At 46.3% G+C, this 433,642-nt stretch overlaps 5 protein-coding genes, 1 long non-coding RNA gene and 1 other non-coding gene across 19 annotated transcripts; 3 read left to right on the forward strand and 4 right to left on the reverse strand.

Moving 5' to 3' along the window:
* Positions 1-9,457: 9,457 nt before the first annotated feature.
* CACNA1D (calcium voltage-gated channel subunit alpha1 D) lies at positions 9,458-330,228 on the forward strand. 11 transcript variants are annotated; one of them, XM_067754765.1, is made up of 49 exons: positions 9,458-9,915; positions 11,880-12,189; positions 15,956-16,061; positions 174,103-174,242; positions 182,999-183,141; positions 187,385-187,537; positions 188,094-188,290; positions 194,968-195,071; positions 223,464-223,633; positions 239,570-239,657; positions 239,946-240,005; positions 240,968-240,994; positions 244,953-245,113; positions 246,069-246,294; positions 246,425-246,632; positions 249,165-249,285; positions 251,976-252,090; positions 252,600-252,669; positions 253,534-253,600; positions 254,347-254,494; positions 256,595-256,724; positions 259,972-260,031; positions 262,643-262,749; positions 264,479-264,566; positions 265,371-265,478; positions 265,566-265,618; positions 267,033-267,179; positions 268,934-269,135; positions 271,175-271,333; positions 272,651-272,761; positions 281,210-281,293; positions 288,730-288,774; positions 289,188-289,316; positions 291,913-291,978; positions 293,655-293,746; positions 294,617-294,776; positions 295,349-295,476; positions 295,615-295,711; positions 299,130-299,232; positions 299,573-299,674; positions 304,457-304,587; positions 317,726-317,842; positions 318,553-318,920; positions 319,624-319,650; positions 320,822-320,971; positions 322,335-322,504; positions 325,249-325,370; positions 327,341-327,661; positions 328,135-330,228. In XM_067754765.1, the coding sequence occupies exons 1-49, from the start codon at positions 9,849-9,851 to the stop codon at positions 328,426-328,428; spliced, it is 6,552 nt and encodes a 2,183-aa protein (XP_067610866.1). In that variant the 5' UTR covers positions 9,458-9,848; the 3' UTR covers positions 328,429-330,228. The 11 variants fall into 11 exon arrangements, with proteins under 11 accessions (XP_067610866.1, XP_067610867.1, XP_067610868.1 ...); XM_067754766.1 differs by lacking the exon at positions 281,210-281,293 and adding an exon at positions 281,753-281,836; XM_067754767.1 differs by lacking the exon at positions 281,210-281,293 and adding an exon at positions 281,753-281,836 and having other exon boundaries at positions 254,350-254,494.
* Positions 326,291-326,363, reverse strand: TRNAW-CCA (transfer RNA tryptophan (anticodon CCA)). Its single transcript has one exon. It is a non-coding gene; the product is annotated as a tRNA-Trp (tRNA).
* Positions 330,229-330,878: 650 nt separating the features above from the next.
* LOC137232552 (uncharacterized) lies at positions 330,879-351,707 on the forward strand. Its single transcript, XR_010947073.1, has 7 exons — positions 330,879-332,759; positions 333,283-335,090; positions 336,034-336,123; positions 336,244-336,312; positions 337,011-337,306; positions 340,155-340,446; positions 351,253-351,707. It is a non-coding gene; the product is annotated as an uncharacterized lncRNA (long non-coding RNA).
* Positions 334,226-408,748, reverse strand: CHDH (choline dehydrogenase). 2 transcript variants are annotated; one of them, XM_067754780.1, is made up of 9 exons: positions 408,614-408,748; positions 407,749-407,817; positions 355,303-356,060; positions 354,515-354,666; positions 353,630-353,759; positions 352,535-352,669; positions 336,121-336,263; positions 335,537-335,639; positions 334,226-334,777 (listed from the first exon to the last, which is right to left on the reverse strand). In XM_067754780.1, exons 3-9 carry the CDS (start codon positions 356,003-356,005, stop codon positions 334,359-334,361), a joined length of 1,785 nt encoding a protein of 594 aa, XP_067610881.1. In that variant the 5' UTR covers positions 356,006-356,060; positions 407,749-407,817; positions 408,614-408,748; the 3' UTR covers positions 334,226-334,358. The 2 variants fall into 2 exon arrangements, with proteins under 2 accessions (XP_067610881.1, XP_067610880.1); XM_067754779.1 differs by lacking the exons at positions 407,749-407,817; positions 408,614-408,748 and adding an exon at positions 396,437-396,757.
* IL17RB (interleukin 17 receptor B) lies at positions 396,751-408,844 on the forward strand. Its single transcript, XM_067755773.1, is given in 9 exon segments — positions 396,751-396,954; positions 399,512-399,638; positions 401,474-401,499; positions 401,501-401,522; positions 402,998-403,136; positions 403,853-403,992; positions 406,244-406,342; positions 407,547-408,021; positions 408,023-408,844. Coding segments are annotated over 9 exon segments (1,167 nt in total). The 5' UTR covers positions 396,751-396,894; the 3' UTR covers positions 408,102-408,844.
* Positions 408,845-411,581: 2,737 nt separating this feature from the next.
* On the reverse strand, positions 411,582-427,607 carry ACTR8 (actin related protein 8). Of its 2 annotated transcripts, XM_067754777.1 has the most exons (15): positions 427,556-427,607; positions 426,865-426,951; positions 424,659-426,605; positions 421,571-421,741; positions 420,046-420,156; positions 419,318-419,422; positions 418,862-419,035; positions 418,251-418,344; positions 417,901-418,033; positions 416,449-416,602; positions 415,561-415,656; positions 414,910-415,050; positions 413,612-413,876; positions 412,673-412,836; positions 411,582-411,855 (listed from the first exon to the last, which is right to left on the reverse strand). In XM_067754777.1, the coding sequence occupies exons 3-15, from the start codon at positions 424,779-424,781 to the stop codon at positions 411,712-411,714; spliced, it is 1,875 nt and encodes a 624-aa protein (XP_067610878.1). In that variant the 5' UTR covers positions 424,782-426,605; positions 426,865-426,951; positions 427,556-427,607; the 3' UTR covers positions 411,582-411,711. The 2 variants fall into 2 exon arrangements, with proteins under 2 accessions (XP_067610878.1, XP_067610879.1); XM_067754778.1 differs by lacking the exons at positions 424,659-426,605; positions 426,865-426,951; positions 427,556-427,607 and adding an exon at positions 424,545-424,595.
* On the reverse strand, positions 426,861-432,625 carry SELENOK (selenoprotein K). The gene is made up of 4 exons (XM_067754781.1): positions 432,487-432,625; positions 429,088-429,178; positions 427,556-427,639; positions 426,861-426,951 (listed from the first exon to the last, which is right to left on the reverse strand). Exons 1-4 carry the CDS (start codon positions 432,503-432,505, stop codon positions 426,861-426,863), a joined length of 285 nt encoding a protein of 94 aa, XP_067610882.1. The 5' UTR covers positions 432,506-432,625.
* Between the last annotated feature and the right edge of the window lie 1,017 nt (positions 432,626-433,642).

Consider the following 433,642-nt stretch of genomic DNA (forward strand, 5'->3'; position numbering starts at 1 on the left):
AAGTGTTTCAAATTGGAACCCTTTGAAAAAAAATTGTTTTTTCTTTTTGGTTCAAATTGGAACCCTTTCAAAAGAAGCTTTTTTTTTTTTTTTCCTGTGTGTATGTCCTAATAACCTAGGACATATAAAGATCTGGCTACTTTATCAAAATTTCAAACTCACGGTCCAATTTCAATTTTTAGCATCCACCTGTGACCATAATCATGAAGCTAAGAAAGGCTACTGCATTTTCATGTTGCATTTTTGTCAAACAGAAAATGTTCTTAAATTGGCCCAGTACTCTCTACTTTGCTAATCAAAGGGGATTAAAGGGATTCAAATCACTCAAAATTTGTTACTGCTTATTTCTGTGTGTTATGAAAACAATTTAAAATTAATGAAATAAAGATTCTTAATATTTTTATCATTTCCTACTTAATGTTCCCCCAAAACATTGATTTAAAAGTTGAAAAGACATATAAGTATCAAGGATTTGTGACTTAGATTTTTCTTTAGAGCAGTAAGAAAAGTGAACAGGTCCGCATATATTGTCGGTGCCAGGTCGGAGAGATACTGGTGCCATTTAAACTTGTTTTTGTTTTGCGAATTGAATAAACAACTGCTCTGAAGAAACGAAAGGAAACTATAATGTTTGAACTATAAAATTTCTGACGTTTACTGACTCTCTGGATCTCCCAAACAACTTCCTGTCCTCGTAAATTTGCTCCTGTGCTTGGTCAGATGCAGGCTTGTGTTATTTTTCCATTGCAGCATGTGAATATACCAGTTTTATTTCCAGCGGTTAGCTGCTTTTAACCTGGAGGTGGCTGTGCAGTAGTGCTGACTAAACCCAATGTTGGATGTGCTGTGTGTGTGTCCACTGTCACATTCAGTATGGGCCATGGGGCTGCACTTATGTGCATGGATGTAAATACCTATTTTACTATTATCTCTGTCCTCTACTTTACCTCCTTTGGGGTTGTCAGTATTGACTGTTGAATCTAAATAATAAAGCATGTACAGGAAATTAAAATATGTAAAGCAAAATACAAAAACTATTTAAAAAATCCAACCGCATTCTATTGCTTTGGGACTATATTGAATGACAGAATACTCATGAACGAAAAGGAGAGTCATCACAATGGATTGATCTTAATGGGGGCAAAGAGTTAAGTTTTGAGGTCAGGTCATAAAGGTAAGAACTAAGACCAACCAAAGGAAGGGCAGACTCCTGCCAGCACTATTTAAATGGTGCCCTCCCTTCCTTCCTTTCTCTCCTTGCAACTGCATATACTTAAATTCACATAAGGTATGTGATTCAAGTTGATGGTACGTACCAGCGCTTCTACAACATTATTTTACTTTATTAAAAAATATATTTATTTATTTTTGGCTGCGTTGGGCCTTTGTTGCTGTGTTCAGGCTTTTTCTAGTTGTGGCGAGCGGGGGCTACTCTTCTTTGTGGTGCGCGTGTTTCTTATTGTGGTGGCTTCTCGTTGCGCAGCATAGGCTCTAGGTGCGCGGGCTTCAGTAATTGTGGTATGCAGCCTCAGTAGTTGTGGCTCGCGGGCTCTAGAGCCCAGGCTCAGCAGTTGTGGTGCACAGGCTTATTTGCTCCGTGGCATGTGGGATCTTCCTGGACCAGGGCTCAAACCTGTGTCCCCTGCATTGGCAGGCGGATTCTTTACCACTGCACCACCAGGGAAGTCCCTACAACATTATTTTAAATCTTTGCAATAAATCAATAAGATGGGTGATATTATCCCTGTTTTACCCGAAGAGAGAAAGTGACTTCCCCAGAGCAACATAGCTAGTAGCTGGCAAGGCCAGGATTTGAACACAGATCTACCTGGCTCTGAAGTCTAATCTCTCAAATACACCATATTAGAATGGTAAGAACCCTTAGAGACCATGTTTTATAACCACTTTATTTCACAGATGGGAAACAAGACTTTCCCCCTTTGCTGCTTCCCTCAGTCAGCGTGGATAATGGGGTGTCAACTGTATATACTAGACTTTGCCAGGATTTCCCAACTGGGGAAATGGAGAGGATTTGGTCCATCAGAGAGTGATGGATAAGATTTAAGAATTGGGTCAAGGGGGATGGGAATGAACCAGTTAAAGGAACTGGAATTACATAGCCTGATGTGAAACATAAATCCGGCTCTTCAAGTGAATAGTTAGTTGATGAAGGATAAAGACCAGCTGGGCTCTACTTTCCATGTGCCAACTCAAGAAGAAAGGCCTGTGTATTTTGCTGGGTGGGGGTATAAGTCAGTTGTAATCAAGAAGTCCTGATGGCGGGGGATGTTGGGAGGAGGGTGGCTCGTTAGAATAGTGGGATAGGGGACCCTCCCCCCCACCTGCCAGGCTGGAAGCTGCCTTCTGCAGGTCTTTATGCTTTCCTCCCCAAGTTAAGAATAGCATTGCCCCTCTCAATAGCTATAGTTAAAAAGTAACATATTCTTAATTAACCCATCAGAACCTCCTGCACCTTACAAATGTTTCTACTCTCTGATCGATCCTGCCCACTGGGGTTAGAGCTATTTTCATGAAGCACAACATTGATACCAATTCTCTGCCCAAAGATGGCCCCAGAATAGCTATTTTCAAAGTGTGGTCAATGAAACCCCAGAGGTAAGGTTGCCATTTTAACTAATCAGCAGAAAATTTTTTAGTATATCTATGTCCCAGGCAATATTTGAGCATCCTGTATTTTATCTAGTAACCCCTACCTGGGGGACCTTAAGATCCTTTTCAAGGGGTCTTTGAGGTCAAAACTATTTTCACAGGACCACTAAAACTTCTTTGCTGTTTCCACTGCGTTGACATTTGCACTGATGGTGCGAAATCAACAGTAGTTAAAAGTGCTGGTGTCGGGCTTCCCTGGTGGCGCAGTGGTTGAGAATCTGCCTGCCAGTGCAGGGGACACGGGTTCAAGCCCTGGCCTGGGAGGATCCCATATGCCGTGGAGCAACTAAGCCCCTGCACCACAGCTACTGAGCATACGCATCTGGAGCCTGTGCTCCGCAACAAGAGAGGCCGCGACAGTGAGAGGCCCGCGCACCGCGATGAAGAGTGGCCCCCGCTCGCCGCAACTAGAGAAAGCCCTCGCACAGAAACGAAGACCCAACACAGCCAAAACATAAAAAAAAAAAAAAAAAAAAAAAAAAAAAAAAAGTGCTGGTGTCTTAGCATGAATCAGGGCAGTGACACCAAAGTGTACTGGTGGACATCGTGTGATGCACAATCTCTGTCATGTGCTCACAGTAAAAAAAAAAAAAAAGCCAGTTTTACTTAAGAATCTCCTTGATGAAGCAGTAAAATGATTAGTTTTATTAAATCTCAATCCTTGTGTAGATGTCTTCTTAATATTCTGGGTGATATATTGGGATGTATGTATACAACATTACTGCCGCATACAATGGTTGTCTCACTTGTGTGATGGTTTGAGATGCAAAGCTGAATGGTTGCTTTTTCATGGAACACCACTTTTACTGACAAACTTTGGTTATTGAGACCTAAGTATTTGGCAGATGTTTTGAAAATGAATGAAGTGAGCCAGTCACCTCCAAGAAAAAACTTGACAGTGTTTGTGCCAATTATAAAATCTGAGCTTTCAAGTGAAAATTAGAATTTTGAAAAACTTCTGTCTACCACTGAGAGCTTGACAACTTCTCAATGCTCAAAGACTTTCTGATGAGCTTGGTGGTGATAACAATGAATGTGGGTTTTTTTTTTTTGACACTTTAATGAAACATGTCAATATTTAGAAAATCTGTGTAACTCAGTGAGTCAAAATATTCTAAATGACCAATGCATGATATTACCAAATTCTGCATCAGTAGAAAGATCCATTCACAGTGCAATATAAACTGAGTGATTTTAATGTAACAGTGTATAAAAAGTTTGCACTGTTATGGTTTTAAATTCCACATTTCAACTAACCTTTAAAAGTCCAGTTTTGGTGTCATACCAAAGAAGAGTATCAATAATTATCCGAAAAAGTTCCTCCCTTTTTCAAATTCATATTTGTGTCAGGCTGGATATTCGTCCTTTATCTCAACACAATCTATCACTACAGATTGAATGCTGAGGAGATAAGAGAATCTAGCTGTCTTCTTTTTCATCCAGACAGTAAGGAGATTTGCAGAAATATAAAAGAATGCCATTCTTCTCATTATTTTGTTTTGGAAACTAGAGTTACTTTCCTTTAAAAAATTATGTTAACACGTAATGGGCTTATTACTATTTTTTTTTTTTTTTTGCGGTACGCGGGCCTCTCACTGTTGTGGCCTCTCCCGTTGCAGAGCACAGGCTCCAGACGCGCAGGCTCAGCGGCCATGGCTCATGCGGGATCTTCCCGGACCGGGGTATGAACCCGTGTCCCCTGCATCGGCAGGCGGACTCTCAACCACTGCGCCACCAGGGAAGCCCCATGGGCTTATTACTATTTTAAAGTGAACTATAAATGATTTTTAAAATGTTCTGTTTGAATTTTGCATATGGTGAATATCAAGTGAGACCATCTACATGGTAAAAGCTCTTTGGGGTCTACCATAATTTAAAAAATATATATTTATTTTCTTATTTATTTAGTTGTGCCAGGTCTTAGTTGTGGCATACAGGATCTTTGTTGTGGCATGCACGCGTGATCTAGTTCCCCGACCAGGGATTGAACCTGGGCTCCTTGCATTGGAGGTGCGGAGTCTTACCCACTGTGCCACCAGGCAAGTCCCTACCATAATTTTTAAGAGTGTGAAGGGATTCTGAGACCAAAAAGCTTGAGAATCACTGGCCTACAGGACAACACCTAAACTGGTGAACCAGATATTAGGGATTCCTGCCATTCTACTCCAACCTGCCTTTGCCACCTCACTTATCACGACTGTCTCTGTAGTAACCCCAGGTTCCAGCCTAACCACCTACTTACTGATTTCTGCACATGTTCTGCACTTGTCTGCCTGACTCTGTGCATGCCATTCCTCTACCTGGAACACATGTCCACACCCCCTTTATCCACCTGTCTGGTGGTTAGTGGGTCAGAGCTACCTCCTTAGGGCCTGAGGATGGAGAGACTCATTTAGACCCAACGTCACAGTCTGTTTATGGCTATACTGTGCATATAGCCTTCAGGATCTGTTTATTTGTCTTCCTTGATTAGAATTCCTGGAGTGCAAAGGACCCAATTTTCCCTCTGTTTATATTTTCCCATCTAAAGGCCAAGTGTCGTGCCATAAACTTTATGGGATTTTTGTAAATATTAGCTGACAATTTCTACCGATATCTGTGGGCTTTTATGATCCTGTGCAGATTAATCAGAGTATTTAGTGCCTGCTGTGAGAAGAACACTTGGCAGTGGGGGAAAGGGGGCTAAGGAGGTGACCCTTGCTTAAGGACCTGAACTGTGCTTGGAGAGACAGGATTTATAGCCAAAAAGCAATCAAACAAGACACAAGAAGGTATGTAATCAAAGGAATAACCAGGTGCTGTAGGCCTTTAGGGAAGGGGAGATGGGAGCCAGGGCACGTGCCTGTTTGCCGTCGCTGGAGAAATCTGAGCAGGCTCCTGGGAGGAGGCAAGGACTTGCTGGGGACTCGTTAAATAGGGAGGGTTTAGTTAGAGGTCAGCAAGGCAGGATTTCGGGTCAGCAAATAAACACAAGCCAGGGCAGAGTCAGGAATGAGCACAGCATGTTCACGGCCTAATGAGGCTGCTGGCCATGGTGAAGGTGAATGGTGTGAAATGATAAGGTTGAAAGCTGGTTAGAGGAGTTTACATTGGACTTGGAAGGAAGGAAGAACCAGCTTTCTTTTTTTTTTTTTTTTTTGGTTAGGTAAGTGACATGGTGTTTTTTGAGCCAAAGATGGGCTATTTGTGGGAGGAGGAATGGAGATGGGGCATCTAGTTAATGGCCTAGGGGTGTGAGGAGGTGAGGCTCTGGACTGGGGAATCAGCAAGTTTTTGGAATGAAGTCCACGCAGGTCACCACGTCTAGAATGCCAGCGTGGAGCCTTTAAATGGCAATGTTTTATATATAAAGGCCTAGGGATTAAAACTCCACAGTAGTGTGTTAGTGACATAATTGGGTCTTATCATGTGTGGCTGATTTAGAGGTGAAATCTTTTATTCTAGCCTTTCCTCATGTTTTATTGTTTCAGCTACTAAATAATTGTGTGTGGTTTTGGGCTGTTTACTTAACTCCTCGGTGTCTTGGTTTTGCCATCTGTAAAATGAGGGTATTAATAGTTTAATAGTACCTGTCTCATAGCCTCGTTATGAGAATTACATGTGGTAATACATGTAAAGTGCCTATTTTTACGCCTGACACATAGAAGGCCTTTAAAAAATATTAGCTATTATTATTTATTTATTCAGTAATTCACATTATCATGGGAATATAAGTATTTAAATTACCCAATGGGCCAAAGCATTCAGTGCTAAGCTGAATGAAGGCCCTCAAAAAAAAAAAAAAAAAAGCTTCCTGGAGACACGGCAAAGATGGGATTCAGAAGCCGGGATGGAAAAATGTTAAAAATTCTAATTCCATAAACTCATTAAGATCTAAAGTGTAAAACTGGGAGACCCAAGTCACAATTTAATCTTGTCACTTCTCAGCTTAAACACCTTCACTGGCTCCCACTGCAGAAAAGATAAATCTGGTCTTTTTAGCAAGCCAGCAAGCCTTCCTTCACTGACGTTTCGTTGGCCATCACAGCCTTCCTTCCCCAGCCCAGTGGCCTGCGCCTCAGCTGCTCTGCACTCCTGCTAATTTTCAAACACATCCTGTCCTGCACAGCAGTCTCCCTTGCCTTCACTCTATCCCCCAAAGCTCATTCCTCTTACCCCATTTATGCACTATAAAATTAATCACCTGTTTTTAATAGACTTTATTTTTAAGGGCATTTTTAGGTTTACAGAAAGATTGCATAGAAAGTAAAGTTCCCATAAACTCTCTCCCCCAACAGTTTCTCCTTTCATTAACATCTTGCATTAGTGTGGTCCATTTGTTACAACCGATAAATCAGTATTGATACATTATTCTTTTTTTTTTTTTGCGGTACGCGGGCCTCTCACTGTTATGGTCTCTCCCGTTGCGGAGCACAGGCTCCGGACGCGCAGGCTCAGCGGCCATGGCTCACGGGCCCAGCCGCTCCGCGGCATGTGGGATCTTCCCGGACCGGGGCAAGAACCCATGTCCCCTGCATCGGCAGGCAGACTCCCAACCACTGTGCCACCAGGGAAGCCCGATACATTATTCTTAACTAAAGTCCATAGTTTACACCAGGGTTCACTCTGTGTTGTACGCTACTATGGGTTTTGACAAATGCATAAGAATAATGTCCTATAGCCACCATTACAGTATTACAGAATAGCTTCATTGCCCTAAAATCGCCCTGTCCTCCACCTACCTATCCCTTCCTCTTCCCCTTCCTGTCAGTTTTTAAGAATCAGTTAAAATGCCATCTCTTTTGTGAAAATATCTCAGGATCCCTCTATTGTGAATCTCTTTGATGCTTGCATAACACTTTCTTCATACCTGTTATAGCTCCTATGTTCCAAATATTATTAGAGATACACACACTCTTTTCTTCCTTTACTAGAGTGTATGTCCTTGACGGAGGGTCTGTGCCATAGATTTATCCTCATAACACCTAGCCTAGACCCTGTTCTTAACGGGTGCCTTGTGAATGCTGGCTGAATTGTGAGCAAATATTAGGGTGGGATTTTCCAGAACAGGTCTCAAGAGGCAAAGCTTTAGACCTAGAGTTCTGAAAGTGACAAGTGTACTTGTGAATTTTAAACATGCTTCAGGACTCAGGGGTCCATGGATGGGAAACTCTCTGAAGGGAACTGGCTTCTGTCCCTTCAGATTTGGGCTCAGAATCAGCCTCGGTTGAGGTGGCCCAGGCCAGCTTTATAAATATTACTAACTAGGCCTCAGGGCTCTTTCCTTGCCTCTCGTCCCCTCCAAAAACAAAGCAAAAAAGAAAAGGACAGGGAAGTTGGTTGTTTCCATCCATCTAGTCCCGGTGCCCCTCTCTGGAAGGCCCCTGGAACGTCTGTTTGGTACCCCTCTCTCTCTCCCCAGATGGCTCTCAACAATTGAGGGTGCCCAGCGTGCCTTCTTTGGCCAAGGAGCACCTTCTCTTAATTGCCTAGTTCACGCTGAGCGTTTTGCTTTATTTTCGCTTTAAAGACGTTGTTCTCAAACATTCTAAAACGCTGTAGGAACATGCAGATCAGAAAAGCAAATAAATCGAATCTTGTGAAGTAACAAAGCAGACGTCCTTATTCAACAACCAGCACAACGCTAAATGGGAAATATCAGTCATGCACTAGAGACAGTAGCTTCCCCTCCAGACGGGAACTGCCTGTTTGCAAAAACCCCCACCCCCAAAAATGAGGCAGTGAAGGTTCCGTAAAACAAACTCCTCTCCTCAGCTCCCAAACGGGAGTCTGCAGTTTCTAGCAGCACTGCCTGTTCTTCTTACGCGACACAAGCAGTTTGCAAGACCTCGGCTTTTACTTCCCAGTACCTGCCTCCTAACACAAGTGGGGGTGGAGAGGGAGGGAGGGAGTGGGAAAAAGAGATGTCCTCCCCCTCCCCCAACCATCTTAGAGCCCACAGCGGCGCCAGACCCAGCGCTGGGCGGGGTGGGATAAGGGACACTCTGGAAGCTAGGTTAGATCTAAAGGTGCTGTTACCTGGGGCGGCGAGTGCTCTCCAGACAGCCGGGCTCCCCCATCTCCCCCGCAATCGGAAAGAGCCGAGGAAAAGTGTGTGGGGGGCTCCTGCCCGGCTCCGGAGCGGTTTGGGAGCCGGGCAGAGCCCCTCGCCAACCGAGCGACAACCGCCCGCCGGCACCTGTGCTCCCAGGGGGCGGGGCCTCCTCCAGGTGTGCTCCGGGGGAGGACGACGCCGACAGCCGAGGCCAGCCGCGGGAGCCTAAGCGTCCCCCGGCCCCCGCCCCGAAGAAATGCCGGGGGAGGAGCGGTTAATCCGCACCCGGCCTCGGCGGGATCCGCGGGCCCCGCCGGGGGGAAGGGGAGAGCACGCCGCGGTACCGAGGGGGTTAAGCGGGAGGCCCGCGGCTGGAGCGCGCTTAACCCTTCGGTGCCCGCGGGTCAACCGAGCCTGGCCGGGGTGGCGGGCCCCCGAGTCCCACGCGGCGGCTACCCCGACCGCGCGGGCCGTGCGGGGGGAGCCGCGGGTCGGCCTCCGGTCGCCGGGGCGCGGCGCGGCCCGTGGGAGGCCCGGGGCGGGCGGGGGGAGGGAGGGGGACGCGGCGGCGGGCGCGCAGCGTCGCCAGGGCGAAGCCGGCGTGCGGCGCGGCGCGGCGGGCGCGGAGCTAGCGAGCGAGCGCCTCCGTCCCCGGATGTGAGCTCCGGCTGCCCGCGGTCGCGAGCCAGCGGCGGCGCGGGCGGCGGCGGCGGCGGGCACCGGGCACCGGGCACCGCGGCGGGCGAGCGGGCGGGCATGGGGGGCGCGCCGAGCGGCCCCGGCGGCCGGGCCGGCATCCTCGCGGCGTCCCTCCGCTAGAGGGGGGGACCAAGCCAATTCTCCTTTGCAGCAAAAAATTACATGTATATATTATCAAGATAATATATACATCCGATCTTATTTTTTAAAAAAAGTTTATTTTGCTCCGATTTTGAAAAAGAGGGAGCGTGGGTGGCCAGCGGTTTTTATAAATTATTCTTATTTTCTGTTATCTGTCCCCGTCCCTCCCCACCCCCTGCTGAAGCTTGAATAAGGGCAGGGATCGCGGCTCCTACCTATCGGTCACCCCCTTGCCCGTTCCTCCCCCGCCCCATCGCCTAGCACAGTGCCCTGCACACAGTAGGCGCTCAATAAATGTTCGTGGATGATGATGATGATGATGATGAAAAAAATGCAGCATCAACGGCAGCAGCAAGCGGACCACGCGAACGGTGAGCAGCCAGAGCCTGGGCACCCGCTGCCAAATCTAATCCTTGTCATGGTCCTCCTCTTCCCACCCCCCTCTTCCTTCTCACCCCCCTCCCATCTCTGATGCGCTGGTGGGTTGAGGGGGTTGGAGAGGATGCTTCTAGCTCGGTGTCATCTACACAGAAAGGGGAGATGCGTGACAGCCACTCCGTTCTCCCCTTCAGGCCTTGAATGTCAGAGCTAATTCTGCATTTGTGGGGTGGGGGCGGCCGTGGAGTCTGTGGAGTACTGTGCCGCCGGAGGGGCGGCAAGCCGAGGTGATTCGGCTTCAGTGTCCTCGGGCTCAACTTTCCTCCAACGCTCCCGAGCGATGGAAAGGGGGTGGCTATGAGTCTTCACCCGGAGCCCCCTTTCCAGCCTCTTCACCTCCTTCCCCGGCCCCTGGTTAATTAGGAAGAAGGTCTCTGGTGGCATCCGGAAAATTCTAGGATTGCCAGGTTTCAACCTCCTCGCCGGTGGGTGAAGCATCCCCCTACCCTTGAGAGGGAGGCTGGGTCTCGGAGTCGCCGGCCAGGGGGTCGGGTGGAACGCGTATTCCCGCTCGCAGCGCCGCTGTGCACACGTCGGTAACCTAGCAATGCCCGGAGAGTCGCTGCCGCTGTGAGGCTCTGCGCCCCAGCCCGGCCACGTGCAGTTACCATGCCGGCCCGGCTGGGTCGAGAGAAGGGGGCGCAGCTCCTGGCCAGCCCTCTTCACTCCTGCTTGGAGGTCACTGGCGTCCCCCACAACCCTCCATGGGCTCGCAGCCTTCCCGATGACCGCTCCCCAAGGGAAGACTTGGGGCGACTCCTCCCCTGGCTCAGACCGTCTGCTGCCCAAACCCAAGGCCCCCTCTCAGGCTGCTGGCCAGGCAGATGTGTGCTCGCTTTGACTCTTCCTTGCTTTTTACTGAGCAAGAATTGGTTTTGCAAATGCCCATCCCTCTACCTCTGCCACCACGCTCACTTTGACTTCTGTCTCAGTAAGGAGGTTGTGACCAGAGGCAGGCAGGTGCCAGGGAGACCTGCCTGGGTCTTGGCCTGACCCCAGGCTGGAGAGGGCTTTGCACATGGAACCCTCTTGGGGTTCTACCCTGTGTGCACTTGGATACCAGCCTACACTGAGGTGATTCCTGTGTAGGCCTTGAGGGCCCCTGGCATAACCCGGCCTGTCTATCCTGGGTGTAAGGGTGCAGGCTGCCTGCCTTGTCTGTTTCTTTGGATGCTGGCTTGGCTGCTGCAGCTGCAATTTAAAATGCAAAAAAGCCCTAAAGATGTTTTCTGTTTTCCAAAGACTGTGGAGGAAATGAGTCCCAAGCATCATGAATTTTCATTTGGAGGAAGTGTCAGTGCATAATCTAGGTATTGGTTATGGGGCTTTTGGTATTGCCCTGGTGCCAGTGGAGGATTTTTTTTTCCATGCTGAAAAAAGTGCATTGGTGGCTATGGAAAGATGTTGGAGTAACACCCTGAAAATGATTAAGACTGTTGAATTATTGCCACTGCTTTTTTTGTGTGTGTATGTGTGTGTGTGTGTGTGATGGTAGTTATTTTGAAGAAAAGCTGTTGTATGTATCTGTTAACTCATTAGAGATACATGGGTTTTAAAAGTCAGAAAAGATTTGAAATAAATGTGGGAATGACCTCAGTTTGTCTGAAGGAATGCACTGAAAGACTCCTTGTGAAGACACGGGTGTAGGGAGTTACTGACCCATTGGGCGTGATGCAGCACTGGTCCTGTGTTACTGACACTTTGGGCAGGGCTTGCGGACTTTCCTTGCTACTCTTGCTGGCCAAACCCTGCTTCTAAAAAATAGGACATGAGGTTTCAAATGGAAACATGGGGATGATTTCCCTACTGTTCTTGATGGGAAACCACTTTAGCTTTCTTCTGACACTGGATTCTCATTGTTTTGTTTTTTAATTTTCCTTTTTCTCCTTCTTCCCAGAGGCAAACTATGCAAGAGGCACCAGGCTCCCTCTTTCTGGTGAAGGACCAACTTCTCAGCCGAATAGCTCCAAGCAAACCGTCCTGTCTTGGCAAGCCGCGATCGACGCTGCTAGACAGGCCAAGGCTGCCCAAACTATGAGCACCTCTGCACCCGCACCTGTAGGATCTCTCTCCCAAAGAAAACGTCAGCAATACGCCAAGAGCAAAAAACAGGGTAACTCGTCCAGCAGCCGACCTGCCCGCGCCCTTTTCTGTTTGTCACTCAATAACCCCATCCGAAGAGCCTGCATTAGTATAGTGGAATGGAAGTATCCTTTTTTGGGGGAAGGCTTTCTCGTTTTCCCTTTTACCATCTGTTCTTTAAAAGGATTTGCTTTCTGAAATGGCACTTACAGAGTGATAGCATTTTGGAATGTGAGCAACAGAAGAAGTTGTGTATAGAGGGTTTCATGGTATATAATTTCCTATCTCCTCTGGGTGCAGAGGGGTATCTCTCTGGGTAAGTATAGGCTACTGTGTGTGTGTGTGTGTGTGTGTGTGTGTGTGTGTGTGTGTGTGTGTAGTGGTGGGGGAGGGAGTGACAACCTGAAACTTCAAAGTGGTAGATAATTAAAATATGAAATTAACCTTTGGCCATTTGACACTAGATGGTTAGTTTCAACGCACCATTGTTTTTTGGCAGTGGTATGCGTTGAACCTATTGCAAATAAGGTATGCTGATTAAAAAAAAAAAACTGTACTAGAAATAAATACATTTTTGACCTTTAGTGGAATCTTCTCATTTTGACCTTTGGAATTTGCTTCGGAAACTCCAATTAATGCTAAGATGGCTTGTAGATCTGACATTTGGTGAGTCTGATTGTTCAGGTACCTACAAATATGAACACTTGCTTCATAGGGAGGGAGCAATTTGCTCATCAATGCTATGACTTCCTGGAATTTCCTTTTGACAAGTTCCAAAACAGCATCTGAAACGTGAGCGTGAGGGAGCATGTGAAGGGAGAGGTTTGTGTGTGCCTCTTCTTTCAGCGCCCGTGTGGGTTAGAGCACAGCCCTCTCAGTGGAGGAATTTGCAGTTGCTGCCTTTATAAAAAAATTCTGTCTGTGTCCTTGGACTGGAGTTACATTTCTGGGTGTCTCCTTTGTATTTTTAAAACTGAACTCCAACTGCCCCAGGAGGGTTGTTAGGGCCCAGATCTTGGAAAACTAGGGTGTGCTGCCTGCTCACTCCCTCCCCTAAACCTGGAGGCCAGGTTCCAGTGCCTGTCACCCTTCAGAAAATGTTGACTGAGGCCTTCTTTCTGAGCAAATGGCTTTCTAATTAGGTGATTCATTAGTTTGGGTAAAACACAGCATTTCCTTCTCCCAGAAGTATATTCGGAGTTGACCTGGGCCTTAGAGCAGTTCCTAAGCATAGGAAGGAGTATGAATAAAGGGCTTCTCCACGGAGGCTGGGGGGAGGGGAGGGGCGGTCATGCTGCAAAGGGAGGGGGTTGGTGACCCGGGCTGAAAAGTGGAGCTGAAACCCCCGTATCATCTGAGTGCCTAGCTAGGCAGCTCTTTGCACGCCCTCTGTCTTAGCTGGCTACTTTCTGTGCTCTCAGAGAGTTAAAATGAGGTAACTGTCTAGAAAGGTTTTGGAGAGAGTAGCCAAGTGTAGGATTTGAGGGGTTTTCATGTGCTTTTTCCTTTTTAGAACAGATGTCTCCTCTCCAGAGGGAGTTGCGGTGTCTCTCACATGGCTGGGGTTGTGTGGATGTGTTTTCTCTTTAGGTTCTTTTTGAGTCTGAGGACGAACACTGGTGTCGGCCCAGGAGGGAGCCGGCTCCACAGGGTGTCCCTCAAGTGGCATGGCAGCAGTCAGAGGCACAGACTGCACTTAGCCGGAATGATCTCGTCCTCCTCAGGTTGGCTTGACGTGACTCTGAGTAAGCAGAGGCCTCTCGGTGGGGTCATTAATTTCGTGTGGAGTGAGGCGGGAGGCCTGGTGCTGTCTGTGCACAGTAGTTTCTCTTTGTGCACAGTAATTTGTATATAGTAATTTATGTGAACGGAGTGAATTCCTGGATGGTGCTGCCGACTCCCGTTCCCGCACTGCCAGACATGTGTGCAGAAATCAGGGGCTGTGGCTGCCAGTGCAGGGAGAAGCCGCCCCTACAAATGGGGAAGTTTGCAGAATAGATCCTGAAACGATACATGATTTGTTTTTTTCAAATGACCGTTTTCTTCAGGTTCAGGGAGCAGGGTATGGGCAGCTTCCTAAAGCCAGCAGTGCCAGGCCCTGTCCGCACTGGGAGAGTGAGTTTTTACCTGCTGTTTGCCTTTACATGCAGGCAAAGCAGAGTGTCCTGCACTTGGGGAACGAGGAAGGAGTATTGAGGATCAGACCCATCCGTTTCTCTAACGCTCTGTTCTGCTTGGCTTGTCAGAATCTTGTGGCGGTGGGTTAGGATCCACCAGTACCTGGCGTCTGAAACTGGACCACCATAAAGAAAAAGGACTCTTATGTTTGCTTTCCTGAACAGCATCAGTGCTTCTCAGATTTGCTGGTTTATCATTTAGGTAGCAGGCAATTAAAAAGGCAGAGTGGTGGTGTGGGGGAGGGGAGAGACAGTAAGTGTGTTTCCATATAGGATAGCCCTGGGGCAATTGACTTTTAAAATTTTGGAAGGAACTGCCAAAAGGAAAAATGAAAAGGAGATTCTGAAGTCTTTTTAAGGTGGACTGCCTTAAAGTGGGGTCCCTACATAAGAGATGTTGTAATACTAGATGAGTTAAAAGAATAACTACTGAGGGAAGGATAACTGGCTTTAAAAATAAGCCCATCAAATTAGTAAGGGAATAATGTCTTTCACGTCCATATTTCAGTGAGTGTTAAAGTTCTTCAAGAGGCTGAGGCTCCATGAAACTTAACGTATCCCCAGAGACGTGAGGGGTCTCTGTTTCCTTCAGCATCTTTGGATTTCCCAGAAGGAAATCAGGATGAACGGAGAAGGTCTGTGCATATGCTCAAAGCTTTAGGACTTGGAGATGTTGAGTGAAACCGTGGCCTTGCCTTTTGTGGGTGAGTGTATGGGAGAAACAGTGTCGTACAACCAAGCCCGGGGTTGGAGATTAGATTGGTGCTCGTGAAACCTTGCATTTGGAAAGGCTGAAAACCAAGAGAGGAAAAACAGTCATTTTGGCAGATGTCAAATTTTGTATTGCCAGTTTTGACAGTGTCTCACGATAACAGCAGAAGGTTTAAGCAAGTATCTGTTGAAGGCTGCTCTCAGAGTGATTCTTCCAGACAGACCCCTGAGATTTAGAAATGTTAAGTTGAACTCTGAAAGTATCTGGTGGTGATTTCTTCTGGACTTTTATTTAATTTGTTTATAAATTGAACAAAATAACAACACGTTATAAACGGAGCTCTGGTCTGGCTCTAATCTAAAATAGTGATAACTGCTGATTAGTAAGGAAGGAAAGCGGAGGAGGGAGGTGAAGCCTGGCTTGCTTGTTACAGCGAGGGATTGGAACAGCCACAAGACGGTCACAGGTGGAATGGAGAAGGTCCTTTGTGACTTGTCCTATCCCAGTTCGGACAGGAGATTCAGACTGACCCAGCCAAGAACAGCCTCCAAGAAAACGGCTGTAACACATGGTGACAAGGATTTGTGGAAGAGGTTTGTCTCGTGATGGCTTTTCTTTGTGTCTACAACAGCCAGAAATTTAGCTCTCTAAGGCCCTTGTTGCTGTGAGAATGACACGAAGTAGAAACCTGTTTCACACAGTGCCCTAATTGGATGTACTTTTAGGTTTTCATATAAAATGTCCAACAGAAGAATGAGTGTAATGTGATCCTTGCAATAGAAGAAGAGGGCGTGGAGACGTCATTTGATAGGAAGATCTGCTGTGAGTTGACCACTAACTATTACCTGCTGGAAACCTTGTAGTCACAGCAGTCAGTTGAATAAGGATTTGTGGGTAAAATTTTCATTTAAAAAGCAGTTCAAAAGTGGTGTGATTGGGAGTGTGACGAGAGAGATGGTTTATGTTGGTGTAACACGTATATACCTTAACAAAAATTTTCAGACCATTTGACATATTTATATTATTGGCTATTTTTGCCAATTGTGTGGCCTTAGCTATTTACATCCCATTCCCTGAAGATGATTCTAATTCAACAAATCATAACTTGGTAAGTGTCCTTAGAGTTGCTGCTTGTCCTGATGTGTGCTTATCATTTACCTCTATACTGAAGCTGGAAGCTGGCGGCTGGCTTTCTGGGTGGTTGAAGTTAACAGCTATGCATGTGATGTTTCACGGAGCTTTGCAACAGTGGTGTTTTTTTTTTTTTTTTTTTTTTCTTGACCTGTATTCTCAAATTCATACTGAATGAAAGTGTTTAAAGTCATGAATCTTGTATAAATAGATGTGGAACTTTTCATAGAAGAGGTTTGTAGCAGATTTAAAAATAACTTTTCTTTCCATATAGGCTTTTTTTGTCGACCATTCTTTTCCTGGTAATGTTAGCCTTTTTTTTAAAAAATCCAGTGTTATTTGGGAGTTGTGGGTACTATGGTTAATTTTTCTGGTAAGCAGAGAGTCATCATAGCTTCTGTACCTGAACTATTAATTTTTACAGAAGTAGAACACAACAGAACTAATCCACGTAGCGCATAATTTGGTGAATGTACAGTAGAGTATTGAAGTTCCTTCACTTAGTTCTTTGAAATGCTCCAAGATAAAATGATTCTATGGTGAAATAAATTGGGATACTTCCATATACCTTATTGCTCTCTTAAAGATTTATAGTGCACATTAACTCAGTGAAAGCTCCAGGAAAGTCTGTAGTTAAAAAACCAGTTTCATTTTGTTTAACTCAGCTAGTCCCTAAAAGTAATTGGTCATGGACTCTTTAAACATTTTTTTGGCAGAGTGCATCACAGTGTTTCATGGAACTTCCTTTGGGAAAGGTTGATATAGTTTAAAAAAAAGCACTGAAGAGCCCTGGAGTGGGACTAGGAGTTGTCCCAGTGGACTGTCAACTGGCTGTATTTTGGGGCATTTCCCAGACCCTTTGTGCATTGCCGTTTACCCACCTGTCCATTCGGGGGATCGGATGAGAAGGTCACCAGGGTTGTTTTTACCTCTGACGTCCCGTGCTCTTTCCTTGATGATTCAGAAGCCATTGCAGGATGTTTCTGGTGCTGCAGCATCCTCTTTGCAAGGATCAGTCCTTCATGAGTTGAGGCCGTGCAGAAAGGAGGTGAATGAGGGGCTGGTCCCGGATAACAGGAAATTCTCCCTATTGTTTTGCTTTCCCCTCTTTTAGCTGGTTCCATTCGGTTTTGGTTTCTCATGCTGAAGCTGTATTTTAGTAGGGCTGGATGTTCTTAGCTGAGTGTTGTAAAGTCAAAACTGGTGAGGGGAGAGCTCTGCCGGGGTCTGTAGATGTTGACATTATTTATGCTTTTATGATTTTAGACTTCATGGTTTATGTACAGGATTTCATGTTACATTTAAAATGTGCGGCACATTTCAGATGTAGTGTGATGTCTCTTCACATTTGGGCTTTTGTAGTCTGATGTGTAGGGAATTTTAAAAAATTTTGGACACTGCTACTGAAAGTACAACTGTAAATGGGAGTTGGATACACATGGAAAGACTTACTGTTAGTATATATTTATACTGTGCTAGAGATGATCCGTGTGACTGGATATTTTAAATAGCTTCTGATTTAGTTGTAGGCATGTGACTTTAGACAATCATTTCAAAGGAAAAGCAGAAGTAGTGAAAAGCCCCCATCAATGGGGCTAGATCATCACAGTCTAGGCCACAGATGGTGTCAGCCTTGTTACCAAATTTAACAACGTGGATGGTGACCCAGTTTGTTGCTTTTTGTAGCTCAAGAGAACATGATTAAACAAACTTAGAAAATAGATACCTTTCTGAAAGGCAGATTAATTCAGATCCATGGAATAATTAATGTAGCTGCATGTGTAAGTCAATTAATATTCTGATTTTTTTTTCCCAGGGACGTTCAGGGCACTAATATAAGTACTGTCGGACCATTTGGATTTCTCAGCTAATAAGTGAGGGAATAAAACATAGGAAATGGATAAATCTCTCTTCCTCCCCCTGGCAGTCCCTCCCCAGTGGATCTTTTATTGACAGTTCTTAAAACACTGGCCTTTTGTGGGTGGGGGAGGGCAGTGTGTTAGTTTGGCAATCCTTTCTAAAAAACCCAACATATATTTCTTTGACCTCTTAACATTCTGAAACTTATAGCATTCAAGTTTGTGTCTTGTGTTCACTTGGCTGGTCACATGGCCAGACGAATTTAATCTCTGCCTAACTCTTTAAATATTTCCTTTCTCACTGTGGGAAGGGAAGATCTTTGTGGATTTCCCCCTGACTCTTAGCAAGGTCCCATGCCATGTCAGTCGTCCTGCCAGGGAGCCGTTTTTTTTTTTAAAAAAAACATTTGACCCAGTTTGTACCAAAGTGATTGCTCTATTTTTGGGATCGGTTTAGAGGCAGCTGAACGAAGCTTATTTTTCATCTGTAGTAAATACCTTTCAATTAACGTGAATGGCAAAACAAAGGGCAGAGGCTGATACGGATTGCAAAGCTGCACGTGTCAGGGAGCTGGTGGTTTCCTTTGCCTCCAAGCTCTGTCGGGAATGTAGATGTTGAGCGCTTAGAGTACGATTCGGGGCCAGCTTTGTGGAAGATGTTTCCGCCTGTTACAGGTAGTTTGCAGTGAAATTATTACTTTTGTTGGGTAAGAAATGTGGCCATCTCCCTTCGTCCAGTGTGTGGTTGGTCTGGGTGGCACCTAACTGAGCCAGCTTTGGGGATTTGGAGACTACCTTGGGGGCAGCAAGTTTTCGCAGGGTTAGATTAAAAAGAAAAAGAAAATATATATATATATAAACAATCTCAAGTTTCTATGTAGCTTTCATTTGTGGACTTGCAGGGACTGGTGGAGGCTGCAGCCATGGAAACGGTGCAACTCAGTTCCCACAGCAATCTCCCTCCTAGATCAGTCGGTAGCAGGATTTCCTCAGTTCCACTTATTGAAAGTGTGTATCATTTATTTAATTTTTTTCTTAGCATGGGGCAGGGGGTGGGGAGCGCTTCTTTATGGAGTGTCAGCGTGGTGATGATCACAGTCCTGTCCCTCACTGTGTTGGAAAATGCTTTATTTCGCTTCCCAAACTTCAGTTTCTCATAAGTCACAAACTGACTGAACGCTTCAGTCTGGGCATCCTGCTACTGGAAGTCCCACCCCACCCCCGGGCCCAGTTCTCCATAGTGCTGACGGGCCTCAAATTAGAACTGTCCAAAGAGGGGCGCCCAGCTGGCCAGCCCTGACCTTCCTTGATGTCTGCAGCCACCGAGGGCAGGGCGCGTGGCCTAGGCCACTCTGTCCCTTTTCCAGGTGCTCAATTAATGCTTTTGATACTCAACGAGAAGGTTTACTAAGTCTTTGACCCCCTTTTTGTTCCCTTTCTCATCTTGCCTTTGTGTTTTTAGACTGCTGACACTTGGCCTCTATAAAGCCCCTTATGTCTTCCCCTTCCTCTCCATTCACATTGCGGTCAGATGGCTTTTGCTAGAGGAGTGATCCTGAGGTTTCAGGGGCGACCTGCTGCCCAAGGGAAGGCTGGGTGCTCCTTGGTCTACCCAGCCTTTTCTGGTTCACCTTCTGTGCCTCTCCTTCATACCCACCCCCCACCCCCATCCATTAGTCCACCAGCTGATCGTAAACACCCCTCCCTGGTCTTGTCCACCTCCTGGCCTCTTCTCCATCTGAAATACCTCTTCCTCCCTACCACCCCTTCATCACTGTCACTGTCCTTAGAGCTGCTCAGGAGTAATCGTAAAGGATGTCTCTTCTGTGAAGCCTTTTCTGACCCTGATTAGAAGTAACGCTCTTATCTGAACTGCTCCGCCGGCACTTTGCATATAAAACACCTTATATTTTGGTTATTTATGTGCATATCTTATCTTGTCTTATCAAGCCTCTTCAGAATACAACTCACAGTGAATCATTTTGGAACCCCAGTAGCGCCGAGCCTGACAGTGTGTAGAAGATGTTCATAAATGCGGGTTGTTGAGGACCACTGAATGAACGCTCTCAGAAGTTCCTCACCCAGTCTTTCCTCTGAGCCGTACTCAGGATTTCCTTGTGTGGCAGGTTCCTCTGCGGACTCTTTCGAGGTCCTTGGCGGGGGGTAGGTGGGAAGTTCCACGTGTTTACTCCTGAAAAGCTGAGGGTCTCGTGACCCCGCTCCTCACGTACCCCTGGCTGAAGGCGCCGTGGGAGCTGCGTTTCCGAGCTGAGCAGCCTTGTACGTTTTGTGCTCCAGCTCCAGGGCTCGGAGTGGCAGAGTGGTGAGAGCATCTCTGGGAAGCAGTGCTGGCTGGGGACTCCTGTCAGGGGGACCAGATGCCTTATGAGGGCCAGGAACGCTGTGGGACAGCCTACTTTGATTGCATTCTCTCCTCCATGGCCGAGATTCCCACGCAGTGTTTCCTGGGCTTAAAAAGCGAGTTCATGGGCTCTGCACGGTCCATAGTTTAGCATCTCACATAGTGAGTGGTGTGAATTGAAATACCTGAAACACAGTTTCATAACCTGTCTCCTTGGGCTTTGCCTAGAAGGTGGCTTTTATTTCCGTACCTCATCTCCGTGGCTTTGCTCTGTTGTCTTTCTGTTTGAATTGCGAGTTTATTTCTGCATGCCTAGATGCCGTTTTTCTAGGACAGCTTGTGTGCTGCCCTCAGTTCAGCCTTCTCTGAGCCTTGTCCCTGTCTTCCACCCCACCTGCCTATGTGCAAGCAGTACTTGCTTTCCTTTTTGCAGATATCCACCCCTTTCCGCCTTATTCTATAACTGCTGTGGGAAGTGGCTTGGTGTGTGGGGTGCAGTTCTGCACATGGGCTTTGGGCTCTGACAGCCTGGCCCTTTGGCTGATGAGCTGAGTGACTTTGTTTTAGTTTTTTTAAGTTAATTAATTAATTAATTTTTGGCTGCACTGTGTCTTAGTTGCTGGGCTTTCTCTAGTTGCGGCGAGCGGGGGCTACTCTTCATTGCAGTGTGCCGGCTTCTCATTGCGGTGGCTTCTCTTGTTGTGGAGCACGGGCTCTAGGTGCGCGAGCTTCAGTAGTTGTGGCTCGCAGGCTCAGTAGTTGTGGTGCACGGGCTTAGTTGCTCCACGGCACGTGGGATCTTCCCAGACCAGGGCTCGAACCCGTGTCCCCTGCACTGGCAGGCGGATTCTTAATCACTGCACCACCAGGGAAGTCCCGAGCTGGGTGACTCTGGATGAAAGTAGCATATGCTGAGTCTGACTTGTCTCGATGGTGTTGCGAACTTAACCCTTTGCAGGCGCACAGTAGGCACATCAGGAAATGCACGTGGAATGGGTGGGTCCATAAATGAATGACCGTGTGGGGTTCCATGGCATGTCCTTATAGATCAGGAGTTAATTTTCAGCAATTGGCTAATGATTAATGTTTGCTTGAGAGGCTGACTTTCATTGTCCAATATTAATGAGAATCCCAGGAAGCACCTGTCAGAGGTTGCCTTGAATTTCAGGATTGTATGTTTCTCGGCAAATTTAACTCTTTATATCTGAAGCAGGAGAGAAGAAAGACAAATGCTTGATACTTTTTGAATCCCTGCCTCGTAAGCTGGCTTCTGTGTTCAGCACTGTGTGTGAGCCAGGTGTGAGAGGTTGTACTTGGGAGGGTGTGTGTCACATTTCGTGTAAAGGTTGGTGGGGCAGCAGAATGCCCACGATAGATGGACTTGGGGAGTAACATTTAACCCAGAGCTGGTGAACCCGTTTATGCCTCGTACAAGTAATTGCATCTCTTTTGTCGTCTTGCCTCATATTGACAAAGAACAAGTTACCCAGATTGATGTTTTATTGAACAGACTTGGATTGAGAATCGGCAGTTTTTCAGAAATCAAACCCAAGTCTTAAGGAATTCAGATTTACTTCTATTAAAGTTCCTTAAGAGGAATTCCCAAACGGTCCTCACCCTTTTGGTTTGTTAAAAAGCGAATCTCATTTCTTTATAGACACACCTCGAACACTGGAACTTCCCTGCTTAGACCCTTGAAAAATGAACCTGTCTTGGAGTGAGGATATGTTGGTGTATTGGCCAGAACTTGTTGGATTACAAGTTGCAGAAACACAAATTGGCTTAGTTGGGGAAAAAAAAGTATGTGTGTGTGTTTGTAATTTATTAACTTAGGTAACTGAAAAGTCCAAAGGGTAGAAATTGTTATCAGACACAGCTGGAAAGGGGGCTTAAAAGAGGGTCTCAGGATCCCACCCTGCACCCCAGGCTTCCCGTCTCCCAGGAACAGTCTGACTGGCCTCCAGTGGGTCCCTCTCACACACTGCCTGAAGTGTGCGTCCCGTCAGCCCACTTTGGGGAGGGTCTTTGGGGAGATGCATTCCTTCCTTAACCTCAGCTCAAGTTCAGTATTTTAAAATGATTGTGTGAGAACCAGGAGACGCTTGTAGCAGATTTGTGGGTAGTTTCCTTTTTTAACCTTCCCCATCAGCATTTAACTTTTAACTGTCTGCAAAACGTGAGAAGTGCCTGATACAGAGGGGTCAACTTGCCCAGCTGCAGAGACATTTATGTCTTGTTAACTACAGGTGCTGGTGGTGGGGTGGGACTCCAGAACAGACCCTCAACTGCTCCTCCCCCCAGGAAAGTCTCTAAAGAAATTGCAGAGGCCCTGGGATGCTGGTGGTTGAGCAGAGTGTTACTGTTGCTTGGACGACGTGCCCCGGGAAGCGACATCGGTGGGTTTCCTTGCCCTGTGGGGTGGCAGTGGAGGTTGGCAGGTCATTTCAGAATAGACGTGAGCCTCCTGTCATGCTCACACTCCTGGGGCCCTTTGCCATCAGCACTGTAGGATGTGTCCCCAAGTCCTGTTCTGCCCATGTGATTGAAATGAGGAAAGGTGAGATTGGTATTCTCACAGCTGGGGTTCTTGTGGGCAGTGTAGTGTTTGGCTGGGCAGGCAGAGCTGGCACTGGGAGGTGGGCACAGTGAGAAAAGCTGAAGATGGGGTTGGAGGAGGAACTGTCTGAGCGAGGAACTGTCCTCTGTCTCTGTGTGTGTGTGAGAAAGCTGGGGGAGAGTGTGGTGGGTGGATGGACCGCTGGGTGTTTTTGACAACACACACCTTGTAGCATGAAGCCCTCTTCTGGAGATTTTAACTATGCAGGGTTCCAGACACTGCCCAGGCTGGGGAAAATGACTTTCTCCTCCAGAACCTCAAAGCAGTTATTTCTGCTAATTTCTTTTTCCCCTCCCTACTGGCTGAGTGGTAAATTTAGAAATCACCTGTTGAAATTATTGAATGAGTGAACATGAGAGTCAGGCTGGAGGGAATTGGCAGGGGGTGACCTGAGGGAGGGAAGGCCGGCTCCAGACTGCTCAGGGAAGATGTAGCTGGCAGATGGACCCAGCCTGGGAAGGAAGGAGGAGGTGTCCTTGGTCAGCTTGACCTGTGGATTCACAGCAGGCTGGGTGTGAGGCTCATGCTTTCCCTGCCGTGGTCATCTTCTGAGGGGCCCACCGTGCCTCCCTTCCCTGCACCCATGGGGAGGTCTAGCACGGCATACTCACAGATATTTCTGTAGTGCCGTAAGGACCTTGTTTATAAGACAGGAAGTCAAGGCACCATTATTCAACAAATATTTATTGAGACCTGCTCTGCAGAGCATACCAGACTTATGTGTCCGGACTTCTAGCCGGCGCTGCTATGGGCTCCCTGTGCCCGGTCGCCCTTTCATAAGGAAAGCCCACAGCATGGGGTCCGAGAAAGGCCTTCTTTGTTTTTCGTATTTTGCATTCTTACAGTAAATCATCATTCAAATTTATACAAATAATACACGAATACATTCTTCTAAACTATTAAAACGCTGCAAGTAAACTGAGTCTCCTTTTCCTTACTCAGCTCCTAATCACAGTAATCAGTTTCAGAATTGTTTTTCACTGTGTCTGTACGTGTATATCATCTGTGTTTTTTGAAACCTATATCTATACAGTTTGGGTATTTTAAGTTTTACACAAGTGGAAACAGTGCATGCATTATAAAGCTTCCTTTTTTCCCACTTGATGTGTCTTACAGATCTTTCCGTATCTGCACGTAGAGATCTAACAACTCCTTAGTTGCCGTAAAATATTCCGTGTATGTGCCATGGTTTGTTTAATTGTCCTCTTTCTGATGAGCAGTTAGGTTAGTTCCTAAAGTTTTGCTGTTTCAAACAATGCTGCATTGAATATCCTTGTGTGTGTTCTTTGTGTGTACAAGTAAACTGTTCTCTGGGATAAGTACTTAGAAGGGAACTCTCTGGGTGGGAGGATAGTGCATTTTAATTCCATACTTACTGCTGCATTGGCTTCCACGAAGCCCATACGATTTACGCTCCCCACCCGACAGCTCCTTGAGGTCAGCCGTCCTTTAAGTCTGACGAGTGACGTCATTAATTCCTTGTCTTAGGCCATGGGAAAGGAAATCTTGGGGGGAGGGTACAGCCTCTCTCGGATGTCTGGTAGGCACCCAGAGCATCTGGTTCGAGCAGAAAGTCCTGGAACTCTGAGCACCAGACTTGTCATCTCTTTTGAACCACAGACCTGGGTGAAAGGCAACAAGGCTCATTATTCTTTCCCTTGCTTTGGGTGCACGCACTTGGGGACCGTGCTTCTTTCAAGAGAAACATTCATTCCACGTGGCTAACAGATAAATACGTCCCTAAGGCAAAAAACTGAGTCTCACTTATGCAGTGTTTGCTGGCTACAGCTGAGTTCTAAGACGAATTCTTCCTTTATGTTCCTTTTAGTGGCGGAAGAAAAATATCTCACCTGGTATGTTTCTGCTGTCCCGTGGTCTTTGATGATTAATTATTCTATTTTCACAGGCAGTTGAACCTCGCTATTATTGTGGTATTTATTATAGGGTTTGTACCCCCTCCTGCTTCCAGAAGCTCTGAGGTGGCTTAGAAAATGGAAGCTGATGAAGGATGGGGCAACCTGGAATCAAAACAAAAAAGCAGACTTGCCCAGGTGCTCCAGATGAACGGATCGCTGACACCTGGGCACTGAACTGGCCGTTAGGCTTTCCAGCAGTGGCGGGGAAAGGGAGCACTCCTAACTTACAGGGTTTTTATCCTCTCAACAATGGGAAGCAGCCACATTCATTGAGAGAGGCATTTTCTAGGAAGTAGTTCCAAGCAGGAATCTACAGCATGGGTCCTTGTACAAGGTACTGTTGGGGCACGGAGAGCCATAGTCTTCGCTGTGCTTTTGTTAACGAGAAATAAATGCCCTGCAAGCAGACGGTCTCTGGATTCAGAGTTCCTAAAGGGTTAGGACACAGCATTAAAACGTGGCATACTGGAGGCACTTCTGTGTTCTATAGCAGTTTTGCTTTTTGATTATATAAATTACTATAGAACTAAAGCTGGGAAGATTAAAAAAAGGTGTAGTTTAAAACACCTATCACTTGATCACACATAAAGTACTTTCCGGAGCATTTATCATGTGTAAAATATAGTCCATTAAACATTCACTTACTGGCTTAACTTGGTTTAAGTCAGAGTACAAAAGGATAGCATGTATTAATGCAAAGAACCCCTCCCAAGCCCTCGTTTTGGAAGAGATGTGGTTTTATTATTTTACTCTAATGTGAACTAAAGAAGTGACCAATGTATTTTTTTTTAAATAAATTTCTTTCTTTCTTTCTTTTTGGCTGCAGTGGGTCTTCGTTGGCTGCGCTCAGGATTTCTCTAGCTGTGGCGACCGGGGGGGCTACTCTTCGTTGCGGTGTGCGGGCTTCTCATTGTTGTGGCTTCTCTTGTTGCAGAGCGCAGGCTCTAGGTGCGCGGGCTTCAGCAGTTGTGGCATGTGGCCTCAGTACTTGTGGCTCACGGGCTCTAGAGCTCAGGCTCAGGAGCTGTGGCGCACGGACTTAGTTGCCCCGCAGCATGTGAGATCTTCCCGGACCAGGGCTCAGAACCTGTGTCCCCTGCATTGGCAGGCGGATTCTTAACCGCTGCGCCACTGGGGAAGCCCGTGACCAATATTTTTAAAAGAAAACATCCTCGAATGCTCTTCAGTAAATAGATAACAATGGGGTATCATGGCACACTGTTTATACTTAAATGACTCCTTTCAAATTGTACAAAAACAGCTTGACTGAGTAAATGGTTAAAATGCTGCCCTTTTATAACAGTAATTAGTCCCTTAGTCTTTTTTTTTTTGAGATAATGCAAAAGTGTTCTTCTCTTTGGGCATTCACAATTTCTGAATTATTGAACTATAAATTAATGATGAATCTATCTAAAGCTCTTTTCATAATTTTTATCCGGTGGGAGTGAAATTAAAACATCTAAAGTTCTAAATTAGAATGTGGGGAAGTGGTGACACCCAGCAAGAATTTGGTAAAAGAGAGGTGTTTAAGAAATCTTTTTCTAGAAAGCCCCGTGGGGTCGCAACTAGTTTGATCCGGGCAGAGAAAGCTTTGGAACTATTTTAGGTTGGCCAGCTGAATAAGCTAATTGATAATCATTAAAGACAGGGTGGGGGATGAGGGGGTGGGGAACAGGAGGTTAGATGCTGGTTCTGATTTACCCTGGATGGTACTGAATGTGAATCACAGACTGGTGAGGTTGGGATTGGGAAGGACCCGGGAGACCTTCAGGTGGACACGTTCATTCTTCAGACCCAGCAGTCGACTTGCTTAGGGTCGCACAGTGACAGAGGAGTCAAGTGGGGACTTAGGCCAGGGCTTCTGTCTCTGGGTCTGTTTCCTTCCTACCCTCACTGTGACAGCCCTGAATCCCGGTTGAAGTCAGGCCTTTGCCATCTGACCGGTAGGTCTGAGGATGCCAGGGGCTCTTGTGACATCTGGAAAATCAGATGGCAAAAGAGTGTCTCTTCAAAGCAAGCTGGGCATTCAGCCAGTTTCTTTGTCTTCCAGAAGACAGTTTTGATCATTCCTCCCTCCCTGTTTTACTTCATAAATTATTCTCTTACTTTCTTCATGCCTGTTAACAGGCAGGAATCATTTGGCCATGGACGGCCTCATTATCTTATGGAAAGAGCCAGGCCGCTGGCCAGTGGGTGTGGGAGGGCAGGAGGGAGTCAGCAGGCCTGGTGACAAATGCTGTGGGTCTTTCCTCAGTCACCTGGTTCTGGTGTGGCTGCCGTACCCTGTCTTTCTGACCATAACTGGAAGCACAGAGATAATTGCCTTTGTTACCAGCTCATGGCTGACACCTGCTGAGCTAGGTGGGCTTTGTATGTATAATCTCCTTAGTTCTCCTTTAATCCTCACTGTAGAGTCTTGAAGAAGAGACGACTGAAATCCTCATTTTGCAGGTGAGGATAAAAGGCTGGGAGGGGTCGAATTGCTTACGTGAGGCCTCGTAATTGGCGGGGCCTGGATCCACATCCGGGCTTCCTGACCTCAGAGCCCACACTCCACCACCAGGCGGTGCAGACAAGTCAGGGATCACAGGCTCTTGCCGTCTAAACGCCCGGCAGTGCAGAGCAGCGCAGGGAAGGCCGCGGACTAGAGCGACGGCAGGAACTCCAGGTGGGTCTCTGCGCAGGCTTCACGGCCTGGTTTCGCTTAGGGCTTGGAACCCAGGTTCGGGGACTGGCACCGAAACTCCTTGCATATGATGCACTCCCGTCGCCCAGAGGCGTTGCCAGGTGGGGTGGGGTGGTGGCTGAAGTCAGGGTGGCCCTCTGCCTGTCTTCTGAAGCGCCTTGTGAGCCATCCAGTTGAAATGGGAGTTAGAGGAGTTTAAATCAGGGCATTAAGTAGATTTTATTGCATTTTAATTCCTTGAAAAGTGTTACTCGTGAAAGGAAAGCGCGGGGGCTCTTGGTTAGGAAGGAACGAGCAGTTAGGCCGTGGCCTCCGAGTCACGCCCGCCCGCAGTTCGGCGCCTTGGAGGGGCCAGATGCGCCTCCTTGCCCGGTCTGTCCCTCTTCTGTAAAAGAGGAGATTAAGCGGCTGGCGGGGTTATCACTGACCCTGGCTCCTAGGGTACGTGGAGTTGCAGGGTTCACTATTCCTGGGGCTGGGGCGACAGTCTGGTGCGTCCTGAAGCCTCCGCGCGGCCTGCCCTGGGAGGTAGGGGTTGCCGTCCTCAGCCTCACAGGTGAGGAACCTGGGCTGGGAAGCCGGACCGCTTGCTTCCGTCCGTCCATGAGGAAGCGACCCCTCCAGCCACACCAGACGGGTTTCCTGGGCGGACGGCTTGCTGGGTTAGGGGTTGGCTTTCCAAAGCCATTTTACGGAAGACGTTTTCACCAGACCCGTTCCGTCTGTCCCCTGAAGAGCCTGAGACGTAGCCGTCAGAGAGGGTGTTGGGGGGACCTGGTGAAGCAGTGACGGAAAGTTACCCACTGGTCGTAGGAGGCCCTAGACCTGGACTGCAACCCGTCTTTGCTTAGACAACAGTCAAGGGCTGCTGATTTCCCTTGGGACGCCGAGGAAAGAAGGGGGCTGGGTTAGCCATCAGGATCTGATTCCCACAGCCAGGAAGCCTGAAGCCCCCCCTCTACAGAGAACAGTCCAGAGCCCAGTCCTCCCGTGAGGCTTGGTGGCGTCTCTGCCGACTGCTTCCTCAGCGGCTTGGGAATCGACTTGACCAGCTGTGTCTTGTTCCTGCTCGGCCCAGGTGGGAGGCTCTGGCCAACTCTTGATTTAAATGTTACTCAAAAGAGAACAGAAAACAAGTGCTAAGGAGCAGAACAGATGTCGGGAGTTCTGGCCTGATTGCTGCGTTCTCAGAAGGGAAGGTGGGGCAATTCCTAGAATCGGGGTAGTGGAGTCACCGCTAGCACCGTGAGCTGCCATCAGAGCGTCTGATGTGCTCTCACTGCGACCTCATGCGTCCTGCTCACAGATTACAAAGCAGGTCTCTGGGCCTCGGCCGTTAAATGATCCCCCCTCCCACCCCACACCAAATAGCCAGGATGTGGCAGAGGTAGGACGTCTTGGGCCCTACCCACCACACGCAGTTCCAGGGCGTATCGGGGTCCTCCCTGCAGGGGGTTCTGCTGGGCGACTGAGGCTCACAGAGGGGATGTGACTTGCCAGAGCTAGGGCTCCCCAAGACCTGGGAAATTGTTTGTCCTTCTTGGCCAAGTGACCTCAGTTTCTTTTTCTTTAATTTATTTATTTTTGGCTGCATTGGATCTTCGTTGCTGCGCGCGTGCTTTCTCTAGTTGCGGTGAGCGGGGGCTACTCTTCGTTGCGGTGTGCGGGCTTCTCATTGTGATGGCTTCTCTTGTCGCGGAGCACGGGCTCTAGGCGCGTGGGCTTCAGTAGTTGCGGCACACGGGCTCAGTAGTTGTGTTGCATGGGCTTATTTGCTCTGTGGCATGTGGGATCTTCCCGGACCAGGGCTCAAACCCGTGTCCACTGCATTGGCTGGCAGATTCTTAACTACTGCACCACCAGGGAAGTGCCTGATCTCAGTTTCTTCACCTGTAAGATGGGAGTAATGGTGATAGTACTGCCCCATGTGTTGAGACGATCAAAAGGGATTTGCAAGAGAACGTTCTGCACCATTAATTTCCCTACACGTCAAGCCTGGCTTCTAGGGCTTTCCCTCATCTGACTCCCTCCCTCCTTCCCTTTCAGTCTGTGTTATCCTGTCCTTTGGAGAGCAGAGACTCTGGAGGAAATAGATCTGGACCTGGGTCCCAAGGTTTGCTACCCACTAGCTTTGTGACTGAATAAATTGTTACCTCCCTTGGCCTTAGTTTTCTCATCTGTAAAATGGGGTATAGTCATACTTGTCTCACTTTTAGCAGGGGGCCTTTGAGGAGTGAATCAAATGACGTGTGAGTGAGCCCCAGTTCACCAAAGACGTTATTCAATCAGTCAGGAATGGTCTCAAGGGGAATCTCTGACCTGCCGGTGATGTTCGAGGTCCGCAGTGTCTGAGTACTGGGGGAACCTCCTTTCCCTCAGCCCTTGTGGTGCTGTGGGGTTTTAAAATCAGCCCCAGGCCACGCCTGTTAAGTCCCCCAGTTCTCTCACGAGTGCGGCATTTCTTGGCCCTAGGATTTTTGTTTCCCTTTTCCTTAGTGTGGCCTAGTCCGTGGAGGTGGGAGGGGAGCGTGCCCCTTTCCTTCTCTTCGAGGGGGGGCCTCGTCGCTGCTTCTGGCCCGAGGCTGGGCGGCCACTGAGGCTGGAGATCCTGACATGTGGTCTTGACTCCTTCCCATCCTGGTGGTTTGTGAGCTTGAAGTCCAGCGCCTTCCCTGGGGAGCTTCATGGACTAGCCCCGGGTGGGAGCTGCCCTGTCCCGTGAATCACACGCTTGATTGGTTTTGGTCTTATGCTCTTTTCTTATTTCCAACAAGAGTGTGACCTTTTGTGGGCAGGGACCCAGTTTGCCCTCATCTGCATCCTCCTCAGCTCCCGGCATGGGGTGTTTGTAAACGATGGACCATTTCGTGAAGGATTGCTGTGTCTACATCAGGTGCTCTGAGGTTGCCTTATCGCTTTGACTGCTTTCTTAATATGGCCTGATGGTCTCTCTTTGCAAGCTGGGAGCAGAGCACTGGGGAGATGGATGGAGGGATGGAGGGGCACTGGCAGCAGGACAGAGAGACAGAGATAGGGGAGAGGGAGAGATAGAGACGGGGGAGGGGGGAGAGACATGGGTTGGGGGAGAGCGAGAGAGGGATATTCCCTTAGGGAGAGACTGTGGTTGCTTAATGAAAACATTGGAACTTACAAAACCAAAACACAGTGAGCTCTTCAAAGCAGTTTTTTCTGAGGCTGCACCTTAGTCCCAGTGATGCAGGAATGCTTGTTTTGAGAATTGCTTTCAGAGCCAATTTCTACTTTTCATTTTTCTCTGCTTCTGGAGAAAAATGGGGTGATCCACGTTGATCGCTGACCTTATTCACCAGCATTTTCCTAAAGAAATTCTTGGGTATTTGTAAGAAAGTCAAATCTGTCTTCAAAGAGAGCCATGTTCTCTTATCTTTGAGGCTCTTGAGAGGCGTGTGTCCTGGGCTCTGGAGAAGGTCTTCACTGGCATCTTGGAGTTGCTCTGAGGGGTGGCAGTATTCCCAGCACCACGCGGCCTGCTTCCCAAGCTTCCTCCTTTGAAAAGAACAACACTTGTTTATGTAATTCTAGTGTGTTGATTAAACAGAACAGCCTTCCTACTTTGTAGTCACACTTCCCTAAGTCTGTAGTCTCATCTGGCCTGACTTCTCCTGGTGCCAAGAATCCGTCCGCCTAGGCTTTCCTCTCTAGCCACTGGCCCCAGGAACCACGGTCAGGTGAGGTGTTTCACTCCCAGCTGTAGCCTGGCTTTTGAAGGCCTCTCTCATCCCTGGCAAGGCAGACTTTCACGTTACCCCAGAGTCAGGGGACGTGGATGTGGGCTTCTTGGGAGCGGGGATACCTGCCTGACCCCTGCCGGGATTCGGGGGTCCTGGGTACAGGTGTAACTGCCCCATTCATAGCTGTCGTATGGGTGATTTACACAAGTAGACAGAATTCCTTCAGTTCCCAGGAGGGCTCCTTGGGCTTAGAAGAATATGTGAGTTTCCGCATTTCTTCTTTTCTTGCCTTTAAAAAAAAAATGAACTTTTGATCCCAGTTAGGTTAGACTTTTTTTTTTTTTTTTTTTTGCGGTACCCTGGCCTCTCACTGTTGTGGCCTCTCCCGTTGCGGAGCACAGGCTCTGGACGCGCAGGCTCAGCGGCCATGGCTCACAGGCCCAGCCACTCCGCAGCATGTGGGATCTTCCCGGACCGGGGCACGAACTCTTGTCCCCTGCATCGGCAGGCGGACCCTCAACCCCTGCACCACCAGGGAAGCCCAGGTTAGACTTCTTAATCTTAGCTACAGCAAAGAGAGCTCCGCTCTTGCTCTGTGTGAAGTGTGCGAGACGACGAGGCTTCTTTAAAAATAGCCCCTCATTTATAAGTGGGGCGTCTTCGACCTAAGTCATGTTCTGTGCAGGTTCAGGTGGTTGGCATTGGCACCTGGCGTTGGGACCTGGGGGCAATAAATAACAGAATTAATTGGTCTTCACTAAGTAGGTGGGATGAAGGCATGCACATTGTTTTTTTTTTTTTTTACATAGCCTTATTGAGATATAATTCACATACCATACAATTCACCATTTTAAATTATGCAGTTCAGTGGTTTTTATTATATTGTCATGCAACCATCATCAAAATCAATCTTAGAACGTTTTCGTCACCCTGAACAGAAACCCCATATGCATTAGCCATCACGCCGTATGTCCCACCAACACTCCCTCCCTTCCCCAGCCCCAGCCAACCACTAAGCTACTTTCTGTCTATGGGTTTTCCTATTTTGGACATTTTATATAAATTAAATTATATAATATGTGATCTGTCAAGTCTGGTTTCTTTTACTTAGCATAATGTTTTCAAGATTCATTCATGTTGTAGCCTGTATCTGTACTTCATTTCCTTTTGTGGCTGAATAATATTCCATTGCATGGATATGTCACATTTTCTGTATCCCTTCGTGAGTTGATGGACATTTGGGTTGCTTCAATTTTTTGGCTGTTATGAATACTGCTTTGAGCATTCATGTACGAGTTTTTACGTGAACTTATGTTCTCAATTCTCTTAGTATATATACCTAGGAGTAGAATTTGCTGGGTCGTATGGTAGCTTTCACATTTTGAGGTACTGCCAAACTGTTTCCCAAAGCAGCTGCGCCATTTTACATTCCAACCAATAGCGTATGACAGTTCCAGTTTCTGCACATCTAGCCTGACACCCGTTAATGTGTATCTTTTGGGTTCTAGCCATCTTAGGATATGAAGTCGTATCTCATTATATCTCATGACTAATGATGTTGAACTTCTTTCCTTGTTCTTATTAGCCATTTGTATATATTCTTTAGAGAAATGCATATTCAGATCCTTTGCCCATTAAAAAATTTGTTTTATTATTGAGCTATAGCAATTCTTTATATATTCTGGATACCAGTCCCTTTTCAGATATATGCTTTGCAAACATTTTCTCCTCTTCTGTGGGTTGTCTCTTCATTTTCTTGATGGTGCCCTTTGAGCACAAAAGTTTTACATTTTGACAAAGTGGCATGTACATTCTTAGAATCTTAGAGCTGGATAGGGCCTTCGTGGTTGCCTGTTCTAAATCTCTTGTCCTAGTGATGACATGCCCTGTGGTCCAGAGAGGAGGTGCCTTCTTCAGGGTCACAGGCTGAAAAAGTCAGGACTGGAGGTTAACCTCTGGGAAGCCTCAGTTTCATCCCCACTGTTTCTGAAGGTGGTAAGTTTAGGTGAGTAGGGAAAGAGTTGGCAGCGCTGAACATTCTCATCTTCCTGGAAGCCCACAGACTCCAAACTCAGCTCTCCTTATAGGTGGAGACCCCTCCGCATGGTTCATTTGTTTTAAAATAGAGGAGGGTCCTGTCACATTTGGTCCTTTCTCTGGGAGGGTGCACTCTATGAGAGACTAGCGTAGATCAGTGCTGTCGGGAGTGGTCATCACTAGTCACCTGTAGCTATGAGAACTGAAGTTAAAATTGACTCAAAGTTAAAATTTTATTTTCTCAGTCACACGAGCCTCATTTGCATTGTTCAGTATCCATATAGGGCTCTCATATGGGACAGCACACGTAGGGAATGTTACCATCATTGCAGCAAGTGCTGTTGGATGGCACTGGCCTGTGCACTGGCATTCTATCCTCACTTCTGACCCAGGCTGGTGCCCTGGACTCACAGCCTTGATCCATCTTCTGTATGTTCCTCCTGCACCTGCCACTCAGACTTCCTATGTATGTAGCTGCCTCTGGGCTTCTTGGCAAGGCCCCTCCTCAGGTTGGATGGTCTGTGGTCCTGCTGGCGGAGATGCTGCTTTTCTGTAGCTTCTGGACTTGGTTGCTAGTAAAGAGACCAGTGTGTTCCCTCACTTCAGCCAGTGGATGTGACTTGCAGAAATCAAGCTGGAAGATGCTTGGAGAGGAGTGTGTTCTTTCTTGGAAAGGCTAACTCCCAAAAGTGAATGAATGAACGTATCGATATGCTCTGTGGACGAGAGGAAGCGGTTGAAGAACTTTGGAGTTTAGTTCTTTTGGTTGCATTCGTGGGTAGTCTTTGAGTGGGTCCTTCCCTTTAGAGACAGTCGGTCCCAAGGATTTGCAAGATTGCGAAGGGATGCAGGGAGGGAGGCAGGAGGAGCTGGAAGCCCAGTGTCCCGAGTCAGTGACATGGCAGATGCTGGCCTTGTCCTGTTTAGCGCCCTGTGGCATCACCTTCATTTCAGGTGCCTGTAATCCTGAGGGCCGTCCAAAGCACTGACCCCAGGGTCACTAGGGCTGCACAAAGACTCTCAAAGGAAGTGCTTTATGTAAAAGGATGGAAGACATCATGGTTGTACCAAGTTGGAGCATTAGAGCAGAAATGAGCCTAGAGGATATCAGAGAGGAGAAGGGACTGACCCAGGTCACAGCAACTTAGTGGTGGCAAAACTGATGAGAACCCGGGTCCTGTGGCATCTGGCCTTATGCTCATTCCACACGCCAGCGTGTATTTCTTTTCTTTTCTTTTTTTTTTAACATCTTTATTGGGGTATAATTGCTTTACAATGGCGTGTTAGTTTCTGCTTTATAACAAAGTGAATCAGTCATACATAAACATATGTTCCCATATGTCTTCCCTCTTGCGTCTCCCTCCCTCCCCAGGGTGTATTTCTTCATTTACACAAGGAACAAACACAGCGACTTCTTGGAGGTGTTGCCCAGGCAGAGACATGAATTAATTTAACCCACATGAGGCTCTAGGTCTTGCCTTCAAGCCTTCGTCTGCTGCTCACGTCATTTCAAAATATTAAGAAAACTTTCAGTTAAGGTGGGATCACCCAGGGTTCTCATTCCTTCTCTACATTCTATCTCCAGGATCTATTTTCTGCAGGGAGGTCTGTCCTTGACTTTAAAGAAAGCGTTGGGAAACAGAGACTTGTTGTTTTTGAGGTCAGCCTTGTTCACTGGGCTTCGAGAGCCTTGAGGGCAAGGCCAGCATCATCTGTCACCACTTGGGGACTGGCACAGTGTGTTCAGTTAGGGAATATCTGTGGACTTTCCCTTTTTCAGGAAAACTTCCCTTTGGATGGGTTTCTGAGGTATGAGGTCCCTTCTCCAGGTGGTCCTGAAACTTTGTCAGTTCTAATTTGGAAATAGTGACCAGAAGAATTGGGATCATTTTTTTCTGTCTGCAGGGAGAGTTGCGCATTTTGACTTTGAACTTTATAAGAGCTGGATAACTTTCATGTTTGTATTGAGAAAGTGAGAGCTACTTTTTGCTGAATTGGTCAGTAAGTATACAGAACCCAACAGGACATGCTGGGAAGAATTCCCAGAGCAGTGAGGGGTAAGCAGGGAATTGTGGAAGGAATTCCAGGCCATAAACACAGAATATCTCGCTTAGTGGTGGAACTTTTCTGCTCTCTCCTCCAGAGGTGGCAAACAGTTCTTTTCAAACACAAGCTTAATGACTACTGTGCCAACACACCAAACTGCAAGGTAAATTTATGTACCAGTTTAGCACTAGAAATGCAGTTTACAAAAGATCTGCACGACAATCTTAAAAACAGGTGGAAACATCGTAGGCTCAGCTGGTTTACTTTTAGGTTAGTTATTAGGGACAAGGCTGCAGGGACAAGATCATCGAGCAGGGATGTGACCCAGGTCAGAGCACCTGTTCGTCTGGCATTTGAAGCCTCTTTTTGGGTTCATTTTAATTAATTTCTTGTTCAGCTTTTACCAGGACCTGAGTTTGTCTGGTTGGAGCAGAGAAAGTTTTCAGGCTGAATTACTTGGATCATTGCCTTTGTTTTCTTTTTCACATAGCCTGTGGATAGCTGGCCTTTTCAGCCAAGGAAAATGGAAATGCTTTTAAACACTCACTTGCGCCATGAATTTCAACCATATATTAATTTGCTGCTTATTTGATTTTCATATCTTCTGAGAAACAGTGAAATGACACTGGGGCAGGCCTTTGAGGTCCTTTGGAGGTAACTCAGGGGCCTGGAGCTGGGGGGAGTGCGGCCAGGGAGAATGGAATTGTGCCCTCCCACCCGTGTCACCCACAGAGCAGTTCTTCTCCCTCTCTCCCTCTCTCCCTCTCTCCCTCTCTCCCTCTCTCCCTCTCTCCCTCTCTCCCTCTCTCCCTCTCTCCCTCTCTCCCTCTCACTTTCTCCCTCCCTCCCTTGTGTGTGTATTTGAGGTCTGCTCTTAAGATTTCATTTGGGGACTTCCCTGGTGGCACAGTGGTTGAGAGTCTGCCTGCCGACGCAGGGGACACGGGTTCGTGCCCCGGTCCGGGAAGATCCCGCATGCCGCGGAGTGGCTGGGCCCGTGAGCCATGGCCGCTGAGCCTGCGCGTCTGGAGCCTGGTGCTCTGCAACGGGAGAGGCCACAACAGTGAGAGGCCCGCGTACCGCAAAAAAAAAACAAAAAACAAAAAACATTTCATGTGGGGAGAAAAGTTTCTGAAATGCCTCTTGTTGGCAGTTAGAGGAGAGGTTGGTCTGTGTCCTTTCCTCACTTGCGTCCGCGAGGACTACCAGCTGCACGTTTAGGGCTTGGCTCTTCTTGTTCCTTCCTCCTGAGAGTCAGCCACAGGATAGACGCCGTACTAAGGTCTCAATTTTGCCTCTAACTCATAGGTGTTACTTAGCTCTTCGGGGCAGCAGAAGTAAGAAACCTGGTGTCAAGAGTGAGCACAGGCCCTTTAACAAGTGATTTCTGTGTATTGTGGACATCTTGATTCAATGTTATCCCCATTTTTTTTTAACATGAAAAAAAAACCCAGCTAGATCAGAGTATGAACTCATTCCTGCTTCTCCCAAACTTCTTCTCCTAGGAAGGAAAAGATTCAGGATGACGAGTAGGTAACGGGCGATATGTAACGTGGTGGCTTTGCAGTGGGGGAGGTGAGGAGTACAATGCGAATAAGCTGATTAAGTGATCAATAGAGGGTTTTGCAGGTTTTTGTTATTTTCTGCTTTGGGTATAGGTTTTGCTCTGTGAAGCCTGGAGGTGACCGATTTAATCCCTGTATATTTGGAGCTCTCAGAATGTGCCAAGGATCAGCTCCAGTCACAGAACGCTAACGGAAGAGGAAAGAAGTCAGTCCCTGACCTCAGGGAGCTCACAGTTCAGTGCCGGACAGATGGCCTTTAGTGAGCCCGTGCATTAGGACTCCTCTGGTCCAAGTAATGGGCCCAATCCCAGCACAGACTGGATTAAGTCAAAAAGGAATTTATTGGCTCCCATAACTGGCCAGTCCAGAGATAAATCTGGAGTCAGCTCAGGGACTCAAATGATGTCATCAGGATCTGGTTTCTCTCTCCCCATCCTGCCTCCACTTCCTGTGTGTTGACCCCATTCTCAGACACGCCCTTCCCTTGTAATTGCAGGATGGCTGCCAGAAGTTCCTAGGCCTGCCTCCTTCCACCTTCCTTCCAGCAAAAGAGAGTGTGAGAGTCTTTTGTCCAGCCCTGCCGGGCAGTCTTGTTTGATCTCATTGGCTCAGGCTGGGTCACGTGCACATCCTGAACCTGTCACATGGCTGGGGCACGTGTGGCACTGACTGACTTAAGCCCTGGTCCTGTGATTCACCCCTGAATCCAGGGTGGCGCCAACTCTACCCTAAGCCCCTGGGCTAAAAATGGAGAGAAACTGGAATGTTGATTGCTGGGGAAAGGTAATAGAATCAGGCTTGAACTCTGGCCTGACCCAGCGTCGGGGCAGGCTGAACTTGGGGCTGTACTCCCACTGGACATACCCATGGGTCAGAACTTATTCCACAGTGAGCGGAGCATCTTGCTACCATGCGGTTTAGCTGCACTGTGGATTTAGACACCAAACCTTGTCTGCCCTGAGAACCTTATTCCTGCCAGTGTTGGGAGGGAAACATTTCAGGGGGGCGTTAGGACCTTGACTCTGATAGCGGACATCTTCATGGTGGTTACTGTTTGAGACTCTCAAATGCATACAGGTGAATAAGGACAGTGGTGCACTGGCACCCCTCGCATCAGCCACGTCATTCAGATGAGCATGTTTTAATCTTTCTGGGGTTCGAATAGCAGAGTGGGGAATGGTACCGACTTTAGATAGAGTTTGGAAAGAGACCTGGGTGTACATCCTGACTTCAGGTTCCTCATCTGTAAAACGGTAACCACCTCAGAGTTGTTGTGAGAAATAAACGAAGTGGTGTGAGAGAAGCCCAGTGCCTGGAACATAGTGCACAGTCCATAGTGGTGGCTATTGTCATTTCCTAACTTTTCAGATGAGCAGGGGATGCTGCCAGATAATCTCCTTAGAGTTTGTTTTAGTGTGACCATTCTGTAAACCTATGAAAATCTTTCTTCCACTGCCCACACCTCTCATAGTTGGAGAGATGCTTCTTCACTGGGGATGAGATGGTGGAAAGCTCTCACACATCATGGCCCTTACCACTGAGCACCTTTGCGTTCATGCTCTCATTTGCTCCTTAGAACAGCCCGTGATGAAACAAAGCAGGAGTCATAATTCCCATTTTATAGATGAGGAAGCTCATCTATGACTCAAGGACCTCGTAGTGGGAGAGCTGTAGGGCAAGTCCTACTGTCAGGAATCTTCTCAGATATCCTATGTCCATTGTAGCTTTCTTCTACTCCAGTGTGGATTTGCCTTTCTGATATAATTCATTGAATTTGTTAGAGATCTACCATGGTTTCAGATGGATTTGACTGGAGAGCCATACTGTACAGCTTATCAAAATAAGAACCCTTGAATTTATCTAGTGAAAAATAAAATTGTCCTTTTACATCTGTCTTTGTTCACTGGCTTAATTCATCAGGATTGTACTGCAAGCCTCTCTTGCCATTAAAGCAAATTAGCTCAATTTGTGTTGTTACGAAATAACATAAGTCAAGTTTATAACATTTCAGAGTTACAGTCAGTAGCTTCCCAATTAGAACCGGAAAAGCTTGCCTTGCTGAGGTCCAAGTCATTTATCTTGGTTAAGGTAGAGATTTCTCAGGGAGGTTGGACTCCTGGGAAAGAGAGTTAAATGCTAAATTCTTAATCTGTTAACACCTAGCTCATTTCTTCCTAACCACACCCATCAAAGCATTGTGCACTAGCCTAGCTGCAGTACTGGATAGTAATTACGACGGCATTATTTGAGAAAAATTGAGGGTGCCTGGCAGCCAATAGACTATTGTTAGAATATTATTAATATTATCATATACACATCTTCCTCGACTTAATGATGGGGTTACGTTCTGATGAAGCCATCCATTGTAAGTTGAAGATACCGTAAGTCGAAAATGCATTAAATACACTCAACCTGCCAAACATCATAGCTTAGCCTTGCCTACCTTACACATGCTCAGAACACTTAGATTAGCAAAACCATCTGCCACAAAGCCTGTTTTATAATAAAGTGTTGAATAGATCATGGAATTTATTGCATACTGTACTGAAAGGGAAAAACAGAATGTCTCTCTGGGTACGCATGGTTGTATGTGTATTGGTTGGTTACCTCCTGATCGCGTGGCTGACTGGGAGCTGTGCTTGCTGCCCTGTCCCACGTCAGGAGAGGGTATCTCTCTAGTCTGGGAAAAGATCAAAATCCAAAATTCGAAGTATGGTTTCTACTGAATGCCTCTCGCTTTCGCACCATTGTAAAGTTGAACCATCGTAACTCGGGGAGGTCTGTGTGTCTTTTGGGTTCTCTGTTGGAAGACATTTGAAAATGTAGACCAGATTAATCGAACGCGTCGTGCATGATACGTGGCTGTGTGTTACCCTCTTGTTCATGTGTGAGTGAAATGGTCACAAGAACCAGCAAAAGCAAGATCATCTGGAGTGAGTTTATCTGTTAGGTGGTTTTAGGGTGAGTAACATCTAGTTGACTGAGGGTTGAGGCTGAAGCCAGATTACTGGACTCGTGATACACTAGGAACGGGCTTTCTGTGAGGACACACAAGGCCTTAACCCAGACTTCTAGTCTGAAGGTATGCAGGGTCTCTGTGAAGACATCTCTTGTAGTGGAATAAACCAAGCACCTGAGACCAGAGCTCAGATGAACAGCAGATATGTTTGGGGTGCGCCATGCATTTGGTGAAGGGCGTGAAGTGCGCAAGCATGAATTTTAACGTGTACAGACCCATGTAACCACCATGCAGACCAAGCTATAGAGCATTTCCATCACTCCAAGAGGGTTCCTTTGTGCCCTTGCCCACCTCTACTCCTTCAAACCCCCACCAGGAAATCGCTATTTTGACTTTTACTAGCATCAGTTAAGGTTTGCCTATTCATGAGCTTCATTATAAGTTGAATCATGCAGTAGGTAGTGTTGTATGTTTGGTTTCTTTCACTCAGTATGATGCCCAAAGCACAGGTTTTCTGCAGTCAGGGTTGGCTTGAGAACTCACCTGGAGTAAAAAAAGGATTGGAGAAACCTTGGCTTATACAGGTGGGCAACATACATTCTGAGATAAGAGATGTCCTGGAACCATCATGAAATAAAATGATATAAAGGCCAAGGAAAACAGACATCACCTAAAGAAAAGGACTTCCATGAAATGGGAAGCTTCTGATGGTACACCTGTTCTTTACCTGGTGGTGGGAATTCTACCCTCCCCACCTTGCCTCTGCATCTTCCACGTGGTGGTGGGAATTCTACCCTCCCCACCTTGCCTCTGCATCTTCCACATAGGCACTGGAGAGTCCTGGCTGCTTGGGTCTGACGTGTATAACATCATGTGATTGATAACATTTGAATGCGTGTGTGATGTGGTCAGGGAATGTGTTAGCTGGTATTCTGTTTCAGCTGTTTCTTCCTGGTCTTGGAATAGTTCCCTCATGTAATGTGAATGGTTGTAAAAGACCTCGTAGAAAGAGACCTTATTTGTTTTTTGTTACTTACATTCCTTGTCTTAAGAGTCCCTTCTCTTCTCTTGATGTCATTTCCTGTTTTTCTTCCCTTTTTTGGACTCTGAATAAATCCTGAAGAACCTCTATTTTGTCCAACTATAGTCCTTTAAAGTGGAGAAGCTAGAGTTCCAGCTATATTTGTAAGTACTTTTCAATAATGTTAAATATAATATATACAACAACTTTTTCTTTCTTTCCATAGGTCTTAGAACATTCTGGAAATGTTCTCAAATATACACAGCCAGATCAAACTAAACAATATTTATAACTAAAAGGGAAGAATTGAGTTTGAAGTACAGAATATTTGAAGGGAAATCTAGTTTTATTACTTTTAGTTTAGTAATTAAAATTTTTTTGTTTTATGGTTAATGTTTTCTAGGTCCTAAGAAAGGTCACAAAGATGCTCTGTTTTCTTATAGAAGCTTTACAGTTTTAGCTTTTACATTCAGGACTTTGGTCCCATTTCAAATTTTTTTTCCTACGGCCTGAGGTAGGGGTCAAGGTTCATCCCCCCACCCCCCACCCCCCATGGATATCTATGTTCTTTAAACAACATACGTAGAAAACCTTTCCTATCTCCATTGAATTGCTTTGGTACCTTTGTTGAAAATCAATGACCCACATAAATTTAGTTCTATTTCTAGACATTTTCTCTTCCATTGATCTGTTTGTTTTTTATGCCATTTGTACACTGTTTGGATTACTGAAGCTTTATTGTTGTAAGTATAAAATCAGATAGTATAAGTTCTCCAATTTTGGTTCTTTTGTTTTTACCCCCAAGAATGTATTGGCTATTCTAGGTCCTTTGCATTTTCATGTACATTTTAGAATCAACCCGTCAATTTCCTTTTTTTTTTTGCGGTACAGGGGCCTCTCACTGTTGTGGCCTTTCCCGTTGTGGAGCACAGGCTCCGGATGCTCAGGCTCAGCGGCCATGGCTCACGGGCCCAGCTGCTCCGCGGCATGTGGGATCCTTCCGGACCGGGGCACGAACCCGTGTCCCCTGCATCGGCAGGTGGCCTCTCAACCACCGCGCCACCAGGGAAACCCAACCCGTCAATTTCTACAAAACAACTTTCTGGGATTTTGATTGAGATGACATTGAATCTATATATCAATTTTGGGAGAAGGACAGCTTAGCAATATTGAGTCTTTCAATCATTGAATACAGTGTATCTCTCCATTTATTTAGATCTCCAGTTTCTCTCAGCAATGTTATTAGTGTAGAGGCCTTACATGTATCTTATTAAATTTATCCCTAATATTTTAGTTTTTGGTGCTATTGTAAATGGAATTTAAAAAAGAATCTTCCAGTTTCCCTCCCTCCCTCCCTTCCTGCCTTCCTATTTTTGGCTGCATTGGGTCTTCATTGCTGCGTGCAGGGTTTCTCTAGTTGTGGTGAGTGGGGGCTACTCTTCGTTGTGGTGTGCAGGCTTCTCATCGCGGTGGCTTCTCCTGTTGTAGAGCATGGGCTCTAGGTGCACGGGCTTCAGTAGTTGTGGCAAGAGGGCTCGGTAGTTGTGGCACACGGGCTTAGTTGCTCTGTGGCATGTGGGATCTTCCCAGACCAGGGCTCTAACCCATGTCTCCTGCATTGGCAGGTGGATTCTTAACCACTACACCATCAGGGAAGCCCTTCCAGTTTCTTTTATTGCTACTATGTGGAACCATGCTTGATTTTTATATATTGGCCTTGTACCTGTCATCTTGTCAAATTTATTTGTCAGTTCCAGTAGTTGTTTTGAAGATTCTTTAGGATTTTTTATGAATGCAATCATTTTGTGAAAAAAGATAGTCTTATTTATTGCTTTCCAATATGTATGAATGTATGTATTTTTCTTGCTTATTGCATTGGCTGGGACTCCAGTACAGTGTTGAAATGGAAGTGGTGAGAATGGACATCCTTGTTTTATTCTTGAACTCAAAGGAAAGGCAGTTAGTCTTTCATTATTGAGTACAATGTTAATTGTAGGTTTTGCAGAAGTGTCCTTTATTGGTTGAGAAAGTTTCCTTCTGTTTCTAGTTTGCTGAGAGTTTTTGTTGTGAAAGGGTGTTGAATTTTATCAAGTGCTTTTTCTGCGTGTATTGAGGTAATCATAGGCTTTTTCTCCTTTATTCTATTAATGTGGTAAATTCCATTGAATTTTGAATGTTAAACCAAATGTTATTACCAAGTTAGACCCCACTTGGTCCTGATATATTATCCTTTTTATGTATTGCTGGATTTAGTTTTCTAACATTTTGTTAAGGATTTTTGTGTGTGTGTGTTCTTCAGGGATATTGGGGTCTTAGTTTTCTTTTTTTTTTTACAATGTCTCTGTCTGGTTTTGGTATCAGTGTTTCTGCTGGCCTCATGAAATGAGGAGTAGTCTGGTACCAGTTGCTCTGCCGTGATTGGCTGCAGAGTTCTAGTTTTCTTACTTTAAAGTGCATAGAGGGGTAGCTGTTGGCTGAAAGAGGTGGAATTGTTTTAATAATCAGCTGAGAATTTCTGCTCTAATAACCTATGAAACATCTGTGGAGTAGTGTATTAGTTGTATGTGAAGCAATTTATCATGGATGTTGAAAAATATTTTATCTTAAGTGGGATGAACAATTCGCACCTACCTCCCCTTATGCTAAAATTGCATTTATATTTTAGTAGCAAAATGTCTTTTATCACCGAGGGAATGAATTAGCTATCTGATTGTCATTCCTTTGTAATTTATGGAATATTCAATTAATAAGGTTTTATTGTATGTTAATATTTGAATCTCATTTTTTTCTCTCTCTACCCTCTTTTGGTTGTATTTCTCCCAAATAAAAGCTTAAATTCATAAGTCAGCTAGTGTTTTTTCACCTGTTGAGTTATTTCGCATGAAGGTGGTCATATGGCCACAGATAAAATAAAAATATTTTTTCGTTAGTGGCATTGTAGGTTGCCACTGCTGCTGTGGTTTCTGTTTTGGGGAGACTTTCCTTCAGAAAGAAGGATTATAAATTCAGTCTAACTCAGCAGTGGTTCAGTATAGAATGGAGTTGGAAAAAACCACGCCATCAATTTTGGTGAAGTAGAAATCTTGTGTTAAGTAAGCAGTGGGTGAGAGGGAATTGGGAGCAGCCATCCTGGTTCCCATAGTGATAGTGCACATCCAGGAAAAATACAGGGAAAAAGGGAATCATCATGGAAGAGTTTTGGGGGTGTGTTGTGATGCTTCAGGAAGCATGCCAACTTCTACACCTCTGTCTTCAGAATGATGTGTTTAGACACACATCCTACACAGTGTGTTCAGCAGTACTTGCTGTGCTTCTCTTTAGTCCCTCCAATCCTAGAGAATGGTACCTCTGGGGGAGTTGTGGCCCCATTGATTTAGAAGGATCTTCTCCCCTGTTTCTTTTCAAGAATGCTGGGAAGGTCAGTGATTTATGGCACCTATAAACAGGGACCCACAACATGGCTTGGAGCACCTGGTGACTTCTGATTGACAGGTGTTCCCTCCCACTGCTGTCGTCCCCAGTTCCTGGGTGGTGGACTGAGTTATACGATGCTTGTGGGGTGGTGCGCATGTTCTCAGATGCCGCAGGCCTGACCTTGATGCTGCCCCTTGTATCAGTCTCCCTTGCTCCTCTGGGGGATGCATATCAAAAAGTTCTCGGCATTGGGGACCACTTCCACATTTGTATAAAGTGGTCCCCCAGCATGAAACGTCCCTCCTTGCTCTCCGCCCATACATATCCCGTCATTCTTGAAGGCTTACTTCAAGTCCAGCCTCCTTCAGCCTCCCCTAACTACTCAAGCCCCCCACCTTTTCTTCTCTTTAGGGTCTACGTTTTGCATGTTTATTTTTTGGTATAGTCTTAACACATTTTGAACACATTTTGAAGGTTTCTTTCAGAGATATAGTCTAGGTCTGATTTTTTAAAAAAAGTGACACAGAATGGAGGCTTTTTGTTTATTTACTTGACAGGAGTAAAAAATGTTCTTATACTACACAATGGGAAATGAAGCAGAGAATTTAGGCTAAAAGAAACAGAGTTATTCGCGGTCTTGATTTCTCGGCTTGATCCCCTGGATTATTGCCTTATTCCCTGTACTTTTAGACTCCGTGGTAAGATTTTTCTTGCAGACGTACTTTCTTGTCATTAATGAATTCTTTCCGCCACACCCACTCTGTTTGGATTTTTGCGTTATTTTTCCCTTTTGGTTTCTGTACTCCAGCTCTCTTTTTATTAAGGCTCCTCTGCCAGTTGTTTTTTGGGTATTGGTATCAGAGTCAGACATCCCCAGGACCAGATCCCAGGCTGTGTAATCCTGAGTAAGTCAATCTCCTTTTAAAAAGACCGAGGAAGCTTGCCTTGCAGGATGGTGGCGGTGGGGTGGCAGAGTTTGAGAGAATGCGTGTCAGGGCAGGAGCTCTTTTTTTTTTTTTGCGGTACGCGGGCCTCTCACTGTTGTGGCCTCTCCCGTTGCGGAGCACAGGCTCCGGATGCGCAGGCTCAGCGGCCATGGCTCACGGGCCCAGCCGCTCCGCGGCATGTGGGATCTTCCCGGACTGGGGCACGAACCCATGTCCCCTGCATCGGCAGGCGGACTCTCAACCACTGTACCACCAGGGAAGCCCAGGGCAGGAGCTCTTGATGGTAGCTCAGTAGGCTTCTCCTTGCTCTACCCCAGGGGTCCCCTCTGTCCTTGTGTATCAGAGGCGCACAGTAAGTGCTCTCCCAGTGGGTTAGTTACATTACGGGTAGGGTGACCTTGATAGTTGATAGCCAAGGGGAGGTGAGTGTCGTCAGGCTCAGGCCTGTACCCTTGAGCTTGCTGAATTGTTGCAAAGGCATTTTTCATGGTGTTTACCCAGTGGCAGGTGTGACATGTACAAAATATTAGCCCCGTGATAACAAAACCCATTAGTATAACACCTAGGAAGTCATTAAGGTCACAGGAAGTCAGTGGATATCTTACTCTGTGTCCTGCGTGGAGATCTGGGAATAAATAATTAAAGGAGAGAGAGAGAGGGAGACATGGCGTGGATAGTCTTGAGGAGGTGGGACCTTAACCACAGTAACCGCCACTTGTGGAGCAGCTGCTGTGTTCCAAGAACTGTCCCCGATAGTCACAACCACCCCATAGGGCAGAGAAGTAACGTGAGGCTCCAAGAGGCTGTATTGAGGTGGGTGTGCAGAATTCAGAGAGAAGTGTCAAGTGGGCACTTCAGGGCAGGAGAAGAGAACGAAGAGATGGGTAAGGGTAAGGGATTTCAAGCACTTCAGGAATACTAAAATTTTAGCACCTCTTGATTTTTAAGATAAGCATCATTGGCTAGAGTTTGAGATTAATACGTTGTGGAACTGATTTTTGCCTGTGTGTTGGTTTTATGTTTATTGCTTTTGTATTTGTTTTGTGAAAACCCTTTACATTGGTTGGATTTTATATTCTTCGTAGGCGGGCTGAGGCAGTTACTTTCATAGCCAGGAGGAGCAGGGAGGAGGTGGGAGTGCTGAGGCAGAGGCAGCCGACTTGGATTCTGGTCACTTTCTTGTTACCCGGCTGCGTGACTCGTGCCCGATGCCACGTCACATGGTGGAGGGGCTGACCCTTGGCGTCAGGCTTAGGTGCCCAGCCCGAGGTCTTTTCTCTGGGACCCTTGACTGGCCTTGTAGGGTTCCGAGCAGGTTTTGTTCTGGTGGCACTGGCTACAACTGTGGGGTCGGTTAGCGAGGGTGGTTGAGATGTCGACTGAGAACCAGGCTGTTTACGAGATCAGACTTCTTTTGATGTCTTAGCCGAGCCCCTTTGGAGCACTCTCTCTGTGAGTTTTTCAAGTATCTGCATTTCCCATCACGTTTTCCTTTTTGTCTTGCCTTCAAAGAAGCTCAGAGCTAAATTTATTGCTTGATTGCAGTTGCTGGGTTGGCCAAGGTTTTAAATATATATTTTTTTTACATGATTTTTTTCATTTTCTTTTGATAATCTTCTTGTTTGTGTCCTTGACTGCATCTACCTTAAATCATTTTGAGACGTAGGTCAGGTATACATTTAAGAATCATTTCTGTGGGAGGTGAGCCATCAGACAAACAAAAACAGATTTGGGTGACTTGGGTTAAACAAAAAAAAAGTTTGGGATCCATTTTGTATTTAAATTCCTTTTTATGTTATTTGCTTTCAGGTGGTCTGTACGGCTCACTTTACTGTCCTTTTATGTGGGGTAAGCATCAGGGGAAAGTTTTTCTTTATAACAATTATTTTCTTGATTATGAAAGAACTGGTGGGGTAACCCTCAGTTCTGACCTTGTTGGCAGACCTGTGATTCCGAGTTTGTGGGGGCCACATACCCTCACTCTCATGCCTTGTTTGGGGCCTGAGGCAGCTCCCCTGGAACCCCAAGGCTGCTCTGGGGGTGAGGGCACTGAGCATGTGCAGCTGCTGGCTGATCCTTCTTAAATACGGAGAGGGAAGATCTGGGGCCTAGTTGCTGGGTGCCACTGCCCCTTTGTTCCAGCCTGGCTTCTAGAAGTAACTTTTATGCGCTCGACAAACAATTGTTTGGTATCAACTATACGCTGGGCACTGAGATAGGTGCTGAATTTTTAAAGCTCTTAATGATGACAGCAGAGTTGTTAATCATTACAGATAGGATAGACTCATCACACCGGCAATAAATTTTGGAGGAATACTATCGATAAGACTCCTAGTGGCAGATGTGGGCAGCTCTGGTAGAGGAACGGAGGGTCCTGCAGAAAGGGAGCACACTGGTTACAGTGGGGCAAGGTAGGGGAGCAGAGTTCCATGGCTAGGTTGTGTCTCTTGTGTGTGAGGGCCTATTGGGACACCTCTTCTCAGTCATTCCAGATGTCTGGGCTTATGAAGAAAGTACCTTAGACCCCTAAACCCTTTGGTGTGGCCCCCAAAGAGATGCTGGAGTTACTTCCAGAAGTTCTATGGGTGTGGAGTGTGCGGGCTGGCTGTGCTTCCCCTCCCCTTGCCTCCCCTCTTTGTGGCTATTCCTTTCTGAAATTCATCTGATTGCTTTTCTTTACAAATTGCTGTCTTAAGCTTTATTTTATCTAATTTTGTCTCTTCCAGCCTCGCACATCCAGAGCGTTGCTGGGGCCTGTGCTCATTCTGTCCCTTCCACTTCTCCTGTGGCCCTCCACATCCCGAGGGGGTAGGAGTGGGATTTGCATAATCTCTGCTTTTTCTGGCAGCAACAGGGAGGTGGCTGGCCAGGTGCTTTTCAACCTCTGGAACCTCTCCTTTCTGTGTTCCCCTCCTCGTCATCTGTCATTGACATATTTTGCTTCTTCTAAGACCCGGTCCTGCGTCCTCTCTCCCCGTCTCTCTCTGCCTCCTTGTTTCTTTTGACCCAGATCCTTCCCATCCCCATCCTGCCCTTCTTTGCTTGCTGTCTGGCTTTTCTTACCTTCTGTCACATTTACATGCTCACTATTTCTTTTTACTCCAAGCATCTGTTCATCTAAATCATGAACTGCAGTTGGTATAATTAAATATGTAATATGTTTATTTTAATATCAGTATGTTACTCGGTGCACATATTCGTAAAAGACCTGGCTGTCAGTGCTGGGTCAGATCACTGTTTGCAAATGGACACTGCTGCCAGCTCCCCTGCGATGTTCATCAGGCACCTCATCGGTTCTCTCTCTGTCTTTATGTCTCTCTGCTCCGTGTGCATTTCTCTCTGTGTGTTGCTGTCTTTCTCTCCAGTGCACATCGCTCCCATAGGCTGGCCCCTCTCCTTCCCCATAAATCCGTCTGTGGTTGCTCACCGACCCCTGGGTGAGTGAGGAGGAACAGAAGTGCTCAGGCAAGAGGCCGTTCGCAGGAACCAGTAAATAACTACAATTTCATGTCCTGCTCTTTATTTTCCTTTTGCTAGCTGCTCTAAAATTGCAGCACATTAGTAGTTGGGAACGTGGAGCCTGGGCACCCTCCTCTGAGTGTATCACTGATGCAAAGGCAGGCAGGCGGGAGCAATCCGAGCCCGGCCCGCCCGCCTATGGTGCCTTGTGATCCCCTTCCCCAAATGGGTGATAGGGAAACCAGCCCATCTGTGAGGCTTATGGGTGGAGTGACAGGGAATAGAGAATCCAGTATTAAGATAGATGATGCGGTGTTTGCTTGTCACTTCTGTTTAAAGGTAAATAAAAATCTATCTCAGGCTTAGAATTCTAGCCGCCTGGCCTGTGGGTGAATATTGACTGGCAAGCATCACCTCCCAAGCAGGAAGGCTTGCGTGCAAGGCTGTAAATTAGAGCTCTGCTTTAGACGTATCTTCTTGATGTTTTCTGCTGAGCGGAATTAGAACATGTTGTTTCTTTTGAGGTTGGGAAATGCAAACAAGGATCCCCTTCCACCTAGACTGGTGGAAAGTAAATGAATAACTTGAAATCCCATTTTATCAGCCATAACATTTAGATGAAAGCTGGGGCAGTTAGATTAGAAGATTGTAGTATGTCTTGGACCACAAAGTTTTATTCCTTTTCTGGAAGAGAAGAAGCACATTTTAGATTTAGATAGTTGGGTTATGTTTTGTAGGCTATCAGATACACAGAACGCTGGATTAAGTTTCTAGAGTCTTAGCCTAGTGATGGCAAGTCACTTGACCTCCATGGGCTCTGGTTTCATCGGCTCTCTAAGGGAATACAAATTCCCACCTCGTAGGAGGTAGTGAAGATGAATGGGAAATTTGTGCCAAGCACAGAGTATGTGTTCAATAAATATTAGTACCTGGTAACCCTTTGATAAGCCTGCTGAAGGCCTGGGTGGTTCGTTTTTATTTGTCCGTTTTATTTTGTTAGATAATATATGGCTGGACTTAAAATAACACATGCTGTTGTGCTTCTGTGGACGTTGGCTCTTTTAGGGACTTAACTGTATTGTTGTCACAGAAATTTTGAAAGGACTTAATGGCTCCAAAAAGGGCTGAAAAGTTTTGAATTTCCTTTTTTATTTTTTGCAAAAGAGTTTGAAGCTTAAGTCATGTAATTAATAACAGGGGAGGTTAAGAGTCAAAAGATTTCTCTTTTACTCTGGTCATTTTTTAAGCTGAACTTGGCATGGGTTGAAGCAAATCCGTGTCTTCTTGACCATTCACTTTAAAAAAAAAACCTGAGAAGATAGATTCTATCTCTAATGAAATAATTGCAAACAGTCTTGTTAACATATGGTAGTGATTTTTCACAGAAGCATTGTTGAAAGGCATGGGAACTACCAGGTTAAAAGACGTAAAAATAGCCAGTGCTTCATACAGTCCAGATGGTATCTGCAGACTAGAGAGGATCCGAGAGGCACGAGAAGCGTCTAGAGCAGGGGTTGGAAACCACGGCCCTTGGCCAGGCCCAGCCCGCTGCCTGCTTTTTGCGTGGCCTGTGACAGAGGATGGTGTTTTACATTTTTAAATGGTTAAAAAAAAAAATCCAAAGAAGAATACTATTTCGTGACATGTAAAAATTATATACAATTTACATTTCGGTGACCATAAGTAAGGTTTTTCTCTGGATCACAGCCACTCCCATTTGTTTATATACTGTCTGTGGCTGCTTTAGTGCTAGAAGGTCAAATCGAATACTTGCCTAAAATATTCACTGGCTGGCATTCTACAGAAAAAGATTGCCAATCCCTAATCTAGATGGTGAGGAATTTTAGTTCTAAGATATAGTAGTTGATACATGGCTTCTTTTTGAAGTTCAGCTTTTAAACTTTAAGCCTTTTTGCTTTTGCAAAACTTTTATTAATAAAGTATAAAGAACAACAACCCACATGGCCTATTAATCCCACTACTCAGATCACCCTCTTTCACGTGTTCTGTGATAAAAATAAAAATGCTCCTGGTAGAAAATTTTCAAACAGTGTAAGCAAGGTATAAAATAAAAACCTGTCGCCTACTTTTTCCACTACCCCAATTCTTCTTACCCAAAGGTAACACAATAATTTAATATTTAACATGCCAAAACCTTTTTGTGGTTACACCAGAATATATATGGATATCCTTTTTTAAACAGCTTCTCATGGAATGCTTAATTCACTAGTAAAATACCTTAGTTATTTATTTAACCTTTTATTTGAAAAATTTCATATGTGTACAGCCTGTGACAGAAGAGTACAACAAACCTCAGGAACCCCTTATTCAGCTTCGATATTTTTCACCTCATGGCTAAATCCTGTGTTCTCTGTGGAACCCACTTCCCATGTTAATTTTGAAGCAAATTCCAGGTACATCATTTCATCTGTAGATATTTCTGTATGTATCTCTAAAAGATGACTCTTTCAAAAACATGACCGCAAACTAAAAAACGTAAAAAACCCAAATTAATATAAATGTGAACACTGGGTATTACTTACAGTTGTCTCTTCCCCCCACCCCCAGTTCTCTTTTAAATGTCATAGTTTCTTTTACTCTTTGGTTGAATCAGGATCTGGATAAGGTTCACATGATGTGATTGATTGTCATCCTTTAAGTAAATTTTAATCTGTATGTTCCCTCAACACCTCTTCTTTTTTCCTCCTTACTACTTATTTTTCAAAGAAGCCAGGTTATTTGCTATGTAGATGTGTCACATCCCTGTGGTATTGTTGAATCAGCCATTTCTCCAAGAAGTCAGTCCTGTTTTGTTTTTTTTAAAGTGGGAAATAGTATTTCAAGACACAGTCTGGGCTCAGAGGTGCATGTCCATAAACAAACAAACACAGTTTTTTATAATAAAAAATACACATATAGATAAAGCATACAGTACAACACTTATGTAACCGTCACCTAGGTCAAGAAGAAGAATACGATAGCAGCTCAGAAGTACCCTAGTGCGTCCCTTTCTGACCACATCCTCTCCCTTTTCCCCTCAGCATAACTGCTCTCTTGATTTTGATGATAATGACTTCCTCGCTTTTTTTTTTATATCACTTATATATCTACATCCGTAAGCAATATAGCTTGGTTTTGTCTGTTTGTGCATTTTATATAAATGGATCAGGTTGCGTGAATTCTTTTATATCTTCTTTCATTCAACGTTGTAAGATTCATCTGTTTTCGTTTTCTTTGCAATATGATATTCCATTGAATGAATAGACCGTAATTCATTTATTGATTCTCCTAGTGATGTACGTTTGAGTTGTTTCTAGTTTTGAGCTGTTAAAAGATGCTACTAAGACTGTCCTTGTGCTTCTCTCCTGACGCACATGTACCTATATTTCTGAAGGGTATAAACTTAGAAGTAGAATTGCTGGGTCAAAAGGTATGTGTGTTTTTCCAAAGAGTTGTACCATCTGGTACCCTCACCAAGAGTGTGTGGGTGTCCTATTGCTTCACGTCCTTGCCTACGCCTGGAACTGTAAGACTTTTAATTTTCTTTCCAGTTTGTTGATCGGAAGTGGTAACTCTCTGTGACTTTAGTCCAGTGTTTTCCTGATGACCAGTGAGGTCAAACACCTTTTTGTATGTTAAACTGGCTGTTTGGATTTCTTCCTTTTGTGACGTTTCTGTTCAAGTCTTTGGCTCATTTTTCCATTGAACTGTCTTTTTCTTATTTGTAGGCCTTTTTATGTGTATTGGATACAGGTTCTCATTGGTTTTGTGGGTCGTATCTTCTCCCATTCTGTGCCTTTTCATTTTCTTTATGGTGCCTTTTGATTAACAAGTTCTTGTGCTTTTTATGTCTTATTTTAGGAAATCTTCCTCAACTCTGCGATAGGTTAGAACATATAATAAAGATATGAAATATTCTTTAGTAAAAGTATATAAATAAGATCTGATCTTTCAAAAGCCCTGCAGCTTTTTCTTTCTGTGTACATTCTGTTTTAAAAAATCTACACAAGAGGAGTAATACTGTACCTTACTTTTTCACATAAAGTTTTATTTTACAGGTCTTTCCACATCATCCATATACTAATCTACCTTTGTTTCCAGTTTTATTTCCTATTAAGATGTGGTGCTGCAAAAAAAAAAACTCTTGTGCATAATCTTGGCATAACTTTGTGAGTATACTGATAAAGCAAATTCTAAACAGTAGAATTTCTGGGTCCAACAATTTGCTTGTGTTAAATATTAATAGATATTAATATTTGCTCTCAGTTAATAAATGTGAAAGAGCCAGCAGTCCAGCTGACCACATCCAGAGAAATTAGCTATATGTGAAGTGTTTTATAGACCTCACCTGCATGGATTGCAATATGACTATTTATTTATTTTTTTAGGTTCTTTCTTTTTTTTTTAAACATCTTTATTGGAGTATAATTGCTTTACAATGTTGTGTTAGTTTCTGCTGTATAACAACGTGCATCAGCTATATGTATACATATATCCCCATATCCCCTCCCTCTTGCGTCTCTTTCCCTCCCTCCCTATCCCACCCCTCTAGGTGGTCACAAAGCACCGAGCTGATCTCCCTGTGCTATGCAGCTGCTTCCCACTACCTGTTTTACATTTGGTAGTGTATATCTGTCAATGCCACTCTCTCACTTCATCCCAGCTTACCCTTCCCCCTCCCCATGTGCTCAAGTCCATTCTCTACGTCTGCATCTTTATTCCTGTCCTGTCCCTAGGTTCTTCAGAACCTTTTTTTTTTTTTTTAGATTCTGTATATATGTGTTCGCATATGGTATTTGCGTTTCTCTTTCTGACTTACTTCACTCTGTATGACAGACTCTAGGTCCATCCACTTCACTACAAATAACTCAGTTTCGTTTCTTTTTATGGCTGAGTAATATTCCATTGTATATATGTGCCACATCTTCTTTATCTATTCATCTATTGATGGACACTTTGGTTGCTTCCATGTCCTGGATATTGTAAATAGTGCTACAATAAACATTGTGGTACAGGTCTCTTTTTGAATTATGGTTTTCTCAGGGTATATGCCCAGTAGTGGGATTGCTGGGTTGTATGGTAGTTCTATCTTTAGTTTTTAAGGAACCTCCATACTGTTCTCCATTATGGCTGTATCAATTTACATTCCCACCAACAGTGCAAGAGGGTTCCCTTTTCTCCACATCAACTCCAGCATTTATTGTTTGTGGATTTTTTGCTGATGGCCATTCTGACTGGTGTGAGGTGATAGCTCATTGTAGTTTTGATTTGCATTTCTCTAATGATTAGTGATGTTGAGCATCCTTTCATGTGTTTGTTGGCAATCTGTATATCTTATTTGGAGAAATGTCTATTTAGGTCTTCTGCCCATCTTTGGATTGGGTTGTTTGTTTTTTTCATATTGAGCTGCATGAGCTGCTTGTAAATTTTGGAGATTAATCCTTTGTCGGTTGCTTCATCCGCAAATATTTTCTCCCATTCTGAGGGTTGTCTTTTCATCTTGTTTATGGTTTCGTTTGCTGTGCAAAAGCTTTTAAGTTTCATTAAGTCCCATTTGTGTATTTTTGTTTTTATTTCCATTTCTCTAGGAGGTGGATCAAAAAGGATCTTGCTGTGATTTATGTCATAGAGTGTTCTGTCTGTTTTCCTCTAAGAGTTTGATAGTGTCTGGCCTTACATTTAGGTCTTTAATCCATTTTGAGTTTATTTTTGTGTATGGCATTAGGGAGTGTTCTAATTTCATTCTTTTACATGTAGCTGTCCAGGTTTCCCAGCACCACTTATTGAACACGCTGTCTTTTCTCCATTGTATATCCTTGCCTCCTTTGTCATAGATTAGTTGACCATATGTGCATGGTTTGTCTCTGGGCTTTCTATCCTGTTCCGTTAATCTATATTTCTGTTTTTGTGCCAGTACCATACTGTCTTGATTATTGTAGCCTTGTAGTATAGTCTGAAGTCTGGGAGCCTGATTCCTCCAGCTCTGTTTTTCTTTCTCAAGATTGCTTTGGCTCTACGGGGTCTTTTGTGTTTCCATACAGAGTGTGAAATTTTTTGTTCTAGTTCTGTGAAAAATGCCATTGCTAGTTTGATAGGGATTGCATTGAATCTGTAGATTGCTTTGGGAAGTATAGTCATTTTCACACTGTTGATTCTTCCAATCCAAAAACATGGTATATCTCTCCATCTGTTTGTATCATCTTCAATTTCTTTCATCAGTGTCTTATAGTTTTCTGCATACAGGTCTTTTGTCTCCTTAGGAAGATTTATTCCTAGGTTTTCTATTCTTTTTGTTGCAGTGGTAAATGGGAGTGTTTCCTTAATTTCTCTTTCAGATTTTTCATCCTTAGTGTATGGGAATGCAAGAGATTTCTGTGCATTAATTTTGTATCCTGCTACATTACCAAATTCATTGGTTAGCTCTAGTAGTTTTCTGGTAGCATCTTTAGGCAAAGATGTATAGTATCATTTCATCTGCAAACAGTGACAGTTTTACTTCTTTTCCGATTTGGATTCCTTTTATTTCTTTTTCTTCTCTGATTGCTGTGGCTAAAACTTCCAAAACTATGTTGAATAATAGTGGTGAGCGTGGGCAACCTTGTCTTATTCCTGATCTTAGTGGAAATGGTTTCAGTTTTTCCCCATTGAGAACGATGTTTTCTGTGGGTTTGTCGTATATGGCCTTTATTATGTTGAGGTAAGTTCCCTCTATGCCTACTTTCTGGAGGGTTTTTATCATAAATGGGTGTTGCATTCTGTCGAAAGCTTTTTCTGCATCTACTGAGATTATCCTTCAGCTTTTTATCCTTCAGTTTGTTAACGTGGTGTATCACATTGACTGGTTTACGTATGTTGAAGAATCCTTGCATTCCTGGGGTAAACCCTGCTTGATCATGGTGTATGATCTTTTTAATGTGCTGTTGGATTCTGTTTGCTAGTATTTTGTTGAGGATTTTTGCATCTATGTTCATCAGTGATATTGGCCTGTAGTTTTCTTTTTTTGTGACATCTTTGTCTGATTTTGGTATAGGATTATTTTTGAAAGCTGGACACTTATCATTCTCCATATTTCAAAGGAAGAAATTGCTAATTTAGCCAAATTATAGTTTGGAGCAAATTTCTTGGGAGAGTCTATGCTGTGTGGAGTGTGCATCATGAAGAACAGGGAGGTAAGGAGGTGCTTAACTGTGCTATAAAATCAGCACAGAGAAGCCATTCTGAAGGACTGTGATGTTCTTTGTGACAACTCACTTGAGAGTTCTTGGGCTTCTGAGTAATCATCCTCACCAAAGTAGGGACTTTGACCAGCCTTTTGGATCTTAGGTTTTATTCAAATGGAAATACTTTTTCCCCCTCTTGCTTTAGAAATTCTCTGAGTATAGCTGTTTTTCCTCAAACATTTCCTGAGTATCTGTGTTCTAGGGAGTAGTGAATACTCTGGGGAAGGTAGAGGGTCGGTTGTGAGATTTATTGTTTGTCTTCAAGCAGATACCATCACATGGAGGGGTTTAGGTGGTAGTTTATTTGTATCATGGGCTTTTACCATTAATTGGGTATTACTCTCCTCAGGGCATCATTTAAATCAAAGCAGCTGAGCCAGTCACCAAAGATCCCATGTTATATGATTCCATTAACATTAAAGTCCAGAATAGGGAAATGGACGGAGACAGAAAGTGGATGAGTAGTTACCAAGGGCTGGGTGATACAGGGAGTTGGTTGGGGATAGCTTAAACGATACGGGTTTCTTTTTGAAGTTATGAAAATGTTCTAAACTTGGTGGTGATGGTTGCACGTATCACTGAGTACACTAAAACCCATTGAATTGTACACTTTAAATGGGTGAATTGTATGGCATGTGAATTATGTCTCAACAAAGCTGTTAAAAAACATTGAAAAAATCAATGCAGCCGTTTTTCCTCTGCTGGCTCAATGAGATTTCCCTGTAAATTCTCTGGTTGCTTAAAAGAATGGATGATACAGCATTCCCAGGTCTGGAGGAAGGGTCCTAAAACAGATGCCAGTTTGATGTAAGTGAAATAGCCAGTTTCTTACCGATAGAGAGGAAACTGATTTCCTCCTTCACTGAATATGAGTCAGTGCTGTTCAGAGGCCCTTTAAAGAGGGGAGCAGCGTTATTCTTTTTGCAGGGCAAAAAGCCAAACCAAAACATTGCCCACAAACCCATTTAACTCAAATTTTTGTAACTTCTCTGAATTTATAATTAATATAGATTTTAAATGGTGTTTTTCCTCACTCCCCTTTTCTGCGTAAACCTCTTCTGATGCCAGGAGGGAGGAGGTGGGGTAAAGAACTTGAGTGTACAGCTGAGTTAGTATTCGTTATTCCCCACGTGTGCAGGATTCAGAGCCCTCTCTTTAGGTAGGCCTGTGGTCTATACTCAGGAACTGAGGTGTATTTATTGAGGTCTCAGTGCTTGCCTGTCCTTATGTAAAGGTGCTCTGGCCTTACCTAGGGATATAGCACCTGACTGAGATGAATATGTGAATAGTCAATGTTGTCCTATTAATAACACGTAAGGATTGTTTACTGTGTGCTTGGCCTGTACATTTTGTAGTTGTTACAAAAGCAGGAAAAAACTCTCTGGCACTCGGAGGTGTCATTTTCTTGTTTAGTGCTTACAACTGAGGTGGTGAAGGCCCTCTTACTATTATGTTACAGGCAAGGAGACGTTCAGAGAAGTCAGGTGTCTTGCCCAGGGTCACATGGCCAGTAATGGGTAGATTCACTCCCAGATCTGTCCAGCACCAGAGTCTGAACTTTTTCTTGTCAGGGGAGAGGGGACATGCAATTGATAACATTTTTATTCTACGATTAATGCAGATTAAAAGACAAGGGAAAGCACAAAGAAGAAAAATAAAAGCTGCCCATACCTCTACCCCATGGGCTTGCCCATCTTGAGTGTTTCTGTGTATTTCCTTCCAGTCTGTTTATGTGCCTTCTGATCTATTTTTATGTCCACCCAACCTCTGTCAGCCCATCAGTGAAGGCCGTTGCTAATTCATTAAAGGACCTTGGGACTGAGGATGCACAAGTCATAAATCAGGATGTTTCGTGGGCTGGGGACTGGGGTGGGGGTGGGGGCAGGACACAGACCTGAAAAGTTCACACCACAGTCCATCTCAGGGAAGGTCGTGCTTGCCCAAAGTGTCCCCTTAATCTTTCTGTACTCCCGCAAGTGTTAGACTGTCCCTCCTGTGCAACATTTAAAGAAAAATCCCTCTACAGGGGCACGTGCTGCAGCCCATACGCTTATGGGGCGTGTATGGTGAATATGGAAGAGTGCAGGGCTAACAATAACAGCTTTGGGATCTCATAGGTGAGTGAGGTGGGTGGTGGGGATAGAGGCGGCTGGAGGCTTCCGGAGACTGATGGCACTGGGTCTGGCTTGCAGCCAGTTGAAAACCTGCAAATCTGGGAGAGAAAGTTCCAGGTACTATGAAAGGGTCGTGAGAACCTCCAGTGCTGGGAGGACTAGGCGAGGGAAAAAATCAGATGGAACTTTACCCGGTGAGTCATCAGTCATTTGCCTGGTGGGGGTCACCTGCTGTTGTATCTCTTCCCAGTGTCGGGGGTGGGGGTGATGGTGGTGGTTAGAGCTTCCTCTTTGAAGTAATATCAAAAGAAGAGCTATATTTATAAAGGAGGCTGCATCTCACATGTGCATGCGTGTTTAGCTGTAAAGGCCGGGGTAGCTGACACAATGGCTTGAGGGTAGTGATGCCTAATGGTTAGGGCTCGGGTCCTGGTTCTCTACAGTAGTTCCGACCGCGGCAGTGCTGCTTTCTAGCCGTGTGACCTTGCAGATTGTTCAGCCTCTCATTTGCAGAATGCGGGGCCACCCACGACACCTGCATTTAGCACAGTGCCTGGCCCAGAGTGAGTTCTCAATAAAGACGAGCCAATGTTTTATAATTCCAGAGAGGGGGAGAGATGGATGTTTAGGTTGGAAAACTGGATTCTTCTCTTTTTGCTCACAAAGAAAACCATGCGATGAAGCCTACGTACGTCACTTTAATGTGGTTTGGGGCCTCGGTTTCCTCAGCAGTGAGAGGACGTTTCTAAATGATCTCTTAGATTCTACCCATGACTCTAATTCTGTGATTCTGTAGTTTTTCGTTTTGTTTTACACCATATATCGTTACAGGTTTTTTTTTTTCTTGGGATAACTTTTAAGATCTACTCTCTCGGCAACCTTCAAATATGCGATACAGTATTGTTAATTGTAGTCACCATGCTGTACATCACATCCCCAGGACTTAGTGTGTAACTGGAAATTTGTACCTTTTGACCCCCTTCACCCATTTTACCCATTCCCCACCCCACGTACAATTCTGTCCTTTGGAAGACTGTCTCATTGAACACAAGCTACTGGTCAGAAGATTTCCTTGTTTGAGTCTCGCCACGACACTGACGGTCAGTGACCAATCCTGCCACTTTCCCAGATGAGGAAGCAGGCTTGCAGACCTCGGAGTTTGTGAGAAGAGCATATTCTAGAAAATGAAGGCCAGGGTCCGTTTAAAATGAATGTGTGAAATGTGGATGTGCCTCGATTGGGCTTCGGCCCTTGTGGCGAAACTGAGCTGGAAAGGGGTTCTTGGAGGATCTGGGCGAGGATTTCAGGAGACGTGATTCCCAGGAGAGCTTCAGGCTAGGACGGTCATGGTAGAGCAGTAATTTACAGGCTCCTGACAGCTTGAAAAGGTCATGGTGTTCTTTATAAATGAAAACAAAGTAACTTGGGGTTCAGGGGAAAATGGAAGGGCTTGCAAAGACTGACCTCAAAATCCCCATTTGTTATACTATGTCAGAATTTGATTTGTTTGATGCAATTAGCTCAATCTGGACACTTCCTTATTCTAAAAGCAGCTGGGATTCAGGGCACAGGTTAAAGCAGTGTTGGGGCAGGGGGCGGGGAGAAGGCCCTCTGGCAACAGTGGAAAGGCCGGATTGTTTCTATTGTGTGCCCTGATGTAATTCTGTGCCTGCCCTCTGTGGTTCATCACTTTCCGTTTCACGCATCCTTTTTGTAAACCAATTACAGAAGCAGGGACAAATAGGCAGTCGCAGAGTGGATCAGAGCCCTTTAGAATGGGTAACTGATGCAAACTTGGATTCCGCTTGTTGAGGGTGGGGAGTGTGTAAGGATGGGGCAAGGAGAGATTCTTTCTTGGAGGAATGATGGTCACAGGGTCACGAGTATTGCACGTTGGGCCTCTTCGGCCAGGCCCTCCAGCACCTGAGGTCCTTCGAAGCGGCTTACTGGCTGCACAAGGCCTGTGGCTGTGGTGGAGGCTGCGGTGGCTGAGCTGTAATTTAGATGTTGCCACTGTTCAGCCATGAAAGGGCAGTCTCAGGCTGCTGTGTCGAAGTGCTGGGAGGGAGGCTCGGGCCCTGGGGGGAACCGGTGGCTGCATTTTGAGTCAGCGTGATTCCCAGAACCCCAGGAGCGATGCTTGGACCCTCACCTTAGTGGGCCAGAGTTTGGGTGGGGGTCCCCAGACCAACTGTTTGTGCTTCTAGGGGTAGGCACTGAGTTTATAGCTGTTTGGTGATCAGGGTTGACATTAATCTGCCCTTGGTTTTGTTATCGTAGAATGGCTTCTGGCTTAGGCTTCTGGTGACCGGCTGCTCACAGCCATAATTCAGTCCTTGAAAGGCCGTGAGAGCCGTGATTTGGCTAGCAGGGATGAGAAGCCATTTCTGAAGAGACCCTGCTTCCTTTATGATCGGGCATCTCTTCTGCATTTGTTTTTGCCCCTTGTCTCCTACACCAAGCCCCCCCCCCCCCAGCCAATGGAAAGTTTTGCATTACAGGGCCCAACTCACCAGCCTGGCCTTGCCAGCACGATTATTACTAAGTCCGTTGTATCGTACAAAGATATTGCAAAGTAAATGGATAGAAAACGGCCCTGTCCCCTGATATTGGGCAAGTGGCTTGACTCTTCTGAGTCTCTGGTTTTTTTTTATTTTTAAAATTTTCATGGTGGGGATAACAGTAGCAATATACACCATGGTTATGAAGAAGAATATATGAAAGTTATTTGAATGATGGAATGTATATAGAATAAGATGGCATTCTTATGTAAAGTGAGACCTTCTGTAGAAAAGTTGTTTGTAGTAAATTGCATCATTACATACTCTACTTATATAGTACTTAATATTTGCCCAAAGAGCTTTTGTTTTGTTATTCCTTTTTGATCCCATCAACAGTTGTGTGCAAGAAAGAGGCAGGAATCGTTACTCTCCGCCACCTTTGACAAAGGAGGGGAACTGAGGCTCCCGGATGTGGTGACTTGTCCAGGGTTATTTACTGAATAAATGCCCACATGAGTAATCTGAGGCCAGCGCTCTTGCCATCACTGTGTGCTGAGTGCAGAGCATTAGGGCTCATTGGTCATGGCCTTGAGGGCTCACCTGCCTGTCTGCCGCCCCTGTTCGTTTGCTTAGCAGCTCTTGACTGAGGGCAGCTGGTGCCCAGGCCTTCTGCTGGGTGTTAGGAATGTTGTTAACAAGGGGGCCCTGGCGCTCGCCCTCTGGGAGCCTACGGTCTGGCCGGGGAGGCGGACTGTAATCATTACAGTGTCAGTCGGTCCTCTTTCTCTTCTGCCTCCTGTGAACGTGCCAGGGGCGGGGGTGGAGAGAGACTTGGCTCCCTGACCTTGGGCTTCGTCTTTCTGTCTCTCTCCTTGTGGGAAGTCCTGAGACAGCTCCTTGAATGGTGCCTGTTAGGGTTCCACCTGCCTCTGCCTGAGGCTGTGCGTGCTCAGCAGTCCGCGGCAGTGGAGGATGCGCTAGTGTGGCCTGGAGGGCTGTGAAGACAGAAGAGACAGAGAGCTTTCTCCGAGGAGACACATTTGGAACCGGCTCTTAAAGATGATGACAGCGGTCCCTCGGGGGCATTGCCTCTCCTGCTGGCTCTCATGACCCATGGTGGGATGTTGGCAGCTTTCACTGGGACCTCTCGTCCTATTTGTGAAGTTTTAGTACTGGTTTACTTGCTCTGAGTAGAGCTGGATATGACAAGGCAATAAAGTTCTGCCTTTTTCCCTCTAACATCCTCTCCCTACCAGAGCTTTCCCCTAAGGGGGCAGTAAAACGGGACCACTTTTTGGTGCTGCTGGGCAGCCTTTCCAGTATGAGTGAGAGGGGTTGGTCTGGAAGAGAGGAGCTGAGGAGGATTAGCCTAGATTTCACAGGTGGGTGGGTGGAGGGAGGTCTGGACTCATCATATAAGGAAAGTTTTTTCCCTTGCATCCTGGAATAGAGGTGACGTGCAGACTTCTCTGTGGTTGTTTTTCCTCTTCCTCTCTTGGTCCTTTGATTCATTCTGCATCACGTCGTGTCTTTATTTTTCCCTCTTTGCCCCTTTCTCTCCTGAAAGAGGATTTGGTGGAATGGTTAGAATCATCTTAAATACACTAGCTTCGTGGCTTAGTTGTTTGTGCATAAAGAAACTGAAGAAGAATATACAACCTTGGCTGTGTTCCTTCACAGATTGTATCCTTCCAGAGAGCCGAATTTTCCAGAGTGCTGAAGCTGAATTTTATTCATTGTAAGCAGCAAAGCTTTTCTTTATTTTTAAAGATCCATATTGGAAGGGAATTCTCTGAAATGTATTACCCATACACATACACTGCCTTTGTAAGCAGACTGTTCGAAACCTAACCTGACGTTTTCTCCATCACACAGGGTCAGTGTTCGGGACATGGAAGGTTATTCTGTGCTGGAGGAATGATGCCTTTGGGTTGTTCGCCCCTATAGTAAAAGGCATCGGAGTCTCATACTTTGCTGATTCTTATATCTGGGCTTTTTTTTTTTTTTTCCTTCCACTATGTTGGGTGTTCCTTTTGCTCACAATTTCTCTCCCCTTCTAATCTGTGTGTTTAGGAACAAGAGAGCAATTTATTTAGAAATGTAACAACAACATCTACCATATAGTGGGTTCTTATTGTAGTCACTGCAATAGTGCTTTTCACGAATGTTCCCATTTAATGCCCACACAGCGCCAGGAGATACATAGCGTCATCATCCTTATGTTACAGAAGAGGGAACTGAGCAGCAGAGAAGGCGACCACATATCCTTCTTGCCTGAAGTACAGGAAATTAATTCAACAGGCATTCATTGGGGGCTTGTATTGTACTTGTTAAGCATCATTAATTAAAAATAATTGGTACGGGGTGTTGATCAGTAACAGTGAAAGAGTTTGAATCATAGAATATTCTTAAATAGTCTGGTTATTTACAGGGCTTCATGAGTCTTTGTGCTGTTTTACAACACTTAAAGGGATTTAAGCATGAGAGAAACAGTCTTTGTAAATTGAATTAAAATGCAACGGTAGTCTTCTCACTGCTGCTTGGGGTTCAGCTGTTCAGACTAGAACAAAATTAAGCGCAGTAGTCACCTAAACAAACAGTATAGGTGTAGATACCTATACTGATATCATAATTTGTGTTCATTTATACAGTCTAATTATCCTCATCTTGAAAGGGACTTGATTTTAAAAATAATTTTATGAATTTATTTATTTTTATTTATTTTCGTCTTCATTGGGTCTTCATTACTGCATGTGGGCTTTCTCTAGTTGCGGCGAGCAGGGGCTACTCTCCATGACGGTGCGCAGGCTTCTCATTGCGGTGGCTTCTCTTGTTGCGGAGCATGGGCTCTAGACACGTGGCTTCAGTAGTTGTGGCATGCGGGCTCAGTAGTTGTGGCTTGTGGGCTCTAGAGCGCAGGCTCAGTAGTTGTGGCACACGGGCTTAGTTGCTCCATGGTATGTGGGATCTTCCCGGACCAGGGCTCAAACCTGTGTCCCCTGCATTGGCAGGAAGATTCTTAACCACTGCACCACCAGGGAAGCCCTAGGGGCTTGATTTAAATTCATTTACATTGCTTCTGCCAGATGGAAATGACATGCACCTATGCGTTTGAATTTACCTATGCCTGAGCCTTTGAAACCCTGTAGATAGAGTGAACCCAGCTCTAGATGATTAGACAGTTTACTTAGGCTCCTGGTTACTCTCTGCTACCAACTTGTTGGGGGCCCTGAGCAGAAATGTTGACTTTTCTGGGCCTCAAGCTCCTCTACTTTAAAATGAGGCAGGAAGGAAATCTGGTAGAGTTTCTAGTCTGGGACATTCTATGAAGAGTCTGTTGTGTCTCAAATGATTGCAACCAGAGCAGGTCTATAGGTACTTGCTCTGAAGAGGACGAAATAAGCAGTGGTATTTAAATGTAAACCACTGGTTTATAAAATTCTCTGAAAGTTGATTCTTTGAAGGATATTATATAGGCCCTTGGAGTCTTGCTTATTTAAAAAATTTTCTTTTCTTCATTGGCTTTTCAAGCATTTCCTTTGTAGATAGCTCAGAAGTGGTTATCAGCCCTGTTTCATATTAATTTATTGTAAATTCTAAACTGGTAGATTTTCTGTTAATGATCTTGTACTGTCTGTTCACCTTAGCCCTTTAATGCTGAGTAAATTAGAGGGCATGGGGGAGAAGTCTTCCTGACTTCAAATACTCAAAGGGTTATTTTTTTCTCCTGAGCAGCTCTGCATATCTATATAGGGCAGAAGTACAATAAAAGGAGTTAAGATGGAGGAGATTTCAGCTGGATACACGGAAGGGTAAAAGCAGCCTGATCACTGTGCTCAAACCTCTGCAGAGCTGCTGTGAGGAAGGCGTGGTGTGTGGTGTTGGCCTGTTCCGCATGGCCCCTTGTAAAAAAGAGTGTTTTCACAAGAGTGTTTTCACTCTCCTCCAGGGCCTGCTGGAGGAGAGTTGGGGGAGCCAGGGATGCCCTTCCAGGGCTGCTGCTGAGGGCAGGTGGCAGTAGGGGGGGTTGGCTGGCCTTCAAGGCTCGTTTTTGTGCTTGAGTCTTGAGCTGGTGAGATATGGCACCTGGATCAGGCAGTGCAGAGAAGCGGTTAAGTTCTCCTCTGTGTTTTTAATGTTCCCTGATTACCAAGATGTTCAAGGGCAGTGAGTAATGGTGCTCAGTTCCCCCTGGAACCATGGCGCAGGGCTGACAGCATAGATTTCTCCCTTCACCCCAGGTCCAGATCTCTCTCCCTTCGCCAGCGTCCATGGCACCCGGAGGCGCGTGCGTCTCTGACTCTGCATTCCTTGACTCTTAATGAGCTATCAGGCTTTCCCTATAATTGGGTCAGGCAGCCATGTGACCTGCTCACTGCCAATTTCTTTTTTGAAAAGATGTTCATTTCATGGATCATTTTGAAGATTCTCCATGGATATGCAATCTGGTTTGAGAAGGTTGGGTAATTTTTCATTTGTTCTTGGAGATAGGTTGTTTTGTAGTCTTCTTTGCAGTCAGCCACTGTTAGACTTTTTAAAGAGGTTCTCTCTTGCCATCTTCATTTTATTGCCTCTTGTCTGTGTAGAACTACATGAGAAGTCCCCAGACCCACATGACCCTAATCTGCTCCGGAGGTGGCTAGAGAGAGAGAACTGGGAGGAAAATAGAGATTTTTGAATTATGGAGATTTTAATAAGGGGGAGAGAGAGACAGAGACTGACACCCAGAAGTGTTTTTTACTTACTTGAGCAACTATATCCTTAGCTTGGGGATGGAAATATGTGCTGAAATTTGTTTTGTCAGCCTCCTCTGAAATAAATAAAATTACAGTGATGATATCATTCCTGTTTAAAATGTTTGAGTAGGTATCAAGGCAAAGTGATTAGGGCCTAATTGTTTGCCAGAATTTCTTTAAAGCTGCATTTTTTTTGTTTGTTTGTTTGGGGGTCGGGTGGGGATTTCTATGCCAAAAAACATCTTAAACTGATGAACATAAAGTTCTCTTCACTTACTTTGGCCAGTTTTTAATTAGATGACTGTTTTCATAGTTGAGGAAATACATTTGCGTTGGGCTGAAGCCCCAGGGTGCCAGATTTCAATCCCAGAAAAAAATGTTCTCCTCAGTTTAGTGCTGATGTGCACTTAAATAGCACATGAGCGAGCGCTTTTCCTTGGCCAAGGTCACATGGCGACTTTCCAGAGGGTTGATTGGTTTTGGAGTTGGGCAGGTTTCAGGTCGAGTGCCCCAACTTTCCCTCCGTCTAGGGAGCTACGGCTCTCCAGCTCCCTGTGAGTGCAGCCGCAGGAAGTCACCAGGTTCCCGAGTATCTGTCCCGGGCCAGCCTGCTGTGAGCAGAGCGGGTGGGGACCGGTTGCTGCCTGGTACAACCTGACCTCCTTCTCGTCCCCACTCGGTCATGGCGACTGCTGCGTGAATCGCCAGCTCCCACTTTGTTTGCTTGCTCGTCCTCGGTGCTGGTGATGAGCTGGGAGGTAGTTAATATTTGCCACCTGCTGTGGGAGATCCTGGGATCAACCAGTTTTAGTTTTCCTGAAACCACACTTTGAGACTTACACTGATAACATTCTGCAGTTCTTTGCAAACCCCTGGTCAGGCACCTTTACTAGTTCTCTTTTTACCCAAGGACGTATGAAGGCTTGACTCCCAGCTAATGCTCCATCCATTCCAGACAGGCTGGTCCTGCTCCTCCCCCAAACCCCCTCTGCATGTTTGCTGGGCTGTTTCTTTTCACCGCTGGGTATCTGACAGTAGCCTTGTGCGTGGCTTCAGTGGTGGCTGGGTAAATTCTCCCAGGTGTCCTGCCCACCTTTTCGGAACAGTGTGTCTCCTGCTGGGGCTGCAGGTGGAGTGCTGGGCATGTGGGGTCTTGGATGGCAAGGGCTGAGTCAGGACAAGGGCAAGGGCTCTTACTGGGCGCCTGGTTCCTGCGCCTCTCCTGGTGTCCTGTTACTGGCCTATACCCCGGCCCACTCTTCCATCTGGGAGTGATCTCACTCCCCAGGGCAGCTTAGTGTCAATATGTGTCCTGGAAGAAGACAAACCCTGGGCCCTTCTTGTCTCTGCCCATGCCCTCAGTGTTGTGTGGGGTTCCGCCCCTGAGGCCTTTATTCTGCTTCCTAAAGACTGCGGACTTTTACCTCCCCAGCCTGCTTCCCTGCAGCTTGGAGCCCATGATTTTCTTGACTCCCTTCTTTTCTCAGGATGCCCGCAGGAGTGGGGCGGGGTCAGGAGCTCTGCCACACTGCCCTTTCCACCAGGTTCTTCTGTTTCTGTTCTTGACACATGCAGTGTAAGGTTGATTTCCTTTTCTTGTTTCGTTGCTCTTGGTATTTTTTTTTTTTTAACCTTTTTTCTAAACTACCTTATATTCAGTTTGCTTGACTTTGGAGTGGAAAGATAACATGTTCCCACTTTACCCTCGTCTGAACTTGGAACTGCCATGTTACACTTTATTATTTTTTTATTGCATTGTAATTGACCTACAATATTAGTTTCAGGTGTACAGCATAGTGATTCCATATTTTTATACATTATGAAATCATCCTGATGATTCTGGTTACCATCTGTCACCAGAGAGTTATTACAATATTATTGACTATAGTCCCTGTGTTGTACAATATATCCCTGTGAGGTATTTATTTTATAGCTGGAAGTTTGTACCTCTTAATCTCCTTCACCTATTCTTCCCGTTCCCCCAACACCCTCCCCTCTGGCAACCACCAGAATTGTTCTCTGAATCTCTGATTCTGTTTCTGTTTCATTTCCTGGATTATACAAATAAGTGAAATAATACTGTACTTGTTTTTCTCTGACTCATGTCACGTAGCATAATACTCTCTGGGTCCAACCATGTTGTCACAGATGGCAAGATTTCATTTTTTTTATGGCTGAGTAAGATTCCATTGTGTGTGTGTGTGTGTGTATATATATATATATATATATGTATGTGAGTATATATATATATATATATATATATATATATACACCACATCTTCTTAACCATTCATCTATCAGTGGACACTTATGTTGCTTCCATATTGTAGCTATTGCAAACAATGCTGCAGTGAGCATGGGGTGCATATATCTTTTCGAATTAGTGTTTTCATTTTCTTTGGATAAATATCCAGAAGTGGAGTTGCTGGATTCTAATGTAGTTTTATTAATTTTGGGGGGAACCTCCATACTGTTTTCCATAGTGGCTGTACCAACTTACATTTCCAAGTAGCAGTGCATAAGGGTTCCCTTTTCTCCACATCCTTGCCAAAACTTATTTGTTGTCATTTTTTTGAGGTGTAGTTGATTTATGATATTATAATAGTTTCAGGTATACAACATACTGATTCACAATTTTTATAAATTCTCCATTTATTACAAAATATTGGCTGTGTTCCCTGTGCTGTACAGTATATCCTTGAAGCTTATCTATTTTATACATAGTGGTTTGTACCTTTTAATTGCCTACCTGTATTCTTGCCCCTTTCTTCTTCCATCCCCCCACTGGTAACCATTAGTTTGTTCTCTATATCCGTGAGTTTGTTTCTGTTTTGTTGCATTCGTTCATTTGTTTTATTTTTTAGATTACACATATAAGTGATAACATACAGTATTTGTCTTTTTCTGACTTATTTCACCAAGCGTGATTGATATCCTTCACGTCCATTCATGTGTTGCAAATGACAAAATTTCATTCTTTTTTATGACCGAGTAGTACTTCATTGTGTGTGTGTGGGGGGGCGGGTGGGTGTGCATTCACGCTACATCTTCTTTATCCATTCATCTGTTGTATGTTGCTTCCATATATTGGCTATTGTAAATAATGCTGCTATGAACATTGGGGTATATGTATCTTTTCAAATTAGTGTTTTTATTTTCTTTGGATATGTACTCAGGAGTGGAATTGCCGATTGTATGGTAGTTCTAGTTTTAGGTTTTTGAGGAACCTCCATACTGTTTTCTGTAGTGGCTACACCAATTTACATTCTCACCAATGGTGCAACAAGGGTTCCCTTTTCTCCGCATCCTCACTAACATTTGTTATTTGTGGTCTTTTTGATGATAGTCGTTCTGACAGGTGTGAGGTGATATCTCATTGTGGTTTTGATTTGCATCTCTCTGATAATTAGTGATTTTGAGCATCTTTTCATGTGCCTGTTGGGCATCTGTATGTCTTCTATGGAAAAATGTCTGTTCAGTACTTCTGCCCATTTTTAATCAGGTTGTTTGTTTTTTTTGATAGAGTTGTATGAGCTGTTTATATATTTTGGATATTAACTCCCTTGTGGGTCATATCATTTGCAAATATTTTCTCCCATTCAGTAGGTTGTCCTTTCTTTTTGTCAGTGGTTTCCTTTGCTGTGCAAAAGCTTTTAAGTTTAATTAGGTTCCATTTGTTTATTTTTGCTTTTGTTTCCTTTGCCTTAGAAGACATATCCAGAAAAATATTGCAATGATTTATGTCAAAGAGTGTTCTGCCTAGGTTTTCTTCTGTGAATTTCATGGTTTCCAGTCTTACATTTAGCTCTGTAATCCATTTTGAGTTTATTTTTTTATATGGTTTGAGAAAATGTTCTAATTTCATTATTTGACATGTAGCTGTCCAGTTTCCTCAGTACTACATATTGAAGAGACTGTCTCTTCTCCATTGTATATTCTTGCCTCCTTTGTCATAGATTAATTGACCATAAGTGTGTGGGTTTATTTCTGGGGTCTCTGTTCTGTTCCATTGATCTATGTGTCTGTTTTAGTGCCAGTAGCATACTATTTTGATTACTGTAGCTTTGTAGTATACTCTGAAGTCAGGGAGCATGAGATCTCCAGCTCTGTTCTTTCTCAAGATTGTTTTGGCTATTCAAGATCTTTTGTGTTTCCATACAAATTTGAAAATTATTTCTTCTAGTTCTATGAAAAATGCCATGGGTATTTTGGTAGGGATTGCATTGAATCTGTAAATCGTCTTAGGTAGTATGGTCATTTTAACAGCATTAATTTTTCCAGTCCATGAACATGGTATACCTTTCCATCTATTTGTGTCATCTTCAGTTTCTTTCATCAGTGTCTTTTACTTTTCCAGGAACAGGTCTTTTACCTCCTTATTTTTATTCCTAGGTATTTGACTCTTTTTGATATGATTGTAAATGAGATTATGTTCTTAATTTCTCTGATACTGTATAGAAACGCAACAGATTTCTGTATGTTAATTTTGTGTCCTGCAATTTTACCAAGTTCATTGCACTCTGTTTTTGGTGGTGTCTTCAGGGTTTTTTAACGTATTGTATCATGTCATCTGCAAATAGTGCCAGTTTTACTTCTTCTTTTCCAATTTGGATTCCTTTTATTTATTTTTTCTTGTCTTACTGTGTGGCTAGGACTTCCAGTACTATGTTGAATAAAAGTGGTGAGACTGGGGATCCTTGTCTTATTCCTGATGTTAGAGGAAATGCTTTCAGCTTTTCACCATTGAGTTTGATGTTAGCTTCGGACATATCATTTATGGCCTTTATTATGTTGAGGTATGTTCCCTCTCTACCCACTTCGTGGAGAGTTTTTATCATAGATGGATGTTGAATTTTGTCAAAAGCTTCTTCTGCAACTATTGAGATGATCATATGGGTTTTATTCTTCAATTTGTTAATGTGGTGTATTGCACTGATTTTGTAGATATTGAACTACACTTGCATCTCTGGGATAAACCCCAATTGCTTGTGGTGTATGATCATTTTAATGTACTGTTGGGTTTGCTTTGCTAATATTTGAGGATTTTTGTATCTAAGTTCATCAGTGATATTGGCCTGTAATTTCTTTATTTTTTGTGATATATTTGTCTGGTTTTGGTATAAGGGTGATGCTGGTCTCATAGAATGAGTTTGGAAGTATTCCTTCCTCTGCAGTTTTTTTTTTTTTTAACATCTTTATTGGAGTATACTTGCTTTACAAAGGTGTGTTAGTTTCTGCTTTATAACAAAGTGAATCAACTATACATATACATATATCCCTATATCTCCTCCCTCTTGCGTCTCCCTCCCACCCTCCCTATCCCACTGCTCTAGGTGGTCACAAAGCACCAGCTGATCTCCCTGTGCTATGTAGCTGCTTTCCACTAGCTGTTTTACATTTGGTAGTGTATATATGTCCATGCCTCTCTCTCACTTCATCCCAGCTTACCTTTCCCTCTCCCTGTGTCCTCAAGTCCATTCTCTACGTCTGCATCTTTACTCTTGTCCTGTGCCTAGGTTCTTCATGACATTATTTTTTTCTTAAATTCCATATATATGTGTTAGCGTACAGCATTTTTTTTCTCTTTCTGACTTACCTCACTCTGTATGACAGATCTAGGTCCACCCACCTCATTACAAATAGCTCAATTTCGTTTCTTTTTATGGCTGAGTAATATTCTATTGTATATATGTGCCACATCTTCTTTATCCATTCATCCGATAATGGACACTTAGGTTGTTTCCATCTCCTGGCTATTGTAAATAGAGCTGCAATGAACATTTTGGTACATGACTCTTTTTGAATTATGGTTTTCTCAGGGTATATGCCCAGTAGTGGGTTGCTGGGTCATATGGTAGTTCTATTTGTAGTTTTTTAAGGAACCTCCATACTCTTCTCCATAGTGGCTGTATCAATTTACATTCTCACCAACAGTGCAAGAGGGTTCTCTTTTCTCCACATCAGCTCCAGCATTTATTGTTTCTAGATTTATTGATAATGGGCATTCTGACTGGTGTGAGATGATATCTCATTGTAGTTTTGATCTGCATTTCTCTAATGATTAATGATGTTGAGCATTCCTTCATGTGTTTGTTGGCAGTCTGTATATCTTCTTTGGAGAAATGACTATTTAGGTCTTCTGCCCATTTTTGGATTGGGTTGTTTGTTTTTTTTTTATTGAGCTGCATGAGCTGCTTGTAAATTTTGGAGATAGTCCTTTGTCAGTTGCTTCAACTGCAAATATTTTCTCCCATTCTGAGGGTTGTCTTTTGGTCTTGCTTACGGTTTCCTTTGCTGTGCAAAAGTTTTGAAGTTTCATTAGGTCCCATTTGTTTATTTTTGTTTTTATTTCCATTTCTCTAGGAGGTGGGTCAAAAAGGACCTTGCTGTGAGTTATGTCATAGAGTGTTCTGCCTATGTTTTCCTCTAACAGTTTGGTAGTGTCTGGCCTTAAATTTAGGTCTTTAATCCATTTTGAGCGTATTTTTGTGTATGGTGTTAGCGAGTGATTTAATCTCATACTTTTATATGTACCTGTCCAGTTTTCCCAGCACCACTTATTGAAGAGGGTGTCCTTTCTCCACTGTACATTCCTGCCTCCGTTATCAAAGATAAGGTGACCATATGTGCGTGGGTTTATCTCTGGGCTTTCTATCCTGTTCCATTGATCTGTATTTCTGTTTTTGTGCCAGTACCATACTGCCTTGATTACTGTAGCTTTGTAGTATAGTCTGAAGTCAGGACACCTGATTCCTCCAGCTCTGTTTTTCGTTCTCAAGATTGCTTTGGCTATTTGGGGTCTTTTGTGTTTCCATACAAATTGTGAACTTTTTTGTTCTAGTTCTGTGAAAAATGCCAGTGGTAGTTTGATAGGGATTGCATTGAATCTGTAGATTGCTTTGGGTAGTAGAGTCATTTTCACAATGTTGATTCTTCCAATCCAAGAACATGGTATATCTCTCCATCTATTTGTATCATCTTTAATTTCTTTCATCAGTGTCTTATAATTTTCTGCATACAGGTCTTTTGTCTCCTTAGGTAGGTTTATTCCTAGGTACTTTATTCTTTTTGTTGCAGTGGTAAATGGGAGTGTTTTCTTGATTTCACTTTCAGATTTTTCGTCATTAGTGTATAGGAGTACCAGAGATTTCTGTGCATTAATTTTGTATCCTGCTACATTACCAAATTCATTGATTAGCTCTAGTCGTTTTCTGGTGGCATCTTTAGGATTCTCTATGTATAGTATCATGTCATCTGCAAACACTGACAGCTTTACTTCTTCTTTTCCGATTTGGATTCCTTTTATTTCCTTTTCTTCTCCGATTGCTGTGGCTAAAACTTCCAAAGCTATGTTGAATAAGAGTGGTGAGAGTGGGCAACCTTGTCTTGTTCCTGATCTTAGTGGAAATGCTTTCAGTTTTTCACCATTGAGGTTGATGTTGGCTGTGGGTTTGTCATATGTGGCCTTTATTATGTTGAGGAAAATACCCTCTATGCCTACTTTCTGCAGGGTTTTTATCATAAATGGGTGTTGAATTTTGTCAAAAGCTTTCTCTGCATCTATTGAGATGATCATATGGTTTTTCTCCTTCAATTTGTTAATATGGTGTATCACGTTGATTGATTTGCGTATATTGAAGAATCCTTGCATTCCTGGAATAAACCCCACTTGATCATGGTGTATGATCCTTTAAATGTGCTGTTGCTTTCTGTTTGCTAGTATTTTGTTGAGGATTTTTGCATCTATGTTCATCAGTGATATTGGCCTGTAGTTTTCTTTCTTTGTGACATCCTTGTCTGGTTTTGGTATCAGGGTGATGGTGGCCTCGTAGAATGAGTTTGGGAGTGTTCCTCCCTCTGCTATATTTTGGAAGAGTTTGAGAAGGATAGGTGTTAGCTCTTCTCTAAATGTTTGATAGAATTCGCCTGTGAAGCCATCTGGTCCTGGGCTTTTGTTTGTTGGAAGAATTTTAATCACAGTTTCCATTTCAGTGCTTGTGATTGGTCTGTTCATATTTTCTATTTCTTCCTGATTCAGTCTTGGCAGGTTGTGCATTTCTAAGAATTTGTCCATTTCTTCCAGGTTGTCCATTTTATTGGCATAGAGTTGCTTGTAGTAATGTCTCATGATCTTTTGTATTTGTGCAGTGTCAGTTGTTACTTCTCGTTTTTCATTTCTAATTCTATTGATTTGAGTCTTCTCCCTTTTTTTCTTGATGAGTCTGGCTAATGGTTTATCAATTTTGTTTATCTTCTCAAAGAACCAGCTTTTAGTTTTATTGATCTTTGCTATCATTTCCTTCATTTCTTTTTCATATATTTCTGATCTGATTTTTATGATTTCTTTCCTTCTGGTAACTTTGGGGTTTTTTTGTTCTTCTTTCTCTAATTGCTTTAGGTGCAAGGTTAGGTTGTTTATTTGAGATGTTTCCTGTTTCTTAAGGTATTACTGTATTGCTATAAACTTCCCTCTTAGAACTGTTTTGGCTGCATCCCATAGGTTTAGGGTTGTCGTGTTTTCATTTTCATTTGTTTCTAGGTAGTTTTTGATTTCCTCTTTGATTTCTTCAGTGATCACTTCGTTATTAAGTAGTGTATTGTTTAGCCTCCATGTGTTTGTATTTTTTACAGGTCTTTTCCTGTAATTGATATCTTGTCTCATAACGTTGTGGTCGGAAAAGATACTTGATACAATTTCAATTTTCTCAAATTTACCAAGGCTTTATTTGTGACCCAAGATATCATCTATCCTGGAGAATGTTCCATGAGCCCTTGAGAAGAAAGTGTATTCTGTTGTTTTTGGATGGAATGTCCTATAAATTTCAATTAAGTCCATCTTGTTTAATGTATCATTTAAAACTTGTGTTTCCTTATTTTTTATTTTAATTTTGGATGATCTGTCCATTGGTGAAAGTGAGGTGTTAAAGTCCCCTACTATGATTGTGTTACTATCGATTTCCTCTTTTATGGCTGTTAGCATTTGCCTTATGTATTGAGGTGCTCCTATGTTGGGTGCATAAATATTTACAATTGTTATATCTTCTTCTTGGACCGATCCCTTTATCATCTTGTAGTGTCCATCTTTGTCTCTTGTAATAGTCTTTATTTTAAAGTCTATGTTGTCTGATATGAGAATTGCTACTCCAGCTTTCTTTTGATTTCCATTTGCATGGAATATCTTTTTCCATCCCCTCACTCTCAGTCTGTATTTGTCCCTTGGTCTGAAGTGGGTCTTTTGTAGACAGCATATATACGGGTCTTGTTTTTGTATCCATTGAGCTAGTCTGTGTCATTTGGTTGGAGCATTTAATCCATGTATATTTAAGGTAGTTATCGATACGTATGTTCCTCTTACCATTTTCTTAATTGTTTTGGGTTTGTTATTGTAGGTCTTTTCCTTCTCTTGTGTTTCCTGCCTAGAGAAATTCCTTTAGCATTTGTGGTTAAGCTGGTTTGGTGGTGATGAATTCTGTTAGCTTTTGCTTGTCTGTAAAGGTTTTAATTTCCCCGTCAAATCTGAATGACTTCCTTGCTGGGTAGAGTCATCTTGGTTGTAGGTTTTTCCCTTTCATCACTTTAAATATGTCCTGCCACTCCCTTCTGGCTTGTAGAGTTTCTGCTGAAAGATCAGCTGTTAACCTTATGGGGATTCTCTTGTGTGGTATTTGTTGTTTTTCCTTGCTGCTTTTAATATTTTTTCTTTGTATTTAATTTTTGATAGTTTGATCAATATGTGTCTTGGTGTGTTTCTCCTTGGATTTATCCTGTATGGGACTCTCAATGCTTCCTGGACTTGATTGACTATTTACTTCCCCATATTGGGAAGTTTTCAACTATAATCTCTTCAAATATTTTCTCAGGCCCTTTCTTTTTCTCTTTTTCTTCTGGGATTCCTATAATTTAAATGTTGCTGTGTTTAATGTTGTCCCAGAGGTCTCTGAGACTGTCCTCATTTCTTTTCATTCTTTTTTCTTTATTCTGCTCTGTGGTAGTTATTTCCACTATTTTATCTTCCAGGTGACTTATGTGTTCTTCTGCCTCAGATATTATGCTATTGATTCCTTCTAGAGAATTATAATTTCATTTATTGTGTTGTTCATCATTGTTTGTTTGCTCTTTAGTTCTTCTAGGTCCTTGTTAAACGTTTCTTGTATTTTCTCCATTCTTTTTCCACGATTTTGCATCATCTTTACTATCATTACTCTGGATTCTTTTTCAGGTTGACTGTCTATTTCTTCTTCATTTGTTCAGTCTGGTGGGTTTGTACCTTGCTCCTTCATCTGCTGTGTGCTTCTCTGTCTTTTCATTTTGCTTCACTTACTGTGTTTGGGGTCTCCTTTTTGCAGGCTGCAGGTTCGTAGTTCCCACTGTTTTTGGTGTCTTCCCCCAGTGGCTAAGGTTGGTTCAGTGGGTTCCTGGTGGAGAGGACTGGTGCCTGTGTTCTGGTTGATGAGGCTGGATCTTGTCTTTCTGGTGGGCAGGACCGTGTTTGGTGGTGTGTTTTGGGGTGTCTGTGACATTATTATTTTAGGCAGCCTCTCTGCTATTGGGTAGGGTTGTGTTCCTGTCTTGCTAGTTGTTTGGCATAGGGTGTCCAGCACTGTAACTTGCTGGTCATTGAGTGGAGCTGGGTCTTAGCATTGAGATGGAGATCTCTGGGAGAGCCTTTGCTGTTTGATATTACATTGGTCTGGGAGGTCTCTGGTGGACCAGTGTCCTGAACTCAGCTCTCCCACCTCAGAGGCACAGGCCTGACACCCAGCTGAAGCACCAAGACCCTGTCAGCCACGTGGCTCAGAAGAAACGGGAGAAAGAAAGGAAGAAAGGAAGAAAGAAAGGAAGAAAGGAAGAAAGGAAGAAAAAATAATATAGTTATTAAAATTAAAAAAATATTAAAAATAGAAAAAAATTAAAAGTAATTAAAAAAGGGAAAGAAAAAAGAAGAGTGCAACTAAACCACAAACAAGTCCACCAATGATAACAAGTGCTAAAAACTATACCAAAAAAATAAATGGATAGACAGACGTAGGACAAATGGTAAAAGCAAAGCTATATAGACAAAATCACACAAAGAAATATATACATACACACTCACAAAAAGAGAAAAGGAAAAAAAATATATATCTTTTGGGAAGTCTGAGGTCTTCTGCCAGCGTTCAGTAGGTGTTCTGTAGGAGTTGTTCTACATGTAGATGTATTTCTGATATATTTGTGGGGAGGAAGGTGATCTCCATGTGTTACTCCTCTGCCATCTTGAAGGTCTCTCCTCTCTGCAGTTTTTTAAAATAGTTTGAGAAAGATAGGTGTCAACTCTTCTCTAAATGTTTGGTAGAATTCAACTGTGAAGCAGTCTGCTCCTGGTCTTTTGTTTTTTGGGGAGTTTGTAAAATTACTGATTCAGTTTCATTACTGGTAATTGGTCTGTTCATATTTTCTGTTTCTTCCTGTTTGTCTTGGGAGATTATACATTTCTAGGAATTTGTCGATTTCTTTTAGGTTGTCTATTTTATTTGTGTACAGTTATCCATACTAGTATTTTATGATTCTTTGTATTTCTGTGGTGTCAGTTGTAACTTCTCCTTTTTCATTCCTGATTTTATTGGTTTGGCCCCCCCCACCTTCTCTTTTTCTTGATGAACTGGCTAAAGCTTTATCAGTTTTGTGTATCTTTTCTTTCTTTAAAAAAATTAATTATTCTTTTTTGTGTGCATTGAGTCTTTGTTGCTGCACGCAGGCTTTCTCTCTTTGTGGCGTGTGAGGGCTGCTCTTCATTGTGGTGCATGGGCTTCTTATTGTGGTGGCTTCTCTTGTTGCAGAGCATGGGCTCTAGGTGTGCGCGCTTCTGTAGTTGTGGCACGCAGGCTCATTAGTTGTGGCACACGGGCTTAGTTGCTCCGCGGCATGTGGGATCTTCCCGGACCAGGGCTGGAACCTGTGTCCCCTGCATTGCAGGCAGATTCCTAACCACTGCACCACGAGAGAAGTCCCTTTGTATCTTTTCAGAGAACCACCTTTTAGTTTCATTGATCTTTTCTATTTTTTTTTTCTGCTCTGATCTTTATGACTTCTTTCCTTTCACTAACTTTGTGTTTTGTTATTTTTCTGGTTCCTTTAGGTGTAAGGTTAGATTATTTATTTTAGATTTTTCTTGTTTCCTGAGGTAGGCTTGCATCACTATAAACTTCCCTGTTAGAACTGCTTTTGCCGTGTCCCGTAGATTTTTGGATCATTTTGTTTTTGTTTTCATTTGTCTCCAGGTATTTTTTTAAACTTCTTCCTGATTTCTTCAATGATCCATTGGTTGTTTAGTAACATATTGTTTAGTCTCCATGTGTTTGTGTTTTTGCAGTTTTTTTTCTTGTTGTTGACTTCTAGTCTTAAAATGTTGTGGTCAGAAAAGATATTGGGTTGCCCAAAAAGGTCATTGGTTTTTCTGTAAGATCATACCAAAAACCTGAGTGAGCTTTTTGGCCAGCCCAGTACTTGCTCAATTTCAAATTTCTTAAATTTACCAAAACTTGTTTTGGGGCCTAGCATGTGATCAATCCTGGAGAATGTTCCATGTACACTTGAAAAGAATGTGTATTCTGCTGCTTTTGGATGTAATGTTCTCTGTATAGCTATTAAGTCAGTCTGGTCTGGTGTGTCATTTAGGCCAGTGTTTCCTTATTTATTTATTTTTGGTCTGAGTCATCTCTCCATTAATGTAAGTGGGATTTAAAGTCTCCTACTATTACTGTGTTACTGTCAGTTTTTTCCTTGATGTCTGTTAATATTTGCTTTATGTATTTAGGTGGTCCTATATTGGGTGTGTATATATTTACACTTCTTCTTGGTTTGAGCCTTTGATCATTATGTAATGTCCTTCTTTGTCTCTTGTAACTGTCTTTGTTTTAAAATCTATTTTATCTGACATAAGTATTGCTACCCTGGCTTTATTTTTATTTCCATTTTCATGGAGTATTTTTTTCATCCTCTCACTTTCAGTCTGTGTCTGTATTTAGATCTGAAGTGAATCTTGTAGGCAGCATAGATATGGGTTTTGTCTGTTCAGTCACCCTATGTCTTTTTTTTTTTTTTTTTAACATCTTTATTGGGGTATAATTGCTTTACAATGGTATGTTAGTTTCTGCTTTATAACAAAGTGAATCAGTTATACATATACATATGTTCCCATATCTCTTCCCTCTTGCGTCTCCCTCCCTCCCACCCTCCCTATCCCACCCCTCCAGGCTGTCACAAAGCACCAAGCCAATATCCCTGTGCCATGCAGCTGCTTCCAACTAGCTATCTACCTTACTACGTTTGTTAGTGTGTATATGTCCATGACTTTCTCTCGCCCTGTCACAGCTCACCCTTCCCCCTCCCCATAACCTCAAGTCCGTTCTCTAGGAGGTCTGCGTCTTTATTCCTATGTCTTTTAAAAAAATCTTTATTGGGGTATAATTGCTTTACAATGTTGCATTAGTTTCTGTTGTACAACGAAGTGAATCAGCTATAAGTATACATATATTCCCATATCCCCTCCCTCTTGAGTCTGCCTCCCATCCTCCCTATCCCACCCCTCTAGGTTGTCACAAAGCATCGAGCTTATCTCTGTATGCTATGCAGTAGCTTCCCACTAGCCATCCATTTTACATTTGGTAGTGTATATGTGACAGTGCTACTTTCTCACTTCATTCCAGCTTCCTCTTCCCTGCTCCCATGTCCTCAAGTCCATTTTCTACATCTGCATATTTATTCCTGCCCTGCCACTGGGTTCATCAGTACTGTTTTTTTAGATTCCATATATGTGCGTTAGCATACAGTAGTTGTTTCTCTCTTTCTGACTTACTGCACTCTGTATGACAGACTCTGGGTCCATCCACCTCATTACAAATAACTCAGTTTCCTTCCTTTTTCATCCTATGTCTTTTGACTGGAGCATTTAGTCCATATTCATTTAAAGTAATTATTGATAGGTATGTACTTAGTACCATTTTGTTAATTGTTTTGGGCTTGTTTTGTGATTCTTTTTTGTTCTTTTAATTTCTTCTCTTCTCTTGTGATTTGATGACTGTCTTTAGTATTATGTTTGGATTCCTTTTTCTCTGTGTGTATCTATTAAAGATTTTTGATTTGTGGTTACCATTTTGTTTATATGTAGCAATCTGTATACATACATGATTATTTTAAGTTGCTGATCTCTTAATTCCAAATACATTTGAACAACCCTGCTTTTTTACTCCCCTTCCCTCATGATTGCTGTTTTCAACGTCATATTTTACATCTGTGTGTTTGGTGTTGCCCTTAACTGCTTATTGTGGATATAGATGATTTTTACTACTCTTGTCCTTTAACTTTCCTACTAGCTTTGTATGTAGTTGGTTTATTACCTTTAATGTATGTTTGCCTTTACTGATGGGCTTTTTCCTTTCATAATTTTCCTGTTTCTAGTTGTGGCCTTTTCTTTTTTGCTTAGAGAGGTCCCTTTGACATTGCTTGTAAAGCTGGTTTGGTGGTGCTGAGCTCCTTTAGCTTTTGCTTGTCTGTAAAACTTTAGATTTCTCCAGCAAATCTGAATGAAAGCCATGCTGGGTAGAGTGTACTTGGTTGTAGGTTCTTCCCCTTCATCATTCTAAATATATTGTGTCACCTCTTTCTGGCCTGCAGAGTTTCTGCTGAAAAGTCAACTGATGGCCTTATGGGAGTTCCCTTGTACACAACTTGTTGATTTTCCCTTGCTGCTTTTGATATTCTCTCTTTATCTTTGCCGTTTTAATTACAGTGTGTCTTGGTGTGGGCCTCTTTGGGCTGATCCTGTTTGGGTCTCTGTGTGCTTCCTGGACTTGGATGTCTGTTTCCTTTCCCAGGTTAGGGACATTTTCAGCTATTAGGTTTTCAAATATGTTTTCTGCCCCTTTGTCTCTCTCTCTTCTCCTTCTGGGACCCCTATCATGTCAATATTGGTACACTTAATGTTGTCACAGAGATCTCATAAACTGTTCTCATTTTTTTTTTCTTTTTTTTTGTTCAGCTTCAGTGATTTCCACTACCCTGTCTTACAGCTCACTGATCTGTTCCTCTGTATCATTTAATTAACTCGATTCCTTCTAGTGTATTTTTCATTTCATTTATTGTATTTTTCACCTCTGTTTTTGGTTTTTTATATTTTCTAACTCTTTGTTAGAAACGTCTGACTTCTCACTCTTTTCATCCAGTCTTCTCCCGAGTTCTTTGATCATCTTTATGATCATTACCTTGAACTCTTTCTCAAGTAGTTTGCCTATCTCCACTTCAGTTAGTTCTTCTAGGGTTTTGTCTTGTTCCTTCATTTGGAACATGTTTCTCTGTCACCTCATTTTGCTTAATTTGCTGTTTTTATTTCCATGTTTCGTCGAGGTTGATTCTGTTTCCCGACCTTGGTGAAGTGGCCTTTTGTAGGAGACATCCTATGAATCCCAGCAGCGCACTCCCTTCTGGTCACCAGAGCTGTATGCTCTAGGGGTGTCCCCTCTGTGGGCTGCGTGGGTCCTTCTGTTGTGGTGGGCTGGCTACTATGGGCAGCCTGGTAGTCATGGCTGGCCCCTGATCTGGTTGTTTGCCAGGCCCTGCCTTGTGTGGAGGCTGCTGGACACTGGGTGGTAGGGCCAGGTCATGATGCAGCTGGTTGTGGAACCCTGGCAGGCCCCAGGGCTAATGCCAGCTCACTGGTGGGCAGAGCTGGGTTCTGAGGTGGGTGGTTGTGGGGCTAGGTCTTCCCAGATCTAGTGTTGGCCTGCTAGCGGGGGGGGGGGGGGGGGCGGGCAGGTGGCTGGTTCCTGACATGGCTGGCTGTGGGTTCCAGGGTGTCCCAGAGCTGGTGCTGGCCCACTGGTGAGTGGGGCTGGATCCTGGGGTGGCTGGCTGAGGAGTCTAGGATATCTTAGAGCTGGTATTGGCCTGATGGTGGGTGGGGCTGGGACCCAGGAGGTGCCACTGCTTGTGCTGGTTCACTGGTGGGTGCAGCTGGATCCTAGGGGCTCTGGCTGCAGGGCTCTGGGGGTCCTGAAGCTGGTGTCAGCCTGCTGTGAGTGTGGTTGTCTCTCAGGGCCATTGGCCAAAGGGCACAAGGTGTCCCAGAATGGAGTTGGCCTGCTGGTGGGCAGAGCTGGAGCCTGGTGGGTCTTGAGGCTGGTGCTGGCCTGCTAGTGTGTTGCCTGGGTTCTGACAAGGCAGGCTGCTGGGCTTTAGTGGTCTTGGGGCTGGTGCCACCTGCTGGTGTGTGTGGCTGGGGCCCTGGAGATCCTGGGGCTAGTGCCTGCCCACTAATGGGTGAAGCCGGGTTGTGAGGCTAGTGCTGGCCCACTGGTCAGCAAAGCTGGGTTGTGGGGTCTCTGGATGCAGGGCCCATTGGTCCCAGAGCTGGTGTCAGACCGCTGGTAGGAGGAGCTGTTTCCTGACGCAGCTGCATGTGGGGTCAGCCCACTGGTGAGTGGGGCCTGATTCCGTGGTGGCTGGCTGAAGGGCCCAAGGTGTCTCAGACCTAGTATTGGACTGTCTGTGGGTGGGGTTGGGGCCCAGTGGGTCCTGGGGCTGGTGCTGGACTACTGGTCAGTGGGCTGGGTCCTGCCACGGCAGGCTGTGCAGCTGTGGTTGTGCTGGGCTGGTGTCTGTTGGTGGGCAGGGCTGGGACCCTTTTCGTTGGAGTCCTTAGGGTTTTTTAATATACAGTGTCATGTCATCTGCAAACAGTGACAGTTTTACTTCTTCCTTTCCAATTTGGATGCCTTATATTTCTTTTTCTTGCCTAGTCGCTGTGGCTGGGACTCCTAATATTCTCTTGATAGAAGTGATGAAAGTGGTCATCCTTGTCTTGTTCCTGATCTTAGAGGAAAAGCTTTCAGCTTTTCACCATTGAGTATGATGTTAGCTGTGGGTTTGTCATATATAGCTTTTATTATGTTGAGGTATGTTGCCTGTATACTCACTTTGGTGAGAGTTTTAAAAATTATATATGGATGTTGAATTTTGTCAAAAGCTTTTTATGCATCTTTTGAGATGATCATATGCTTTTTATCCTGATTTCTTATGTGGTGTATCACATTGATTTGCAGATGTTTGAGCCATCCTTGCATCCCTTAAATCGCACTTAATTATGGTGTATGATGCTTTTAATGTATCATTGGATTCAGTTTCCTAGTTTTCTTGAGAATTTTTGCTGCTGAATTCATCAGTGATATTGGCTTGTAATTTTCTTTTTTTTGTACTTTTTTTCTTTTGGTATTATGGTTATGCTGGTCTTGTTAAAATGAGTTTGGAATCGTACCTTCCTCAGTTATTTGGAATAGTTTTAGAAAAGTATGTATTAACTCTGTTTTAAATGTTTGGAAGAATTCACCTGTGAAGCCATCTAGTCCTGGATTTAGTTTGGGAGTTTTTTGATTACTGATTAATTTCATTGTTAGTAATTGATTTCTTCATGATTTAGTTTTGGAAGATTGTATATTTCTAGGAATTTATCCATTTCTTCTAGGTTGTCCAATTTGTTGGTGTATTATTTTTCCTAGTATTCTCTCATGATCCTTTGTATTTTGTGGTATTAGTTGTAACTTTTCTTCTGTCATTTCTGATGTTATTTATTTGGGCCCTTGCTCTTTTTTTTTTTTTTCTTGATTAATCTGGCTGAAGGTTTATCAGTTTTGTTTGTCTTCTCAAAGAACCAACCAGCTCTTCATTTTATTGATATTCCCTATTTTTTTAGTCTCTATTTTATTCTCTCTGATTTTTATTATTTCCTTCCTTCTCCTAACTTTGGACTTTGTGTGTTTTTCTTTTTCTAGTTTCTTAAGTTGTAAAGTTAGTTTGAGATTTTCCTTGTTTCTTGAGATAGGCTTGTATAGCTACAAACTTTCTTCTTAGAACTGCTTTTCCTGTGTCCTGTGGATTTTGGAACATTGTGGTTTTATTTTCATTTGTTTCAAGACTTCCTCTTTGATTTCTTTGTTTACCCATTGGTTGTTTAGTCTCCACATGTTTTTGCGTCTTCCTCTTGTAATTGATATCTAGTTTCATACTGTTGTTGTAAAAGACACTTGATATGATTTTAGTCTTAAATTTATTGAGACTTGCTTTGTGGCCTAACATGTGATCTGTCCTGGAGAATGTTCCATGTGCACTTGAAAACAAAGTGTATTCTGCTGTTTTTGGTTGAAATGTCCTGTGTCTATCTACTAAGGTCAATCTAGTCAAATGAGTTATTTAAGGCTCATGTTTCCTTATTGATTTTCTCTCTGGATGGTCTATCCATTAATGTAAGTAGGGTATTAAAGTTTCCTACTATTATTGTATTGCTGTCAATTTCTTTCTTTAAGTCTGTTAATATCTGTTTTATGTATTTAGGTGCTCCTGGGTAGGTGCATATGTATTTACAAATGTTATGTCCTGTTGTTGGAGTTGAACATTATGTAATGCCCTACTTTGTCTTTTGTTACAGTCTTTGTTTTAAAGTGTATTTTGTCTGATTATAAGTATTGCTAACCCAGCTTTCTTTTCATGTCCAGTTGAGTGGAATATCTTTTTCCCTTTCTTCACTTTCAGTCTGTGTGTGTGTGTTTAGATCTGAAGTGGGTATATAGGCAGTATATAGTGAGTCTCATTTTTTTTAAAATCCATTCAGCTACTCTGTCTTTTGATTGGAGAATTTAGCCTTTTCATTTACATTTATAGTAATTATTGATAGGCATGACTTTTTGCCATTTTATTAATTTTTTTCTGGTTGTTTTTGTAGTGCTTCTTTGTTTCTTTTTTCTTGTTCTTTTCCTTTGTGGTTTGATGACTTTTATTAGTCTTATGTTTGGATTCCTTTCTCTTTTTCGTGTATGTATCTATTATAAGTTTTTAGTTTTGGTTATATGTTTGTTATATGTAACAACATATATATACGGCGGTTTATCTTAAGTTGATGGTTGCCTAACTTCGCAAGTATTCTACAAACTCTATCCCCCCTCCATGTTTCATAATTAACATTAAAAAAATTTTTTTTATCCCTCAACTAAATATTATAGTTATGGTTGATTTTGACTTTTGTTTAACTTTCATACAAGCTTTTTAAGTAGTTGGTCCACTACATTTACTACATATTTGCCGTTACCAGTGAGATTTTTTTCTTTCATATATTTTCTTAGTTTTAGTTATGGCTTTTTGTCTTCAGCTTAAAGAAGTTCCTTTAACATTTTTTTGTAAGGCTGGTTTAGTGGTAATGAATTCCTTTATCTCTTGCTTGTCTGGGAAACTCTTTATTGCTCCTTAAATTCTGTAGGATAACCTTGCTAGGTAGAGTATTCTTGGTTGTAAATCTTTTCCTTTCAGCCCTTTGAATATATCATGCCACTCCCTTCTTGCCTAGTAAGTTTATACTGAATAATCTAATAGTTTTTTTGGGTTTCCCTTGTATACAATAAATTGTTTTTCTCTTGCTGCTTTTAAGAGTCTCTCTTTATCCTTAACTTTTACCATTTTAATTATAATGTGTCTTGGTGTGGTTCTTTTTAGGTTCATCTTATTTGGAACTTTTTGGGCTTCCTGGAGCTGAATATTTGTTTCCTTTCCCAGGTTAGGATAGTTTCCTGCCATAATATCTTCAAATAATTTATCTGGCCCTTTCTCTCTCTCTCTTCTCCTTCTGGAAGCCCTATAATGTGAATGCTATCCTGCTTGATGTTGTCCCAGAGGTCTCTTAAGGTATCCTCCCTTTTAAAAATTCTTTTTCCATTTTGCTGCTCTGTCTGGGTGATTTCCATTGCTTTGTCTTTTAGCTCACTGATTTGTGCTTTTACTTCATCCAGTCTGCTGTTAAGCCCATCAAGTGTCTTTTTCAGTTCAGTTATAATCTCTGTTTGGTACTTTCTTACATTCTGTATGTCTTTGAAGTTATCACTGTGTTCATCCATTCTTCTCCAGAGATCAGTGAGCACCTTTATGACCATTGCTTTGAATCCTTTATAAGGTAGGTTGCTCATCTGCATTTTGTTAGGGTCTTTTTCTGAGGGTTTGTCTTCTTTGGTTTGGAACATCTTCCTCTGTCTCTTCTTTTTGCCTGACTCTTTGTGTTTGTCTGTATGTATTAGGTGAAAGGGATACCTCTCCCAGTCTTGAAGGTGTGATCTTGTGTAAGAGATGATCTGTGAGGCCCAGAAGTGCAATCTCCCCTGGCCTTCAGAGCCCAGAGCTCAGGGGGCATCCCTCATGCCGCCTGTGTGCCCTCGCGGCTATGGTGGGGCCGCGCTGCTGCACTGAGAGCGTGGGGTGTGGAGCACCCCCTCCGGTGCTGGCTGGCTAGAGGGAGAGCACCAGAAGTGGTGCCCGCCAGTTCTGTCACCAGCAAGTTAGAATGAGATTACAAAAATGGCACCCAACAACGCTTCCATCCCCAGAGAAAGTCCCTGCAGGTTCCTGCCTTTGCAGCAGCCACTTTGGGCTTCGTTAGTGGTTCTCCCTCCCTTATGGTCCTGGCACTTTCCACACTGTCGCTTTTGTGCTGGATCTCAGGGTGAGTGGTCTGCATGCCTTTAGGAGCAGGTTCTCAGTTCCCTACAGTTCTGTGGTTCCCCTGGACTTAATCCCTGTTGCTTTTCAAAACCAGACATTTTGGGGCTTCTTTTTATGGTGCCGGACCCAGGGGCCTGATGTGTGGCAAGTCCCATCCCTCCGCAAGGGGAAATTGCATGTTTTTGGGGTCCCTTCCCAACTGTGGGACACCATGCCCGGGGTGGAGTCCCGGGCGAGTCTGAGTCTCTGCCTCTTCCTAGTCTCAGTGCATCTCTTTATCTTTTGTTACGGAGCCGCTGTTCATGTAGCCCTTGGGTCCTTTTCCGAGGATAGTTATTCCATATGTAGCTGTCGATTTGTTGTGTCCATGGAAGGAAGGAAGTTTGGGGTCTTCCTGTGCTGCCATCTTGAACTCCCGATTTCCATGATACACTTTAAAAAAGATTTAGTATGCCCGTGAACTTTCTTCCTTTCTAAACTATAAGCTTTGGATCAGGAACTACATTTCATTCTTCTGTGTGTCCCCCTTGTATCTCTACCTGCTGGGTGCTTAGTAAACACAGGACAGAATGATGCAGTGCTGATCTGGTATAAGAGAGCAGTTACTTCCAAGTTATGTTAAAAGCTCTCAGGCTCACTAAAAAATTACTCGCGGACACAAATCAAGCTGCCTGCACGTACATTAAAGCAGGGACACTAAGAACCACCACGAGGCAACACCATCTTAGCTAAGGAAACAAAGTTTAAAGTAGTGCTGTTTTATTTATTGGGTTGGCCCAGAAGTTCATTCAGGTTTTTCTATAAGATGTTACGGAAAAACCCGAATGAACTTTTTGGCCAACCCAATATGTGAATGTATTCTAGTTGACACAGTCATTCAGAATGGACTTGCTGCTAATTAGTGGAGCATTTCAGTGAAGTTTTTAATAAATTCCTGATTTCTGTGACTTGTCTAATTAGGCTAGGCTGTGTTGAACACAATCCCTGTTTCTTAGTTATCAAGTTATAAAAAAATGTGTTTATACTGTCTGTCTGCATCACCACCTGGCTGCAGAGTCTCCAGGAGCACCTCTGCTCTCTTCCTGTTCACTCTCATTTTAAGAACAAATCCCTACCATTCATCAAAGGTACATCATGCTGGTGGGGGTAGGGGAAATATTACTAGCACTGCTGCTGTAACCACTCCTCATCCCACCCCATGCTAATGGGAGCTAGAGTTTGACGGGCACTCTTACGTTGCACTGTATTCTGAGCAATGTATGCGTGCTGTTCCACTTAATCCGATGAGACAGGTGCCATTATCACCCCTAGTTTTTTGGGGGGAGTTCAGAGAGGTTAACTGTCATGCTAAGATCACACAGCTTGGAAGAGTTGGGAGTGGGGAATAGGCTTTTTTCCCTTAAGGCTACATTCAATGGACTGAAAAGTAATCAGAGCCTACTGATATGAGAAAGCCATTCCCCTAGAATGAGAGCACAGGCTAAACATTACCATCTTGTTTGTGAATAAGAGCTAGAGGGTGGTGGTTGGAGGTGGGGGGAAGGAGTCCGGAATGATCATCAGCTGAGAGTTACCTGTGGTTCAGGTAGAAAGTAGTGCAGGTGCCAGAATTATGATCAAAAGTGATTACTGTGTGGTCGCATTACTGAAATGTGACCACACAGTAATGACAAGGCACGTATGTATACTGGAGAGGAGGAAATAATGGCAAAGTTACAAATTCTCCTAGGTAGATAGAGCTTCCCTGTTTATATGTCTTGTATGAGCATCTTTAGACCATTCACAATATAGGGACTCCACGCAGTTGCCCATGTGTCTCTTTAGAACATAGTAAGGGTGTGTGTGTGTGTGTGTGTGTGTGTGTGATTTCGAAAATTTCTACAAATACCTTCTGATTAGAAAAAAGACAGTTGTTACGTTAAAAATTTGTAACGAGAACCATTTTATTCTCAAAGCAGTTGAAGCAGTGTAGCTCTAAATAGGGTCTTTTCTCAGCTATTTAGCAAGTCACGGGTACACACACCACACATAGGCTAGGCTTCCAGACTGTGTAGTATTTAGCCCTATTCAGTCAACATATTTGATTCCCTGGCAGCCAGTATCTGATTGGAAGAGAAGGTACACATTAGGACTGTTAAGATTAAGGTCAAAGATTCTTCTAGGGACTACGATAAGTGATAGGAGCTTTCCATGCTCATACAAGTTTCTGTTACTTAGAAACTTGTGTTAACCTAGAAAATTATGCTACAAAACACAGCTGTGTAAATATCAATACTTTTTGAAAGTGTCTTAAGTTGTGTGTGTGCATGTGGGTTTTAAAACTGGAATTTTCAGTATCACACCCCAGGAAAAAGATATGTAAGCTAGATAATAAAAATTATTTACAAAAGTAGAAGAAATTGTGAGCCAGTGAACTGGTTTTACAAAAACTAGATTCACTGCAGTTCCTATAAACCATGCTGCATCTAGCCTCGCATCATCTAACAGATGGGGGGACTGTTTCTTCTCTCCAGGCACAATATTGCGAATGGGTCTTTCTCCCCAGACTTCACTTCTCTGTGAACTTTCCCTGATGAACTCAAGAGACTCCTTTCCTTGTGCCCACTTCTTTCAGCCCAACAGAATGGCTGTGAGATTGAATGTGCACTTCGAGCTCCTTACTGCTTCCTAGGTCTTTTGCAGATGCATTCATCATCCCTCCTTGCTTGCAGTTTAGTCTCCTCAAGGGTAGGGATTAGGTGGTTCTTTGTTCCTTCTCCCACAGCACAGTGTATGTGGTTTTCACTGCATGAGGTTAATACACCTTGGCAGCTGGCATTTTATCCTTTCGTCACCACTCAGGAACCAGCACATGGTCTTGCACTCAGTAGGAAATCAATAAATACTTCGTTGATTAATAATTGCTAAAGCGAATCCCTGCATCTGTTGAGTTCAGTGACCGTTTCTGATTATGAATGGGAAAGGGTTCTGTTGGGGGTGGAGTGATAGCAAAGTCCCCCTTGACGCTCTCGCATCCATTTAATCACAAATAACACCCCTCTCCTTTTAAACTTGCGTTCTGTTAACATTATTGGCAAGTATGTAGGATTATATGAAAATTTGAAGAACATATACTGAAATAAAGGTGAAAAATTATAATGACTTTGGAGCAAAATCATGTTTCCTGTAGCCTCTATCCCACTATTTCTGGGGTCTGGGTAGTGTGTCTAGCAGTGTCTCATGAGGGGGCTGTACCCAGCTGATTGAATTAGAAACTGAAAAAAAGATTTATCAAGCATTTCGTGTCACACATTTTTGAGATGTATCAATACTGGAACTTCCAGCTATGTTTTTTTATGGCCCCATATTTTATAAAACTGTGGAAGATATTGAACCTTTGCACAAGGATCTCAGTCACAGTGATAGAACACGATGTAGGATAGGGCTGTGCTGACAGTTCAATTTGGAGGGTGGATCTCCTGCCCTTTCCCCTGTTTCCTTCTGGCTGCTTTTTCTATTTTCCTGTGAGGTTCTTCCCGGGGAATAGAGAAGTAAGTCAACAAAAAGCAAGTATAAAAGGGGGATTTATGACTTTCTATACCTAAAGCTCATAGCTTTTTCCTTTAATGCTGTATTGACTCATCTTTTTTTTCCTCTTTAAGTCATTCTTATCAGTTGCAGATGACCTGTGGGGAAGGAAGACTCTTTAGACCTTGTTTGCCTCTCAGCAGAGAACCTACCTGCATCTCACGGAGGGCTCCTTTCTCTCCCCTTAGTTTTTCTGTCTTATGTGGATAGACCCTGCCCAGACGACTCTTTCATTTATTTTTAAAAAATTAACATACAGTAAACCTTTTTTTTGTTTTTTGTTTTTGTTGTACGTTACGTGAGCTTTAACACATACATAAATTTTTATATCCACTACCACAATCAGGACACAGAACAGTTCCATCACCCCCAAAACTTATTCATTTGGCCTTTTTGTAGTCACACTCTCCCTTCACCCCAACCCTGGGCAGCCTCTGATCTGTTCTCCATCACTGTAGCTTTGTCTTTTCTAGAAATGTCATGTAAATACAGTCACTCAGTATAATGCCTTTGAGGTTTATCCATGTTCAATAGTGTGTATCAGTAGTTCCTTTTCATTGGTGAGTAGTATTACATTTATGGATATACCACAGCTTACTTATCCATTCACCTGTTGAAGGAAATTTCATTTATTTCCAGTTTTTGGTGATTTTTCAATAGAGCTGCTATAAACATACAGGTTTTTGTGTGAGTATGTGTTGAATTCTCTAGTGTAAATCCCTAGGAGTAGAATTGTTGGATCATATAGTAATTGTATGTTTAATGTTATAAGAGACTGCCAAACTGTTCTCCAGAGTGGCATGGTGGTGCTATTTTGCATTCCCATCAGAAACATACGAAAGTTCCAATTACTCCGCATCCTTGTCAACGCTTAATAGTGTCAGTACCTTTTATTTTAGTCTTTCTAGTAGGTGTTTAGTGGTATCTCATTTTGGTTTTAATTTCATTTCCCTAGCGGATAATGATGCTAAACATCATTTCATCTGCTTATTTGCCATCTGTGTGTCCTTTTTGGTGAAGTGTCTATTTCCATCTTTTGCCCATTTAAAAAGTTGGATCGTTTGTTTGGTTTATTACTGTTGAGTTTTGAGAGTTCTCATATATTCTGATTCCAGGTCTTTTATCAGATATGTAATTTCCAGATATTTTCTCCTACTCTGTGGCTGGTCTCTTTTTTCTCTGAAGTGTTTTACAGAGCAAAAGTGTTCATTTTGGTGACGTCAACTTTTCAAGTTTTTTCTTTGATGGATTATACTTTCTCCCAGGTCATGTACATTTTCTCTAGTGTTATTTCTAAAAGTTTTATAGTTTTACATTTAAATCTGTGATCTGTTTTGAGTTACTTTTTGAATAAAGTATGAGGCTTAGGTTGAGGGGTTTTTTTTTTGCACATGGGTGTCCAGTTGTTCCAACACCGTTTGTTGAAAAGCCTATCCTTTCTCAATTGAATTTTCTTTATACATTTGTCAAAAATCAACTGGCCATACTTGAGACTTTTTCTGGACTTGCTATTCTGTTCCATGAATTTGTTCCTTCACCAGTACCACACTGTTTTGATTACTGTAACTTTAATGTCAGTCTTAAATTGAATGGTTTGAGTTTTCCAGCTTTATTCTTATTTTTCAGAATTGTTTTTGTCTATTCTAGTTCCTTTGCCTTTTCACATAAATTTTTAGATTCAGCTTACTGGTTTCAACAAAAAAGCTTATAGTGATTTTGATTGCATTGAATCTATAGATTTAGGTAGAATTGACACTTCAACTACAGTTGACCCTTGAACAATGTAGGGGCTGGGGTGCTGACCCTCGGTGCAGTCAAAAATCTGCTTATAACTTTATAGTTGGCTCTCTATATCTGTAGTTCCACATCTGCGGATTCAACCATCCATGGATCATATAGAACTGCATATGTATTTATTGAGAGAAATCCTCATATAAGTGGACCTGCACAGTTCAAACCCATGTTGTTCAAGGGTCAGCTATATACTGAATTTTCCAATTCATAAACATGGTGTATTTCTCTGTTTAGGTCATCTTTGATTTATTTTATTAAGGACAGTCTCTGTATTTTCATTAGTGTTTTTAGATCATCTACACTCAAAATTATTATCAATGTGTTTATATTTAGGCCCACCATTTTATTATTCTGTTGTCTCTTTTTCACTCTTCTTTTGCCCCTTTCCTGCCTCCTTTTGGATTATTTGAATATTTGTTAGCATTTCATTTAAATGTATCCATTGTTCCTGATCTTAGGGGGAAAGCCCTCAGTCTTTCACCATTAATTATGATGTTAGCTATGGTTTTTTCATAATGACCTTTTGTTGGATTGAAGAAGTTTCCTTTTATTCCTAGTTTGTTGAGTGTTTTTTCATTAGAGGTTGTTGGATCTTATGTATAGTGTTTTTTGTCTTGTGATGTCTTTATCTGGTTTTGATATCAAGGTAAGGCTTCTGATTTTTGTGGAAGTGTTATGAAAGAATGGTGTTAATTCTTTAAACATATGGTAGAATTCACTAGTTAAGCCATATGGGCCTGGGCAGTTCTTTGTGGGAAGTTTTTGGTTACTATTTCAATCTCCTTACTTATCGTAGACCTGTTCAGATTTTCTATTTTATCTTGAATCAGTATTAGTAGTTTCTTCCTAAGAACTTGTCCATTTCATGTAGGTTATCTAATTTGCTGGCAGCATTAAAAAAATTTTTTTACTTTTTTTTAAAAGAAACTTATTGGAGTATAGTTGATATACAATGTCATGTTAGTTTCTGCTGTACAGCAAAGTGAATCAGTTATGTATATATCTACTCTTTTTTAGATTCTTTTCCCATATAGGTCATCACAGAGTATTGGGTAGAGTTCCCTGTGCTAGACAGTAGGTCCTTATTAGTTATCTATTTTATATATAGTAGTGTATATGTCAATCCCAATCTCCAACTTATCTCCTCCCTCTCCCCCTGAGAGCATTTCTTTTATAGTAGGCCTCCTGGAAATGAATTCTCTTAGTTTTCAACCTCTGAAAATGTCATTCACCTTCATTTCCAAAGGATGTTTATAGAATTCTGGGTTGACAGTTCTTTTCTTTCAGCACTTTATAAATACTCGTTCTCCACTTTCTGACCTCCATGGTTTTTTCTGAGAAGTCATTTAAATCATTGTTTCCTATATATTTTCTAAAAATATTTATTTATTTATTTGGCTGTGTCGGGTCTTAGTTGCGGCATGTGGGATCTTCCTTGCGGCATGAGGGATCCTTTGTTGCAGCACACAGGCTCCTTGTTGCAGTGCACAGGCTTCTCTCTAGCTGTGGTACACGGGCTGCAGAGTGCACAGGCTCAGCAGGTGTGGCTCATGGGCTCTCTAGTTGTGGCATGCGGGCTTCAGAGTGCATGAGCTCAGTAGTTGCGGCACGTGGGCTTAGTGCCCCGTGACATGTGGGATCATAGCTCCCCAACCAGGGATTGAACCCACATCCCCTGCATTGGAAGGCGGATTCTTAAGCACTGGACCACCAGGGAAGTCCTCTGTTGCCTATATGTTACATGCTGTTTTCCTCTGGCTATTTTCAAGATCTTTTTCTTTGTCTTTAGTTTTTAGCAGTTATGATATGTCTGGGTATGGATTTCTTTGAGATTATCCTGTTTGGGGGTTTGCAGGGTTTTTTTAAACCGTCAGTTTAGGCCTTTTGACAAATACGGGAAGTTTTCAGCCAGTGTTTCTTCAAATATTTTTCCCACATAACACTCTTTCTTCTCTTCTTCTGGGGCTCTGACGACATGAATGTTAGACCTTTTGGTATTATTCTACGTGTCCCTGGGCTTCTGTCTATCTTTGTAATTCTTTGTTCATCCAGTGACATTTAAAATGTAGTATTATATTTTTCAGTTCTAAAATTTCCATTTGGTTCTTCTTCATGTCTTTTTTGAGGCAGGGCTAAAATTTTCTATCATTCCATTAGTTTCAGCAGTGTTCAGCCTTACTTCCTGGAACATGGTTATAATAGCTACTTTAAATGATTTGTTAGATAATTCCAATACCTATGTTATCCTGAGGTTGATGTCTTTTAATTGTCCTTTTCCTTGCAAGTTGAGAGTTATCTGGTTTTTCATACGCTGAGTAATTTCAAATTATCTTCTAGACATTTGGATATTATGTTGTGCTTTTCTGGGTCTTGTTTATATCTTACGGAGACTGTTTATTTTTTCTTTTGTAAGCGGACGATTGATCTGGTTGGAAGTTTTGATTTGCATTCCATGCGCTGTGTTTCTAACATCAGTTCAGTTTTCAAAACCTTTTCAGTGTCATTTGAATCTGTCCCGTGTGTGTATTCCATTGCCCAGTCTGGGACCTGAGCACTCATCTTTTCCAAAGTGCAAATCTCAAAGCTGTTGGCATGCTGTTTAGGATCAGATACATGGTTAACGGCTCAGAGGTGAGACCATATATTAATATACCACTTTGTGATAAATTCCCTTAGCTCCCTTCTCTCTGCAATCTCTCTGACAGTTTCTGATTCCCTGAGGCCCTCTTTTGCTGTCCTCCAGCCAGAAATACAGGACTGTGTTTCTCTTGCTCTGCTGTGTACTTTCTGTGACTGTGCAGATCCAAGCAGCAGAAGGCCAGTGAGGAAAAGAAGCAGTGGGGATTTATCCTCTTGTTTGTGGAACTATAGTTCTTCATAGAGAAAACCATTCCCCTTTCTCTGAGTTAGGTGCCTGCTCACCTCTGCTGTTGTTCTTTGGCTCTGTGGGGTTGTCTGGTGCTGAGGTAGGAGAGATCAGAAAAAAGCAAAACCAATACAGGGGATTTCTCTGAACAGTAGGAGATTAGGAGTTACTTTTTTTTTTGCTCCTTGGGCTGGAATGTGAGGGTTTCTCTTCCAAGTTCATTCTTTCCTTACCTAGTGAGCACTTCTGGGTGCTGGGCCTTTGAATTCAGCCCGGGTGATACCAGAGAGAACAAAAACAACAACGGAAAATTCACCACTGGTTTGGTGGTCCTCTGTGTTCTAGTTTTCTGCCTCAGTCTGCCAGCGACCATTGACTTTTCAGAGTTCTCAGGTACTCCATGTTTTCCACCCAGCTTTTATATTTACATGTAGTTAAAGAGGTAAGGTGGGTGTTCTTAATCCATCTTGCCTGGAACTGGAGTGTCCATATTAATCTTAACATCATCTTTTATAAAACAAACCCTGGCTACGATGGGCTTTACCAAGTCTGATTTTCTGAGATCGTAGGATGTGTTCATAACATGTATCATGGTATTCTCACATAATACTTATCATTTAATAAGCTTACTTTAATTTAAAGGAGAGATTAGCATACTGTTTCTGTAATGGGCCAAATGGTAAATCTTTTTAGTTCTGTGACCATACGATCCCTGACACAACTTCTTAACTTGGCTGTTGTTGTGTAAGAGCAGTCATAAACAATACAGAAACTAATGAAGATGGCTGTGTTCCAGTACAACTTTATTGACACTGACATTTGAATTTCTTATTCTTGTCATGTGTCACGAAGTATTATTCTTTTTATTTTTACTACCATTTCATAGGTGGTTGGCCAGATTTAACCCATGGACCAAAGTTTGCTGACACCTGGCTCTTGTCATGGATGGCTGTCTGACCCTAACCAACAACCGTTCTTGATCATAAGGGGTTATTTTTAACTCGTTATGGAGAAACATAGGTAGGAAAGCAACAGAAGTTCCAGAAATCTTACGGAGTGTTCATAGATGAAATATGTAAACCAAAGTAGCATTTCAGTCCTTTTCTGTGTTTCTTAGGTTGTGTAGAGAGTGAGGGCCTTTTACATTTTGTGTCAGCGTACCCCCATATTACTTAAAGCAAATGCTTTCATCCTCATTTTATGGATGAAAGAACTGAGGTGTGGAGAGGATTACACAGTCCAAGTCATGACTAGACTGGGGTTTGTATCCAAGCCAGTCCAGTACCGGCGCTGTTGCTTTTAACTCTAGGGCAGTGAAGATCTCCTTTCTCCAGTCTGACTTGTGTCCTTACAAAGAGGCCTTGTTGATAGCTGTGTAGGTCATTAAAAGACCTGGTACTTAAGACCTCTGTGTTCTGGTCTGGACTAGTTCATGTATCATTTGTTTCTCTGGGTCCTAATTTCTCTGCCTATAAAATAGGGGACTGGGCCAGCCAGTGTCTGTCTGTCATTGTGGGTTTCATGGGTTTTGTTTTGTGGATTTTTGGCAGCGAGCATCATAACCATGGACAGGGACCCTGGGAAGAGGTGGTGCCTGTAGGGCTGGGGAGAGCCATAAGGAGCAAGCCTGGCCCTGGACCACACTGTGATGGCTGTTGACTTAGAGCTCTGTAGCTATAAAGGAAAAGAGAATAAGCATAGCACTTCTTTTTTTTTTTTTTTTTAACATCTTTATTGGGGTATAATTGCTTTACAATGGTGTGTTAGTTTCTGCTTTATAACAAAGTGAATCAGCTATACATATACATATGTTCCCATATCTCTTCCCTCTTGCGTCTCCCTCCCTCCCACCCTCCCTATCCCACCCCTCCAGGCTGTCACAAAGCACCGAGCCAATATCCCTGTGCCATGCGGCTGCTTCCCACTAGCTATCTACCTTACTACGTTTGTTAGTGTGTATATGTCCATGACTCTCTCTCGCCCTGTCTCAGCTCACCCTTCCCCCTCCCCGTAACCTCAAGTCCGTTCTCTAGGAGGTCTGCGTCATAGCACTTCTTTTTTATCTTCAGTTTTTCACAGTATACTCCTAGACTGAACTTTGCTTGATTTAGTGTTCGCCACATAAGTTCGTGCCATTTTCTTTGAACTCTTATCAGTGGAAGTCAGCAATAAATGCTTAAGAATCTGTGGGTCTTGATGAGGTACTGGTATACCTTGTTTGAAGCCTGTTCTGCAAATAGTAAAGCATTTCTTAAAGACTTGATGGGGTAATATGAAAATGTTCGTTGCTTTCTTCGTTCACTCTAGCATTTTAAAAAGTTATTCACATCACATGACTTAATTATGTCATTGATTTAATGTTCTTTCAAATGTGATGAAAATGGAAAATGTTAAACAGTCATAAAAAATCAAAAAGAGGAGAAACGAAGTCACATTTGAGTGCTGCTTTGTGCTAGTGATTTTCGTACATGCTCTGGTAGAAAGTAGTCTCCTTTTACCATGATGGGCAAGACATGGTTTCTGCCATTAAGAAATGTAGAGTTTAATAGGCTTAATGGTTCTCAACTGGCATCACTCTTCTTCAGTGCTTAGAAATGTGCGGTTGTAATTGTCACAAGTACTGAGAGCACTGTTGGGCTGCAGTGTGTGGGATTACATTACAGTGAAGAATTGCCCCACCCCAAATTCTCGTAGAGCTCCTCTTGAGAAACACTGGGCTGAATGAAATAATAGTATTGATAATAATACACACTTGCACGTTGAGCACATCCTATCTGTTCTGAGAGCTCTACAAATACAGGTCCATATTTTCTGATCTGCAGCTCTAAATTTAAAGATCTGTAAAACTGAATTGGATTTTTTTTAATGAACCCATTTAGTGATAAAACATGACCTGAATTGATTTCTGCTTTAAGAGTACAATTTAGTGATTTTTCAGTAAACTTAACAGAGTTGTATTACTATTACCACAATTCAGGCTTACGGCATTTTCTTTATCCTCTCAAATTCTCTTGAGCCCGTGTGAGACTATAATATAGTTTTTGTCCCTTTTGGTGTCAATTTTCAGATGTTCCACTGAAGAAACATGAGAAGTATTTGGTTATAGGGTGTTTTTCCAGATCCTTCTGGGATGGTTAGGTATTCATTTTCTGCAATCTGAAAAATTCTGAATTCTAAAACCCATCCAGACCCAGAAGTTCCTGGTAGGGGACTGTGGACCATAGGAATGCATCCCATCCTCAGAATAACCATGTGACATAGATACCATTATTGTTCCTTATTAATAGTTGTGGAAGCTGAGGCACAAAGAGGGTAAGCAGTCTGCCTAAGATAATGCAGTTGTGTGAGTGGTAAAGCCACAGTTAGAACCTAGGTATGATCTTACCACTTTGCTTTACCATTGCTTTGCTTATCCAAGGCTGAACGGAATGCCAGTGGGAGTCCAGAAGAGAAAACCAAGAAAAGAGCATGACAGCTGGGCCTGTAATAGAATTTGCCTGTGTTTAGAGATGAAGGAAATCATGTTCTTCTTTTTTTATTTGCGTTGATACTAAAGAATATTTATAAAATACTTTAAAATTCAACTCAAGATACTGTGAAAATCAGCAGACTTACAGTCCCCATTAAATAAATCACCATTACCTTCTCCTCTGTATACCCCTACTCTTCCCTTTCTCTCCCCACACAGAGGGGACCACTATCCAGAATTTTATGCTTATCCTTCTTTACTTTTCTTGATCGTTAAACCGCGTTTGTTTTAATCCCTCAGCAACCTGTTTTTAGTTGTGCACGTTTTTGAAGTTTATATAAATGGAATTAGATTGAGTACATTCTTTCTAGCTTGTTGTTTTCTCTCAATTACATTTCTGAAATTCGTCTGCAGTTCCTTTGTTTTCATTGCTATGTATTAGAATATACCTTGACATATTTATACATTACTGGTGGTGGACATTTGTGATGTTTCCTTTTTTTCCTAGTTCAAATGGTGCTATAGTGCACAGTCTTCTGAATTTCTCTTGGTGCACATGTGCAAAGGATCATCTGGGCGTGGAGTGGCAAGGTGTGTGCTTTTCTTCAGCTTTACTGGATGACAGCAACTTGTTTTCCAGAGGGTCATGTAAATTTATGTTCTCCTCTACTAATGTATAAGTGTCGGATTTGCTTTCATATTCTTGTTAACACCTGATGTCACGCTTTCTAAGTTTTCTAATCTAATGGTTCCAAAATGGTTTCTCATTGAGGCTTTAATATTTATTTCTCTGACTACGGAGGTTGAGCATCTTTTTATATAGCCATTTAGTTTTCCCCTTTTGTGAAGTGTCTGTCTAGTCTTATGCCCATTTTCCTGCTATATTGCCTTTGTTTTATTCATTCACTGACATTCTTTATACGTTCTGGCTACTAATCCTTTGTCAATTATATTCTATACAAATATTTTTCCCAGTTTGTGGCTTGTCCTTTTGTTCTTTGTGGTGTCCTTTGATGAACAGAGTTCTTAATTTTAATGTAGCTAATTTATTCATCTTTTCCTTCATGGATTTTTTTTCTCTTTAGTTTATTTAACAAGTGCTTATGGAGCACTTTCTATGTGCTAGACACTTTCCATAAGTTGAAAAACAAGATATTGCATCTTATGAATTAAGTTGCCTCATTCACCACGTAAGAGGTAATAGCACCCAGTTGGTCTTAAATGGCTGATATACAGTTTGGTACTTATGTTATTTTGATTCTATCAAAGAAATTGAACTAGAAGACCTCCACTGGGAATACTTTGACTCTCCGGATGTTCTATCAGAGGAGTATCAAATGCGATGTGTATGATACGTGTTCAGGCACACGCTGCTTTCCTGTGACCCTTTTGTCTGTAGAAAGTATCATTTGTGCTGCAAATCGCAGTCAACTTTCAAATAATACCAGTGCTTCTAAGTCATAGCCTTTCCCAACTTAGTTGGCCAAAGTGAAGCATGATAAGGCTTTGTGAAAATTATAATTTCTATTTCTTTTTGACTGAGGGGCAGAGAATTCCTGGACAATGGGAAGCCATTTCCCTAAGTAAAACTTGACAGTCTGAAGTCTTTCCAGCCTGCAGACCATAGCAGGGTCTAACCGTGGACCAAAGAAATATGTCATCTGCCAGGGCTGGTCCCCCTTCATCTCTTACTGAGGTCCCCTTTTCGGTCTGCTCCAGCCATGATGGCTTCCTCATTAGTCTTCAGAATGCCCCTCCTTCACCTGGAATGTGCTTCCCCAAATATTTAGATTCACTCCTAATCACCCAGGTCTCTGCTCTTAGGTCATCTTCCCAGAGAGGTCTTCCCTGATCAACCTCTAAAATAATAGCTTTCACACTGCGTCTTGCTTGCCTCTCTGATGGAAACTTGCACTGTCTAGGTAGCTCTTTCCATGGATATTTCTTTCATTACATACTAAGCTCTTTGAGGCAAGGATCTGGGTTAACTTTCTTCCTCTGTCATCCCTGCCGTCTTCCTTCAAGGCCTAGGACTGAGCCTTGCATGCTGCTTTGCTCACGGTAGACTCTTCAGCGATCTGTTCACAGAAGATGCAGGTAGCAGTTGTCTTCCCCAAGGAGGAGAGCAGTAAATTAGGCACGCAAACTTCTGGCTGAAGTAGCATTTCCACTCTGAATTCCACTATGTACTTTTCTTGAGTTTTGTGTAAGAGACATGTTCACTGCAGAATCTCCAGGGCCTAGCGCAGTGCCCGACTCATGGTACCCACTCAGTAAATGTTTACCAATCACACATGGCTGAAGTGAACTTTGGCTTATGTGAAATCTATTACTATTATTAGTGTCAAAAAATTACACTTTAAACTTACAAGAATTACTTACACTATGCATACAGGATGTGTAGGGAACAAGTTTCTCATTGTGAAAGAGCCTTTGTCGTTCACCTGACCTCCTGTGATGCTGGACACAAAGGGATTAGAGAGACGTGTACCCCGTTCTGTAGTTGGTATATTCACAGATGTTCAGACCTCAAAGTCTCTTCTGAGTAAATACTTAACTGCTTTTACTTCATTCAGTGGTGCCCTTGTGACCTTAAAGAGTTCATACACATTCCAAAATACTTATGTTCCTACTCTCTCCTCATCAGAGAGTTTAAGCCTCAAGTGTTTGTCAACTTTAATAATAGTGTAGCCAGTTATTTTACCAGCAAAAGCAGGTGTATTCAGGAACAGCCAGTGGACTAGAGATACAGGATATGCAAACTATGGTGGACCACAGGCTAATCCAGTGAACAAAGAAGGGGAACTTGTTTTTGTAGGGATAAAGTGGAGAAGGGGGACTTGGGAGAGGCTGTAATAACCCAGGAGTTCATTGGAGGAAGCTGGGAGTCCAAAGTATGGAAGCTTCTCATTGGTTGGGCTGCTACACTGTCTGGCTGGGCTGTTGTTGGGCGGAGAGTTTTCCTTGTGCTGGGTAGTAAGGAAGGCAACACCTTCCTGTTGGAGTAACTGGTGATGCATGGCAGGGCGTGAGAGCTCACCCGGTAGCCTGTCCTGACTTTAATTTAGGCTGAGGTTTCTTTAGTTAATTCCACAGATTACTGAAGAATGAGAACCTACAGTCTAGGATCATTGTAAGAGATCAAGGGAAGATAACACAGCCACTGATAGAAAAGTCTGTATTCATAAAAAATAAGTGAAGCCAATGGTCTGTAGTTTAGAACATCCTCACTAATAAGCAGTTGATTGCGCTGAAATGTAAACCATGTCTGGCATGGTTGCCTGGGGTGTGGCTGGATGGTACTTAGGCAGAAGCAAGGGCCAAAGCTTTTGCCAGTTTTTCCAGGCAAGCTTGTGTCAGGAATTCCTAGAGAATGAGGAGTTCTAGTTGATGGGTTTCTTTCTGACTTGAAGGAGTATGGTCTGGGCAGAGCGTTGGCCTGGGAGTCAGAAGACCTAGTCTTGTGACCCTAAGTAAGTCTTTAAGCTAATTGAGGCTCAGTGTCCTTACTTAACACAGGGAGAGACGTCATGGGGGGTGATATTTGGATCAAGTGAGAGAATGTGATTCTTTGTGGACAGTGAATTTCCGTGAAAATAAGATGGTGAGGTAGTGTTGCATATGAGCTTGGCAAGACCCCAAACTTGAATAACTGCAACTGTTTATCCTCTTATATGCCTGCACTGAGGCAGCTAAGCATGGTTGCACGCATCATTTAGCTACGTGGCTTGGTAATCTTTCAAATGATCACCAACCTCAAGTGAGAACTTCATGCCCCTGGCATTTATACTATCTTTAATCAAGCCCATTCTTTTCCTCATTCCTTGACACTGATTTCATATCTTCTCCTCTATCCTTAAAGCTCCAGTACCTCCTTCCCATCCTCGTTCTCTGCTGATGGCCTTACTTCCCTCTTGCCTGAGGAAGCTGAAGCCACCGGAGGAGAACTTCTGTGACTTCGCACAGCCATACCCACCCATCTGTCTGCCTTTCTGTCTGCAGGTGCCACTGCTGCTTCCCTGTTACCCATGCCCCTGGCCAAGGCCAGCCGCTTCACTTGATCTCCAGATCGCATCCCATCTTGCCCGTTCAAGTACATGGCATTGCAGTTCTCCTGTTCTGTTGGTTTTATTTTCTATACTGGATCTTTCCCATCAGTGCATAAACATGCTGCATTATTTCCCCCATTTAGGTACAAACTCTCTCTTGAGCCCTTTTCAGCCATCAGCTGTGAACCCATATTTCTCTTTTCCTCTCTAGGTAAACTTTTCGAGTTATTTTCTATATTCCCTGTAGTATTGTTCTCGTCTCACATTCCTCTTTGAACTCATCTAATCATGCTTTTGCTATACCATTACTCTCAAAACTGCTCTCGTCAAGATGACTACTGATCTTCCTGTTGCTAAGTCCAGTGGTTCACGTTCAGCTCTCTCTCTATATGATGCACCTGAAGTACTTTCCACATCCAACCCCCTTCTTCCTTGATACACTGTCTTCTCACTTGCCACACTCTCTGGGTTTTCCTCCGCCTCCCCTGCTGCTCCCTGTCAGCCTCCTTTCCTGGTCCTCCTGGACCTCTTCCTGCTGGCGTGCTCTGGGACGCAGGCAGCGGACCTCCTCTTCTTTCCATCACCATTCCCGTCGTCAGTGATCTTACCCAATCTGCCGTTTAAAATGTATGCAGAGGCTGATCTCCCCCGGCCCTGCAGCTCAGCTTCACTCCTACACTCCAGGCTTGTATATCCACATGTCTCTGAAGAGGCATGTCCTGTCCTGCTTGCCCTGCATGTTCTCCAAAGCACTTGTTGCCACTGACAGGCTGTTGCTGTGCTTGCTCGTGGGGGGTTGTCATCTCTGTGCCCTCCGCTAGAATGGAAGCTCCACAAGGGAGGTCTTTTGTTCCCTGCTGTAGCTGCTGCACCTGGGAGGGTGGATGTGTTAGGTTGCGTTATTCAGTGAAGACTAATAATTCACTGTTACCACACCCTGATGGTGCTCCAGCCCTTCATCAATGGTCCCGGTCTTGGAAATCTCTAAATAAATCCATTTGGCAAAATGATATCACTATTTCTGTATAACACTGTTTAGTATCAGACATTTTTAGTATGTAGTGTTAAGTATATTCTTCATGATTGATGTAGGGAGGCTATTTGGAGTAATAGAAAGATCTTAACTTTGGAGCCAGATTCTTCTGAGTTTAAATTCTTGCGCTGCCACTAAATAGCTACAGAGCTTTAGTCAAAACATAGCAACCCTAGGCTTTAGTTTTCTCTCATTGGTGAAATGAAAAGATGTTTGTTTCATAGGGCTGTTGGGAGAAATTAAATGCTGAGGATATGGACTGCGTCTAGCATAATTCTTGGCACATAATAGGTGTTCAATAATGATGACTGTCAAGACTCCTGTCCTTGGTTGGATAGATGATCTATCTGTAGGATTGCTTGCAATTCTAAAATTTTTGGAATAAAAAGTTTTGTAATTTTTCCTTTTAGACGTTGGCAGTTCGTCTTTGGTTGAAAGCATGATTGTTTAATACAACATTGTTTCTGTGGTAAAAATTAGATTTGATTTACATTGTTTCAACTTACAGAGTCTTTTTGAGGAATTTATTCTGCTACAAAGTTCAAGGACCTCCTTTCAGTAAAATTTACTTAGAGTGCTTAGGAATGGAATGTTCTGGAGGAATTGAATCTACTAATTAATGAGAGAGGAACTCATTTTGTGGGGGAGGCCTTTCTCAAATGCCTTTATATGTACACCCGAGTGTAACTCCCAAGTGTACAGCGAGGGCTCAGTCACTACTTGGTTACTTGTCTTTGACCTAGAGATACTTACCTGAACTTTTTTTTTTTTTTTTTTTGCGGTACGCGGGCCTCTCACTGTTGTGGCCTCTCCCGTTGCGGAGCACAGGCTCCGGACGCACAGGCTCAGTGGCCGTGGCTCACGGGCCCAGCCGCTCCGCGGCATGTGGGATCTTCCCGGACCGGGGCACGAACCCGTGTCCCCTGCATCGGCAGGCGGACTCTCAACCACTGCGCCACCAGGGAAGCCCCCTGAACTTCTTTATTGATTGCCCTGAGCTGTAAGCTGTAGGAAGTGTAGGCGATGCTACTAAATACAAATGCAGTATAAGCTTAAAGATATCTTATAGGAGTTTTTTTTGGCTTCGAACCCTAAATGTCAACAGCAGCCATGTTCATGATAATTATTTATTGATTGTACCTACTTAGAGGAGAAGAGTTGGTTGCAAATGACCGCAGTTCGAAGGAGTCTGAGCAAGGAAGTTGAGACCGTGCGTGCAAACACACATATCCGTGTGCGGCCAAGCAGCCACGTGGATTCACACACATACACTGTTAGTGATAATGCAAGAGCACAATCTTGAGTGGGAAATACAGCCCAATATATATCACTGGACAATATGAGGTAAGTGCCAAATGAAAAGGATAAATTTAAGTTCCGTGATTTCAAAGAAGGTGTAATTAGCAGAGGCTAAAAATGGGCAGAGAAAGCTTCCTGGAAAAAGTGAGACTGGAGCTGGATTAGGGTGAGTCAGAGTGTGTTTCCGTGTGATGCAGTGGACGAGGCTGGTCCAGCCAGGAACGAGAGGATGGTTCTCTGGCCAGGCCATACCCTCCTCTGGGAGGATCGGGCTGGCGATCGCCTCACAGCTTCCCTGTAAACACAGCTCACCATTCCTAAGTCATGTCCTTGTTTGCCACTTGTGATTTTGGGTGTTTTGTGACTTTGAAAGGTGGGGTTCTTAAGCTGGAAGGGCAGGAGAGAGAGTTTAGGATCAAGTTTGTTGTGGGGAAATGTCTGAACAGTCAGTTTCCTGTGCGTGTTTGACTCACTCTTTGGAGATGCGTCCGCGAGGACAACATTTGGCTGTGTGTTTTTCTCTGGTGATGTGGTGGGTGATTCTGGGGGAGAAGAAAAAGGAGATTCAGGCTTTAGACAGAAAGAAACATGGAACCATTCATAACTACTTTTCCCCCAGCCACTGAAAGGCAGACGTAGATTATGCCATGTAGTAGGGATGGGATGGGAGCAGTGGGGTAACCAGAGAGTGGTTTTATATTGATTCACTTGCTCAACTCTCTGGACTGTTTACTGGGAAACCATGGCTATCAGTAGTTGGTTGTACTAGCTGGAGGGTGTGGCCAAGAGCCCGCAGTCTCACACAGGCCTTTATGTGAGTCGCGAGGGGCTCTCTCTGTCGGTGGAGAGCCTGAGATGGAGTCGGGGGCTAGACAAGGAGGGGCCGTGAATGTCACAGGGTGACAGCCACATCTCTCCAGAGGAACCACAGCTGCAGATGCATGCTTAGGTTAAACATGAACCCTAAGTGGGAAAATAACCTTGTCTTTTTAGGACCTCCCCAATTTAAGTGCCTCTCTGTGTAAGACAGTGAGCTTTACTGCAAAGGCTTATTTAAGAAAAAGCATGGCCCGTGTGACAGTGATCATGAATCCCAAGCTGTTCGGTTCTCACGGGTACTCCAGACCATTCCTGGACCCTGGCCTGCTCAGCACATACTCTCCAAATAATAGGTGGTGGGGAACTTCTGACCTTGGGTGACTGGGACTCATCAGATTCCCTGGAAGTGCCTTAGATATTACCCTGGTTTTACAGTTGAGAAAACTGCTCCTCAGCCTGTGGACTGATTTGTTTGAGGTCATCAAGATCTTTTTGTCTGTCTGTCGGTTTTTCCCTCTTCATATGCCATCTATTTGCTGTTGAGTCCTTAATTTATATACCGATCTGTGACCTGTCAGTCATCTCGACTTGTATGTTTCAGAGGCAACTCAAATGCCACATATCCAATAAGGAGCCCAGATCCCCCCAAGCCTGGCCACCCCCAGCCTTTCCTGTCCTAACAGATGGCATCTCACCCACCTAGGTGCTGACACTCCAAGTCCGAGGACTTCCTGGACCCCTTCTTATCCCTGAGCCTACCATCGAGATCACCAGCCAGTCCTATTCTTTGGGTTTATTTTGACTCTCTCCACATCTCGTCATCTCTACAGCCTCCCCATCTAAACCTCCATCTTTTTCTGCGCCTCCCGTCTCTTCTCCACATGGTGGCCAGATGGCCTTGTAAATACAGATCCGAGCATGATACTCCTCCATCTACATACCCTTTCCTAGATCGTCCTTATAGGAATTGAACTTGGCTTTCCCTTTGGGGTCTCTGAGGCTCTGTGTGCTCCCTGCCTTCTCCCCTACACCCCTGTCTGCATTCTCCTTCGCCTGTGATGCTTCGGTCACATCCACGTCATTTTAGTTTCTTTAAAATAATAAGCTCTCATGGCCACAGGGCTTTCAAACACCTTCCTTGCACCTGGAAACTCCTTTGGATCCATTAGTTCCTAGCTTAAGTGTCACCTCCTTTAGGACTTAGATAATTCTTCTACCTAAAAAGTTCTCCCATATTTTTCTCTCTCATTGTACCCAGTTTATTTTCCTGATAGCATTATCTATAATTGTTTATTTGTTAATTTGGTTATTTCCTATACTGATTGCTGTCAGGGAAAGGCCTGTGTTGGTTTTGCTCACCCATGGGAATCCTCCTTTGTCTCCAAATCATCTCCTGTGACTCTGCCTTTCCTTCATTCCACTCCAGCCATACTTACTTTCTGGCTGTTCTTCAGAAGTGCCACTCTTGCTTCTGCCCCAGGCCCTTTGCACCTGCTGAGCTGTTTGTCCTGAATGTGGTTTTGTGTTCCCCTTGCCCCGCCCCCCACCCCAGAGAGCTGCATGGCTGACTCATTTTCTTTAGATTTTTACTCAAAGTCACCCTTTTTGGTGAAGACTTTTCTGGTCCCTGTGTCTAAAATTGCACCTGCCCTGACACTTCCATGCTGCCCTTCTCTGCTTTCATTTTCTTCCTTGTACTCATCACTATCTACCATATGGCACATTTTACTTCTCTTACTTATTTTCTGTTTTCCCCATGACAGTGAAAACTCTGAGTTTCTGTTCTTTTCCTGCTATGTACCCAGTATCTTGAACAGTTCTGGGCACATGGACACTCTATAAATGTTTGTTGAATGAATGAATAATTGCATGAATAATATATGCTCAGCGAATGGCACATAGTGGGCACTCTATACACTTTTTTAAAAATCATGAAATATACATAAAATGTAACTTGTTAACCATTTTTAAGTGTACAGTTCAGGGGCATTAAATACATTCTCACTGTTGTGCAACCATCACCACCATCTGCTCTGTATTCTTTTCTGAAATGAAAGAATCCAAGAATAAGCGAGGAACTGAGTGAATGGAAAGCAGGTTCACAATAACAGTCCCTTGACTTGGGGCCCCGTGTTCTTTGCCCTGCCTTATGCAGTGCAGGAAGGCAGGAGGGTGAGAGGAGGAGTCTGAGTATCATCACAGGATGCCTGCTGGCTACTGCAAAGATGCTAACAAATGTGGCACGTGTACCACGTTGTCTGTGTTGTAAATGGCGAGGGCCCTGCTCTGTTTCCCCTTTTCCATGCAATGCACACCCATGCTCACACGTGCACCATGCACACACGCGTGCCTTCTGCGGATGTGACTTTGTAATGTTTTGAGCTCATGGGATGATGAGAAAGGGAAGTGCTCATTCTCCTTTGAACCTTTCTTACTGGGTCCACATCAGGAGAGGAACCTTTATGCCTCTGTTGGAGCTCTTGGCCCCTTAGATGATTCCATTGCTGGCAGGGCAGTGTTATTTTTAATTCTAAAGTAAACCAGATTGCATGGAACACAAAATGGTAAGTGTGGGTCAGAATCGTTGACTATGAAATTCTCCCAGGTGAATGGAAAGGAAGGGTTGCTTTAAGCCCTTAGAAGTTTTTTCTCACAAGCTTGTTGAATTCTGTAGAAATCCACATTTTCATCCGTATCACCATTTCAGACCCTGCTCTGCTGAAACCCACATGGCAGGTTCTCCACTGCATGTCCTCCTCTGGATTCCTCAGTGCCATTGCAGTGGTGTCTTTTCTTCATGACCCCACTGAAGTCTTAAGGCGGAAGCACAGGGCAGACACATCTAAGTGTTTGGGGTCTTCTCTATTGAATTCCCGTCTTATGTATGCCGCCGCGATGGGCCCGATGCTGTTTTGGTCTGGGGTGTTCAGAGAGGATTCGAGCATAGCTGGGCCCTGGGAGAGCCTATAGTAGAGCGCTGCAGGTAGAGCCGTCTCTACCTGACTGCTTCTCGATGCTATGAATGCGGCCTGTTGTGTGCACAGAAGGCTGTGGGAGTGTCGAGGAGAGAGAGGAACCTGCTGCGTGGGATGGGGGTGTGGGAAAGGTTAGGGGAGAGTTCACAAAGGTACCTGTCAAAGCTAGAGGTCCGTTGGTGTGGCCAGAGGCCGTGCGGGAGGCAGCAGCGAGGCAGAAAGTCGGGGTGCAGGGCAGGATTGTGGTTGGGGCCAGCTTCCTGTCTGGTCTTATCAGTGATAGATAGGAAGTGCATTTAATTGGGATTATGTTCATTTCTGTTGTCAGCGCTAATCATTTGTTGTTTGAGTTGACATCACTAGAGATACGAGTATCTGTCAGGGAATTACTGAATTCCCACAAACGCGGCCGTGGTGCACAGTCGTCTTGTGGGGTCCAAGGTCAGTGGGCATTTTGCTGGTACAGCCAGCGTTCAGTGTTACCTAAACTCATAGGATTACCCAGCCAAGTAGAAAATAGCAGTGTCTCTTTAGGTTATTAAGTGTTACTTCATGAGAGTAAAGACACACACTAATTGGTTTAATCTATTTTGATAGTTTGGTTTTTTTTCCTAATTACATCTACTTAAAAAAATCACCAGTCCATTCTCATTGTTTATCTTAAAAGGTGCTAGGCGGGCTTCCCTGGTGGCGCAGTGGTTGAGTCCGCCTGCCAATGCAGGGGACACGGGCTCGTGCCCCGGTCCGGGAAGATCCCACATGCCGCGGAGCGGCTGGGCCCGTGAGCCATGGCCGCTGAGCCGGCGTGTGCGGAGCCTGTGCTCCGCAACGGGAGAGGCCACAACAGTGAGGGGCCCGTGTACCGCAAAAAAAAAAAAAAAAAAAAAAAAAAAAAAAAAAAAAAAGGTGCTAGGCACTTAGAGTCATTGATGTGATAAGACTTGGTTCTAGATTGTTAATTGCAGTATTGAGAATACTTATACCCACAGCAGAGTGCACACCTTTACCTTTGGGTCAGCAGAGCTCGTTAATAGAAAGCTTCCATTGTCTTGTTGGAAAGGGGAAAAATACCCATTAATTGGCATAGTTTTTTTTTTCTTCTGTTCTTAAGCTTAAAAATTAAATTAAGCTTACAAATGGCCAAACAGATGAAAAGATTATTACAGTTATTTTCCTGCTGCCTTATTTATTAGTTCGGAGGAAATGTTTGTGTTTCATGGGCACCTTCCCTCTCACCACTGAGACCGGACAAAGCTGATGGTCCTTGTTGCATCTTTGCTTTATTTGTTCCCCTGGATGGGTTGGTTTCAGGCCATGTGTATGACCTATAGTGGGATATGCAACTGTCTTTCACCTGGGACATGTTACTATTTGTTTCCGTCACAGTGGCCCATGAAGAAGTTGGAAGGTGCCACTGATATTGGTTACATTTGTTACATATTACACAAAAATAACAAGATAGCTTTCAAGTTTGACTTATAGGACAGTTTGCTTTCTTAAAACAAAATGGTGACCAATACACTTTTCTGGTGAGTAACTCCTCTTAAATTTTAAATGGATTTAAATAAAATTTGGTCTGTGGATATGATAATTCTCAGTGAACTCTTCAGTGTGCAGAAGTACTAAAAGCCATTGTACTGAGAGAATCATTGCTTTCTGTAATGATTTCCTGGAAGAACATAAGCATCTACATCCTCCATCAGACTAATGGTTTTTCCAGTCCAGCCTTCTGATGCTGAGAGTGGAATTAAGAGAGTCACCGTGGGAGGACCTGTTGACCCTTCTTGCCTCACCTTTAAAAATTTAGAGGAGTGGTTCAAACATGGGTAACTTCCCTTAATAAGCTATTATGGAGCCAGTAGTCATACTATTCTCAAATTTGTCTAAATTGCTTTTGCAGAAGTTTTTATTTTTGGCCTTTACCATCTGGTGGAACGGGGTGGCCAGTCGGAGTAGCAGCCAATCAGAATTTACCCATGTCACCACTGAAGGGTTGAAGTCCTTATTCCCATTGAATTTTCACACTTATTCATTTGATTCACTACATGGACTTGACAAATGCTTACATCGTTCACCTGTGTCTCTCTTACATCTTTGTGTTATTTTGCATCATGTCACCAGTACAGTTTCTAAGGACATTTTCTTCACTTCTTTTTTTTTTTAAAGATTTAATTTTGTTTATTTTTGGCTGCGTTGGGTCTTCGTTGCTGCGCGTGGGCTTTCTCTAGTTGCAACGAGCGGGGGCTACTCTTTGTTGCGGTGCGCGGGCTTCTCATTGCGGTGGCTTCTCTTGTTGCGGAGCAGGGGCTCTAGGCACGTGGGCTTCAGTAGTTGCGGCACACGGGCTCAGTAATTGTGGCGCACGGACTGAGTTGCTCTGCGGCATGTGGGATCTTCCCAGACCAGGGCTCGAACCCGTGTCCCCTGCGTTGGCAGGAGGATTCTTAACTGCTGCGCCACCAGGGAAGCCCCTCTCCACTTCTTCTTGCTATAGGGGCTCTCAGAGCTGTTGAGCCTCTGGCCGATAAGCCCCATCCTAAAGTAGTGAGACATGGGCATCGGAGAGTCCCGAGTTCAACTCCTGTCCCCGCTGTGTCCTGGCTGTGTGGCCTGTGTGCTTCACCGAGTCCCTAAGGCTCAGCATCCTCTTCTGTAAGGTCGGGGTGCTGTGTACCTTCTCGTAGAATTGTACTCACTCAGATCCTAAGTTACAAGTGGCAGAAGCCCAATTCAAACTGACTTGTGCAGAATGGAGGGCGGGTGGTGGTTATTAGCTCATGCACACAGGCAGGAAGCCAGGGGTGCCGCTTACTTGGGTGTTGCCCGGTCCCAGCCCTCGTGGTGCGGTGAGGGGCTGTCTCTCTGTGCCTCAGCAGTGCCTCAGCAGTGCTTTTCTCTGCTAGACTGTCTCCTTGGATGTGGTGGCTCAATGGCCATTGGCAGCTTCAAATTCATACCTACCTTATCAGCTTGGCAACCCAGCCCAAAGAGACTGCCTTTTTCCAATAGCAAAATGAGAGAAATCCCATGCAGTTTAGCCCTGGCTTGGAGCACAGCCTGTTCTTGTCCTTTTCACCGCGGCCAGGGGAAGAGGGTTTTTGGCCCTGCAGTGGCCAGAGGATGGAGTCACCTCTGCCCCAACCACATGAGGAAAAGGTTCCCACAGGGGAGGAGGCTCTCGCTGGGAGTGTGGGATTGGGGCGTCCACGACTGTGTCAGGTGGCAACAGTGGCTCCCCTGGCAGCAGTGGGAGGACTGAGGTGATGCGGGCAGAACCTCATGCTGTGCCTGGCAGCAGAGGCCCCTGGATGGAGCCCTTCCTCTATTCCTCTTCATTTTACTACCCAGGGAACGCAGCTTCTTTACACTGGTTCTAAAGCCACTTCTTGAAGGTGATTCTACTCTTCATACTTCCAAAACCTTTACCTGCAACGTTGAAGTGTTTTGAAAAGATCTACATTAAGGGGGGATGCCCGCAGGGGGAAACGTCACTGAATCTCTTTTTGTTATTTAGTCAAAAATTACTGCTGCATTCTGACTTACTTCGCTCTGTATGACAGACTCTAGGTCCATCCACCTCACTACAAATAACTCAATTTCGTTTCTTTTTATGGCTGAGTAATAGTCCATTGTATGTATGTGCCACGTCTTCTTTATCCATTCATCTGTTGATGGACACTTAGGTTGCTTCCATGTTCTGGCTATTGTAAATAGAGCTGCAATGAACATTTTGGTACATGAGTCTTTTTGAATTATGGTTTTCTCAGGGTATATGCCCAGAAGTGGGATTGCTGGGTCGTATGGTAGTTCTATTTGTAGTTTTTTAAGGAACCTCCATACTGTTCTCCATAGTGGTTGTATCAATTAACAAATACCATATGCTAACACGTATATATGGAATCTAAGGGGAAAAAAAAGGTCATGAAGAAGCTAGGGGTAAGACGGGAATAAAGACACAGACCTACTAGAGCATGGACTTGAGGATATGGGGGGGAGGGTAAGCTGTGACAAGGTGAGAGAGTGCTTTTGCCACACCATAGCAAAGCAATTATACTCCAAAAAAGATGTTAAAAAAAAAATTACTGCCACAGACAACACCCTCAGGCGTCTGAGAGGATGGAAAAGAACAGAGAAAAGCCCCTTTCTTGGGGTGTCTGCAGGCCAGTTGGTGTGGGTAGTGGGTCAAGTGTGTAGATACTGTGGTGTGAAGTAGAGTATGGGAAAGTGCTGCTGGGGAGGAGAGGGAGGCTGTGCGGGGCATGGGATAGAGCAGGACCCTATCCCGGTGGGAGGGTGTGGGAGAGTCTGATGGGGGAGCTAGCTCAGGCTTCGGTTGTGGGAGCAAGATGGGGTGGCAGGAAGGAGGGGTGAGGGGAAGGGAGCTGGTTCATCCTTGGGCTCTGTGTGTGGCGCTGGGCGTTCTGAGAGAAGTAAGAGTTCCGCAGTGTGGTAGAGGAAGAACGTCACAGTCACAGGCACCTGGACAGAGGTCCGTATGGGTCTGGTGAGAGCTGGAGAAAGGGGGTCGTCACCTCTCGCTCCCAATGGTGAAGGGTGCGAGCAAAGGCAGAGATGGGAGGGTGCAAGATGACCGGGGGCGGGGGGGGGCGGGTGACGAGCAGTTTTGTTTCTGGAGTGCGAGGCTCACGAGGAGGAGGTGAGAGGGAGCAGGCAGTAGAGGACCTTGGATGTCAGGTTCACACGTTCGCTGTGATTCCCTGGGCGGTAGTTCTCCAGGGAAGGCTTCACGGGCTGTGACCTCTGCAGCTGCCCAGGGCCCCACACTCAGCTTAATGCTCTGCGTTTGTCATCTGGAAGTTCTTAGTACCTTTTTTTTTTCTTTAACATCTTTATTGGCGTATAATTGCTTTACAATGGTGTGTCAGTTTCTGCTTTGTAACAAAGTGAATCAGCTATACATATACATATATCCCCATATCTCCTCCCTCTTGCGTCTCCCTCCCACCCTCCCTATCCCACCCCTCTAGGTGGTCACAAAGCACCGAGCTTTTTTTTTTTTTTACATCTTTATTAGAGTATAATTGCTTTACAATGGTGTGTTAGTTTCTGCTTTATAACAAAGTGAATCAGTTATACATATACATATGTTCCCATATCTCCTCCCTCTTGTGTCTCCCTCCCTCCCACCCTCCCTATCCCACCCCTCCAGACGGTCACAGAGCACCGAGCTGATCTCCCTGTGCTATGCAGCTGCTTCCCACTAGCTATCCACCTTACGTTTGGTAGTGTATATATGTCCATGCCACTCTCTCGCTTTGTCACAGCTTACCCTTCCCCCTCCCCATATCCTCAAGTCGAGCTTAGTACCATTTAAACAAAGGGCCCTGTGTTTTCATTCTGTGCTGGGCTGTGAGAATGACGTAGCCTGCAGTGGGGTAATGTGGTGGTCTGAGCTGGGCTTCAGAACATGTCCCACTGGAGTGAAGAAGAGAGGCAGGGTAGAGGTGGGACAGTAATTGGGAAGGTTCACATAGTTTTGCAGAAGAGAGATTAGGGGGCTCAATGAGGATGGAGAGGGAGGGGACGCATCTGACACCTGAGCCTGAGCTGCAGACTGAACACGATGGGCCGGGGGGAGGCAGCGGCCAGAGCTGGCTTCAGCTCTTGACTTGGGGGCTTCCCTAGCTCACTGCTACCCTCTGAGCCGGGGGACTTCCGGTGGATAAGGCTGGTTTTCCAAACCGAAATTTAGAAGACTGTCTTAATATTTTTACTCTCAACAGTAAGCTGAAGCTGACACTGGCAGGCTCATGGAACGAATGTAAAATAACCAGAAAAGACATTCTGGAATCAAACAGATGGACCAAGCAATCATGTTAAAAACAGTAAATCACAACTTGAACTTCAGTTAATCATAATCACATTTCTCTTTATTGAATTTTGAAACATCTCCTAAGTACTTTCCTGTTTCCGTTTCTTTTATTGAAAAGACCTTGTTGTTGTTATGGGGCACCCCAGTTAAAGATGCCTGATACATGATATCCGACCCCCCCTACGAAAACCTTACCATTTAGGAAATGATATCTTTCTGAGGTTTCAAAAGGTTATTTCATCTCCTACAAAAAAGATTCATGAGGGAGTTTATTTCTCTTTGTTCAGTTAACATAGAAATTAACACGACTGCCTATTAACCCAGTGATTTTGTCAAAAACACCCTTCATGTAGGTCAGGGTTGCCCTGAATTTAGGGTCCCAACCAGCTGTAAGCAGTGTTTTGAGAAGTGGGGCTGAGAAGGGCATCTGGTTTTGACCTTCAGGTCTGACCTTTAAATACTGTCCTATTTCCTGTCTGGTGCAGACACGGACAAAGCACTTCTGGTGCAAGGACACGAGGTCAAGACAGTGCTGTCCAGGTCCCAGATGCTGTGCTGGGGTATCTTGAAATTGGGGAAGCAGCTCAGGGCCAGAGGGGACCAGGGTGTGAGTCTTGGGAAAAGATTAAAGGGCTTCAACTAAGTCCCATGGGCAGATTGGTATACCTTTTCAAAGTTTTATAGAAAACAGGCTCCAGGGAGGTACGAAGACCCCTGTAGCTCTTTCTGCCCTCGCGGTGTTGCCCACACCTGGTCATCAAAAATAGCTTTCTCTGACTTGTGCGTCCTTTCTATGAAAGGAGTAATTTGGTAGCATCCAGGTGTGCCACACGCTAAACACGGAGACTCTGCCTGCTTTTTGAAGGGAGTGTGGAGGAATACATGATATCATAAATGGGGGGCCCACAAAGTTAGTGAGAAAGGAAGAGTTCCCTTCCTGTGCTCTTCGGCCCTCGATGATTGCCATGTGTTGGATTTTCTCTCGATGCTCCCGCTGCACCGACGGTGAGCAGTGCGCTGTGGACGCTGGTCAGGGAAGGGCCTCTCTCACGATGCCTGGCACTGCGGATAGGGAACGTAGTGTAGACACCTGGCCAGCTCCTCGGCGTCTCCCACGCCACCAGGTATCTTGCTGTTTGCACAGTAAGCACTTGTTGGGTGAATGAATAAATGTGCAGTTGAAGGAATCCTGTTTGTCCTGTCGGAGAAAGACACCTTCGCCGTCTGTAGAGCGTGAATTGTGACTTCTGGGTGCAGGGACAGCTTTGTGCTCAAGCATCTGTGTAACCCCACGTGGCCCTTTTTGGCACCAAGAGCTGTGAAGGCAGAGACCATTTCTATTTTGCTCAGCGTTTATTCCCCAGGGCCTAGCGCAGGACTTGGTATGTTAGCAGGTAATAAATATTTGTTGAGTGAACGAACAAATGAGTGAGATACACCTGTCTTTCTTACATTCTAAAAGAAGTTCATTTCTAAGAGTTGTGTGTGTGTGTCTCCAAGTTCCTTTAGTCCTCAAGATCTTCTCCTTCACATCCTCCTCTTCTTCCCCCTTCACCACCTCCTCTTTCTGCCTGTCCGATGCTCAGCACAGTGATTGACACAGAGCGGTCATTTGGTATTTGTTCAGGAAATGAAGTAAATGGCAGTAGGTGAAGGAAAGCGCCATGAGCAGGAGTTAGAAGGTCTGGAGTTTGGCCAGTAACCAATCTGGAGACCTTGGTTAAGTAAGCCAGGTGTCCTGTCTGCACCCAGCAGTCTCCTGCTTTGTAGAATGGGGTTACCAGTCGCTGCCCTGGTAACCCTGGGCGTTGTTTATGCAGCTCAGAGGTAAAAAGGGATAGGAAATGCTTGGGAAGAGCCAAGTCTTGTACCCATTGGAGGACTGGTTCTTGTTACCAAAACAGGATGGAATCCAGTTGTATTGGATGTGTGGCTGCCATGTATGTCCCTCCTTCCCAATCTGCCCTGAGGACTGGTGGCTTTATTCTTCCTAGATAACTAGATAAATCAGATACACTTCAGTGTAGAAAATTGGGATATCACAGAAAAGTATAAATATGAAAACAATAATCACCCGTACGCACTAGTCCAGAGATAACCGCCATTAACCTTGTGGAGTAATTTAAAACGTTTCCTGGCAGGTGTATACACACATCGCGCACACACGCGCGCGCGCACGCAATATGATCTCAGTCATCTGACAGTTATTTTATTTTTTTTGACAGTTATTTTTGTGTGTGTAATTTTCTGAAGTAAATTGCTGTCTTAGCTTGGGCTGCTGTAATAAATACTACAGACTGGGTGGTTTAAATAACATTTATTTCTCACAGTTCTGGAGGCTGGGAAGTCCAAGATCAAGGTGGCAGCAGATGTGGTGTCTGGTGAGAACCCACTTCCTGGCTTGCAGACGGCTGCCTTCTTGCTGTGTCCTCACATGGTGGAAGGGGCGAGGGAGCTCTCTGGGTTCTCTTTTTTAAGGGCACCAATCCCATTCATGGGGGCTCCACTCTTATGACCTAACCACCTCCCAAAGGCCCCACTTCCAATCACCATCACAATGGGGATTGGGGCTTCATCATATGAATTTGGGGAGGACACAAACATTCAGTCCATAGCAATGGCCCATTCCAGGAGAAGAAAGAGTGTTGTCTTAACATTTCTTCTGTGACTTCCATAGTCTGGTGTGAGACAGAGCAGATATTTGCTAAATACTTAATAGATTTCTGGAACCTCAGGGCTGGAAAGATTCTGAGTTATAATGTTCTCATTTTAAATACAGGAAAATTAAGGCCTAGGGTGAAAAGCAGGCCCCGGGCCCCAGGGCTGGGAGATAGCAGAGCTGAAACCCAAAACCTCACCTGTTGTCTTCTTGCCCACTTGTGCTCCCTGCTGATGAGTGCAGGTGCCGGGAGGTCCATGGGGTTAGCACTTTGAGCACATAAACTAGTGCTTGGTTCAGTCTGCCTTTATCTCTAGGTTTGGAGGTACTGCTCTGTCTCAGGATAGCGCCTGGATATCTCGAAGCAGCTGTTTGCAGTGGCGTTTTTGGACTGTTCTCTCAACATTATGCTGTTTTCTGTATTGGTCTACATCTGGGGCCTCCCTCCTGGCTACCGTCATTTGTATGTAGGCACAGACTCTGTGCTTGATTTAACGTTCTCGTCTTGGTGGGAATATATCCTCCTGTGTTTATTATTTAGATGTCCTAACATTTCTCTTTCCTTGCCTTTAAAGCACAGTGGAAAGCGCTCCTCCTTTCTATGGGTGGTCCTTGCCTCCCTCTCTCACAAGTGTGTAATCCACCCCCTCCCTCTCCGTGGCTGTCTCACTGAGCACTCTCTCATTTACCAGTAAGCATTTCACGTGTAAGGTCCTCAGTATGGCTCTCCTGTGGGGGATTCTGCATCTGTGAACACCCTGCCTTGAATTGAAGGATCTGCGTCTGAAGAGTGGTGACTTGTATATAGGAAAGTTATGGCTCAGTTTATACTGTGGCTGGGGACCCAAGAGAGGGGCAGAGAAAGTACTCTGGATACTCAGAGCAAGAGGGTAGGGAGATGGGCCGGCAAGGCTTTGAAAGGAGGGACATTTGAGCTCAACTTGGAAAGGATGATTAGGGTTTGAATACTTGGAGGTTGCAGGGGTCAGCATTCCAGGTGGAGAAAGAGTATGAGATGAGAAGGATCGGGGGTGAATCCCTAGCTGGGAGCAGCCAGGAAGGGCCTTCAGGAATCCTGGGGTCTGGGACTCAGCAGAAGCAGGCTGAGTCTTCCCCTTCACAGGCCGGGACTCGGGGACCACCTCCCTCATCTTCTGTGTTGCTCCTCCTTTAGTGCTAGTGGTGCCAATAGCCTGGCCAGTGGATGCAACTAGCTTTCCTTTAGGACGGCGCTCTTGACCAGGGGCCCATGGACCTCTAGGCGCCTTCCAGTGGATTTCAAGTCATCTGGGAACTACCTGAAATTGTGTGCACGATTTTGTGTCTGTGTGCATTTATCCCCCTCCAATTTTCAGAGGTCTCTGTTACCCTTGAAAATTTATGCACCTTACAGTCTAGAAGGAAGAAGGTTGGCATGTGGATTAATTTTAACAAATCATTTAAAAAATTCTCGGATGAGATAAAGTTTATTGGGGCAAGTTTCATTCAGTTGGAAAGCCATCACTCTTCTCAGGCACGTTCACTGATCTTAAACCCTACCCCTGAGGAGTAGGACTGTGTCTCGTTCTTCTCTCTGTCATCCCCGAGCCCCACTACTTGGCGTCAAATGCGTGCCGTTTGTGATGTTTGTTCGGGGAATAAAACAGCTTTGCTCTGGATCTCAGTCCACACGTATGCGACCTGCGGTAGAATGGACTTCGTAGACCATCTGGCCGCCTCTAGGATCTTGGGGCTGGCTCTGTGGGGGGCAGACATTTCCAATGCCAGCCTCCCTGCCTGATCCCTCCCTGCTCAGCATGGGGACCAGCTGAGGGATGCCTGCCCCTCACCTGCCGAATGCAGTCTGAGCTCTCTCCTCTCAAAAGAACACTTAGGCCCCGTGATCCCAGGTAGAGGGCTGGAACCAAATGTGTCTGTCTGCCTGTTACGGGGCAGGGTGCAGGGGACATGCTCGTCAACCTCAGCTCGCCCCTCCTTGACTTGAGAATGGCTTGTGCCGGCAGCAGCCCGTGCTGGGGTTAGACAGTGTAAGGCTTCCCGTGGCTGCAGAGTCACCAGTTGGGCCGCTCCTCTGGGGCTTTCTGCTTGGCGAGTCTGCACTTTCACGATCGGGAGCTCTGCCAGGCGGACGTGAGGTGCCCAGCAGAGGGCAGGGCCCTGGCAGCCGCCTCGGGGTTCTTTTAAGTAGGCATGCGAGTTGTGGCCCATCGGGGAGCAGTTTGGAGCTGTGGTGGCAGCGGCGTGTTCCCACTCGGCGTAGACTGCTTTATAGCACCGTGGGGGACATCACGGGAGAGGAGTGGGCCCCTTCGTGGCTGTTCAAAGTCATTTTTTTCCATTTTGGGAAAACACAAAGAAAGCATTTGGTTTTCACTGTTAAGGGCTTTGGCCTCTGTGAGAGAGACAACAACTGTGGCGTGTAGTGCCCTAGGGTGACAAGCCAAGGCGGGCAAGTCCTAATCCAGGTGGGCCTGGGACCCCACGTTATCACTCCCATGAACCCTCTCCTCTGTCTCTTTCTCATTCATTCAATAGCTCATTGACTGGTAGCTCACTGATCGTCTAACGTGTGCCGAGAAGGAGACAGTGAACAGATACGCACAGATCCTACGCTGAGGGAGCCTTCTGGAAGGCTATAGCACCTAAGTGTTGTAACGTATTTTGAGACCTGTGCTGGTGGGGGGGGCGGTGAGAGGTGTTTGGAGTCGATGTTCCTCCTTCGGAGATGCCCCCCTTTTTTTTTCTGTCCTCCTAAACCTGCAGAATCTTTACCGCTTGTTTCCATCTTTAACCCCATCGCATTTATAACCCCTTCCATCATCTGCTTGTTTGTCCATCCATCCATCCCTTCACCATCCAACATTTAAAAGCCTTAAGACAGGAATGCAGAAAAAAGACTTAGTCCCAGCTCTCGGGGAGCTCATCTTTGATTTGCTTTTTCATTGTCCAAATTGCTCTGGGAGTTTTGTTCCCTGGTTTAACTGTAAGCTCCTTGAAGGTCAAAGATGAGCTCTTTGATATTCATGGAAGACCGAAAGATTTGTTGTTCAGTGGATTGCTGGAACTGTAGTCCTGGTGTCTTTGCTTAATGATACACTTAAAAAAAATGTGTGTCGGCAAAGCACATCTGCCTTCCTGCTTGCCACATTGCGTAGACGTCTCTATGAGAGGCTCTCAGTTCTGGTTTATAAATCCAGAGTGCTGGGAGGGACTTGGGGAAAAAACATATGTCTCAATAGCAGAGATCCCCAAAGTATACCTGTGCTTGAGGCTTTCCTGAAGAATGAGAAAGCTTACGTCTTTATGCTTCTACCACTTTTTCTGTTTTTTAAAGAAAGGGATGTGTCAGTTGAAGCTGCCTAATTCGTGTTTTTGTTTTTTTTTTTTTTCTTTGTTTGTTTTTTTGCTGTACGCGGGCCTCTCACTGTTGTGGCCTCTCCCGTTGCGGAGCACAGGCTCCAGACGCGCAGGTTCAGTGGCTGTGGCTCACGGGCCCAGCCGCTCCGCAGCATGTGGGATCTTCCCGGACCGGGGCACGAACCCGCGTCCCCCGCATCGGCAGGCGGACTCTCAACCGCTGCGCCACCACGGAAGCCCTAATTCGTTTTTAATGTGGGTCAGAGCTGCTGCCTTCACGTGCCTTTGTCTAATCACACCTAGACTTCTGCTGAAATGCTTGCTTCATAAATTAAGTTTAATGAGTAGAAATAGGAAGGTGAAACACAGGGCTGATGACTCTGGTGAGCATGGCTTCCTGCCTGCCCCGGGAGGCCTTGCTCTTGGGGAGCCGGGATTCTGGGAGTCAGGCTGGGACATTCATCAACAGTGTGCAGCGTAGATCTGCTTCTTAGCAGATGCAGCTGGCCCACTTACAGTCCCGATGCCAAAAGAATTGTCATTGTCTTTAAAAATTTTTTTGACTTAAAAAAAAAAAATCACACTCAGGGTTGAGGCCAGGTTTGAATCTTAACACAGGTTGACCTGTTTTCATCGCAGAGCGATCAAAGCCTGCTTTGTGGTTCTACCTCCCTAACATGCTTTCATGGGTGTCACGTGAAGTGAACACCTGATTTGAGCAGGGCAGAGAGTAAAGACCTTGTCTGGGGGAGTGCGATTTCCCGCTGGGCCTGGGGGCTGAGCCTTGGGGCAATGCCTCCCAGAGCCACCCCACAAATGCTTGCTCCCTGCCTGGGGGAGCACCTCCTGGGAGAGGGCAGCAGCTGTGTCGCCCAAGCACGGGGCTTTACCTTTTACAGAGTGCTCTCACATCTCCCCATTTGACCTCGACAGCGGCCTGGGGAGGGAGGCCCGGTGGGCCGTGTCATCCTTGCTCCACAGAGGAGGAAAGGGAAGCTGGCACAGGCGGGTGGTGGGGGCCTAGATTAGAGCCTGTGGTGCTGGCTCTCCCCAGGGACCTGTTGGAGCCCCTGACCCAGAGCCCCTGCCTTGGGAAGCTTCTTCTCCCTTCCAGATCCTTTGTTCTCTTCCCCGCTTGGTTTAAGCAGTTCCAGCCACGGTTGAGGTTCAGGAGCAAAGTAGCCCCCACCCTGTGTAGGATCCTCATGTGACAGGCTGGCCATTGAAGTCTCTTGAGCATCCTCATCCCGTGGCTCCCGGTCAAGACAAGGGGAAGGGCTCTGGTTCCCCGTGGGCAGCGACAACCGCACGGCAAGTGCCTCAGGCAGAGCAATTCACGCAGAGAGGGATTTGCCCACTGAGTTTTCCTTGCCTCTGTTCTGGTTTTGCCCTTTGGAGGACCCATAGCTCCTACTTCCAAGGGGCCTCTCCTGCTTATTCATCAGTAGCCTTCTGGTTGGCTTCTTTAATTGTCTTGATTCTCTCTGAGAATCAGAGAGTCTCTTGATTCTTTACCCTACAGCGTCTCCAGTGATAAGAATGGGCATCATAAAAGGGAGCAAAGCAAAGCTAACCCTCTTCACTTTTGAAAATTCACCATAGTCCACGAAAAATATTTACAAGAACTGGAGACTGATTTAGTATTATATCAATAAAAACAACAGTAATAATATATATTATATATAACAGTATGTAATATACATTATTATAATCCTTTACCTTCCTGTAGAGATCTTCAAAAACCTTAGACTGCCTTCACTTCTGTTGTCTTACTTGTCATTTCCGGAAACCCTCTGGATTAGGTAAGATGGCAATGTTTAATATCCATTTACAGATGGGGCCCTTAAGACCTAGAGAAGACAAGGTCCTCGCCCAAGGTTACTTGCCAACTAGTGAGCAGCTGAACTAAACCCGGATCCTTTCATTCAAAACCAGACAGGCACTGTCTTTAACTTCACGAAGGTTATAATCTAATTGGGAAGAAAGATATTGAAAAAATACCAGGACAAATGGAAGACCCTGAGGGATATAAGAAGAAGGACCTGAACTGGTCCGGGAGTCGGGGTGGGCTGCCCAGCGGCAGCGGTGGGTAAAGGAGACCTGGATGCTTGTTGGCTTGCTAAGTAAGAAGAGGGATGACGGTGATTCAGGGCATGGCACGTTCAAGGATCTAGATGGAGCTTCACGTGGCTGGAGAAGCATGAGCCAGGGTTGAGGACCACGGGGTCACCTTAAAGGGGGGCCTTGCTAGCTTTGATTTGGTCTAAGGGCTGTGAGAAGCCTCTGAAGGGTTTTAGGTAGGGGGTTGACGAGTGTTTTAGAAAGGCAGCTTTGACGGCAGAGTGGATATCTGTTGGGGGAAGGGCAAGAATGAAACTAGGGAGCCTGGTCATGCAGCTACTGGGATTGTTCAGGGGGAAAATAACGGTGACATAGATGATGCTGGTGACAGTGGGGAGGGACAGAAGTGGAAGAGTGAAGAACCGTTGAGCAGTAGAGTGAGGAGGAGTTTGGGATTGCCTGGTCGTGGTAGATGGAGGAGGAGAAGTAAGCCTCGTAGGATTTTGGCTTGGATGGATAGGGCCGTTTGCTGAGTTAGGAAACCTTGGGCAAAGGCCGGTGTTGGGAAGGAGGGCAGAATCATGGACTCAGTTTGGGATGTGCTGAGTCTGAGATGCCTGTAAAACACCAAGTCGAGCGATTGGGTAGGAACTTAGACAAGTGGGCTGGGGGCTGGAGGCGTGAATTTTGGATTCGCTGACACAAAGTGAATCACTGAAATAGTGGGTATGGATTAGGTCACCACATTCTGTTGTTTCTTTACCACCCTTCTTGGGGGGTTGTTTTCTCAAGCCTTTATTAGGAACCAGAGCTTTGAGGGAGTTCTTACCACATCTGGAGACAGTTTAATAAAGGCTATTCATCAGGCCTCAGCAAAGCCCCTATAGTGTGAAAGGAAAATCCAGTAGGTCAGTGGAACCCACAAAAGCACTTAGTGTTGTATCTGAGTGTTGCTAATTTAAGAACTAATGGTTGGTTGAAGGAACGCTGGCACATGGTTTCTGAGGTGACACTTTTTTATGGCTTATTTTACCCAAGTTCACTTCATTAGATCCTTGTGGCATGTGGCACACTTAGAGATAATTCTGAAATACTTTCATCCTGTTTTTAAATTTTGGATGAACTCTTTGGACAGATGCGCAGAGGTCCCCTCTGTGGCTCTAGAGTGCATGCATCTGTTGTTACTATGTATGTACTCTGTTACGGAGGTGACCAATTGTTCGTATCAGTGAGAGCCCTGGACTGGCTGGGCTACGTGTCTCTCCCGCTGAAACCCTCCAAGGGTTGCCCACCTGGGTTTGAAAGGATCCCCTCCATGAGGCACTTGGAGGGCTCGGGGAGCAAGCACCCCCTCATTGCTGCTGGCTGAGCACCTCTGTTGCCACGAGGAACAGAAATGTGACTCAGGCCCAGCCCTCCCGGGAGCCTGGGGCTGGAGCCTCATAGCTGGGTAGATGTGACATAGATAATTGTCACCAAGGGTGAGTTCTGCTTTATGTGAGTTCTACGTGAGGTGGGGGGAGTTTGGAGAAGGAGATGCTCCTTCTGGCTGGGGAGCAGAGAAGTGCTTCACAGAGTTCACGACCATAAAGTGAACGGGTGGAGGTGACTGATGGCTCTGTGCCCCTCGTTCGGTGTCCGCCTGTCTCTGGCAGAGTCAGAGAGCCCTGGCCGAGGGGGGACACAGGGTCAGCGGGTGGAACCTCAGTTCACCCAGAGCAGGCAGAGGCCGCGTGAGGCCCGGCAGCGCGTGCCCAGCCAGTCCTTTCTTACCTTCTAGTTTTTGAGGTATGACTTTTTAAGTAGGCATTTTTCTGACCTTAAAGTTATTTAATGCCCCTGAGAAATCATTCTAAAAATTGGAAATTTTAAGTTACTTATGATTTATTGAGTTGTTCCCTCTAACTACTCATAGTTAGAGGCACGTGATGTATATGTGAAATTATAACAGATTCTGACCTCCTTTGTGGGGGAAAAGGAAGTAAAGATCTCTTCTGGAAGAAAATGAGAGAAAAGGTGTCGATTAATATTTTGTCGTGGTCACATGTTTTGGAGAGCACCTTTCATTTCTTAGGGAAGGTTCCCCCGTGTACTTTTCCATTTTGCACAGTGCCACTGTTCTAATTAGTAAAGCTTCAGAATGGTGACAGCTGTGAGATTCTTTAATTCTTCAAATCTGTAGGGTTTTCCCTAGTGCAAAAATCAGTGTCTTTTTTTCAATTTAATTAAATCTTTAATGAATATTTTATCAAATGAGCTCCATGTCTTATATTTCATTATTCATGTTGTTTATGAGGCCCTCTCGTTAGCATAATTTATAAACTAAGAGATTAGTGAAGGAGGGAGGCTATTTCAGAGACAGTGAATGGGGGGGTGGGGAGAGCACAGCCGCACGTCTTTCTACGTGTGTGCAGAAGTGACCATTTAGAGATGCTGTGGGAGAAAGTGGGCTGCTGGAGCGCACATTTCACGGGGTGGGGGTGGGGGGGTGAAAGCACTTGTCCTAAGTGCGCGGCTGTCCCTGCAGCATTTTGCATGGCATGCAGCTGGGAGGGAGCGTAGAGCAGGAACCTGGAGGCAGGGGGGCTGAGTGTGGAGCAAGGTTGGTCTCGTCCTCGCTGGGTCGCTTTAGCCGAGCCCCTGCCCCCATTCGGGCTCATTTGGATCTGCCCACTGGCCAGAGCGTGCCCCTGGTTCCCTGACGACCCTGGCAACCAGCGTGTAATCCTCCTCTGCGCCTGTTTTGGCTCAACCATATGGCTGATGTCTCATGCGATACTCTGGCCTCTCGTTTCAGGGGACTTGATCCTTCCCCCTCCCGTGCCTGGGACCTGGTCATCCTGGGTAGCGTTCTAGCTCCTGAGCCTCTGCCTCAGCGCCCCCTCCCTGCTTGGCACTGCCTGGGACCTGTTCTCCTTCCTCTGTAGTCCCTGCAGACCTTTGCTTTCCTCTTCGTCCACCCTACATTCCAGACCTTTCAAGTCACTTCCAGAAAGCGTCTTCCCATTTGTCCTTTCCACTGCATCTTCCAGGAAATCCCCAGCGCTGGCTGAATGGAGCCAGCTCTTCTGCCCCTGCCCACCTGTCCCCTGGTTCGTGGCCACAGTCGCCTTTTCTGTTCTGTGCGTCAAGCTCCTTCCCATCTCGGAGACTCTTTACAGACTGTTCTGCCTCCCTGGGGTGCTCCTCCCTTACTCCGTCTGCTGCTGCTGCTTCCTATCTGAAACCCTCATTTGCTTCATAGGGGGCCCTTCTCTGACTGCTTGTTGAGGTCGGGGTCTCTCCCTGTCCTGGTCTGTTGTCTCCCTGTGATGTCCCTCATCGTGCGGTGCTTCTCTGTTCCAGACCTGGTCCAGGCTCCCCAGGGCAGCCCTAACTTCAGACCTGCTGTTCCTTCATGGCCAGGAAGTGCCCCAGAGATCCTATTACTATGGCAGCCAAATGTCACCTTCCGGACCGTCTCTCCTACTTAGAAGCGGCTCAAAAATCTTTTGTCAGCATGTGTCCTGGTTCTTGGTTCCCAAAGCACTGTGGTCCTGGTTGTTATAATCCCTGACAAAAGGGATTATAACAGGAGGTGCGGTAGCGTATTAGTCAAGGGCGTGGGCTTTGGACCAAGATGCTGATTGAAATCATGACCTCACTTCTTACAGCTGGATGGCCTTGGGTCTGGTAACCTCTCAGAACCTCAGCATCCTCATCTAGAGACTGACAGTAACTCCCACCTCCTGGTGTTGTCGAGGGGATTAAATGAGCAGATGCAGGCGTGGAGCACACAGAGGGTTCAGGGTGCAGGGGAGCATCACGGAAGTGTTGGCTGCTGCCGTTGTGAGGTGTTCTGCACCACCGTGGGGATGGACGTAAAGCCCTGCCACCTGTGCTGCATGCTGTTCCCTTACATGTGGGCTTTCAGGAAGCATTTGGAGATGGAAAAGAAAATTTTAGAAGGCATTGAACCCTCTCGAGCCTGCGATGCTAAAACCCAGTCCACCTTTACAATAGCATCTTGTTGCCCCCGTGCCCCATGTCTGGCCCTCCTGGCATCACTGCCTTCTCTCCACCTTTACATCACAAGTGGCTCTTTATGTCTTCTTCCTCTTGTTCTGTCTGGGATACCCTCTGTCTTTCCCTGGATGCCGCATTGTGTCCACCGCCCTCCAATACCAGCTTCACAAAGTCTCAGTGTGTGTCCACTGACTCTGTTGACCCTGTACATGTGGCCCTCTGTCCACTCAGTGCCGTGTTGATTCGCCCTCATTTGTTGCTTTCTAATTCTGAAATGATAAACTACTGGAGGCGGGAGTGATGATTCCTCTTTCCTGGGAACTGCACAAAGGATAAAAGAACTCAGTCCCTCCTAGGCATTCAGGAAAAGCTCATTGACTGAAGGAAATAACCAGTCGACCTAATTCTGGTGTTAATTAATTAATACCTGGGTGTCAGGTGTACCCTGGGATGCTTGTTAAATACATGTCACTCAGCGTATTTTGTCACCAACTTTTGGCAAAACCAGGTGACAGGACCTTGTCCCTCCTGCCCCTTTCTGTTCTTTCCCTGCCTTTCCAGGAACAGCTGAGCCTTCTCTGCACTAAGGCAGCATTGCTTGCATCCATTCAGCAGTTGAACAGGAGTTACCGGACACCTCCCTACTGTGTCACAGGCAGGCCCTTGTCTGGGCGCCAAGGAGCAGCGGCGAAGCAGACAGGGTTCCCACAGAGCTGTACGCTGGTCCTGGTCCGGGAGAGAGACACATAGCAGGGATGGAGCTTCCCTTTTACATTCTGGCTGGGGAGAGGGACAGAGCGAGGGAGTGAGAAGAGGAGAAGAGGGGTAGGGAGATGCTGTTGCACATTTTGGGGAGCGAGGAAGGGCTTCTTTGCTGAGGCAATACGTCAGCAGGGATCTGAATGAAGTGAGGGAGCAAGTCTTGTGCACATCCGGGGAAACAGTATTTGAGGCAGAGGGACAGCGAGTGCCGAGGCCCCAAGGAGCTGGGAGAGTGTGTGTTGTCTTGGGAAGATGGCCAGGAGGTGTGTTTGATGGGAGTGGAGTGTGGGCCGGGGCGGGAGGAGGTGGGACAGGGAATTTTAGGAGACCAGGTTGCACAGGGCCTTCTCCGCTCCTGTAAGGGCCTAGGATTGTATTCCGAATTAGATGGGGAGCCATTTGAGCGCTTTGAGGAGCAGAGGGGCACAATCTCATTTATGTAATGTCACCCCACATCTGTCACGAGCTTAAGGAAATTGAACACACTCAGTTGTAGGAGGAGGGAAGTTACTTGTATTTTAGCAGAAGGGCACCTGTCCAGCTACTTTGTGGGTGAGGCCCGCAAGCAAAAGGAGTGGAGCCTGCGTGGAATGAAGTGGTTCCACACACCTCCTGCTCCTCCCTCTCCCGGCACATGTGTAAGCGGTAAACACTTTGGAAGAAATACACGCTGAACCCAGCGGTTTTGTTTTTTATTTTTTTGTCACCGCGAAACTGTCTCTTATTAACTAAAGCAAAGACTCCAAACACTTTTGTGGACATCGCGTTTTTCTTTTAGATTTTAAAATGGTATTGTGCATATACCTATTTAAAAAATTTAGGCACCTTTTGGAGGACACAAACAAGTCCAAGAAACCAGTGTGAGGTGTTCTGAGGTCTGAATTCAAAGCCTTGGAGCCCACAGGCGCTTGGTGCGTTTGATGAGAATGTTGTTGATCGCAGCTCTGTACAAGAGGGTCTGTTCCCCTCTGCCTGAGGATGTAAAACTATCAGGAACATCCTGTTGGTGTTGAGGTCATGAGCAAGCCGGAGGAAAGAGGGAGGAAAGGCGTGGCCAACTCTTCACCCTTGAAGTATGAGAAGGGCTGTACTCCAAGGCCACCCAAGCAGCTGGACTGTTTTCCTTCTCGGCCTGATCTCCGCCGCCTCCACCCCCAGCCAGCAGGTGAGCAGAACGCGCTGCCTCGCCCGCCCGGCCGAGAGGTGGCCTTGTGTCCTGCCTGCATACCCGGGTCACTGACAGAGGCGACTGCAACCCCAGCCAGCTCTGTAAGAGCTTTGGTCAGAAATGACGATGTTAGACTCCATACTTTGGGGAGCTGCTGCTTTTCTTAGAAGGTGCAAAAAAAGAAAGATGTGAGTAAGGCAGAATCTTAGAAGAAGGAAGAACAGAAGCTAAGTTCAGCGACAGAACCCACCGGGCCTGGCAAAGTCTGTCTGACTAGGAGTGGGGAGGGAGGGAGTGTGTGTGTGCGTGCCGGTGTGTGTGTGTGAAAAAGGTAAAAAGAAGTGGGAGACTCCCTGGCCAGAAAGACCCTCACCCATAGGTGTGAAGTCTCGTTAATAGGAGTAACTTAGACAAAGCTTTAAGGTGTGTTATTGTTTTCCTTTAAGGCATTTGAAATAACTCGTCTAAAAGGTGGTTGTCAAAGCCTTACTTGAGGGTGGAGACAGAGTCCTTCAAGGGCTCTGGGCTTACTGAGACTCAGGTCACATGAGAAGTTAGACCCAGTTTCTCTGGCCATGTTTTTTTCCATTAGTTGCTTCAGTCACTTCAACAAACAGTTATTGCTTACTAGGTGTCAGGCACCGTGCTTGGTACTGGGGCCATTTGGTGAACAGGCTCCACGTGGAGTTTATGTTCTCCTGTGGGGAACAGGCAGTAAACAGGTAAACCAGAGAATGTGAGTTCGGGGAGCACCTGCCTTACAGAGGAAATGAAGTGAGCTGATGTGGTACCTGGTAGGTGGCCAGGAAGGCCGCGTGGGGCTCTGGGACAGAGTTTTCAAAGCAGAAGGAAGATACAAAGGCTTTGATGCAGAAAGAAGTGGGGATTTTTTGGCACACAAAGAAGGGCAGTGGATACAGTGTTCTGCGCGCAGAGAGAACAGCAGTGTCCTCGAGTCCCCTCCCCTTGCTCCCATTGTACTAGAGTCCCACAGACTTGTGTGTGCGCAGCAGGGCCGCTCTTGGGCGCCGGGGAGCCTCTTTTTCTAGGCTCTTTATCTGCCCCTGGGCCAAGATGTAGAGAGTTCTGATCAGAGCACGGAGCCTCTTGAGGCTTGGAGATTGTTCTCCTGTCATTTTCGCCCCAGTCACCCAAATGCGAAACCCCGACTTCCCTTATTGATCTGGAGTCGTGCGCTGGCAGGGCTTTTGTCCCTCGCAGCTCTCATGTCCTGTTGCTGCTTTCCTATCGATTCTTTCCTCAGGTTTCAATTTGTATTTTCTCCGTGTCGTCCGTCCACTGGTTGTCCCTTTTCGTGGAGCTGATTGTTTAGCCATTAGAATGGTTCATTAGTTCAGCTCTGCGAGCATACACAGCTGTTTGACAGGGAGTTTCACCTTTGTGGTTTCAGCCTGTCTTCGGGTTAGTAGTCAGGTTGTGATGACCGTTTCCTCCCCAGACAGTGTTTTTCCCTCTGGAGGTGGCAAAGGGCACATCCACGAGAGGACGCTCGTAGGGACATTTGCAGGGAGGGGCAGATGCTAACATTACTTCCATGTGGAAGGAAAGATGAGCCCCAGAGGTAAGCCAAGGAGTGGAGGAAATGCCACTCCCTACCCCCGGAACCGTCACCCGCATATGACCATCTCCAAAGCCCCAGGTCACCGTGGAGGCCCCGAGACCCAGGAAGGACCGTGTGTTGGTTCTCAGTCTCCAGCTGGCCCCAGGAGCTGCTCGGCATCTGCAGTTGCTTCCCTGGTGCCCCCTGACCAGCTCACCAGAGTCCACTGACTCAGGCCAGACCCATGGCCGTCCTGGGCCCTTCCCTGCCCATTCCCCACACCAGTGACCCCAGCTCCTGGTGACACCTGACCAGCCTGTTTGTCTAGAATGCAGTGGAACTTGTTGCAAGGGAGATGCCAGGTAAGAATTCATGAAAAAAAGTTTTAAAAGTGTTTTCGTGGTTCTTGCCTTCAAGGACTTTACAGTCTAGTGCTCATGAGGACATGAGTGATAAAGGCATTTTATGACATGCACCCAGCGGGTGGTTGAGACAGACTGGCTGAGCAGGAGGGGGATGTAGGGTGTGTATGGTAAAATGTATTACTAGATGGTGGCATCTGTTGTAGACAGACAGCCCGGGCTGGTATAGGATAGACTTTCTTGATGTCCTGGGGTTTTTTCAGTTGTAGAATTGTGTCATCACTAAAGAAACAAGGCTTAGCCACTTACTGCTTTAATATCAGAAGGAAACAGAGAATGAGGTCAAGATCCATGGGGCATTGAGAGCCTCATAGCACATGTACTACGGGAATGCTCCTTCGGGCTGATGTTGGAGCCAACCACATGGCCCTGGGGAGGGAGGGCTGGGAGAGAGAACCTGGGTAACCTCGGGCTTACTGTATGAGCCTCAGCCTGGTCCTCTGCCCTCTGGGGACCCCTGTTTTCTCACAGTTGTATCCTCTACTGTGTGTGTGCGTATGGGTGTGTGCGCGCACACATACACGTGAGCCCATGAGTTTGTAGAGAGGTGACTCCGTTGTTGGGAGAGATTCTGTTAGGAGTCAGGAACCCTGGATGGCGGGCCTCCCTTTTTCATTTACTGTGCCATTTTGGGGGAAATCGAGCAGAGTAACAGCTCTCCAAAAGTGTCCACATCCTTATCCCTGGAACCTTGTGAATATGTTACCTTATGTGGCAAAAGGAACTTTGCAGATGTCATTAGGTCAAGGATCTTGAGCTCGAGAGATTATTGTGGATTTTTCAGGTGGGCTCACCCAGTCCTTATAAGAGCATCAGAGACAGAAGATGTGATGATGGAAGCAGAGGTCAGAGTGGTACGGCCACAAGCTAAGGAAGGTGGGCAGCCTCTAGAGGCTGGAAAAGGCAAGGAAACCAATTCTCCCCTAGAGCCTCGAGAAGGAATGCAGTCATGCCAACACCTTAATTTCAGTCCTATGAGACCCATTCTGACATCTGACCTCCAGAACCTATAAGATAATAATTTTGTGTTCGAAGCTACTACATTTTTGGCAGTTTTCCCCAGCAGCATTAGGAGACTAATATATCACTTATTCCTCTAGAATTTAGTTGCCTTAATTCTAAAATGGGGGCCCAAAATGTTATCTGCCTGAAGGCTGAGAACGAGACCATATGGTTTTTTCCCCAAGTTTCTTCTGTTCCTAGATCTGTGAGATAACAAGATAAGCCTAACAGTGCTTTGAAAAGTTTAAAAGGAGAGGATTTAAATGGACAATTAATCTCTGTGTGCCAGGTGTTTTCCACTGTTTTGTCATTTAATTCATCTCACCATCTAGGAAACATTTTAGAATTCTCATTTTTTAAAAACTGACTCAACAGGTATTTGAGATGCTGTTGAAGGCTCTGTTCTTTAGGGAGACGGATGATAAACTGTGAGCACAATAGCTAAGTAAATTATAAATGATGTTGGAGGCCGATAATTGGTCTGGAAAATAAATAGAGCAGGTTGGGGGACTAGTCATACCCACGTTAGAGGTGCGAGAAGGAAGCTTAGAGAGCTGAGGATTTGCTCAGAATTGCAGCACCAGGAGGTGAGGAGGCTGGGCTTAAACCCAGGTCTTCGGGGATCCAGGGGCTTGATCTGATCGTTCTCTCAGACGGGTAGAAAGCTCTGCTCTACTCTGTTTATTTGGGTTTTTTTCTAAGGGAGAGGAGTCCCCATTGCCAGCTGTTGCTTAAAAAAAAAAAAAAATCGCTGCCATTCTGGATTTCATATTTTAAACTCCTTCCCGTCTCTGCAATAAAAATGCCAGAAAGCTTGGCCAGTTCTGGTGCTGGTGACGAGCCAAGGAATGCAGGCAGCTCAGCGGGCTAGGACAGCACGCACACGCGCCCCTGTTCCGTTCCCTGCGAACGCCAGCATCCCATCTCAGCGGAGGCCTGAGAGCAAAGCCACAGCCCGCGGAAAACGGGGTCAATAATCATTTCATCTTTAGCATGGCCTTTCTCTGGCAGTTCAGTGTTTATCATTTCCTGTCATTTAGAAATGTGTTTTTCTAGGGAACTGTCATGTCTTTAGAGGGAAACTCTAAAATCGTTCCTTAGAGCCCCTCTCTCCATTCACTTCACTTCTCAATCAAAGTCTGATTTGACGATGAAGGGTGCTTGGCAGTAAGACCAATGGAAGTAAAGTGTTTCAGTATTAAATATTAACAAGTCATAATTAATAAGTAATTAGTAAGTTTTGTTACTAATCTTCACAGGCTCAAACGGTAGATTTTAGAGATTGGTTTTTCAGTGCCTTCTGTTGCAGGAAGGGAGTGTGCAGAAAAGCTTTGTTGCCCTGCTTTTATTTCTTCTTACTGCTACTTCTACACAAAGCTGAAAGAAAGGCTTACTTCAGAAGAATTAACCCCTGGGGCTAGCTGCAGTGAAAGGAATTGAACTTCTGGTTAATCAGTAAAGGCTGGGGCACAGCTGGTGGAAAGGGATGTGCCAGGCCTGGGCACTGCGAGATCGGGTCTTGGTGTAGCTCTGCAGTTGATATCCCTGTCATCTTGGAAGACATTTCTGGGCCCTGGGACAGCTGAGAAACTTGATTCCATTTGAAAATGTTCTTCAGAGCACTAGCAGATTAGCCAATCCTGGAAGTAAATAAGTTTTAAGTGGCCAAATTTGGATATGTTATCAGTGTGCCTCCTTTTTAAAACAAAATACCACAGGTATGTTCCTGGTAAAAAGCTGCACGTAAATTGAATTTTAAGTAGTTTTCCAGTGGAAGGAATCCTTTTCTTTTTCTTTCTTTTTTTTTTTGTTTTGGCGATACGCGGGCCTCTCACTGTTGTGACCTCTCCCGTTACGGAGCACATGCCCCGGACGTGCAGGCTCAGCGGCCGTGGCTCACGGGCCCAGCCGCTCCACGGCATGTGGGATCTTCCCAGGCCGGGGCACGAACCCGTGTCCCCTGCATCGGCAGGTGGACTCCCAACCACTGCGCCACCAGGGAAGCCCTAGAAAAGTTTTAAGGTAAAACGTGTTCATTTCAGAACATGTAGGAAACATAAAAGAAAAAATATATGCATTTTAAGAATGGAATCATTTGAAATATACTCTTTTGAAACTGAAAAATGTGTTGTGAAAGTCTTTGATATCTTTTGTGATCTTCTATAGCTGTCCTTGCTGACTGCATAATATTCCATTAAAATGGTTGTTCTATTTAACTCATGGTCTGTTGGAAATATAGGGTTTTTTTTCACCACCATAAATCACGTTGCATTAGATATCTTGGTGGCAAAATTTCCATGTATGTCCATGATTATTTCCCTAGAATAAATTTTTAGACCTGTAATTGCACAACAAAGAGTATCCAGAATACAGAATTGTGTGATTTTTTTTAAAAGAAAGTCTCGTGTATTTTATTTAGAGAAGTACTCTTTTTTTTTTAACATCTTTATTGGAGTATAATTGCTTTACAATGGTGTGTTAGTTTCTGCTTTATAACAAAGTGAATCAGTTATACATATACATATGTTCCCATATCTCTTCCTTCTTGCGTCTCCCTCCCTCCCTGCGTCTCCCTCCCTCCCACCCTCCCTATCCCACCCCTCTAGGTGGTCACAAAGCACTGAGCTGATCTCCCTGTGCCATGCGGCTGCTTCCCACTAGCTATCTATTTTACGTTTGCTAGTGTATATATGTCCATGCCTCTCTCTCGCTTTGTCACAGCTTACCCTTCCCCCTCCCCATATCCTCAAGTCCATTCTCTAAGAAGTACTCTTTTTTACATTAATTAATTTATTTTTGGCTGTGCTGGGTCTTCGTTGCTGTGCACGGGCTTTCTGCAGCTGCAGTGAGCGGGCTTCCCACTGTGGTGGCCTTTCCGTTGCAGAGCACGGGCTCCAGGCGTGTGGGCTTCAGCAGTTGTGGCTCGCGGGCTCTAGAGCGCAGGCTCAGCAGCTGTGGTGCACAGGCTCAGCCGCTCCGTGGCATGGGGGATCCTCCTGGACCAGAGCTCGAACCTGTGTACCGTGCATTGGCAGGCGGACTCCCAACCACTCTGCCACCAGGGAAGTCCCAGAATTCTGTGCTTTTGATGTGAGTTGCAAAGTATTTCTTTGTTGTTGACTTTTTTTTTTTTTTTTTCGGTACGTGGTCCTCTCACTGTTATGGCCTCTCCCGTTGTGGAGCACAGGCTCCGGACCCGCAGGCTTAGCGGCCATGGCTCACGGGCCCAGCCGCTCCGCGGCATGTGGGATCTTCCAGGACCAGGGCACGAACCCGTGTCCCCTGCATCGGCAGGCGGACTTTCAACCACTGTGCACCAGGGAAGCCCTGTTGTTGACTTTTAAAAGGGTGTAAAATTGATAATTTTTGATGTTAACATAATTGAATATTCAAGAATCCAGGCTTTCAACTTATTTCACATCTCTGAGGCTCAGTTTCCTCCTTTATAAAATGGGTATAATACTATCCTTAAATGAAATGTGAGCATTAATGGAATCATGTAGTATAACTCAAATCCTAGGCTGCATGTGAACCCTTGCTATGGAAGCCTGTTAATTTGCACGGGAACCTCTCCTCATTCGCCAGAAACGCATGGGGCCTGGCACGGTCCCCTCTCCACTGCTCCCTCTTCCTGGGCCGCTGCCGTGGGCTCGAGCAAGCCTTCCTCCATCTTGGTGCGCTGTGCCCGGGGTTGAAATGTCGGTCCTAGTTCCGAAAGCCTGCCTTCAGACATTTATACTTTCAGACAAACTAATCAGGCTGAAATGTCTCATGCTTATTTACAGCTAGATGAAGCAATCCATTTAGTTTCTTTGGAATTACCCAGGCGTGGAAGAAATTGGTTTCTCAGCCTTGAGAAATTCTGCGGATAGCGAGGAATTGACAGGCACCAGGGCCGGCCTGGTGAACTTGGAAACAAGGGCGCCTGGGTGTGGCCCTCTGTCAGGACCTCTGTCCATGGCTGAACTGGCGATTCCCTAGGACCCCACCTCCGCTTCAGCTCTCCCTTTGGCCAGTGTATACCATGATGTGATTCCTCATCTCCTCCTTTGAGGAGCTCTGAGCTTCTCACTGGGAAAGCAGGGCTTTGGTTTCCTTTTCCTTCTAGTTTCCTCGTTAGTTGATAGAGATAGACATTTGCTGATTCTCTTCCTCCTTTTCCTGAGGGAGAGACCCGGGGGCCCTTAAACACAGAGTTGCTTTCTGTTGAAACCCCAGCGATCTGGCCTTTGGGCTGTCACTAAAGGCCGTGGGGCAGGAGAACTTGGGCTGAGTTTGGGGTTCCAGATTCCACAGTGTGTACTACCTCCCGTACTCAGTCTTCACTACCCGGGAGACAGGAACAGACCGGGAGACTGAGGGATGAAGAGGAACGAGCCCAGAAACATGCAGCTAGTAAATGGCAGAACTGGGATTCAGATCCTCACAGAGTACGCTTCCGTTGTTGGTGCTTGTAACCACCACATGATACTGTCTTTCAACAAATACCTGCTTATCAGCATGTGTTTTGTACCTGTCTGCACTCTGGGGCTTATCATTCACCTGCCAGTTATGCCATTGTCGCATAGGAGCTTGCAGAGACAAAATGATACGGTCCCTGTTCTCGGAGGAAATTTTCACATAATCGTATAAGCAACAAAATAACTGTTATTATATGAAAATAACTCACCTGCTTGATATATAGATCTAAACCCCAAAAATCTCTGAAGAATTTTGTTCTGAATGATCAAAATAGACTATCCTTACGTAATATGCACATACAACCTTTATGCCGCATCTCCACCCCAGCTCTTACTTAGTCTTTGGGTTCTTTGCGTTAGTGGCAATCCTGGCATGTTGGGTTATGGGCTCTGTAACTCTGCAGTTCACTCTGTTTGACGTGAGGAGGGAAACCATGTCAGACACACACCACTTGGTGTTTTTTTTGTCCCCCTTTTCGAGGTCATGCCCTTTTGTCATGAATATAAAAACTCCAGCCCCACTTCAGAGATTCTGATATGCTTTCCAGGGTGGTGTATTTGCTCACCATTCCCCACCCAGCCTCCGTGAGGATCGTTAAATGTGCAAAGAGGGTTGTGTTTCTTCTCTCTACATCCCATCAGCAAAGGTTAGGTCAAGCTTTGCTTCCTGTCATAGGTGTTGAGAGTTTTAATTTTAAACTATGAAATTACATTCTAATACTAAATATTCTCCTTTCATCTACACCCACCGCTGTGAGCCTATCCACTTTACCGAGATGTGTCCTCTCTGGGGTGCACCCCTTAGTTAAGAAACCACTGTTTCAGTAACAAGGGAGAAGGCAGGAGACTGATTAAAACAAACCCCAGGATCCTAAAAATCCTAGGATTTTAAAAATCCCAGGATTCTAAAAATAGGATGATTTTGGCTAGGGAAAGAGAGCCCTGCAAACCTCGGTCAGCCCTGACAGTACTGTTCTCTTATAGCTTAACCATTGATTTTCCTGACTCCATATAGAAGCTGTTAAATGATGCTGTTAGTAATAATGATGCTGATGGTAGTAGCTACCACCGAGTATGTGCTAAGCATTATGGGAGGCACTTTTCATATTTTTAATTCTTACAGTGACCCCCCTGTTACAGGTATTTCACCCCCATTTTAGATATGAGGGGGACTGGTTTATGGAGGTAAGCTTTTCCCATGTCTCACAACTAGCTAGTGAGGTGCTGGGGTTTTAGCCCATGTCATCTGAGACTGAAGGCCTGTGCTTCTAACCCTGCCATCCTGCGGCAGCTTCACAGCCCTTACATCAAGGCGTGCATGCTATAGTCCCTTACTGCTGCTCCATCACAGAGGTTTTACTCACTTGAATTGTCCTGTATTGTCTTTGCTGTCACAGACCCTTTCTGGAATGAGAGCTGGGTGTATGTTAATGCATGTAGTCTCGTGCCCTAGATGGTAAGGTGTTCTGGGGTCAGAGCTGATGACTTTTATCTTTGTAGTAGCACTTAATAAAAGTTAATACCGGCTTAGAGTTCCTGTTTAGGTGGACGATGGCCGGACCTTGGCCAAGACTGAGTTCTGGGTCTTACCTGTCGTTAAGTGGTTTTAGGACTTTGGGAAGCTCCCTTCCTGTCCACCACTAACTGGTTATGGTTCCCTTCCCTTTCCTCCTTTCTTTCCCTTTTTTTTCTTTTTCTTTTTCTTTTTCGCTAAGCCTCACGTCCTCTGCCAGTTGATCAGAGCTGGCATGTAAGGCTGAACCTGCTTTCTGCTTCTTGACTTGGCGTCTACAAGTCCATTTCTAGAACTCTCATCTGATTATGTAGCCGGCGAAGCTTTGATAAGCTCTTTCTCGCTAGCCGACCAGGTTGTCCCTCTTGGACAGTGAGTTACAGCATGTTGGGTCATGTGCTATGCATGTGGCAGGGGTAGGATCCTGGAGCTGTGAAGTCCGGGAGGGCTGGAGGGGAAGTGGAGCCTTTCACGTAACGAAACCCTGCTCTCGATTGTGCTTTTGCATCTGGGGTTTTCCGAGAGGCTTCAGTTGACACGTGGAATAGATACACTCCCCTTGAGCAGTTGTTCCAGATATTTCGTTGAACTAGCACCTAAACGCTTTAAAGTGGAAATCATGCTCATGCTTTCTCTGAAAGGCAGTAGAGCAGAGTGGTGCAGACACTGCTGGGGCTTGAACCCCAGCTCTGACATGAACTGTAAGACCTTGTGCAGGTTCCTCAACCTCTCTTGTGCCTCCAGTTCCTGATCTGTAGAACCAGAGATGATAATAAACCTACCCGATGGGGTTGCTGTGAGGATTCAGTGATTTTCTACATTATAAGCACTCACAGTAGTTCCTGGGACATAGTATATGATGGATGATACCATATTGTTAGATCACTTGATTCTCTAAATCGAATGAGAATGCTTCATAAGTTGGAAAATACCATTCAAATACTCTTTGTGGCAAAAAAATGAAGCAATGGAACATTCTAGCTTAAGCTATAGCTGATAATCCCAGTTCATTCAGCAGCAGTCAGATTGGCCAGTTGGAGATGATGGGGAGCTCACAGACGTGACGGAGCTCCCTGGAGCAGTGATGCCTGGGCTTAGCTGTGTGTTAAGATCTCTGGGGAACTTCAAAATCCACAGCGCTTGGTTCCTTTCCAGACCAGTAGAATCAGAATTTTGGAGGGCAAGGGGAAGGGTGGACCCAGGAAGTTGTAGTCATTGTTTTTGTTGTTGTTATAATTTTACAAAAAGCTGTCCAGGTAATTCTGGTGCAGCTGGTCTGTAGACTGATGTGTGGCAACCTCCGACTGGCAGGGTCTAACAGAATTATATTGGTTATATCTGGTTGTATTTAATGGGGTGCAAGACAGTTTGGTAGAGGGTCTGATAGCAGGCATCTACATTTAAATAAATGTTCGGTAGGTAATAAGGGAGAGGCTACACAGGCAGGCTTGTCTGAAAGAAATTCTAGACATCTAAAGACACCTGAAGTCTGGCTCTGTTTCTTATCGAGGTCAGTGTCCACTGGTTCTCTTGCCATGGGGGTAAAGTGGTGATGGAGACTGTTACCTGGGTGAGGAGTGGGAAGTGAGTGTAACTGCGAAGATGTGGGAGTGTGCAGCTTTTGCATCTTGGTTTGCGGAAGGCACACTGGTTCTCCACGTCTGAACGTGTAGACGAAACGGCTCTGTGGGGGTGGGATTTTGCAGAAGGGGAAGCTGCAGGCAGAGGGCACGGTGCAGAAGATGCAGTGAGCAGGCATTTGGGTGACTGGCCAGAAGATGGGGAGTTTGCCTAGTCATTCCAGACTCATTAGTCTGGGAGCAAAGAACACGCTGGAGGCTGTGTGTTCAATTGAAAGAGGGGGCTGGCATATCCTAGAGAAGGAGGGTTAGAAATGGGGGGGCTTTTTGAAGGGTCTTCCTCATCTCCCCACTTTCCTCTTCTTCCTGTAGCTAAAAAGTCTTTAAAAGCTTCTTAATGAGGAGATCATAAAAGTCAAGTGAGATTCCAGGTTGGGTCCGTGATAGCCCTTGGGCCAGCATCTAGCAGCTGGTTTGCTTTTGCTGGCCTTGGCTATGAGAGGGGATAAGCATCCTTACTTTGCTGAGCTGCCGTAGAGTTGGAGGAAATAGTGGTTATCAATGGTGGCTTTGTTGGCTGTAAGGTGCCATTCACACTGTGACGTGGACATGGCATCCCCCTTGGTGTTAGAGGAGAGAACAGTCTCTGCCCCTGGATGGAGGTGGGAGCACTTGCTAGGGAGGGTTGAGCCCCAGATCTAAGGATCTAGAAACATGTACCATCGCCCTCATTTCATGGTCTAAGACGCAGGAGTGTCTCCCTCCTAAGGTGCATGGCAGGGCAGGGCACTGTGCTGACTCCTGTGATGCAGCTGTAATGGCCTGGCTGTGATGGTTTCTCCCTGTGGCTGTTGCAGTTGGGTGGCTGGTTATGCCCAGTTCCCAGAGCTCTGCTGTGCCTCCATTTCTTTCTCTTTTACTCTCTTACTACATGTGAGCAAGGGTGAGACCATTACAGGTAACCTCGAATCCACCCAACTGACTAAAAAAACCCCAGAACAATAGATCAGGCACAGATTTTGCTACTGTCCTGTTAGAAATACACGTGATACCCCACACAGCAGTTGTCAAGATAAGAACCACCACCCCAGGTAGGGAGATCCTTCCAGACGTCAACTGTTTCCACGCACTTGAGACCACCATGGTGGGCTTCCCCATGTGTCTGGTGCTTTGGAAGTTCTTGGGGAGACAGATGGTCTCTCGTTTTTCTGGCCCCTTAAAGTACTTTAGTCCGAATGAATGGTAGGCTTTTAGGTCCTATAGGAGTTATTCAGAGAGAGAAGAGATCTCAGCATAATTGAAGTGGTGTAATTGATCAGCATGCCGGAGGACAGGCAGCCACGGATCACACGAATCAAGAGTAATAACTTCTGTGCAGAGCGTTTTACATTCTATATAGTTTTCTACGAGGACTGTGAATTCCGATGCCTTCAGGAGCCAGACAGGTAGCAAAAATCAGAGAAGCAGTTAGGATGGCAGGGATTATGCTTTAAAAGACAGCAATCCAAAATTTAGAGCAGAAGCATAATACACTGTTTCTGATTTTCAGAGAACATTTATAAATATGATCTCATTTAATGTTCATAGCATCCTTATGAAGCAGGACTGTTCTCCTCTTCCAAGGATAAGAAAGTGTCAAATACAGTCAAACCAAGGCAAAGATAGCTTGTGGCCTGGAGCCTGCAGAGCCTTGTGGTGCTTCCCGTAGACGCCTGGGCCCTGCGGACCGAGCCACTTGGGAAGAAGGTGTTGTGTCCCGTAGTGTCTGCCCTGTCCCCAGAGCTGCTTCCGTCGTTCTCTGAGCACGGCTCTGGGGAGATGGGCCCCTGGGCCTCTTTGTGTCTACTCTCAGCCAGTTTTCTAAATGGACCCAGGAGTAAAAAGCCAGGAGACGCCAGCAAGGCTACACAGGAATCAGAGAAAGCCATCAACCGAGTCAGTACACGGGTCCTTTTGGACATAATGACAGGCCCAAAGTGCTGAAGTCAGCTTTGCTACCACATCGAACTGGCTGACCTGAGCTTTCCCAACTGTCTCTTCCTTTTTATCTTTCGACCATCTTAGTCATTTTTCACTGAAAGAAAAAGAGACATTGAGAGATCCAGTTGGGGTTAGTTGAACCCAAAGCGAAGAAACCCCAATACCGGGGCTAGATTCCCCTGAAGGAGGGAAGAGGTGTCCGTTACAATTAACGTGAGCAGAATCTGTGGCTCCCAAGACCTCTGGTTACAGCAATTGTGACAACATAGATTACCTTCAGTTACGGTGAGCTACATTTAACTACATTATTACCGGTACACCTTGATGGGAGCTGGCTGCTTTAACATCCCTGACCATGGAAGAAAAAGACGGGAGGGGAGACGTGGAAATGGCAGATGCCTAGGATCTGGGCATGGGGCACAGTGACAGGCCAGGGAATGTAGACCTTCTGTACCATCCCAGAGGTTACGGATGGTGTATCTGGTTCCCACAAGTGCTTGAGGAAGGAAATTACTCGCTTTATTGAGGTATAATTTATATACTGTAAAATGTATACTTTACACTGTACCGACTGATGAGTTTAGATAAATGTATACACCTCTGTAATCACCACCCCAATGAAGATGCAGAACAGTCCCATCACACCATCAGGTTCCCTTGTGCCCTGTCTGGTCAGTCTCCACCCCAATTCTTTTTTTTTTTTTTGGCTTTTCATACATTTACTCCTTTAATCCTCAAAACAGCCCTTAGTAGGTGTGTTCTCATTTACTGCTGTCAGTTAGAAAGGCTGTAGGTGTGGTGGTTAGGGCCTGGACTCCAATCTGTGTTAGTATCTTGGCTCTGCAGTTTACCAGCTGTGTGACCTTGGGGAAATCACTCAACCTCTCTGTGCCTCAGTTGCTTCATCTATAGTTTCTTCCTCTAGGGGTTGTTGTAAGTATTAAGTGAAAGATGATGCAGGTAAGCACTACAGATGTGTTGGCTATGATTAGATGTTATTTTACAGAAGAGGAAACCAAGACAGAGAGATTGACTTGCTCTAGGCACACAGCTGCTAGAGGCCATCAGGATTCAAATCTAGGTCGGTTTTATGCCAACATCCACTACCAGCTACACTAACACGTCCATGGCGATTGCAGAGTGTCTCTCAAGTAGAGACATTTTCAGTGGTTCTGTGAGCTAAGGGGACAACAGAGGCAAAGAAGGGTTAGGAGTGACTTGGCCAGAGTCTAAGAAGGATTTTGAGAAGTTAAAAAAAATTCCAAATTTCTCCCTGTTTTCTCTTCTTAAAGAGCCATATCAGTAATAATAGTGAAAAGGCAGTGTAGCAGTCCATTAGTAGAAGACACCCCAGGTACACAGTTGCTTTTAGGCTTGTATAGTTATTTTCTACATTTACTAACGCACATGATGATAAAGGATCCTTTTCTAAAAGGCATTGCAGGGTTTAGATCAAGAGGACTTGTTCTACCTATTTATGAAACAGACAGACAGACAGAGAATATACTTGTGGTTGCCAAGGGGTATGGGGAGTCGGGGAGGGGTGGTTTGGGAGACTGGGATTGGCAGATGCAAACTATCATCTATAGAATGGATAAACAATAAGGTCCTACTGTATAGCACAGGGAATTATATTCAATATCCTGTGATAAACCACAATGGAAAAGAATATGAAAAAGAATGTATATATGTGTATAACTGAATCACCCTGCCGCACAGCAGAAACCAATACAACATTGCAAATCAACCACACTTCAGTTCCACCCCAATTCTTGACCCAAGGCAAACACTGATCTGCTTTTTTTTTTAACTATTATAGGTTAGATTTGTCTTTCCTTTTTTTTTTTTTTTAACTATTATAGGTTAGATTTGTCTTTCCTTGAGTTTCATAGAGATGAAATGATTCAGAATGTACTCTTGTGTGGGTTATACAAAGTTTGTCCTTTTTGTTGCTGGATGACTTTCTCTTGTATGGATACAGCACAATTTATCCACTTAACTCCTGTTGGACATTTGGGTCCAAACACTGGAAACGTCATTTTGGCTATTACAAATAAAGCTGCTTCGTAGCTGCGTTTCTATTCAGGTCTTTGTGTGGACAGATGCTTTTGTTACTCTTGGGAGAAAGAGCAGATTGGAATCGATGGATCACATGGTGTGGGTGGGCAGAATTTTGGCCCCCATGACCTCTGCCCCCACTCTGGGTGATACACCTGTGAATATGTTGTATTACACAAGAGACCTTGTCAATGGAATTAAGGTTGCTAATCAACAGACTTTCCGATAGGGAGATTACCCGGGGTTAATGGGCCAGTGTAATCCCATGGACCCTTCAAATCAGAAAAGGAGGGCAGGGGAACCAGTTAGTGGTGTGGTAGAAGAGGTTAGATTAAAAGAGTGACAAGGACTCAGTCCAGTGCTGTCGCTGACTTTGAATGTGGACGCACTTGAACTCCCATATAACAAGATGAGGACTGAGGACTTTCTATCTAAGGAGATACAGCTGACTTTGTTACACGTGACGTTCTCACCCTTAACCCCAATGAGGAGACACACAGTCCCAGGAGCCGTTGTATTCTTGTCTGGCTTTGTTAATTACTACTCACGTTCAGTCACAATCCCATTGAATACTCTGTTACCTAAAGACTAAATTGTTAACTAAGTTAACTTCCAACAACTTGTACATAAAATCAAAATGGGAAGGAGAGAGAAGAAAATAATTGACATGTAGAAATAAAAAATAAACCTATAACAGGCAAGTAGAATATATGCCAATCTGCTACAGTCCTAATTTCTGTAACTGATCACAGGACCACAGTTGCCATCAACGGCTTCCTTTTTCTGCTACCCATTCTGTATTTGCCCTGCGCTCAGCCGCGGTATCAGCCGGTCGGGATTCTTCACCTGGTGGAATGACCCACACCTTGCTTCCTGAAGGGTCCGAGTCTTCCGTTTCCTGCCTGGTTTGGTTTGCTGGAGTTTCCTATTAACCTTTATGGTAGGGCATGGAAGTACTAAGAGGTGCCCCAGAGAATCACCTGGTTTCTGGACTGCCTCCTGGCCTCCGTTGTGTAAAAGCAACCCAGTTCCCCCTTGCCAGTCAGAATCAGTCACTATAGTCAGTAGATTAACCCCCTTCTCCCTGCCCATTGGTTCAGTGGCATAAAGGGACCCAAATGTCCAGGTGGTATTCTGGTGTTCAAATTCATGCACCCTGGTGGAATTGTTCCTTCTTTGGGGATGGAGGTCTCCAAACCAGCAGATCAAAGTTGCTGAGATGGGAATCAGATATCCTGTGAGTTGATTGTTAGGTGTAATAGTGAGAGGAGGCTCGCTCTTTCCTACACCTTAAATTCTGGATCGTGTGTTCTGGCTACGAAAGAGACCACACCGTGTGTTGGTTTCCCATTCAAAGCATAGGCTGCCTCCTGGAAAACAGAATCTATCCTTTCAGGGTGTTCTGTTCCGCCTGGTGCGATAATGGAGCCTTTAGGAGCCTTTCCACCTTCAGCTGGCCAGCCACTTCCAGGGACAGGGCACCGACAGTTCTTGACATTATACTGATACCAGGTTTCCTGCAGTTTCTATATTCTTGTTATAGCTGGCTTGTTGATTCTCACGTTTCCTATCTCATCTGCCTTCTGTCATGACTTGATGTGCAACCTTAGGGAAATCCTTTCCTCTCTCTGGATCTTCAACTTTCGATCCAAAGAGTGGGAGTTTTGGATTTGATCATCCTTTGAAAACCTTCCACTTCTAGTGTGTTCTTACTTGAGTGACCTTGCAGGGTTGTCGTGAGATCACTTGGGACTGTGTGGGTAAAAGTGAGCTGTTGATGCCAGGGGTTGTCACGTAGTGGGCGGGTTGGGCTGTGATACATCCCCATCATCATCATCAGTGTCCAGGGCTTGACTTCCATTCTCTCTGGAGCTGAAGGAAGGGTACTGGCTCTCCAGCATCATATTACTGTGTCTCTGCCCCAGGGCTCTAAGATCGGTGCCCTTTTTTGTGGGTGTGGATTGGGACCTGTTGGCAGGGATGGGAAAGGGCCTCATTGTGGAGAGATGGCCGGAACAGGAAGGTGGAGGAATTTGACATTTCCAGGCTGTGCCTCCTGCTTGCCTCTCCTCATCCCCCGACACAGAGGTGCACACGCGCACATTCTCTCTTTTCCAAACAGATACAGATGCTTTGGAGTTAACCAGCCTTAATGAGGAGATAGCCATTCCAGTTCCTTCCGCCTGCCTGCCCCTGGCCTGTGCTGTGCTTGACAGTTGCAGCAGGCCTGTGAGGAAATACACTATTCTCTCCCTGGTGGTTGGGTTTTTTTTTTTTTTTTTTTGAGATGAAGACCTAAAAATATTCTACTCTATAATTGGTTATCCAATCAGCCATGCAAATAAGCACTATGCCAGAGCCTATAGGAAATGAGGCAGGAGGCCTGAAACTTGGAATCATGCCAGATTTGCCTTTCTTTTTTTTTTTAAATGTGCTTGGGATCTGAATTTGGGGGTCGAAGGAGGAGGATGTACTGGGCAGGTTTCCCTGGAGGCAGGCACTGGACACTGATCTTGTGTCTACCTGGTGGGTTGAGGGCAAAGGGGGTAGGACTCGGTGTCATGGGGAGTTTTGGAGCTGGTGTTACTGAATATAGTTGGACAGTTTGACCTGCTGTGCCTTGAACATCTCTTCCAGCCTCTGGGCCTTTCTTTTATACGACGCCTACCTCCCCCAACGCAGCTGCCTAGAACGCTCCCGTCCTCTTTTCTGCTTCTCCAAATCCTGCACATCCCTCAAGGCCCCGCACGCACTTGGCGCTGTCAGGACCAGCCATGCATAGCGAGTGCGACCTTCAGTACTCTCCGTCTGCGGGAGAAACAGCTGCCTCCCCACAGCTCTGTGTGGCGCTCGTGTGTGCACCGTTTCCTGTGTGCCTCGTGTCTCCCCGGATCCTCCCAGAGGCCCTCTGACACCACTGGGGGTGGGGCTGCAGGGAGGACTAGTTCAGTGTTTGGGCTCAAAGCACACGTTGGAGTCGCATCCTTGCTACTCTGTGGCCCTGGTTAAGTTACTTTGCTTTCTAAGCCTCACTTTCCTCCTTTGTAAATCACTGAGAGCGACACTTGCAGTTTCATAGGGTGGAGGGTTATGACAGTTGAATGACACAGTGGCTGTGAAGGACTCGGCAGAATGGCTGGTTCGGAGGCGGAGCTTCTGAAGGCTAGGGGGTGGGGGTATACTTTTGTAGCTGAGGGAAAGGAAGTGAGGGGAGTGGGTGACTTCGTCGGGTTGCAGAGTCAGCCATGGCCACCTAGCACGGACTGCGGATGGTTACCTCACTGGATCCTTCAGTGCTGCCTCCCAGCCCAGCCCAGCCCCTGGACGCTGTGCCGGACCGGTGGCTGGTAGTCGGGGGCGCAGTGGGGTGGAAGGCTATTGGCCGTGAGTACCCAGTATGTTGGGAGAGGTGAGTGGAGGTACCTGCGTGCAGAGGGGAGAGCGCCTGACCTGAGCACAGAACGGAAGCTCTGTGAGGAGAGCGCCCCCAGCACCGGGACAGGGCCAGCCTCATCATAGGTACTCAGTCGTCCTCTGGGAAGGAATGCCTAGGATCCCTGAGCTGCAGCGCTGGCTGTCCCCCGACCTGGGTTACCCTGACAGCTCCCGTGGCCCCAGAGTCACGGGGGCCCCCAGTGCAGGAGGGGCTGGGCCTTTAGGGATGCAGTTCTCTGAGGTCTCCTGGCAGCCGCCCTCCACCCAGCATGCGCCTTACCTCAGTTGTGCTTTTGGAGAACTGGGTGGGGAGGCCAGAGCACCAAGGTCCGACGGGGCTGACTGGCAGGGAGGGCGCCAGGTGCCGGCAGAGCTGCGGGCGGCGTGTGGCTGTCCTCAGATGGCCGGGCCGGCTGGGCTTCGCAGGAGCGCTCAGCTCGTGGACAGCTTGGTTTGTGCTGACACTGAGGGACTTTCCTGACAGCCAGATCTGCTGCTGTTGCTACTGCCTCGTCAGAGTCAAGAGCGTTCTGACAGTGGGCCCTACTTCACTGTCCCTCTGGGGGTCGGAAGCCTCCAGGGTCTGGTCGGCCACAGGATGAAACCTCTGAGCATGGCGTTCAAGGCCCTTGAGGGGTTCTGGCCCACCGGCTTTTCCTACGTCGCTTCCTGCTCGCTCCCAGTTGGCAGGCCCCAAAACCCGTGCTTTGGCCACCTCAACTGTTTGCTCGTCCCCAAGTGTACCCAGAGCCCTGTTTGTCCACATAGGCATTCATTGTGCCTGCCTCTGCCCTGTGCACACCACGCTTTTCCAGTTTCCCCTTCCCTGCTCCAATGTCGTCCGTCTCAAGGAGTCTCCTCCCCTTGGTTGGGGTGAATTCTTTCCTTCCAGTTTATAAGCCCGTAGCCCCCGGACTGTCCTTGCCTCCGTCTGGCACTTTTCGTCTGCACGGCAGTACACTCTAGAGGTGCAAACGTTGGCGTTGCTCTCGAACAGACTGGGATTCCAGTTCTGGTTCTGCCATTCTCTAGCCATGTGACCTGGGAAAATCACGCAACTTCTTGGGCCTTCACAGTATCGCTGGTGAAGTGGGGTTAACAGCCCTGACGTGACAGGGTTTGTGAGCTACTGTATTCGTAGCCCTTTGCAAGTGACTGCTGGTGGGCCCCAAGGGAGCTCCTACCAGCACCATGTCTCCTGTGTTGGTTCGAGCCTGTTTCTCTGGCCAACTCCACCTCCTTCCACGTGGAAACCATGCCTATGAAGTGTCAGCGTGACAGCAGGTCCGGTCGGGATGCAGAAACCACACCAACATCGGGCACCGGGCCGTGTGGCTCTAATTTCCACCCCCTTCCTGACCCCATGGCCACTGCACCTCGCACGGGGCTGCTCGTGGACCCGGTCTTCGCAGAAAGAGGTGGGATTTGATTTTGAACTTGCTCATACCTTATCTCTTCGGGGCCTCAGAAAATTAATATTCAGAATTGGCATTCGTCACGGAAATTTCTCCATTCTCTCCCCTTTCCTTTCTCTGTGAAGATCATAGTTTCAGGTTATTTCCTTGAATTAATTAATTCTGGCAAACCTTTGTGAAGCGTTGGTAAGGTGCCTGGGTCCGTGAGGTGCTGGAGAGGGTGACCAGCATTCTTAGATGGGTGTGCGTCTTCCAGGGACCTTCACCGCTGCTGCCTTGGTCTGCGGTGCCAGAGGTGTCTGAGGGGCCCTTACTACTATTCCATCCTCATTGTGCAGGGAGCTGGGGATCAAGCCGTCATCTTCAGGCACTGAGTCAGGTGTCCTCTCCCTGCCCTGCCGTAGGAGCCTAGGCCCCAGAGCATGGCGTAAGGAGCGGGAAGGACACCTCTTAAATGAGGACGGGAATATACAGTTGCGCACAGAGCCTCTGACGCCAGGCTGAAAGGCCACTTCCTCTTCTGCACGGCACCCTTCCCCACACCAATAGTTAAAAGCTTAGCGGATACCGTTTTATTACAAATGAAAACAAACGCACCTTCAACCCTGGGATAGAGACCTGTGAATGCAAGTAAAGGAGAAAAACAGAATGAACCACTGTTGGGAGTTCATGGAAAGCGACATGCGTGGGACTGGGGGTACTGCTCCCTCAGCTTCTCCCCCCATTGGAGGCTGAATCTAGGCGGCCCTGGGTCTTGACTAAGTGTCTTTCTGTTTTTTCAAACTTTCTGCCCTGGAACTAAGCTGGAGGGAGCTCCGGAGAGAGTGTGTCCAGAGCCCGCTTTTCCGGCTCCTCCACAAGCTGACTGTTGCGGGCTGGGGTGAGGACGGTGGGGGGTGGGGGTGGGGAGGAGAGCCAGGTGTGTGCTGCTCAGCAGTTGCCTTGGGAGAGGAGGGAGAGGAACAAATCAGTTAAATCCACTTATGCCAAGTCCTTGATTTTCTTCACATAAGCAAAGGTTTCTAAGACAGGGCACAGAAAGCAATAACTAGAAGAAAGCACTGATATGGTGACTTCATTGAAATGGCAAACGTGTGCTCATCAGAACATGCTGTAAGGAAAATGAATAAGCAGGCCCCCACATCGGGAGAAAACATTTGCAAAACATGACGGATGAAGCACTTGTATTCAGGACGTGTAAAGCACCCATACAACCCAGTAATAAAAAGACAAACATTTGCATTTTAAAAATTGGCAAACGATTTAACAGATATTTTTAATAGAGGATACAAATGGCCAAAAGGCCCATGAAGAGATGTTCAGCATTAGTGTCATCAGACAAATGCAGACGTACCACAATGATTTGCCATTCCATACCCCACAGAGTGTGCAAATGAAAAAGGTGATCACGCCACATGTCGATGAGGCTATCGAACAACTAGGAAGCCTCACACGTTGTTAGTGAGATTGGATGGTGGTACAAGTGCTTTGGAAGAACCTCAGGCAGTTTTTTTAAAGGCCTGTGACACAGCAGTTTTATTCCTGGTTGTTTACCCAAGAGAAATGAAAACATGTCCACAAAACGATTTATATACGAATGATTATAGCATCTTTATTCATAATGGAAAAAAATTCTAGATACTATGTAGGTGTCCATCAATAGGAGAATGGATAAACTGTGGTATATTCATACAGTGGAATACTACTCAGCAGGAAAAAGGCATGAATTACTGGTCCCTGTAGCATCATTATGCTGAATGAAAGAAACCTTTCATAAAAGCGTCACCACACTATGAATCCATTTACATGAGGTTTGCCTGTCCGAGAACTAATCTATGGTGGTAAGAGTCAACAGTGGTCACCTCTAGGGAATGTGGGGTGGGAAGTGGGAAAAGGCTCAGCGCAACTTTTCTGCAGAGGTCTGTACCTTATTTTAAAGTGTATCTAAAAATAAGATGCATTATGGGTGTGCAGAGTGGTGGCTTAGATGTGTGCGAAAGCATGTACAGCAAAATCCTACTTGCAGAATTTAGGTAGTGGATGTAGGGGGATTCACTGTAAAATGCTTCCAGCTTTTCTGTGTATTTGACAATGTTTATAATAAATGTTAGAATAAATTTGCTCAAGTAGAGGATGCAATTTGCAGTAATATGAATGGAAAGTAATTGTGATTTATTGCCCTTTGTTACATGGGGCTATTTTCTTATCTTCTTCAAAATTCCATTAAAATCTGCCACAGGAGCCTCCGCAATGGAGCTGATTTATCAAATTCAGAAGAATTCTTCCATCCTTTCTGATTCATTTCTGTCACCTGGATACCTTTGGGTTAGTTTTCTCATCACCTGATTCTCTCTCCCGCCTTGAATGTGAACTCCCGAAGGTGTGTTTCCCTCAGTACTAAGGGCTTGGAGTAGTTTCACACTTGTTTTCACTGTCTGTTTGGAGAACAAAAAAACCAACGAGTAGAAGGAGATTGGGAAATAGTGATGGGGGGAGACTCAGAGTTCACTAAGTAATTTGAAAGATACTCAGGGACCAAAACAAAGTTCTAGGTTTTCAACAAAGATTTACATAAAAAGATGAACTGGGTCATTCTTTCCCCTCTGTCACCAGTGACCCACCTCCAGTGTCCTGGTGAATGTCGTGTGCAAGAGCTGAAATGGCCGTCTATTGGAACTCTCAGGGCCTGAGACAAAAATGCCTGAGACGCTGTTCAAGTTAGCGATACCAGGCCAGCCATTGAGTGGGGACCGGAAGTTACAAGCCACCGCAGATAATCACGGAGTGAGCTGAGGACAGATTAGATCAACACTCATTCCTTTTTCTGTTTTTCTGGAACGAAGTCAGAGCAATGTTGTTCTCATTTTCATCTGCAATGAACCCAGTTTTTGAACTGATCTGTGTTATAATAAGTACAGGAAAGGCAAACTAGAAGAAAGGACTCAGCACGCTGGCTAGTTAGGTCTTGCACGGTAATGAAAGCAACAAAGGAAAGTGAACCCAAGCCCTCTGGCCAGTCAGGTTCACTCTCCTTCTTTCCTGGCCCCTTCCCCTTCTGCCATGCTGAGCTTTTCCCACCCAGGTACGTTTTCGGCAGGGCTTTGCTCTCCCTCTTCCTGCCAGCTGGAGCCCCGCTGTAATCACCCATCTGCAAGGTGTGTTCCCCCGATGTTTGCCTCCCATTATATGGTGCTTCACCCGGGAAGGGCTCTGGTGAGGCGCTCTGCTGTCTCCCAACAGGCTTTTAGTTGGTATTAGTTATTAATCCTTGAGCTGTGGCTTTCATGGGATCAGTCATCAGAAATGGAACCTCTGTGAGGTCCTCAGCTGATAGACCCAAGACTGGACTTGTCCAGGTAGTGCCAGTGGGATTGTGTAGGGGCATCTCAGAAATGTACAGTCCATTGGTACACTGAGAAACTCTAAGAAACTCGAAGCATTCTGGTGACAGTGACAATTGCATTGATAGAATAGGGGTGTAAGAAGGCTGATCAACTGATTTTTTATAAAGCACTATTTTTATAAAGGGATAGAGAGGGAAGGGGAGAAAAGGGTGTGTGTCAGTGTGCAAAGGAGTGTCACAGTGGCCCGTGGGTTTCTTCCATTGTTCTCAGCCCTGAGGAAAGAGGGCTTAATTTGTCTCCAAATCGTAGGCAGTGGACAGAACTCAGTACAGTGGACTCTGGGTACAGAGCGTGAAGAGGCAAAGACCACATTTCATTCATGTCTGGGTCTCCATGTCCCAGCATTGAAAGAGTGGCTGGAGGGAGCCCCAAGGGCAGTGAGGGTGGCCGGAACTGAGCACTGGTGCAGATGCTGGCGAGAGGGACCCTACGGTCTACCCCTCCTACGTTTGGCAGTGCCACATGGTTCCAAATGTGTCCATGGCCATGTCTCCGCTGTGTCTCCTGCACTTTCCTCTTGGTGGTTTAAAAGTGCTGCTTTGCTGTTTTCTTGCACCCAACATCCGTCTCTTGTCTCCAGCACTTTTTCAAAAATTTATTTTTATCTTTTTACTAGTATATAATTTATTTCCAATATGTTCTTTCTCCATTAGTAATATTTATTTTATTTTTAAAATTTTATTGAAGTATAGTTGATTTGCAGTGTTGTGTTAATTTCTGCTGTACAGCAGAGTGACTCAGTTATAGATATATATATATCTATTCTTTTCCATAATGTTTTCCATTATGGTTTATCACAGGATATTGAATATAGTTCCCTGTGTTATGCAGTAGGACCTTGTTGTTTACCCATCCTGTATATAATAGTTTGCATCTGCTAATCCCAAACTCCCAATCCTTCCCTCCCCCTTGGCAACCACAAGTCTGTTCTCTGTCTGTGAGTCTGTTTCTGTCTTGTAGGTAGGTTCATTTGTGTCGTATTTTAGATTCCATAACTAAGTGATATCAAATGTATTTGTCTTTCTCTTTCTGACTTACTTCGCTTAGTATGATAATCTCTGCGTCCACCCATGTTGTTGCAAATGGCATGATTTTATTCTTTTTTAGGGCTGAATAACATTCCATTGTGTATATGTACCACATCTTCTTTACCCATGCATCTGTTGATGGACATTTAGGTTGCTTCCAAGTCTTGGCTGTTGTGAATAGTGCTTCTGTGAACATAGGGGTGCATGTACCTTTTCAAATTCTAGTTTTGTCTGGGTATATGCCTAGGAGTGGGATTGCTGGATCACATGGTATATCTGTTTTTAATTTTTTGAGGAACCTCCATACTGTTCTTCATAATGGCCGCACCAATTTACGTTCCTACCAAGAAGTGTAAGAGGGTTCCCTTTACTCCACACCCTCTCCAACTTTTATTATTTGTAGGCTTTTTAATGATGGCCATTCCGACTGGTGTGAGGTGGTACCTCATTGTAGTTTTGATTTGCATTTCTCTGATAATTAGTGATGCGGAGCATCTTTTCACGTGCCTATTGGCCATCTGTATGTCTTCTTTGGAGAGATGTCTATTTAGGTCTTCTGCCCATTTTTGGATTGGGTTGTTTGTTTTTTTGTTATTGAGTTGTATGAACTGTTTGTATATTTTGGAAATTAAGCCCTTCTTGGTCGCATCATTTGCAAATATTTCCTCCCATTCTGTGGGCTGTCTTTTCGTTTATAATTTCCTTTTCTGTACAGAAGCTTGTAAGTTTGATTAGGCCCCATTTCCAGCACTCCTCTTGAAGACAGTTGTTTCATTCCTTAGCTGCGTGAGGGCCGTGGTGGCACCATTCACGCTTCCACGAAGGTTCACTGCTCTGGGATTCGGGGGTGTTCTCTGCATCACGCCTGTACCTCCCCGGACCCGAGCACTGCCATCTCTGCCAGGTTGGTGCCCTGATTTCTAATAATAAACAACTTTAATAAGAGGGTGGGCACATTTGTTCATTTAGTTTTTCATTAATTATTAAGTGCCCATTTTGTCTCAGGTATAGACAAAAGGAATTTGCTAAAACTACAGACAATTTGCGACCGCTGGATTTCTGTTTGACCTTCACATCTGTTTATGAGTTTGCAACAAATTAAGAAAATGAGTCCTACAGTAGGGTGGCTGGTCCCCTGCTGACTTGTTGTGGGGGAGTGGCTGACTGGGTGTGCAGAGGTTCAGGATGCCCAGTGCAGAGAGAACTTGGGGACACGTGGGGTCACCTGGGCCAGCTCCCTGCCTTTGGGGCAGGAAGGGGAGCCAAGTGAGAAAATTCACAAACTGTGGAGGGAAGGGAAGAGTTTTGTTTCTAGTGCTGCTGCTTTGGGTTTTTCTAGATGTGCTTAAATGGCTGAGCATTGACCAATAAGATACACAGCATTAGTAGAATTCTAGAGCAGAAGGGTCTGAAGCTCACTGTATTCCCCCTAATTAAAAGCAGCGCTCATCAGAGATGTTTCCAAGTCTGGACTCTGGCTGGCTTAGTGCAGTGGGCTTGATTGGTCTCTGCTGCCCTGGGCCTATACCCTCATGGTCAGAGGGGTGAAGAGGGCATGGTGGCTGATGGCCAGGTTCCAGAAGGGCCTGCTGCAGAGTCATGTCCTGGTGGCCCTGATCTAGAAATAGCCTGGAATAGTAATCGAGACCTGAGTATTTGGGGACAACCTGGCCGAAAGTAAGATTGTCAAAACCAGTCAGATGGAGGGGAAAGTGGGGCACGTATGGCAGGTGATAAAGGCCATCTGTATGGAAGATGGGAGAGAGACCAGAGAGGGAGAGGCTGAGTCGTGACATGGAGAGAGAGAAGGAAGCTCTTAGGAAAGCCCTCGAGGAGGGAAGAGCTGTAACCTGGCCCAGGCCCAGAGCCAGTTCCTCTAATTTTTTTTTTTTTTAAGTCAAACATGGATAAAATCACACTCCAGTGTCATATTGCAGGGGAAAGTTTCAGCGTAGCTACTGTTGTGGTTTATTTTTATTTATTTATTTTAAGAATTTTGTTATTATTATTTTTTATACAGCAGGTTCTTATTAGTCATCAATTTTATACACATCAGTGTAGACATGTCAATCCCAATCTCCCAATTCATCATACCCCCACCCCCACCCCCCCGCCGCTTTCCCCCCTTGGGGTCCATATGTTTGTTCTCTACATCTGTGTCTCAATTCCTGCCCTGCAAACCGGTTCATCTGTACCATTTTTCTAGGTTCCACATACATGCGTTAATATACGATATTTGTTTTTCTCTTTCTGACTTACTTCACTCTGTACGACAGTCTCTAGATCCATCCACGTCTCTGCAAATGACCCAATTTCGTTCCTGTTTATGGCTGAGTAATATTCCATTGTATATATGTACCACAACTTCTTTATCCATTTGTCTGTCGATGGGCATCTAGGTTTCTTCCATGACCTGGCTGTTGTAACTAGTGCTGCAGTGAACACTGGGGTACATGTGTCTTTTTGAATTATGGTTTTCTCTGGGTATATGCCCAGCAGTGGGATTGCTGGATCATATGGTAATTCTATTTTTAGTTTTTTTGGGAGTCCTAGCCATGGCAATCAGAGAAGAAAAAGAAATAAAAGGAATACAAATTGGAAAAGAAGAAGTGAAACTGTCACTGTTTGCAGATGACATGATACTATACATAGAGAATCCTAAAGATGCCACCAGAAAACTACTAGAGCTCGTCAATGAATTTGGTAAAGTTGCAGGATGCAAAATTAATGCACAGAAATCTCTTGCATTCCTATACACTAATGTTGAAAAATCTGAAAGAAATTAAGGAAACACTCCCATTTACTGTTGTGCTTTATGACGTCAGATAAATTCTTTCTTCTCTCTGAGCCTCAGTTTACCCCTCTGTATTTCACAAGCTGAGGCATCTCACATTTGGACGTGACGTGGTTTGATGTCTCTGTTCGCTCCTTTCACCTGGGCTCTGGTGGCTCCTTCGCCCCCCTTCTTCACAACACCCTGGGCTGACCCCATACCTTCCCAGTCACGTTCAGTTATTGAAACTTCAGTGTCAGAGCCTGAGTTAGGTTTCCCCCGGCCCCAGCCATTGTAGGAAGGGAGCAGGACCTAGTCTTCCCCTTCCTGTCCTCCATGCCCCCAGCCTGCGCCCCCCGATATCGGCTCCAACTGCTCCACTTTTGAGGAAGCAGTTAGAGGGCAAATACCTTTTCACCTAACGGGGCTCGACTGAGGGTTTCTTCCTGGTTGGTTTGCAGCTTCCGTAGCTGAAACTGGCCGGGTGGCAGGCCCTCTGTCTGGCCAGGCATCCACGCGCAGGGGTCTCCGGGGTTCTGCGGAGGGTTTGCTGAGCCCTCCCCACCACAGAGGCCCTGACCTGGTACTCACGGCTCTGGCTCAGCCCCCCTGATCCCTACTGCACTGCCTGTGTCGCTAGGCTGACCCACCTCCCTTGGTGACCAGCCCCCTTGGGTGAGGCCCCAGAGATAACTGAAGCCTGAGACCCCATGGAGAAGCTCGTGGGAAGCTCACGGGAAGCTCGCAGGTCCCTGCCGGGCCGGAGGGCAGCATGGTGACTGCCCTGCCTCTTTGCTTCTCCCTGTTCTGGGAAGGGGAGTGGCTGACGCAGAGTCGCCAGGGGATAAGGAGCCAGTGTTTCCTTCGTTTGAGCATGACCATCTTCATGCCTCTCTTGAATTTAGGAAGGGGCCCCCCTCTAGCTTCTCCTCCCAGATACTGCGATCGGCTCTCTGTCTTCCCCTCAAACCTTATTAGACTATAGCCCTTGGGGTGGCAGAGGGCTGGCTTAGTAAGCCCTGGGTGGGGAGGCGTTGAGTCCTATTTCTTGGTTACTTAGAAAATAAGATGCTTAGTATTTCTTGTTTTCAGTGGGGAGCCCTGTCCTCAGATACCTGGGTAACAGCACACATCTCAGCCAACTCCTTTTTAAGTACAAAGTTACGACTTCGATCCTCACGCACACGGCCTGCCTCTCTGCACCCATGCGTGAGTGTCAAATGCAGAACCTGCACCCTTTAGGTGAGGCTGTCTTTTCATGGTTCTGGTTTTCTCTCTGTGACGGTGGTGTTTCTCAAAGTCTGAAGACCATTTCTTGTAGAGGATGGATGTTAAGTCTTATTTAAGGCTGTTACAATGTCACCCTGGCCCCGCTCCCTAAACCTCAGAGAGTCAACACGCGCTGTTCTGGGTCTGCTGTACGCTGACATCAGTGCTGACAGACCAAATTATAGTACTCCCTAACCCAGTTCTAAAGGATGAATGCCGTGGCACTTAAAGTATTTGGCAGAAACTATTATTTTAACTCATTTTCACAGTGGCTGTGGGTTTTTTATAGTCTCGTAGGAACTTTGGTTAAATACAGAGTAAAAACTGAAAGCTTCTTGGGGAATAATGGGGAGTCAGGTCCTTCAACGTCTTTTAAAAAATATTCCCTAAGCAGCAGTTTCTTTTGTGCCTGCAATTCTGAATTGTAGTGTGTGCCTCCAGGTGACGAGAAGCGCCATATGTCATGGTGCATGTGTGTGTTTCCAAAGCCTCAGTGGTCACTGTAATTTTAGTGCCTGTGTGTTTTCACAGGAAACAGTAAGGAAGGACTGTCAGAACCTGTTTTTAAAAATGTTTGTGTTTGCAAAGATTTTTGCTAGTATTTCACACGTATCTTAGCCATTAAGCAAAAATGTTACACCCTTCATCTTAGCAGAAGGATCAGGGCTAGAGAATCACTAGCATTCTCCTTTTCTTTATCTTGCAGGGAAGCGAAACCTAAAGGCATTCTATCTCATGGGCACTAAGGGTCCAGAGCATAGGTCAGCAAACTTTTTCTGTAAAGAACCAAATAGTAAATAATTTAGGCTTTGCAGGCCATGCAGTTCTGGTCACAGCTGCTCAACTTTGCTGTTGTAGTGCAAAAGCAGCAATAGACAGTACAGAAGCGAATGAGCCCTGCTGTGTTGCAGTGAAACTTTGGTGAGAAAAGTGTGGCTGGTGGACCAGGCTTGGCCTGTGGGCCGTGACTCACCAACCCCTGGTGTAGTGAGAAGTATGAGTTTTGAGTTGTCACTGAGAGTCTAATCCAGCCCCAGAAGGTAGTACTCCTCGCTTGACGGCCTTTCTATGAACACAACTCTCCTGCTGATGGTTAATGAGGACGTAAGACCAGGCTGGTCTTCAGTCTTCTCCTGAGGATGTGATCACACCTGCAGAGATTTATGTAGACTCCCGAGAGAATGCCTCATTTCCCCTCTTCACTCTATCTCAGGAACTGTGCATCAAACACAAGGAAATAGGGCTTCCCTGGTGGCGCAGTGGTTGGGAGTCCGCCTGCCGATGCAGGGGACGCGGGTTCGTGCCCCGGTCCAGGAGGATCCCACATGCCGCGGAGCGGCTGGGCCCGTGAGCCATGGTCGCTGGGCCTGCGTGTCCGGAGCCTGTGCTCCGGAACGGGAGAGGCCACAACAGTGAGAGGCCCGCGTACCGAAAAAAAAAAAAACACAAGGAAATAGAGAGTGAAAGAATTCTTGACAACTTAAATGAAGTCATGGTTAAGGTGAGGGGTTAGCAGTCAGCACCTGGATGATTTCTACCAGGGGCTGCCAACCTCCTTTCCCATGTGTGATACTGTGCAGGTCTTTCTTGCTCAAATGCTTTCTCAGTCATGCTCACTGACATTGCCTCCCTCCTTTCCTTTTTCTTGCCCCAGCACATAATGCCACTACCAACACACACACACATACACACGCACGCACACACACACACACACACACACACAATTCCCCTACTCTGGCACACAAGAGGACAGAGATGATGACATGGATTCAGCTCTGGAAAGTTTACCGCCATCAAGCCCGAGTCCCTAGTGGGTGGTACTTGGTGCTGTCTCAGTGCATCACACAAGTGGTCAGGTCACCAGAGCAGTACGATATCCTTTTAAGTATAGCCTCACCAGTGACCGACGATGCACTTGCACCCTGTGATGCGCTTTCTAGAGACAAACTCATGGTGAGCATAGTCAAATGCTAGACCTCAGATGGGAACTGAGGACAGGGTGAGCCCTGGTTAGTCTCTCCAGCCTCTTCCTGCTCCTGCCCTTTAATCTGACCTGTAACTTGGTTATTCTAAAAAGTCAGTTATAGGGAGACTCATTTAAAAAGTTAGAAACACTTCTTAGAGATAATTTTAACCTAGACTATATAAATGAACATTTATTTGCCAATATTTTGGAGTCGGGCCAAAGGCTTTTTTTTTTTTTTAATATTTCTTTATTTATTTTTGGCTGCGCTGGGTCTTAGTCGTGGCACATAGGATCTTTGTTGCGGCATGCATGAGGGATTTAGTTCCCTGACCAGGGGTTGAACCTGGGCCCCTTGCTTTGTGAGTGTGGAGTCTTAGCCACTGGACCACCAGGGAAGTCCCCAAAGGCTTTTTTGAGTATCATGCATCTACTGGTCAGGGTGCCCATTTTCTTTCTTGCATAAGCGACACCTGTAATATACCTACGGCATCTGATTGTGTTTTATTTGAATCAGAGTGAGAACTTAAAGATACATGAGAAGAGAGCAGAGAGCGATTCTGAAAGTGTATGGTTTTCCCTTTTCCCTTGCTGTCATCTGACCTGTATCCGACTCCACAACAAACCCTTCAGCAACATTTCTCATCAAGTACTTTCAGGGGATTCAGCTGAGTTTTTGTGTAAGCAACGACTCTTTTTGCACTCATGTTTCATCATTTCAAGCACCATGCAGTTAAGTTAGGTAGTTACAGTCACAAGCGTACAACTCAAGTGTTGAGGACAAAAATGTATAATCTTTCTAGAAATTAACTTGGGAGCCACATGGGTTCGGTATGGCGTGGGCTTTAGTCATTATCTTTTACCCAGAAGAACGTCAGTTCATCTGACCAGATAGTTAAAAGCAAATCAATTTAGAGAGCTTCTGTCGTATTAGAAAAGAGGTCAAGACCTGAACTTCTACCCTCAATTCCCAGTAAAATAATAACCGTTTCTTGTTAACAAGCGCTGGGCATTGCACGTTAGTTCATTTATTCCTTTGACAGGACTGGCACTGATTAGGGAACCAAGGCTCAGAAGGGTGAAGTTCTTGTCCCAGGTTATACAGCTGGATCGAGTAGGAACTTGGAACTCAGCCTGTCTGACTCTCAAATTCCCTGTGCTACCCAGCTTACAACGGGTCGTCAGAAGTCATCCAGCTAGATTTCAGTTTTCCTTATCCTGCCTTGAGGGATGTCTGGTTGTTTAAAAGTCAGTAGCAAACTGGTGGACTGTAGGCCCTACAGAGGTGATACAGGACCTATTTGCCTTTCACTGGCTGTAAGGAGGGAGTAGACTTATCTCACATCTTTGCCTCTCTCTGTGCTCTCATATGTCGGGGCTGTGAAAAAAATGCACGACTGGATGTTACAGTTGAACATTTGTTCTGGATTTGGATTTTTTTTTAAGTTTGGCATTTGAGCAGAATCACAAGTTGTAGAAAGTGGTAATCTCTAGACATTTGATGTCTGATTCACCAACGCTATTGTAATGAAAGAAAAACCTGTATTTGTTTGCTCCATTTTATTGTAACCCACTAGGATGTTTTTATAAATAATGAACCTAGATATTCAGCAAATAGCATGTGTTTGGCTGTCGAAGCTTTCATGGGATCTTCTGTTCATATGTCTCAAAGTTATCCTAAAGATAGGAGTTCGCCTGAACACTGAATTCACTGGGAAGTGACTATGGAAAGTGAACTATGCTGCCATATAGAGGCAGCTTTAAAATACAGAGTATAGAACTTAAGCAGCTTGACAGTTCTTTTAGGAGGTGTGCTCATGAAGTATTGAGAGCCTCAAGTGTGCTGATTTCAGTTGGTCACAGAGTGTTAATGAATTTTGAATTGAGGCAGTTATGATTAAGCCTGTTGCCTTTTCAACACTAATCATTATTAAAATGATGATTGATCTTAGTGATTATGAAACCATTAAAAAGGCATCTGCCTCCGCCTGAATTAACAGGATGGATGTAGGTTTTGTGGCTGTAGCCAAACAGGACTTTAGTGATTGTGATTTCAAGGTGCTTGTCTGTTTAGGCTCCTTCCTGTGTTTTCAGAGCCTGGAGTACTGTTTTTTGTCACAGGGTACAAACAGTGGGGTTGAGGGGTAGCGCTTGGTGTGACCCCTTGGGCCTCACTGTGGCGTGTAAAGTGAAAGGAGTAGGGTGGTTTCTCAACTTTCCAGAACCCCACGCTCGACTGGGGAGACGCTTGTGGAGACCCTTCCGTGGACCTTCAACAACACAGCCGCGTGATGACAGGAGCCACTTCATTGAGGGCAAGCCATGTGCCAGGCATTCGCGCCATCGGTATTAAGCCTTAATTCCCCCAGGGTGGGGGTGGCCCCGTTGAGAGGATGAGGGAACTGCTGCCTGAGAATTTCAGCGCTTGCCCTCGGGCCACGCAGCTGGTCCAGCAGAACCGGGTTTGAAACTATTCTTCATTATCTGCAGTCCTGTGCTTCCTTAAAAGAGTGTTCTTTGGGGAGATTGCTGCAGTCTTAAGAAAGCTGGGGAAAGACTTTATCGCCGCCAATGAATGAAGACACAAAAACATGATTCAGAAGAACAGCCTGAGGCTCTGTAGAGCCCGCCCAGCTCACAGGGCCTTTTACCCTAGCCAACCACCTTTCCCATAAAGCAGCTAGGGAAGAGGGACCCCATTTCTCCCTTGTGTCCCCCGCTCCTGTGTGAATTATAGACGCCCCTGCCCCGATCGCCCTGCTCCCATCTAGGAGGTGTGTGTGCCTGACGGCAAGCAGCCCCGGGCCTGCCAGGGGATACATGTGACTCTCGTTGGCCTACGAGCTCCGGTCTTGGGTGGGGACCATGGCCCAGGTCTTCACATGCCCCCATGCTCCCTACCCTGCTTCTGTGACCTGATGCCCCACTTAGGGCCCAGTGTGGGTGTCATTTCACTCCCTGTCCCGGTCTGGTTTTTATGAGCCATCCCTCATGTGGACTCGAGGTGGATCAGGGAAGGTGGGCAAGCTGTGGGGTAGATCAAATCTGCTAGAACCTTCCCTCCTTTCTACGTCCAGCACCCAGGCGTCCTCTGCTGCTTTTCCTGCCCCCGGTGCTCGGCGTGCCGGTGCTGCCCTTTCCCTCTCTGGGTTTCAGTTTCTCCATCTATTGGAGGACGGTGCTACTGGGGCTCTGGAGTGCCTTCTGATCTGTGGTTCAAAGCCTTCCCCACCCTGTCCTCCCTTCAGTGCCCCAATGAGATGCCTGTATCTTCTTCCTTCTCATAAAAGCTCCCATCTTGGTCTCAGCTACTCTCCTTTCCTTCCTCTCTAGGTGACCCTAGAGACAGCTGACTTCCAAGATGGCCCCACTTCTTCTCCTAGGACAGGCAGGGAACTCACTGCCCAAGCTTGTCCTGCGTCTCTGGTTCCTTATGTGGAGATTCGGTTCTTCCTCCAGAAGCACGCCTAGGATGTGTGCCTCATTCCCACCACTTCCTGGGTTGACTCTTTTTGACTGTTTGGTTTGCTTCTTGGGTGTTTGGCCCTGTACACAGTTAGGGATTCTCTAAATACCTTTTAACTTCAGGGGTTTTGTGGATAGGTGTGTGTGTGGAAGGGGAGAGTGTGTGTAACCAAGAATGAGGGTAAGAGAGGGGTTATTAGTCCCCACTGGTGTCCAGTGGTCGGTCCAGATTATTGGCTTCCAGAGCTCTGCTTGTCAACATTTTTTTTTGAGAGGCTGGCCAAGGTAGTGTATACATTTTACGTTGTAGCTCCCAAACATCTGTGCATAAATCATCTGAAAACATGACTTTGATGAAAATATACTTACTCTCACTAAATTCTCATATTTGCCATGCATTCCGATAGTTTCCGTTCTATTTTATTTCATTTTTCAAAAATTTCTGGATGTACACCACCAAACGAACTTCATATTCATTCCACGTTAAACGTCTTCTCCATTACGGTGTACATTCCATGAAGATAGGCAAAAATTAATCGAATTCCTATAATTAGTGCTCCATTCATATTGTCAGCGGATTCCTTTAAGCAAATCCTCTGGAGAAATATTTTTGTTCTGAGAAACAATTTCATTCAAAAGATAAGGTAACTTGTGTCGCTGGTCTGCTTTCCTTCCACGTTAGCTGTTAGAAATCTCAGAGACACATTAATAAAAATGTGTTCATAGTGCACATCTTTGTCATGATCTTATTCCTGTTTCATTTTATCTTCTTTTCCTTGTTAATTTTAATTTCTCATCTTATGATTTGTCCTAAATATTTAGACTTCCAGCTGATTTTAAAGATGCTCAGTGAGAAAACCACAAATCAGACATACCTAAAAGTAGAGACAGAAAGTCCCCCGTGATCTTGCTTTCAGAGGCAAGCCTTTTCATTTTCAGGTGTCTGTGCTGCAGACTGGCTTATTAAGAGACTTCCTCAGACATCAAAGGGATCGTGTTATTCGCATTATTCCTGTAGTAATGTATCACAGACATCCTTCCCTGCCCTTACATGTAGATCTCCCACTTTCTTTTAAACAGCCATCTAGGATTCTCATACTCATTTACTTCAAATTTTTATATTCTTGCTGCCTAGAGTTCGTTTTCGGAGCGAGGCAGATACTAAATAAAAAGTTAACCTTAAAAAGAACAGTAGAGGTTAGGAACTAACCCTAGCCACTTGACCAAACAGAATCCCCTCTAGTGACTGCTTCCAGAGTCACCGGTTTTTCTGAGAATGGAATTGCTCGTAGAAAGCCTGTGCGGGTCTGAGCTTGGGGGATGGTGGCAGACACCCCTGCTGCACCCCCTCGCTGGCCACCCCAGCCCCGGCTTCTGGGAGCTGGTAAGTGACAGAAGAGGGAGAGGTTTGACTGGCAAGGCCAGAGCAATGCGAGGGATGCTCCCCAGGTTGGAGTGGGTCTGCAGACACTCAGTTCTGCTTAGTCATGGCCTTGGGTATTGATTTCTACTTCAGGACCACAATTAGGTGGTGCCTGGTTTTTAACCCACCCAATGTCTTTTAAATTAACTTCATTTTACTTTCTAATACTAAAACAATGATGAATTATAGGCATGGAGTAATTAATCTTCTGAATAAATGTATCACGTATTTTATCTCAGTTATAGACTCCACACTTTATGTATTTTTAAACACTGATTCATGACTTTATGAATTTATTCAGAAAGAAATGATCTGTGTTCCTATGGTCTCGTTACATTTACTGGAGAAAAGCTGACTGTGAATGAGGGTTGTTCATCCCAAAGACTGGTTTTTATGGTGGAGAGACACACCTGGTGAACTGAATGGTGCCTGCTCCCCCAACCCACCTTTGCGGTCACGGTTGACACGTGGCCTGGGATCTGGGCCCTGTTTCACCTCCTGAGTGTCCTGTTCTATGATGGGCCCTAGGCAGACTTTGCTGGACAGTCCAGGCGGTGTAGGAGCTGGGCTAGATGGGCGTCTGACTCCCTCAGAGAGGAGCAGGTGCTGACCCCGGTCCGGCCCCCTCTGGGGTCGGGGGGGGAGATGCCTGCCCTGGGGGTGTGCAGACCTGCAGGGTGGGCAGCGAGCTGGGCCCTGGACCCAGTGCCCATGTAGCGAGTAGTTAGCAGGTGCTCTGTGCCAGGCCCTGTGCTGTTCCTGGGGCGTGGCCAGGCCAGGGAAGCGTGTAACACAGACGCACCAGTAAAGTGAACCAGCGTCCATGGGTGTGTGCGCCACATGGACCCTGGCTCACGTGTTTTACGTGTGTTGCCTCATTCACATTCAACAGCAAACCTGGCCCACTTCTGCCCTTCGTATTCTCACTTTATGAAGAAACAGCAGCAAGGAGGGGTCAGGTCACTTGCTTGAGTCCACAGAGCCAGTAAGGGGCAGATCTGGAAGCTGACCCCAGGTTCCTTGTCATCTGGACAAGGTCAGAGTGCATCTGAACAGGTGACTGCAAATGTTCTTAAATGGGGCAGCACTGCCCACCAGGCACCAACACTATGACAGTCGGCAGCTCCGCCCCCAAGGTGTGTCCTCAGGCGGCTCCGTCCAAGTTGCCTGGATGACCCGAGGCTGAGGTCCTGGTGGAGCTCCATAAAAGCCCAGGTGAGACCTGGCAGCCATGGGACTGGCAAGGAAGTATGCTTCCCCACCAGGTGAGTGCAGTAAGGTCTCTTCAAACCAGAGGGCACGGTTACTGCTCTCTCTTGTTCCTGTTGACTGTGACCCTCATACATGAATGGAAATAGTAATCCCGTCTTTGCCTGTCTTACTCCGTAGTTTGGAGAATCAGTTGAGATGAGAGACAGGAACATGTTTCTTTTCTTAGATACTGTGTGCAGGTGTGCACATGGTGTGTTTATAGGAGTACAAGTGAGCGTCGGGGGCGTGAAATGAGATTACACTTAGAATTCAGCTGTCAGGAAATTTAACCATAGACAGATGTGAAAGCCTCTGTTAATGGAGAAAAGGAGTGACTGCTTTCTTGTCAAAATGAAGATGTTTGGTTTTAAACGTACTCAGTTCCTGCCATTTTGAAATGTTTGCCCGTTTCTTTTCAGCCGAGGAAGTGGACAGGTGGGAGCATTTGGTTCGTGTCAGGCAAATGAAGCAATACTAAGAAAAGACTTCTTTTATAGAATGATGGGGCTTGGCAGTTTTCACATGACCTGGGCCCATTAGATCCCAGGGAGGCAGCAAGCTACTTGGATCAGCCCCACGCAGGGCACATAATCTCGCTGCCGTTTACCTTGACCTGAGCTGTCAGAAGGGGGTGTAAAGGCCTGGCACAGTTAAGAAAGAAAGACTAGCTCTGCACTTGCACCTAGGAGAGGCGAATGGATCTGGGCCTGGGTGTCACAACTGCTGGTGGGGCTCCCTGACAGTGAGACAAGGTCTCCGCCCAGGTGCTCAGACATGCAGCATCGGGCTCTGCTTTTTTTCTCCTTTTTTCTTGTGGATGATGCCATCTTGGCATTTATTGAGGCTAAGTGCTCATTTCTCTGCTCTGTATGGTGAGAGGGTCTGCAGAGGTAGATGCAATGGATCTTGCCCTCAAGGTAGTGACAATCTACAAATAATACAAGACGACACCTCATAGGTTCACCTGCCCAGCTTAGACCAAGAGCTCGGGAAGGCAGGGCAGTGCCTTGCCTCTCTCTGCTTTCTTTCATGGCCTCATACGTAGTTGGTGCTCAAGCATTTTTTTTTAAACGTCCTTATTGGAATATAATTGCTTTACAATGTTCTGTTAGTTTCTGTTGTATAACAAAGTGAATCAGCTATATGTATACATATATCCCCATATCCCCTCCCTCTCTCATCTCCCTCCCACCCTCCCTATGCCACCCCTCTAGGTGGTCACAAAGCACCAAGCTGATCTCCCTGTGCTATGAGGCTGCTTCCCACTAGCTAGCTATTTTACATTTGGTAGTATATAGAAGTCTATGCGACTCTCTTACTTCGTCCGAGCTTACCCTTCCCCCTCCCTGTGTCCTCAAGTCCATGCTCTAGGTCTGTGTCTTTATTCCTGTCCTGCCCCTAGGTTCATCAGAACTTTTTTTTTTTAAGATTCCATATATATGTGTTAGCATACGGTATTTGTTTTGCTCTTTCTGACTTACTTCACCCTGTATGACAGTCTCTAGGTCCATCCACCTCACTACAAATAACGCAGTTTTGTTTCTTTTTATGGCTGAGTAATGTTCCATTGTATATATGTGCCACATCTTTATCCATTCATCTGTCGATGGACACTTAGGTTACTTCCATGTCCTGGCTGTTGTAAATAGAGCTGCAATGAACATTGTGGTACGTATCTCTCTTTTTTGTTTTTTACATCTTTATTGGAGTACAATTGCTTTACAATGGTGCTCAAGCATTTGTTATGATTTACTTTCATGATTAACTGCAGGTGGTGCAACTTTTAACTCTGGTGTGGCAAATAGTTTTGACTCACATGCCCACTCCAGTCTGGGGGTGATGCCTGATTGGGCACCGTGTGAAGCTGCTTTAGGATGCAGTCGGAGGAGTGCTGGCTGGAGGCCGGCAAGGGGTGTCTGCTGCAGGGGTGCCTGGGGAGCAGAGGCAGTAGGCACACAGCGGTCATTTGCCTTCCCCGATAAGTGCATCGTGCTTTTGAAAGGGGGGAGGGCAGAAGAACACTCGGGAAATGAAACGCCCCAGTCTTCTCTGGAAGGGTGGAGCAGGATTTAGATCAATAGGAAAAAAATGCTTTCAGTGACGGAGAAGAGCAGTGACAGAGACCAGAGGGTCCGGTGAGTGTGACGTATATGCAGGGTGTTATGGGAGCTGACAGATGGGAGCAGAGGGGGTCGTGGAGGAGGAAAGGGAGCTGGGTGGAACAGAGGCCCTGCGCCCGGCGGGGTAACATATCAGCTGTTTGTTGGTACGTAGAGCATAGACAGATTCTGTAGAGGTCCTTGGGGATGCCAGATGGAGGAATTGAGATGTGATACTGTCCTCTGCTTTTCAAGAAGCTTTCCCAAACGCTCCACACACAATTAGTTGCGCCATCCCACATCTCCCCACAGGAGATTCCCCGTCCTCGGCTTTAGCTTTGATTGTCGTCTGCTCTGTCTAGAAATGTTTATGTATACATCGGCTGTCCTCCACCAGGACGTAGACACTGTCTTAGCCATCTTTGATCTCAGTGCTCAGGACCGCACCTGGTGTGGAACAGATACCCAGGGAATATGGTTGAATTAAATTGAAATAGGGTGCCTGAAGTCCAAGCAAGGTGGGGTGGAGGTGGGCAGTGCCTTCGTGGTGAAGCTGGGTGAGGAGGTGTATGGCTGCCAACCATAGAATGTACCCACTACCAAGGGGTCCCAGGATGAGTGGGATGGGAAGCAGGCCAAGTCTGAGGCATCAGGTTTTCAGGAGTGTGTAGAGTCCCAGAAACCAGTTGGAATTGAAGACAGCAACAGAGAATGGATGAGATGGAAGGAGGAAATCTGGAAAGCTGAGCCTAGATGAATTCCCAGAGGCAGTGACTTGCAGGGCTTATGGGTCCTGTGCACAGAGAACCATCGCTGAGCCTGTGGGTCAAAAGGAATCATCCAAGGAGTTGAATCTCTTGAGAAGTGAGGAGCTGCTGAAGATCCTCTTAGGTGCTTTAACTTTCAGAGAAGCAGAGTGATCCTGTAGGCCCCCAGTATCTAGTTAGGACTTTTGTTTGCAGTTGACCAAAAACCGAACCTCAACTGGCTCCGTTTATTGGCTTTTGTGACTGAAAAGCCCAAAAGTGGGGGGAGAATTTTGCCTTCAGGTTCGGCTTGATCCAGGGGCTCATACAGGAGCATCAGAGCTAGGTGGTTTCCTCTGTCTTTCTGTTCGGCTCTCTCCTCATCTTTTGGCTTGGCTTCCCTAGGTGTTGGCTTTTCATCTTTATGTCCCCCTGGTAACTCTAGACTTATAGCCTCTGAGAGCTCAGTCAAGCCAATGACAGAACTTCTGGCCTAGTGGCTGAGTGAAACCCAGGGCTAGCTTTAACTGGACCTGGTTGGTGGGCATTGGGACGCATGCCTATCCCTGAACCAGTAACCTGGGTCACATGCCGACCCCTGTGACCCCTGGACTGAAAGTAGGAAAGGAGCAATTCTCAGAGGAAAGTCAGGGTGCTGTTACCCTGCGAGTTTTGCCGGCTGGCAAGAACCATAGGGAGCCACCCCCTGCCAGCTGCTTGCTTTACCCCTGCAGCCAAGAAGCAGCTGCCTCTGTGCTGCCGAAAAGCGAGGCCACATCCAGCGAGAGTGCCCTGTCAGCTTCCTCTGCCCTCTTCCCATGGATCAGATGGCTTTGAAGTTGGTCTCCATGGAGCGGTCAGCCAGGCCACCTGCTGGCCACCTTCATTTGTCATCTCGGGTACATTCTGGACGGCATCCCGGGGCAGTGGCCCTGCTTGGCCTGGGTGGTCATGGGATTACTGGGCTGGCGACGGTCCTATGAGGTTTCTGTCCCATCTCCTGGTCCTCCTACTGGGACTCCACTTCCAAAGCCCAGGAGTGCGGCCTTGCCCCTTCCTGTCCCGGTGGCCTTTGATGGTGAGTTTCTGATGGTTCACAGGGCTCTTTCCCACTTCACTGAATCTGATTTTCACCGTCACCTGAGTGGGCAAGGGTGAGTATCCTGGTTTTATGGATGAGGAAACTGAGAAGCAGAAGGGGCAGATAGCTTAGCCGAGTGCCACAAGAAATGGGCTCACTCGCATGTGCTCTACAATTTGTACTTAGAAACCAAAGGTGAAGAAGGAGGAAGGCATGCTGCCTATTCCAGCCAGTCTCTTCATGTGAATGTGGCATCAGCTACCCATTGGCGGCCCTCTAAGTACATTCTTCATTAATACCTGCAGAGGAAAGCATTACCTCTGTTTACATCCCAGCACTCTGAGCTGAGGCCGCCTGCTGCTCCCCGTCCCGTGATCCCCGGTAGAGTTTACTGGAGGTTGAATCACACATCCGAACCCTGTCAGAGTGGCCACAGCTCCCGAGGGCACCTCCTGGAATGTGTGAGGCAGCAGGTGGGAGGGTCTCTCGGGCAACCTCGGGTGACCTGGTCACCTGACAAGGCAATGGCTGCTCTTGGGTCTTGCTGCTCCTGGTTGGCTGTCCTCCCTGGGGTCCCTGGTCCCTCACACGGCTTCCCTCTGGAGCCTGAGTCTGGACATTGCTCATCAGGTCATAGAGAATTGTAATTTCACACTGGAAGACATCATGCATTCAGGCTTCTTGTTTTACAGGTGAGAAACAGAGACCCAGCCTTAGAACCTTACCTCCTCTCACTCCCACCCCCAAGTCCATGGTGTCCCTCAGTCCCTTCATCCTCCCCCTCCCCTCACACCTGTGCTCCTGCAGCCCTGGACCTCTCATCACCCTTGACTGATTTGCCCTTGTGGGTACTCCTCCCTCTGACTAGAGGTGGGGAGGCCGTGGGTGCAGAGCAGGAGCTGTGAGGCTCTTCCCAGGTGTTTAGCCGTGGGCGTTTTCCTGGGACAGGGCCTGCAGTATTGTTATGGGTGGGATGTCTGTGTCCCACCCCCCTCCCCCGCCCGTGTTCATGTGTTCAAAGCTCAACCCCAGTGGGATGTTGTATGGAGGTGGGGCCTTTGGGAAGTGATTTGGGTTAGATTAGGTCTTGAGGGTGGGGCCCTCATGTTGGGATTAGTGCCCTGAGAAGAAGAGGAAGAGATCTCTCTCTCCGTGTATATATTTCCACCAAGGAAAGGCCAGATGAGGACATCATGAGAAGTCAGCCATCTGCAAGCCAGGGAAAAGGCTCTCACCAGACATCAGATCAACTGGCACCTTGATCTTCCCAGCCTCCAGACTGTGAGAAATAAGCCTCTGTTTGTTTCAGCCACCCAGTCTATGGTATTTTGTTATGGCAGCCTGAGCTGACTAAAACAATTATGGAATGTCTTAGCAGGAAGGGCTATTGAATAATGTTTGGTCAAAACTTCTCATTTTGCTCATTTATTTCTTCATTTATAAATACTCAGTATCTATTTTTGTGACAGACTTGGGAATACAGTGACATATGAAATAGAAATGGTCTCTGATTTTATAAGAAATTATCATTTATTGGGAGAGACAAGTATCAAAGAGGTAGTTTTTTTTTTAATTAAAATTTTCCATTGTGAATAGGGCTATGCAGAAATATGGTGAGCTTTGACAGTGGGCCCAAATTTTGTCTGGGAGGTCAGCAAAGCTTTTGCTGAGAAAGTGTCATTTAAGCTGAGCCTCAAAGGACAAGTAGAACTTAGCCTGATGAAAAGGCGGGAATTGGTGGGGGTTGGGGTGGGGGGAGGCATTCTACAGCGAGGGAACCGGATGTGGACCTGAGTCAGTCAGGGGCTGAGCTGGGGCCAGCAGAACACAGATATAGCTCCAAGCCCTGCGTTCTCGCCACAGCCCTGTGCTGGGCTTGTGCTACTGCCGTGTCAGGGTTGTGCGCTCGCCGAAGAGGGGAGTGGACACACACGGGGGTAGGCACACCAGGTGGGTGAAGCAGCGTGGGCAGAGGCATGGAGAAGGGAAAGCATGGACTTGGGAACACAGTGGGAGGGAGCAGCTCGACCCGTGATTTGGAGTGGACACTCCTGCAGGAGAGAAGCAAGCAAGCCAGAAGGTACAGAAGGGTGGAAGGTGAGGGCGTTCACCAGGGGCTCAGGCTGGGATTGAAGGAGAGGGCCTGTGAGATGTTGGGATCAGCTATTTATTGTCTCTACACTCTGACTGTTGATTCCAGGTGTGTCATAGGAAGGGTTTTTGGTAACTTAGAAAGAATCCTACCTTGCTTGTTTTGCTTTTTGGTACATATTGCTAGAATCCCAAGTTCTCATGTTTTTATAGTCCCCTTTCAGTCTGGCTTTGTTGCTTAATTCCTTCTCTTTTTTTCTTCTCTACCTCCTATTAGCACCTGTGTGTACTTTATGTGTGCCGTGTATGGTGCTGGATGCTGGGGTTACAAAGACAGTAAGAGATGATCTCTGCCAATGGGGACCCCGGGACTGCAGGACACAGAAGGGATATGTGTGTGGAGGGGAGACCCTGTACCTTCTGCCAGGGTGTACGCCAGGAGACCACTGCAAAGACTCGGGCCCTGTGGGTAGATGAGCAAAGCAGAGAGGTGAACCTTACATGGCTCATCAAGCCTTTGTTGATCTTTTGACAGCAGGCCGGGAGCTCTGTGAGGGTAGGCGTCAGGCTTTCTGAGGAGGACCCAGGTGCTCAGGGATAGATGGGTAGATGATGGATGGGTGGATGAATGGATGAATGGATGGGTAGATTGATGGTGGATGGATGGATGTTAGTACCTCAGCACTAGTAAAGCAATGCTTAAAAATAGGACAGCTGCCAACCAAGTACAGTCAAAGATCCTGGCATCTCCCATTCCCGGCCGGTTGACGGTTTCTGTTTCTCAAGGCTCTGTGAGGGGTTAACTGGTTTAGAGACTGTTGGTTTAGAGCCTCTGCTGTTTGGTGAAACTTCACTGTTTAAAGAAGATAAATCAGTTTGCAGAATTTGATTTTAAGCCTTTATTTCTCTAGTGACTTGAGTCTCGTGGGGGACTTTGCATCCACATAACAGGGTGGTCTCTGGTGAAGAATTGGTGCTTTCTTAAAAGATGGTTTGCTGGCCCTGCCCACCCAGGATCCCTTGCTAGTGAGGCGGATCCCTGCTGGTGGCTGGTTGAGTGTGCCTGGCAAATGCAGGGAGACTGGGGTGCAGGAATCATGTACTCTTTTTGTTTAGCCTGGGCTAGGGCTTTTAAGGTGCAGTCCCTGCCCAGGGACCACCTCATTTCATGTTCAGTTCTTGAGGGCCCTTGCTCGCCTCTTTTCAGCCATCCCATTCCTTCATCCTTTCTGTGGTTTCTTCCATCCCAGCTGCTGACTCCGTATCTTTTCTGTGCGACGTCTCACGGTCCTTCAGCCAGTTGCACGTTCCCACCCCACCCTGCAAGGACCCTGACTTTTTGGCGGCTTCCTTTCAGATCACTAACCCAACATTCTTTTCTCAAATGAACAATCCTCTTGTGAAGTAATTACCTCCCCTTCCCATGATTGTTGTTTTGCAAGATTTTTTTTTTAACACTACATTTGCTTAAATGTGGAGGTGTATTTGTTTTACTGGAGTCCTTTTTTTTTTTTTTTTTTTGTGGTACGCGGGCCTCTCACTGTTGTGGCCTCTCCCGTTGCGGAGCACAGGCTCCGGACGCGCAGGCTCAGTGGCCATGGCTCACGGGCCCAGCCGCTCCGCGGCACGTGGGATCTTCCCGGACCGGGGCACGAGCCCGTGTCCCCTGCATCGGCAGGCAGACTCTCAGCCACTGTGTCACGAGGGAAGCCCTGGAGTCCTTTTAAATGGCAGGACTGGGGACCAGGATGACACTGGCTTCTGGGCAGACTGGTCTGTCGTGCTCTCCAGGCTGTGGTTGTTCACCTGGCACCATGGTAGAGTCTCTGTAAGAAAGAATCATGTTACAGCAAGGTTATATTTCTTATAGTCAATTCCATCAAGTAATGCACTGAGGATTTTGGAAAGAGAAACCGAAGTCTTCAAAAAGGAGAGAGAGGAGGATGAGAGAGGGGGATAAAAGAACCCTAAACAATTCAGTTGCACGAATGGCCCTTGTATTATTGTGGCAAAATTACTTGTAAGTAAACGCTAAAGAGGAAAAACAAGCTGTGTTTGGTAGGTGTACTCTCTGTTCCCTGTCTTGTTTGTCTGCTCTGCACTATAGCGCTGTGTTGACATAGGGATATAACTGCTATGAATATTGATGGCAGCAAAAGCCTTTTTTTCCCCGTCTGGCCCAGTAAATAAAGCAGAAAGGATAAAACGGGAAGAGGAATTGTAAAATCCACGTGCTGTTTCCAGCTTACCTTGTTCCCTTACAACTCTAACTCGCAAAAACATGTTGACGATCTACCTTTGGTGGTCAGGATCTAATTTGAGTACAGCAGATTGGTTTATTCAGGGATTTTTTGCTTCTTGTTAAAGCAACAGAGCGGCCTTTCCTTTTAGCTCTCCAAGTTAGCGTCACTGCCTCATTGAAGCTTTCCTGGATCTCTCCTCTGTAGCTAGTAGCAAAGTCAGTCTCTATTCCTCAGAATATCCACGGTGGCCTGAGTGCACCTCTCGTGGGAACCCACCACCCAGGGATGTGGCAGTGAACGGGAAGACGAGCCCTTGCTCTCACGAGGCTCACAAGGAGTGTAGAGAGTAAACAGAGGAGTCCTTGGAGGTCTGCGTGTGGCACGAGGGGGCACGCACGCTGCTCCTCTGGGAGGTTTCAGCGGCTCACCCCAGCCTGGAGGATGTGGCTGGCTGTGCGGAGGGAGTAGGTCGTGGTCCGAGAAGGCCTCGCAGCCTGCTGAGGGGTGCGGGGTGCATGGGATGAGATGAGCCAGGCTGAGAGCAGGACCTGATGGCAGATCTGGACGAAGCGTGAGTGTGGAGGTCGGGGATGAGCTAGGCTTTTAAAATTGAAAACACATTGACTCTGGCTAAGTGACACCACAGAGGAATTTATTAGACCGCTAGGATGGTGTTCTGAGGATCAAGGGGTGCTCTGGGGGCACGTTAGGAATACAGGGAAGTTGGGGGGGGGAGAACCGATGAACTGGCTTTTCAGTGTGACCAGTGGGGAGTCGATAATGGGGGTAAAGCCTGGGGTACCGCCGGGGTTAGATGGTTTCCCTGCTGGTAAAGAGGAAGGATGCAGTGGTAAGACTCGGTGAAGTCCCACTCGGGACTGGGACTCGTCTGCGATGGAGGGGTGGCACTCTGGCGGCGGACGGCTAGACCCCAGGGTGGCTTAGGCAAAAAAGTGCTCACATGGAACAAAGCAAGTCCTTGCAGGGGAGAAGTTGTCTCACCCTTTGGCCTTATCAGAGGGCAGAACTGCTTATGAAGGTGCAGAGCTGCTCTTTGTCAGTTCCCTCTCCTGGGATGTCCTCTGTGTACCACAATTGAACCCCCACCTCTTGCACCAGACTAAACCTTTCGAAGATAGGACCACAGTGGAGCCATTTTTCTTACCTTGGCTCCTGTGTGGGGCCCATCGCGCAGAAGAGGTGCTCACTAGGCATTTCCTGAGCCAAATTTATTCACCCCCTTGCGCCAAGTATCTTAATAAATGAATTCTGTGACTTCCATTTTCCTGAGGCATTGGTAACTTTCCTCAGGTCTCACAGAGGGGAATTAATATCAGCAGGGGACTTTATGGGCTGTATGGGACAGTTTTAATTACTTACGAGTTTTCATTTAGTTATTATTTCAATAGCTTTTTTGCCAGCAAATGCCTCTTGTAAAATTAATCGCACACATCTCAGTGGTCTATATTTCTATTGAAACCAAAGCTGTATAAAGAAAACCTTTGTAAAAGAGGAAAGAGCCAACATTTTTAGACCTGCTGATGGATGCATTTTCTCCAGCTCATGGAATCGCATGAGTTGGAACTGGAAAGGTCCTAAGAGCCCTCTAGCCTGAGGGTGGCATCTCGGAGGTCTGTGGCAGTCAAATGGGAGTGGCTGCTGAGTCTGGAAGAAGAGGAGGATTCAGGGGCTGAGTCCAGGCTCCCTGGGAACGTGCGTGGTGACCCATCAGTAGTGTCAGCCGGGAGAGGCAGCACGCCAGCAAGGAGGCTGTGGGCTTGCTGTCCTGAATCCCTTCCCCTTACTGTGCAGGTGAGGAAACTTAGGTCCAAGGGATTGGAGGGACTTGCCGAGGTCACCTTGCTGCTCAGTGACAAAGATGATCCTGACTTAGAAGTCAGATGGAAACCCGAGAGGAAGAGAGGGTCAAAGCAGATGCAATTTGCTTTCTTCCAAAGGATATTCTGTTCAAAGCCCTGTGGGAATCTTTGTTGCATCCTTGTGCTTTTCTGGGCCTGATTTGGCAATCTTGGGAGGAAAACACGCTGTATTTTGCAAATGTGTGCAAATAACAAACGTGCTGTTATGTCCTAGGCAGAGTCACTGCACACACAAGGCAGGTTGCAAAGTGCAGTAATATAGCCACTGATGAAAAGTGTTTTACACTTAGTTGCTTATGAGAAATTCAGTGTTAGAATTAAAATGCCTTCTTGCTCCAGGTGCAGTGTTAATTGTTCCATTTCTCATAATAAAACTTTGCTTGGAGAAGAATGTTTATATCTCTGAGATACTGATCTAATCCCTGTTTCTTTTCTTCTTCCCCATCCCCCCGCTTTTTTAAATTTCTTCGTTTCTCTTCACAGGAAAAAGTAGAATATGCCTTCCTGATTATTTTTACAGTCGAAACATTTTTGAAGATTATAGCGTATGGATTATTGCTACATCCTAATGCTTATGTTAGAAATGGATGGAATTTACTGGATTTTGTTATAGTAATAGTAGGGTAAGTCCCTTTTATTTGAGGAATTTTTTTTTTTTTGGGGGGGAAAATGGGAGGTGGGGAGTAACAGAAAACAGTATTTTAAAGGAACAGGGTTGGTCCTTCGTGCCAATGATTGCTGCCAGAACGTGTCAGGAGTTCTTTGAAGCCTGATGATGCTGCTGTCGGTCTCTGGGCAGAAACCAATTTGAAATTCTCTTGTTGTTACTCCCTCTTTCAGTAACGTGTTAAGGAAGGAAGTTTAAGCTCAGCTTGTGATGTGACAGGGTTCATCTTACAGGGCCTTGGGCCTCCACAAATAGGCCAGCCCTGCTGGTGCTTTGAGTCCAACGTGTACAGCTCTTATGCTTAACACCCCATTAAGTTAAAAAACCAAAATAAAACAGTAAAAAAGTAATAAATCCTTCATAGCAGTGAGGTACTCTGCTATTTAACATCCCTTGAGGAAAGCTATTAATTTTTTCTGCTGAGTTGGGAGAAAAGACGTGGCACGCTACTATCCCATTTCACATAACAAAACAAGTGTTTGAAGAATATCAGATATCCGACATGAAATGAAATAAACCAGAAAATGCAAAGAATCAAGCCTTCTCCCCGAATCCTGTCACAGGAAGAAGACACCAACAGTTTCAGTTAAAGGAGAATGTTAAAATAAAAAACAGTGGAAAAAAAGAAAAACAGTGGCCTGTGTTATTCTGGTCCTTCAACACCTGGAAATGTTTCCAGCAAGAGAAAATGAATCAGTGTCGGAGGAATGCTGGGTCTTTGGACCAAATACCCACATAGGAAAATAAGATCTATTCCTTTGCTGAGTCTTAGTTGCCTAGCTGTAAAATGGGTTGCTCCTAAAATTATATTTTCTCCTATATAGAGAGAATGTTAAATGGCCTTTCTGTTTTTATCTCCATGACTTCATTCAAATGACTTGTGCAGTTGAGCAAGGTGATTTTTCTTTTGGATTATTCTTTATCATGAATCCTTTAGCTTTTTGTGGGAGACTAATACTGCTGGATATTGGGAGAGTGAGATAAATTTTGAGCCTGTTCTTTCAAACCTAGGAAATTAAAGTGGGATCCAGAGTTAGCCCAACAGGATGATTAGACTTATGGAGAAAAATGTTAACTTTTGCAAAAACCACCCTAGTACATTGGACTCTAAGGTATTGTGGCAGAGGTAGTGCAGCATGAACTAAAATGAAGATACGTATCATACCTTCCTGTATTTGATGAACTTTAACAAGGAGTGGCAAGCAGGAGCCTTGCAGGTCTCTTGGTTCTGGAATAATCTTGCTGTGACTCTCCTGACCCTGGACTTCCTGTTCAGCTAGCCTATGGAGCTGCTTAGCCCCATTTCTTTTGTCTCTACCCTACAAATCATCTTTCTGTTTGGAGGCATTTTTCGGATTCTCATACAGCACAAAGACAGGGAACCAAGAAGAGTGCGATAGTCTCATTGAGTTGAAGAGACAGAGACGAGTTCAGGGAGGCTGAGGTGGCTGAAATTTGAGAGGCATGATGTGGGAGCGGCGAGGGAGGTATTGAGAGAAAGAGGTCTGTAAGCATGCCTTGGGGTCGTCTTGAGTTTTGGCTAAAGACTAAGCTACCCTACATGGGATGATAGTCCATAAGGCCAGGCAAAGATTATGAGTAGGGAAAAAAGAAAATCTGGGGGGCTATAGCTGACTAATAACTAGGACTCACATAGGTCTTTGAGTTGTTCAAGTTATGACCAACCAGAGTGGAAAGACCTCGTTGAACACCCTGGACTGTCAGTGGAGACCCCGGAAGGGCCATTAGTAGTACGGGCTAACTAACTCTAGAGCAGGGATTGGCAAACTGTGGTCAGTGGGCCAAATTCAGCCTGCTACCAATTTTTGTAAAGTTTTACTGTAACACAGTCACAAGTATTTGTTTACATAGTTGAGTTGTGTGGTTTAGGTCCACAAAGCCTAAAATATTTACTGTCTGGACCCTTACAAAACAATTTTGCCAACTCTTGTTCTAGAGTAAAAACCATCTGGAACCCTTAGTAATAATATTTGAAAAGAAGCCTGAAAAGGAGCAAACTGACATGCAAGTAACTTAAGTGCCTGCCAAAGCAAAACTCAACACTCTTTAAAGGAAGACCACAAAATCCAGATAATTAAAGTGTTCAGCATCCTGTCAGATATTACTAGACATGTGAAGAATTGTGACCCATAATCAGCAGGAAATAGAAACAGGCCTAGAAATGACAGACATGGTGGGATTAGTGGAGAATTCCTTTACAGGACTTTTAAAACTGCTATTATAAATATGTTTATGGACCTAAAAGGAATATATGACTAGAGTGAGAAAAGATGGGACAATGTAAAAAAAAGAACCAAATGGAACTTTGAGAGCTGGAAAACATATCTGAAATGAAAAATTCCCTGGATTGGCCTAACAGCAGATTAGACTCAATGGAAGAAAATAATCAAGGAATTTGAAGATATAGGAGTAATACAAAGAATAATGATGGAAAATAAATGAATACCACCTTGGTGACCTGTGGGGCAATATCAAGTCATCTAACATACATATATTTGGAGTCCCAGAAGATAGGAGATAGAAGGGAGACAGAAAAAAATATTTGAAGAAATAGTCCAAAATTTCTTAATGTGATGAAAAATATAAACTCACAAATCCAAGAAGCCCAACAAAGCCCGAGCAAAGTAAACGTGAAGAAAGCTACATCAAGGCACATCATGATCATAAATGGCTCAAAAGCAAAGATAAAGAGAAAATCTTAAAAGTAGAGAAAAAGCCAAGCAACTGTGCAAGCAACTGTGCAAGCCAGAAGACAATTGACATTTTTAAAGTGCTAGGGGACGATGTCCACGTAGAAATCTTATTCAATGAAGATATCTTTAAAAATTGAAGCAAGAAAGAAAATTTCCAGACAAACCACAGCTGAGAATTCATCAGGAGACCTGCACCTTAACAAATGTTAAAGGAATTTCTTCACGCTGAAGGAAAATGACAATAGATAGAAGCATGGATCTATACAAAAGGAATGAAGAATGCCAGAAAGGATGAGTGCATGTGTAAATATAAAAACATTTTTCTCATTTTAAAATCTTTTTAAAAGTAATTGATTATTTAAAGCAAAAATAACAGCAGTGTATTGGGGGGTTTATAACATCTATAAAAGTAAAATATATGACAACAGTAGCACAAAGGACAGAAACAAGGAAATAGCCATATACTATAGGAAGGTGCTTTGCAGTTGGTGGAGTCATTTGAAGGTAGACCATGAGAAGTTAAAGATGTATGTTGTAAACCCTAGAGCACAGGCCAGCAAACTTCAGCCCATAGAACAAGAAGAGTTTATTGCCTCCCCTGCCCCCCAACGCTGACAAAGTATTTTATTGTCTGCTTTAGCAGATTAAGTTTTATTGGAAGACAGGCACACTCACTAATGTTTATGGCTATTTGGTGTTAGGATGGAAAAGTTGACTACTTGTGACAGAGACCCTATGGCCTGCGATTCCTAAAATAGTTACTATCTGGTGCTCTACAGAAAACTTTTGCTGACACTTGATCTAGAGGAGACACTAGAGAAATAAAGTGGTATAGCTAATAAGTCTGTATTGGAGATTAAATGGAATTTTTTAAAATCTCAATTTTTTAAAACAGGGAAGACAGGAACAATGGACAGGGCAAATAGAAAACAAATAGCAAGATGGTAGATTTAAACCTACCCTTATTTAAAATCCACCCTTACTTAAAATCCAGAGGTTATCAGATTTTATATGTGTATAAAAACAACACTCAACTCTATAGTGTCTGTAAGAAACGTAATTTATAAAGACATAAATAATTTGAAAGTAAAAGGACAGAAAAATATATATCATGCAAAACTAATCAAAAGAAAGCTATATTAATAACCAACAAAGTAGACTTCAGAAAAGGGAATATTATCAAGGATAAAGAAAGACACTTTATGATGATAAAGGTGTCATTTCATGAAGATGATGTAATAATCCTAAGTGTGTATATATACACAGACACACCTGTGTGTGTGTGTGCCTGTATCTATGCATACATACACACAATAGCAGATCTTCAAAATATACGAAGCAGAACCTGATAGAACTGAAAGGGGGAATAGACAAATCTTCAGTTGTACATTTTAATACCCCTCCTTGAGGAGTGTTGATAGAACATCTAGTCAGAAAATCACTAAGGATATAGGGAGATTTGAACAGTACCATCAACCAATTTGAATTAATTGACTTTTTTAGAACACTGTACCCAACAAGAGCAGAATACACATTCTTTTCTCATGCATGTGGAACATTCGGCAAGAAAGACATATTCTGGGCCATAAAACAAGTCTCAGTGAATTTAAGAAGATTAAAATCATATTAAATTATATGTTTTGAATGAATTTAGCAATGTTTCTGGATAAAATGTCAGTATAAAAAAGTATGTGAATTTCTATATATTAGTCATGAACAATTTGAAAATAAAATGTTAATGACATTATTATTTACTATGGCATCAAAAACCATGAACTATTTAGGGATAAATAGTACACTGAAAATGACTAAACCTGCTGAGAGAAATTAAAGAAGACTTAAATACATGGAATGATGTACCATGTTCATGGACTGGAAGACTCAGTATTGTTGGAATATCAGTTCTTCCCAAATTGAGGTATAGATTGAATCCTAATCTAAATCCCAGTAAGATTGTTGTAGAGATGGACAGATTTATTCAAAAATTTATATGGAAATCAGAGAGGCTCTAGACTAGACAAAGAAATCTGTAAGAACAAATCTGGAACCTGATTTTAAGACTTCCTATAAAGCTCCAGTAGTCAGGACAGTGTGATATTAGAGTAAGGAATAGACATAAAGATCAATGGGACAGAATAGGGAGTCTAGAAATAAACCCATATGGATGTGATCAATTGTTTTTAGACAGAGGTGCCTTGATGACTCAATGGGTTGAGGAAACATTTTTCAACAAATAGCACTGGAACAACTATTTATCCATATGAAAAAGAAGACTCCATTCTTACCTCATACTGTATACAAATATTACCTTAAAATGAATCATAGCCCTATATTTAAAACTATAACATTTCTAGGAGAAAATCTTTATGACTTTGGGGTAGGCAGAGATTTCTTAGGACCCAAAACGCACTTGGCATAAAAGAAATAATTGAAATTTTGAACCTTATCAAAATTTAAAACTTTTCTTCAAAGGGGACACTGTGAAGAAAATGAAAAGATAAGACACAGATTGGGAAATAATATTCCCAATACATATATTTGTATTCCCAATACATACCAAGGACTTGTATTCAGTATTTATAAAGAACTCTTATAACTCAAGGAGATGACCCAGAAGGTAAATGGGAAAAAAATTTGAATAGGTCTTCACAAAAGAAGATATGTAAATGGTCAACAAGCACCTGAAAAGATGTTCAATGTCATTGGTAATTAGAGAAGTGCCAATTAAAACAACAGTGACATAGCACTACATACCCACTAGTATTAGTAAAAAGACCAACGATACCAGATTTTAACCAAAATATGGAGCAACTGGAACTCTTACACACTGCTTATAGAAATGGAAAACGGTACTATCACTTTGGAAAAGTTTGCCAGTTTCTTACAGTGTTAACCATACACTAACCATATGACCCTATTACCAGGACTATCCTGGGTACTTACCCAAAATAAATGAGAATACCTGTTCACAAAGAGACTTCATTCATAATAGAGAAAAACTGGTAACGACCCAAGTATTCCTCAACAGGTGAATGGATAAACTCATTGTGGTATGTTCATACAGTGGGATATCAGTCAACAATAAAAAGAAATGAACTGCTGATAAATGTAACAGCTTGGATGAATCTCAAAACCATAGAGAACAAAAAAAGATAAACAAAAAGGAGAACATGTTGTGTGACTCCATTTAGGTAAGATTCTAGAAAAGGAAAAAACAACCTAAAGTGATAAACCAGATAAAGTCAGTGGATACCTGAGGCTGAGCTGAGGATGACTGTAGGAGGCATGAGAGGACTGTTTGAGATATTGGGAAGGCTCTCTGTCTTGGTTGTGGTGTTTGTTACTGGGGCTTATGCATTCATCAAAACTCATCTCATTGTACACCTTAAATGGGTGTATTTTATTATGTATAAATTAAGCTGCAATAAAGTTGGTTTAAAAAGTAAAAAATCATCTAGGAAACTAAAGTCGAACTGGACTTGGTCTTTTTTTCTCATTAAATATGAAAAACTTTAGAACATCAGATTACCTTTTATCTAAAATACGTACTAAATTGTAGTCAAAGAGCAGAAGAAAAGTTCAAAAAGAAAAAGAAAAATTAAATTATTAATGTCTTCCCTTGAATCAGACTCCTGCTCACTGAAGTTGCCAACTGCCAACTCTGTCTTCATCCAATGGATTTTCCGTTCGAAGTCAACCATGACCTATCGCTTTTGTCAAGATTCCCAATAACAGGGACATCAAGAAAGTAATTGATATTTCTAAGATGTTAACTGTGAATAATGTGACCACAGGAAGGTTCAGCATGTCTACCGGAGCTGATATAATTCTCTTATAGCAGAGTTTGATCTGAGTCAACTTTTATCCCACTCCTCTAAATTTCTCAATAAACACGTATTTCAAGCATTCAAGCTCATCACTTAAGCTTTTGTGAACATGGGGGGCTCATTCTGGTGCTTCTCATTTGTGTCAGTTTGGGTAGCTCCTTGCCTTTTCTTCCTGTCTTGGGGTAAACTTTTAATAACAGTCTAGGATCAAATACTTTCTCCTCTTGTCCACATCTCTTCAGGCACATGGTACTTATTTTGTTCGGGTGGAGCAGTGAAAGGAGTAGAATCACAGAATATTAGAATGGGAAGGGCGGGGCTCTGGATCATTCAATCAGTTTACAGAGTAGGAAACTTAGGCCCAGAGGAGGAGAGGGACTTTCCTAATGCCTCCTAACTCTTAGGAATGGAAGCATGCCCTGACCCCTTGAGCCCTCCAGCTGTCTGGAAACAGCAGCCGGCTTCCCTCTCTGAGTCAGGCTCCTCTGTGATGGGAGAGACATTGTTCACCTGTTTTCAAGGCATCGCCGAAGAACAGGGGATAAAAGGGCCATAAAGTGTACATTGCAAAGGTACACTGATACTTGAAAGCAGTCTTAAGTTACCACCTGCATAAATTATTTTCCTAACCCTTTGGGATGAAAATTCCTGTGGCTGCTGCATTTCAGAAGAGTTTGAGGTTTTCTTTCTTCCTTTTGCTTTGTTTTTATGACACTGTGAACTTGTTTTGGAGGGGAGACTTTTAACTTTATTTAGCCTTGCTGCAGGGGTTTATAGTAATTACAAAACTATGCTAATGAGAGAGACCTATCATAAATCTGATATATTTCCCCAGTCATAACCAGAAAGAGCCCACCTTCTGTAGCTTTGACTTATTCCCTCCCTGTTCCCCACCCCCCGCCAGGTTCATTGCTCATTGCGGTACTGTTATTAAAACAGATGACCTGTCTCTAAACACCCCAGAATGACATGACTGTGCCCCATCAGGACTGTAATCAGACCACCCTGTGTTTTATGGACTTAGTGTCTTGGCCATCCAGAGGCACGCCAGTGGGTGCAGAGTTTCTGTTTTGCTGCTAATTAAACTTTGGAAACCTTTTCTTTGTTGCTGGGCCAATCATTTCCACAATCTGATTGGCCAGAGTTGATTCTATTTGAAATGGGCAAATTTCTATTTATTCTGAAAAACAAGCAACAATTCCAAAGAACAAATGTTTATTTGAAAGAGCAAAAAAGTAACTGTCAAATGAGCGGATTGCCTGAAAATAGCTTTATCCGAAAAGCCTTCTGAGAGTAGGGAAAAATTTGTCGTGGCTGCCAGATACAATATTATTCACATTTCAAAAGAGAAAATGACGATCTTAATACCTTCTCTTAGGTTTCTGCTCTTGGCCTTTGCACAGCTCCTTAGCATCTTGTGATTTACATCATTCCCTGAACAGCCCTTTGGAGGTGGAGGTGGGGGTGTGTATGTGTCAGTGACTGTATTGGAAGTGGCATAACATATCGTTTAAGATTTGGAACTTTGGAGTCATTCATGCATTCATTGTTTATTCATCACATATTTTTTGAGTGCCTCCTGTGTGTCAGGAACTGTTCTAGGCACTAGGCTGGAACAGACTAAATGAACAAATGAACACACAGACTACAGTTCCCTGCCCTTACGGAATCTCAGGGCGTCGAACATACCTGGATTCAGGTTTTAGTTCTGCCACTAGTTTGTGGCCTTGGGCGAGTTACTTGTTCTCGCCAAGTTTGTTTTTTCACGTGTAAAATGATGTTCATGATAACTCCCACTGCCTAACATTTTTGAGGATTAAGGAGATAATTTTAAGTGTTTAGCACACGGTGAGTCCTCATAAATGGCAGCTGCTGGGGCAATTCCACCATCATCACTGGAAGAGGGGATTCAGCAGGGAGCCAGGGCGCTGACATGCTAGGATGCTCCACTGGCAAGAAAACAGGTGAGATCAGTCCCCATCCCTAGTCCTTCTAGATGTAGGGGTCACGGCCAGGAGTCACAGCTTGGTTCTTACCTCTGCTTTTCCTTCCCTCTACTTAAGCAGCAGCCTGACAGAATTGGCCCTTGTTCAGAAATAACTACTCTCACCATCCTGTTTTGCTTCCCTGGGTGACAGACTCTAACATTTCTTCCCCTCTTCTTCTTTCAGATTGTTTAGTGTAATTTTGGAACAATTAACCAAAGAAACAGAAGGCGGCAACCACTCCAGTGGCAAATCGGGAGGCTTTGATGTCAAAGCCCTCCGCGCCTTTCGAGTGTTACGACCACTTCGACTAGTATCAGGAGTGCCCAGTAAGCACGTTTCGTTTCCTAAAGCCAGAAGTTTGTTGATTTTTATCCTTCTGGGTGGGTCTCGGGATTATGAAACAGGGTGCGATGAGGTGAGTTGCTGTGCACCAGCCGAGGGCTCAGCAGGTGACCGTGGAGGCCTTCGCCATTTACAGAGCACTTTCGCTTGTATTGTCACTTCGGGTCCCCGTGACAGCCCCGACCGGGGGTGGAGGGGGGTGGAGGGGGGCAGTAGTGATTGTTGTCTTCCTGATTTTATATTAGAGGGAATCTTCTCTCGTGCAGAGACCAAGTGGGTGGTGGCAGGAGACCTTGAGTTCAGGCCTCCTGATTGCAGTCTGGTCTTCGTCCTCTGACATCTGCTGCCATCAGCTCCTCCCACTCTCAGGCCTGTCCCTTTGAACGTGGTGGGTTATGGGGATGAGGGTGTTGGAGGCCTCAACTGACTGCCTTTTTTCAAAGTGAGAGCAGCAGGGGGCTGGGATCCTGAAAGTCTATTTAACTCTCCCACGGAGGGACTGTGCCCGTCTCACTCGGGGGTGAAGAGGTGAATGCTTCTGTGTCCTCCCTGTATGTAGGGCACAGTAGCACCTGCCTGAAGGTGGTTGTGAAGTCTGAATGCAGTAATGCAGGGAGAGCCTTCAGCGCAAGGTCTGGAGCACAGAGAGGGCCCTCAGTGTGAGAGATGCTGTATCACCCACTAGCCTACTCTACCTGTCTGTGCCAGGCCCTAGTTTGCTTCTTGCTCCAGATCTCCAGGCCAGGTTCAGTGCCACCTGAGTTGGAACAGATGCCCCATCTGTGCCCTGGCCAGGAACTTCCATAAGGAGCGTGGCATATGCTTCCCTGGGCTCTACTCATGATAGGACATCCCTACTGGGAACTTCAGACGGTGGAAGTTTTAGTGCCTCTCCAAGGACTGTGGCTGTGAGTTGGCTGCCTGCTTCCAGCTGCAGGACAGATACGGGATTGCAGGCTGTGCCTTTTTTTCACAGCTCATAAAGCCATCAAAAGAGCACAGGTCATGTTTTTGCCTCTCCAGAAGTTCTTCATGAAATTTTTATTAAACCTGTTGGCACTCAGAACGCACCAAAAATTGTCTGGAAAAAAAATTTCAAATTTAACATTTTAAAATGTAGGAAGTGGTGTTTTATGTGTACTTGTTTTTCCAGATTGTTCCTTTATTTTCATTGAAAAAGATCAGCACAAGTCAAAACCACAGAACCTTCTGGAAGCAATTGAGAAAAATCGAAATACCTTGGAAATGACTGGCCCTGTTACTTGTAACATGATTAAATGAGAAGCTCAGTGAGCAAACATGAGGTTTCAGATTCAGTTGTTACAGCTTAATCTAATTTCGGAGTAACCACGGCAACTTTTTTCCCCCAAAGAGCAAATGACAGGCCAGCCTGCCTGCGGTATGTGCTGTGAGCAGACATGCGGGTGCAGTGGCTTTGTGGGTCTGAGTCACGTGTGAGGACTTTCTCAGCTCATGTTCATTAACTGCCTTGGAGCAGCCACGTCTCTCATCAGAGCCAGCTGGGCTTTGGGGACATGGGTCAGGGGCTCTGCGTCACGCTCTTTCCCATGCAGTTGGCAGCAGTGGACTAGGGATTTCTTATATACTTGAAGTTGTTAAAAATGCCTGGGAAGGTGTGACTGTTTATACTGATCTGGGAGTTGTCTAATCCCTTCTCAAGAGAACTCAGACTGTCCTACAAGACATGATTTTGTGTGTGTATGTGAATATATGTTCATTCATTGGAAGGTAAACATGTGTTTCAGATAGAGTCCTTCAGATGTTTGTGAAGCTCTTAACTAGCTCCACACAGGTAACTGATAAATATGTATCAGAATCCTAGACCATCAAATGGGAAAGAACCCTCAAGATCATCTGGTCCACAATCACCACCTTCTAGATGAGGAAGGTCATCGAAACCTTGGGCAGCTTCTCATGGCTAGGGCGTGGCCAAACAGGACCAGACCGGCGGCCTCCCAGTTCCTGGCCCACTGTTCCTTCTGCTCCGTTTCACTGCCTCCTTGGTTAGAGTCCTGTGAGATCTGTTGTGCACATTGGTTATACACAAAGGAGCCCAATGTCATGAAAGTGTACACATTCACAATAAGATACAATGTCATTATTTCATAAATTTGGCCAATCTGAAATATAATAGTCACAATAAACATAGACACACGTATGAAACATAGGGCTCACTGCCATACCACTGAGAAGAGCTAACTGCTGGGTGATGATTTTGGATGGCCCATCCATGTCTTAAAAAAAGAAACACAAACAAACCCAAATGAAAAAGCAAACAAAAAGCCCCTTGCCCAAGTAGATTAGAGCGTACGTTTCTTTTCCCCTCCATCTTTTCCTTATAGAAGGCAGAAACATTCAAAGTCATCCGATTGATCATTTTTTCTCCAAAAGAAACCATTTGAACATTTAAGTATCCGAAGACAGTATGTAGGAGTTCTGTCTTAATGCAAGTCTGGAAAGAGGTTCTTTGCGAGTCTGAAACCCTCTTATCGCCCTTCCCTCCCCATCCCATCCCCCAGATCTTCCCATGTGCTTCTTATCAAGGCGAACTTTTGCTGTTATCGCTGATAAGTATTTTTGCTTGGTGTGTTCTGACTTCTAACGTATTTAATTCTAGCATCTCAGCCTCTTTTGTTCTTTCATTGTTTGAATATGTATTGAGAAAGTGAGAAGATACTAGAAAAGGGCAGTTTGGAGGAGAGAGAGACAGCAGGGAGAGGAAGGGAAAGAGAAAGAAAAAAGGGGGAAAAGAGTGAGCTAGTCGAGTGGAAGCTGAGGTAGGTCCCGGTGTTGGGAGGAGCGCAGGGCACGTGCAGGGGCGTCAGGTGGCCTGGATCTAGTCCGGCTCTGGTTTCCTGCCGACCGCTCTCCCTGTGGCTCCTGCTTCCCTCCCCCCAGTCCAGAGTGTTGCCCCGCTGTCCCTGTCCCCATGGTCTTCTCTCTTCCTGTACCATGGCTCTCGGTGTTGCTCCGTGGGTAGCTCCCAGGTTTCCACGTCCCTCCCTCATCTCTCAGGTCCACGTTTCAGCCTCAGGGCACTACCCCCTTCATGTTAAGTGATCAGACTCACCAGATGGACAGTTGCTCTTACCCTCTCCTTCCCGGCCCCTCGTCTCCCTCTGCCACTCCAGGGGACCCTCCTTTGACAAACTTGTCTTTGTTCAGGCACTAGGATTAGCCTCTTGACCTTGCCCTGCCTCCCTGGGCACCTTCCTCTAACTCAGACTCACTTGCTGAGTTCTGATTTCATCCAGCTCCTTACCCTGTCCTCCCTGGAGGGCCCAGCACCCTCCAGCTGCCTCTCTGCCCGTCTTGCCTATTGCTGCCCCACTTGTCTTTCTAAAAAGGCTGCCTTTTGAGTTTTCCTGGGTCTCTCCCATGTATACATGTTATTAAACTTTTGTTTGATTTTCTCCTGTTTAAAATAAAGAGGCTGCCTTTTGCCAATGGACTAAACTCTGGCCCTGTGATCTGAATTCAAAACTCAGAGCTACCCAGCTGCGATCTGCTTGTCTTTCTTGTTACCCTTTTCCACTTCATGACCGCCACCCCCAGCCCTCGTGGCGCTAGCTCACTTCCATGCTTTTGGTACTTTCTTCCGCTGCCTGGAGTAACCTGTCTCCTCTGGCCTGTGGAAATCCATCCTCCTCATGCTTCAGGCCCTCCTGAGAGGGAGGCTACTGCCCAGTCCTCTTTCTTCTCCCCCACTCAGAAGCGATGCCTTTCATCCCTCTTTAACTTTAACTGTGTGATATTACTTATTCAGCATCTGTGTGCTACCTTAGAGTAATTTGTGTTTAATTCTTATGTCTCCTTCTGCAGCATAACCTCTTTGAGAGGAGCCACATTATTTAATACATCTTCATATCCCCCAAAGCACTAAACCTTATGTTGGCTGCACGGTAGATGTTCAAGGAATTTTGTTGAATGGATGAACAAATGCATAAAGGAATGACTTTCATGTCTGGCAGTGCCCTCTCTAGGCCTTAGTTTTTCCATCTTTCAAGTTGAGGGAGTTGTATTAGATGGTCTTTAAGGTTCCTCTTTGACTTACCTCACATCCAGGCTTAACGTTAATTAAAAGCTATGAAATACCTCTGAGTTTTATTACTGTGTGTCCTATACAGAGCAAGCATCATTAGGAATCATATCTGTGCATCACTGAAATAGCTTCCTGGCTCACAAACTTATTTTTCTCTTTCCTAGGTTTACAAGTTGTCCTGAACTCCATCATAAAAGCCATGGTTCCCCTCCTTCACATAGCCCTTTTGGTGTTATTTGTAATCATAATCTATGCTATTATAGGATTGGAACTTTTTATTGGAAAAATGCACAAAACATGTTTTTTTGCTGACTCAGGTGAGTAATAAAAAATGACAGCTAACCTAACTATTTAAACATTTGGCTTTCCCAAAAACAACTTTTGTGGTTTGGGGAAGATCTAAAACAAAATGAGAGAGAGAGAGAGAGACAGGGGGAAAAAAAAAAAAAAAGACAGCCGAATACACTGGTGAATCTAAGACAGTTCTTAGTGTGAATTATATTCAGAATAAATGAGAATTTAGTTCCCTTTTCTATCTTGATTTCCTATGTAATGTGCTCTGGTAAACGAGATGGGGGGACCCCCTGAAACTGGACCGTGAGGTGAATCAATAGTGTTGCTCTGTACAGGCTGAGGAAAGGTGCTGTTAGAGTGGGACAGAGGAGAGAGGGGTGGATTCTGAGGAGAGGAAATGGCAAATTGCATGGAGGAGGGAAAGTTTGAAGTGAACCTTGAAGGACAGTAGGAATCCGAGATAGCACAGCTGGGAAGTAGAGTGCTGCAGGCTCTGGGCAGGGTACTTGGCTTCTGCAGCTTGGTTTCCTGATGTTCATTCCTCCCTTGAGTGGTCAAGCCTTCTTCTGCTGTTTGCAGATATCGTAGCTGAGGAGGACCCAGCACCGTGTGCGTTCTCAGGGAATGGACGCCAGTGTACCGCCAATGGCACAGAGTGCAGGAGTGGCTGGGTTGGCCCCAATGGCGGCATCACCAACTTTGATAACTTTGCCTTTGCCATGCTCACCGTGTTTCAGTGCATCACCATGGAGGGCTGGACAGACGTGCTCTACTGGGTAAGCCGCTTGAGGAGAGAGTTGATGGAGTATGCTTTCCTCAGATAAAAGTGTTTCATTAGCTAGAGCCATTGGGGAGCTGGCTGAAAAAGACCCCCTGGAAGTGAGTTCTTTGGGAAGGGAAGCAGGCCCTCTCGTCACTCAGTAAGACCTATCATCTCTCCATGTTGGGGCCTTGGTTTCAGCTCTAGAAAGCTGCTGCAGGAGGTGGACTGCCTCGTATCCCCAGTGCCGCCTGGGGACTTACTGCTGAGCGTGCCCAGTAGTCCCCTGTGTTGGAGGAACTCCAGAGGGGCGGGGCTGTCCTCATTAAACTCTTAAAGAGCCAGAGGTCATTCCCCAGGTTAAGAGGCTCCTGGACTTCCATGGACTAAAACTGACCTTTTATACCTGAAGGCAGGTTGCTCTACCAGATCCTAAGTGGAAGATAGGGAACATTAATTGAATTCTTGTCATGCTTTCCATAGCTTAGTACAGCCTTAAAGCCCAAATGGGTTTTTTCCCCCATTCAGTATTACTACTGATCAGCCCAGCATAAGCCCTTCGCTCTCTTTCCCTTTTACTTCGGAGCTATAGAACTCTGGCAGAGAGGGTAGAAATGGCATATAAGCCTTCCAGGGCTGGTGGACCTGTCCATGAAGACAGTTGGACACTCTTTGTATGGCTCAGGGCTGGCTCTCCTTGTTCCTGACAGAGCCAGAAAGGTTTGCTGTAAATGAAGAGCAGTCATATTTTAACAGCCATTTCTCAGAGCTGGGTTTGTTGGTTTACTTCTGTGTCTGATAGAATTTGAAAAAGCTCACAGAAGTTTAGAAATTATTTTCCATGACACAGAGTTGCTGGGAAAAACAACTGACTTGCAGATTTTGAGCCTAAATCCAAGTCCAAATGGGATTAACCAGGATTCCAATAATGACTTGTTAAAAGACAGTGGGTCATAACATACTTCTTGAATGGTCAGTCTCTAGGTAGAAGGCCTGCAAGTTGAGTAGCTTCCGACAGGATCTAAATTTCAGACACTTTATGGGATTTCCCATTCCTCTGTAACTTCGGGGAACATAGCGTGTAACGGTTGTAAATAGGGTTTTGCTTCCCTTCACAAGTGAACTCCATGCATGCAAGGTTGTAGAAGTCCCTATATATGTTCAGAGTTAGGCAAAGAAGACATGTTTTTATTTTCATCCCCAAAGTGTGAGTCTAGTTTGGTAATAAGGTTTTTAAAACATCACCAACGTGTTATATCTTGTTTTTCTCTCTCCTTTTTGTGTTGTCATAGGGGAGTGTGTGTGTGTGTCTGTGTGGGTATGCACATCTGTTATTTATATCCATAACACAATGCCTTTTGTGAAGAGGAAGAAGGAGGGAGATTATATTGGATGAGCCAAGGCCATGGCCATGCAAGGGGACCCTCTAATTAGGTAAAGGGTTTGTTTTCAGTATTATCTTCTAAGCTGTAACTCCTAGTTAGGTTAGCAGAGGGCTCAATCCAAGTCTCCCCTTGAATTTCTGATAAATAGGAAAAGCGTCATCCAGATAGCCCAAACTCTGATCCTTCCCCCCAAAACAGTACAGAAGACAACATTTTGATTTAAAACAAATAAATGAAAAACCTGTGACTCCTCTCAGCTCTGTTCTCCCTGTTTTCACGGTGAATTGCCATTGCCAATCCAACATGCCCTGACTAATGGACAATTTTATACTTTATGTTATGTTTCTGCACACTGATTGTCTCATGACAGTCTTCCTGTCGCTGAGCTAGTGAAAACTCTGGGAGCGTGTGATTAAACGAGAGAAAACGCGTACCCAGAAACAAAAGTTTCTACTTGCTTTCCTAAGAACCTCTAAGTATCACCTAGGATGATATAATTATTACCTCTGTTTTCCATATGACAATCACAGAGCTAATAATTTGACAACATAATAATTACATTCTCTATGAATTACATGGCATCTTTATTCTGATGGAGGAACTCCAGTAGTTTATCAACATTATTCCAGTCTACATCCCAATATAGAAGGTCTGGGAAACAGTGGAATATAGACTCCTGAACATCCCCGAGGTCCTACCGCTAGAGCAAGTGGTACTTGATTTAGAACAGGGGTCTACAGACTTTTTTTATAAGGGGCCAGATAGTAAATATATTTGGCCTTGCAGACTGTAATGTCTCTGTCACAACCACTCAGTTCTGCCCATGTCGCTTGGAAGCAGCCGTAGGCAACATGTAAACATGTGGCTTCATTCCAATATTTATTTATGGACGCTGAAGTGTGAATTTTGTATAACATTCCTGTGTCATGAGATACTCCAGATTTTTTTCCTACCATTTAAAAATGTAAAAGCCGTGTTTAGCTCACGAGCTGTACAGAAGCAGGTGGTGGGCTGGTTTGGCCTGCAGGTCACAGTTTGGTGACCCCTGGTCTAGACTAGAACCTGGCGCTCTTTCCTTGGCATTTTTCCACTGTCAGAGGTTTTTCGAGCCCTTCGGAACACTAGGGGGCAGCTCAGTGATGTCTTCCAGAGTGTTCACTAAGACCGTGGCCTCTGAAACACATCAGGTTGCTTTTAATTACTTGTTTATTACACTTACTATCTCAGCACAGAGACAGGCAGGAGCCAGGGCCCCAGCCTTCTTCATGCTTTATGGGCCACAGTCAACGGGAAGCCACACAGCTGTGCACAGAACAGAAGATCCCTGCCCAGCACAGTGCCCGGCCCAGAGCAAGTGATCAGCAAACACCAGTTACTGTTACTCTTTAAGTGCATGATCCCATTGCCTCACTATAGATGGGCCATGTTTAAGTGCCTGTTTTTATCCGTAGCTAGAGTGTAAAGGGAACATCTTGAGAGAGAACTGAGATTTTATTTTAAATGTTGATGGCAAGCAAAATTTCCAACCCTTTAGGCGTTTGTATATGGTGGACAAAGTCTTTGCCAGGGATGAGTTTGCATCTGGTCAGGTTCATATTCAGTCAGTGTTCTCAAGTTCAGGGATGCCTCAGTTCCCAAGAGTGCCTGGCAAGTGGCGGCAGGGTCTTGAAAAGGGACGTGCGGGTGGGCCCGATATGCAGAAAGATACGCATAGAATAGGACCATTTGGATGTGTGGGGAATGGGATTATTAGTTTCTGGTGAAAAATGACTTTTTTTAGTACTCTTTTATGAAGTGAATTCCATAAACATAATTAAGGTGCCATCTGACCTACATGCACCTGTTGTCCGCAGAGGCAGAGAGGTGTAGTGCAAGGAAAAAGCCTTAAGGCTGGGAAGGGCTGGGCGTGTGGCCTTGGCGAGGCCACCCAAACTCTCTGGGCTTTCATTTCGTCCACAAGATGCAGAGTAACCCTACATGATCCTATTGTGTTTTTCTTCAGCTCAGAGGAAATGTTTTTAGATGTAGGAAATTAATGAAAAGAGTATTGATTTCAGAAGAGAGCTATCCATATAAATCATTTGTGGCCTTTTGCCTTAGTGCCAAGCTCTTTTCTCAGTGAGCATACTTATGGCAGTGCTGGCTGTATGACTCAAATGGGAAGTTCCCTTGGCCAAGCTGTCCGTCTTATTCATTCAAGGTACCAGGGAAGTCCCTCTCTAGTTAGCCAGCAGCTTGCGTTTCTGCCCCTTTCTCTGATTCCACGCTCAGGGGAGCGACAACCAATATATCAAGTTTCTAGTAGTAGTTGCAACAGTTAGAAAAACAAAAAGCCTAGGTTAGCCTTTACTCGGAGATACGGATGTGCGTCTCAGCCTTTGAGGTGAGGGGAAACTGAAACTAGGTTATTTCCTGAGTACCAGATGACACCACACGATGACTTTGATATAAATGTTTTAAAAATCTGAATTGAAATGCTCGAACTCCTCCCGATTTTTCCATTGCTGACAAAGACCACTCAGACAAAATCCCAAGCAGAGTCTCTATTTTCCTATGGGTATTATTTCGGAGACCAGCTTGCCAGTTCTCACTTGTTCCATGTGTATGGTAAGCCTCTGAAAAAGAGACCTGGGTTGAGGAGATTTCTTTGGGAGAAAGACTGGCCCTTAAGGCTTAATTTTGGTTGCTCTTTCCCACCCTCTGGAGATCTATAGAGTCTCCTGTGGCCTCTGTTTTCCCCTTGGCCCCTAGCTGTTATTCCAGGTGATATTTCTGATTTGAGCAAATGGGAGTCTGTTGCACACTTACTTCTAAGAAATTAAAAGTTTCTTTACTTAAAAAAAATGTTCCCTCCTAAGTTGGAGCAGACAGCTGCTCCTGGAGCCATTCTCTGGAACATGGGACTGAGGCCTCAGAGAGGATGGGTGGGGCAGGTGCTCGGCTGACGGCTGGCCCACTTTTCCAGAGTTGTGGGAGAGCGGGGTCCCCGGTGGGAGTCCTGGACGTGCACATCCTTATTCCCCGTGAGCAGGCCCACTCACCCCTGTCATGTGCACTCCTCTTGTTACAACAGAGGGGAAGCCGGCCCAGAGAGGTCTCTGTGGAAGGCCCTGGCTCCAGGCTGGGCTCTGGTCCCTCCACCAGGCAGCCTGTTTCTTCTCCTCCACGTCTGGATTATTAAATATGTTTAGCGGTGTAGCTGCTTTGGAAGAATTACCCTTGGCCTTCCTGCTGAAATTAGTTTATCCAGCTTAATGAGATCAACAATTGCAGCCACGGCCCTGCCTCATTCATTACTCTAATTGCCGATGTAAGATGTGCAGACTGATAGCAGTTCTATTAAGCACATCCATTTTCATGTGGCCAAACAGGTGTTTCATAAGGGATTTAATGCCCTCTCCCTAGACTTCAGCAGCAGATGTTAGGTAATTCTTTTTTTTTTTAATGTTCTCTTTTTCCGTTTGGTTTCTGCATGAGGCAGACAGTGAAATGCTTGAGCTTTGGTCTGTAAAGCTAAAAATCTAGCGCCAGATAATGTAAAGGAAAGCACGTGCATAAACGCCTAAGGGCCTGGCCCTGCAAGGCAAGAGCGATGAATCAGCCCAGACTATATACTGTTCTATTAGCCGAAGATTCTGGCTGTTCCAACAAAGTCAGGCCCGGGGTCATTCATTCTGTCCCCTCACCAGTCCTTAACACTTCCTCCCTGGGAGAAGTGTTTGCCCAATTTAACGTGATCTGTGCTGCCGGAAAGTTCCATCCAGCCGTGAACCTGAAAGCACTCGTTTGCTCCATCATGATCAGACCTCTCCTGGGAAGGTGTGTCCGGGAGGCCATGTCTGACTGTGCTGCCTCAGCTTGTCCCAGAAGCAGGGACGCCAGGTTCCTCTGGAACAGCTCACCGCTGGAGCCAGCTCCCCCAGGGCGGGTCATGTAGGTTCAAGCTAGGTGTGGAGGATAAGGGCTTCTTTCCTTCTCCTGGGTCCTTCCTATGGGTCCAGTTACGGAAAAAGATGTCATTCCCCAAAGCACCCCTGCATGTGTCAGCTAGGTGACTTCTGAATACTTTCCTTCTTTGCATTAATTTAGCTGTGCTTGCACTCGCTGATAGCAGATAATCCAGATTTAAAGTGGGTTAGGTTTCCTTGGATTGGTTGGCTTCCAGTGGAAAGTTATTATTTTAGGGTTTTTTTTTTTTAAAGAAAAGAATTTATAGAGTCAAATGTTGCAAATTTGTCTCTATAACTAAGACTTTTCCACCATCACAAATTTTGAAAGCAAAAATAGTACTGACAACTTGGGCAGAGTAGAAAATAGTTCCCAGCTAAGCACTAGTTTTGTCTTCTGTCAAGATCTTTTCTGAAAATCCCTTACCAAGGCAGTTTCCTGTGAGAAGGAACCAAATCCCAGCTGATTGCCCCAGCAGTGGCCAAAGTTTGCTTTATTTACCCTGAAAGCTTTGATGGCTCTGTGTGCGTGTGCGTGTGTGTTTCGGGAATATATAATGAATGTGCATTGGCTACTGTTGTCTGATTTGAAGCTAAGTAAATGTTTAATTAAATGTATAGAATGCTGTCTCTAATGTAACCCTCTCTCCTTATTAGATTCTCTTATTAACCCACTCGTACGAGACCATCTTATTTCTTACAGATGAATGATGCTATGGGATTTGAATTGCCCTGGGTGTATTTTGTCAGTCTCGTCATCTTTGGGTCATTTTTCGTACTAAATCTTGTACTTGGTGTATTGAGCGGGTAAGCTACACCTCTTTCATCTTGAAAGCGGAGTCCCGAGGACAGTTGCCAAGACCACACAGGCTTTGCTAGATGGGGGCCGCCGGGTGGGTGCCAAGCATTTTATGTGTCCTCCAAGATACTTTCTTTTCTGCTGAGGCTTCCCAAATCAAGATGTTTCCTGGAACCTTACCAGCCTTCATGAAAGAAAGCTATAGGATAATTATTGACCAGAAATTAATCAGCGTTGTCACTTGGGATTTAAATTGTTGGCATTGCTTGCCCATTTGTCCTAAAAGAAGATACATCTATAATTGTGTTATTGGCCTGGATCCAGATATAATGCCGATTAATTGGTACAAAACAGTAGCTAAATGATTTTTGGTAGGTCGCGTTTGTAGGCTTCAGCAGCAGAACCTGTCCTTATTGAAAGAACAAAAATGGAAGGCCCATGGCGGCGTCCCCTTCTAGGAGCACCAGTCTTTAATCAAAGCCCTAGTGGTCCAGCAGCTGTTCTTGGGGCTCTGCTCTTTGGCAAATGGATAACTGATAACTAATCTCCTTACATTTTACAGGTAAATGATGCGATAGGATGGGAATGGCCATGGGTGTATTTTGTTAGTCTGATCATCCTTGGCTCATTTTTCGTCCTTAACCTGGTTCTTGGTGTCCTTAGTGGGTAAGCAGTTGGCTCCGTGTTCCACATTCTGCTGCTGCCGTGTGTCAGGCGGCTCTGCGTGTCCCCCAGCTGCTCCCTGCGGCTTTCTCTGCATGCATGTGGACTCTGATGTCCCCTCTGTGTGTTGCTTTTGGACTAAACTGTGATTCTTTCTGCTTGTGTCTGTCTGTGAGATTCTGTGTTTCTGATGCTTGCCAAATACTATTAATTTAATGGAACCATTTCTCCGAAGCCAGTCACGTTAATATGCCAGTGTGTAGAAGTAGATTAAAAGTGAGTAAAAGGATTCCCAGCCTTGGTCTCCCCCCAGGAAAGGGCCTTTGTCTTTTGTGGTTTTCTTCCCATTGGTACATAACCTGGCCCTTTTTACCTGCAGTTTATCATGATGATTTCCAGTGGTGTTTCAGATTTCATGGTAAAAGAGAAATAAGCCTAGATTAGCACATAAATACTGAATAGTTTCAAACTCTCACATCCTTCAGATCGGGATCGTTTCTTAGCTTGGTTTTCTGCTGCTGTCACTGTGAGAATGCTCCCTTCAATTCATTTTTAATCTTAACTTGTAGAATCTGTCTTTAATGCAGGGTAATAATCAGCTTTTGCCCCTAAATTGCCTATGGCCTTATCATCGTCCATGTCACTCGGTCACCAGTTTTGAAATTTCATCTTGTTGACCCCCTTGGCTCGGTGGATTGACAGGGGGTTCGCTGGAGACTGGGTCAGGAGGGGGGCTTTGCCCTGCCTGTAGTTGCCATCCCAGAGCCCTTCTGGGCAGCTCTGCGTCCTCCCCATCCCACAGACAGGGGAGTACCCCAGAGAAGGTAATCAGGGCTCTCCAGACTCTCAGAAGCAGAGCCACTATATAGCCATTGCCGGGGCGGGGTCGGGGCTGGGAGTGCGACCGAGGCCCGGGAGGTGCCCATCTCCCCAGAGGAGCGTCTGTCGCGCCCTGAGCTCAGACATCCTCAGGAGACACTGTTGATAGGCTTCATTCCCAGTGAGTTTATCTACTCCTCACTCACTCTATCTGTGCCTTTCCAAGCTTGTATCTTGGGGGAGGTGATGTCTTCCTGTAATGCTGAGTCACTGGAGAGACCTTTCTCGCATTTTTCTCAACACTGCCTTTTCCAGAGCAGAAAGCAGAGCCAGTGATCCATCTCTGCTTCCTTTCCTCTTCTTCCCTCTAACCCACCCTGCCTGTTTTCAGGGATAACACGTTTAGAATTCTCCTTGACCGAGCGTGGTCACTTTTACACCGTGGATGTACACTGTCCTGTGAAGCCCTGTCTAGAAGTGGCCCTGAAGCCCGTGCCCCACAGTGAGGGGAGTAGGGACTGAGTTGGGGGTGTGACAGCTTACCCCCTGCCCCCCACCTCAACCAAATCTTCCTTCTATAGATAAATGGCTCTTTGAGCCTCATGTTCTTTCACTTAAAACCTTAAAAGTGCCTTCCTCCTAGTGACCCGCCACGGCCTTAGGTTAGTGTCGGGATGGTAAGGGTGGAATGTATCCCTGGAGAAACAGCATCGTGTTGACCTTACCACAGAAACGGCCCGTACAAGGGTAACAGCAATCCTGTTGTGAATTCCTGGCACCCCGTGCCTCCTAAACCCAACTAAACTGAGGCCGTGGAGGCGATTGATCTTAACAGTGCCAGTGACATGCCTTATCTCTGCGCTCCCAGAGCAGGAACATCACCCCTGCGTGATGAGGCAGCTTAAAAAGGAAAACGGGGAAATGGGAGGGAGGGCCTCCTTGTTAGGTGGTGGGTGTTAAATGTGCACTCCGAGGGGGGTGGTGCCCAAAGCTGGAGGATAAAAACAGGCACACACCGCGGTGGAACAACCAGCGGACTAAAATATATTTTGGGGAAAATAGTAAGTAATTTAAAAACAGTTTTGAATCAGAACAAAACTAGATCCCTTATGAAGGAGAGCGCAAATGACACGTGAATTTTTACAATAAAATCCGAGATTTCGCAGCAGTTTTCAGTCCGTTGCATGATGTGGGGCTGCAACTGACCCTGCACCACCTGTAAGACCACTTGGGTAGGAAATGCTAAGCCGTGCTCTGTGGAAAGGAAGAGCCACGTCTGCAGAGCAGAGTCGGGCATCCGCGTTCGCTAATTCGGTCAGCTTTTCCTGAGTTCCTGTTGAGTGGCCGGCTCTGGGCCAGAAGCCGGGGTGCCAAGATGTCGAAGACACAGATGGGGGCCTTGTGCTCAGACAGTCATTGTCTCGGGCGTGGGGAGGAAACTGTTGTTAGGCAGTGCAGGATGGCCAAGCTAGAGTAGAGGTGGAGATGGAGCGGCTGTGAAAGCTGCCTGTCTGTGAGCTGGCTCTTGAAAGATGATAAGGGGTCTCTGGGGGTGGGGGTGGAGAAACCGGAGAAGGGGCTGCTCCTACCTCCCCTAACAATTAGTTACCCAGGCTCCTCTGCCTGGGTTCTCCTCCTTGACTTTCCCCCAAAGCAACACAAAATCCAAATGGGTCATTTGTATTCATTTTCTTGTTGAAGAAATGTAATTTTTTTTTAAATTTTAGTTTTAGTCTTAGGGTTCTTCGCAATTTTTTTTAGGGGACACTGGAGGGAATACAAAAAATGTTTTAAATGTTTTAAATAAATGTTAAAAGGAAGACAACTTATGTCGCATAGCCCCTTAGGGACCATCAGACCAACACAAATGTAATTCCGAAAGGCCCAAATTAAAAAGTTCTCCTGTTTTAGACACTTAAGACCGTGCTGCTGCTTTCTAATGAAGAATCATTATAAGATGCTGTGTGTCTTTAAGTCTGTTAACCATTTGGAAATATTTGTTGCTCCTCCTTTTTTTTTTTTTTTTTTTTGCACACTTGTTTTTGGTGTTGGTACGTTTTTAAAGCATTAAGACTGATGCTTTGGGAAAATCTTTGCTTTTACGCAGACCGTTCATCCCAAGGTGAGTGCGAGGTTCACGAACTGCACGCCCGGCGTAGCCAAACGTGATCCTGGATGAAGACGTTTTTCTCTGGTGCTCATGCTCTGTGGGAGGAGCCGAGAATATCTGTAACTAGAGTTGTGATTTCACATTAAGTCGTCATTAAGGAGATGGTCCCATTTTGACAAGGCATTGGAAAGACTGTCTCGATTAAGTCTACAATTCAGACTATGTCTGTTCTCATGGTGGCTTTGATGATTTTTCACTTTTAAAATTGTTCACTTAACCCTTGTCCCCGTTGAGGTTTTCGTCCATAGATAGGTAAAATAAGAGAACACAGCGGTGTTTCCGCGCTTTGTTTCTTTAGAATCACTGCCAGATTCCCGGGGGGAAGTGGTGGTCATGGACAGTGGGCTTGTGTCTTCACCTGCAGGACCCACCTGATGCCAGGCACACCTGCGGTAAGGTAGAGGGCCCTCTGAGCCGCTGTGGTGTGGGTCAAACCCCCAAGAAGGGACTGATAGATGAGAAGGGAACTGGAAGACCTTGCTTCTGATCCTGCCAGTGTCACCCGCTAACTCTGGGACTTCACTTAGGAGCCCTGAGCCTCTGTCTCTTGACCCCTCAAATGGGGAAGATGCTCCCGTGCTGCCCCTCCTGCCGTAGGGTAGGTGGCTTTAGGTCAGCTCATGAATGTAGAAGTGCTTTGAAAAATATGTACTATAAAGAATTTTACTCATTGAATCTATCTTTCTCTTAAATCCACGGACCTCCTCCCAGTCCCCTCCCTGGGTGAGGTGGGAACAGCTGAGGGGCTGTTTGGAAACTATCTGAAGTGTCCCATTTTCTGGATTTCCCAGGAAGTGACCAAGAGAAACGAGCTATGTATGCACAGTAATACTGTACTCGGTGCCCCCCCAAGAGGAGGCCGTGGAGGTTCTTTGTCAGCTATAAAGTATGATGCGGCTGTAAATCATGATTGAGGTTATGTCTGACAGTGATTTCTTGGCACAAATAGAGGGGCATGGCATTTCTGTAACATATGGTGAAACACTGGCTTTAGAGTCGGATAATCAATACTTGACTCTTTGCTCTACTTTTTACCAACTGTGAGATCTGGTGAAATGACCTACCTCTTAGAGCCTCACTTTCCTTGTCTGTGAAATGATGTTAATAATATTCACCGTGTGGAGTTGCGTGAGGATTCAGTGAGCTGAAGAGTGTAGAGAGCTTGGTTATCGTTATGGCGATAGCTTGAATAAGAGTATATAAAACGGGATTTGATGCAAGAAAAATCTAATCAAGTCAGTCCTTTTAAGCTAATTTTTTTCCCCTGTGACCAGGCCTATAGATTGGGTTTAATTTGCATGACTCTTTTACTCAGGAGTTAATAAACGAAGTATTCTCTACTGCTCTTTGCTTTTAGAGGATCTAATGTTCAAAAATGCTATCAGAGGTGCGGGAAGGTACAATGAAGATGAAAATATTTAGAAGCTGGTAAATCATAGGTCCTTGTTGAGGAAGGATTTGATTTGCCTTTGTCTTTGTTTCTGCCAAAGAAAGACTAAGGACCCACGATGCCTAGACAGGTTTTGATGTCTGTTAGATGGATTTCTCCTAAGAAGTTTAGATAATCTCTGATATTTACTATAGTGGCAGTCATATCCCCGGCACTTAGCAATGGCCAGAAAGAGATTAGATAGAAGACCCTTAAGAGATTAGTGTAATATAACCCAGACTTCAATGCATCTGTTCTCTGTCGGCCTTTGAAGTCAGGCCCCACATGCCATTGTTCATAGTAAATCCAAAGGGCAATTTTAGGATCCTATGCTATGAATGTTTTTTCTGTTCAGTTGTTTTTAATACTGTTGTCTTGGTGCCTGGATGTTCCTTGCCAAAAAAATGTTTAAAAACTCTATTTTCTTTTATAAATTTAGTATCATACTATGAAGGTTCTTGAATTATTTACCAAACTATGACCAATGTTGAGATGGACCTCTATCCTAATCACTTTTTTAAAGGAAAAAAGTGATTAATTTCATCTCCTAATCCTTAGACTCGATTCACATTTGTCCAGAACATTCCATTTCTCTTCAACCCATTTGGTTTCTCTTTAATCCACAATAATTGGGGGGAAAGGATGCTTGGTGATTGGTTGAAAGTGTTGGGATAAAAAACCTAGACAAAGATTCAGGCATGGCTACTCTACCTACCTGTGTTACTGTTGGTATAAGGAAGTGGAGACGGGTGGTGTTGGGGGGCGGGCACTGTACTGAATAGGTTCAGGTCTGGGAGGGCATCATAATTTACACCCTGGCCCATTAAATTCACACCATTATGAGCCATGGTCAATCGGAGATTGCCTCTAATTTCCTCCCCTTGAATGTTGGCTCAGCGGGCAAAACGTACCAGGTAGATGGTGGTGTTTGCTTGAGGAGACATACCTTCTCGGAATAGGCATTCATATAAATTATTCATGACTGGGATTAGAATTAGCTCTCATTAAATATTTGACCAGCATCTGCTGACAAAAAATAAACAACAGAATTTCTTCCTGTACATAAACATATCTACATCTTAGAAGAGTAGTTGAATTGCTTGCAACGTTGAAAGGGGTATAGTTAGGTAATGGGATAACCAGGCTCTCAGCATGGTTGGTTACCACTGTTTTACAGAATAAAATTATATTGAGTTAATGAGTTAATTCCATATCTTGACCAACACACTAAGAAAGCACCCCGAAATCTAGTCCAAAAACAAAGGGACAGTGGAGGGTATTTGTAGATAGTTCTTACAATTAAAAAAAAAAAAAAGATTTTCCTGTGCATAATTAGTGATGATCAGGCTACCAGAATTCCAGACACGTTTAGCTGGATTTGTCTTTGGTTTGACTAGACTCATAGGTGAAAGAGTTGTCCATACAGTTGGAGGTCTCTCTTCTTGAACTTGGAAGTAATGTTGGGAGTGGGGTTGAAAGCTGAGGGAGAGATCTGTGGTCCTTTAGTAACTTCACATGCTTTGGTTTTGGTAGAACAAGAAATTAAGCCCCACTTCAGCTTTACGTGGAAGAATGCTAAATTTCCTTTTTCTAATAAAGAACCATGTTAAACATTTATATATACTTTTAAGCACTGAACTTTCCTGTTACAGAGTTAAGATGCTGTCGGGGGTGGCTGACAGGTGGATGCGGGTGCTGTAGGTACGGTGGTACCTGAATGAAGCGCATAGGCTGGTAGCCACACCTGACATTAACAAGTGAGTGGTAACCTCTCCGCCGCTGGCTCGAAGCGACTGTTTCCATAGAAATGGCTGTTGGGATCAGTGGAAATGAGGTAAGTGAAAGTTTTCCCTGATCCTTGTTTCCATCAAGCTGACGCCTGTTCCCCTGGCAACAGCAGTGGACAGCAACCAGGCACTAGCAACAGATTCAGGAGAGCTCTCTCACTTGTCAGCTGTGGCTATCATCTATTCCGAACCGAATCCTTTTTTATAACACTTGGCAAAAACCTCTGAGCACCCGGGAGGCGTCTCTGGCCACGTGTGCCCTCCTGAGCACCCACTTTGCCGATGGAGAGCTCTGTATTGAGCGAATTCATCATAGTGCTCTCGTGCAGAGCTCAGCTCTTCATTAAGCCTCTGGTACCTTAATGGTTGAAATTAAAGCCATAATTTTCCTGTGTTCCCTATTCCGCTGGCGGCATTAACAATCACTGTTACTTCTGCAGTGAAGGGTTGTTTATGAATTTAATAATTTGACTTCTGTGATTGCCCTGAGGCGCTACTGTCAACCTTATGCCAGTCTTTTTTTTCCTTCTGTGTAATACCTCTTACAGGCTGGTAAAATTGCTTACAGAAATCAAATATTGGTATAGCAGGACAGCTCAGTATAGCAAGACCTTTATGTCTGGGATATAGGGAGCTCTTCTTTATTAAAGTTCAGCAGTTGTTCCTTTCCTGGAACATTTTAATATTTAAGCAGATTATGCACCCAAGGCGGAAGTATCCTTCTCCCGTATGAGACAGTGTTTGCAGGTCCCACAAAGCAAAGGAGAGCTGTCATTATTGCCCTCGTGTGTAAGGTAAGAGTGTGTGCGGAGAGGCACAGAATGAGGTGTTGGGTGCTGTCTGGTGTTAAACCCTTAAAGATACTATTTTAAAAATATTTTCTCTGAAACAAAATGAAACTCTGAGACTCAGAGCTGTATCTCTGAGAATTGAATGAAAATATGGCTCCACAGCGTTACGAGAATTTAAATTGGCTGTGTAAGAGAGGACTGGATAAATGGTGAATTTCCTGTCTCGGAGGGCTTTCTGAATGACTTTGTTCCCAAGAATCTGGATGAGGGCAACTATAATAATTGGAGGGCTCTCTGAATGACTTTGTTCCCAAGAATCTGGATGAGGGCAACTATAATAATTGGAGGGCTTTCTGAATGACTTTGTTCCCAAGAATCTGGATGAGGGCAACTATAATAATTGGCTTGGAGGTGATATTTAGGACTAACCCTGTACCACTGGATCGGGTTCAGTGCAACAGACTAATAAACAGAAAATCTTGCTCAATATTTTTCTCTCTCTCTTGGACTTCTTAAGAAAAAAGGACTTATTCATTCAATGAATATTTTTTGTGTGCCTACACAGTGGTTTCAGTGGTGAGACAAAGCAGAGTCTTGTCTTCATGAAGCTTGTATCTCATGAGGGAGACAAAAATTATAAACTTTTATAAGTTCTTTGAAGGAAAGGTGCATGGTGCTGTGAGAGTGTTTAACAGGGAGAACAAATGTCTAGGGGAAGCGTCCTGGAGGAAGAGAAGGACGAACGAATAGCCATCATATCCAGGCAAGATGGGAGAAGACGCTCAGGGAGGGTATTACAGTGAAGGAGAAACCCATGCGAAGGCCCGACAGTGGGAAGGAACAGAGGGCATTGGAGAAACTGAAGAAAGCAGGGTGGCAGGCACTCAGGGGGCTGGGAAAGGAGGGTGAAGAAAAGAAGACAGACTGGTCAGCAGAGCCCAGATCACAAAGGTCCTTCAAGATCACATCACAGATTCTGGTCATTAGCTGAAGGGTAAAGGAACCCACTGATAAATTTCAAGCCCAAAGTGATGTGACTTATATTTGTGTTTTATAAAAATTACTCTGCTTTCTGGGCTTCCCTGGTGGCGCAGTGGTTGAGAGTCCGCCTGCCGATGCAGGGGACACGGGTTCGTGCCCTGGTCTGGGAAGATCCCACATGCCGCGGAGCGGCTGGGCCCGTGAGCCATGGCCGCTGGGCCTGCGCGTCCGGAGCCTGTGCTCCGCAACGGGAGAGGCCACAGCAGTGAGAGGCCCGCGTACCGCAAAAAAAAAAAAAAAAAAAAAATTACTCTGCTTTCTGATGTCTTCAACTTACCTTAAAACACTTCAAAAAATATAAGGTAACTGGATGGATAGAGGGATGGTTAGATAGGAGCTAAAGAAAAGGTAGCAAATGTTAATTATGGGAACTAGGTGGTAGGCATATGGCTGTTCACTGTGTAAGTCTTCCTACTTTTATGAACATTTGAACTTTTTTCTTAACGTTGGAAAAATTCAGCATATAAAAATCACTCTGGCTGCAGTAGTATGAATGGATTGGATGGATGCAAACTGGATGTGGGGAGACCAATTTAAGGCTATTGTAATCCTCTTCCAGCCACAATATAGTATCAGTGCCAGAATGGACCTTTTACTATAAACAACTATAAAACTGGCGAAAATATATGAAGCAGTGTTTTTTGTTTTTGTTTTTCAGAAGATGGAAATAGGCAACACAGGACTGGGTTCCTTAGGAGGAGGGAAACACATCCAGTAAGTGCCACAATTGTCCTGGCTGTCTGCCTGGAGGTGCTTTTAGAATTGTGGCACAGGAGGCAGAGCCCAGAGGAGGACAGTGGTCTATTTGCTCGAGAGGCAAAGAGCAGAGTTTGAGAGGCCGAGACAGCTGGGATTTTCAGGGCAGGGTACTGGAGAGAGAGAGGTATGCAGAGAAGGGGCTCCGGAAAGCTGAATAGGGAGTCTCTGAAATCTTTGACTATATACTAAGCTGCTATGTGCCAGTTGAATTTATTGGTAGAGAACAGCTACTACAAAGCTGTGAGCTGCTGGAAATCTCAGTGTTGGGAGACAGAGGGATTCTGACCAGCTGGAATAGATTGACGTTGATGATACATTGGACATTCAAGTGAGACCTCGGAAAGGCCAGGCATTACCGGTAGGGTTACCTTACCCCTGGAGTAAGAGCCACTCTAGACCTATCCCAGTCTAGACCTGCAAATCTTATAAACAAGCTTCAAAAGGATCAGGACAAGTGGCTAACTTAACACCTGCCAAAACAAGTCAACACCCATTAAAGGAAGACACCAAAACCCCAGATGTTCCCCAAATGTTTCCCCACATCATTAAAAGTTACAGGACATGAAAAGAAGCAGGAAAACGTGACCCATAATCAAGATGGAGTGGGGGCGTCAATAGAAACAAATTGAGAGAAGACAGATAAGGCAGGAAAGGAACAAAGAACATATGGGATGAACAAAAAACCAACAGCAGGATGGTGGACATAAACCCAACTGTATCAGTACTTGGATTGAATGAAATGGGCACAGTGTTTTAATGAAAAGACAAATTGTCAGAGTGAATAAAAATGCAAGATACTGTAAAGACACAGATTAAAAATAAAGGGATAAATATATTAATACAAAATATATAAAATAGACTTCTATACAAGGAATATTTGCAGAGAGAGAGATTTCAGAGATAGAGACATTTCATATTCCTGGAAGGGTCAATTCATCAAGAGACAATGATTCTACCTGAGTTTGTACCTAATAAACTTTGAAATACATGAAGGGAAAGCTGTCAGAATTAAATGGAGAAATCAATAAATCCACAAACAGATGAAAATTTTATAGTTCTTTCAGTAACTGAAGAGCAAGGGGATGAAAAAAACTAAATATAGATAACATCTGAACACTACCAACCAGAATGTCCTAACTGGTACTTACAGAACACTGTAGCCGATAACTGCAGAACACTCATTCTGTTCAGGCGCACCAAGATAGACCACGTGTGGACTGTATTAAAAAAAAAGTCTCACTAAGTATCAAAAGATTTAAATCTTGCAGAGTACATTTTTTCTAATAGCAATTGATTTGAAATAGAAACCGGTAACAATACGCTGTCTAGAAAGTCCTTCAGATACTGAAAATTAAATGATACATCTCTAAATAACTTACAATTCAAAAAAACATTACAATAAAAGTGAGAAGTTTTTTAAACAGAAAGATATTAAAAATACATCTCAATTTGCATTATCCATCTAAAGCAGTGCTTAGAAATTTATAGCTTTAAATGCCTATATTAGTAAAGAAGAAAGGTTTACATTCAGTGGTCTGTATTCCCATCTAAGAATCTAGAAAAGCAAAGCAAATTAAATCCAAGGAGAGTAGAAAAAAGAAATAAGAACATAAGTCAGTAGAAGAGAAAATGCAAGAAATAGGTAAAGTTAACAAAGGCAAGAGTGGACTCTTTGAAAAGCTTAATAAAGTTAATAAATCTTTAGCAAGACTAATCAAAAAAGAAAAATCGATCAGTATTAGAAACGATGGAGGGTATGTCAACACAAATATTACAGACATTAAAATGATAACGAGACTAGGGCAATAAATTCAGTGACTTAGGAGAAATGGACAAATGCCTTGAAGAGCACAGCTTATTAGAACTGACTCAGAAAGAAAGAAAAGACTGAAGAGGCCTATATTCGCTTTTCAAATGGAATTCAGAATCATAAACCTTCTCTCGCAGAAAACTGAGGGCCTCAATGATGTCAAAAGTGAATTCTGTCAAACAATTTAGAAAGAAAGAATATCATTTCTAGAAAAAAATCTCTTTTAGATAATAGAGGAGGAAGGGGACATTCCCTAACATATTTTTATGAGACCAGAATTACCTCAGTACCAAATGCAACAGACAAAAGAACAGTAGTTTTCATTAATCTAGATGTAAAAATTCTCAAATACTAACAAATTAAATCTAGCAATTATTAAAAGAATAATACCTCCTGACCAAGTGGGGTTTATCTAGGAAACACAAGGTTAGTTCACCTTTGGAAAATCAAACAATGTAATTTACCATATTAACAGAAGGAAGGAGAAAAATCATATGATCATCTCAGAAAATGCCACCAACAGTATTCTGTAATATTCATGATAAAAAGCTCTTAGCAAACTAGGAATATGTGGAAACTTCCTCAACCTGAAAAAGGTTATCTACAAAAAAACCACAAAAACTGTAACTGACAACATACTTAATGGTGAAAGCCTGGATGCTTTTTTTTTTTTTTTTTTTCTCTTTGCGTTACGTGGGCCTCTCACTGTTGTGGCCTCTCCCGTTGCAGAGCACAGGCTCCAGACGTGCAGGCTCAGTGGCCATGGCTCACAGGCCCAGCCGCTCCTTGGCATGTGGGATCTTCCCGGACCGGGACACGAACCCGTGTCCCCTACATTAGCAGGCGGACTCTCAACCACTGCGCCACCAGGGAAGCCCACTGGATGCTTTTTTTCCCTGAGATTAAGAACAAAGTAATCATTCCTCTCTCACCCCTTTTGTTCAACATTATACTGGAAGTACTGGCCAGTACATTAAGGCAAGTAAAGCATATAAAAGGCAGAAAGATTAGAAAGAAAGCAAAAGCTATTTCTGTTGACAGAAAACATGATTGTCTACTTAGAAGGTCCTAACAAATTGCCGGAAAACCTACTAGAATTAATAAGTGAATATAGCAAGGTCTCAGGATACAAAAATCAATTTTATTCCTATACACAAGCTGCAAGCATGTGGAAAATGAAATTTGAGAAAATATGATTTACAATAGCATTAACAAGTTAAAACCCTTAGGAATAAAGATAAGAAAAGATACGGAAGACCTCTGCACTGAAAACTACTGGTTAGTAAAATTAAAGACGATCTAGGTAAGTGATGATGGCCCATGATCATTTGGTCTGGACTGGAAGATTCAGTATTTTTAAGATGTTGAATTTATCTGCATTCCTCAAATTTATCTATTAAGTGCTGTCCCATTCATAAATGCTAATGGCTTTTTTAAAAACAACTGACAAGATGATTTCAATATTTATATAAATTGCAAAGGACCTATAATAACGAAAACAATCTTTACAGAGAACAAAGTTGGACGACTTACACTACCTGATTTCAAGACTTCCATAAGGCTACAATAAATACAGTGTCATTTTGTCATAAAGATAGATACACAGAACAATTGAATGGAATAGAAAATCCAGAAATACGTGTATATGGTCAATTGCTTTTTGACAAAGCTGCTAAATAATTCAATGGAGAAAGGATAATTTTTTTTCAGTGAAATACTGGAAAAACTAGATATGTCTTTAAAAAAGAATAAAAATGAACCCTGACCATTAGGTCACACTAGACACAAACTAACTTGAAATGGATCCTAGATCTAAGTAAAAAGCTAAAATATAAATGTTTTCTAAAAACACTTCTGCCCTTCATAAATAAGAAGTTGAAATGGGAGAAAATATTCACAATACGTGTATCTGACAAAGGGTTTGTATGGAGGATATACAAGAACTCTTAAATAATAAGATAAACAGTAAACAATACAATAAACAAAAAATAATTAAAATTGGCAAAAGCCTTGAACAGATACTTTGCAAAAGAATATATACAAATAGCCAATGTGCATGTAAAGATGTTTAATATTATTAATCATCTGGGACATGCAAGCTAAAATTGCAGTGAAATTCTACTACATATGTAGAATAGTAGAATAGCTAAAATCAAAACGACAGTATCAAGTGTTGCCAAGAGTATAGAGCAACTGATAATGCTCACATGTTGCTCATAGAAACATAAAATGGTATAACCACTTTGGAAAAGCTTGTCAAGTTCTCATAAATGACTTGTATGTCGGCATTCATAGAGCATTGTTCATAGTAGCTTCAAATTGGAAAAACCCAAAGGTCTATCAGCAGGTAAAATAGATAATCAAATTGTGGTATCCAAGTCAAACTTTGGAATACCATTCAGCAGGAAAAACAGAATGAAGTACTAGTGCATTATCAATGATGCTGAGGGAAAGAAGCCAGGTACAAAACAGAACGTATGGTGAAGTTCTGGAAGAGGCAAAATTAGTCTATAACATAGAAATCAGGTCATTGATTTTCTGGGGTGGGAAGAGGAAGAGTTTACTGGGAAAGGCAATGAGAGACCTTTCTGGGAGGTGTTATAAATGTTCTTTATCTTGATTGGGGTGTTTTTTACATGGTGTCAACCTTAGCCAAACCATCAACTTAAATCGTGTGCATTTTATTGTTCGTGACTTGTGTCATGATAAAGTTGATTTTAAAATACCATTAAAATAGATTTAAGGGGCTTCCCTGGTGGCGCAGTGGTTGAGAGTCTGCTTGCCGATGCAGGGGACACGGGTTCGTGCCCCGGTCCGGGAGGATCCCACATGCCGCGGAGCGGCTAGGCTCGTGAGCCGTGGCCGCTGAGACTGCGCGTCCAGAGCCTGCACTCTGCAACGGGAGAGGCCACAACAGTGAGAGGCCTGCGTACCGCAAAAAAAAAAAAAAAAAGATTTAAAAGAGTTTTCTGCTTCTGGTTGAGATGGAGTAACAAATACCAGATTTACCCTACCCTCCCACCTGAAACAACAACAAAACCCAAAACAGACAATATATGTAAAACAACGGTTTTCAAGACACTGGACGTCAGGCAGTAAAGGACAGTGATCCCTGAGAACCAGGAAATAAACTAAATAAGCTCCATAATTGTTCCAGTTTACTGGCTTAAGAGAATTCCTGGGCCACGGCACAAGGAGGGGAAACGCAGGCAGAGCCCTGTGATCCCCCTGGGTTTAGAAGATGAAGCTAAGAGTCTGCAAAAACTAAGGTGGCTAAAGTATGCGGGACAGAGTACTGGAGAGGAGAGAATTTCATAGAAAGAGAAGACCTCAAAAAATGGAAGGATTGGAACACTCAATTTATTAGGATGTCAGAAGACAGGTAGTATTAAGAAAAGGAGGTTGTCATGAGAAGAAAGGAAGAGAATATGGGGCAGGTACGAGTTTGGTTTGATCGTAGGAAGCTGGGAGTGTTCCTGCCTGATTCCTAGCTTCTCTGAGGCAGGGGGCAGGATTAACTGCTGGCGGCCAGGGGGTAGGTGGCAGAGTCCTGTCTGGAGAGTCAGGGAGGTTCAAGATGATGGTTGCAGGGAATTGGGGAGTGAGTGGACCAGAGAACTGACGTAGATGATAGGTAGCATGGAGGTCCTTTTTGAAGCTGGCGATGACGAATCCATATTGATGTCAGTCTATCGCATCGTATGACTTTTCTGTAGCCATGTTTGACTGCTCTTACCCAGGTGTGGAGAAAGGGAGTATCTGAAGTCATCTGGGCTGAGGGGTTTGCTCTCTGTATAGTAAAAGGATGCAAGAGAGTTTAGGGTAGCAGCAAGAACATCACTAAATGGTTTACTGATGGATCATGAAATCTAAGGTAGGTTAGGAGGGAAGGGGAAGCCTAACAGACTGAGAGAAAATGGGGGCGGCCAGTGGACTGGATGTTCCGAAGAGGTTAGTATTGTTTATAGTGGGAGGAGTGAGACAAGTCAACTGATCTGAGAGGAGGTTGTGGTCAGAGAGTAGAAAGCTTGAATTCATGATTAGGGGTGGTAGAATTTGGGGATCAATAGTCGTGGAGATCAATATGTCAAGGGATTGAAAAGCCAGGTGTTGGCAGGGTCAACCAAGGGCTACGGGAGTCCCCCAGGAAGATGGTAGGACTTGGGGTGAGGAGGAAGGCTGGGAGCTGGGAACCTAAGACTTCAGTCTAGGGGGCAAGTAGGAGACAACAGGGAGGAAGGGGAGAAGGTCACATAGCCTACCGGCACTGTCCTGAAAGGAGTAGGGTTTTTTGTTTATTTGATTTTTACAGCAGGATGAGGGAGTGTTGGTCTAGATGTGAAGAGGAACAGAAAAGCAAGGAGGCTGTCAACGCCACCTTGAGACCCCGAGGTAGGTGGGGTCTGGAAGGGCTACAAGGGAAGCAAAGCAGTAAGCTTGAGGATGACCCAGGTTTCCATCAAAGCAAGGAGAAGGGCGAGGGGGGGGGGGCGTCCCTTTGAAAAGGTTGAGGATACAGGAGAATGTACCCTCTGGAGCAGCAGTTCCAGAGTGAAGAGTGAGAGGGGGCTGAGTCAGTGATGGGGAAGTTCAGAGGACCTCAGGATGACGACGCACTGGGCAATGGGGACTGGGCCTTGGACATGTGCCTTGCGCTTTGCTTGGTGACTGCCGGCATCAGTGGAGAGAGCCGAGGCTTAGTGGTGGTGAGGTCTAACGATGGGGCAGGGTCCTCAGCTAACGGAGACCCTGGCTCACTTGGTCTGGGGCGATGTTGTCCAGCCCCTGTGGTCTGGGCTCACCTGGCCTGAGATGTGTGCCAGAAGCTTCAGTCTCTGCAGAGACAGCCTGGGGCTGCTGGTAACTCCAGCGGGTGTATCCACAGGGTTGTGGCAGTGCTGTGGCTGGGATCCCTGAGTGCTGCCCCGCCTGCGGTGGCTCCTTTGGCCCAGGGGATTCCTAGTTGCTGTGGTTATTGGTCTCCACATGTCGTAGTGGGAAGAGCTCAAGTTCAGAGGTCAGAGTCTTCCTGGCGACCTGACTTTCATCAGTATACTTCAGTTCTCCAAGTCAGGGTCTTCTCGCCGCTAAAGTTGATGGCCCCATTGCCATGTAGTTTTTCTTTTCTTTTTTTTAAAAATAAGTTTATTTATTTATTTATTTTTGGCTGTGCTGGGTCTGTGGGCTCTAGAGCGCAGGCTCAGTAGCTGTGGTGCACGGGCTTAGTTGCTCTGAGGCATGTTGGATCTTCCCGGACCAGGGCTCGAACCCGTGTCCCCTGCATTGGCAGGCAGATTCTTAACCACTGAGCCACCAGGGAAGTCCCCAGGTGGTTTCTCTTACAATGCTGTCCTGAGAACCAAGGAGAGAAATGGATGGGAAGGGACCTTGTAGACTGTGAAGACCTTTGCAAATGTGAGGTGTGGTCAGCATTGGCTGTTCCTGTGAACAAGGAATAAGGTTGTTCCTGTGAATTTGAAAAGCCTTCTTGTTTGCAGTCTGAATATTCACGTGCCAGCTGTTGTCTCCAGGGCCCCGCCCTGGAGGACCTGGAGTGACACTTGACGACCTAACCTAATTTCTCTGAGTCTGATTGTCATAAGAGTTTGTTTTGGATTCAGGGATAAAATATTAATCCACTCAGAACTAGATCATTCCCTTGAAATTCTGCTTAAAATAAATCTTGGTTTAAGTTTTCTGCCAGCACCTTCAGAGCCTCCAAGCGTTTGGGGCTTTTCGGCTCCTGAGTCTGGGAGACTTTCACTGAATCTGAAGGATTCTAATCCAGTGGGTGATGACACACCGCCTGCCCAGAGGTGTGCTGTTCCCAGAGGCCTACCTGTCCTTGAATCATATGCCGGTACTTACAGATAGGCTTACGGAGACATACGGAGGAACTCCAGGGCACTCCCTGTGTGCACGCCAGCACCTGCACCCTCTCCCCTCCGGCTCTCAGTCAAGTGTACTTGAGCATAATCTGTACCGAGCCGTGTGCCCTGGGAGAGCAGCGGAGGACTGGCAGGTCAGAGAGGGCTCTCCCGAGGAAGCCGGACTCGGGTGGGGCGTTGAAGGAAGGGCGTTTGTAAGGATGTCAAGAAAGGAGGATGCATCCCAGACCCCAGAAGCGGCGAGGGGAGCAGGGCCTGGTGTGGCACGCACGTCAGGAGCCAGTGCGTTGGCCGGTGGGGCCGTCGTGGTGCTGTGTGCTGTCTGGGGGTCGTGAGGCAGAAGGAAGTGCCTGGTGACGGAGGCGGGGTTTTGTCTTTAGTTCATGGGAGCTGTGGAGGCATTTGAGCGACAGGGTGATGGAGGCGGGCCGGGCCTGGAAGGTAAAGCTGTGCCTCTCTGGGCCGAGCAGAGTGAGGAGAGCTCTGGGGCTGGGGCTGTGGCAGAGGGAGCGGGGTGTGAGGGGGTGGGACTTCCGGCTGGGGTGGGAATGAAGGAGACCTCGTGGAAGATGGTCGAGGGTCAGCGTCTCTCAGATGAGGAGAGAGCTGCGGATTTGTCAGCTCTGGGGTATGGATCACGTGAGGGAATTTTTCTTTATTACTTGTTGTTGTTAATGTGTCAGTTATATATAGATCTACGCCCGGCACTGAGCTAGGTGCCTGTATAAAGTTTATTTCATTCAATCTTCTCAGCGACTTTAGTTGCTGTGTCTTTCGCCTCCGTTTTACAGATGAGGGAAGCAATGTTCAGAGAGGGTTTGTTTTTCTCAAAGTCACACAGCTAGTAAGGAAGGAATTCCGGGTAAGCGAGGGATGAAATCTGGATCTGCTCGACTCCAGAGCCCAGGCTGCTTTCTCATCAGTTGGAAGCTCTTTCTGTGTGTGATGAGGGGGTGCCCCTGGGGGATCCCATCTATCCGACTGGCTCTGTGCTGATACATCCTGAGCTGTCCCATTTTCATGCTCTGCCAGTTTCTTTCTCTTCCCCCAAATTAATTACTCAAAGTAAAGGGGAATCGTGGAATATGGAGACTTCAGAGAAATTGGGGTTTTTTACCTCTTAAAACTCCTGTGAACAAGTCCCCGTCTATCTCCAGAGGTCCTCTGGGATTCTGTTACTGGGGGGGGATCTCTCTAAGTCCCTGAGTCTCCCCTATAATAGGATGCTCTTCCCTTGTTCTCAAGTAAGTCTGATGGTTCAGAAAGGGCACTTCACCCATCCTGTCCTTCAAGGAGAAGCTCCTCAGAGGGAGGACCCCATCTCCCTTAGTGCCTCTCTCCAGGTGGTCTGCCTTTGACGTGACCATTGAGAGGGATTTGGGCTGGAATTCCTACAGGGATTGCTTTGAGGACTTCCCAGCTGGTGGGCTCTGTTGCAGCTTTTTCCTTGGGCCAGTGTGGCTCATCTGTGGTCAGATCCCCCAGCTGCGCTTTGAATAGGTGGTGCAGCCCTTTGTCCATCTCAGGCTCTTTAACCAGGCCCTTAGCGGCGAACTGTTTTGGTGCAGAAGCAGGACAGGACCTGGGCTCGCTGGTCTCTTCCCACATGTTAACTTTGAATGGTTCTGCCACCCTCCCAAGTCAGACTTCAGATACACATTTTTCTCATTTTTCTTTAAAAACCAGAATCTGACAAGTCAGATGACTTCTTAAGGAGCAGTATTTGAAGCTGTCACGAGAAGATGTGATAGAGTTGTCAGGCCTCACTTGATTGATACATTTCACTTGGAGAAAGTGATGTCAGGCAAGAGGCCCATGTTTTTGAAGAACACCTCTTAAAACATGTTTTTTAGAAAACAGATTGAAACAAGAAGTCTGTAACTTTTAGCATACAACCGGATTCTTATCATTTGGGGAAATGCCTTTGGTAGCCATGGAAACTAACTCTTCAAAGAAAGAACAGCTCTTCTGTCCTCAGACAAGGGGATGTGGTGAAAGGAAAGTGTATTTCATTCTAAGAGGCTTTTTCTCCATGGATGACTTCTTAGACTTGTCCAGGACTCTGACTGGCTTAGTTTTTGTTTTTTGCTTGTGACAACGATGGGTGTGGTTTTAGGTGATAGGAAGTTACAGGTACGTCCCATGCAGAGCCCACAATCATGTCTTTGACATGATCATCATTAACGTAAGGCCTGAGCCTATGAAACTATGTATTTAATTCAGCCTAATCTTATCGAGCAAATACTAATGACCAGGATTTGTGATAAGGAACCAACATACAAAGATAAGACAGACACAACCCCTCTGTCACAGAGCTTACAGTCTGGCGTGTAAGAGGGAATATTAAATAACAAATTGCATGGCAAACTGGAGAACTGTCTTTGTAGGCTGACCCAGCTGAGTGGGGTGGTATTTGGAAGAGTAGTGAGTTGAGCCTCACTTTGGGAACAGCCTGGAGCTGAAAGAGTTCTCCGTGCCTTGGAGAAAATGAGGGAACTTTAGGATGGCCGGAGCACAGGGTTCAAGCCAGGGGAATGGTCAGAAAGGACTGGGAGAGAGAAAAGAAGACTGGACAGATCAGGCATTTGTTCTCTCGGTCCATACCCCCCTTCCTCTTGGGCAGCATAAGTGCCACCCTGTCCCTGAGCTTTGGTGTGTTCAGGCTGCCCTGCTGTCGTTCACAGAAGATAACTCACCCTAGTTATTAAAAGCTAGGAAACACCTACTTGGAAAATGGTTCATCTTCCCAAAAGACGGCAACTCTTTTCTATATAAAGCATCTTCACAGACGTTCATGTCAATAAAAGAAGCGAAGGACATGAAAAGGGGAGGATTGCTTTGAGAAAATCTCTTAATATTCCCCAACCGTCACAAACAGAAAAATTAGAAGGCACAGGATCCCTTCACACAAGGATTCCCCATGGAGTTTGTTTCAGGAATGAGCTCCCAAAGAATAGTCATAATGTAGTCGGGTGATGGGAAGTGTGACTGTTAAACATTTTTCTCGACCTGCTTGCTGTGTAAACAAGGGTCCTCCATTTGCTCTTGTCTCTGGCTCGCCGGTGGCCCCCCTTCACTTCTTGGTGGCCAGTGCCTAACTTCCGTTAAAAGAGCACTGTCATCCATTAGCCCTCTTCCCCTCCGTGGGAGTTACCTGCAAGGGAGCAGATCTTATCGATCGGGTGCTGCAGTCCAAAGCCCTCCCCCCGATTCTGGCCTATTTATTTCATGCAGAGGGAACCCATCTTGGCTGCCCCTGGCTTTTTGTGGTTGAGGGAAAACTGGAACAAAGCCAATGATTTTGATGAACTTTGAACTAAACCAGTACCAACCATTTAAAATTTGTGTGTGTGTGAAGCGTCACACACTATTGTTGATTTTTTTTAATAAAACACCCAGTTTCCTCAGACTCAGACTGAACTTACGTGCTTTCCAAAACATTAAATTTAAGCAAAAATGTTTTTGAACCAAACTGCTCTTTCATCCTGTTTTATTTCCTTTATGTCTGTGTAGGGGAAATAATTTAGGTCTAAAGAAGACTGGCCTCTGCTGATAAAAATCAGTGGCTTATTTCTTCCACTTCCCCCTCCTCTTAGCCTTTTTGTGGGGGGTTTGTTTTCTTTTTGGATGAATTTCTGAGTCTTTTCTGTAGAAGTCTGAGTCCTAATGATTCCGTTGGCCTTGTTCACTGGAGGTTTCGGGGCTTGTTTGTGTTTGTTTTCTCTGTGCGTGTGTGTATAAATTTCAAAGCATTTAGCGTGTCTAAATTTTATTTGTGTGGGTTTGGTTAAAATAAACAGTACTACAACCCAAGAAGAAGCTCTGTCTCTGAATCAACACGATTTCCAGTGGCCCATTTATTTTATGGGGCATTTGAGAAATAACAGATTCCAGAGCAGACCGTGCGTCGTCCTTCTGCATTGGTGGCAGTCACGTTTGACCTGCGCTGCCGTTTCAGGGCGATGGTTTGCTTCAGGCTAAGTGCTTTCACTCCAGGAGTGTTGACTGAGCCAGGGCTCCCAGAGCTGGGGATGGCAGGGCCTGTAAACCCTGGTCAGTGTCAGGGTTCAGGGAGCTGACTGCAGAGCGTGAGGCACATGCCTGGCTCCTGGGGCAGGGGAAGTTATGTAGGGGCTCCCGGGAGGGAGCCTGGCTGGTTTTGGGGAGTGAAGGTCAGCCTGTGGGGAGATGAGCAGAAAGGGTGCTGTCACCTTTCTCTAAGCCTGAGTTGGGGCTCTGGAAGAAAATCAGGATGCAAGGGTAAACGGTGCTTTCTGCCCTGCCCCTCCCTTCCTGGTCCTGACTAGTAAGTGTCCAGCCTACGCATCTGCTGAGCCAGGAGGCAGAGGGATCGGGAATCCTTTGAAAAGAGCCCTGGGTTTGGAGCCTGGTTCAGAGCCCCTTGTCCTGTTTACCCAGCATGTGACGTGGGAGCAGTAATGTCACCTTGCTGAACCTCGGTTTGGGCCTTTGTGAGACGGGAGTGAAAATCCTGGTCCTGCCTGTGCCTTAGGAGGCAGTGAGGCCTGTGGGCAGCGAATGTAAAGACACTCTGAGGGCTCCAAACACACATCCCGATACCAAAGGGGTTCGCTCCGTTCCTGCCGGGGGAAGAGGGCCATGGCCTGACGCGCTCCCCCGGAGGAAACCAAGTCAGCCCGCAGCCGTGCAGACGCAGACCCTCTGGAGCTGCTGGAGGTTGGCTGGGGCCCACGGCCAACGTGCTCGTGGGTGAGAGGCTGCTCAGGGCGGTGAGGGCTCAGGCTGCGCCTGTCTCGGAGCTTCCGCTTGTCCTCTTCTTTGTGTCGCTCCATCTGTGTGAGCCCCGTGGAGGCAGGGAGGGAGCCGGGGGCAGCACCGTTGCTCTGCAGGCAGCACCCCTTGTGACCCTTTCTTCTGAATGCTCTCAGCCCTTCTGCTTCTCGGCTGCCAGCACTAAGAGAGGGCTCCAGGCTGCTGCCCAGGGACAGGAACAGAAAATGAATAAGGGACCACTTCACAGCAGCTGGGTGTCCTCATCCCTCTGGGCCATTGAGGAGCCTGGGGAGACTCGAGTTACTGCTACGGTCAAACGCAGCGCAGGGCAAGTGCTGTCCTGAGGGGGGACAGGGTGATGAGGTGGGGCCTGGGGAAGACAGACGGCAAGGTCTTCACCACGTCCTGTGCGCCAGTTTCTCCACCGAGGGCTTAGTCCTTCTACCAAAGGTCCCTGTGGTACCCCTCGAGGGACTTGCTGCTTCCAAGGCTCCCAGTTCCCATTTTTGGTGGACTTGGACTATTAGAAATTTTTTCCTTCTGTTGTGCTGAAAGCAATCTTCTGAAACGTCCATCTACTTCCTGGGGCACACAGCGGGTCAGCTTCCTCTTTTCCATGGCAGCCCTTTCAGAGGTTGAGGACCAGGGACATGGCTCTTCTGTGACATCTCTTTTCCATCTGACCTCCTGTTTGCCCTTCCTCTGCCCCCTGCCCACCCTGCCTTCTTTCCTGAACATTTAGGCAGGTAATGTTCACCTGGTAGGTGGTGTATCACCTGGCCCTGCAGGAAGGTCCATATTAGCTGAGAAGACAATGGTGGATGTGCCAGAGCTAGGGGACCACGTGGAAAGGGTGGAGGTGAAAATGACTAGACTGTATAGTGGAGGGTGGTTGGAGGGGCAACAGTGTCAGGCTTCATAATTGCTTTTCCAAATGGTGTAAGAAAGTTGGGAATTGTATCAGGACTCTTATTTTTTTACTCACATTTTTATTGATGTTAAATCTAGTCCATCCCCCAGGGTTTACTGAATACCTTCTGACCTGCTCACCAGATTTTCTCCTTACATGATCTCATCTTCACACATCACTCCTAGAAAACAAAGCTGATGGTGACTCTCTCTTATCAAACTACTGTTGGCTCCCCATTGCCTACAGGGAAGCACGTCCCTTAGTTTGGGATTTAAGGCCCTTCCTGGACTGACTATAAGCTGATTTTTTTTTTTAATCCTTATCCATTTCTATGTTCACTCTCTTCCTCCTCGGCCTCCTGTGTGCCCACATGGAGGTCCTTAGGAGGGTGGATTTAGGAGCTGGATGGGCTTGTGTGACCAACTTCCCTGACCTCAGTTTCTGTGTAATGAGGGTGATGCCATCCTTGCCTCACCGTTCACACTCTCCAGTGAGGATGACGTGTAAGGAATTGTGCTGGGCTCTGTTGAGGACACCGCTGAGGAGGCTGCAGGGAGAAGGCACGCATGCAGATCCATGACTGGTGTCCATGAGGAGAGCGCTCTGGTGACTCCAAGGAGGGCAGAGCTCTTTGGCTGGGGTAGCCAGGGAAAGCTGGGTCTCGACAGGTGAGCTGGGATTGAAAGACGGGAGAAGGCTGCTCAGGTGGACAGAGTTCTGTGGACGAAGGCTCACAGGGTTGGCGAAGCAGAGAGGAGTGTAGCCAAAGCGCAAGGTGTGCATTTATGAGAAGGGGAGGCAAAGCTGGGGTAGCAGGTCGGGGAAGGCTGGAAGGCCTTGAGTGCCGGGCCAGGGTGTTTGACCTTGATTCCCGAGGGCAGCGGTGAGGAGCCCTGAGGCATTCTGAGCAGGATGACACCATGGGGGAGTCCAGGTGCGCAGTGCTGGTGACCAGCCGAGAGGGAGGCAGGCCCTGAGGAAATGCTCCAGCTACAGCCCCTCCAGCTGCCTCGATGGGTGAGGTGTGTGCAGCCTGGCCAGCGTGAGACCCTGGGGGGTTCTCAGGTCCAGCTGGCAGGGAGATTCCTCCCTGAGAAATCGTTCCTTACAGGACATAGACCTGGAGGGAATCTAACAACCTGAGACAGAAACTCTACCCCGTAAGCCTGGCAGTCACTAGGGGGAATGGCAGGCTGGTGGTAGAGGCTGTTCCTGATGCTATCCACAGGCTCAGACGCATTCGTTTCAGGCTTCAGGCCAATCCCAGGAACCGTGGGCTTTCTGTCCTGGTGCTTTCTGGCCTCTTTAAGGAGTAGGGCTCGTTTTGTTGTGTGTTATGTCTTTTTGTACCTCGTCTCCTGTGTGCCTGCTTGAAGAGGGGCTCTCTCGGAGGAGAGAGATGTGGAAAGAAAGAAATGGACAGCATTGTCCATTCCCACAAGGAGCCTGCAGTCTACCTGGCGAGCGGAAATGAATGTAAAACAACATAAGTTTGCATTTGATTAGAGCGGTTACGTTTTCCAAACACTTTAATAAATTTTTTATTTGGAAGTAATTTCAAATATACAGAAAAGTTGCAAGAATAAGAATATCTTAGTAAGCAATCCAGGTACCCTTTACTCCAATTCACTTAATATTCTATTAATATTTTATCTTGCTTGCTCTTTAATCTGTCTATAGGGGGTGTGGACTGGTTTGTTAAAATATTTTAAAATTCCTTACTGTTTTTAGTTATTCGGGGGCTCACATTATCCCAGATTTGGCCCGTGAGGTGCTTCTCATGCCCCCATCATGTTTGTTTTGTTTTGTTTTGTTTTTTAAGCACTTTCTTACTCTCTTAGTCCTGTGTCTACCCTGCCCCAGCCCTGGAATCAGCCATTTCTCCAAAGACTACTGGTCCTTTTAATGGGAAATGGTAATAGAGACTGAGATCTGGGTGCCAGGTGTGCTCCTGACTACTGGGTGTGGGGGCATCTTTGTTTCTAGATCTTTCCAACAGAGCTAGGAGGTATATGCATTTACATGCACATACCTGCCTTTATGCATGTAGTTATATGCATACATCTTTAGAAATCATGAGTTCACATCAGTATCCCAGTTGCAGTCCATCCCCAGAGGGCTCTTTCTAATGGTCCCCTTCCCGTCTTTCTACATCCGTCCTTCCACAGGGAGAACACTGGCTCCCACCTGCATTTACGCATTAACTCATTTGTGAAATCCTGTAATACGTCTAAAATAGTTTCAGCACGGTTTCATCCCTATCACTACAAAAAACCAAACTGACTAAAAAGAGTTGAGCGTTTGTCTGTGGTTCTGCCCTTACCCCAGTCCTGTCCAGGATGGAGAGGATGCAGTCAAATGTTGATAAACTACTTGCACTGGTTTTGTCTTTCTCCTTCAGGGTGGTTATGGTATTCATTTGAAGTACAGTCGGATTCATTTGTATCAGTTCACTTCCACTTCAGGGGTATTTTCCCTCCTTTCTGTCCCTGTTGATTTAATTAAAATTTTAATGTGTAAAACGTTAACGTGATTCTAAAAGTCAAAATTACAGAAAAAGTGTCACTCCTACTTCATCCCCTCTGCTCCCTTTGTCCTCATCCTTTATTTTGTGCTTTATCTTTCAGATACATCCTACAGTAGTGTTTGTTTCCTTATTTCCTCTTCTTTTGCATCCAAAGGGTAGCACAATATATGTGCTTTTTTGTCCAAGCACTTCTTAAAATCTTTTTTCTTGTTTTTTCCCCTTCTGATCTGGAACAGGTAGGCTTCTATCACATGTGGGTTGTCAGATTCCTAAGTCACTTGTGAAAGTCTGACGGTTTCTACCAATAGCTTTGTTACATTAACTTTTATAATAGTGACTTATTTAATCCCTTAGTGATAGGCTTCTAGAATGATAAATTCTTAAGTGAAATGGAGAACGGTTTTTTTCATCGTCCACTGAGGTTGATAAAGATTCAGTGGACTCAGGTGAGATTTCCGGGGATGCAAGGTTTGTTGTGATGGGAATGACTTATTTTCCACTGAGCAGATAGTGGTACAGGGTTGACGGCGCACTTGCTGGCTTATCAGGGTCGCGCTGAGCCCACTTTGATGCCATGTGTCCTTTTGTGCTTCCCCTATTCCACTGGCATCATGCAGCTTAGAGACCATTCATAGCGGTTTGCAATTTTTCTCCCTTTGGTACTTGAGAAACCTCCTCCAATTGCCTTTTATTCTTCCCAGATTCAACAACTAAATGTTATACATTTGCACTTCACAACTGTACAGTGCTTTGTGATGTTCACAATAGCATCTTATTGAATGTCTGACTTAATCTCTGTGAGACAGGAGAACAGGTAGCATGTCTGTTTCGCAGGTGAAGAAACTGAAGCTCAGAAAAGGAAAGTGACAGAGTGGGGACTAGAGTCCAGGTCTTCTGACTTAGAGCCCAGAGTGGTCTGGGAGGACCGATGGGACAGCTGAGTTTATCACAAAGAGCCCACCTCCCTTCACTTCCGCCGTGTCTCAGAGCCAGCAGAAGGAGATTTATGCCTTGTCAATCTCAGTTCTGTCCAAATCAGTAAATGTTACGCACCTGCTAAGTATTAGGCCATTCAGAACTGTCTAAAATCAGTTCAGAGCATTTATATTAACAGTTTTGTTACATGAACAGTTATAATAGTGATTACTATTTAAAATAAATGGGCTACAAGCCAGGACTTTGCAGCGTTTTTTTGTTTTAAACATTTAAAAAAATTATTTCTTTGGCTGCATCGGGTCTTAGTTGTGACACGTGGGATCTTCCGTTGTGGTGTGTGGGATCTTTCGCTGCGGCATGTGGGCTCTTCGGTGCAGCGTGTGGGCTCCAGAGCATGCGGGCTCAGTAGTTGCGGTGTGCAGGCTCTCTAGTTGTTCACTTGGGCTCTAGAGTGCATGGGTTTAGTTGCCCTGTGGCATGTGGGATCTTAGTTCCCTGACCAGGGATCGAACCCACATCCGCTGCACTGGAAGGCAGATTCCTAACCACTGAACCACCAGGGAAGTCCCATCGGCAGTGTTTTGTATTCTCAGAAATTTTAGTCACAGTAGGATTTTACCTATGCACGCTTTGCTGTGTCCCAACAACCAAGAATGTGCAACAGTGATGCAGCTTTTTAGAGAGAGGGGTTTTGGATTTCTAATGTAAAAAAACTTAATGAAATATGATGTTAAAGCAAAATCCCCTGTGAAACTTAAGGGTGACTCTTTTGCTCTCGTAGTAATTTTCTTTTTCAAGAACTCAGATGATATATGTAACCAAGATAAGAATACCCTGCTTGTATATAATCATGTGAATTGAATACTCTCAGTTCAGAGTCAAAATATGCAGAAAGATTTGTGCTGGGCTACTTTTGGTAAACAATAGAATTGAAGGCCCACAGACTTGGTCTTTATAGTGTATTTAAGAGAATAGATTACATGATGCATTTTCATATTGACACGTGACACTCCAAGGCCTCCACTTGTTCAAGAATGAGATTGTGGTTCAGGTGTGATATTTTCAAAGCTCAGATTCATTTGGTGGACCTACCCCGGACTGAGTTACGCGTGGCCGGTATCTCAGGAAGCCAAGGCTGAGAAGCCCTACGTCATTCTCGGTGTGGTTTGCGTGAGCAGCAAGATGCTGCCTGCAAAGGCCTTTCTGTTTCGAGAGGGAAGGTGTTCTCCCCAGGAGGAAGGGTCCTGGGCTGAGAGTGCAGGAAGCTTCTCTGGTCCTTGATGGGCTCCGGCTCCCCACGCGAACTCCCTGGAGTCAGCTCCCCCGCGAGCCGGGCTCAGGATGCCCCACAGCCTCGCCGCCTCCTCACTTGCCAGTGGGTGAAGGTGGGACAGACCAGCCCTAACAGAGCCAAGGACAGATCCCAGGGCATCTGAAAACTGGATGATGTGGTCGAAGGGCGATGAGGTTGTCCTTTCTCACGGGGCCGGGGGAGAGGGTGGCAGCTTGGTGAGGATTCTGGTTTCTTACCTGAAGCATTAGTGTCACTGGGTGTTCAAGTGTCGGTTCAGCCCATCGACAGTCCGGAGTTGGGGGGTGGGGAGAGATAGTAGAGGTTGGCTTTTTAGGTAAGCAGGTCACCTCCCCTTCGTCGCTTGGCTTGGGCTGGGTTGGGTTAATGAGGTCCCTGCAAGGGAGATGTGCTGGCTTTGGGCTGGAAGGAAGGCAGACGTAGAGTCCGTCCGCGTTCAGGGGTCTGTGTGCAGAAGCTGCACTGCCTGTCATCTCATCCGCTTTCTTAGCTGCTTTTTAATCATACTTCCCAAATCCATAACACACACAACTTGGCTCCTTTAACGGTTCACGGTTGGAAACGCAGATGGTTCCTTGTATATGAGAATTGGGTAATCATCCACCTGACCTCCTGACTTGCCTGAGCAAGTGTGGGATTCTGTATATACGCAGACATCCAGGCTTGCAGACGGGAAAGGTAGAGTAAACAACGAACAGTTGGGAACATTTCCATGTCTGCCAGAGCCTTTCCAGGGCAGGTGTTCCCATAAATGGGCAACAAATCATACTGCCTTTTCCCCTTCTATAGGGAGCACTTCTGGGGAAAAGATCGTGGCGAGAAGCGAGGGTTAAGAAAGATAGCAGTGCTTCGTGGGTGCTCCATTTCCTGTCTGGGAAGGGGGAACGGGGCTGTGAGGTGGGTCTGCTATGACCCTGTCCACCACTCTGGCCAGAACTGCAGCGGGTGGGGAGCTGGGGTCTCAGGACTCCTGGTTTGGACAAAGGGGCCAATACACGTTAGGAACAGTGAGCGTTCCCTCCAAGTATGGAAGAAGCCCTCTGTGACCACAGCTTGGCCCTCGTGAATCCTTTCTCTCTCGAGCGTGATGCCGGCTATCTGAGGAGACTCTGGGGAGGTGGGGCATCTCTGAGTCCAGGCCCCTGGTGGGGGGTCACGGGCAGCTCGTGGTGTTTGGGGACTCGGCTTCTTGGGAGCACGGAGCTCCTGAAGGGAGTTCGTTTTCTGAGGGACGGTGCATGTGCGTTGGTGTGGTCTCTGCAACTCTGACCCCCACAGTCTTGCTTGGGAAGGCACTGTCGTGTGTCCTGTCCACGTGCGTGGCCCCCGTTGCTGTGCTCGTGTGGCTGTACTCGGTGCCGTGTGTCCTGCTGCAACACTGCTGTGCAGCAGGGCAGACGGCTCTCGGCAAGGGTACCCGGCGACGTCCTGACCTGTGCCTGTTCTCTTTGCCTCCCCCAGAGAATTCTCAAAGGAAAGGGAGAAGGCGAAAGCACGGGGAGACTTCCAGAAGCTGCGGGAGAAGCAGCAGCTGGAAGAGGATCTCAAGGGCTACTTGGATTGGATCACCCAAGCAGAAGATATTGATCCCGAGAACGAAGAAGAAGGAGGAGAGGAAAGCAAACGAAATAGTAGGTGGCGCCCCTCCTGCTCGGGACCAGACAGAGCCTGTGTGCCCTTCAGATGCCTGCCCACGCAGGTGTCTCTCCCTCTGACCTGGTCTGAGGCTGAGGCCTCCTCCCGGCCCTCCGGTTCCCTGACCTGCACATCAGCGAGAGCTGTGCGTTTACACCGACTCTGGATTTCTGCCTGGGGTGTGGGCTTTAGATAGTATCTCGTCTTGTGGCTTTGTGGTCGGGGCGGGTCAGCCGGATGTGCCGTGTGCCCCTCTGGAATGGAGTAAGCCCCTTCTCTGCGGCAGGGGTGCAGTAAGACACCCTTGCGCCAGAGGAGACGAAGTTGTTCTTCCTCCAATTTAGAGCGAGTTATTGGAAGGGGCCTTGAAGAGCAGGGCGCCTTCGTCCCTTCTGCTCCTTGCGGTGGCCCCCACCTGCACCAGCTGGGGGACATCACACGCTTAGCCCATCACCGGCCAGGAAGACAACAGTTCACTGTCTAGGGCGGTGTTAGGAGGCGTGTAAGTCAGCGGGGCCGCTCCAGAGCCCGTCCGGCTGGTACCCCACACGGGGACGCTGGGCATTGCTCGGTCCAGCACTGGAGTTCACTGTCATTGTCAACCACAGCCTCTCTTTCATCGTGTGCTTTTCTTGCTCTTACTCTTCCTGAGGCCACCTGTGCCTCAGGTAAAAGTGGAAATCGAAGTTCGGCGGTGGAGTCGACTAAGGTGTTGGTGATGTGTTGCAGATCTAGACTAGCTGATAGTAAAGACCGAGGGCGCTGGTCCATTGAGAGGCCTGGGGACGCCGGTTAGGCCCCGCCCCGTGGAAGATGGCTGGGTAGGCCCCCCCGGAGCGGAGCCCCTCCAACTTCATGCAGTCAGCCCTTCGTTCAGCAAGGCTGGGTGCGGGATGCCGGGCGGACTCGTGACGGGGGAGGACGTGGTTTGCTCCTTCTGGGGAGGGCGGGCCCGCACACAGGTGAATGCGGCCCGAGGAGACGGAGATGCGGGTCCGGCGAGGAGGCAGGCAGTGTGCCCAGAGGAGGAAGGGGTGGCCTAGGGGTCTAGGGCATAGCTGTGGGCTCGCGGGGCCTGGGCCTTGAAGGACAAATGGACCTGAGATGTGTCAGGAAGAGCAATCTGAGTCGAGGCAGTGGTGTGAGAAGGTGGAGGTGGGCAGACAAAGGCTCGGGGAGGCCGTGATGGGCTCTTCCTTCAGCTGGAGCCCCGAGGGTGTGCAGGTGAGGGTGGGACGAAGCAGGGAGGGTGGCCGAGTGGAAGCTGAGGCTGAGACCCAGGGTGGAGGGGATTCTTGACCGAGACGGCCTTCGCGATTCTCCAAGCCTGGGACTCTGAGTCTGTGCTTCCGTGGAGATATTTCCTGTCATCAGGGATGCGCACTTGACTCAGTCCTGTATGCTAACGGTGGGGGGAGGCCGGTGCACGCAGGCCCCCTGCTTCCCAGGCTGCACGACTGCCTCCTCAAGGAAAGCCTGGGGGTTGCCCCCTGAGACCGAGGGAACTGGGGAGATCTCTAGACTAGGTTTGTCGACTATGGGATGAGAGTTTCTAAGTGGGCGTTCATGGGAGTTCCACACCCGTGGCGTGACCGCTTTGTGATGAGGTGTAAGGAGTGTCTGCATGTCTTCGGCGCAGCTCTGTCTGGGGCGTTCACACCAGAATCCCATGACCTTCGCAGAGCTTCTGCCCCTACAGCATGGCCAGCACAAGCCTGCAGCTCAGGGCTGCCTGCCCCCCTCTTTCCCTCTTTGTTCCCAAGCTGCGGTGTTGACGCTGCCCTGCAGAGGACCGCCAGCCCCCTGCCCTGCTCTCCTAAGCCCCGCCCATCACCTGTTATGTGTAAACGGGCAAAGGTCTTGTCCTTTCTCTGGAGCAGAGCACCTTGCCCAGCCAGCGCAGGTGTGTCCTGTAGGGGCCGGGCAGGGCCCTCTTTTGTAGGTGGATGTCCTTTTGTCTCCTCATTGCTCCACCTCTAGAAACAGACAGGGATCTACCTTAGCAGAGCCAACATCTGTTGTGCTAGATGTTTCTATGGCCGTGATTTGAGGAGTAGGGGTTTTTGCTGGGCTTGAGCCATTGTCTCCCAGTCATCCTGAGGGTCCACTCTTGTGTCCTAGCCCGTTCCCTGTGTCCTGCCACTGCCTGTAAGGGCACGTCTAATGGCAAAATCAGTGCCTCTACCTTTGGAGACCTTGCTGTGGTACCTTAGTGTGAGACAGAGGGGAGAAACTGGCATCTTAACCCAGGGCCTGCTGTCCACTGTGGGAGCCCAGAAGGACATGGGGGTGCGGGCTGTGGGGGAAGCAGGGAAGGCCCCGCGGAGAGGCCGTGTCCCTGCTGCGCTCTGAGGGATGAGCAGCCTTTGGCTATGGAAGGTTGGCGGGGGAGTGCTTTTTAGGCTGAGGAAATGGCATAAGCAAGGTGCAGAGGTCCACATGTTCAAAACCCTTAAGTGCATTGCTTAGTAGAGTAATCAAGGAAAGAAATAAAGCCCCTTAAAAGTTGCAGAGCCTCAGAATTCACTGTGCAACTGGTGCTCCAACGCCCAGAAAGCTACGCCGTGTCTCGGGGACGTCAGCATCGTGGCTTCTGCTCTGCGCAGTGATGTCCAAGTGAACGTGCAGGACCAGCTCGGTGCTTGGTCCAGAAAGGCACCTCCTTCCAGTGCCCCCTGGCTTTTCATCGGCTCCTTTGCCAGGTGCCGGGGTGTCCTGTGGAGCGAGGCTTACAGTATTTCCCCAGTAGTCAGAGTCCCAGAGCCTTGACGGATGACGGTTGGAAATGAAGACGTAAATCCCAGGCTGTGGGAACCATGTTGAGGTTTAACTGATTTGAGAAGAGACCCCAAGCCTCCTCCCAAGGAGCACCTTCCCTGCAGCCCAAACCTTCTGGAGGAGCAGTGCTGTCAGGGTTTCCCTGGGGCCTCCCGTGGCCGCCAACCGTTTCCTCCTTGCCACAGCCAGAAACACAGGGGAGAATGGCTCACCTCGGCCCACGTGGTCCTCCTCGCCAGCGAACAGTGGCTGACTTACCACCTGCACACACCAGGTCTGGTCTCTGTTACCTGTTGGCAGGCAGTGAAGTGTGGGCATTGCCACTGTCCTCCCCGAGTGTGTGAGACTCACCCCCGACCCCAGCCCTGCCCTGCATTCTCTCTGGAAAATGGGTGGGGCACTCGCTCGGGCTCCTGACTGTGTCCACACTGTCTCAGGATGCTAACTCCATCGAGTGTCCTTTTCAGTTGGGTCATGGATGCGTTGGGACAGTTTCTTCCCAGACATTCAGGAATTAACTGACAGTGTGAGAAGAAGCCTCCCTGATGGCTGAGGCTCAGCCTAGACAAAGGGCACTCTTGGAAGCCATTAATAACAGCAGGTGTCTTAAGCCCAACGAAGGCAGGGGCGGGGCCAGGAGGCACGCTGATGTCCCTTCTCTGGAGTTGGCTGCAACTGAGTTTGGTGACTTGGAATTTGGACTGGAGTATTAGGCACATCACCGAACATCTCTAAGCCCCAGTTTCCTTGCCTGCAGGAAGGGGCAAAAGCTATTTGCCCACAGAGTGGTCATGAGGGTTAAATGTTCGATACCTGGTGAGAGTCGTCATAGCCGTCACAGTACTTGCTGCTGCTGTTGTCGTTAAACTCCAAGAAAACTTGACCTAAACAGAATTCTTTTTGGAGAAGTACTAGATCTCTACTCAACCTGAGGATGAGGACCCCTTTTCGGATCATCCCTGTACTTTCATATTGAAGAACTATAAGGTTCTCAAGTGTTGATGGAAAACAGATCTGTTGACTCGGTCACTTTCGAGATATGGTAGCACAGCCTTCTGGCCTTTGAAGTCCATTTCTAGTTTGGTGATGCTTGGTGTCAGAGAACAGATGTCAAATCAGGTGCTTGGAGAGGCACTCACATCATCTTTTCTCTCTGATCTACTATCTGCATCTGTGGTACCCAACTCTGGCTGTATTGGGTTGGCCAAAAGGTTCGTTCGGCTTTTTCTGTAAGATGGCTCTGGTAGCACTTAGTTGTCTTCAACTTCATTCAAAACCATTTTGTTAGACTGTATGTGACCGCTGTCATATCAGTGTGCATTTAAAACAAGACATCAAATTTGGTGAATTTTTGTGTAGCCATTTTAATATTGAAGATGGAAGAGAAAAGCAACATTTTTGGCATATTATGCTTTATTATTTCAAGAAAGGTAAAAATGCAACCGAAATGCAAAAAAAAGATTTGTGCAGTGTATGGAGAAGGCGCTGTGACCAATCGAACGTGTCAAAAGTGGTCTGTGAAGTTTCACGCTGGAGATTTCCTGCTAGACGATGCTCCACGGTCAGGTAGACCATGAAGTTGAAGTTGGTAGTGATCAAATAGAGACGTTAATTGAGAACGATCAATGATATACCACACGGGAGATAGCCAACATACTCGAAATATCCGAATCAAACGTTGAAAATCATTTGCACAGCTTGGTATGTTAATTGCTCTGATGTTTGGGTTCCACATAAGTTAAATGAAAAAAGGCTTCTTGACCGTATTTCCACATGCAATTCTCTACTTAAACGTAAGGAAAACGTTCTGTTTTTAAAACAAATTGTGACGAGCGACGAAAAGTGGATACTGTACAATAATGTGGAACAGAAGAGATCATGGGGCAGGGGAAATGAACCACCACCAACCACACCAAAGGCCGGTCTTCATCCAAAGAAGGCGATGTTGTGTATATGGTAGGATTGGAAGGGAGTCCTCTGTTATGAGCCCTTTCTGGAAAACCAAACGGTTAATTCCAACAAGTACTGCTCCGAATTAGACCAACTGAAAGCAGCACTTGATGAAAAGCGTCCAGAATTAATCAACAGAAAACGCATAATCTTCCATCAGGATAATGCAAGACCGCGTGTTTCTTTGATGACCAGGCAAAAACTGTTACAGCTTGGCTGGGACGTTCTGATTCATCCGCTGTATTCACCAGACATTGCACCTTCGGATTTCCGTTCATTTAGGTCTTTACAAAATTCTCTTAATGGATAAATTTCCAGTTCCCTGGAAGACTGTTAAAAGGCACCTGGAACAGTTTTTTGCTCAAAAAGATAAAAAGTTTGGGAAGATGGAATTATGAAGTTGCCTGAAAAATGGCAGAAGGTAGTGGAACAAAAGGCTGAATACATTGTTCAATCAAGTTCTTGGTGAAAATGAAAAATGTGTCTTTTATTTTTACTTAAAAACCAAAGGCACTTTTTGGCCAACCCGATACGTGACAGTCACCTGGGGAGTGAGGACGCATCCTGGTGCCGTGCCCCACCCCACACTGATTCACTGGTCTGTGGTGGCACCCAAGCATGGCTCCCTGGAGGTTCCAGTGTGACACCAGCGTTGGAGACTCCTGAATGCCAGCACGCTGAATATCACACTTGGAAGAAGACAGAAGGAGAGATATTCCTTCCTTTATGCCTGTCTGGTAGCTACGGTGACAGGTAGCTCTGGCTTTGTGCGTCCACAGATTACGTACAACGCCATTTCCCTAAATTTCCTGATAGAAAGCTGGTGTTACACAATTAACTGAATGGACAAGATTCCCTTGGAAGTTAGTTCCTCAGCTTTTGGGAAATTTTCAAGGATAATTTATTTAACTTTTTGCTGAGCTTCAGGTTTCTTAAGAGGCGCTGCCGAATCTCGAAGTGATGTTTTTAGACGTATGCAGCTGTTTCTGAGTTAACAATGGAGTTTTGCTGGGACCATTAAAATCTGAAAGCCTGAAATTCTATTTTAAACTCTTCTCATTGTCAGCGATTAGTTTTTTTAAAAAGTAGCATTAAAAATGTAATCCTTTTCAAGGAAGCTCATTCTAAAATTCTGGCCAGAAAAGCAAGGCATTTTACTGTGGGAACTATGAATGATCAATAATCCCTGTAAGTGGGAGTATTTGCTGCCCAAAGAAAGAGAGGGGAGGATACCTGAAACTCCAGCTCTGACCACTGGGGAGAGCCTCTGTCTTCTGTTCATCAGATCAGCTGTCCTGGAGGCTGTGAGCATTGTTGCTGCCCGCCTCGCACTGGGAAGCTGCCCCCTCAGTGTACAAGGTTGTCATAGCTGGCACCCCCCTGCTGCACATGCCACCTTGATGCCTTTGACTGCAATGTTTGATTTGCGGGGTGGGCAGAAAACCAGAGATGCCGTAGCTGTTTGCAAGCACAAGGCGTGGGAATTTATTGGTCCTGTTTGAAAGGTTGTGTCTTCAAATTTTGATTTCTAAAACTGCTTTCAGCACAGTCAGACCACCTCAGGGTGCAAGTTCAAAATGGGAAACATTCAAGTAAAAGGTGTAAGGCAAACAGCAGCAGTTAGAGCTGCATATGGTAAACATGCATCCAGGACAGCCGCCCTCTCTGGAGAGGGCCCGGTGCTGGAGTTACGGCAGACACCCGCTCCCCTGGGCAGTACTGGGAGCCGTCGTCTGCCCGGGGCTGGCCTCACAGGAGCTGGTGGGAGACGGACTTGGGGATGGTTGCCCCACCATGATAAGGAAGGCCGGCACTCCAGCCAGGTTTGTGGAGTCCCGACTCAGGGTGGTGTTTGTTTTTAATATACTTTGATTACATAAGCAATGTTTGCCCACTGTAAGGAATTCATATAATATCAAAGTTTAGAAAATAAGACCATTCTCTCATCCCTCTTCTTAGAGGGAAGCAGGTGTGGCAACGGGGGCCTGTTCTTTCCGGCCTCATCTGTGCACACGAGAACCTGCATTTGCACAGACAGCACGCTCACTGGTCCCCACCGTTAGATCGACCAGCACAGATGGTCCTGTAACTTGCCCCTTTCACTGAACCGTGTGCCGTAGACATCTTTCTGTGTTTTTTTAAACAACATTTTGGCTATTTTCACTAAGTGGCAGTTTAAATCTGCCGCAATGGACTGGGCAGTCTATAGGGCACGTGGAGGCTACAGCAGTTGTCAGAGTTGGAGTTTTATGCTTGTTTGTGTGATTGTCTGGTTGCTCCCTTCCTCTGCCACGAGACTGGGAGCTCCGTGGGGGCAGGAATGGGGTCTGCTTCTATTCTGCACGGGGTGGCTGGCCCCTGGCACAGTCTTTGTCACACGTACAAGCTCGCAGTGGTTACTTGTTGAATGAAATAGCACCAGATAATCTCTGTCACAGGCTTCCTCTGTGCCAGACACTGCTCTAAAGGCAGTGGGTACGTGAGTCTGTTACTCCTCACACAGCTCTGAGACCAGAACTTGACAGAGGAGGAAGACGAGTAAGCAGCCTCCCAGGGCCGCATGCCTGCTAAGTGGCAGAGCTGGGATTCCAGCCAAGGTTTTGCCACAGTCTGCCTGTTCGCCGCCACTCATCCCCCCAAATGCAGCAGTTGTGCGACCACCCGTGCCCTTCGTCCCATGGGAGCGATTACCAGGAAGGGTTTTGCTGGGGCCCAGAGGAGGCCCGTTTCAGAAATGGACGTGTTATGCCGAGCGGTACCACTTCCCATTCCCACCAGCCGTGCGTGCAAGTTTCCCCCACGCCCTTGCCCACCCGCCATTCCTTTCGCTGCCCTTGCACTGCCCAGGGGCGTGTGGCCTCTACACCAGAGTGGCCATTGTATCACAGAGCTGCGTGGGGCTGGAGACCCTAGAATCATTTTCTTGTGACCCACTGGCCACAGGGGAGTTGTCATGGTTGACTACGCCCCGCCAATGCTTGTATCGCTGTATTTCACCATATTTACAATTCACCTCTTAGAACAACTCTGTGAAGTGCAGGTCCAACTGTTATTAGCCTGTTACAAGTGAAGAAACTAAGGTTTCACCTTCGTACCACCATCAGGTACCACGTCCCCAGTCATTCAGCCAGTAAGTGGCAGGGCTGGGATTAGACCTGGTCTGTCCAGGTCCAGAGACCACCACTTGAACCCCTAGTGTCCTGCCTCATATAGTGATGCTGGCTGGACTCACAGAGCCAGTCGGCACCCCAGACTCCTGCTGAAGTGCCCTGTCCCTAACGCCCTTCTTACAGGGGAAGCCAGACCTTGGGAACCTTTGTCCAGAGTGGGTTAGTTGGTTGTTTATTTAGGACAGGTTTTCGAAGACCGGCGTTATGTATACTAGCTACAGAAGGTGCACGTCCGCTCTCCCCGTCAGACCCTGAACTATAGGTTTCTCCGTGCAAGGGGGGTAGTTTTGGGGTTTGTGTATCAGAGCCCGTGGATGGGGCCACCTCTGGCATCTTCGGGCCTGCTGGCATCGCTGTTGCTGCTCTCTACTGAAGCATAATGGAATTGCCTGTGTTCCACCCAAGGGGTCACGTTGGCCGACCTACTAAAGGAGGATAAGAAGAAAAGGAGGTTTTGCGGCTTTCGCCAACACAGGGCTAAAGATCACGGTAAAATGCTGAGATTGAACTTTCTCTTTGGGAGACTCTTCTCCCCAGACTTCTGATGCCTTTTCCTTACACACGGGCATGGTGTGAGGTGCATGTGCTGTGTGCTGTGTTTGTAAGATGCCTATGTTTTCATTTGATTTCTTTGAAACTTGGCCGTGTTGTTTTCCTCTTGTCTTTCCCCCAGATGTGTGACTTAGCCAACATAGCACTGCAGTTTCCTCTGTTTGAACTGTACCTTTTAAAGAAGCAGCTGAACCAACTCAGAAAATTTATTTAATTCCGCACGAATATTCTTAGACTGGAAGACAGACTTTTTAAACACTTTCCCCCAAATGATGCTTTTTAATCTAAACTGTTTGGAAATTCCAATGGTGTTATTTGATTGATTTTTTTCTTTTCCAGGTTACATGTTTCACATGGCCTCTGGGTCTTCCAATCTCTGGCTGGTTTGCCCAGGACCAGGCTAAAGCTAGTAGTGTCAGTTTCGAGAATGAAGTTAAAAGCAGACTTCTAGGATGCTACGATTTGGGGGCCCTTGCCTTTACAAGTGGGAATGGGGAAAGGGCTTATGTAGGAAACAGCTGAGTATCTATCTGTGCTCTAGACTAATGCTTAACATAGCCCCTCATCAGAAGCCCTGGGGTTGGCGTCAGGACCATCCCCATGCAGGGCAGTTATGCAAACAACTGGTGTCCTGCCCTGCCTGCCCGAGCCACCCCTGTGGTCCCACAGCAGCACAAGGCTTTGCCTGTGCACTCCTGGTTAGTGTCACCGAGGTCAGCCCTGGCCAGACGACTTTGGAGGAGTCTGTGTGAGAAGATTCAGACTTAGGGACACAAAGCCAGCCGCCAGGAGAGCAGAGGGTTCACGTTGCCCTGTTTGCTGAAGCGTGGTCTCAGCCACTCGTGGGAATGCTGAGCGCAGCGGTGATGGGAACTGGACTTGAACAAGTCCTGGATGGGCCGAATGAAGGTTGTATTAGATTCCTACTCTCTTCAGAAGGCCCGGAAGTGGGAAGGGACACTGAGTGTGAGATGTGAGCCCTTCGTCACTCTGAGAGCACGTGGTGGCCCTGAGAGGAGGAACTTGCCTGGGATTGGGAGCAGGTCTGGGGGCAGAGACAGAGCTGACTCTCGCAGCTTTAGTGCCCGCAGAGGTTCGTGAAGAAGCTTGGTGCGGCTCTGAAGGCCTCCGCAGGAAAAGTGGGCTTCAGCTAAGCAGGAAATACTGTGGTGGCCACGAGAAATAAGTTTTCAAAGACTGACGCCTACCAGCTCCGGTGGGTCATCACGAGCAGATGAGTGGTTCCCGTCCTAGGGGAGCAGAGACCCCTCCTTGGGCACATAGATGCCCACCGTCCTTAGCGGGGGCTTGGGCCTCGTGGCTTTTCAAGGATTCTTGAGGCTTCTGGGTGAGCCTTGAGGTCTGCAGGAAGAGGAAGCAGCCTAATGTTTTCAGGAAACTTTCTGTATTTTGTTGGGGTCGGGGGGTCTTTTATTGACTGAGCTACCTAGGAACCCTAAAGAAGGCCCCTGACATTACTGGTGGTGCTAGTGCGGTTGGAGCCCTTGTCGGGATGCTGTGTTCCCCATGTCACTGGTCATACAGAAATAGTTACTATCAGGGCATGATTCTTGCTTTAGACACAGAAACCTTGGTCTGGCCTTGACCCACATTCTCCAACACGAGTCTGGCTTCTTTACAGCAACGAGAGTCCGTTACCCTGTGACGGCTGAGCGTGTTACCACTAGCAAGCACAGGCAGATTCCTCCAGGGGATGTCGTGGCACTGCCCGTGCTTGTCATGAAAATAAGATAAAAACACGAGATCTTGCCTTTGGAGCCCCTGTCCCCAAGGAAGGCAGCCATGATCCTGCCACTGCTCAGCTGTCTAACCTCACCACCACCCCCTGCCTTTGAAAGGAAAGAGTGAGAAGCTTTAGGCTGCTGGGGTGTGGAGGGAAGTGCTAGAAGAGACCCGTGAGAGTGCAAGAAAGCCTGTCCCGTGGAGAACAGGGGAGCGAGGGTCCTAGAGGCCCAGGACATGTGTGAGCGAGGCTGTCCCAAGAGGAGGCTGGCGAGCTCCAGGCTCACTTGGCAAGGGTCCCCGTGGTTCCTGGCCCCGTGGCTGGCAGAGGTCTCTCGGGGGCTGCTCCCTCCTGTGCTGTTCCACTCTCCAGGGCGCTCTGCCCGGAGGTGACTTGGACCCAGTTCTCATGGGCCAACTGCTGGCCTCCTGGCCACCCTCCTGAGGGGTGGGCAGCAGCTTCCCAGTACTGCTCGTGTCTTGCTCTCCTTGCTGAGCTGTGGGGGAATGCAAGGGAAACCCCCTTGCTGCTGGGAGTGAAATCAGACAGCCTGTGGGTGTTTCCTCTTTACAGCAGTTCTGTCAGGTCAGAGGTAAATTGGTCTTAGAGGTGCAGTTGCCCAACAGCTCATTTATAGATTCGGTAACTAAGCCCCGGGAGGAAAGGGGACTTGTCCCCGTACCACCGATGGCAGAGACCGAGCTTCTCTGACATCTGTCCTAGAGGCTTTGGGCTTGGTAGCCTCCGTCGCTCAAGGAAGTTAGTCTGAGATTTTGCTGTGCCTGTTAGTAGTGAACATAATTTGGGGGCTGCCTATTTGGACCCACACAGAGGCTCATTCAGACCCCTGAGCGTGCGTACCCATGCACGTGTGCATGCGTGTACTTGTGTGTTGACTTCCCTCTGAATTCACAAACCAGGCAGATATAGTTGAGAATTACGTCGTCCTTCAGAGAGAAGGTAGATAGAGGAATGTTGACACGTTGGTGAGGATGGTGTTGTGCTAGCCTGAGAAACAGCGTGTTTCCCTGGTTTATTTTGTGTGGCATTACCCATGATGGCGTCCAGGCCCTACAATTAGACCCTAAAGAGAAATAGTGTGACCCGCTATCCACAGAGAGTGCTCCTAGCGGGGGCCGAGCCCAGGCTGCCTGGGTGGCCCTGGCAACTCTCACTTGCAGTCCAGGGTGTGCTGGGCTCCTGGCTGGCTGGCACCATCCCCTCGCCGACAGCAGCACCTCTGGGCCCCTTCTCAGCGCGCACACACTCAAAGCCTGAGGGTCTGCCCTGGAGCTCTCCCCAGAGATCCCAGTACCTGGAATCAACTGCAAAGCATAGGCCCTGAGCTACCCCAGATTTTCCGCAGGCAGATTGCAGGGCAAGTCAGCATCCTGGCACAGGCGACAGGCTTGTTCTAGTGCCTGGTTTCAGCTGGAGTCATTGAAAAGTGTTTTCAAATTCATGTTTTAAAAATGAAAACTTCCTCAACAAAGCTCTAAAGTTTCCTGAAACGTGTAAAGGAAAAGGACTAATAGCCTCTCTGCATGCAGATGGCCCCGGCTTCTTCTGCAGGAGGATCTGGTGCCTGTAGGTCTGAGGGGGTCTCTCTGTTGCAGCCCTAATTAGGCCTAGCCGCTGGTCAGCAGTGAATGCTGACTCCCTGCTCAAGGCGACAGAGAGGTCACCCTGAATGGGGCAGATCTGATGCTGCGGCAGCCGGTTAGGGAGAGGGGCACATGTTCTGGTAATTCGTCCTTGGGTTTACTTACTTGGGCTTTTATAATTCTTTCTGTTTGCATTTTTATGAAGTCCCAGTAGTCCCCGTGCCACCTGCATTTTTGTACTCCCCACATTTGCTGGGCTGATCTCCTGGAAGTGGTCTGGCTAATTAGGACCAGACAGCAAGGCTGGTGGGTAACACGCTTGCTTGGTTTTTGGAACTTTTTGATTTATGGAGTTTTAAGTATATGCCCATACACATACCAACATGTACCAATACTGAAACATACACCAGTGTATTTAAGGATGCACCAGAGCCACACGGGTGGTGTGGCACGGTGGCAGGGACTCAGGAGAGCTTTCTCCTCACACATCTGAGCTGCATGTCCCAAGGCAAGTGGGTCAGTTCTCTCATCTGTGAAATCACAGCGTTTGTTCATGTCATCTCAGAAGCCCCTTCCAGTTCTAACAGTCTGTGATTCTCCTGTCTTGATTTTTTAAAACGTAGATGGGATCCTATTGGGGCTAAGTGAAGTGAAATCCATAGCAATTTATGAGCATTAAAAAAATGAATGCCTGGTGCAAGTGAAGGGTGAAATGTTTTAATGTACAAACAGGCTCCTTGGTTATGCCCACTGGGCCCTGTGTCTTCTATATGTCTGGAAAAGGAAACACTCCTTTGGCTGCAGGGAGAGGCTGGAGTGGACGGGAAGGGTGCCAGGGCCCCGGCCAGAGCCTGGCTCCTCGGCCTGGGGGGAGGGACTGGATCCAGATCCATTTCCAGGACCAAATGAGGTCACCACGTTCTGGAGTGGTCACTGCTCTCTTCCCCCAGCTGCCCCTTCTTCTCCTCCTCGTGAGCCCTAGGGACGTGATTCTGGAACAGATTTATTTATTAGGGACCTATGGCTTTGTAGGTGTCAGTGATGCCAGAAAAGTTGCTGTCCATACAACAGGCTAAATGAGAAATAACTCAGTTTAAGACAGAAAAGATACAAACCACGGGTGTTGGCCGAGGCTGGTTCAGAAGTGCAGAAGGCTGTTCAAAAGAGAATCCTCTGTGCAGTAGTAGAAGTGGGCAGGGCGAAGTGACACTGGATTTGGACCAACTAGGGAGTGTCGCCTTGCTTCCAGGGAGCTCCAGGAAAGCTTTTCTGAGATGATGGATTCATCATTTATGGGCCTCACTGATGGCCCAACACTGCAGACCCACTCTGTATCTCACCTCTTACAGTTCTGCCAACAGCCCTGTGAGGTTAAGTACTCCCCAGTTTACAGATGAGAAAATGAAGCCTTGGAGATGTTCGGTCACAAGTGTGGGGTTAAACTTAGACCTGGCCAACCTGAGAGCCCGCCTTAACCACTGTCCCATCCCACCTGAAGGATGGAGCCCGCCTGGCAAGCAGGAGGATTCTCTCCACCAGTGCAGCCTCAGTTTCTGCTTGGGGAGTTCGGTTTTATTTCATATCTCCCCACCCCCACCCCTAGTCCAGGGAGCAGCTTGTACATTTCATTCACTAGTAGTTGGCCTAGAGCCAGAAATGCAAAATGATGTCCCTCCCCGCCCCCTGCCCCCCTTCCCATAGGCAGGGTGGTGTAATTTATCTGTTTGGATCGGATCATTTGAGAAACAAGCTTTAGCAGTGAAATGCAGCAACTCTATTGATGTCATCATGGGAGTAAAAAGCCACAAAGCTTTCGCCCGTTCAGGAGAAGTTTGCTGTTTCGGAAATAGTGACTGAAGTTACGGTATGATTAACAGTGGTTAGTATTAGAACCATGAAGTGGCAAACTGTTAGAGATGGAAGTGACCCTCAGGAGTCTAGAGGTAGCGTCCCCACTTCACAGGCAGGACACTGAAGCCTGAAGAGAGGCGGGACTGCCCAGGGCAGAGCCAGGACCTAACTGAGGCCGAGGGCCCTCACCCACCCGCCCCACCCCCGCCCCATGCTGCTCTCAACTTCTGTCCTCTCAGTGGTGGCACTAAGCACCAAGAAAAGCATTCCACAAAGACGACTCATGCTCACGTTTGTAAGGGTCTCCCACCATGCTTTTCTTTGTGCGGTTCCTGAAGATAAGGGTGACCTGTAGGAGGAACCTCTGACAGTGAACTTGGCTGACTCAGGATTTTTTGCTCTTTCTGCTGAAGTCAGAGCATGGAACAGTAATGGAGGAGTGAATTGCATGAGCAGCCTCCTGTGTGTGTGTGTTTCTATCTCTCCATGGAGCTTTTTGTTAAAGGTTTTCCTGTGACTGGATTGTGGGCTTTTTTTTTCTTGCGGGCGGGCGGTGTTTTTGTCTGTTTTTTGCATGGAATGGTGAAGGAGTGAATCAAAGTTTGTAGCTGGTTTCTTTCGACCTAACTAAGGAAGAAAAAGGTTATTCTGTGAGAATACCAGCTGTGTTATATGGGTCTGTAATGATCATTTTGTCTTCACTTTTGAAACCTTTGCCTAAATGTGCCTGGAGGTAGCTATTGAGCCCCACCCCTCGCAAGCAGGCTCAATTCCCTGGGTGCTCACAGAAGGGAAGGGGTCTTCTTCGGTGCGTCAGAAAAGATGTTTCTCAGCTCTCTGGGCCCTTCGAGTCAGGTCTGCGTCCATCCTTGCCATTCACACCCTGTCTTCCCGCTGAGCAGGGTCCGCAGGCGTGCACTGCACAGACAGAGCTCGCTGGTCCCGCACCTTCACCCTGCGTGCCTGAGCTGGTCTCAGACTCCGCCCCACAGCACTCCAGGCACCACTGCCGGGTTTTACAGCTGAAACCAAGGCGTCCTTCCTAAGAGGAACCATATGGGCAGAGCTTGCAGGGGGAAAGGGTTTCCTGTTGGCACCGTTAGGTCTATAAAAACCATAAGGTCACTGCAGTTCAAAGTTATGCATCAAGGAATAGAAGAAGTGCATGGGTTCGGGTGATTCTCCTGTGTTTCAACCTTTGACCACCTCTCCTAACCCCAGAGCAGAATTAGTCGTTACCGCACTTGCTCAGACCCCTGCGGTAGCTCTTGTCACAGTAGATTGAAGTCCACCGGGGGGCTGCCTCTCCCACGGGCCCTCCAGGGCAGGTGCAGAGCCCAGTCCCTCTCTGCGTCCCGCATCTCCTTTGCTGCCTGGTCTCCAGCACACGTCCGTGATGTTTCTAGGGTTGAATCAAGTGGAGGAGAAAAAACACCCGTGTGCCAGATGGTGGCTCTGGGTGGGTCCCAGGGCCACCTGACACTAGCAGGTGCATTTCAACATTTCTTCCACTTCTGCTCAGGATCGTGCTATGGGGGAGGGAGATGTGCCCAGAGACCCTGGTAGCACTGGGACCACAGGCAGCTTTGCCTTCTGGTCGCTGGTTGAGAGAAAACCTTCTTCTCCCCATAAGGCTACTTCTTGGTGCTCTAGTGCCGGTGTCTTTGGTCGGCACCTTCTGCATCTTGGCTTCACAAGCTGGGCAGAAGAACATCAGATAGATTAACGGAAAATGAGTCAAATTCTTAATTTTTTAGAGAGATTTTATGCTTGGTACCTTCATGCACTCCTCCCTCTATAATACCTCCTCTCCTTCAGTATATTTAAAATAAGAATTTGTGAAATATTAGGTTTGTTTACAGATTTTCTAGACTACTTCTTGTTGGGACAAGAAAAGATGTAGCTGTAACTGAGATGTTTTGATGGCCTCTCAGCACAAACCTGGAAATCAGAAGAATAAGCTGGCGCCAGGCACAGCGGCAGGATTCAGTTTGGTCCCCAGGCTTCTTCTCTTGGGAAGTTGGATGGACAGGATCTCTTCCTGTCGGGGGACTTTGTGGGAAGTCCTCGGCAGATCACGGAAATGAGGGCTCCCCGCTGTGGAGGCGCCTGGCTTCTTGGCATTTCCTTTTGCCAGTCAAACCCCTGAGGACCCTTCATCACCCTCCTCGCCCTCTTGCCAGATTCCCCAAGGGTCGGCCTGGAGGCAGAGATCACATCTGTCCCGTCCCCGGGCGCACAGTGCATCCGTGGGACCACTTAAAGCGTTTCTTCTCCCCACAGCCAGCATGCCCACCAGTGAGACGGAGTCTGTGAACACGGAGAACGTGAGTGGGGAAGGCGAGAACCAAGGCTGCTGTGGGAGCCTCTGGTGAGTGGGGTGGGAGGGGGGGTGCCCTGAACTCTCAGCTCCTCCTGGCTTCTTAGAGAAGCAGATATGAGGAAGACACCCAGATTTCAGGGGAGCCCTGGAGCCATGGCCTCAGGTGCAAGAGGGGTGGGGCGGGCTCACCCTGGACCCCTTGGTCCTTCCCCTAGCCCAGATGCCCCAGACCCCCAGCATTTCCCCTGCCTCTTCCCGCAGAGCGGTCTGTCCCACTGGGGTGGAGCCTGCCGCGGGCTGAGCCCGGTAACCCAGCAATTCCCCTGTGTCTACTAGGTGCTGGTGGAGAAGAAGAGGCACCACCAAGGCCGGGCCCTCTGGGTGTCGGCGGTGGGGGTAAAAGGCCTGATTCTCTGAGCCTGGTGCTGGCGTCAGTGCTTTGAAGGGCTTGTATGGCAGAATAGAATGTGCTACGTGTTTAAGTTTCCTTCACTCACGGGGTCTCCCCACCTCACGTATAGTGGCTGGATAACAAGACCCTGCCCTCCTCGGCTCACGCACTTTGTCTGGAGCCCTGCACCACCCTCTCCTAGCCGTGGAGGATGCCGTCACTTTAACACCCACTGGCTTTTTTTGAGCTGGGCTGCAGCAGCGGGTGCACCAGCAGCGTGCAGTGTGCAGAGCATCGCCTGCTTTGGGGGAGGCCCGCGCGGTTTTGTCTGCTTTCTGCTGGTGTCCTTTGGGTCTTATGTCTGTTGAGTACAGGCGTCATTTTTAAGAGAATCTGATCTCCTTGGCAGAGGTTCATAAAAATGATGTGTTCGGAGCAGGAAACTCAACCGTTTATGGAGTAGATTTGCCTCCTCTCTCTTGCTCTGCCCTCCTACGATAGCATGAAGTAGGCGGGGAACGGGTCTGCCTTGCCACTTTACAGATGCGCACACTGAAGCTCCAGCAGGTGCGCTGCTTGCCCAAGCTCCCGCAGTGAGTGACGAGCAGAGCTAGGACTCCGAGCCCAGGGCTCCTTTTGCTGTAGTAGCAGCAGCATGTGCTGCTGTTGAGATGCGAGGCTGAGCTGTGGGCAGGAGAGGGCCTGCTGGCTGCAGTGTGAGGAGTTTGGGTGAGGGGAGAAGAACCCCTGGCATCACCACCTGTGCCAGGGCTGCTCAGGCAGCTAAGAGTCTTCTCTTGCTTGGCCCCCTCCTCGGCGCTCACCCCAGCTGGCCCGCTGCGGGAGCCGGGGGTGCTGGATCCAGGCTTCCGTGCATGGCTTTTATGATATCTCTGCTGAAATGTGGGGGGAGCGTAGCCTCAAGACTTCCTAACAGGAATCATATTCTTTTTTGTCTTTCTTTCAGTCAAGCCATCTCAAAGTCCAAGCTCAGGTCAGTATCTTCTTTCTGTACTTAAGCCTGTGTGGGTTTTTTATGTGCAGACTTCCGAATTTTACATAGAGTTGCTCTAGACTTGGTGTATCACTCTGTGGGCACTAACATTCATGTAGAAGATCAATCTGCCCAGTAAACAGTAAGTACCTGCCTCGGAGAACAGTGTAGTAGGTGCCAAAGATCTCTCCCTCCAAAACGGACAGACCAATAAGATGCAGCAATGAGCAACGTTGTGCCTACTCATCAACCCTTTACATCCCCTCCCAGCGTCCTTTGTCTAAGAGAGATACTTCCTGTCCCTTCTCTGCTTAAAGCTTTTCCATGGAAGGAAGTTCAGGAGGTCTTCTGAGTTGCTCGTAATGTTCTCTTTCTTGCTCTGGGTGCAGGTTACACAGTCTGTTGGTAAAAACTCATTGAACTGTATACCAATGGTTTGATACTTTTCCATATAAGTATTATTTTTCAGTTAGAAATAGTGTTTTACCACTATATACAAAACTTAACTTGAAATGGAATAGAACTACATGTAAAACTTAAAACTGTAAATATTCTAGGGCTTCCCTGGTGGTGCAGTGGTTGAGAGTCTGCCTGCCGATGCAGGGGACACGGGTTCGTGCCCCGGTCCAGGAAGATCCCACATGCCGCAGAGCGGCTGGGCTTGTGAGCCATGGCCGCTGAGCCTGCGCGTCCGGAGCCTGTGCTCCGCAACAGGAGAGGCCACAACAGTGAGAGGCCCGCGTACCGCAAAAAACAAACAAACAAACAAAAAACTGTAAATATTCTAGAAGAAAACATAGGAGAAAATCTTAGTGACCCTGGCTTAGGCAAAAGTTTCTCGGGTACAACACCCAAAGCACTGGCCGTAACAGGAAAAACTGATAAATTGGACTTCATCAAAATTAAAACTACTGCTCTTTGAAAGAAAAAGATCAGCTGTAGACTGGAAGAGAAAATATTTGCAAAACATAATTGATAAAGGACTAGTACCCAATATATATAAAGAATAATGTCAGTAATAGGAAAACAACCCAATAAAAAGCAGACAATAGATTTTTAATAGGCATGTAGCCAAAGAAGAGATAGAGATGGCAAATAAGCACATGAAATGACCATTGGTCATTAGGAAAATGAGAATTAAAATCACAGTGAGATACCATGACACATCTATAGAATGGATCAAATTGAAAAATCTGGCAATCCCACGTTTGACAGGGATGCAGATCAATGAAAATTCTTATCATTGCTCCATGTCACATGACACAGCCATTTTAAAAGCAAGTTGGCGGTTTCTGATAAAGTCAAACGTATATTTACCATATGACCCAGCAACCCCACTTCTAAGGTGTTTATATAAGAGAAGTGAAGATAGGTATCTACACAGGAAAAATTTTTTCATGAATGTTTATATTCATAAGCATTATATGTGTATAATTTATAAATATAACATTTACATGTTTATTTAAAATTGCCAAACTCTGTAAATAACTCACATGTCCATCAAATGGTAAAGGGCAGACACATTATAATTCATCCCTATGATGGACTAAAACTCAGCAACAAGAAAGGAAAGAACTACTGAGAGGGCTTCCCTGGTGGCGCAGTGGTTGAGAGTCCGCCTGCCGATGCAGGGGACACGGGTTCGTGCCCCGGTCCGGGAAGATCCCACATGCCGCGGAGTGGCTGGGCCCGTGAGCCACGGCCGCTGAGCCTGCGCGTCCGGAGCCTGTGCTCCGCAACGGGAGAGGCCACAACGGTGAGAGGCCCGCGTACCGCAAAAAATAAATAAATAAATAACTACTGAGAGATCAACAACACAAATGAATCACAAATGAATTTTTACTAAGTGAAGGAAGCCAGTCTTAAAAAGCTGTATTTTGTATGATTCTGTTCATAGGATTCCGGATGATGCAAAATAATAGAGAAAGAGAACGAATCAGTGGTTTCTGGGGCTGGGGTGAGCAGAGTGGATTAACTGCAAAGTGTCATGAAGGAATTTTACTGAGTGATGGCAATATTCTACATCTGGATTGTGGTTACAAACTGTAGAACTAAATAGAGTAAATTTTACCATACGTGAATTAGATCTCAGTAAACCTGACTTAAAAAAAAGGGACTTCCCTGGCGGTCCAGCAGTTAAGACTCCGCACTCCCAATGCAGGGGACACAGGTTCAATCCCTGGTCAGGGAACTAAGATCCCACATGCTGTGGGGCGCGGCCAAAAAAAAAAAAAGAAAGAAAAAAAATTAAAAGCCCTTTCATGGACTTCGTGTTGCCAGAGGGCATTTAAATTCCTTCATAATTTGGCCCCCAGCTCACCAAAACATGGTCTCATGTTTTGACACCCTTCCCAGACTCTGCACTTTGTTATTCTGGACTGCTTTCAAGCCATCAAGTGTACCACACACTCCCGTTCTTCCCATCCAAGTCTCTTTGGGGGAGCTGAGTGGAGTGCCCTGCCCTCTCCCCCCGGCTAACTCTTGCTCAGCTATCGAGAGCCAGCCCAGACCTCAGCTTTTTGAAGAAGCCTTCCCCGACTCTTCCAAAGATCCCTTGCAGCTCCCTTCTCTTTGCTCCTGTACCCAGTACCCTGGGTGTAACACTTGGTGTGGATTTATAATTACCTGCCACAGCCCGGTATACTGTTCAAGGACAGGGGCCATGGACCATGCCTTCACCTCCACGTGCCTAGTGCCGGGTTTGTGGGGATGAGACAGTCCCCGAGATTTGGGAGACATCTGTGACTTGTCACTGCAGCGTGAATAGACCCACCAAGGCTGGATCTTGTTCAGGCCGCCTTGCTTATGTGTACTGAATTATGCATCACAGGAGAAACCCAGTCTTGTGGGGACAGTTTTTAGTGTCCTCAGTGGACTTCTTCTATGCTGGTTATCATATTTCCAGCTGCCATTACCATCAGAAACCACATAGCAAGAGCAGTAACCAGATGCACTTTGCTTGTTCCAGGTCTTGCCAAAGAGCTGGCACAACTCTTTCTTTGGCCCCTGGGTTACAGTGTTCTTAGCAGATCGGTGCAGCTGAGTCGGCCAGGGCTACAGCCCTGGACACAGCCTGGAGATTCTTCTGACTCAAGCACCTAAAGGAAGCGCCCACCACCCCCCATCGTTGAGCACAGGCTAGACAGAGCTGACACTGCCACTCGGCCTGCCCTTCCCTGGGACCCCCTTCACCAAGCCATCCTGTGGCAGGGAACGTTTCCTATAGGGAGACGGGCTAAGGGAAAGAATACTTTCTCTAATTACGTACTGCAGCTGCGAATTGGTAGAGGACACGCTACTTGTCTTTTTGGCTCAGCTCATTCTATTTGTATGGAAACATGATTCAATATTAGCTCTTCTCCTGAAGGTGTATTTTGAGCATCCCTAGTTAGAAAGGGCACCTGATGACTCAGGAGTACTCAACGTCGACAGCTCTCTCCGGCTCCAGAGGAACCTCCAGATTTAAGAAAGGACTGAAAGTTTCCCTAAAAGGAAAACTCGGGTTTGGGAGCACTTCGCTGCCTGGTAAATTCCACATGATGACTGAGGTGCTGCGAGAGATGTGTATGATAAGCTGGTCTCTCTGCCCTGAGAGCTCGGACAGATCCACGTGCCTCGAGGTGGGCATGTGAACTGCATATGTGTACGAACTCATGATTCTGTGAGTATCTAGATTTCCTAATGGTTTGAGGACTGCATATGACAGATTATGGGGTTATCTAAAGCCATAGGAAGGAAACTGATAGCATGATCAAGTCAAGACTGTGCTTTTAAAAGTTGCATTTTAAAACCAAAGTAATTTGTCTTACGAGGTCTGGTCATTTCTATGCCATTTGTTCTCATCTTTCCTCCCTGCACCCTGACCCCAGCTGGGACCTCCAGAGTGCAGTTACTCCTCAGTGATGTTGATCAGGTGCTGCATCTGTCATCCAGGGAGTGACGTTTGCTTCTCTTTCAGCCGACGCTGGCGCCGCTGGAACCGCTTCAGTCGCAGAAGGTGTAGGGCTGCCGTGAAGTCTGTCACGTTTTACTGGCTGGTTATTGTCCTGGTGTTTCTCAACACCTTAACCATTTCCTCTGAGCACTACAACCAGCCTGACTGGTTGACACAGATTCAAGGTATAAGCAGAAGCCGTTCTCTTTCTGTTCCGAATAGGGGATCCCTGAGGCTGTCTGACTGCAGTCTAGTCTTTTCTGATGGACATAGGGTAGCATCCAGGACCATTTCCAGTGAGCAGTAGCTTGGAAGGCGGCAGAACCAAGCACAGGGCGCACCTGGAGAGGGGGTGCGGTCTGTGCCATGTGGTGCGTGAAGCACCTCGAAGCTGATGACTCCAGAGCAGCTCGTTGTCTTAACCCTGTGACAACCTGGGCTCAAGGAATCAGGCAGCTGGAAGGGACCTCATCATCCCTTCTCCCCGTCTCCACTGGAAGCTTTATTTTCCTCTGTAGTTTTCTTGGCAAGCGGTGGCTGTTCACCTACCTCGAATGCCCCAGCAGGGTGGTACGGGAGCTCATCCCATTCTGAGTTCGACAGTTATGAGCCATTGTGAAGCCCTGCCTGACATCAACTCAAATCTGTTTCTGTCTGACTCTCCAGCCTGCTGGGTGGCATTTCCTGAAGTGACCCTGATAGGCAACTGCTTCTTAGATCATGGCGCTGTAAGGAAGATCCGACAGATTTTTTTTTGTTACTGATTGAAACAAACAAACAAAAACCACGTGATGACCTCAATGCAGAATTGTAGGCTTTTAGGCCTCGAAAGTAGCAGAGATTATGTGGTAAACTGCCCCTCCCCACTTTACAGTCAGTGAAACTGAGGCCCAGAGAAACCGAGGAACTTCTCCAAGGGGCACACGTCTGGGTAGTAGCCAGAAGTAGGACCAGAGCCTGACAGACGAGCAGACCATAAGCGTTCTTGCTGCATTTCTGTAACTGGGGCAAGAGCAAAGACAAGGGCAGAGGTTCTTGGGGCACTTCTGGCAGTGGCTGGTGAGAGGGAGGCGGGGAGGGAGAGGTCAGAGCCACTCCCATGATGAGATCCCGAGGACATGTGCCCCTTTGTCTTTCTAGATATCGCTAACAAAGTCCTCCTGGCTCTGTTCACCTGCGAGATGCTTGTAAAGATGTACAGCTTGGGTCTGCAGGCATATTTCGTCTCTCTTTTCAATCGGTTTGATTGCTTCGTGGTGTGTGGAGGAATCACGGAAACGATCTTGGTGGAACTGGAAATCATGTCTCCTCTGGGCATCTCTGTGTTTCGCTGTGTGCGGCTCCTGAGAATTTTCAAAGTGACCAGGTGAGGACGTGCACATCTCACTGCAGGTGTTTTCTGAACGTGGGTGGTGGTCAGCCCTGTCGCCGCCTGGGGGACCTTCTGCTCCATCCCAGGTGGCGCTCTGGGCTCACCCGCTTGTCTTGACTTGCAGGCACTGGACCTCCCTGAGCAACTTGGTGGCATCCTTGTTAAACTCCATGAAGTCCATCGCTTCGCTGCTGCTGCTGCTTTTTCTCTTCATCATCATCTTTTCCTTGCTGGGGATGCAGCTGTTCGGCGGCAAGTTTAATTTTGACGAAACTCAAACCAAGCGGAGCACCTTCGATAATTTCCCTCAAGCGCTTCTAACGGTGTTCCAGGTGGGTCCCCCGCCATCCTTTCCCTGGGCTGCACCTTAGGGCGTGCCTTCTCATCTGTCCACGAATCAATAAGACAAAACACTCCATTGTTATTGCATTAGTAACCTCTGCCCTAATAACACTCTGATTAATTTTGTGCCATTTAAGTCATTTGTTTTGCATCTCACTCCCGACCTGTGTGCTGTGATTTCACGTTTTTGTGAGACCACTAGTTGTATTCCGAAATAATCAGCCAAAAATTTGTGTTTGATTGTATGAGGTTTCTGAGGTTCCTGTGACATAGGCTCTAAAATCCTCTTCTTGTCCTTTGCTAATTTTTGGCGGCAGGCAAGTTTTGTAATCCTGGTTATAATGGATTTATGCAGAGAAGTGACTTCTAAAGCCCTCGTGCCTTGGTGTATAGTCAGAGGAATCAGGGTGATTAAAGAGTTGTGACAGCTTTCTGGCCCTTTGTTGTCCTCCCTCGTGTGATGTAATGAGGACACACAGACTCAGGATGTCTCTGCTGTTGGGGCCTTTGCAGGCATCGGGCTGAGAAGGGAGCAGCAGTGTCAGAGGTTCACAGGTGGCCCTGCACGCAGAGGCCCAGCCTCTCCACCCCAGCTGGCTGTAAGCTGAGGTGTCCCAAACCCCCACCTTGTGTATTGTGAGCTGAAGCCCTTCCTTAGAGCCTGGCAGGTAGATTTAAAAGACCCATCTGGGGCTTCCCTGGTGGCGCAGTGGTTGAGAGTCCGCCTGCCGATGTGGGGGACGTGGGTTTGTGCCCCGGTCCGGGAGGATCCCACATGCCACGGAGCGGCTGGGCCCGTGAGCCATGGCCGCTGAGCCTGCGTGTCCGGAGCCTGTGCTCCGCAACGGGAGAGGCCACAGCAGTGACAGGCCCGCGTACCGCAAAAAAAAAAAAAAAAAAAAAAAAAAAGACCCATCTGCCTGGGAATTCCCTGGCTGTCCAGTGGTTAGGACTCCGTGCTTCCACTGCAGGGAACGTGGGTTCCATCCCTGGCCGGGAAACTAAGATCCCACAAGCCACGCAGCGCCCTTGTTGCCCTCATCTGTCCTTGTTGCTTTTCACATGCGATGCCAGCAGCGAGTCCTGCGGGAGACGGGGGAAGGCCTGGCGGGAGGGGCAGTGGACACGGACGTCCCACGGTGGTTCCTCCAGTGCTCAGCTCTGTGACCTTGGAAAGTCACTATTTTCTGAAAAATGAGAGCCTAGGGAATGATCTCTAAGGTTCTTTCCTACTTGGATGTTTCGAAGTGAATGGAATTACTGTCACTGTTCTAGGCCTGGCCTATAGCAATAAAGTATAATATAACTCAGTTTTAATTTTTGGCCACTGATGAGTCTTTTTTTTTTTTTTTTGGTACTTTCAGAGAAACCTGCATGGTGGCAGTGGTTTTTGTAGTACGTGTGCACGGCACAAAATTCAAATGTTAAAAAAGCATATAAAGTGACACGTCTCCCTCCCAGCCAGCCACCGACTTCCCGTTGTCGGAGGCAACCACCGTTAAGCAGATTCTTCGGTGCTCTCCCAGTGTACTTTCTCAGATGTAAATAAACATAGCTACCTGCCTATCCACCTACAGATGGTAGCTCATCCTACATGCTTTTTTTCATCTTTCCTTTTAACAACTAACGTGTCCTTAAGAACCTTCTTTACTGGTCCATAAAAAGCTGCCGCCTCCTTCTCGATGCTGCTCTGTTCTGTGGTGTGGGTGTGCCGGAGTTCACGGGTCCAGTCCCCTGCTGATGCATATTCCACTGCGTCTCGTGTTGGCTGAGTGGATGACCTTGAAGATACACCATGGGGCACGTGTGTGACAGTAGGTCTGTAGGATAAATTCCCCCAAGTGGAATTGCTGGTTTAAAGGGTGTGTGTCCATTTTTAACTTTGACGCCCTTGCCCAAGTATTGTCTTCAAGGCTGTGGTAGTTCATCCTCCGGCGATGGGGTGTGGGGACCGCCCATTGCCTAACTCCCTTTCACCATAGTGAGTGTTCAGACGTTTTGATTACTGCCCGTCTGGTAGATGGAAATGGTATCTCATTGTAGTTTTAATTGATATTACTGTTGTCAGGAGTGACGTTGAATGTCTTCTCAGGTGGGCAGGAGCCAGTTATAGTTCCTTTTCTGTGAATTGCTTCGCCTTGTCAAACCATTTGCCAAATTTCTATTTGGTTGTACGGCCCGTTTTCTCTGGGTAGGTATATACGTGTTTAAATGCACAAAGGTCCTGGAGAGACACACCGACAGCATGCTCCTGGGGAGCGGGCCGAATGGGCTGGGGTGTCGTCAAAGGGTACACAAGCCTTACATGGAATGCTATTTTATTTTCAGCAGAAGAGTTAACTCATGTATTTATGTGATTAAGCATGACACTTAAAAAACTATAGGATAACAGATGCGTTTGTTCAGTGCAAACTGAACTGTGCAAGGCAGGTACACCAGACACGGGCAGCCCCCAGGAGCTCTGGGAGAACCGTGGGAACTGTGAGTCCACCTGCCCGCTGATCCCAGTTTTGGCTTCTTAGATTCTGACAGGTGAAGACTGGAACGCTGTGATGTATGATGGCATTATGGCATACGGGGGCCCGTCGTCTTCGGGAATGATCGTCTGCATCTACTTCATCATCCTCTTCATTTGTGGTAACTGTATCCTTCAGCCTTCAGGCTGACCCGGGCCGCCTTGTTGTCCCTGTCGTGTTTGCTGTCTTCCTCTCTGAGTTTCCCCGTGGCGATGGTGGTAGCCGTGGTGGTGGGGAGGTGAGTGCCCTCACCTCACTCTTGTGCCCTCCTTCGCTGTTGCTAGGGCAGCACAGGAGAAGCAGAGTCTCAGTTAGGCTTTGAGGAATGAGAGCAGCCATGGGAGGGAGCCTGAGACGGCACGTGGGCTGCACCAGTGGCCACCCACTCGGCGTGACGTCCCATCTCCTGTACAGGTCCCAAGGCGTGACTTAGGACAAAGCCCTGTTGCTCCCCGTGCCATCACCCTTGAGGGTGTAGGGAGGAAAAATGTCCCTCTAGCTTCCAGGTTCTTTTGGCTGGCTTGTAATCAAATTGAGGTAAGACAGATTAAGAGGAGGAAAACAAATTTAATTTCATACAACATCCCTTGAGCTGTATCTTCTCTGGCTTGTTAGTGAATTTTCTTCAGGGTGGAAACCCCAGTGCAAACCTATGGGGACAATGCTTTGTTCTTCAGTGTATTATGTGGAAGTCCCTCTTTCAACACAGAGAAATGCTAGGAGTCTCTCATGCAGCTCCAACAGCCCTGCTGCAGGGAACCACCCTGCTCCCCCTGCCCGGCTGTCTGCATATGCCTCTTACTGCCTGTGGGTCCTGCTGGAGTCTGGGGTGGCATTTCTCCATCTTCCCAACTAGATGAGAAGCTTCTTGAGTCAGCGATCTCTTTTTGTATTCGCATGTCTCGTGGCTTACACCACAGGGTCATGCACACACAGCCCTTGGTCAGTGTTTGTTAAGTGAATGATCAGTATTTTCTTTTTCTGCTCTTCTCGTGATTAATTCTTTAGGCCACAGCCGTATACTGGCCCTAATCTGCAGAGAAGTATTCCCTGGCCACTTTCCAGTTAGATATTGTGTTTTCTTTGTAGTACATGTGTCACTCTCTGAAATCCTTAAGTAGTTTATGTTCTGCCCCCCCCCCCCCGCCCCCAGCTAGAATAGACGCTACTTGGGAGCTTGGACTCCAATCTGTCCTGTTTCCTCCCATGTCCCCAGCACCTGGAACGGTGCCTGGCACATCAGAGGTGCTTGACAGATATTTTCAAATAGATTCCACAGCACACCATTGTTTAGGAGGGTCTGGTGGGTAATGCTTCTAAAAACAGATAATGGGTATTTGCTCTTTGAAACCACCTGTTACAAACTTGTAAGATTTTCCTGTGGTTTATTACTCTGCATTTTCTTTCTACTACCTAAAAGAATCTAGTGTCATTGTAAGACTAGAGATGCAGTATTTCTTCGTTGCAGTCATTAGTAGGGATTCTCAGTGCAGTTATTCCCAGCACTAATTGTTTTCTGAGCCGTGATTACCCCACGTCTGTCAGAGGAGAGCTCGTGTTGCCAAGCCATCGCCAAGCCCAGGACAAACTGCTTCCCCAGGCTCATTGCTGCTCTGTTAAAAAATAATCCTACTGTATAAAAGGTGTTTTGAGAGCCTTCATAGAATCCACTCACATTTCTATCCTCTTTAAAGACTTGAATAGGTCGAGCATGACATCCCCTGGAAGGCTGCTCATTACCAGCGCCTTGTTAGGTTACGTTTGTGGACATGTTCAGCAACCTGCCTGAGAGTTCAGATTGCAGAGGGTGTGTGGGGCCGTGCTGTGCCTCTCCTGTCTTGGGGTCCCTGGGCTCCCGTTGTCCTGCACGCAGGTGGCGGTACGTCAGCTAGAGGGAAGCATCAGTCAGAGAAGGGAGTCGTTTTGACCTATTTATTGCCCTCTGATCCCTGTGCTTCTCCAAAATGTACTTAACTGCTAACAAGTAAGAAACAGGCATCGTCTGATTTGGGAACGTTATTCAGGATATTTTTTTCAGTCATTCAAGGAAACCACACACAGAACATTATAGTAAGAGCCAAAAACCTGATAACTTGTTCAGTCACCTAACTTTCTACTATTTGCAAAAATGAAATTCAACCACAATAGTCTAAGATACAGCCACCGGGGGACAATGCAGAGGAGCGGTCCAGAGCCATCGGGCAATAAGGCAGGCGTGCTGGAGTCAGTCAGTGTTTGTGGAATGAACGAATGAACGAGGTATTCACAGACTCGGAAGGTCATTTCAAATAAGAAAGGCTCCGGCTGCCTTGTGCAACGGGATCATCATTTGAATAATGTGTAGCCTTTGCAGGGTCTTATTTGGAAAGGACACCCCAGATAGATATGTTGTGGGTGTGAGTGTTTTAAAAGAAAGAAAACAAAATGCATAAAGCGAAATGCAAAATGCATAAAAACAACACGCTTATGTTATAGATTGTTTTATGCAATGTGTGTCATAGCCATAGACCCCTAGATGTATAGACACATGTGCACAAGCACATACATGCACACGCATGAAGGGGAATGTTGGCGTTTGTAGGTTTTCATGGGTTTTGGTGAATCTTAATTTTGTTTTTGACCAGCTTATCTTCTACAGGTTCTAGTTCTTTTTGAAAAACAATGGGACTCTGGTCTCCTAGCTTTACCAAGTGAACATAGCACTAGGGGACAGTTACCTGTCACCAGCCTCCTGAACACGGGGGCGTTTCATTGCCATTACTGACCGTGTGTAGCTGCATTTAGAACCGTGTTTCCTCCTTAACATTTTCGAATTAGATATTCTACTGAATGTCTTCTTGGCCATCGCTGTAGACAACTTGGCAGATGCTGAAAGTTTGAATACTGCTCAGAAAGAGGAAGCTGAGGAAAAGGAAAGGAAGAAGATTGCCAGGTAACCCCATTTTCACCTGGGCGGTTTGCCGAGGGGTTTGCCCCAAGGAGCCGTTCGCAGGTGGGGCCTGCCGGGGCGCCCGGCTCCACAGCAGCTGCAGCTCCTGTGCTGCTGCTTTGTGGCGATCCTGGCTGGTCCTGTGAGGCCGACCAAAGAGGATGGACTCTTGGGCAGAACCCAGGCCCTCGGAGCTGAGAGTAGGAGTCACGCGTCCCCACGCTTAACGAATCACTGCAGTTAGTTTTGGCGTCATAAAATAAATGATGCGTTCAATGCTGATTAGCTCTTGGATGAGAATTGTAATAAGATGATCTGTGTAATGAATCCAGTGCAGTGAGGTGAACAGGAAGCTCTGGGTGTGGGTTGTGCTGTGTTCTTGCTATTAGGGTTGTTTCCAATTACCTTCCGTCCTTCACTGGGCCACTGTTGATTCAGAATCCTGATTAGCTTTTTTATACAAAGCAGTATGGTTACGTGGGTTTTTTTTTGTTCTCTCCTCTTCTCTGTAGAAAAGAAAGCCTGGAAAATAAAAAGAACAACAAACCAGAAATCAACCAGATAGCCAACAGCGACAACAAGGTAGATGTTACATCCTCCACTTTGTTTCAAAATGATTCTGTTGATGTCACCGTAAATGTACCCTTTACACCATGACAGTGCTGTGTGTGGTATTATGGAGTAGTGGAAGTGTGGCACCCCGTCATAGACACTGGCTTTCCAGGGGTGTCTGAGTGAATTAAGGCGCTTAGCTGGTTGTTAACGGTATTTCACCAGAGAGCTGGTATGATGCATACTGAACTGGTCTGACCGCTTATTTTTTCTTGATTGGAATGATGTGGTCAGGCCTGACCTGTGTCAGTATCTTCTCAGTGGGGATTAAAATCAAGGATTGCTGAAAGATGTCTGTCCCCAGAGTGCGGGTGTCTCAGGATCAGAGGGTCTGGGCGCTTAAGGCCCTACTGTGAAACTTTGTGCACCGTGTCAGCTCTGGATTTTTCATTAATTTGTTCATTTATTCAGTGAGTCAGTAAATACTTTTTGAGTGGTGACTGTGTGTCAGATACTGAGGACCGGGAACGGCCAAGACCAGCGAGGTCCCTGCGTGCGTGGGGCTCTCAGTCTGGCGGGGTGGCAGGAATCCGTAAGGCAGTTCTCATGTAGCGTGGGTGCCAGTGTTGGGAGAGGAAGAGGCATGGGTGGGGCTGGCTGTCCCTGGCTGGGCAGGGGTTACACCAGTTTACTCCTCTTCTGCCCTCAGACCTTCTGTTTTCAGCAGGGTCACCATCTGGGGGCACCTGCTGTCCCGACACACTTACATACAGCGCACACTCTGGAGACAATTCCTCTGCCCCTTGCTGGACGGCAGGGTTGAGCCTTTACTCGCCCCTCTCGAGTACATTTAAGTCGGTCTCCGTTCCTCCCAAGACCTCTCTGTCTTCCCAGGTCACCATCGATGACTACCGAGAAGAGGATGAGGACAAAGACCCCTACCCGCCTTGTGATGTGCCAGGTATGTGGCGGAGGCCCGAGACAGGCTCTCAGCGCGTGAGCCACGTGTCTTTGCTCTCACTCTGATCAGCGGCTGAGTCTGCGGCTGGTGGCCCAGCTGGGCGCACGCGGGGCTGCCGAGGCCGCCGAGGCCACGGGTGCAGTCCCCTCGTGGGCCGGTTAGCTCTGCTTTTCCTCGTGGCTGCAGGCGGCTCATGTAACTTAGGCTCCGGGGGGGTGGGGAGAGAACGTGCAGGTGGAGCAGGGCAAGCCCACACTGGGCTGGGACATCTCTCTAGGAGACGGCCAGTTATCAACATTCACCTGATACTTTCACCTCGACTGGGGGCCTTTACTGGCTGACACAGGAGGGACCGTGGAATCAGGGAGCCTGGGGGCCTGTGTGTGCCTTGAAACCCCACACAGCTTTTCAGGCTGAAGCTGAGCACGGAGGTTGCTGGGGAAGCAGCAAGGTGCTGGGGGGATGGGCAGTGAGAATCCCACAGCTGCCACCTTCACCTTCGCTCAGACCTTAAACTGCTGGGGCCTCATTCCCACAGCTACGCATGCTCACCAGACGGCCGCTTCTCAGCCCCTCCCCGCCCCCATATACTCTCCGTTCGGATTTGGAAGGGTTTTGATTAATGGAAGCTGATAGACGATGTTAACGTTTAAGCCAAATATTCATGTGAAATTGAGGACGACCATGGAAACCCAAATGCAGTCTTTGTTTATTTCACGCCTAAAAAAAAAGTGTCTCCTTTAAAGTAGGTGAAGAGGAAGAGGAGGAGGAAGAGGATGAACCCGAGGTTCCTGCTGGCCCCCGTCCTCGAAGAATGTCTGAGTTGAACATGAAAGAGAAAATCACCCCCATCCCCGAAGGGAGCGCTTTCTTCATTCTTAGCAAGACCAACCCGTAAATATCCCCTTTCTAGTTGCACGGCTGCCCCGTCTCCCCCAGGACCCTACAGGTTGCTAGAGGGTGGCTGGGGATGGGGTGAGGGAAGATGGTTCTCAGCCCCTTTCTGCGCCTGAGCGTCAGGGCCCCCAAGCCCCCTCGGACCCCTGTCCTGCTCCAGCCTTGCCTTTGCCCCCTGTGCATCTCTTCCTAGCCTTCCTGTGCCTGGACCAGGGGCTTAGGGGTGTGACCAGGTCCTGGGAGAAGTGCTGTTCCAGATTCTCCTCCCCACCAACCCCTGCACTGGGGCAGCAGTGGTGCAATACTGTGGCTTGGTCAGAGCCCACAGCTCTGGTGTGCCGTGAGTCGTCACTTGTGAAGTGTTTTCCATCCAAAGGACCATTTCTTCACGAGGGGGGCCTCTGTTAAGATGCTGTGGGGGATGAGGATTTTGACCAACTTCTGCAGAGTATCTTCACCCAGAGATCCAGTTTAGTTGATTACTTTTCCCTATTGAGTTTGATGGTGATAAAGTAATAATTGTATAGATGGTAGCTGTTCAGTTCAGCTCCCTGATATCCTGCTTAAAATGCATTTCTCTTGTTGAAATGATCAGGTGCTCACCAGGAACATGGTAATTACTCACAAGTACTGTAAGAGGAAGATGTGTATTTACTAGCTGGTTTCTAGGTTTCAAATGATCCGGGAAGGAGTGAAGCGCCAGGGGGGATCGATGGCTCCCGGAAAGGTTTCTAGAATTGCAGAAGCAGTTCTGGGCTGTCGGCAAAAGAACTCCATAAATTCACAGGCTCCAGGGAGACATAGGTGGGAAGCAAGGGGGGCCGCAGTCTTACAGACTCGAAGACTGGGTGGTAGTCTTCATCACCGTTGACAGTTTGGGTATCTCTTTTAAAAAGTTATTCAGCTGACTCACTGACATCTACAGCTCATTACGTCTGCCTATATTGGAGGAATGGATTGATTTCCCCCCAAAGCTTTGAGCACTCCTGCCCTCACAGCACTGGAAGGCCTTCCCTAGCTGCTGATGGCTTGCAGGCCCTCCAGGGACCACATCCCAGCATTAAGCAGCCCCAAAAGGGAAGATTTGAAGCAAGGGGTCACCTTCATATAAAGTGGACTCCAGTTTTTAAAGTGAAAATAACATTTCAAAGGAAAACCTACATGTATTCTATAGACAAAAATAATCTTTAAATTCTAAAGTCAAACATTGAGGCTAAGGGAAGTCAGGCACTAACTAACTAGCCCATGGGACATCAGGGGCATCAGGAAAGGCTCTGATGGCCTGTGGAGCCATTGTGAGAGCCAGGGCTGGGGGTGCTGGGCACACGCGGTAGCATCCTTCTAAGATTCTTGCATGATGGTGTAACTTTCACTTGACTTTCTCAGAAGTTCTTGTTGTGGGTCGACTCCCCCTCCTCCCTGCAAAAATAGCACTTATGACAGAATCTCCACATAACGGGAGATTGCACCAAGCCTCACTTACCGTGGCCATGTTCTGATACAGCCCAACTGCTGGGATTGCTTCCATTCTTTTTGAGCTGTTGGCGTGAGCTCTGACCTTGGTCTCTGTTCCAAGGCAGGGAAAGGGAGCAGCTGGGCTTCATGTTATGGTGGGGATATGTCACCCTCAGACCTGGATTGGAAATCTGCCCCTGGTCCCTACTATCTGGGTCACCTTTTTTTTTGGCCACACTGCTCGGCTTGTGGGATTTTAGTTCCCTGACCAGGGATCACACCTGGGCCCTCGGCAGTGAGAGCATAGCGTCCTAACCACTGGACCGCCGGGGAATTCCCATAGCTGGGTCGCCTTAAGAACGTTCTTTCACAGGCTGAAGGCTCAGTCTCTTCACCTTTAGAAGGACAGTGTCCACACTTTTAAGGACTCAGTGAGTGGTCTCTGCGGTGTGTCCGTACAGAACACTTGGGGTCTGCCATCCTGGGGTTTCCAGGGGCTGATGGTCCGGTGGGTCCGTTTGCTGGGTCGGGGCTTGGGCGGCACAGGGACAGCCGTCCTCCACCTGGTTCGTCAACGCGGAGTGGCCCTAGTGTGCTGAGGGCCCTTCTGGGGCTGCGTCCATGCGGCGGCTTTCCCCGCAGGATCCGCGTGGGCTGCCACAAGCTCATCAACCACCACATCTTCACCAACCTTATCCTCGTCTTCATCATGCTGAGCAGCGCTGCCCTCGCCGCCGAGGACCCCATCCGCAGCCACTCCTTCCGGAACACTGTAAGCCCCCAGCGAGGACGGCAGGGCGGGGCTCCCCGGGTTGGTGCTGAGCTCTTGGGCAGAGGCCGCATCCGTGCAGGGCCTGCAGGGGCCATGAGGGCAAAAGCTCAAGTGGGCCTCTTGTTCACCTGCAGGCATTTTGTTTCAGGTTTGTCAGTGCCAGAGAGGTTTTGTTTTACGGGCACAAACCTTTCTTGAATCAAATATTTTATACCTCGTTTCAAACATTCTGCGATAACTGAGTATTTTCAGGGCCTCCGCTCCTCTACCTCTCCGTTCCTCGCCGCCAGCATTTTGGTCCCTCTTTCCCTCTCCCTGGTCCAACTCACATGCACACCTATTTTGAGATTCCCGCCTGGTGGCAGCATCCAGCAGGAGAGAAAGTAAAATTGAAACCAGCTGTGTCACATGCCCGGGAGCTCTTATGTAGGGTTGGCAGGAAGACTTAAACGCGCAAAGCTACTTGGTTCTGTTACTGACAAGAAATACAAGTTAGGGAGATGACAGATGTGGACCTGAAGGGTTCAGTGGAGAAGAACTAAGTTTTGGTTAGTTTGGGGCAGGAGGTGGCTTTACAAAGAAAACAAGCAGAGGGTTTAGTCTTGTACTTGTAATCAGTTTCGTAATTTAGGGCTGGCTCCCTTCCCCAGCATCGATGTTGGTCAGAGACTGGTACCTAAATCACTTCCTGCCTGAGAAATTCAGTCTCAGCAGGTCAGCTGTCAGCACTGAGAACAGTCCAGAGGCAAGACAGCTTCAGAGGACGGTAGCCTGTTGGCTGCCCGGCCTCAGTACTGTAGCGTAGTTTCAGATGATCGCCCAGAAAGCTGCCCGGGGAAGGAGGCCCGCAAGTGTGCGAGGCCGTCAGGGGTTGCTGCCTTGCCTGGTTGGTACCTCTTTCTGTACAAGAGATTTTTAGAGATTTGTGGATTTAGACGAATCACCAGATCAGTGTCCCACGATTTCAGTTGTGACAACCAAGCCCTGTGCTGTCTTTTCATTTCCAGTGCTCTTGGTTTGAAGCCTGGCAAACCCAATCTATCAGATTGCTGAAACTCGAGCACCCTGATACAAAGATTAAAGGACCTTCCCCTCAAAGCATGCGTGGGTGATGTAAAGATGAAGGCCCTGAGCCTGTCCCAATCTGTACTCAGAGGTTAGGGCTTTTGTTAAGATTCTCGAGGCTGTCTAAACACTCAGATGCAACAAGGCCCTCAGTGTCACTGGTTCCATCCTAAAGATGAGACACAAGGGGGAAAAGCTGTTTGGGAAAAAAATACCATTATGTGATGGACTAGGTCAGAAGCTAGTCCTAGAACACAGATTGACAAAGAGTTAATTTACATGCGGGCCTCACGTTCTAAGTTTTTATTGTAATTACTTCCCCATGGGTTCATTTCCCTGCCACTTTTCGCAAGAATGTTATTATTCGTTTTTAATAGATGTACATATGTATGTGTGTCTTGCTTTTAAAATACCACACTGTTTTTATTTGACTGTAGTCAGAACACTTAACATGAGATTTTCCTTGACAAAATTTTAAGGACAAAAGACCGTATCCTTAACCCTGGGCACCATGTTGGATGGCAGATCTCTGGAACTCACTCACCTTGTAGGACAGGAGCTTTACCCATGTCCACCTCCCGCAGCCCCTGACAACCGCCATTCTGCTTTCTCTCTGCGAGCTTCACTACTTGAGATACGTCGTATAACTAATATCACGCAGTGCTTTTTTTAAAAAACCTTAGCCGATTCATTAGTGAAAAAGAGAAAGGAGGCAGAGTGAGGAAAGAACACCCTGCATCCCAGAGCTCTGACCCCGGGTACCAGGCTGAGTTGTTGGCTCGTCGGCAGCTGTGTCATTCTTGGCTACCCACGTGCTTTCAGCAGGCACAGCCCTGCTGCGACCTCGGAGGGGCTGAGGAGGGGGGGCAGGGCTCCCTGTGGGCAGCCTTGGTAGTGTACTGGGAAAGACCTTTCATTGCCTGGCCGGAAACACAGATACACAGAAGGGTTCCAGTAAAATTTATAAATCCCCAAATGGAAACAGTTTGGGAAATGAATAATGCTGTCTGAAGAGAGAGAACTTCAGCGAGGAGGGCTGCCTCTGAAACAGAGGTCCTCGCCTTAGTGGAACGGTAGTAAGGACTCCCCTGGGGTGGGTCCCACACGGACACAGCAGGGCCCGCGGCTCTGGACTGACACATCGGAGACCTGGCTTCCCGCTCAGCGATGCAGAGACTGGCCACGTGGCCTGAGCAGCTGCCCGTTTTCAGCATCCACCTCTGTGAAATGAACGGAGTTGGCCTGGGTAGGCTTCACGGGTTATCTTCCAGGGCCACTCTCTTCAGTTCCCCCGAACCACAGAGCCCAGTTGTCATTGCAGGTAAGCAGCCCGGACGGCCTCTCCCAGTGGCAGAGTCTCGGCTGCTGTGTTCGTGGCTGCGGAGTCTCTGTGGGCAGCCTTAGACAGCCCCACTGCTGGCCACCTGCCTGCCCTTCGGCCCCCATGGCTCTGAGGAGAAGCAGGGACCCCTGAAGGGGTGGGGTTAGCAGGACTCCACTGCTTGGAAGGAGACGGTATTCTCAGGAATGCTGATAAAGTGGCCTGAACCATCATTCAGAGGCCAAGTCAGTCCGTTCTTTGAATGGGCCCAGCAAGGAAAACACCTGCCTTGAGAGAGAGAGCAGTGTGAGATGCAGAGCAGCCGGCAGGAGGAAGATGATAAGTGAAACTCTTCCTTGCAGGTTTCTCCAGCCCGGCACATCGGTGGGGGAAGGACGTTTGCTCCCTGATTGAATGGCCTGGAATTGGAGGGGACACGTGGCCCCGTTTGGTGCCACTAATACCTTTGTTTACATTTTCCCTCCAATCCAAAGTTCAGCTGAATGACAGCATATTTCATTCTACCAAAAAGGCAGTTAAAAATCTAAAATGTGTGTGAGACTAATTTATCTGGTGCCACAAGTTACTTATCAGCATAGTGCTTTCATAAGTGAGCCTCTGTCTGCCCAGAACACGAGGCTGGGCCGGGGGGCGGGGGACGGTCACCCGGAGTGCTTACAGGAGGTAAGTATCCCCAAAGTTCTTGGTTGGACCAAGGTGGGGCCCTTTGAGCATGTCTGCACTTTCCTCCAGGGTGGCAGGCGTATCCCGGGAGAGCGGGTCTCTGACCGCTTGTGGGCGTGTAGCTGCTGGGGTTTGTCCAGATGCCTTTTTCTCATCTCCACGTGTTGTGCCTTGCAGATACTGGGTTACTTTGACTATGCTTTCACAGCCATCTTTACTGTTGAAATCCTGTTGAAGGTAATGGCTTTTTCATTGATCCTCGCGTACTCTAAAGCAGCGGTAGCAATAACGGTGGCAATTCTCTGTTTACCTTCCAGATGCTAGGTTATGCAGATTATGTCTTCACTGGTACTTTTGCATTTGAGATCGTTTTGAAGGTAACAGGTGCCACAGGAGTGTGTTTCAGGGGCCTGCTCCTGTGTGTGACACACGGCCAAGACGCGTGACGTGCTTTTGGCTATTTTCAGTTTTTGTCCTCTGTGGTCAAGCTCCGCTTTTCTTTTTTTTTTTTTAACCAAAGGATTTTTTTCCTGTAACCATTCAACTTGTTTTTTGCTGTTTCTTTTTAACCTTTGAATGCATGTAGGAGCTCCTTTGGCTTCCTAATAGTGTTTGGGAATTATATTTTGCTCCTTTTTTAATGTCCTCTGAAATGTGTCAACTGATAACAGATACAATACTATGTGTGAACTTTCTTCCACCCTTCTTGACATCAAAGTCGGAGGAAAAGCATTTCTCCTGCGAAGGGAATGTCTCTCTTCTCATTTCTTTGACTGCATTATGTTTTCAGTGCCCTAAAAGAGTAACACACTATTTTCTTGCAACAGGATTTGCAAGATAATGTGGGTCTCTTTGTGTTAAGATATATCTGTTTTAATGGATGGGCTTACATTTACACAAACGGAAAGAGCACCCTCTGGACAGGGGGCCTGGAATGTACTGCCCATGCATGAGTTGCCAGTCGCCATTGCTGCATGTGGTTTGTGCACTGGTTGTGAAGCCACCCTGGGGAGAGCTCGTTCCTATGTACTCAGAGGTCTGGAGACCCACAGCGGAGAGCCCAGAACGCCAGACTTGCCGAGGGGCATGCGTCCTCGCAGTGCTGGGACAACGTGGCCTGGGACAACTGTCAGGGCAGTCATCTCCTAGTGGAGAGAAAAGCTGGGAAATGAGGGCTTGGAACCACAGTTTCTTTAAACCATGTTGGGGATTTTGTGTGTGCATCTCAGGACAAAAAAAAAAAGAAAAAAATATGTATTTTAAATGTACCGTGGAACTTGGGCTCTTTACAAAATCTTCTGTACAATGAAACCTCAGTTAACATTCCAGGCAATAGGGTATTTAGTTATGTTCTCTCTCTCCTTTTATTTTTTTTTTGAAAATACTAGCACAAAACCAACCAACCAACCTCTGTTTAAACCCTTGTTAAAAATCTTCTAGACATTTGAGTTCATTTTCCTGCCTTTAGGCCAGTAAATTTGGTTGACAGTTGTCCCAAGTGAGATGCTGCCTCGGTCAGTGAGCAGAGTCTGCCTCCGTCTCCACGGTGATGGGCATTGGAGCAGAAGGCCCAGGGCGTGAGGTGCACGTACGCTCACCTGGCCTCTGCTTCTCCTCAAACTGAACAGGAAAATGTTATCTTTAGCCTGTTAGCCTGGTTAATTGAGGTTTTACTTTCCACATTTTTAAGTTGTTCAGTGCATTTAGTTTCTCTTGGGCTTCAGGGCAAAGAGATACAGGTTTATTTAAAAGAAAAAAACCCACAATTATTGCTTTTCAATTTTAATAGATTTGCCTCAGTGACTTAAATCTTCCAAATCAATTCTCATTTTGAAAGTATCTCATAGAGTGGAAAATGAGCTAAAACAAGGATTCAGAAAATGCAGAGTCTCTGAGAAACAGCTGACCTCGAAAGAGTGGTTCCTGGTGGCCTGGGGAGGATTTGGAAGGCTGTTTGGATACGGGGTTAAACCATCTGAAGTGGCCTTTTTTTTGTAGGTTAAAGAGGGTTAATTATTGGCAGTTCAACATGGGCCAGTATAATTAGCTCCCAGCTCTGCCTCTCCTCTCCTGTACTCATCTGAAGCTTCTCCCATCTGTTTTTCTAAAGAAGCAGTAACTCCATGTACTCTGCAGTTTTTATTCTGGAGCACTTCCTCAGTAAGCTCCTTGTTCAGGAAGCTCAGTGGGGAACCTGCGGTGTGGGCTCCGGGTACTCAGGGCCGTGACTTAGCAGGTGATGGCGTCTGAGCCACACCTGGCACACGCTAGAGTAGCTGGGCTTGGAGGAGCCTTTAAAATGGGTGTATCAGTAAGGGCCGTTAGGAGCAATACGGGGCCTGGGAAAACCATGCACGTTTCTGTATCAACGGAGTGTGTGAGCCCGGGGCTCGGGCACTTCTAGCCCCACTTGGGAAGTCTGGGTTGGAGCAATGTGGGCTCTGCTGGGGTCTCAGAAGGGCCGGAACTGGCGTTTTGTGGGGAAGCCAGGTTGTCTGGGCAGTGATTACATCCTGACAAACCTGGTCAAGTGGACTCTCTGCTGAGACAGAGCCTTTGGACGTGCCAACGATGTATTCATAATTGAAATGTGTTCTCACTGTGATAGTGTCCAGTGAAATAGTTGCTCTCCTCTTTTAAAATGTATAGGAAATCAGCTGCCCCTTTTCCATTTCTGAACAAAGCATTCAGTTGCTCTGCCCTGTTGGTTTACATTTCTGGCTTCCTAATGCACACTTGTTCGTAAAGTCACACGTTGCTCAAGCTTTTGTAAAGAGCCCAGGTTTCTTTTCCTTTGCAGAGAGAAAAGAAAAACAAAACTCTAAATCCCTCATGATTCTGCTTATAGATGACGACTTTCGGAGCTTTCCTCCACAAAGGGGCTTTCTGCAGGAACTACTTCAACTTACTGGATATGCTGGTCGTTGGGGTATCTCTGGTGTCATTTGGGATCCAGTAAGTATTCTGGGGCGTGTGTGAACGTGTGTGTACAGGACTGTTGGGCAGGAAGGTCTCTGTGAGGAATCTTAACATAATCCATAAAGCCTAGGCATCGTTTTAATTATGGCGTTGGGTTATCTGGGAAAGCTTAATTTGTGCCCATGCCAGAAAGCACTGGGACAGCTCATCCTTTCTTGTGTTTCTGTTTCTCTTTTTATGCCCCCTGCTGGGTTGTGCTCATTATTCTCTGTGATACTTTTTTCAAAAGAGGGTGAAAGAAGTCTCGACTAGGAGGGAGGGCAGCTGGACTCTAGTCTGGGTTCTCCAGGGGCTGGTCCAGGGCCCGGGGCCGGTGGGGGCTCCTCTCCCAGGATCTCAGTTCCCCATCTATACAGGAGGGGTTGGACGAGGTGACCTCTCAGGCCTTTCCAGCTTGGATATTGAAGGCTTCCCTTACTCTCCAGGATAAATCAGCTGCTATGACTCTTTTCTTTTGGCATCTAAAATTTTGTTTGGTTTTGGTTTTGTTTTTGTTTTTGCGGTACGCGTGCTTCTCACTGTTGTGGCCTCTGCCGTTGCGGAGCACAGGCTCCGGACGCACAGGCTCAGCGGCCATGGCTCACGGGCCCAGCCGCTCCGCGGCATGTGGGATCCTCCCGGACCGGGGCACGAACCCGTGTCCCCTGCATCGGCAGGCGGACTCTCAACCACTGCGCCACCAGGGAAGCCCGGCATCTAAAATTTTTAGCTAGAAGGGGCCAAAGCTGCAAGTCAGAGCCCCAGAACCTTTCCATGGCATTGAGGGATTTCTGGTGGGGAACAGCCCCAGCTGTACGCTGCCTACCTGCCGTACCTGGGGGTTTGGGACAGAGGCTCCAGTGGGAGCGTCCAGGGGTGGCCTTGCTTTCCTGCTGACTTTGAAGCACCTCTGCTCAGGTGCTGACCATCGGTGCCCCTCGTATGAGAGCACATGTGTGCACATGGCCTCTGAACTAAAGAGAAATGAGAGGCTCTATCCCCTTCAGAAGGGGGAGGACCCCTGCCTGAAACTGCCCTGTGTTAAAATCCTCTTCCTCACCTCCCATCAGTACCCAGTGAGAGGGAGCCATGTAGCCACAACTCGGAAAGGCGTTCTCACGAGTATCTTTGCAACGCCTGTAAGCTCACAGCCGTGCCTGCGCCCTCCAGCTGCCGCTCCCCCCCCCCCATATGCTAACCCCATACCCACTCGGGACTCACCTGATATCACCTCTATGGGGCCTTCCCAGACTCCCCAAGGTGTGTTCCCCTGGCTGCCTTCTCTCTGTTGTCACACCTGCATGCTGGCTTGCGGTTGCCCGTCTCTCCCACCCAACAGCGGACTCCTTGAAGGCCAGAGAAGCCCAGCACCAGCGCACTGCAGCAGGCCTCCTAACTTAGAAAACCCACCAAACCAATGCAACTCAGACAAGTACTGCCTAGCATTTACCTCAGGGGGAAAGAATAAAGCAAACTCCTAAATTGTGTCTCCGCTGCATCAGTTGTGTGCCCGTCAGGGTCTCTGAGAGTGCGGGGGGCCTGGCTTAGGAGGGGCCGTGGAGCGTGGGCCGGAAGGAAGAGACCCACCCTCGTGTGTGGTTCATGGGGAGAGATTGGCTCTGCTCCACGTGGCCCCACCATAGTTGTACTAAAGTGAAATCATCTCACAGCATTTTACCACCATGATACACTCTGCTTGCTTGCTTTCCTCTGCTCTTTCCCGTAGATCCAGTGCCATCTCAGTCGTGAAGATCCTGAGAGTCTTAAGGGTTCTGAGACCGCTCAGGGCAATCAACAGAGCAAAAGGACTTAAGGTTTGGATTCCTGTCCAGGCTGGGCTGGCTTCAGTTGGGGTTAGCTGTCATCACTGATTTTTCTGGGCCGGGACTGGGTTGAGGCCTGATGGATTTTCCAGTGAGCTTTGCCTTTGAAAAGAACATTTCTAACCAATGAAGCTGCCTCTGCTAAGTGCTGGTAGTGTTTTTCAAGTTATTATTTTCCTCACAGACTTAGAGAATGATCTTATGGTTACCAGGGGGGGAAGGGTAGGGGGAGGGATAGATTGGGAGTTTGGGATTGACATGTACACACTGCTATATTTAAAATAAAAGGGCTTTCCATGAAAAAAAGTTATTATTTTTTAAATTTTTTGTTCATTTAAGATGTTTTTCTTTATTTGATTACTGTTCACACTTCATTGCTTTTTTCATTATTAATAGTGTTCCTCTGGGTTTCTTTTAGTCTTTAAATCTATTCTTGTGCAGTTTGTACAAAAGGCCAGAGGGTTTACATTTTCCTAAGTCGTCTTATGGGGTACAGGACCCTGTGTGCCAGGCAGTGCTGTACCCCATGGCATTTCTTCTGACTGAGCTCGCTGCTTTGGAGGAAGCCAAGGAGGAACCTGCTTACAGGGCGTTCCTCCCAGGGGGCCATAATGCACTGGGGGTAACTCCATAGATAACCACCTGAAAAACGAAGCATAAGGGACTGTCAGGTAGGAAGATAATATAAAATTGCATATAATCATAGAAAATCTCGGCTGGTATTAGTTCACCCCGTGGCTGAAATAACACAGGGAACTAACACGCCCCTGTCCCCTCCCCACCCCCTCTCCCTAGCACGTGGTCCAGTGCGTCTTTGTGGCCATCCGGACAATTGGCAACATCATGATCGTCACCACCCTCCTCCAGTTCATGTTTGCTTGCATTGGGGTGCAGCTCTTCAAGGTACAGGGAAGGGCCTTCAAGCATGGAGCCCAGCCCGTCTTCTTCAGGCGGAGCCCACATTTGACTGTCTGTCTGTTTTGTATCCAGGGAAAGTTTTATCGATGCACAGATGAAGCCAAAAGTAACCCCGAAGAATGCAGGTGAGTGTCCTGAACGTGGGAGTGGGGAGTTTGGAAGAACAGATAAAAAGCGTCAAGAATCCGCTCGTGCTAGCATTTCAGAAGTTTTCGTTGTGGAGGACAAGAGGCCTGAGAGCTCAGCCCATGGCTGGAGACGTGGAAGGGTTTTGTTTTGAGCTGAAATTCACATAACGTAAAATCAACCATTTCAAACTGTACAGTTCAGTGACATTTCATACAATCACATTGTGGAGGGAGCACCACTTCTGTCTAGTTCCAAAGCTTTTCATCACCCTTAAGGCATGGACAGATGACTTCTGATGTTTGGTATAGAATCAGTAAACTGGGGGAGAGAGTGGGCACTAAAACCTAAAATAACAATTACGAAATGCTCCCCAAAAGCTCCCCCTACAGCCACGTATCCAATTATTTCCTCACACCAGAACTTGAAGCTTAACTTCCTGGAGTTCAGGATCTGGCCACCCTCTTCTGACAGGTCCCAGGATGCTTCTTTCTCCTTGCTCCCATCATCCACATCTTGGCCATGTGTTCGTTCACAGTGGGCAGAGGAGAGAGCAGGTGGCATATACTCATTCCTCTTATCCCAGTGCATCCAAAAGACTATGAAGGTAGACACGGAGGCCATTGCCTGAAGTTCTGAGACCTTAGAAGCATAGATGTCCCTGTCCTTTTGAGATGTCACCAGGCAAGGCTGGCCTGCTTGCACTGTGTTCACTGAGGGTTTCTTTTCAGCAGAAGGTGCAGTCAGAGAGCACCAAAGGCCATGTGACTGTGGCAGTGCACCTCAGGGGCCCCGTTCATGCTCTGGGGTGGGGGGCGCCCATGGAGTTGACAGCACAGCAGCCGCGTGAAGACGCTTTCCCTTCCCTCGCTAAGTTGGCCTTCTCATCTGTGAAATAGAGGCATTCTAGGAGAAATACTGTGTACCAGCGATTATAGAATTGTTTTGGAAAGAAAACTGGGAATATTGTTAGTATGAGAGAAGGAGGTTGATTAAAACTAAAATGTAGAGAAGGAATTTGATTAAGACTAAAATGTAGAGAAGGAATTTGATTAAGACTAAAATGTAGATTAGAGGATGCCTGGGCTTGTTTCCCAGAGCCTGTGGAGTTCTGCACGCCCAAAACTTTCGGTTCTTCATTGCACACTTTGAGGCCATCGTATGAGGGATGGTTCTTGTTCGGTGGTTTCCGTCTGTGATCAGGCTGGGTGTCTGCCTGGCCACTCTGGAGGACGCTCATTTGGCCGTCGCTGCACGGTTGTTTGAACCGCTGAGTAGGCTAAATGCTGGGCATGACGCGGAGAAGCGCAGGCTGTGCCACGCTCAGGACGGCGGCCTGGCCGGGGAGGGATCGGGCAGCGTGACACACTCCACCTCCTGCCGGGGCGACCGCCCACTTCCTCTCCTCTCTAGGGGGCTCTTCATCCTCTACAAGGACGGGGATGTCGATAACCCTGTGGTCCGTGAGAGGATCTGGCAAAACAGCGACTTCAACTTTGACAACGTCCTCTCAGCTATGATGGCTCTGTTCACGGTCTCCACGTTCGAGGGCTGGCCCGCGTGAGTACCAAGATCGCGTGTCTCCCAGGGACGCTCCTGCTGCTTCGCGGGCACTCTGGGCTGAGCCGTGTCTCCTGGAGAGCGGGTCCTGCTGCTCTTCTCCAGTTTTGTAGGCCTTTTCTATGACTTTTAACTTTGGACCACTTATCACTCGCTTCCTGGCCCACAGGGCTCCTCTGTCTGATTAGGCGAAGGATTAACCCCTGTGGGCAGCCAGGACTCTCGGATTTGGGAAGCTGGGGTCTCGGAAGCGGGGTATCTCTCAGCGGGCTCCTGGGGGGCATTGCTGGATGTGGATGGGGAGTCCCCAGAGCCATTTTTCAGGCCAGCTCCTGTGTCACCTCATCAGTAAAGCTGCCACTACACTGTTCCTAAAGAGGCCCTTGAGAGTGTCCCAGACCGTTCATTCATGTGTTCATTCACTCCTAGTAACGTACTAGTACGTGCCATCACGCCGCGTCTCTCACTGCCGCGCTCGCTGGCTCGTTCATAAAGTGTGCTCCTGATACCAGCTCCGTGCAACATGCTGTACTACGCCCTGTGGAAGAAACAGAGCTGTCTAGATGCAGTTTCCCCTCTCAAAGCCCACGTTTAGTCAGTGTCGTCAGCCAGGCCAAGCAGGAGGGTCCTGGTGTGTCAGAGACATGCAGCACAGGGTCCTGAGGGATGGCTAGGATTTTGATGGGTGAGGTGAGAAAAGTGGAAAGAAGGAAGAAGGTAGAATACAAAAGGAGAGCTCTTGTCCCTTTGTTGTGCTCTGCTCTCTGATGGCCCCCCAGCTCCTGCCACCGGAACATATATATGTTGATAGAGTTCTCAATGTCAAGTTCTCATGCCCAGAGGAGGGTGGACAGGCTGGCAGGACTCTCTGGATGTGTGGGGTGTCTGCGAAGTAGAAGGACAGTGGGGTGGGGCTTGTTCATTGGTGGATCGGTCCTGTTAGAAGAGGAGCATAGAGTGAGAGCCTGCACTCCACAGAGGCACTAGCTGTGGTCTCAGGGTTTAAACACTGCACTTTAGTAAACCTGGGTGGCAGCTGCCACCAGGGATGGCAGGGAAATGAACAGACTTGGGGCTCGGGGCTCAGGCCAGGTGGGCTCAACTCCTGCTCTGTCCCCAGGACTGTGACCTTGGCACTTAGATCCCTCTCTGAGCTTCCGTAAGACAGGGACGACCGTATGTCCACCTTTCCAGATGGATGTGAAAGCACCTAGCACAGTGCACGCCTCGGGTGGGTGCCTGGAAGGGCTGAATCTGCATCAGAACGAGCATACATTGAATTGGAGGCTGTTGCAGTAATTGCCCCTCTTTCTGCTCAGAGTTCTGCCTGGCACATTTCATTTTAGTGCTTGTTTCAGTTTGGGGAACCTCTCGTAGTTCTTTGGAAATGCCCTGGCCGCTGGCTCGTTGTCTTGCGTTTACAGCTTTCAGTTCCGCCAGTGTCTTCCATGTGACGTCCTTCCTGTGTTCTGTCTGTGACTAGAAAGGAGCATTATTGGATATTTGTAAAACCTTTTCCAGTCTTCAGAGCAATCAGTCAACAAATATATCCCAGGTGTTCCCTCCGCCAGGTGCCGGGCTGATCGGCCTAATGCCCCAGAGGCTTCCTGAGGGACCTCCACGTGTCCCGGGGCCTTGGGGTGGGCTCCCAGCGAGGGGTCCGACCGTCCGTGCCCGCAGAGGTGGTCAGAAGCTAGCGGGGCTGGGCTGCTGGCTGAGCGGCACTGGTGCTCACTGGATCCTCTGCTCTCCAGGTTGCTGTACAAGGCCATCGACTCGAACGGGGAGAACGTCGGCCCCATCTACAACTACCGTGTGGAGATCTCCATCTTCTTCATCATCTACATCATCATCGTAGCGTTCTTCATGATGAACATCTTTGTGGGCTTCGTCATCGTCACATTTCAGGAGCAGGGGGAGAAAGAGTATAAGAACTGTGAGCTGGACAAAAATCAGGTTAGAGTCACGCACTGTTCGGGCTTCTGTCCCTTGAGCCAAAGAGGACCGATTTCTCTTTTGACAGCTTCCCGCGTGTAGAGAAGGGTGCCTGCCTGCTCTCTCTCCCTGGGGCTTGGGCCCTGCTCAGCACACTCTCAGCCACTGTGAGTCATCAGTGGGGAGCGTTAGTTTCCCAGATGCAGATTAGGCTGTAATTTTGAAATTTACCCGCAGACATTTGAGTGAGAAGTCAGGATACCTAGGCCACCTTCTGTGGTCATGACCCACCAGTGACAGCTCAGAGTCACGTAGGATGGTGTGGCCTGGGGCCAGGAAGCACCCAGTGACACTCGCACAGTCCCTCCCGAGGGATAGCCTTTTACCTCCTCAACCTCGGGACTATTGACATTTGAGGCTGGATAATTCCTTGTTACGCTTGCGGTGCATGGTTGAGAAGCCTCCCTGGCCTCTCCCCACTAGCCTCCAGTAGCGCCTTCTGCCCCACCCTCATTCCCGCTCCAGAAATACCTCCAGACATTGTCAAAAGTGCCCCGGTTGAGAACCATTGACTTAGGAGGAAGTGCCCTATCACGCCACTGGGAAAGTCGCTAACTTTAAACTCGGGACTAAGATTGCACTGGCATCGCTCTCTCGATCTAGCACCTGGTTTTAACCAGCCTGTTAGGCGCAGGGGCCTTTGGCTCTGATCGTGTGATGATGCGAGGGGGCCAGGAGACCTGTCTGGTCCTGTTCTGCCTGCACCTGCTCTGTGACTGTGGGTGCGCCTCCACCTCCTGGCTGGGCTGTCTCCCTAAATTGAGGGCATTAAGGAGTCACTTTTAAAGGTCTTTTTCAGCTGTAAAAATAGTCTGTGAGATCGAGATTCTGTTCTGGGAGTTTCCCCCAGGCCCTCTATCAGTAGCCATCTCCGTTGGATGATTACATAGAGAGCAAGAATCACTGCCAGCCTGGGCTTCCTGGCGGGAAGTCGCCGTGCATGGTGAGGCCGTCTGTCTCGGGCTGCAGCATCTCCACTGGGGGAAACACGAGGACAGCTTGGTTTATAGGAAGACATTGCTGTGAGTTGTCAGGGCGTCCCTGCAGATTTTATCAGTGACGGTCTGAGGGAGGCCTGGCCCAGCTCTTCACCCCTCCCGACCCCCGCCAAGGAAGAAGAGTGTCAGGGCAAGACCCAGGCGGAACCAGAGCTGAAACTAGGTCACCACGAGGTCCAGAATAGGCTCCAGTCAGGGGTCCCAAGAGTCAGCATGTGAGGTCACAGCGGGGCCAGGTCCTGGACAGAGAGAGCCTGTGGTTGGTCTGGGCCTAGGAGCAAGTAGGGTATGATGCTGAAAAGGCTTTCGGGGCTGGAGGCTCTCTGGGCTTGCTGCGAAGGGTGGACCGGTCTCGGTCCCAGCATCAGTGGGCGGGGCAGTGCTCCGGCCGTCATCACGGACCATGTCCTGGGGGTTCTAAGATGAACACGACAAGCTCCTGAGCCTCTACAGCTCTCAGACAGACACACAGCTCACTCACCATTAGACACTTAGGGTTACCATGCTCGTTCTGGCTTCTGGTAGGCGTCTTGTATGGGTCCGTCCTGGAGCAGCCATGGGACCTCCAATCTCAGGGAGTCAGCCCAGCCTCTCTGGTTCTTGAGGATTTCCTTGCCTCTCGTTACTTGTCTTCCTTCCCTGGGCAGGAGAACTACAGTTGTACTCCACCAGCATCAAGAAAGGGCAGGGATAAGACATGGGTCAAGGCTTTGCATCTCTGCTTAATGCATCGCCGGACCTCAGTCTTTTAATAAGCGAAATGGAAGCAAACTGGGTGCTCTGCTTACCCTCAAAGGCTGCTGTGAGGACCACATGAGGTGATGGAGCTGGGGGCCCTTTGTCAGTGATGCTGAGTGGTACCTGTGCGGGTTGCGCTGGCGGTTCCCCCTCGTTCTCGCTCCCTCCCGGTAGGTGTGCGCCAGCTTTTCAGGGCAGACGGGAACTGTGTCCTTCTTCCATAGACGTGCTCAGGATCCCCGTTGCTCTTTTCTGCCATTGCAGCGTCAATGTGTTGAATACGCCTTGAAAGCACGTCCCTTGCGAAGATACATCCCCAAAAACCCCTACCAGTACAAGTTCTGGTACGTGGTGAACTCCTCGCCTTTCGAGTACATGATGTTTGTCCTCATCATGCTCAACACACTCTGCTTGGCCATGCAGGTAAAAATGGAGACAGCCGCGTGGATCCCGTCCGGGCCTTCGGTGCAGCCCCGTGCCCCAAATCCTGAGGGTGGAATGCCGCCCCCTCACAGGAGGAAGGGTTTGATTATCTGACGAGTCTGGGCTGTAGTTTGGCCAGACTCGCATTCTGGCTAACAGTTGCCACGGCAGGAGTTTACAGTCACTCTTCTGCGTAAGAGACTGTACAGCGTGACCATGAGTGCCATTTCTCGGGAGCCCTAGCGTGGCTTGCAGGCCTGTGAACCTTTACTGTGGGCTTCTGTGGCCAGGGAGTGGTTGTGGACTAAAGCTCTGTCTGTGTGGAAATGAACAGGCGGGGTCTTCAATCCTGACTTGACTCCTTAGCAGCCGGGTGACCCGGGGCAAGTTATTTAAATCCCCCGAGCCTGGCTTTGTCGATTGGTAAAGTGGGAAACGAAGTTTATGCTGGGTAATTTGTGTCCGGCACTTTGCTCTGGGCCTGCCCCAGAGTGTCATTCCTGTCCTCAAGTCACTCTCAGCGTGGCAGTGGGGAGTCTTCTGGTCCGTGGAGTACTGAGTTTGACCTGCCTGACAGCGACTCTTGGCTCACTGGGGGCGAGGAAGGCAGCTCACTTCAACTGGCCACATTGGATTACAGAGCGGTATTGACAGTGAGCGTTTCCAGCCCTTGCGCTGTCTAGTGGATATTGCGCTAGGACAAGAGTGGCCAAGGTCTAGATTCAGTTTCCCACTGGCTCTAAGAACTTGAGCAAATCAAACCAACTCCCAGTGCTGTCTGGGAGATGAGTGTAAAGACAGCCAAGGGTACGTTTTCTGGCCCTTTCCTTAAATTTACGAATTCCTTATGAATGAGGACCCTCTGCTGATGTAGGGAAAAGCACGAAGGCAAGATGATAACAGTGCCTTTGATTGGATATAGGCCTAAATGGCGTATAATGTATCCTAACCGAGTCCTACTTTTGTCCATAGACCTGTGGGTGTGTTCTGCATTCTGCCTGGGTCAAGGCCCTGAGTAGAAACCCTGCTGGGAGAAAGGGTGGATTCCCTTTATTCCGAGCAGAGGAAGTGGATGTCTTTCCCCTTCATCGTTTGGTCACCCTCATCTTGTCAGGGCCCCCTGCGCTTTGTGGGGGGCCAACCATGTGCCCTCGCAGGGTCAGTGGAATCACTGGGAGAGGGGGCTGGACCGGGGAGGTTGCCTCGCTGCCCGTGTGGCAGGCGGACGGACGCCTGCAGGGGGTGGTGGGCTGGGGAGCCTCCTTTTGCGAGTCCAGAGTGGACCCCCGAGAACCGTGCCTCTGCTTCCATCCACAGCACTACGAGCAGTCCAAGATGTTTAATGACGCCATGGACATCCTGAACATGGTGTTCACCGGGGTGTTCACTGTCGAGATGGTTTTGAAAGTCATTGCATTTAAACCTAAGGTGAGTTGCTGAACCCACTGTCAAAGGCTGTAGCTGAATTCCTCCAAAGAGTCACCCACTTCCCGTTAGTCTCGTGTTATTGGATTATGCTGAATTGTTCTGGCCGTTAACTAGGTTATCACCTGAGAACGTTAAAATCTGATGAGGGCATCTGTGTACACATGAGAAAATAAATCTGCGAAAACAAAACCTCGCAAAAACAATTCTGAGAAAAAGAAGAAGAGAGAATTAGGAATTTGCAGAATGGAGATTGTTTTGAAACCTGATTTTCTGTTTCTAGAAGAGCGTGTGTCAGACTGTCTCAAGGAAACTCGCCTCATTACTTGAGCATTGGAGACATTGTTTTCGCATAACCCATCAGGAGTAATTCGGCCCTGATTTCACTGCTACATTGCCAGCATAAAGACTTTGGTTTTCTTTGTTCTTGGTCTACAGCATCTTTTTCACCTTTTATGGAAAATTCTACCAGCTGCAGACCTCTCACAGCCATACCATCTTTCGTTTGTTTAATTTAGAAAAATTTCACTTGACTTTAAGACAAAACAAGACACGAGCATTTTAAACTGTGTTGGACTGCTCTGCGTGTTATGTCTCCTTTAGGACAGACTGAGTCCGGTCCACAGTTGTCAACGTCTGTAGCGTAAGAGACAGATAGTATAGTGTCGAAGAGCACGCACCGTTCTGGGACCAGACTGGACTCAAATCCCCAAGCAAGCTGTCGATACTTCACTGCTCTGTGCCTCCATTTCCTCACCCATGGAATGAGGGCTCTAGTAGTCCTACTTCCTAGGGCAGTTTGGAGCAGTAAGAATCACTCTGTGTGTCACGCTTACAAGAGCGCTCGGCATGTAGCCCCACGCTGTAGACGTGTCAGGACTGTTACGAGGACGACCACCATCCCCATCATCAAGTGGTGATGTTTCCTCGTCCTAAAACCCTAGACAGAGGAGCAGATCCTGGCCGAGCTGTGACACATTTGACCCTCAGTTTCTTTTCTAGCAAAGGCTCCACCCATCAGAGTTAGAGAATGAGTTCAGTGACCCCAGTGTCTGTTCATCAGGGTGTAAGGAATCTGACAACACTAATTTAAGTAAGACTCGGATTATGAAATGATGGGTTCACATACTCCATCCGTAAGTGGAATTCTAATTTAGAACTGTTCCTATCTTTAATTTGAATTAATTCCTATGCAATCTTTATCAGCTCTTTGTGGACAAAAAAGAAAGGACGCTTGTAAGTGATCGATTGGGGTGATTGCAGTGGGGTCAAACCTGGCATTTTTGCATGGCCAGATGCTAATTACTGTGACTTGTCCATATCTCCACACATGCACCTTCTTCCCTGCCCCCACCAAACTCTTCTGAATATCCCTTGAGATTTTTGGTTTGCTTCCCTTTCCCCTTTCCGTCCTTGATCAACATTTGTCTGGACTGATGGAAAGGTTGCAGAGTAAGAACTCCAAAAGCACTTGATCAAGGCGACATGGCACGTATCTATGCAACATTTCCTAGATCCCCTCGCCATGTCTTGCCCTGCCTGGTGATTAAGCTCTGAGAAGGCACATTTCCCCTGGCATGTGTGTGAGTCCGTGTGTGTCTGCGTGTGCACTGTCAGCGGCTGTGTCCGGTGAACCACTGTTACCAAACCTGAGAGGAGAGTTCAGTGGTGTGTGAACAGGCTGGTGAGGCTGAGGGGAAATGAGTAGCTAACTTACAGTCAGTACTGATCCATCAGAGTTTTTAAATGAGCGATTTCCGCTAGAAATTGTGCCGCTTCGTAGTTTTCCTCCACAAGGTATTTTCACAGCAGAAGACAACCTCAGATGACAAGCGAGAGAAATTTTAAAACAGCAATAGCAGCGCCTCTACGCTTGAGGGGCACCGTCACTGCATTTGCGAAGCAGATGGATTTGGTGTTGTGACGGTGTGTCTGGAGGAGCCGGAGAGAGTCATTTCACCAAGAAGCAAAGCTCTTCTTAAAACGCTTCCTGACTCTCCTATCTCCTCTCTGGTGTTAGCAAAGCAAGGCCAGGCGAGTAGTCATCCACAAAGAAGTCAGTGAGGCCCTCCTACCCGTCAGAGGGGCAGGGGGGCTGAGGAGGCGTGTTGCAAAGGTGGCAGAAGGAAGCCTCTCTGTGAGGAGATGGCCAGAGGGACAGAGGGCTGGGAACCTGGCCCATAGACTTCATCTAAGAAGGTCTGTGTCTCTCCTGGGGAGCTCTGTCGCAGGGTCCTTTGGGGCTGTGTTCTCCACAGTGAGGGGTGCGTGTTCTGGGAGAACGTGTCAGCATCCGTCAGGAGAGACGGGGTTGCAGCTGTTTTGTAATAGAAATACAGAGGGTGAAGTTACAATCCTTCCTGGGAGGTGAGAAGGCCTCATAGGAGGCAGGGTTCAAACGCGTGGAGGAACCTGACTCCTTTTATACTCTAAGGGCCTGACTGGTAAAGGGGGCCTCCTGAGTGAGAACACATTGAGAGGGATGTGGTCCGAGCTGGGAGCTTCCCTGGTGGGGAGGTGGGATCACTCCAGGAGAAAAGTTGTTTTGAGTGTGGGTTAGGCAAGCATGGAAGGTGGTGAGACGCCAAAGAGACAAGGAATGAGGGCCGAGCGAACAGGCTGCTCAGTGGGTTGTGTCGGCTCCCCAGGGAAGACCCACCCATCGGGCATCGAGCTCGTGCACTTGGAGCGACGGAGCCGCCCTGGGGTTTTGAAAGGTGGGCCATGGTGTAGATAAGAACCAAGTCCTGTTCCCCTGGCCTTCCCCTCCAGTGCTCCCAAGGGGCAGCCGCTGGGCTTCTCAAGTGAATTCTCTTGCTGCAAGGAGGGAGGTTGAGGAAGAAGGGCTTTGTCCAAAGTCCTGGCTCCTGTAGGTGTAAGGAGCACTTCTGATTTGCCTGAGGTTCCTTCTTTGTGCTTCCGGAAGCCGCCCATCTGGTGTTTTGTCCAGCACCTGCTCAAGTCCGTGACCCGCCTCCGTGTGGGCTTTTCCTCAGGGAGCCGCGCTTTGTTCCCAGGGCTCAGACCTCGAAGCGCTTTGGTCTTGGTTCTACCCTTGACCTTGAACAACACGCGGGTTAATCTGAGTATTGCTTAGAGCCGCCGCTCCCTCTCCGAGGTTCCTCTGCACCCACTGATTCATCCAACCACAGACCACGTAGGGCCGTGGTATTTACTCTTGAAAAGCATCCTTGTGTATGTGGACACGCACAGTTCAAAGCCACATGGTTCAGGCGTCAACGGTGCCTTGAAAATGTCGAATTTACCTGCCTAGCCACTTGAGCTTGGAAAACGTTGAGAGTTACTGGGTTTGGGGAAAGAAGAAAGTGCTTTCGTGCTGTCCTCGTGCTTCTGTGCAGAGCGGATGTGTCGTGGACACTGGGTCACCCATATGCCTCCCAGGACAGCACTCCCTCCCCAGGGTCCCTGGCAGGAATAAGGCTGCTCTATCAGCCCCGGCAATTTTCCTGGAGCACATTCTGTACCTCCTGGGAAGGAACCGTGACACTATCTTTTCAATTCTTCAGTGATCACATATATATATATATACACACATATATCATAAATGTATCTCAGTGATTTATTTTAATGCCAAATAACGCTTGAGGGGAAATATTAACTCTCCTTAACTAGAACTTGATGTCAGACTGCTTCATGGGCTCAGCCTGTCCTTTCAAGGCCGGGGTATCCCGGAGCTCCCTCCTGGTCCCCTTCTCCCCTGGTGAGACGCGTGCACGCCCTGGGCCTCGGTGGCCAGCTCGTCTCACCCCAGCCTCCGCGGCCCTCCTTCCTCTTGCATTCCTTGACCGCTGAACCATCTCCTGCCTCTGGCCTCTGCGCCCCCCTTCATCTTCCACACACTCCCTTTGTAAACTGAAAGCTGGCCGTGCCACCTGTTGTATGAAAAAAAAAGGTAATTTCGTAGTCGAATGTTCAAAGTTCTGCACCAAACACTAGCGCACTTACATCTCTGCCTCATTTCCAGCCGCGCGCTCCCAGCCGTTCCTCCTCTACACCCCATCCCCACTGTGACCATGTGGGACCTTTCCGTGGCCCGTGCTTCTGTGTCTGGAAGTTCTTTTTCCACCTTGTTACCTTTTAAGGCCTGTCTGGAATGTGGGCTCCTCCGTCACAGTGTCCCCCAGCCCAGCCAGGGCCGGCGCTCCCCTTCCCACGTGCTCCTGTTAGATGCTCACTGTGCACTGTCAACATCAGTACCCTCCGTATCTCCCTCTCCGTTAGCTGATGAGCAGCTGCTCAAGGTTGGGTGGTGTTTGTCTCACGTGATACCTGCTACAAGCTGGTTACTCCATGGGAAGTGGTGGAAGGAAGAAAGGAATGGATGGATGAACCTGTGGGTGCAGCCTCTTGTCATCAGGCCCTACTGGCTTTTCTATCACAGGAGACGTGGGCAGAGCAGAGTGGCCAAAAGTGAACGTATTTTTCTTTAAGCCTCCACTTGACCTTTGGAAGGGCTTATGCTGGTTAGAAAGCTGTCAGTTACAGTTTCCACCCAGAGTTGGCACTGTGGGTCATCCCTTGGGTCAGATGCTTCCCAGACAGTCCCTGGCAGAAACTGGTAAGTGATCCGGCTGCCTCAGTAAACCCCAAAAGGCCGGGCAGCGAAAAGATCCCGGACTTGGGCTGCTTCTCTTGTTTGCATTGCATAGACCTCGCTGCCCACCATGTGCCAAGCCCGTGCTCTATCCTGGCTGGGGGGTCCAGCTCTCCTTCCAGGAGCCTATAGTCTAGCTGGAGATTATGTTAATGGACAATCAAGATAGAGTTCTTAGAAACCAGGGAGCTTCCTGGCCCTAAGCCCATGTTAGTCTGGGTTATGATTTTAAATTCCCAGAGTCAGAAGTGTTTCCGAGTAATAAATGCTATTGCGTGTGGCTGACTTGCTTGATCCTTTCAAATGGGTGAGGCTGTTCCAAAAGTAATACGGGCCAACTGTGGCCAGACTGGTGGGGACTGCTGGCTCCACCTGAGGGGCCCTGGCCTCCACATTCGGTTGTAGGAGACCCTCTTGTGACTGGCCAAGAGGAGAGAGCATGCAGGTGGGCGCCGTGCTAGAAGCCGTAGCCTTCTGGTTACCCAGACGCTGCGGTGGCTTTGATGGGAAAGGGGTGGGGCTGAGTCATACTCACTTGACAGTGACTTTATTACCTAGGAGGCTACTAAACAGGGAAACAGGATGTGGGAAGAAGGCGGGGGGGCTGGCATTTTCTGCCTCCCTGGGACCCCTAGGAAGCCATCTGGCCAGAGCCTGTGATTCCAGCCACCTGCAGCAACTCAAGCCTCCTGTCGCCTAGATGAGGGTGTCAGTCCAGGAACCCTCTAGAATTTGGGCACAACTCTGTGAGTGCAGTGGACCCTCCAGAGAGGGTGTTGATGAGATTACCAAAGAGTTCCAGGACCCCAAACATCAAGCCCCTATCGTGTTGATTTAAAGTGACTTTATACACCGCAGGGGGCCAGGATGGGCCGGTTGGAGAATAGTTTGCAGGCCGATAGGACTGATCCACAGGTGAATACTGATCGTTCTGGAGAGACAGAGACACAGAGACACACAGAGACAGAGGCGCTATTCAGGAATAAAGTCTCAAGTAGGCAAGAGGGGCATGCAGTGCCCTGAATGGTGGTGGGCGTGGCCTCTGGTGAAGGATGGACTGTAGCAAGAGGGGGGCAGGGCCCGTGGTGTGGGACAGGACAGGAGGGACAGCGGGTCTTCACTGCTCTCTGTGCCCTAGAGCCCCAGTTGTTACTGATGACCACGCGTTTCTAAGGCATCAGTTCCTCTCTAGAGGAGAGGGAAAGGCTCACCATTGTCTCTGCAGTTCTGAGTTGCTGTTAAATCCATGAGGAAGAGGACAGGCTCTGCACCTCAGAGCATGCTCTGTGGCCAGGCCGCCAGTCAGCCCACTGTGTGTTACCACTCGCAGTGATGCAGATAATTTAAGAGCCAATGCTGTGTTCTCACAACCCGGGTACGACGGCGGCACTCAGCGCACCACGTGGTCCAGCTGACTTTGGTTTGGCGTTGTCCTCGGGGAGGGAAGCAGAATGTGCCTTTACGTCCTGGTGCAGGCTCTGGGTCTCCTCTCTGACCAGCACAGCCGGCTTCCTGAGGGGCGCCAGTCGTGTCCTCACCGTGGCCTGCCTCTCCTGTCTTGCCAGCCAAGAGTCCCACATCTTGAGAAGAGAAGCTGTAAGGAGTGAGACGTTGTCTTTGTTAAGCAGACGCTCCCATTAGACATTTATCACAGACCATCAGAGCTGGTGCAGGCGAGCTTTTGTTTACTTGTTAGAGGGCTAACAGAGGGGTCTGGGAGGGTGGCAGTCAGTCCGTGAGGGTAAGTAACTATGAGAGAGGTGCTGGGATTGTGGGAGAGGAGGAGAGAGGAGATGGTGGGGGGTGGGGGGGGCGGGGGCAGGCTCAGAAGTCGTGGCAGTTGGTTGGGAAAATCTTACATTATTTAAGGTGAAATTTTTTAAAAATCTCAAACCCTAAGTCAGCGTTACAGGTCCCCCATAAATGCACCTGGGGTGATTAACAGTGATTAGAACAAACATCCCTCCTCCGGCTGTTGGAACAGCCAGCGTGTCCACGTTCTCCATAGTGTCGTAAAAGGCTGGGGCTCTGCAGTGGCTTCCTCTGGGCCTGCACTTGATCAATTCATGGGATCTGACACTTCAAAGCACCTTCTGTTCTGGTGTTCTTGATCCAGCACTAAGTGTACCCCGTTGTAAGCACACTGGGCCCCTTTTTATATGATTCAGACCTGAATTTTTATTTCCACAACACATCCTGGCTTGTTGAAAAGGTGCAGTTGATTTGCAGACAGTCGTTGACCTTGCAAGCAGAAGCCTCCGTGCACCGTTCTCCCCACCACCCCCTCCGACTGCGGGCTTCCTGGGGGTATCAGGGGACAGCAGGCAGTAATTTAGCACCTACTGCGCTGAGCCCAGAAGGGGATGCAAAGTGCATGCCACGTATGTACAGATTTGTAAGTCATGGTCGCAGGGATGTTGTACCTTCAGCAAGGACCTGAAATAACAAGAATAGGGCAGAGCTGAATGACCAGGAGGGCGCAAGTTGGGGGAAGGAGGGGGCCTTGCCACGTGTCAAGCACTATGTGGGCTCACGGCTCCGGGCTGGGTGGTGGGATTAGTGGAGGAGGGGACAGAGCAGTCAGCACAGTCCTCATCCTCAGAGGGTCTTCCATGGGGTAGACCTGCGGGCAGAGGCCCCAGATTCAGTGATCAAGACCTGAGAGACATTCGGAGTCCCCAGGATGGGAGGTATAAGTCAGGAGGATCTGAAAACATGCCATCAGGGCATTGGCATTTGAGCTGAGTGTCAAGTGGACGTGGGCAGGTAGAGTTGGGGTGGGGAGGCCGGGATCACAGAGGCCTCAGGAGTTGGGCAAGAACCTGGTGGTGGTTTGAGGGATGGAAAGAAGTCCGCTCAGCCTGGAGGATGCAGAGGGAGGGGAGGGAAGCCAGAGCTGGAGAGGAAAAAGGAGCCTATCAGGAGATAGGGGCTGCTCTGGGGGCCAGTGGGAGCACTCGAGCATCATCACCGTCCCTGAGCGCTCCTTCCCCGTGAGACCTGTGCACTGATCCCGCAGCCCTACAGGCCACACCTCTGCCTTAGACGGCGTGCGTCGCTGGCCTGTCTCCCTGTAAGCCTTCATGTCCCTTTAGACCGAGAGCTCTGTGAGGACATCCTGCCGCGGGGCACACCCTTTGCAGTACTTGGACTGTCGAGGAGGGGCAGGGATACTGGTTTGTTTCAAGGGCACAGCAGTGAGAAGGTGTGAAACGCCAGTCACAGTGGTCTTGATGTGGAAGAAGAGAAGGAGGTGACTGGGGACCCCATGCGAGGAGTAGGAGGGCCTTCTCCTCCCTCAGCTAGCGAGGGGTTGGAGTTGTGACCTTGGGTGCCAGGGCAGGGCCACCAAGTGCCTTGCTCTGTCCTGCAGGTACTTGGCTCGGTTCAGTGCTGCCCAGGGCCACGATCTGCATCGTGTGGGGGGTGTGTGTGTGTGTTTGTGTGTGGTGTGTGGTGTGTGTGTGTGGTGTGTGTGTCTGTGTGTGGTGTGTGTGTCTGTGTGTGTGGTGTGTCTGTGTGTGTGGTATGTGTGTCTGTGTGGTGTGTGTGGTGTGTGTGTCTGTGTGTGGTGTGTGTGTGTCTGTGTGTGTGGTGTGTGGTGTGTGTGTGTGGTGTGTGTGTGGGGGTCCATGCGCCCGTGGCCTCTCTCACACATGCAGGTGCCCCGCCCCGTGTCCCTCTGCACCGGTGGACGGTATGGTCGCTTCCCTTTGGCCCTCCCACCCCCCCTGGTTGCCGTGGTTGCTGCGGGGCCCGGGTGTGACCCCACGTGGTCAGCGTGGCTTCTCCTTCCTACGTGCTCATAAACATCTGCCCCCGCCCGCTCTGTCCAGGGGTACTTTAGTGATGCCTGGAACACGTTTGACTCCCTCATCGTAATCGGCAGCATTGTAGACGTGGCGCTCAGCGAAGCTGACGTGAGTATGTGCCCGCCCGGGGCCACCTCCCATCCTGTCTCTGTCTGCACACCCGCCCGGCCCTGCACTGCATCACCTGGACAAGTCACAGAGCCCAGTCGTACTTGATCGAAAAGCAGGAGTTTTCTAACGAGAGCTGCAGAGAAGAGGCCTTGTCGCGTAGAGCTTGATCCCCAGGCCCTTAGACACACATCACCTTTTGGAGGACTGACCGTTCTGCCGCGCTAAGCTGAGTCAGCGGCAGGCAGGGCAAGATAGGCGTCTCTAACTGTTTTTATTTGCTGTGTCAGAAGCAATACCCGAAGTGATGTACCTATAACATGTTTGTTTTAGGGTGATTTTTCAAGTAGCCAGGTGGCTTGATGCTAGAATGTTCCCCTTTTATAACACTGTCCTTTTCTTCTTTTTTTCCTGTTGTGCTTCCTCTCTTCTGTGGCTTCTGAATGCTTGCTCTAACAGCACTATTTCACTGATGCATGGAACACTTTTGATGCCTTAATTGTTGTTGGTAGCGTCGTTGATATTGCTATAACTGAAGTGAATGTAAGTAGCAAATTTTGTGTCCTATAACCTCGTTAAGTCTAACACAGAGGAGACCAGAAACCCTCCCCACGGATCTCTGTACACTTTAGAAATTCAAGCACACATTTACTGCAAAAGGCTAAGAACATTTTGCCCTCTTCCCTCCCTCCCCCGGCCCCCCCATCCCCTTCCCCTGAATGAGAGTGGGGAAGTAAATGTAGAATTGCCATTTTGGAAGGAAAACCTTATTTTTAAAGAAGACCTTATTGAAATGTTAAGGGCTAGGAGTTAATTGTGTGGGTATGTGAACATTATCACTCGGTAGCTGGGTGACCTTGGCAGGGCCCCTGGCTGCTTCGTGCCTCAGTTTTTTGAGCTGGAAAGCAGAGTTCATAACGTGTGCCCTGGTACCCACTGTGGGTCTGTGAAGGCACAGGAGGGAAACCCCACAGCCGTGCCCTGAGCACACGGCCACCGCTGCGGGTGTCCTCACCTGTACGCTGTGTCTGCTGAGCCCTACTGGTGACGCTGGGGAACATGCCTCTCCTAGCTCCCCAAATAGGGATGCAGATTGAAGGCTGCCCTGGGCCAGGGGAAGGAGGGCCTCGTGTATATTAGGAGAGGGTGTCAGCGCTCCTTTGTTGCACCCAGTTGAATCCTTTGTTGAGGAGCAGTGGTAGGTGGAGTGAACACCCCACCCAACCTTTAGGGAGCATCCTGAGAACCTTCCTCAAAATACAGAGGCTGCAGAAAGGGGAGCACCGCCTCCCACTGGCCCCTCTCAGATCTGACCCATGCCCAGACCGGGAGGGCCTGATGCGGGCAGAACTGGCCCTGCCCACCTGGTCTGTCCCCAGTTCATCAGCAGGCTTCCGTGGGTGCCCAGGTTGTGTGGAGCCCTTCGCAGGGACAGCCCTTCGCAGGGCTGCCGTGCTGTGCTGGCTTCCTGCTGCCCGGTGCCAACCTGGCCCTCCTCCCCCCATGCCTGGCCGGGCAGGGGTTGCCACGCTCTGCCTGTCTGACACCTGCAGGCTCATATGGTCCATCCTGGAGCCCAGACAGCCTGTGCCAAATAAGAATGATGAGATCTATGCCGCCACTCTGGGGGCCAGGCTGACTGTGGAGTGTAGAGTAACAGGGCAGCGCTAGCCTGGACCTGGGCCTCAGTTCCCTCGTGGACCACTGAGATGAGTGATGTCTGCCCTCCCTGCTTCATAGGTACGTTGCAATGATAAAATGATAGGCATATTTGTGAAAATACTTGTTCAAACTCCCAAAGTGTTAGGGAGATACAATGGTATTATTTTAAATATAGATTTTCCTTGTAATAATAAGCGAAATGAACTGTAAGACATTACCATGTCCATGAGGGTGTGAGTTAAGCCTCATGACACTCAAATTCATGCCAAGACCAGGTACTGAAATGGTATTTTACTAGACTTAGGTACATAGATCTGCCAACCTCCATAAGCCCAGACTTATATAAATTCTACGTTATGTGAAATATTCCACAAGTCAGGTATAAAATTGCCATTTATCATGTGTGAATTACGCTTGGTTATAAACTAATCTGATGCTAACGGGAGAACATAGGACCCTCCCTGGGCTGCCAGGGGCTCTCTCCTGAGTTTATGACCAGACATCTGCCCGCTTAATCATCTCACCGCATAAAGCACTTACGGCCTCCATCAAAGTACACTTACGTGAACAGTCTGGAAGCAGGCCCTTATGTAAGTCAGAGTGGTCTATAATGGAAGTGAAAATATCATAAGTGACAATTTGAGCAGGTCTCCCTGGAGCGCTCCGTGCTTCACGTGGTGTGTAGGTGGTAGGGTCCATGCTTAGCTTCTGGGCACCAGGATGTGGCCAGGGTTTGTTCACCAAGCAGACAGCCCAGCTCTCTAATGCCTGACTCCCCGCGCTGGTGCACCGCCGACAGGACGCGCGGCTTCCTGGCTGCCTCGCCGCGTGCTGGGGCTGAGCCCACTGTGCCTTCCCTCTGGGTCAGCCCTGCCCAGCAGTGTCTCAGACACGTCCGCCTTCACCTTCCATCAGTCAGGAAAGCCACAGGTCTATAAAAGCCCACGCGAAATTTTTTAGTTAGCATTTGACTTTGGGGTTTCTGTATAATGCAGGCTTTCCCTGGCATTCAGTCAGACTCGAAAACCCTAGCAGTCAGCATCCTCGTACTGTTTTTCAGTACGTGACCTTTCCCCTGGTCACAGGGAGCCTGAGACCAAACCTTCCTGAGCCGGGAGCAATGCGAGTTCAAGGCCCTGGCCCAGTAGAAAACCACCTTGGGGGACCTCAGCCTTTCTGTGCTGGGCCTCAGCGAGGAGGGGATGCTCAAGGCCACCTTCGCATCTATTCAGTCCTTCATCACATCTCTATTGGGCATCTACGACCCTCAGGCCACAGCACAAAGACAGGAGAGACTGGGTGTCCTTAACCTCTGGTGACATAACTCTCTGAGTGTAGCCGCTGGTTCCTCTACACGCCCCTCCCCGCCATGCCGAATTCCCTGGGAAGCAGCACACACCATTTCCCTCGGTGGCCCTGTCCCCCGCACTCCCGACTCAGCTGAGCGTGAATACCCTTGGTCCATTGTTGGCTGTTTTTAGCTGCCATAAGTCATCATTTTTTGCAATGTTTAACTTGCTGTGCTGTCTCTCCCAACCTCTGTTGCTCTTTCTTTTCTGTTGCCTAATCGATTTTCATGTTGGTTTTGTTTTTAGAAAATTGTAGCGGCAAGTATATATAAACATATATACGGTGAAGTCGTTGTTAAAGCAAAAGCACTCGAAAGACTGTATACTTGTCTTTCCCACCTTTGGTTTTCGCTGAGTTGCACAGGAGTGCTGTGGGTCGTGGTCATCTAAATTGTTTGCTGTGCCCTATTTTGTTGTCTCCGGCCTGGGGCCTGAGCTGGGGCCGTCTTGGTCAGTCACGCTTGGCTCTGTGACATGGCAGCATAGCCTTCAAGAATGAACGATGTGGCCTGGAAATGAGAAATTGAGCTTGCGTTTGTCTTCTTCGCAAAAACATTTTGGATGGCCCTTCCTGTTGTCCTGCTTGCATGCTCACCTGGCCCTCTCCATCCTGCCGCCCCCTCCCATGACCCCTACCCTGCCACGGTCATGGTTTGGTAGCTGTCGTGGACTTGTCTTCATCACAGTTGGTCATAATGTCATCGAGCTGCTAAAATGTCAGATGAGGACTGGCAGGCTCGGTTTTGCTCCTTCTTCGATGCCTGTTTGTTCCTTGAATGGAGAGATGATCCAGCATCATGTTCTCCCTAACCTGGGAAATGGCTGTTGCTGACATTTAGTCTTTCCAATTATCATTATTGGCGGGGAGGCAAAACACTTGTTTAGCAGCCGTGTCTGCATTGTTATTACTTAAGAGCATGTACAAAGTCAGTAGGGAGGTCGCTCCCAGGGACCTAAGAATTGTCGCTGACCTGTGGTGTACCCGGGGTGGACCAGGGGGCCCACAGCTACCCTCAGCCTCTCGTTCTAAAGCCACAGGCAGGCTGTTCAGCCCTCCATGCTGTGTGCTAGCCCTTTTCTAGGGACCAGGTCGCTGGTTTCCGGAGACAAACTCAGCAATCCCAAATACAGAAGCCTTCCGTCCCAGAGGTGTTACATACCAGGTCAGAAGTAGTCAGAGAGAGGCTCCCCAGCAAGAGCTCTCCAGGATGCCTCAGGGTAACTGGTTTGCCTCCTGTCTGAATTGGAAAACGGCATCCTTTCAGCTTTTCCAGGAAGAGATGGGAATTAATGCGTAAATGCAGACTGATCCCTTTGCACTTGGGCAACTCAGGGCTCATTTGCCTTCCGTAGTCGCAGGGGGTTGGCCCAGAGCCTACACGGCAAGAGCCTGCGTGGGAGCCCTGTGGGAAGGAGCTTTCCAGACTCTGGCACGTAGTGTGGCTTCCTAAGGCTGAGGGTCCATTTCCCTGTAGGGTTTCCGCATGAAGACTGTGGCATCTCGGGAAGGAGTTACCGAGGTCCTCTAGTCCAGGCCCTGGGATGACACTGGAATTCCATCTCTTGAAACATCATCCAGCCCCTAGTGCTGTCAATGGAAAGCTCCCTGGGGAGTGAGACCTTCCCTAGTCCCACAGCCTCTGGGCGTGTCCTGCGGTTGATCCCGGGAGTGGCAGCTTGCTCACGGTCCTTTTCCGCCCTGCACCAGCTCCCTGTGTCTCTGAGCCTCCTCCACCCACCCCTTGTAAGGAAGATGGGGATGGCAGCCACTCTCCTTGCATCCATCTGAGTACTGAAACCCCATCAACTCCAGAGGAGCCCATTGCTTAGCTGTAACAGCCGGAATGGGCTTTCCCGGTGGCCGCATTCTATGTCGCCCCTCCAGACCTAAAGGGAATGAGCTGCTGTGGGTGACCAGCTGAAGACATGGCCCAGCTTTGCCCTGGCCTTGGGCTGCTGCTCCTGGCTCTGGCTGTATGTTGGAACCACCTGGGAAAGCTTGGGGCCACCCCAGATCAATTCAGTAAGAAGCTTTGGGGTGAGAGCCAGGCATCAGGGTTTTCAAAGATCTCCCCAGGCAGTTCCAGTGGGTAGCCCAGGGTGAGAGCTGGCCTGCCCTTTTCATCAGACTGGCGTTTGTAGTTCAGGCAAAGCCATCCTCGGGGTGCCTCCATTTGTAAGATATTTTAGCAACTTGTACTTTCCCCCGGTGCTACCAGTGACACCCTCCCCTGCCCAGTCCTCCCTGCCCAGTGAGGCATGTGGGGGGGTGTCACAGGCTGCACTGGGGGTGCACGCAGCCTGGTGTGCCATTTGCTCTGTCCTTCCTTTCTTGCATGTTGTGCTGCCTTGTCCCTCCACAGATGCTGTCTTTTCCTCTTCTTTGTTTTTTTGAGCAAAAGACTACCCATGGTTTCAAGTTCATAGGCCAAGATTTGTCATACTTCAAAGATAGCAGTTGAAAAAGAGATGTGCCCTTCAAAAGTCGGTTTGGCTACTAACTTTCTCCTGTCACAAGGGGAGTGTAAAAGGTCTGCCAGACTTGGCGTGGGCCAGGGAGGGGGAGGGGCCAGCAGAAGAGGCGTGGGCCAGGTCATGGCCAGAAAGAGTGTCTTCCCCGACCACCCAGCCTCCTTATTCTCTGTAAGTCCAACACACAAGTTATAGACATGGCAGAAATATACTATAGAGTGTTCTGTCTTACGCACACTCTGGTCCCCTTGAGCATAGGCAAGTGCGCGCGCGCGCGCACACACACACACACGCACGCACGCACACGCACGCACGCACACACACACACACACACACACCCTCACACTCCAGCTGTATGGGTCAGACTGGAACCTCCTGCGCACAGCCCTTAGGGAGTTGGTGTGGGCAAGCATGAGAACTTGGGAAAACAAATACCTTCATTTGCCAAAGTCATGAGTTAAAAACCATCATCTGTCCTTTTAAGGAGATGTGATCCCTTTTGAGATGAGATGATAGAAGGGATGTAAAAAGAGTGACCAGGCTTTGACCAACCCATTGCAGAGGTCACGTTCCGAGCATCCCAGGCGAAGCAGGGACTCCTTTTTAACCCCATCAGAACCCGTTAGTCCTGACTTAGTGATCTCGTAGAATTTCAGTTGTGATGTGATGTGCCCAGACTCCTTCTATTTTATGAATTTTATAGCGTTTTAGCTTTGAGCTCAGGAGGCAGCCACTGACGAGAGTGAGACTCCAGGACGGAGCTTTTCCTTCCCTGTGTCTCCCGGGGGGAGAGCCCATCAGATTAGGGTGTGCATCCGTGCGCACACACAGCCCTTAGCTGTACAGACCCACCGTGCAGAGAGGCTCCCTAGGGCCCTGGAGAGCACCCAGGGGTTCTGGGCCCCCGGTCAGAAGAGCCTCCTTCCTTTGTTGGTTTCTGGGTCGACCAGCTGCTTCAGCAGAGGTGACCCCGCTGAAGGGGGAAAAAAAAAAAGGCTCTCATTTCCTGACTCTTGTTCAGCCTTTACTGTTTAATTTAAAGATGGCTCCTGACACAGCCTCTGCATTCTCATAAACACTTACTGAACCTCTAATGAGTGCCGGACACCATGCTGGGCACTGAGTAGAGTGAGGCAAGGTCCCTGCCCCCTGGGGGCTCACAGACTGAGTGGGGAGGCCGGTGACCACAGGGCGACGAGGGCTGGGATTCTGCACCCTGGGGCCCAAGTGACAGGAGCCCAGCCACACCTCAGGTGAGACAGCACTGCGGAAGCTCAGGGAACGCTGGTGCTAAGCAGCTTCTTCCCAAGAGTCACCCAGAGCTGAGCCTTCTTGGTGGGGCAGTGAAGGCTTCTGGAGGGAAACCAGCCCCTCTCCTGCTTGCCCTGACTCAGTCTGCCCAGCTCCTCGGCAGTCCCGCCAGTGAGGGCCCATCGGACGCACGCCGCCCAGCTGCGCGGCCCCAGGAGTAGAGTGGGGCAGGGGAGGTCTGTGGAGTGCAGGCAGCTGCCACTCTGCCCTGTTTGGTGGAGTCACCCTGTTCCTCAGGGTTAGGAATGGCCTGCCTCAGAGCAGTTAGGTCCTCAGACCCACAAGCCCGACTAAAACAAGAGAACCAGTCTTCCCATGAGAAGCAGAATCCCAGTCTGCATTTCTGTGCCTGGGGACAACTGAGGTCTTGCAGCGTTGTCCTTTACTAGGTGTCTTTCAGTCTTGAAACATCATGTCCTGGGGTGTGAATTAGAAAGTCGTAGTGTCTGAGCCTGCATCAGTGGCTGCCCACCCTCACGTCCAGTTGCGAGCAGTTCCCGTGGCATTTCCTCAGGGAGGGAGCAGATGTGTCATCCTCAGACATGAACCACAAATTTTTTTTTTTTAATGGGGGGACACCCTCCTGAACCCTTGCTTCCTTCCAAGTTCATTAATACATGTTCAATCTTTGATTTCTTAAAGCCAACTGAAAGTGAAAATGTCCCTGTCCCAACTGCTACACCTGGGGTAAGACCAGTGACTAGTCTCCAGGGGCTGGGCCTTTTCCTTCAGTTTATTTGGCCATGTCGAGTTTTCCACTAGTTGTTCTGTATTCTCCATGATTGTCCTTTCAGAACAGTGTCTGCAGTGGTTTGCATTCATCGTCAGTGTCCAGTACTCTTGACCAGACCAGTGTCCTCCTCTTAACACACTAGACCACGTGGACATGCATGTGCTGTGTGGACCCAGGGTTTCCCAAGCCCTGTGTTGTTAGCATGTAACTTTTCCTCTCATATCATGCTTTTTGAGGTGAAAAGGCCCTAGAAACACATCTTCAATTCTTACCTCTGCCACCTCTGTGTGCATCTGTTGCTGTTTTTCTGAAAGTGTTGCATGTTCTACTTTCCATTGGGTTTGACCTCTCCATGATAACCCTTCAGAACTCTGAAGAGAGCAATAGAATCTCCATCACCTTTTTCCGTCTTTTCCGAGTGATGCGATTGGTGAAGCTTCTCAGCAGGGGGGAAGGCATCCGGACACTGCTGTGGACTTTTATTAAGTCCTTCCAGGTAAGAGCCATGCCAAGGGCTTCTTTGTCTTTGAAGATCATATGTAAGTCAGTGGTTGTCCCCTGTTGTGGAGGATCCGGACTCCTTTCTGCAGGACTGCTGTGATCGCCTAGGTCCAGAGAGGACCTGGAATGCTGAGGAGACGGGCCCAGCATTGCTTGGATAAATCGAATAGGATTACTTGCTTAAGGAAGCAGAAGAGAAAGCAGTAACGCCTGCAGCTGAGAAATCTGCAGCATTTCTGAGATGGATAGATGTACGGGGCTCCCCGCACCTCAGTCCTCCCCAGGATGCCCGGGATGAATGGTGATGTCTGAGAGAGGGAGGGTCCCAGCCGACCCCTGGAAGCCTCATACGGCTGCGGCAGTCCTGTCCGTTGGCTAATCTAGACACAAATCAGAGACTACTTGGCCTTGGCCAGCACACCATCCCCCGTCCTGGGTTACCCAGTGCCTGGGAGGATTACAGAGTGAAGGGCCCCTGAGTATAAGCCAGGTCCCCTTTGTCATCTGTGGCTTTCCAGCCTGGTCCAGCCTGGTTCTTGGCTGTTCCAAACAGAACCCAGCTTCTCCTGTACCTTCCAGCACCCCACCCTAGATGTTCTGGTCTTCCGGACTTACTCTGCTGGGGAGGGGGGCACAGATTCTTATTAAGAGGTGCACTGCATGGGGGAGTTTGTAGATGTGCAGGAACTTTAGAAAATGAGTCATGGATCTTCATTTCTTTACCTTTTGACTTTTTAATTCAAAAGTAGTAAATGCTCACATTAACAAATGAAGTTATTCGAAGATACGCAAAGAACAGCCCCATCGGCTCTGAGGAAACTGGTGTTAATATCCCAGGAAACATTTTTCCACAGTGGGTAGAATTTTAACAGGTAAAGAGGAGAAGGGTTGGCATCTGGGGAAGGAGGTAGATCCAGAAACTCAAGAAGGAAAATCGCAAGTCCGGTTGGGGACAATGAGACTATAGGAGGAGCTGGGATGCAGCTCTGAGAGAGGCAGGGCAGGTGGGGGGCCTCGAGCAGGTGAGCCTCGGTCCTGGAAAGGGATTAAATCCTAGACGGTTGTTATTAATACAAAGTACCAACATTTGTGAATGAACTGCTATAAAAACAGAATGATTCATGCAATAATGTCATTGTTACATTAAACTTTTTAAAAAAGTTTTGGTCACTATAAGATGAATTCATGTCACAGAGACATGACCATACATGACCATTCATGTCCATGAAAACTGAGAAACTGTGCCAGCAGAATTCTTAAACATTTGCTCATCTAGGGAGAAAACGCACACTGCTGTGGCAAGGACAGCCTGAAACTAACCCTGTGGGACTCTGTTAACCAGTCCAGTTGTCAGGATGGTGCTACTGCACTGGGCCAAGCTGGCAGTCACAGATCCAGAGCTGGCACAAGTCGGAAGGTTTTTTAGCCCCTGGCTTTCTGATGACCTTTCTCAGATAGGAGAGCAAGCGGAGGCTTTATGCATGTGCGCTTGGCCTTAAGTTTAACAATATGGGCACTCCTTGGAGGCGTGCCAAGCACACAGACATCTTCTGTCACCTGAGATGAGGGAGACAGCAGTTGAGGAGCCTTGGATTAAAAGACCAGTGGTGGGCTTCCCTGGTGGTGCAGTGGTTGGAATCCGCCTGCCATTGCAGGGGATGCGGGTTCGAGTCCTGGTCTGGGAAGACCCCGCATGCCATGGAGCAACTAGGCCCTTGCGCCACAGCTGCTGTGCCTGCGTTCTAGAGCCACTGAGGCCCGCCCACTTAGAGCCCATGCTCCGCAACAAGAGAAGCCACCGCAATGAGAAGCCAGTGCACCGCAACGAAGAGGAGCCCCTGCTCGCCGCAACTAGAGAAAGCCCGTGCGCAGCAACGAAGACACAATGCGGCCAAAAATTGAATAAATTTAAAACAAACAAACAAAAAAAAAACGGTGGTCTGACCCGACACATGTGCTTATATTTGATGTTCCTAAGGAGAGCCCAGGCTTGGTGACCACACAGCTAGCTCCTTTTCTTCCCTGGCCCAGCCCCCAGCTCTGCGGTTCTTTCGGAAAGAGTGCATTTTAAGAAAGGTGTCTTGCTTTCTACAGCCACAGCCAGAAAGTGGTTCTTCCCCTCTGACCCAATAATTCCACTCCTAAGGCTTCACCCTAAGGAAGTACTTAAGCAGATGCAAGGTGATTTTGCATAAAGATGTTCCTTTGCGAAAGAGCCCCTTGCCCTCACCCCAAACACGCCCACAAAAGAAAGCAGAAGCGATCTAATTGTCTAGCACGCTGGAATTGTTTCATCAATTACAGTCGTTTCTGAGAGCGACACTGTTTAGGATTAGGACGCACTGTTAACAACTGTGGAAAGCACGTCCTGCCTGCAGCTTCATAACCCGAGGTGTGCATGGGCTGCTGTCCTCAGGGCTGAAGCCGGGCTGCCGGGCTGGGGTTTAAAAAGCTCTTCCTCACTATTGATGTCCTTACAATATAACATGGAAAAGAATAGAGCGTGTGCCCCATGTGGGCCTTCAGTCTGCCCCCAAGCCATCCGGGGGGACAGGATGTTCACTCTGAGCCAAGCGCTGCTTCTCTTCCAGGCGCTCCCGTATGTCGCCCTTCTCATCGCCATGCTGTTCTTCATCTACGCGGTTATCGGCATGCAGGTACGCTCCAGCACCTCTCCCCCGGGTCCCGTTGCTACGTCGCCCCAGATCTGTGGCAGGCTGTACCTTGGCCAGGTGGACCGGACAGACAGGTCATGAGTTTTCAGCCGGTCGCCTTGGCTGCTGAAGAGCTGTAAAGATGAAAAAGACGTGGCCCTGCAGGAGAGAGCCTGAGCCAGCGAGAGCCGGGCTCAGAAGGGCATGCAGAGGCTGGAATATGTCAGAGGAAGCTGGGTTTAGGGCACTCCCCACCCCCAATCTGGGTCTGAGGGGAGCCAACTGATTGAGAAAACCCATCGTTGATTGTAGCAACAGCAAATGCTGTACTGAAAAAAGCCATAATTGTCCTATTTTCTGCATCAAAGTTGCTAAGAAGATATGAGTGATACAAAAGTCTGTATCATCTGAAAGCATTACAAACTATTTCTAGATGCTGGGGCTGAACTGGAGCCATTATCTTGCCTCAGAAGCGCCCCTCTAAAAAGAAGCGTGAAACCAGGCTCTTCTGTGGCCTGGTCCTGGCTGAGGGGCTGTGGGACGCTCCCCAGCTCCTCCTGAGGTGGGGAAGGGGGCAGAGGAGCTTCCCTAACAGCTGAGCCCTAGCGCAGAGTGGGCGGGTAGGGGGCAGAGCCCCCTGGAGGAGAGGGAGGTGGAGGACCCTGTGGCCCTGGACCTCCCCGGGGTCCCTCTGCCACGCTCTCTGCTGGTTCAGGTGCAGACTTTCAGGTAAGGGGGGGCTGTGAGTGAAAAAGAGGTCAAGTATTCCCGCAGCAGAGAAATGGTGGTACGTGCTTTTTTATTCTGAAGGCAGAGAAGCATTTTCAAGTGACTAGGACTTTTACCAGGGGTTTTGAACAAAGAGGCCGTGTGCTCGAGCCCCTGTAATTTAGCAGCTTGTGACGCCATGGGCCCCAAAGGGTCTTTTATGCCATAACATCCTCATATAAAACTTAAGTGGCCGCAGAGAACTGGAAACCGCATCTCGCACACCACCCCTGTGTTCACTCAAGAGTCTTTACCGGCCATCAGGGTCTTCGAAAATGCCAGTCTGCTTCTGTATTCCCCACGAGTGAAGAATTTACTAACTTCCCCTGGCCCTTAAGGCAAAGCCAACCCTCCTTCCCATGGCCCACCGGGCCCCCATCCAGGCTTGTCTGCAGCCTGGTCCTTGGGCTGTTCGTCACACTCACGTTCTTTTCATTTCCTGGAGCACCCGGGCCACGTCGCCTCTGCTCCTTTGCAGGTCGTGCTCCCTCTGCCTGGAGCATTCTTCACCCTCCTTGTCACCTGACTGGCTTCTCCTTCCCCTTCAGTTCTGGGCCTTAACCTCACTCTCCCTGGAGACCTTCCCTGACCCCAGCCCCAGCCTCAGGGATCCTGTGAGCTGTGCTTCCCTGTCGGGCTGGACCAGCCCAGCTCCCATCTGAAGAGGCTGCCGGTCTGGTTACTTTTTGCATCCCTTCCCCAGGCTAGGAGCTCCTTGAGCTGAGAATGTGCCCAGCGGTTAGCACCGAGCCCAGCGTATCTTAGTGGGATGAATAAAGTTCCAGGGACTCTGGGTATTGACCAAACTTGAGTTCTAAATTCACATATGGAGGGGTGTGTTTTTTTCTTTTCTTTTTTTTTCGGTATGACAAAATCTTTTCTTTTTTTCCCCTAATAACTTCTCTCTCTAGATGTTTGGGAAAGTTGCCATGAGAGATAACAACCAGATCAACAGGAACAACAATTTCCAGACCTTTCCGCAGGCCGTACTGCTGCTCTTCAGGTGACTGAGTCCAGCCCGGAGCAAGTCTCTCGGGTTCTGGGCTCCAGAGCAGCAGAGGACCCGGGTTCTTAAAGCATTTGGTCATGGTGGCCTTTTGTATCTGTTGGTTTTGTACTATTAAACAGACACGGTAGCATTTTAGTCACAGAGGAATTTTGCAGGCTTTTGGCCATTCCCATCGTGATTGGCTTAAGGTTTTCCACTTGGGAGTGAGTAGGTCTCCTGAGCCGCTGAGAAGGTGTGGGGTGTGTGCTTACACATGGGCGCATGTGCTCGAACAACCGGGAAAATGAAAATTTAGCAGGAATGTAGAGGCCTTTTGCACAGTCAGTGGGGAGCATCCTGAGATGTGCAGTTTCAAACTTTATGGGATTGTTTTTAACTCCATTGAATAGCTTTGTAAACAAAGCACCTTAAAGTGAGAGAACTTTCTAGAAACCATACAAGCAAGTCCTAACGACTGGAGAGCAAGTTCTTTGTAAGTTAGTTTCCAGTTCTTTGCTTTCAACAGAATCAAATGGGGATCTAATCGAGTTGTCAGATGGTAGGTCATTAAAAATAATAATCGTTTAAAAATTGTAACGTAAGTGTTTAAAGAAGAGAAGACCACAAAACAAACATCCCTTTATACAAAAAGAATTGATGTGCTTATATCAAGTGAGTGATATAAATCAAAGGGTGTTGCAACAGGGCCTCCCTTACTGATGTAAGTTGCATTTGAAAATAAGTAGGAATTTTCACTAAATCAAACTGGCTTTCCCCCCAAAGTACTTAGCTTTTGGTCTAATTAAAAAAATTTTTTTTTCTTAAAATTTCTTAAAGATCTAAGCCTCAAATGCCTTCTTTGTTTCTTTACTTAATCTAAAAAAGGTGTGCGACGGGGGAGGCCTGGCAGGAAATCATGCTGGCCTGCCTCCCGGGAAAGCTCTGTGACCCCGAGTCCGATTACAACCCCGGGGAGGAGTACACCTGCGGGAGCAACTTTGCCATTGTTTATTTCATCAGTTTTTACATGCTCTGTGCATTTCTGGTAAGTGATCAGAATAGCCGCCCTACCACCAATGGACACATCTTCATGTAGCATTTGGGATTCAGACCAGTGACGTTGCCCCGTCAAATAGCTGTGGGGTATTTTATGCTGACGAGCAGTCTAGACTCCACCGGGCCGTCGAGGTTTTGCTGAGCGAGGCCTGTGTTACTAGCGCCTTTGGTGTGAGCAGGGGCTGGGTGCTCGCTAACAGGCTTCACCATCCCAGCTTCTTAGGGCTGCTGGTTCCTTTATAATAAAAAATCTCAAAGCCACTGCACATAGTAGTGACTTACGAGAGTGAGTTATTTCGTGGCAAATTATAACACTGCAGTGTGTTTCAAAAGGTCAGGCAGTACATTCCCCCTGCCCTCCCCTGGGCCTATACCCAAACCATTTTGGAAAGCTAGAAGTCTGCCATTTTCTTAAACGTTCTCCAGAATGAAAGATTTTCAGCCTCTCTAGGAGAAATGGGTCCAAATGTCTTGTGACCCTTACAATTAGGAAGCACTCACTAGGGTTGAACCCAGCTCATCCCACTACAGCTGAAACGCCCTCCTGATTGGCTTTTACAGATCATCAACCTGTTTGTGGCTGTCATCATGGACAATTTCGATTATCTGACCCGGGACTGGTCTATTCTGGGGCCTCACCATTTAGACGAATTCAAAAGAATATGGTCCGAATATGACCCCGAGGCAAAGTAGGTTGAAGAGAATTCCATCTGGCTTGTGTGGGCTGTTTCTGGATGTTGGGTGTGCTTTCCTGTGGAAGGTGGGATGGACCGAAAGCCCGGGCCTGCTGGTGCTGCCCTGCACCTCATGCCGTACTTTGTCTCCAGGGGAAGAATCAAGCACCTGGACGTGGTCACTCTGCTCCGCCGCATCCAGCCCCCCCTGGGGTTTGGGAAATTGTGTCCACACAGGGTAGCCTGCAAGGTAAGTGTCCTGTTAGCGTCCCTGACGGCCTCTCTTGCAGGAACGCCCTGCTTTAGTCAACAAACCCTTACTAAGTGATGCTCTGTGGAGCCTGCTGTCAGGCACTGGAGATGCCGAGGTGAATGACATGTGGTTGCTGTCCTTGAGGAGTTCTCAGCTGTGTAACTCTTAGGTCACCCTGTCAGCCAACAATAAGAACAGGAAGGGAATTGTGTAATTTGTCACTGGGTAGAAGGAGGGGATGGTGACATTTGCATCAGGTCCAGCAGGAGAGAAGTAGGAGTTTGTCACAGGGGCAAGGGCATCGCAGAAAGGGAGCCCAGGGAGCCCAGACGTGGAGGCAAGAGAATGGAGAGTCGGTGTGGCTGGAACGCAAGAGGAGGTGGCAGAAGGCCTCAGGCCCAATCTGAGTGTAGCTGCGAGGAGCCTTCTGTGCTATGCTGAGTCCCATGGAAGAAACAGGAGGAGACATCCATTCTAGAAAGTTGACTCTTGGCAATGGAGAAGTGAACTGGGGACAGGAGAACACCCAGGAGAGCTGTTGCATTATCTCACTGTGAAGTACCGAGAGCCAGAGGGAAGTGGGCATGGAGAGGAGGGGATGGCTTAGGGATCTACTTAGGGAGTAGAGTGGAGAGGACTTGGTGGCCCGGACGTTTCCTAATTTGTGTGATGGTGCACACAGTGACGTGCCCCTCGTGTGCATCCGGCGGTGGCGTCTCGGGGATGGATTCAGATCTCCTGCTGAAACCGCACTCCTCCTCGGACGGGACTCGAACCCGTCCGCACCTCAGATTGAGACTTGAACCCACAACTCCTGACTTAGGAGGGGACTCGAACCCACTGTCTCTTAGTTAAAACCACTCACCTGGTGTCAGGACTTACTGAAACTCAGGTTCTTTTGTCTCGATGCAGAAAGAATTCAGCGTGAGGCCGGCAAAGAGGCCGGCAAAGAGTGAGTTTCTTAGCATAGGATGCTTGTGAGAGATACAAGCGGGCAGGCAAGGGAGCACAGCCCCGAGAACAAAGAGGGCTACATTTTTATAATCAGAGAAAAATGGGGTAGGGGAGAAGATCACCTTCTTCCTCATTTTTGGCTAGACGTCAAGGCTGGTATCCTTAGTTCCTCTTTTAACCCTTGATGGTCTAACCAGGACTGTCATGGCACTCTTTACATGATACGTATATTAGCAAAAGGGTGGTAACGTATACTAAAGCATGGTAGTTCATCTCAGGTTTTGGTATAATGTCCCCTTTCACCTGGTTTCTTTCCCCTCTCATCTATATTCCTGTCTTGGCTACACACAGGAATGTAACTCTTCAAGGACCATTAATTCCCTGACTTCATATAACAAGATTCAGATCTCATATCTATTGTCTTGTACTTTAACTACATATGTAGATTGTTGCTTGGTTACTGGATGCTTTTCTCGAGTTGTCTCCCACTGTTTAAACAGTCTCCCAGAGTCCCTTAGAATTCCCTTTCTGACTTGAATCCCCTAGTGGGATTTTTTTGTGATTAATTTATTTGGTTGCGTCGGGTCTTCATTGTGGCATGTGGGATCTTTCGTTGTGGTGTGTGGGCTCTTCATTGCAGCGTGTGGGCTTCTCTAGTTGTGGCGCGTGGGCTCAGTAGTTGCGGTGCACAGGCTCCAGAACGCACGGGCTCAGTAGTTGCAGCACACGGGCTTAGTTGGCCCGTTGCATGTGGGATCTTGGTTCCCCGACCAGGGATCAAACCCACATCCCCTGTATTGGAAAGCAGATTCGTAACCACTGGACCACCAGGGAAGTCCCCCTGTAGTGGGATTTTTAAGCTATCTATTTAATTATCCTACTCTATCCCTGTCACCATCTCACCCCATTCCTGAAGTTTTCACATCAGACCATGCTCTCTGCGAGCTCTCATTGAGATTTGTTTTCCTTTCATAGAACTCGCATTGAACCACCTTGAGTCAGCTGTAGCAATAGAAAAGGATCCCCCTTTTTAAAGGAGAAATGCAAGATTTGCCTGTTGAAACTCTGCCCTATAGAAATCCAGCCAGTCTGTGCAACAACTGGTCCCCTCTTCCCACAGATATGAGGGGATTCGGGGTCAGGGGTTCACCCTACCCCCAAAGGGATGCTGGGCTCGCTCTAGACAGAACCCACAGTGAAGAGTGGAGTCCACAGTGTATTTCAGGCTTTCAGAGAAATCCGAGCCAAAACTCATTGTCCCCTGGGCTGGAAGTCCAGTTGGCAAGTCCTTGGGGTCCTTCCCCAGTCTTTGCTTCTCCTCATCCTGGACTCTGGATGTAGGCAGAGAATAAGCCACAGATGTTGACTTTTTTCCCATAAATTTCCCAGTATCAGCCTCTTTTCTGTTTCCAAGAACAAGATGGGTTCTGGCTCATGGCTGTTACTTTGTGTTTGCGTTTCCAGACCCTTTTATGTAAAGGGTCTACGTGTCCTTCAGGCACAAAGTAGTCCATTTTGCTGATTCAGGAACTTGCCAGGAAAAGCAAGTGACTGTGCAGGCTCTCCTAGGACTAGGAATTTAGGTGGGATGAATCATGTGTACACAAGACTCCAGTCCATTAATAGGGAGGAGGAAAAGGGTTTTAAAATCTTTCTCTTGGGACACCTTGTCAGCCAAAAGTAAGAAATTTGAAACTGTTAGAAGTGCTAAGTACCACTTATTTAGCACTTACCACGTGCCAGGCACCTGGCTGGAGTCTTAAGTGTCTGTGAGCTCCTTTAACCCTTGCACAGCCCTTTGCTGTGGGCATGGCTTCTGCAGTAACTGGGGCCACAGAGAGTTTCACTCACCCAGGTCCTCTCCAACTCTCAGTGGTGGTGTTACAGGGGCGAAGAGAGAGAAAAGAGAAGCAGGATGTGGGGATCCAGCTCTGAAAGACCAAACACTGGACTCATAGAACCGCGTGGACTTGTACAAAACACTCCACAGTGGTCTCACCAGGGCAGGGTCCTTGAAGGACACTCCCTGCGATAGGAAAAGTAATCGACCTTGTTGGTTGAGGACCTTTGTCCCAGGCTCTGTGCCTGGCTCATCATACCTGGTACATCACTTTAACCCCAAACAGCCTTAAGGATGTGCCCAGAATGGAGGCCTTACCCCAAGACACAGGGAGAGCCGGTTAATGAGAACGGGAGAGGAATGCATGGACAGTAGGGAGTCTAAAAAACAAACAAAATGCATCTTCTGAGTGCCCGCGTTTGCACTTCATGACTCGAGCTTTGATCTTTGTCAGCTCGGATCTCCTCAGATACTAGATGCCCCCCCCCAAATGGCTGTTGAGTTGAATCGAGGGTTGATTAGAAAGGAGATGAGGGATAAACAGAGAACAAACGAGGAAAAGGGCTGCAGCTGTCATCATTCGTTTGCATTCTATTAAGGGACTTTTCTTTCTGTTTACAGAGACTAGTTGCCATGAACATGCCGCTCAACAGTGATGGGACAGTCATGTTTAACGCAACTCTGTTTGCTTTGGTCCGAACGGCTCTTAAAATCAAGACGGAAGGTGAGCCCTCCGTGGAAGCAGGACAGGTGGGAGAAGAGGAAGGGGAGGCCGTATCCCACCTTGATTCCCATCTGGGCCTCTTCTTGTCAAAGGCGGGGCAGGGAGGGGACACCCCCCCACCCCCGCCCAGGGGATGGGGCGGTATGTGAAATGAGAACATCTGTGCTGGCCCCACTGGCCGGACCTGCTTCCCTCAACCCTTCTCCCCTCCCTCCGTGCTTCACCTTATCCTGGAAGGTTGAGAGGTGAGTCGGGCCACCAGCAGCCCCGGTGAGAACAGAGAGGCATTGCTGGGCAAAAGAAACAAGGCTTGTTCCCCCCTCTTGCTTTTTGAATGCAGGGAACCTGGAACAAGCTAATGAAGAACTCCGAGCTGTGATCAAGAAAATCTGGAAGAAAACCAGCATGAAACTACTTGACCAAGTTGTCCCTCCAGCTGGTGGTCAGTGCAATTTTTTTCCTAAGTAGTTCTTGACCAGCACATTGGTGCCAATGCTAGTCTCTAGGAAGCCCAGCGTGTTTGCAGAATGCTTAAGGTACCAGCCAGAGCATTGAGGCCAACAGCTAAAGGCCCTTCAGCCATTGGTGTAATGATTTGGGGTAACGTGAAGACCACTGCAGACAAAGGAGAGGCTTCAGTGAGAAGGATATCAAGACCCATATGGTTGAAGCCGGGGTTCTCTTGTGGGTGGAGGGATTAATGTTAGGAGAACAAGCTTGCTGCCTCAAAACCAAAAGCCTGTATTTTTTTTGCCCCAAATGAAGTGTTTAAAACTAGTTTTCCTATATCCTTCAACATACTGTTGAAAACCTCTCACACACAAAAAAAAAGCTTTCAGAAAATGGTGTTTTTGAAATGTTCTTAAGACTGGATCTGCTACCATAATTACCAAAAACATCCCTTTGTTTAGAATTTAGAGATGGAACTAACAGGCATGCTTATTTCCTTTTGCTATCATAAAATAACTGACTAAACTTTTCTCAGATTTATATATATATATATATATATAAAATACATATATATATATAATACAGATACTGTATTTCCATTTTTGTCTAAGTATACATGGACTTACAAGTGGAGATGATTGTGTTTTGACTTTTATTTTCGAGTTTTAAAGGTGCAGGATCCGTTTGCTCGGTGCCAACATGCCTGCACTTTACCCCCTAGCCCTGGGCACGTTAGGAGTGTTTGGTGTGTTTTGTAACCAACTGAAATCTTATAGTGTCCCTGCTCCTGCGGCCGCCAGACTGGGCTGGCTCAGGTCCAGAAGCTGAGCCAGGATGGTGGCCTCTCCTTTTGAGAAGGTGACAACCTCTGGCTCTCGGGGGCAGAGAGAGCAGCATGCTGGCCAGCTCCGCTCCCCGGCATGACTCCAGAGCTTTTTGTGGCTGGAGAGAGCCGCCCAGAGCTGGCAGGGCCACCGGCTCAAAGCTGGGAAAGATGGCCCACAAAGAAACGATAAAGGGCTACTGTGCAAAACAAAACACTGAAAGAACAAAACCGAAATGAAAACTCCCGCCTAGAGAGAGAACCCTGGCTCTCCACGGGAGAACGGATGCTGCACGCTTAAAACGACCCTTTGGTTTTCATTCTTTTCTTTTTAGCTGCACACCCAGGTGCTCGCATGGCTGAGACGAATTGCTTTTTCCAGTCGTTGTAACAATGTGCTTGAGCTTTTCCTGCAGCCTCCATTCCTTTCAAGTCTCAGTCTTTCAGAATATTCTGAAGCAATTCTGTTTTAGGGTGGTGGCATGGAATCGGAGTTATCTCTTGCCAGTTGTATTCCCCTACATGTTTCTCACGATGCAGATGCATGCCTCAGAGTAGCGGGCCCCACCTGTCCAGGGGGTCCGGCCTCAATGGCACGCGCACCTCCCGTCTCTCTTGAAACGCCAGCCTCATTACAGGCCAGTCTCTCTCACATCAGCGCCCATCCTGGCAAGGCTCGCCTGGAGAGAGTCATTCGCATCACTGTGAAACTTCCTTTCTTTTCATTTCACCACAAGAAAAGTCCAGAATTTGGCTCCCTTCCTTGGAAAAGCTGATCAGCTCTTAGCCCTACTGGCCTTCTCACGAAGGCTACATAGTCTTCCGCTTCCTTGGTCCAATAGCGGGCCCCGGTTTTCTCTCTGTTATTTCTTAGCCTGGATTGGGGGGTTAGGATGACAAGGGTTAATCTCTTCCAAAATGGCAGTAAGACCGCTGAGAAACCTGGGACAAAAACAGTGCCTCAATAATGGCTGGAAAACTCCAGAAGTTCCATGGCATGGGTTGTGGATGTGCTGGAGCTTATCCAGGTTGAATCTCAAATAAGTGCTCTCGTCACCGAACTTCCATAGGTGGTAACTTCAGGCTTCGGTGGACAGACTCTGGTTGAGTTGCTGCGCAGGGTTGTAGCATCTGCATTCACCCCTTGCCTCTTTGTTTTTCCTCTTTTACCTTCCAGTAGACCACTGGGTCCCAGCCTTTCCCACACCGAGGAGCACTTAGGAAAGGGGAGCATATTTACGACCCTCTGGGCCAGCGGACGGGTAGCTCCCACGGCCGAGGGGCTCGGTCTCCCGCCCACTGTAACCTGGTCAGAGGGCGGAAAACTGAGCCAGGCCAGCCCTGCACCTGTGACTGGTCGACGTGGGTCGCTCGGGGGCCCCTTACAGCCCTGGTGACAGAGCAGAGTAGGTGCCCACCTTAGAAGGCTTTGCCAGCACAGGGGTGATGTGAGCCCCGCTCCCCGCCGAGGTCATCACGAGCTTGATGAGGCGATACTCGGGAATGAGCCTGGAACCCAGGCCGGAATTCCGGGCTCTCGCGGCGCCTTTGGCCGCGGTGACAGCCTCTGTGCTCTCTCCGTGCTGAGCTGTCTCATTTCCCATCTGGCCGTTGCTGGTGTTCTCACCTCCACTCTAGAGTCTCCTGCCGTTGCGTGGATCTTCCTCCCTCCTTGAGAAGTCCCTCCTCCTCCCAGGGGCGCTTCTTTGTCTTTGGGCCTTTGCCCCGGACCTGGATCTTGGGCCCTTTTGCCCCGAGAAGCGCTCAGAGCCGACCCCGTCGCTCTCTGCAGTCCTGAGCCCAGACGGCCTCACTGCACTCACTCACTCTTCCTTCCTTTTCTGACCTGCTGTAGCTTTGACTTTTCCTGTTCTTAAGACTCTTCCTGGGCCCAGTTTCAATAGCTCAGCATCTCAGTGCAAAAGGCCAAGTGACCCTTGAGAGACCTGCCCTGTAGAGCCCTAGGTGGGCACCTCTGCCCTGGAGCTGCCCCTTGGGCAGAAACCTGATCTGCCCTCTTCACTGAGTACACCGCCCCCCAGGTTCTGGGCCAGGGAGAGCCGAGACCCTCCCACAGGAGCCCCCTTGGCCCCTCTAGGCTAGCACCATCCAGGTGGAAGGGAGAGAAAGGTTAGGCCTGCTTTTGCTGGAAGCGTCCCAGCACGGGATGAGGTGGGCCTTCTGTGAGTACAGCCAGTGCTTTTCGTGGGAGCCCACAGAGAAGACTGGAAACCCTGGCCGGCAGAGGCTGGCTGCCCCTGGGATTCTCAGGCCGCAGTCGGTCCACCTCCTACACGTAGCCTGGTGGGGAGGTAGACTTGTACTCTGGGAGAGGCGGCCCCAAAGGAGCAGGTGGCCCTTGTGGTGGAGCAGGGAGGTGGTGGGGTAAAGAAGGAGAGCCCAGGCCCAGGGGTCCCACATCCCAACTCACCTGGCCTGGGGCAAGTCATGGAACCTCTGTCCGCTCCCCTCTCGCCTTCCTGCCTCTGGACAGTGCGTTGTTAGACCATTTGGACCAGCCCGAGACTGATGAGAGACCTGGTTTCACATCTACCCAAAGCCCTAGGTTCACTTTGGTGGCCCCTACACCGTTCCCAGACTTGCCGGGCTTGGGTTTAGAAGGAATGCAATACACTTCTCAAGGCTGACCACCGCCAGGCGTCTTCTCACACAGTAACACTGAGTAGCTTCTGACAAGGAAGTTGGGGGCCATGGGAAGCCCAGAATGGCCCAGCAGTGTCCAGACAGGGATACCCCCCTCATGGCCACAGAAGGCACCCCACCCAGGAGGGTCCCAGTGTCCCCCGCCCTGTCATGCTCTATGATCCATTTCAGTGGATGCCACTGTTGGCAGCTTGTAAAATAACGGTGACTCTGATGACTCACCATCCCCCGCCCCCTGGCACTCAGGACCACCCAGAGTGCTCTGCGGGCCTCTTCTCCCATAATCCTCACAGCTCCTCCTCCGAGAGGCTTAGGGAGAACGCAAGCCCAGAGAGGCCAAGCCCCTTACCCAAGATGGCACGCAAGTTGCGAGGGCAGCCTGGCCACAAGTGTAGCTGTGCTGAAGCCTGAGGGCAGCAGCCGTTCCTCCTCCCAGCCTCTGCGAACCGTGGTCAGTAGCCCCCGGGGGCCCTGGACAGATGTGGGGGTGAGCAGGCCTTGTGGAGACCCCCGGGCACACAGCCACTGCCAGGGTGGTTTCCCGGGAGACAGCCAGAGCCCCTATTCTGCCTCATGCATCACCTTCAATCACGCTCGGCAGAGTTCCAGCTCCCCAGCCACACACGATGGGGTTGTTTCTGAACAAAGCAGAAATAAGTCGGCTCAACTTTGAGGTTAGTTGGAGCTGTCACTTGCAGTATCGAAAACAAGCAGTTCTGAATTACAAACCAAGGAATGACACGTGGAGGCTATTGGCAGAGAATTAAGGGGCACATGTAAATCTGGGTCTGCAGTCACTTTTCAGAAATGTCTTCTCCTTCCAAGCCTGTCTGTCACCTTTCTGAGGTCTCTATCTTTATCTCCAGGCATTGGGATTTGGATGGTTAATTGTCCTGAGTGTTCGTGGTAATTACACATGCAAATCCCTATGCGCAGGGGTGAAAATATGACCCATGAAGCCTTTTTTGTTTTGTAATTTTTATTTTGAATCAGTAACCAAGACGGCACTTCATAGTGTTACTAATATGCTGCTCTATTAAACTCATGACAAGTGTATTATTTTCTGCAATTTTGAGCATCCGTTTATTTAGCTGACTCTGATTTTGAGCCTTAACTGCTTTGCACAACCTTGCTTTTCGCTAGATTTAGTCTCCCAGTGTCCTAAGCGAGAGCTCAGTGCCTCGTGCCCCGTCTTGCCCTTCCCCCAGCCCCAGCCAGAAGTGAGTGTTAAGGCTGTTGCTGGAAATATGCTGATTCGGGAGAGCTCTGTCTGGTCTCTCCGTTTAGATGATGAGGTAACCGTGGGGAAGTTCTATGCCACTTTCCTGATACAGGACTACTTTAGGAAATTCAAGAAACGGAAAGAACAAGGACTGGTGGGAAAATACCCCGCGAAGAGCAGCACAATTGCCCTACAGGTGAATTGTTGTTTTGTCTTTTTCTCTTTTTCACTAACGATTTTACGAGCTTATTTGAAATACTAGAGAGCTGACTATTCATGGTTGAGCAGTACCACCAGGATTTTGTTTAAACTGAGATACTGCACACTCCCCCAAATGTGGACTAGCCATTTCTGGGCCACCAGGTAAGTACCTCCCCCTCCCTGCTTTCTCTGGCGTGCCCCTGCGTCCGCGTCCACTGTGGCCCGGCCCCGCGGGGCAGGGCCTCCAGGACAGTGGCCGAGGCACATCCCTGGCGGGAGGGGAGCCAGAGCTGCCCTCGTGCCTTATCTCCCCCAGGGCTTCTCCAAAGGCAGCGTCCTCCGAGCAGGCACCCACCTTCCCCCAGCCTCGGGCTCGGGCCCTAGCCGTCCACGAAACAGCTTTCCATCTGAACGCAAGTGCTTTGTTTTGTTTCTGTTTGTTTCTTACCCCACTGCTTGTTGGTTTTCGGTCCATCTCAGTAACATCCATCACCTCCTAGTGCACGTGTGCGTGTGTGCGTGTGTGTGTGAGTGTGTATGCGCGTGTGTGTGTGCGTGCGGTGTGTCTGTCTCTGCGTGTCGTCTCCTGAGGGCCGTGAGGCTTGCTGTGCAAATGCTCTTCTCTCTCGACCCAGCCAGCCTCTGGTCCCTTCACCCGCCCGGGCCCCGCCCAGGCACCCGGAGGGGGGATGTGGTTTCAGGAACCTCTGGTTCCAACTAGGGTCCATGCATTCAAGGGTGTAGAATCCTAGGTAAGCCCAAAGCCCTGGTGGGAAGCAGGTGTGTGGGGAAAGGGAGTCCCAGTGGAGACCCGCACGGAGAGGGGCTAGGAAGGGAAGTCTGTGAGTGCTGTGACTGAGAAAGCAGAGTGGAGAAGGAATGAGGAAAAGATGCCAAGGACTACAAAAGTGGAACTCCAGAGGTTGGCAAGCTGTCAGAAACAACTGTCCAGATTGATCAAAAGCCCTGTCATCTCTGCTGTCCGGATTATGCATAAGATAACGTTTTCCTTTTATGTCCCTGTTATCACCATTTGTCTTAAACTGGGCCTTGTTGGTATGGGTAAGGTTCAACATGGAAGAGTCTTTTGCTTTTTTTCTGGGGGAAAATGCCCTGCATTGTCTTGTGTTCTCAGTGATGGTAATTACCAAAGTGAAGGCTTGTCTGTGGTCTCCCTGAGAGAGAATGAACATGAATGACAATGAATGCGTGAAGGAAGGAGGGTGGGGTGTGTGCATGTGGCGGGTTAGGAGATGACCTTGTGTGACAGTGACCTGTTGATTCATGATGCAACCTGGGCTCTGCCCAGACAGCGCTGGGGGGTGGGGTGGGGAAGGATGGATGCTGAATCTGACCAAAGACAATTTCTGATTTTTCTTCCTCTGGTCACATCTCCTAAAGGGAGTTCAGTGAATCACAGGCTTGAATAGCTGATTGCCATCTCAGCCTGCAGAATTTGAGTAAAGCTTTCACCTCTGACCCATCCAGTTTACGAAAGTGACAGCCCTTCTCCTGATCACAGCTCACAAGTAGCCTTAGAGAGAAGCAAACTGAAAAGACGTGTTTGCAAACTTTGAGCAGGTCTGGTCCATACGTTCTAGAGGGCGGTGTGGCCAAACTGGGTGCAAGGGCAGGGAGAGATGATCATGTTTCTGCAGGCTTTTCCCTAAAGCAGCGCTGGGCCTGGAGGACTAGGGGCCGAATTCCAGAGTGTCGTGATCCCCTCCTTGTAGGGAACTGCTTGCTGTTCTCAGGTTCTAGCTCTTGGGGCTTGATGACTTTTCTGGAGGGGGAAACATACTCTTTCGTGGATGGCTGTGTCGTAATTCACGGTAACCAAGGTAGCGCTGCGCTGAGAGCCTTCTGTTTTCTGCAGAAGGCATATATGATGACCGTCTGGATACAGGGTTATACCTTTGCTGAGCCCCCAAGGCTTCCCAATTAGATGGCTTCAGGGCTTGCTCTGGTGGCTGGATATAGTGTTTGGAAGTTTTAAAAACCTGAACAACAACACGTGGCTACGTAATTGATAATCACATTTCATGGGTGGGTTTCACTGAGTGAGTCTTTAAGTTGAAAGTTCAAATGATGCTGAAGCTACGTGTATACATCATGGGTTAAAAAGACTCTGTTACATTGTGTCACAATCATGTTTTTCCCCTGGACATTTTTTCATTTCGTTGTTTACAGAAAGTTTCCTTTCCTTGGTGAAATTAAAATATCTCCGGTTAGATGCCAATATCAACACACTTCCACACGGTTCCATTGGGAGTCGAGGCTGTGACTATAATTTATGTTGAGCACCCAGCCTAGGAAATTAAGTTGTGTTCATAATCTTGACAGATACGTTCTGAAAATGCATTCGATTCTGCAGCAAACATTAAAAGCAGAAAATTTTTGTTTCCTTGAAGGATAGCTCTCATTACGTGTTTGGTTTCCTGTGCTCTAGAAAGGGCTTCAGATGTGATTTGTCACTCTTCATTTAATTAGCACGACGAGGCGCTTCCTTTCTGCATTGAGGAAATATCACGTGACGATGTGGCAGTTAGGGAAGCGGAGTCAGATGGCGGTGGGAGGAGAAATGGATCAACCGTGGCACTAGGATGAGTACACAGATCCTCGAGAAAGCTCCCCAAGGTGGGCGCGGCCTGTCGAGAAGTGGGATGAGTTGCTCCTCCCTGTGCCAGGGGCGCCAGGAGGCTGAAAGCCCAATTACTAATGAAAAATGGAGTGTGGGTGTCAGGTGAGCACAGGAGTCAAGACGTAGGCCAGTGCGTGCTTGTGCGGCGTAGGGTGCAGTCTGTCTGAGCAGGATCAGAGCTGGTCCACGTTCTCTGTCCCCCGCCCCCGCATTGGAATGGTTTCGGAGGGCGCACAGATGCACTCTGGTTATCAACTCTGTGGGCTCCATCTGGTCTTCCTCTGTTCAGACCAACTGCAGGGCCCCTTCTACATGAAGGGGGGTGGCTTGAGGACCTCCTGGATCCACGTGTGGGTAGGAGCTTGGCACCTGGTGTCCTCTGGCCTCTGTGGTCTGAATGAGTGTGCAGTTTCCATCCGCCCATCCATCTTCATCATTAAAGCCAGCCTTCTCTCCAGCCCCTCTCCAGAGGGAATCAGAGAGAAGCTGCATCAGGCTTTTTTTTTTTTTTCCTCTCACTCATCCCCTACATGCCATATTCACTTTAGTTTGACTCTGCCTTTGCTCTTCATCCATTGTTGCTGCATCCCAGTGACCTGCAAATTTCCACAAGGAGCAAGTAAATAAAGGAACACAGCTCTGCAGCCACGAAAACTCTGTCCCCTTCCCAGCAAATAGTAATGCCTCATCAGATCTTCCAGATGAGGACTGCAATATACAGACACTCATTAGTCCAGTATTTCACGGATTAGAAAAAGAAAAAAGATCCCAGAGTGGGGAAAGTTTTGTTCATTTCTTTTTCTTTCAACGTTCGAGGATTTCCTTTTTGCAAAAGACACTCCGGTGGACTGAGGGGAGACTGTTGCCCACTCATCCCAGATGGGAGCCTGCCCATCTTCAGGACAGGAGGACTTGAGAGGGATAGATTTTTCTTTTCGTTTCTTTTCTTTTTTTCTTACCTGTTTGGAAGTTGCGTTTAAGGAGGAGACCGTCATTTCCGGCTTGCAAAGAATTAGGTGGTTAGGTTTTATAATGTGAAAGCCTGAGCCCCAGCTGGCAGGTGGTGGTGTAGGTGGCCCAGTAGAAATGTGGGTGGTGGAACGGAATCAAATGGCTCTCAGTCCCCGATGTGGCCCCCTCGGAGAGGCTCGGGCATAAAGATAGAGGAAAATGGGATACTCCACAGACATTGAACCTGTAGAATATCCCACACCTGTTATCTAGTCACCCCAGTCTAAAAATTAGCAAGATTTTTTTGTCTTTTTTTTAAAAGCATGATTCCATCTAAAGCCATAAAAAGGCTTTTTTTTTTTTTTCTTTTTTAATCTAAGAGAAGAACAGATGCTAACAGATGAGATTTCACTGGCTGATTCATTTGTTTCAGATGCTTGAACGGATGCTTTAGAATTTTCTGCCTGAGCTACAGCACCACGCTCGTTAGTCGGAAGGCGTTTGTGGCTAAGGCCTTGAAAGGGAAAAGCCTCAAGTGGGCTTATTTCTACTGAAACAGCATTTCGGGAGAAATGCAGGAAAGAGCAAACCCAAGGCCCCAGAGAGACCCCTTCCAAGCAAAGCACTCCTCCGGAAGGTGGAAGCAGGGCCGTGGCTCAACTGCGGAGCCGTGGTCTCCTGTCACGGACGCTGCTCGGTGGCTCCTTTTCATGAAAGGGAATGAGCAAGGCTTAACAGTTTTCCCTTCCAAGCAGAGACTCAGAGAAAGGGAAAGAGTGAGAGCAAAGGAGGGGGGCAGCCGCCCCACAGAGAAATGAAATGAACACAACTTCCTGATGCTGGCCAGTAAAAAAAAAAAAAAAAAAAAAAAAAATTCATAAAAAGATTAAGCAGACCTGTGTAAGGTGGGCAGCTGACTCCGTTCCAAAGTCCTGCATCCCTAGTTTACCTGAACTACCAAAGACTGGCAGGCCCCTTGGCACTGGGCTGACAAAATTCCTTTTATATATGCCAGTCCATCATGACCTCCTGACCATCCAGCTCCACTCTCTGCAGTGACCAGTGCAGGATGAAGGGAGATGTGGACAGGACAGGAAGCTCAGACACCCCCATTTAAACTAACACATACACCTGCATGCCCAAACCAACCCAGGCGACACCTCAGGTTCCATCTTAACGCGTCCGCGGGAAATACCACCACACCCAAACCTCATCCGACATTGTCCGTCTTTAATTCAAAGCCAGTCTGGGGATGCCTCTTTGGAAGCAGTGTGGTCCAGTTTCAAGGACACTGGGAGTCAGGGAACCTGGGTTCTAGTCCCAGTTCCAGCGTTCACTTGCTGTGTGACCTTGGGCAAGACACTTAACCTCTCTGTGCCTCAGTTTCCCCATCTGTAAAATGGGGGTAATAATGTCGACCTACCTCACAGGGCTGTTGTGAGGAATAGCTAAGTGATTGTAAAGCACTTTGAACGTATACTTGCTTATTATTAAGACTACAACAATAATAATATCATATGCCTGTTTACTACCAGAACTTTAAGAAATTCTTGTTTTTCTTTGACCTCTTCTCTGTCCTGTAGTGATCCATCGAGAAAGAGAACTCTCCCCTTTTTGAGATTTCTAGGAAATGCATAGAGATGTAAACAGCAGGAACTCTTCAGGTTGTTTTCTCACATCTTACAAAAAGTAGATGCTTTTGCACAAGAAGTTGCTTCGAGGGGCGGGGGGAGGTCCCCTCTGAAATTCTCAGCTGTTTCCAGGCAGTAGTTGAGGAGTCAGTACACCTGATGCTGAGCCCAAGATACCCAGAGGTTTAGTGCAAAGTTGAGTGCAAAACCTTGAAATTCCTGAAATGTCTAGAGAAGAGAAGGGTTACAAGCTCTGGTCTGTGCAGACTGGAGGCTGCGTGCATGTGTGCGTGTGTGCAGGGCGTGGAGAGGCCCAGGATGTGGGGAAGCCCAGCTCCTGGCTGTTCTCATCCTCAGCCAGGCAGGGTGGGGGAGCCGTGTAGCCAGTGGGAAGAGTGGTGCTAGCAGAAGTCCCCCAGGCCCGTCCTATGCATGACTGAGAGGGTCCCTCCCAGCCTGGAGGTCTGCTCCAGTGATGTCTTCTGTGCTGTGACCTTTGTTTCACTTGGGAAACAGGCCTGGCCCCCAATTTGGTTCCTGTGTGTGCAGACTGTCTTAAGTCTAGGAGCTCGTGGTGGGTTTTCTGCATTCTCACAGCAGAGTCCGTGGGGCCAGAGAACAGGGTTGACCTCTTCACACAGCACCATGGGTGGTGACGTGGGCATGGGGGCGACCCCTGTGAAAATGTCGAAGCACAGCTGTACCTGCTAGTTGACAGCTGTGGCCCCCAGCACCTTGAGCCTCCTCAGCCCCTGCTAACATCCCAGCCCTGCACCAAACCCCTCTGTGATTCAGTAACTAGAGGGCGAATGCCTGGTGTAGCAGGGACCTCTGGGAGCCTATTCTGGTCTGAAGGCCCACCTCTGCTCTGACTGGGTAGTGCCCGGGATAAACCAGTTATTAAGTATGTGGTGTATCATCCCTGAAAAAGAAGCTGGTCAGCTCTGTGGGCACAGGTAAGGAGTTTATCCACCATCACAAACGATCCCCCTGCCCCTGACCGACTCTGATGTCGTTTATTAAATACTAAAGGGAGTGTTTGTGCTCGCCCCCGCCCCCTGTCTGTGTCACCCCATCTCAGAGGCCCACAGTGGCCATCTGTCTTCTAGATCTAAGTCTCTATACACCAGAGCCTCAGCAGGGCAGCTCTAAGCAATCCACGTGGCTGGTGTCTCCACATGCCTTTCTGCACAGTCCTTCCACATACGTAGAAACTGGAAAGCAGTAACTTTCTAGGTGGGATTTACGGAACGGTCTAAATGGAACGTGAGAATCTTGCCCCGCGTGGGCCTGGCTGTGTGCTGAGTGACGGCCCTGGTGGTGGCTGGTGGCTGAGATCAGTTGGTGAAGGACAGCCAGAAGTTGTCGGGGCCACCTCCCGCCTCGCTCGAAAGGGAAACGAGGCTTCCCTGGAACCTGGTTCACAGTCAAACTGCAGATACCTCTGTCCTTTTCCCTAAGACCTTAAAAGAAGAGTATAGCTTTAAACGTAGAAAAGTTGTAAGAGACAAGTCATGTTTAATAGGTCAGATTGACAGACTCAGCAAACTCGGTGCCCAACACCAGAATCCATGGTGCTAAACTCTGAAGCTCCTGGATGGAAGACACAATGCAGGCCAGGATCCATCGCAGGGACACAGATGTAGGATCGGGCCTCAGGATCTTCTTCAATAGCTTACTCTATGGTGTGACCTAATTAAAAATTCGGTTGATCCACAGGATTATTGGGTACTGGATTCTCTCCTCTTAAAGGCAGGAGATCGCTCCTCTCTAAGAATAGTAATTATTATTTTCAAAAGTCTCTGAGACGATAGAATTACTGAAAATAAGGGAAGTTACATGATGTCATCGCAAAAGGTCTTAATTACTGTGGCATGCTATTGACTAACACCCACCTAGGAGCCCTCTTTAGCCCAAACGTATCACGATTTGGTTATCCACTGGCAGGAGCTTGCGAACACTCGTGGTTCCTTGGCTGGGTAGGTACCTGCACGAATTAGTTCTCCCTGGCACACCGTAGCCCTGAGAGAGGTGGCTATTGGGGGTAATGGGAGGGCACATCGTTCTAAGGCACAGTGAAGGCAACCCATGCCAAAGGCTAACGCAGAGAAGCCACGAGAAGGATGTTTCTTCCCAAAGTAGAGAAAGGTCGGGGGAGATCACGGGAATCCTGGATGGGGGAATAGCCCAGCTCCAGGAAAAGATGGTGTTGCCTGTCTGAGGGCAGGTTATCATCAAGTTCTACAACTTTCTGGTCTCAGGAACCTTTTATGCTCTTAAGAATTATCGAGGACCCTTATGTATCAATATTTACTACATTAGGAATTAAAGCAGAGATTTTTAAAACGCAGAATATGCAAGCACAAAGTTGCCGGAGAGATGAGATCCCCAAGGTTTATGCAGCCTTTGAAAAACCCCACTGTGCTCTCAGGAGAGGATGAGAGCGTACAAGGCTGAGAGCATCCTTGTCTTATTATGCAAAACACAATGACCTCTTGGACCCTTTAAGGTGTCTCAGAGGGCCCCAGGGTCCTTGGGCCACACTTTGAGAACTGCTGCTCTGGGGGATTGATCCCATATCCCCCCCTAAAGGAAAAGGGTGCTGGAGCCTTTTTCCAATCTCCTGCCCCTACCTTGAACTGTCCCCTAACTCCCAGGCCCGTCCCCAATCCCAGCCCACTCACCTATACATGGAGCTGCCTGGGCCCCCAGCGTCCAGCCCGCGTTCAGGCTGAGAGTTGTACCGCACATGCCATGTCTCACTGCCTGTGCTGATCTGGAGGAATGGTGGTGTGAATTCGTGTGTGAGAGAGAAGTGTCTGTAAGGATCTCAGCTCCTGAGAGTGGCACGGCGGAGACAAGGATATGCGCTGAGTGTAGGACCAGTTTTTGCGATACCTGGTGATTTCTGTCATTGCCGTGATACAAGAGTGCTGCTGAGTTAGTTGTAAGAAGTTTCACCTTGATTGAGTGGCAGCCACAGTCATGTGGGGTTGCAGTCATGAGTGAGCGCATGGTGGGAACTGGATCCTGGCACTCTTCCCCGTAGACCCCAAAAGGTGGGGCGGCATGGTGTCATTGGAACAGCCGAACTGCGCGTCGCGATCCCTAGCTGAGCCATCACTCGTGTGGGCAGGTCACTTAACCAAATGGGAATCATCTTGGCTCTCCCCTCCCCGGCCCGCCCTCCCAAGATGTAGTGGGATAAAGTATGTTACATTGCAGTGACAAAGATGCTAGCAGAATAGGTCTCGATTTGTGACTTCTGCTAAGCCCACATTTTAAGTAAAACTCTCTCTGTTATCAGGAAACTGGCAAGCATTTCTCCAATGCTGGTGTTAAAACTACAACCAAGAATTAAGGTGGAACTAAAACAGTTGGCTTTGTCAGATCAGAAGAAATGTCACAGATTGCTTTAGATAATTTTTTTTAAGTCGCAGGGAAATGTCATAGATCACTTTAGGTAATTTTTTTAAACTTCCCTTTATCTTTCAAAAGGAAGGTAACAAACTCCATGTACACAGCGGAGTGCCACCCCCAGGGTAACTTACATGGTAATGTTACAGCTGACTTTGCAGGGAGGGTGGGAATCACTGTGCGTGACTCACGGGGGGCGTGCCTTCCTCGTAATTCTAGCTCTTTATGTTTATATATAACTCGAGGACTGTTCATAACGGACGCAGAGGCCACACCATCACATCTTCCCTGGTGGAGAACAATGACAAAAGAAGGGGTGTGCCTGTGTGTGATGTGTGTGCATGTGGGGATGCAGGGGAGGTGGAATGGCTTATAGATAAACAGGTGTATGCTGTGAGAATTTAATCTCCAGTTCTTTGTGCCGAGGGAGCTAGTCTAAAATGATCCCTTCTAATTGGGTAGGGGCAGAAGCCTGCTAAAGGGTTAACCAGAACTCGCCTTTAACGAGATGACCGAGCAGGGCTGGCCTTGGCTGCGGGAGACCTGCCTGTGATAGAGACCCGGCTCTGCTCTTTGGCTGGAGCCTGAAAGCCTGGCACTCATACCCGAAGATGGATGGCCTGGCCCAGTCCCGACTGGAGACTCACATCTCTTATCTGCACTGTTACAGTGTAGGTTCAGGAGGGGTTCCGGGGCGTTTCTACGTGCTGAGAGCTGGCAGACGACCGGTGTGAGTGATGGCGCTAGCTTAGGGAGACAGGCAGTGAAAGCACTTCAGATGCACCAGGTAGGAAAAACTTAACCCTGAAAGTGGGCAAGAGAAAGGAAGGTAAATGAATGTTCCTACTTGAGGTTAAAATATCATACATTTATGCTATTGCTTCAGAAATATTTACAGAGATTTTATAGTTTGGGGTTTTTTTTTTTTTTTTTTTTTGGTGACTTAATCATTCACTAGAGTAAATATCTATAAAATTCCAATTAAATGGTGTCTAAAATTTAAAGCAGCGGTCTACAGGCAAAGCGCCAACATTTCTTTTTTTAACAAAAATATTTATGAGAACATCTAGCATTTAAAAATCAACCAGAAACTAGGCTTGATTCTGTTTAATATTTTATATGATTGGACATCTTAAAACAAATCGATAATGTTTATATTTTATAGAAATTCTGTGTTTATTCAAAACCATAATTCTACTGTGATGTTAATGGAATGACTTTATATGGCTTTAATTGTGTTGGTTTAAATGCTAATGACCACATTTCAAATTAAAATAGTATTTTGCTGATAGGGGTAGACACAGATATGACATATGAAAGAATAGATAATTTTACTGATTGTAAAGTGTTTATTTCCAGAAAAAGATGTTCTTTTTTTTTTTTTTTAAGGGCTGTGAAAAAAAAGTCATTTTTTCAAGGGTTTAAGATAGATTTCTGCACTTTGGGAATTGGAACTTGTGCCTATGGAATTTTTGGAGCAGCCTAAGCTACCTTTTAGCTTGATATGTGTGTGCTAGAAAATTTTTCATTACCATGTTTTGTGATATGTAATAAATTCAGGGTGCTGTGCTTAAGCTTCGTTTCAATTCAAGTTTGGGAACATCTGTCTCCCTCATTCCCAACCCTGGCAGACACCCCTACTCCCCATAGTACCTCCCCCCTCCCTCCCCGTCTGTCCTTCCTCGGATCCCCTGTGAAAGAGTCCAGTCAGTCTCTGACTCTTAGGAGGTGTGTTCCTTCCTGCGTGGAGCAAAGCAAAATATAATCATGATTTCTGAGCCTCTGCTCTCCTGTCTGGGAAGAGTGATGCTTTCTCTCCTCCTTTGATGTCTCTTTAATAAATATGTTGTCCTTATTTGTCTTTGGACATGGCCTCTTGGGCCACCTCTCAATTTCCTCCATGATTTATGTTGCAAACAAATTCTCTGTCCTGTGTGTTTGTTCACTGCTCTCTCCTAATCTTGTGTATCATTGAAGACATGCTGGAGACAGTTTTTGGTTTTATTATGCAATTATGTCATATGTGTATTTCAGTGAAATGTCAACCCGTCAACAGAGGATGATGTTAAAAATTATCCAAATAAATAGTTTTCTATTTCTTCTAATCAGACCTAGTCCAGTCAGTTGAATGACAGTGAACAGGATTATCTGTTGTTATTTAAACAGTTTTCCTGGCCCACGCTGCCTTGGGACGTGGATTAAGGTACATAATTTACCTGGGGATGCTGACTCGGTGCACTGTCACCTGTGTGTGTTTTGTGGCAACGGAAGCAGGTGTCTCAAACCTGGTCTCTTGCTTGGGAGCCTCAGATATGTAACAGCTCTTTCTTTCCAGTGATCCAAAATCAGATGGTGAAACTCTGGCTTCGTTTATCTTCCCTTGATAACTGTGCCCTACAGAACACTGCCTGGATGAATTGCAGGCTGTTCAGTACGACTGGGCTCAACCTTGCTGCCCAGGCCTGCAGCTCTGCTGTGCAAGAGCTTTTCATCCACTTGGCATTAGAGTTGCCTTCCTGATGTTTCCCTGAGAATGGTGTGGGTCTGCCTCTAAGACAGATGATTTCCCAGGCTCAGATGTGCCGGAAGCGGGGTCCTGAGAGAGGAAAAGAGTGAGCGTGTGTGTGTGTGTGTGTGTGTGTGTGTGTGTGTGTGTGTGTGCGTGCGCGCGTGTGCGCGCGTGTACATGTGTGTGCTTGTAGCTGTACGTGTGTGCACGTCTGAGTGCGTGTGTCTGCTGCCTGTGATCAGAGGGACAGGTGAGTGAGAGGCAGCCTCACTGCCCACACCACAAACTGTTCTGGCTTTGGCCCTGGGACACGTGTGTCCTTCCCCTGCGAGACCACAGCCTTCTTAGCCGGGAACCTTAAGGCTTTGACTCCAGGCAGCTCGTTCACCCCCACGGTTCATAAAATGGAAAGGTCTGGGGCTCCTGTATGCAAAGAATGGTTCAAACCAGACGCAGCCTGGTGTGCGACCTTTAAAAGGATCCTCTTGCAGGCTGAGGGCTGTTACGAACGAAGCCATTTTCACGAGAGCCTCTTGGGCGGTTCCATAGGACTGCAGAAGACCGGTCTGAGCGTTCCCACACTCGTGGGCTCGGTCCTGCCGGATCTGGCAAGATGGGGGCCACCCTCCCCTCCTCCCCTCCCCCCCACCCCCTCCACTGCCCGGCGTGTCTCAAACGTGGTCATCACGCTTTGTCTGTGCCCTGTACCACCCGCTGCCGGGGCTTGTGGAGGAAGGACAGGGAAGCGGTCCCCCCCCTCACACTGGGGGGTGTTAGCTGCGGGTGGAGACCCGCACAGCCAGGGCCTCAGATGTTCTCCACACCTTTAGTGGCTACTGAGGTGCAGACAGACGGCCGGCAGGTGAGGGGGTACCACCCGGGTACAGGACGGGTGACCTTAGACCGGGGACAGGGAGGGAATGCCTCTTTCCGATGCCAGTCTTTTTGTGTCCAAGGATAGAGTAACTGTACTCTCCCTATTAGTGTGCCATTTTTCTTCAAATTGTTGGTCAAAACATAATTTTCTCAGAGCCAGCAACCACCCCTCCCCCATAGGTAGTCCATAAGCATCTCGAATATTTCCCTAGAGAAATTTAAGTACAATGGGAGGGCTTCTCCCAGGCCCTGTCCCACTGGAACCCGGGGCCCAGGGTGAGGAAGGCCGGCCGTGAGGGCCTCGGGGAAATGCAGAACGTCCGTGAGGGGCCTAAGGGGTCACCTGGCAGGTCTGGCGCCGCCTCCAGAGGCTGGAGCCCCTTTCAGTGTGTTGTGGTCTTCAAGAGGATGACCCAACCATTGGCGAGTTCTCCACCTGAGCACAGGCTGCAGGCCCAGGTGCCAACAGATGGCCATGGAGCCTGGCCCTGCACGGCAGCCCAGGTCTGTGCGTGTCTGTCCATCGCGTTCTGGTCCTGAATGTGCTGGTGGCTGCAGTGTGTTTTGTCCTGCCCTCGTTCCCATGGCTTTGAAGCAGAACCAGTGGCCCAGTTGGCTGCCTGGTCTGCTGGCCCTCTGGCACCTGCACTAGGCTTCTCATCCTGGACACAGCCAGCGAGCGCTTGCCACCCTCCCTGTAAAACAGCCGCGCCGTGCTCCTCGCCCCGTCCGAGGCTCCGGGAGATGGCGCTCTGCGGGCCATCCTTCTGTAGACAGTCATTTAGACATGGGCCTGGGCTCTTGGCCATGGCAGACCCTAGTACTAGTAAGCAAGCGCTGTTCCCTGCGAGTGGGGGTGCTTGAAAAGGCGGTCACTGGCCTCAAGCATCCCAGCCCAGGACCATCTTGAACTCCTGACCACACCCTCCATCCCTGAGGCTGCAGGGACACCATCAGTTACATTCAAACAAGTGGTCAGTTCCCTGGACTGTCCTTTGGAGAAACCTTCCCCTCCCACAACTGAATCAGGCAGGAGCAAAGCCAGGACCCAGGCTGGGCCCAGGCCACCCGTGTTGTCTAACCTGTTTTGCCATTTCCATTGATCTAGGCGGGATTAAGGACACTGCACGACATTGGGCCAGAAATCCGGCGTGCTATCTCATGTGATTTGCAAGATGACGAGCCAGAGGAAACAAAAGGCGAAGAAGAAGAAGATGTGTTCAAAGTAATTATTCCACGCCTAGCTACACACTGGCCACTTGGAAATAGCGGGGCAGGAGTCCAGTTGGGGCAGTTAACGATCTGCCAAAGAGCCTGGAGGATGCACACCAGCCCCAGGGCCTAGAGGGGCTTGTGGACCGTGCCCTCCCCCCTGCAGACCCTCCCCGTTCAGCAGCACCCCTCCTAGGGCCAGGCCTGCTCCTTCCCAGAGCTTGCTCCTCTGCCCCACACTGGCCACTTCGGAGGAGCTCGGTCACGACCACTGGCCGGCGTGGATGAGCATCCTGGGTCCTCCTAGCAGCCGCTGGCCCTCCCCACCCCTCCTTCCCCGGGCCGGCTCTTTGATCTGCCAGCGGGCCCTCCACTTCCCAGCCCCCGGCCCAGAGACCTGCCTGCCGCCCAACCTCGGCCACTGGGGCTGCCGACAGCCCTGCTGGGCGAAAGTCAGCTCACCTTGGAGCAACCGGAAGAGTGCACTTGAATGACAGCCGAGCGCTTGCTCCCCAGCTCAGGAATCGGTAACCTTCCTCATTTCAGGGGGACCGGCTGGCACACACAGTCACCCTGGTCACTGAGACACTCAGACTGTTTCACAGGGATTCTATGGAGCTTACCTAGAATTTGTTTTTCATGTAGAAAAGAAATTACCTAACATAGCTAGCCTGCATCAAATATTTGTTAAATTACCTGGTGTTGTCTCCCATTATTTTGCAGAGAAATGGTGCCCTGCTTGGAAACCATGTCAATCATGTTAATAGTGATAGGAGAGATTCCCTTCAGCAGACCAATACCACCCACCGTCCCCTGCATGTCCAAAGGCCTTCAATTCCACCTGCAAGTGATACTGAGAAACCGCTGTTTCCTCCAGCAGGAAATTCGGTGTGTCATAACCATCATAACCATAATTCCATAGGAAAGCAAGTTCCCAGCTCAACAAATGCCAATCTCAATAATGCCAATATGTCCAAAGCTGCCCCTGGAAAACGGCCCAGCATTGGGAACCTTGAGCATGTGTCTGAAAATGGGCATCATTCCTTCCACAAGCATGGCCGTGAGCCTCAAAGAAGGTGCAGTATTAAAAGGTAACGTTTAAGATGTGTTTGCACTTGGTAATATAGTGTCAGCCCAAGGCAGGTTTTTTCTCCCATCTCTGGCACAGGTGGGAGGCTCCCTGCGGGCATTGGTGTTAGGACCTGTGAGTGCCTCCAGGTCACAGCTTCTTCAGGAACTGGCCATGTGATGAACCCAAAGGATAAAGGGCCACCGGCCACCCTGCATCCTGCTCTACGCGATGCCCCTTAACGCAGGAGCAGCTGCAAACTCTACCTTCCCCGACTGTACCACATAATTCGGGACTGGCAGACTTTTCCTGTAAAGGGCCTGAGAGTAAATATTTTCGGGTTGGAGCCTCATACAGTCTCTGTTGTAGCTAGTCACCTCTGTTATCGTAGCAAGAGGCCAGCCATAAATCATATGTAAGCGTACAGGTGCAGCTGTGTCCCGATAAACCTTTATTTGTGGACACTGAAATGTGAACTTCATGCGCTCACGTGCGATGAAATATTTTTCTTCCTTTGATTTTGCTTCAGTTCTTTAAAAGAATAAAAACTCTTTGTAGCTTGTGGGCCATGCAAAAACAGGTGACGGCCTGTATTCAGCCCATGAACCATAGTTTGCCGACCCCTGCTCTAGGGAGTAGCTTGATATATTTGCTTTTTAAATTTTGCTAGAAATATTTAACTTTTATCTTCTCCCTCCCTCCCGTGTTATGCCTTTCCTGGATAGAACGCGCTATTATGAAACTTACATTAGGTATGTGCTCATTGCCTGTATTTATGTGTTAAATACTGTGTGTTCTAAGTGGGACCAGATGGCCTCTCTGAGTGCTGAGAGATGAGAAAGGCCAGGGAGCCAGCTAGCCTAGTGCAGGGCGTTACAGCCCAGGGCTGTGGACGCAGAGCTTTCAGATCCATATGTGCACAGACTGTGTTAACCATCCAAGGACCTAAGTTCACATGCAGCGCGCCCACAGCTATAGCCCCGCAGGCCTCAGTGCGGTGCTGGGAGAGCCCCCGGCCTGTGGAGCTGGCCAGTCGTGCTGCTGTCCGGGGTCAGGCCTCTTGTGGAGGCTTTGTAAAAGCGTGACCCCCCCACCTCCTGAAGTCCAGGAGCCAGGCCTTCTCCTTTGTCTCCTGGGCAGCCCCCTACCCACGGGCAGTATACCCTGCTCCCTGTTTGTTGAACCCAGTTGGACTGTGGGTGGGATGGTCATGGTGTTGGGGACAGGGAGGACAGATGTCCTGGTTTAATGATCTCAAGTTAGAAGTTACTTGAGCTGGAGGAGGGTGGGAGAGAGTGAAGAGCTTGGAGGAAGCACAGTCCTCTGTTTGGAGAGCAGGGATGCCACAGAGCCTGGCCGGCTTCCCTGAGGGCCGAGGCCAGGACATCTGGGTCTCAGGGAGACATCACGACAGTCCTGGGGCAGGGCTGTCTTGGCAAACGTGGTGGACGTTGTCCGGGAGAGTCTCCCTCCCCTGGGACCCTGTACTCAAAAATCCTGTCACCTTTCCTGAGTCAGATGCTCCAGGCTCTGAGGGCACCTTGGGCCGGGGTAAGGAGGCCCAGGGATCCGAGCAGGTGGCCTGGGAGCCCATCACTGCAGGTCTCTAGGTCCATTTTCTTGCTCTACTCCCAAACTACATCTACTCTTTTGGTTCTCAGGCCTCTGGGGGTAGTGGTGTGGCACTAGCATCATCAAGGCACTGAGGGAGAAACCCCTTCCTGGTACGTGCGTGCGCACACACAGACACACGCACACAGCACCGTTGCCAGAGGCATTAACGATCCAGCCCCACTTGAGGCAGGAGCACCCAGGGAGACGCCAGAGCGCCTCGGGCAGGGCTGCCGTGGCCACGGCCGAGGCACCGCCGGAGGAGCGGTCTGCCACCCGCCCAGCCGCTCAGGCCCTCTCTCCCACCTGCAGGGCTGACTCAGGAGACGAGCAGTTCCCAACTATTTGCCGGGAAGACCCAGAGATACACGGCTACTTCAGGGACCCCTGCTGCTTGGGGGAACAGGAGTACTTCAGCAGTGAGGAGTGCTACGAGGACGACAGCTCGCCCACCGGGAGCAGGTGAGGTCTCTGTGGCTCGGGACGACCTGAGGAGGCCTTGCTGTCTCCTGGCCCTGGGGCTGCGCCTGCCCACGAAGCCACGGGCCACCTGCTGCTGCCCTTGGGACTGTCCTGGGAAGCAGAGTGGGAGCACAGCCTCCAGGCCACAGGAGAAGTCAGGGCAGGAGAAGTAGGACTGGAGAGAGGCAGAGCGGAGGCTGTTTTTTCAGGCCTGTTGACTTATTTCCCCCAGGGGCCCACCCGTGAGGCTTCAGTATAGGCTCTAGAAAAGAGAGCCTTTGCTGAACGCTGAGCGCTCTGGGCTGGGGGCTCTCGCCGTGTAGCGGCTCGCCAGCCCAGGGCTTGGTCGGTCTTAACGGACAGCACTCCCATCAGGAGGCCTCTCCTAGAGGTGAGGGGACAGGAGGTCAGAGTGGCACCACTCAGCAGATGTGCCTCTCTAGGCTCCTGTCCTGAGAAGGCAGGTATGAGGTTAAAGCGGACACTTTGCTTTAGGACAGGTAGCAGGCAGTGCAGGGGGACAAAGGCCACCTCCCACCCTCTTCTCTGTAAACTGCATCCCACTGGGACCGGTGGCCCATTGAAGTGGACGTGGTTCTGCGCTGAGGTCACTTCTGGCGTCTGACGTGTTGTTACACGTCGGCCTCGTCTTTCAGGCCAGCCGCAGCCGGGCCTCCCTCACGCCGCTGTGCACCACGGCCTTCCGCAGGCCTCCCTGGAAGCCTGACTTGCAGCCACTGGTTCTGAGCCAGCTGCGTTCCGACTTTCCGTCTTCAGGGCCTTTGCTCACACCACGACCACCCCTTGGATGCCCTTTCCCCACCTGTGCTCACCTAATCCCACCTTCCCTTCAAGGGCCTGCTCCTCCTCTGACTGGAATTGAAATGCCGCCCCCACCCCTGCCCCGAGAACCCACGGAGCCCCACCCTGAGCCCCTCTCTCCCAGCGCCCACCTTCACCAGCCTGCATTAGAATTCCACGGGCATGAGGTATTTGCTAAGCTCCCTGACCGCGCTTCAGGCATCTCCGTGTCCCAGGCGCCCCGCTCAGCACCTGGCCGAGGGCAGACCCTCGGGAAGAAGCGAGCGGGTGATAGTCAAGCTTGCCGAGCATCGGCAGTCCACACCTGACCGGGGCCTGAGGCTGCCCCAGGGAGGGAAAACACCAGCACCTCACTCATCGCAGGTCTGCCGTCCTGAACCTTCCTGTGGCAGCCCTTGCCCTCCAACTAGAATTTTCCATGGAGCTGAGGGCTGCCTTGTTCTCCTGTGTCCAAGGCGGTGGGGAGAGGACTGTGACATGGGCTTGTTAATTAGGCTCTCATGTGTCCCTTGCTCTCTCTTCTGGCCTTTTCGATCACCAGGCAGAGCTACAGCTGTGGCTACTATACCCGATACCCAGGCAGCAGCTTGGACTTCGAGCGGCCTCGAGGCTACCATCACCCCCAAAGCTTCTCGGAGGATGACGACTCACCTGTTTGCTATGATTCCCGGAGGTCTCCAAGGAGACGCCTGCTCCCTCCCACCCCAACATGTGAGGCCAGATTTTTTGTTTGGGAGCAAGGCTCACAGAGAACAGTGTGCCTCTCCCCCTGCCCCAGCCCGGGGGTGGTGACGGACGTGGTCCTGCCATGGTGGGGGCCTCCAGTCCTCGAGACCAGCCCCCTAGTTGGAGATGCTGTTGGCTTGCTTTCTCATCTGTGTGCCACGTGGTAGGGCTTAAAGCGCTTCCTGCTGAGAACAGAGAGAGACAGTGTGAGGCCCCACAGTTGCACGGTATGTCGCACCCGATGAGGGGTTTCTGTGCGCCTCATCGCTGCCTTTGAGCTTGGGATCTGCCCTGACAGGTAGGCAAGACATGCACCATGGTGTTGTTAAGCCCGCTCCCTAGATGGGGCCGTGACCCCTTAGAGGGCGGAGGATGGGCCCGCGCACAGAGTGGACTTGAGCCCAGGCCTCTGCCCAAGGCCCACGCCTCTGAGGAGCACCTGGGGGTTCCTGGTATCCATCCTTCCTCCTCTCCCCCACCTTTGCCTTGGTCTGCCAGTGCTCTCTGCTCATGGTAGGTTGTGGCCTTGGTGGTGACCTCTAGGGTAGGCACCTCATCCTGGGGCCAAGGAATCCCGTCCTGCAGAGAAGGGGCAGGGGCTGGCTGCTCCCTGACCTGGTTTTCGTGGGCAGCTGGCATCAATGGTGCCACCAGGAGATCTGGGTCACCCCCAGTGAGGAACTTGAGCCGGGGAAGGAAACAGAGCAGTGGCCCCTGCCAGTTCCTGGCTGGGTAGTTTGATTTTGGACACGTGGACATTTTGATGCTGGTTAAAGAATGTCCACTTCTGGCGTTTCTGAAGAATGAGGCATATTTTGGGGTAGGACTCTAATCAGTAACCAAAAATAACCAAGACACAGCGGCTCTGAGTCTACCATCTAGTGCACAGTAACAAGTGCAGTTGGGTGGTGCCCAGGTCCTATCTCCCTCCAGCTGTCCTAGCCCTGCTGGGAAGTGTAATCAGACCCATTTCCATGGTTAATATTTAATTTCACAGCCCCAAACAGAAGCTGCTAAACAGAGCAGCTCAGGGGTCCATCAGTACCAGGTGACGCACATGCAGGCGAGGCTGGACAGAGGCCCCTGGCCCTGTGAGTTCCACTGCCCTCCTGTGACCCCCCTTTCTCCCTTTGGTGGCCACGATAATCACCATTCGTGGGCACCGCCTCTGTGAATCAAGGACCCTGAGCGGGCAAGAGTGGCTGCCCTCTTTATTTTTAAGGGTGAATAAATTAAATGCCTCTTATTTGCTTTGCTGCCCATCCATTCAGACCTCAGGCAGGGAGACCACGGAGCCCCTGTGTTCTCAGCCACAGCGGGATTACTTCCCCCATTAGAGACGGTGGTGCAGAGCAAAAGAGAGGATCCACTTTCAAAACTGAAAGGTGCTACCTGAATGACAGCGGGGGTAGTTTTCCTTTCCTGGCTCCATCCCCTGGCACCACCCCTCGGACCCTAGGAGGGTCCGAGAGGTGGTGCTGACCAGGGAGGCCCGTCCTCCTCTTAGAACACTTAAGTTCGGTCCCGCGTGGCGCGTGGAGGGAAGGCTGTCTGATGCGGATGGCAGGTGCCTGTGTCCCATGTTGGCAACTGGACGAGGAGGCCCAGCAGGCCCCACGGTGTGCGTCGGGCCCGCGAAACAGGGCTCGTCGTCTGTCTGGTCCCTCCCTGGTGGGCAGGTCCGGCAAGGGCTCGGTCTGGTCTCCGTGTGCTTTTGGAGCCTGGCCCCCAGAGAACGGGCTCTGCGGCTTCGTGTGCAGTCCCAGGATGCCGGGGGCCTCCCCAGGCAGGTCCCTGCAGTTTTCCCGTGCAGGAATTAGGGGAGTGTGGAGTGTTGCCGGGGCATAAGAAATGCCCCGTGAGCTTAGAAAGCAGAGTTCAAGAAAGGACTGTTGAGGTGACCCAGCGCTGCCTCGCAGGCCACCAGGAAGGCTGCCGAGGCAGCTCCACGGCGGCAGCGCCTGAGGGGAGGTGTCCTGGGGAGGCCTCTGGCCTGTGCTCGGGGCCCAGAATTCAGGCTGATCTCCCGGGCCTGGTGCCCTGTGAAGCCACAAGTTCTGGGTCATCTTGTCATCACTCGACCTGTTTATAAGCCTCTATTCAAAGTGGCTGTTAACAGGGCAGCCAACCGCATTTTTTAAAGTTCAAGGTATCCTTTCTTGTTCGTTCTGTCTTCAGGGCTAGGGAAGCTGGGTCTTTCCCCACAAAAGGATCTGCTTATTACCTGGTTGAGCTATTAGGGCAGGTAGCAAACAGAATTGTAAACATAACACAGGAGCACCGGCAGGATGCTCCAGCCCCCAGAGACACTCAGGATGTCTGGAAGGTGAGAACGGGGCAGTCAGCAAGCGTCTCTGGGATTCTAGAATGACGTCGTGTACTTGACCCGGAATGCTGTGTTCCCACCACGTGCAGGGACAGGGGCCTAGGGTCAGAACAGCCACCCTCTGGCTGCTTCTAGCTCCTCCCCCTGAGAACAGGTGTGGCAGGGAGGAGAAATTGACTTGCTCTTTTGAAAACATCCCTTAGTCGGGCTGCTTCTTCCTCCCTCCCAAAGTTCTGAGACACCGCCCCCTGCCCCCCACCCCGGTGCCCAATGCTTTTTCTTGGGTGCCTTGCTTGCTTCCTCCTGGGCCCCCTGCTGAATGTCCAGGGGGCTGCCCTGACCCCAGAGCCCCGGGGCCCTGACTGCCGGTTTCACAGCTGCACGGTGTGCTTTAACTTCTCAGCCCCCCGGAGATCCTCCTTCAACTTCGAGTGCCTGCGCCGGCACAGCAGCCAGGAGGAGTTCCTGCCATCCCCCGCCTTCCCCCACCGCACGGCCCTGCCTCTGCACCTGATGCAGCAACAGGTGAGCCGGCACACCAGGCCCAGCCCCCAGGGCCGATGGGTACCCTGTCCCCCTTGGCTGCCAGCCCTGGAGGGAAGGGGGACCCTTCACAAACACTCTGGTTCAGTCCTGTGACCACCTTGCCAAATAGAAACTATCATGAACCCTGTCCTACGGACGAGCAAGCATCACAGAGGGAAGGTGACATCCCTGAGCTCACACAGGAGCTGAGCGGCCGAGCTGGCATTTGAGTCCCAGGCTGCCAGCTTCCAGAGCCGGGCTCTCAGCCTAGCTGCACACACCCGTCCTCGGCACTGAAGGCAGGGCCTGGGACAAGCCACACTGCAGGGAGTGGCAGCGGCTTTACTGACCCTGAACAATCGGTGCTGCCCTTGGCTCTGAGAGCTTGTCCCGTCATTTACGGAGCCCTCTGGGGGCCAGGCCCTGGGGTCACGAGGGTGTGTGAGCCTCCGACCTGCCTGCAAGGGGGGTGTAGTCCAGGGAGACCGGCCCGTCAGGGCGGCCGGACAGGAGGGTGCCCAGGGACTGGAGGGCCTGTGGGGCTTTGCCTCCAGGACAAGGATATGGTACTTTGTCTTCCTGAAAAGAGCACATCAGAGCTGCTGTCCTCGTGTGTGTGTGTGTGTGTGTGTGTGTGTGTGTGTGTGTGTGTGTGTGTGTGTGTGTGTGTGTGTGTGTGTGTGTGTGTGTGTGTGTGTGTGTGTCTGTGTGCGTGTCTGTGTCTGTGTGTCTGTGTCAGGTGGGAGCACACACGGTATGGTATGCTTCTTACCCTGAGGGTCCATTTCAGAGTCTCTGTTCAGGTCTGCCAACCTTTTGCCTTTCTGTCTTCCTTTTTTTAAAAAAATTATTTATTTATTTGGCTGTGCTGGGTCATAGTTGCAGCATGCAGGATCTTAGTTGCGGCAGGCGGGATCTAGTTCCCTGACCAGGGATCGAACCCGGGCCCCCTGCGTTTGGAACGCAGAGTCTTAACCACTGGACCACCAACGAAGTCTGCTGCCTTCCATTTTTTATGTTAAGTTTTGTGTGCTGCTTTGTCGTGGACGGAGGACAAACCTCTGGAAGGCCCTGGCCATCACATGCCACACACCGAGTAGGCATGGAGGTCTTCGTGGGCTTGTGCGTGACAGTGCCCTGTCCCCTGCTGCCCCGCCCTGCCTCCCCCAGGCGGTCCTGGCTTCCGACTTGGCCACAGGCCTGTGCTGTTCATAAACCCAGCCTCACCGTCCCCCTCTGCAGAGTGGGATGCCAGGGCAGACCTGCCACGGCGTCTCTGGAGGTGGAAGAAGCAGGCTTGTGCCTACCTGGTGCTTCTGAGCAGAGTGCTGGCCGCGGGATGACTTGCCCTAAAGAGAACCAGCCTGTTTCCCTACGAGCGCTGGGCGCAGTCAGCTTGCCCTGAATGCACTTCCCTATTCAAACCCGGAGTGAACCGGGTGGCATGTTCATACCCCACAGCTTGTGCGTCTTCCCTGTTTCTTCATGCTTCTAAGCTGTTTCACCAACAACTGATTCCTACCTGGGAAGAGTCACAGGAAATATGCATGTGGGGGAAAAGAAAACATGGTCTGCTAGAAAGCCAAGTTTTTATGGCCAATTCATTGAATTACTCAGTGTGCTGTGTCCTTCTGAAGCCCCTGTAAAATAGCGCCTCCAGCCTGGTCTGTTTTTTGTTGTTGTTGTTTTGTTTTTGCGGTACGCGGGCCTCTCGCTGTTGTGGCCTCTCCCGTTGCGGAGCACAGGCTCCGGACGCGCAGGCTCAGCGGCCACGGCTCACGGGCCCAGCCGCTCTGCGGCATGTGGGATCCTCCTGGACCGGGGCACGAACCCGTCCGTGTCCCCTGCATCGGCAGGCGGACTCTCAACCACTGCGCCACCCGGGAAGCCCCAGCCTGGTCTGTTTTGAGGGGGCCCGAGGCCAGGACCTCTGAGGACCTCTGGTCTCCCCACTTCCTCTTTCTCCTCAGATCATGGCAGTCGCCGGCCTAGATTCCAGTAAAGCCCAGAAGTACTCGCCGAGCCACTCCACCAGGTCGTGGGCCACCCCGCCAGCGACCCCGTCGTACAGGGACTGGACGCCGTGCTACACCCCACTGATCCAGGTCGAGCGGTCGGAGGCCCCGGACCAGGTCAACGGCAGCCTACCGTCCCTGCACCGCAGCTCGTGGTACACGGACGAGCCCGGCGTCTCCTATCGGACGTTCACACCAGCCAGCCTGACTGTCCCCAGCAGCTTCCACAACAAAAACAGCGACAAGCAGAGGAGCGCAGACAGCTTGGTGGAGGCGGTGAGTGTGGCCACGGAGTCTGCATGGGAGGGCGGAACTGGGGAGAACCGCGCACAACAGCAACGGGTGGTGGTTCTGAGGGCAGGTGGGCTCCGGAGCCCGGATGCCTGGCTTCTGAACCTGGACACCGCCCACTTCTTAGCAGCCAGGATGGTACTTAAAGCATGAATATAAAAACAGCACCCCTGCGGGTTTCATCAGCTAGCTGTACCTAGGACTGTGTGTGCTGTTCCTGCAAATTCGACTAGCTTACGCTGAGACATCTGTCCCCGGTGGGTTGCACTCTTGTTGGGCCACGTGCAGTGTTTGAGGTCCTTCAGATCTTCCAAGCCATTCACCTTCCCTCTTAGTTACCACGTATGGGGGCTAGCAGACATGATTGGGCGAGTCCCCAGAGCACATCATACAGTCACTGCTTGAGGTGCTTTTTCTGTCCTTTTGCATTCGTGCCACTGATCCTCTTTCCTGTGCAGGTTCTGATATCCGAAGGCTTAGGACGGTATGCGAGGGACCCAAAATTTGTGTCAGCGACAAAACACGAAATCGCCGATGCCTGTGACCTAACCATCGACGAGATGGAGAGTGCAGCCAGCAACCTGCTGAACGGGAACATGCATCCCCGGGCCAACGGGGACGTGGGGCCCGTCTCACGCCGGCAGGACTACGAGCTCCAGGACTTCGGGCCCGGCTACAGCGACGAGGAGCCAGACCTCGGGAGGGATGAGGAGGACCTGGCGGATGAAATGATTTGCATCACCACCCTGTAGCCCCCAGGGAGCGGCCGACTGGCTCTGGCCTCAGGTGGGGCGCCGAGGGCCAGGGGAAAAGTGCCTCGTAGTTAGGAAAATATAGGCACCAGTGTGGAGTCCCTATTCAATTTAGACTTTTGTACAAGTGATGTCATGCCTCAAGGAAGCCATAAATCTGGTAGGGGACAGCTGCACCCACACACTCAGCCCCAGCTGTGGGCAAGGGCAGGTCCAGCCCTCCTGGAGAGGACCAGCGAGGAGGGCGGACAAGCCCTGCCCGCTTGTCCAGAGCGCTGGCCCGCCACCCGCGGGCATGAGGGGAAGGTTTAAAGGTGATGACGATCACCTTACCTATGTCATTACCTCAGCCATCGGTCTAGCATATCAGACGTTCACTGGGCCCAGCGTATCCATTTTTAAACCTTTTCCCCCCAAAACACACTGCTTCCTGATTCCTGTTCGGCTCTTCTGAAATACAGTGTGTAAGTCAGGACCTACCTACCAGCCGTCATCCTGAGAGGGGAATGGGACCCTGTAAACGGGGTTTTCTGTGACGCGACGCCAGTTTACAGGAGAGAGCATCACTCTGACGGTTGGTTTCTGACTGTCAGGCAAAGGGCAACTGTAAACTGGAATAATAATGCACTCGCAACCAGGTAAACTTAGATATGCTAGTTTGTTTAAAAATTCTAGATTTACTGTATATGACTTGTAATATACTATAATTTGTATTTGTAAAGAGATGGTCTATATTTTGTAATTATTGTACCGTATTTGAAATGCAGCAATATCCACGGGTCCTAATAATTGTAGTTCCCCACTCAAATCTAGAAACTATGAGTATTTTTACTCGGGCTATACAGAAGTAGAAGAAATAGAGCCAATTCTCATCTATCCAGTGGAAATCTTTTGGGGGTAAAATTTTAAGTTCAAAAGAACTTGGCACTACAGAGATTTTTCTAAACTATTTTGAGTCACTATAAATCTGTCTTTACACAAGAGGTACCAGATGACTATTTGCAGTCTTTTTTGGGGCAGGGGTTCTATGGTTTGATGTTGCACCTTCTGATCCACCATGGGTTGCAGCTGTCTTTTGTTTTGCTTTAGTAACTCTCCGATGAGCACACTGCAGCCTAGGTCGAGCTGGTTACTCTGACCCGGTGGCATTCATAGTTGTGGTTTTCTCAGCTGCCCCCACAGGACATTTCCGGCGCAGAAATAATCGCACAGGTGAATGAAGTCCTTCTGCTGTTGTCCCCTGGGGACTGGTAAGGCTGCTTGTCTTAGGAAAGAAATAAGGAGTGCTGGGGACAGAGGGGGCAAAGGATGATCTATAGGACTAGACGTCGGGCTCTGTACAAATCGTATTGTTGCCTTTTTACAAAACATTGCTGTACTGTGTGTTCTCTTTGAGGGCTTTTATATGCAACTGAATGAGGGCTGACGTTTTCATTAGAACGCACTCACACTCCAATTGTACTTCTCGATGAAAACCCACGTTTGGATCATTAGACCCATCAAGGCTTCCTTTTCTGTTCACAGAATTATGCCGACTTTGTCAAGTTACCTTGGCAGGGATTCCCTGCCGTCAAAAAGACTGGTAGCGATTTTGGGTTCAAAGTTTTTAAATATTACGTAATCTGTTAATTTTTTTTTTTTTTTTTTTTGTAAATAACACTTTGTTATGAAGACCTTACAAACCTCTTCTTAAGACATTCTTACTCCAGATCCAGGCAGAAACACTTCAAGGTTTGTAAATGACTATTTCCTGACGTAAATTCTTTTTTATTAAAATGCAAAATGATCTTCAGAATAAAACTGTGTTAATAATTTTATTGTACTTGGGAGCCCTCCTCGCAAAGAGCTGGTGTTGGCCAGTGAGAGCTTCGGGGGGGGGGCAGGTGCTCTGTGAGGGCACTTCTGCAATTATGTAGATGTTTTTCTCATCCTCTTGGCACCTTCTCCTTTTTCCTTATCCTCATGCCGATGGTAACTTAAGTCCAGCCGCAGAGAGCACTGTTTCTCCTAAAGGGCTAACCCACTATCACCGTCATCTCAGACTCTGTGTCTCTCCACCGAGCATTGGTCTTTCTTACCGTGTGGCCTGGCTTACCATCATCAGTCCAAAACTGCCGTAACAGGACTGAGTTTTCTGGTATAGTCGGTGATCTTTTCTAGTCGGCACTTAACTGGCATTTTTACAGGCTGCACCACTCCTAATATCTGTCTGCATTAAGCCTGCTTCGACTGCTCATCTAACATTAAATTTTTCTTTGGAAGAAAACTTTGAAGTTGTAGGGCATGGTTTTTTTCTTTCAGGAATCTTTTAAGATTAAACGTCTCTCCTTTTTAGTTCCCCTCCCACTCCCTAAAAAAAGTCATTTTGTTGTGTCCCCAGGAATAGTACATTTAGTTGCTTTCATCTTGTGTTCTCCATAATATCACGAAACAGAAATGGCAGCAAGAACCTCGTTAAAATGGTCTCTTGTGATTTCCATCCAGACGACCGGGCCACGCAGCACCTCCCAGCCTGATTCTGAGATGTTTCAGAATCAGCCAGTGGCTGGGAAGGGTGGGTTGTGAAGGCCCCAGAAGCTTCTCCAGTGCAGGATGGGCTTAACCTGCCTGATGAACCCACTTTACGGCTGATGCCACGCTTGTGAGAGAAACCAGAGCAGTTTATTCTGTGGTGTTTATGTTTTGCAGTCCTACGTGTCTTTGCCCATTGCCTGTTTTCCTGCGAAGGTTTTTACTGTTAGGCTGGGTGGTCAGTTTGTCCTGAAAGCTGGTCAGCATCACACACAGAGTTCTAACTCCTTTACTAGCCTCCCCGACTCAAAGACAGACTCCAGCTATGGCCTTCATTTGTTGAAAAGAAGTTCTTCCTTCTCTAAAATGATATTCCTTCCCTACTGGGGACCTAGGGGGGCAGGCGAGGAAGAGGAGCAGGCCTGGGGCCCTTGCTTCTAACCAGAGAACGAGAGCCAGAATGGCTGGGAGGGCGCCCTGTGGGGACGGTGGCAGGAGATGCGATGGGAGGCTGGGTCTCAAGATGGGGCCAGCGGAGAAGGGTGTGTGTTTTTTCTGGTTTTTAAGAGAAAGGCACCTAGGCATTTGATCTGATGGTAAGTCGTGCTGTGGAAATCTGAAATGACCTTTGGGCGGAGGACCACGGTTTGGCTGGAGAGAAGACTCTATCTGAATCTGTGGAAGTGGCTCCTGCCGCCTGCACAAGGGCCGCACGAGGCCGGACGTTAAGGCGCCAGAGTCCCACCTCCGGGACCTGCCCTTTCCTGGTCACCTGCGGGCAGGCTGCTCCTCTAGCTGTGTGTTCTGGCTCTTACTCTGCCAGGAAGAACCCTCTGCTCATGCAGCAGCTTAAACACTGGCTTCTTCAGAGGGGTCAGTGTTCTGACCACTAGGCACATTTGCAGCTTTCTGTTAGGCTTTTCAACCATTTCTGGAAAGGTACGTTTTTCCTTTTGGGGAGTACTGCAGGCTTTTCGCTAAGGGACTTAAACGACGTCTTCCTGGTTCTTCAGGAGGCTGAGCGCCGGCCGGTCTCCATGCCCCTCGGGCTGCCAGACTATGGCTCATCCTCCCCAATTCCAGTTCGCACTTTCCTCCCCTCTCTGGCTTCCTTGGCCAACAGCCCTCTCTTTCTGAGGTCGGAGCTTTCTTCGTGGTGGTGGACCCTTCGGGTTAGGACACGGGCCACTGGCTCCACCCTGCCCACGTGGCCACAGCACTCAGCTGTCAGGGCTCGAGGGAGGAACCGCCTCAGATCAGAATATTCTGTCCTGGGTCTGAACTCCAACAGCAGTTTTCTGTTGGGTCCTGGATATACGCGACACTCACGCTCTCCTCCTTTGAAACGTGGGGGGAGGGGGGGCAGTGTCATGTGATCGCATGGAACGAGGCCCCGTAGCAAGGGCGGGAGAGGGGCCTGGGTGCCATCCACCGTACAGGCTCCCCTTACACACTTCGCTTTGCCCATCGACACACGCACACTAGCGCATCAGCCACTGTCTCAGAGGCCGAGGGCACCACATACGCAGAGGTGACCGAACTGAATGGCCACGTCACCTGCCATACCGGCGCCAGAGGAGGTCAGCGCAGTCACACTCAGGCCTGGGACCCCCCGCACACCTGACGTGTCACTTCGTGGCCCTCAGAGCAGGGGGCTGGCACCTGCACTCCTACTGTTCCTTCGCCCCCGCAGGCAGCTCCAAGACCCAGAGGAGGCCTGTGGGCAGGTGGGGACCTCTCTAGGAGAGAGACATCTCTTGGCAGATGGAGAATTTTCTTTCTTGACCCTCCGTTGGAACCGAAAATAAAGCAAGATACAGGTAAGACGAAACAAGGTTTGCTTAAGGAGTTTTAAAGGAAGGATGGTGTGATGGCTTTCTTCTTTCCACCCTTCTGGAAATCTTTCTCAGAAACGTTAAGTTGCAGCTGTTGGGCCTCCAAGGCACCTCAATCCACTGTGATCCAGGGTGAAGCCAGGAATGTTCCATTTTCCTCCCCTCCTGATTCTGGGTCCAGCACGACAGGTTTCTATATAGCACTTCCATTCTTTCTCGCCATAGACGGTGGCTTTTGGATATCGTCAGAAAAATCAATCCAAAATGCATTGAAGTTTTCATTACCTTGTAGAGAGAGACAGGCTGGATAATGACAGTCTCAGTTCAAAGATAAGTTACGGGATTGCATTACTAAATTATAAGAAGTTTAAAGATCAGAGAGCTGTCTTAAATGTTACTTTGTATCTGTTTCCCCCGCCCCCCCCCACCCCCCGCAAACTCAAATCTTTGCCAATTTATTTTTCTTTCACTCAACTGCGTTTTTTTTTTTTTTTTTTTTTTTTTACAGGATCAGGATCATAGTTTTACTTGACTTCTTTTTCTGTCAGTCTGGCTCCCGCCTGGTCTGTTGCTGTGGACGTCTGGAGAATGTGAATGAGCTGGCCGTGGCCACTGCTGAGCCCTCCATCTCCCCAGGCTGAGAGTGAGGCTTTGCACGGACCGGGCCAGGGACGCAGGTTTGCTCTGGGTTTCTAGGTTTCCTGGCAACAGGAAAATCTTTAAAAATGCTAAACCCTGAAACCCATGGTAGTGAAAAGGCCCTGTAGACTCCTGAGTCCTGGAAAAAGTCCCAGAATTCCTCTCATCGGGCTGATGGTGTTAATAAGAACCAGAGCATCAGAGAGGTGGGCTGCGAGCCCCTCAGAGGGACCCAACTGAGCACCAGTTCCTGCCTCACTCTGGGAGTGAAATCAGGAAGCGGCAGAGAAAGGAGAAGCCTGTTTCTTCCAGCAGGCAGCTTTCCCTCTGGACACTGGACGCTTGTGCACACACCCCAGCTGAGCTCCACGCTCCCTAACTCCTGTGGGACCCTCGGCCTCCGCTGCAGCTTTCAGCCTGAGAGGGAGGATGCCCCGGCCTCTGTGCAAGCACCCTGCTCTTGGACGGGCTTGCCTCGAGAGGGAGAGAACCTGGGAGAGAACCACTTTCCTCAAGTCCTATCAGGACCCAGGAACACAGGACCCGGGGTTGGAGAGCACCGCGGAACACAAGACAAGGACCTGGCCAGAGTTAGTTACCCGTTCTCCACCGGCCTCCCGTCCCCTTTGCTGTCCTACCAGGAGGCAGAGCACCGCGGAACACAAGACAAGGACCTGGCCAGAGTTACCCGTTCTCCACCAGCCTCCCGTCCCCTTTGCTGTCCTACCAGGAGGCAGGGAGGAGGGGCCCCAGCCAGAATGCCGGCCTTCCCCAGAGGGCCCCCAGGGACATGCTGGGAAGAAAGAACCCGATTCACTGACCAATACTGGTTTCATTTCTTAAATTATCCAATTCTTGGCCATCAAATTGTAACATTCTAGAGAGAGCCAGGAAGGCACACTTGGCGCCAAGGGCTGTGTTGAGCCTTCTTACTCAGGGACGGCCTCAGCGCTGGGTGGCCAAGGTCCTGGGCTTGTAGACAGGGACAGCCTCGTCCCAGAGAGCCGGCCGCCCCTTGATGATGTCGGCCGCCTTCTCTGCGATCATGATGGTGGGGGCGTTGAGGTTGCCGCTGACCACGCTGGGCATGATGGAGGCGTCGACCACCCTGAGGTTTTCCACCCCGAGGACCCTGGTCTGCGGGTCCACCACTGCCATGGGGTCGGAGGGCTGGCCCATCTTGCAGGTGCACGATGGGTGGTAGGCGCTGTCTGCCTTTGCCCGCACAAAGGCGTCTATCTCCTTATCCGACTGGACGTGGCTTCCTGGCTGGAGCTCCTTCCCCCGGAACGGCGCCAGAGCTTTCTGTGCAAAAATTTCTCTGGTCAGCCTCACACACCGACGGAAGTCATCGATGTCCGTTTCTGTCAAGGAGAAGAAACAGGTTACATGCCTCCTCTTACCATGCTGGCCTCGCTGGAAGATCCGCCACCGGGAGAGGCTCAAGAAGCTGCCCGAGGGGACACGGTTCAGGGACACGGAGGTCCAAGCCACCAGGTTGCCTGTCACCTACCCATCAGCAGTTACAGTGCAACCGAGCAGAGTCCCACGAAGCCCAAACAGACAGCATCCTAGACGGACACAGCTTGCCCCGGAGGCCCTACGTTTAAATCGGAGATCTGAATTTTCTTATCTATAAGATAGAGATAAGACTACACGTCCTGCCTCTGCCACAGCGTGAGTATTATTGGGCAAAACCTGCCCAGTGGGGACTGTGCAGTTTTGCTGTGCATAAAGAGGCAGGCCCAGGAGTGTAATTTGCTTTTAGAAGATACTCACAGGAACAGTAAGAAAAAGGTTCTGTAAGCTATCTATACACAGCCAGATCTCCTTGCGTCTCTTGGTAGATTGTTCTGGAAGCTGCAAATCCTGCCTACTGTGTAAAATGGTGTGTCAGGGTTACTTCAAGTGACCGAGGGCACTACATAGCAACACGTGCACGTTTACAGCCCAGGATAATGGGGTGGAGGGGGAGGACAGAATGTGACTTGTGTCTCAAAAATGGGGTCCAGGGGTGAGATTCAGGGACAAATATGAACCCCATAAAGGCACTCATTCATGCAGTCAGTCCGTCAACGAGCCAACAAGCCCAGGTCTGGGAGAGACAAAGGTGGCTGAATTACCTGTTGACAGGTAGTTGGGTTGGATCACAGGGTGGTCATGGGGGTTGGCACTTCTCAGTTTGAGCCAGCCCACGCTCGTGCCCCGCATGGTCCCCACATGCACCTGGAAGAGCCCAGAGAGGCGGTGACCCCTGTTAACCCCCAGCTTAGTCATTTAGAGAGGCCCCGGGTTTCCTGTGGTCCCTGGGACTCAACACCCGGAGTCAATTAAGAGCAGATACATTTTAAAATCTACCTGCATCTTACCAACCCCACCCCCAACGCACACAAAAGGCATCAAAACCACCTCAGGCCCTCTCTCCTGCTTCCTGGCTTTATACCTGATGCCTCATGTTCAGGGGCTGGCGGTCCCTGGGCAGAGCCGGCTTCATTGTCCATTTCTAGTACTCAGGACCCGGTGCAGCTGCCCCGAGCTGGGTGCGGGTGTGGCCTTGCTGTGCACCACGCAGTCTGCTTCACTCTACCTCTGGCTCCCCACCCCCCTTCCCTCCCCTCAGACACTCCAGGCAGCTGGAGAGCAGGGCACCGCCTTCTGGACCGCCCACCCTGGAGGCCCTGCTGCAGTGGGGAGACGACCTGCTCACCTGGTAAGCCTCCTGCTGTGGGGGGACCCGCCCATGGTCGATCACCTGGGAAGGGAGGAAGTGGAACTGGATGTCCGGGTGGGGGACCCCAGGCTGGCTCCGGATGAACCCACCTGTTTCCAGATGGGCCGTGGCTCCATCCCCTGAGGATCAGAAGACGATGAGGCAGAGGAGCAAGTCCAGGTGTGGCAGGTGGGCCAGCCTCCTCTCTCCTGGGCACTTCCTCCTCCTCTTCCTGGCCTGTAGTCTAGTGCCTGGACCCAAGTCCTCGACTCTGTCCTCCTTCCCCGAGGTGGGCTCACCCAGCACCAGGGCTTTCGATATCAGCTCCATGCCAAGGGGCTTCAGCTTTGCCCCGTCCCCTGACTCCACCCCTGCCAACTGGACTGTGGGACCTGATGTCCTATGGGCATATCCCAAACCTACTGCAGCCCACCCTTCACACACAGGCCGTGATCCAGGTCAAGGCCCCCTTCCATCCAACCTCCCACTGTTGCAGGAAGGGGAACCCCTTCCAGGGCCCGAGAGTGGGCTCTTCTCTAATGCTCGGAAATGAACTGTCCGAGGAGGCACACGTGCTGACAAAGCAGAAGACTTTATTGGGAAGGGGCACCCGGGCAGAGAGCAGGAGGGTAGGGGAACCCAGGAGAACTGCTCTGCCACGTGGCTCACAGTCTCAGGCTTTATGGTGATGGGGTTAGTTTCCAGGTTGTCTCTGGCCAAGCATCTTGCTTGGCCCATCGTCTGACTCAGGGTCCTTCCTGGTGGCGTGCGCATCTCTCAGCCAAGATGGATCCCAGTGCAAAGGATTCTGGGAGGCTGGTCATCTCTGCCCTCTTTTGGCTCCTCCCAATGCTGGTTTTCACCAGCAGCACCATGTTCTTTTTCAGGACCTCCTGTTGTGAGACACCTCAGGCAAGAGGCTATCATCGTGCCTGGCCAAGGCGAGTGGTTTTGGTTAATGGTTCCCTAACAACTCGAGAGCCCACTCTCGGGCCCTGGAAGGGGTCTCCCTTCCTGCAACAGCTGGCGACTCTGGTGGAATCTCTTCTTTACCACGACCGACATCCTGACTGCTCAGGCACCAGCTCACCTAGCGACGGACCAGACCCAGAGGCCACCACTGGGACCCTCTTGTCTCTGATCTCCTCCTGACGCAGATGACTGGCCAGAGTGCCCCGCCCAGGTAAGGAACAAGAGACGTCGCCGACGTCTTTGCCCTTCCCTCTCCCCTCCCTCTTCTCAACCCCTCCTATCCCACCCTCCTGTCTTCTGGATGCAGGAGTCTGGTTGAAGGGCTTCAGTTATCTGAGCGCCAGAGCCTGATCACCTCCGGTGGGCAGAGAACTTGAATTATCTGGTATCTGGTTTCTGGTAGGGCCGAGTTCCTGTCCTCCCTTCCTGGAAGCCCAGAGAAAAGTCCCGTAACGCCTGGGCGTCTGCAGGTGGCAGGAGATGTCCGTAAGGCCACCCCTTTTGTCCCCCCACCCTCCTCCCCCTCTTCTTTCAAACAGCCCTCCTTTCCTCCCTTTGAAATCTCTGAAGACCTGAGATATTTCCATTTACTCTGTTCGTCAGTACTGGGATCTGAAGTTCTCTGTCTCTGTAGGAGGTTTTCTGAGAGACTGCAACCTTGTATTTAAGGGAGTGTCTGATTAGGACAGCCGTGCCTGTGTGTGTTTCATACTCTGTGTTCTGTGTTGCGATTTGTGATGGCCATTCTGCCTTATGAAATTCTGGTTCTGTTCCACTGCAGAGCCCTCTTGGGAGAATTCTGTCTGACTGGAAAGATCTTAGCTATGAGCCTATGACTAAGAAAAAGATGATATTCTATTATAACACTGGGTGGCCAGAATATTATTTAGACTCCAGAGAAAACTGGTTTAGGTGAAACTCTTGAAAATTCCAAACTGGTTCTTTTTGCATATACAGTTAGAAAAGGGAAGCTTGATAAAACGTCTTTTCAGAATTCTGACCCTGAGGGAACAACTCCTTCTGAGAGAACTTGCTTTTCTCGCCCTGTGCCTTGAGACCAGGGCTCTCAGGATCCCTTATCTGATCTAGATCATCTCTAATTCCTGAGATTGAGGGGAAAAAAAACAATGTGGAAGGAAAGCTTTCTAAATTTTACTTATTCCAACCATTATTTATAAACTAGTGAGTTTTATAATACCTGATTCATAACTAAGTTTAGAAAATGAAGCTTTGAGATCTCTGGTTGTGTTTGTCTATATATCTGTGTGCGTTATATATATGTCCTTACCTTTGGATGTTATTACCAAAACTAATTTTTTAATGAGCTCTATTTAATTGGCTTAAGGGAAATATAGCACTTATATAAATTTTCAAAAATACAGAAGGTAACTGGCCAGAATTAATTTCAGGTTCATGTAAACTGGGAAATATTCAGTATTAAATTAATGTCTGGTATTAAACTTAGTTTAAGTTTGTTAATTTAAATAGACATGTCTTTCTCATCAACATTAAGTATAATACCTTTATTGTACCTAGGTTTAATAGAAGTCAAATAAGATCTTATTATATCTGTTGTAAATCTGTCAGCAAGGAACATAACTTGGTGTGATGAAATTTTTTAAGTGAACTAAAATACAAGTGAGATCAGAGCTTTTGGGTGAACTTTTTAGGAATAATTATATTTTAGGAATGTCTACGTGAGAATAATCTCTCCAGATACTTGGAAGTATACTTGAAATTTAGAGTTGTTCTAAATTAAGTGATGGAAGTTACTGAATAGCTAGGTGGTTCCCAAATAAAATAAGATACTGAGACATCAGTTACTAAACAGAGAAACTAAATGTATTTAGGACTATTAATGAACATGTTTGGTGCCACCCTGAGATGTTCTCTATAAGAAAGCAAATGTTTTTAGAAATTTTCACTAGTATTTATGTTTACCAATCTACAGAATGCTAATGTAAAAGTTCATAACTGCTGGGACTTCCCTGGTGGTGCAGTGGTTAGGATGCCACGTTCCCAATGCAGGAGGTCCGGGTTCGATCCCTGATCAGGGAACTAGATCCCACACGCATGCTGCAACTAAGAGTTCACATGCCACAACTAAGGAGCCCGCCTGCTACAACTAAGACCCAGTGCAACCAAAAAAAAAAGTTCATAATTGCTTACCTCTTAGTTTTCACTAGAAATTAAGGTTTTTAAGAGTTGAGGGCTCTAATTTAAACACGTAATTAAAGCTAATAGAAATAATAAAGGAAGCATTTCAGTGTACAGCAGGAAAGTAGGATGTGTGTTTGCAGTGAAGAAGGTATGAGAATGGAATTGCATTTTATGAAAGGAAAAGAAAGTGAGTCTGTCTTAGAGCTGGTCGTTTCTCAATGGAGAAGAGAATGGGGGGCAGACTAATATGGATACAGACAGTGACGGAGGGTTTGTGGATGGTCAGGATTGGCTAGGTGTAGAGTACAGTTAATTAAGTGAATTTTGTTATTAAAAGCAGGCTGGTACAAGACTGGATCTGGTTTTCTCTCTTTAGTAAGAGGACAAAGTTTCCTTGGAATGCTGCTTTTGATAACAGATTGTGTGAGTTTCCGTGCCTTTAAGTGATCTGTATTTGCTTTTGAGATCTCTTGTAACTTTGGGTAAGAAATAAGCATTATCTCACGATGACCTATGATCTTATTTGACCAAGTGTTTTGAGACCTTTTGACAAACTTCCCAAATACCAAATTTTAATTAAAGTTCTTTTGACCTCCAGCTAACTTGGGGACACTTTCGAGGGTCTCTGAGGCATTGCAGAGAGAAATATTTAACTAGTAGTATCTGGTATGTTAAATTACATGGAGAGCATTATCACACTAGGGATAAACCTACTTAGAATATACTGTATGGATAAAGAGTATTAATATACACATTCTAGAAATTATATAAAGTTTCTGAAATTTGGATATGTCCTGGTATTGTTATAATATTAGTTATCTTAAAATGTTGTATGTGACAGAAACTTGGTTAAGCTTCTTTGTTAACCTTGCCTTTTTAAGACTTTTTGTCGTTCACAGGCAGTTAAGCTGATGCTTTGCAAAGCTGCTTCATCTTCAAGAAGATTCACAGAAAGGGCTTTAGACAAGTACAGGTTTCTGATAACTTTTAAATCATACTACTAAACTAGGTAAGACTTTTTTTTTTGAGTAGCTATTTTATTTATGTCTTTTATTTATTTGTTTGTTTATTTATTTATTTATTTATTTTATTTTATTTTTGGCTGCACTGCGAGGCATGTGGGATCTTAGTTCCCCGACCAGGGATGGAACCCATGGCGTCTGAACCACTGGACCGCAGGGGAAATCCCAGGTAAGATATTTTTAACAGTCTAATGGAAACTGTTAACAAAAAGGATTAGTTACATAGGATTGAGTAAACTGATGAACGTGGTTATAATTTTTATGGTTTCTGTCTGAAACATTACTAGCTTTTAATCTGTGTTTTCCAGATATAAAGAAACCCCCTCAAACTAATTATGACTTGTAGCAATTTGGTAAATTGTACCTTTGTAAGCAGAATTGAAACACTTCTCTTTTCTTTCTACCTGATCCCTCCAGAGATTGCAAACTCTTAGGTTCCCAGCAGCTGTATAAGATAAATTAGTAAAGCCACCTCCTAACAGGTGCAGGAATCTCAAGTTATTTTGCGGACCTCAAAAAGGGAGGGATTCACCTAAATCTATAAGGCAAAATCTGTGAAAGGCCCTTGGCGTGGCTTTCCTGGCCTTGGGAGGCCTTTTATCAAACTTAATTTGCAGACAAATTAATCTTGATTTGGAGATATCTGATAAAAATGAGGGTAATTTTAGGGAGAAAGAGACATTTCAGTGGATATCAAATTCTAATTCTGTTTATTGAGGTCTGTATTCACTAAGACTCACTTCTCAGATAGTTTCTTGCTGTGATGCTATATTGTTGCAAAGTTTAATTGAATTATTAAAAGGACACTCTAAATTTGTTTCTGAAGCTTAACTCAGTAATCTATCTTTGGATTAAGATCAGATGCTCCATGATCTGCAAGCAGAAGGTTAACACCAGGCTATGGTCATTTAAATTTAAAGGCTCCCTTATGTTGGGGAAATTAAACTGTACTAGGGATAACCAACCTAGTTACACTAGGAAATTGGGCTGGGTGCCTTGTGGACAATGCCAATATATAATGTCCCTTCAAGATAAGAACTGGTACACAACAGACTAAGTCAGATGAACTGGGATATACTGGGCTGCACCTAATGGAAGTTCTTGACTTACATTTTTACATATGACCTTACTAATACTGCTAGCTATATTATTTTTTATATTGCCTGTTTTACAAAATTGTTGTTTCTTGCATTACCAAATGTGTGACTGAGCCTCTGATAAAATGATGATATATAGTTACATATGAGGACCAATGATTGTTGTAGTGTAACTCTAGATATGGCAAGAAGCATATCAGCATCGTCCCTCCTAGATTTAATCTAACTAGAAAGTATTTTACCAAAAACTACCTCCCTCATTCAAATAACATTTTCTACACTAGTATCAGACCAAAAAGGCCTAATCAAACTATATTTTCTCTCATTCCTCTTTACCCTCACCCTAAGCATAGTTCTCTTTAATTACCATGAGTAACCTCTATAATAACTACAACACCAATAGGCAATGACCAACCAGTGAGTTACTAATCAAGCACCGTAACTATACAATGCCACAATTCCTAAAGCCTCTTCACTAAAAATCCAGAATCCCCTGTATTATAAGTCACTCAGTCCTCTAGCCTGTTAAACTTGAAATACAATCTCCACTTCCTCATCTTTTAAAACATAAAATACCATTGAAAATTATATTATCAACCCTGAAAGAAATATACCTAAAACAGTCTTCTTAGACACTCAAACCTCAGAATACTGCTCAGTAGCTATAGCTGTCGTATAACCAAACACTACCAACATCCCCCCTAAATAAATCAAAAATACTATTAAACCCAAAAATAAGCCACCAAAATTCAACACAATCCCACAACCAACACGCACAATCAACCCAAGTCCACCATAAATAGGCAAAGGTTTTGAAGAAAACCCCACCAAACTAATTACAAAAATAGTACTTAAAATAAATACAGTGTATGTTATCATTATTCTTACATGGCCAATGACGTGAAAAATCATCATTGTTATTCAACTATAAGAACACTAATGACCAACATCCGAAAATCACACCCATTAATAAAAATTATTAACAGTGCATTTATTGATCTTCCAGCCCCATCAAACATTTCATCATGATGAGATCTCGGTTCCACTTGTTCAGTATTACAAATCTTAACAGGCTTATTCCTAGCAATACATTACACATCAGACATAATAACGCTTTCTCATCAGTAACACATACCTGCCGCGATGTAAACCATGGGTGAGTTATCCGATACCTACATGCAAATGGAGCATCCCTATTTTTTATTTGGCTATTTATTCACATAGGACGAGGCTTCTATTATGGATCCTATACTTTTTTAGAAACATGAAACACTGGAATCATCTTATTATTTACGGTCATAGCCACAGTATTTATAGGCTATGTCTTACCTTGAGAACAAATATTCTGAGGGGCAACAGTTATTACTCATCTCCTCTCAGCAATTCCATATATCGGCACAAGCCTTGTCAAATGAATCTGAGGTGGCTTTTCAGTAGATAAAGCAACTCTTACACGCTTCTTTGCTTTCCATTTTATTCTCCCATTCATGATTGCAGCACTAACAGCTGTCCCCTTACTATTCTTTCACGAAACAGGATCTAATAGCCCCACAGGAATCTCATCTGACGTAACAAAATTCCATTTCACCCCTACGATACAATCCAAGACATCTAGGTGCCTCATTACTACTTCTAGTACTAATAATGTTAGTGGTATTTTCACCCGATTTATTAAGAGACCCTGATAACTACACCCCAGCAAACCCTCTCAAAACACCACCCACATCAAGCCAGACTGGTACTTCCTATTTGCATCTGCAGTCCTGCGATCAATCCCCAATAAACTAGGAGGAGTCCTGGCCCTAATCTTTTCAGTCTTAATTCTAGCACGCATCCCAATACTCCATACATCCAGACAACAAAGCAAAACACTTTGACCTCTAAAGCATAATATTTCGCCCTCTCAGCCAACACCTATTTTGAGTACTAGTAGCAGACCTATTAACACTAACATGAATTGGAGGACAACCCGTGGAATACCCCGTCATTACTATTGGACAACTAGCATCTACTTTATATTTCTTTTTAAATTTGGGTACTAATGTCAGTAACTAGCATCACTGAAAATAATCTCCTGAAATGAAGAGTGTTTGTAGTATATCTATTACCCTGGTCTTGTAAACCAGAAAAGGAGAATAACATTCTCTCCCTAAGACTCAAGGAACAGGCTCCAGATCCACCATCAGCACCCAAAACTGAAATTCCACTTAAACCATTCCCTGCAACTTTGTTACGGGACATTTACAAGATTATTAAGTACCATGTCAGTATTAAAATAACCTCTTTTTACCATAAACTACTATGTACTTCGTGCATATATGCACGACCACATTACTAGGTACCTAATACCGTATCATACCTAATGCATTATATGTATAATGGGCATTACTTACCCCATGCTTACAAGCATGTACATTATCTTACTGACAGTACACAGTACATTATATGTACAATCGTGCATTAATTATTTACCCCACGCTTAGAAGCACGTACATTATCTTATTGACAGTACATAGCACATTAAGTCAAATCAATTCTAGTCAACGTGTGTACCATATCCAGTAGATCACAAGTGTAACCAGCAGGCTGTGTGAAACCATCAACCCACTTGGGGTGTCCCTCTTCTCGCTCCAGGCCCATAACTTGTGGCGGTTTCTACTAATGAACTTTATCAGACAAGTGGTTCTCACTTCAGGGCCATCTCACCTGAAAGAGCCTACTCTTTCCTCGTAAATGAGACATCTCGTCGGACCAACGACTAATCAGCCCATGCTTACACATAACTGATTTCATGCATTTGCTAATCTTTAATTTTTAAAGAGATGCTGTGACTCAGCTATGGCCATCTGAGGCCTTAACACAGTCAAATAAATTGTAGCTGGACTTTAATTGAATATTATTTACCAACATCATCAACCATAAGGTGTTATTCAATCAATGGTTACAGGCCATAAGGAAATTACGGACACACATACACACACGTACACGTACGTACACACACACATGCAGTAAACAGATGAATGACCTGTTTGTTTAACAAACCCTCTTTACCCCCCACTAAATCCCATGCTCTACATGCCTATAATGCCTTACCAAACCCCCAAAACAAGGCAAAAACAGATAAATACATGGAACTTAGCTGTCTACTCGATAACCATGAACTGAATGCTCAGAATTAGATAGACCTAGAAAATAAACCCCAGTCATACCAATCAACTATTAGATATTTACCATTTATATAGACCACTTTTATCAAAATTTTAACACTAAATCCTACATAAACCCACCATATACATATTACTTCACTCTGTAAAAACAGCTTGTTAGTGTAGCTTAAAATCTAAAGCGAGGCACTGAAAATGCCCAGATGAGTTTACCAAGTCCATAAACACACAGGTGTGGTCCCAGCCTTTCTATTAATTTTTAATAAAATTCACATGTAAGCATCTGTGCCCCAGTGAGAATGCCCTCCAAATCATTACGATGAAAAGGAGCAGGCATCAGCACACTAATATGAGTGGCTCATAACGCCCTGCTTAACCACACCCCATGGGAAACAGCAGCGATAAAAATTAAGCCGTAAACCGAAGTTCGATGAAGTTATATTAACTAGGGTTGGTAAATTTTCTGCCAGCCACCGTGGTCATATAATTAACCCCAATTAATAGAAACTTGGTGCAAAGTGTGTTAAAGAGTGATATAAAATGAAGTTAAATTTTAACTAAGCTGTAAAAAGCCATAACTAAAATAGACTACGAAGGTGACTTTAGTATTTCCTGACTACAGGACAGCTAAGACCCAAACTGGGATTAGATACCCCACTATGCTTAGCCCTAAACCCAAATAACTACAAGAACAAAATGATTGGCCAGAGTTCTACTAGCAACAGCTTAAAACTCAGAGGACTGGGCTGTGCTTCCCACCCTTCCAGAGGAGCCTGTTTTATAATCGATAAACCCCGATAAACCTCACCAACCTTTGCTAATTCAGTCTACGTTACCACCATCTTCAGCAAACTCTAAAAAAGAATAAAAGTAAGCATAATTATCATACATAAAACGTTAGGTCAAGGTGTAACCTATAGGATGGGAAGAAATGGGCTACATTTTCTATTTCAAGAATATATTTCTCACACATGAATTATGAAAACCAAAGGAGGATTTAGTAGTAAATTAAGAATAGAGTGCTTAATTGAATAAGGCCATGAAGCACGCACACACTGCCCATCACCCTCGTCAAGTATTATAATAATTTCCTATAATCTATTAGCAAATACTAATCATACAAGAGGAGACAAGTCGTGACAAGCATACTGGAAAGTGAGCTTGGATAAATCAAAGCGTAGCTTAAATAAAGCACCTAGTTTACACCTAGATTTCATAATTTACGAATACTCTGAATGAAATCTAGCCCAACACCTCTCCCCATATCTACTAATACAAGCAGACTAAATAAAACATTCACTCAACATTTAAAGTATAGGGGATAGAAATTTAAAATATCCTCTGGTGCTATACAGTAGGTACTGTAAGGGAATGATGAAAAAAGCACTACAAGTAACAAAAAGCAAAGTTTACCCCTTGTAACTTTCGCATAATGATTTAACTAGGGAACATCTAACGAAGAACTTAAGTTAAACATGGCGAAACCAGACCAGCTACTTATGAACAGTTTATTAGAACAAACTCATCTATGTAGCAAAATAGAAGATTTATAAGTAGAGGTGACAAGCCTAACTAGCCTGGTGATAGCTGGTTGTCCAGGAAAAGAATTTCAGTTCAACTTTAAAAGTTACCAACATAATTATAAATTTTAATGTATTTTACAATGTTATCTAAATAGGTACAGCTTTTTAGAAATGGATACAATCTTATCTAGAGAGTAAAGACAGACAACACCATAGTTGGCTTAAAAGCAGCCACCAATTAAGAAAGTGTTCAAGCTCAACAGTAACTTTAATACCAATAACAAGCAAATCAACTCCTAGATTTGTACTAGACTAATCTATTGACCGACAGAGGTAATAATGTTATTATGAGCAACAAGAAGTATTTCTCCTTGCATAAGTAACTAATAATATGCTGATAATTAACAGTAAATAAATACAACTCAACATTAAGTTATTTATTAAACACTGTTAATCCAACACAGGCAGGCACTCAAGGAAAGACTAAAAGTAAAAAGAACTTGGCAAACGCAAACCCTGTCTGTTTACCAAAAACATCACCTCTAGCATAACTAGTATTAGAGGCACTGCCTGGCCAGTGACAACTGTTAAATGGCCGCAGTATCCTGACCATGCAAAGGTAGCATAATCATTTGTTCTCTAAATAAGGACTTGTACGAATGGCCACACGAGGGTTTTACCGTCTCTTACTTTCAGTCAGTGAAGTTGACCTTACCGTGAAGAGGTGGGAATAAGAAAATAAGACGAGAAGGCCCTATGGAGCTTTAATTAATTAAGCAAAAAAAACCTAACTAAACCACCAAGGGATAACAAAATTTTACATGGGGTGACAATTTTGGTTGGGGTGACCTTGGAACACAAAAAAGGCTCTGAGTGATTAAAGTCTAGACTTACCAGTCAAAACATATCATCACTAATTGATCCAAAAAATTGATCAACAAGTTACCCTAGGGATAACAGCTCAATCCTATTCTAGAGTTCATATCAACAATAGGGTTTATGACCTCGATGTTGGATCAGGACACCCCAATGCTGTAACCGCTATTAAAGGTTTGTTTGTTCAGTGATTAAAGTCCTACATGATCTGAGTTCAGACCGGTTTCTATCTACTATATAGTTCTCCCAGTATGAAAGGACAAGAGAAATAAGGCCCACTTTAAAAAGTGCCTTAAAACCAATTAATGATATAATCTTAATTTAATTAATACATATAATATATTACTCAAGACCAGGGTTTGTTAAGGTGGGGCAGAGCCCGGTAATTGCATAAAACTTAAACCTTTATAACCAGAGGTTCAAATCCTCTCCCTTAACAAAATGTTTATAATTAATATCTTAATACTTGTTATCCCCATTCTTCTAGCCGTAGCATTCCTAACACTAATTGAACAAAAAATTTTGGGTTATATGCAACTTCAAAAAGGGCCAAATATCGTAGGACCATGTGGCCTATTACAGCCCATTACTGATGCAGTCTAATTACTCACTAAAGAACCACTACGACCAGCTACATCCTCCATTTCCGTATTTATCATTGCACCAACCCTAGCCCTAACCCTAGCCCTAAACATACGAATTCCCCTACCCACTTATTAATATAAATCTAGGAGTATTATTTATGCTAGCTACATCAAGCCTAGCTGTATACTCCATTTTATGATCCAGATCAGCTTCCAACTCAAAATACGCATTAATTGAAGCCCTACAAGCAGCAGCACAAACAATTTCATATGAAGTAACACTAGCAATTATTCTTTTATCAGTCCTCTTAAAAAACAGGTCTCTTACCCTCTCAACCTCCATCACAACACAAGAGCATTTATGAAAAATTTTCCCATCATGACCCTTAGCTATAATATGATTTATTTCCACTCGAGCAGAAACTCACCGAGCTCCCTTTGACCTAACAGAAGGAGAATCTGAACCTGTATCAGCCTTCAACATAGAATATGCAGCAGGCCCACCTGTCATATTCTTCTTAGCAGAATACGCCAACATTATCATAATAAACATTTTCTCAACAATCCTATTTCTAAGCGCGTTCCATAACCCCTACATACCAGAACTATACAAAATCAACCTTATCATCAAAACACTATTACTAACAATTTCTTTCCTATGAATTCAAGCATCCTACTCTCGACTCTGATACGATCAACTAATACATTTACTTTGAAAAAACTTCTGACTACTAACACTAGCCATATGCATATGACATGTCTCACTACCTATTATAACATCAGGCATTCCTCCGCAAACATAAGAAATATGTCTGATAAAAGAGTTACTGTGATAGAGTAAGCTATAGAGGTTTAAACGCTCTTATTTCTAGAATCATAGGAACTGAACCTATGCTTAAGAATTCAAAATTCTTCGTGCTACCACATTACACCATAATATATAGTAAGGTCAGTTAAATAAGTTATTGGGCCCATGCCCCGAAAATGTTGGTTTATATCCTTCTCGTACTATTAAACTCCATCATCTTTATCATCATCCTAACAACCATTATCTCGGGGACCATAATTGTAATAACCAGCTCCCACTGACTACTTATTTGAATCGGTTTTGAAATAAATATACTAGCCATTATTCCCATTACAATAAAAAAGTTTACCTCATGAGCTATAGAAGCATCCACTAAATAGTTTCTAACACAGCTACCGAATCCATATTACTTATAATAGCCGTTATCACTAACCTATTATACTCCAGCCAATGAACTATTACAAAAATCTTTAATCCAACAGCATCTATAGTAATAGCAATAGCCCTAACCATAAAACTAGGACTATCTCCATTCCACTTCTGAGTACCTGAAGTTACACAAGGCATCTCATTAACAGCATGCTTAATCTTATTAACATGACAAAAACGTGCACCCTTGTCAGTGTGATACCAAATCTCACCATCCATCAGCCTAAACCTAATATTATCCATATCCATACCATCTATTATAATCGGAGGATGAGGTGAACTAAACCAAACCCAACGATGAAAAACTACAGCTTATTCATCAGTTGCTCACATAGGGTGAATAACAGCCATTAGATTGTAAAACCCAACTATAACAATCCTAAACCTACTAATATATATCAAATAACACTTCCCACATTCATACTATTCATTTACAGCTCAGTCACCACCACACTACCACACACAAAATAAAATACCCATTATTACAACCCTCATTCTCATCACCCTATTATCAATAGGAGGTCTTCCTCCACTATCAGGATTTATGCCAAAATGAATACTCACTCAAGAAAAAAAAAATAACAATATTATTTTACCCACACTAATAGCTATCACAGCGTTACTCAATCTATACTTCTACTTACAACTCACGTATTCTACAGCACTAACTATATTTCCCTCTATAAATAATATAAAAGTAAAATGACAATTTGATTTGACAAAACAACTTTCCTACCAACAGTAACTGTAATATCCACAATACTCTTATCCCTTACGCCAATCCTTTCTTTCAGTATTGGACTAGGAATTTAGGTTACAGACCAGCAGCCTTCAAAGCACTAAGCAAGTATAAGTTACTTAATTCCTGCTCAATAAGGATTGCAAGACTATATCCTACATCAATTGAATGCAAATCAAACACTTTAATTTAAGCTAAATCCTCACTAGATTGGTGGGATTACATTTCCCACGAAACTTAGTTAACACCTAAATACCCTAGTCAACTGGCTTCAACCTACTTCTCCTGCTGCAAGGAAAAAAAAAAAAAAAAAAAAAAGCAGAAGCCCCAGAAGAATTGAAGCTGCTTCTCTGAATTTGCAATTCAATATGTAAAATTCACCACAGCACTTGGCAAAAAGAGGACTCAACCCCTGTCTTTAGATTTACAGTCTAATGCTCACTCAGCCATTTTACCTACATTCATAAACAGCTGACTATTCTTAACTAACCATAAAGATATCAGTACCTTATATTTACTGTTTGGTGCTTGGGCTGGAATAGTAGACACTGCCTTAAGCCTGTTAATTCATGCTGAATTAGGCTAACCTAGAACACTGCTAGGAGATGATCAGATTTACAATGAACTTGTAACAGCCCATGCATTTGTAATAATTTTTTTTTATAGTTATGCCTATCACAATTGGAGGCTTCAGAAACTGACTAGTCCCACTAATGCTGGGGCACCCGATATAGCCTTTCCCCATATAAATCATACAAGCTTCTGATTACCTCCACCCTCCTTCTTACTACCACTTGCATCATCAATAGTTGAAGGCAGTGCCGGTACAGGCTGAACTGTATATCCACCCTTAGCTGGAAACCTAGCCCATGCTGGAGCTTCAGTAGACCTTACCATCTTTTCCCTACATCTAGCAGGTGTCTCCTCAATTTTAGGTGCTATTAATTTTATTACTACAATTATTAATATAAAGCCACCCACTATACCACAACATCAAACACCACTATTTGTAATGATCCGTTTTAATTATAGCTGTATTGCTGCTATTATCATTACCTGTATCAGCAGCCAGGATTACTATGCTATTAACAGACCGAAACCTAAACACAACCTTTTTTGACCCCGCGGGAGGGGGTGATCCAATCTTATATCAACACCTATTCTGGTTCTTTGGACAACCTGAAGTCTATATTCTGATTTTACCTAGATTTGGAATAATCTCACATATTGTAAATTATTATTCAGGAGAAAAAAAAAGCCTTTTGGATATATAGGTAAGTATGAGCCATGATATCAATCGAATTTTTAGGATTCATTGGATGAGCTCACCGTATGTTTACAGTAGGTACAGATGTGGACACACGAGCATATTTTACATCAGCCATTATAATTATTGTTATTTCCGCAGGAGTAAAAGTATTTAGTTGACTAGCAACCCTTCATGGAGGTAATATCGAATGATCTCCCACCACAATACGAGCCCTAGGCTTCATTTTCCTTTTTGCAGTAAGTGAATTAACAGGAATTGTCCTAGCTAACGCATCACTAGACATTGTCCTTCACGATACATATTATGTAGTCGCACACCTCCACTACATATTATCAACGGGAGCAGTATTCACTATTATGGGAGGCTTTGTACGTTGATTCCCACTATTCTCTCAGGTTATACACTCAACTCAACATGAGCAAAAATTCACTTTGTAATTATATTTGTAGCTGTAAATATAACCTTCTTCCCACAACATTTCCTAGGTCTATCTGGAATACCATGACAATATTCCGGCTACCCAGATGCATACACAACATGAAATACTGTCTCATCCATAGGCTCATTTATTTCACTAACGGCGGTAATATTAATAATTTTCATAATTTGAGAGGCATTAGCATCAAAATGAGAAGTCTCAACAGTAAAGCTAACATATCTCCCGGGAGAATTCGGGAGGGGCAAAAGAAGGAGGAGAAGACCAATCTCCCAGAGTCCTTCTCGCTGGAATCCAACTTGGCTGAGAGACGCACGCACCACCAGGAAGGACCCTGAGTCAGACGATGGGCCAAGCGAGATGACTGGCCAGAGACAACCCAGAAACTAACCCATTACCATAAAACTGGAGCCTGCGAGGCACGTGGCAGAGCGGTTCTCCTGGGTTCCCCCAGGCTCTCTGCCTTGGGGTTCCTTCCCAATAAAGTCTTTTGCTTTGTCAGTACGTGTGTCTCATCGGACAGTTCCTTTCCGAGTGTTAGACAAGAGCTTACTCTCCGGCCCTGGAAGGCCCTGCAACACCTGCACCGCCTCCTCCTCAAGGTGCTGCAGTCTCCCTGGCCCAAAAAATTCATTCTTCAAGCACACCCAATGCCTAGCCCCGGGGCCTTTACACGTATTCTTCCTGCCTAACAGACCCCCTGCCACCATTCTCCAGTTTAACATCCTAATTATTCCTTCACTGTACTTAAAACTTAGCATGTTTACTTAGTTTCCTTCCATTGTCTCCACTAGAGCGTAAACTCCCTAAGAAAACCTGCCTTATTAGCACTTCTCACCATGTAGCACAGCACACGGTAGGTGTGCGAGAAATGCATGCTGAGTGAATAAGATTTCGAAGCACTACTTCCTGGCCAAACTCAGTACTCTGAGACCCAGCTAGAAACTGCATGGAAAATGCTGAGAAACAGAAGCTGTAGTCCAGCATCAAGTGCCCTTTCTCTGCATTTTCTCCTGGCCCCTTGGGCCCCAGGCAGTGTCCAGGATGAGGCCATCCCTATCCATCCATCAGGAAGGGCAGCACCCAGCCCCTGCAGAGTCACCCCGGGCAAGCCCTGTGTATCGCGTCTGGTCCTCACACCAACCTGCCACACAGGAACGGCATATCCCCATTTTGCAGATGGGAAAACTGAGGCTCAGAGAGCTGAAATAAATGGCATAGCTCAGCTTTGAACCAGCAATCTGGAGCCACAGCCTGGGCTAAGCACCTCAGGAGGGAGGCTGTGCTGCCCGCAGAACATCTCTCCCGAAATCATGGATGAGCACACCCACCTGTGAACTTCCAGAGCCACTCCAGGCCAATCCGGACCTTCCTCAGGGGCTTTTGTGCTGAGTGGAGGGTGATGGGGGAGGTGCACGCCTGCTGGATGTATATCTCCAGGTGGTCTTGGAGGTTCTGGCCAACTCCTGAAACCAGAGGGGGTGGTTAGGAAAATGTCTCCCAAAGGGGCTTAGCCGGCCTCTCAACATCCCCTGGTTTTGAAAACTTTTCCTCCACCCACTTATCTGCCAGGCCAGCTCCTGCTCATTCCCAGGGACACCACTCCCTCACTCCCAGCCATGTCTGGCCCTCTCGGATGCTGCCAAAGCTGCCTGCCCTTGACACTCGCTCCCAGGGCAGCACCTGTAACCATCCAGGTGCCTTCCTGCTAAGCCAGCACCCTCCACCGGGGCAGTGCCCACGCCTCCAGCCGGCACCACTCAGTGAGCTGTCCCAGAATGGCTGACCCTGCACCCTCACCCCTGGCCTGGGGAAGGAGGGAAGCAGGCCTGTCATGCTGTGCAGACCCAGCATGAGCCCATCCAAGCTAAACGGGACACTGGGCAGGTCACTGTCATGGACCAGCACTTTCAAAGACCTCTTATGATAAAACTTCAAGCTCTGGGAGCTTGAGTTATAAGAGAGGGCAAGAGGGACAGGGACAGGCTCCAAAGGGCATCAGAAACAGTCTATGAAATAAATATTAGGCCTGGGAGAACCATCTGAACATGAACAGCATGTCAGGGTAGCTGGTGTGTCCTGAGGATGGACAACACAAAGGCCCGGACCCCTCTTGCCACACGGCTGCCCTGTTGACCTGCCTGAGCCTGGCCCAGTGGGCTTTACGGGCAGATGCTCCCTGCTAGAGGTGCCTCGCTACTGAGAGGGATGGGATGTCTGGGGAAGGGAGGAAAACGACACAAAAGCTTGGGGTTTCGCTGGGGGTAGGAGTCCAGCGAGGCCTGGGGGACCTTCAGGCTCGCGGGAACAATGTGACAGTTCTGAGGAGCCCTGACTCCTGTCCCCTCCCCACTCCATGCTAATAAAGTATAATAACTTTTATTTAACAGGGACACCTCTGGGGCGCAGTGGGGAAGAGAGCTCACCGGGAAGGTGGCACACCACCGGGATGCCCAGTTGCTTGAGGTCGTCTGCATTGCCCACGCCCGACAGCATGAGCAGCTGCGGAGAGTTGATAGCACCTCCGCTCAGGATCACCTCCTTGCTGGCGAAAGCCTGGAAGAGGCGAGGGGCCAGGCAGCTCACACTTTCCCAGAAAAGCCAGTCAGAACCCCAAGAATACAGCCTTGGCATGACGCACCCACATGGTGGGTGGGGATCCTGCCCACAGGCTCCAGAGCAAGGAAGAGGATGCTCAGGGCGCCCCTAGGTGAAAGTAGCCCACACGTGCAGCTGTGGGTGTGTGTGATCGGAAATCAAGCGTGGTTCATACTCTGATGTATTCTGTAACAGCCTGACCGTGACGATGGTCTTAAAAACAGGACTGTAGAGCTTAAATGAGATAAATGGAAGCAGGCACTCAAACAAGCAGTTTAAATAAAGCACATGGTGAGCGAGATCTTCACGTGGGATGCAGAACAATCCCCACGTGCTCCTAAGTGGAAAACAGCACAGTGCAGAAGTAGGGAGTGTGATCACAGGTACGGTTTTTAAAGCCTCTGATATAAACCTATCAATTTCTGGACAAGTGTGGAAGGCAATAGCAGAAAGAGGTTCATGGGGGCACTCATGCCCGGGCACCACGGGCCCTGTGCAGGTGGCTAGACTGGGGCTTCCTGACCTCTGCCAGGCCACCACCTCTTGGGGACAGTCTTTCAGGCTGTTGCCACCAGCCGCTCACTCCTTATCATCATGTTGATGGAGACAAGGACGTGACTCCTACCCACCCACACTGACTGAGCATGACCACGGGGTCACTGCCCACTCCCTCCCAGCCATGTGAGCTGCCCATGTGGTGGTCATTCACTCACCCTGTGGCTCTGGCCGTTCTTGATGTACTCCACACCCACTGCACGGGTACCTTCAAACAGCACCCTGCTCACAAATGTCTGGGTCTCAGCCGTGAGGGTGGGGCGGCTCAGTGCCGGATGCAGGTACGCACAGGCCGTGCTCCAGCGCTTGCCTGCAGGACAGAGCAAGATCAGTCACAGCCCCAGCCTGTTCCCTAGGCACCTATCGTGGAGTGGGAGGTAGGGAAGGACTGCAGAAAGAGGGAATTTGCCCTTCCCCTGACTGTGCAAGTTCTGCCTTCAAAGGAAGGCTGAGACCAAAATACCCTGTCCAACTGACATCCACATCTACCTGGGGCCCCTGGATGCAGGTGGGAAAACATCCCTCACCCTTGACAGGACGACAGAGACCAGGAGTGGCTGATAATGAGAGCCCTGGGTCCACCCGGGCCTTGCCTCTGCCCTGCTGCAAGGCCCGTCACTGCTCTGTGCCTCAGTACGCCCATCTGTACGGCTTTAAAACTTGGGGCTGTGTGGCCGGAGAGCTGCCTCTTCATTCCACATCAACAGGGACCAGAGGATGCCCAAGGGGTCACCATCTCCGAGTCACTTCTCATTGGCTTTGAATGGTATTCTGTGGCCTGTCGCCAGTGTAATCTGTCATATCCCCTCCACCTCAAACCAGTCCCAGTCTGTCCACACTTACTGACCATGACAGGTGGGGGCAGGAGGGTCGGGACTGTGATAGAGCAGCGTTTCGTTTTTAGAGGAGGAACCTGGGAGATGGGGAATCGGAGGCCTCGCGCTACCTTCGTGGATGGTCATATCCATCCAGCCGAAGCCCTCTTGCTGGAAGCCGTTCATGTCCTCGGTGAGGGGGTAGCCGGCCTCCTGCGCCGCCTCCAGGAACGCGCGGTGCAGCGGGTGGCCGCTCTTGCCCCGGGACACCCGCAGGGGGCCGTCGCCGCCGCGGTACCTCCCGGCACCCAGCTCATGCGCCTGCGCCTTGCGGAAGTAGGGCAGGCAGTGCGCGTAGTCCCAGCCCACCGCGCCCTCCCGCTGCCAGCGCTCGTAGTCCTCGGCGTGCCCACGGATGTAGACCATGGCATTGAGCGACGACGAGCCGCCCCAGACCCGGCCACGTGGCCAGTACAGCACGCGGCCGTCCAGGCCCGGCTGCGGCTCCGTGTGGTAGCACCAGTTGTACCTGTCATCGCACAGGTTGGCCACGAGGGCTGCGGGCATGTGGATCTTCCACAGGAGCCGCTTGCTCCCCGCAAACACATCCTTGGGCCCGGCCTCCAGCAGCAGCACTCGCTTGTCGGGATCCTCTGTGAGCCGGCCGGCCAGCACGCAGCCAGCGGAGCCCGCACCCACCACCACGTGGCTGTACTCACCCCTAATCCGGGGGCGCTCGCTGGCCAGAGCACGGATGCCCTGGGGCCAGTGCTGCCCCAGGGCTCCCCATGGGCCCAGGCTCCCTCGCCTCCAGCCTCGAAGGATGCACCACATGCTTCCAGCCCAAGTCCTCTTACTTCCACGGGGCGAATGTGATGATTCACTTTGCCTAAAACAGAAAAAGAGGCTTTGAAAAGTTTAACTCAGCATGCACTGCAGAATCAGCCCAAAGCTAGGGCAGCAAAGGGCCCCTGCAGGCCCGCCAGGTGCCTGCCGGGCGCTGGGTGGGGCAGGCCTGGCTGGCACGTCACTGCCCTGGGGAACCAGGAGGAACGAGCGGAAGCACAAGCAGGAATATCAGTCCTGTGGGACCGACGAGCACACGGCTGGGGGCACTGGAGTGGGGAGGTCCCCAGAAAGGCTTCCCTGTGACGTCTGTGCATGAACCTGGAGGCCGGGCAGGAGTCTACCTGCTGGAAAACAGGGGCTTTCCAGGTTTACCCTCACTCCTCATCTGTTCAAGACAGTAAGACAGTTGCTGAGTCCCTACCACGTGCCAGGCACCATTTCCTTTCTAGCAATACTCAGAAAACAAGGCATCTGCTCTCAAAACTGATGGTCTGGGACTAGGGAGACAGACAAGACTTACAGAAATAACCAAAGGAAGGTCAGGGTGAGAGGCTGGAGACTAAAGAGCTCAAAGCCTTTGACCTAAGGGCCCCAGAGGGCATGAGAGGGCTTTTCAGCAGGTGATGGGGTCAGAGCTACAATCTTTTAAGATCACTCTGTTGAGTGATCAATAACTTCTGGAGTATCCTTTCCCAACAATGTTCATTTCCCAACAATGTTCATATTAATCCCAACATGCTCGGTGCACAGAGGTGGAAGAGAGTCAAGATATCCCATCAAGACCTCCACTGACACAGGAACCTCTGAGAAAGCCCCACCCATGAGGCTCAGGCACACAAGGCCCACTGAAGACTGAGGTTGCAACAGGAGAACTGGAAAACCTCAGGAAAAGCCTGATAAATCCCTCGACCCCTTCCACGAGCCTATATCAAGTAACAGCAGCAGCCTATCACTGGAGGTAGACTAAGAGGTGAGAGTGGAGAGAAAGGTTCCACGCCACCCACCCCACCCCATTCCTGCAGGCACAGGAGAAAGAGGCAGCAAGGCCTCCTAAAAGCTAAATCTGAAGCAGGAATTCTGAGAACCTTCCAGCACTCCAGGCCTCGTGCTAGCACAAGGCAGCAGCAGCCCACGGCACAACTCCCAACTGGGTTGACTCAACACTCCACACTAACGACCTGATAGAATGAAACGCATGCCCTTTTCTAGGCATAAACGCTATTTACCTCAGTCCCTACTATCCTGGTACACACAAGATCACGCATTCAGTAAAAAAATTAATAGACACAGAAATAAGAAAAAGAAATGCCTCATTATAAAGAGAAAAGTAGTTAACAGAACCAGACCAAGGGGACCCATCCAGACGTTAGAACTATCAAGCAAAGACTTTAAAATAACCAAGTTTAACATCTTAAAAGATTTAGTTGAAAAGGTGGACATGTTGAACAGATAGGCAATTTCAGCAAAAAGTTGGCAACTATTAAAAAAGGCACAAACAGAACTGCTAAAAATTAAAAAAAAATTTTAATTACCAGAAATGAATAAGTTGACTGGACATAGAAAAGAATAAGTGAAACTGAACATTAGGTTAATAAAAATTATCCAAAGGGAAATAAAAAGAGAAGAAGGAGTGAAAGAGGGAGAGAGAGAGAAAAGAGCAACTGAGAGCATGGGATGATATCAAACTGTCTAAAGTATAGACAACTGGAGTCCCAGAAGTAGGAAAGGGATAAAGGGAAAAAAGAAGAGGGGGAGAGAGGAGAAGCAGAGGGAGAAGGGGAGAGAGGCAGAGAAGGACAGAGAAAGAACAGGGGAGAAAAGCTATCTGAAGAGATAATTGCTAAGACTTTCCCAATATTAATGCAAGACAAAAACACCAGAGATTCAAGAAGCTTAGAGCATCTTCAGCAAGATCAATACAAAGAGAAACACATCTAGGTACATCACAGTCAAATTGCGGAAACCCCAGAAAAAAATCATCAAAGCAGCTGCCCCCCCCCAAAAAAAAAAACATATGTACAGAGGAGTAAATTTAAGAGTGGCTGCAAACTTCTCATCAGAAAACTTACAATACAGGATCGGATCTAGATGGTGGGGGAGTAGGACAGGAAGCTCACCTTCTCCTGCAAATACATCAAAAATACATCTACATGTGGAACGATTCTCACAGAATACCTACTGAACGCTGGCAAAAGACCTCAGGCTTCCAAAAGAGCAAGAAAATCTCCACATCAGTGAGTAGGACAAAAGAAAAAGAGAGAGAGAGAGAGAGAGAAAGGAATTGGGGCAGGACCTGTGCCCCCAGGAGGGAGCTGTGAAAAAGGAAACGTTTCTGCACACTGCTAAGTCCCCTCACTGGTGGCAGGGACTGAGGGCTGAGGCTTGGGCTTCACAGGTCAGACCAGGGAGAGGACTGGGATTGGCTGTGTCAAGGCAGCCTGCGGGGGCCAGGGTGTGCTCACCACAACTGAGGGAGTATGGGAAGAAGCCTGGGCCCGCCAGAGAGGCAAGGCGCTACTGTTGGGTGGCGTGAAAGACAGGGGCAGGGCCACCATAGGAGCTTCTTTCTCCATGTAGGGCACCGCCTACTGGAACTCTGAGGGCAGGTGCGAGCCACCGTTGCCACCTTGGACTTCAGAGACGGGCATGGACCGTTGCTGCCACTGAGGGTCCCTTGACTTGGCACCAAACACTGCCCCTGCCTTCCTGGGAGCCCGCGTGGGCCACACACCTGCACACCCCCTGGCAAGGGGATAACGGCCAGTACACGCTGAGGAAACAGACAGCAAGCATCCAAACCAAAGACAGCCCTCACACCAAAAAAATATTAAACCCACACATGCCACATAGGGATGCTCCCGCATATGAATAGCCCTCCAAGACTACAGTAGATAACTGTTTCTCCTAAACTCACAGAGTAAGAGAAATATAAGCAAAATGAAGAAGCAGAGGAACCACCACCAGTTAAAAGACCAAGAGAATTCCCCTGAAGGAACAAGCAATGAAACAGACCTCTTCAGTCTAACAGACACCAAATTCAAAAAAGAGGTGAACTAACACAATATTGTAAAGCAATTATACTCCAATAAAGATGTTAAAAAAAAGGAGGTGAAAATGAAAATACTGAAGGAATTAAGAAAGGCTATCAGAGAAATGCAGATTACTGTAAAAAAGGAACTAGAAACTATAAGGAGAAGCCAGGAAAAATTAGAAAATTCATTTGCTAAGATGAAAGCTGAGCTGAAGGCAATGAATAGCAGAATGCATAATGCAGAAGAAAGAATAAATGACCTGGAAGACAGAATAATGGAAATTACCCAATCAAAACAGCAAACAGAAAGCCAAATGAAAAAAAAATGAAAGCAATATAAGATAACATAAAGCGTGCCAATCTACACATAATAGGGAAGAAGGAGAAGACAGAGAAAAGGGGATTGAAAATGTATATGAAAAAATTATGGCTGAAAACTTCCCAAACCTAAAGAAGGAAACAGATATCCAGGTACAGGAAGCACAGAGGGTCCCAAACAAGATGAACCCAAACAGACCTACACCAAGACATATGATAATAAAAATGGCAAAAGTTAAAGATAAAGAGAGGATTCTAAAGGCAGCAAAAGAAAAACAAAGAGTTAATTACAAGGGAAACCCCATAAGGCTATCAGCTGATTTCTCTACAGAAACACTGCAGGCCAGAAGGGAGTGGCAAAATATTTTTAAAGCCTTAAAAGAGAAAAATCTGCAATCTAGAATATTCTAACCAGCAAGAATATCATTTAGAATAGGAGAAAAATTAAAGAATTTTTCAGACAAGCAAAAACTAAAAGAATACAGCAATACTAAACCTAACCTAAAAGAAATATTGAAAGGTCTTCTTTAGATAGAAAAGAAGCAAGAAGATATAAAAAGAAGGAAATCAAAATTGGAAAGTAAATCACTTAAAGTAGCCAGTATACAGATCAAAAAGAAAAAAACAAAAACGAAAACCTATTTGTGAAAGCGATGATAAACAAAAGAACAGCAAAAGGATAAACATGAAAATGTAAAAAAGAACATCAAAATCATAAAATGTGGGGAAGGAGAGTAAGAAAATGCAGTTGTTTTTTTTTTCAAGAATGTGTTTGAACCTATAAGACTATAAGTCTAAAGCAAGAAGATATAGGAAGGGGTTAAAATACTTGAAAAACAGGGCAACCACAAATCAAAAACATACAATAGATTCACAAAAAACAAAAAGAAGAGAACACAAGTATAAAATAAAAGGCAATCATCAAACCACAAAAAGAAAAAGGAACAAAAAAGAAACATAGAGTCAACTGGAAAACAAGACTTGAAATGGCAATAAATACATACATATCAATAATTACCTTAAATGTCAATGGACTGAACCCTCCAATCAGAAGACGTAGAGTGGCAGACTGGATTAAAAAAAAAAGAGCCTACAATATGCTGCCTACAAGAGACCCACCTTACGGCAAAGGACACACATAGATTCAAAGTGAAGGGATGGAAACGGAAATGACAAGAAAGCGAGAGTTGCAATACTCATATCAGACAAAATAGATTTTAAAACAAAGGCCACAGAGAAAGATAAAGAAGGACACTATATAATGGTAAAAGGATCAATACAAGAAGAGGATTTTACACTCGTCAACATATATGCACCCAATATAGGAGCACCCAAATACTAACAGACATAAAGGGAGAAACTGATGGGAATGAAATAAGAGACTTTAACACCCCACTCACATCAGTGGACAGATCTCCTAGACAGAAAATCAATAAGGCAACAGAGATCCTAAATGATACAACAGAACAGATTTAATTGATATTTTCAGGATATCACATCAAAGAAAACCCCACATATTTTGCAAGTGCACATGGGACAGTCTCTAGGATTGACCACATACTAGGGCACAAAACTAATCTCAGCAAATTAAAGAGTATAGAAATTATTTCAAGCATCTTCTCTCACCACAACGGCATGAAACTAGAAATCAACCACAGGAAAAGAAATGAGAAAAAAATAATTTCATGGAGACCAAACACCATGCTACTAAAAAACCAATGGGTCAACAAGGAAATCAAAAAGGAAATTTAAAAGTACCTTGAGACAAACGACAATGAAAAGACAATCATACAAAATTTATGGGATGCGGCAAAAGCAGTTCTTAGAGGGAAGTTCATAGTGATACAGGCCTTCCTTAAAAAATAAGAAAAATCTCAAATAAACAACCTAACATACCACCTAAAAGAATCAGAAAAAGAAGAACAAACGAAACCTAAAGTCAGCAAAAGGAAGGAAATAATAAAGATGCAGAAGGAAATAAATAAAATAGAGATTAAAAAAATAGAAAAAAAATCAATAAAGTCAAGAGCTGGTTCTTTGAAAGGGTAAACAAAATTGACAAACCTCTGGTCAGGCTCACCAGAAGAAAAGAGAGTGAACCCAAATAAAATAAGAAATAAAAAAGGAGAAATCTCAACTGATACTGCAGAAATACAAGAAAGAAAAAAAAAAACAAACAAACATAAGAGAGGGAATTCCCTGGCAGTCCAGTGATTAGGACTTCACACTTTCACTGCTCTGGGCCCAAGTTTGATCCCTGGTTGGGGAATTAAGATCCTGCAAGATGCATGGTGTGGCCAAAAAACAATTTTTTTAATTAAAAAAAAAAACCATAAGAGAATACTATGAACAATTATATGACAACATATTTGACAACCAAGAAGAAATGGACAACTTTCTAGAAATATACAGCCCACCAAAATTAAATCAAGAAGAAATAGTTAATTTGAACAGACTGATCACTAGAAATGAAATAGAATCTGTAAAAACAAACAAACAAAAAACAAAACAAAACAACCCCCTATGAACAAAAGTCCAGGCCCAGATGGCTTCACAGGCAAATTCTACCTAACATACAAAGTAGAACTTATAGTGATCCTTCTCACTCTTCCAAAAGATTCAACAGCAGGGTACACTCCCAAAGACATTCTATTAAGCCACCATCACCCTGATACCAAGACCAGACAATGATACCACCAAAAAAGAAAATTACAGATCAATATCTTTGATGAATATAGATGCAAAAATCCTCAACAAAATATTAGCAAACCAAATCCAACAACACACAAAAAAGGTCATACACCACAATGAAGTGGGATTCATCCCAAGTTCAAAAGGGTGGTTCAACATATGCAAATCAATCAATGTAATACACCACATAAACAAAAGAAAATTCAAAAACCACATGACCATCTCAATAAATGCAGAAAAGCATTTGACAAAATTCAACATCCAGTCATGATAAAAACTGTTACCAAAGTAGGTACAGAGAGAACATATTTCAACATAATAAAAGCCATTTCTGACAAACCCACAGCCAATATAATACTCAATGGTGAAAAGCTGAAACCCTTCCTGCTAAAATCTGGAACAAGACAAGGATGCCCACTCTCACCACTTCTATTCAACATAGTATTGGAAGTCCTAGCCACAGCAATCAGAAAAGAAAAAAGTAAATAAAACGTATTCAGATTGGAGAGGAAGAGGTAAAACTGACACTATATGCAGACGACATGATACTAGATATAGAAAACCCTAAGAACTTCATCAAAAACTACTAGATCTAATAAATGAATTCAGCAAAGTAGCAGGATACAAGATTAACATTCAGAAATTGTTTGCATTTTTTTAAACAGCAGATCCTTGTTGGTTGTCTATTTTAAATATAGCAGTGTGTAAATGTCAATCCCACACTCCCAAACTATCCCTCCCCTCCCCACATTTCTTTACACTAACAATGAAATATCAGAAAGGGAATGTAAAAAAAAAAAAACTTTTAGGACCTAGAAGAACTAAAGAGCAAACAAACAATGATGAACAACACAATAAATGAAATTTAAAATTCTCTAGAAGGAATCAATAGCAGAATAACTGAGCCAAAGAATGTTTAACTGACCTGGAAGATAAAATAGCGGAAATAATTACCACAGAGGAGAATAAAGAAAAAAGAATGAAAAGAATTGAGGACAGTCTCAGAGACGTCTGGGACAATATTACATGCACCAACATTCAAATAATAGGGGTCCCAGAAGAAGAGAAAAAGAAAGGGACTGAGAAAATATTTGAAGAGATTGTAATTGAAAACTTCCCTAATATGGGTAAGGAAATAGTCAATCAAGTCCAGGAAGTGCAGAGAGTCCCATACAGGATAAATTCAAAGAGAAACGTGCCAAGACAAATATTAATCAAACTATCAAAAATTAAACACACAAAAAAATAGTAAAATCAGGAAGGGAAAAACAACAAATAACATACAAGGGAATCCCCATAAGGTTACCAGCTGATCTTTCAGCAGAAACTCTGCAAGCCAGAAGGGAGTGGCAGGAAAATTTTAAAGTGATGAAAGGGAAAAAGCTAAAATCAATATTACTCTACACAGCAAGGATCTCATTCAGAATAGACAGAGAAATTAAAACCTTTACAGACAAGCAAAAACTAAGAGAAATCAGCTCCACCAAAGCAGCTTTACAACAAATGCTAAAGGAACTTCTCTAGGCAGGAAACAGAAGAGAAGGAAAAGACCTACAATAACAAACCCCAAACAATTAACAAAATGGTAATAGGAACATACATATTGATAACTACCTTAAAGGTAAATGGACTAAATGCTCCAACCAAAAGACATAGACTGGCTGAATGGATACAAAAATGAGACCCATATATATGCTGTCTACAAGAAAACCACTTCAAACCTAGGGACACATACACACTGAAAGTGAGGGGATGGAAAAAGATATTCCATGCAAATGGAAATCAAAAGAAAGCTGGAGTAGCAATTCACATATCAGACAAAATAGACTTTAAAATAAAGACTATTACAAGAGAAAAAGAACGACACTACATAATGATCAATGGATCAATCCAAGAAGATATAACAATTGTAAAAATTTATGCACCCAACATAGGAGCACCTCAATACATTAGGCAAATGCTAACAGCCATGAAAGGGGAAATCGACAGTAACACAATCATAGTAGGAGACTTTAACACCCCACTGTCACCAATGGACAGATCATTCAAAAGGAAAATAAATAAGGAAACAGAGGCTTTAAATGATACATTAAAAAAGATGCACTTAGTTGATATTTATAGGACATTCCATCCAAAAAACAGCAGATTACACATTTTTCTCAAGTGCTCATGGAACATTCTCCAGGATAGATCATATCTTGGGTCACAAAGCAAGCCTTGGTATATTTAAGAAAACTGAAATGGTATCAGGTATCTTTTCCTACCACAACGCTATGAGACTAGATAGCAATTACAGGAAAAAATCTGTAAAAAATACAAACACATGGAAACTAAACAATACACTACTATATAACCAAGAGATAGTTGAAGAAATCAAAGAGGAAATCAAAAAACAGCTAGAAACAAATGACAATGAAAACATGATGACCCAAAACCTATGGGATGCACCAAAAGCAGTTCTAAGAGGGAAGTTTATAGCAATACAAATCTACCTCAGGAAACAAGAAACATCTGAAATAAAAAACCTAACCTTACACCTAGAGCAATTAGAGAAAGAAGAACAAAAAAACCCTAAAGTTAGAAGAAGGAAAGAAATCATAACGATCAGAGCAGAAATAAATGAAAACAAATGGAGGAAACAATAGCAAAGATCAATAAAAGTAAAAGCTGGTTCTTTGAGGAAGATAAACAAAATTGATAAACCATTAGCCAGACTCATAAAGAAAAAAAGGGACAATACTCAAATCAATAGAATTAGAAAAGAAAAAGAAGTAACAACTGACACTGCAGAAATAAAAAGGATCATGAGACATTACTAAAAGCAACTATATACCAATAAAATGGACAACCTGGAAGAAATGGACAAATTCTTAGAAAAGCACAACCTTCCGAGACTGAACCAGGAAGAAATAGAAAATACAAACAGACCAATCACAAGCACTGAAATTGAAACTGTGATTAAAAATCTTCCAACAAACAAAAGGCCAGGACCAGATGGCTTCACAGGCAAATTCTATCAAACACTTAGAGAAGAGCTAACACCTATCCTTCTCAAACTCTTCCAAAATATAGCAGAGGTAGGAACACTCTCAAACGCATTCTACGAGGTCACCATCACTCTGATACCAAAACCAGACAAAGATGTCACAAAGAAAGAAAACTGCAGGCCAATATCACTGATGAACATAGATGCAAATATCCTCAACAAAATACTAGCAAACAGAATCCAACAACACATTAAAAGGATCATACACCATGATCAAGTGGGGTTTATCCCAGGAATGCAAGGATTCTTCAATATATGCAAATCAATCAATGTGATACACCATATTAACAAACTGAAGGAGAAAAAACATATGATCATCTCAACAGATGCAGGAAAAGCTTTCGACAAACTTCAACACCCATTTATGATAAAAAACCCTCCAGAAAAGAGGCATAGAGTGAACTTACGTCAACATAATAAAGGCCATATATGACAAACCCACAGCCAACATCATTCTCAAGGGTGAAAGACTGAAACCATTTCCTCTAAGATGAGGAACAAGACAAGATTGTCCACTCTCACCACTATGATTCAACATAGTTTTGGAAATTTTAGCCACAGCAATCAGAGGCGAAAAAGATATAAAAGGAATCCACATCAGAAAAGAAGAAGTAAAACTGTCACTGTTTGCAAATGACAAGACACTATAAATAGAGAAACCTAAAGATGCTACCAGAAAACTAGTAGAGCTAATCAATGAATTTGGTAAAGTAGCAGGATACAAAATCAATGCACAGAAATCCCTTGCATTCCTATATACTAATGGTGAAAAATCTGAAAGAGAAATTAAGGAAACACTCCTATTTACCACTGCAACAAAAAGAATAAAATACCTAGATAAACCTACCTAAGGAGACAAAAGACGTGTACGCAGAAAACTATAAGATACTGATAAAAGAAATTAAATATGATACAAAGAGATGGAGAGATACACCATGTTCTTGGATTGGAAGAATCAACACTGTGAAAATGACTATACACCCCAAAGCAATCTACAGATTCAATGCAATCCCTATCAAATTACCACTGGCATTTTTCACAGAACTAGAACAAAAAATTTCACAATATGTATGGAAACACAAAAGACCCCAAACAGCCAAAGCAATCTTGAAAAGGAAAAACAGAGCTGGAGGAATCAGGCTCCCTGACTTCAGATTATACTACAAACCTACAGTAATTAAGACAGTATGGTATTGGCACAAAAACAGAAATATAGATCAATGGAACAGGATAGAAAGCCCAGAGATAAACCCACACACATATGGTCACCTTATTTTTGATAAAGGAGGCAAGAATATACAATGGAGAAAAGACAGCCTCTTGGATAAGTTGTGCTGGGAAAACTGGACAGCTACCTGTAAAAGAATGAAATTAGAACACTCCCTAACACCATACACAAAAATAAATTCAAAATGGATTAAAGACCTAAATGGAAGGCCAGACAGTATAAAACTCTTAGAGAAAAACACAGGAAGAACACTCTATGACATAAATCACAGCAAGATCTTTTTTGACTCACCTCCTAGGGAAATGGAAAAAAAGCAAAAATAAACAAATGGGACCTAATGAAACTTAAAAGCTTTTGCACAGGAAAGGAAACAATAATCAAGATGAAAAGACAACCTTCAGAATGGGAGAAAATATTTGCAAATGAAGCAACTGACAAAGAATTAATCTCCAAAATTTACAAGCAGCTCATGCAGCTCAATATCAAAAACAAACAACCCAATCCAAAAATGGGCAGAAGACCTAAATAGACACTTCTCCAAAGAAGATATACAGATTATCAACAAACACATGAAACGATGCTCAACATCACTAATCATTAGAGAAATGCAAATCAAATCTACAATGAGGTATCACCTCACACCAGTCAGAATGGCCATCATCAAAAAATCTACAAACAATAAATGCTGGAGAGGGTGTGGAGAAAAGGGAACCCTCTTGCTCTGTTGGTGGGCATGTAAATTGATACAGCCACTATGGAGAACAGTATGGAGCTTCCTTAAAAAACTAAAAATAGAACTACCATACGACCCAGCAATCCCACTACTGGGCATATACCCTGAGAAAACCGTAATTCAAAAAGAGTCATGTATCACAATGTTCACTGCAGCTCTATTTACAATAGCCGGGACATGGAAGCCACCTAAGTGTCCATCAACAGATGAATGGATAAAAAAGATGTGACATATATACAATGGAATATTACTTAGCCATAAAAAGAAATGAAGGTGAGTTATTTGTAGTGAGGTGGATGGACCTAGAGTCTGTCATACAGAGTGAAGTAAGTCAGAAAGAGAAAAACAAATACCGCATGCTAACACATATATATGGAATCTAAAAAAAAAAAAAAAAAGAATCTGAAGAACATAGTTGCAGGGCAGGACTAAAGAGGTAGACATAGAGAATTGACTTGATGACATGGGGTGGGAGGGCAAAGCTGGGGCAATGTGAGAGTAGCAACGACATATATACACTACTGAATGTAAAATAGTTGGCTGGTGGGAAGTATCAGCATAACACAGGGAGATCAGCTCCGTGCTTTGCGATGAATGAGAGGGGTGGGATAGGGAGGATGGGAGGGAGGCTCAAGAGGGAGTGTATGTGGGGACTTGTGTATGCACATGGCTGATTTGCTTTGTTGTGCAACAGAAACTAACACGGTACTGTGAAGCAATTATACTCCAATAAAGATCTATTAAAAATAAATAAATAAATCCAATAAATGATTTTTAAAAAGTGGGCAGAACACCCTAATAGACATTTCAACAAAGAAGACATACAGATGGCCAATAGGTACATGAAAAGATGCTCAACATCGTTAATTATTAGAGAGATGCAAATCAAAACTACAATGAGGTAACACCTCACACCAGTTAGAATGGCCATCATCAAAAAGTCTACAAATAATAAATGCTGGGGAGGGTCTGGAGAAAAGGGAACACTCCTACACTGCTGGTGGGAATGTAAATTGGTGCAGCCACTATGGAAAACAGTATGAAGCTTCCTCAGAAGACTGAAAATAGAGTTACCATACGATCCAGCAATCCCACTCCTTGGCATATACCCAGACAAAACTATAGTTCCAAAAGATACATGCACCCCTATGTTCATAGCAGCACTATTCACAATAGCCTAGACATGGAAACAACCTAAATGTTCATTGACAGATGAATGGACAAAGAAGATGTGGTAAATACATACAATGGAATACTACTCATCCATAAAAAAGAATGAAATAATGCCATTTGCAGCAACATGGATGCAACTAGAGATTATCGTACTAAGTAAGTCAGAAAGAGAAAAATACCATATGATATCACTTATAAGTGGGATCTAAACTATAGCACAAATGAACCTATCTACAAAACAGAAACAGACTCACAGGCATAGAGAACAGAATTGTGGTTGCAAGGGGGAGGGGGGAGGGGGGAAGGAGAGGGATGGACTGGGAGTTTGGAGTTAGTAGATGCAAACTATTACATTTAAAATGGATAAACAACAAAAGTCCTACTGTATTGCACAGGGAACTATAGCCAATTTCCTGGGATAAAGTATAATGGAAAAGAATAGTAAAAAAATAATGTATACATGTGTTTAACTGTCACTGCTGTATAGCAGAAATTAGCACAACATTGTAAACCAACTATACTTCAATACAAAATTTTTTATTAAAAAAATAAAGGAAATATACATTCCAGAAGATAATGGAGTGACAAATTTAAAGTACTGAAAGGGGAGGAAAAAACCCAAACAACCAGTAAACAGAATTCTCTCTACCCAGTAAAGATATTTCAAATATGAAGGAGAAATAAAGACATCTTCAGAGAAACAGAAGCTGAGAGAATTTATTACCACTTGGATGTGCACTGCAAGAAGTTCCTCAGGCAAAAGGAGTATGATACCACATAAAAATTTCAATCTATTTATACAAAGAAAGGGGGAGCAATAGGAAATGGTAAAAAATTGTGGGTGTATTAGTTTCTTATGGCTGCTGTAACAAATTACCATAAACATGGTGGCTCAAAACAACACACATTTATTCTCTTACAGTTTTGGAAACCAGAGTATGAAATCAGTTTCACTGGGCTAAAGTCAAGGTGCTGGCTGGGCTGGTTGCTTCTAGAAGGTCACTAGAGGAGAATCTGTTTCCTTGCCTTTTCTAGATTCTAGGGGCCACCTGCATTTCCTTACTTGCAAGAAAGTAGCCCCTTTCTTGCATCAGTGCAGCCTCTTGTTTCTGTCATCACATCTCCTATTTCTGTAGTAGTATCTACCTCTTATTAGGATACTTGTGATTACATCATTGGGGCCACCTGGATAATCCAGGGTTAGTTCTCCACCTCAAGATTCTGAATCTCATCTGCAAAGTCCCTTTTGCCATATAAGGTAACATATTCACAGACTCTAGGGTAAGGACATGGATATCATGCGGGGCCATTGTTTAAGCCTACCACAGTGGGTAAATACAATACACTTCTCCCTGTATTTTTAATCTCTTTAGAATATAATTGGCTATCTAAAGCAAAAGTACTAAAATATACTATAGGGTTCATAATATATGTAACATTAAAATATATATAACAACAATAGCACAAAGAATGGGAGAGGGGAGAAATACAAGTATACTTTTATAAGGTTATTATACCAGAAATGAAGTGGTACAATATTATTTGAAGGTATGCTAAGTTAAAGTTATATATTGCTAAGTTATATATTGTAAAACCTTACACAATCACTAAAAAATTAAATAAAAAAGAATTGTAGCTAATAAGTAAATAGTGGTAATAAATAAAATAAAATATTCAAAAGAGGTAGAAGAAAGTAGGAAGAGATGGGACAAATAAGAGCAAACAGCAAAATAGTAGATTTAAATCCAACCATATCAATAATTGTATGAATTGTAAATAGTCTAAATACTTCAATTAAAATGCACAGATTGCCAAATGGGATTTAAAAAAATAAAGCAAGACTCAAATATATGCTGTCTGCATAAAAAGAAAACCCACTTTATTTTATTTTATTTTTTTGGCTTTAGACCATCAATTTACCTAAATATCATTTTATTATTTATTTTTGCATTTTAACTTAAAATTCTCAAATTAAATTGGCAATCATATATGTCCCCTATAAATTAAAAACTATAAGGAAAAGATGAACTTAAAGATGATTATTTCTTTTAACTATTGGGTTTTTTTACTTTTTTTTTTACAGCAGGTTTATTATTTATCTATTTTATGCATATTAGTGTATACATGTCAATCCCAATCTCCCAATTCATCCCACCACCACACCCCACCCCTGCTTTCCCCCCTTGGTGTCCATATGTTTGTTCTCTACATCTGTGTGTCTATTTCTGCCTTGCAAACCGGTTCATCAGTACCATTTTTCTAGATTCCACATATATGTGTTAATATACGATATTTCTCTTTCTTTGTTTTTAATTTTTATTTTATTATTTTTTAACATCTTTATTGGAGTATAATTGCTTTACAATGGTGTCTTGGTTTCTACTGTATAACAAAGTGAATCAGCTATACATATACATACATACCCGTATCCCCTCCCTCTTGAGTCTCCCTCCCACCCTCCCTATCCCACCCCTATAGGTGGTCACAAATCACGGAGCTGATCTCCCTGTGCTATGCAGCTGCTTCCCACTAGCTCTCTGTTTTACATTTGGTAGTGTATATATGTCCATGCCACTCTCTTACTTCGTCCCAGTTTACCCTTCGCCCTCCCCGTGTCCTCAAGTCCATTCTCTATGTCTGCGTCTTTATTCCTGTCCTGACCCTAGGTTCTTCAGACCATTTTTTTTTTTTAGATTCCATATATATGTATTAGCATACGGCATTTGTTTTTCTCTTTCTGACTTACTTCACTCTGTATGACAGTCTCAGGGTCCATCCACCACGCTACAAATAACTCACTTTCATTCGTTTTTATGGCTGAGTAATATTCCATTGTATATATGTGCCACATCTTCTTTCTCCATTCATCTGTCGAAGCACACTTAGGGGGTTTCCATGTCCTGGCTATTGTAAATAGAGCTGTAATGAACATTGTGGTATGTGATTCTTGTTTCTTTTTTTTTTTTTTTTGAATTTCATTTTATTTTTTTATACAGCAGGTTCTTATTAGTTATCCATTTTATACATATTAGTGTATATATGTCAATCCCAATCTCCCAATTCATCACACCACCACCCTCCCCCCACCACTTTCCCCCCTTGGTGTCCATGTTTGTTCTCTACATCTGTGTTTCAATTTATGCCCTGCAAACCGGTTCATCTGTACCATTTTTCTAGGTTCCACAGATATGTGTTAATATACGATATTTGTTTTTCTCTTTCTGACTTCCTTCCTCTGTATGACAGTCTCTAGATCCATCCACATCTCTACAAATGACTCAATTTCATTCCTTTTTATGGCTGGGTAATATTCCATTGTATATATGTACCACATCTTTTTTATCCATTCATCTGCTGAGGGACATTTAGGCTGCTTCCATGTCCTGGCTATTGTAAATAGTGCTGCAATGAACATTGGGGTGCATGTCTTTTTTTTTTTTAACATCTTTATTGGGGTATAATTGCTTTACAATGGTGTGTTAGTTTCTGCTTTATAACAAAGTGAATCAGTTATACATATGTTCCCATATGTCTTCCCTCTTGTGTCTCCCTCCCTCCCACCCTCCCTATCCCACCCCTCCAGGCTGTCACAAAGCACCGAGCCAATATCCCTGTGCCATGTGGCTGCTTCCCACTAGCTATCTACCTTACGTTTGTTAGTGTGTATATGTCCATGACTCTCTCTCGCCCTGTCACAGCTCACCCTTCCCCCTCCCGATATCCTCAAGTCCATTCTCCAGTAGGTCTGCGTCTTTATTCCTGTCTTACCCTAGGTTCTTCATGACATTTTTTTTTCTTAAATTCCATATATATGTGTTAGCATACGGTATTTGTCTTTTTCTTTCTGACTTACTTCACTCTGTATGACAGACTCTAGGTCTATCCACCTCATTACAAATAGCTCAATTTTGTTTCTTTTTATGGCTGAGTAATATTCCATTGTATATATGTGCCACATCTTCTTTATCCATTCATCCAATGATGGGCACTTAGGTTGTTTCCATCTCCGGGCTATTGTAAATAGAGCTGCAATGAACATTTTGGTACATGACTCTTTTTGAATTTTGGTTTTTTCAGGGTATATGCCCAGTAGTGGGATTGCTGGGTCATATGGTAATTCTACTTTTAGTTTTTTAAGGAACCTCCATACTGTTCTCCGTAGCCATTTACATTCCCACCAACAGTGCAAGAGGGTTCCCTTTCCTCCACACCCTCTCCAGCATTTGTTGTTTGTAGATTTTCTGGTGATGCCCGTTTTAACTGGTGTGAGGTGATACCTCATTGTAGTTTTGATTTGCATTTCTCTAATAATTACTGATGTTGAGCAGCTTTTCTTGTGCCTCTTGGCCATCTGTATGTCTTCTTTCAAGAAATGTCTATTTAGGTCTTCTGCCCATTTTTTGACTGGGTTGTTTTCTTAATATTGAGCTGCATGAGGTGTTTATATATTTTGGAGATTAATCCTTTGTCCATTGATTCGTTTGCAAATATTTTCTCCTGCTCTGAGGGTTGTCTTTCCGTCTGGTTTATAGCTTGCTGTGCAAAAGCTTTTAAGTTCCATTAGGTCCTATTTGTTTATTTTTGTTTTTATTTCCATTACTCTAGGAGGTGGGTCAAAAAAGATCTTGCTGTGATTTATGTCAAAGAGTGTTCTTCCTACGCTTTCGTCTAAGAGTTTTATAGTGTCCGGTCTCACATTTAGGTCTTTCATCCATTTTGAGTTTATTTTTGTGTATGGTGTTAGGGAATGTTCTAAGTTCATTCTTTTACATGTAGCTGTCCAGTTTTCCCAGAACCACTTACTGAAGAGACTGTCTTTTCTCCATTGTATATCCTTGCCTCCTTTGTCATAGATTAGTTGACCATAGGTGCATGGGTTTATCTCTGGGCTTTCTATCCTGTTCCGTTGATCTAAATTTCTGTTTTTGTGCCAGTACCATACTGTCTTGATTACTGTAGCTTTGTAGTATTGTCTGAAGGCAGGGAGTCTGATTCCTCCAGCTCCAATTTTTCCCCTCAAGATTGCTTTGGGGGCTTCCCTGGTGGCGCAGTGGTTAAGAATCCGCCTGACAATTCAGGGGACATGGGTTCAAGCCCTGGTCTGGGAAGATCCCACGTGTCACGGAGCAACTAAGCCCATGCACCACAACTACTGAGCCCGCACTCTATAGCTTGCGAGCCACAACTACTGAGCCCGTGCACTGCATCTACTGAAGCCCATGTGCTCTAGAGCCCATGCTCCTCAACAACAGAAGCCACCGCAATGAGAAGCCTGTGCACTGCAACAAAGAGCAGCCCCCTCTCAGCGCAACTAGAGAAAGCCCACATGCAGCAACGAAGACCCAATGCAGCCAAAAATAAATATAATTAATTAATTAATTTTAAAAAAAAGACTGCTTTGGCTATTCAGGGTCTTTTGTGTCTCCATACAAATTTTAAGATTTTTTGTTCTAGTTCTGTAAAAAATGCCACTGGTAATTTGATAGGGACTGCACTGAATCTGTAGACTGCTTTGAGTCGTATAGTCATTTTCACAACATTGATTCTTCCAATCCACGAGCATGGTATATCTCTCCATCTGTTTGTGTCATCTTTGATTTCTTCTTTCATCAGTGTCTTACAGTTTTCTGAGTACAGGTCTTTTACCTCCTTAAGTAGCTTTATTTGTAGGTATTTTATTCTTTTTTTTGTAGTGGTGAATGGGATTTTTTCCTTAATTTCTCTTTCTGATCTTTCATTGTTAGTGTATAGGAATGCAAGAGATTTCTATGCATTAATTTTGTATCCTGCAACTTTACCAAATTCATTGATGAGCTCTAGTAGTTTTCTGGTGGCATCTTTAGGATTATGTATAGAATCATGTTATCTGCACACAGTGACAGTTTTACTTCTTCTTTTCCAATTTGGATTGCTTTTATTTCTTGTTCTTCTCTGATTGCCATGGCTAGGACTTCCAAAACTATGTTGAATAATAGTGGTGAGAGTGGACATCCTTGTCTCGTTCCTGATCTTAGAGGAAATGCTTTCAGTTTTTCACCACTGAGAATGATGTTTGCTGTGGGTTTGTCGTATATGGCCTTTATTATGTTGATGTAGGTTCCCTCTATGCCCACTAGGAAAACCCACTTTAAATATAAAGGCATAAGTAACACATAAGAAAATGGAAAAAAATATATACTACACAAACACTAAACAAAAAAGCAAGTGACTACATTAACACCAGACAATGTAGACTTAAGTATAAAGAATATTAACCAAGGTTTAGAAGAAATTTCAAAATGATAAAGAGGTCAATATATCATAAAGAAATGATATATATGTATCATGATATATGTGTATATGTGATGATATATGATATATGTGTATATGTGTCTAGTAGAGCTTCCACAGCATGAAGCATAAATTGATAAAACTGAAATGAAAAATGAATACACAGTTACTCTTGGAGATTTTAATACTCCCCCCTCCATAACAGATAAAACTACTAGATAAAAAGTCAGTAAGAATATACAAGACTTAAACATTATGAACTAAGTTGACCTAATTAACACTTAGTATGAACACCCAAACACCAGCAGAATACATGTCCTTCACAAGTGTACATCACCAAGACAGACAGTATTCTGGGCCATTATAAAAATCTCAACAGGGGCTTCCCTGGTGGCACAGTGGTTAAGAATCCGCCTGCCAATGCAGGGCATACAGGTTCAAGCCCTGGCCCAGGAAGATCCCACATGCCATGGAGCAACTACTAATGAGCCTGTGCTCTAGAGCTCGCGTGCCACAACTACTGAGCCTGTGTGCCACAACTACTGAAGCCCATGTGCCTAGAGCCCATGCTCCACAACAAGAGAAGCCACTGCAATGTGAAACCCATGCACTGCAACGAAGAGTAGCCCCTGCTCACCACAACCAGAGAAAGCCCGTGCACAGCAACAAAGACCTAGCACAGCCAAAAATAAAAATAAATAATAAATAAATTTAAAAAAAACTCAACAAATTTAAGAGGACTGAAATGCTACAAAGTATGTTCTCTACCCACAAAAGAACTGACTTAGAAATAAATAATAAAAGTATATCTGAAAAAATCCCTAAATATTAAGAAATTAAACGACACACTTTTAAATAACCCATGAGTCAAAGAAGAAATCACAGGAGAAATTAGCAAATGTTTGAAGTGAATGAAAATGAAAACACAACAGACAGAAATGTGTGGGATGTAGGAAAGCAGTGCTTTGAATGAAAAATACATCATTAAAATGCTTACATTAGAAAAGTCAGATCTCAAATTGAGGATTTATACTTTCACCTTTAAAAAGTCAGAAAAAACGAAAATTGGTCCCATGGTGATCAGAAGAAAGTAATAAACATAACAGTACAAATCAATAAAACTGAAAACAAATTTAAAAATGGAAAAAATTAATAAAACCAAAATGAAGTTCTTAAAAACAATTAATAAAATTAATAAACCTCTACCCAGGCAAAGAAAAAAGGAAGGATAACACAAATTACCAACATTGGCAATGACAGAGGGAACATCCTTACATATTGTACAGATAGTAAGACTATTATGACAACTTTACGGCAATATATTTGATAATTAAGATGAGATGGATACATTTTTTGAAAGATTATCAAAGTCCACTCAAGAAGAACTATATAACCTAAATAGCTGTATATATTTATTTAAAAAATTAAATTCATTAGTTTAAATTTTTCCCACAAAGAAAACTCTAGACTACATTGGTAAAAGCTAAGAAACATTCAAGATGGAATAATACCAATTCTATAAAAAACGTATGAGAACACTTCCCAACTCATTTTTTAAAGCCAGCAGTATTCTGTTACCAAAACCAAAGATATCACAAGAAAACTAGAGACCAATATGCACCATGAACAAAGATGCAAAAATCTTAAACAAAATTTTAGCAAATCAAATCCAGCAAGAAACAAAAAACATACATCATAACCAACTAGAGTTTTATTCCAGGAATGTAAGATCGGTTCAACATTTGAAAATCAGTCAGTGGTTTAACACACCAAAAAAGAAAAAACATACAATCATCATAGTTAATACAGAAAGCATTTGGATATATACAACATCCATAAAATCTCTGTGTACTTAAAGAATGGAAGAGAACTTCCTGATAAAGGCAATCTATGAAACACCCACAGCTGACTTTGTACTCAATGGTGAAAGACCGAAGCTTTCCTCCTGAGATCAGAAACAAGGCAAGGATGTTCACTCTAATCACTTTTATTCAACACTGTTTAAAGGTCCTAACCAGGGATTTAAGGTTATTTAATTAATTAAAAATAAAAGGCATACAGATTGGAAAGAAAGAATTATAAGTGTCCTTATTTGCAGACAAGATGATCATCTACACAGAATTCCCAAGTAATTTACAAAGAAAGCTACTGGAATTAATAAGTGAATTTAGCAATATCACAGGATACAAGGTCAACATACAAAACTCAATTGTATTTTTATATACTATTAATGACCAACTGAAATTTTAAATGTAGTAAAGAGTTTGAGTCCATTTTTTATGTTTGGTCATTGACAGCTTTCAAGCTCCACCCCTCCCCCTTGCCCTACATCTGAGCAAGTCAGTAAGAAGGCTCTGAATTTCTGCCTTAGGTGTCAGTTGGTAAGTTCAAATCATGCAAATCCAACCCATATGTAGGAATCCTCACCTTGGTCCCACTCCCCAGGGCCACTCCCCCTTTCTGGCACTCAAGCTATCCCAGACTGGCTTGGATGCCTGCCCTGCTCTATCCAGAAAGCCCCATTATGTGAGTAATAAAATTTTTCATAGCCTCTTGGCACATGTGTGGTACCATCAGTCCAACATTCAAACAAATTATGGGTGGGAGGGGGTAGATCCCACTCTCCCACAAGTCAAAACAATACCACTTACAAGAGCATCAGGAAATTTGAAATAATTAGTATTAGATTTAACAAAATATGTGCAAAACCTATACACTGAAAATGACAAAACATTATTGATATAAGTTAAAGATGATCCAAATATATAGAGAGAGATACCACAAGTAGGAAGACCTAATATTGTTATGTCAGTACTCCCCAAATTGATTTATAGATTTTCATGCAATGCCAATCAAATCTCAGCAGGATTTTTTTTTTTTAGAAATTGACATGCTGACTTCAAAATGTATATGGAAATACAAATGACACAGAAAAAGTTACAGTACAGACAAAAAGAAACCGCGTGTGGCAGTGAAAATGAAGGAACCACAGCACCTCATATCAGTATGGTTGAATCCTAAAAATAGATTCAAAATATACAAAGCAAATAAGATGGTATGACCTGAATGAGACCTTTATATAAATAAAGTTTTAAAACATGTAATTCATTTATGTACCCAACATCAGAGTCCCAAAATACATAAAGCAAACATTGACAGATTTGAAGGGAGAAATAGATAGTTCTATAGTAATAAATGGAGACTTCTATACTCAGATTTCAATAATAGAAGAACCAGACAGAAAACCAGTAAGGAAATAAAGAACTTGAATAACATTACAAACCAAATGGATCTAACAGACATTTACAAAATACCCCACCCAACAACAGCAGAATACATTTTTCTCAAGTGCACATGGAACATTCTCTAGGACAGCCCATGTGTTAGGCCACAAAACAAATCTTAATAAATTTTAAAAGACTGAAATAATACAAAATATCTTTTCTGATCATAATAGAATAAAACTAGAAACCGATATCAGAAGGAAAACTGGAAAATTCACAAATATGTGGACATTAAACAACACACTCTTAATCAATGTGTCAAAGGAGAAATCACAAGGGAAATTAGAAAATATTTTAAGACAAATGAAAATAAAATCACAGCATGCCAAAACATATGAGATGAAGCAAAAGCAGTGCTAAGAGGGGAAATTTATAGTTGTAAACGCTTACATTAAAAAGGAAGAAAGATTTCAATAAAAAACCAAACTTTACATCTTAAGGAACTAGAAAAAGAAGAGCAAACTAAACCCAAAGTTAGCAGAAGGAAGGAAATAATAAAGATTAGAGCAGAGATAAAGAACAGGAAAACAACAAAGACAGTCAACCCAAAAGTTGATTCTTAAAAAAATTTTTTTATCAAAAGTTTAGGTAGGTTAACTAAGAAAAAACAGTGAAGACTCAAATTAGTAAAATCAGAAATTTAAGGGGGGCCATCACTGCTGATTTTACAGATATACAAATGACGATAAGAAAGTACTGTGAACAATTGTATACCAACAAATTGGATAACCTAGAGGAAACAGACAAATTCCCAGAAATATATCATCTATCAAAACTGAATCATGAAGAAAGAGAAAATATGAATAAACCTATAATTAGTAAGGAGATAGAATCAATAATCAAAAACCTCCCCAAAAAGGAAAACCCTGGAGAAAATGGCTTCACTTGTGAATTCTACCAAACATTTACAGAATGAACATCAATCCTTCTCAAATTCTTCCAAAAAATTAAAGAGGAGGGCAAGTTTCCTAACTCATGTGAGGCAGGCACTAACCAGATAGCAAAGCCAAAGACACTAACAAGAAAACTACAGACCAATATCTCTTATGAGTAGTGATGTGAAAATTCTCAACAAAATACAAGCAAACTGAATTCATCAGCATATTAAAAAGGACTGTTTACCATGACCAGGTGGGATTTATCCCAGGTTTATTTGTGAACCATATTTGCACAAATATGGTTCAACATATGAAAATCAATCAATATAATACACCACGTTAATAGAATGAAGGAATAAAAATCACATAATTGTCTCAACTGATGCAGAAAAAGCATCTGACATAATTCAACACACTTTCATGATAAAAACACTCAGTAAACAAGGAATAGAATGAAACTTCCTCAAAACGATAAAGGTCATATATGAAAACCTTGGGGTAACATCATACTCTGTGGTGAAAGACTGAAGTCTTTCCCCTAAAATCAGGACTAAGACAAGGATACTCACTTTTGCCACCTTTATTCAACACAGTATTGGAAGTTCTAGCCAAAGAAATTAGGCAAGAAATAAAAGGCATCAAAATTTTAAACAAAGAAGTTATCTCTGTTTGTAGATGACATGATCTAACATGTAGAAAATCCTAAAGATTACACAGAGACACACACAATAACTATTAGAGCTAATAAGTAAATTCAGCAAAGTTGCAGGATCCAAAATCACAGAAAAATCATTTGCATTTCTAGACACTAACAGTGAACAATCTAAAAAGGAAATTAAGGCAACAATTCCACTTATAATAGTAGCAAAAAGAATAAAATATTTAGAAATAAATTTAACCAAGGAGTTGAAAGACCTAACACTGAAAACTACAAAATATTGCTGAAAGAAATTAAATAAGGTATAAAGAGATGGAAAGACATCCTGTGTTCTGGATTGGAAGACTTAATATTGTTAAGATGGCAATACTACCTATGGCACTTTACAGATTCAATGTAATCCCTATCAAAATCCCAACGGTGCTTTTTCAGAAATAGAGAAACCCATCTTAAAATTCATATGCAATCTCAAGGGACCCCAAATAGCCAAAACAATCTTGGAACAGAACAGGTTGGAAGACTGACACTTTCTGATTTCAAAGCTTACTACAAAGCTCCAGTAATCAAAACAACATGGTGGTGGCATAAGGACAGACATATAGAACAACAGAAAAGAGAGTGCAGAAATAAACCCTCACATAGATGGGTAGTTGATATTTTACTAGGGTGACAAGACACATTCGATGGAGAAACGATCATTTTTTAAGCAAATTGTGTTGGGGAAACTGGATATCCATATGCAAAAGCATGAAGTTTGACCCTTACCTAATACCGTATACAACAATTAAAATAGACCAAAGACCTAAATGTAAGAACTAAAATTATAAAACCCTTAGATAAAACCATAGGGAAAAATCTTTATGACACTGGATTTGGCAATGATTTCTTGCTTGATGATGATGCTTCACCAAAAGCACAGGCAACAAGGGAAAGAACAGATAAATTGGATTTCATCAAAATTAAAAACTTTTGTGCAACAAAGGACCTCATCAAGAGAGTGAAATAACCCACAAAATGGAACAAAATATTTGCAAATCATAGCTCTGTAAGGGATTAATGTCCAGAATATATAAATAACTCCTACTACTCAATTACAACAAAAAGCACACAACTCAATACACACACACACACACACACAAAGGGCAAAGAACTAGAATAGATGTTTCTCCAAAGATATACAAATGGCCAATAAACATGTGAAAAGATGTTCAACATCACTAATGCAAATTAAAACCACAATGAAATACCACCTCACACCCATTAGAATGGCTATTATCCAAAAAATGGAAAAAAACAAACGTTGACAGGAATGGGGAGAAGTTGGAACCCTTGTATACAGTTGGTGGGAATGCAAAATGGTGCAGCCACCGTGGAAAACAGTTTGGTGATTCTTCAAAAAGTTAAATATAGAATTACCATATGATCTAGCAATTCCACTCCTAATTATGTACACAAAATAACTGAAAGCAAAGACTCAAACAGATACTTGTATGACAATATTTTTAAGCAGCATTATTCACAATAGCAAAAAGGTGGAAACAACACAAATGTCCATCAACAGATGATTGGATAAGAGAAATGTGGTATATACATACAATGCAACATTATTCAGCCTTAAAAAGGAATGAAATTCGGGACATAGCAGTGAGTGCCAATCGCTGTCCCTCCTATTCCGGGTCACCGCTGCCGCTGGGAGACTCACAAGCAGGTGCCAAACGCTGCCCCCACCGTGCAGGGAGCACTCACGGGACACGAGCAGGTCCCAATCACTGTCCCTGCTGTCCCTGGAGTGCACGGGCTGTCACCACCACTAGGAAACCCAGGAGCAGGTGCCAGTCACTGCCCCCACCATCCGGGGAGCATGCATGGGCAGGGAGCAGGCACCAATCGCTCCTCAGGGGTGCACGGGCTGCCAACCTCAGCTAGGGGACATGCGAGCAGGTGCCAAGCGCAGCCCCTGCTGTTCCGGGGTTGCACAGTCCACCACCACTGCTGGGTAACCCACAGGGTGGGCACCAATCACTGCCCACACCATACAGGGAGTGCTCACAGGCCAACACATCTACACACCCCATATCAAGGGGATAATGGCTAGCACACACTAAGGAAAGAGGCAGTAAACATCCAAAATAAAAGCAGCCCCTCGATTCTGGACAAGATGGAAGAGTAGAAGGACTTGAGCTCACCTCCTCTCATGAAAACACCAAAATCACAACAAACTGCTGAACAACCATGGATAAGAAAGAGTGGAACCTACCAAAAATGATATTTTACATCCAAAGACGAAGAGGAAGCCATCATGAGATGGGAGGAGGAACACTTTCACAATATAATCAAATCCCATACCCACCAGGTGGGCGACCCACAAACTGGAAAATAATTATATCACAAAGGTTCTCCCACAGGAGTGAGTTCTGAGCCCCACATCAAGCTCCCCAGCATGAGGGTCTGGCAATAGAAGGAGGAGCCCCCAGGGCATTTGGCTTTGAAGGCCAGTGGGGCTTGAGTGAAAGAGCTCCACAGGACTGAGGGAAACAGAAACTCCATTCTTGGTGGGCGCACACAAGATTTCACATGCACTGGGACCCAGCACAAAGCAGGGACTCCATAAGAGCCTGGGCTACCCCTGCCTGCTGGTCTCAGAAGGTCTCCTGGGGAGGTGGGGGTTGGCTGTGGCTCACTGTGGGGGCAAGGACACCGGTGGCAGAGGTCTCAGGAAATACTGATAGGCATGAGCTCTCCTGGAGGTCACCATTTTGGCACTGGGACTTGGCCCCACCCAGCAGCCTGTAGGCTCCAGTGCTTGGATGCCTCAGGCCAAACAACCAGCAGGTGGGGGAACACAGCCCCACCCATCAGCAGACAGGCTGTCTAAAGTTGTACTGAGCTCACAGCCACCTCTAAACGCACCCCTGGACATGGCTCTGCCCACCAGAGGGACAAGACCCAGCTCCACCCACCAGAGGGCAGGCAACAGTCCCTCCCACCAGGAAGCCTGCAAAAACCCCTGGACCAATCTCACCCACCAGGGGGCAGGCACCAGAAGCAAGAAGAACTACGATCCTACAGCCTGTGGAAAGGAGACCACAAAACCAGAAAGTAAGACAAAATGAGACAGCAGAGAAATATGTTTCAGACAAAGAAACAAGATAAAAACCCAGAACAACTAAGTGAAGTGGAGACAGGCAATCTACCTGAAAAAGAATTCAAAGTAATGATAGTAAAGATGATCAAAGATCTCAGAAAAAGAATGGAGGCACAGACCGAGAAGATACAAGAAATGTTTAACAAATACCTAGAAGACTTCAAGAACAAACAGAGGTGAACAATAACTGGAATGAAAAATACACTAGAAGGAATCAATAGCAGAATAAATGAGGCAGAAGAACGAATAAGTGAGCTAGAAGACAGAGTGGTGGAAATCACTGCTGTGGAACAAAATAAAGAAAAAAAGAATGAAACAAAATGAGGACAGTCTCAGAGACCTCTGGGACAACATTAAACACACCAACATTCACACTATAGGGGTCCCAGAAGAATAGAGAGAAAAGACCTGAGAAAATACGTGAAGAGATTATAGTTGAAAAATTCCCTAACATGAAAAAGAAAACACTCAAGTCCAGGAAGCACAGAGAGGTCCATACAAGATAAACCCAACGAGGAACACGCTGAGACACATTAATCAAACTGACAAAAATTAAAGACAAAAAATATTAAAAGCAACAAGGGAAAAGCAACAAATAACATACACAGGAATCCTCATAAGGTTATCAGCTGATTTTTCAGCAGAAATTCTGCAGGTCAGAAGAGAATGGCATGATATATTTAAAGCAATGAAAGGGGAAAACCTACAACCAACAATACTCTACCCAGCAAGGCTCTCATTCAGATTCGATGGAGAAATCAAAAGCTGTACAGACAAGCAAAAGCGAAGAGAATTCAGCACCACCAAACCAGCTTTACAACAAATCCTAAAGGAACTTCTCTTACAGAAAAGAAAAGGTCACAACTAGAAACAAGAAAATTACGAATGGGAAAGCTAACCAATAAAGGCAAACATAAAGTAAAGGTAGGAAATCATCCATATACAAATATGATATCAAAACTAGCAATTGTGAGAAGAGGAGAGTACAGATGCAGGATATTGGAAATCCATTGGAATTAAGAGACCAGCAACTTAAAACAATCTTGTATACGTATAGACTGCTGTATCAAAACCTCATGGGAACCGCAAACCAAAAATCTACAATAGATACACACACAAAAAAGAAAAAGCAATCCAAACACAACACTAAAGATAGTCATCAAATCACAGGAGAGGAGAACAAGAGGAAGGGAAGAAAAAAGACCTACAAAAACAAATTCAAAGCAATTAATAAAATGGCAATAAGAACACACATATCAATAATTACCTTAAATGTAAATGGATTAAATGCTCCAACCAAAACACACAGACTGGCTGAATGGATACAAAAACAAGACCTGTATATATGTTGTTTACAAGAGATGCACTTCAGATCTAGGGACACATACAGACTGAAAGTGAGGTGATGGAAAAAGGTCTTCCATGCAAATGGAAATCAAAAGAAAGCTGGAGTAGGAATACTCATATCAGACAAAATACACCTTAAAAAAAAGACTGTTACCAGAGACAAAGAAGGATGCTACATAATGATCAAGGGATCAATCCAAGAAGAAGATATAACAATTGTAAATATACATATGCACCCAACATAGGAGCACCTCAATATATAAGGCAAATGCTAACAGCCATAAAAGAAGAAATCAACAGTAACACAATAATAGTGGGGAATTTTAACAGCCCACATTCATTAATAGATCATCTAGACTGCAAAAGTCTACAAAATCAATACACAGAAATCTCTTGCATTCCTATACACTAACAATGAAAGATCAGAAAGAGAAATTAAGGAAACAATCCCATTTAGCATTGCAAAAAAAAGAATAAAATACCTAGGAATAAACTTACCTAAGGAGGCAAAAGACCTGTACTCTGAAAACTATAAGACGCTGATGAAAGAAATCAAAGATGACACAAACAGATGGAAAGATATACCATGTTCTTGGATTGGAAGAATCAATATTGTCAAAATGACTATACTACCCAAGGCAATCTACAGATTCAGTGTAATCCCTATCAAATTACAAATAGCAGTTTTCACAGAACTAGAACAGAAAATTTTAAGATTTGTATGGGAACACAAGAGACCCCAAACAGCCAAAGCAATCCTGAGAAAGAAAAATGGAGCTGGAGGAATCAGACTCCCTGACTTCAGACTATACTACAAAGCTACAGTAATCAGAACAGTATGGTACTGGTACCAAAACACCAGAAATATAGATCAATGGAACAGGATAGAAACCTCAGAGATAATTAATCTAATTAATTAATAATTAATTAATCTACGACAAAGGAGGCAAGAATATACAATGGAAAAAAGACAGCCTCTTCAATAAGTGCTGCTGGGAAAACTGGACAGCTACATGTAAAAGGATGAAATTAGAACATTCTCTAACACCATACACAAAAATAAACTCAAAATGGATTAAAGACCTAAATGTAAGGCCAGATACTATAAAACTCTTAGAGGAAAACATAGGCAGAACACTCTCTGACATAAATCACAGCAATATCTTTTTTGATCCACCTCCTAGAATAATGAAAATGTAAACAAAAATAAACAAATGGGACCTAATTAAACGTAAAAGCTTTTGCACAGCAAAGGAAACCATAAACAAAATGAAAAGACAACCCACAGAACGGGAGAAAATGTTTGCAAATGAAGCAAACGACAAGGGATTAATCTCCAAAATATACAAACAGCTTGTGCAGCTCTATATAAAAAAACAAAACAAAACAACCCAGTCAAAAAATGGGCAGAAGACCTAAATAGACATTTCTCCAAAGAAGACATACAGATGGCCAAAAAGCACATGAAAAGATACTTAACATTGCTAATTATTAGATAAATGCAAATCAAAACTACAATGAGGTATCACCTCACACCAATCAGAATGGGCATCATCAAAAAGTCTACAAACAATAAATGCTGGAGAGGGTGTGGAGAAAAGGGAACCCTACTACATTGTTGGTGGGAATGTAAGTTGGTACAACCACTACGGAGAACAGTATGGAGGTTCCTCAAAAAACTAAAAATAGAACTACCATATGATCCAGCAATCCCACTCCTGGGCATATACCTGGACAAAACTATAATTCCAAAAGATACATGCACCCCTATGTTCAGAGCACAATAGCCAACACATGGAAGCAACCTAAATGTCCACTGACAGAAGAATGGATAAAGAAGATGTGGTGCATATATACAATGGAATATCACTCAGCCATAAAAAAAAATGAAATAATGCCATTTGCAGCAACATGGATGGATCTAGAGATGATCATACTAAGTGAAGTAAGTCAGACAGAGAAAGACAAATACCATATGATATCACTTATATGTGGACTCTAAAAAAATGATACAAATGAACTTATTTGCAAAACAGAAACAGACTTCGAAAGCAGACTTGTGGCTGCAGGGGTGAGGGTGGGGGGAAGGTAGAGGGGATAAATTAGGAGTTTGGGATTAGCATATGCACACTACTATATATAATATAGATATTTAACAGGGACCTACTACTGTGTAACACAGGGAACTCTACTCAATATTCTGTAATAACCTATATGGGAAATAATCTGAAAAAGAATGGACATATGTACATGTAACTGAATCACTTAGTTGTAGGCCTTAAACTAACACAACATTGTAAATCAACTATACTCCAATATAAATTAAAAATTAAATTAACGTAAATAAAAATGAATATCAACCAAAAAAAAAAACATGCTACAACATGACAAGACAGATTTCCATGTAATTTTGAGTTTGTGACCAATTGCACAACAAACTTGATAATTCTGGCAAAGTCAAATTGCAAAAGAACTGTGCCTAGAATAAAATGCTTACCCACCACATCTGGAGTACCCATGCTTGGGACAGTCTGTCTCCAGAGTTGCACAGCTGGAGGGCTGACAAAACTTCCCGAAACGACCCTTTGAACAGGGTTCTTCACAATTTCTTGGCATGCACGTGTGTGTGTGTGTGTGTGTGTGTGTGTGTGTGTGTGTGTGTGTGTGTGTGTGTATTTCCTTTCTAGCTCGGAGCCAGCACAGTGTACCAGACTAGAATCAGATCCTTGGGGCCACTGAGGTCCTGGCTTTTGTCAGTTACCCAAGAAGAGATGACAGAACTCTGGAGAGGGGCCAGCAGTCTCAGCCAGGCCTGCATGTGAAATAGGGCACAAGACCTGGTTCAACCTTTGAGAAGCTCTGCCAGGCAGGGCCAATGGCAAATAATGATTCTGCTTTGGGCACAGCTGGGTAACGTGTAGACCTTTTCTGAAGGTGAGGGACGCATCAGGTTCTAAAGGTGCAGCCCTCTGTCTCAGCAATCCCACTTCTTCTAACAATTTATCCGACAGAGGGACTTTCCTGGTGGTCCAGTGGTTAAGACTCTGCGCTTCCCAACCTAAATGTCCATCAACAGAGGAATGGATAAAGAAGATGTGGTACATATATACAATGGAATATTACTCAGCCATAAAAAGGAATAAAATTGGGTCATTTGTAGAGACACGGATGTACCTAGAGACTGTCATACAGAGTGAAGTAAATCAGAAAGAGAAAAACAAATATCGTATATTAACGCATATATGTGGAATCTGAAAAAATTGGTATAGACAATCTTATTTACAAAGCAGAAATGGAGACACAGACATAGAGAACAAACATATGGATTCCAAGGGGTAAAGTGGTGGGGGTGGGAAGAATTAGGAGATTGGAGTTGACATGTATACACTATTGATACTATGTAGAAAGTAAATAACTAATGAGAACCTACTGTATAGCACAGGGAACTCTACTCAATGCTCTGTGGGGACCTAAATGAGAAGGAAATCCAAAAAAGAGGGGATATAGGTATACGTATAGCTGATTCACTTTGCTGTACAATATAAACTAACACAATATTGCAAAGCAACTATACTCCAATAAAAAACAATTTTTTAATTAAAAAAAAAAGTAAGACATGATGCAATAGGAAAACTATTGACTTGGGAGTCAGAACAGAAGAACAGCAAAGCCACCTGGGAAAAAAAAAAAGACTCCGCACTGCCAAGGCAGGGCACATGGCTTCAATCTCTGGTTGGGGAACCAAAATCCCACATGCTGCAGGGCGCAAGCAAAAAAAAAAAAAAAAAAGGAATTTAACCAAAAGAGAACTCTGCACAACTGTGAGAAAACAAGCCTAGAGGTCTGTCCTGAGTTGTTTATGCCGGCAAACAATGGTGAAAACCTTACTGTCCACCCATGGGGGACAGAGCCATAAAGAGGCCCCAGTCACAAGAAAGGAGGCTGTTAACCATTTACATAGTGGCTGGGTAGCCCTGTCGCTACAGACACGGCTTGAGCAGACCGAGGCACAAAGCTCAGCGGCTCATGGGCACGACGCCCCTTGGTGCCCCAAGGTTGGCACTGTCTCTGAGCCCATGGGCCAAGGTGGTGCTGACAATCCCGAGAGAGAACTGCAGAAAGTGGGGCGGGGGGGAGGGCGCCGCCATCCTCGCCTTTCTGGGGGTCTCTGAGGGGTTGCTCTCCAATGGAGGACTCAGAGCAGGCCACCTGCCTTTGATCTGGCCTTCTAGTCCCGGCTTTGACCTGCTCTCCTGAGAGACCTCTGACAAGGTTCTCAACCTTCTAGGCTGGGCTTTGTGGGGGTCAAACGAATAATGCTCCGTAGCTGCCACTGTCTGTTCATGGAGCTCCATTAAGCCACGAAACCAACCAGAGTTATGAGTAAAGTAGTCATAATAGGGGCAGCCACCCATCCTGAGCGCTTCACGTGGGGTATCACACACTGAATCTCCACAGACACTGGGGGAGCGGGCTTCTACACCATCATCATCATCATCATCATCATCATCATCATCATCATCATCATCATCATCATCACCATCACCATCACCATCAGTCCCACATCACAGAAAAGAAAACAAGCCTGAGAGGGGAGCCCCTGTCCCTTTTCAAGTCACAGGCAGGACCCGCCCAACACAGCCACATTCTGGGAGCTAAAAAGTCACCTGAGTCAGCACGTGGAAAGGGTACAAGGCACCACCCAAGGCTGTAGAGGCCAAGAAGTGGTAAAGTTCGGCTGCTTCCCTGCAGCCTGGCAAAGGCTTCTCAGTGGCACAGCAGCCTGATCGCCCAGCACTGGGGTGGGAGGAGGGGAGTTTGGGGTGGTGGCCCAGGTGGGAAGGGTCTGGTCAGAGAGGTAGCCGGGCTGGGGAGTAATGGTCCAGCGAAGAACCCTGGGCAGCTGCCCCCTCCCCGCATAGGAACCTCACTGCCCACCTCCAGCCCAGGCCACTCATCCTCCCAAGATGGTGGAGCAAGCTTCCTCCAGCCCCAGGAGCCCTGCCTCCTGCCCCCCACTCACCCATCACCCCTCACCCAACCATGAGCCTCACTCTCTGGGCTCCAGGCACCCAGACCACCTACCCTCCCACCCACCCTGGTCCTTTGCACGTGTGCTCCTTCTTCCAGGTATGGGGTCCCCACCTCCTTGCACCTGGGTCACTTCTCACCTTCCCTCAGACCCTGCTCAGCCAATGCTCCCTCTGAGAAGCCTTCCTCGGCCACTGGCCACATCCATCTTGGGACTTCTCTTTGAACCACTTACTGAGCCCTCAACCCTAAGAGTGAAATGAGCTGTCAAAGGCCCATCGCCCCAGCCAAAGACTCTGTGGCCTTGCCCCCAACGCGGAGCGTGGCACTCTGCAATGCTAGCTGAGTAGACATATGATGGGGACAGGCCGGCGTGCAGCCTACAGCTCCCACACCCGGGCAGTCTGAGATGCGGACACTGAACTGAGACATCTGTGCCGGGGCAGAGAGAGGTACCACTTAGAAGGGGCACAGGGAGGGACTTCCGTGGTCGTCCAGTGGTTAAGAGTTCGTGCTTCCACTACAGGGGGCATGGGTTCGATCCGTGGTCGGGGAACTAAGATCCTGCATGACACAGCAAATAAATAAATTAAATTAAATTAAATAAGGGGCACAAGGAACATTCTGGATCCTGACCAGGTAATGATCACCTGGGTGCGTATACAGATAAAAATTCACCATAAGTACACTTTACTGTATGTTGTAGCTTAATTTTTTTTAATTTAAAAAAACTCATTTTCTTCAAAAGTCAAGTTTCTCTTCCTAAAACTCTCATCTCCCACATTTTGGTGCAGAATAAACAAATGAATCAGAAACTCTCCCCTCTTCTCCTGAATTAGCTCATCAGTCGCTACCTCAGAGATAACTCCAGCTGCTTGGGCAGGGCCCACTTGTCCTTGCACCCTCCTGGTGCTGAGGGTGGGACACAGGACAGGGCAGAGACTGCTCAGAATGCCAAGAAAACCCCAGGGAGGAGTCCCAAGTATGATGCCAACCACAGGCCAGGCTTTTGTCCCCAGCTCTGCCAGGACTTCTGTGTGACCTGGGCCGGGGGTTTCCTGTTGGCAACAGTGGGTGCCAGCCTGTGCGGGGGCCTCTGACGTTTGCAGCTCCTCCCTTCTCGCCTCTGCATATGTCTGAATGAGATACGTGTGAATGAGAGAACACAATGAAATATCCTCACCCAAAACTCCAGACCTGAATCTGCTCACACTTCTAAATCCACCGATTGGGAGGAAATTCGAAGATCAGAGGAACGTGGGATCCCACACACAGAATCCAGGCCAAGGGAAAGCCCGACATTTCTTCGACAAGTGAAAAAGAAACAAGGCAGAGAGAGATGGAGGGAAATCCACAGATCATGAGAGAATGACGTGTGGATCTCACTCAGGTCCCAGGAATTTGAACAGTGACTGGATATTTGAGGATATTAAGAAGTCATTGTTTGTCAGATGTGACACTGGTTCTGTGGTAATGTTGTTTAAAACGACTGTTTCAGAAATACCTACTGAAAGATGGACAGAAAAAATAAGCAATATTTGGATTTGGTTTAAAAAACCCCAGGGATCTGGGGAACAGACAAAACAGGATCACCCATGAGGGGATGGGATATGGGATTCAATACTCTCTTCTGGCTAATTTTGTGTGTGTTCCAAGTTTTCCACAACAAAAAGGGCTTTCGTTGTTGCTATCTGTTTTAAATCTCAAATCTCTCTGCTAAAGGACTGAGGGAATGAAGGCAGCGTGGGAGAAACTCGGAGGCCGGGAGCCTGATCTAGGCTGATGGACTCCACCCTGTTCCACAGAAGTCGGGGCGTTCAACAAAGGTTTGCTACCCGCTTCCTCCTTCAAGCACATTTTCAACCAGTTTTTAAAACCTCGATTAAAAAACACCACCTCACACCCAGATGTGAAGGATTCAGGCTCTGTGGCCAGGGCCAACCCACATGCTATTTTCGACTGTCTGCGAAAGATAAGCACAGAATCAAAAGGCAGGGTTTAGAAACGTTTCCAGCAATCTGACACAGTGACTTGATGTCTGCTGCATCTCCTAATAAGATAACGAGCTTAAATGCGATGTATCTTTGTTTTTACTGTAACAACTTTTATTACATTTTTTAAATCAACCCATGTGAGATTAAAATTTAAAAACCAAACATGGTCCTGCACCACAGGGAATTTGAGATGCACTATTATGGACTGGACATCAATCCCCTAGAGGCCCAGACCCGTGCGCTGAGGTGACTTGTCCAAGGTCCCAGGACAAAGCGTCCCTTCCCACCATCTGAGGCACCAACTCTGGCATCTGCTGCAAACACAGGGCTAAGCAGAGGGCAGAGAGCAGCAGCTGCCAGGACTGCTTGATCTTTTTTTTATTTTACTTTTTATTTTTTTTAACATCTTTACTGGAGTATAATTGCTTTACAATGGTGTGTTAGTTTCTGCTGTATAACAAAGTGAATCAGCTATACATATATTCCCATATCCTCTCCCTCTTGTGTCTCCCTCCCACCCTCCCTATCCCACCCCTCTAGGTGGTCACAAAGCACCGAGCTGATCTCCCTGTGCTATGCGGCTGCTTCCCACTAGCTAGCTATTTTACGTTTGGTAGTGTATATATGTCCATGCCACTCTCTCACTCCGTCCCAGCTTACCCTTCCCCCTCCCCATATCCTCAAGTCCATTCTCTACGTCTGCATCTTTATTCCTGTCCTGCCCCTAGGTTCTTCAGAACCTTTTTTTTTTTATTATAGTCCATATAGTATGTGTTAGCATATGGTATTTATTTTTCTCTTTCTGACTTACTTCACTCTGTATGACAGACTCTAGGTCCATCCACCTCACTACAAATAACTCAATTTCGTTTCTTTTTATGGCTGAGTAATATTCCATTGTATATATGTGTCACATCTTCTTTATCCATTCATCTGTTGATGGACACTTAGGTTGTTTCCATCTCTGGGCTATTGTAAACAGAGCTGCAATGAACATTTTGGTACATGACTCTTTTTGCATTATGGTTTTCTCAGGGTATATGCCCAGTAGTCGGATTGCTGGGTCATATGCTAGTTCTACTTTTAGTTTTTTAAGGAACCTCCATACTGTTCTCCATAGTGGCTGTATCAATTTACATTCCCACCACCAGTGCAAGAGAGTTCCCTTTTCTCCACACCCTCTCCAGCATTTATTGTTTGTAGATTTTTTGATGATGGCCATTCTGACTGGTGTGAGGTGATACCTCGTGAAAGGATGCTCAACATCACTAATCATTAGAGAAATGCAAGGCCTGCTTGATCTTTAATCCATGTTCACTCAGGCACTACCACAGGCTCGGAGACACACTCCTCCGAAGGCCAGTAAGGCCCTGGAGGTGCTAAGCGAGCCCCTGTCGAGGTGCCATCCAGCCACGGCATGGCAGGGACAGGGACGCCGGATCACACCTGGGAGCAGCCCTGCAGGTAGCCAGCTCACTTTCTTTTATAAACCAGCGGCGAGATATGAGTCAGCCAACTTTCCCACACATGCCCGCTACTGTGTCCCTTTCAAGCTTCTGGAGGGGCTTAGCGGCAGAGGGCTCTACAGACTGCCAGGTGAGCTGCTTAAAAACGCCCACTGCTTCCTTGTGTCAACTACGAACAGCTCCATCACTGAACGAAAGTGCAGGAATCAATCAGGCACCAAGGCTAGTGTAGGACATCAACCAGCACCCACGGACCCTGGTTTCAAGTATCACTGATGGAGAGATAGGTGGCTGCCCCTTTGCTATGAGTCCCACACATGCCCACGGCTCTACCCCCTGACATCTCCAGTAATCCTCCCTCAAGCTCTGGGAGGCCGACTCTGTCACCCACATACAGATGGGGCTTGAGAGAAAAACAGAACCAGCCTCCTCTTCATTCTGGACCTTCTTCCAGGTGCCAGTGTGACAGCGCACGTGAAGATTGGTGCAAGTACACACAGGCTGTGGCCTCAAGGGGTTTCGCCCTAGGAACTGGCAGGGGTAGTGTTAACATGGACTTAACACTGTGGCCCGCGTCTGTGGGCCTTCCTGGGCCAGCCCTCCTCACTGGAGCAGAGAAACCGTTTGCGGCTCCACAGCCCCACTGTGAGCAGGGGGCAAGCTCTCAGTGTGGCCTCAGGGTCCCTGGCTCAAAGCAGGCATGGCCACGGACTCTGCAAAACTCAACCAGCTGGAGCAGAACACTGGGTGGCGGGGGGAGGGTGATACCGAGGGCGGGGTGCTCCCAACAGCACCCGTCCCAGCTCGGGGGGGCTTCCGGGGCCCTGGGAGGTGGCCAGTGTTTGCCAGAAACTGCTTGCTCTTCATGAGACAATGGGTCCACTGTGGACTGGCTGGGGCCTTGATTAATATTTGAAAAAACAAAAGAAGTGGAAAATTCCACCTGTGTGGGTGGAGACTGGGCCTGGGACATGTCAACAACCCTAATGGTCTTGTTCCCTTGCTGACGCATAGGACAGAGAAACAAAGGTCTGACAAAAGCGACAGCCTGCGGGCATCACTGCACTTGGGTCCAAAGGAATTTCCCTATTTGGGCCGTGGAGATCATTTGTTTATTTCTTGTCCCACCTCCCCTGCCCCTAAATTTACACAGCACTTTTAAGTCCTTCAGCTTTTTCCCAACTCTTCAGAGTCTCCCAACAGCCCTGCTAGGCCACCAGGGCTGATGTCAGCTTCATGTTATGGATGGGGAAACTGAGGCCCCAGGACAACCAGAGCCTCATCCGAGGCTGGCACTGGGGAGTAACTAGCACAGCCAGGGATCTGGAACCCTGGTCTCTCCACCCCCCAGCAGCGGCACAGAACCTGTCCCAGGGGTTCTGGGGTCACAGCCATGGGTACTAGACAAAGTGGTCTTCCAGACTCCAGGAGAGGTGCCCTTCACCCCACCAGAGGAGGAAGAGGAGGAGTTTCTACTCAAACCAGCTCTCCTGGGCAGGCAGGCTTTGGTGCCGGCCCAGGAGGAAGGTATGCACTCATTCATTCGCTCATTCAAGCATTTCACAAGCGCCTCCTAAATACCAAGACTTGAAGGCACACTGCACAGTGGCTCTTTCAGAAACCTAGACCCAGCAGAATTCATGGCCAAAGGGGGAAGATCAGAGCGTCTGCACTTCCCTCACAGACTTGAGTCACCTCATTGCCATTACACAGTCTCATCCGCCCACTTTACAGTAAAGGAAACTGGGGCTCTGAGAAGGGCAGTGACTTCCAGAGGTTACAGAGAGAGAGGAAGCTGAGACCTCCTGACCCGCAATGGCCCTGCCTCCTGTTTAAAGCCACGACACTATTGGACTTAGGCATTCAAACAAATGGTGTTCCTTCCAGCAGGCCACCTCGGAGGCTGCATGCTTAACCAACAAGGCCCTCTTGTGGAGGGACACTTTTTGGAAGGAACTTCCAAGCCAGAGCAGACCCCTTCCCCCCGAAAAGACAGGCAGGCACACCTCGCTGGCCCACAGAGAACACAGGCTGTGGCTGAAGGGCTCTCCTTGGGACTGCCCACTCTGCAGTCCTGCCGTGGGCATCAGAGAACCAGGGCCAGGGCAGTGTCACCTCTGTGCCCACACACACGCAGCCCTGGACCCAGGGCACTGGGGGATCCCTCAGCCTGTGTCCCAAGTCAACAGCCAGCACCTGCTGCCCAGGTTCCCTCCTCCTACCCGAAGCCCAGCCACCTCGGCACCATGCTGGCCTCACATTTCCTCTCTCCTTTGCCCACCAGCTTCTTCCCCTGGAGAAACGATCTTAACCTTGCCCTTTCTTGAAAGAAAACCACCCCACTCCCACCTCCAAACTCCTCCTCCCCTGCCTGTCTCACCCCTTCTTGCCAAGGACCTAAGCCAGGGGCCCACCTCAGGCCAGGCCACCCCTGGCCCCTCTGCCTCATCTGACACCTCGGCTGCCCCCTCACGCTCGGCTTTTCCTGGTGCAGGCCCTCCTAGCCTTCACCTCCAGGGAGTTCTCCTTCCCCGGGGACCTATCCTCCTCCCTTCTCTACCACCCCTATAAATGTCTGACTCACAAACTCTATCTCCAGATAGAGGACTAACCTCTGCATCCCTGGTTGTCCCCAAAGCCCTCACATTCAACAGCCCAAGCTCCTGCAGCAGGGCCTGCTTTGGGGCCAGCTGTAAAGCTGGCACAGCTCGAAGCCTGGCCCACAGGGACTCGGCTATTTGTCCAGTGAACGCATTTTGGTTAGCACCTGCCTCCTCGCTGGTCTCAGAGGGACTGGCCTCCCACAGCCTGGCATAGCCACCCAGGTGGGCTTTCTAAAACTGAAAACTGACCACCACCAAAACATCTGCCGTGGTTCCTCTGTACCATGGGATAAAGTTCACGATCTCAAGAGCTGGAAAATGAGGCTGTCTGCATCTGCGCTTCCACAGCAGGCTGGGCACATGTGCCCTGGAACATGCTCTCACCGCCCTCATCCTCAGTCCAAAGGCAACTTTGCACCCCAGGGCTGGCACCCTGCACGTGTTTGCTCAAAAGAAAGACAACTATTAGAGCTGCAAATGATCTCTGGGACCCCAGGGCTCAAAGCAACTCAGAGAGGTTGAGCGAGGGGCCCAGGGTGGCCCAGCCCCAGGCATGGGTGAGGCAACAGCCTCACCTGAGCCACTCTCCTTGGTTAGAAACCACACCAATCCTCTGGAAGCGTCACCTGAAACCTACATGTGTGCATGCCACAGCCCCCAGCTCTAGCTGGGCCCACTCCATGCTGGCCCAAATCTTACTCAGGCAGGTGGGCCAGGCCTGGTGCACAGGACCTCAGCAAAAGAGCTGCTTGACTAAGTCAACCTCGCACCAGCTGACAATTTCATTCCTCCTTAGGCCTTGGTCTCATGTAAAGAATGAAGCTAACTTGGCCTACAAGTTTAAGGGACCTTGAGTTGGTCACCCCCACCTTGTCCTTTGCAAACCCAGGCAGCTGAAGCAGCAAAGTTCCAAGCACTCTGATCTGCTGTTGGCCCAGCTGATTTTTATTAACCTTCCCCCAAACCACTGTGCCTCAAAGGATGGTCCTGGTCCACCTGCGCAGAATTACCAGCAATGTCAAGTTAAATGCAGATTCCGGACCCTGCTGGACCTGGGGGGCTGGGCTGGCTCTCTGAAAGGCGGGCCCAAAATTTGCATTTAACGCTGCTCATAAATCCTGAGCTCAGGGAAACTCAAAAACCCGCCTCCAAACCCAAAGGGTGAAGGCTTCCGCCTCCGGAGACCGAAGTGTTAGTGTCAGGCCTCATTTTGTGAAAACATACGTTGACCAGAACACCCGGGGAAAGGGAGGGTTTCTGTTACACGAATTACATATAACTTAGTTCCTGCGAGGAACTAACTCCCGCGAAGAACTCAGTGAGGCTTTGCTCTCCCCGTCCCACTGTTTTAGTTTCCGGGGGCTCAGCCGTAGCGTCAGGTGGAGCCCCAGCCTCGGCGTCCGGCCGGGGTCCTCCGGACCCACCCGACCTCTCGGCCCGAGGCCGCTGGGGCCTCCGGGCTGCGGCCGGGGCCGTTCGGGGCGGGTGGACCCGGGGTCTAGCGCGTCCCCGCTACTCACCGTGGGCAGCTCGGCCAGAGTGCAGGGACGGTCGGCGGCGGCCCGGCCCCGCTACACTTTAACTGGCGGCGCCGGCGCTCCGCGCGCTCCGGGCGGCCAGGGGGGGCACCGCGGGCCTCTCGGACCGACCTGCTCCGGGAGGGAACCGGACGCCAGGCGGGCCCGCCGGGCTCGGGCGAGCGGGGCGTGCGTGCACTCGTGCACCTGGCTCACTGCTCGCACGGGTGCGCTGAGCCGGCGCGTGCGCGGCTGCTGGAGAGCCGCTCGGACCCAGGCATCCCTCGCGGCCCCTGCAGGCCGGGGCACTTCTTTCCCTACCCAGGAAGGGCGCCAGGGGGCCGCCCCTACCTGGGCGGTGCTGGGGTAGGCGGAGCCCGGAGGTGTGGCCCCGGCCGCCGGGATAAGAGCTTGGCCGAAGGCTGGCAGGGACTACGAGCGGTGGGGGCGGTGGCCCCGCGATGTCGCTAGTACTGCTGAGCCTGGCCGAGCTGTGCTGCGGTGCCATGCCTCCGGAGCCGGTAAGCCCACATCCGCGCCCCCTCCCGCTTTCCCCTCCCTCGAGCCCGGACCCAAATTCGTCCCACCCGTCAGCTCATGCTTCTCCAAGGCGTTCGCGGAGGGCCGTCTGTAGGGGACGCGTGTGCATGCTCTGGGACACCGGGCGTCAGGCTGCTTGAGTCAGAAGCAAGGGAATCAGACAAACCTGGGTTCGCATGCCACCATGTGCTCTTGATTTAGCCATTTATGCTCACGGAGCCTCTTGTCCTCATCTGTGTAAGGAAGGGTCATACCTAACTTACCAGGATCTAGTGAAGGACAGCGATAGGGCCTGCAAGGCAGCAGCAAAGAGCCTGGAACATAGTAGGTGTTCACTATTGTTATTGCCTGGGGTCTTGAGGTCTGTCCTCTTTGGGGGCACAAGAGCTGCTTCTCCATTCCACTCGCCTTTTTTGCCCTGTTAATTTCGCTGTACTGGGGCCCTTGTCCTCAGAGCTAAGCTCCTGAACTCTACTGCAGGTTTCTTTTAATCCCCTGTGCCTTGAAGGACTGAGAGAATCTTCTGGATCATTAAAGAAAAGCTCATCTGCGAAATAGCATTTGAAGCTATATTGCTGCCCCTTTAGCACAGCACATAGCATAAAAGCATGGTGTTACTTGGTGATGGAAAGACAAACCCCATTCCCTGCCCTTATGTCTTCAGCTACTCTCCTTGTCCTCTGTCTCAGTTCGGAGCCCATCCCCTCACTCCCTGGCCTTTTCCACTAGAGGAAGAATTCATTGCCTTTGCAGTAGCTGCTGTTAGGCCAACAGCTTGAACTCTGTAAAGTTTAGAGCCGTTGCTTTGCTTCTTCCTAAAATTTGTCTCACCAGCCCTTTGACAAGAATGTAGCTCCCAGTATGGTGGCTCATTTGTTTAAAAAGCTGCCTGATGATATCCCTTGGAGTTCAGCTTTAAAAAGACAAAGATGAGCGACTGAGAATTTCACCCAACTCAGGTTACTCAAACTATCAAAAGTCTTGCCTTCTGTCATACAAGGTGTTTAGAAATGTTGAGGCCGTGAAGGATCAGATTCCAGAGCTGGTGGACTTAACCACGCTGTGTCATGTCACTGGAACTTGCAGCTGCCTTTTAGGTCCAGTATTTTATTACAAAACCAAAGTGCTAATTATTTTTTCTTATAAAAAGACATGAGCAGTTAACTCCAAAGGATTTAATACTGGCCTTTCTTAGACACTGATGATATTATTTATTTTTTTTAAGTTCTCTTTATTATTTTTTTAAAATAAATTTTATATGTTTTATTGATTTTATTTTTGGCTGCATTGGGTCTTCGTTGCTAGTGCGGGCTTTTCTCTGGTTGCAGAGACCAGGGGCTACTCTTCATTGCAGAGCATGGGCTTCAGTAGTTGTGGCACGCGGGCTCAGTAGTTGTGGCTCACGGGCTCTAGAGCACAGGCTCAGTAGTTGTGGCACGCGGTCTTAGCTGCTCTGCAGCATGTAGGATCTTCCTGGACCAGGGCTCGAACCCCTGTCCCCTGCATTAGCAGGCGGATTCGTAACCACTGCGCCACCAGGGAAGCCCTAAAAGTTCTTTTTAAAAGATAACATGATGAAATCACAGTTGCGCTATGATTTTTTAAATATCTCAGGTGAGTCCTTTTATATTAGAAGAATTTTTTAAAGCACCTGGGAAAGGCACCATGGACTGCACTCTTCTACTTATCTTCTTGGCATAGCCAGTCCTTAACCTGGGAAAACTCAATAAATATTCTAGACTGTCCTGAAAGCCTGCAGTTAAACATTAGAGTGTGAAGGGACCTTCATGGTGGTCTAGAGTTATCCCCTGCTTGTAGCAGAGACGGCTGAGGTGCAGAGAGGGTAAAAAACCCACCTCTGGTCTTTAAGGGAGGTGATGGCCAGGCTTGAGGGTCACGTGTACTAGCGGTTAATCTATGGCCCATCATAGCCTACCATGGGGCCATGTAGTCTCCGTCAAACTGTGAAGTGGAACCAGCTCAGCATTCATCCCTTGTGTATGCATTTAAGGAAAAAGATGGTGTTTTGCCTAATTGGCAAATGAAAGCTTGTGGTTTGACCGTATTCAACATGGCACTCGGTTTCTTTTCGTCCCCTGTGCCTTGAAGGACTGAGGGAATCTTCTAGGTCAAAGTAAGCACTTGGAGACACTTGGCTAATTGCCACTAATCCAGGTCCTTTGTTGGGGGTGTGGATGTTGTGCTAACAGGCTGCTGAGAGCTACAACCTGGAGCCTGAAGCAGAATGCCTGGGTTCAAATCCCATTTGGGGCCATTTCTCTGCTGTGTGCTTTGGGCAAGTCAGCATCCCTGGGCCTCAGTTTCCCCATCAGCAAAGTGAGGGAAGCTGAACTTAAATTACATCCTGGCTCTAGAATTTTACACTTCTCTGAGTCTGTGAGTTACACTGGCAAACCGTGTGGGGTCCATTTCCTTAGCAGACGTTGACTAGAGACATGAGTTTCAGCAGTAGGTTAAGGAATGAAATTATAAATGAGAAGAACTTGGAAATTCAGGGCTTCCCGCTTTGCCTTGCAGTGGACGTCTTCCTACATTGGCTTTCCTGTAGAGCTGAACAGAGTCTATTTCATTGGGGCCCATAACATCCCCAATGCAAATATGAATGAAGACGGCCCCTCCCCGGCTGTGAACTTCACCTCACCAGGTACATTTCCTCACTCTTCTCTTACTGTCTTGCTGGGACACCTGTTTTGGTATGTGGTTTGGTACAGAGAAGCCAGGTACCCTGGACAAGGCGTTTGGCCTTGCTGAGTCTCGGCTTCCTCGTGTGTAATATGGACATGACAGTAACTGCACCTCACTCACAAGGAGAGGATTAAGTCAGGTGAAATGGAGGGGAAAGCCCATTCCTGTGTGTCAGGCACTGATTGAGCACTTGACACGCATCATCTCACTTAAGCCGTCAACAACCCCAAGGCTGGGACAGCCCCGTTTTACAGATAAAGAAACTGAGAACTTAAGTAACTTGCCCTGGTTACACATGCAGAAGTGAAGCTGACAGTCAAACTCTGGTCCTTCTGGACTGATGCACTTTAGCCATTCTTCGTTGTTGATGCAAAACGCTTGTTCCAGCCTCAGTTGCCTGGCAGGCTGTGTAGTCTGACAGCGTGCGGCTGGTCTCTGAGGATGTACAGACTCCAGTAGGTTTCTCCCCTGAGCTGCGGTGAAGAGGCAGGTGGCACCGAGTGCTGGGTTCTTTCCCTTGCTCTGTGACACACAATCAGCTTTCTGGTGTCACACCTTCAGTATCACACAGGGGGTTGGGGTGAGGATGAGACGGGATCATGGGTGAGGAGGGTCCAGCATGGTGCCCGGCCCCAGCAGCTCCCACGTCACCCCCACTCGGCTGGGTCACCTGTTCTGTATCCCATGCCTGTCCCTGTCCCAGGTGTAGCATCGAAGCCAAATGGGGCAATTTCCAATCTGTCATTGTTCCTTGGTCGTGGTCCAGTGTATTCTTGGCATCACATCATTTACTACACAGTAGTGCCCAGCTTTCTTGATGAGACTAAATCTCATTTTTTAAATTATATTTTGGAATAATTTTAGATTTATAGAAAAGTTGCAAAGCTAGTACAAAGAGTTTCCATATACTTGTCACCCAGTTTCCCTTATCGTTAACATCCTACATTACCGTGGTCTATTTGTCAAACTGCGAGTCCAACACTGGTACATTTCTATGAACTAAACTCCAGACTTTATTGGATTTCACCTGATTTTCCATTAATGTCCTCTTTCTGTCTCAGTGGCATTTAGTCCCCCATGTCTCCTTCGTCTCATCTGATCTGTGACAGTTTCTTAGTCTTTCCCTGTGTTTCACGATCATGACAGTCTTGAGGAGTGATGGCCATACATCCTGCAAACCCAATCTGGGTTTGTCTGGTGTTTGTCTCATGATTAGACTGGGGATATAGGTGTGTTTGGTGAGAATTCCGCAGAGGTGAAGCACTCTTCTCATGACACTCTATCAGGGGTGGGTGACATGCACAGGACGTCACAGGTGATGCTCACCTTTGTCACTGGTTAAGTGGTGTCTGCCAGGCTTCTCTGTGTAATCTAGTATTTTTCCCTTTCCCAAATTTTAGTTTTTGGAAACAAATCACTAAGTCTACCCCATCCTGGGGTGGGGGTACAGGGTGGGATTAAGCTCCACCTCCTGGAAGGGGCAGTATCTACACATATTACCAAACCTCATTTTTGAATAATGGTTGGTTTCTAAGTCTTCTCTTGGGGATCACAGATAGTTTTGATAAAGGCTGTATTTAATTAGACTCTGGTTATCACTTCCTGAATAGATAATCTTCTGTTTAAAAGTATGATGTTAGCATCTCATTTAAATCTGCTATCTGACCTCATATCTGAAATGTCTGACAATTCATTACAGGTGTGGTAAGCATATGTGTATGCACACTTGTTGGCAAGGGGGTGGAGCAGAGATACCTTCTTCTAAAATGTAAAAACTTTCATTCAAATTTCCAGGCTGCCTGGACCACATAATGAAATACAAAAAAAAAGTGCATCGAGGCAGGTAAGTAAATACAGCATTTGCTTTTGTTATTAGAAGAAATTCATACCGTGAGTCAGCGCAGCTCAAGCTTTTTAAGATGAAGGAACTGAGGCCTAGAGTGGGGCTGTTATGTATCCGAATTGCTCAGACTGTAAAGGCTGATCCTGGCCAGCGCCGTGCCCACTGGACCCAGGGATGGACAGACTCTTAGTAGGTTTATATGGTGAGCAAGTCACAGAAAAAAAACACCCTGCTACCTTGGTTAAAGTAACATTTTAGCCCAAACCAAAGGCCCTTCCTGCCTGGATGGGAATCTGTAAGTCCCCCACCTGCTCAGACACCGGTACCACTGAACTGTGGTCACGGGGACCCTGCACACCTTCTGCTTGGACGTGCAAACATTCAAGGTGGGAGCGTTAGCTAAAGTAGTGACCTAGAAGCAGGCTGTCAACCTGTGACCTCACAGGGGTCTACATCCTACAGGCCAGACTGTTAGAACCTGCCCCCATCTTTTGCATTTTTAAATAAGCCCCTTCAGGATAATCAGTCCCAACTGGCCAACTTCCAAGGGGTTTACAAGGATTTCTGTGCATTTCTGGGTAACAGTCTTAGGGTGCTAATGAGGCTAGTGGTTTTGGGGGATCAGTCCCTGCTGCTTAGGCACCCCCACCCCACAGGCATCCCTATGAACCCCAACAGACTGAGTGCACGCGTCTCCTCGCTGGAAGGCAGACTTGGAGCATTGTGCCTCCTCTCTCGCCCCCCACCAGGAGAGATCTGGAGTGTTGGAGGTCACTGGGATGTGAGGCGGTCTGAGGGCCTCGAATCAGTCCTAGAACCCAACTCCTAAAGACAGTTCCGAGCTGGGGCTTGAAATGGCCTCCTGGGTGGGGAAAGTAATACACGGTATTCTATATCATGTTCCTGGAAATTAACCGAGTGCTGATTTGCAAGCCACATGAATGAAACCACCAGCTTTTTCTCACAGAGTAGACCTGTCCGGGTATCTTCTAAGCCATGAGATATTTCCTTATTTCCTGACATCCAGTAAAGCTGGGGCAGAGCAGTCTGATGGATGGAGCTCCTGGAACCCAGAGTGTTCTAGTTCTAGCTGAATTCCCTCACTCTATAAACTTAGACATGTCTCCTAACCTGTGGCTCCTGCCCCGCATCCCGGAAAGGAGGAAACCCTGACCCCAGCCCTTCACTCAAAATGGATGTTGAGAATAGAATGTAGTAGTAGAACCCAGCCTGTGCCTCTCACCACCCTCAGCCCAGGGAAGCTGTTTTCAGCAAAGCAGTGACGTGGGGTCACTGAACTTTCTTGGGCAGCAGGTTACTTTGAGATGATAAATAAAAGGCACACTGTGTAGTTGAATAAGTATCTCTTGGACATGTGCCTCAGAATGTACATCTGTTTTTGTCAAGCCCTTATGGGGACTTAAATGAGGGCTGAGTTTGCAACTCCAGCCTTGTGATTCTCTCTCAACTTACAGGAAGTCTGTGGGATCCAAACATCACTGCTTGTAAGAAGAATGAGACCACGGTAGAAGTGAACTTTACAACCAGTCCCCTTGGAAACAGATATATGGCTCTCATACAAAATACCACTGTAATTGGGACTTCTTATGTGTTGGAGGTACTTTTTTCCCCTTCATTTCCTCAACACCACCCCCGTCCTCAACCTCCAGCTCTCCTTCTCTTGTTGAAGAATGCAGATTTCCTGGACAGGCTCTCTTTTGAGAGAGCACGGGCAGAACTGTCTGCTGTACAAATATGCTGGGCTATTTTGATTAATTCAGACAAAGAAAAACAAGTCCCTGGGAGCATCCCTGGAAACATCCCTGTGACTCTAAAACCAACCAAAGGTAGAGGTCTCAGAAGTATGGAGTGAATCCTGACTCACGCTTAGTCTAATGAGTTCAAAGTCAGTTTGGGAAGAGCGGTGTCTTCACTGGCAGTCTTTGATCTAATCATTTGTATGGCTCCTAATACCTTTTTTCTTTTAATGGATTTATTTTTGGCTGCATTGGGGTCTTCGTTGCTGCCTGCAGGCTTTCTCTAGTTGCGGCGAGCGGGGCTACTCTTTGTTGTGGTGCGCGGGCTTCTCATTGCAGTGGCTTCTCTTGTTGCAGAGCACGGGCTCTAGGCACGAGGGCTTCAGTAGTTGTGGCTTGCGGGCTCTAGAGCACAGGCTCAGTAGTTGTGGCACACGGGCTTAGTTGCTCCGCAGCATGTGGGATCTTCCGGGACCAGGGCTCAAACCCGTGTCCCCTGCATTGGCAGGTGGATTCTTAACCACTGTGCCACCAGGGAGGTCCCTGGCTCCTAATTCTTGATTTTTGTCTCACTCACCTGCACCAGAAGGAACTAACTCGAACTTCCGTGGTGGTTCAAGGGACTGGGGAAAGTGAAGGTGCTGTGGTCCAGGTAAAGCTGAACGAGATGCTCTGGGGAGGGGAGGAGAGGGGAAGGGCACTGAAGACCCATTGCACTGCAACTCGTTGCCTTTGAGGAGTCTTTCTAGTTGGAGCAGATGAGTTCTCTCCCTAGCTCGCTTCTGCCAGCAGTCTCACCATTATGTGACATTGATGGGGAATCCTGGCTTCCATCTTCACAGCTGTGAGGTCAGGAAGCTGACCTTATCGTCACGGTCCCTTCTGCTTTTGTGAGTGGCTGTTGACTTTCCAAGGTGCTTTTATTCCTATTTTCTGTCACAGAAACACAGAGGAACTCTGAGCCATTTTATTATCCCAAGCCTCCATTTTCACTGCAAAATGAAGTAACAAAGGACTTGAAATCAGCAGGCTTGGGTTCCCAATCAGCATATGAACTTTGAAGGGCAACTCTGTCCCCTCGGGGACTGAGTTTACTGCGCTGGAGAACAGGAAGTTGGGCTAGCAGGTGCTCTCACAGCTCTTTCCACTCTGAGTGTATGCTGTGGGGCCATGGAGGGTCCCGGTAGGACACAGCTACACCCAAGACATAAGGGCCTTTTTGTTCTTCATTCCTGGGACATACAGGCAGAGCTCAGACACGCCCGGCAGAGCAGATACCCATCAGCACGTTAGGACTGCACCCCTTTTCCAGGGAACCAGACTCTACTAGTCCCAAGGGACTTACATGTCGTAAAGCGCTGGCTTAGGTCAAGAGGAGTCCCACAGCTCTGTTTTCTGGAGGACATATTAGTATATGTATTAGGATGTGACCTAACCCTTTTAGATAAGGAAATTAACATCTTAGCAACATGTACAAAGTTTAGGTTCACAGCTCAGGAGTCTTAGAAGGTGTTTGGTCTTGAGTCACTAGTCTGGATTTTAGGGCTTTGTGACAGACATATGACCAAGGAAAAAAAATGTCCTATTACAATGCTAGAGAGGGGCTGAAGCCAGAAAAAAAGGGAAGAGAAGTTCTGGTGAAAGTAGAAATAAGGCTGAGCCCCTCATTTCTCCTTAGCTGACTCCGTATTTCCATACCTGTGCTTCATTTATGAGATCAAGATCCATGACCAAGCAGGATATACACAAGAAGGGAAACAAAATCAACGGTGCAAAATTGATATTCAGAGTGCCTCAAGGATCTGCTGAAAAACGTCAGGGCTGTAAAGGGACTGAGTATATGAGGGAACATGCATTTCACTGCTTTTTGACTTTCTTATCCATCTCAGTGGCCCAGGCCTGGCTGATACTGTGATTCATTGTGGCCACACAGACATTTGGATAACAAATTAGGAATAGTGGCACCAAGAGACACACGTCATTGGTGCCTGAGAGCAGCTGGTTCTGGAGAATGTCTCTCCGGATTTAGCAATGTTAGTACCTTCACTGCAGGTTGACAAAATGCTTCCAGCACTAGCCCAGGGGTGGGGTCAAAAGTTTTAACTTCCCTGGTGGCTCAGTGGTTAAGAATCCGCCTGCCAGTGCATGAGACATGGGTTCGAGCCCTGGTCCGGGAAGATCCCACATGCTATGGAGCAACTAAGCCCGTGTGCCACAGCTACTGAGCCTGTGCTCTACAGCCTTCAGGCCACAACTACTAAGCCCACATGCCTAGAGCCCATGCTCCGCAACAAGAGAAGCCACCGCAATGAGAAGCCCACGCACCACAACGAAGAGTAGCCCCGCTCACCGCAACTAGAGAAAGTCCGCGCGCAGCAACGAAGACCAAACGCAGCCAAAAATAAATAAATTAATTAAAAAAAAAAAAAGTTAAAAGGTGCTGGTCTTAGAAACCCACCTCCTAACAATCCTGACTGCTGTGTAGGCGCAGTGCGTATGGATTCCTGAGCACTTTCACACGCTGGAGCTTAACTGATCCTCAACATTCCCGTAACCAGGTGGCATGACCTCCCACATCTGTCAGTCTGACAAAACAGCCTTTAAAAATGCCATCTATCCATATTATGTATTAAGTAATTGCACCCAGAATAACATTAATTCAGCAAAGAAAAAAAAAAACGTAAACCCTGGTTATCACAGTGAAAATGTGGAGTAAGAGGCCAAAATGATTTTAGAGGACTGTTCCTACCTCCTGGGCCCCCTCTCCCTTTTGAGAATCTAATGAAACACCTGGACACTCTAATGGAAAAACACACTGATCTGCAGACCCCGGGGAGATCTACTGACCCTTGGCTTTAAAGGGACCAAAACTTCCACAAAGCACTGAGTAAAAGTTTTAGTTTCCAAATAAGAGATAAATTTGGTTCTGTTCTGCTAAAGATGAATAAGCTTGGTTTTCTCCAGGCAGAAGTGTGCTGGGTGGATGGCTGCCTCTCCTCCTCTCGGCTCTGCTGGTGGCCACGTGGGTGCTGGCGGTTGGGATCTATCTGACCTGGAGGCATGGTAAGGGTTCTAATTCAGTTCTTTAAAGAAACGCAGATGAGGAAATAACACTGATTTTTTTTTTTTTTAAAGGAGATTCCTCCAAAGGCAATCACATTTTGGCATTACACAAGAGTCAGACATTTATTTAATGCCTCATAGCTCTCCTAAAGACTAATATAATGACTGGACCACACCCGCTAAGGTAAAGCAGGGATTGGGACTCCAGATCTGCTATCCCGTTTTCTTTTTACCATCGAGGCATCTACAACGAGTGTAATGGGCCAAAGATAGCTGATAACAAATTACATTTTACCTGTGATAGGTACTCTACGCTAGTTCCTACTTTTGAAAAGTAATTCTTCCAAAGCATAAGACCAACACTCATTTGGATTCATATACTCTAAGGATCTTGCCAACTCTACAACACTGAAGACTTGAATAAGAAATCAGAATATTTATATAGATACACAGCTAGAGGGAGGCCCACTGAAAACCTCTGCTTCTTCTCCCCTCCACACGTAGACAAGGAAATATAAATGTAGTCTTTGAGTTGTCTGTGATGTTTTATACAGAACAAGATTAATTCCATTTTCTTTCTTAGGTAAGCTAGCCACGTCAAACTTTGACCTTAAGAATACTTATATTAATGGCTATTGTTTGACTTGTATTCGTTAGTTTCATACCTAGTTTCCATTCCTTAACACGTATAGGACAGAATTCCAGTTGAGTTCCAGCTGAAATGGGGGCACCACTTAACCTTACGGAACTGTAAAGAAACTCTACCACCTGTAGGTAGAAGATGGAACTACTGAGTTGACCCAACTTAAAACGTGATGTGAAGGGCAGAGAGGTCAGCTGTCCTTGTTCACATATGGCACTAAAAATACTAAATTTACAACCACCCACCTGAAACAGAGTACCTTAAACCTGAACAGTTTCTATGAATTTATTTGAAAAGCTACGGGCTTAATCAAGAGGACTAATTCAGTGACAGGGACTTAGAAAAACATCTTTTAAGCATCTTTAAGGTTTAAGCACTGGTGTGTTTCAGGTGATGTGTACAAAAGGAACATCAGGGGTATTTTCCTCTCTGGCAGTAATAACATCCCTGGTGCTTAGCTGATGTGCCCTAGCAAGGGATCATTTATCAGCGATAGTTTAGACTAGAGTAAAAGCCTGTTATTTGCTGTCCACAGATGACAAATGCTTTTCTCCCCCACAGAAAGGATCAAGAAGACTTCCTTCTCTACTACCACACTACTGCCCCCCATTAAGGTTCTTGTGGTTTACCCATCTGAAATATGTTTCCATCACACAGTTTGCTACTTCACTGAATTTATTTAAAACCACTGCAGAAGTGAAGTCATCCTTGAAAAATGGCAGAAAAAGAAAATAGCCGAGACGGGTCCCGTGCAGTGGCTTACCACTCAGAAGAGCGCCACGGATAAGGTCATTTTCCTTCTTTCCAATGATAACACCATGTGTGATGGTACCTGTGGCAAGAGGGGGGGCAGTCCCTGTCAGAACTCCCAAGACCTGTTCCCCATCGCCTTGAACCTCTTCCGCAGCGATCTGAGAAGCCAGACTCATCTGCACAAATACGTGGTAGTCTATTTCAGAGAGGATACCAAAGACGACGACACTGGGCTCAGTGTCTGCCCCACATACCGCCTCATGAAGGACGCTACGGCTTTCTGCAGAGCTTCTCCATGCCAAACAACGTGTGTCGACGGGGAGAAGGGTGCACGCCTGCCACTACAGCTGCTCCTCCCCATAGCCCAGCCACGAAGCAGGAGACCTTAAAGCCTTCCTACTGCTCCAATTACAGGAGGAAAGCATCTGTGATGATTCTGAAGTTTACCGTACAGGCTACTTGTAGGGAGGATTACAGCTGAACCTTGAACAACCCAGGGGGTAGGGGTGCTGACCCCTGTGCAGTCGAAAATTCATGTATAACTTTACAGTCCACTATCTGTCTCTGTGGTTCTGCATCCGTGGATTCAACCAACTGCAGACTGGTAGTATGTATTTATTGAAAAAATCTACATATAAGTGAATCTGCCCAGTTCAAACTTGTGTTGTTCAAGGGTCAACCATATGTATACCTGCGTTAGCAAAAGTAAGGGAGGATTCACAACTGAATACATACACCTTAGTCTAGTAATTAAAAGTTTTTATGCTTATAAAATTGTTACAAATTTACTAACTACTGTGGCATTAAGGAACAGAAACTGAATTTATAACTATAAAGCTAAGTCAATTTCACACCTAAAAATCAAGAACACTTACAAGGCTTCCCTGGTGGCGCAGTGGTTGAGAGTCCGCCTGCCAATGCAGGGGACACGGGTTCGTGCCCCGGTCCGGGAAGATCCCACATGCCGCGGAGCGGCTGGGCCTGTGAGCCATGGCCGCTGAGCCTGCGCGTCCAGAGCCTGTGCTCCGCAACAGGAGAGGCCACAACAGTGAGAGGCCCGCGTACCGCAAAAAAAAAAAAAAAGACCACTTACAAAACTATAACCATTCAGATAATCAATGATAAAGCATCTCCCAGCCAAATATCCAGTCTTGAATAGTCCATGCTCTGCAGAGTAGGTAGAATTGTTTAGCTCTATAACTTTCTAAGTTTAATTAATGAATGCCAAACCTAAGAGTCCTCACTAATTCACTCAATAACTTCTTAGGTGAAAAACCTTCTATTACACACACAAGTCCTTATTTCTAAGATAACAAAAATAGAGAATAACAAGCTGAACCTGTCTTTGCTGACCAGATGACCTACTTTATGTGGAACCACTTGTAAACTTGGTATTTGCATAGGACCCTCCCTCTCAGAACTAGATTCATGTCCTATCTGACTCTTGTACAGGTGACTTTTAACATCAACAACAAAATACATCACTTGCAGAGCTGATGTCTACTTTTGCCCAAAGTTACCTATTAGAAGTCACTGTCAGAATTCAGAGTTTTATGGTTATTACATAACTTTCCATGTTCAAAACAAAAATAATTCATATGTTGAAGTAATTAGTCTTTTTATAAATGAATTATTGCACTGGTTTACTTAAATAAAAACCAGAATCTAGGGCTTCCCTGGTGGCGCAGTGGTTGGGGGTCCGCCTGCCGATGCAGGGTCATGGGTTCGTGCCCCGGTCTGGGAAGATCCTGCGTGCCGCGGGGCGGCTGGGCCCGTGATCTATGGCCGCTGAGCCTGCGCGTAGGGAGCCTGTGCTCCGCGGCAAGAGAGGTCACAGCAATGAGAGGCCCGTCTACCGCAAAAAAAAAAAAAAACATAATCTACCATAGAATTACAGAATGTAGAGATGTGTGGCATTTTAAGTCTTCCAACTTTTTACTTTTCTCAAAGCATCTTTTTCTTAATGCAGAGGTCACCAAAAGGTTGTTTATATTAGCATCCATATTTTTCTAGGAAAGCTTGTCTCTTTCACACAGTGCAAGACTGCATCTGCTCTAGAATGTGGATCAGTTTCAGGTGGATGACTCTTAAAATGTTCTTGTAGATTATCCTTAAAGGACCATGCCACTCCTTCTAATACATGTCTTACAGATAAAGACCAAAATAAGGAAGGATAGTGTGTGCAGGTTCACAAGCAAATACTTAGTAATGCCTGAGGCAATACAATTAATGTGGTAAAGCTCACTTACTTGTCATGATCAGTCTTCACGGTGCTTGTAAGTGCTAGTAACAGAAGACGGCTTATGTCAAAACTTGGATCAGAAACCAACCTCCTCTGAATCAACATCTACCAGTTATAAGAGCAATATGCTCTTATGTGAAAAACTATTATAAACAGAAATACATTATGCTTTTAGAACTAGGTAGCCAGTATTAAATTGTGTTGAAACAGCCCAGAAACATAAAACCAGTATTGTATAAATTTAATTATTTTGTTAAAAAACTGAAAAAAATAAAAGCATACAATTTTCAAATTTAAGGCAAACATCCCAAATAATACTAGCAAATTAAAATTTTGTAATACTGGCAGACTTTTCTTTGTTTCCAACCTACTGAGCAGATACGCAAAATAATCCTATTTATTTAAAATGCTCTAGTAACAGCATTTCTCCAAGTCCTAAAACTTCCAACCATCCTTTTTTTTTTTTTTGGCTGCGCTGTGCAGCTTGTGGGGTCTCAGTTCCCCAACCAGGGATTGAACCCGGGGCCACAGCAGTGAAAGTGCCGAGTCCTAACCACTGGACTTCCAGGGAAGTCCCCCCCAACCGTCCTTACTGTTTCTATATTCCACTTACCTGCATCTCTTATCTGCATCTACTTTTGTCTTTCCCCCAGCCCCACTCCCACCCTCAGTTCTAGGGGAGCGAGATGGTCCCTGGCAGGGAGTGGCAGGAATCAGGCATCCTCCCCACCCTCCCAGGTCTCTGAGCTCATAGGCTGTGCTGGCTGGCTCCAGTCTCCAAACCTGCTTCCCTTCCTCTGCCGGGGCTCAGAAGGCTGCACCAAGGCCTGGACCACTGGTGGTAATAGCTGTCTGTATTTAAACGTTGGTTCAGACTGCTCACAGATTAAGGTCAACTGATCATACTGAACAAAAAGTACTCCAAGAACTTTCACTTCATTTTTCAGGTAAAGGAAAATTGGGGACCTGATGCTTAAGTTAGAAATTACAGCAGTCTCCTTGTTTATCTGTACGACACATTAGAAAATCATTAAGCTAAATCATTTCTATCTGGCTTTAGGAAGCAAATGAGTTTTCATTTCTGTTCTGTTTTGGTCAATGACTGTTTTCCTTCCCCAAGCCCACCCTAGATTATGTCAGTAACAAAAGCCAGCCAGCCCAGCCTTAAATCTTTGCCTCTCGAAATCTAGACCTGAATGTGCCCCAATATTTTTTGTAATACAGGAGAAAATTTTTAAAAAACAAAAAACTTTCTTTCCTATTTGGAATTGTAGCAGCATACACAAGTCATGACATATGTGCTTGCTGTACTAGATAAGAGGGAAAATGCGTGACCAGACATTTCTCACAATTCACGTACACAGTCACACCCCCACCCCTCATGGTTATGTAAGACTGCCTGATGACTCTCAGAAGCCAACCTAAATGAAGGGCTTTACCACCTGAGAACCATTCTACTGCAACAATTTAGATCATCGGGAGTTAGAGACCCTGAAGAAGGGGCAGGAGAGTTTACCACTGAAGACTAAGTTCGTATTTATTCTCAAATGTCCTGACTACAAAAGCAGCTTATTTTTTACACCAATGTCATGTTCTCAACATAAAAGTTAAAATTCATTTATTTCATAAAACTTAAGCACCTAGGTCAATAAATTAGAATATAAATGTTCTATAAGAGTCTTATACCACAAGGTTATGTGTTGGTCTTCAACAGTGGCTTTTCTGTCCATTTCACCACACAAAAGCAGCTCGCTCTCGTAGCATGCGAACGCCAAAGCGCTGCCATTCTCTCTGATAAATCCACAACTCCTGTGTCGTATCTAAACAAGCCAACACTGCCCCTCCTTTCCATGCAATCAGCCGGGGATCCATGTCCTAGAGAGGTGATAAACAAAGATATTTCAGTGTAAGCAGACAAGACATTTACTTGAATTTGGGGGTAGAAAACACGCTGCTGAGTCAATATGGAATAAATCAGATTTTCAACTTGCATTAAAGACCCATGAAAGATCCATGAACCACAGACATCTTCTATTTCAACTCACAAGAAATTTGTTTAGTTTTTATTACTGAAAATGCTACTATTCACTATTTACTATTATTCCACATAGAGTCCCTATAGGCAGGAACATATATAAGGACATAACTTATTTTGAAGTTTGACTGGAATAAATATATCCCACAATCCCTCCCTCAGAGTTAAAATTAAATAAAAATATTCCCAGGAATTGTCAGTGAGAATAATAAAATACAGACACAATCCTTTTCTAAATTCCTGTGTTTATGGTTGCCAAGATAGTTCAAATCAAAAAGATCCCTGAAGATCACCTGGTCTAGGGACCAGCAGGAGATTCTTAATATGAAAGAGATAAAATGGAATTGTTCTGGCTGACAGCGTGAGAACAGTCAGTCTTCTCCTTGCCCCATCCAGTCCTCTGACAAAGGCGGAAGTCAGTCATGCTAGTTTGGAGGGCACAGCAGGGACTAAAAGCCAGTAATCTAGTCCCTAGTCCAGAGCTCCTTTCACCACATCTGTGACCTGCTGAAAGTAATTTTTCCACTTGCTCCAAGACCTTAAGAACTCCCCAGACACAAACCCACGCCTCCCAGGATTTTCTCTGTCCAATACATTACAACTAGAAATAATGCTGTTTCACTGGCAAGAGTACAACTTGCACTGTGTACAACATACCTTGGGCCTTGTGATCACATCCACATTTTCAATAATTCGCCTGAATGAAGGTGGCATCTTATTGAGAATTCTGTGCTGCAGAAATTCTTGAGCTTTATGAAACATCAAACCACCTCCCACCACCAGGATGGAGCTGTACATCTTCTTTTTGGCTTCATCAGACGCTGAAAAGACAGTGAAATCCCTTCCACGCTTTTTCTCCATATCCACCACCACCCCAGGCCAAGCCACCATCTCTTGCTTGGATAACTGCAGGAGCCTTCTCAAAGGTCTCTCTCCCAACCCATCCTAGACAATGCTACCATGCAGCCAGAGGAACCTTGCAAAACACAAATGTGAGCATGTTGCTGTCCCACCCCCGACCCTGCTAGTAGCAGGATTAGGACCAGAATCTCTAGGGGGGCCTACAAAGTCCAGCGTGGTGTGTACCCACCACTTCCCACAGCTTCACCCTACATCCTGCTTTCCAGCCACACTGGCCTTCACACAGGCTTCTTCGTCTACCTGGAATACCAAGGTAACACCTCACTCTCCCCCTAGATCCCTCTCTCTCAAATGGCTCTGCCTCAGGAAAGCCTTCCCTGCCTCCCCGCCCTCCACAGCTCCTCCTGAGTAAAAACCCCTTATTAAATCCTTCAATCAGAAACTCTCAGTCAGAACCCTTTAGTTCAATTTTGTAGCACCTGCCACAGTTGTAATTTCATCTTTGTGTGGTAAGCTGACTTGTTTTGGTCTCTTCCACTAGGCTCCATGCTCAGCGAGGCCAGGAACCAGATCCTAACACCTGACAATGTAGGCGCAAAGCAGATGCTCAATAGCTTTTTTTTTTCTTTTTCTTTTTTTTTGCTCAAAAGCTTTGGCATGAACATGCTGCAGGGCAAAACTACACCCTAGCCTGAACCCTGTAATTGCTCTCTCCCGGCTCCCAGACGTGCTTACAACAACAGTCTATGCTATGGAGGATGGCTTTATCCAGGCCCAGGGCTTTCCCTTCAAACAGCGAGATGGCAGTCTTCCGGGACATCAGTGCAGTGAGAGCTTCCTCAGAATCATTGCCAGCCATCAAGCAGTCTCCCTGGGAGGATCCCAAGTCCACCTCCTGGGAATGCAGTCTTTCTGGAAGATCAGAGGACTGGCCACGAAGATCCCCCTCAAATCCAATGGGTTTGGATGCAGACTTTCGGTCAGCAGTAGCTTTTGCAGACTTTAAATCAATCAAAAGGAGAATCAAATGGATGGTAAGGCTATGATAGAACACGGTTGATGTTCTCCAGCTAGATCCCCCCCTTCTCCCTACCCCACTACTCTACACTCTATAAAAAGAAGGTCTGTCACTGTGCTGCAGAGAGGAAACACACCATAGTTCTACGAACAAGCACCTGATCCCCACCCCAGGATAACTAGGAGTCAGGGGTGGTGTGCAGAAGATGAGGAAGTGCTGACAATTCCAAAACAATCATGGGCAGGCAGCGCGTGAGGTAACACCTCACTCTCCCCCTAGATCCCTCTCTCTCAAATGGCTCTTCCTCAGGAAAGCCTTCCCTGCCTCCAACCCTCCACAGCTCCTCCTGAGTAAAAGAGCTATAACTTTGCTATTACTGATAGGATTTTTAAGATTGAAATGTCGATGTAGATGAACTTTTCCCCCTGAGTTTCTAAGTGTAGTAGTTCACTGGAATTCTTAGGCCACTGGCTGTTATGGGTCCTCATTTTCAGACCTTATCTAAGCACCCCACGCTCAGCTTTGGGACAGGAACAAAAACTAGAAAAGGTTCACTGCCCTCTTCTCTTCATCATGAGCTGCTGTTTCATTAGCAGATAAGAGCTTTAATTTGTGCCCCTGAATCAGACATCCTAAAACTAGGATCAGCTTTGGGCAAATTCAGCTCTTTGCCTGTGCCACCCAGTTTTTGCATGATAATTTAAAAATAGGTAAGCTTTTACTGAAACTACTACTGGATAAATATTCAAAAGTAGATAAAGTATTATACATAAAGTACTTAAAAAATACATGCCAAAAGGGAAGTATCTTGTAGATTGATATTCTGAAAATTGATGTTTGCTGAATAAAGAAATCTGTCATCTGGATTTTAAACACAGATTTCATCTATGGTCTTGAAAACAGTATCAGCTTTAGTATACTGTCAGATTGCAGCCACTGCAATGATGCATTAATTATGGGCAAACTTCTCATACAGGGACAAAACTGTCTCCTCTCACACAGAATTACCACAGACCTGTTCTTGCTTGCTTTGTGTGGCCAGCAGGTAATGTTCATCATGAGGATCCTCAGGGTCACCCTGGGACCTGTGCTGCAAAGTTGTCATTTTCTGTCCAACGATTCCAAAAGTTGCTGGATAAAACAAAGCCATCGGAGCCTGTGCATGGAAGGAAAAGAATGACCAACCAAGGATACTGCCTTCTGAAAAAACTGACCCATTAAATAAATTTTGTTCTTCCAAAAACAAAACTGGCAGATCAGATCCTGTAAGTTAGACCAAGTAAGCATTCTCTTTCAGAAGTAACATTATTTTTTCAGTGCATGATAGGCCAGAAAACTAACTTATCATCAAATTGAATGGGTGATATAACACCAGAAATCTCAAAGTAAATGTAAAATAAGTGCCTAGTAATCTACTTTATAATTTCCTAGTAAGAATGGTGCCTCTTTCTAAATAACAACTCATCACATACTGGCTAATTAAAATAATGGCTCAGATCTGTTCTAATCTGTACTCTACCAGTGGTTTAAATGTTGGGTTAGCATCTAATTTACAACCAGTTGACATTCTCACCTCATGAGGTTTCCAGCAAGTACATATTCTCTCAGTCTGATTGAACCTGGCTGCCTTTCTTTCTACCCATGGAAATATATACCGATGTGTTACCTGGAGTTTTTCATCTCCTAATCGAAACTGGTAAAGAAGGGCAGGGGAATCTGGATGTCGAATCTGAAACTCATGGTCCTGAAGCCCAGAGATGTCCTGATTCCAGGAAAAGATGCTGTCAGTGAATCAGTAAAAGTGCATGCAAACTCTTCAAATGCCATCTAAATCTCACCTATAAAAGGGCTGCCCTACAACTTCCTACGACTTCCACTGGCACTTAATAAAACAAGAGTTCAACTGTACCTTGATTCTCTTTCAACATTTCTGAAATTCCCATTATGTACATTTTTGTTTGCTTCATTATCAACACACACCAATACAATGTCCAAACCAGTAAGCAAATTCCCTCAATAACTGGGAAATGTTATTACCCCGCCTTAATGTTTCTCAAAAAAATTTTTATTCAGAATTACATTACTTGAAAAATGCTTTAAAATAAGTTGGAAAAAGAAAGGTCTAAAACAAATAGCATAAAAAGGTAGCAATTCATACACAGCAATGACTAAATGTTGACTGTTCACAATACCAAGTAAGTGCTTCAAATGATACCATTTTATTAACTGTCTATACCTATGTATTTACCTGCTACTATGCATTACATCCAAAGGTTTATCTTTATCCTTTATTAGAATGATTGTAGATCCTAAGGAGAGAGACATCTGCTAAACTCTCTTAAAAATACTAGCTGTGTTTTCCAGAGCCTGAGACACATCCGTACAGCTCTGACCTTACCAGAAAACTCTCTCACTCCTTAAGAGCTTCAGCCTCAAGGCTTTATAAACTTGGGTTGAACAGGTTGCATAATACTGTTAAATTTTTAATTAGCTTTAAATATCTTCAATTTTTCCTGAAAACAAAAATAATCAGCAATTTTGATTTTGCTCCCACCTGATCTAAATGACAAAAAGTTTCTTTAAGGTGCTGCAGAAGAAGGCAATCCATTTTATTTGTTAACTGGCATTCTCTGTAAGGGAACCCAGCTCGCTGCATCAGCCAGTAAAAACATCTTGACACATCAGATCCACCATATGCCAGACAGAGCCTAGTGTTAAGAGAAAAGGGCAGGTGGGTAAGCTGTCAGTTAAGAAGGTGCAAAGGGTGCTCCAAAAACTCAGTCAGGCACAGTGAAACACAGCAAGTTGCAAGAAATGTTGTAGAGATAAATTAAAGCATGAAAGGACAGAATGGATGTAAGGGATAGAGAAAGGAAGCTAGCAAAAACCAGTGGTGAACATCTAGAAGCAAAAAATGCTATTTGCAAAAACTGTCCAAGAAACAGAATACACATTAAATCCAGCTCATTTCCAAGTCCATATGTGTAGCCTATAACAGCTGTTTGACTGTCTACACTCACCAACATGTAGAAATGGCAGGCAGTGACACCATAAGACAAAGTTAAGGGAGAAAACCTGAGCGAATACTATCTACTAACTGAATATTTCTACGATTTGGAAAGATCACTGCTGTGCTGTTTTAGTGGTAGAAGACCTGGGTCCAGTGTTTTCTCTATACTTTGAAAACTAATGGCATTAGGTGTTACAAATGGATGAGCCCAAACAACTCAATCTGGGTTTGAGAATGCACTGTAACTTGGGGCGGGAGGTAACAAATTAACCTTTCTCATGGACTGCTTGGACCCTCTTTTAAATTTGTTTCTTTGACTTAAGAGTCAAACTTCCTATGTGGGTGACAGGAAGAATTAAAGCATCCTGAAGAAGCCATCCTGGAAGCACAAAATGCTGCAGAGAACTGGTGTGTGCACTGCCTCAGTGTGCTTACCTCTGCTGGGCTTATCTCAGGACAGACAAGCAGCAAACCTGCTCCTGCTAGTTATGTTATTACCTCTTCTATCAGAGATGACATAATGAATGGACTTGACCACCATAAAGTTACTCCTCACTCACCAAAAACAATTATGACGAGAAAAGCAAATACTCAAAATGCTAGCTAGCTAGAGAATTCAGACCTGAAAACCTATTTTCTCCTACATGACTTGCCCAAATAAAGCTTTGCTGTGAATGTGATTGGTATCTCTCTGCCACACCATAGTGAAAGACACAGAGCTAACATACACACTTCCTCTGTGGGAAAGCACACAACACACACTAGGGCTTTCAGGAGCTGCTAATGTGAACTCATATTAGAGAGTTCAAATGGGAAGGGTAAAATTGGCTATTTATAGCCGTGTTAGAATTTGCACTTCCACAATCTTACTAGTTTCACAAGAAAAATCTGAGTATGTAATTCCTTACAAAAACTTCTTTCTAACTCATGATGCTTTCAGTTGAACAGGCTGTGTGGGGAGAAGGAGCAGGGAATACGTCCTCCCAAGCTCCTCACCGAGTGTTCCGATGAGAGACCCCATCCTCCACACAGCACACGCTTGTCTTTTGGTCTCCAACATCTACAATACACGTGCTGCTTAAACCACTGCCATAGGTGGCGCACACAGACTCCTGATGGACCACGATCCCTGAAAAACAAAAGGTAGAGGCGTGAACACCTGGGGAGCAGGAAAGATCCTACAACAAATATTCAGTTAAAATCTAGGAACCTCCAGGCAATCACCCAAGTATCACTGACCCTCCCAGAATAAGCATTTCAATAAAGCAGTGAATCAGATTAACTTTGTCAGGAAAAAAAAAAAACAATCTCATTTCAGGCAGATTTCACTGGGATATCAGACATACCTGAAAACCCCATCTTCATTAGGATCATATTCACTAATTCTTTCACATGCTGTTTATTATAGATATCAGGAATTAACAAGATACATCTATAATACTAAAAAGAACAAAGAAAAAAATATAAAATGGTTAACACTCAAGTCAGGTCAAAATAAATTTCACCACACTTGTCGTCAAAGAGGATTCTCTCTAAAGCAGTAGCAGCAATGGCTAGAGGCCCAAAATAAAAACTCAAAGCTCTCTGCTATCCTTTAGGTTTTATGAAAAAAAAACAGAAAATGCTGAAGTTTTGTGGGCTTTTTTCCCTTTGAGCTATTTAACACTTGTAAAGTGAAAAATAAGACAACTGATGTTTCCGAAAAAGGTCCAGAGAGAAGGCATAAACATGAGCAAGCTTGCTGATTGCAGAGCAGTTGACAGGAACACCAAGAACCAAACAAAATGAAAGAAAAAAGAAAGCACCAGAGGGGAATTCAGTGAAGGAAAAAAGATATCCTTAACAGCTTAAGGTCGAGAAGGCTTCAAGAACACTGTCTTACAAACAACTGAGTATAGTATACTTTTATTGACCAAGAATCTTAAAGACAATCCAATAACTGGTCATTTTAGTTTACCTTTAAATCTTTCAGTGGGATTTCCAAGTATTTTTGTATCGCATGAGACCATATTACTTCAATATCTGCCAGAACAGCTGTAAGGGAGCCCCCAGGTCCTGGGTGAATATTTAACTGACCTCTTCTGATAGGCCAGTGAATATTGTAACAGTCCAGAGGATTAACATACAGGGCCTAGAAAAGACAGGGAGATGAATACATTGTTAAAACTCTTCTCTCAGGGTTTTCTAGATTCACATTCAAAAACCTAAGGCCAGAAGTTATCATTAACATTTGCTGACTGTTCTAATGTTGAGAGTGGTGTATGTAACATCTCAGGAGCCAGTGTGAATATCTGGTCCTCAGGGTAGGATTACAGAATGCTAAGAAAAACTAGAACTAGGTGGCAAAGCAAATTAATTTTACAAATAGTATCTAGGTTTTCTTCTTCCATTTCACTGTAAAGATGTTTCCTACCTCTTCTCCTACCAAAAACTCAGGGTGATGAGATGTGTTTGTCCACTTATTTCCGGAGCAATGATCTAAAATCGCAGGTCGCATCTGCTTGTTGTAGGAACGTGCCTGAAACAAAAGAGCATCCAAAAATTCTCTGAATGCATGCAAGAAAACAAAAAGGGGTTGTCCTCTTTTCTCCTCTCTCGCAGACCAGATACAGTGGCAAATTTTAATCATAAATCCAAGATATGTGACAAAATATTGATTGGTCACAAGTGGATTCTCCTGCCCTATACCACAATCTTGATTTCTCCCATAATGTTAACACTCAGGCAGTGATTCAGTCAGTCCAAAATTAATACTGTACTCTGCTGAAAGTTGAATACAGATTTATATATCATATAGACTCATGTCCATTCCTAGCAGCACTGGTTTATCACATTAAAATGACAAATGTAGTAAGAATACAGCTTCCCATCAAGATCCTGGAATTACACACTTAAGACTCTCAGATAAATTAAATTTTCGTCAACTTGACACAAGAATCACCACCTTACAAATTATTTGGCTTGCCTAGACATCTGCAACACCAATTCAGGTATTCTGTAGGTGGTTAAGAATGTTTTTTCTTCCTCTTTTAAGGAAATCCCATCTTGAATTTGCATAATGAAACAGGGAGCGCACACGAATGGTTACGACTTAATAGCAGTGGTCAAAGAATGAATCTGAAGAAAGAGTTGAGACTGAACCTGCTCAGGGGACACAGGAATCCGTCTTGTACCATTTGACATCTTTTTAGACCATATTGCTTGATCCACCATTTTAAGGCCATTTTGTCTTTGTTCATTACTTTCAGGTTTCTGGGGAAAAAGAAGAGAGATGAAGAGTATAAAGAATTTAGTGAAAAAGAGAAAGAAATGGCAAAATACTAATTTAATCCAGCAAGAGCAAATGCTCCCTCATCAACGAGTAGCATGTCCTTCACCTTTGTCACATGCATTAATCTTAAGAATTCAAAGTAATCTTCTTATTATTTATAAATTAAAAAATCAGAAAAGAGCCATCGCCATAAAACTATCTGCAAAAATCTATAACCTCAAGTGACTTTTGACTGATATGAGAGCACTGCTACTTTATATTTACAAAGTATTCGAGAGACTCTTCCATATATCTATATAATTCTCATGTTTACAATTTTATAACAATGTTTTATTCCTTCATGTGTTATTTCACTTAATTAATGAGTATTCAAGTTCTTGTGATATTGCAAAGAACACTATATTTTTATAAAATATTATTTTGTTTTCTTTCCATTTTTATTCCTGAGATTTATTCCTAAAATAGAATTGTAAGATCCAAAGATATGCGAATTTTAGATTCTTACACTGTCAAGTTATACTTAAGCTTAGAAATGGACTTAAGGAGAGTCTGCTAGTTATGCTAAAAAATGGAACCCTAAGGCTTACTATAAGAATTATAGAAACTGCAAGTTCCTAAAACTACCCTTGATTTAAAACTTAAAGCAGATTACAACGCAATACACATATTTAACACCTATCACAAAAACTTTCCTGTTAATTATCACCTGCAAAATAGGATGCCTACTGCATCCTAAGTAAATGCTTACTCCAAGGAAACACTACTTTTTGCCTTTAAATTATGATTTGATCTAAGATTGTAACAAGTGCTTATTGTAGCAATTCAATTTGCTACAGATTGAAAATATGAGCTCAGTTTAAACTCTAAGTATCTGGAAGAGAAAATATGGCAGTCAGTTAATAGACACCTGGATGCATCATTTTAAGGGAGTGACAATTCTGTATCTTCCACTAAAGATCATCTTCATCAATACCCAATTCATCCTGATGGGTTAAAAAATTAGATTTACTTTTGTTATAATTATTTCTGTACAATCTAAAATTGATAGCTCAGATAAAAAATGACATTTGTAACCCTGAATGATGTCGTTATTTTAAAATACATTAAAGCTATGAAGATGTCGTTCAAGATTATAGCATACATTGAATACTGAAGCCCTCCCAAGGAGACAACCCTGGGCTTTCTCTTTAGGTCTCACATTTCTTTTGTGTGAGTGTGCTGCGACGGGGCGGGGGGGGGGGGGGGGGGGGGGGAGGGGGGGTGTTGGGTTTTTTGGCCACACTGCACGGCTTGTGGAATCTTAGTTCCCTGACCAGGGATTGAACCCGGGCCCTCGGCAGCGAAAACTCGGAGTCCTAACCACTGGAACGCCAGCGTCCTCCATTTTTGACTTACATTTAGTCCCTCCCTTAGGAGCCAGTTGTCTTTGTACAGGGGCTGCCCTTGTTGTTTGTGTCTTCGTGCAATAACATGAGGAATGCTGGCAGGAAGTGTGTCTGTGGCTCGACCGATTCTCAGAGTTGTTGAACCTGGATGTATGACAACGATGAAGTTGCTCTGGATTTGCTGCAAATACAAAACATAGGAGTGTGACCTTAGTAAATAACATGCAGGTAACATGTTAAATAACACAGAGGTAACAGGCTAGACTAAGAAATTAGTTTCCTGTAATGACTATCAAACTCAAAGGTATCAAAATAATTCAGTAAAGGGAGTTCTCTGAGAGGCATCCAAATATTGCTCTCTGCCTGCATGCAAACTCTTTTTGTATCTGTGTGCCAAGGATCTGACTCAGGGTACATAGGTCAACAAATATTTGTTTAAGTGAACGAAATCCTAAGTACCCAATGCAAATCAAGCTATAATTTGGGGGCATTTCTGTGCCAATCACTGTGGGTACAATGGTGACCAGGACAAAGTCCTGACCACTAGAGAACTTCCCATTTACTAGAGAAGAGAGTTAAACAACGAATAAGAGTGTGGGGAATACTATGACTTGTGAAGTATGGGGTTCCCTAAATCTGAATCACCTTAAGATCCTTGTTAAAGCAAAACAAAACAAAAAAGACCCTAAAGCTTCACTACAAATTTTCTGATTCAGAATCTCCAGGAAGAGAGAGCCTAGGAATCTGCAATTTACAAAAGCTCCTAAAGTAATTAGTATGATCACTCAGATGTGACAACACTGGTTGAGAAGGTGAGGGAAGAAGTTAATTTAAGATGAGAATCACTGTTTTGCAATGCTGGAAAGTAAGTGGACTTTATACATGGAGCACTTCCGAGAATGTGCATGAACTGTATTTTCGTCATTGTTTTTTAAACACTTTACCCTTATTGGTTCTGTACTATTTACCTGATCTGGCAAGAGTCTGCGGTTAAAAAACCGGAGTTCACAATTCTATCCTCACAGGTCAGAAAGCTCTGCTGCATTTCACCATCCATTACTGGGAGACAGTGAACAAGGACTGACAAAGCAGCACAAATCAGGACAGTGGAGTAACGACTGTGGGCTTTTAGATCTGTAATTCTCAAGGGGGCAGAATATAACCTGAATCACTAGGGAACCTTTACCACGTAAACCTGTTGAGGGACCCAGAGTTTCAGGAGGCAGTGGGGGAAGAAGGGACTCCAACAATCCCTTTGACAACAGGATGCCTCTGTTGAGAATCACCATTCCAGTGTGACTTCTAAATCAGCACCTACTCTGCTCTGCCCTTAAGCTACAGTTGTGTCTTCTTGGCATGTCCTCATTTAAAATATTTCCGTAACTTTCCAATAAGATACAGTCCAGAACCTCCAAGATCAAGACCCTGCCTACTTCTCTAGCTTTACTCTAGAACCACTTACTTTTCAGTCTCTTTAATCTTCCCAATCCAGATGTCTCCTGATTTTTTAGTTCACTGTGCTGACATTCAGGCCTTCACAAACGCAACTCCCCTTGCCTGCAGTGTTCTTTCTCCCTGTTAAATCTTACTCCTCCCTTCAGGTCTAAAGTTGAATGTCATCAGACCAGGTTTATTTGTCCCCCTGCAATAAGATCTTATGGCACCCCTCCTTTTCATGACACTTATCATTCTTGTAATGATTTACTGTCTGCTCTCTCAAAAGACAAAACCTTCATGTAAAGGACTACTACTCTCTTGTTCACTACTCTGTGCCCAGTGCATGGCATACAGGAGCCTAGTAGGCATTTGTTGAATGCCCATGGCACCACTCTCACATGGCCTGGTGCTCTGCAGCACACTTCTCAAGCTTTTGCGTGCTATGGCAGACAACATTTAGCTAGCAAACTGAGTTAAACAGATGAGGTGGCTTGCCATCAGGGACATCTGTACCTCATTAATAGTACACAGGCTGCAGCACACTGATGGGGAAGCTCTGGGGTAGTAAACGCAGTTCTCCAAAGTGTGGACAAGCAGTTTTTAATAATTACATATCTACCTTAACATATTAGAAAACAACTAGCCAATACATCCTACACATCATTTCCTGGACATTACTGCTTAAGATAAAATTGAGTAAAAAAACTTATTCAGCAAATAATGGTAGAGGTCTCACAGAGGATATGGAAAAACCAAAAGTTGTTACAGGACTGAAGTTAAGCAAATGTTGTTATAGTGGCTAATGGCCCAGGCTCCAGATTCACAAATCTGGCTCGAAATTCAGGCTGTGCCACTTCCTTGCTCTAGATAAAGTTCCTACCTCAGAGCTATTGTGAGGATTAAACGAGTTAATCATGTAGCTCGGAGTCTGGCTGTCTCTTCCCAAGTTCTGCATTCCCTTCAGAAGAGGCCAGGCTCTGGCTTATACGACCCTCTTGATGCCATCCCTGTTAAGATCTCCAGTCTCATGTCTTGCTCCCTCTTCTTCCTCAATTCCAGACATCCTCATCTCCAACATTTCATATCCTCCCTTGGCCCAGGTCTCTTCCATGCTGTTCTCCTGCCCTCACATTCCCCCTGGCTAACTCCTAATCATCCTTTAGGTCTTTGCCCAGGTGTCACCTCCATTGAAGAAACTGTCCCAGACCGTCAGGGCTGGAGGAGGTACCTGCTGTGTGTGCCCAATACCTCCCCCTATGGTCCTCTGCACTACCCCATCCCACTCCATGCCCTAGATACTTACTGCCCATCCCCAATCGTGAGCTCCCCCTTCCCGCCAAGTGGGAGAATCCTAGAGAGTGGGAACTGGCAAGGCCCTTACACACCATCCAGTCTGCCCCCTCAAACTAGTTGGCAGGAAGGTGACAGCCCTGTGCTGGTCTCATAGCCCGGGAGGCTGGGGTTCGCACAGTGGCTGGTGTCACTGGCCTGGCCATCTGCACTGTGCCCTCGGAGCAAGCGGGGGACGACCCCCTTGCACCACCCACCTGGGTGGGCGCCCGAAGACTCCCGCCGTTCGCCAGCCTCCTCCCCCTCGCCCAGCTCCGCGGCCCCCCGCCCCGCCCGGAAGCCGAGTCCGAGGCCCGCCCCCGGCGCCTCACCTCCTGCAGCGACTCCGGCACTAGCGCGGGCACGATGGGTCGCTTCACGCCGCGCTGCTCCTTCTCCTTCTCCCCGCCCTTCTCTTTCCCATTCTCCGTGTCCCCCTTCTCGGCCTGGGTCATCTCGGCCGCCGACGCCCCTCCAGCCTCTAGCCTCAACGACGCAACGCGACCACCAGAGAACAGGCCTCGAAACAGGCGCAACCTCTCGGCCGACTGCCCACAACCAAGATGGCCGCCGGGAGTCGGCCCAGAGCATTCCGGGAAAGCGGAAGGGCGGAGCTGCCCGGAGGAGGGTAAGGTGGGAGGCTGCACTGGCTGGATGTTGCTGTGATTGGTCCTGGCTGCAGCATGCCCGCAACCTACTTGCGTTTTGTTTTCCGTGCTTGCTATGGAGCAGCTGATAACTGGTGTCTCATTTCGTCATCACACCTGTCTTTTCTGGCTTCTCAGACACCATACGTAATTCTAGTTCTCCTCGTACTTCACTGGCCATGCTCAGTCGGGCCTCTGATGTTAGGATTCTCTGGAGTTAGGTCTTCTCTCTTCACACTCCTTGGATGACTTTATCCAGTTTCATGGCTTTAAATATGAAGATAACTCCCAAATATGTATTTCCAGTTTGGATCTCGCCCTGATAACCAACTGCTTATTTAGTATCTCCACTTAGATGTCTACAAGGCATTGTAAACTTAAATATATCCAAAATGTAACTCGATCCCCGCCTCCCCCCCAAAAATCTACTCCCATTTTCACCATCTTGTTTCACTTGTTTCTTCAATTGTCCACATCTTCTACATCCAAATCCATCAGCAAATCCCGCAGTCCCTCAAATATGCCTTGAATGCATCCACTTCTCCCCTCCTACTGCCACTACCTGGTCCGATCTCACCTGGACCACCACAACATCCTCTAAACCCAACTCCCTGCTTCCAGTCTTGTCCGCCTGTAGTCTGGTTTTCATACAGACCAGTGTTTATTAATGCCACTACATCCCCATTTCCTGGCAAACAGAGTTGAATAAATACTTACAAACGGACATAAAAGTGATTTTACTGAACACTTTGGTTTCAAAGACTGTTAAACACAAAGTAGAATTATCTGTATTATTCATTTTTTCCATAAATATTTCAGTGCCTATTACACGTAGTCACTATTCAAAGCACTGGGGTAAAGAAGACAAAATCCGTAACCTCATAGAGCTTTCATTCTAGTGAAAGAATGAGAGTTACCAGCATTCAGATGGGGTTAAAGCCAACAGGCAGTATCTTAAGCAATGGTTTAGAATTAAAATTGGTAAAGATAGCATTGAAGTCCTCGATTTTAAAGACCACCTAGCAAATCTACATTTTGTAGCTCAGGCTTGTTGGTTATGGCTTTACAAATACCCTGATAATTACATCTGGTAGCAAGTAAGACACATGTATTAAAGATCCATGGGACAAATAGGCTTTAAGATAAAAATTAATTCAAGAGCACAGATATCATATGCATACTACTGAAATACACTGTGATTTATTTATAAAGAACAACAAAAGCAATGAACAGTATTTCAGAAGTTGAAAAAGGTGACACTAATAGTACTCAATATGCAGCCATTTATTTTCAAATTTGGAGCCTTCTGTGTTTTAATTATATAAAGATGAGAAGTCAGTCTTGTAACCTAAAAATATTTACTTATTAAAACTATATTAATGCTTTCATAAACGATACAAAAAAGATGAGACAAACATGTGCATTTATAGAACTGCCGATCAGTCATGCCAGATCCCTGCGGGGGGGAATTCCCAGCACGACCTCATTCATCTGTGAGGACACAGAGCAATCCTTGTTTAGAGTACACATTCATCTAACTTGTCCAGTGTGGTCAACACTCCATTTCTTGATGGTTTCCTTCTGCTATGAATGTGCTTGTCCAGTTGTCTGCTTCTTAGAGCAGACATTTACCTAAAAGAAAATGTTATAATAGTTACTAGTTAGTAATTTGGATCTGTATAAAAAAGCTAGTCATTACATGTTATAAAACCTTCTTCAAAAGACATTTTGATTCAAAAGACAATTTTTCAAGGGTTAAGATAAAAATATTTTTCCAAATAAGATGTCTGAGTAATCACAAAATGTTCTGACTTCTGCTTTCCTAAAGAAAACCTGCCTAAGGAGGCATTTTCAAAATGAAATCCCTGCAGAATTGCAGGTATTAAGTTACCTTCCTCATCCACCGGCCATTGGAGGAGGATTAGGGCCACGCAGATGATTAATTCGACCCATTCTTCTCGGGGGGTTTCCTGGTGGCCTAAGATAAGAAAAGTTAATTTCTACTGTTTAGTAGACACTACTTCAATTGATTCCTTTTAAGCACTCAAATAGACCCTCTTCTTTATTTAAAATAGGAACTACCATTTAGGTCGTGAGTCACAAATTCAAATACTGGAAGACACCAGATGCATAAAGCGCATGAGGAAAGTGAGTCAAGCAAGAGTTAGGATAAACGGAACAGCTCCTCCTATAAATGTCCAACTGAAACGCAGCTCCAGCTGATTTTTGCCATATAGAAACACAGTCCCCACCCAGTGCTGCTGGATCGTGAGATTTTCATTAGCAGCTGGAAATCCAGATTCTGAAGTGAAACCTCTAGATTTTAATGTTGGCCATCAGTTTTCATCCTCTAATTTAGACTTCTCCCATAGGATATTTGATATACATTTTAGCTTTGTCAGATTAACTCTGATTATCAAATCAAAGGCAACTTGATTTACAGTAATACATTAATTTTGTGAAATAGAATTTAAGCCTTTAATTACCATGAGCCTAACTATGTCTGTCTGCCTATTTATCTCTAATTTAATTATATTACACAGAGGGGTAAAAACATTGTTTATCAATTTAAAAAGTTATACCCTCTTCCATCATCATATCTGGAATCAGATGAGCTTCCGTAGCCTCTTCTCTTTTTCACATCTTGCTGAAACAGAGTTCTGAAACTGAAACAAGGGGCAGAAAACAACAGAAGATCCACTTTCAACATTATAAAATGCATTTCCATGGTTCCAACTATCATCTCTGTGGAAGGATGACTACCCTAACTTAGCTCCAAACCCACATTTCTTGAAGCCAGCTGGACAACACCATCGAGCGCAAGCACAAGTCTAAACAGAGTGTTCTATGTTCCGTGCCAAAGCCACCATTCCTTGTCTTCCTTGTTTGCTGTAACTCTTCTAGACAGAGTCTAGCAATGACTCTGAAACCAGAGTCATCTCCAACTTCCTTCCTCTGCTCTGTATCAGTTGTCAAGTCCCAGAGTCTGCTTTTATAGTACTGCATGTCCATTTCCTGTGCCAACAGCCTACCTAATGTTACCTTGGGGAAGGAGGGGCTGAACTGGTGTGCCAGAGGCACAGGGCTTTCTGGGAATCCGTTTAAATGGAATTTTATTTGTGGGGCGGGAAGGATTTAACTAAATTAAAACAATATTTTAAATAAACAATATGGAGGTGAAATTTGTAAGAGATTGCAAAGAAGTTTTGCAATGAGTAACTTAACTTAGGCCTCTCTGTCCCCTGTTGTATTTCTCTATGGAACGGTTTCTTCCATTTTACCCCATCTAATTTATGCCACATGCAGCCATCAGATTAATCTTTCTAAACCAGAGCTACAATCAAATTAAGTATAAAGAGCATAGGCTGATTTTCAAATTTCTCTGCCATCTTTGCTGTGCCTCTTCCACCTGGAATAATCTCCTCTGACGTCCTCCTCCCACAATCATGCCCAGCGCAAGGCCCCTTGTAAAAAGAAGACATTTACTGATATTAAAATCAATGAAGTAAGGAGACATCCCACATCTCTGCATATCTGCAGTTCTCTGCCCACGAGACACTCAAATGTATATTCAAACTTTGGATGAGTAAGACTTGTTAGTAGATGAACAATTTTCATAAAACAAACAGCATATGAAAGACCAAAAAATGAATTTAACTAAGAATTGCTTGAAATTATGGTGAAGTTTAAATTTTTGTCTCCTCTGTATCGATGCTAATCCTTCATTTAAAAAAAAGTTTATGCCTTGGGAGCTTTTAAAAGTCAAGATCTAATTCCCCTTGTTTACTTGTTGTATACTATGCCATAAAAGTTGCACATACACACTGAAGGCAGGAACAGTAGAGAGAAAGCAAAGTGCTGTCATCTGGCAGCAGAACGAGCAGGTCTGGCCCCATAGCTGCAGGCTGAAATGGTTACCACCACGGCTAAGACATGGTTAAGCTTACTAACTCAAGGAACATATTCATAATCATAAAAGATGTTTGGGGCAGTTTTATCACTATACAAGTCTTCATCTCCCTTAGAAAAGCTATTAATAAAAATTACAATTAAAAAGTGCTTCAGGCAAGCTGAACTTAAATATCAGGGCTATTAAGAGGACTACTATACTTACAACAAAACCACAAACTCGGCTATTCCCCAGAAGAAATCCGTTATAAAAGACAATCTCCATGGGGACTGACTCCTGCTGTCCAACACTTGTCCTATAGACAAGAATAAAGAAACTTCAGTTAGTGCAACAAACCCCTGACACAAGATGCATTACATTTAATCAGTTAGGTAACAATCATAGGCTCAGTTTTCAACTTGTTCACTGTTCCAAATAGTCTACACAAGGAAAGGTGTGTTATGTGTACATCATTCTAAGGAAAGGTTAGGGAAGTGAAGTTCTGTGGTCTAGAGGTCATTCCTTTAATATGTCAAATTATGCCTCCTATAGTTTGTAATTTCTGCTGGGTGACATTTCAAGTTTTTTTTTTCTCTTTTTTTTTTACTGTGGTAAAATACACACAAAAAAATTTACCATTTTAACCATTTTTAAGTGTACAGTTCTATGGCATTAAGTACATTCACACCATCATACAACCATCACCGTCAGCCACCTCTAGAACTTTCTCATCTTCCCCAACTAAAACTCCACGCCCATTAAACACTAACTCCTCATTTCTCCCTTCCCCCAGCCCCTGAAAACCACCATTCTACTTTCTATCTCTATGAATTTGACTGCTCTAGGAACCTTGTACGAGGAATCATACAATATTTGTACTTTGGTAACTGGCTATTTCACTTAGCACAATGTCTTCAGGATTCATCCATATTGCAGCATATGTCAATATTTCCTTCCTTTTTTAAGGCTGATGAATATTCCAATGTAAGTATATACTACATTTTGTTTATCCATTCTATTGATGGACACTTAGGTTGCTTCCACCTTTTGGCTACTGTGAACATGCCGCTATGAACATGGGTGTACAATACCTTTATTCAAGTATTTTGAGGAAACAAATGAGATGAGTGAATATAAAGAATGTTCACGCCACTTCCATTTTCCTAAATGTGTTCTGAGTATCTCTTTCACTTGCAAAGTCTCTTGCCTATATAAAAAGACTGTTTATACATACCCTTAAAATCTTCAGGATCAGTTGTTATGTTAAAATTTTTATATATCAAAGAATTCGTGGGCTCTAAGTACTAAAGAGAATTTGGCTTGCTCATTAAAATGACCACTATTTTTCTTTAACAGAATGCTGTTTGATCCGAATTACAGACTCCAGTTTTATCTTACAGAAAAATGGATATATTTTTCAAACCACTTTAAATAATAGAAGATACATCAGGAAAAGTTAATACTCTAGAGTTTCAGTCTTGCACATCAACAGGTTAGAATATTTTGGGAGACGAGCCATCTGTCAACTACCTCTCCTCTCCATTTTCCCAAGGGCTTCAACACTCACTGCCATGCCCAGTTTACTTCTCCTCTTTCCTTGACCAGCTTACTTTCAGGTATCCACTTGGACCTGAGCCCTCACAGAGCTACTGAGAAAAAGGGGCTACACTTAAAGACAGAGTGTGAGTGATAGGCTTGGTTCTGCCTCTTACTAGCTCTGCTTCGTTGGGTGATGTGACATTTTCCTTCTCTGAGAAAAAATATTCCAAGGATAGTCATCATATAGAATTGTTAAGAAAAAAAAAGTCACTTGACAGTAAGAAAAAGTTTTTATCAACTATGAAATGCTAGTACAGTCCTTCTAAGAAAATAGATCTAGGACTTCCCTAGTGGAGCAGTGGTTAAGAATCCGCCTGCCAATGCAGGGGACATGGGTTCGATCCCTGGTCCGGGAAGGTCCCACATGCCACAGGGCAACTAAGCCCCTGTGCCACAACTACTGAGCCTGCACTCTAGAGCCCGCGAGCCACAACTACTGAAGCCCGTGCACCTAGAGCCCATGCTGCGCAACAAGAGAAGCCACCGCAATGAGAAGCCACCGCAATGAGAAGCTTGCACATCGCAACGAAGAGTAGCCCCCGCTCGCAGCAACTAGGGAAAGCCTGCGCGCAGCGACAAGAAGGAAGGGAGGGAGGAAACAGATCTAATTGGAACCCGTCAATTTCTTCCTTTGCGATTCTAAAGAACATATTGCATGCATTTGTACCATTCTGAATTTTTTGCGCTTTTCTTCCCAGTTTCTGAAGGCAGAAACCTCCCCTCCCAATATCCTCAGAGAGAAATAAGTTGCTTGAATGCAGTTGGCCATTTCTCAACTATAAAAGTGAGATTAGAGGCCCTAGTAGAACCTTTATGTTATTTATGTAGATCAAAAACAACAATGCATACACAAAAAGACACACTACAAATACAAAGAATTATTCAATAGATAATAGAAGCTGCCAGCCTTAACCACAAAGAATATAACACAAAGTCTGCAAGTGCCCAAAACGAAGATGAAACTTTGATCTTCAGTGTCCATCAACCTACTTGTTTCAAAGGTTTTTAAGTAAGAGACAAGGAAGAAGAGAAAGTGAGATTTTGAAAAGCAAAGAAACGCAAAGTGCACTCAGCCAGAAGATTTCTCACTACCTTCATGGTCTCTGAAGATAAACAGATGACTCAAATAGAACCAGGACCTGGTTCCAGTGATGCAAGAACTAGTTAAGAGTGCACCAAGGCATTTATTTCACCTGAGTCAAACAAGTGGGCAGGCAGTTCTGACACTGTTCCGACCCAGTCATACTGTGTCTTTCCTTTCCATCCACTGTCTTTGGGGAGTCACTGAATTAAGTCTCTCTCAGCTTCTTCATTCCAGGAATAATCAACTTGCTCCTACAGGGAGTAATGATACTCCCTGTGCCCCTTGAAATTAGGGCAGAAAGCTACATGCGTGACGAGCTACCCCTGCTGGGAGAAAAAGCCTATCCAAAGCTTTTCTTCAACTCTCCTACACATTACAGAAAGACGCAGCGTAGTAGAAAACCGTAAGAACGCAGACGTCAGCCTACCTGCGTTAGAAACCCGGCTGAGCCATTAGAACTACCTTTGTAATCCTGGGCAAGCTATTTAATCCGGCTGCGCCTCAGTCTCCACCCGCAAAACATATAATAGGGTATCACCCGGATAGGGCGACATTAAGACAATGAGCGGACAAACGAACAACGCTAAAAAAAAGTGCCCGAGGCACAAGCGCTACGTAACGGCGTGAACACTGTGGTCTTTTCTAGTTAAGAACACTGACGCCCGACAGGAAAGACCACTTTCCAAGACCCACAAGCAGAAGCTCCAGAAGGGCGAGGACGCCGGGCACTCGGCACCGCCGTCACCACGGGGACATTGGTCCCCGCCGCGGCTCAGGGACGTTCGGCCGACGAGCCGCAGGCCCGGGCGACTTCGCCCCCAGCTCCGCCTGGCCGCGGGGCGTGCCCGGAAAAGCGGCACCGGGACGGCGGGCGAGGATGGAAGAAACCCGGGGCTCGGCCTCCCAGGACGGAGGTCGCCCACGTAGCCTCTCCAACTCACCATTCGAGATGTAAACCATCTTCCTCCTCCTCCGCCTCCAGAGCGACTGTCAGGCCTGGCCCCTCTCACTTTCCGTATCTCCCTCCGCGCTCCTCCCTCTGACGTCACAGGCCACGAATAGACAAAACAGTGACTGAGGAGGGAGGTGGACAGAGCCCATTGGCTCTGGGGGGACACGCCCCCGACGGGCGTTTTGGTCTCTTCATGCTGGTGATTTTCGATGTAAGGTGGAGGCTGGGGCAGGTGACAGGATGTGACGTTGCGGATTTAGCCTGTAAACGCGGGCTTTCCTGGCTCCTTCGGCAGTGGAGTTTGGAGAGCTCGTTTGCGCTGCCGGAAGAAGTTACGCTGCTTTCTAGTTGTTTGAAGGGCCCAGGGTTGGGGAGGCAAGGTCACGTGTGAAGTGACTTGGAGAACCGGCGGCAGGAGGAGGTTCCTGAGAATTTTCCAGAATTGTGGATCTTTCAAGGTGTGCAGGGAAGTGCCTTGCGGGCGGAGGCGGTGATCAATCCGAAAAGAGCTTTACGGTCAAGACTTCGGGAATACACAGGCCCTATCTAGACAATGTACTCATTCTCTTTAGAATCGGTGTTTCTACTCTTGGTTCGCTAGAAGTGGATGGAGTTTTTATCAGCTCTTGTGAGACAGCTGAAAAATACTGTAGCGCGGGGTAGCTCGAGACCTTTCTCTGCTTGCTTTTTATTACTGGCTACTTCGTGATATTGCCAGCACTGTGGAGGTGACAGATGAATGAGAAGCTGTCTCGTGGTCATTGATTAAATATGGCCCACGTACCTTGTGCTGACTGATTAAATATGGCCCACGTACCTTGTGCTGACTGATTAACTATGGCCCACGTACCTTGTGCTGATGGGTACTTACTCGGCTCCAGCCACTGGGCTGCTTTCTGGTCCTTGACCATGGTAGTCTCATTCCTGCCCCTTTGCTTTTGTACTTGGATGTTCTTTCTGCATGGAGTCCTAATTTTTTTTCCCCCAATTCTCAAGTCATGCGTTGTCTTCTCAGAAAGTTTCTAATCACCTTAACTAAAATGAAACTGAAAATTCCATTTCAGAAATAATATTTTACATTTAACAATGTGTGTTAAGATTGTATGTTCCAATACCTAGAATAAACAAATATTTATTTTCATGTT

This window comes from Pseudorca crassidens, chromosome 10 (genome assembly GCF_039906515.1).
Source record: "Pseudorca crassidens isolate mPseCra1 chromosome 10, mPseCra1.hap1, whole genome shotgun sequence".
NCBI classification, from domain to species: Eukaryota; Metazoa; Chordata; class Mammalia; order Artiodactyla; family Delphinidae; genus Pseudorca; species Pseudorca crassidens.

Bases quoted from the DNA above. Each gene is read 5' to 3' on its own strand.
- CACNA1D (XM_067754765.1), top strand. From the start codon at position 9,849: ATGATGATGATGATGATGATGAAAAAAATGCAGCATCAACGGCAGCAG. The intron at 304,588-317,725 runs GTGAATTGTTGT...CCATTGATCTAG, and splicing joins GCAGCACAATTGCCCTACAG to GCGGGATTAAGGACACTGCA. The intron at 320,972-322,334 runs GTGAGGTCTCTG...TTCGATCACCAG, and splicing joins AGCTCGCCCACCGGGAGCAG to GCAGAGCTACAGCTGTGGCT.
- CHDH (XM_067754780.1), bottom strand. From the start codon at position 356,005: ATGTGGTGCATCCTTCGAGGCTGGAGGCGAGGGAGCCTGGGCCCATGG. The intron at 353,760-354,514 runs GTGAGTGAATGA...CGCCTCTTCCAG, and splicing joins AGAACGGCCAGAGCCACAGG to GCTTTCGCCAGCAAGGAGGT. The intron at 352,670-353,629 runs GTGAGCTCTCTT...CTCTGGTTTCAG, and splicing joins GGTGGTGTGCCACCTTCCCG to GAGTTGGCCAGAACCTCCAA.
- ACTR8 (XM_067754777.1), bottom strand. From the start codon at position 424,781: ATGACCCAGGCCGAGAAGGGGGACACGGAGAATGGGAAAGAGAAGGGC. The intron at 420,157-421,570 runs GTAAGTCAAAAA...CTTTTTCCCCAG, and splicing joins TCCTAAGGGAGGGACTAAAT to AAACCTGAAAGTAATGAACA. The intron at 419,423-420,045 runs GTTCAGTCTCAA...CTTTTGTTTCAG, and splicing joins TTCCTGTGTCCCCTGAGCAG to GCACGTTCCTACAACAAGCA.